This window comes from Meleagris gallopavo, chromosome 1 (genome assembly GCF_905368555.1).
Source record: "Meleagris gallopavo chromosome 1, MGAL_WU_HG_1.1, whole genome shotgun sequence".
In the NCBI taxonomy this organism is placed as follows: domain Eukaryota; kingdom Metazoa; phylum Chordata; class Aves; order Galliformes; family Phasianidae; genus Meleagris; species Meleagris gallopavo.
The window spans coordinates 128,821,216-129,397,931 of NC_139404.1; the positions used below are offsets into that span (position 1 = coordinate 128,821,216).

Genomic DNA, 576,716 nt, shown 5'->3' on the forward strand with positions numbered 1-576,716 from the left:
TGTATGAAAAGAGGATGAATATAATTATAGAATTTAGACTCATGAGGAAGAATTTAATTTTCCAAGCTTCACAAAAATAATCCTTGTGAAATCTTCTTAGAAAGTAAAAGAAAGGGTGCTCTCTTTTGAAACCCTTCCAAATTGTGGAATAAAGAAAGAATAGAACAATAGATCAAATGGCCACATCTGAGGTTAACAGTAAAACTTCACAAATGGCCACATCTGAGGTTAACAGTAACACTCCAGTTAACATTACAAAACATAGTACTAGACAGTTTTAGACTCTGAAGAGAGCGGGCACAGGAAACTGCAATCCCAGCAAAATTCATCATCCCATGAGTTTTTTCCTCTCAATCTGTTATTTCAGAACTATTTTGATACTTGGAGAACAGTAGCAAGTAGAGGTAAAACTGTAGGAATGAAGTACACTACTCAAGGAAGTAGACATGTTGCTTGACATCAGTAGTTTATAAAATCCTGGAAAAGATTGGGGAAAAAAAAAAAAAAAGCACAGATGCAGACATGGTGTCTAATGAGAAGCTGAATACCAAAGGTCAAGCTTCTAGTCTGCTCAGAATCTTTTTTATTGCTAATCAATTTTTCAAAGATAGGTAATGCAGTGGGTTAATCTGTTTATACTTAAATATTTTATGCAGTGCTCAAAGGAAATAGTTGGTGGCAATAGAAGAGAATCTAAGATCAACTAAAGCAGAATTAATAGGATTAAAAAAGATCACCGGTGTATTACTTACGGATCAGACTTGAAATTGTTCCTGCTGCATACAGCAATTTTTGACATTTAAGGTAGAACTAGGCAAAAGCTGAAGATGAACAACTCAAAATTAGAGAGATATTGCTGAAGCTGAAGAGGACTTAACCGTGACACAGGAGTAGCTGTATAAAATGATAGAGATAGGACAAGGGGAAATGGTTTTAAACCAAAAGAGGAGAGATTTAGATTAGTTGTTAGGGCAAAATTTTTTTGCTCAGAGGGCAGTGAGGCACTGGCACAGCTGCCCAGAGCTGTGGTGCCCCATCCTTGGAGGCACTCAAGGCCAGGCTGGATGGGACCCTGGGCAGCCTGAGCTGGTGGAGGGCAGCCTTGCCTATGGCAGGAGTTGGAACTAGGTGATCTTTAAGGTCCCTCTCAACCCAAGCCATTCTGTGTTTCTGTGACTTCACCAGATGGTCTGACAGAGGCAGGATGAAATCTAACAGAAGAAAAAGCAGAGCCGTATACTGGGAAACCAGCATTAAATTTTTGCCTGAAGACTAGGAGCTTGGGAGCTTCAGGAGCCTTCAGCCACACAACTTTGGCCATGGAACAGGAGTAGACATTGGGGCTGGGCTGGCATGGCCTAGGGTCGCAATGTGGCCATAGAGATTGTGGCCACTGCCACCACCCCAGGTTGAGGATATCAGGTGCCATGATACCCCAGCAGTAGGGAGGTAGGCTTTTTGATAATATTTGAACTTATCATACCCACATGAACTCAGAGCACTCTCTTATTGTCTGACCAAAGATGTGGGGATGCCAAAAAGGTGGTTGTGGCAAGGTGGCACCAATATGTAGGAACATGCCCAGGCACAGGCAACACTGTCTGTGTGAATGGAAAACTGGAAAAAAATGCTAGCTTCAGAAAAAAATTGTGTGTGAAGACAGTAAAGAAAAGCACCAGAGAGATTCCCAGAGAAGACCAACAGATGGACTGGCTAATGGGTCCATGAATCAGGTGAACTGGGTACTGCTGCTTGTTACTGAGTATGCTGAATGGGTCTAGGAAGGACCTCTTAGCTTGATATAGTCAGACATGCCAGCACATAGGGCACACTGTTTTCTGATAGTGTGTATTTATCTCCAAGGGTCCTAGGGAAACAACACACAAGATTTCCCTGTCCTGTACTCTCTGCACTGCCTGAGGTTGGCATACTCTCAGCAGAAGGTGATGGTAGAATAGCTGGGAAGGCTAGGAAATGCTGAGTCCTTTCACCATTCTGGACAAGTCAAAGGCTGACAGCTCCCCAGGCAGCGTGTGAGATCCTCTTACCACTTCACAGATCTCACCCAAAGGATCTAGGTGAGGCATGGCTGTTGTCCCTCCAGGTGAGTTTTAGTGCCCTCATGCCCATCTTGGGACCATTACTGCAGGGGGAAGTCCTGACAAACACAGGTGTCTTCCTGACCTGAGTCAGGAATGCGTCACAAGCTCCTCAAAGGCCAAGAACATGGAATTCCGAACGTTTTACTGTTGGTAGAGCATCTGGCTTCTGTCCAGTACCCACGACAGGGAAAAGATGGCATAAATGAGCCTTCCATGTTCTGGTTCTGGAAGGCTATTTAAAGGAGTCACTGCAGAAAAGAGCACACAGGTTCCTCATCCTTTTTAATAGTACTGGAAGGAGGAGAACACTGGAAAAAGCACAGTAGCCCCCCCACTTTCAGAAATGTGATCAACATAACCAAGACCACTCCACACCCTCAGGGAGGAGTCAGGCACTAGGGCATTTCTATCCCATCTGCTGCAGATCCACCTCTGTAGTTGAGGATCCTGCTTATGCTGGAGCCTCTCTGGAGCTTCAGCAGAAATGTTGCCTGGAGCCAGTAGAAAAACTAAGAAATTCTTTACCATTTTGGCCCACGAATACCTGTGTTTGTATCTGGTTGGCTTGGGCAGGGAAGCAAACGTCACAGCTACTCAGCATCTCTTTGGGAAAGCATCCCTCCCAGGGATGTCTCTGTCTTGCTGGGTGAAAGGCAGGATGAGCAGGGTAGAATATACAAACCTCTGTTCCTAAACAGTCCTCTCTTCATTTCTCACTGGCCCCTTAAATAGACTCTCATCTATTATTCATCTAATGAATCTTGAGTCTCTTTGAAATTGTTGTCCACAGGCAATCTGGACAAACACCATCTTTTACAGTCAGTTCCACCCTGGCACTCCAAAGAATATTTCAGTTCTTTGGCTAACCTCTTTTTTTCTTGCCCTGCAATTTTTATGTTTTCTCTTGAATTGTGAGTACAGATTTCGTACAGATTTTTCAGAACAAGCTGTGGAGTGGTCTTAAGTGGAGAGGATACTTCAAGAAAATAGCCGGTTGGAGATATCCTGGAAACATCTTCCAACACTACAGAGGAAAAAATGCATATCTATTTTTTAAGATGGATCATGGCTGGCTTCTGAGATGGATGAGAATGACATGACCGCATGTAATAAATTTGATCATGATCAAGAAGATCACTCTCTCTCTTGAGTTTTATTTCAATAACATCTTTCCTCTGACACATGTAACACTGCTGTATCTTCTCTACTCATTGCTCCCCTACTGAGACATCCCAAGATTTCATTAGCCTTCTGACCACATTTCAGTAGATAAGTAAGTAGTTTTGATCCCTGAGCCATCAAGTAGAAAGGTTGCACAATTATGCGACAATTATGGGCAATTATGGAAAATTAAAAGAGTATGAAAAATGAAATGCATAAATAGATGAATGTTCATTAGTAAACAGATTTTGAACACTAAGGATGACATTTCTAAGAACAACTACTGACACCATTACTCAAATTTACATCACAATAAATGTTCACAATTCATCTTGTCTAAGAAGCTGGATTTATATTCTTATAGACATTTCTCTGGTATTAATCTCCATGGTACCCAAACTCTTCAAAGGAAGAAGTGCTGAGAGATTGTTTGAAGTGTGTCTCAGGATACTCACAGTGCATTTATTCATTCCCCATACAGTATAGGACATTTTCTGTTCAAATGAATGACAGTGCAAAAACCACACAACTCCAGTCTGAAATTCATTTTTGTTTAAATAACTGTCTACCAATTCCCATATATAAATTGCTTTTTGCAAATAACAATATTGTGTTCACAGATTCTTCATGTCTGAAGAAATAATGCTACATTTAACTCTTTACGCCCTTCTTTTTTATTTATTTATTTTTTTTCCTTGATTGTTAATAGTAGTCATCAAAATACTTTGTAATTATTCCTGTGAGAATGCTTGTATGGTGGCATTGACATCTTTTGCACCCAGAAGGAACAAAAGATGGTTTCATCTGTGCTACTTAAAAGAACCCTGCTACCATATTTATTTGCCCCTTTTATTGCAGTTTCTTACAGTGCTCCTGAGTTAAGGAAATGTCACTATTTTCATTTTGCAAAAAAAGAGCTAAGGCAGTTTGCTAAATACACAGATTTACAAACTGATAGATGCAGTTGAGCAAACAATTGAATGACAGATTTAAAAGCTTGATTCTGGAAGTATTATTCACACAGTGAAATGGGTGACAGAAGTTCTTATCTAATAAATAGGAAAGGATTTTGCACCTGAACTGTTCTTTGTGATGGTATGGGTTAGTCTATAAGAAATGATAAAGAAAAGTTTTCCCTGTGTCCAAGTGCCTAACTCACTGTTTTCTCTTGCTGGTCTCAGTCAAGTGGCCTAAACAAATCTTTCACAGAATCACAGAATGGCCCGAGTTGGAAGGGACCTCAAGGAGCATGAATCTCCAACCCCTCTGCCACAGCAGAGCCACCAATCTCCCCATTTTTCGAGACCAGGCTGCCCTGGGCCCCATCTAATCTGTCCTTGTACACCTCCAGGGACAGGGCACCCACAGCCTCTCTGGGCAGCCTGTTCCAGCACCTCACCACTCTCATAGTAAAGCACTTCCCCCTAAGACATCCAACCTAAATCTTCCCTCCTTCAACTTAAAACCATTTCCCTTTGCCTGTTGTTATCCACCCTTTCAAAGAGTTGATTCCCCTCCTGTCTGTAGGCTCCCTTTAGGTACTGAAAGTCTGCAATGAGGTCACCCCGCAGCCTTCTTTTCTCCAGGCTGAACAAGCCCAGCTCCCTCAGCCTGTCTTCGTGGGGAAGTGCTCCAGCTCCCTGATGTGGCTCTCCTCTGCTCCAACGGCTCTCTTTCAAGCAGTCTTTCTTGTACTGGGGGTTCCAGACCTGGACACAGTACTCCAGATGGGGCCTCACAAGAGCAGAGTAGAGAGGGATGAGAACAGATCTCACATTGAAGCTTTGTCATATCTAGCAGAACCCAGAAGACTCTAGATAACAACAGCAATCTCAATGTGTATACAACAATATCTGAATGAGCCCCTAGATTTTCACTTTTGAATGTAATGCCCTAGACAATCACCTCCCTGTCTCTGCAGGGCACCCCTCTTCTGATGGAGCCCAGGAATACCATTTGCTTTCTGAGCTGCAAGAGCACACTGCAGGTTCGTGTTAAGTTTCTCATCCATCTGGACCCCCAGGTCCTTCTCTACAGGGCTACTCATAAGGTTTGCTCCTTCCAGTCTTTATATATAACACGGCTTGCTGTAGCTTTCATTTACGTTCTGTGCCATGTATGTCATCAATGCAGATGATCCTGGTACTGAACCTGTTTGTAGTTGTCCTGATTTCATTAAAGTGAGATGAGAGAAAAAGATATTTCTAGGGCATTGCATTCAAAGGTGAAAATCTAGGGGCTGATTCAGATATTGTTGTATACACATTTTACATAACATGAGATTGCAGTTGTTATCTAGAGTCTTCTGGGTTCTGCTAGATATGACAAAGCTTCAGTGTGAGACTAGTACTCGTCTGGACGCAGCTGGAAGCAAGACTGGACAACTAAATGTTCAACACTGACGCAAAATGCACGTCTGAAAAAAGGTTCATATACTATGCCTGAGAAAAACAGTAAAAAAAAGCAAAGAGGCTTTATTCTTATCTACGTATTTTTGTTAACAACAAAGGGAATCTAGATGTCTAGATTAGATTTAGCCATCTGGAATCAAGATCACTCCCAATCTGAGAATGAGAGTTTTTTATAATAGATTAATGATTTTTAAAAAGTATCAGATTACTTTTGAAAATGTTTCCTGTGCCAAGAATACCAAAGAGAAAATTTACTTTACAAGTCAAGATCAGTATTAAGTACTAGGAAAAAGAAATACTTAAAATGAACAGAAACCTGTAGAAGTTTACCAATAAGCTTTACATGCATTATTGCTGTCATTAGCTGTGATGTGCTACTGGGTGTAATACACATCTTTGTTAAACATTCTTTTATTTCTTTGTTTACATATTAAAGTAACATGGTTATGAAGTATATGACTAAATCTGTAATAATGTTTATAGTATCAGAAACCTTCTGTAGTACTTGTTAATATGCAAAATGCATAAATAATATAAATGTTATAGGGGATTAATGACAAGATTAGAATAAATGCTTCTGGTTGCAATGCATCAATTAAAAATAGCCTAGTCTTAGGACAAGGCTGTTACAGTGGGAATAAGAAACAATTTTCAATACAGCAATTCATGTGAAAATTGGTCCAATACTTTACAGAATGATGAAATTACACTATTGTCTGACAAATATGAAATTGCCAAAGAGAGTGGAGAAGTAGTTTCAACATGTTTACAAAACATCCATGAACATTCTCATTGAAATGTGTGTGTGTTGCTTTGGAAAATGCTTCTAAGCACTTGGAATTTTTGTAAGGTTTGTGTGGAAAGTACCTACTGTGTCTTTGAGTATATTCTTTCAAAATCAATTGCCAGAAGTGTTGGACTGCTTACTTAACCATTAATAGGATCTGAGCTGCAGAGCAAGAGTGTAAGTGCTCCATGTGGCTCTAACTATGTGCCTCAAGTATTTCTTGAAGAACTTAAGCTGATGGGTAGGATCCCTGGTTATCTCTGTTGACTCAGTCAAGAAACAGTGCTGCTATCTGTCAGCTTGCAGAAACAAGTGCTTACCTCTCACCTTTGTCCATCAGGTAATTTCATGAGAAGAGTGGGAAAAAAACTGGTGAGAAAAAGAGTTTACAGGGAAATTCTTGTAAGCTGTTTTCCATTTATCTGGGAGGAATTCTACTTAAGCAAACAGTGCTGCTGTTTTCCAAAAGAGGGACATACTATGTATATACTATGTAGATTCCCATAGATTCCTATGCTATGAACAACATGGGACTCTCAGGCTAACTGCTGTGGTCTCCACACATTATGAAAAGGAGGATAACAGAAGCAAAGCTCAGACCTGCTGCAGCTGGATGGCAATAGAATGAAGGGAAGCAGTTGCAGTGGAGCTGGAGAGTAGGCACAGCAGGGCCACTCTTTTGTCAGGCAGGCTTTCATGGGATAAATTGAAACAGCCTGTGGTGAGTCATACTGAAACACCATTTAAACAGCAATGGCCATTGCCTGTCTCATAAAATATCTGCAGCAATTATGGCCAGACAGAAGTGTGGCCTTACTCCCCGTTACGCCGATAACAATGGCCACATCCCTGTTTGTGAACAGAGACCAATCTCTGTCAGAAGACTGTTGGATGATATATAAGAAAAGTATGAAATACCACTGCAGCCAGGAATCACATTCATGAGGTTCTGCCAGCTCCGAGCTATTCTTTGCATTGTGCCAAGTACAGGATGAAATGCAAGTCAAAAAGGGAGGACTGCTTACCTCTTTCACCAAACCATATGGATGTGAGAATCTGCATGCTCTGTAGTTGTGCATGCCGATCATTTTACTGCCATACTCCATTGGCAAGAATTTTGTTGGTATACTAAAGCAGAAAGACATACCCTGATATCCACTGGGGCAATGTTCCTGCAAAGTGTAACATGAGGGGGAGCCTGTGTACAGGGATCAGAGAAATTCACAGGGAATACTGAAAACTGCAGAATATCTGTGGCACGAGTGAAGAACAAAGTCAAGGGGTATGTTTCTGCATAGCTGCATACCAAGTTCTCAGCACATTTCTGCCAGTGTTCATTAGATAACACAAATAATATATGAGTGAAATATTTAAAATACCCCATTGCAGACTGCTGTATCTGTATTCTCAGCAGTAACTTTAACACAGACAGGTGTTTTGCAGGTCCAGTTTCATATGACTGGATTGCTCAGGGCAGTTTTGTTGGAAGAAAGAACAGCTATGGCAGTGTTTAGCAGAGACATTGTGAAATGATTCATGATGGGCCTCCAAAATGAACACAGAAAAGTGACAGGCACTGTGAAATCATTCACCTGAGGTCTGACACATAACTCGGGGAGCTATGCAACAGGCAGCACCTCACCCCACTTGAGTCTTCCTTATACAGAAGAGTTCATTGTAAGTCTGATAGCTCTAACGTTAAAAACACAGGACTCTGCATTTTATACAGAAGAAAATAATTTCCTATTTCATCATGTTTTCCTAGTTCTTACTGTCTTTTCATTCTCACACTGATTAGAAAAGCTCATTCAGAACCTAACCAGAAAGTTAGTTGGTACACTTGGTTGCTGTGTTGCCGAGAGCTGACCATGACTTGCTGAGATTATGTCCCATCTACTTCTTAATATAGGCACATTTGCGTGAGAAATTGCTGCATATTGTGGTGAAATACAGAAATGTCTGAGCTGATTTTGTTCAGATGACTTGACATGGAGAGGTCCAGTTCCTTTAGCCCAGAGCTCCTGGTGCAGCAGAGTGAGTGATCTCACACAGCTCCAAGTTATTACAGACTTGTTGTATCTGTGCTAATGCGAACAGCCTTCTCTCTGAAACTGCAGGCACACAATGTACACAGGATAATATTGTGGGTATTGTAGATATATTCATGTCAGTATCTTTCTTTAGTCCTAGGAAGAACAGAGAAAATCCTACATCCACCCCTTTTCCTTGTGACTGCATTATTGCTTTTAGATCTTAGAGTGTTATTGTGCTTCATTCCACAGTATAGCATCTCTGCTTCTGCTTGTTATAGATAATGTGGGTGGGAATCATCTTCCATAACTGTAAATGTTTATGGTAGAACTAGGCTTCCTTTAAGATTCTTTTATAGCTGCTGAAAAATAAAATAATTCTTTTAGCGTGTTTTATTTGACTCCAATTTCAGATGTCTGATTTAAGAGCTGTATTCCAGAAGTGTCTGTGCCTCTCCGTCAGCCGTGAAGGGAATTTGGATGATTATCTCTAGTGACAGCATCTACAAGTGTCTACAAGATTTATATCTCTATTTACTCAGATGAACTTTGCTTTGTGTCTATTACTGCTTTTCTTTTTTCTTTTCTTCATTGAAATTTGATCTGACTGGGCTTTTGCAGTATAGAGATTTATGTTTATAGCCTCCTCAAGCAATAGATTCCTTAGAAGGGTCCTATTTTCATGGATCTCATGGATATGTTACTCTCACACCATGGAAATAGCTGTGGGATGTCAGTTTTGGGAGATGGGAGAAGGCAGAAGTGGTGGCGATACCTGTGGGCACAGGGAGCAAAGCTTCTGAATATTCAGACTACTTCCAGGATTATTAATGCCGCAGAAATTCAACGCTCTTAAAACCTTTCTCTGTCTCAGGTGTATTGCTTTCTATCACCCAGAATCCTGGGTCATGGGAGAATTGCACTCCCTGTTGCTTACACAGACCTGTCATAGGCAGCTCTCTATGCTACATGCTGACATGAGCAGGCTGGTAGTGCTTCATAAATTACCTGAGAGCCAAAGAGTTTAAGGTCTTCCTGGCTTTTGCAATTTTGGGGGTAGTTGTCCCTATACAAGTGCTGTAATCCTCTCTGTGACTGTTCACTACATTTCAGTAGGTTTCAGTGAACTCAGCTCACCTTAGGATATATCCTACACCAGCTAATTTCGGTAGATGCCACTTGTCACTGCGTCATCTGAGACTTAGTGCCATGTGATGAGGGCATTGACAAAAGCCCTTCACTCTGATACTTTCTGGAATACCAGGTTCTCTCTTCCCTTGAATGAACTCCAAATCACCCACTTCCTAGAAATAGCTGCTTACCAAATGCTACTTGATTTGATTTACACAAAGCTTAAATTCTCTGTTATAGGAATTTTCTCCGTAGATGTATAAAGTTAACTCCTGTACTAGAAAGATCTTAATGTTATAGACAGTTTTAGCTTAGTTTTGTTTCATACATGGAGAACTAATGAGTTCCATGCTTCCATTAAGCAAATGGATGTAGGCGCATAACACAGATACAGTAGCTACTCTTGGGCCAAAACTGCTAGGTAGAATTGTGCTTACTATCTTAGTTGCTTAGCCTTCCTATCCTTACAGTCTCCATTTGTGAACTTGCATTGTACAAGGCCAAAGGGGAACAACTTACAAGAAGAACCTTGAAGGGAACCCATTTTTTTTTCATGCTTTCGGAGATAACTGTCCAGTAGATACAAAACACAAACACAATTTATTTTATTTGTACATGTAACAGATAAGAAGAGTAAAAAAAATATAAAAATCTGGTATCCACTAGTTACTGAAATGACTGTAGTTAGGCATTTGGAACATCTAGTACACATTAAGTTACAATAAGAGCTAAAAATGGAAATTTGTTTTCTTGTGTTTGCTTTTTTTTTTTTTCTTACACAAAATTATCTTCCTATATTTACACACACAGCTGAATCACAATATAACTGCTCTCTAACAGCAAACCTATTACTCAATCACACACTTCATTATTCAAAATTAATACTTCTGCTTATTGCAGCCTGCATTTATGTAGAAATGTAGAATATATGGTGTCCACTAAAGCAGCTAGGGATTTTCCTTCATTTACTATACTACGTAAATGGTATAAGTTACCAATTTGCAATGGGAAAATAAGATTGGGATGATATCAAATGGTTATTTTAAGAATTATAATAGACAATTTAAAAGAACTGGGGCAGCAATACATATTAAAAAAAAAGTCACTGACATAAATGGCATGTTCAGACTGGGACTTCGCATCATCTTAAAAAAATACATTTCTCCAGATGGTATTGAGAGGTCTCACTAGGAAAGCATAATGTGATTCTTGACATGGCTTATGGGCTACATAAAAACAGAAATTGCTCAGAGAATGAACAACGTCAGCTTATTTGTTGGTTTTAGTTACGTAATTTTTTTCACTACATATCTGGTTAAATATTTTTGGCTCTTATGTTGCTTTTTTTTTTTTTTTTTTAACTGCCATTCAAGTAGTTTTAGCTTGTGAATACCACATCCCTTAGTCTGTTTTTTATCAGTCTAAACGAACACATTTCCTCAACTTCTTACCATTCACCTGTCCCGAGTCTCTGACCATTCTAGCAGTTACCTAACAGGTCCCTCTATTTTCTAAGTATCCCTCAGTATGTGATGGAGAAGGACATGCCAGAACTCAGTACATTATTTCATATGTGGCCTCAGCAGTGCTGCATACAAGGCAGTGACAGATTCATTTGATCTGCCGGACACAGTCATAGTATAGCCCATATTAGAGCTGCATGAGCTCTTTTGAGAGCACACCGTTAACTTATACTCAGCCTTCCAATTGAAGTAATCTTCACCAGTTTTTCATACTGCTCAGCTTGCTGGTTACAAACTGGTATTGATGCATAGACTTTATCATTCCTGGTACAGAATATTGTCTCTGCCCTCACTGAACTCCATGAACATCAGATTAAGGCCCAGGAATGGGCCATAGAATGATTCAGTGGTTTTCAGAGATGACAGGTTACAGAGATATGTTGTTAACTGCAATGCCAATTTATAATGGTGACAGCGCATGTGTTATGAATGTTATGAAGTTTGGGAAAATTTCGAATCAAATGCTGTGAAAAGTCACAGAAGAAGTATTACATCTTTCATTAATATTGCAACTAGCATGAATACTAGAAAGTAGGTGAGCCAATGGGAGTTTTGTTTTTAATTTCTACAGCTGTCATTGTAGAGAATTCTATTGGTCAAAACACTGGACCTGACATTTGTCAAGTGTCATGAAAATACATGAATAACTTTAAATCAATAGTATTTCATAGTCAAAAATATATGAAAACAGAACGTCTCAGAGCTTTGAAGAACTCTGAATATGAACTTTGCCAATTCAGTTTCTACTGAAAGTAGAAATGGTTCTGTACTGCTCTGATCAACATTAAGATGTATAAGATCTAACCTTTTCTGATAAAATGCAACCTTTTATTAATATATTAATGGTGGCTGGAATTGAAGATGCCTTGTGGATGTGATGTAACAGCTTCCATTTATGTGTAAGGTCTACTCCTTCCTGAATTTCAGGTAACCATAGCACTGCAGGATTCAGCATTGTTTTCCCTGGCCATTATATCACTCTGTCTGTGATACCTGGGCCTGCTTAGGCTGCGTTACCCTCCCTGTTGTGAAGACATTCATCAGCAGTGCTTTGTCCTATCAGACTCAGCAGGGATATTGAGGTGTGGAGGGAAATAAAATCGATTCTAGAGGCAGAAAATTGCACAGGATAGCAAGGATTTCAGCATTTTTCTAGGAAGGAAAGTTTGCTTTTTTCTTGATTGGTCTTCTTATTTTTGTGGCATGGGAGGACCTTTGGCTGACAATTGTAAGACCCAAGACTGCACCTTAGTAAAGGGTACCTTTCCACCTCTACTATGATTTGTGATGCTGTTACACTAAGACTTGCTCAGTAAAAATAATCCAGTTTCACATAATGTAGAAACTAAAGCTGACATAGAATCTCTCCATGAGTATGTGAAAATGTGTATCTATGATGAGCAATTGGTTATACAATGCTAGAGGATGGCGTACTGGCCCATATTTCACCTACATGAAAAACCGCTTCTTGCAGTTTGGAGGAACATACAATAAATTGTAGTAAGAATAAGCAAACACGCAAATTAATAAATAAAAGACTTCACTGGCACAAGTTGCTGCTATGTGAAACTTTAGCACGTGCCTCTTATTTTGCATTGCTAATGACTTCCATTTATAATCCAACTTTAAAAATCTAAGTTATGTGACTGTAGCTATTAACTAACAATGGTTTCCTAACTGCCAGTCAGGAGGAAAATGTCTATTCTATCTGTTCCCGACTTTCTGGATAGCTCTCTGATATTCAGCTTTGCTCATTTTCCATTTCACAGACTGGGTTTACTTTAACTGAAAGTGCCAAGCAGTAATTCAGGTCTTAACTAGATTTGTGGTGGTGAGACAGAGGGTAATATAAAAAGGCAGAACTTATTGGCATGATTCATCATACTAGTTTATTGCACGCTCAAGCCTACTGGGCAGGAAATGTTATTAAATTGGAAGATGTATCAGATTGTTCTGAATTTGGCATGATGAGCACCTTAAATCTTTAGATGGGCTGATGTGTTCAACTTACGCTTTGTCAGCTTCCCTGTCTGACTGCAAGAATGCAGGTGGTGGTTTAGGTAATGCTCTGCTAAGGGTAACAGCTGGTATTATGCTCACACTCCTATCATAGTATGCTTTAAGGGCTAATGTGTAGGAGGCATATAATCATGATAACAATTACACCTACCTGTTATTCAAGGAGTTTGGCCATAACCATACGTACTTGGTTACTGCATGTCAAACACTGTTAGAATAAGTGCTGGCCATCATTAGAGAAGCACAGAATCTATGTTTGTTTCTGAGTAGATAGATCAGTTCTAGTAACTAGTCATACTGAAACACAGAATGTGATTTGCATTGCATAAAGCAAACTAATATCTGAAAACAGTGGAGTTACTAAAGGGAAAAGAGAGATATCTTACTAAAAGTTTAGTGAAAGACAATGGAAGAATTAAGTACACACTTTGTTTGTGAAATAAAATGTCTTGTGGAATAAACTGTCTTTATGTTAGGTCCATAAATAAAATATAAAAAGCTCTGACAGGGGAATCCCTGGTGCACTTTCACAGAAATCCAGGTAGTTTCTGCTTTATCTGTGGCTCAGCTATCAACTTTGGTTTTACTGTGGACTCAAGTCCTGAAAAGGAGTAAGGATTTCACAGTCTGAGTTGGTTGAGAACTGGCCTGTTGCAATGAATTTTCAGAGACAGAAATTAAGTTGCATTCCAAGAGGATAAACCAAGAGCACATTCATGTTTAACAATAAGTGACTGGCGAAGAAATATTTGTAAAAACACAGAGTATAATTTTGTCAGTAAATTTAATTGTGTAAGCAAATCCATAGAACTAGCTTTCAACTTAATGAAAAAGTTGGATGGGAAAGTTTTGAAAACAAGTTTACTCACAGCTTTTAAATAATGAAATATTTATATTTAAGCAGTTTGTGGTACAGACACAGCTTATTTCTGATTTACTCTTTAAATTTTATAGGATATTCTTCCCACTTTACATGAGCCCCCTGAGTAGACCTTGGTTTCAAATCTTTTAGTTTACTGGCTGCTCATACTGATTGTAGAAAATATTTTTAAACAATCTTCTGATATTCATTTCAGTAAAACCCCATAAGAAGAAGTCTACAATTACTCTGTGTGTCTACTCTTACAAAGATTTTCAGATGTCTGTTGCTCTGAGTTCTCAACTCTCATAAGAAAATACAGTCACCAATATATGCACACAATACTTGCATTTTCTGACAATGTGTATTTATTTGTATCCAGAAATACAAATATTGGGATCAAAATACGAATATAAATAGTATTCTAGACGCACAGCCCTACTCCTTAACACAAAGAAAAGTGGAATGGATGTGATAGGGCAAAGTCATTGAGAACTTGAGATGAAGCACACAGGTGTTTGACTTTTCTAGTTGAGTCAGTCTGAGGGATCACTAGGATGGCTATCTAACTTAGAATGACAAACTGGTACTAGTGCTACCTGTATTGTTCAAGGCACATTGGGCACAGAATCGTACTTTCATTTCACTATGACATCACAAGCTGCACTGCTAGCAAAGAAATCACACACCCCTAAGAAAAACTTAGGTAGGAAGATTAGAAATCTAAAATTTTTTTTTTTGTTCTGTAAGAAAGTTCAATTTGGCACATAGTTGGCAGAGTTTATGTGATTCATAAAATCGAACTCACCTGAAAATGAAAAATATCCATGTGTAGTCAAGTTGGAAAAAATGTTTTGAAGAGTAATTGAGAGTTCAAAGTTGGACTGAATTAAATGGTTGGTGATTACCTGTGATAGCAGCAGACTGGACTCATTCCTTCCAGTCTTGTTTTTCTACTTGTGACAACCACTTTGGCTGCACGTAAGCATGGACAACAATAGAATCACAGGACTCTTTAAAAACTACAGAAGAGAGTTTGGGGGACTGATACTGCAATCCCTCTGCACAAAATTTGCACTCTTGTTCAGAGGAATGTTGCTTTGTGGAGAGTTATTGTTCCCTTTGGAGCACTCTGACAGTGTCCTATTTCCCTAGTCTGCCTATGTAACTCTACTGCATGCAATTATTTTATCAGCTTTCCACGAATTTCACAGGAGCTCACATTTTAAAGATCCCATATGGTCTGTCCATATGGAATGGAAGGATCTCTCTAGCATGCTCTTTCACATTCCTTTGTCAGCAATACTTTTCACATATGTTGTCAATATAAGCCTTTTTATCCATTTAAAATTTAGAAATTTTGGCCTCTCATTTTAAGTACATATGTTAAAAATCTGCTCTCCCTAAGCTTTTATACCAATCAATGGGTTTTCAACCCATCCAGAACATGATTCAAAGCTCTTCTTGTTTGCTTCAAAGAATATTTTAACTTAAAGCCCTCCTCTGGTCAAGTGGCTTGATTGATGAGGAAGTTTTTGACTTAGGCCTAGAAGCATTCTCTTTTATATTATCAATAACAAGCAGTGAGCAAACTCACTATGGGTATTTTATTCTTTGTATTGTGTCAGTACAGCTTCATCCCTCCCAAGCAGTACCATAAGCTGCAAGGAGGAAAAGCAACATTAATAGAATATTAAGTCCATTAGGGAAGTACATGAGTTCCCCTATAAGATCTACAGGCTGGCTTAGGCCTCCAAGTAAAGTTGATTGTTTTGATGACACCAAGTCGGCTGTTGTGGATCATTTAGCTAGTGCTTTCGTTACTTGGATAAAAGAATATCTGGGAAATAACTGTGTCACTGCCTGGTTTGCCTGTCTCAGTCCTTGAGAAAAACTGTTCCAGGTGTATGAATAAACATAAGCACAGCTCTTCTGCTGTCTTACTTTGTCCTTCAAACAGCAATGATTAGAAGATCAGAATACTTGCCTTGACAGAAAGTAGAGTATTCTCATGTGCCCAACTCTGAAGCACAGAGTTGGATGAATGTTATTGTCTAATTTCACATATATTCTGGGAAAACCCTTGAGGACTCCAGATGCATTCAGACACCGACCTGAGGACTCACAACAACAAAAAAAAGAAAAAACTAAAGAAAGTAAAGTTTGTCGAAAGGAATGCATGATCACAGAACTTGGATATCTATCTTGAGGAGCGTGAACACCAGCCAAGTGTTGCAAGTCAGTCACAATCCAAAGCCATTTAAAGGAACAGCTGCTAGGTAAATTGGATTGATTAGAACAGTGTTTATCCCTTATTTAGGTCTTAGCCCTAGACAGTATTAAAGAGAAGCATGTTTCTTTCAGAACACCAACACAGGTATAGAGTACAAAAATTCACTATTAAATTTGTCAAAGCAATGTAGTTCAAGTAGAGACTTTTTTTTTCTGCTAAAGCATCATTTTGTTTTAGATAAAAAAAACATAAAAACATAGCTTTGTTTTTAGCATCTAAAACAAATGCCAGTAAGTAGAATTTGTTTGTTTTCCAGAAAAAAAAACAAAAATAAAAACAAAAACAAACAAACAACAAAAAAAAAACATGAATCCCAAAAGAAAAGGCAGAAGTATTAAGGTCACTGAGTTTTGAAGGAAGGCCTTTATTTTTGTCTTATGTATTAGAACCCCTGAAGAAGACAAATAAGCTGAAAATCTTATAGATATATAAATATGCCATAAAACTGATGGCACTATGCTTTTTCATCTGAAAGTAAAAGTTTCAACCCCCCCCCCACAGAATAAGATAGAATGTTTCTGCTGTGATGTGATAGATTCTGTTGGTGAATCAGTATCTCTATTTCCCATTGCTTTCAGCAGACCCTGTATGAAAACAAATGACAAAGGCTTTCTCAGACTGTTTTCTTTTGTGTTCTTTTGTGTTTTCTCTTGTGATGAGCCACATTGTCTTAAGTCATTAATGAAGGAGCATCATAAGGAGGACCACTGTGCATGAATCAGTGTTTCACTCTGCTGGCTCCTCCTCAAATATCTTCTAGAAATCCACAGTAAATATTTTGTAGAAATTGATAATCAATGCCTTACGAGAACACTCTGTTCTTTGTGCCCTGCTCTGAGTAATTAGATGTGAATGCTGTTAGTGGCACTCACAACTAGCTCACAACTAGTGAAGAAAAATGAGTTAGACATTAAAAAAAAAGAGGATGAGAAAGTGTTGGCATTAGTCATAGTTTTACAGTGTTGTCCTTGAAATTTACTAAATTTATCAGAATAAAATTCTAAATTAGCACTATTTTGGTCTTCTGGGAAGTGGTAATTGAACTAGCAATCAGATGTTAATTGGAGAACTGGAGTAGGTTAGTATCACCGAGTTATACCCCCTGTCCTAATAAAGGAGAGTAACCATCCAACCAGTGTCATAGACCATGGCTATAGCTCCTTAGAAACACTTCAGTTTGATGATTGTTTTTCTTCAGCAGTATTAAATCCAGAAATGCATAATAATTATTTCATTCGTTGGCAGAAAAGTACTGAAGTCTACAAAGAGAAGGTTAGCACAAGAATCGTGCTGAGTCCTCTCACATCTATTGACAAATATCACTACAATTGCATAGCATTAGCTGGGGGAAGGTTTGTGTCTTAGGCAACTGGTTCTCTCCTCACATCTTCCATGGCCTCCATTGGTACATAAGGATACCCAAAAGCAAAGTGTGGAGATGGCTGAAGCAATAGTTTGCAGCTTCTGGACTCAATAGCAAAGGAATTTAGCCAGTTTTGAGCTTGTTGATGATGAAGAAGGGGAGAGAAGGAGAGGGAGAGAGGAAGGAAGGAAGGATTGAAAATAAACCAATAAAGAAAAGAAATAAAGAATAAAAGAGAAAAAAAAAAAAAGAGAGAGAGAGGAAAAACAAAAACAAAAAAAAAAACCACCAACATCCTCACCTTCAGCCAGGGAATAGCTCTCCAGTGGATGCTTTGGTTTTTGCCTGTTTTAGATAGTCATCTAGGAAGTGACCTAGATGAGTTGAACATCAACCCTGAACTTATGCTCAGCACCTCTCAGTTGGATTGAAGCTGTTGAGTGAAGAATGAAGGATTCTGTTAAACTGCTGAATCCCAATGCAGTTTTCTTGCTACTTAGGAATTAAGAAACCTACAGATTGCTTAAGAAATATAAAAATATCAGCCAAATGCTCAGTGTGTAAGTTGATGGCATCTAGAACAATGGTCACACCACTTTATGGTGGTCAGGCATAACTCATTTGCTCTCTTTTTGTTTCATAGGCCAGGGATAATAGTATATACTTCAAAACTGAGAAATGCTAAAGGCACTGATGTGAGAGGCACAAAGATTTCACTGTAAGCAAGGAGAACAATATACCTTGAAAAAAGCACTTGAGTAAGCAGCTAAGATCATCAGATACAGCTTGCCTTTTCTGTAGGGAGATCCGGAAAGAGCAGCCAGTGGGAAAAGCACTGTGAATTATGGACAGCCTCTATGAATTGCAGTGAGTGCTTTGTTTTACAGTTTAGAAGGTAACAGCAACTGTCCAGACTCTGAAGCTGAAAAAAATCTATATTAAAACATTTACAATCTTAATTTCTCCCAGTAAGCAGTACAGCAACTACAGTCTTTCCAGTGCCATCTTGCATTTGAAGAATGGGTGGAATTGGGTGTATAAAAAGGCAGTGAACATCCTTCCCTAGATCATGAAAGGCGAGATGTGATAAATTCTTGCAGCAAGATGAGGCTTTAGGCTTTGAGTCACATTAGAATTAGAGCTGTAGAAGTGTTTGAGATAGTTATCTTAGATGTGTGGTAAGATGCTTCCACTACCATAAATATAATCAGCTAAAGGCTCATTGTGTCACTACTGTTCTAGTAGATGAATATGCAATCCACCAGGTGGATGATTTGAAATTAGTTGGTGGCAGGTGGTGTAAAGGACTGAATAAGAGGAGTGGTATAGAAAACTGCACAGCAATGAAAAACAATCTCTTCCTCCTGTTTTTGCTTTTTTGCTATTTGTCACTGCCTCTGTGGACACTCCTGGACTTTTGGATTCCTGCAGCTGTATTTTTAATCATTTTTATTGACCCAACATACAAGCGAGTGTTGATGATGGAGGGGAGAAGCATCTGAAAGAGAACAAAAGGTTGATAAAGTGCTTAATGTGTTTAATCTACAGTGTAGTTCTTGATTAGAAAGTTACACTAAAATTGTATACAGTACTTCAGTTCCCAGTACTGCTGGACACAGAGACAGCATAAACAGGCTGCAAGTTGTTATACACTTATTCTTGTCAGAATGTCTGTAAAAGAAAGTGATTTCAGTATGATAGACATACTGGCCAGAAGAAATGATAAAACTGAGTTAAGCAGAACAATAATTTTATACACTCTCAATTACCTTGAAAATGCAGCTTTTAATGCAGGAAATGAATGTCCATCAACTTTTGATTGAGGGAAGAGAAATAAGAAGCTTGATTTTACTTCTACTCACCTTCCTAGGAAAAGTTGGTTTTCACCCAGTGAGACAAGATTAAAAAACCCTCACAGTCTTTTCTATAACTTGGAAAGAATGTAGGGTGGTTTTACATACTAACCAAACAAGTTTCCTTCCCCACTGTGGAAGAGTAAAAAGAACTAAATAACAAAAAAGAAGCATCTGAATAAATGCAAGTCTTGAATATGAAATCATCTGATAAGAAAACATTCTAAAAGGCTAAAAGGTATTTTGTATATTTCCCATGGGACAGTGCACAGAAGCATTAGTCTTTTTCAATCTGCAAAGGAAGCAAAAGAATATCTGGAGGTTAATGAGGGTATTCCTTTCTGTTACAGAAGGGCATGGCACACAGATGTATGCAGACTACATTATCTAGATATCTAGAATAATTGTATTTTGAATAATGCAGAACCTAGAAAACTTTTCTCAGTGGCTGCCAAAGCACAAAGCAGTGAAGCAGAGAGAGTAAATCAAGCAAGAAGAAGTAAGCAGACATATGTATTCTGGAACCTGTCACCTTATGTCCACCTTTTTTTTTTTTTTTTTTTTTTTTTTGGTACCTAAACACAGAGGAAAATATATTGCAAAGTTGAAGATGTCCTTTGATGCCAGTGTAGCAGTGGAAATCAAAAGTGGCTGCAGATTCTTTCTTGTGTTGGAGTATGGAAAAGAGTGGAGTGATAAGCTTCCAAGTTCCAAGTTACGAAAGCGGTCAGAAAGAGCGGGCAATATAAATGGACTGTCTTAGTCCTTCAAGTAAGGCTTTGACGGGACTGTGTGCTTTTAGCTGGAGTAGGCAGCTATGAGCAGAAGTACAAACAAAAATGAGAACATATCACTTCTACACTTACGCCTAGGACAGTCACTCAGATATACAACTGCTAAATAAACCTCACTACCTATCCAAGACTTAATGGTAGAACCTACCTTCATGCAACTCATTCATCTAAACACTCCAACCAAAATGAAATGACTGTGGAGAGGTTTTGCAGGATCTGGCCCCCAAAGCATAACTGTTTCCAAACTCTTATTTAGGCTTGAGGTACTCCTAGTATTCTTGTAAAATACAGCCAAAGGTAGCTGTCATTGATTACATTGTAATTAAAGACCAGGACATTCAAATTCAGTTTAATTTCCTCCTAGCACAACTGAAAATGGAACTCTTCTTCAATGAAAGCCACACTTACAATGCAGGACACAGAGATTTATAGGATAATAGGTTTACAGAGTAATTTGCTACTGACAGTTATCAAAAGCTTCAAGATGGATTTTGAAATCAGGTCATCAGAGGTTTTTTAAAGAGTAAGTTTTTTATATTGCGCGCTACCATTTCATCTCTTTGCTTCTTTTACTTTCAGTCTTTGAACAAGTGGTTTCCTTCCTCTATCTAAATGTATCCCTAGTTTCTTATATTTTGGAGAAGTGAAAAACAGAAGATTGACTGCATTTATCTTTCTTATTAGTGATTTTTCTCCACTAAAATTCACTGGAAACATAGGGAAACATCATTGACAGGCAGTGATGTTCCAAAGAACATGACAGCATTTCTGTTTTTCTTTCAAGGAGAAAAGGAACTGCTTTTCAATCAAATTGAAATCTTTTCTTTCTTTTCTTTTGAGGTGAGAAAAAAAATAACCAAGTCTTTCAGAAGAGAAAAAAATACAATGTAGTTTTTAGGTATGGTTTATCATTAACGATTTGTAACTATTTGCCACTGAAAGTCCTTTTTTACTGATTTTTGAATACTTTCTTTGCTTAAATACAATTATTGAGACAGTCTGTAAAAGAAGCAATTCAGTTTGACAACGAAAACCAAATTGTTTGTAAAAAATGTGTATTTTAAGAATTGAATGGTTAAAAGTTTGAAAAATACAAAATAAGTTTCTAGACTAAAATTTAGTTGGTAGTTCAGGAAAAATCCTTTCAACCTTTGCTACATGTGGTAACTACTCCACCTTTAATCCAAGGGTGACAGTTTAATTTTCAAAAATGTATTCAATCTTCAGGTCAGATCCGGGGAACGTAGATAAGGTCTGCAATATTTAACTTTATGGAAAAATGTCCTTTGGCAATTTTTTTTTTTTTTTTTTAATTTTGTAAAATAACATTGAGAGAAAAAATAAGAATGCATAAAAATGAGGGCACTTTTTAGTACACTTCAATCTGAAGAAAGTCACATATTACGAGTGCTATTATAGTGATTTTTACTAATGGCCTATCAACTGTGATCTGCTACAATGACACAAGGATCTTGTCCTGCTTCAAGTAGAAGTATTGTAGAAATCAATGACCATCCTGTGTTTAACCAGTCATAAAAAAGACAGTTAAAATCTTGAAAAACTGTAGAAGTTATGCCTACAGCTGCCTCTGTGCAGAGATAGGCAAGTCTTTTATTTTTATCAAAATATTAGTGTTATTTTTACCTCAAATTAAAACAAATACATGTAGGTAAGCATCTAATTCCATTATTCCCAGACCTGTGCAGAAAGTAATTTCTCTATTTTGATCTCACCAGAGACATAGATTGCCGTCTTTTGATGGTTTCTCTATAGGAAGGAGATCATCAAGAAAATATTTCCCAGAACCTATGGGACATAGCTCATGTAAGTTTAAATACAAATGAGCGGTTTCATTGGCTTTAGCTTATTTGCTAATGCCAGTGTGTGTTGCTCTGAGCCTCAGGGATATGGCAGCATTTTGAAGAAACTATGGGAATGAAGAACAAAGTGACATACTTAACCTTTGACTGAATTGTATATAACTTCTATGTCAAGGGAGAATAGTAAGAATTCTAATATACAATAATTATTCATAAACATCGCTTACACTACAAATTCAGCTGAATTTTTAAGAATCTTTCCCTTAAAATGAATAGCAGTAAGGACATAATTCTTCTATGTTTTTCTTTTTTAGGCAATTAAAATTCTTCATCACACTCTGTGACGGTGAAGGTTAATGTGGCCTTTATAATTTGAGATGAAACTGACCATGTCCTTCACTTTTGCTGCACTTTCACCATCTCTCCTCAGTGTGAAAACACAGCAGTCTTCACCTCTACAGGCAACTTTTAAAGATAGAGGTATCCAACCCAGTAGACCAGGTTAAAGAGCAGGAAGGATGTAGGAAAAAAGACCCTAGAGTAAGAGTCCAATTCTAAGATGTCTATGTGAATCCGTCCTCGCCTCCATGAGCCTGATTTACATTCTTCATAACAACAGAAAAAACTCTGGCAGTCTTTCCCATCCAGACATTCATAGACACATGCCTCTTCAAATTCTTGCCAATACATGGCATTGTTCAATGTGATGACTGTAGTTGGTGGTCTCATATCAAGTACAGAATAATTCTGAGGAGAGAAAAAGAAACAAACAATGTGATGAACTCTTGTGGATGATGCACAATTAATAATCATATGAGAAGTCACATGAGACATGAAAGATAAGCTGGGAGTAAGATGTCAATACCATAGGAATTCTAGATTCAGGGACCATCTTTCTTTCCATAAAAGGATGCCTTATGAGATGAATTTCCAGAAAAGTGGTGGAGTGCTAAGTTAAATAACCTGCACTCACTACCTCTTAAACTTACCACAAAAACAGATATAGTTTGCACCAAGTAGCCATGATTTCAATACAGTATTTTAAAACACTGTTTGACAGCAGTCTGAACACGAGCCAGCAGTGTGGCCAGGTGGCCAATAAGGCCAACAGCATTCTGGCCTGCAGCACAAATAGTCTGGTCAGCAGGATGTTCCTCTGTACTTAGCACTGGTGAGACTGGACCCTGATATTATATTTAGCTTTGAATTCCTCATTACTAGAAAGATACTGAGGTGCTCAAACACATACAGAGAAAAGCAGCAAAGCTGCTAAAGAGACTGAATAAAAAAAATAAATGCATGAGGAGTGGCTGAGGGAACTAAGGTTGTCAAGTCTGGCAAAGAGGAGGCTGAGGGGGAACTGCGCCAGTCTCAACATCTACCTCAACTGAGGTTGTAGTGTTAATCTCTTTTCTCAGGTGACAAAACATAAAGAAATGACCTCAAGTTACACAGATGAGCTTTCAGTTGGATATCAGGAAAAAGAATTTATTCACAGAAAGGGTGGTCAGATATTGAAATTGGCTGCCAAGGGAAGTGGTGGTACCTCTGTCAATTATGTTTAAGAGATGTGTGCATGTGGCAGTTAGGGATATGGTTCAGTGTTGGACTTGATGGTGTTAGTTTCATGGTTGGATCTGATGATCTTAAGGATTCTTCCCAACCTAAATGATTCCATGATTCTACGCTCTTCTTGGTGTCCACCAAGACTCCAAGGTCCTTTTCTGCAAAATTACTTTCTAACTGAGTGGACCCCACAGTGCACTGGTGCCTGGAGTTGTTCTTCCCTGGGAGTTTGTACTTCTCCTTATTGAATTTCACAAGCCTTTTTCTCCAGCCTGCTGAGCTGGGGCTGGGAGGAGAGCAGTACTCATACAACAGATACGATCTTGGTACCACCTGAGAGATCTGCCAAAGTAAGGCACTTCTCAGGTGCCTCGGGCAAAACATTTCAGATGCAGTGATGAAACAAGCAATAAAATTATTTCAGATATAGTATATGTATGTTCTCCAGGAGGAAAAAAATGAGGGGTGGGATTACCTGAACATAGATTAATTAAGATTATGACATTTAACCTTTCAAGTTGCAACACTTCAAGGTTGACTTGAAAAAAACTCAAGTATCCTGGGAGTAATTGACTTACGTTGTTCAGCTTCTGCAGCATTTAGCATGCAAATTTGTGACACTTAGACTAAGCCCCAGTTCAATATTAGGAAATGTCAGGAACATTTCTCATGTCTTAACATTAGGAAGAATGGGTAAAAAACTTAAAAAATCTGCAGGTAAACTTCTAAGCAGATGAGACTGACTACCAACCCTAGTATTGTAATTGTATTTCTTTTTGTTGTTCAATTGCAAAAAAAGGAAACTGCCACTAACCATTCAATGTGCCTTACTGACCAAAGCTTTCAGAAAATTCTTTCCAAGGAATGACAGCAGTAGTAAGTGTATAAATGCAATTCCATTCATAAGGTATTCATTGTCAATATGCAGACCTTCAGTGCTATGAACTCTTTAAATGCAATAGAAAACCTTTTTCAAAACTTATTTTAAATCAAGTTTATAACATAATTTGTGAGAGGTAAACTAGTAACATGGAACTAGGAATTGTAAACAATACACTTTGGCATATAAAAATCAAGAAATATGAAAGAAGTAGTTAAGTTTGATCCTTGCTTGTGTTTGCATTGGATATCTGGAAATGGACCATTCATCTAGCTGCTAAACTGACCTTCTGTATCCTTTATATATATGTACATTATAGTATGTATCACAATTTTAGATTTCAATTGAGTGCTCAACTTTATTGCAGCTGTACTTAACCAAACAGTTATCTGGAAATTTGAAGAATATAATTAATTCTATTTTTAGTTATGGTTCTAATACACTCCTTTTAAACCCAAAATATTTGAAAATCCATCTGAAAGTTTGGTAAAGATTTTACAGACATACACAAATTATTTTCTCATTAAAATTCCAAATACATTTTTGTTGGACTTGTGCTTATTAATTTTTACTAAAATGTAATGTAGAAGTGCAGAATTACGTACAGCAAAGGAACAGAATTCTTGGCTAAGAATAGCACAAAATATTTCCACTTGACCCTTCTCTCTCCCAAATCATTTGATAAATCTTTATAGAAAGAGGCAAGTATGCTCCTCTACCACAGCCAAAAACAAACTGACCTTTTAACAACAAAGCAAAAACAGTATTTATAGTGAAGTCAGGGTGAAGTATAACACAGCATTACAGCTTTCTCAGAGTTATTGCAAATAAATGTCAACCATACATTCAAGCCGCCATTGCTGTCACAGAACTAAACAGGATACTTACCATCACATGACCAAAACTGACATCAGGTAGCTTAAATAAAGATAAGAAAAGAACTATTCAGAGGAAAATATAAGTATTGTTTCATATGCACCTAATGCTAAATACATTTCTCCCTAAAACTCTTCATACTGAGCCTTCAAATTATTTTACGTAATATTCTGCACACTTTGAAACTGCATGAAATCTCAGGAGAATGTGCACCTAGTTTCCATCCACTTTAAGAATTTATTCAACCTTTTTTATTTTTATTTTTAATTTAGTAAAAAATAGCTAAGTAAGGATTTCCTCACGAGTTGACTTATATACCTTCATTGTTGCATGTTTTCCCTCATCTTCTTTTATGTCTGGAAATACATCTTGCCCACAAGGATACTAAAGACTCTTTCATTCAATTTCTCTATAGGATAGCAATTTTAGTTTGATCATTAGCAAGTTCACTTTGATTATCCCATAAATTTATTTTGGTAACACTCTTCTGCCTTTCCCATGTAATGCATTTTTACAAATAGCTATTAGAGGTTTAATGGAGTTTTCATTAACTAAGTTTATTGGTTTCCACGTTTTCTCTAATTCCATGCTATTTTAATATTTTCCTCTGTTATTTCTTCATTCAATCACTTTCTATAGCTTGTTTCAATCCACTTCTACTTCCTGACTGATTATTCCCAGTATTTACTTTTCTTTCTTTAGTTTCCTATTTGATTTTGTATTGCTATTTTAAACGATTATATGTAAAGAGCTGGTGTATTGTTATTGCAATGGTCTTTCTGTCTAAAAATGCTACTTTTTTTCAAAGACTTTGTAAGTGCCCTCCTTTGTTCTTGTACATAGGAACCTTTGAGCACAGGGCTAAAAATAAGTGCTGGTTCCCAATATGAAGAAAAAATCCCATTTTTAAAATTCATCAATATTCCTAGACTTGTTAAGATACAAGATAGCAGATGCATTTGAATATACACTGATGTATATACAATTGCATAACGAGCTGTGATACCCGTTTCAGTGAAGACCTTTATGGCTACTAGAAGAGTAATGAGGGTGAAAAGAACACATGGGTAGAGCTGCTGCTTCGTAGTCAGCAGGTTTCTTCTGTTAAGAACAGAATGCTAAGTAATTACTTTCCACCAGCTTTCAGGGTAAATAATACCTTGAAGTGGGAAAAGCTAGGAGGAGTGGAGTGTAATGAGATTACAGGATGTTACTGAATGATTCTCGACCCTCTGAGCAACAGTCTTGAAAATAAAACACTCCTGTTCTTACCGACTTTTTCTTCTTAGTACAGTTTGGTTTCCTGCAACTGGAGTAGTAGTTGAGTGTTGCATACTCCATCAGAGCAGCAAATACAAATAGAAAGCATACAGTCACAAACAAATCCATAGCGGTGACATAGGAGACACGGGGTAATGACTTTCTTGCAATGGTGCTCAAAGTTGTCATGGTCAATACTGTAGTAATCCCTAAAGAGAAAAACTGGATTTACTTTTATGTAATATAATTTCTGCAGGCTTAAAAGAATCTTTGGAAAACACTACGCACAACAGAATACCAAAATATACACAGATTTTCAGAAGAAATTCATTAGTTTTGTCTGGTAGTATAAAAATAATGAAAAACAACTGTAGAGCAAGATGTATTTACTAAACAAATCTTTCCTCAGCTGTTCACATTTGTCTTTGCAACACAGAAGTTTTCATGCCCCTCAGTATACTTTTCCTCATCTCATATTTTTTTAAGAAAAGTAAAAGAAAGCCCAACAGATATGGAACCCAGAACTATTAGTACAAAGAAACAAAGCAAAATCCCTAGAAAATGTGTTGTTTTTTTTTTTTTTCACAGCAATATTCCTCTCGTGAAAAATATTGTGCTCAAAATAAAATAAAAAAAAAGAGAGAGAGAAAAAAGAAAATAAAAGAACTTTTGCTGCTGATTGTGAATTTTGAAAATACATTTTCACACTCCTGCTTCCTTGGGAGTGCTCCACTGCTGTTTTCTTTCTGGATAAGGGAAAACAGAATCTCATACAAGCTTCAGATGCAATCTTAGTGGAAATAGCTTTTTCAATTTGTACAAAGCATCACATCTTAGATTGATATAGTAATAATGAATATAATTGGGATTACTTAGAGTGAAATATCCTGAAACAATAAAACCAGTATTAGAATGAAGTCTATGGGGTGTCAGTTATTTGGCTGTTAGGTAATTCATATCATTTGTGTTAATTCCTCAGCAGAAGATGGCTTCTCATTCCCACTTTGGACTGATGTTTTTAATAATTTGTTATGAACCACAAGTCTTCAGATAGGAAAAACTAAAACTCAATGACTTGGAAGGAAAAATAAAGCTCTCACTCAAGTAAGTCTCAAAAGAGAGCTGCTTTAAAACATAACTGTAAGGTAATCTTTCTTTTTATAGTTAAAGTGGTATTTTGCAGTGGTACATAGTGTTTGAAATGGCAGGGGATAATTTAAATTATGCCTTATAGTAAAATTACTTTCCAAATGGAACTGTGGAGAGCAAAAAGTATCAGTGGATTACTTCTGACTACTTTCTCTTTGCTAAAATATGCCCACCTCTGATTTTTAGCACTTGAAACTACAGCAATTCACAAGAATAACCTGCTTCATTCAAACCATAAAAGTCTCTGGAAGAGCCAAAATGATGATTATTGCATGGGCCTGGATTTTCTCTTACAACAAATAACGAATAGAAACAGAAAAAAAAATGTTGCTGAAAAACAAACAAACAAACAAACAAAAAACAAATAACAACCCAATAATCAAGATCAAAGTAATGCTGGTAGAAAGTGGGAAATGCGAAAAATTTTCCTTATGTGGGAAACAGCCTTATTCAGTGCATGTAACCTCAATATTTGCACTGTTTTGCACTGAAACCCAGAGCAGCCACTGTAGTTCATTCAAACTTTAAGCTAGCTGATTCATCTAATCATATATATTCAACAACACAAATAGTACAAAAGAGTTATCCCAGTATGACTGAATGATCTGCAGATTTTTCTCAGGTTTTGTGGTTTTCACTAATTTTCTACTGCTGCTAACGTTAGTCTACATACGAATTGCAATCACATTTTTGAATTTCAGCGTAGACATGCTTTTAGACTTTGTTCATATCTTCAATATCTAAAAGATACTACAAAAATATTTGTTTATTCTCAATTGTATCACAATGTAGGTGGCTGCCATGGTCCAGTAACATCTGCAGACCCCTCAACAACAGCTCTGTAGCTAATGAACCTTTTAACAGCTCCAGACACAAACCCTATGCATTCATCAGAGTGGTCAACTGCAAAGATTTCCAGTTGCAACAAATGTTGCCTTGATTTGGTCCTTGTTAGCTATAAATACAATTTTTCTTCCTGTATGACCATGTTTCAGGTCTTGGGAAGCACTTTTTTTTTTTTTTTTATTAAAGAAACGAATAGCATTCAACCTCAATTGTTTTGACAATGAATCATGTTTTGCTATCAAAATATAAAACCTTAGGGAACAGAAAGTTTGAGAATATCACGAGCCATCACAGTTTCCAGATTATGTGTCACATCTCAAATTATGTCAAGGGCATGACATATGAGTGCCATGTGCAGAGCTGGAAACATTCAAAGGTAGAACAATCAGATTGTTACTTCCATTATTTATATAAAATATTTTCACAATATGACAGCCATTATAAAAGAATCATTCTTCGTTAAAGCTGAGGATTAGACTTGGATTCCAGCTCAGACCTTAGGCAAAGAATGAGCTTTTAAAATAACAAGAATTCACACTAGTGTATCAACTTTAAACCTGACACATTGACACAAGTTTTGAAATATTAAAATGTGTCCTATGAGGACACATGCAGAGAGCAAAGAGAAAGAAGTGTAGAAGATGATATAGTTTTACATTCCTATGGAACTATAAGTAAGAATATGCCAATATGCACATAAGAATAAAATGAAAATCCCACCACTGCCAAGTACAATATCTAGATTCCTTACCCTTAGTTGATTTTATCTATCATGTTAAGAAAACTCAGTTTGGTGAGTGGTTTTAAATGCAATAAACTTTGACAGATTAAATTGTTAAGTCTCTCACCTAGGAGACATCAGCACTGTGAAGTGAGCTTTGAATCTGTTATTGAAATTTGAAGTGCTTTGGATCTATTTCAACAGAATTCTAACATCAGCCAGGAACAGCTTTGAAGTAACCTAGCTTCAAAAACTTCTGGTAGGTAGGTGTGAGAAGAAGCACATGCTTGTGTATAAATACCACTTTTGTAACATTTATAGTCTCTGAGCAAATTCCATACCAAAGATAGAATGAATATTTGATAAATCAAAAAGGATTTTCCAGTAGATCAGTGTAGGTATACAAAATGCATGAGGACACTTTAACCTTTAGATCATTGGCATAAATAGTTATTTAACATAACAGTTGTCAGAAAGCTGCTTACTGTGTAGTGGCATGTCAAGTGAAGTAACAGGAGTATTAGAAACTATTTGGTCAGGGAGGCTCAATTTTTCTTATTTTCCCATAGGAAAAAGTATATTGGTTTACCCAAGGTATCACTTGTTTATAAACTTCATTTCTTCACCTTTCTGGTCTGGCACCTGTTTTGAGCATTTGCTTTATTTTTCTAGGGAATGAACTTAAGGCAAAATGACAAGGAGAGCAACGTTCACTTTTTCTTAAACATCATCTCTAACTTCTTTTACACGAAAGCATCACTGCCCTTGATACCCACTACATTTTTTTAAGCTTCCATCTGAAGTTGCTGTACAGTAACTGCCTCTTCGTATTATACATTATACCCATTTTTTAAAAAGCAGGGGAGAGCTCAGATGAAAGCTTTAGTTTAACTTAATTCCCTTCATCCTCAAGAAAAACAACCTCCTATTTTTCAGATCATAACTTTTCTTCAGACACTTGCTGGCTCTTCTTGACTGTGAACATTGGGAGAAGATCATTTTGATTACCAGAGACAGGTAAAAACAGCAGAGAGCTATTTTTTCCCCTCTGAATGGAGAAGAGAAGAGTATAACCGGAGATCACAAAACACAGTTCTCATCCAACAGCTGAATTCTATTTCCATTTTCCCACTGACTCTTCAGGTGTCCTGGAGTGAATCACACTAACACTCTTGGCCTCAGCCCCTCAAAAAGTGTGTTAACAAGGGGCTGTGATGCCAAGTTTTTAGAAACCACTTAGATGCCTTTAGACAGTGCTGCTGAAAGGATTATTATGGTCCCATTTTTTCGCTCAGCAAAATACCCCTGACTGCATTTAGTTTTCCAGCACAAAAATTACTTATTACTTAGAGATATTCAGAAAGGGGTAAAACCCGTCCTTCATATAACCCTGAGTAGTTGCCAATAGCTTAGAAAATTACTCATTAATTTCAGAGAGTGAAATGTTTCCCTGATGCTAGTCCTTCACATTAATGCAGTTATACTCAGGGCAGTTTTGGTGCACTGAGTATGCAATTCATTTCGACTAATTAGCAGGATAATTTCAGTGGTTTGCCTTTGGCTGTATTACTCAGATTTTACCATGTGCCACTCTCAAAATGCGGAAGTGTGTTGCTCAGATAGATTTATAGCTTCTGTTATACAGGCAGACCTACAGTAAGCTGGGAACATTTGCATATTGCATCCCAAGAGTGAAGAGGCCATTTGCAATTTGAGAGTAATGGGTCTCCGATCATGTACAAAAAGAGGTGACCCACATACATATTATTTTCTTGTCACTTGACTTTATTTATAAGAAAGTTTTATTTTATTTTAATTTTCTATCAGAGTTTTATGAGTTAGCAATCACAGCCACTGGATACAGCCTTGGAATATCTCACTTTCATGGTCTTACTTTAAATTCACAACCTCAATATAAGAATACATTTTTTCTCTGAACTTCATGCTGGTAATGGGAGTGATGCAAGGAGAGCCACACTGTTATGATCAGTACCCTACTTTTGATTCTAATTAATTTAAATGTGAGTTGTGTGGTGTGGAGAACTACCCTCAGAGACAGGGTATGAAGTCTGCCTCCAGAAAATTAGTAAGGCAAACTGTTAGACACCTTTTCTCCCTTTTTACTTTTCTGGTAAAAATAAGCATTATGGAAGATAAATCAAATGGATGCTCTGCACACACATGGGGCTTTGTACTCCTAGTTGAAAGCGACAGAGCACGGTCAATCTTTTCTCCTTCACTGAGCCATTCAATTTCAGAAGAAAGTTGTTCCACAGAAAAGTATGCTAAAGGCCTATTCAATTTTCTGGCCACCAGAGGAAACAGAGCCAGGAGCAGGTAATCATACAGGTGCTCTGTCCTCACTGTTAGTCTATCTTCACATTGCCTTGGAGGTAGAAGGGGTCACAGATTAGACTCTTAGGGTCCTCCATGTTGCCAGAGCACTCTGGCAATCAGAAAACGTTAGCTGGACCAGCAAGATGCCACATGGCTACGTTTGTCAGTTTTACAAACTCTTTGCAGATTTCAGTCTTGAGCTCACCTCATGCAAAGAGGGTTTTAATACAGAATTATCTGTAAAATATGAACTAGTGTTGTCTGCTTGTACTTGTCCTATTAAAGGTTCTTTTAGGTTTTCCTTGCTATTGATCCTGCTACCATCCACTAAGCTGCTCTTGGCTTGAAAGATGTCCTTTGTCATTCACTAAGATTTAAAGCTGATACAACCTCTCCCTAGAAAGATGTCTAAGGATTGAGAGCTGCATGGTTGGCATATAATTTTTTTTGCTTAAATAAAGCTGTGGCTAGTGAGGGACTCATTCTTAGAGAGTATTTTTGATAATATAATTCTTCTGTCATTCAGCAGAAGGTTAATGAACTATGGAAACATAGATGATTTAGAAAGATGTCTTTCATACCAGGTGTTAGTACACCTTGAACAGATGACAATATGCTTTTCATGTAAGTTAAGGACTTAGAAAGTGGGATTAGAATTTTGGAAGAGTTCAAGTGACTTTGCCGCTAAAATCTCATTCAAAGTGAATGGGCTTCAAAATCTCTTTAGCATCTCCTTTTTATTTTTCCCTTCAGATCCATCAGGGGGTGTAGGCTGGAAACTAGAACACTCTTAAAACTGGTGGCTTCTCAGAATTATTAGTGCAGGAGAGGGACAGAGAGAAACAGAATAAGTCATTTTGAAGTAATATATAAAGGCAGCACTGTTGAACAAGTTGTCCTCCTCCTGAGACCAAGTACAGCACCTGTGTTTTGGTGTTTGGAAGAGTGCAGACAGAAACAAATTTGCACAAAAAGTAACAACCATTTCTGGTAAATGCTTACTTATTTGGGTGGAATGGGTTAAGAAATACTTGATCAGACGTTGAGAAGAGTGAAAGTCCATGCAAATGTCCTTTCCTATCATGTAGTTTGAATAAAGGCCCACTGTCTCACAGAAGGCCTCGAGAACCCCATGCCTGCCACCTTCATGCAGTCTCAGGGAGAACAGCCCATCTGCATCCTTTGTCCTAGCACTTCCTTACAGCAATGCCTCCATCTCAAACCAGGGGATTCAGTTGCTTTTACAAACGTTTCCTGTCCAAAAAATGTTTTCTGTTCAAAAACTCAAGTGAGTAGGTTTTCAATAATCTCGTTTTTTGTTGGAATGATTTAGAGGGCACAGTTAGTTAAACAGAGATGTGAGAAGCTCCAGCAGGAGGAAGCAATGAATAGCTGAGAATGGTAACACCTACTCTTGAAAATAGGCATGTAAAACATGACACACCTCCCCTTTTTCCTATACTGGTATAAATTATTCCTGACTGAATAAATTAGTGATCTGCAGTGCTGGCAATCTCAGTCTGGACCAAAATGTTTTTCCTTCAGGTCTGATGTACACCTATAAGGCTGTTGTCATAAGGCCCTATAGGTGCAAAACCTGCAGGTTTTCATATAGACATAAGAAAAAATGGTCAGTTTCTCGGCGTATCCAAGAAGTGCCAAATAGCACACAACGATCCTGACACAAATGATGTGCTGAAAAATCTTCTTCAGCACAACCTATCTATAATATATATTATATCTATATACATTATATCTATATAATTATACACCTATGTCTATATATACTATACACCTAGAATGGGGCTAAACTTCAAACTTACAAACATAAAACATTTTGAGTGAACTAATACTATTATATCCCACAGTTTTTTAGTATACAAAGGACATCATTTCCTGTAGGGAAAGAGTTTCAGAAGAAAAAGAAGCCAGCAGTGCAATTAATTTATTCTTTAAAAATGTCACTGAAATATCATAGTGAGAACAAGGGGAGAGCCGTTAGTTCTAGAATATTATGCAAAATATGTGGCAGTGTCATTCCAAAGAGCCAGGGTAGTTTACTTTTAATTACCCTTTAAAAGACAGAAAACAAAAGGCTTCATTGATAAATAGATAGGGGTCTGCAAGACATGGTAGCATTAATATAAAGCATATATCTTGTGGTCTTTTTGAAAGGAAGCTGACATTTTCAAATGCAGTGTAGAAACTACATGAAGAGAGCAGAGAAAGAAATTATTAACAACTTACCTAATGCAGTTCTTGCTGGTGTGGCATCTTTTTTAATCCAAAAGGACACCCAGGAAAGAACAACAGTTAATATACAGGGAATGTATGTTTGAATAGTGAAGTATCCCATTCTTCTACTTAAGTCGAAGTATATAGTCATGACTACATAATCACCTGTAATAGTAGCACAGAAAATAAATTGACATTTGGTGAGTGACATACAGATAGTTCTTCATCGTGCTGTTTTTAAGCTCCATAAAATGTAGCATGTGAAATGTTTCTCGATATTTTGAGAGAATCTGAGCAATAATGTTCACAAAAAATAGAATTGAAATAAACTTGTCCATTCTAATTTCCTATAGTTTAGGTCTCTGAAAATGTTGACCTATTTGAGCAAGCAGAGGCTCTTGGGAATCCTTCATGATGAGTAATCTTTTGAAAGGCATCTTGGCTTTCCAGACTTGGTATTTCTGGATGAATGAGTGGCCACAAACATGAATCTCTTCATTCATTAGATGTAGAAGCAGCCCACACAAAATCTCTCCTTCAGCAGACTGTGCTGTCCTTCTTGCAGATTTGAATGACTTCTGTTGCCTTTTTCTAATATGTGAATCAGGTGGTAGGGGTCTGTATGACAAAGTATAGCATGCACATCAGTAGACCTTTATATAATAAGTTATTTATAGACACTAGAGCCTCGATGCTCGTGAAAGAGGTCAGAATACATACTTTTAAAGGTCACGTCACTATAAATCAAGAATCTGTTTTTATGAGCATTCCTCCATCTAAAAGTAGTAATGGTCACTTGTGGTACTGTAAACCTTCAGAAGATGAGCCTGGACATAATGCTTATTATTCTGCAGGATACTAAAAATCATAAGATCAAGAGCTCAGTAAGAAGTCTGTTTTATCTCACTTATATGATTTTCTTCACACTATCTCTTCTGCTAATCTTCACAACTCCATAGGGGATAACAATCTGTCCCTCTCTCTCTAAATAGTAGAGACCTTATCACCTCTTTCCTCAGTAGCAGCTCCCTCAGTTTCACAGCTGTTAACTATCCTTTTCTCTCAGACAGCCACAGTGATTAACAATAATGAAATTGAACTGAGACCAATTTCTGTACTTTGCTTGGAGTATGTTGATTCAATTTTAGATGTGAAGAAGAGTTTATAAGCCAGAGAACTTTTCTGGTTTTTTTTGTGTTTTTTTTTTTTTTGTGTGTGTGTGTGTCTGACTATGTCACTTGACAAGTTGCATTGCTTCTTGTTACAAGCCTTGCTTTTCTAGAATAAGATATTTGCAGAAGACATAGTTTACTATAGGTAGGTAAATCTGTCCTATTACAGCAAAATTCCAAAAGAAATTGATAGCACAGAGGAATTACTTCCCAATAGATTGGTAACTGAGAGTGTATAAACAAAAGCACTGAATACAGTGGATATTTTGACGATAGCAACATATGACACAGAAAATAAATTAATTCAGTAAAAATAACTTCCATCCAAAGAAACTCTGAAGGCCACTATAAAATGAGTGAACTTCCATAAGTTAAAAAGTCAAAGGTAAATAAAAATCTGAGGGTGGCATTTGGGATGAGAAACTTAGAACAATGAGTCAATAAGAAATGTTCTATGTGTTAGGACATTATTTTAAGATAGCTCTAAATTGGAAGAGGTTTGATATGCTCATGGGTACTTCCATCATGCCTCTATTAGATAAATGGATGGATTTTCATGAGTACTGTGCAAGTACAAACCTTATGACCCCAAGAAGTTGGACATTCATTCCAAAATTCCTCATGCATTTAACATACAAAGAAAGAGCTTTAATACTAGAGCCCAGTGCTGTTACAAGCAGAGAACACTGCAATACATCATGATGTAGTGAGCCTTGTGGGTTTTCACAGACTGATTACTTTCATACCACTAATCCCCAGCACTTTTCTCCGTACAGGGAATGGCAGCAGGGAACTGACATGGGTAAGTATCTACTGGTCCTTCTGGCTTATTATTAAACTGTATAACCATTCTAACTTTCAAGTGAGAAGAACAAACCCAAATACCCAATGTGACTTATACGAATTTTACAAAGAACTGCAAATTCTCAAGTATCCAACAAAGACCCATAGAAGCACCTAAGGAATATGAAATCCTACGATAATGATTGGCTCAATTCATTTAACCATCAACTTCTTTTTTTGCCTGAAATTCACACGAAAAATTCTCACGTGAAGAAAGGAGACACAGTCATAGCCAGCAGTTGCGCATACAAACTTATATACTGTACCTTCTGTGATGTTCTCTAACTTACGTACTGATAGGCAATATAAAAAAACATGGGGAGAATAATTTTGTTCAGTAGAGTTACTGGCACACAGTGAGTAAGATAAGAATTATCTGGTTCTCCTACAAGAATCTTGCAGAACGTGGAAAGGACACAGCTTGGAGAATAACAATGTTGATGGTAATGCATAGGAAAAGGAGAAGGAAATCATCACTGCTAAAATGGTGACCAAACATAAAAATGTTGGGGTTGCTGTTAAAGATAAACCCTTTTCTGTACTACATGTACTGAATGCATTTTTTAAGTTTTTGTAAATTTTGGTCTACAACTAAGTGACTACTTCAGTTCTATCTTCAGCTAGTGCTGGGACACCTGAATAGTTTCTGCATACAGAAGAGCAGACCTGTGTGTGCTGTGGCTACTTTCCTTGATGTACTGCTTCAGAATGCATTATTGTTATCAAAGTCTAAATTACTCCTTCCAGAAACATGCATTATTCTCTCTATATCTAAAGGCACTTGGCTGCAGGTTAAAGAAAAGTAACTGTGCTACATATATTTCAGAATTTCTCTATACATGCAAAATAATTTGACAGGTACTTAACACTCATGAAAAACTAACTTTCAGAACAAAGAAACATTCCCTTCTTCTAAAAGATCTGACCTAAAACCCATTCTGTATGTCCTGCAGGCATAAGCAACCCAAAGGATAGAAAAAGCTTTCAAAGACTCTTCATTCTTTCTCCTTGCTTCTTTACCAGCCTTCACAACCCCACCAGCCATTACTGGGACTGTTAGGACAGGAGCTGGGACTCATTATGTGACAAAACTCTGCAGACAAGACGGGAAAACACTCCAAACTGCATATCATTAAATCAGTGTTCTTGATTTAAAAGCAATCACAGAATGATTGCCTGCCTAGGAACCACTGTGATAGCGAGTATCAGGAAACTTTGAAATTCAGAGAGGAATTCTACTTTTTAACAGCTTAAGGAATTTCTCAGGAAGGCAAACTAACTTTTAACCAAACTATCAGACCAATTCAGTGTAATAATGAATATTACCTTAAGGCAAAATATTCCATGACAGTTTTCTATAATAAGAACAAAAGATGCATCTTGAGGCAGGAGAAATGCAGCATGGCTTCCCATGAAACTAAAATGACTGCTGTCTGAGGACAGTTCCCTTTAAGGGTGAAATATTTTAAGGAAATACTTTAAAAATATGTATTTACTCAAACCACATTATACTATCTTACCACATGCTTTCAGTCATCCTCCCATTATACTCTGAAGTTAACGAGTACTGAAATCCCAATTATCTCAGGGAAAAAAAAAAAAGTTAAAAGATGAATGACTTTACAAAGACTGCAATATGAAACTGCAGTATACACATAGAACAATTTCAGCAGGTAAGTGGAAGCTCACAATCTAATTGTCCATCACTAGAAATGGAGAATAATGAGGATTGGCAGAGTTTACCCATGTTGTTATAAGAGTTTAATTACAGAAAAAAAAAGAAGCATAGTCACTAGAAAGACTCACACAGTATGTCACGAGTATTTCTTTAGCAGTGAGAGCATAGTCCAGATTGAGGCGCCCTCCCTATTATCTTAACAAATCACATTTATCTAATAGCGAGCAACTTAATTTTCTAACATTTAGTGCTTCACCTTTTCTTCATTTTGTTTTTATTTGAAAGCAAGAGAAGACAATGTTTAATCCTGCTATTTAATATGCACATCCTTCCAATTTACTTTTTGATTTTTACTTCCCCATGCCCCCTAGTTTTGTTTCATGAGCTAGGTTTATGCAATTTCTTAACCAGCTGAAAATTTTCTAATTGTGTGGCCACTGCCTATCATGCTTACAGTATAGTGTCTTTGAGTTACACATACAGTTAATTTCTCTGTAATATAGGTGATTTGAAAACTATTAGCTAAAGCTAAGGACCACTCCTGTTATAGAGCACATTGGTCAGACAGATGAAAAGTAAAAGCAGTGGAAAACAAATTTTAGTCGGCAATTAGAGTAGATTTTGTGAAATGTTCACCTTAGAGTTTTGGTTTTTGTTTTTGTAAAAGACTCATGCTCTTGTGTTAGTGCAGGTGTCAGCTGGGGCTGTGCAGATTTTAGGTATGCATGTTTCAGGTTCAAGGGCTGCAGACTTTGCACATTCTGGAAATAATATTTTAGCATAGAGTAAGCATGAGACAGAGACTGTCATAAAAAAATGTAGTGCTGCCTAATTAACAGTAGAATTTTTCCTCCAATCGGATGAAACAGTCATGCAAATTAGGCTTTTTAATATCCCAGGCCATCAAGCCAAACCCAGAAACAGACCCACTTGAAGTACAAATACAACTGTGATTTAACCCAGCAGGCAGTGGTTTGCTCACTTCCCACCCTCCCCAGTAAGATAAGGGAGAGAACTGTAAACAAAATAGAAACTGCAGTTTCAGATAAAATCTTTACTAAGACAAAAGAGGACAATAGAAAAAAAAAAAAAGAAATTATAACAATATATGAGGGCTGTCCAGAAAGTAATGCTTCCTATTTTATTATGTTGAAGCATGGTGTCAGAGGCAGATGTTGTATGGCAGAAAATATTTATATAGCTATATCTATATCTGTATCAACTATATCTAACTATGTCATCTATATCTATATCTACACCTACTTCTATCTCTATCCACAATGCAACTACTGGACTCCTGACACCTTGCTCACTGACTGATGAACCAAAGGTGATGAACCAAATGAACCAACACCCAGCCAATCCCTGAGCAGCAGTCTTCTTGCTAGCATTGTTCAAATGAAAAGAGATGGATCAGGATTTCTTGAAGGACACTGTCTATCATTAACAGTTCAGCAGCTGGTCTGCCTACAGAGTCAGTATCTCGTTCTAAGCTGATTTTCCCAGAGCTCTCAAGCCCAGGTTTGGAGTAGGTTTAAAATTTGAAGTTCCAAAGATCTAGTAAAATTACAGAGGAAACAGGAGGGCTGCCTCACCAAAAAGGATATATTCTTACAAGAGAAAACAAAAAAAGTGAAAATTCAATTTTATGGTTCTCTTAGAGAGAAAAAAAAAAATAGTAATAAGAAAAGTCATGAAACTGTCATTAAAAGTGTCTATCTTTTTGAGCAACTGTGTGAGCAATTGAGAAACATTGAGGACTTCTTGTATGCTTTTTTGTGACTTCTTAAAAATGTGTCAGTCAGTGCACATCAAATGTTTCCACCGTAAGGTACAATCTTTGATCCAGAGCACTCTAGGACAAATGCTTCCAAGCCAAAAAGAATAAAATGACCGAGGTAATTCTGTTACTTAAGGTCTTGTCTTCCTGGTGATGTCATGCACTTGGATGGGAGCATAATACAGAAAAAAAACCACCTTTGCATCCTAAATACTGAATGTTCTTGTAGTGGTAGCAAGCTCCCACTACACACATATTTTTTGTATAAGCTGTATGGTTAAATACACAAGAAAAGTATACAGGTCTTCAGATGTGGTATTTGTTGCATTCTCATGGTTGTTATGAGATGCCCTGTCACTGCTAAAAACCTTATATAATAGCCATTGTACCAATAGAGAAAAAAAAAGCTTTCCATCCAAAGATGTTTATGAATTTATAATTGCCTTTGGCCTCATCAATATGCACATGTGTGTAAATGTAACTCAGAGGTGGTTTTCATCACTTATAATTGACATGTAGACTAATGTAGTGCTAATTCATTTCTTTTGTTATCATAGATGAATTACTATACCAGAAAAATAAAAAGAAACCTAACACTAACTATATTGTATCTGCTTGTAGACATCATATGCAGTTATATATAGATATATTTTTGTAAGTAGGCATAATAATCAAATGTTGACAAATTACTCTTTAGTGTGAAGAGCAAAGCCCAGACCCCAATTAGTACAAAGATGGCAGGTTTTTCTAACTCAGGAAATACTATGTCTTAAATTATCAGAACTGAAAGAAATTATGGCCTGGTTTAGTTTGGTTTTGTGTGTGTCTAACAACATGAACAATATAATATTGAGGAACATATTTCTACTTGAGGCTATGTTTTTTTAATAGATATATATCACTATCAAGAATTGCATTTCTGATATTTGTTCTTCCTTACACGGTGACGTTTCAGTTTCTTTGATTCAAGTAGAATTTTCAAGAAAATTTTTGTAAAATGTGCTATTAAATGAACTATTGCCTGCTTTTAAAAGTTATGCCTATATTTCCAGTTCCTTCATTTTCTAATTCTGGCATTTAGTATTAAATCCGGAGAACCAATTAAATCATTTAAAGCTCTAATTTCTTCATTCTGTTTTTCTTTTCATAGTTATTAGCATGGATAAGTAGTAAAATTGAACTCCTAATGAAGAACTGAACTGAAAAGTAAATGAAAGATCCTTTTATTTCTTGTGCCCCAGCCAATTCATTATATGTTGTTACAGCACTTTCAAAAGCAGGTACTTTTGATTGAGCTGTTATCATTTCACTGTATTTAGCTGTGGCCCATATCCTCTGTTAAGTGTATGGAATGCTCTGAAGGTAAGTGAGAGATGAATTAACTTCCATTATTATAACTGACTTCCAAAATGAATTCTGAGATTATGAACTTTGCAACAAAAAGTATGAATGATTATTGTGTTTGATTGCATGATTAATAATGTTTTGCTTACATGTAAGACTTACATATTTATGTGCTTTTATACGTACATAGCCTGTTATAACAAATTCACCTAATCATTCATCTCAGTCCTACTACTGTACATAATACTCTCCTTCAAAGAAGGCTATGTGAAGTTAAAGTAACTTATTTGTCTGTGTGATATTACAACAGCATTACAAGCATCAGAATTGTGTTCAGACTGTTTATTCCTATTATCTTTGGATATAATTTTTTTTTTATTTTAGAACCTAAAATATCATTTTGTATGTTCTTTTAAATAGAGCATTAATAAAAACGATATATCTTTAATTTGACTAAAGTTACAAATAATATTGGAAAATCCTTAAAAAATGAAATTACATCAAGTCATATAATGAGAATGAAAATTTACCACCACAGTCATTTCATTCATGATTACAAGTCCAGTCTTCTTCCTTGCTTAACAATAGTAAAAGCTACACACATAACTTCTATTTGCATTCATGCATCAAGCTGAGAGAAAATCAGTACACAACTATGGTGTAGCATGAACCCTTAATCATTATTCATAAGAAGATATAGCTATTTACCATATCTAGGTTCCTTTTTCTAAGAGACTAAAGGCAAAAAAAAGTAGAAAGCAGATGAAGTAAAAACAATAATGAATTACCATAGCTATCCATGTCAGTAAAAGTAGGCATAGGATTGGAGTGAAAATGAATATCATTTACATAGGAATCATTATTGAAGAGGGTTTACAGATTGGGAATTGTGCAGTTCTTTTAGAACAAAATATTTTTCATGCTTTGCAGAGTATCAAATACTGTAGAAAGTCTGAGAAGATACAATGTTAAGAACTTTTGCATTCATTTTGCTGTTAAAAAAAAAAAATAAATCATAACAGGAAACCAGAAGTTTTATGTCATCCATCAATGTTGACCATTTCTTTATTTATAGGACTGAATTTCTCATGAGAGCCGTTGTTTGTGGAAGGAAGCCCCTTTGTACTGAAGTTTCCTGAAAGTCTCGAAAGACTGGATTTTGTGAGCCTGTACTTCCAAAACCAGTTGAAATAGTTTTCATCTTACCAAAAAAAAACTGATTTCAACTTTTCCAAATAAAATTACCTATTTTTCTTCTACAGAATCTAATTTTATGTTCCTTTTTTTTAATAATGAAAATGCAACACTGTACTGGCATCACTGGAAGACCAACCCAGTTCTGCAAGTGGCATTCTGGAAAAGAATACAGAATCATAGAAGCTTTGAATCTTTAAGCTTGGAAAAGATCTTTAAGACCATCTAATCCAACCATCAACACAGCACCAACATCGTATCAGATTTCTCTGAACTAATCTCTATTGTAAACACAGTAATTATAGATGAAATAGAACAACTTCTAGAAAAGCATACTGTGTCCATACAAAAAGTATCTACTAATGGGAGCTGTACTGCAGCCCTTTAAGTCCTTTCAATGCTTAGTTATTTCCACTGTAAAAACCAGGTGCTTTTTTCTTAATCTGCAGTTGTTTAGCATCATTTCAGACCTTGGACTTTAATGCATCTTTGCCAGAATGAAGGACTCTCTTTCATAAGTTGTCTTTTTCTCATGCAGGTATTTAGAGATGGTAATCAACTACCATTTATCCTTCAAGATAAACACTTATGGTCTCTTAACACTGGGAAGGATTTCCAGGATTTCCATTTCTCTAATAAATCTGCTTGCTCTTTCACGCACTCTGCAAATTCTCAAAATAACTCCTGAATTGCAGCCATCAGAGTTAGGTTTGTAATAGCAGCTGCACAATTACATAATATAGATTATGAATCCAACATCTGTGCTCAGTATTTTGGCCATACCTTCACACAAGGGGTGCATTTTAAATTGATTTTTAAGTGATGAGAAAGATCCCAGTGTCTTTAGACTCGCAGGACCCAGAATGACAGCTCTAATTTCAGGAAAGCAAAACCACTAGACTTCACTCCCAAATAGATATACTGAAGTACCGAAATGCTACAAAGCTATCTGAACTACTTTCCATTCTCACCTATCCTTCTCATTATTGACTGCTCCCCAAGTCTTTGCATCAAGTACAAAGTTAATGAGTTTAAATGCTATATTCTCTTCTCCATCATTAATAAGAAGTATTAAATAACACAAAGCCAGAAGACAGCATCTCAACAAAGGGTCCTGAATAATGACCATTTTTCTAGCTATGACTTGAATCCTATCAGGTAGTCAAAATGCAATCCTTTAATATATGCCACAATGATTTTCTTATCACTGTAGTATCTTAATCAAAATGTCATCTTGCATCAAGTGAGATGTCTTACGAATGTACATTATATCAGCACAAATGTATAAACTCAGAAAATGATACTGAGTTTAGTCTGACAGGAGTTAGTTTCTATAAATCGATATTTATTGTTGTTAATTATATTTTTTTTTATACTAGTGTTAATTACCTTATTCTTTATGTTCGTATCAATCCATTCCTGTACCAGCTGTTGCTTTATTTTGCTTGAGATCAATGCTAGGATGAAAGGCGTGTGATTACTTTGGTAAAATAAAGCTTAGCCTGTTTTATTTCTTCTAACTCCACCAAAACTTCCATGAAGACTTATTGCAATGGGGAGCAGTGATCTCTTGTCAAACCTTTAAACAATTGTTAACAAGTTATCAAAATATATGTTAATCAAAGGAGTTGTGCTGGAGAAGTGGCTGGTAACAAGTATTCTCTGTTTTCCACAAACAAAAATCAAGGGATTACTTGCACTCCAAAAAATCTATGCTTAGTTTATCTTATACATCCTAGCTGTCTATCTCACACAGAATCCATGCATGCTAGGGGCAGTGATTTTTGAGTTAAGAAAATGTAAAAGATAATGTCAAGAAATTCCAGGGGGCACAATTGCAGAAGAGATTTTCTGGCTGATGCTGTCATATACAGCTATTTTTCACCTAACATTATAGGTAGATGTGTTATCTTTTTCTACGGAGCTATTTGGTATTCTGTAGCACACGCAAATTTGCACTCTGTTTGCTGTTTTATCAGGTAGAATAAAGAAAAATATTGATCCATGTGCATTCCCAATTACTTGTTTCCAAGATACTTGACAGCTGGAAAAAGGTAATGCGACTTCTGTTTGAGTGTTATTTTAGCTTTTTCTTTGCCAGCTCAAGCATTTCTTACTAAATTACTATCAGTCTTTTTTATATTCTCAAAAATGACTGTTTAGTCTCTTCAAATGTCAACAATACTACTTTTTAAATTGTATATTCACAAACAAGCAATCCCTCTTATCTTTATTAATTTACCTGGCTTGTATCTCTGGTATTTATATAGTATTTTCTCCTTCATATCCCCTAATACCTTCACTGTGACGTGCTGTTAACAAATTAATTTTGTGCTAATAGCTCTCTTTTTCCTGTTCCTAATAAGGTTTTGTTTAACATATTGCCTTCCTTGATTAGTCAGTGTGTTCGGTACTTCCTAGTACCTCTGTGAGGAAGGGAAAAGCCAGCGTAAATCTATTCTAAAGCCAACTACTTCTCATCTGTCTCTATTTATGAGTAATACTTTTTATGTCCGTACTCCAAATTCACAAACTTTCACGGGTTTTCATCAAAATAATTTTCTTTTATTCAATTGGTAATAAACTCAGATTTAACATGTCAATCATGTTAGCTTAGAATTGTTAAAGACATAAAATCAGAGATTTAGTCCATCTGTTGATATTAATTTCCTTGCTCTCTCTAGCAGACTTCTTTTGCTCATTGATGAATTCTCTTTATCTGATATTCTGCAATGTGAAATATTTAAGTTACAGTAGCATAACATGCACTGACTTTTTAAAGCACTCATCTTACATGTTCACACTGTCAGAAAAGCTACCAATGCCTATCCCCATTGCAAATGAAAAACTAGGGTTGTATTCCCCAAATACTTTTCAGCAACACCTTATAATAATTCTCCTTACTCTTGGGCAATAGCCTACAATTCTTTCTGCATGTTCGCTGTATGATTCAGAAAAGGAAGCATGACCATAAACAACTGCAGAGAATAATGTTACTCATAACGTTCTGAAGAAAGGGATGAGCAGCATAAGTGATTCAAGGACATTAGAGTAATGTTTCATTCACAGTTCACAGTTGATTGTAGAATGAAGAAACTATACTGGAGGAACATGTCTACATCCATCAATGCCAGAAATTAATTAGTTTTTGGCAAACAAAGAAACCCAGTTCTGTGTAAGGAAGCCAGATTGAACTCTGGATTTATTTTTAACCATGATAAATTTTGAACAGCAAGAGTAACATATTTGATTATTGCTTTATAGATTCTGGTTTTCCTCAATCACAAATATTAATGCAATTATCTAACACTGTATGAGTTCTCGGGGGGGGAGGGAGGGATTGGAATGGACTGCCATGCTTTGATCCATGAATCACCATGAATTGTCCTTTCAAAAGAATCTGTGGGGAGGACTGTATGTCAGGTATGTGAAATTAAAAGCACACAAGATGAATTCTAATTGTAACATTGAAAAGTCATTGAAAATTCAGAAACTTATAGAAGGGCAATTTGAGAATGGCTAAATATGGGATAATCTTCTTTTTTTTTTTTAACTATTTAGAGACTGCTATTGGAGTTGGCATTCCAGTCTGTACCATAGAAATAAATAGTAGAGTGTAATTCAAAGCTTTTTCTCAAATGTCTGTAAAACATTAAATTTTCATGTATAGTCAATTGAAAGGGCCAAGTCTGTTTCATTCATGAAAAAAAGACTCATATATTTGAAAAGCTAAATTGGTGAAACAGAATAACTGGAAAAGCCAGAAGTTGATAGCTAGTACTTGTTGTGTACATCTGGTCACAATCACTTGTTTTCTGAATAAACTTTGTTTCTGCTCCTTGCATGACTGGGAATTGTCACCATGCCCTACTTTCATTAAAAAACTAGATGCAAACTCAAGCATGGGCATGTCTTCTGCAGACTGCAGCCTAAAAATTAGTAGTAATGCTTTCAAAAGCATTTCACTCTATAGAAAACTGATGAGGTACAGGTTTCTAAGTCACTAATATCAAGGGGAAATGGCTTCAAGCTCAGGGAGGGTAGATTTAGTTTAGATATAAGGAAAAAATCTTTTACAGTGAGGATGGCGAAGCATTGGAACAGGTGCCCCATTCCTGGAGACTTTCAAGGCAAGGCTGGATAAAGTCCTGGGCAACCTGATCTAGCTGTGGGGCCTCTGCTCATTGCATGGGGTTTGGACTAATGGTCTTCAGAGGTCCCTTCCAACTCTAAGGATTCTATGATTCTATGATTCTATGAATATCATTTCTTTACCGTGTAACCGGATGAACATGAGAGAGGCTCTATGCACAGTACTGTCTGGCACCAGACTAGCTGCTTGAAGGCCTTACTAATACTGGTGTGCAACCTGTCTCAGTGGGGTCATTTGAGACCACTGCTGTTGGGTAATCACAACATACAAGGTCTCCTGTGACTACATGCACACCACAGATTGACCAAGAGGTACTTTAGAGAGTTTTCTTCTAAGCACTAGTTTTACATCTGCACATAGAATCTGTCAGCACTGGTGGTCTAATGACAAGTGTAGAGACCTTATATGTTCCACAGTTCACTCAAATTAATCTTCCAAATAATAAAAACTAGCAACGTTTCCATATCTGAGAGACTTAAGAACTCAAAGATTAAGTGTTTAATGAGGCACCAGTGGGACAGCCAAAAAATTTCACTGGCACTGTTAATTTAAGCCTCAGCAATATTGTTTCTTTTTTACAGCCAGCCAGCACTCTCTTTGCCCTGTGCTTTGCTTCCACAGACAAATCTGCATATGCATATGCAATATGCAAACTGCATGCAAAAAACAGTAAGAAGTTAGAAATAACCAGCTAGGGAAATTTGATTTAGCCATGCAAGCAGGAAACTTGGGAAATATATACACAGGGTCTCTTTGCAACCTGATCAAATACAGCTACCATTTGGGTCTGGCTTTGTTTAAGAGCTACCTGATGAAGAGTCAATTCTGAGAGAAAAGCATAAGCAAGTTTTCTGTATTTCTCCCCTGTAATGGTACTATTGTTAGAAACACTGAGATAGACATGGAAATGAAGTATCTTATGTACATAGGTTGGTCACAGGTCTTAGCAGAACAATTAATAGCCATGATGCTTAGTGGGCATCAATCTGATTGGAAGAGCTGGCTTAAGGAAAAAGAACCCTAGTTCTAGGGTTCAGTCCCTTGAATCTTCTGTGAAGGATGCAGTAAAAAAGCACTGTGCCTTGGTCTGTGCTGACAGCACCTGTTTGCTGAACACTGAACGCATTGAAAATTCAATGATGAACAATTTACGCAATATTTAAGAGCAATGGTTTAGTTCCTGTAATCTGGTTTCTATGGCCCTATCAGTCAGTTATGGAAAACTTTGGATGATTGTACATATATAAAATATTAATGAGATGCTAATATGAGACGTAGCCTCCTTACGCGCTCAGAAAATGAATAGGAGGAACTGGTAAAACTAAAGTGTGTGGAAGGGCCTGAAGAATTACTTGTGATGTAAGTGGGTTGCTTTTCTATTAATATTTAAGTATATTTTTAGGACAAAGACAATTATACTGGTAAATACCAAAATGAAAATGACAGATCACCTATGAGCACCTATTGTTTTGTTTTTCCTATGCATAACTACATTTAGTCAGCACTTCTCTGAGTTTTTAAGAATACATGGGTCACCTGTAAAAATGCATTCAGAACTGAAATTTAGTAAATAATACTGCATTCTTGGAGCTTTTTAGTTTCAGAGTTTACAGAAAGATAACTCTAAAGAAGAATGTTAAAGAATTCTTAGTACCATTCATAAGCTGTTTTGATTTAAACTGTTATTTTTGGCAAATGTTGTAAGTGATGATAGGATAATTGCTTTGGCTGTTCTGCAAATAGTACATTTGAATAGCTACAATACTGAAAAAAATGGTAATTATAATAATAATAATAAATAAAACCCCAAACAAAATAAAACCTCTTTTTATTCTGTGAAATTTTTCAAATCAATTTCATTATGAAATTTCTAACCACTTCCTCCCTGCATTTCTTTCTGAATCAACCTTCTACCTGGTTTATTTCAGCTGAAGGTACCGATCCTCAGGCTGTCTTCATTTCTGTTTTACTGTTTCCTTCGTATGACTTCTTTTCTGCTTTAAGCAAAGAGATATACAACTTAACTGCATTTCAACAGATTTTTTGTTCCCTCTAGAATAATCCCTTTGACTCTGTGAATTAGTTGGAGATTATTATTATAAGAGTTTCCTATACATTGAATTTCAATGTCAGAAAATGCAATTTTAAATGATCATTAAACAGGTTTTTGGTGAATAACCGTTGAATAATGCTATCTTCTAAATACTAGCTAAAGTGACCTGTACTCTTGCAAGATAACATACATCTCCATCAGAAACAGCAAATGTAATTAGTTCCCATGAGTACTCAGAGAAGTATTTTTCTATTTTTGTGGTATTTTTTTATACTACTATTCATGAATTATTAATTTTAAGTGGTTTTAATCAAGACCTGGAGGACTTAAAGTAGTAAACAGCATTATAAAAACCCTTCTGATAGAATTCTATAGCTATGAAAATACACAAACATGAAAAAAACTCTTAGGACTGAAAAGAATAGGTTTTGGCTAAAGTTGATTTATATGTTGTTCCTTGCCATTCCACCCCATTAATATTACAATAATGAACTTCAGCTGGTATTCCTGTTGATATTCACAGCTATATATCTATTCCATCCTTGAATATCTACACAGATATTCAATAATTCAGATTGAAAAAGAAAACAAGAGGTGGAGGTCAAGTCACTCAGGATTATTCCCTGCTGTGGAGGGGTTGTCCAGGATCTGAAGCTTTTAATTTGTCTACAATATTTCTAGTATCTACAATAAGACTTGGGTGGATATAAACAAGAACAATTCTAATTCTAAATCTAAATCTGTAGTTCTAAACCAGGTATGTTCTGTTTTCAGTTGTCAATTGTACGTATTTTCCCTTGTCAGACTTTTCTGGAAGAGAACTGTCATTCTTTTTCGCTTGGCCTGCTAAATGAGGCTCTCCCAGTGATTGTCTAGGGTAATTCTTTAAACAGGTTCATATTGAAACCAGTAGAATACAATGTTAAGAGCAGAAACTTTCCTTTTTGTTCTCTGTGTTGAGTAAGGAGTCTTTCAGTACAGAGTGGTGCACTGTTAATGCAGATTGCCTTGATTTTCCCTGCAGGAGCCTATCAAGTCTCACAATGCCTGAAGCTCTGCCAACACAGAATAACACACTTTTGGCAGTTCCCTTCAGATAGCAGTGAATGACAAAAGTTGAAATGGTAAAAGCTTTGTGGTTGTTGCATTTAGGAGGTTGTTTGTTTGTATGTGATAAAACAAGAATCCTCCTTTCTTGATTTTCATCCAAAGTTTTGCTAGACTCAATGGCCTTTACTGAATTTATCCACTTCCTGATTTAGAAAAAAGGTTCCCCAGGGCATTTTTTTCCCCATATTTTATTTGCAGACCATAGAATCATTAAATCATGAAGGTTGAAAAACAAGACAAAGATCATCTAGTCCAACCATCAACCGCTCACCACCATGACCACTAAATCATGCCATTCAGTGAGACATCTAACCTTTTCTTGACCACCTCCAGGGATGGTGACTCCACCACCTCCCTGGGCAGTCTGTTCCAATATCTCACCACTTTTTCTGAGAAGAAAGTTTTCTTAATATACAACCTGAACCTCCCCTGGCACCACTTAAAGAGGAAAAGTCCTCTTGCTCTATCTTTAGTTACCTTGGAAAAGAAACTCATCCTGACTGTCATGGTTTTGTGTTTTGTTGGTTTCCAGTATTCCACATCATAACATCATGTAATGCACTGGGAGTTAAAGTATTAATGCTCAAATTCCAGGTACCTATTCGTATTCATCACGGAAGTCATGGGATCTGGTCCTTCCAGGTGGGGCAGTCTCTTACTGCCTGGCGGTGGGTGCTGGAGGGTGCTTTCCTAACTGTTCCAAGCTTTTCAGGTTTGACTCGGTCTCGGGAACTCTCTCTCTCACCCATTTTATTTGATTTATTAGTCTCAATTTCAATTAGATTGTATTATATTGTGTTATCTTGCATTCTGATATCACAGTTAGTAAAATAAGTTTTCCTCCATAGATTGTTGCTACTGGTTTTTTTTTTTTCCTTCCTTGAGCCCATCTCCCATCTCCCTATCCCTTTTCCCTTTCCCTTTCCATTTTGTTAGGCTGAAGGGTGGCAGGGGCCTACTGGCCGCCCCTGTCACAGGCATAGATTGATCTAGATAACTCTGTGACACCTTACCACAATCTCCTTTCATTCCTACCATCCTACAGTCCTACTGGTATTTGAGCTCAGAGATCAGTACTGAGTATGATCAATTAGCACCAAATGCTATGAAAAAATAAGAATCTGCCGTGGGGCTCACAGGTATTTTCTTGACAGCAGAGAATTACTGATATCTGAGTGTCTTGGACACCCTTCTAGGTTTTCAACGGCACCACCAAGCTTATTATATTCTGCCTCTTTCCAAAGCCTTTTCTCAGAGTTGACTTCCTAGCCGTTCTACACAGAGGTTCAACATCAGATCATCAGCTTCTCAACCCCTCCAAGCCTCCTCATTCTTGCACTATGCCCTAGTCATTCAAATATTGCACTGATGCAATGGCATTTGTGCCCAACCACCCACAGCTTTTCTTTTAAGATTGTTTAATTAATTTATTAATGAACTGTGAACAGCAATGAGGCAAAATCACCAAATGAGGAATGCTTTCTGGTTAATTACTGTTAGAGAAAACTGGAAAATATTCATTTCTTCCTGGACATACAGGGCATTTTTATGTTTCTTTTTCTGTGATCTCTTGACACTTGACACACTTGTGGACTGGGCCCACAAATTCCCCAAACACAGATGGTGAGGGATTTTCCCTGTAGAGCTGAACCTCTGGATTTATTAACTCTAAGGTGCAAGCTCTTCCCTGAATGCCTTAATTCACAGGGTGACCTTACACAGGCAGAGTGAAGACATTTAAAACTTTACTAGCTTTCTTTCTCAAAATGGTTTATTTCAATATACATTTATTTACACTATTTTATACTATTTCAATTCATTCCTTCTTCTGTAATACTTAAATTTCTTTGGTTGCTCATGTGCTTTGAATAAGAAGAAACTAAGCATTAAACAGAATTCCCCACCAACCAAAACTTTTAAAGTCTTAGATATTTAACAGAGAGGCAGAAGATGAAATCATAGTCTTTGAAACACTGGAGTATGTCTGCTTATGATTGACATTGTTGGATTACTAGTTTCAGGAAAAAGTGAGAAGACGGCTAAACATTTCCAGGTGCTTAAGTATTCATTGAAAAAGATTATATCAGACTTTAATGATGTTTGGGTGGTTGAGTATGTTTGATTAATAGCATTGCCATTTTTCATTATTAATGCTAAGGTTGTTAACTTAGTGAAAATCTGAACTGAAATCAAAGCTAGAAATCATCAGAGATCCTGTAATACTAATGCTTGAGGCTGCATTTACATGGAAATGCAGAGGGAGAAAATGTTGTTCTTTCATCAATAAAAACAGTGTGTGTTTAATTCCACAGACACTGTTATAAAAAGACATTCCAGTTTTGGTTTACCTCTGGTTGATTCACCTATAACTTTTTTTTTTTATTTTACTTTCCTTAAGTATATTTAACTGCAACTAGATGCAAATCTCAAAATTTCTACATTGCAGCAGAACAAAATAATCTTTCTCTGTTCCATTTTATTCCTTCAGCCTCCAATTCTGTAAACCATTTTACATTTTTTAGTGAAAAAAAAAAGACCTAAATACGGCTACAGTGGGAAATAAGTACATTTTAACTACATATAGTAAAAATGCTGAGGCTGAAAATATGTTTTCCTGTCTTTTTGTGAAGCAGATGAACTTAAGTAAAATGTTTTTAAATACTAAATTCTGATTGACTATTACTTTTACATTTGCCTCAGCCTGGTTTAAGTTAGTGCACTGGATTCAAGGTTGAGAGAACCCAGTACCTGACTTCCTTTATTTCTCCATGTTTTCCTGATTTTAAAGGTCTTCTTATAATATATACTGACTTGTAAATCACATTCCTCAAGGGTCCCTAGAGGTAGGATGAAAATAAAAGCAAGTCTACATCTTTAAGCTTACTGAATTGATTTTGCAGCACGAAAATCTGAAGATGCAAAGATTAATTATTTTCTAAAGAGAAAAAGCAGTGGAGGCAAGAAAATCTTTAAAAGTTCACTTTCTCATTTAACCATTTAAAAATAAGTTTGGTTTTCTCTTATTGATGGTGATATAATTATCCAATGTTGATAACTGGACATCAGATGATATGAAGTGGTGAGTAATGAAAAAAACGATGAAGAAGTGGAAAGGAGAGAAAAAAAGAAAAAGGCCTAAAAGGTAGGTATGGAAAGCAGAGTTGCCTTTGATATGTCAGAGTGGAAAACTGACCAGTGCAGAGAAAACCTTGCATTTTTGATCACATCTGAACAGGCATAGCGAGATTATTAGTGATCTCCACTATTTAAGATGTGTCTTTGCTGATTTGACACAATATCAGCAGCCATAAAACACTTTTGATGAAACAATCACAGAATCACAGAATCACAGAATTGTAGGGGTTGGAAGGGACCTCTAGAGATCATCGAGACCAACCCCCCTGCCAAAGCAGGTTCCCTACACCAGGTCACACAGGTAGGCGTCCAGGCGAGACTTGAATATCTCCAGAGAAGGAGACTCCACAACCTCCCTGGGCAGCCTGTTCCAGTGCTCCGTCACCCTCACCGTGAAGAAGTTCTTACGCACATTCGTGCGAAACTTCCTATGCTGCAGCTTATGTCCGTTTCCCCTCGTCCTGTCTCCACGTACCACTGAAAAGAGTCTGGCCTCACCGCTATGGCCGCCACACCTCAGATATTTATAAACCTGGATCAGGTCCCCTCTCAGTCTTCTTTTCTCAAGGCTAAACAGACCCAGTTCACTTAGCCTTTCTTCATAGGGGAGATGCTCCAGGCCCTTCACCATCTTTGTGGCCCTCCGCTGGACTCTTTCCAAGAGATCCCTTGTCTTTTTTGTACTGGGGAGCCCAGAACTGGACACAGTACTCCAGATGAGGCCTTACCAGGGCAGAGTAGAGGGGGAGGATCACCTCCCTCGACCTGCTGGACACACTCTTTTTAATGCACCCCAGAATGCCATTGGCCTTTTTGGCCACGAGGGCACACTGCTGGCTCATGGCCAACCTGTCGTCCACCAGGATGCCTAGGTCCCTCTCTGCAGAGCTCCTCTCCAGCAGCTCATCCCCCAGCCTGTATTGGTGCATGCAATTCTTCCTCCCTAGGTGTAAGACCCTACACTTACTTTTGTTGAACCTCATCCGGTTTCTTACTGCCCAGCTCTCCAGCCTGTCCAGGTCTCGCTGAATGGCAGCACAGCCTTCAGGCGTGTCAGCCAATCCTCCCAACTTCGTATCATCAGCAAACTTGCTGAGGGTGGCCACTATCCCCTCATCAAGGTCATTGATGAAGATGTTGAACAACACCGGACCCAGCACAGACCCCTGGGGGACACCACTGGTTACAGGTCTCCAGCCAGACTCTGCACCACCAACGATGACCCTCTGCTCTGCCAGTCAGCCAGTTCTCAACCCACCTCACTGTCCACTCATCTATCCCACACTTCCCCAGCTTTGTTATAAGGATGTCGTGGGAGACAGTATCAAATGCCTTTCTAAAATCAAGGTAGATTACATCTACCGCTCTTCCCCCATCCACCCAGCATGTGACAGCATCATAGAAGGCCACCAAGTTGGTCAAGCACGACCTCCCCTTGGTGAACCCATGCTGACTACTCCTGATAACCTCCTTTTCTCCCAGTTGTCTGGAGATGGTATCCAGCACAAGCTGTTCCATCACCTTTCCAGGGACGGAGGTGAGGCTGACAGGCCTATAATTACCCGGATCTTCCTTCTTGCCCTTTTTGAAGACCGGAGTGACATTGGCTATCCTCCAGTCTTCAGGGACCACCTCTGTTATCCAAGACCTCTCAAAAATGATGGAGAGCGGTTCGGCAATGACCTCCGCCAGCTCCCTCAGCATACGTGGATGCACCCCATCAGGTCCCATGGACTTGTGGACCTTAGTACTGCCTAGGCGCTCATGCACGTCCTCTTTCCTGACTAAAGGGAAGTCTCCCATTCCCCAGACCCTCTCCCTAACCTCCAGGGTGTGGGATTCCTGCGGGAGAGCCTTTTCACTGAAGACGGAAGTAAAGAAGGTATTCAGTATCTCTGCCTTCTCAGCATTCCCCGTTACGAGAACCCCCCAATCCCATCCCATGTTTAAAATTTTAAGGTTGTAATTAAGAAATAAGGCTAAATATTTCATCCCCTTTGTGGTTAGTATCTCATCCTCAAATTCACCATGACTATTCCGAAATGGATGTACTGTTATTTGTTTACTATTTGCAAAATAGCTTCAATGAATAATTTAACTACACCATTATTAAGAAGTCCTTTATGATTTGTAGACCAAAACTTCATTATCCGTGCCCTAACTGGATGACAGCTTTCCTAAATGGGAGAGTAACAAATGACTTTAGGAACAAAGCAAACATGAAGCAACAACAATGGCAAACCCATGTGCTAATGTGCACAAAGATTTATGAACTACATGAATCAAAATGATGAGTTCTATTTAACACTATTTTTTTCTTTTTTCTTATTCCATTCTACTCTGGAATGACTTATGGCCTTCTTTACTTAGTGAAATTCAAATGAAACAATTTCTGAAGAACATAACTCTAAAATTACATCATGTCGTTATATTTCAGAATAGCTGAGGATAACTAAAAGTGATAACAGCATCTTTCAGTGATCTTCTGAGATCAGCTTTGAGCTTACAATAGCCAGACAATCAATTCAATATTTTTCTGAGTCATTACCAATTATAAAAATACATTAAATACTAATTATAGGTTTTACAAAAATCTTACTGTCGAAGACATATTACTTCAAGAAGAAGTTGAACTGTAGGTTTCAAAAATATTCTTTTTTTGTTTGTTTGTTTGCTTGTTTTGTTTTGTTTTTTTTCCAGCATTGGAAACATGGGCTTTTGGATGCCAATGAGTTTGCAATGCCAGTAGCCTTCAAGAAATTATTACTTCCATAGGTTGCAGCACTTGAGAACTGGTTTGTTTCTTCTTGGTTAGTTAAATACTTCAAGAAGCAGTGGAGAAAATGCACATTTATTCATGAATTTGGAGACTCAAAAAGAGATTCATATTCAGGAATTCAGTTATGCAGAATTTAACTTACAATGCAATGCTTAATAAGGTATCAGCATGCTTGAAACAGTTTTAGGAAATTTTGTTCTTTTAATCTCAGATGAATATATAGGAGTAATTTCCTCTTTCCTCAGGAGGACTGCGAACTAGGCTTAGACTAATCACTCACATTTCAGAAATTGTTTGAGTAACGGGCATAAAAAGGATATGTTGGCAGTCCAATTTTAGAGAAAATCAGATGTTATGGAAAATAGGAGCAATGGAAAATGTATTTTTTGCTAAGTTTTCTGAACTTCTTAAAATTTTTCCTGTTTTAAGATGTTTGTTGTGGTGTTGTTGCTGTTTTGCTCAGAGGGATTAAACCTATATGAAATGCAGTTTTATTTTAAGTTTGATGACAACAGAAAAACATTTCACGTTTCATTATACTGTAAGAAATCCTCCATTCATAAATGATAGAATATTTATTGGCATCTCATAATCTTTTCTCTGGAAATTCCACAATGGATCTGATTTTTAAATGTATGACATTAAAGAATGGATTAAGCCTGTGCTCTGAAGTGAGTCATGAGAATACATCTGTGCAAAAGAAGCTACTGCTATCTCTAGTGACATGTCTGAAACCAAAGCTACGCCTGTAATGTGCAGTGTAGAGTAGCAAGACCAAATCAGCTGTCAGCTACTTTAAATGCTGCTAGGGGAAGCTTAAGGTCAGCTCTACATCCTTGCTAAAATTCTCTGGGGGTGATGGAGGGAAATATCATCAACTCAATATTGACAGCACTGTTCAGGGATACTTCATGCAGAAAGTGTAGTCCTGCTGCACAACGTAGCCTCCGCGCTTCAATGTCTCTGGTGACTTCAAACAGAAAAATAGCTCAGGATTGCTCCTTGGAGGTTTCTGATGAGGCCTGGTCCAAGAGTAGACACAGCCTGGAGGCAGTCTGAATAACAAATAATTAAATAAATCCCAAGTGTGTAAAACGTGAAGTCCAGAGCCTGCTGAGGATATGCTTTAAGGACTGTGGAGAACTATTCAAGGACTCAGTTTTTCCAGAAGAGCTCTTAAAGATGTGGCCTTAAGAATTAACCTTTTTATTCACATAAATAAAAAGAAGTTACAACAAAGTTTTCTTCACATTTAAACGTGCTTCTCTTTTCATTCCTTTTTTTTGGTAACATTTAGCAAGTTCTCATCTTTCTGAAGGAAATAGTTAGGAAAATCAATTGACACTTTTTGTCTCAGAGGAAGAACTGAAGAATAAGTATAGAACAAAGAATATGGGCTGGAAGTTGATAAGGTGAAATTACTACAAAATACATTTGAACTAATGTTTTGTGCTAATAGACGTGCTGTATTAACTGATATAATATTAACAGTATTTATTTCCTAGGAGTTATCCTTATTTTAAAAAAACATGACTAGATGGTAAGGATTTCAAATTAGAGTGGACCAAGACAAAGACTAGAACTATGATCGACAAATTTGACTTTAGCTTTGCCTGAAGTTTTTCATAATTCTAAGAAGTAAACAACTACTATATGAAGATGGATAGAAAATTAAGAACATTCTTAACACGTAACATTCTTACGTGTTTCATAGCAGCATGCAACTAGTGAATGATGCATTTTTTTTTCTCGTCAAGCTGCTTTATAATTCTTCTGTGATTCTCCTACTTCATTACCCTAAGAAAACTTAGGTTTTGAACCGATAGTACTGAAGGAATAATTTGGCACAGTGTTTATAGTATGCAAAAGATATGCCTGAAGCTGTGAACATGAAGAGCAGGAAACTCTTTAGATGCTTTTTCCACTCTAACTGCTCCTACTTGTAGCAGGCCTACAATTAAGTGCAATACTGAATTGAATTAGAATGTGGGTGGTGGTTCTGTACTTCCCAGATGAAAATTTTTAACTCATACTTAACTAAAAATAAGTTGTTTTCCTTACATACAGAACTATACATGATTTTGTTCAGGGCAGGGGATCCCAAGGTCCAGGATACACTTGAAAAAATTGAATAAGCAGTTACAGACACTTATACAATTAAAGCAAACATAGCTGTGGATTGTTTCTGTTAAAGAAAGATAAGGTAGATGAGATTGCATAACATTTGCTCTGCGGATGAACATAGCTGAAACCAGTTTTCCGAATGCCAGTCTTTGGACATCATATCAGAATGATAATTTTAATCTTCCTCTCAACTGGGGATAAGTGCAAGATTATAATTTTATGAAAAACTGGGAAAGATTTTCTAAGTGAGGCTGACAAAAATCTACCCCATTATCATGCAGATTTTTTCTACATAAGGATATTGTCTACTATTATAGTTCTACCAATGGTTAGTATGACAAAATGTAATAAGACTAAACAGACTTAATTGCAAGGCTCATTAAAGTAGGCAATGTATTCAGGAAGATTAATCTACTCAGAAGCATAGGGACGCTGGCAGAACTCTGTAGAAGTCACTGGCTTTTCTGAGATCTTTGGCTACTTGATACACTTGAGATCATGTCTTTCCCCCCCTGGAAGCAATGAAACTCTAGCCCTCACCTTCAGCTTTTCTCAAGCTGACTATAATTAACTTTCTATGATGTAATGGGTGATAGTCTATTTTGGTGTCTTCTGCCAGGTTTATTTTATAAACACCACAATGAATTATGACTGATGCCAGCCCAGATTTCTGTTGCTGCCAAATGTGATGCAAGTGGCAAGGGTTCACCTCTTGTTTGCTGTGATATACTGTGGTAGCCCTGGTTATAATAGGCTTCCTCACATTTCAGAAGTGCTGCCTCGGTAACCCCATATCAATATTTTGATTGTATTCGCTAGAAGGAACTTTGGAAACTTCCTAAACACTTTTTTCCTAGTGTGTACTATTCCCTTAGTTACCTGATAGCATAGCTCTTACCTGCCAACCTGCGGCAGGTAATGTAACGATGCACGTTGCCTTCAATAGATGTTAGATAAATCCAGATTTGGGCAACTAATCATAGAGTGGATTTTGGTTCTTGACAGTATAATTAGGGAGAAAGACGTGTTAACTGAAATGGAGTTGAATGAGACTTGAATGTTGTGAATACTACCTGCAGAAAAGAATTCTAGAAGCAAAGATCTACCATCATCATAAGGTAGGAATCAGGAAATATGACTCTGATGTGAAAGAATAAATGCTAATTTTATGGAAAACTTGCCAAAATGCTACAGTTCTTCAAGGCATGACAAACTAAAATCTAAAAAGTCACCTAGCATCTTTCTGCTACATGTGAATAATCATCCCACTTTGTATCTTAAAATTCTCATTATGGTTGAAGATTAAACAGTGAATAAAACAGACAATGCCCTGCGCAATACTATGGGTTCTAAATTAAGTGCAATTGCTTCTGAAAGACTTTTAGATAACATTGTAGCAACCTCAGGAAAAGGCCAAACCTTCACAGTTTGAGTTAATATAAAACTTTTGATTGCGTTAATCCTAAATCATCAATACAGCACTCTAATGGAACTGAAGTAGGAATAAAAGCCAGGAGAGCAACAGATAAAACATTTTCAATAGAGGAGTGAATGAGAACATTAATTCAAGAACATTATAAAGTTAGACACATATGAAACTTCCAAAATAAGGAGCTATCAGGTAAAAACCCTGCTGAAGAAAAAGCTAATGGGAAAACATTACATAATTTTCCACAGAATGTGAAAATCTTTAAGAAGGACAACTTAAGATCCTTATCAAGAGCAACTGGGGATTTTTTAGGGAAAAATCACTTCCTACTTAAATTTCTCCTAAAGAAATAAACGTGGGCAAAGACCTGCCTCTGATGTTTCCACTGTCTACCTTTTATCCTTTTGCTTTCACCAAAAAATAAAGATCTTTTATTTCTAACCTCTCTCCCCACTTGCCTATATATGAAACACTGCAATATTGTCTCCACAAGACAAAGAATAAAAATGAAGCCAGTTATGTATGCAGTTCTGCCACTCATAAAATATGAAAAGGAATAAAACCCACTCAACCAGCTTTGATAATCATTTATATTGTTCCTAAGCAGAAGATGGAAAGTGTTTCTAGAGCATAATGTACTTATCCTGATGTCACCTTACTGTTAAGCTGAGTTTTCTTAGTGAGTGACCGAACAATTACTTAGAGCAGTGCATTAAACACCCAATTTCAGACTTCCGCATGGCAAAGCCTGATCAAAGGCCAGCAACAGTGGAAAGTTTCATTAACTGCAGTAGGCTATGGATCAAATTATCAACCACTCTTGGGAGATGTTTTTGTAATGAGACAGGCAAGTGCTGGATTTTCACGGCAATATAAAAGTTTTGATTCTTATACGCATCAGTTACACTTTACTAGAATAGAAGTATTATTAGTAATCATCCATTTCATTACTGTATTTCCAACCTCAGAAGCTGATGGCAAACTTACCAGAACTGTACACAAACGAAGTGTACAATATCAGAGCATGATGAAGTGCTGTAAAGAAATAAAAGTTCAGATTTCACTTAAAAAAACTACAGCTTATCCAAAATATTTGTTCTGATTTACTATCATTTCATGTGTCAATATATTTTAAAAGTCAATACAGACACAGTTGATTATCTCTGCTAAACTGGGATTTGATGTACCACAAATATTGTATCAGAGATAAAAAGTCAGTGAACAGATTATTGCTAAATCTTCTTATAAACAGACTAGCTTTCTCATGAATAGATGTTAACTGTCAAAAAAAAAAAACCAACAACTTATGGTATTCAGTCATTCCACAGATTATGGCTAAGCTGGAGGTCTACACAGTGAGCCCCTCCCCTGAACAGGATGGGTGCCGGTGTAGTCCTATGTGGCTGAGCTGTAGCACTGCCCTGGCTGCAGTTGAGCATGGAAGGCACAGAGCAGCTTTTGCAGATGAGGCTGAATGCTTTGTCACCTATATTCTGCTGACTTTTTGAAAGTTTTAGGCAGCTGAGCACCAAAATTGTTTTTAAAATGGAAACTGAAATCCAAGGAACATATGGTCTGCCCACATTATAAAATAAACGTGACAGATTTAAGTGGGGTTGCTGAGTCAAAGCTTTGTACCTTGGCTGCCAGGTGAAGTCTCAGCTGACCCATCATCTTCACTGATCTTCTCATGCATCTGACATGGCAAATGTCTTTGTGAAAAACAGGACAGTTCAGGCCCAAATCAGTCTGTGCCATATAACTGATTCCCAGACATGGTTCAGGATTGAGCATGTGCCAGGGACCATCCCCACCACACATGCAGTTGGTGTGTAGGCAAACTGCTTGGAAAGTAAGATAGCTCCTTTGCAATCAGCATACAATTGACATCAATGCCCAGGATAGTTGCTGGGCATGTTCCATTTATTGCTGTAAATACAACATTTGAGCACAGCATGTCCATTTTGCTCTCCAGGCAGGCTAGACATATTGCGTATTTCTTAAAGCCTTAAAGTTTGCACATCTTTCTCACTTCATCTCTTGCTGCATTCTCAAGAAGCTATTAATCTAAACGTCAGACATAAATTCAGAACCCAGTGTTCAAGAGCCTAAGGACAGCTACAGCAATCCTATACCTATCAGATATAAAAGAAGACAAAAAAAATTGTGACAGTGGGTTATACTTGAAGCCTAAATAGACCAAGAGAGGTAGGTGTGTCAGGACCAAAGAATGAAGAGCAGAGGAACAGAATTCTTCCACCAAAAGCATTTTTGGTTCTATCTCTTTGTAGAGTCTGAGACTAACTTGAGATTGATTCTTTCCACAGACAGATAGGTGACAGACAGAGGCACTGAGTGAAAGCAAGTTCTGAGCTGCTAGAATCCAGCTATACCTACACTCATGCATTCAGATTTAAAAACAAAAATAAATCCCCAATCATCTTTCTCTCTCCTTCAGTGCTCACATCAGTCAGAAAGGAATGAACTCTACTTGGAATAATGACAACCCAGAGTAGATGCCTGATGGGGTCTTGAAACTATAGCCTAACAATTAAAGCATTTGAGTTTATGTGATACCCTAGCAGAAAGAGGCCAAGTCCTTGCAGTGCTATGTAGGTAAAGGTACGCACTGTTTTCAAATTACCGAGGCATTTGTCTGCTTCAGAATGTTATCTGATCAACAACAGTTTGTGCAAAATGGCCAACTGAGGCAAATCCCACTAAATTGGGTGTTTGAGAAATTAAAAAACAAATAAACATTTGTCTTGAGAAGAATACACAAATGACTCTAGGAATCTGATAGTCCTCAGAAAAACTTGGAGAGTGTCAGCTAATGCTTATCTCCATGTGACCCACCCCTTAACCTGATGGGGGCTCCCACAGCGAAATTTGGCTTTGCTACAAAAATACATATATTTCTTTTCTCTCCTACCAAAAGCTGTTTATGTAGGTACTTGAATCTTCTTAAAATACAAGCACTGTTTGCTTTCTTATTTTTATTCCAGGGTAGCATTTTACTTGCCATTTAACGTCTCCTTAAACAGACTGTGCACTTTAAATTGTTTTGTTACTAGCATTTTCCCCACACAGCTTCACATAAATGTGTGAAAAAAGATACTGACCTTGCTTTGTGGCACTGTGACATAGGGCTGAGAAAATTATCTAAACTGAGATCCACACCGAAGCAACAACTTCAAAATATTTCAAAATATACAACACAATTTAGAAGTTGTATGACAGGAAGACTGCACTCATCATCATCCATCTGCTATTTGCAAAGGTATACCTGTTTATGGCAGCAGTTATGGCCATTTATTGGGTCTGGATTTTGATGGGGATTGTTCAGGAGGTGCAGTAATGCTGTCTATCTGGTTCTCTGTATTTATTTTCTAATGATCTGCTACCAGCGATTTTAAATGGAGCACAGTGTTGTTCTCTATTTCTGTTGTATTAGCTTGAACATATTTATGCAAAGGCTCCTTTGGACAGCAAAAATCTCTCAGGCTAAAGGCATCTGAAGAACATAAATAGAACTTGTATGGTGCAAAGAAGTTTTCAAGTAAATGAAAGTGCGATTCAGTAGCTACAAGGTCTTTGTGTTTATCTAGGAGTGTAAAAAATTGAGTGCCTTAAGGAGAATGAATAGGCTTTCCCTGGGGGAGATTTTAGCAGAAAAGCACAAGCAACACTACAGCTCATTCCATTACATTTACTTGTAGATTCCTTCACAATTCTGAGAATGTTGTGGCAGTTTTTTTGCTTTTTTTGTTTGTTTGTTTTGCTTTTCTTCTTCCAAATTCTATGAGCCTAAGGTATATTGCAAATACACAGTGTGCTTTTAAGCATGACGCTCTCTTTCTCACTCCTGTTTTCCTGATCACCCTTCCATTGGCTGATCGGCAATTTTAAAATTTCAGGTTTTTTTCCTTATATACGTTTCCTTCCTTTTTTTTTTTTTCTTTTTTCTCCTCTCTCACAGCTCAGTGCCAGGTGGCTTAATATTCCCCCTTCTTTAATTATCTTTGTCAACCTTATTTGACATTGTAGTAAGATAAGTGCTCTTGTTACGGTATTTGAGTACCTTGCCAGATGGCAACAGTGTGGGAATTCTCCCAAATTTGTGAATTAGTTTGATATGACCTGACAGTGAGAGCTTACTTAGAGTGTAAGACAAAGGTGCTTGGCCACAGCACCAACACAGTGAGCTCTATTGTGTAGATTATGTTTGTAGCTTAGCATGAAACGCAGTAATCATCCTCAAGAAAAAATGTTGAGTATCTCTTCTAGATGGCAATGAGGACTTTCCCTGGTTGCCAGATTATTGTAAGAGAGAACAGTCCTCTTGCAAGAGTAAAACACGCCACTATGTTAATGCTTTGCCTTGCTGGCACACAGCAAGAGGTGACAGAGCTTCTTCTCTTTCTCAGACATCAGAAACAGTCTTTGCTATGGCTGATTTCCTACTTGCATAATTCCTAAATTGCCCAGGATTAACAGAAAGGTTATACAAATGTTTGGAGGGAAAAAAAAAAATGTTTGGAAAGATTGAAAGAACATCAATTAGCAGAACTCTGCTGAGTACAGAATCTACTCGATTTGTGGCTAAAATGAACTGGCTTACACAAAAAACGGAAGAAAAGCAGCATGTTGCTGTGTGGTCAGTGTGGTCTGTCTTCATTATCACTGTAACTGCTGAAAAGGAGCTAAAAAAGGCATATCTGAACTGGATACAGGCAGGTAACACTGTGGTAGTTCCCATATTGTAGATGAACACACACTTTAGTGAGAAATAATAGTGACATAAAACAGCAGAAGGGTGTAAGTTAGATGTGGAAAAAAAAAAAAAGGTATTAGGCTTTTGAATCCATCTCCTGCTACAGGAGGACCATTCCCTGCAGTACATTTTCTCATGTTTTGTCTAGTCTACTTGTTAATGCCCTGCATAATAGTAAATTTCATAATTTCCCTTAGGAGGAACAGATGACACTTTAGTACCTCTCCCTGTCAGGAAGCTGCTGTTGGTATCTTGCCTGCTTTCATTTTCCCAGCTCCATCTTGTTACTCCTAACAATTACCTGAATAACACTACACATAATGCTGCTCTTTTTATCCCAGCTCTGCAGTGAGATGGCAGCTAGGGACATCTATAGGTTGCCAGAGGGTAATCCATGGGAACTAGTCTCCCTGGAAAGCAGCCCAAAACCAAGGGCGTTCTATACCTGCAGTGTTGCAAGGTCAGCCCCAGTGCAGCCTTCTTTTCATACATTCACTTCTGTGCATCCAGATTCAACTGTGCACCCACCATTTTGAGAATCGTTGTACTGTAGCACAAGGCATACTCAAGGTTTTCCAATGTACCATGAAATTTTCCCTAGTCCTGGCTCTGGATTGCTCCTGACAGTAAATAATGTTAATATTCAGTAAATCTGGCCTTGAAAATACCTTGGAAAGCAATGAAAATACCCCTGGAGAGTTCATTATAAAAAATAATTTAAAATAAGTCCATGTGCAAACTCAACATCCTGTTTTTCATATATTTATTGACTGAGAGCCCCTTTTCAGTCATCTGCTGGCCAGAATATGAACAATATATTTTTTGAATGTGAATATGAATAAATATGAACAAATATTTTTTCTATCTAATAGTACCAGTAGGTTATCTGACCCATGTATTTTACAAAGTTTCTCCCAGCTTAGTTCCCACAGCCTCCTGACAAGTTTGTTTCAGTATTGTTTACAGTGTTTCAATGAACTCCAGGTTGCCAAAAAGTTTCATTTGTTCCTAATAACTTTAGGAGAACAGAAATGTCATGATGGCTCCAGTAGGTACAGTTCAATACTGCACTCATAAAAATGAGTGAATAGAGGCAGCAATAGCAATAATAGGAGAAACACATTGTCTATTCATTCATCTTAAAGAAACTAGATGCATACAGAAAAGAGCGTGAGAAAAACGTTTTTGTTGTTGTTCTAAGTTAACAATTTACTCTCTTGAAAGAAACCTAAAAATGGTTTTATCCTGTGCAAGTCAAGAGGTTGATAGGTCTATTTACTTACCAAGACACTATCAACATCTTAATAAGGCTAGCTGTGTAATTCTTCCTGCAAGTGAATTTAGCGGTTCTTCATACAAACTGAAGATAGCATCACTCCAGATGTGAACAAAGCAGGAATAGTAGACCTTCCCTATTCCTGCTGATGACCAGCACTGCCTGCATACTGTGGCACCAAGTACATGCTTGACTTTGGATCACTAAGGGACAAAGGTTTAGCGACTCAGTCAGTCAGGTTGATGAGTGGATTTGATAATCTTGAAAGTCTTCTCCAACCTATATGCTTCTACATACAGATACTTTAATGATTCACCAACTCCTGGTCCAACTTATGGTTCATTCACCTGAATAAGCATTCCTGAGAAAAATGCAGGCTACAGAGATTTCTATCAATAATAGAAGAAAATACATGTTTGCTACATTTTGCTCTGCTAAATAACAAACCCCAAATACTCACTAAAGCTTTAGTGATGCTTCATTACAAAAAGTATCCAGTCCTCAGAATAAATTACTAATGTTATTTGGTAGGACATGACCTACCAGCAGTGATTTCAGAGACTAATCAGTTTTTTAATTGGTCACACTGTTTCCCAAACAGTAACATAGTACTGCCTAAATTGGAACAGTTAATAATAATAACAATAGGATTTTCAAAAATTTGCCATCAGTTAAGCAGATGTTTACTTCCAGCAGGCTCCTTCTATGGCTCAAAGAAGACTTAACCAACTGATGATTATGGAGCTTACTGCAGAGTCTGAGTAACCATGAAGCTTACTTCACTCATACATAAAAAATACATTCTTTGAATTTTATAAGTTTTATAAGTTTTGCTATTCTTACCTGCAGAGGTGTTCACAATTTCTGAAGTATTTCTGAGACCCATAAAGTCAAACTGATAGAGTCTCCAAGACTTCTGGTCAGCAGCTTCCACTGAGTTTTTTCTCCATCTGTAAATCATTTCTTCTTTAGGATAGCCATCTGAAAATAATTAAATAAGTATCATTTCATTAAAAAAAAAAAAAGAAAAGAAAAGAAAAAAATGCACATAAGTATCTGTTCGCTGATTCAGAGATATTTGAGAATAACTAAATTTCTGATCTGACACCTAGTGATTTTGTCAGCATAGTTCAACTGAGGAGTAGTAATGCACACAAAAATAGAGATGTAACTCCAGGAAAACTATGAATTTCCACAATTGTTTCTTTTTTTTCCTCAATAGAGAAAAATTCTGATTCGTTCTATCAGAAGTAGATTTCTTCAGAGATGCCACTGATTATACTAATTAGTTGTCTGGACACAGTACACTTACTGCTTTACATATACACTGAATAAGTAGGGCAAATTATATTATTAAAAAAAAAGTTGAAAAAAGCTGAAAGTTTAAAAAGTGAAGATAGTCATAATGCAGTGTGTGCTACTATACTTTTGAAGTTAACGCAAAACAGTGAAAAAAAAACCCACATTTTTTATTAGCTTGAGATTTTTAAAGTGATTATGTTATCATCTTATTCTAAAGGCCATAATAATTAATGAGGCCTCACCTGACCTACACAGCTGAAATAGCTTCTGAATGTCTTTCTTTATCAATTTAGTACTCAGAAGCCACAGTTAATTCTCATGCCAATATTTAATTTCCTTTTTTGTTAGACTGGCATTTTCCAATAGAAGTCCAAAAACAGTTCTTCAACCAGTACTAATCATAATAAAAGACAATCTAGAAAACAATGGTACGTCCATGCCAGTTAAGACTAGATTGTTCTCTAATGCATAATCCAATATACTTCTATTCATCTAATAATTAATGTAGTAGATGCAGATTACAAAGCAAATTAAAAGCCTACCAACAACAAAGACAGTTAATATAAATATCTCATCAGTATTTTGGATACTAATACACTTGGTGTTTGTGTTGCAAAACTGCTTCTCTGGTCATGGTGCTTTTTCTTGACATTTTCCCATATGTATCTTCTTTGTCTTGTTTAAAATTTCACCCTGCTGGGCATTGTTTTAAGGTATGCATGACTTCATTTATCCTTCTTCTTTACACAGCATGAAAAATACCTACAAGTCCCTCAAGTCTAACTTGCAGAAAATAACTGTGTTTTAATTCAAATGTAATATCCACATATTTTCCATGAATGTGAATAAAGAAACAATGCATGAAAAACCTAAGTGAACAACAAAAACAAGCCCTGCCATTCTCCACAAGAACTCTTGTTGCCAAGCAATTTTCACTGCCAATTTTGTTGTGCCAGGCTGTGAGACTGATTTGAAGGTTAACTTTTTTTGGCTGGCAGATTATGGCAGAAGATACAGAGGTACAGTGAAAGAACAGAAAGCTTTGCAGGATCTCCAAGCCTTAACAGTGAATCCCCTAAATTTTTTTTAATCATAGAATCACAGAATGGCCTGGGTTGAAAAGGACCACAGTGATCATGTAGTTTCAACCCCCCTGCTATGTGCAGGGTCGCCAACCACCAGACCAGGCTGCCCAGAGCCACATCCAGCCTGGCCTTGAATGCCTCCAGGGATGGGGCATCCACAGCCTCCTTGGGCAACCTGTTCCAGTGTGTCACCACCCTCTCTGTGTAAAACTTCCTCCTAATATCTAACCTAAATCTCCCCTGCCTTAGTTTAAAACCAACCCCCTTTTGTTTATACACTCCCTTCAAGTACTGGAAGGCCACAATGAGGTCTTCCCAGAGCCTTCTCTTTTCCAAGCTAAACCATCCCAGTTTCCTCAACCTTTCCTCACAGAGAGGTGCTCCAGTCCTCTGATCATCTTAGTGGCCCTCCTCTGGACCTGCTCCAAGAGCTCCATATGCTTCCTGTGCTGGAGACCCCAGGCCTGGACACAGTACTCTGGATGGGGCCTCACAAGTAGAGTAGAGGGGGACAATCACCTCCCTCTCCCTGCTGAACAACTGTTTTTTTTTTTTAAATGCCCATTAAGCCTGGCTGCTATTTGAGAGAGCCTCTGACCACTTGCTAAACAAACAATGTGTAACTGAAAGCCTCAGGAGCCTTCCCACATTGGCTTAATTTGGATACTTTTGTTTCCACAGTTCAGGAAGAAAGAGGTATTAAATTTCCCCCAGTCATGTTGCGGCTTCTATGCCCTCATGCTAAGAGGCAGAAGCAGAATTGCCCCTTCCCTGTAAAGCAGTTATGGAACCACAAGGGTGCATACCAATGTGGTCTGGGTCCTGATCCTACCTCCTAGCATGGATTTATGTCCTGATACAGAGGAAAGGAAATCACTGCTCTCTTGCAATCAATACACCAACTTGATGCAGAATTTGTTGCCCAAATTGTGAATGTACAGATTTTGTAGTAGGCAGTTGATGGGGCCTCTTTTCTCAAATGAATTCTGAAAGATTCATTAAAATCACATTGACTACGTGAAAATGTTAAGATCTTAAAAACTGAGATTGCATTTGCAATATGTCGGGATAAGTTTGATCAGCAAGATAGAACACCAGAGAAGATGAGATTTTATTTGGCCACACAGTGAGTTCACTAATATTTTGAGAGGAAAGAACAGCACAGGGAGATTTTTGGCCTTTCTTTATCATTTTATGGCCAGCCCACCAAAAATCAATTACAGTGTCAATAATATGGGAAACTTTCTGTTACATGATCCAACGCATAGCTGTTTGTTTCTGTATGAGTAGCATGTAGTCAAGTGCAAGTTCCTTCAGTATTCCTACTGTAGTTTTGACTAAACAGAGACAGCTTCAATTTGGTAATGACTACTTTCAGTACTACTTATCGTCACTAAATAGTAAGGAACTGATTCCAGGAGATGAGCATGCCCTTTAATCCACAGATACTGACATCTGCTCTTACAATGGCTATATTGCATCAAAGGAGAGAGTTATTACTGATGCAATGAGAGTTGTTTCAGCCTGTTTCAGCCTGTAACTGTTATTGTGTTCTGCTTCTCTATTGTGCTCGGTGACTTCACCTCTGCACTCATTTGAAGGGTATAATATTTCCTATGGAATAATGACACATCTGCTTAGACAATATATCACAACTATGATTCATCTAACTTACAGAATGGGCTATGGAGAATGGCTGTTGGTATGGTGATGGTGGTATGCAATATTTCTTGTAGATAGCCTAATTGTTTCGAGCCCTCTAAATGCTTCATTTTACAACATTATAAGACCTGGAGACCTCAGTGCTTCTAGAAGAAAATGTAACTTCTGCTATTCAGCTTGCAACACAACTAAGAGCGTATTATCTATAGAAGTGTCTGTTTTCTTGCACTTCACCAGCTTGACAAATGACAGTAAATTACCTTAAGTTCTTGACCTTATGGCATCAAGCCATCCATGCTGAACAAATTGCTATCAAGTGCACTTAACCTGGGAATTGCTTTAGGATATGCGAGAATATCCATACTATGATGGAGCAATGCTCCAGGAGAGCAAGAAGACATTTCAGTGGTTACTAGTCAGTCAGCAAGGGAAACAGCTGGGGAAGCAGATGACGCTAACAACAAATTGACACTGTGTTACAGCTGTTAAGCTTCTGATAATATGCAACTCTGGAACTTCTCAACCCATGACCTTCAATTTCTCAGAAATTAATTTATTTGAGTGTCTCTGTTCTCTCTCTCTCTCTCTTTTTTTTTTTTTTTGGTCTGATTGTTGTTCTGTATGCTCTGTTGCAGCTATTCTTCCAAAAGTTTTAGATTTATATGCTACTATGTAAGAATTTTAGAAAGCACCTTGACCATCCAAATTTTTGTAAGATTGGCATTACATGCATTTTGAGTAAATTAAAATGGAGCGAAGAACATATTTTGCTGCAGTTAATTTTTAAGAATACTCTGGGAGGTATCCATATAATTGCTGTTCATGAATACAAATGATTGGTACCTTGAAGCTTTACTCAAAGGCTTAAACATACACATTTTCAAAATGTACCACCAATTTTAATCCCAACATTGTAAAACAAACATTCATAAGTAATAAATGCACTTTCTACTGTTTTGGAGGTGAACCTACAATCACAGAATGCTAAATTGTTATGACAAACCATGAGATTCTGTAAATTTTATTTTATTTCCCTTCTGTTATTGGAATAATTGAACAAATGTTACCATAGCTTCTCACATCACCACATCATTTATAATGGATAGGTTAAAGATAATGGACAGTTAAAAATAGTCATGCTCCCTGCTCATATGGATTCACTTCCTATGAAGACTAGGTGGTTTTGCAGAACTCTCACCAAACCACTGGAGAAATGGTCAAGGCCAGAAACATCTCCAGGCTGGATGCGAGGCTTATGCAGTCACAAGGTAGTAGAGAAAAATGGTGTGAAGTAGCACTTGAAGCACATCTGCTGTAGGAGTCAGCCCTGATGGAAAATCAGCAACTTCCGTAATAGAAGCATTGACGTATTTGTGCTATTAGTGCACTCTAACCTTGATTTCCTCAGTGTTGTTTATGCTCTGGGCATCTCAGAACAGTGGTTGATTTCTACATGTCGTTTCTCTTTCTGTTTTAATGGTCCTATTTCAGTAAGATTGTAGAGATGGGAAGAAGGTACTGGAAAAGGGATCGTACCGACAAGGACAGAGAATAGGACAACTAGATGTTTTACTTGGAAACATACCACTTTACATTATTTTTACTAAAAATAGTAAAAATGAAAGAGAAGGAGAAGAATGTCTCCCAACTTTTCAGACATAATTTTACTGCTGGTTCCTCAAACTTTGTATTCAAATATTACACAGGCAGAACATGCTTGTAGCAGGAAAAATAATGCAAAAATGAAACTCATCTCTCCTTCCAGGCCCAGAGCATGTAATGACGAGCTAATGAAAGCAGCAGCAAAGGTGAAAATATGGGGAAGCATGAAAGGAAGGATCAGTTCAGTTAAATATCTGCCAAGAGGTTGATGCTTGTGACTGGAATATATATCTGAAAGACATAGCTGGATTCTAGGAAGGTTCTGCTTTTCCATGAATGTTTGATATATTCAAAATCAGAAAAGAGTGTGAGCTGGCAGATAAGCTGTCACCATCTGCTTTTGCTCAGCTTACACCATAGACATGGAGAGAGGATGGCAGATTCAACTGCTGCTGATGAAAATGTTGCAGAGAAGATGTCCTGACACAATTAGAGGCAGGCCACTAAAGGCAGCCCTTTACACCTGGCAGCCAGCTGCTTCCAGTCACTTTGCTTCCTCCGAGCTAACCAATAAACTCTTCTGGCTAACTGGGAGACTTCAGTCAATACAGCCTCAACCAAAGAGGATCATGAAGTCCAGGAATGCACTTTTCTCTGGTACCGTGCTGAGGATGACAAATCAGAAGTGTTCACAAAAGCTGTCTGAGCTCTTTTTCTTGCTAGCATCTTTATAAATACTCCTTCATTGGCAAGCAAAATTTTTAAATTCATTCATTTTTAAATTCAAAATTCTCAGTGTCTTGGGGGAAGAGGCTTCTCAATAATATAATCCCGTAGCTGTCCGATGTTTGTTCTTAAAAGGTGGGCATGCTTTAAACTAAGAGAATCCTGGAAGTTTCCCTGAAGGTTCTGCTCGCTTAGATCTCCTGATTGCATACACGTAATAGACATAATCACATGGCAGAAAGAGCAAACATCCAGTTCAACTTGTTTAAAATAGAATAAAATAAAAAAGAGGTGATACAGAAACTTCGTTGTGCCTTTTCAGGAGGAACCCATTGGGGCAGACTAAAGCAGAAGTAATGGAAATAGTACTGAGACATTTCACTGTGTATACTGAAGACCTACATAAAAAAAAGAAAAACAAAAAAGAAAAAAACAAACTCTTAATTTAATGCAGACTGTGTTTTCTCTGCTCACAAATGAAAGTGATTGCCTTTTTTTCTTGCTCACTGATTTAGAAAGAAAAAAGAAAAAAGCAGAGATATTTTAAAAGACAGCTATAATAATAAAGATAGATGAGAATGCTGTGAAACCCAAAGTGATTTATTTCAGCAATTGTAGATAATTACACTTAGGTGATAACTATGGCAATCACAGATGTTATTCTTTTGCCCTGTTTGCTTGCATTAACAACTGACACCTTATTAACTGTACATTAGCCCATGAAAGATATCGACCAGCATAGCCATAACTGCAGAATAATGGAACTGCCCCAAATGTAAAGGATGCATCCTCTAATGAAGAATTTTTCTGCCTAAAAATGTATTTTAATATGATTGTAATACTACTTTGGCTATGAACAAGGGAATGCAGACCCTGTCATCAACATGGTTAATTATCTTAACTATTAATGTTTAATTATCTTTTTTACTCTGGACTAATCTTAATTTTTGAGAGGAGTGCTAAATGCAAGTAAGTACAATTTACTGGTACATTATGTGGCAGCTTAGCTTTTGAGAGGAACGGATGGCATCAATGCATCTTTTGGGCATTCAAAATAGAAGAGGAAAAGAAGAGTGTTGCTATCGGCTAGAGAAGTCTCATAAGAAGGATTTTCTGATAAGCAGATCTTGCAGGAGATAAACATTTTCCTTCTTTTTTTTTTTTTCCCTGCTACTCATAGTCCAATTTTAATCTTGCCTCAGAGAAAACAACAAAGCTAATAAAAAGGTGTAAATTAGAAGAGAATGAAGAAAGAAGAACAAACAAGACTGGACTGAGAAGACAGACAAGCTTTTCACTGAAGACATTTAGAGATGTGGCTTTTCTGCTGGCTCACTTTCTGAAATAATCTGTTTTGTTATTATTGTTGCAATTGTTTTTAATCTAACAGCTATTTCTCATGTATGGGTACTAAGATTTGGTCACAAACAGCCCAAGTAGAGAGAAACCCCTACTCCAAGTATAATTTCCTAAAATATAGGTGGAATGGCTTGAGATCATATTCAGAAACTAAGGCAGTTTTGTTGCACCATCATACCTTTGCACTCTGTCCTTATGCCCATCAATCAATTTTCCTTTTGATTCATTTGCAATTGGTAACAAGAGTGACTTGTTTTTAGAAAATTGTTGTTTTTATCGCATACTGATATAATCACAATTTTCTATTGTCTTGCAAATGACTTCACCTTTTCTGAAAAAAAAACAACCCAAGCCACCAAAACAACAAAAGTTTCGTCATTCATCTTATCTTAGTGTTTTGCTTCGCACTTTTATTAATGTACTTATTTTTACCGCTTGCTTTTATTTGGAAGACAATATTCAGAAGCCTCGCATACAGCAATTGCTTTTGCCTATCTCCTAGCACTGCTCTGGCTAGCAGATTATCCCACAAATTATTCCACTGGTAATTAGAACACCTGCTAAATGTTCAGATTCCTCTGATTTAGCTATATTGCATCCTCATTCTCAGCATCGTTAATGGCAAATAGGCTCATCTTGCTCCTAGCTTACTGGATATAAATTGTACCTTCTCTAAGGAGCATTCCTGCATAAGTCAGTGTTCTAAGGGCATATACTGAAACCTTGCTTAGTCATATGCAGTCTTGTTCATGGATTTTACAGAATAGATACTTCACCCCAACCTAATGTACTGTTGCATACAGAACAATGTGAAGATTTTACCCTTGGTTTTCTTCAATGACACTGCCTTGCAGAGAAAAAAAATAGTCCTGACCTTTTTTTTTTTTTTTTTTTTTTTACCTAGTTCAGTTTTCCTCTGGATCTGGATGTTTCTGGAATATGCACATTTCCTATGCTCCATATAATTCAAATATTTCCTGCTTTTAAAAGAAGGTGCCAGCAAGAGACAGAATTTCATTCACTCCTTGCTCTGCTTTTTTCCTGTTAACGTGGCTATTTCATAGTCTTTGACTCTTCTCCCCTCCCTCACCTAGACTTAACATGGCCTATAGTATTGACTAAACGATGCTGAGAACTCAAGAACTGTATGCTAACACTGAGAGATCAGGCTCATTATCATACTGCTAAATATACACTGAGTTCCCTAATAGAAAACAAACAGTGCAAAATGAATATTTTAATAGCTAAAATTTTGAGTTTGGGTGAATACATGAACTCAAACAAGAAGAAAAAAAATCACTGATCTGTACAGTTTGTGACTATCAAAGAATATTATGCTGTATTCAGGATGTTCGTATTTTTCCAGGGTAGGTTCAGACTAAATATTAGTAAATATTTATTTACTGTGATAGTGGTCAAAAACTGGAACAGGCTTCCTATGTGGTTAATGTCACATGCCTGTCAATGTTTTGAGAGGCATTTGGATAAGATGCTCTATTTTTTAGTTAGCCCTGAAGTGTTCAGGCTCTTCTACTTCTACTTCTACTTCTACTTCTACTTCTACTTCTACTTCTACTTCTACTTCTACTTCTACTTCTACTTCTACTTCTACTCCTACTCCTACTCCTACTCCTACTCCTACTCCCACTATTTCTATCAAGTGCCTAAATTCCTTAAGACTATAATAGACAGAAATGCCACAGAAAGATACTTTCCAGTGAGTTCAAGTAAAGTTCAATCCTCTAGATAATTTTATAAATATGTTGTTTTCTAAATTTGAGGTGTAGGAGCAGAATAACAGTATAAATCAAATGGAGTAAATTCCATCAATGATTTTTAACATAAGAATTTGTGCACTACGCATTGACAATAAAAGCTCATTTTCATCTTCAACTGCTTTGGGTATTATAAGGTAAACATAGTCTCCTCTTTACCCATTTTAATGACAATTAAGAGTATTTTCAGTACAGTACTACTAAGATTTCCCAAAGAATTTATCCATGTGTTTGTTAGACAAAGTGCTGAGAAAATGTATTTGGGCTCATCTGAAATCATATAATTAATAAGAAGATATTCTGATGAGGTCTCAGAGCTTCAGTAATGTAAACAGCATGGTCATAAATAGCTCATAAAATGAAAGGAAATATACTGTAAAGTTTCTCATTGAAAATAAATGGGGATGAAATAAGAATTTACTTACAAGTTTCCTCCTTTCACTGACAAGTAAACTACCTCAGCTTATTAATTCAAACTATGATATAGGGATTTCTTAATGCTATGCACTCATTTCATGCTTCTCACATGGAGTGTTTAAAGATTACACAACCACGCTTTATCTTTACATTCAACTACTACTCAGTAATTAGTATGTTTATATCAAGCATGAGAGTAGCTAGAATAGGGGTATCCATTAGCAGTACAATAATGCAATATGATTAGAAACATGCTTTATCAATGTGTAAATATAATCATCATACAAATTATACCAGGAAGAACAAGCAATATCCTATGTTTCTAAGGAAAGGCAATAAGACTGCATTCTTGTACAAAATGATAGTAATAGATGGGTACATAGTTAAAAAACAAATAACATTCACTGTTTGAAGGCTGCTGTTAGAATGAAATAGCAATAGTATCCACAGTCGCCTATATACCATTTAGTTTTTAAGCTAGAAATACACTGCAACCTATGCAAATTTTCCACTGTGCATAATTTTTCTATCCAATTTCAATTACGAAAGTCATTGTAGTTACATTTTAAATTTACATAGTCCATAGGTTTTTTTACTAGCCTGAACAGTATATTTTCACACCCAGGAAAACTTGGGTACCAATAATACTTTCTCTGAATTGCTATTAAACCAATTTCAAGCTTCATAAGAGATATACCAGCAAAGTCTATGGGCATCCAGAAGCCTTCAGAAACGTGCTCTGCTCAGTCAACATAATATTAATGGAAGCAGATTGCCATGCAATATTATTATGAGTTTTTTATTTTTATATTCACAGTATGCATTGTGAATGGTTAATAAAAGGTAAAACACTAGAATACTCAAAACTGAAAACACAGCGTCTTTTTCCAATACTGTCATTTCATAGAACAAAATAACAATTTGCAGTATAAAATGAAAATAAAATAAAAATCTGTTTGGCCTAAGATCAAGTGAGGTTATGTCTTAAAAGATTTCAGAAATACTTTTGGTGCAGTTGGAAAAAGAAAACAAAATTATAAATATTTATCTCTCTCTCTATATATATATATATTATCATTTACACACAAGCCAACATTCATACAAAAACAGCTTTTATTGCAGTCTAAATTAAGGCAATAAAGACATTTTTATTATTATTGTTATTATTTTGCTAGTTTTCAATTTTAGCTTGGTGGGACTTGTCTTCACCTTACTGGCACAGCATGCAAGCTGAGGCAACCAATTATGAGTGTTAACACACTTTTTTGAATCCTGAAATGCTTATAAAACCAGAAATTCCTGAAAAGACTATGGCTAAGATGTAATCTCTCTGTTCTTAATAATAATAATAGCTCAATAGAAATTATCTGATGAAATGAAGTTTCACACTAACAGGACAGTTTGTTGAGTCTGATATATTTATAGTCACACTCAATTAAATTAGGAAGAGCGTTACACCATTATTCTTTAGACAACAGCAACAGTGTTACGATGAACTGATAAATACATTAATTTTAAAAGCACTAAATTTGGTCTATATCTTCTCTGGAAGTATTTATGAGTGTCTTGGTTTGGAAATTTACTTTCCAAATGCCTCAGGGTTGTTGCTTCTATATCTAATGCCTCTTCTCCCCCCAGAATTTAATATTTATATCTCATTCACTCTCAGGATAGTACTGACAGAAATTAGATGATGTATCCATATAGCAAGCTATTCCAAGTATTCTTTATGAACTTTTCTCACACTTAAGGTACACTTATTGATCACATGGACTTTACAATGTCATGCCTTGTGTCTCAATACCTTAATCTCCTGTCAGATATGTTATTTCAAGCACATGTGTATTGAGCTTACATGACAAGGTTTTGGTAGCGAGGGGCTGCAGAAGTGTCCTCAGTGAGCCCAGTAGAGCCCCATGTCAGAGCAGAGCAGGGACCCACCACTGCCAGAGCTGAGCCGTGAGCAATGCCGAGTGTACTGTGGGAAAGCGGATTTAAGGAAGGGACAACTGACTCTCATGGCTCTGAATCCTTCAGGTGGTGAGGTCTTCCAAGTCCTTCCAGAACATCAGACACCGGGATCAGCTCATAAAACTCAAAATGTTGTGGCTACAAGGATGCCCTGAGAGAGTGGTGAGATGCTGGCATGGGCTGCTCAGAGAGGTTGTGGATGCCCCGTTCCTGGAGGTGTTCAAGGCCAGGTTGGATGGGGCCCTGGGCAGCCCAGTTTAGTATTAAATGTGGAGGTAGGCAGCCCTGCCTGTGGCAGGGGGTTGGAGCTTGATGACCCTTTAGGTCCTTTCCAACCCAAGCCATTCTATGATGCTATGCCAGAGCTCCCCACCTTGCCCACTGCAGCACTGAGAGCCTGGCAGCCCTGCTTCAGAAAAAGATGCTTACTAACCCCTAGAAAATTCACAGTGAAATTGCCCTTCTTGCAGCAGTTAAAATGGCAATTAATGCTGGTTTCAAAGAGCATTGGCCAGGTTCTGTCAATCGTTTGTTTTAGGAAAATATGTGCCCATTTTTCTGAAAGGAATTACCTGTACTTCCAGTTTATGAGAAATCTTATGAAAAACATTTATGAGAAATGCAGATTTTGTGTATTTATATTTGGGAAAAAAAAAAACAAAAATCTCATCATAGAATTGTAGATTCTTTGTGTACAATCGTGTATGTGAAAATTCCTTTCTTTTTGGGAATTTTTGGGATAGTTTCTCTGTTCTCTCCGTTTCTCTGCAAGCTCCCCACTGTTCTTCATTCTTGTTAATCCTCATATCCTGACACCAATCTGAACACCATTCTCTGGAAAAGTGCACAGCTGTCATTTCATGGCTATTTCAGACCCAGTATAAATCATACTGACAACTATTAAAAGACAAAAAAAAAAAAAAAAAAAAAAAAAAAAAAAAAAAAACAACAACAAACCAACAACCAACCCTGTCAGAAAATCAGAACCTCAGCAGTTTTTGCTTCATGTGTCCCTGGGCCAAGTTACAGTAATTAAATCTTTTTTAGCCTGGTTTGCTTAGGAAATGAGGCTTATGTAATTATATTCCTCCTATATGTTTATGTGCATGTCATCTGTCCTTGCTTCAATAACTTTGGCACCCATTGACCAATGTTACTGAAGATTAGGAGGTAAGCCTCAGAGTTGATATATTCTGTAAGAAGATCACAGAGGAGACATTTCTTAATAATGCCACCAAAGGAGGAAAAGGCTGCAGCCTTATTAAGGATCAAAGATAGGCCACAGGTACTCATCCTCAACCTGCAAGCCCCTGAGATAACCAGTCTTCATTATCTTCACTGCTCCTTCAGTCTCAGTGCTGATGCTGGGAACACCGTGCTACTCCAATGGGTTGAGAGGACTGGTCCTGCAAAGAAGGGGAGGGGAACAGAGTGCCTGCTCCTACAGATTCACATGTGGACTCATCCAGCCCTAATGCCACATAGACTGCAGAACTCACAGTCTCAACTTTCAGTTTCTACACATCTCTTGACAGTATCTGTATTATATCAGTTCCTTTGCGTTGCCCCCACCACAAATTTCTCCAGCAGCTCTACATCTTTCAACATTCCTCCCACAAATCTTCCCCTATTTTAACCCACTGATTGGGCAGATGCCATGTTATTCAACCTTAGCTTGCACAAGTGGCTTTGCCTGAGGACACGAAGTAATAGGGGATCACATCCTTCAGCATATTCGCAGGACAAAATCAAGGCAGCTTCTTGGACACTGCCTTCTGCTGTTCAGCACTAATGGGTTTTCTGCTTTAACTGTTGACTTTGCCATAAAGTACTACTGCTCCATGCCACGTACAATTATTTGTGTCCTATTCAATATGTGGCCTATCCAGATCACTGCTGACATAAAGTCTTTTCCTTTTACATTAACTTCACTCCTTTCACCTTCTGTCTTTATCTCAAATTTTAGTCCTGGATTTTTTTTTCCCAGTCTATTGCATTGCCCTTCAAAGAATGACGGAATGGCTTGGGTTGGAAGGGACCTCAAGGATCATCAAATTCCAATCCCCCTGCCACAGGCAGCATTGCCAACCACTAGATCAAACACTGAATCATGCCTTTCCTTGAAAGTGTTCTGGAAGAGGCATATGTTTTAATTATCTCCTTTTTTTTTTTCTCCAGCTGTCTACTACTTTTTCTGGTTATTTAAAATCCAGAGTAAGCAATCTTCATTCTGTTGGTCTGCTCACTTAGGACAGATTGCTGGAGATGCTAGAGGCAGCAATTGTTTGAAATGCTGCCAGGATGGGAAACTCAGTTCTGAATAACACAGCATGTCCTGTGGGGGAAAGGCTTCACAGAAACATGAGGTAAAGAAGTTTGGACGCAATGGGCTCAGGTGGATGGCATAAGCCTTTGAATCTTGTACAAGCTTTCCAAGGCTCTGTCATGGGCAAAAGTCAGCAGAAACATGCACACTGCTGCCCCAGAGAGCAGACGGCTGCTGACTTTGCCTGTGCTCATGCTGCCTCTTTTCACTTGCCAGGAACAGGCTTCTAAAGCAAGGAAATCACAATGACAAGAATTAATGCGCAAGTGAAAGTGGAGAGCAGTGAGAGCCCTGCAGCCCCAAATATGCTCCTTGACCTGTACTTGTGTGCCAGAAAAAAAAAAAAGAAAAAAAAAGGAAAAAAAAAGAATTTTTGATGAGACAGGCACTGGAGACAGGATTTGTTTTTTTCTCTGGAGCCAAATCCCACTGAGAAATGAAATGGATAAAGTTTAAAGTGCAGTCTGAATATCTTAAAATAATCTGTTACAAGATTCCCAGATAAAGAAAGAGTAAAATTTTGTAAACATAAGAGCTCTATTTCTTGAATGATAGGCCAAAAGCTGTTATTCAGGCTCAATCCTAGTAACTATGAAAACTACATTTCTCAGTTAAAGGAAGGAGAACCACCCACTCATTACAACAGCACTGCTAGCTATACAACACTCCCTCTCTTAATTGTCAACAGTTTCTTATTTCCTTTGTAAGGGGTCACAAAAGCCCAGGGCTGCTCACAGAGTCATGCAGTCCTCACACCTTTCGCAGAAATTAGATCATCTGTAATGAGACCATCTGTCTGTACATGACAAATCCTGCTCTTTTCTGCAAAAAGTCTCCCACGTCTGCAAACTCGGCAACCTAAGTAAACACATGCACAGAATAATAAGTGTCCTCGCTTTTCAGCTGGATTGCCTCAAGAAATTTTCAAAGAAAACAACAGTAACCTAATGTTATCACACTACAAGGCAGTGCAGCAGCCCTCCCAGCATTCAAGGAACATAATTGATGAGTAATAATGAAAACCGTCCAGTGGACTTCCACAACTTTGTGTAAGGCAAGGAGTGAAAATGTAGTTGAATGCAGCCCATCATCTGCAGCACAATTCGGCAAATTGACCAGCATACAAAACCAGGTGCTGTGCCTCAGGAGGACAGTTTTTTTTTTTTTTTTTTTTTTTTCCTAGAGTGGACTAGGATAAAAGCTTGACTTAAAGTTCTCCAGCCACATAACTGGGTGCAAAGAATCAAAGAAATGGCATAGTGAGCCGCTAGACAACAGAGAGAAATTACCTGTTACTTCTGCATTCCAGTGGCAGAGAGAAGATGAGCTGCTCTCTGTGCTTCATTTACCTTGGTGCTAACAGGAAACTGGCACCCAGTGTTTACTGGCAACTCAGTAACACTTCAGCATCCTTCTCTCCTCCTGATCACATACACTGCCATTTGCTCCCCAGTGCTTCCTATTGTGATACTCAACTATCTTGAACCTCAAAGCCATTGTATTATTAAAAGTATATATTTCTCTTTTTTTTTTTCAGAGGTGCTAATTTGCATATCACATACACTAATTAGCTGAAGTGCTCCTCACTTCAGTGCACCAGAATGACATACATGAGAGGCCAGTGTGCAAATGTCCTCTATATGAAAAGTCAGGCACAGCTTTTTTCCTGGTAGTACACAGTCTTATGGTGCATGAAGACCCCTTGGCCTGCTTCTCTTTAAAGAACATCATTCAGTTTCTAAGCAATTACTCTAAGACTATATTTCTCCTTACTTTTGATAAGATTAAGATATGGGTGAGAGTTATTTATAGGAGGTTATTATGGCTGCAGATGCTTTGAAGAGATCATTTCATGAGACATTTCCTCTACAAATGCACAGAATTCAGGAGAATTTCAGACTGAAAAGTCACTTTTTCAGACTCAGCATCTCGTAATGAGATGGCACCTGCTGCTCATCTACACTATTATGAAGCCAAGCCAAACCCTTTAAAAATGGCTACATTTTGAAACCAAGCAATGTCCTATGTAGAGGTAAATGTTGATGCTGCTGCAAAGGCTGACTAGCAGATTCCTTCCAAAAGCTGCTACTGTAACATGAAATACATTTTAATGACCAAAGGGACCTCAAAGTCTAATCATTAATGCAGGGTTTGTATAAACCACAATGAGATAAGGACAGAAGGGATAAATTCCTTCTAGTCAGTCGCCTACTGCCAGCTGTTGTTTTTTTTTTTGTTGCTGTTGTTGTTGCTTGTTAATTAAAAATGTACATAGTTTTTACTAAAAAAATACAAAACAACAAAAGAAACATAAACACAAAAGCAAACAAACAGAACAAAAACCTGCTAATTTAAAAGCAATGGCTGACTTTACTGCCTGTTTTTAAATATCACAGGAAATGCATCCCTTGTGCTTTCTTGCATTCTTTTTATACCCAAGAGTATAATCAGAACTAATTCAGTACAGCGCACCTGCAGGACCAAAACAGTACTGAGGGTGGAGTGCAGGGTACTTAATAGCAGAATCAGGGCTCTGGCAGTGATGACTGAGCTCATCCTCCAGAGATTTTTAAGACTGACCTATGGATTTGCTGTGAGATGCAAGGAAGGAAGCACTAGGTTCTGCTATTCCAGAGCAAGAACCAGGAAACCATAGTGATCCTGTTCCCAGTTTGTTTTAGTTGAGGAGGCACACGTTTCTGATTGAGAGTGCTGTTTCTGCCACATCAGCTCTGTTGGTGAATGAGAAGGCAAAGCCCTCACCTGCTCTGTGTCCCTGAGACAGAATGTAGAAATGTGGTGGCTTTGCTGAGTTTGCTTTCTCCTTTCTTTCCTGCTTGTACTGTCAACTCACACAAGGGCATGGGGAGCCTGAATTCAATCTCATTTTGAATTACCATGCAAATCAGATGCTCAGCCTCCATTTCCAGAGGCTACAATAGGTCCCACACACACACACAGATGCTTGATGTGCAGAAAATGTGAAATTGGACCATCCTGATCCTTACAATTGCTGAAATATGAAAAATACAGCTGAAGCTAGATGCTACAGTAGCTTCTATTCATAACATCCACAGCATGAGTTCAGACCTATGAAGTTCCTTCCATGGGATTTTAAGATGAACATTAGTAGAGCAGTGGCACTGAAATAAGCATGCAAGCAAATCAGCATATCAACAAAAAAGTGCAAAGACTGCATGTGACAGGCTGCTTTCATATTTTTATATGTTCTTATATCTTTCCACTATGCATAATTCTTTAATCTGGATATTAGTACGTGTCATTCTGGACTACTGTGTTTTAAATAATAATAATAATAATAACAATAATAAAGCATTTCTGTAAACCTCCAAAAATTTGTGCTTTACTCAAACAGATGGGAACTTAAAGATTAATAATATGGATCAAAAAGGTCTTCTTTTCTATATTTTTTGTCAATCTTTACTTTTGAGAAAAAATATATGAGGGGTCAGTGCAGAAGCATGGTACTAAATCCAGAAACTAAATGTGAAAGGATTATCACTGCTTGCATAACAGCTTGTTTCAATTGGATGTCACTGTTTTAAATGCATAGCCTGGCACTACAGCAAGGTATGACTCCAAGACACGCACATTTCAACGTCATCTTAGAGAGATCTCTTGTATCCCCCTTGCAGTGTACTGCCGAGTTAACCTCTTTTTAAGATGAAAGCAGGTTTCTGTAATGGAAAAGCAGATATTTTACATCAAGGCCTGTTTTTTCATGTTTGACAGGACATTAAGATACGTCTGAGCCTGGGAGTGTCACAGCAGAATGCTTTTCAAGGCAGGCTGATGACAGTTGTCCTTGGGACAGAACAGCTTTTCTGCAAAGGCACTACCAATCCCATTCAGCTGCAGTGCGTCTCTCCAAGTTTTCACAAAGGTTTACATTCTTATATCTGTCCCCTGAAGAACAGATCTCTCCAGTGTGAGTGGTGTTGTTCTGCCACAGGGAACTATGCAGATACTGAAGACCTTCTCCCGTAGGAGATTCGGTTTGTGCAGCAGAACTACAAGGTGTTGAAATCCCTGTTGCTAGGCATCATTATTCCTTTATCCATCTCACACATACTCTGCTACTCAAGAATGACAACCAAAACATTTCAACATGAACTTCTTTGGTATCTGTGATTGCTTGCAACAACTCTAATAAAAGGCTTGTGGATCCCTTTCAATTCTTTGGTGTGGATCAGCACAATATACACTGGGTGGAAAACATTAAGCTACCTAGACAGCTTCAAGAGGCCTAAAATAAAGCTGTAACAACAAACTCTTGGAAAAGACCAGAAAACCTTGCCAGAAAATAAACAGATCAAATATAAAAACCAAAACTGAACTGAACTGAAAATATAACAATTCCATTACAAAGTACTGTCACCTGGAACACGGTGCTTATCTCCAGCTGTCCTACTTATAAAAATTGAGAACAGATTGTCTGAGAGAATAATGTGGGGATGGCTAGATTGAGAAGCCACCTTTGTGTGAAAAGAGACTAGAAAGTTTGGGGGAATTAATTAAAATAAATTAAAAAAAAAAGACCTAGGAAGTATTGAGAACAGCTTTCAAAATAATGTATGACATTGAGAAGGTGGCACGAGTGCTTCTAGACATTTCCCCATGGAACACAGAAAGGAGAGAGCATGCTATTAAATTCACAGTGCAGAAAATTAAAAATAAATTTATAATTATTTTCCAATGAAGTACACAATCAACCAATGAAGTTTATTGTCCATTGATGGTTATTATCAAAGCCATCATTAAAAATCTCCAAAGACTCTAAACAAGTATACAGTTAATAAAGAGATGATGTATGTGTTCATATTAAAAAATGAAATGAAAGAGAGAAATCTTTTCAGGGCACATCTCAGCCTGTAGAGCAGCAGGAAAACTTCCCTCTTGAGGGAGGTGATGGGTTCCCCCATGGGGAGTGGAAGGGCTAAGATAGCTTCTGCCCAGATACCTACCAGCACTGATAGATGCAACATCTTCCCTTCCTCATCTGATTGACTGCTTTGGCAGTGACTTTCAGCCTGACTTGTGTAAAATAGTATAGCAGTGGATAAAGTGCCCATCTTATACTTGTGTCACCTGTTGCCTGTGACATGTTTATGGCTGCTAGCTGATTGATTAGTCTGTTGGAGGCACAAATATTCACTCTAGGCCTGACTCAAATCTATGCAGAATCCATCAACTTAACATGGGCAGATTCTCAAATTAACAAAATAGTTTGATTTTCTTCTGCAGTTTTTCTCAAAAATTTCAGGCATTATCTGCAGCTAAAACACGATGTTGGAATATACGTAAAGGTTTGTTTTGATGTAGCAGTTTTTGTGTTTTTAACAAGAGTACTTATGTTAATAAAATGCTCAGATTCTGCTGTCCTTGCACACTCGTGAGATGTGAGCCAAGATAATATTCTTCCTTGCAATACTGAGCAGAGCGAAAAGGATGTCCTTTTCCAAAATAGCTTGGAGACACACTCATTATTTTAGTGTTCTTCACACTTTGCTGATAATGCATTTATTGTTTATGTCTGGGAAGCAAATATACTCCCTTTTGTCATCAGTCTTGGATTCTGATACACTTCTGCTGAGCTCTCCACCCTGGACACCATTCCACCAGTTATGTCGTAAATCATTTCTTTGCCTCAGGACCTTATATTTGCAAGGTCAATTGCTGTTGAAATGATGATTACTATGAAGATGCAGTGTACAAAGAGGCTGACAATCACAGTGCCCTTGAACACTGACTCTAGGAGGTGGCTACCATCCCATTTTCTGCACCAGACAAACGAGTGTAATACTCACTCTATGCATGGTCCCAGAGAGGAAAAACTGAACAGTTGTCCTGTGATTTTATCACTGCTATTAACATTAAACAAAAATGTATCCAGAAAAACCCTCAAAAGTAAAGCTTTTACAGACATCCTGGCACATAAATTTACTTCTTCTTAAATTATCTAAATAAAAGTCAAGTTTCTGCACATTTTCATGTACATAGCTAAAATTCCTTTTATTATTAAATTATCTGCTGCAGAAGAATGGAGTCTGATTTTTACTCTACAAATACAAATTTTCACAAAGTAGAGGAATAAGACTTCCTCATAATAAAATGTCATAAGCTATCATCTCTTTCTCAACAGACACTGGCTCCCATTCTGGTAATGCCTACCATTATTTTAAGTCCTGGAGAGCAGGGAAGCAGAGCAGATGAGCATCAGTAAAAGTGGCATGGGAAACATGCTTAGAACCACTTCCCCATTTTGACCAGGAACAAGCAGGGAAGCAATGCAGAAGAGAAGTGTCAGCCATGGATAATTCTGGAAGACCAACAATAGGCAGGAAAAGACTCTGTTGTCTCTAGCCACAATGTACTTTGCACTGCTTGCCGCTATGTGTCGCTGGGTTCCCAGTGTCCTGCTGCATGTTAGAGATGATCCTGCAAAATGTTCCAAACTCCTGCTGTTAGGACGAGTGTGTTTTAAGGTCCACACACTGCGCTGGTTTCTTGACATTCTAGCTCTTAGCTTTGGATATGTCAGTTTGATTGCCTATCATTACACATTCTAACAGTTCACTTGATTATTTAAGAAATTATCAACCAAAACTGGAAGCCCCATTCCACTAGTCCTTGAGGTGAGCATTTCACATCCTCCTCCTAGCTCGTGCTGGAAGCACAACAGGACAACAACACTTGAACAGATACAGGCACCTCCAGCCTCCATTGAAGGTGCTGTTTCTGGACACCCAACTAAATGGCTCAATTTACTCCATAGCGGGTGAGTATCTTAGGACACAGCCCTTAGGTTCCACCACAGACTGCTGGTAGCACTGGTATTTCTTACCAATTGGGAGTTGGTGGTTTACAGTACATTTCCTCCTACAGTAGTTTAAGGGAACAGTCATTACTGCTGATGCCTTATTTGCAGGGTAAACAATAGATCCTTCACCCTCTTAGTTTCCTGGGAAAACTAAGCAAATTCTACATTTTAGTTGAGATGGAACTAAGCGGGTTTTGGTAAGAGCTGCTCTGAAAATTTCATGAGACTTCTGGATGCAATGGACAGTGAAAGCAAAATGGCTTCTCTCTGTGATAATTTCAGATCAAAAGAATTCTGTAATAATGAAAAAGTATTGATGGCCTTTCTTTGGTAATGAATTCAAAGTTTACAGAACACAGCAGGGATTCTGGCATAGCAATGTTGCATTTCTTAAGAAACAGGGTTATTACAAGACTATTAAATTATTTTTCAATAAAATATTTCATATGCACAAACACATAAAGCAGCTGGAAAGAAAAAAATCAAATTCTATTTCTGTTTTTAAACCCTGGTGATAAATGGCTTCCTTCAGATTCCAGGAGACACATAAATTTAAAGACAGGCTTGCACGCAGTCATGCTTTCTGCTAGCCTCTTGACTGGGGCTCAGAAATGCCATCTTGAAGATAAAATTTAATTTTCACGAGAGGACTGGATGACTCTGGGAGCTGAGAGTGGCATGTAGAGCTTTTAGCCTTTGTAAGTTGCTGGTTCAAGTAAAGGTCAAACTGTGACCGATCTTGGCTCCCCTTTGATAGTAGTTTGGGTACATGGTCTATGACGTAAATTACTTCTCCCCATCTACTTTCTGTGTCCTCACATCTGACACAGTCTGAATTATTTTATCTGCCAATTACTACTGGGCTATGGGGGCAGTGGTAGTGGTGGGGAGGTCAATGACTTCTTTGTCACTACTAAATTTCTGGCCTTCTTTCTTCTGCTCAAGGTGGAAATTTTTTATTTGATAGCATGATAAAGATTAACTGCTCATCTTGGACTATTTTTATATCTAGCAGAGAATTTAAATCTCACGTGTTTTAATCCCAAGAGCTTTCAGGAAGACTTAAAATTAATTTTAAATTAATTTCCCCTTCCCCCTCACACAATACAGTGTATATTCACATAAGTGACTAAAAGAACCTCCACATCCCTATATGTGAGCTGGTCTTTGAATGACTGTCAATCATTTCATTGAATTGTAGACTATGGAGTAACAACCACATGTGGGTGGGGAAAAATAAATCTATTCTTTTAAAATCAAAAGGCACTTATCATTCTGGCATACAATCTGTGTGACAAAAGGAAAGAAAAGGCACTGAAATTGTGCATTTCCCAGAAATTAAATGAAACTTAGTGACAGTTCTTCCATGGAAGCTATTGCTACCTTCCCATGCTGGTATGGAGCTTAAATATTATCTGGAGTGATATTTATATATGCCCATGGAGAAGACAGGAGAGCAGCTAATATCTTTCCTAAGAAGAGCAGAATCTGTTAATGCTTTTTTAATACTTTCTACCTGAAACCTTCAAAAGGAAGATATAATGTTAAGAACACTTTCTCAGCTGTGCTGCTATCAGTATGAAACGTCCTGACCTTTGTGAAGGCGATAGGTTTATGTCTTTATACAGTGGAACAAAGCCACGTTAAAGGCACAAGAACTGCAGAGTGAGATGATCTCACTCTGGTACATGATCTGGTATTCATGAAGGGAAAATAAAAAGATAGTTAAGTCTCTAAATTTTTTTCTGTGCACCTTCTAAAGGAGGCAAAATGAGATTCAACTCTGCAAGAAAAGGCAAAAGTAGAGGAAAGATGACTTCTCCCACCTTGAGCTGAATCTGACATCCCTCAGAGCCTGCTGCCCACAGCTGCCAAATCACAGAATGTATGAAAAACATATTGGTGTGGGAGGTTTTTACTATTTCATACATTCTTCATGTCCTACCTACAAGAAAACCAAACTATAGCCCTCAGTGGTATTACAGCTTTGCATAGATCAACATGAAGTCAAAATCACATTGCTTAATCTAAACTTACAGTTGCCAGAAACACTGGCTAAATCAATAATTAGCTTTCTGCTGCTTTTGCATCACATCAGCATTCCAGTTTGCTTTCGTTATCTTATTGGCAAGATACATCAGCTACAACAACATTAAAACTAGTTTTGGCAAGTGGAATTGCTTGAAACACAGCAACATTACAATTTTCTACATCATTTACTGTATCTGAATATGAAATCCTTACTGTTTAGGCAGAAAAAGTTTTAAAGACCATTTAGTATCTTTCTGGATAAGCTCAATTTTATGTGGCAAATTATACCACAACGTTTAACAAGAATATTTGTCACCAATGTTACAGATATTGTTATATAGTTATAGAGTTCAAATTATAGAGATCAAGTATCCTATCTAGTTCCAGTAGGAAAACATTGGTCAGTGAATACTTGGAAACCTACTACAGTCTACAGATAATTGCTTATTATTTTATAGGAAATATAAATTAAAAATGAATTTCACAGCAACTACATATAGCTTTAGGGCATTTGTTTATCTTAATGCAAAGGAAAAAGTAAAAACACCCATTAAAAGATTTCTGGAAATGAATACAATTGTCTTGCAAAAATTTGTCTTGTCAAAGCAAAATTCAAATGGAGGAGATCTGCAAACATACAGCTGTGGAATAATTAAGGCTGGAACTTTTCCTTGGACAGGGAAAGACCAGCAAGATGTTGTATTTTCCCAACCACACAGGCCACAATGGAACCACTGATCCCACTCGCACTGCTTCCTCCATAGCACTAATTGAAATTCACTTATATATGAATAAATAATGATTATGCAAATCGATAGAACTCCTCAAAAATACCTTTCAATGTTTTTAGGTGTTATGATTTATAAATTATTTTTGCTTATCAACACATTTTCATCCCCTAATGACAAGAACCAGTACATTTAACTGGCACTTCAAAATAACACACAAAACAGGTTTGGAGATTTACTTCAAGATTTGCTTCTGTGATTGTTCTAACCAAATCTGTTTTGTTCTAACAAAATCTGTTTTGTTCCCATAGATACCAACATGAGTTACTTCTTTATATTCAAACACTGTTTATACGTAAATAAAAGCTTAATGTGGATCCACATGCAAACTGGAAGGGCTGCAGCTAAGACATTCAATCTCTTGCTTATTTGATTTTCAGAAATCCAATCAGAAGTAAAAAGTAATGGTGTGACTGCTTTGTACAAGTATATATATATATATGTGTGTGTACAGTTAATTTTTCCGAAGCCATAGTTTGCTTTTATGTATGTTAGCACAAAGGATTAATTATCTATTGCAAGTAGCATTCTGATGAAAACGAAAAAAATATGCATTAATTATTTTTAAAAGCAAAAGCTATATTGAAATGGCTTTTACATTAATCATCATTCATGCAGTTCTTTTTTCATGCAGTCAAAAATTAAAAAAAAAGAATCTCAATAACTTCAAAAGTTCAACAATTTAGAATTTTTGTTACCCTGTATCTCCTATTAAATGCTTTCAGATGATTTTTTTGAGGAACATCCATTTTCCTGGTCTGCTGCCCAAACAGCAAACAGCACTACTGATATTTTTCCTACTATTCTACGAAAAAATAGAATGAATGCAAATAAATGTTCCATTACTGACCTCTGTGGCAAATTTGCTGTGTAAATTCAGGGTATGCAGCAGCAGAAACAGATACCAACTCATATCAGCTGTATACCATGTGTGTTAATACTGAATTAGTCTGAATAATGTCTTTAGGTTACCATGAATATTACTGAGCAAATATATGCCTTTCTTCACTGGATGGCTAAATTTGCTCCTGAACTCCACACAGATTTGAATCAAGACAAATTTGGCTCCTAGTACTCCTGGAACACTGGCCATTTAAAATGCATGTCCAGTTCCCATCACCTAGAACTGATACTGGTGAATTCCCCTTGACACTGAAAGTTGCTCCCTTGGTTAGGACCAAGGACACATTGAGAATATATAGCCTGTAGTGTCCTGACAGTCTCAATTGTGGTATTCATTTCTCATTTTTCATATTGCGGCTTCATTTTTCGGTATCGGAGGGTTTGGCAGTATACATTTCCTTCTTTGTGAGTTCCAACCACAGGCATTATGGAGTGACAGCAGCACTCTCCAAGAGGTCTGTTACAGCCCATAGGGGACCAGCAACTCCATCCACTACAAGTAACAAATTAAAAATGTTCACTATATTTCTAGACGATCCTACAGTTAATTATATTGATGTATTGTTCTATGAATTGCACAAGGATGTCTTGAACTTTTTAAGTAAACAGCAAGTAATTAATTATTATTTGGATAAATTAATGGAATAAATAATTGCATTAATTGAATTAATTAACGAATGAATAAACTTGTGTATATTTGTCTTCAGAAGTATCTGAGCTCATGCAAGTGCTTCTTATTGCAGAAGGTTTTAAAAGAATTACATTTTGACTGAAGACAAAATGCATCTATTCTTTCCTGTTTTTCTGTTGGGGATTATATAACAGATTGCTGCTTTTTGACTAAAAAAGAAACCACACAACGTTAAGAAATAATTTTAAAACATAAATAATAGGACATACTTGCCCTCCTCCCTGTTTTATTTGTTTGTCTTTTTGTTTTCTTTTCTTTTTTTTTTTTTTATGTGGTCAAACCCCAAAACAACCCACTTGTTCTTTTTCACCATTAAGGAGCAGGCAATAGTGTATACTTCAAGTCAGAAAGAGTATTTTTTTCTATTAAAAGAGAGCCTCCAAGAATATTTTGTGTTCGGAATTTTCCTAAATCAGACAGGGTACAGTTAAATTTTTACCTCCCATTAATTTCTTGGCATTTTTTAGGAATTTGTTAGCCATGCTATTTATTACTGACATCTGTAAGAAAGCATCACTCAGTCCAACAAGACATTAATTATAAACACATCTTGTGCCAGATCTAAGTATTGGATGTTTATGGAATTTATTTGTGCACATAGGGCAAAGACTGTAAAGCGTAAAATTAGTCATTAATGTGAAGAGTATGTGCTATTCACATGTATATTTCCTAACATTTTTCAATTACTTAAAGTTTGATTTTATGAAATGAATGATCTCTGTAGAAGCTCATTCCTTCAGCAATCATCTTCCTTCCCTCTCTCCTCAGGGTTTACATAATTCTTTTGCAAATTAAAATCCAATTTTTCTTCCAAATATTTATTTGCTTGTATAGATGCACCCATATAGTTATTCCATAAAATTTAAATTATATAACAAAACATATTATGATTTGAAAATGAGGTTTTCTACAGCAGAGCCACTGGAAGTTTGTGTTTCAGTACAGACAGATAAAAACTGTGACCAAGATGGAGAACCAAACCAGTTGGCTACAACAAGATTCTCCAGAACTACTGTTCAAAAGTTGAAATAAAATTGAACCCTCAGGGAGCAAGAAAATACCATTATCTCTACCTCCTTCTTTTACACTTTCATAGTTTTTCCCACCTTCTGGTCTCCAACCAGGATCACAAACACAAAAAAAGGCAATGAAAGAGGCTATTCTAATGCCACCTGCTCAGAAGCAGAAACTAACAATGCTCACAGCTGCTGCTGTAGGAGTTTCAGCACAGGTTCACGTGTTGATAAGCATAATGTTTTGAGGACTCTAGTTTTATTACATCTTAAAAAGTTCTAGTAAAGCTCTCCAGTTGCTCTGTCAGAGAATGTAATCTATAGCTGGAGTCAGCCACATGCTGTCAAGGATAATGCATCATGTACCTAAGTTCTCAAATCAGGAATAATATGGGTCTGATTAAATCTGCTCATTAAGTAAGCTGGACATAAGTCCAAGGAACTGCCAAAGGAAGAGAGGTAACAAATATGTCCAAGTTTCAGTACTCTTATTTATATCTATTTGTATCTCCAGTTAGGAAGAGTGATTGCTTCTGTAATTCCTCTGAAGCCTGTGTCTGTCTGAATGAACTAGCATCAAGGTTGAAACTGTAGGAGAAAAAAAAAAAAAGAAAGAAAGAAAGAAAGAAAGAAAGAAAGAAAGAAAGAAAAGAAGAAAGAAAGAAAGAAAGAAAGAAAGAAAGAAAGAAAGAAAGAAAGAAAGAAAGAAAGAAAGAAAGAAAGAAAGAAAGAAAGAAAGAAAGAAAGAAAGAAAGAAAGAAAGAAGAAAGAAAGAAAGAAAGAGAGTGCTCAGAGATTTAGAAAATTTTTAAGCAGTAGAACTGTTGTGGATGGGAATGCAGCAATCACCACAGATTCTTTCTTCTCTTCAGGAACTGCAGAGAGACAGCCTGTTCCCAGAACCAGTATCTACTGAGATCAAAGAAAATTCTAAAAGTGGCTAAGGGCAACGTGATTTGACCAAAATATAGGTGTTTGGAGGGTGTTCAAGTGGTTATGCTCCTGCAGACCTCTGTGGCATAGGATTAAATCAGGATGAACGTTTTTCAGTTATGAAATGTTTCTAATAACAAAGTCACCTCATACCAAACTTATCTTCTTTATCTGTCCCCAAGCCTAAACATGTACTGGTTCACAGGTGTCCGTCCTGGCTCCCAGCTGCTCCCATACACAGACGCAAGGTGCTGGAAGTCCTTGAGTGCTACCCCAACTAGTGGCGTTGCAGGACGCTTCCCAGGCAGTGCTGCGAGGAAGTTCAGGGAGCTGTAGTGTTCCAATACAGGTATGTCCTTGCAAAGCTCTGTTTGAAAGACTACAACTCCCAGAATATTCCACTTTTTTTCACAAACTGCTGCAGAGGCTTTTGTAAGATGACACCTGCTACAGGAGAAAAAATGTGGGGAATCAATTGTTAGCAAGAAATAAGTAATTATGAAAGGGCACTTCCAAATTGACAGTCCAGAATCCATATCAAGTAGCTTTCTAGGCGGCTTGAGAAACTCAGGTACAGGACTTATACGAAGAGAAAAGCAGCAATACAAAAATGATTACTCAAACTTCATGGAATCTCTTCTTCAAGTTTCAGCTTAGCTCTGAAAAGGGGATCCTCTGGATCCCAAGTGAACTCTGAAACAAAATCAGATGGCAACATTTGGAGCAGACATAACAACTTGAATAGGAGAGCTGAGTAGTTGCATGTACTTAGGTACACATCTCTCAACCCAGCAAGCTTTCGGAGATAGATCCATAACCCTATGCCATAAAGATACATATACCATTTCTTTTTATTTAAATATGTATATAATTTGGTCTCAACAAGTCACAAAAATCAGTTATGTAGCACATTGAACAGTGCACTTTAAAGGGAGCTGATGACTTCTGTACATTTCCAGTCCAATGTTCTGCAAATCTTCCGAGTCCTGACCCCCAAATATTCCAACAAGATTTATTTTGCAACGATAAACTTTTTTTTTTTTAATGCAAAAACCATCTATAGAGTATTAGATTCAAAAATATTCTAGAAGTTTATGTATCTTTCCATTTTTCACCTAAAACCAAATGTTCCCAGAGGTGTATCTAGAATATTTCTTGCTTTGCAATTGCTTCAAATCATTTCCTGGGCTAAATATCCTGAAGACTGATAATAACCGGCACCACAACAGAATTACCCAAGGATTTACACTCTAATACTTTTCTGACATGCAATGACATCCCTAAAAGAAGCCTGAAAACAGCAAGTAAAAAAAAAGAGCTGTCACTCATTGTAAGGCTATGAAACTGCTTCCTTCAAACTATGAGCACCTTTAGCTTCATATTTTATTCAGTATTTAACCAAGGACAGAGGTACTTCATCAAATACATGCCAGGCACACAAAGTTTCCAAGTTTTCTATAGCTTTTAGTTTCACCAGTTCTTGGGACTGGTCCCAGTTTCCATGCGTGCATCCTGCACATTAACACTCTTGTGCAGATGAGGTTCCTTTTTCATTGTTATTACGGAGCAATGGTTTCTTCTTTCCAGAATGTGGTAAGCTACAAAAGCTATATCAGTGGTACTATGATAATGATAGGTGTCAAATGATGAATTGTTTGTTGTACTGGACTTCAGGTGACCGTGGAAGATACACACACCACTAGACAGCAAGATTATCATGACTATAGACATTATGTGTTATGTACTCTATTTGCATTTGCAACTTGAAAGAACAACTGGAAACACAGAGAGGATTATAGATTAACATATACATTAACTATAGATTAACATGCTTCATATGTAAGTCTGAAGTTTATTGTATTGCAGGTTATGTACTAGGTGAGTCAATCATACCACAGATGCCTGGCCCATAAGGGGCTCCTCTAACTGCAGAGGGGGTCTTCCAAGCATTTGTAGATATGAGCTTCCTGCTGCACATTGCTGAAAGATGTGGTCTGCTTGTCTCACTAGTATCAGACAACCTCTTTCAACATTCTTACTTTTCAGAGTTCTGCTCTTCTCCCCTTTTTCAGTACTTGCACATTGTGGCATGTGGCAGTTAGCCCATCGAGAAGTAAGAGCTTCTTTATTTTGCCCTGACATGGTCTGCTCTAATGTGGCAGGCTCTTTCTTTTACTTGCAGAAGGACTGATAAGATCTAGCCTTCAGGATCATCAAAGCTTCCTGATCTTTCGTTTGGTGAGCGATAATTTTTTCTGAAACTTATCTGGAATTGGTCTGGGTGAAAACTGAAAAGAAATCTCAGCTTTTACTCATTATAATGTGCAAATCTTTTAAAGCTAAGTAGCAATCAAAATAAAAAGAAAGGAGCATTAAATTTCATATTTAAGGATTATGGATTTCACCTTCTCATCTCACTGGAGAGCAGGAGAAATGAGCATGTTTTAATCTAAGAAGATATGTGTTTTCATAGATGCTGCAGAATATCATGAGAATATCATGGATGGTTCAGAGTACGTGGATTTCTTTTGGGGAAGCCCTAGGAAGATATTTAGAATCTTTAACTAAAAGCAAGTAACATAGCTATTTTAATGTAGATACTGAATTTTCTATATCACAGGAAAATATTTTTTAATAACACAATGATTGTACATGTAACCTGGAACCTGCCTATGCTAAAAGTCCTCAAAGGTACAGAATTTACCAAAGTGTCAATAGCCAAAGGCAACAACAGTTTCCTCCAGCCCAAAGCAGGGTAAAGTATAAGGGACAGGTCCTTACATTGCCAGCTTTGGTCATCTCATGTAGCTGGTTGTGTCAGACAATATGGGAGTTAGTTATAACAGTCATTTGTTATAACCAGAATGTTTTTCAATTTTATTAAAATGAGATTTCAAATCAGACTTTAAAGGAATATTTTCAAGCAAAACTTCATTTTTTGCATAGTTTTACTACATTGTAGGAAAAAAAAAGTCGCCAAAAGCATTTTCTATTTTTTTGTGTTTACACAGTTTTACTAAAACTGAAGGCATCTTAGCCTCTCTGCTGGTGACCATTCATTGCAAGCTCATCTTTTCAGAAAGAAATAAAAATGTACACTAGGTAGGTCATGTTTAGACCATATATACATCGCAGAGAGGAGAAAAAATAACTCTGATGTTGGTCAATGGGTCTGCTATCAGAATATGATCTTCAGAAAGGAATTCTTATACTGAATTAGCTACTCCTGCCTTTAAAAAATGGGTAAGAAAACAGTGCAATTTGACAGTGCAAATTCTAGTATCACCCAATATAATCTTATTCAGATTAATCTTCCCCTCTTTAGGTATCCAAAACAAGAGAAATTTTTCAGCTAATCAACTGAGACAGTCTTTGTGTGTGTGCCTTTAGAAGGTGATTCAGCACATCCTTACTTTTCTTATGTGCATCAAGTGAATCACATTCTGGAGGTGCACTTCCTCCACTTATGAGACATCATGGGAATGCCTATGAGTAGGTGTAATGGATTCTCAGAGTCCAAAAATTCAATGATGGTAAAAAAAAATTGCATGTTTAAAATACATTAGTCATTTTATTTTCATGCTAGATCTAACTGTGCTTTGAACTCCCATAATGGGACATGGCTCTGAATACAAAGCAATTCAGAACATTTACGTACATCAGTGCTGGTAAAAAGATCTTGTTTTGGTGTCAGGGAGTGTAATCTGTTCTACAGGTGTGGGCTTCCTGATGTTCAGTATTGCTGGCAGGAATAAAAGACCCTAGAGCAAATAATCACCTAGGATTTTTGTTGGATTTTTTGCACTTCTATAGCAACTTTGTCTACTCCAGACAGAATTCCAAAGGCAAGACTGATGTTTGCAAATATAGGCTGGCGGAAAAATCAGGGCTATGGAGCAAAACAAGGAGCAAAACAATCCAACAGTATATAGACACCTACTAGTTCAGTATTGCATTGCCAGACAGTCCAATAGCAATGGGATGAAAGACCTAAAGTCCCATCAGATGTTAACCATCATATGTATTTATTTTTTGCCTTTTCTGGTCTGAGAATTCCACATACAATAGTGGAATTCTAGTGGTACATTTAAAGTGTTTCTTGTTTCTGTTTTTAATTAGCAGGAAAACAGAAGGTACAGAAGGTACATGTTCTTTTTCACCTTTGCAGTTGATTTTCTGTTATCTCTTTGTTCCTGCTGTCCTTATTCCCTCACTGTTTATTTTGCTAACAAACAATCTGCCTGCAACTACTTCTTTTAGTTACCACTATGTCTGATTTTAATAGAAAAGCCAAAGAAGAACGATCTGTATATAGTACAAATCCTTTCAGCTCTGCAATATATCATTTAATGCTCTATTTCAGTAATCCTGCTTACAATCACTTGTCTTTACATATCATAGCCATTATAAAGATGTACAATGGTTAGGAAGAAATGACATTTGCAGTGTGGAAGGTATTACTTCACCCAATGAAGTCCATCCATCTATTCTGCCATCCATCCTTCCAACCATCTACTACTGTATAGATATAGTATTATATACAGTTTCAGTACTGCATTATATTTCTTTCTTTAAGACAATTAGCCTACCTTTTGATCAGAAATACCTGTAATTTCTCTCAAAACTAACTAACTGATGTTTGTATAATATCCAATCTGTTATGGTTAAATACTCTGTTACAATGTGCAGAACTGGAATGTTAAACTAGAGAAACATTCATCACCTTTACTGCCAGGAAGCAGAATATCATATTTTAGTCTGCAGAGAATAAAAAAGAGAAAGAAGAGTTAGGAAAAGAAAGATGTGGTTGGAAGTTCACACTGATGAAAGACAATCTGATTTTAAATTAGACTTAAATTATAGATAGTACAATAGAGCATTGCTTGGTGGAGTAGAGAATGGTTTCTTGTTCACTCAGTTAAATTAATTTTTTTCTGCTTTATGTCAGTTCAAGTAGTCAATCCAGCTTTCATTCATACTACAGATACACTGCATTCAGAGAAGGTAACTGTGGAGAACCACAGTTCTGCCTGTGGCAAATGCTACAGAATCTGTAAACCCATCTATAGGCCAGATGTAGTTTTTGACACTTCAAATTATTGAGTACTATCAGGCATCTAGAGCTTAGAAGTATCATGTATATTAAAACTGCTGAACTATGATATATTTCTGATGAACATTACTTTACAGATCACATTTTATTGGAGCATAGCGATGAACTGACATCTAGGAAAGTTAAACTGATCAGAATAATTGCTTTTTGATCAGTATAAACATTCACCCAATTTTAGCACTGGAATCAACTGAGCTTATGCTAAGCTACTAATCAGTCTAAATGTCCCTATTTCGGTAAGCAAGCTGTCAAAGAAAGATTAAAAGTAGTAATTTCCTGCTTGCGTTGCCCTTCTTGGTGAACATGACCTAGGTTGACAAAATATTAAGCAAAGTGCTACCTGATAACATGCAATCATTTTTGTTATAAGCCCAAATGATGGAGAACAGGAAATTCACATACAAAACATAAATACATGCTAAATCATCATCTTACATCAACATCCAAGCTAAACCTGAGCTGAATTTTATGAAATCTACCAATAAGTTACACAAAATGTCTTGTGTAACTTATTGATCTATGATCTATGACTGCATTTATTACTTCGCTATTTTAGACAGTTACTACTTCACTATTTTAGACTGTTATACTGAGAGAAATAAAAATCTCAGATGAAGTGTCTTACAGATAACAGTTAATTACAGTCCAAACTTTCTTCACAAAATTTATAAAAGACTGGATTTTTTTGCTTCTGCAGAATTTTTGGGTCAGTCCACTCAACCAACTTCCAGCAGTTTTCAGTTATTGTCTGCCATCTCTCAGCAAGTGTTTCAGGTGACAAGCCACCTCCATTAAAGACTTACATACTCGCTAAGAGTTTTCGTTAAGAACACTCAGGTATTCATTGAAATGTGTGTGCTTTGTGAGAGAAGGGAAAGTCATGATGCAGAAATGTTGTCATGGCAGTGTTTTTCGTAGCAGTCAAATGGAAAACGCGCTCTTTCAGCTGTGCTTTGAAAAGGGAATATATGAGTTGAAAGAAAGCTTGCTCTTTCACATGAACTGAGCTTCTTCAGTAAAAATGTGAGTTCAAAATGAAAATGGAAGCTTGAACAGTCAATCCAAAGACTGTGGAGGTTTGGATGTGGGTCAGTACACTGATTTTAAGAAGCAATAGTCTTCAAAGCATCCAGAGTCATTATATAATAAGCTGCAGAGTCCTTTCCTCGTAAATGAACTTCATCTAAGGCAAAATCTGAATTTCCACCTGCATGGAGAATGCGGTAACCTCTGACAGCACTATCATACATTAAAAAGGGACAAGAAGCACTTTTCACTAGTTTCAGTGTCTGATGCTATTGTGTAAAAAAAGATCAGATGAGGAAAGCCCTGTATTGCTTTAACAGGTATGGTCCTCATGAGAATTCAAACTCATTTCTATTGGCTTTGCTGAAAAATAACTTTTTAATAATTCATGTTCTGTGTGAGCATAGAAAAGTTCACACAGAAAGAAAAGACAGAGCTGGATTTTCTACCATGAGCAGCAGAATAATGTTGCAGTTTCCAGCTCCATTTCTCAATCATACTGAAAAACAGAATTATTGGAGAATAAGCATTTATGGAGAGAATAAGGAAGGCAGGAAAGAAATATTTTGGCTCTGATGCCAAGATGAAATTGCAAGCTCTGAAAGAGAAAGAAAATATATCTTAATTTGAAAATTGTGTGCTATTTCCATTGTAGTACATCTGACAGCCTCTTGCATTGTATTTATTTGATCATTTCTCAAGCCAAAATCCTGCTATAAGTCCATTACATTAATGGTATGAAGAATCCAGTACATTGCTAATCTAGCAATCCTGCCAGAGATTGGTCAACAGTTTCAGGGCACTCATACCTGTACGTTAATAACACTTTTAACATGAACTACACACAAGAAGATGGTTTTTCTTTGAGCTTTCTACCTTTGAGGAACCATATCATACTCCCAACTTTATTTGACAACAGAGATGTCATTTTTATTATGGATTCCTGTATTTCTTCACAAATTGAAAGCCATAGTGAAGGCACACTGCTTGTGAAGAAACCTTATTTTCTCTTACACTTGTATTCAAAATCATTGCCAAGAAAAAAAAGTAAAACTTCTTGAGATGGTAGGACTTTATTTCAGATGAAGACACAGAGAAAATGAGTATGCTACTTGCTTTTCACTTCATGAGCTCTACTTGCAACTGCTTTTCTCCTTTGTCATATTATTATAGAATACTGGAAGCCAATTAATAGAAAACCATCACAACCACCAAATGAAAACCGTACCAATGAACAAACAAACACTAAACTTTTACTAAAAGGAGTACCATATTTATATTGAAAAGTCTTCCATATTGTTGGTGAGATTCCTTACCTAGGATATCCTGAGATTTTCCCTCAGCTCACATTAACTGCGGTGAGATACTTAAGTGTTAAAGAGTACTTCTCTTTTATTTAACTTCTTTAAATATTAATAGAGCAACCTGACCGCAGGCCATACAATGGTGAGAAGAAATTGTGACTTCAAAGAAGTGATATTCATAGAAACATACAAAAAATAATATTAGAAGGGACCTCTGGAAGTCCTTCAGTTCAAGCTCCCATTCAAAGCTGGGGCAACTTCAAAGCCAGATCAGGTTACGTCCAAGTGAGTTTTTAAAATCTCCAAGGATGGTGATTCCACATCCTCTCCGGGCACTTGTTCCCAAATTTAGCTACTCTGATGTATTTTATTTTTTAACTTATGCCTACCCAGGATTTCCTCTGCTGTAACCTGTAACCGTTGCTTTCCATCCTTCTGCTGCATTCCCCCTTACCCTTCCCTTTTCCCTGCTCAATGAACATGGCTCTCTCAGTCTCTCCCCAACCACTTGAATGGCCCTCAGGTGGAGTGTTCCAGTTTGATAACATTTGCCTTGTACTGAAGCGCTCAGAACTGGCCTCACCGGTAAGGAAGATGAGGGAATAATGACTTTTAAAAAAAATCTGTTGTCTGTGCTTTTCTTAATATAGACCAGTGTGAAGTTAACATGAGTGCAATGAGAACTTGCTCAATTTGCTGTCCACAAAGATACCCAGGCCCTTCTCTGCAGAGCTGAGACTGAATCAGTCTGTACCCAACCTATGGATCTAATCCCTTAAACTTGCAATGTAGCATCAGATTCAGAATAGGTTTAAATAATGTGCTTTCTGCATTTGAAAGGGCTTCCCACATTCCCTTAAGCTATGAGGAAGACCAATGAAGTCTCTGTCAGGGGAAACTGCTGTCTGTGCCTACCAGTGCAAGGCACTGAACTGGAATTAAACTGCAAGCAAGTCCTGTAAGATGTGCTGTTGGGCCTTATCATGGTTTAACTCAGAAGACAGCTCAGCACCACATAGCCATTCGCTCCTTCTCTCACTGCAGGACAGGGGAGAAAACTGGAAAAATGGTAGGGTACATTGGCTGAGATAAAGACAGTATAATAGGAAAGAAAAGGAAGGGATAAATAATAATTATTATTATTACAATAAAATAATAAAGAAAACAAATGATGCACAATACAATTGCTCACCTCCTGCTGACCGATGCTCAGTCAGTCCCTGAGGAGCAACTGCCCCCTCAGTTTTACAGTTCCACACAAGGTCATATGCTATGGAGTATCCCATTGGATAAAGTCCCTGACTTTGTTGCTGAGCAACAACTGAAACATCAGTGTATTACCAAAAATATATTCTCCTAAATCCACACCATTCCAGCCACTATGAAGAAAATTAGGTCTTTTCCAGCCAAAATGGGAACAGCCCTGAATCTCAGAGAGCCAGTGATAACCAAGACCATAGGAACGGGGATATAGGTTGAGTAACAACACTCTTCATGAAATCTCTTGTCAACTTATAACTGATCTCCAAAGATACTAAGAGATATCTAATGGAGAATCATACTGAGGGAGCAGAAGACATTCCTACACACATCTGCCCATATCACTCTCTCCTGTTTATTACCAGACCTGAAACAGGGAAGCATAAGGAAGTCGGATTATTAGCTTAAATATTTAGTGTATTCACTTCAACTGCAATTAGAAGGGCAGACACTCAGATTAAAAAAATCTCAACAATACTCACAAGAGAATATTTGTCTAAACCGTTGTATTTCTGGATTGTCTGAATGCAGTTATCTTCAGCAGTTAACTGTCTGTGCTGTCTTACCCTTCTAATAGTTCTGTTTCAGGAAGAACCAGGGCTGCAGTGCTTTTGCATCATGACTCATTTTTCCCTAAGTGATAGGTAAAGGCTCCTTTACACGTGTTGACAGAATCAAGATGCCCTTTTTCAACAGCATCTTCAAGCACTCAGTCATCAGTGAGATTCAGCAAGGTCTCAAAGTATTTTCTAAGAGCAGCTGGAGTGACTGCTGATTGTTTATCTGATTGCCATCCTACACATAGATCTTACACACATATATAAGGAGCTCTAAAATTGAACTAGTAATTGACAATTCAAAAAAAAAAAAAAAAAAAAAAGAAGGTGGTATTTGTTCCACAAAATATAGTATAATGATGAAATCCATTGGCCTGGGATGTTGTAGATTCTAAAAGGTTACATACAGTTTAAAAAGCAACAAGAAAAAGTATGGAAGTAAAATATATTGAAGCTATTAAATACAAGGATATCATCTTTAGCTCAAGATGTCCTAGTACAGAAGGCAGAGGACAGGAGAATGCACAGAGGAAGGAATATTATAAAATTTCATTTGCACTGAGCATTTGCACTTGGCTACTGCTAGAAATGGGCTGCAGAGCTAGAACAGTAGACTGTGTACATTCTTATGTTTGTCCACATATGAATTGCTAAATACAGCACAGCACTAGAAACAGGGAAAACAAAGCTGTAATTCTAGAGCACAAACTATTCAGAAAGATAGTCCAAAGCCTTTGTACATCATATTTTATGGCCAATCTATATAATATCATCTATATGTCATAAACAGTAAATCTCTGAGACTTAAGATTCAGCATAGAATTTCCTGCTCTGAATCTTCTTCCACCTTTAGGGAGTCAATCACCTACTTCAAACAGCCACTCATACTACTGGACAACAGAGTTACCAAAGAAGAGCACTGTAGTAACTCTCCCTATTGAACAGGGTGCAATTACCATTTATTTATTTTAGTATATGCTTATTTCTGTCAAGAAGCTTATGAAGAAAAAATTCTTAAGGAAAAATTCTGACAAAAATTTAGTATCTACTATTACAGTCACAGAAGAAATAAATACTCAGTGTTGAAAAATGAATTGATTTGTTTGGTTATAGGAAGTGTGACCTGGAAGTAGCAAAGATTTCCTGAAAAAAAATCAAGTTGATTTATGCTTGCAAATGTTTAGAGGATTACATGACAATCCTTCCTAGTATTATATGTGTACTAAGGAATCAAAAATTCCTTAAGTCTTCGTCAATTTTACATTTAAAATTAGCCTTATTTTACAAGAATGTCCGAATTTTTGTTCTGCTCCTGGGGATTACATCTTTGAAATTGTAACCTTTTCTCAGGTCAGATTTGTTATTTTATCTGCTTCATTCAAAACTTCGCTTTTAAAAAGCCTCCGACTTCAGAAAACCCTATTTAATACATAACTGCTGATAGACTAACAACTTATGCATTATTTATTATGTAAATCCTTATTACATACTAGCCTTAACATTCTATCTTTGTGGGTGTATGTAGGTACTTCATAAAGCATTAGCATTCCCTCTGTATTTTATTTTATTTATGACAAATAAAAGTGCTTTCTAAAGAAAAATATCCCATGGTTTAGTGATGTGAGCACCGAAATTATGCAGGATCAAGAATCTCAATCCAATGGATTCAACAGTAGCCTGCCAAAATACTTCTGAACTTTTCACTCACACTGGGATTTAGCTGCTCTTTGCTTCCATTCTGTAAAGGAGGATGACTTGGCTAGATGTAACTTAGGAACTTCTTGTATAAGCCAATCTTTCTTTTGTCAGGCAATTCAGTGAAAAAATAAAATAAATCATAACCTGCTAGAATGTCGTACTCTATTTTTTCTGCATCTGTCTGTTCTGACAATGCAGTTTGCTGCAGATAAATGTGAAACACAGCATTTCTCTTCTGCCAGCAAATCTTGGGCATTTGTACCAGCTTCATTACTGAGGTTAAGCAAACATCTCTCTGCCTTTCATAAGTACCCAGACCACTGCCTTTTTGTAATATCTTTTTCTGCTCTTGGGAGGCATTCACTGCTTGAGTACTAAAATGACAAAAATTTGCAACGGGCAAAGCTAATGAAAGTTATGACTTTTTAAAGAAGTAATTTTTTCCTGTCTATCGCTTGCAGTGAAACCTTTCTATCATGAAGAAAACATCTTGGGGATAATTCCAGCTTCATAAGAGACATGATGTAATTGCAGCAAAGGCAAGGACTGCTGGTTTGTGTCACCCTCCCTCCCCCCGGAGGGATGTTCAGGCTGTGCCACTCAATGGAGTGCCCTGGTGTGCCAGCCGCCATGCCACCATCTGACCAGATTTTGTGTTTGCTGAAGTAACAATACCTTATACTGCTCTCACAGTTGGGCACTGTTGCCATGGTAACAGAAAAACATGGTGGCAAAACATCAGCTACATAAACAAAAGCTCTAATAATAACTCAGGAACTATTTACCTTGTTATCTTCAGTATTTAGTGGTACAGTGGTCTCATTTGTTAAATATTTCATGTCTTGTAAACATGTTGGTATTACTGTCTGCGAGGTATCTAGCTGAACTTAGTGTCATTATTAAGCAGACTTAGGCTGTACAATTTCAGAAAAAATATGTATAAGTACAGAAATTTTACTCCCAGAAATCTATTTGGGGCCACAATCATACGGCTATTCTGATGTTTCCACTTTAAGGCCAATTTACCCCTAATTTTAATTACCTTACAGCAACACAAAACTGGAATAAGACAGAGCAGAAAGGCTTCAGTTGGGTATGATCCACTAATCTAGGATTTTGCTGATTCTTATAAATAACAGTCTTAATTTACATGTCAATTTAACTTTGCAGGGTGGTAAAAGAGATGACAAAATGCACCTTTATGCCTTGTAACTGTTTTGTTAAGTACCAGATTCACTTGTTATCTTGTGTATTTGAATTTGTGGGGTACACTTATTTTAAAACATATCTAGTCCATAATATTGGGGAAGTAATTCATGGAAATGCACCCACTACAACTGCATACACTCTTTGAAGAAGAGCTTCCAACTCTGTGGACTAACCCTATCTATGAATGACAGGTTTTCCTCTTTCCCAAGAAAGATCCTATGTGAAAATCTTGTGAAAACCACTGCACTTGTCTGACAGCATCCTATAAATGCAATTGTATGATGCTATTACCCTAAGTACTCCCTTTGAAAGTTCTTCACATACTGCACATTCTGGTTTTATCTTCAAGAGCTCTGTAACCCTTTTATTAAAAAGAGACTTCAGAGACACTCTTTAAACAGAACAGAGAATATTACTTCAGTAAATCAGGTCTGAAACTATTTTGCAAAGCAGTTAGTCATTAATGAAATTGTTCCAAAGGTCACTAAGTTTAGCTCAGTTTCCTTATAGGTAAGGATGAGAACTCAGTGAATAATTAATAGCAAATTAGTGAATGAATCTCACCTTCCCACAGTAGTTATAAAATCTTGCAGCAAGTCACCATACTCTCAAGGATGTTCTGAAAGCATTGTCATGGTTGCATCTCATTATTTCTGCTCTTGCAATGTTTGAACTGGTCTGTCTCTCTACTCCATTCCCTCATCTATCCAAGCTACACTCCCTCAGTTCTTGCAATGGAAATTCAAGACAGCAGGAGTATACATACTTTATCGATGATAAAGTGTCACTGGTGATCAAACATATTGGAAAGATGAGAATTAACTGTAAAAAAGGCTAACAATTCGCAGGAAGCTTTTGGAAGTTTTGAAGTCTAGGACTTACATATGCAGAGTGTGCATTGCATGTTTTTGCAGGAAAAGTTTAAAGACTAACCCAGACATTGGAGGGGAAGTCATCTGCAGTTTGAAAGACCAAAAGAATGTTCCGTCACTGCATGCAGATGAAACTAGTAATCACTGTAATCATTTTTTTTTTAAAGCTAACAGAGCAATTAAGCCAAAAGATAAAAGTGCTTACCACAGTGATTAAACACAGAAGATGCAGCATCCTAAGAGCAGCAGACCACCAAAATCAACAACTCCAGGCCTCAAAAGGAGTCACAAAAGTCATACAATAAAATTGGATAATAATTCATACAATAAAAAAGCTTCTTGTGAAAAAAAATGGAGAGCAGTCTGTCTCTAGCCACTTGCTACAAGTCAGCAGGAACTTTTACCACAGCGAGTCTGAGGGATGTCATTGCAACACCAAAAGAGCATAGATCTTGTTGGTTACACAGTTCATTTACAACTGAAACTTTGTGTACTATTTAGCCGGATTTCTTCCTATAACACTAAACTCAGTGACTGATTTTAGTGTTGAATCACACTTGTGCTATAGGTTATCAAAAATGAACAGAATTCAGTGAGTGCCAACAGTAAGACCAATATTTCTTATAAGGCTTATCATTACAATGTATTATATGCTGTACTGTTGTCTTCCATATTATATCAAACAAATTTATATTTACCCCTTAACTGTGTGTTCAGCTCTCTACCTGGCCTTTTTAACTTCTCTTCTATAGGCTGTCCTTTGTATTTAAAGCGTATCCTAGAACAGATTTAGGCATATTTTTGGAAATGCTTGGTTTCTCTACTGAACTCTAATAAGCCTCTTAACTATATCAATATCTAAATATGCCTATTTTAGTTAAAAGTAAGCCTTCAAGCCCCTCCATCTGAAAAAAAATAATATTATTGTCTTTCTGTTTTGTGTGCAAATAATATTTACAAAGCTAACACTTTCGCTGTTCATGAGTAATAAAATCTGTATGTTGATCTTTCTGACACTACGTCTTCACAAGCACATTAGTATGAAGACTTTCAAATAACGATTACCTGGTGAGTTTCAAAGGCTCCTGGATTCTATAATAATTCTCTGCCATAAATCTCTAATGGCGCATTTTGTTTTGGTTCACCTAGTGCCACGGGATGAGACAAAATACTTTTCCTCAGAGTCTCAAAGTCTCTCCACTGAGAGAAAAAAAAAAGAAAAGGCCCTGAGTAGACAAAGAAATGTTTGTCAATGTAATAGGAATCATATTCCATGAGGACCTCTCGGGATTCAGCTCTAGCTCCCATTGCAGAACGACAGAACTATCAAGAAAGAGAGAGTGGAGAATCACAGAGGTCAGACAGTAAGAGAACCTGCAAAGAAGACAAGCATTTACATTTTAGTCCTTCTGAAACAAAGTGGCTTTCTCTGGTACAAGAAAAACAAGCATGAGGGCTGTGATCTTATCAGAATGAGGAGAAGCAACCCTGTGAGCAAAGATGTTTCTCTAGACTTAGAAAGACTATGACAGTGGCCTTTTCCAAAACTGTTTGCTATACCATTTAACAGAAAGCATGTAATGCTCCCTACAGAAGCATTTTGTTTAGAAACGGAGGCATACAATACACCCCAGCACAACGAAGGTCTCTCATCTGCCTAAATTATGACAAGGAAGTTACTGTGAATGCTGACGTGAAAAGTGCTTGCTTTGCAGACCATAACAAAGGACAGGTTTATTTCATACTTGATGAAACCTCTAATACAATGTACTTGAAGATAGGGTTGAAATATTTGCTACAAGTTTTAGGTATTTGAGAGATTAAAGAAATGCTTTTGCCCTTCAAACACAAGAGTGTTAATAAATTGTACTTCCCAAACATTGAGTTTGGACAGCTTCATTCAGTATGGCAAATTCTGTATTCAGAATAAGCAGTTCACTACATCTAGCAATTTTTCTGTTTATTTTGATGTTTAATAACTTCTGATGGTTTTTTTTTTGTTGTTTTTCTCAGTGTTTAGAAGCATGGCTAAGTATCTTTTGAACCATTTATATTTTCTGTCTCCTCAGCCCCTGTGAAAGGGACTTTAAAAATTAAATTGCATGTAAGGGAAAGTAAAGGTATGTGTTTATTGAAAACTTCCAATCATTTCACTTCATATTCCTCAACTCTCACGTTATAAGAAACACAAAGAAATCATTCTTTTTCTCCTCTTTGGGGTAACTGATACTTTAATGCACACTACATTATTAACAGTCCATCCAAGACTGTTATGCTATCTTTCCAGAACTCTTTGCACTATTTTTTTTTCTTCAAGCTTAAATAATTTAGTAGCAAACACAATTTTTCCACCTCATTTCATCTCCTTTTCCAGGTCATTTATGAATATGTTGAACAGTGGAGCTGCTTGTGATACTCTGCCTCACTTTTTGCGAGGCCTCACAGTATATTTTTTTATACTTCCTACTTCTTAGCCTTCAGTAATAGCCAAATTTCTGTCTTCATCTAGCTTCTCCTCCATACTTTAACCCTGGAATGATTTCCAGAAAACACTACTGGATTCTTTTATCTAAAAATATCCATGAAGTTTTCTTCTAACTTATACTACAAATAGAAGGAAAATGGGAGTGGGAATTTGAAATAAGAGTACTATTTTATTTTTCATTTACTTAACTCTCTTTTTTCCTCCTCTAATTTTAGATGTGCAAGCGTTGCAATAAGATGGTCCACAAGGACCAATATATTTGAAAGCAGTGAGATAGTTTGGGGTCCAGGTGTATTTGTGCCTTTGTTTGCATTTGGAAAATACTGAAAGGAATCAGAGCAGCAGCTGGGAGGCAGATGATTAATCACAGAGGGAACTAAGTTTAACTCCCTTATAGGATCAGCTTTCCCTTAATGCTCAACCTTGTTCATGCTGAGTAGTGTTTTGCTCTGTGAATCATTCCTCTGAGATTAATGTTGCTGTTAGTTTAAAAAAGGAAGACCCACTGAAGACAGCTAGGCTTTCAAGGCACTTAAACTAAAGGCAATGGGATATATGTTTAGCAGTGAAAGTGCAATCCATCATAGTGTACGATTGGCAGTCATCAGTTATAAAACAAAATAAAACTCATAGATCTGAATCATTCTGATGTTCCTGTTGTTGCTCCTGTCTCTGATTTAGATTAATCTTAGTGTACGTGGCTGAAAAGTTCAGTGGTGCATGAGCCAATTCACAAGTGGATCAGGTTTCCCTAAGTTGGGCATCAGAGGAGCAGGGAGGCTGGTGAGGGGCCTAACTGGTTTTCCACACTCTGATTTTAACTTGCTGTCACACTTTGGCAAAACCCTCAGAATTCATCTGAGATCAGCTAAGAAGCTAACATGCGGGTAATTATTCCCTGCTGCCTTCATTGCAAAACTCCTCTTTTCATCACACATTGGTCTTTTTTTCCTTTTCTTTGCTTTTATTTTCTATAATTTTCAGCTCATCCCTTCTTTCACTTTGGGGAAGTACAAGGTCTTTATCCACATATTCTGGAACTTCCTCAGCAAGGTCCTACTCAAAAAGCTCCTAAAGTATCTGCAACTGGAGTCGGCAGGGCTACTCAGTTGTTTAATAAAAGCATATACTTAATCACTTTGATGAAGTTTCCAAATTTGTGGATAAACAATCTATATCAGATCAGAACTTCAATTAAGCTGGAATGAGAATCAGCAGAAGAACAGTGTTCATGTCTGCTCTGTAATGAAAAATAAAAAAATAAAAAATAAATGCAGCACAAAACATGACAAAATGCATTGGCGAACTCAGTCTTTCTACTTAAAAATTATGGATGAGGAGTATGGCATTACTGAGAAATAAAATGAGACCTTTATGGGGGCTTCTTTTAGTTGGATTTCCAAAGAAATCAGCTATTCTACTGTCTGTTTGTGTGTCATTTCCTTCCCTGCTGATATATGAACAAATGGGCCAGTTTCAATCAAATATAAAAAACGGAGACAAAAATCTCAAAGATAGGAAGTTTTCAGGGGTTTCTTGAAGCAGCAGCAGCTACAGCTATCTGGTTGGCTGAGCCCTGTGCACACAGACAAAATAAGACTGTGTTCCCTGTTGTCTGATAAGCATGACCTAGGATTTGGAGCATCATCTGGGGAAAAGTGTGTTGGAAATGGGATTTTATTAGCTCTACATCTCATTGGAACAATTTGTTATCATAGCTGTCAGAACAGGCTGCACTTCAACAGCATGGGCACTTTGCTTAAATATAACTAGCAACCCAAGTACATTTGTTAAGGGGAATGATAAATTGCTATTTAAAACTTTCTTTTCTTTTTTTTTTTTTTTTTCTAATTTCTCCCTAACTTCAGGATAGATCTTCATGGACCACAATACAATTTCTCTAAGAGTAGAAGCAACTCTAGGGAGTTAGATACACATTTTCTGTTCCAGCTAAAAGTAACTTGGCATTAAAAAAAATGGCAGTCAGTCATTATTGTCAGTGAATTACTCATACTGAAAGAGTGGCTTAGAGAAGACATGCTCATTTGACACTGCAAGATCCCATAGGCCCTCCTGACTGACTGTAAATTTTTCTGGGGGAAGTCTGAGCAGGACTATTATATGATCTTGTCCACAGAGGTAGTGAATCAGTGGTTTTTAATGTTTTACCTAATCTAGTAATAAATGTTCTTTGCTTCTAGTGTAGTCATCCACAGCTGTTCTATATCACAAATATATGTACTAAGTCAGCCTTGCTTTTCAAAAGTGCAAAGTACAGCTATAGTATATAGAACTATAAGTACAGTTTATAGTTCTAGCTCAGAGGAAAAAAGAAAATAAACAACAAACAAAAACCCTACAACATAACAATAACATAAAACCTCAAATCACTTTAACATAGCTATTTGGTGAATTCTATGGCTCTTGCTCCTTTGGTTGCTCAGCAGGAATATATTACTTGGAAATCACCTCTTGTGGTATTACCCTGTGGAACACTAATATCAGACATTAAAAAATATTTGCTCATTATCACACTGCAGATTAACATCCTTGAGGAATTCTATAGAGACAAACAGCAATCAAGCAATTGCCTTTCATTAAATTATACCTAAAAGATTAATGTATTATGAGGGAGACAGAGACTACATGTATTCAGAAGCTCTAAAATCAGCTAGTGAATGCCTTTACAGCTGGGGTGTGCACATAATGATAGATATTATTTTAATTCTCATAAAAAGCCACCTAGCAAGTGTATGTCCTGGGCAGATGGTACCCCCAGAACAGACACATGCATAAACATATGTTATTATATTTGTATTTACAAATGGTTTTACTGTTAAAAAAATCACTCTAATCCACAAATTCTACCTTTGCATGAAGTCTACATCAGATAGGGTAATTACCAAGTACTTCTAAATGAAGAAAACCCTACAGAAAAAGCTTTACTATTTATGCTTTCAGTTCTATGGAATGGAAAAAAAAATGAGGAGTTCCTTTGACAGTCCATTTAAACACTCAATATCTTTTAGGCAGCTCCTCCTGTGACTCTGAATTTGAGACCAGTCAGGCTGTCAGGGCTGTATTGAAAAATCTTTGCTAGCCAGCAGTGACAGGCCTGCTACTGAAATTCTGGCAGTGAGAAGGCAGAACACACAGCTCTGTAAAATGGAATCCAAAAGTCTAATTATGTAAAAGTTATGCACTCATAATTATCTAGCAGCCTAGCAGAAGAAATATGGAGAAAATGTAAAAAAAAAAAAAAGAAAGAAAGAAAGAAAAATGGCCCCATTTAAAAGCCAACAATCTCTTTCCTGGTAGGTTACCTTTTTATTTTTCTTTTTTTGAATAAAACATTAACACATTCAAATGCATACAGAGAGGAAAGTGGTAAAAATAGAAGAAGGTGGAACTGAACAAGAAGGGAAGGATCTCATCCACTGCAACTGCTAGGCACAGCCTGCTCTAAAGCTTTCATGTGAAACATCATTTCAGAACAATACAAATAGGACTGCAAAAAGATAAAGGGATATCCCTATGCACATATATGTCATGCTGATAAATAGACAAACGGATACCTAACCTGGAAGCAACAGTTCAGTATATAATTACATCAAACTACTGTATGAAGTACATAAGCTCCAGGAAAATGAAACAAACAAACAAACAGGTTATGCAAATTTGTAAAAACGATAGGAATTACCTTTCTAACTTATTTTTGCCTCAAAGTAGTAGTGGAGCTGAAGTACTCCATGTTTCCTTCACTATACAGATTAACCAATAAGCAACAATATATTCACCAGGATGATGCAGCAATCAAATAATATTTCATTATTTGACTGGAAGTATCGCCAATAATGAAATGTGGTAGATAAAAATCTCAGGTATATTCAGATAACCTTTCTTACACAGCCAGTATGTGAATGAAGATTGGACTTAGTCTGATTTTTTTTTTTAGAGCAAGAACAGGAAACAGGATGCAGCAGGTTTTTGTGCTTTTGTTTTCTGCGTTAATTTTCTATAAGAGTTGTTGCTTCCAATTTCAGGAGAAGACAAATGATTCCATTTTGATTTCTGCTAAATTCTGAAATAATAATTAAAAAAACCTTCTCTCCCTTACATCTGTTAAAAATAACTCAATGTCTTCAATATAGCAGGAAGACCAGTACATTAGTTTTCCATGGCAATCTCTACATCCAGTCAGCAAGAACCATCATCAGCCAATAAATGATCCATGGTAACCATAACCTTCAGCTGAAGGATAAATACCCAAATAGAGCTTTCCTTTGGAAGGTAACAGAAAATATTTGAAAACAGAACATCTTTACTTAAAATAAATTAAACCATAATTCTTAGCCGATATCAAGTAACAGCACATAAGAGAAATTATAGCTGTACTCATTTATTCTGTCTAAGAAATAAAGAACACATAGCTTTTTTGCACATAAGACATCACACAAAGGATGCTGATGTCTGCGCAGCAGGAGGGTAGGAGGTGCTCCAGGATGGAGCAACTCCCTGCAGCCCAGGAGAAGCCCACAAAGGAGCAGGCCGTCCCCCTGCAGCCCATGGGCACCGCATGGAGCAGATCTTCCCATGCTGTTATGGAGGAGCCATAGGCAGTGGTGGATGATGGCTGGAGGAAGCACAGCCCATGGGTACCTAGGCCTGGAGCTGCAGTCTTTGGAGAGGGGCTCATGGTGGGGCAGGAGGGCTGGGGGAGCTGCCACCAGTGAGACGTGTTCTTAGCTTGTTTTTAGCTCTTATTTTTCAAATCTGTTATTAATTGGCAATAAATTATATTAATCTCTCTACATTGTCTGTTTTTCCTGTGAAAGCAATTGGTAAGTGATCTTCTTCTCATTATCTCAACCACTGAGCCTTTTCCATCGTATTCTCTCCCCATTTCCCTTGAAGAGGAAGAGTGAGAAAGAGCGTGGGGCAGTTCAGCTGCCCAGCAGGGTGAAACCATCACAGGAAGACTGCATGCAATTTCCATGTTGCAAAAGAATGTAAGTAAAAGGAAATTTTAAAGGAATCCATATCTAATTTCTGCATTGAGATTTCTAGGAAATCTTCCTGAAATCTAATTGATCAGATCCATAGGCATGTCTCTACATGGCCTTGATGATGAACAAAGCCTTCAGCTGAAAATTCAGAGTTGATCTGAGAAGAAATACAAGACACAAGTTCCAAATACACATCTGAAATTATCTGATCCTTCAGTGGTCGTATTGATAGGGTGATTACATTCTTTGCTGGCTCTTTGTCTCCCTCATCTCCAACAGCTAGCAAATGAGGGTGCCCTAGAAGCCACTTCTTATTCTTCCTGTCCACTTGAAAGAGAAAAACCTTACCTATATCTTGACCTTATGTTGCAGCTGGTATCGGTGGCTGTTCACCTTAAATCACAATTGACCTTAAAGGCTGAGAAACAGAACATTCTCTCTGATTGTAAATACAAGGGAATAAAATGGTTTCTTTTGTTTGTTTGTTTTTCCGTTGTTTAGCTGTTTTTCTGCAAGTAAAGGCATTCCTGAATCCGCATTTGTGTTTATTCTCATTGCCCATCAAGTTCAGACATGCATTGTAATGGCAATGTTCTTGTTCTAATTTGGTTCCTGTCACTACTGTGACTCTTAATGAATGCTTTGTGCATGGTGTTCTTGCAGAACTTCTTTCTGAAAGTGATTTGTATTTGTTTGGGATGCAAATAATCCAAGAAAAGCTGAGTAGTATATCAGTGGCACTGTTCATTTATTTCCCTAAGAATTCAATACAAGAAATCCTTTTGCTATTTAGAAAATAAACAAAACACTATAATCAATAGTATTAACTATGAAACAGTGGCTTTATACTTACAGGGTTGTAAATATTAAATTCAAGTCATTATAAATTAAGACCAACTTAATTAATCCAAGTTATTAGACTTTTTCCTTTGTTCAAAAACAAGCTAGGTGTAATGAACAAACAAAGCAGGGTATTTTTAGTATTCATACCTACTCTATTCAAAGCATAAAATTCCTCTGGGAATATTCTCCCCTTGAGAGAAATTCAGGTTTTGAGCATTCAGTTTCTTCACATTATTTACTCAGCTGTATCTTCACAACAAATAACGGAGTGAGAGAATCTACTGAGAAAACTACAGAATTTTCTAAAATAAGCCCCAATCCCTTCAGGCAGCTGTTTTTCCCCTCAGAAACTTCTGAAAAATATATGGCAGTATTTAAAACTTTGTGAAATTCTAGAAAAAAAGATCATTTCCTCTGGAAGCTAATTATTTCTTGCTACTGGACATAATCTTTGTTTTCTAGGAACAAAAGGGAAAAATAATGACCTTGCATTCTGAAGCCTATCAACTGAAGAATTCATAATTGAGTCTTACAGGAAAAATGAGTCAAAGGATAGCTTATCCATTTATTACAAAAAACACAAAGACATATGCTTTCATCTTTGCCCAAGCTCCATGTACAGAGGAGTCTCATAGCGTTTCTGGAGATTCAAAAGGGGAGATGAGCATTGTAACAGTATAGGTGTAGCAGTAAAGGTGGCTTACTTCCACAGATGCTGGAGTATGGAAGTTGCAAATATATTCATATCTTTTACCTAGAAGAGGTGTTATACAGGTGGTTCTGTTTATGCACAAAGTAGGTGCTGCAGTTAGATAGACAGTTCTAAGAAGTCAAACACATGAGACAGCCATCTCTAAAAATCAAACCACACAGTTTTAAGAACACAAATGGTGTCACAAAAAAAAGTCACCTGGGAGACATTATTTGTCTCCCATCAGAGAAGCAAATCAAGAATCAAGGTTCCCTAAGTAGTGTATCCAAGACCTCAAATTCTCAATGAGCTGCTGCCTTTAGTATTATGCAACTGGATTATTTGCAAGCTGGCTGCTTGGGGTGACACTCCTGAGAAAGTGAGAAACTGAACCCATATCCAGTAAAAAGTCGCTGTAATTAGCAGAAGTTTCAGACAATTTCTAGGTACACCTGTTGGCAGTTAATTAAGCTCTGTGGTTAGCCCTCATTCCCTGGACCCATGATTGTCCTTATCATAGAACCATGGAATCACAGAATAACTGTGGTTTTGAGGTATTCACCTCAAAACACTCCTTTGAATTAAAGCTACTAATGTCCTCTGAGGCAAAGATTCAGGACTCTTCTGGATTTTATTCATTTCAGAGACTTCTCCTAACAGTATGGATAAATGTAAACCAGATTTGTCCCTTTCCACATTTCAGACTTCTAGCTCCATGCTGGCAATCCTCTGATAGTCCTGTGCATAGCCAGGTAAAGGAACATAAATCCTCTACTGTAATCTCTAAAATATGATTGTGATGGTCTGCAACACAGACCTATTCAGTGCTGATATGGAAGGAAAGGATCCTTCAGAAAATATTATTTGTACTTAGACGCACAGCAGCACATTGTGGAAAATGAGAGATCAAAAAAAGGAATGCAGAAGATTGTACATTACTAAAGTGACTGAAATTTGAAGAGTACCTTTTTTGTGCACAATACCCTGCTCTTGAGTACTTAATTCTGACTCTCTACTTCTGGGAAAGGCATATAGCTGCCTTTGAATTCCAACAGTGAAATCAACATAGCTGAATGAATTTACAATTCACAAACAAGAGAGCCAAAGGTATGAAGCATTACAAGCCTTAAATAACAGCAGTTAAAGCCTCAGTCACCCTCCAAGAACAACTCTGCTTCATATGGGAGGAAGAATATGGCAGTTCCATGTGTAATGGCAGATTGTCTCTGGGAGATTGGTTCTCCATCCAGAGCAACTTATTCATAACTAATGTTATCTTAATTAGACATAGTAATTAATTAAACAATGATTAGATGCAGTAATTAAACCCATTAATTAAATACTGTAGCTTACCCCTCCCTTTTGGCAGTGAGTTTCATCTCTTTATGCATCCTTATAATTGAGATGATTTGTTTCACTTTTGTGATAAATAAAAAAATCCAAAGTGCTAAGAGGGAATGGAACTGCAACCAGTTCCAACTCTAAACCCAACAAAGCTTTCACTTACCCCTCTGTAATACAAGAAGCAACTGAATTCACAATGTACTTCTTGACTTGACTTTCATCTATGTTTGAGGCAGTTTAAGAGCTGGAGTTCTGCGTGCGGTCGCAAGGTCATGATCTCATCGCGATCACGGAGACGTGGTGGGACAGCTCGCATGACTGGAATGTTGTCATGGAGGGCTATGTGCTTTTTAGGAAAGATCGGCTGGCTAGGCAGGGTGGTGGAGTTGCTCTTTATGTGAGAGAGCAGCTAGAATGTATTGAAATTCACTTGGGGGAGAGTGATGTAGCAGTGGAGAGCTTATGGGTGAGAATCAAGGGGCAGGCTGGTAAGGGTGACACTGTTGTGGGGGTGTACTACAGGCCCCCTGATCAGGATGAGGAGGCTGATGAGGCCTTCCAAAAGCAACTGGATGTAGCGTCACGTTCCCAGGCACTGGTGCTTATGGGGGACTTCAATTATCCAGATATTTGCTGGATGACCAACATAGCCAGGCACGCACGGTCCAGACGGTTCTTGCAGTGCGTTGAAGACAACTTTCTGATGCAGGTGGTGGAGGAACCGACGCGGGGAGGGGTGTTACTGGACCATATTTTCACCAACAGGGATGGACTTGTTAAGGAAGTAAAGGTAGGGGGCAGTTTGGGTTGTAGTGATCATGAGATGGTGGAGTTCAAGATCCTGAGCGGAAGAAGCAAAGCAATAAGTAGGATTGCTACCCTGGACTTTAGGAGAGCCAACTTCGATCTCTTCCGGGACCTACTTGGAGCTATCCCGTGGGCTCGGGTGTTAGAAGGTAAGGGGGCCTCTGAGAGCTGGTCAGCATTTAAACAGCTCTTCTTCCAAGCTCAGGATCGGTGCGTCCCTGTGAACAAGAAATCGGGAAAAGGTGGCAGGAGACCTTTGTGGATGAGCAAGGAGCTCATGCGCAAGCTCAAAGGAAAGAAGAAGGTCCATGAAATGTGGAAAAAGGGTCTGATCGCTTGGGAAGAATATAGGAATGTAGTCAGGGCCTGCAGGGATGCAACGAGGAAGGCTAAAGCCCACCTGGAATTGAATCTGGCTAAAGTGATAAAGGATAATAAAAAAGGCTTCTTCAAGTATGTTAATAGCAAAAGGAAAACTAGGGAGAATGTGGGCCCCTTACTAAGTGAGGGGGGGGTCCTCGTAACGGGGGATGCTGAGAAGGCAGAGATACTGAATGCCTTCTTTACTTCTGTCTTCAGTGAAAAGGCTCCCACACCCTGGAGGTTAGTGAGAGGGTCTGGGAAATGGGAGACTTCCCTTTAGTCAGGAAAGAGGACGTGCATGAGCGCCTAGGCAGTACTAAGGTCCACAAGTCCATGGGACCTGATGGGGTGCATCCACGTGTGCTGAGAGAGCTGGCGGAGGTCATTGCCGAACCGCTCTCCATCATTTTTGAGAGGTCTTGGACAACAGGGGAGGTCCCTGAAGACTGGAGGATAGCCAATGCCACTCCGGTCTTCAAAAAGGGCAAGAAGGAAGATCCGGGTAATTATAGGCCTGTCAGCCTCACCTCCGTCCCTGGAAAGGTGATGGAACAGCTTGTGCTGGATACCATCTCCAGACAACTGGGAGAAAAGGAGGTTATCAGGAGTAGTCAGCATGGGTTCACCAAGGGGAGGTCGTGCTCGACCAACTTGGTGGCCTTCTATGATGCTGTCACATGCTGGGTGGATGGGGGAAGAGCGGTAGATGTAATCTACCTTGATTTTAGAAAGGCGTTTGATACTGTCTCCCACGACATCCTTATAACAAAGCTGAGGAAGTGTGGGATAGACGAGTAGACAGTGAGGTGGGTTGAGAACTGGCTGACTGGCAGAGCGCAGAGGGTCGTCGTTGGTGGTGCAGAGTCTGGCTGGAGACCTGTAACCAGTGGTGTCCCCCAGGGGTCTGTGCTGGGTCTGGTCTTGTTCAACATCTTCATCAATGACCTTGATGAGGGGATAGTGGCCACCCTCAGCAAGTTTGCTGATGATACGAAGTTGGGAGGATTGGCTGACATGCCTGAAGGCTGTGCTGCCATTCAGCGAGACCTGGGCAGGCTGGAGAGCTGGGCAGTAAGAAACCAGATGAGGTTCAACAAAAGTAAGTGTAGGGTCTTACACCTAGGGAGGAAGAATTGCATGCACCAATACAGGCTGGGGGATGAGCTGCTGGAGAGGAGCTCTGCAGAGAGGGACCTGGGCGTCCTGGTGGACGACAGGTTGGCCATGAGCCAGCAGTGTGCCCTCGTGGCCAAAAAGGCCAATGGCATTCTGGGGTGCATTAAGAAGAGCGTGTCCAGCAGGTCGAGGGAGGTGATCCTCCCCCTCTACTCTGCCCTGGTAAGGCCTCATCTGGAGTACTGTGTCCAGTTCTGGGCTCCCCAGTACAAAAAAGACAGGGATCTCTTGGAAAGAGTCCAGCGGAGGGCCACAAAGATGGTGAAGGGCCTGGAGCATCTCCCCTATGAAGAAAGGCTGAGTGAACTGGGTCTGTTTAGCCTTGAGAAAAGAAGACTGAGAGGGGACCTGATCCAGGTTTATAAATATCTGAGGTGTGGCGGCCATAGTGGTGAGGCCAGTCTCTTTTCAGTGGTACGTGGAGACAGGACGAGGGGAAACGGACATAAGCTGCAGCATAGGAAGTTTCGCACGAATGTGCGTAAGAACTTCTTCACGGTGAGGTTGACGGAGCACTGGAACAGGCTGCCCAGGGAGGTTGTGGAGTCTCCTTCTCTGGAGATATTCAAGTCTCGCCTGGACGCCTACCTGTGTGACCTGGTGTAGGGAACCTGCTTTGGCAGGGGGGTTGGTCTCGATGATCTCTAGAGGTCCCTTCCAACCCCTACAATTCTGTGATTCTGTGATTCTGTGATTCAGTATGTAACCAAAAGGTGTCTCAGAGTGAGAAGACCTAAGCCTGGTTAGAGCTCAAAACCTCTAGAGGGGAACACCTCCACTCTCCGAGCTCATTTCAGTGGACATTTTCAGACTGCACCTAGAAGAGACCAGCTGAAACAGTCAAATTCATACTGCACTTAGGTGAGACTACAAAAAGGTGATATTCGCTAAAAATTAGCCTAAAATAAGACATTTAAAAAAATTCCTCCCTCAGTCTCCAGTGATCCAAATCTGCACTATCCATTAATTTACAAGAGTGTCTCATGCTGTAGACAAGGGTGGATGAAGTAGGATTTCATGCTATCTGGTAAGCGCAGGCCAAATATAACCCAAGATTCACTGGATCAATCAATATCGTGACCTATGGTTAGCACAGTCTTGGTCTTTGTTCCCGCATCTATTTTTGTATTTTTCCACTGTCAGCATTATATGTATGGTGTGGGGAGATTTAAAGACCTTGACAATGATAAAGGCACTGATCAGTTCTCTCAGGCATAGCGCAAAAGCTGTTACACAATAGGGATGAAAACGTTGATGTTCTATACAATTTTCCCAAACCCTATATTAAACACTTTAGACCCAAGACTCAAGAGCAGTCTCAGTAACAGTTTTCTGAAGGCCTCGCTAAGATGCCTAAACGCTGGAGAAAGAAATAGTCAATAAACAGCCCTGTCCTTACTTTGTCTAGAATTTACCTCTGAACAGCTTCAATCCCTTAGTACAAGCCTTTGGGGATCCCAGAAGCCTGTGCTGAACTTCCCCCTCTAAGGGGGACCAGGCTACTTGCCTGTGCTTTGAATTCCTCTGCAAAGATAAAGTGCCTCATTTTAAACTTGTGAGCACACCACTGAATCTAATGTAGACTTCTTAATTTGAGATGAGATGTTAACTAATGGGTAGATGATCACGTAACAGAGCACAGCATCAATACCAGGACAAGGAATGCTCCTTTGTCATAAACAAAAATGTTCACAGAGCAAAAGGAAATTAATGAAAATGTCCCTGAACCTCATCCACCTTGAACTCCGCAAACATAGTATCTTAATCTTCCTTAAAGACTTCTGTTCACAGACAGATTTTCTAATTACTTCCCAATGGACAAACTATGTTCCTTTTCCTTAAAATATGAAGCTAATATTTCAAAGCCAACAATCAATCTCCATTCATCAAACAATGGCATTCCTGGCTGAATGTTTGAGGGTTACCTCTATGCAGGGAGAAATTGATGGCCAATTTATTTCTTTTTGGTTAATACTTTTCAAGCCATCAGAAGCAAAGTAGTAACAGAAGCTCTACATTCCACAAAATTCCACAAACTTAGTAAAATAGAAAAACTCCTTATTCTGGAATGGTTCCACGAAATACCATCATCTATGGCAAATAGGATACCAACTGTGAAACAAGAACTAGGGTGAAATTACAGTGGTAATGAAAGAAAAAGGAACAACAATCAGAGAAGCAAACACAGCCTTAAGAAGAATGTAGAAACTCCTGAGAAAAATGCAAATATCAAATGAAAGAAATACATATCACCACCTCAAAGCATCTTTTCTCCCATTACCCACACTCCCTCAAAAATATCCAGCAGCTAATCCGGGACCATAAGATAAAGCCAAAATAAAGATACAGCATTGAGCCATATGCTTATTGCACTTAAGCATATGTATAAACACAACCAAGATCTTATCTGGTATAAGATGTTAAAAAACGTAATTACGTCTAAATAAAGTTAATGGGATAGAAAAATGGCACAACAGCTTAAAATATCTAATGGCTTTGAGAGTAGCTTAATTATGAATACATTAATTCTAGTCTTAGCTCATGTATATTTTCATCTATCATAGCAGCCATGAAAAAAATCAAGTCTTAGTTCAGAATTTTTCTTGTTAAAAAAATTTGCACAGTAGTATTCTCCGATTTCTTTCTGATCTACTTTCAATTAAAAAAAAAATGCTGTGTCTGAACACTCTAAACAAACAGGAGTTTGAGCTGGTGTTGTAGTTTAACCTGACAGACAGCTGAGCACCACATAGCTGTTCACTCACTACTCCTTGGCACCCTCCCTGCCCAGTGGAATGGGGAAAGAAAATTAGGGAAAAAAAAAAGTAAAACTCATTGGTTGAGATAAAAACAGTTTAATATGACAAAAAAAAGGAGCCAACCAACCAACAACACTAAACAAATGATGAACAATGCAGTTACTTATCACCAGTTGACTGGGATGTATTCATGGGGAACACAGACCTCAGCAGTTTTTGCTTTGGACCTTGCAGGCTCCCTCCCCAAGGCCTCATTTTCCTTCCATCAAAACAAGAGATAGAAAAGCTCTTTTTTCTTCCCTTCTGCCTCAAAGGAATGGGGTTCTGTTGGGGACCATACCCAGCTCCTTCACTATTGACGACTTCTAAACTTGGATTCTGCAGGGAGCAACACACAAGCATTTAAAGTATAAATACTATCACGTTATGAACCTCATCTTCATAACAAACCCGGGAGACTTAAGTGCCAACCCATCTAGAGACGTGAGAAGCATCCTTGAAGTCAAGACATAACACTCTTCCTATATGCTGAAAACACAAAGTCATAAGAGCTCACACAACACTCATGATTTAGTGCTAACATCTCTTTCAGATCAATACTTGAGAGACTGAACATTGCTTTTCAAACAAATACTAAAGCTAAGGACTTAAAACATAAAAAGCAAAAGTACTGAATGCTTAAATTTCCTTCTTTTTAATGTTTGATGATAGTATTTAAGTATAAGATAACCATTGACACTGTTTCTATGGAAATGTAATTTGTAAAGTGCCCTCATGTTCTGTGAATGAAATGCCTCATTGCCGTTTGACTCCAAGAGACTATAGTTCAAAGATGAAGACTCTCTAGAGATTAATAAAACCAAAAGTCATCAAATGAATCTCATGAGGACAGCTTCTTTGCATCCACACCAAGAGAAGCTGTCCCTGCTGCTTACTACCAGGTGCACTACCAAAGCCATTACAGCAATGTGCCTGGCTGGGTGATTAGTCTGGTTGAAGACAAAGCACTTCAGACAGGCTGAAACCAACCAGCAGTCATTCTCCACCATGTAAGTTGTCCAGATCTGGATGGGATTTTTGTTCAGCAGACATGAGACAAAGAAAAAAAAAGATTCTTCCTTATGCTGTTCTCTGCTCACTGTTTGCAGGAGCCAGTCTGAATTTAACTTCTACCTACTGACTTCAAGGATCTGAATATATTGGCAGAGATTCCCTTTTGCTGTATGCTATGACTTCACGGACTAAACGCAAAGCTCATGCAAACAGCTTACTGGGCTCACTTCATATTTTACTTGAGGTTTGTATCAAACTGTGTTTAAAGGGAAATTTAGTTCAATTTTAAGTAAACATAACTGGCATTTACAATTGTAGAAAAATGCTTTATCAAAACATACCCTAAATCTGAACATTTTATTGAAGAAATGAAATATTATTTGTACTTGGTTAATTGAAAATTTTGTGCAACATTACCCCAGCCAAGATTTTAGGGCAACTAATTCTGACCTGCTCGCATCTCAAAATAAAGTATTGTATTACTATATGAAAATAAACAGTCCTCTATTTTAATTCCCCCTTCCCCCCTCTGGTTCTATTCAGTTTGACTAGAAAAAGAGCATGTATTGAATAGAAGATGATGGATAACTGAAGAGAAGAGAATCTTCTTTCTGAAGTTATGGGAGTAATTTTACCTGACAAAGGTTCAGTTATGCACTTCTGCAAAACTTCAACAAAATCCAAAGTACCTAGTGGGTGAAATCAGTGCCAGAACAATTTGGTCTTCTACCAGATTCCTCTGGTTAGCTGCCAAAGCATTCTTCTGCCTTTCAGTACATATAATATTGTTCAACGCAAATATAATTTAAATATCCTCAGAATCAGAAATACATAGAATGCTACTTCAAAACAACAGAAACATTTAAATCAAGCACACACTATGTTTTGAAGTGGTTTCCATAGAATAAACTACAGACACAGAAAACATCAGTGGGCCTTCTTTGACTTCTACATCACAAAGACTGTTTCTTGCCTCCATTCTAACTTCATCTTTGCCATTTACTGCTGTGGTGCAGACAAGGGAAAGTGGCAAGCACCATACAAGTGAAAGATGGTGGAAATTTTTACCCTGGTTGTTTCTTCAAGGTCTTACAAAGTTTTGCCTATCCCATCAACAAGATGTGTGGGCATGTGGTCTGGGTGGCACTGACATGCATCACACAGGCACCATTATACTGTGGGAGAACTCAACAGCAGAGTTAGCTGTTACACACACAGGCGCACACACGTATACTTCCAGTGTGTGATACCCACTTCAAAGGGCTTATTGTTTGTTCTATATGAGACGAGGAACCTTCCACTGAGTTACAGACCTAGGGGATGTCCCATCCCTGGAGGTGTACAAGGCCAGACTGCATGGAGCACTGGGCAACTTGATCTGGTGGGGGACAGCCCTGCCTATGTCAGGAGGTTGGAACTAGGTATGCTAGGTGGTCTATTCCAGCCAAACCATACTGTGATTCTATGGCTCTCTGTGATAACAAAACTTTTACTGAGGTCAAGAGGAGCCATATGGAAGCTGACAGGAAGAATTTGACCCAACTGATTCTTAATTTTCTCAGGAGGTAATGAGAACAGAAGCGTCATCACTGTAGAAAGAGGCTATATTCACAGTACTGTATATTTTTAGTATCTCAGCTTTTTATTTGGTGCTCCTTCAGTCTTCCTGTAGCTTTTCCTTTGACAATGTTCTCTGAGAGAAGGACCCTAGAAACCAGGATACAGAGGACAATGCCCTTTCACAATATTCCTATATAAATGCATGAAAAAAGCACAAGTCAGCTAGAGGGTCATGTGTGACTTCAGGGTGAAGTCATGTGCATGCTTTTCATTATTTGCTGTGAATAAAGGCCTTCTGATGAGATGCCATCTTTCTATTCCTCAATCAGCAGCTAGTCATTCTGCGCTGTGAAAGCTGAATCCAGAAATTCTTCATTGGTGTAATCTCCAAAATTCCACAATAAAAAAATCTTATGCTAGGATCTACACCTCTCTCATACACTGCAGTTATTCAGAAATAACATTTCTGGTTGTCAAATATTTTTTATATATTATTTTTTAACAGCTTTATTTCCCAGCCTCTGAAACGTAGCCTTTTCAAATCCATCATTTTGAGCAGATGATTTTGCAGAGAACACATTCATGTAGATTTAGGAATACAATCCCTATCCATGAGCAAACTAACATTTAGGTAAGGAACCAAACTGGAAAAGAGAAGGGAATTCTTGGTTACTGTTACAAAAATAGCATTGTATTAGTATCATTATTGTTACTGGACACCACAAAACAAGTTCTGTAAATGTAATAATAATCATCTGAAGCACAGGATAAAAATATCATATAGCTCTTTTTGTAACATTTATACAATGATCAGCTACTTTTTTTTTTTTTTAGGAGCTCCAAACAATGTTGTATCACAACACGATACACTACGCACAATACAAATGCCCTGCAACCAATACTTACATTACTGAATTCTCAGCCCACATACAACAGAGGAGATACTTCCACTTTAGAACACATGATAAACTAAGGCAGCAGAAACTAATCCTACACTTATTCTTGTTCTACCACTTTGTCACAGTAATGACATACTTTTGAGTAAGTGATTAGACTACTGGTATAAATTCAACAACCTTACATTGAGTTTTAATTGCTTAAGGCTCAGCCTCATGAAAAGTTAATCTTTTCCATTTAATATTTACTTAAGACTTATTTAGTTCATCTTTTTGCAAAGGAATTGAAATTAGTTATCTAATTGTCTTTCTAATTTGCATACTAAGCATGGATTGATGATTAGAATACTCAGAGATCTGATTAAAGTATTTTGCAGTAACAATCTGTGTGCTTCAGAAACTTACAGTTTGTCTAGCAATAAGATACAAAGTTCAAAAGCCTCCTTTTAAAAACACACATTAGAATTGACATTCTATTTTTGTGAAATCTTTGAGTCAGCTGATAAAATATCAAAGGATGTTTGGATTGCACTGATATAGTACTCTGTAGGAAACTTCACTAAGATGGATATAAAACACCTATCAGATACTATTCAAAATACATAAAAAAAAGAAAAGACAAATATAGGGACACATTCCATGTAATTAGGAACAAAAGAGCTTTACCCCTTACAATCAGAAATACATTTATTTAAATAAGTGCTTAATCAAGATTTTTTTTGTTTGTTTGCCTGTGTAAATGAAGCTTCATGGGAAAATAAAAGTTATGGTAGTTATGGTCAGATTGATCCTTTTTTTTTTTTTTTTTTCCCCTTCCTATTCCTTTAGATCACTACAAAGTGAAGAGTTTGAACTGAGCTTAGATTAACATTAGCCAAAGAGACATATGGCTAAATACAAGATTCTACCCTACATGGAAAAATTACAAGCCACATTTTTTGTCTAAGCCTAGATATGCTTAGTTTCACAACAGGTCTGAATCATGAGCTCATTGGTAGTATAATTCTGCAGCCTAATAAATCTACTGACAGCTCTTGTTAATACTTTGTAATTACAGGATCATGTTATTGAATTCAAAAAAGAAGTTTTTAAAGATTACCTAAAAATAATTTGGCTGAAACATGTATTTTTGAAACTTCTGCTTGAGTGAGGAACAAATAATACAGTGTCCCTTTATCAAAACTTCTAAACTGTTGCTGTGGAGAAATTAGCATATTATTTTTTTAAATCTATTTAAATATTGCATAAACCCTTACCAATGCATTTCAATTCCAGCTAAAAATAGTGTTAGGAGTAATCCTGTTTCTCAAATATTCTAAAATTATGCAGGAATGAAATGTTTTACACAAAACTAGTATGGCCAATAGTAACATGGCTAGTGCATATTTGTTATAAGTATTGTATTTAAGAATAACAAACATGTTCCAAGTTACACTATCTTTGTCTGCAAAATACTCAGTTACAAAGAAAGCCAGATAGATTTATCCTTGTTTATTATATATAGTTATGCTTACAGTGCTTTTTCTAATCTTCAAAATATTAGGTTGTGAGTAGGCAAGTTTCAATGAAATTTTACAATTTAGGGGATATACTTATTTGTCTATTTATAAATATGCATGCCTTAATTTCCTCTTAATTAACTTAATAGCTTGTAATATATGGCTGAATTAGTGGGCAATGTTCCAATTTTTTTTCTTATTAAATATTTTGCTCTACTCAGAAAAGAATATCTTAAAATCTGATTACGACAAAATTTGCCATCAGCCTTACTGTAAGAAAACATTCTGCTTTGAAGATGCTGAAAGTTTAATGCATCTAACCAGACCACCTCTAACTCCTGGCAAAAAGCTCTGAAATACAGCAATGATGTTCTTATGCTATGCAAATATTTTGAACTTTCTTTTTAATTTTTTTTTTTTTGCTATTTTATTTTAGAAAGAGCTAAAAATGATTGTATACTACAAGTAATTCAGTTTAATTTCCACTGTTAACAAGTGTTGCACATGCAATCAGGTAGTGGTTCAGCCAAGGTGATCCAAAGTCAGAAATCAAAACTTGAAATGCAATATAGCATCTGTACCTGATTCATTGTAGCTTATCTAGTTATTCTTTTTAAGGACCTCTCAGTATAACAATTGCCTTTCATTGCAATGAAGTTAATCCAAAAGAGCAGGTATTCATAGAATCATCTCCTTGACTATCAAGATCATCAGATCTACCCATCAACCTGACCTATAAAGCCCCCCTGCTAAACCATATCCCTTAACACCACATCTACATACCTCTTAAATACCACTAGTGACAGGCACACCATTTCCCTTGGTAGGCTTTTCCAGTACCTGACCCTGTCTCCATGAAGAAGTTCCTCCTAAGGTTCAATTGAAACATCCCGTTTCCTTATATTCTATCACTTGCCATCTGAGAAAAAGAGCAGCTTCTATCATTACATATACTACTGTGGTTGATTTCTCTAAAAAATCCGTATTAACAAGTTTTTACTTTTGTTTTGCTTGAAAATACTGGAACATGTTTTCTTTGTGTGTAATCAATGAATATATGGATGTTAAAATTAAGAAATATACAGGAAAGTTAGGCTAAGCAGGGCATTACATTAAAGAAGAATAGATGGAAAGCTTACCCTTATCCTGGACTCACTAAAAAGACTCCAAGAAGAACAAACTTCCCTAGTGGTAGTCAGCTCTTAAACGGGGTCTAGGAAAGGTGGAGCCAGGCTCCACTCCTTCCAGGAACACAAGGAGAATTGCCTTCACTTGTGCTCCCAGGGCTGACTCATTGCTTGCCTCAGGTGGTCAATGAGAGGTTCAGGCAGTGATTCAGCAGTTTCCATATACCTTGGTTCCTTTTTATTGACATTTAGCTTGTCAAAATAACATTTTATCATTTTTATTAGATAATTGTTTAGTATATGATGTCAACGTACATAATGATCTTCTCTAGAACACACAGTGAAATTTCCCTCTTAATTTCCATGTATCTTCTTGCTCTGGCCTTTGTCTTTCTTTTAAACAGTGTCAAGACCACTACTTATTATACCTAAAGTTTCCTCAGAAAATTTTCAGGACCCATTCTATGCTCCCTTGGACATAATATGTATTTAAAAAAAAAAAAAAAAAAAAAAAAAAAAGTAAAACTGAAGTACAATGTCAGACTAAAATACTGGGAATATTCCAAGCAAGACTTACTATAGATTGCTCTAAGATCATTTAACAACAACTCCAAGATCCTCAGGGCTCTGAGGATTGGAGAATACACAGACTTTGATCCACAGCCCAGTATGAGTAAAGGCTAACAAAATGAACAAAATGTTGAATTAATTCTCCATGACTTGCAGGACTATAACATTTGAGGACTTTATGACAACAAGGTATGCTGAAGCAATAACAGTTATTACCATCTGAACTACTAATAAACTCATCAGAATGTATTAAAAGTCCATAGAAGCATTTATCTTCCAAGACAACCACTTTCTCATGTAGACAAGAATTTCAGGAAAAGACAGAATATTTACCTTTCTCATATATATATAAAAAAATTATGTCCCAAATTTGATTATTACAGATTTTTTTTTTAAATAAGCATAGTACGCTGCCATTTCTGTTTCTAAAACATTTCTAATTCATTATTCAAGTAGAAAATTTTGTATCTAATTTTATTTGTAAAAAGCTGTGTACTTTGTTTTCTTTTGAAAGTAGTATCTTGAGACTCAAGTGATTCAGAAGATTCTTCATTTTTTACCTTTTCTTACAAAATATCATAGCAAATGAACAGAAAATAACATTCAAATATTTAAGACTGTGTATATGCACATATTTATCCAACTTAAACTTCCAAAGTGTGTCACTTTTAAAATCATGATTCATAGACTCCAATGAGAATTTTTTACAGAAGAATTTTAGCATATCCAAAATTCAAATACAATTACATTAGTATATTTTGGACAAACATAATGTAATGTATCACACACACATTATGAGATGGAAGAGTGTTGCAGAAATAATCCTTTAAGCCATGTATTTTGATGTTCAAATAAGCGGAAAAATAGAAATTTCAGGCTACCAATATACATCGAAAATTAGCAGCAATTTTGTGACCTCTCACTGCTATTATGTGTTCAAATTAGCCAAGCTAACAAGATCATCTGAACAGTATTTGAATCTCTACAATAATTTTAGTCAAAGTGTGTTCTGTCCTATGCTAATATTTTCCATATACCTGTAGTAGCCTTATATTTATTGAATGTAATTTTATCTTATCTATTACGCTCCACTGCATTAGTCTAAATGAAATTATTCTATAACAGAGACAGTCTTTGAATTCATTTAACATGGCTTTACACTGCAAATTATTTAACAGGCAGTCCAGTACTTTCTGTTGTCTTATTGAATACTCTGAACAGAGAGAATTTCACAGCACAATTGTCTCTACACCAACATGTACATGCTTAGTCTTCAGTTCTTCAGTTAGAGACTACACTGAGCAATACGAAGCTTAAAGCAACAAAACCACATGCTTAGGTTAAAGTTACAAGGCAACAGAAGTCATTTAGTTGGCCCAGAGTATTATAGAGGCACATATACTTCTGTTTGAAAACAAAGTCAAGGTACTGATGAATGCAGAGGCAGCTCTTTTTGCTTTTGCAGTAGGAGACTATTTGCTCCATCAATCTCAAGAAACGTAGCAGAGAAATGAAGCTTCTTCCTTTTCAGCACATTTTCGACTGTTCATAAAGAATTATAATGAAAAGGAGACAAAAACAACTATCACTAAAAGTATCATGACTGAATTATATTGAGAATTTTGCACTGAAAACATTATCAGAGTGAGAGATACAAAGCTGGGATATATAGCAGAACACCCTAGAAGATACTTTCTTAAAGGAAAAAGCATAAAAAATTGGATGAGAAATTTTGTAGGATTAGAAATTGACATTTCTTTTTGATCTTTTCCAAAGACTCCTACAAATTAACCTCTAATTTGAGAGCATCAATTTCTATATTGCTTTTATTATACCATTTCAGTGTCTATCATTTGAAAAAGGTCTTTTCTTCAGAGTCCTACAAACCAAGAATCTAGTCTTTAAACTGGTGCAGAAGATGACAGCATTTGTGACTGCTGAAGAATCCCTTCTTGTAATTCCTCTCTTTAATCAGTCTTTGCAAAGAATTCACTTTGTAAGTCTACAGTGACTGAATTTGATTGCTAACTACCCAAAGAAGTCAAGTCACCAACGCCTTCCCATATTCACTGTCATTGCTTTAAGTACCGATTTCCACAGGCAATTTCAGCATTTCAAACATACCAGTAAATGAGATTGAAAATATCCAGCTATAAAATGTGCGTCAGACCTCTTTAATACTTAAAATAGTTTCAAATTTCAAACATAATTCATACTTCTTCACATGATGGTTCTACTTCCAGTGAACAATGCATTCTTTCCTTAAGAAGAAAAAATAGGTGCAACACCTGTCAGATTGCCTGGTTATTCTTGGTAGAGGTTAAAATGCAGTAAGATAATTCAAGTACAGGTAAATCTCAAATGCAAATTAGGTAAACTAGGCACTTACACTTTTCCTTTCCCTCATGCTGCTGCACAGCATAGCCAAGATGACAACACCCCTGTCTGTGCCTATTAGACAGAAGAAGTATGCATGTGTGCACAGAGAATGAAATAAATAAGTACCCTCAGACTGGATGCAATTAGAAGTCAAATTACAGAAAGCACCTACCCTGAAATCCAGACACAGCTAAAATATTGATTTCAGACTAAAATAAGATTTGTCTTTCTCGTAAAGACACTCTCTGTGAGTGGTAACACATGAATTCACTGAAAATTTTCTACCTGAACCTTCCTCTGTCAGGAAAGACTGTGTAAGGGAACTGAACTTCTGCAGAAACAACAATTTCCACAGCTACAAAAACTGAAAATAGGTCATGAATTTCCTTCAAAGGAGAAGTTGGCTTCTGTGCAGTTCTATCAAAGGTTGCAACTGACCTGTAATATATATATTTGGATTCAGATGGACATCATAAAATTGTATTTTCTTCATTCATTACATAGAATAGTGCATTTAGGCCTTTAGAACTTCCTAATTTGAACACAACTGACGTTTTATGCTACCCAAATAATGGACAAAGATGAAGCTACAGTGTTTTTTCTTTCTCCATCATCAATGAATGTCAGAGAACTTCAGGAAAGAGAATCTTCTTTTATCCTATTGAAGTCAAAGTGCATTTACCATTGCCTTCAAAAAAGCAACTGTTTTTCTTCAGATTTTTCATGAGTAAGAAGTCTCTTTGCTTCCTCTACTCGGGCCACTTGTACTCCTTAAACAGTTAGTTGCTTTCTACTTCACAGGGTGTATCTCCATACATACTGATGTGATTCCTGCACACTTGTTCTAACCACATTCTCTAATTTGAGAGATGAAAAAAATTATTTTCACAGAATCACAGAATCACAGAATGGCCAGGGTTGGAAGGGATCTCAAGGATCATGAATCTCCAACCCCCCTGCCACATGCAGGGCCACCTTATTTAATAATAGACCAGGCTTCCCAGGGCCCCATCCAACCCGGCCCTGAACACCTCCAGGGATGAGGCATCCACAACCTCTCTGGGCAGCCTGTTCCAGCACCTCACCACTGTCATAGTAAAGAACTTCCCCCTGACATCCAACCTAACTCTTCCCTCCCTCAACTTAAAACCATTTCCCCTTGTCCTGCAGTTCTCAACCCTTTCAAAGAGTTGATTCCCCTCCTGTTTGTAGGCTCCCTTTAGGTACTGAAAGGCTGCAATGAGGTCACCCTGCAGCCTTCTTTCCTCCAGGCTGAACAAGCCCAGCTCCCTCAGCCTGTCCTCATAGTGGAGGTGCTCCAGTCCTCTGATCATCTTTGTGGCCCTCCTCTGGACCCTCTCCAACTGCTCTCTGTATTTTAAACATCTACTCTTATTAATCTATACATTAGAGAGAATGGTTAATGAAGGAAGCAAATTATGTGACTGAACATTTTCATGGATTCTGCTTCTATGTTTTATCAAACTCAGTCTTTGTTCCAAGTGAGTACAGATAGGAATGAAGAGCTAAGCATGTGTGATAGGGACAAGAGGTAGTCTGAGTCATGTGCATACCAAAAAATGATAGACATTACATGATCTGGAAGGAGGTTTTCCTGCAACATATTGCCTTCCTTCTCCTCAATTTGCTACTGCATTATTGAAATACTGAATGGTAATATCCACTTCCAAATTATTTGTACAGCTACAAAAGCGTGTTAGTTCCAAGTTTGAACAGAGAGCACCTTTGTAATAAAGGTATTCTGGAGGTACACAGGACATTCAGAGATGTTCTCCTGTAGCCTTCTGCACTCACAAAATATATGCCATAGCAATGACAGGGATCCAAAATTACAAAGGAGGATTCATTCTACTGTCAGCATTGGCTGGCCAAAGGGCAACACAGAAATCCATCTGATTCTCTCTTTGAGTCACTGAGATGTCAGTATATCAGGCCTTTGGATGAGTAGAGTCTACAGCTCTTGTGAAAAATGGAAATTGCAAATTCTTGTGTCTCTCATACACGACCCTTTTGGAGGAACTACTGTAAAGCAGCATAGACGAACTAATTTTGAAATTATCCTCATGACACAGATTCTAATTGGGTGAAAGAAATGACTTACCAAATGCATCAGACAAGAGGGATCTGTCATAGTTTTGCCCAGAAGAGGTAAAATACGCCAGTTCCAGAAGGGGAAAAGTGGGAAGACAAATTCAGGTTCAGGAGTCTCAGACTCAGTGGATGAGTGGTTATCTCTGCAGTGATGCATTTACCTTGAAGGCATTGAGACATACTGCTTCCAATCCAATGATTCGCAGAATCCCAGAATAGCTGAGGAGGGCAGGGACCTCAGGGTCCCTCAGGCCCAGCCCCTGCTCTAGCATGGCCATCCAGAGCAGAGTGCCCAGGGCCACATCCAGGCAGCTGCTGGAGATCCCCAGTGCGGTGACCCCACAGCCCATGGGCAACCTGTGCCACTGCTCCGTCAACTGCACAGCACAGGAGTGCTCCTGGTGTTCAGAGGGAGCTCCTGTGTGCCAGTTTGTGCTCATGGCCCTTGTACTGGCACTGAAAAGAGCCTGGCTCCAACTTCTTTGCACGTCCCTTCATGTATTTCTGAATACATGAATACATTAATACATTAATTCATTTCTATCCACACAAGCTACCAGCTTTCTAACATTTTCAACTTCTAAGAAGCTGAGAAATCTTCTGTTAATATTTCAGAAGAGAAGGTTCAGGGGAGCCTTACCATTATATTCTGAAGGGGAGAGTAAATAAAGTGTAGCCAGGCTTCACTTAGTGGTGCCCGGTGAATAGACAAGAAGTGACCAACACATGCTGAAATACAGGAAGATCAATTTAAATTTAAGAAAACACTTTTCTCACTGTGGGCAACATTGAGTAAAGTTGTCCAGAAAAACTGTGGAGCATCCATCCATGGATATTCTTGACTCAACTGGACACAGAGCAGAGCAATTTGTTGCAGCTAATCCCCTGAGCAGGGAGTGGGACTGGACAGTCCCCAGAGGCACTTTCCAGCCTCAGCCATCCTGTGACCCTGTAGTTCCTCCTGATCATTTTGAGTAAACAGCATAATCAGAGACATAAAATGCCACAGTAGTAATTGATATGTTTGTGGATGTTGGAATGAAAGTAAATAAAATTGAAATGTCATTTTAGAGATTTGAGAACAGGAACAGTTTGGTTTCACTTCTAGTAAATGATCTTCTGTTACTGGTAGCAATACTCTTGATACAGGTCACGAGTACTCATGCACTGCTGAATGTACTTTATTTTTCTCAGGTACATACGACCAATGTTTTCATTACACCATACACACTGTGGTCTATCATGCAGTGGGAATTTATTAATTCAACCTCACATTGCCTTCACCTATTTCATTCCTCCAAATAAGTGAAAAATATTCTCTATTCTTTTATTTTTTAACTTAGAAATAAACTCAGAGATTCTGAGTTGTCATTTGTACAAATCATAGTGAAAATGTCACACCTTGAATGAATTAGACCATCTTTAATTCAGGCAGCCAATGAGCATACCACTGTCTCCTTTCACTCTAGGTGTCACCAAATGGCTAGACACAATATTAGACACCACCAAACACAGCACACTGATAAACAGGAAAGAAAGCTATAATTTAATTAAAGGATTGCTGTGGGCTTTTAACAGACATAAAATTGTTCCCTCACGCTTGTGATTTGAATCAGTCTGTCCACCATTGGTCTCTCTATGGCTATGCTTTAAAAAAAGAAATAGCTAGCTGCACTTACATTATTATAATTGGTTTAATAGTAAGTATAGGAGCCACCGGAAAAATGAAATGATCATTACGAAGAGCTGAAACACTTATTTGAAAGTTTAAGTTTAATATATCTTTTAATGGCTTTTTCCATTCTAACTAAATTGTAACAATATTAATCTTTTCTCCTTGTTTCCAGTTGAAATCATCATTTATGCGACGAGTAAAGCAGATAGTGTAGACTCTGTGCTGGGAAGAGGAATGAGGAAGATGATCCATAATCCACCATAGAGATAATGCAGGGAGGAGCAATCAGAGGACTGCTATACTAACCCATGAGTCAAGAAAGGGGATTCTTGAACTCTGGATTTTCACAAAAATGAAACTACAGATCACTTTCCTACCACAAATGTCTTACCTATATGCCAGCCTAGCCAAAGCTGCTCTTCCAGTTTGCGACCAGATAAGCAATTCCCCATAAATTTACGTTACACTGCAGTCGCACTTCCACAAACTCTTTCAGTCTGAATACCTCTAAGAGTTATAATAAAAATCTTTATAAAGCTAAAAAGCTTTAGTATTGGTAGATTTGGATTAAAATGTTCTGTTGTCCAAAATCTGGAAAATACCTGTTCTTTTTTCCAGTACTCTGCCCACAGTCTTCACAGTTTACAGCTTTCATACCCTTCGCCCCCACCTCTCGCTCTCTCTTTCAAAATTAAAAAGCTTACAATATCGCAATCTGGGAATATTCTGATGACCTGTTTTAACTAAACACTTGCTTTTTTTTCTAGGAATTCAAATTGTGACTTGCGTTCAACAAAAAAGTCCCTCTGTTCAAAACACAGAGGTAATGTCATCAATAGTGAAGTCATCAAAGGACATGCATGCTCTTGCCTATGGTTAAGGCACAGCATGGTATGACAGGTATCCACAAATAGCAAAAGAACAGTTAGCTTTATCATTTCATTTGCATAGTATTGCTTATCTTTTTGAGCTATGTGGGTCATCTGAAGAATCACTGCAACTGTGAACTTGCCATGGATCGTTCCCGACTTGAGAACAAAAACAACATCTCTACATATACAGGACATAAACTGAGCAAAATGGAGTTAGGAGGGTAGCATCATAAGAAAATGCATGCCTTGCAAATAACATCAGTGGCATGCAACAACCTTAAGATACTATTTTAAAAGAAACTAAAAACAGTAAGCAGCCTTGGAAGAGAAAAGAGAATGTTTTAGAAGATAAAGCCTGACTGGAGAAAAGCATTAAAATATTACCATCTGACAGAGTTTGAAAATCAGGCAATGTTCTCCCAAAGACAGTTCACAAAATGTTTTGGGTTTTTTTATTTTTCTTCAAATTCTAAAATCCACTTATAAATACTTAAATGACAAGTGGTCTAATCTGAATAATTGGAAGTTGAAACACCAGCAAAGGGAAAAAATAATCTTAAGATTCGATTATAAAAATCTGCTCAAGGCATATCAAATACCATTTTAATTTGTCTCCAATACAAAGGTGATATCAAACAGAGCCACAGACAAAAAAAAAAAAAACAACCCACTGCACTGACAAATGGCTAAATGGGAACAGACTGACAGTGTTTTGATTTGTAGCAGGACCACTTTTCTCCTATCTACTAGGTTTTCAAAATCCACATGCTGATGTATTGAAATAACCTTTTAAAGAAGTAAGTGACTTTGTGCCTGGGAAAGTTTGACCTTACTCAGACAGTTTCAGAAGTTTGATACGAAGTTCACAGACACAGCACTGAGGACACAAAAGAGCTTGAAATCCCTTTCCATTCTTTTTTTCCCATTCTGAAAATTTGCCTGATCTTTGTATCAAACACAGACAGTGCCATTCAGAATACCTACGGACAAGAAAAAGTATGCAACTCTCAGACAAAAATTGAAGTTCCCTGTCTAAAGCGTGTACGTATAGTTTAGATGTGGAAGGGGAAAAATTTCCAGTCCACTCCAGAAAATTCAACAGTCAAACTGAGCAGAAGAAAGTTTTAACAGCCATGCTCCCTCCAAAGCTTTCTTCCTCTTTTTCAAGAAGGTCAGGAATTCTCCAGTCCTTCTATGAGTGCAGAATATAGAAAATCTTACGTCTCACTGATAGAAAGGGAGGACAATGCAGTGAGAGACCAAGGAAAGGTTAAAAATAATCTAAAAGAACACTGTTATTTAAGCCGCTAAATCTGTAAAATATAGACTTCAGAAAATGAGCAAAGCCACAGGAGAAAAAAACCCTGATGGTATATAATTTTCTGTACGTTAAGTAAAGTAGAAGCACATTCATTACCTGATAAATTCACTTTACTTTAATTAGAACACAGCAAGACCAACATTTTTCTGATTTCTCCCCATGCTGAAAACTTAATAGATCAGTGTTGTGTAGGATGACACTGTATAGCTTAAAAACATTCTTTGGCCACTAGCATATTTTTAAAATACATTTTTGATATAAATTGCACCTGGTTTTAGAGAGTTATCCTACCCTCAGTGTCCAGGATATGTGCATTTTAAGGCTGCTACCAGTTAGCTGATATCTAATAAATACGTAACTGGAATCCTTATTTAATTTTAATAGAAAAAAGAAAAAACAGAATTTTTTGAGACAATTTTGTTAATGAACAGTAGAATACTAGTCAAATACCTCTAATACAATCTACGTACATTAATTCTTGTCATTGTTTTTTTATAAAAAGTGCTATTTTATAGGGAAAGTTTTTTCTATTTCTCACCTAGATGTACAGTTTCCTGATACTCTTATAGCCTTATTAAAGTAAGGCTGCCTTATTTTATTTTATCTGCGTACAAACTGCCATAAAATGAGGTTTATGAGACTTAGACTGAGTTGTCCGTCTTCGTCACAAATGGTTATCACCGAATCACAGCTAGATGTAGCCAAATAAATATTATTTTTCACTTCTCATAGCTTTCTGAAGAGAAAGACAGCTACTTTATACTTTTGGGTGTGTGTGGGGAAGGTAATCTTCTAAAAGCAACACCTTTACAACAGATGAGGACAAAGTAATCTCCAAAGTTAGCTTAGTCTACCATGTATGTTTTACACAAAACAATGCACACAAAGTTCTACTGCTCAAATCTTTCAATTGCTGTCTCCCATTAAACAAAATAAAATGACAGCTATGTGCCTGCTAAAAGCAAATTAAGTAAAATAGATCAAAGATTTGCTTACTAAAATAAGATAAAAAAAATTAATAAGAAGAAAATTAAAACTTTTGGATATTTCCACAGTCAAGCATTTTAGGAGAGAATTTCTTTAAAATATTTGCAAAATTTAGTACTATTGTCATAGGTTGTGACACATGAATAGAGAAAGCAACAAAACTTAAACCAGAGAAGGTTAGTTTCAGTGTTCAAAGTGGCAGAAGCGCAAACAAAATTCAACATTATTGGTGAAGAACAGGTATGCATTCTTTCATAGAAGCTCATTTTAACAATTTTAAGACACATAAAAAGAGCACAAATCAGTACACATATGATTATTTTATACTAATATATAATATATAGCAATGTAACATATATTAAACAAATATAAATTGTAAGTGTACACTCAGTGAAAAAACATCTACATCCATGAAGAAGAAAGGAAAGCAGATTTCTGTTACTGATCTGTCTGATGAGTCTGCCAGGAGAAAACAGAGATTTCTTCATCCTGCTTTTTTTCTCACCACACAAGGGTGATTTCACTCAAGTTAGGGCCATCTCATGCATGCTGCTTATCAGTTAATGGTAAAGTTAACTTTTTCAAAAAACTGCAACTAATACTAAGAAGCATATTGGTACTTCAAGATTTTGTATACACAGTGGATGTGAAAATTACAGATTGATACTTCAGACACAGTAAGCTCAGTAAGCTCTTTTTGAGCAGGGGGGTCTAGGGAAGATGACTTCCAGAGGTTCCTTCCAGCTGCAACCATTCTGTGATTCAGTAACTGATCAAAATAGAATTTTCTTCTTCTAAATCCTCAATCAGTGCAATGAATTGTGATTGCCCTTGGAGTTCAGAAACTACAGATACCATGGATTGAAACTACTCTAAAATCCTAAGTTTCTATGTTAAGAATGGTGTAGACACATTGAGTCTCGTAAATATCGGGCCAATTCAGTTAATCAACTGACTGATTAATCTTAGCAAGTCCCCCTCAGAGCAGCCATCCATTTCATTATGGGCTTGTTGACTCTAAGAGTTGAAGGGTAACTGAAACACTGACGTTGAACACTAGCTTAATGGCATTCGTCCAGATTGTAGTTCCTTCTAAAAGTTAAAGGAACTAACAGTTTTCTTTTTTAACATGGTAAGCATTCATTTTGTACATTAAATAATGTATTTCATAGAAAATATTCATGGAAAATGGCAATTCTTTAAGGATAAATATAACAAAAGTGGAATTCCAGATGTATGCTTAGGAAGATTATCTTGCCCCTGTGAAACTTCTGACTTACTTCCTTAAGATTTCTTTATGGAAGAAAAAGAAACTTCCTGAGCACACATGCATACACAACTCTTGTTCTGTTTTGTGTCCTCCAGCCTATATATATATATTTTTTTAAGAGATTTGCCTCTAATTGCTATTCATAAGAGCACTGTACAAATGGGAGTATATATATGCCAAGAACTGTTGCCTATGTCATCCTCTTTGAGTGAAGAGAGGCTACATCGAAGACTGTACCTGTCATTAGTTCTAACTTAGGGTTCTTGATTAAGGAAAATAGAGAAAACATAACTAAAAAAAATCATAGTAAAAATATTTTTTCCACCACTCAAGTAAGGAGATGAGTGATAGAAAATGATACTGAGTAGTGACATATGCCAGAAGTCAAGGATTACATTAGGCAATACAGTGTTTGAGTGACTTGTGTCACCTGGCCATCTGCTTTGTGATATGTTGACTTTTGGCTTAGAGAAGATTAAATAACCCTTGCTGTTATTTGTCTGAAACACTGACAGAAGCAGGAACAGTACATTAGGAATTTGTGAGATCTCTTTCTAAAATTAACTTGGGCAGACAATGTTTTGGAAAATGCTCTGGGAAAAAAACAAAACAAAACAAAACAGTTGCAAATAACTACAGTCTGTGGCAAGAACCTATGCAAGATATCTAAGAATTTTGTTATAGAAAGACAAGTAGCACTGTAAGCCTGTATTTATCACACACATAGACAGTCCTAAGTCTCCAGTGTGTGCCTTATCACAGAAAACTTCTGATACCATATTCAGCGTGTGACACCATATTCAGTAGAAGGCAATAGATGCTTCCCTCCATGGTAACAGGTAGCAATTACTATGGAGACCAATGAGACAATGAATCCAAATTTGCTTCCTATGCTGACTTCGATTTTGTATACAGAGGGTTTCACAGAGGAAAAAAGAACAGAGGTGGCATAGCAAAAGAATATCTAGGCAGCAGCCTGAAGGCAATATCTTACAATATCAAACTGACCATGGGGTAACTCAGAAAATAAAAAGGAAAGGTAGAAAAGCAACATTAATAATCAAAGAGGGTGAGAAATGCATTACGAAGGACTAATGGAAAATGAGAAAGAGGAAAAAATAGGTGTTGCTGCGGTCCTAATGAGTAAACAATAAGACTGTGACAGCAAAAGTATGTCCCCAGTGACAGAACTGGGGAAAAATTTCCACCTTACTTTTCCAGAGAAATCATACTTTTTGTCAAGTTTTTCTTGGGTTTTATTACCTAAAATTTCCATCTTTTTATCTACCTGATAATTATCTGTGTTGTATGCCATTATGGAATGCTCTTTTTAGCAAAGAGGGTAAAAAATACAGTATACAAAATCTATGTTAATCTCAAAGCAAAAATTTTTTTGTATATTTACAATCTCTGTGAGAAGCTGGAATAATTTTTGGCTCAAGGCTCGTTCAGCAGCACCCACCCAAGACATAACATGCCCAGCAAGCTTTTGGAATTAATAGTTAGCATGATCATAGCAGTAAGAGAAACATGCTGCTGGGCAACTACAGTAAACCCTTTTTGGCTGTTGCCCTTTTTGGGCATTCCAGCTGACTTATGGAGGTTGTGTCAGAGGAGAGGACCACCATGCTTTCAGTGTGCACACTTAGCAGCCCACCATGCAACAATTGCTTGATCAACTGCCGATTACCTAACAGGAGGGGCATGTGCTATGGACGTGCTGTTGCCCCTAATGAACAAAACATAAGTACCCCTGACAACTACCGTTGCCCTGACGAACCAAACTGAAGTGCCCTTGACAACCAACTGCTGCCCTGGCAACCAAAACAACACTGTGAAAGGATAAAAACCTGAACAGTTTCAAGGTAGAACAGATACCCCCCTCCACCAAACTGCAGCCATGATGGTCAGCGAGACATCACTGACCTTCTTGCTGACCCCTCTATGGACAAAGAAATGTTGCTGGATCCCTGGTGGTAATTATCCCCACTTTATAAAGCGTTTGCTAGGATTTCTCTCTTTACTATCTCTAACTTCCCTATCTTTCTCACATTCTTAGCTGCTAAGAATTTATAATAAATCAACTGGACAGCATTTGGCCTCTTCCGCTACCATAGACTCTCTCCAGATTTATATTTGATGAACCATCTCCTCCAATAATTGGAGTGAGACACCAGTATATCTGCTAACCATCAGGTATTTTCCTCAGTGTTTATTTCGATACTATCATCACTGAAATTGTGAAAAAATAATATTTTTTGCTTAGAAATCACAAAAGAATTTTTAAAGATACACTTTCCTACTTGTTCCTTTACTCTTGTTTGGTTAATGAGGTGGAAGATAACACAACTGGCGAAGACTGCATAGTTGAATGAATTTGTTGAATAGATATAGGGAATCTAATTTCAATAGAGACCATACAAATAATAGTTGATGTAACCTTTTCATGTACTTTATTCAAGCTAGCCAAAAAGAAATCAAGAAGTAATTTCCGGATTTCAAATCATCTTTTGAATATTGAGTGCTTTCATGAAGAGTATTTGATTTGCAAATAAATCTGGACACTTATTTACACTTACTTTTGCCACTTAAAAAAAAAATAAAATATTGCATTCTCCACTCCTTTCTCTTTCACTGCTATCACTTGTCAAAAATTTCATTCATATGTTGGCACTTTCAATATCATTGCTTGATTTTAGTTTATTAATAAATTCTTCCTTAGAAGAAGATAAATCTGAGACCTATGTTCTTCCTCTCCCCATTATGTTTCATAAATTATTTCATCTCTGTGTTCTCACTGAGAAGTGGCATTTTTACAGAGCTGTTCCTTCTCTGCAGAAAGCGCCCTAGGACACCTAGGTACTTTACTATAAGGCTGCTTTCTAGCTAGTCAACCGGCAGGCAGTAATCTCCTGTCACAAGGGGTTAGTACATCCCAGATACAAAAATTTGTATTTCTCTATATTAAACTTCATAAGGTTTCTGTCATTCAATTTCTCTAAATTGTCTAAGGTTCCTCTGTGTACTGCTATCCACTCCTCTTAGTCCCCCCAGTTTGGAATGAGGAACACCAGCTTGAGGATGACCTCAGGCTTGCTGAGAGGTTGTGCTGTTCTACCTTCCAGATTATTAATAAAGGCATAAATAAAGAAAGCAATACTGATCCCCAAGGAATGCCACTGGTAACTGACAATCAGTTTTGTACAACTGATCAGTTGGGCTAGCAGTCCAGATAATATTCTAAGTAATTTACTTCAAATTTTTTTATCCAGTCCATATTCCACTAATTTGGCTACAAGAATACTATGGGAGACCATGCCAAAGTTTCATACAACATCCAGTATTCCCTCCTTACCCATAAAGCCAATCATCTCACTGCAGCAGAAATCTATCAGGTTAGTCAGGCCCTTGATAAATCCATGCTGAATATGACCAATCATCTTGTCCTTCCTGAGAATCTGCAACCTTCCAAGAGACCAAGGCTATGCTTACTGGCCTATAGTTACTTGGATTATTCTTCTTGAAAATATGCATGATGTTGCCTTTTAATGGTCATCAGTTAATTATCATAATCTTTAAAAGGTGACATAAAGTTTCTTTCCAATTATATTGGCAAGCTCCCTCAGCTCTTTTGATCATAGAATCATAAAATGGATTGGGTTGAAAGGGACCTTAAAGACCACCAGGTTCCAATTCCTTTCCATGGGCAGGGCTGCCTCCCACCAGCTCAGGCTGCCCAGGACCTAATCAATCTGGTCTTGAGTGCCTCCAGGGACAGGGCATCACAGCTTCTCTGGGCAGTCTGCTCTAATGTTTCACCACTTTCTGAGTAAGGAACATCTTCCTAACATCAAAGCCATTCCCCCTTGTCCTATCTGATCATGTGAAAAGTTGGCCTCTGCCTCTTGTTGTAAGCTTCCTTTAAGTACTGGAAGGCTGCAATTAAGTTCTCCTCACTCCACCTTCTCAAAGAATTATATATGTCCAGTAACTGTAAGTGCTTTCTAGTGCTATCTTTCACAGTTCAGACCCTGCCAATAGTCCTGGGGATCTGGGAACAGTCCTTACTAGCAACAAACATGGAAAAAAAATGCACTGAGTACCTCAATTCCTTCAACATCCTTTTATCACTAGGTAACATTGCCCTGTTGAGCAGGAGAGTGGCATTGGTATCAGCCTTTATTTTGCTACCAGTGTACTTGTAGAAACTTCTCCTATCACTATTGTATCATTTCCTCATTTCATGTTTATTTGCTCTTTGGCTTTCCTTACTCAATTTCTGCATGCTTCAGCAGTATCTCTATACTCCTCCCAGGTACCTTTTTTTTTATTTTATTTTTTCACATTTTTTCTCAGTTGGGAGTTTCCTGTTCATACATAATGGCATTCTGCCCCATATTTTTACTTCCTGCAGACTGTTCTTTTGCACTTATGTAAGAGTCCACTATCTCTGGTAAGGTTCTTTTTGATACTATATATGATGAAGGTTTAACATTTAATATCAAATTTACTTATTTGTAGGTATTTGATGTTATGCAGGCTTTTTATTATTAGGAGTGCTACAAGAATGTACTGAAATGACAACGCAAACACAAAATAGCAGATGAGATTTACAGTTAAGTCAGTATACAACTGTGATTCCTGTTGTTAGTCTGTCTATGCTCATAATGGTCCTGAGCTTCCCCAGCCACCAAGAAAGAATGCATGGGTTAAAATCAGCTCATGCCCTTTACTTTATTAAATGTACATTTTGTTAGTTGCTCAGTGTTTATGTTGAGCTGAATCACATATATACTTCTCCACCCACTGAGCTGGCCTGGCTAACTCAGAAAAACATTGTTCTCCACTAATTATCTTTGGGAAGTTTACAAAACTACATCCCGCTGGCCCAGTTGTACAGCATATGTATACAAAACAAAGGCCATTCTCCAATCCTCTTTGTGTCAATATAACTTCAACTTTCTCTGTGATAATTGGTTTTCATTCCTTACATCCTAACCTGAGCTCATCACTCATCTCCTCTGAACCTACTTCCATTCTAGGGGTTTACTGACTGATCACCTCTGCAGAGGCTGTCCTTGGGGGTCACCAAACTTCCTTAAGCCCACTTGACATCCAGGACAGCCTCTCATGGGATCATGCCAAGCAGCTCTATGTAAAAGTTGAAATCTGCTTTCCTAAATGCCAGAGTTGTGATTTGTCTTGCCCACTTCTCTTAGGATTCTAACAGCCACTTCGACCTCACTGTCTTTAACTCTCTCATTCCCAAGCAGACTTTAATGCATTTTAATCTTTTCCTTTATATGAAGTGCAACCTCTCCTCCTCACCTTCCTACATTCTTTCCTGAAAGACCTGTATCTATCCATTGCAGAGCTCCATTCATGCAAGATGTTTAATCCTGTCCCTGTAATCCCAGTAAAATTACAGTGACCAAGATCATCAGTTTTACTTTCAGAAGGTGTTTATTCTGGCACTTAAATTATTCTACCTTAGCAATTCACAAATGGTTTGACCTACAGTCAGGACCCCAGATTTATTTCAAGCCACTGCCAGCCTTCAAATGTTTAATAGCAAGCTTATAAATGTTGTTCCCATTGTGGTTTAACTTGAGCAGGGAGCTCAGCATCAGGCAGCTGCTCCCCAGGTGGGATGGGGGAGGGAATCAGAAAGGTAAAAGTATCTCATGCGTTGAGATAAACACAGTTTACCAGATAAAGCAAAAAAGCTGCTCACACAAGCAAAGCAAATGAAAGCAGAACAAGGAATACATTTGCTACTTCTCTTTAGCAGCCAGTTGTTCAGCTACTCCCAGAACAGCAGGGTCCATCACACACAATGGTTTCTCGAGAAGACAAATGTTGTTACTCCAAATGTCCTCCATTCCTCCTTCTTTCTCACAGGTTTTACTGCTGATCATGACACCATATCATATGGGATATCTCTTTGGTCAGTCTAGGTCAGCTGATTTGTGTCCCCTTTCAGCTACCTGCACAATCTCATTTCCCTACTGGCAGAACAGTACAAGAAGTGGAAAAGTCCTTGACCCTGTGCAAGCACTGCTCTATGACAACTACAACATCGGTCTGTTATCACCACCACCTTCATCAAAAGCCGAAAATATAACACCATACAAGCCTTACCAAGAAAACCAGCTTTATCCCAGCCAAGCCCATGACAGTTCCTTAATGAATAGGCCAGTAATTCATATCAAGTTATACAGTTATACAAGGGATGCTCTGAAAGTAATGCCTCCTACTTGTTTATGTTGGCCCATGATGTCAGAAGCTGATGTTGATGGTACAGCAGTAGGGTTTGAACCTTCCTGACAATATTTCACTTCATTTTGTTTTTGTGTGACAGATGGCAGCAGAAGGGCAGTCTAACAGAATTGTGTCTGATATGGAAGTGCATATGAATCAAAGGTGTGTCACTGAATTCCTCCATGTGGAAAAATGGCATCCATTGGCACTTTCTGAATGTTGATGGAGACCAACCAGTGGATGTGAGCACAGTGAAGCAGTGGGTAATATGTTCCAGCAGTAGTGACAGTGACACAAAAGACAGGACACATTCTGGACAGTCATGCAGGGCTGTCACACCATGAAATGAAGAGCTTCTTGATCGGCTCATCTGTGAGAATCTGCGTATTAAGACCAGGAGACTGAATAGTGCTGAATATCATCTTCAGTGTATTAGGAATGATGGTGGTGATGTCTCAATATCACAAAGTTTGCACAAAGTGGATCCCCGCAAATGCTCACACAGGAACAGAAAGAACATCATATGCAAGTTTGTCAGGAGCTATTGAACCGGTACAAGGCTCAAGGATACAATTTCCTGGATTCATCATTACCTGTAACGAGATGTAGTGTCATCACAATGAGCTAGAGTCAAAATGGCAGTCCACAGAGTGGCCACATATGAATTCCCCATTGAAGAAAAAGTTCAAGATGTAGCCCTCAGAGGGTAAAGTGATGGGCAAAATCTTTTGGGATAGGAAAGGGGTGATCCTTCTGAATTTCCTGCAGTCTAGATAAACCATCAACTCTGACTACTATACAGAGATGCTGACTAGCCTGAAGGCTTGAACTTCCAGAGTCAGACAAGAGAAGAAGACAACCTTTCCCTTGCAGCATGATAATGTCAAGCCCATGCCAGTTTGAAGACTATGGAGTGCATTGCCAATGTTGTCTGGACTTTCCTACACACCTACCATACAATTGGGATTTGGAGCCTTCTGATTTCCATCTGTTTGTCCGGATGGAAGATGGACAATCCATCAGTGGGCAATATTTTCCTAGCAATGGCACTTTTTAGCAGCTGTGAAGCAGGGAGTCACCTCTGCTGGTGCAGATTTTTACAAGCGTGGCATGAAGGTACTTGTTCATCATTGGTGAATGTAGCTAATGGTGGTGACTATGTTGAAACATAGTGTTTTGTAGTCCAGAATTTGCTCTATCAAGTAGCATTCTTGTGTTCTTTGTATCTGTTGTGGTTTCCATGGAAATAAATAAGAGGCATTACTTTCGGAACAACATACATACATGGGAATGACTTGATAGTTTATATATCATGTGGAAAGAAGTGAAATTAAGGGGAATCCTAGGCTGGGACAACACAGAAACATTAATTGTGTGAGATGTTTTTCTTCTGACAAAATTGCAGCATCCCTTTCCTAATAAAACTCAATATACTAAGGAAATTAAAATACCAAAGTCAATGATGTAAGAAGTCCTGTCCTTTATCTTTACTATCCAGTTACATGCTATATATACAGTTGTTGGTAGATCTACTATTCTAATTAAAGACTCCTGTAAACAACAAAAATGTACACATTTCTAGGCTAGTATTTTAAAATGAAATTTCCAAGTCTCCCAGTAGCAGACAGATAACTGAAAATAAGACTTACTGAGAACAGAAATCCTCTGGAATGTCCCCTCTCACCTGATAATTTGAGAACTCTGGTTAACTTAATTGCATTTGGCTTTGGCAATGCACAGCAAAGTAATCAGTCAGTGCCTACAGCATTGAGCATTATGAGCACTAGGTATTTGGTGACACCCCTGCATATATTAATGAATCAAGCAGCTTGGCATTCCAAGATCTTTAGATCTCCTATGCCATACCACTAAAATGATATCCACGGCTCTAACCTTCCTCAGATTCATCTCTACGTCATCCCATACGTGTGAATTTGGGGTTGGTTTGCAACATAGTATGATATGTAAGTCTTACCTCCTCCAAGCCAATACTCTGAAGTTTTGCTGGCATCAATGTGTTAACAGATACTTGTAGATGTCTAACACTATCAGAGCGCAACACAGCTGCCCAAGTAGATGTCTTACACTATCAGAGCGCAACACAGCTGCCCAAGCTAAACCACTGATGTGTTATAACACCAGCAAAGACATCAAGTGTTTATTTACTTCAGCACAAACTCTGAGAACATAAAGTCTTCAGTAAAGCTAAATGTACCTGAGGTTAATGCTCATGTAGTTACCTTTACTAAAAATAAAAATGCAGATAACAACATATTTAAAAGCTCAATTCATTCATATGCATTTTGTTAGATTTCTGCTCAGTATTTTTAAATAGGTATGTGCACTTTTAACACTACATGCCACTCACAAAAGTGTAAGAACAGAAAACATCTAAGAAAGTAGAAAAAAAAAAAAAAGACTCAAAAAGTGATACCAAACACTGGTCTATGTCAAAACTTATATCTCACATCACCTGAAAAATTTAATGTCTATGTTTGAAAAGTCACAACAACTGTTTTACATACAAAATAAATGTCTCTCTCTACATTAAAATTAAATATAAGAATTTGTGAGAAACAACTTGATTGAGACATATCAGCAATACTCATTTCATATGTTACTGCACAAATATGACTGCAGTATTTCCTATGAACTCAATACAGCTACAGTATAAATTTGTTCTTGCAACTGTACTAAGTTTGACTGTTGCAAAATTGCTGTAAGTATGATACTGACCGCCTTAAGATCCACCAGGGCAGGAAATGAAAGTCATACTTTAAGGAGAGAATGCTTCTTGGAAAAAAAAAAAAAAAGAAAAAAAAACAACCCTGCAAATAATGACACTTGGATTATATATATAAAATATATATATAATGACAATGGATTAGGCAAATACTTTAAGAGGAAAATGATAAAACTGATTTGGAAATGCAATCATTCGTGTATTTTGTCATCTGTATTATGAGTTCTTTCCAGAATTTCAAAAGGTTTTGTCTTGATAATCACTGAGAAGTGTATGTCTATCTGAACAATATTTCTGTCTTACATTCAGTTATCACCATTGTCCAGAAATCGTATAGATGTAAAAGCTTCAGTGATAAATTTCTGATGTCCTCTGTCTTCTTTATCTAAGTAATACCAGGAGAATGCTTTTAGTGCATTTTAGCACTTCCTCTCCAAGTTCCAACCAAAATGAAGGAAAAAAAGTCAAAAGTATATGATAAGAAAATAACAGGGAAGATAAGTGCTGAGGTTTTTACTGAACTGCAAAAGCTGGTCAGTTTGTTTCAGTAACTGTTTTGAACTGTTTCTTACGAAATAGAATTTAGAAAAAAAGTTTAAACAAAACATGAATTCTGTGATATATGCTTTTTCTGTTTATGTTTAATCCCTGAACAGTAATGTAATTATACATTTTATTTCTCCTTTTATTTCCTTTGTTTTTGTTTGTGTCTCCTTTCTACTTTCTCTCTGTACTTCCCAATTCCAGACTTCTTGTTACTGTGAAATTCTTATCCAGAAATTCATTCATAACTACTGGATTTTCTGCTTTTCTCCAGGTTTTCTATTTTTTGGACTTGTTTTTTCAAACACATGATAGTTTTCCATTTCCCCCTATGTCAATATCTGTGACATGAGAAGTTTCCTAAATCCTTACAACTTATATTTCTGGTTTCTTTCAGCTCTTTCATTCCCTCTCCCTTATTGTAATCGCCCAGTTGAGTGTCACTTGAGATTTGCTGCTCCTACATAGATGCCACCCTGATCTTCCAAACAGGACACGCTCTGAGGTTAACCTATATGGTACCGATTGATCTCAGACTATCAGTGCCTTTCTGTTCCTTGCCAAAGAGGGAAGAAACTGGAAGCAACATTTTTCCTTGCCAGCCCTGATGATGGGAATTCTGGCCAAAGCCAGTCAATGCAAGAATGCTCAGAAAGTTTGGGAAAGTGGAGAGAGACAATAGTAATGGGTGAAAGATTATGAGATGAAGGTAAAAAAGCAAAGAGGGAGAGGAACAAGGATAAAAAAGAAGAAAGAATCAGGGGGAGGGAATAAGGAAAAATGGGAGAAAAAAAAATGAAAAATAATGTAGAAGGTAGAGACATCTAGAAGATGTACAAAGTGATGAAAGGTGGGAATTGATTCTGTGGGGATTAGCTGGGCACCAAAAAAGAGTGCAAACATATCTCATACACCCAATACATGCAAAAAAAATCTGAATTAGTGTTTAATTTGAGCAGAGGAAACAGCTGCTGGATTTGCTGTCAGTTGTTGCATATTGTTGAGGTGTGAATGCTAATAGATGATGGGTGGAAAATGAACAGTATGCCCAGGATGTTAAAATCAATTCCAAGAATCTGTACAGAATGGAGAGAGCCTTAGGAAATTTGAAAGAAATTCTATAACCTGCTTGACTTTTAACATTATTTGATTGTTTTAAGTCTATGGGAGAATCCCTGTTTCTGATCAACAAAAGTTTGTAATTTACAAATAATATACCAGTGATTGCTGGTGGTGATAACCATCATACAGTTAAAATATACAGAAACAACCTTACCATTTCTAAAAGGAACGCACTCCATCATCAGAAAAACAAACTGATTATAGCAAGTTGTAACAATTTGCAATTTTTTTTCCCCTCTTATTTGATTCCATAAGAAAGCTAACACTGAAAATTGTTCTCTTTAAAATTTGACAGGGAAAGATGGTCTTCACAAATGTACATTTATAACTTTAAATATGAAAAAAAAAATGTTTTATAAAGAAGATTTAATATTTTAAAATAAATCTTGTACTGAACATGAAAAAGATGTATCATAAAAGATCACAGGCTGGACATGTTGGGAAGTCTCCTGTTCAGTCTCCTGCTCAAGACGGGGTTGACACTGAATTCAGATCCGGTGCTGCCATTAAGGAAGACACGTATTTGTGAGTGTAATGAATCACAGTGAACAGGATTTAAAATAAACGTGCAATTGTCATTGGAATCACAGAAACACCTGAGTTTTCCTCCTGAAACTCCTATAGAAGTAATGAATAGTCTCAGCTTGCTGAACTTCTTAAATCTGATAGTGCCACAGACCAGGATTTTGGCTGCCAATTCTGCTGAGCCTTGACATAATAAATACTGCTGTATTTTGCACATAAATCAATGTAAAACTACAGTATAAATCCCTCAAACAACTCTAAGGTTTGCAAGTTGCTGGGAACAGCCTTTTATCTTCCTTTCTGCAGTTTTGTATAGATCGGACAAGCAAAGCTTTAAAGATTTCAAGTCCGGATGCTGGGGGAATGTGCTGAGAACAAAAATAAAGGAAAAACTGTGTTATGAAATTGTTGGGTATCTCGGTTTCCTTTTAATCATAACACTTTTATCCAAGAGTTTGTGGCTGCCTTCTCCGGCTGCCAGAGGCAAGTAACGTTGTTTTATTGTAATGTTGATTTTTAGACAACTGCTGTGAACAAATACACCATTCAGATCACAAAGTTATCTTCTTTTAAAATCACTGCTATCAGACAAACTTCTCCATGCTCATGTGGTCCCATAGCTTCATTTGAAGTCAATCAATATGGGAAGAAAATACCTGTGAGGTAGAAACATGCATTTCTTGCTACTTTCTTTTCTTTTTAACTTGGAAAGGTAAAGCTTACTGAATCAAAAAGTGGACGGCACTGAGCGTTTGCCCCCATATGGTTCCCATTCTTTTTTTCCTAAATGAGGTGGCACTTCTGTTTCATTTCAGACAAATGCGTAAGAAGCACTGTAAGTACAAAGTAGCTACTATATTACCTTTAGGTCTTATATTTTGAAACAAATTACACATACATATTTTACATAAAACATTCTGCAGTGAAAAAAATCAGAATTAGAGATGATTAAAAAAATGTAAAATAGCCAGTATGTGATCGGGTCACTTACAAGCAAAATTAAAAAAGTAAATTGAGAATCTTTCCACTGTCCTTTCCAGAAAAGATCTGAATCTAAGCATCACTCATTCAGTATTAGGGTGCCTCAGGATGTCACAGAGTAGATATTTCCTTCTCCTGAGGACTGAGAATTCCTAAAATATTTCAAAAAGGTAAAATATAGTGACCTTAAAAAGAAAAGTTTGTATTTCACAATAACAACTTTTTCCCAAAGGAAAAAAAATCAAACCACTCATCTATGAAAATTCCTCCTAAGCTCAGACATTCAGTCTTCATCAATTCAAATGGCAATAAGAATTCAGATTATACCATGGCAACCCATCAAGACCGTATTCCCAGATTTTTTTTTAAGGTTTCATTATATGAAATGTGCTTTCAAATGTCAAATCAGTTAATATAAAAGGAAGGAACATTTAAGTGTCTCAGGTCCACAAGTGAATATTTACTTCATATTACCTTAAGAAAAGCTACAGTGCTGTCAGTTTGTGTGCCAAAAGATTTGCAATAGGATTTGTTCCTTATTTTGCTTCATTCCATTTTGTTCTAAGCAGAGTAGCTGAGTGCCTGCCAGTAATGAAAAGATTGAAAGCTATCACATATCTGTTTTCTCATACTCTCTCATTCATACCTGTGAGAGAAATTAAGAGATTCTTTCTATAGGTTGTTGTTCTTATGTTGCTTCCTTTTTACTGAAGACTAAGCTGAAGCAGACAGTGAGATCAGGATGAATGTTCTTTTATAAGATGTTCATCCACAAAACAAGGACTATTTTCACACATATATGATTTTCTTCTGTTCCAGTGAAGTCATACTTTCAATTAGGAATTTAAAAGGCTTCAATGTATCATTAGACATGGTGTAAAATGCCTTAACTAATGGATTCAGGCAGAAACTTTGCTCATCTTTTCTTTGTATGAAAAGTGTGTGATGTGTGTGATGTGGTTTTCTAGTAACCTGTATTAATAACAGTGGAAATAGAAAGATATTAATGAGGGCACCTAAATACTGTGAATTTCAATTCATTCCACTTTTTGATAATCACATTTATTTTAATGAGGCTCTTGGTTTTTCCCTGACGGTGTATTTCCATAGAAAAGAATCAGAGATGGCCCATCAGGCTGCCAGAGTGAAAAGAACAGACATTAACCGGAATGTTCCCAAACTGATGCTCTCTGAAATGAGTAGGAAGAGTTGCAGCTAACCTAGATTATCTGTGCTCATCAAAAGACAATGATCCAAATGCAACAAAAGCAAAAGATGAAAATAAACAGTCTGCTTGCAGTTACATAGCAGCTGATGGAGCTGGGAGAATTTCTGAGCTTTTAGATGTAAATGCATACCCTAGACACCTCTTAACTCCCACCAGACCTTAAAAAAATACACAAACTAGCCCTCTCCACAAAGACTTGATTTCCCTACGAAAGAAAATAATGTAGAAGACAATGGAATGGAGCCTCAGTGCTTTCTGCAAGCTCTCCGATCTGGCCAGTTGCCTCAGGAACTTTTAGTTCAATCAACAATGCCTTCATATGCATTCTTTCTTATGACTAGAGCAAAGGTTTTGTGAGAAAGTCAAAAGTTCCTGAACTATAACAGACTAGTGGTAAAACTGCCAAATCTCAGTATGAAAAAATAATAAATTTATACTATTCATGACAAATTCAAAAATTAAATCATAGCAATTCCCATTACACAGAAGTAATCTCTGCACTTAGATATACAAAAGTACAGCATTTCCTGAAAAATTAGAAGAATCAATCAAAAATCTAAATCATATGGGAGAATATAAAACTATTTTAAAATGAAGTTAACATTAAATGTGATGTCTCAACTGGTGTTACTTCTTCCTCCCATCTAAAACTTACTTATTGTTTCCCTATCTGCAGAGTTCTTTCTTGGTAAGAAACATAATCCCAGTGTATTACCCAACTTACGAAAAAAGATTGAAGTTTTATTATCTGTTCTGTAGCATGCCCATTACATAAAGTTAATTACTTTCTAAGGAGACAGACCTGCCCCTCAAAGCAAGGGATCCAGACAGACAGACCTCAGCATTCTTCTAATGGGAGCAGATACAAATGACATTTCCCATTTTGTCCTCTAGCACTAATAACAAAACCACTTTCAAAGCTGCACTATTGCATTAATTCCTTCTCTTTCTTAGCTCTGTGAACCCTGGTGAAAGATTTTTCTTTTTCTGTTAATTTTGAAGAAGCAGAAGCAGTAAACAAGAAAATGGAGGCCCTTTTCTTTTAATGCTTTCATGTTTCCAGGCTGCTTTGTTTGGCCAGGCTGTGTTAAAGGTAAACAACCGACAAGAACTACTGCAGTGAGGACTTGATGTTTTCATCCTGTTTATTGAATCCACTATAGACTCTACTAACCCCATTATCATTAGTTCACCATACCTAGCAAAAGTAAAACCACTGACTGGATTCTGGCTAAGTGCATCTAATCAGAGAGTCAATAGTCCCCACTTTTTTTTTAAACCGCAGTGATGTAGGTGAAAGTTATCTGGCTGAGCCCATTCTTGTCTCTCCTTGTTCTTTCTCACCTCCTCAATGATTTTGCTTGGTATCTGTCCTTCTCCTGACACTTGTGCAGTACTTCTTGCCTCTCAAAGTGCCAAATGGCTTCTCCCAGAAATAATTCTGTAATAATTCTTTATTTCCCTTAAGATACCAGTGAACCCAAGCAGACAGTTCTCACTGTTTGGAGATGCATTACTATGACCTTCAGTATGGACCCTGAAGTGCCCCCAGAAAATAACAATACAACTAATTAACAACAACAACAACAACAACAACAAACAAACAAAAAAAAACCAACCACATTTATTACAATAACTAAATAGAAAATTTATGCTATATATTCTTTCACTTCTTAAAAAATACACTATGCATTCTACCGGAAACCCTAAATAACTTCAGCTTTCTGGTTGTGCTTTTAAGCCCATCTTTTGCCTTTGGAAATATGCAGGAGAGGGGAGAAGGGAAATGTTGCAGACAGATATGATTTGGGTTTTTGTTAAGTGGCCTGTTGGCGGGTTACCTTGATTTGTAATTTCATGTTTTATTTTTTGAAATGTATTTCAGCTACATCATGGAAGTTTACAAAGACTAGATACATGTGGCTGTATCAGCATTTGGAAAAGTCTAACACTACAGAATGAAAGAATTTCAAATGAGCATATCAGGTAATACCTGTGCATACAGAAAGGAGCATGCGTCTTGGAAGGTGCCTCAGGAAGTTTCTTCAAGGAATAAGTTAAACACTAACAATCAAAATTTGTCCATAACACAAAGAAGGAACTAGGCACAGCATCGCTGGGAGTTTGGGCTCTTCTCACTATTGATCCACTTCCGAATATTGCCTGTACAAGCAAATCCATGCTAGCCATTCAGTCCACATCCTCATGTTGAAATAAAACCCCCCACAAAGGGGCAATTCTATCCTGCTCACATAATTTTTTTTATTTACAGAATGCATTGTTATGACTTTGTAACTGAGACAGATCAGACTGCTGTTCCAGAATGTTCCCACATTGTTCTCATTGTCCTGTGATGCAACTGTTTCTTACACACTGCCCCAAACAGTCATTCTTTCTTATGTAAAAAATGTGATGCAAGGAAGTGTGACTGTTTCCTGATGCTGCATGTATCACAGAGGTGATCCCTCTGTGACTAAAGTTACAAATGTACGTTTGCTAAGAGTTTACAAGTGGTGGATCAGCCTCTGCATACAGATCAGATTCATTTGCAAACTACATACCATGCTCCTAAACAAGTAAATAACAATAATATAAACATGTAGAATGTAATAGGTGTTGTATTACATTTCCAGATGAAAGATATTTTCTTCATTCTTCTGAAACTTTTTCTGCATTTGTATCACACTATTTGTATCACTTGTTTTGAGTATTTGTATCACACTATCAAATTTTTGCTGAAACAGAAAGGAAGAAAGATCACACTGGCACATAAAAAGATGCTTAAAAGACATCAAGTAAATAATGAATATAATAAGAACAGTGACAAAAATCATTGGAATTAATAATGCTTCTCACATGACAGAGATTCTAGTGCCACAGTTGATGCATTCAGCTGTCAGACATGCAAACAGCTATCTGGCCTTGCTTCAGATTTTTTATCTTATTTTCTCCTGACACTGTAAATATGACATAGCTATCTCTATTTTGCAAAAAATTGCTCATTGGCAGTTTTTTTTTTTTCTTTTATAAACTTGCTTCAGTACTGATTTAAAATAAAAACAAACAACACACACACACACACACAAACCAATTAAAAATAGCAAAATAAAAAAAAAATTACTATTTCTTATTCATAAAAAAAAATTAGAGAAAGAAGATTCGATGCTTTGGGAAGATACACTGCAACTGGGATTTTTGGGACTTGCAGTTTCCTTTTTTAAAGGTAACTCAGAGCTGGGCATCCCAGAAGAGCAAGGAACAATATATGAATTGCTACTTGCCACCAACTCTCCCTGTTCCATGAGGCACTGGACATCCCTTAAGTTCAGGGAAGTTGCACTGCCTTTCCTATTAAGTAGAAGTTGTGTGTGTATTGTAAATACAGAGCTAATATCAGATTGTTTTAAGTCTGATATGCTTATACTAAAATGTACTGTATAAACTTGGAGTCAGAAGCATGCAGATGTAAATGTTTAGAAGGGTGTCTCTGATGTACCTCATACGGTGAGACAGAAAGCTAAAAGAAAGATTAGCATCACTGATATTTATGATACACACTACACCCTAGACATGAATATACCATAAATTAGATTTAGAAAGTGTAACTTTACAGTGAATGTACTTATAACAAGAATAATTTGGCCAATTTCATTGATGTATAGTACAACCAATTGGAGTAATCAGATGCAAATTAGCAGAACCTCCAAGTCAAATATCATGCAAACTTTTATGAGTCATGGCTTGACTAGGAAATAAAGGCTCACAAAAAGCAAGAAGATTCTAGTGCAGTGTCTATTATGCCTTAAGAAATGTACTGAGTTGTCCTAGAAGATAAAAAACTGCAACAGCTAAAATGTGCTCGTCACAAAACCTGAATCAAGAATTCCATTGATACCCCACGACCTGGTTTAGCCCATTATAGAGAGCACAGATGGAAAGTTCACATTTGGATTAAAGCTCCTTCTGCACACTGCAAGTCCATCCCAGCATCTTTAATGCTACTACCCTTGAGACATGAACATTAAGCTGTGTTCCTTCTGGCCTGTTCTTCATCAGGAGGAAAATTCTGCCTTTAGACTATATTAATGATTCTACTGATGATACATGAGATGAAACAAAGCACAGCTTATATCACAAAACCAGCATTTGATTTTCTAGGCTAGGAGGAATAATAAGGAAACATATTAAAAGCGGTGATGACAGCCAGTTCTTCTGGCAGATTAATAATATGAGGCTCAAAGTACTTCCTGATCATCTAAATTGCATATCCATAAAAGGTTTCATGTTCAAAGGGGTAACGTTTGATTGAACCATGTTTATATTTAGAAAATAAGGACCATTTTTTTTTCAAGAACCGTGTTAGAATTTTTTGTAATGCTTTTCATATTTCCCTACTTTTTTTGCTGTAATATTTTACATGCTTTTGTAAATCGCTTAAAAAAATTCTTGAACTTTCAGGAGGCTGAAGGTACTGAAGGCTTTAAGACCTGACTAAGCATGCAAACCATCTGTAGCTGGCAAATTTGCTTCCCCTTATTTTCCACTGAACTGAAAACACTCGGATTGTTCATGAACATTTGTGTACATGTTCAAATGTTTACAGTGGAAATGGCATTCCATTGATGCCCACCTTTTCCTGTCTGGCCTCAATCCTCCAATAATGTCAACTTGGGAGCTGTGGATCTTCTCACAGGAAAAGAAAAAATTTGCTACAGTAGTTCCAATTCTATTGCCTAAATAAGAGCTGCTTTTTAGAACAAACAGTAGTGTCAGAACAGCAGCAAGAAAAAGAAAACAACAAAATCAATTAACTAACTCAGTATGATTATTTCTATTCTTGCACTTTGCACTGCAGCTCAGTATAACTGCATCTGGTGTGGTTGTTGTATTCTGTATTCTGAAGGAGTGTCCAGGATAATCTTGAGCACATGCATGGGGATAAGAGGCAAAGGTTTGTTGCTGGGCTGAAAAATGACCAGCTCAAACAATTGTTGAGCACATGTGGGTGCAAACATGCTCATGATATTCTGCAATGGGCCTAGTAAAAGGAAGAAATTCAAGAAGATCCAACAGTTCCAGCAATTGCTGATAAATCAAAACCATAGATGCCAACTATGCACCAATTGCATTGCAACTCTAATGGAAAAGATGTCCTTTGAATAGCTTGACTATACAGTCAGGGAGGCATTTGTGAACTTGGAGTTGCTAATGAATAGACAGTGGTCCGCTTTGCAATCAACTCCTCAGCTGTTCTTCTGCGTAGTATTTAATCTGAAATTCTTTAATTCCCTCAGAACAATAACAACAAAATAGAAGCCACTAATATGCTAATACTCTTTATGCTCAATAGCTACCAATGCTCCCAATGATTTGCCCAGACAGTTTTGAATCTTTATAAAATTTTAGTATCTATGCTATCCTATGGCAGGAGTTCCACGATGAATTACAATTCTCATTTCCAGCCTGCACTTTGCTTCTTGTGTTTTATTCGTTTATTCTTGTGCTTTGTCCTTCAGACAGAATATCTTTTCTCCCTTACAATGTTCACATGAATTCTACCTACTTTAATAAACTACATTTTCTGGCAGAATACTAAAATTAGGTTATTTTCACAATGCCCAACCAGTGCTGAATATAGATAACCAACACAGTTTTACAAGGTAGTTGAGTATCCAAAGTAGCACAGCACTCTCCCTCAGCTCAAAAAGATAAATTAACCAGAATGGAGAACCACTCTGATAGATCATTTTTAAGCAGTAGTAGCTGGAGCACCTAGAGCCAGTGCTACCATGTAGTATCAAGTCATATCATTGGTATAAAGTCATATAATTGATTTTTAATTCCCGTTCACAAGGACACACGTTAATACCACACATTGACATTTATGCCAATGTCACAGCATCTCCATACTAAGAAAACCTGCCTGTCATGTGGCTGTTCAGATCAGTCCGGCACAGAGACTGTGAAAGAGCTGTCATGCTCTGCATAACACTGCTGCACACATCTACGTAAGGACTGCAATAACACATTCTCACCTAACGTATGTCTCAATAGGCCAGATAATTCATCTCATAGTCTGACCCGAAACGTACAAAACTGTAATGACAAAAAGTCTTCAGGCTATTTCAATACTTTCTAATTCCTGTAAGCAAAGAGATTGGAGTGCTCCAGGAATGGCTCTTGAGCAAGACTGGCTGATGAGGTCAGCTGTTACTGCAGAGATGCTCTCCAAATTATTATTGCCCATCCCAGAGGTGTTCCTTCTAAGGTGGTGTTTCTTAGTTGTAGCCAAAACATACATTCAAAAATCACTTCAGAGTAGGATAGCAAGTATGTTCCAAATCACTCTCTTTCACAAGATTTTCAATAGGAAGGGGGTAGATAGGTTTTGGTAAGCCCTCTCAGCACACTGAGATGGTCTCTTGTTGATAAACCGTTGTTTTCTTCTTATTCATCCTGATAAATGGACCACATAGAGCTCTGTATTCCTACCTAAGGAATACCAGCTGTTCCCAGAACAGTGCAAGGGTTAAGAAGTGAATTATTTGGCACTAGAAGAAAATTCTCTAGATACAATCTGGGTTTAGCTTTTCACATTTCTGAACCATCAAGAGAAACTCAAAAGGTAAAAAAAATCAGATGTTAACTTTGCTTTTGTTTGTGTAGACACACAGGAAATATTTTCCAAAACATTTTTTGTGCTTACCTACTGTGGAAGCTGCAAATATTTGCCTGTGTGAAGGAGAAAGAACAAAAGGGATGCAGGGGAAAGGAGTGCTATGCACCATTTCTATCTCATCCAAGGACATGTGTCTTGGAATCCATAATAAACTTCTCTGCTCAGAAACTTGTCAGAGCAGGCAGTAATAAATCATTCAGGCACTCACTCAGGCATACACTTCATAAGTCCCACTGCATACCATGTATCTTGAGACTGCTATGAATGTACATAACTCTGAAAATACAACAGATTTAGGGAAAGAAAAAAAAAAGCTCAGACTGCAGATGTCCTACAACCATAGTGGTGCTAAACTTATTCAAGGAAAGGAACAAAACTTAGTATGAACTTAAAAAAATAAACTCTTGTTATTAACATGACCAAAAGATTGAGAAAACTATGCTATTATTTTTATATACTTCCATATGTTATTTCATCTGACAAGAAACTAAGGAATGCACATAGAACTGGGACACATTCAGATTCTGCTTGATCCCGTGTAATCTCCATCTCCTAGATGGCAACAACACATGTATGTTTTCAGGGGTAGAAGGGCTCTGATCTGTAGGAGGAATCTCTTCAAATCAGGGTGTGATTTGAAACTGCCAAGGAGTTGAGCCTTCTGAAGTTGGCACTGATACTCCATCTCTTCAAATGAAAAGCATGGAGCATAGCTTACTAGCATTCAGTACTGCCTAGCTATTAACGGAGGTCTGAAGTGGCTTCCTTCGCTATTAGTGTCCACCTTCTTTGGATATTGCTAACACAGGACCTATCAATTTTATGTGGTAGACTTAATTAGTATCTTTGGACTGGGACTCCTGCCAGTACTGCAACAAATCAGCAGTAGTTTGCCATAAGGCAAGAGCAACTTTATGCAGTAACTAGGCATAGTTGAGGCATGCATAGATCAGTGACAAATATTTGTTAGTATGAAGGCTCATTCAGGAGTTATTTGCCTCCTGCCCAGTTGAGTATGCATACATTCCACGCATCCAAACTAAGCACACAACTGTGTATTTTTACCCAGGCTCACTTATCAGTGTAGAACACAAACCAGCAAAACAGTGATAATGGGTTTGGGGAAGGATGATGTTTACACTGGCAGATTTTCTGTAAATGCTTTCCTGGGGAAAAACAAGAGCAAGAATACATCCTGGATCAGTGAAATCCAGGTCCAGATGCTAACTAAGGGTCACTGTTTGCATATTATTCATAAAAGGAAATTAATACACTTCTATCAAAGCACTACACCTATCATAAAGACACTAGGCAGTGCTAACCTTCTATTGCTGTTTAAGAGATGGCAAAGAAAATACTTTTTTTCTAAACAGAAAGACAATACATTTCCATTTATTTCCAGACAACACAGATCCTGAAACCTGCAGTTTATCTAAGGAAAAAAACTTTAGTGGAGACCCTTTAAAAAGTGTTTGTAAAATATTTCTATTGCATAACTTTGGATTACAAAACTGTGCAGGTGTACCTTTGAGCTCTTGAACTTTTTCAAATGAATCGGCATGGAAAGAACTTTCTCTTTCAGAAATATGAGATCTCAGGATAAACTCACTTGACTTCCGTTTTCCATCCATTTCTATAATGTATTTGTTTTGTTCGTTACTTGAGTTTGAAATATACCAGTGCTATATACAGTACAATAGTGAGACTAAAGGACTCTAAGGACTAAAGACATGCTAAGCAATAGAAGTGAAATGGGATTTACAATATCTACACCTCTTAATTTAGATTATAAAAAAATTGCAATAGCATACTACTTGCTATAAACTCAGATGTTCATAAATAACTGAGCTGGTCCCCAAGCTTACACAAGGAAACTGCCATTTGTCTTCTCATTTACATGTCACATGCTTTTGTAGCTTAACATAGCAATGACTGGAATGAATATCTGCTCTTGTTGAAAGTGTGACTGTAGGATCAACTGATTAAGTCTGGTTCTGGCAAAGAATAATAGAGTAAATCCATAGATAACTTCATGGCATAAATCTCTCTACCAGGAATGCTAGGGAGGAAAAGAAATCCCGAATGTTTAAGCAAACCTAAGCTTCCTGTTCCTGTTGCAGAATGGTAGAAAAAGCTGTCAGAAATAAAAAATAATCTCATACCTCTACATGCTGCTCACAAACAACAATGAAATGAAGTGTTAAAACAGTACTTACAGCTTGAGAATATCAGTGGACATGAGTGTTCATCCATTGGGAAATTATGCAGCTGCAGCTGGCACTCAGCATTGATGGTAAGCCTGTAGAGAAACCAGGTGTCTGTCACTGCACCTCAGCAGTATGAACAGAGGAGGAGGCTGAGCAGCTTTAGGTGGTCATGCAAGAGCTTTGATACCTATAAGGCCTGAAAAGCTAAAATGCAGACCATCCAAAGGCTCCTTAGGCTGAATCCAAAACAATGGCAACTATCGAAAAACATAAATAATGTCAAAAATGTGATTAAGAGTTTTCTGATCTAAAGAAATCTGTGCATATATTTTTCTTAAGACAATCATTAAACAAAACGAGATGGAATCAGCTGGCAACAAAACAGTTGATGTGTGTGTATGTAATTCCACAAAATTAAAATTTAATAAAGAATCTTATAGGGAATCTTCTCTTCATTTGCTTACAGTGTGAAGTTAAAATCTGTTCAGTTGTTTTGGAATACTTCTCAAAAACCTACAAGATCTGTGTACAGTCCCACTAGAAAGCTTTTTTTACAAGATATCCTAGCACAAAGGAAACTATGTGTGGACTTGATTTAAAACTGATTGTTGGATGATCTTCAATCTTAAACACTGCAAAGTGAATTTACACAAGCATATCGCTTTCAGGACTAGTTTATTGTTGAGTGTTTTTCAGGAAAAAGACGTTACATCATGCCAGAAGTTATGCATGTGTGAGAGACAGGTCTTTTCAGTTCTTGGTGCTTTGTTTTTTTTTTTCTTTGTTTGTTTGTTTGTTTCTATTTTTATTTAATATTCAAAAGCTAACAAACTGTATTGGGAAAAATTGCATATGAGATTTAGTGTGGCCCAGAGAACACTTCTCTGCTGGAAAAGGCCACTTATGTGGAACTTCTGTTTTTAAACTGATTGTAGAATAAAATTCAGAGTGTTACAGAAAGAATAACATCTGAAAGTAGGCAGGCAAGAGGAGAAAAAGGAAAGAAGCCTGTCTTAGCCTTATACACAAATAGCACCTTCTCCTGAATGCAGAATATTTAACAAAACACCACAAAACCTAGGCATGCAGTTATTGGTTCCATGCCATGCTGATTCTGTGCGGTCATCAAAGTCAGACAGATTACTTGTTTCTTAATTACAGAGTGATCAATGATCTTTCTAACAATTTCTCACTTTAAAAAATACCCAATCTGACAACCCATTTGGTCAAACATTATTCATTTTTTTACCTGATTTAGGGAAATTTTGCAGCTCATATGATAAATAGTTTTTTACATAAGTTTGTAAATCTAAAAAATATTAAGGAGACACAACATGCTCTGAAGAACTGAAATAAAACTACAGAAAAGAAAAAAGAAAAAAAAGAGAAGAGGTGATTAAAGTTGTCAACAGAAATAAGAAAGAGCTCTGTCACCATGGAGCAAGCCTATGAAGGGAAAGGCACTAAAAATGTCAGTAGCATTTCCAATTGTTCAATTTATTCACTACTGTTTCTGAAGGACTTGCTACTGGAGCTCAACTGCAATCAGAAGAACAACCACAATGCTGAGAACAATCAGTGCAGAAAATGTAGCGTGAAAGCCATGTTCCTGAAAAACTGCCCTGTGGAGTTTGGCTTATGGTAGAACTCCCTTCTGAGTAATTCATCTCTTCAATAAATAAACATATTTTTATTTCCACAGGCTCTTTTTATGCAAATATATACATTATTTCTAATACCATGTAGTTGATGGTATTATGAAGATAAGAAAAATTCTAAAAGCTTTTCCTCCAGCGATTCACCCTTTGATGAGATGTGACAGACTATCTTTCAGTGTGACTTATTTGAAGAATCAAGTACTGACATTATCATGAATCTGGAAATATTTTATCTGGTTCTGCACCTAGCTCTGATCAGAAAGGTTTCTGGCAAGTTTTATGGAACTACATGCCTCCAGTTTTATTAAAAATCCTAAAATAAAAACCTGAGTTCCACTATTTAGATAGACTTGTTTCACTAGACTCACAGTTTCTTTTTCAGAAAGATGAGACTTTGCTTAAATTCTGCAGTGCTTATACTGGAATATTTCACTCTTTGTCAAGCAATGTCAAGTAAACATCAGGAATCAAGTAGCAGAGGAGAACAAGGAAATTACTCCAGATCCAGAAGTGCAAGAAGCATGCTGAATGCTCACCTTAGGGTGTACAGGATCTTGCCGTCATTCCATATCCGGAGGAGCTGGTTTGGGGTGGTGATCCAGTGTGCTTCTGCTGTCTTGGAGTTCCGAAATATTGTGTCTGGGATCCAGATCAAACCAACCATGTTGCTGTTCAGAGTCAGTATTTTCATGGTGCTGTTGAAGCGAAGACGGCTGTCTGTCCACGTCTGAGCAAAAAATATATCAATTTGATATTCCTGCAATGAAAGCATGATATGCAAATTGAAATCAATTCTATACATCTCACTATATTTGGTCGTTGATAAAGTCTATCTGGATGTGAAGCAGGATACATTCAGACCAATGGAGCTATGTTTTCTTTCTTTTTTTTTCCCCCTGAAAAAATTGACTTACTCTTACTATTTATTTTTTCTCTAGTTACTTCTGAAGACAGGCTAAACACCTCCCTTACTTTGAACCTGTGCAGTAATAATTTTGGCACTAGCACATTCTTTTCCATTGTATCTGAAAAGACAACTACAAGATACAATTTGTAGAGACATCTCTGTCATAGGTCAGAACGATGAAAGATGTGAAAAATGAACAACGCAAGTAAACTGAGGAATGGCAAGTTCCCCTGACTTTTGCAACAAATTTTTTTGTTAGTTTGTTTTGTGGGCAAATTCAATAAACTAATAATTCTCTTTCTTCCCAACTCTTCAGCCACACTTTTACAGCAGAATTCAAAATTGTTTTTTTCATTAAAGACACCCCACGTACTTCAAGTGCCAAGAGCTGTGCAGTCACTAACTTTCTGCCCTGAGTATACTAATTGCATTGTTTACATTAATCTCATCCTTTCTCTCACTCCATTTCCTGTTTTGTTACTATAAGTAAGCACACCAGGTATAACAATGCAGAAATTAAAATACAGACAGATGTACAGACAAAGCTATATAGGTGAACACAGAAACACACTGATATAAGCATTTAATACCCCATAGAATAAGCTGTGTTAAAAACAGCTTTTGCACCATTATCTCTGGTGATCTGAAGCCAGGAAAGCTCACTTTTGCATTTGCTTGTCTTATGTTCCTTGTCCTGCTTCCAGATTGCTCTACCTGTGAATCCTGTGGAAACATCTGGTCATGCCATAGAAGACTCTCTCAGTGTTGCAGGGGGACTGCATCCAGAACAGGGATGGCATTTGCTCATAGGACACAAAGTGTGTGCTCTGCCATGCAGGTGAACGTAGGGCTGAGTAGATTGGGGGAAGTAAACTCCTTAGGTCACCTGGTACGTCCACTCTTGGTAGATCTAAACGATGGGGAATTTAGGCTCTCTAGTACATCTTTACTTTTAATCACTTGAACTTGTTTTTATTGCTTTTTCATTTTTCACTTCCCAGGTTTCTCATTTAATAGATTCCCTATTGTAAAAATAAATGCTACTACACCAACAGCATTCTACATTATTTATAGAGAGAAGAACCTATAGTCTGAACTGAGGAGAGCATTTTTGCTAAAAGCATCTGGTTCCCCTGCTCTATTACATTTTTGGCAGGCCATTCTTCCAGAGTCGATGCTGAAACACCAGGAAACCTAATTCACTGACACTGTAATCCTGGTCCTAAACATGCTCGGGGCCTCTCATCTCTAAATGGCAAATGATCAATAGGTGAAGAAGTGGTGCTAGCATTTATCCATCGATCACCTTAGGAATTAAAGCCAAGGCATCAAAGAAATTAAGGACCAGTTTTCTTCATAGCCTATCTCACTGCTATTTTTCATTGTATTAGCTTTATTTTCTCGGTGAAGCTGACAGATTTAAATCTGAAGAGACTCTTCTTTCATCTCAATGAGATGAGATATCTTCACACACCTAAAGGATGCAATATACTATACAGAGCACATCTTTATCGGTATCCAGAATTCTGAGCTTGTTTTATTACACTGAACTCTCTATCAATTTATCCTTGAAAAACCAGTGACAGGAGTTACTTTGACACGCTCGGCTTCTACAGAAAGGCATACGCCAGACATATCTGTGGGTTTCTCCAAATGCTGAGTGAATAGAACAGCTTTTCTTAGCTCACATGTGGGAATCAATATTTATAGAATCAAAGATCATTTGTATACAGCTGGCTAATGATGGTGCTGTCTTTTCACACGACAAGCTTTTGCATAATATTCATATTTGAGGTTATTTTATATGAATGCTTTATTTTGACTGTCAAATGTTTACTAAATATAGAAGAAGCCATAATTCCCTTCTGGTAAATTGTACATATTTAATGGAATTTAGAATTGTAGGATTTAGGATATTCCCTCTGAAGGAAAGAAAGCCCTTGAGAAGTGTCCTGAGAAGGTACTGCAGCTAGATCTGATCTGAGCACATTGGGCACCAGAAGCAGTGCAGGTACCACTCTGTGGATTCCATCCAAATACAGTACTCAGTCTAAGAAATAGATTATGTTAGCCTAGAAGCAGGGCTGCTCTAACACTATTGTTTAGCTCCCACTTTGCTTTTCCATCATTTATTATCGCAGTTAGAACACCTCAGAAATGATCTTTCTTCCAAATAGCTCCTCAAGGAGCTACTGTAGCTTTGTTCACTGTAATAAAAATGTTACAGCTCAAATTAAAAGATTCACAGATCTTCTGAGTGAGTTAGACTGTTAAAAATATGCTTTACTTTTTGAAAACACAGGTCATGAAAAGCAAAGTGATGTTTTAAAAAGGAAAGCCAATGAAAGTTTGAAAGTAAAGCATTTACTTTTTCAACACTTTACCTCTATTTTTTTTAAGTATTTACAACATTGAATCAGAATGAACAAAAATTTTGCCCCTACAAAACAATTTTTTTCAATAAAAATAAGCATGTTTCCATCTAATATCTGAATTTCAATTTCATCCTTTATATTCTCTCCATTAATCCTTTTTAGGAGATGTTGGATGAGTACATTCTTTATAGTAGTCTTTGCAGTTGCTTCAGTTTTCAACTGAGCAAACAGTGGGGTATGATATTCATATATTCACTCTACAAGGAAGAGACTGAGGCTAGTTTCTAGGTTGAAACTCAGTTCTTCACTTCTAGTGGAGCTAGCTCTATGCACACTTCAGAAAAATTACCTTTATCTTCACTGAAAACAGATACTCAACTCTCAGTGAAGTCAAAAGCTTCTATATGCTGCTTTGCACAAAGCTAGTACAGTGATCTCAAACACATAGCGCCCAACAGAAATTGACAGAACAAAGGTTCCTTTGTTGGTCTCACACACAACTTAATAATAAAACAAGAGAGGGTAGGATAGAATATACAAAACAATGCTTTTCCTTTTCTATATAATACCTGCTATTTAGATGAATGCCTATGTTCAATGAAAGTTGTTCGTGAAAGTCAATGGTTGCACTGAGTAACCAAGGTTTCAATGAAAAGATCCCTCATTTGAAGCTACATCCTAAAGCTCTAATAATGTTCTTTATGTTCTACTAAGACACCAGAACTGTTGCTAATATCCTGATTCTTTCTTTACCGTGTTTTTTTTTTTTTTCTTTTCCTTTGTAGCCATCTCTGGTTATTACAATGTACACAAGAAGAAATTAAAATAAACATTTTCAGCCTCAGCTGCAGAAAGGTGAAATTGCATTCTTCAAAAAATGATAGCAGGTTCAAATACAGGAAAGTGTTCTGCCACCATGTTTTCTTGTCTTGCAGGCACTTTGTCATACCACCAGAACAGACTCAAGATTTTTCCTGTTGTATTCACACTTCTCTGGATATACTAACTGTAGGTATGCTCCTTAGATCCACACTTCTGAACAAACATCCTCCTTGAAAAGAAGTAAGAGACAACTCTATAGAGAAAAATGGACCTACATGTTAACATGAAGGAAAATTTTATGGAAATCTTATTTCTTATTTATTTCTGAAATAAGAAAATTTCTCTGATGCAGAAGTCAGTTATAAACTTAAAAGCATTGACAGAAAAAGACATTATCAGCTTTAATAGATTTCATTATGTTTGGCTTATCAAAAGTAGATTTGTAGAGCACATTACATGTGTAATTTAAATTTCTTACACTTACAAACTTCATAAAAATGGAATATGTTTGAAGCAGAGTTTCACAAACTGTCCAACTGTACAGAAAACATTTTCTTTTCTGTGCTGTGTTCACAATGTACATTAAAGAAATTGGAAGAGCAAGAAGGTGAAACTAGAATATAACAATAGTTCCCAATAAAAAACTAGTGATACACAGAAATACTCAGCCAAATCGCTACGTACACAACTTTAGACCTTTTAAGAATACTTAAGTTTTCAAGAAATTTTAAAGAAATTTCAAATTTTCCTCTTATTTAGAGACATTCAGTACAATCTGAAATCAATGTATGTTGGCATGAAAATCTCTATCACTCAACAAGATTATCTTTGAAAATGGGATTTGAACATAGGATTTTAACAACACTCATTTAACTTCCATAAGTAACCTCTAAAATCAAGAAAACACGATCCTTTCACCTTTACTGTATACAAGCAATCATTTCATGAAGAGCATTTCTGTCCTTTCAAGTGCTCCTTCTGTCCTTTATAAGCTCTCAGTCTGAAACTTTTGTTGAGAAAGATGACTTAATGAGATAATTAGAAAGAGAGTCTGAGTTTTTTTCCAAATCATGCGATGATTTAGAGTATGTTTTTCTGGCTTTGTGGTGAACAGAGCAGTAAGCTAGAGACAATTTTTCTTTCTTTCTTTCTACTGATTTGTCTACAAGGATCACAAGGTGACATAACCCAAAAACAACAGCAGTATTACCAGCCACAAATACTGACACACAGTTGGGGTTCAGTCTATTTGTTTTTATCATTTTTTTTCACATTTTCAAATATTTTTAGCATGGTTTAATTAGCCCCTTAAAAATCAAGCCAGCAGTAAATTATTTGCCCTCCAACTGTGCCGGAATTGTTAATGATTGGAAACATCTTGAAAATGTTGTGGTTTGAGGTACCTGTAGTCACAGAGAAAAATACTTTGTTTTCAACCAAGTCGTCAATTGTTTTCTCAGTCAAAAGAGGAGCTAACATATGTCGGCACTAAATGAAGCTTTTCTCCTACCAAAATGTTTCATTTTAGCTGCAGGTTAATCATGGAAAATACTATTTAATTGGCTGTCACAGTTAGATGATCTATTTGGATGGCTGTAGATAACAGTACGGTATGCCTTTGTTGCTTCTGCTGCAGCCTTCTCATTTTCTGTATTTTCACAATTCTAACAACAGTAACAAGAACAGTGTCAAGAGCCTTATTCTTGGAAGACATATAAAAATTTCCTGCATGATGCTTTCCAGGTTCTTACTACTACCTGTCAGAAAATGCACGAGCACCATAAGACTAAATTTGCTTATTATTTCATTTGCTTCTGGCTTCATAGCTATTGTTGTTTTTTTCTGGATCCATTCATAATATTTTCTCTAATTCCTCCAAAATTTTTTTGTTGCTTTGTTTGTTTTTAATTGTTGAGGCTATATTTTGTTTGTTGAAGGATTACCTCTGATTAAAACTATTACTGAGATTTCTACAAAGCTGGTACACAATCAGCTAAAAATACCTAAATAACTAGAGTCCAATTTAGATTATGATCATTTTGTAACCTCCATTCCCCTTGTATAATATATCAAAACACTGCGCACACTACTCCATTGGCTTGAAATTAGCCCAATAAACTATATAAAAGATAAAGTCACCTTTAGTTACCAAAAAGGTTGACTTCACCGAAGTGGCTGATCCTATTCGTTAGCCTTAAATTTTTCTGTAAATTATTGAGTTTTTTTTACTTTTAATTTCGAACCATTCTGTATGAAGTATGTTTAAAAAAAAAACCTTAAGTGATAGAGCACTATGTTCAAGCAACAATACAGAAAATTACAGACAGGTTTATTCAGGGAAGCAGGAGAGAAATGAAGCTTCACAGTTCAAACAAACAGAGCAGTTTAAAAATACTCTATAGAAACAGCAGACAGAACAAACCAAATTCAGTCTTCTGTGACAGGGAGTGCTTGTAACTTTTGTCAGTCATTTCCACTTCTTTAGATCAGCCTGGTTGGATCATTCACAGCTGTAGCCTCAGTGTATAATTCGAGGTCATTTTCTGCCTCAGTTCTCTAAACTCCTCACTGAGTTCTTGTCCTTAGCAGAAATTTGTTTCTTTTTCATTCAACAACATGGCTCTGCCGTCCTCCCAGCAGACCACACCAGTCTCAGAGCAGGGCAAAACCTTTGAAAGGTGAGAGTTCCTCTCCCTCTTTACTCAGACACAGCACACAACCAAACATTTTCAGAATTTTTTTTTTATATGCCCTTGCCACAATTGACAGACTGGAACAGGTTGCCCAAGAAGGTTGTGGATGCCCCATCCCTGGAAGCATCCAAGGCCAGGCTGGATGCGGCTCTGGGCAGCCTGGTCTGGTTGTTGGAGACCCTACACGTAGCAGGGGGGTTGAAACTAGATGATCATTGTGGTCCTTTTCAACTCAGGCCATTCTTTGATTCTATGATTGAATTAAAAGTACAAAAAAAAGGCTTTGAGATACTTTGTTTTATAGGAAATGTACCAGACATTCAAGTGATGCCCATGCTGTCTGTTTATTTAGTCTGTCATTTGTCTTCAAGTCCACTTGAAGAATGTTAGGAGAAGACAGTCTTTCTATGGTTTGAAGTCCATTTTAAATTAAAGAATATTTTGTCCAGCCCATTTGATTGCTGCAAGAGAAGTCTAAACTGAATTGGCAAATATTACCCTGCAAAGGTTCATGTGACTAATTCAACCTTCTTTTTAGTTGTGTAGCAAATGAGTGGAAGAAGAAATACTCCCTGAAATAAAGAAAATGTATAAGATAAAATTAATAGCATATTTTGTTGGTAGCATGTATTCAAAATTCTTTTTTATCTTTTTGATAAAACACAAGACACTGTGAAGACAACTATCCTCACATGTGTCCTTAAAGTTCAACTAGCTTTCTGTGTCACTTGGGATAGGTGAAGTAGAGTATTAGTTTCACCAGCAACTTGTCCCATAGTAGCTCTACCAGTGCAGAGTTGTCAAGTTTTTGGGTTGCTCAGGAGCTGAATTTGTACACAACCTGCAACAGTGGGTTTCAGGGGCTCAGGGACAGAACATCATGTTTCACCTTCCTACTCTCCACCATCCTCCTATTTCAATTCTTTATTTTTACTCCACTCTTCTTCTTACCATTAACAGGCTCTGAGAGGTGGAAGAGTTCAGGAAATGCTCCCCTACTTCTAAGCTTTTCTCTTAAGCTAAGCTTAGCTTTACCTCAAGGCTGCACCTTCTAAAGATGCCCAAAATAAATACATAAACAACAGAAACAAAAACCCAAAATGATTAGCTTTACAGTGGCAGCAAAATATGTACTTCTGAGAACTTTCCAAACTTTTTTTGTTTTGTTTTGTTTTGTTAGAAATACTTTGAATAAATTGCTCTTGTGGGAGAACTTGCTTTGACACTTTCATAAAGCGATAAGCATGATTGTTACATGGAGAATATGCAGTGAAAGGACAAAGTCAACATTCAGATTGTCACCAGGGATATAAGGACTATTCAGGTTAACACTGGAAAAATATTTCATAAAGCGGTTACAATCGTCTCCATAGCTGAACGCTTTGAGTACAAAAAATAATAATGAAATCACAGCCTCAGCAGGCATCTTGGAGCAAGGAGGATGGAAGCTCACCTTTCTCACTCTAGTATCGCCCTCTGGTTTAGAGCATTACTTCACTGATTTCTTGCTATTCTACAGGATGAAAGACAGCTAACCTCACACTAAAAACAAAAAAATACAATTAAGAAAAATCATGTAGCATTTCCTCTCCCTGAGGAAACACTTATCTGTGTCACTGCACCTATTCTGGCTTATTAGAGCCTAGTTCCAATCCTCTGTATTACAGGTAACTTCTATCACTCAGTAGAAGGAAGACCTGGGGATGCTTGTCATGGCCCATTTCCATAAATTCCTCCATGCCTCCTCCTCACTCACTGATGGATTATCACTTCTGCTTCAACCAACCATGCAACAATCACAAACACAGCATGACACTAGAACAAACACTACGTGTTTTAGAAAAACAGTTGTAGGTCTATTCTTTTCACCTCACTTTTAGTGAAAGAGTCAACACTCTTGCTAAATATTCTTGCTGATCATTTCATTCTGGGACTCTTCTGCTCATCTATTTTTCTCATAGAGCATTTCCAAAGTATCCTGGTTGCTATGATCTCTACAGCTGCACTTACACAGAAGGTGTGAAGAGGGCTAGGGTTCATAACTTGTTGCAGGCAGGATCTGATGATAAGCCCTGTCTTTGATGACTCTGAACTACCTGTACTTAAACCTGGTTAATTTAGAATAAGAGCTACCCAAAAGATACAAGGAAGACAGAGAGGAAATAAAGGTGGGGTAATAGATGGCAGAGAGAAGACTTTTGGTCACTGCATGTGTGGTCAGTGTAATTCAAATTGGTAATCAGTCACTCCTAAGGAAATTGCTGTTGGAAGAAACAGTATTATTGGATTTCACAAAGTACTGTGCCCACTCTGACTTGTAATTTAAGGCTTTACAAATAGAGCAGACAGAAAGACATAGAGAGAGATTCTAAAAGCTAAATTCTATGTGGAAAGAAACCAAGGTTTCTTTTGAACTAATGAGAATTTAGTAATACAAATGCACATGGACTAGCTTGACTTCTGCATAAACAGTAGAGAAATAAAAATAAATAATCACTGAATAGAATAAACAAAGAAAAAAAGATTAGTCTGTGAATAAACATTAATGACTGCACTTAAAATAATAAAGTACAATATTAAAGTCTCCTGAATATATTTGATATCCAAAAAATCATAAAGCAAATTATAAAGATACTCAACATTTTTCAAGTATTACAACAACAGATGTATCAACATTACAGTCTTATAATTTGAAGTGTTAGTTTATTCAAAACAGAAGCTAAACATCCCTGTTCATGAAAATAAATGTACTCTTGGTGACTGCAAACAACAATACCTTATGCAAGTAGTTTCTGTTAAAATGTTTGTTTTAATGATGGAGAGTGGGCTTTTTGACCAAGAAAGTGGGAGAGCATTTTGAAATATCTTTTATTGCCATTAGCAAGTAAGAAAAGCAGCATAGTGTTTTTATGTGTACTGTCCCTCAGCACAAGAGCTGTTGTAAAGGAACAGGAGACAGGGCAGTGACGTAAAGACATCCATCTTGGTGAAGCAGGTACAGAGAAGATCTCTTGCAGAACCACAAGTGAGAGAAGAACTTATAAGGAGCACTTTGTGAAGAGAGAAGTGTCAAAATCAGTTGTCATGTTCTAACCATCTCCTTCCAGAGTCATTTTTAGGGTATGTCCTGAGGCTGTGTCATATCTGAAGACATATGTACCACTCTACTACAGTATCCAAGTGTCCACCTTACAGCTCAGCTATTCAGAAAGAAATAAAGGAGGCAAATGGCTTCAGGATTTGTCTAGGCTTCAAACACAAGCACAGAGAAACTACTTTAAGGCTTATCCCCACCTTAGTGTCTTCATTTCTTGGGCAGTTTTTTTGTTGTTGTTTGTTTGTTTGATTGCTTGGTTTTGTGGGCTGTTCCAAGGTAAACCTTGGGCTCCACTTAGCAACGTCATGCTTCCTTTCAAGCCCTCTTGTGTTAGGTGGTTTGATACTCAGAATAGCTCTATCTCCATTTAAGCTCCTAATTTCAAGCAAAATTTTATCAAATTCCAACTCCCCCTACATTTCAGTCCACTCTTTTCTGACACGAGACTCATATTAAACCAGTTATTGACATTGGTAATTCTTCACTGTTGCTAGTCTGGGGGAGAAAAGTGACACCAGATGAAATAGCAGATGGCTGATTGCCATTCACTGGGCCATTCAATGACAGCAATTTCAGGAGTCCAGACTGTTCCTATCAGTTTTACATGAGCACATTCCCCTTATACTCACTAAATCCATCAATCCCCACTTGGAGAAATTCAAAAGAGGTTTACTAGAGGTTTTACTAGAAATTTTCAATACCTGATATTATCAGAAAAAAAATGAGAAAATCTAAATCTAAAAAAGATGGTAAGATCTATCTTGCAAATCTTATTAGGGAAAATGACACATAGTAATGTAATGATGTGTAAAATAAACTCACTCCCTTCCACAATTCAAACCTGCTTCCCACCTGAGCATCTGTTCTTGCACTGCGGGATTAATAACTGGTACTAGAGTACAATTTTACAGCGTTATTTGAAAGAATAATCAGTAATTCTGCTACTACTTGTGAAGTAGTTATACTCTCACCAATAAAAGAAGATTAATAGGGGTGCATCTCTCATAGGAAGAAAAAAAAACTTCATCTTGGTGTGGTCTGACTAGAAATGAAGTTGGCAGCACACACAGGTGATAACAGAGGCACACCTGATGCTCTGTGCCCAGCACTAGGTGGGCAACTAGAAGTAAGAACAGCAGCATGCCACCAAAGTGGGGAACACGCTCCATCTGTTGCCATGGAAACCCTCCCACCTCCGCCCGTCCCCCAGGGCTGGTCCCCTCCTTGTTACTACAGCAACTGCCCTCCTTCTCCCAGCCCTTCTTCTCCCTACACCCACCCAGGCTTCTGCACACCAGTACTGTGCAGCTGGAAGGTTAGAGCAGTGAGACAGAAGAAGGGCACCCTCTCAGACAGAAGAGGCTGCAGAGGTGCTGCTTGCTCCATTTGGATGTGATTATCCTGGGATACCCTGCAGGAGAAAGGCATGGAGTTGACAGTATGCTTCTATGACCCTTTCTGTGGTGGACAGACTCAGGACAATCTTTTGCCCATCAGCGAATGTCATCAGCAATTAATTCTAGCACAAACACTTTGCCTGTATTATTTTTTCTGTTTTACTTTAATGATGGAAGAGAAATGATAATATTGACACAGCCACATTTCTCTAAGTCTGTGTATTTTGGCTGTGGTCTGCTAATGTCAAAAGTACTTCATAGCTAAGTATTCTTTTTAAACTAATAAGGATTTTACTTTCATTTGTATTCTGGTTCTCTTTTTCCCAATTCTAACAAACAGAACATAAAAATAAAGCTCAGTGCCTTACCGGATTTGTTGCTGAATACTGCAAAAGGTTCTCCTGCCTCAAACGTATTCCACTGCAACCATTCAGGCATAACGTTTTCTGAATTTTTCTAAGCCACTTCAAACACTTCCAGGTTATTAAATCTCCCTTCACTAGAGGAATACACTAAATCTTCGATGACCTATCCCACAGCTGAACCATAAGAAGCACAGAACTTAAGTACTGAAAGAAGGCAACTGGAAGTTTAAGGCATGGGTAATCAACCTTCTGGCTTGCCTGGGTCACACTGAATGAAGAAGAATTATCTAGGGACTCATATATGAAGGCTGCTCCAAAAGTAATGCCTCCTAATTATTTCCATGGAAACAGCAACTTATACAAAGAGCACAATAACACTTTTTGATAGAGCAACTTCTCAGCTACAAAACACTATTTTTCAACATAGTCAACACCATTTGATATGCATTTTTGCCAACAGTCCATGCTGCGCTCATTAACATCTGCACCAGCAGCAGTGACCCACTGCAAGTATCAGTGAATGCCAATGGATGCCATTTTTTTCTGCAAGGATTCAATGACGCACCTTTGCTTTATACACACTTCCATATCAGACACCACTGTATCAGACTGCCCCTCTGCTGTCATCTGTCACATGACAATAAAATTTAATGGAATGTTGGTGGGAAGGTTCAACGTCTAATGCCATACCAATGTCTGGCTCTGATGTCATAAGCCAACATCATAGAACAGAAGGCATGACTTTCAGAGCAGCTCTCATAAAATACATGTTTAGTGTATATAAGTGACAAAACTTATTTTAATTTTTAATGCTTTTTAAGTTAAAACATATAAAAAAATAAAGCAACTAAGCCATAAGACTAGTGGGATATTTGACCTTGTTTTTGTGAAACTAACGTATCATTCTTGCTTGATGGTAGTGGTGGCAATCCATAGTGAGCTCACAAAAATCAGAGATTTTTGATGAAATTTTACTCTTTTGTGCTTCATCCTTGAATACAGTTGTTCACAAATGTATGTAGTGCCAAAGAGCAATGACAAGAGTGATGGGTGACTGTGAAGCACAAGATATTTCTCTCTGGTAAGATAGGACTTATCTGTCTAAGTCTGCTAGAGAGAGATGATCAGATTTTGGACTGCAACTCTACACATTCAATTTGAAAATTCTCAGGCAGTGTATTTGTGTCAACTGAAAATGAAGTTGCAAATAAGCAAAAAAAAATTAAAAATTCTTTAGCAATCTTGTAACCTATTCTCAAATTCCTTTATCAAAATGGAAAGTATAGCTGCATATCTTCTGCTGTTCACAGGATTGTGTTTAGATAACATATCAAAATACATAAACTTATTTGCCATAACTTGAGTTAACACTGCACAGCACTCTCTCCATGCCCATGTTTCAGCCCTGATAGAGTTAAATAACTCACTGATGTTCACTTGGTGCTGAGTGATGTTTGTACACCCAGGGCCAGCCCTGCCCTGCATGATGATACAGAGCAGAAGTCGGACAAATTGCAAGCTGTGCTGACCTGGGCTGCGTGTGGCTCCCGGGCTGCAGGTTGGGCATGTCTGGACTAAGGGCTAACAAAGATTGCTACCTGGTATCAACATACATCCACATTGTTTTCCTCACTTGAACAACCCCAAACTTGATGCTGATGTAGCAGGAGTTAAAAACTCAGCACTAATTCAACAACTTATCCCAGTAGAGAAAAATAGATCTGTTATCTATGGCAATTTTCTATTTCACTATTATTCTCTAAAACATATTTTATAATGCCCAGCTGTGAAGTATTTCTTTAAAAGACGTTTCTCATGAAACAATTCATAATATACATTCAATTGCCTATGAAAGGGATAAGTTATTCAGTACCAACAACTAGTACATTGTGAACAACATTAAAGAAGTGGACATTCTTTTTGCTAATGGAACCCCGCATGAATCTTTACTTTTTAATTTACTTAGATAACAAGAAGAATAAAAACAAAGGGCCGAAAGCACAAAATGTTCTAAGTAGATTCTTCTCATACTTAAGACGTAGAATGAAAGCCATGAGAAAGATGATTGAATTGTTCTGGGGGCAATAATTGTGTGAAAAATTAATAAATGTAAAAATTCTTGAAAGGAGTTATTGAACTACTGAGTATTTAATTATGTATTCCTTAAAAAGCAACCTTCTGGTCTAGATGATTAATACATGCATATAAACCAGCTGTCATTAGAATGAACAAAGGTTAATGCAGTTTATCTCTTTCTGGAAATCCATATGAACATTCATCAGAGTTGTAGAACAACCTCCTGCTGCAACTTTGCTCATTTCAATTTAGTGACCTACATAATAAAAGTGGCATTACCAGATTGGGATAAATGAGTGATCAAATATTAAATCAAAGAAATTCCTCATCTGGACCCTTATTTCAGGTTTGTTTCATCTTATTCTTATTACAACATAAAGGTTTAGGAGTGCTTCAGAGAACAGTTTTTATTGCAATACTGTGGAATGCATACAAAATTGAAGGCAATAGATAGGAAGGCTAATGATGGCATGGCAGCCATAGCAACAGGTAAAGAGATAGGCTTTCTCTAAAGCATGACAGTCTTTATCTAGATGAGAGTCTACAAAGATGGGAGGACATTTACAAAAGCATTTTAGTACGTAAGTCATGCTTCTAGCAGCTCTAGATCCAGAAGTTTAAGTTAAGGAGAGCAACTCAGGGCAGTTCTTAACAGGTTTGCTCAGATACTTCATGTATCTTAAATACCTAAAGATATGTTATGGGGCAAACTAAGCAGAGTCCTTGCTAGATGGGATGACAGCAAAGTAGGCCATAGTCAAAGAGCCAAGCCTCCACATCCCAGAGCAGAATATTTTGAGGGACAGGTTGAGGGAATGTTCTAGGTGGCAACACATTTCACTCTTGCCACTGAAGAAGTCACTAGAAAGATTGGTTTCACAGAGGCAGGAAAACAAGAACAACAGCAGGTCTGACCACAGGCTACTGCTTCACACAACGTCAACTGAAACACAGGAAGTGAGCACTTCATATTAGACCATTACTGGATGTAAAAGAAAAATAACATGCTAAAACTTTGTCTTCCTGTCTATCTGAGTTCTCCAACCCAGTTCAAAAAACTTCTTTCTGGCCCTTTCTTCAGTTTCGTGGAAGTGTTAAAGGTCAAAAAAAAGTCAGTGAATCAAAGCAACCATTCTCCATTAAAGGTACTTTTTTTTTTTTTTTTTTTTTTTTTTTTAATGTAGGTATCTCAAAACTCAGATTACTGCCCATTGTAAACATTGAAATGAGAATGAATCTCAGAAATTACTCAGTGTCTGGGTGCACAGGGATGCAGTCAAGCACATGGTCTACAGACCAAAGGACAGGTGATGAATGCTTAAGACTGGGAATGAATGCCACAGCCTTAAAGACCTCTCATTTTAATTTGACAGGCATTACAATAGACCAAGAAATGTAGCAAAAAAGGGTACATTTCCACCACTCATTCAAGGTTGCCATAATGTTTTAGAAATCAATTATTTTTCATAACAAAGATTGAAATACAAAAGCCATTCACGCCATCTGAATAAAACTTGGTATTAGATACAGTTCAATCGCATTTCATACATAGAAAGTAAAGACATTAGAAATAAAGACACAGGGCTAATGTGACATTAGAATCCATCTATACGTGGGTGAGAAAATTCTTAAGTAGATCAAAAGATAATCAAATGGCAAAGAGCCTAAACTGATCAAGATGAATAGCTAGTAAATGGAAATAGATGATCAAGTGTAACACCTTCTGCCACAGTGTCTATGTTGGAAGTATATTAATACCCTGAAGCACCATCTCCATACCTGTTAGAGATTCAAATATTAAATCTATTAATCACAAACAAGCCCTCACTTCTGTCAGAAATATTTTCACTAAAGTGTATCCACACATTGATGGATAAGGAAAGGCTTATAACGAACAGTAGGAATTTCATGGGCAACAGAGCATCGCATTGGTCTAAATTACAATAACAGAATTATAATGCAAAAAGCTCAAAATGTGGGAATTAAACAAGATTCAGTATAGAGGAATGCATTAGGAAATAAATTTCTATTGTCTGACTAAGAGTTTGTACATCAAAATTGTTCTAGTACTTGCATACGAAGTTCATAATTCACCAGTTGTAAGGAGTATCTGACTTGTCACATTAAACTTTATTTTCAGTATATATACCAAAAGCAGACTCGATGACAAGAAAATTGTCCCTAAATAATGGTCACGAGCAAATTGAAAACCTATGGATGACAAGTGGTGTATCTCATGGCTCAGTACTGGGATGGGTGCTCTTTAGCATCTTCATCAATGACACTGACAGCAGGTTCAGGTGCACTCTCAGCAAGTACGCAGATGATGCCAAGCTGTGTGGTGCAGTCAACATGTCTGAGGGACAGGATGCCATCCAGACAGACCTAAACAGGCTGAGCAGGGGGCCCAGGTGAGCCTTATGAAGTTCAATAAATCCAATTGCAAGGTCTTGCACCTTGGTCGTGACAACTACTGCTATCAGTACAAGCCGGGGGATGTGAGGATAGAGCACAGCCCTGCTGAGAAGTTCTTGGGGATATTGGTGGATGTTAAGCTGAACATGAGTCAGCAGTGTGCTCTCACAGTCCAGAAAGCCAACTGTATCCTGGGCTGCATCAAAACGAGTGTAGCCAGCAGGGCGAGGGAGGTAATCTTGCCCCTCTACTCTGTGCTGGGTAGACATCATCTGGACTACAGATGTAGAATTTCCAGTGCAGGAGAGACATGGACCTGTTAGAGCAAATACAGAGGAGGGCTACAACAATGATCCAAGGGATGAAACACTTCCCCTACGATGACAGGCAGAGAGAGTAGGGGCTGTTCAGCCTGAAGAGGAAAAGGCTCCGGGGAGACCTGAGAGCAGCGCCTTTCAGTTTCAAAAGAGAGGCAATAAGAAGGAAGGAGATGGACTCTTTAGCAGTGTCTGCTGTGACAGGACAAGAGGAAACGGTTTCAAACTAAAAGAAGGGACATTTATATTGGATATAAGGAAGAAGTATTTTACAATAAAGGTAGTGTTCCATCAAAAAAAAGTAGGGGTCCATCAAAAGAGGGGTGGCCAGCAGGGACAGGGAGTTGATTGTCCCCCTCTACTCTGCTCTTGTGAGGCCCCATCTGGAGTACTGTGTCCAGGTCTGGAGCCCCCAGTACAGGAAAGACAGGGAGCAGCTGGAGAGGGTCCAGAGGAGAGCCACAAAGATGATCAGGGGACTGGAGCACCTCCCCTGTGAAGATGGGCTGAGGGAGCTGGGCTTGTTCAGCCTGGAGAAAAGAATGCTGCAGGGTGACCTCACTGCAGCCTTTCAGTACCTAAAGGGAGTCTACAAACAGGAGGGGAATCAACTCTTTGAAAGGGTTGAGAACTGCAGGATAAGGGGAAATGGTTTTAAGATTTTTTAAGTTGAGAGAGGGGAGATTTAGGTTGGATGTCAGGGGAAAATTCTTTACAGGGAGAGTGGTGAGGTGCTGGAACAGGCTGCCCAGAGAGGTTGTGGATGCCCCATCCCTGGAGGTGTTCAAGGCCGGATTGGATGGGGCCCTGGGCAGCCTGGTCTCGTATTAAATGGGGAGGTTGGTGGCCCTGCCTGTGGCAGGGGGTTGGAGCTTCATGATCCTTGAGGTCCCTTCCAACCCTGGCCATTCTGTGATTTCTTGATTCTGTAGTAAAGCAATGGATCAGGTTGCCCAGATTTTTGGTGGATACCCTGTCCCTGGAGATATTCAATGTCAGGCTGAACAGGGCTCTGAGCAGTGTTCTAGCTGCCTCTGCTCATTGCAGGGGATTTAAACTAGATGCCCTTTAATGGTCTGTTCCAAGTCAAACAATTCTCAAGCAATTTTATGATTCGAATATAAATTACTCAGAATGACTTAATAATTATTGTTATTATTTCAATCAAAAAAGTATAGCCATTTCTGAGTATGAGGTTGTAACAGCAGCGTCTTATTTAAAGTTAGAAAAAAATCTTGAAAACTATTGAGATAAGTCCTTCTGACTTGGATTAAAAACACAGAATTTGCAAGAAGGGTAGCTTTGTGCTGGAAAATATCTTTTTTCTGTGCCAAAACATGACTAAAATGTGACCTAAATGAAACTTAATTAAAAAAAAAAAGAAAAAAAAGAAAAAAAAAGAAGAAAGAAACTAGCAAACAAACAAACAAACAAACAGAAAGTATATCATAGTTTTTAAGTTCTTGGTAAATGTTTGCCAGCTAAATTTCCTTATAATCATTGCTCAGAAGTGCTAAAGCTTAAGCTACCGAATGAAAAGCAGATCTTTTTAATATATCAATTGAAGACCAAGAAGTTGGTATGCTGTAGTAGGTTGTATATTTGATGGTTGTACCTCTGTGCAAAGATCAAGCTTTGGCTCAGTAATAACTAAGTTTTCTTCTATGGGTCTGTCCATGAAAAGGGCTTGTGCAACTTTCAGCCTCACCAAATTCTAAGGGACCACAGTACCCTCTGGTGCACTCAGCGTCTGTGAAAACTGAGCCCTGCAATCTGTTATGAAGCCATGCAAACTGGTTTTCAATACTTGCTGTGGAGAGGTGTAGAAGAGTAGAGATTGCCAGAGCAAGTATAACACAGAATGTCAGGATAGAGAGCCCTAGTGGATACAAAAGGATGCTGACAGAGATAGGAGAAGTCTCAAAGATCTGTATTCTGAATCACGACAATGATTAATGATTAACAGCACACTTTCATTAATATTAGTATCACAAAAGTAAAAAAAAAGCCAGAAGATCAAATCACAGGAAGTCACGTAAAACTTCAGCAGTGGGGCCTTCACATGATAAGTCACCTGAACCAAGCAGTGAGTCATGGAGCTTCTTTACTATCTGTTAAGCAGATATTTGTAGTGGGGCTGTGCAAAAACAAACAAACAAACAAACAAACAACAAACTTAACCACATTGCATCTCTGATTAAAAGGCATCCTGTGCATTCTCTGTACAACCCTCTACATCAAGATATGACCATATCAACTTAGTGAAACATTTCACGTGATAGAATGCTGTAATTTACCCTAACAACCAAAAGTTGATAAAAAGGACTTAAAATGTCAGTTCTTCTCACATGGTTGTTCAGTACAAAATAAGAGCAAAACACAAATTTTCTGACTTTTCTTTATATCATATGTATTTTCGATGCAGCAAGTAAAAAGATTTTGAAGAATTACTTCATAATGACTTCTGGCATTAAAATCTTCATCTCACTTAGTACATTTGGAAAAAAATTGAATTGCTTTGGTAGGCATTAAATAACATCTTAAAGTATAAAATAAATATCTCAGAATTGAACTGGACTGTCCTTTAACTCAATTCTGAATTGATTCACCTTGTGAAAAATTCACCATGTTCTTGAAGCGGTGCCTACCTCTGCATTTGCAAAAGCTCTTAGCTCTAAAGCAGTTCATGTTGGACAAATTTTCTTGATGCCACTTGTCCAAGCATTCACTTCAGTGCCACAAATTGGAACTGCTCTGTTGCAGAAGTGCCAGCTCAGACAAAAAGACTGCTATCAGACTGATCAATTAATTACATAAAAGGCCTGCTTATCCTCTAGCCTCCAGAATGCCCTTCCAAAGTATCAGCTATGGGTCCTCTGTGGATTTAAAGAAGAGCACAATTTTTATTACAGAGCTCTCCAGAATGATTTGGGAAAACATTGTAAGCGTTTCTTCATACCATAATTAATACAATGGATAAGACTGACACAGTAGAAATTAGTTCTCCTTTTCCAGTTTTGAGCCCTTGAAATACCGGCTGATACATGACTAACTTTTTCAACAGCAGCACTAAGCTTGCAAAGTTTGCAGCTGAAGAGCACCTCACAGGATTGAGTGCCTGAGCACCCCACTACCAGATGCTGCAGGACAGATGATGCTGAGGCTCAGGCTGTACATTATGAGATGTCCAACAAAAGCATATTATTTTTTTCTCTAGCCCATTCAACGGAATTACTTTTAAAAATATTTTTGTGATCCAAACCCCAATGTTTGTCTGTTGTTTTTTTTTCCCCACATGCAACAATATCCCTGCTTTTAGGATCACAGGCTCTCATATGTTCAAAAACAAAGGCCTCCTTCTTTTGTTTCCCCTATTTTAATCACAATGTATGAATTTCACCTGTTCAGATATGATGCAAATTAATATTAAAGTATCACCACTGAGAATTTCCATGTGCACCATCAACCCATCTCATATACGGGTGGCAATTAAATTACACAAAATCACCTCTTCTCCAAAATTCTTCCAGAGGACTTGTTTCATACATGTGAGTTTTCCCTAAAAGGACGTACTGTTTTGGAGAAAATTTTTAATACACTTCTCCAGAGTGTTAAAATTCCCACAGAAGATTAATATATATATATAAATCTCAATCATGAAGATTTAAAAATTCTGCTGATATGGTAGGAATAGAAAAGTTACTAAAACTACTCGTACTACAGAGCTACCTGATATTTTATATTGGCAGGAAATAGCATGAAAGCTGCAGAAAGAGGTGATTATACTACACTGTTGAAATATAAGGTAGAATTATTACTGAAACTGCAATACTAATATTTTCATTTCCTTATACAATTGCTTAACTAAATGCATGCATACATTCTCCCATTATGTTTATAGAATATTACATTAGTTTGATGTAAGCATATTGTTTCCCATAACCTTCCACGAAAATGTTCAAGTATAAATTTGTGATCACTGTTTCAAGATTTGTTGCCTGTCTGTACATCCTGTGGCAATTTCTATGCTCTGTGTAAGAAGGTGGATTGTCAGATTTGCAAAGCTGATATCCGGTGGGACAGGCAGTCACTGGTAACTGGTAAGCAGGTGATGCAGACATTTCAAGACCAGACTATGCATTTGCTTGCAAAAATATCATAAGATCATAGCATCATTTAATTGTTTGAGTTGGAAGCTTCCCTTAAAGGCAACCTAGTCCACATCCCCTACAATGAACAGGGACACCTACAGGTCAGTCAGATTGCTCAGAGCCCCATCCAACAGTGCCAAAATCTGAGTACCCAAGTTCACACCTTTTTACTCTGTTTAACAATGAACTAATGTACTGACATTTCAATTTTTATATGGAGCATGTATTTCACGGTGTTTTTATTCCATCTGGATTATTGGCAGGTAGAGAAGTCTAGAAAACATCCAGCCATTTTATTACCTGTCTAACAGGTCTCAGCTGGACCAACAAATAGCAAAGAACTCTATACACTTTACAGTTAGCAATATATCACATGAAAAAATGTCAGATAACAAACCACTAAACTTTTCCACAGGGAACTTCATGAAGGAAAATAAAACTGAACCAGAAAGTAGCTCCCCTGCTCTCTGAGGAACTACCAGCTGTAGGGAAAGGCAGAAGCAGGCAGAAGAATCCCCAGACAGCTTCCACTGACCTATGGCAGGAGAAATCCTGCTCACAGTCATGAATGTCGTGAATCTTACCTAGATTCAACGTAGGAGCATTTACTGCAGAATGAAGACGATGGAAGCCTCCCTGTTGCAGGACAACAGGAGGGAGAAAAAAGATCATTCTTGTGTTATTTGAGTCATCTACTATAGAAGGATAATATGGCTTGTGTAAAAAACGTGTATTCAAACACGTGACAAGTCCCCAGCGTGAGTCCTTGAAATAAAAAAAACATCAGCCGGAGATATCAGTCATATATTGTTGCTTTGTCTGACATTTTTCCAAGCTCACAGTGGTCCTCAAGGCAAAGGAATGGAGATCCTACATGAAACTCTTCCCTAGAGCGTAACACAGTGTTTCACTCTGCTTGCTGGGACTGCAGCAATATGCAGCAATACAGGTCTTAGCTTTTGTGCCACACTTTGAAGGTCACCAGCACCTTTCCAGAGCAATGTCCTGGCAGTAGATTTGCTTGGTCTAATATTCATTCCTCATATTTCTTCCTCCTAGACTACTTTTATATATATATAAGCAATTTCTGTTGATCTCTGATTAGCCTGAGGTAAGGATTTACCGGACTCTGAGTTATGACTGAAAGAACATATTTTTAAGTACAAATCATCACTTCATGGAGCTAGTAAACTGAAGGGAATTTGTCCCAATGGGATAGTTTTATGGAAACTTCTATATTGGAACAATTTTGTTCCATGAAGGAAATGCATTAAATTAGGAAATGAGAGTAGGAATAGCCTCAGCTCTTTCATTTAGAATTATATTTGGTATGTGTGTATGTCAGTGGCTCTGCTATCAAATATCATTGCTTAATTAACTGGGCTAGGTCAAAATTGCCGTTCCTGTTTTTTAAAGCTCTAAAGTATTAAACTCTATATTCACCATGAATCAGTAAGAAAAATGAAAATATCAGAATTCTTCAAAAAGTGAAATATTCAAAACTACTTTTTCAGAAATAGTTTATCTGTTAATTTTGATACATTAAAAATCTAAAGAAAATATTGAAAATCTCAATGGTGTTCCGCTGAAATCTCTTAAAAAAGTTATATTCCCTCCTGAGGTCTTGATTTAGTTGAATCAACACTTTCCAGTATATTTGTATCAGATCTATTTTTCCCTGACTGTGGAAGGCAATACCATTAAATTATTTGTTCAATAAATGAAAACTAACAAGGTTACTCAAGGTGAAACTGGGAACAGAAAAACACTGACATCTTCCATATATTAGAGCAAAATATCACCTCTCTTTACATATAGCCTAGTAAAATCACTATGTCAAATCTGACAGCCTTGATTACTGATACAAGGAGATGCTAGTACTGGATAGCAGATAATACCTCTACTCATACTTGTTAGGTGGAGTAAGCAATAACTCCAAAGCTTGGTGGTTTAGGATTGAACAATCAGTTTTTTAAACCTATAGCAAAACATCAGTTATTACTTTCTACTAACCAGGGAAACTATTTTGCTTTATTCTTACCCCTCTGAAAGCAGAGGAGCATGTCAAGGCACTTACTGAACAACCTTCTTAGACTGCACAAGACGGTTCCTTCCACTGCATAAGCACTACATGCTGCTTTTCCAGTTCTCCCTAAAAATTTTTAAATTTAAAAAATAGGTAAAACAAATACATAACTTTTTCTTGTTAGGTTATAAAAACATTATAACATTGCAAAAATGCAATGTAAGCAATTACTAACCAGTAGTTAGCACTGGTTACTAGAGTAAACAACATTGTTAATTTATTTAATGCCTGAAAGATCTGGGCTTGGTCTCCTTCAGCAAACTCTCCCCATACATCCTCAGATATGCTGTTTTACTTTCCAGCTGAGATATTTGTGTAACTACAGAGCAAGTCAGATCAACTTTTTAAGAAGAGAGAATATTATTTTCTGCTATCCTTCCAACTAAGTAAAGGGGATCCATTGAGTTCAGCTGTTTATCAGAGGAGTAGTTGCTGCTTCTGTAATGTAATGTGGAACAATACAGACCTTTTTCACTCTAAACCAGCACACACTCATTGAGTCTCAGACACCATACATGAATCTCGCCTGGAAAAGGGCAAGAGCAGGCCCTGGAAATGTTTGCCCAGTGAAGCTGTGGTGCCCCATCCCTGGAGGTACTCAAGGCCAGGTTGGATGGGGCTCTAGGCAGCCTGAGCTGGTGGGGGGCAGTCCTGCCCATGGCAGGGGTTGGGGCTGGATGGGCTGTGAGGTCCCTTCCAAACCATTCTATGATTCAGCTGAATCTTGTGAGGCCTAAACATGGCAGAAAATGGAAGGAACGGCAGCAGTGTCAGATCCTTCTCAGGTAGCTGAAATTATTTTCTCTCTATCTCCATTGCTTCCCCTTCTCTTCCCCAAATAGGATTCTCTACAGTCATCTTGGTCACTTCTGAACAAAATAGTGAATCTCTCTCTATATAAATATAAATACACTACCCTTTCTCCATCATTACAGCTTTATACACAATTTACTCATCCTGTGGTCGCGCACAGGATGCCTCTCACAGCAGGCTTCTAGAGTTCAAAGACAAATTGACAGCGATTCCATTTTACACGACTAGCTAATTTTAACATTCATTTACTTATAGTGGCTTTTGTAAGATGCTCAGTTATTAAAAATTCAAACCAAATTGTATCATTTGTGCTTTAAAGAATATCATGCTGACAAAATAGGTACACAAAGCAGTAATACATAGCTGCACTTAATAGCCTATAACCAGAGATGCCCATCAAGAATAAAGAAAACTACAACTATATTTAATGAAAGCTACACATTTGCCTATGCTCTCTGAAAAAAACTTGAATGGCCTATGGCTTATGACCAATTAAGAATAATTTACCATCCAGATAGTCTGCACTGGAAAAATAAAAATCCCATTTGTTTAGATTTATTTTAACAGCAAGATAATCATAGACTAATCACATATGCATCTTTTTCTCTACTGCATAATATATGTTTTCATTTAGGCAAAATTATAGAATTTTAAATTCACTGGCCTTAGAAGAATAGAAAGGTAAAACCAATTATTTTAATGAATAAAAAAGCCTCTGGGTCATAGGTAATTCAGACCTCTAGAAGAGAAAAGGGAATCATATTATACAAAAGAATACAATATCCAAAGCAAGAAAACAGTTTGGTTTATTATTATTCCACTGACTTATTTCTGATTTTAAGATACGCCAGTATCATGCTAGGCACCAGTGTAGGCTTTAAAGTTTAAGGCAAAGGCTGTTTTAGACTTTAACTAACAAATATTAACCCAAGATTTAGGTCCAGATGTAGGTGATTACATTTCATGCTAAATTGTGGAATTAACAGAGTTTATTAAATTGCTTTCCATAACTCGCAGTGGCTCCCTCAGCAAACACCGAGTGTTCAATAACACTGAAGGGCAAGAGAGTGGCAGCAGTTGTGAATGGCACACAGTGCTGCTTCAGGTGGAAAGAGCAGCCCAGGAGACTAGCACTTCACCAGCAGGTGAAGAGTTGCAGTAAAATGCAGTGTTCACCTCCATGAAAACACAGGGAAGCCTCCTGCAGCTGCTCCGCCAGAAGTAAAGCAGTGCTTTTAGAACAAGCAAGGTATTTCATCACCAAGTTCTTGTTTGTTTTTTTTTTTTAAAGCTTTAAGATGGGTGTTACATTCCTCAATGCAGACTACATGCACAACTGCAATGCTGTTATAGGGGTGGGAAGCATAGACTCAGCAAGGCCCTTGCTTTCCCCAGGTACAACCACCACACCGTCCCATCATCAGCAACACTGACATCCAGGACCCAAAGACGAAGTACTACAAAGTACTACAAAGACCAAGGGATGAAGCGTCACTTGCCAGCTCTGCACTGATTCCAGCCACAGAGGACAGTGCACCTCGATGACAAACCTCTCAGAGCTGCTCATGCATCAAAGGTCTCTTTGTGACGCATAACCCTTGAACATCAGGTGGCATGTTACAAATTTTGAGAAGTGAGCATATGTCATCTTGCAGGCTTTCACTACTCCAGCACTGCTCACTGATTTTCTAGGAACAGAACCACATTACGACCATTTCTCCCCCTCAGATCTTGAGGGTGATCTGTATTATTCCTAATTATTTCTTGACTTGCATATTTATGAAACAAATAACAGTAATCATGAAGAGTAATGAAACCTGAAATGCAAGAGGACACCAGAATAGATACACATGAAATATAATGGTGTCATTCTTTTTAATTAAACTTTGTGGGAAATAGGTGAACTATTCATCCAACAGTATCTTGCTCTCTGAAGGTAAAATCAGTTAAGCAGCTAAATAAGCATGCTGTTGGAATGGTTACATCATGACAGACAGACTTGTCCGTAAAAACAATCCTGGGAAGAAGCTGATTTATTTTTTTTAGTGCTCCTTTTCATCAGTAACTGAAGCATATATATCAGCTGTGACTGTCTGAGGAACCTGCTTGCATGTAATTTAGGAATTCTGGTTAATTATGTAAAATTGCTCAATATTTAATGTCTCAGTGTATAATGAATCAGCCATGAACTAAGTCCTTTGCAAATTACTGCCCACTCTGTCTGGAAGATGAATCCACAGATAATGAAAGACAGAAGTTAACTGAAATATTTAGGGTTTGGATGAACTCAAGTCAAACAAACAAACAAAAACAAACAAACAAACAAAAACAAACAAACCTGCTTTGGTCCTAGTCTGGAAATGGGATTGGGAGGTGAAAAATTCCCAAACTAGAAAACAGAGTGTAAATTCCAGAGCGGGAGCTGACAAAAAGAAACAGAAGGTATTTGGGGGCAAGATAGTGAGAAAAGGGGCATGCTTTCATTGCTGATTTGATTTTGAGAGCGGTTGAGCATACAGAAACCAAATACAGCAAGGAGACAGAAAGAAAGGGGTGTTGACTGGCAGGAGATGGTAGTTGCAGAAGAGGCTTCAGGGTGTCCTGGAGTGTGTGATACAATTACAAAGAATGAGGAAATTCAGGCACAAAAGAAAACTGGACTAATAAGTGTTTTGCTGAGATTTGGCTGTCTCTTAGGTTGCCAAGGACAGAGAAAAATTCTCAAATTTTGTGCTTCAGCTATGCCTGTCATTGAAGAAATCTTTCATCTAAACATTGACACAATTAACTTCTGGAACGAGCCTTCATCAGTTATTGCTGTTTCACAATGATCCTACTGATCCCTGACAAATGATCCGTGCCAATCCTGAGGGCCTCTTCTGGAAATGGGACTGAAATGTTCAGGAACAGGGAAGCTAAGTAGCTCCCCTGACCTCAAGGAGAGGATTCAGCAGGGACAGGAGAAGAGATACTAGGGCTGTACCTCCAGATACATACCACCCTGAGTGGGAGCATGAAGGTTGGTTTGTGTGAGCAGAAGTGAGCTGTGCTGCTCCTAGTCCATCCCAGAATCAGGTTCACCTCCCTAGTGTCTGTGCTGAGAAGGAATGCCACAGATCTCATGGACAACAACAAAAGTCAGTTACACCTGTAGTAAATGTAGCCCTGTGAACTCAAACACAAAAGCACTGGAGACTCAACAGGTTATAAGGCTGGTTAGCACAGTCTTTTAACCTCTCACTTCATTAGCAGGAACAAACAAATGCTCAGTCACTAAACTAGAAGAATGTAATGTTCTGTGCAATTTAAATTGCCATTTTAAATATCATTAACTGTTTTCTGCAGGATAGAAAACTCTGATTAAGCCCCATTGCTACTTTGTACCATCAAATTATTTTTGATCGCATAGAGATGATTTTGAGGATACTGTCACTATAGAAACTGGTGTGAAAGGAAATTCTTTTGCTCTATTTTCCCATTAGATAAAGCCAGCAAAATACTCTCTTTATTAGCTGGTAGAAATGGATATATTTGCATTTAAATATTTTTCTCTTACTCCTCTTTAACTACTTCTGTATTTGAGACTGTTGCCTTTTTAAAAGCTTTTACTGCCTTCATTTAAGACTAGGCTTTCCTTTTTTTCCCTGCATGTTCTGTTTGTATGCGTGCACGCCTCTACTTACATGTGTCACAAGCAGCTTTGTAACAGACTCCATAAACAAAAAGCAACACAAAACCTTTTTAGATTGAAGCTGGTATTGACTTAACACGTCATTAAACAGAATACACTTTTGGACATGAGAAATCCAAGCTAACACTCTTTACATAAAACTTAAGTCTGTCTCCATGCATAATACACAGGGTAGTCAAGATAAGTAATGGCTTAGCAGCAGAATAAAATTGAAGAAATTGTATTTTAAATTATGATATTGCTATGCATAGTATAGCAATATCTAGATGCCCTGAGTCCCCCTCCTAACTTTGTAACCCCTAGCTGTGCAACAGCCTATACCTACGCATTTTAAGAGGTAAGATTATGGACCAGTTGCTACCAAAGTGGTTGATATTTGCAAATACATCTGCACTGAGTGAAAGGCATTGACTTAACTTGAATGAAAGAAAGGAAGAGAAGGATGTGGATTTAGAACATTCAGTGCAATACAGAAAACTGCACAGCAACAGCTGAAACAAAGATTTCTTTAAGTGTCTGCAGTGCTTTACAGGAGATCTGCACCCACCTATACAAAAAGTTAAATGGCCGACCAAAATTTGATAGAAATCCTTCCATTATTCACTAATAACATTCTGCCAATTATATATTTACAATAGGAAAATGCTAGCCTGGGAGTTACTAGTGATGAAATATACTGAATAGTTCCTAATTGATTATATTTTTAATAATGTTTTGGAAGAGTTTCTTTTCTTTATTAAATAAACTTTATAAGCTGAAAATATTGATTACTTCACTAAAATGCTTGTCAAAGAAAATTTAACCTACATTATCACAGACAATTCACCAAGCTCCCTGTGAACTTTGTCTACACTGCTCCTTGAAGCTAACTTACTGAAGCTAAATGAATGTCTCGCACTGTGTATAAAATTTATACAGGTGCAAAAGGAAGGCAAGGTGAGGCTAAGTCAATAAAATAATGCATAACTATTTGCACTGATATAAATGACTTCAGAAGGAAGAAGACACTGAGATAAGTAGATGTGCATTCCAAACAGTTAGCCAGAGTTGAGAAATTTATGGTTGTTAACACTAGGATAAATATACTTTATGATTACAGGATGCTGAATATTGAGCATTTTACCACTCAGAGACAAAGCTGCACTATTATAACCTGAATATGCACGGAATGAATAAAGGAGTTATGATGAAAAATAATAAGGAACGTTCATAAGTTATTGGGAACTACACTCCTGAGGTTAATGGGCGACTACGTGGGATTTCCTTCTTGTGTGTACCACAACTCCTGTAGATCATTTGTTCTCACACAAATGGGTATGTTAACAACCATTATATGGCTACCCAGCCAATGACATTTTATCATGATTAACATTTGTACTAGGAAAAAAATAATCAGTAACATAATAGTAATGCTGAGCTTTTAAATAAAACCTAAGGAAATCTGCTAGAAAAATGTTTGTTCTTGGGCAGTGCTGTTTTTGATTACCTGTTTGTGCATGCCGACATTTTCTTTTTGCAAATTGTTTTAATAGAGACCACAGTAGCAATTTAAAACTGCAATGCCTAAATCTAAATAGAAATGCAAATATCCCAAGGTGTTCACCAAGACGGAGGCTTTTCAAAATCAGATTATATGCCTTCAGCAAACTGAACGTCTCCAGGTTGAACTCAGTGAGAAAGGACAATAGCAAAGGATGGGTAGGGGATGGCAGAGCTTCTTCCAAGTGAAATCAAATTTGACTGAGAAGTGATGGAGTGATGTAGCTGAAAACATACTTCCATCATAATCAGAGAGCGTAACAGGCAATCACATCAAACTGTAGCGCTGCACTTGGGAAGCACAATTACAGGTGTACCTGAAAATGAAAGCAATGTGTTGTTCAGTGTAAAGAATACAGAGTGAAAATACCATTACCAAGTTTGTAGCTGAAAAGCAGAGCTATTTTGTTGAACAGCAAGAATGTTAACACCAATCCTTCTGTGGTCAAGTACTCAAAACATTTACTGGCTCTCAGATTTTGCCTTGTAAAACAGCTCAGCATCAAAAGTACGGGGGGTGACGAATCGTTTAACTGCATTCATTCTTCTGTAAAAATAAATACAAAGTCAAGAGGAAAAATGCATAAGGAATAATTTCCTACTACAATACTTTTACGCCTCCAAGACTCATAATTTTTAGAAATATTCTGAAATAGCAAATATTCATAGAAAGAGTGAGAAGGAATCTTTCCTTCCCCTCCCTCACACCCCTCCCTTTTTTTTTTTCCTTTTTTTTTTAATTAAAATATTTTATTTAGGTGTTGATGTGTTCTATGAATGGGATGGTATAGAGAAAATGGAGCTACATTCTCAGTGGAGTAAATTAGTACAACTAAAAGAAACAGAAGTTGTAGCAAGGGAGTTTCTGATCATATGTTATGAAGAAAAATACCATGATAGTATTAAAGACTGGATTAGTTGATGGAGATCTTCAGTTTGCAAATGGACGGCTTAAGCAACCTGAATGGAGCCATCTGTGCTCTGAGTGGACTAAAGGATGTCCTGAGACCCCTTCCAATACATGTAATTTTATGATTCTACAATTTGAGGTTCTCAGATGTAATCTAGAAGCAACTGCAACTGAAGCTGACTTCAGACCAAATGAATTAAACACGTTTCCTTTAAAGCAAGCAATAGGAGAATAAAAGACATTACTTTATAGTGTGGAACTTGTTTCTTAGTTTCCATTTATACCAAATTCCAAGTAAATGTACCATTTTTTATTACAATGAAAACATGTAACTCCATGGAATACTGTTTCTTTAAAACTCATTTAACTTGCTCTGCTGCTTTGATTGCTACTCATTTGAGGCAATAATTAATTTCATTTAAAAGCTACCGTTTTTCAAAGTAACTAGTGATTTGTGGCACTTGCAGACTGTAGTTCTTATGATAATGCAGACTTTGATTTTCTGAAAAGATGAAAAATTAGCCCAGTTTTTTAAATAATAATCCTGGCCAAGCAGATTATGAAACATGGTTATCCTTCCACCTGCCTTGCAGTATTCCTTGACTCTGCTATTAAATGTGTTATATGGAGTTCTAGTTGGAGAAATATTGACTGTGGTAATGAGTAATTTGTATAAATTAATTATTTCTTGTTTTGCTCCCTACAAGTCACAAAATCCAAGCAATGTAATCAGATTTGACTGGCCCTCTTCAGGCTTTAGGTAAGAGTTTATTCAAGCATATCTGAACATTGAAGATAATGCAATGGGAATGTATAATCATGATTCTGGGATTCACTCTCAATTTGACCTGAAAACATAGGCTGATTTTCTTTTTCCCAAAGAAAAAATGTATGTAAAAATAGATAAAATACTGATTCTGATGTAATTTGTAACTGTGCTATAACAGAAAAAGGGGCATTTATGAATGTACTATATTAATTGTCCAAATTCCTCAAACCTGAACTATAAATGGAATAAACCATACATCTTTGGCAAAGTACTTTTTTTTCTAGGAAGTTTGCCAGTGCTATAGAAGGCATTAGAAGAACTGAAACTAAAATTATCATTACATACTGTACAGATTAACTAAGAGCATGAAATCATGGAATAGCTGGAATGAGAAGAGGCACCCAAAGATGCCACTGATTTTAATGCGTTTTTCCTCCAATTACACGATTCTTCTCACTCCATTCAACAAACTCTGAAATACTTTGCTCATTTCTGATGAAAGAAAGTTTTATGCAAGGGGACTTGGTGATGGGTAATAAAATCTTGGATGCTTGTGTTTTGCCTACACTACAACAGTATCCAGACTGCGGTAAGATCAGACATAACCATATTAACATACAAACCTACATTAAGAAAGTTCCACTGTTTGAAAGACTAGGTCTTAACATAAATGCAGAACTCAAATACATAAACAGTCAGAACCTTGTGTGGTTGTGCAGACCACAGAGCTTGATTACAGGCAAAACAAAACATTCTCACCTTAATTTTTTGAGGAAGTTTAATGATCACTTAGAAGGTCAGCATATCCATTGGAAAAATAACTTAAGTATTTTGAAATTCAACAAATCATGCAGTATTGGAGGTTGGCAGGAAACTTGGTGGTTTAATCCTCTGCTCAATGCAGCTGCAGGTAGATTAGGTAGATAAGGATATGGAGCTTTGAGTATTTCTAAGGAAGATTTCATAGCCTCTCTGGGAAGCCTGGTCCAATGGTTGATAATGCACATAGTATTGTGCATTCAGGCATAGCAGAACTAGAAGAAAGAGATCTCCTTGAAGAACAAACTCTGCCACAAAAATTTCAGTAGAGAGACCAAATTTGTTGCAGATAGCTATTTGTAGGAAAAAGATAGGAGTGTATGTAAACCAGTAGCACCGAAGTACAGACTAACTATAAAATGGAGTTTATAGAAAATTTCTTGTGGACCTAACAAACTCCAGGCCTGAGAAGTTGAAAAAGATCTAGAAAGAAATGAGTTACTTGCAGCTAAAGGGGAAGTGGGTAGTGTATCTCTAAGTAAAATGAAAATTGTGCTGTGGACTTTTGTAGGCAAAACAAACCGAACAATAGGATAAAAACATCATTAATTGTGAATGCTTATTAGTGGCAGACATATGGATGTATGAGGGAAAGTAATCATCCAAAATTTAATTTTTGAACTCTCATGTACAAGTGTTCAACTTTCTACTTGAAACTTGTATGGACTGTTTGTAAATTTTGATAACACTGGGTCTGAAATGCCAAAACCTGAATGTTCCACTTAATAAAAAGACACGAAACAGTACCACTAGTTAAGTGGCTGATGATGTCTTGTGATCCTAGGAAAACTGGGGGCTGGCAATTTGAAGAAAGAGGACCCAAAAGGTGAAAATACTTAATAAAAGAAAGGTCCCTGAAGTGTGGGAAGAGTCTAGAGATAAAAGAGGTGCGTAGGAGCAAGTAACAGGGACACCCAGAGTCCCTGCCCACTAACAGCTGAGACAGATAAATGTAAGCAGCTGCATAGCATGAACTCACACAACCTTCTGTCCCACCTATCTAGACTGGCAGCGATCTCCCTGCTGTGGAGGCTAAGCTGAGACTTATTGAACGCAGTGTTGAGAGGGGAACAAGTGATTGTACATTGTATGAGACAATCAGATATAATCCTCTCTGGTCAACCTGTTCCACTGTCTTACCACCTTCACTGTGAAGAATTCCTTCTTTATATCTGGTCTAAATCTACCCTCTTTCAGTTTAAAACCATTTTCCCTCATCCTGTCCCTACATGCCCTTATAAAAAGTCCCTCCCCAGCTTTCTTGTAGATCCTCTTCAGGTACTGGAGGGCCACTATAAGATCCTCCCGGAGCTTTCTCTTTTCCAAGCTGAACAACCCCAACACTCTCAGCTTGTCTAGGGGAGGTGCTACAGCCCTCTGGTCATCTTCCACACCTCCCTGCCATGGCAGGCTTGCCAGCCGCTAGATCAGGCTGCCCAGGATCCCATCCAACCTGGCCTTGAATGCCTCCAAAAATGGTGCATTCACAACTTCTCTGAATAGTACCAGACCCACTATGGTTGATCACTCTATCTCATCCACGGCAGAAACCAAATATAAGAATTGCTATAGTCAGCTAGCAATGCTATCTACCAAATGGAAAGTATCTTATTCTCATCCAGCTTGTCCTTCACATAATTATAATCTCAGGCCATCTAGGTATGGATCAACTGCAAGACACGATGCTCCATAAATGCACATGACACAGACCACACTGCCTTGTGTGCAATACAACATGCAAAGCAATTCTCCCCTTTTTTTTTCAGTTGATCTGCGCTCAACAGCAAGGATATTTCTAGTTTTCCAAGGACAGCTGTATACTTTATTTGAGATACATAGCTGACATCAATTTCAGGTAAAAGTTCTCCTACAAAAGGAGAGCAATTGACATGCTCAGCAGTGGCACTGCTTTAAGACATGCAGAAAAACAGCAACACAAAGAAAAAGTAGATAGCAAAAATTACAAAGAAAAGAAGAAAAATGTAAGTCATCAGGGGACTAATGGAAGATGGCACATACTAAGTCTGTTTTCCTATTTTCATAAATGCAAGTTAGTCAAATACATTTGTCCAACTATTACCTTATCCAGAAAGAAAGTAAGCAACTTTTGTTATAAAGAGCAAAAACGGCAGGTGAAGGCCATCAGTGCAGAAAAATGAAACTAGTTCATAGTAAAGACAGAACTTGAAAGGATCTAGAATTAATTAAATCTGGTTTCTCTACGAGGGCTTTGTGACTTTTCAAATACTAAGACCAAATAATTTTCATCACAATATACAGAGAAGGAGAGAAGGGCATTTACTCATGCAAAAATCATCACTTACCACTTATATCAATTAATGTGACTGTGACTTAGAATTTGTGTTGTGTTTTTTTTTTTTTTTTGTTTTGTTTTTGTTTTATTTTGTTTCTTTTTCCGTCATTTGTCACAAAGTTTAGATAGTACATGAATTAATCCACAGGAAAATCAAACTGAATGGCTACTGTTAACCTTTCTGAAATAATTGCAGAGAACGAGCCAATTAGATATGTTACAATTTCACAACACGTGAACTTACCTCAGCAAACACAGGCTACGCTCCTGCAGCTATAGTTCTGGCAGTTGCCACTAAGTGGCACTGTTCTCATAGCCTCAAAACCCGTATTAGCGTGCGAATAAAAGCTGGGCTTGGGGAGGACGCTGTGTGGTTGGGTTGGATGGGTTTAGCTTTTTGGGTGACATGAGGATGTCAGTCACCAGCTGACTGCTAGGCTACTTCACCTCTCAGGTCATAGACTGGGATTGCTGGGAGGCAATAGCGAGAAGGGATCATAATTACTGGAGGCAAGCACAGACACAAGCTAGGAAGTAGCGAGCTAGAGCAGTAATTTGCAAAGCAAGAAACTTCAGATTCAGTGGGAACTGCTCCTCACACCACCCCTCAGTTGTAGTCTTGCTAGCCTATTTCAAACATGTTAATTGAAAACACCAGTCTCCACCATTCTGCTAAATAGCAGAGCCTAACTGTGCACTAACATGGATACAAAAACCAGCAGCTTGTTGAGACAAATGTGGAACAAAGGTTGAGCTTTTCTTATGAATAGAGTTAATAAGCATCAGCAAATTCTGTTCCAGGAGTTGAATTACTTCCTAGAAACCAGACATAAACCGTAAAAAATTACATTAATTGTATTTGACCATCTATTTTCAGAACCCATATGTACGTGAATACAAATCACATTTACGGCATACCAGAACCAGATACCACCACCATCTCTACTATGGAATCATTCAATACATCTTTCCTCATTTTGAAAAAGCACTAGTACCTAGGTTACCAACAGAGTAATAATAATAATAGTGTAGAAGATAATACTACCTCTAACATAGTCAAAGGTATAGATACCATTTGTAGACCATTTTCCAACACATCTTGGACTAACAGTCTGCTGAGCTGTGCTGGCTGCACCTCAGAAGCAAGAGCAAGTGTAAAAAACGTATGTATCCAAAGTACGGCCACTGCTTTTATCACCTTCCTCTGCCTGATGACAGTACCATTTCTTCTAGAAATTCAGCTGTAACTTTCCTCAACATGGGATGGGTTTCAGTGGCATTACTACTATTCTGGTCATCTAATTGTATTTTGAAGGTACTCAGACTCAGTTATTTCTAATGAGCTCAGTCATGGAAGTTAGAATGTTCTTTATTCAATGTACATAAAAATACACAATCTACCTGTCTTATTTATAAGGCATTTCCACTGAACTTTCTTTATCTCAGTACCTTTTGATTTGCTTTCAGACTCTTCAGATCTGACCTTTCTTTCCACTTGTTTATGGTCTACACCAGGACGTTACTGACAAGCGATATGCAAAAATTACAAGTCATACTGGGGTAACAAATATCATTAAATTGGTTGAGCTTGAGATATCTAAATGTCTTTTCTTCTTTATATATTAGTAAAGTAATAAAACAGTAAAAACTAAACAAAGAAAACCTATAAACGAACAAACAAAAAAATCTTTGCAATTTTAGCTGCCAGATAATTCATTTGTTCAGTAGAAGCTAGGATAAAGTGATAGTCTCTATGACCAATACAGAAATAGCACAAACATCCCCAATCTCTTTCAGCTTCCTCATTTCTCACATTTCAATCATCATATCAATATTTATGGAAGCCTTACTTTTGGTAGATAATGAAGTCCCATTTTATGGTATGAAACCAAATAATTCTGAGTTGTTCTATGCACATATTGCCAATGAAATACAACAGGCACTTTATAACACTTCCCAAATCTTAGCTCAGCTTTTAGATAGCATGTTCCTAGTCTGAAATATTTTCTAATCCTGTATCTCTATTATTTAGATCATGTGTGTCATGTCTTGTTAAGAATTCCCAGTATCATCTGCCCCAGTCTGATGCTCTTCTGCTCTCGACTTACTCTGGGGTTTCAGAGAACGTTACCTGCATTCATGTGAAAAATCATAGAATCACAGAATGGCCCGGGTTGGAAGGGACCTCAAGGATCATGAATCTTCAACCCCCCACCATAGGCAGGACCACCAATATCCATATCTAATATGAGATCAGGCTGCCCAGAGCCCCATCCAATCTGGCCTTGAACACCTCCAGGGATGGGGCATCCACAACCTCTCTGGGCAGCCTGTTCCAGCACCTCACCAATCTCATAGTAAAGAACTTCCCCCTGACATCCAACCTAAATTTTTTGTCCTTCAACTTAAAACCATTTCCCCTTATCCTGCTGTTATCTACCCTTTCAAAGAGTTGACTCCCCTCCTGTTTATATAGTTTTAGGTACTAAAGGGAGAATCAGAATATGAAGAAAATGATAAAATATGATAAGGTATGAAAGAGCTCCTATGGAGGAAGAACAAGACATTAAATCACAGACTTCCCATCTAGAAAGCCTAGGTGTCACCTGGTTGACACAAAGAGAGATGCTCTCTTTGGGTATATTTACCTTGGTCATTAATTTCCTCAATCCCAGTTAATAGAAGTCTTTCTGCAGTGTATTTCCTTATTATGTCTTAGGTGCTCTATTCCTCGTGTTTCATTACAGTCCATTAACTTTCAATAAAATAATCAGATATATTCATTGCCTGGATAAACCATAGGAACACAAGTCTCTTCACCTAGCAGCCACATCTGGAAGCAGCTTTGCATGGCACTTTCAATTAACCTCTCCTGTTCATCAACTCCTCCCATTTCCCTCTTTCCAGTCTCTTGATAGCATCATTAACAAGCAGTATTTACATAAAATCTATTATTCGTTTATCTGTCTTGTCTTAAACCACTTACAGAACTCATAACAAAATAATGAAGGTGGCTGAAGATAATTCTGGTTCACTTGCTTAGTTAATAAAAACGGGGAAAAAAGATGACGGAGGTGGATTTTTAAAATGCTTTTTTTTTCAACTGCTGCGGTAAGCCTACTGAGGATGACTGTGGATACCTTTCTAGTCAAATGCTCTTTCGATGTTTCTCTCACCTTTAAATGAGAAGAGAAAATATGATTTTTAATTTGTTGTGTCCTCCTGCTACTTTGCTTCTAGTGAGCAATTCTTTGATTGCTCATCTCTTTTTCTATAAGATGGCAAGTTTCTGCTTTGTTTTTGTTGTTGTTAATTTGTTATTCTCTTACAAGGCTCTCTGAGCAAAGAAATAATCACACCCTTGCAATTATGTCCTTTTGAACTTTCCCATCAGCAGGAATTTGGCAGACAGACATTTAGAAATAAAACCTACAGCCTGGGAAAGGAACGCTGCAAAGTAGTTTGTTCTGTTGAATGTATACACCTATTTCTTCAGCAGTGCCTTCATAATTATTATGGATCATAGAACACCAGAAGGATTTCTGAAGGCCTCTGGACAGCACAGTAAGACTATAACTGAGCTATGAGATGCAAGGTTAAACAGATAAGAGTTCAGTCTCCTCCAATAATGAACAGCAGAAAAGGGGAACAGGAAATATTTATTTAATTTAGTGAATCCTGTTCAATGTCCTTCTATGCCTCCAAGAAACACCAGGTGCTTCTCAATAGCCTGCAGAGCAATGGCTCAAATTGGAGCAAGTCTCTTTGCCAGTGAGAGAGAGTGGGCTGCCAACAGGTATAAGAAGAAGTGCATAAGCCAAGATAGAGTCAAGGCTTAATCCAGACATAGAAGTTAGGTGAAGAGTCAGCCTGAACCCCAAATTAACACACAGTCTTTGAAGGAAGACAAAGAACTTCTATTATTTCTATCCATTCAAACTTTGAAAGTTAACAACAGTTTGTTTGAATTGCTTTGAAGTGCTTTGTTAGAATTGCCCTCACATACAAATGTGTGGAGGATAACTTGGGAATCATAGAACCTGGGACCACGCTGCTCAGAACACTTCCCATCTTGGATCCTAAAGGCAACGCTTTGATATCCACTTCTGTCTCTCACTCAAACAATGCATGACATCTCAGAAAATGTCAACTCTTTGTCCTTCTAACTCCTTTCCTTTGTACATCTTCCATGAACAATTTAGGAAGCTCCACCTCAGCTTGAGACATCTCTTCCTGTGCACAGTGTAAGGAGCATGAACACTCAGCTTGGAGACTAGGATTCCAGCAATGCCAAGGTGTGAAAGGTTCACTGCTGAACAGGAAAACAGCTTTGCTATTGGGGAGCAATTGCCAAGGACAGTGGTATAACACATGGTAATTTAATTTCATTTTTACATTAAAAAGGCATATGCTCCTGATTAATGAACAAAACAAACAAACAAAAAAACACAATCCCTCTCTATAAATTGTTTTTTTTTCAGAGGGTCTGGTATGATGCTGTTTTGGCTCTAGGAGAAAAACAATGTTGATAACGCATTGACATTTATAGTTGCTGCTAAGCAGTGTTGTACAGAGCCAAGGCCATTTTCAGAGAAGAGCCCAATGAGCTGTCTGAGGGGACAGAATTAGGACAGCAGACATAAACTAGCCAAAGGAATATTCCATACCATATGACATCATGTGGAAGAAGTTTGGAAGGAGGTGGGAATTCACCTCTCTCTCTTCCTGCTGGAGAGGCCATCTGGGCATTGGTCAGGGCCTGGTGAGCAATTGGTTTGCATCACTTGTTATATACATTCATATATATATAATCATATATAAGAAAAATAATAATAATGACTATATCATTATTATACTTTTCCTTTTCTCTATCTTCATAAATAGTTTTATCTCAACTCATGAGTTCAATGATTTTTTTCTGACTCTCTTCCCCATCCCCGGGAATGGGAGAAGTGAGCAAACAACTGTGTGTGATGCTCAGCCTCCTGCCAGGTTAAATCACAACAGCATGGTGAGAAAAAAAATCCAATTAAATGGAAAAGCACACATTTGCCATTTGCTTAGCAAATAGATTTATTTTCATTACATATACTGGAGAATAAGATAAGCAAGGCATCTAATGACCTTCCAGACTCCTCTCTCATCTGAGCAAGAATTTCAAAAATATTCTATACCTATTTTTGTGTTAAGGGAACTTATAGAATGTTCTCCAGCTTACACAAATTGGAGATACAGGCAAAAATGTTATTCTGCGGTCAGACAGATCCCTCAAAAGAAGATCTGAATGTCTCTCAAGTCATTTCCTTCTGCTCTGTGAGTAGACAACTTTGATTTATAGACTTGTCAGATCTGCACTAGCTATCACTATTGAAATGAAAATGACTTGAGAAGGAGAAAAACTATAGCAAGTGATTTGGGTAGTTAGTTATACAGGTGAGGAATAAAACTAATACAACTGCAAGTGTTATAGCATATGGACTGATAATTGTGCAGCAAGCATTGTTCCTAAAGCCTGACTCCATCTGTTTATTTCAGACATGAAATAATGTCTGAAAACAATGAGAAAAGACAACAGCAGAAATCATGACTTTTCCTCAGAAGACAAGAAGTGCCTCTGCTGTTTGTCTTGATAAGCATGTGTATCTTGCTTCAGCATAGTGTCAGTACCAGTTCCTTTCTAACTGTCACTGAGACACAATCATTCCTGCTGCATTATAAAAAGGACACAAACAGATAAGCAAAACCAAGCCCACTACAATATATGGGACCCACTTGACTGCTTATGAAGACTTGATATTCTTTTTCCTTTTCCTCCCATTTCCCAAACAGCTATACCCAACATATAGTCAGGGATTTGGAATATGGTAAAACTACGCTTAGCAGTACCATGATACTGCTGATACACTAGCAGCAGAAGAAATAGCAGAAGGTAATCATAGCAACATACACACTTCTCTGTATTAAGTAATAAAGGTACATCAGACTTGGTGCACAGAGGTAACCATACTGTGGAATATGCAAGAATGTAGTGTACAGAAATCAACATGGTCCCAGAAAAGCATTCATCCCCACTGCTGTTATTATTATCTCCCAAAAGAGTGAGATCTCTTCTCTGGACATTCAGACATCCCTTCAGAGTAATAATCATTTCAGAACAATCTTTCTAACTCTAAATGCAAGTAAGCATCAGAATTTCAGAAGAATTTTAGATCCAAATTACTCACTTATTTTGGTGGTTGGCTGCCTTGGCAGCTTCATGGCAGTGCTGAACTGCTAGACGGGTACGGTGTCATGTTTACACCAACAGGCTCATCATTCTGATGAAAGGGGTAATTATTCTTGTCTTTGAGTCTACTACTTGTTGAGTTTTTAAGTTGTGTGCTCTTTTTTTTTTTCCTCCTAATCTTAAGTTTGTCTTTTTCTTTCTCTCTCTTCTTTATCTCTGAGGTGTTTCCATTCACTTATTTAAAGCCTTACTTCTCCTATTCTGTCACAGTGTTAGATGAGTTCTTTGTCTTTATTTTGTTAGATTTTCTTTCCTGGACTTTTTACATTTTACAGCTCAAGGTTTCTCTCTAGAAATTAATGTCTTGCCTTTAATAGATCATCTCTTTATCTGCACCATTAAAATTGGTCACTAGCAGCTTTAAAGTTTTCTTTGTAGTTTGAATTAAGCATAGGTATGTGGATAAGAAACTCACCCCTTCAGAATCCTGTACCTTGAGTCCACAACCATCTTATTATCCTGTCTCAGTTTAACATATTTCAGATCTCTAGGAAAGATTCCACTAGCTAAGGAAACAAGACGAAAAATTAGATAATAAAATAATAATAATAAATAATAAAATTATGAACTAAGATGCATCGGGATAGTAGAACTATCATTACTTCATAAGTTAAGTGAAATAATATCTGTTAAGCCTACATAGACAACTAAATGCACAGACTCAGAAAATGCTTAGAATATTATGTGAATGATTTGTCTCATCAAAATATAGATAACGTTATCCCAGCCGTTACAAAATCAGCTGGGTTTACAGGCATGCAGTTAGCTAGACTCACTAAATCTAGTTTGTTTCACTCAAAATAATGATTCACAGTCATGCTTTTCATTCTTTAAATATTTTTAGTAGTGTCAGTGATAATACTGACTCAGAACAGCTTGCTGGAGCCACTAAATTCTACAGGCTCTCTAGAACTGTGATCACAGAATCACAAAATAGCTTGGGTTGAAAAGAACATTAAGGATTATTTCAATCCCCCACCATGGGCAGGGCTGCCCCCCACCAGCTTAGGCTGCCCAGAGCCCCATCCAACCTGGCCCTGAGAGCCTCGAGGGATGGAGCTCCGCAGCTTCTCTGGGCAGCTGTGCCAGCACTTCATCACCTTCTGAGTAAAGAATTTCTTCCCGTTCTAAACCATCTCTTTTTTTAGTTTAAAACCACCACCTGTTGTCCTATCGCTATCAGACCATGTAAGAAAGTTGGTCTTCCTCCTGTTTATAAGCTCTCTATAAGTACTAAAAGGCCACAGTGAGGTCTCCCCAGAGCCTTCTCTTCTTCAAGCTGAATTAGCCAAGCTCCCTGATTTTTTCTTCCTTCATAGGAAAGTTGCTGCAGCCCTCTAATCATCTTCAAGATCTCCTCTGAATCCACTCCAACTTCTGGCTAGATACGGTCTCTGTAAATCTGCTGAAGTTTTTTAATTTCTCCAAGACTCCTTGGTTTTATTCTTATATGCATAGTTATATTTGTAGTGCTCTTGTGTGTTTTTTTTTTTTTTTTGTGTGTGTGTGTCACCGTATGTTTTTGTTTAGCAATAAAAATGGATAGCAATGAGATGCTAAGAGCAGTGCTTCTCTTACCACAGAGAATATAACAAAGGGAAATTAAAAAAGGGAATAGAGTTTATTACGCCAAAAAAAACTGTGGAAATTGGTGGAGATTTCTAAGACATGCTTCCTAAGCAGCTGAATTTCAGTATTTCACAGTGAATATGGAAAGCAAAAGAACCTTTTGAGAATGGGACGATTTTGTTGACTATAGAATACAGGGTAACATGCAACTCAGAGAGGTTTGAAAGTGGAGCTGTATCAGATACACAATGCGCAGTATTTCTGGTCATCAGGAAAGTGAGACGGTTATGGGAAAAGTATCTAACACCTGCTCAGCATGGAAGTCTAGCCACAGACCAGGATGAGACCTTATACTGTTTGTCCACTGCTCATAAAGAAGGAGAGTAACCAAGAAATGAAGGAGAAAAAGGCATCTAGGAAGAAACTTCAGCTTATCTTGATACAACTTCATTTCTGGGTTAAAAAAAAAAGCTTTAAGTGATGAAAGAAATTATCCAGTCTTGGCTAACCATCAAGGGTATGAACATTTCAGAATTACAACATATTTTTAGCTGAAGTTATCCATGGATATCACCCATCCTCTATGTTATCTGTATCTGATAACCATCTGGGAAAATGGCTTTTAATTGGTAATGGACACATCTCTTTTGCTGCTAGCCAAAAGATAACAAGTCTGTTCTTCGCAGAGAGATTACTGCAACACTTTATAGAACAATATTCCTGATTTTCATTCCCTGTACCAGTTTAGGACATAAAAAATGGAAAATGGTACTTCTTTGAATTGAAGCCAGTTTGCTCATATAAATTAATCCCGAAGAAATTTTTACATATGTGATGAAGTGATAATATCCAAGGTGAGTTTCTTCCCAAACTACAGTAAATAATAATGGTCCTTACATTCTGCAACTCTCCAGAGTGCTTTTGTGCTGACTGATGAGGATATTTCCTAGCCAGCTGGACTGTATTAAAGAACTTTCTAAGTATCATAATGAGTATGTATACAGAAGACAGAAATGTCTGATGAAGGGATGGGAGTCTCTGAGTAATTTCTTTCTTTTCTTGTGATGGGTCCTGTGCAACCCATAAGTGATGTGCACCCAAAATAAGTGAAAAAACCTCACCCAGAGCAACAAAGGTTATTATAATCCATTGCATCCTTCTAAGTCTGGTCACCAGTAAGCACATTAGCCATATATTAATCACGCAATGAAGTGAGATCTAGTTATACATCATATTCTCATGGTTTCCTATTGATTTGGAAGGAAACCTGGACATCTGTAGCAAGCTTCTGCAGGGCTCCCACTTTATATGATGGAGGAAGTATGGGTCCATGAAAACTGGTGAAAAAGAGAGGCTGAAGAGTAGCTCTGCAAAAATGAATCTGGGTGTTATGGTTGATGGCAAGTTGAATGTGAGTCAGCAGTGTGCCCTGGCAGTCAAAAGGGCCCACCGTACCCTGGGGTTCATCATGCCCAGCACAGCCAGGTGAGTGAAGAAATGGATTGTTCAGCTCTGCTCTCCTGCAGCCTCACCTTGGCTGAGGTGCAGTTCTGAACATCACAATATAAGAAGGACATAAAACTATTAGGTGTTGAAGGTGATGAAGAGACTGGAAGGGTAAGACATATTAGAAGGGCTGAGGTCCCTTAGTTTTTTCAGCCCAGAGAAGTGGAGGCTGAGGGGAGGCCTCATGATGGCTGCAGCTCCTCACGCAGGGAGTGGTGGGGCAGAGCTGAACTTTGCTCTCTGGTGACAGTGACAGGACTCAAGGGAATGGCATAGAGTTGCATCAGGGAAGGGTCAGGTTAGGTGTTAGGAAAAGGTTCTTCACCAGACGATGGTGGGCATGGAACAGGTTCCCCAAAGAGTGGGCACAGCCCCAATGCCCGAGTTCAAGGAGTGTTTGGACATTGCTCTGAGACATAGGGTCTGAATGTTGCATGGTCCTAAGTGGAATCAGGAATTGGACTTGATGATCCTTGTGGGTCTCTTCCAACTCAGGATATTCCATGATTCTATACCTCCACCCCAAAAGCGTCTTCCAAGTGTTATGACGTATGTGTTCTCTGATTACCTTTGTGGTCTATGGACCTGCTCCAACTGCTCCACATCCTTCTTGTGTTAGGGACCCCAAGCATGGACACAGTACTTCAGATGGGGCCTCATGAGGTCAGAGTAGAGGGGGACAATCGCCTCCCTCTGCCTGCTGGCCACTGCCCTGTTGATGCAGCCTCGAAAATAGTTGGCCTCACAGGCTGCAAGCATATGCAGTTGGCTCATGTTCAGCTTTTCAGCCACCAGAACCCCCAAGATCTTTTCTGCAAGGCTGCTTGCAAGGAGTTCACAGAATCACAGAATTGTAGGGGTTGGAAGGGACCTCTAGAGATCATCGAGACCAACCCCCCTGCCAAAACAGGTTCCCTACACCAGGTCACACAGGTAGGCGTCCAGGAGTTCTTTTCCCAGCCTGCACATCTATCTGGGATTGCCTTGATTCAAGTGGAACATGTTGCACTTGGCCTTGTTGAACCTCATTATGTTCCTGTGGTCCCACTTCTGAAGCCTGTCCAGATCCCTCTAGATGGAATTACTTCCTTCTGGTTTATCAACTATACCACTCAAGTTAATGGTGTCAGCAAATTTGCTGAGGCTGCACTCAATCCTGCTCTCTATATCATTGATAAAGATATTAAAGAACACTAGCCTCTAGGGGACACCACTCATCTCCAGCTTCCACCTGGACATAGAGCCATTGACCACAATCCTCTGGCTATGACCATCCAACCAATTCTTTATCCATCAAATAATCCAACCATCAAATCCATCTCTCCAATTTAGAGATAAAAATGTGGTCAAGGACCACACCAAAGATCCAATACAAATAGATGACATCAGTTGACTTTCCTTTCTCATCTGATGCTATCACTCCAACAGAGAAAACCACCAGACTGGTCAGGCACAATCTGCCCTTAGTTAGGCCATGCTGGTTCACCTCAAACATGCCTTAACATAGCTTCCAGGAGGAACTTCTCAGTAATTTTCAAATATTATGGAGAGTGGCTTGGCAACCACATCAACCAGTTCCTTCAGGATCCTGGGATGCATATCATCCAGTCCCATAGACTTGTACACATTCTACACCATAAGGTGGTCTCTGACTTGCCCTTCTCTTACAGGAGGAGGAATTTTTCTCCCGTGACCCATGCTTAGAAGTACAGGGATGTGAAAGGCATGGGAGACCTGACTGCCAATGAAGGCTGATGCAAAGAACTTGTTGAATACCATCTTTGTTGAAGCCAGTTCTTCCTTCTCATTTATCAAATGGAGGTGTACCTTCCTTGGTCCTTCTTCTCTGACAAATGTACCTGAACAATCCCTTCTTGTTATTTTTCACATCCCTTGACAAGTTCAGTTCCATCTTCACTTTGGCTTTCCTGATTTTATCTTTACATGTCCAGAACTAAAGAGAAGCTAAGAGAGCGGCTGAATAAAGAAAGTACACAAATTATTTACTTTGCATCTTATCTTGCCTTTTTTTTTTTTTTTTTTTTTTTTTTTTTTTTTTTGGAAAAAGTGAAAGCAAAGATAGAAATGAGATGTCTGAAAGAAAAAAAGTTAAAATCTTTACATGCATTTAATGACTGCCTTTCCTTTGGATGATGTGTCACTGATCTCTGTGACCAAGAAACAGATGAAGGACCCATTTAGGAAACCCAAGGAAAGCTCAACAGGAGGTGAATTAATGTTTTTCACCAGAATGGTCCCCACCATGAGCAGCTGAAAGATTAAAGGACAAATTTAAACAAAACAACAAAGCAGCTCTGTCTAGTCCCTTTCATCCAAAAGAGAACACTCACTGTACCTTAAAAATCTATTTTGTGTTTCCTGCAGAAGGTCTGCTGTGAAAGAAATGGAGTTTTTAATGATTATTTGGAGCCTCAGGTGTTAAGAGGATCCTCTGGTTCACATTACTACTGCCATCCTACCCCAATGCATTTTCATGTATATCCTAATCAGTTTATTTACTGTTTGAATGCTGTTTTTAATACCAGAAAGAACGCTATAACACTATAAAATCTCTCTTTTCATAGTGAATGATGAAAATGCTTCAAAATACACTTCAGACTGCTTTATACATTTTATGTGATAATGTGAAAGCTCTGTCTTCAAGGAGTGCATTGGACAAATTAGTTTTAAGCTCTACCTTCTCAACGTGGATTTAATACGTGGTTTTGTTGTTTAAATTTGACAAGTCAAAAGAGACATGACAAGTAATGCAAGGCTGCCCCTCAGAAATGAAGAGAGTTCTCCATAGTAGGCAACTGAAAGAAACAACATTAGGAAGTGAAAAGGAGGGAAGGAAGAAATAGGTAAAAAAAAAGTCTCAAGAACATCAGAAATGTATCATGATTAGAAGCATCCAAAGCAAGAAAGGGAATTGAGGTACATGTCAGATGTGAAAAAGGGAAGATTCCTCTTACCAAGCCATTTGATCATGAGTGTAGTCAGCATAAGAGCAACTGGGTAATGCTCAAACACTATCATGACATTACACTCATGAAAAACATTTGGTATCAGTTCTATGTGATAAAGTTTAATATAGGGTATGTAAAAGTTTTGGACTGAGTACAGGTAGTTTTCTTTTGGAGGTCTCAGTTTCTTTTGCTGAAGATGAACTAGCAAGGTCCTTAGAGTCTCTGTTCTTCTGGTGTTAAGCTCAAAAAAATGCAAATTGATTTATTTCTAAGCAAGGTCATATACTGTTCTCTGTAGTAGGAGAAACTGAAGTATCATCTCATGATTTTCTTATAAGCCAATACATACTTCTTTACTTTCATTTGGAACCACATCTTTTAACACTGACTCAGGACACCCTTACGATTCCTGTGCTTAAAGGCTTCCTGAATCTTTGCTTCAAAGCTTCAGACCCAAGAAATACAAAGGGCACTCTACAAACTCATGAGAGCAGTAATGCAAATCATAACATGATGCTTCTAAACCAAGAACTGAAAAAGACTCAATCATAGCAAGCCACCCATCTTCAAAATTGTGATACCCAGTCTAAATGAATCCAAGGAACAGCAGTGGACACTTTTCACTGAAGGTGGAAAAAGTGGTCTACCACAACAGCTGGGTAATCTTCTATGTAGGTTAACAGTGTGCTACCTAGAATTATTTTGAAAAGATATCTATTACATGTGCTAATTTCTACATTTAATATACTTTCAGATTCATTCATGTATGCAGAGGTCATTTCCATATGCCAGTCTATGGTAAATCTAATGTGGATAACTTCCCTTATAACTTCGTACAAAAGTCATACCAAAATTTCTCACTAAACTTGAATGGGGCTAAAGTACCTGAGAAAATGAAGATATTTCAGGCTTGTGGACTATGAATGCAAAAAACAGAATGGCTCTAGTATTAAAGTATTCATTTTAGCAGTGTGCGCTTGCAGCCCAGAAAGCCAATGGTATCCTAGGTTCCAGAAGAGGGGTGACCAGCAGGGACAGGGAGGTAATTATCCCCATCTATTCTGCTCTTGTGAGGCCCCATCTGGAGTACTGCATCCAAGTCTGGGGCCCCCAATACAGGAAAGAAATGGAGCTTTTGGAGAGGGTCCAGAGGAGGGCCACAAAGATTATCTAAGGGCTGGAGCGCCTCTCCTACGAAAATATGCTGAGGAAACTGGGCTTGTTCAGCCTGGAAAAGAGAAGGCTAAGGGGAGATCTCATTGCGGCCTTCCAATATTTAAAGGGATTTTACAGACTTGAGGGAAATCAACATTTTACAAGGGTAGATAGGACAGGTAGTGATAGGACAAGGGGCAATGGTTTTAAACTAAAGGAAGGGAGATTTAGATAAAATATCAAGAGGAAGATTTTTACTGAGAGAGCGATGAGATGCTGGAACAGGTTGCCCAAAGAGGTTTTAAGTGCCCCTTTACCACCTGGAGGTGTTCAAGGCTGGGCTGGATAGGGTTCTGAGCAATCTCATCTACCACTTCATCGAGCAGCTAGCATCTCTGCCTGTGGCATGGAGGTTGGAACATGATGATCCTTGAGTTCCCTTCCAGCCAAGCCATTCTACAATCCCATGATTCTATGATTTTTCGAGTCTCTGATGGAAATGCATCACCTAGTAATGCTTCCATCTTTATTTTTCAAGAACAAAGATACTGACAGAAGATAACTATCTGATAATTTACTGAGTTCTTCAAGCTATTTTTAAACACCACACACTTTTTTTTCCCTAAGTAAACATATACCTATCAAGGACTAGATAATACTTCTCTGATGTAAAATTGCCTCCTAGAAAATATTGATGCCTTTTTTCAGGAAAAAAAAAAAAAAAAAGAGAGAGAGAGAGAGAAGGACTTAATGTAATATGAACATATTGGATATGGAATTTCATGTCATTTCATTGACATATGAAACATTAGAAGTTCTAAATTTGTATGTGGAATTGTTTAGAGGGCCAGCTGGTATTCACTGTTACCTTTCCAAAGAAAACCAAGCACTGAACAAAACACACAACCCCTGAAAAGGATCACTTTTTGTCTATTCTCTTTGCCCATTCCAACAAAACAAACCAATTTTTAGGTGGTAATGCTTGCAGAAAGAAAATATCTGTATTAATGGAAGTACTACGAAGGTCTAAATTTCAGTTCTTCTTTTCCATGTCCTCTTCTGGGAACCTACAATATTCATTTGAATTTTACATATTAAACGTACTGGGAAGATGCTGCTTTTCACACACATTAAAAAAGGAAAATAACATAAATGTAGGCACAGCAATGGACAAATGGATAAGTGGTTATCAGTTGCTAGATTACTTCCTCTTCCAGAAGTAAAGATGAACAAAGTACCAATCCATAATACACTGATTGTATCGGTAAACTGAAATACAACACAGTTTGAATGAAAAACTGTGTGCCTAGCCTAAACTAAGCACAAAGGCAACCTCTACAGCCACTGGACCTCATCGTACCAAGTAGCAAGGGAACTATGTGCACCAATTCACACTAGTGTAATTGAAAGGATGTTACTTCAAGCTCCAAGACCTTGAAAAGCATAGACCCTGATGCAGACTGATAAGCTTAAGGAATTTGATGCAGAGGCAGCCATAAGCCAAAGAGCTCATTACTGGTTCTTGGTTGAGATTAGCATTTGGCAATAATCAAGAATCTTAGGCTCATAACGTATCTGGACAGGCCAATCTGCAAAATTTTCTTTGAGGAATATCATGGCACCAGTATGGGTAAAATTATGTCTAAAAATTTTCAAATCAAAAAGTTAAAGTTGTTCCTACTGCAAGAAGTCTGGAAAAACAGCTTTTCATCTACACTCTGCAGATTTTCTAAGCTGCAGCTTCTTTGAAGAAGAGAAAGGAGGCTTTGGCTTTTCTGCCTCATCTCATGGTAGAAAGAATGCTGATATAAATAAAAGACATGTAGTTGTCCTGAATGTTCAATCAAAAAAGAATTGAAGCAGCATTTTTCTTAAGCAGGGACAAGACCATGAAAAATGATCAGAACAAAAGTGAAGACTTCAATAAATGTTAGTAATGGAAAGGCAAATAATAAAAATAATAAAAGCTGTCTTGAAAAACAGAAATTCTAAGACCTAGTCCAATTGTTGAGCACATGGACTAAGCCGTAAGTGTATCAGCTCAGTTTAGTAATAAGAGCTGAATCTGGTACTCAGAGTATTACAATACCACTTTGAAGGATAGTATTTATACAAAGTTTATCATATATTTTGCAGATGTTCCAGCAACTACAAGGCTGGTTGAATAACTCAGTGCATAGCCATAGCCCTAGTTAGTTGTATGATTTATCTATCATTCATAATAATCAGCTTGCAATGCACGCTTAATAAAGTGACTTATTGTTCATATGATTTTGAAAATGCTTCTGTCTCCACAAACTTTACTGTCAGTAAGAGTTCTGAACCAAATACAAGTAGGACTTCCTGGAGAAAAACATTTAACTAATTTCAAGATTGAGCTATATACATTTATGAAATGTATTAAGCCACATGAAAAGATATCAGAACCTGCTTTTATTTCTTTCTCAATCATGACACAAGCCATAGGCATGTCAATAACATGAAAGAAAAAAGAAGACCTAACCTTTAAATAAGCAGAGTTAATCAACACTACCATTAATGCTTACTTTGTACCATCTTCTTATGTTTCAGTCAGGTTCACTAGGATTCTAAAAGATGTCAAAATTCAACTTACTTAAATAAATTTTAAGAAAAACATCTGGGAAAGAAACTTGCCAGCTTGAATGTGGTATCTTTTGAAGTAACCAGACATTGTAACTTAGCATAAAAATTTAATCTCTTGTGGACTCATACTCTAAAGCTGTGAAGAATGTTTTTTGTTGTTTTTTTTTTTTCTCCATTTATGCAGTGCACCCACTCATATTTGTAAGTTGGTACAAATTAATTCATATAGTTTGAAAGCAAATACATTCATTTTTGAAATACAGACATTTCAATGTCATTTTTGGTTCTTTTTTTTTCTACAGCAATTGCTTAAAAAAACATCTAAAATGACAGCCAAGTGCCCATCATAGTAGATATATACTATTTTATATGATGTATAATTTGCAAGATAGTTTTGAAAGTAGACTGTGCAAATATATAAGAGAAATTCACATGATGCATATGACTTAGCAACCACATTTCTCACAGATGGAATTCTCCAGTTTTAAAATTAAAAAAAAAAAAAGGCACCTTTTAAAAAAAAATCACTTAAGTTCATTGAAGCTACATTGGAAAATGAATAGGATTATGAAGAGAACAGTATTATCATCAGGTACACTGTATCTCAAACTACACTATATCAAAACTGACATGAGCTTTAGGAATCTTAAGGCTGAATGGAAAGAAGGAATCTCCCTTAAAAGTAGTGTAATAATGCAGTAGGAAAAGGAGTATCCTTAGTGTTCTTCAGGATGAGCCAGAACAGATTTAACAAGACGACAAAGCATTCTCCTCAACATCGACATTGCCTGGTATGCTACATCTTCCAGGAGAGATGACAAGCCATCCTCTGTTCTACCATACAGCTATCACTCAAGTCACATTCTGGCTGCATCCAAACTTCGATAAATCTCAGATATGCTCCCATACCATTTGCAGGCAGGGAGTGGTTTTATAAATATAGATCCTTTCAGTATCTAAATGGGCACTATAAGAAAGAAAAGAACAGACTGTAGTGGGGTCTGCTGTATCAGGACACAGAAAAATGGTTTCAAACAGAAAGAGGGGAGGTTTAGATTGGATGTAAGGAAAAAGTTTAGTTTACGATAAGCATGGTAAAGCACTGGCGGTCACAGATCACCCAGAGAGGTGGTGGTTGCCCCAAGCCTGGAGACACTCAAGGCCAGGCTGGACACGGCTCTGAGCGACCTGATGTAGCTGTAGGTGTCCTTGTTCAGTGCAGGGGAGTTAGATCAGATGGCCTTTAAGGGTCCCTTAAAACTCAAACAGTTCTGTGATTCAGGGAAAGTGCTAAATGGCTGTGAAGATTTAATACAATCCTTAATATTCAGACAGAATTGTTCATATTGCTAAGTTAGAATCTCTCCACTGGTTTAGGAATCACACAGCTAGGAAACTAAACAACTCAGCTGAGCTATCTCAGCAAGGATAACAAGAGCAGAGACAGAAAGTTTGAGAGTAAGCTGTAAGGTGAAAAAGCTCTATACTAAAAGATTCAAAACAATCAACAATTCAATGGAAAAAATGAGTGGCTGACAGTAGATTCTTCATACATAGAAAATAAAGCTAGCTTCATCATTCAATACTATTTGCTGTAAATAGATGGTGTTTTGCTGCTCTGCTGTGTGAGGAAGAAATGCAGTATTGCCAAAAGCTGCTACAGAAACTGAAGCACTGATACTCCCAGGGGACAAAACTAGCCTTATCAGTATATCTGAGCTTAATCTTAAAAGCTCCTTCATTTTTTAGAAAGCACTTTTTGATATCCACAATTTATAGCATTTTTGTTCCAGACAAAACTTAATTCAGTGCAGTTGAAGGAGCCCACCAAAACAAACTTTTTGCTCAATGCATAAAAGAAATACATTCTTATATTGGTCTCATGACCTTTAGCTTTCCCTTCCAACCTAAATTATTTTATGACTATGATTTTGAATCTACAGATACACAGATAAATAGTTAAATATTAGAATACAGAAGCTACTCAAATTAGGTATCATATGTTCTGTTTCGGAGCAGAGAAAAAGAAAGAGAAAGGAAGAGAGCAAGCTGGACGTTATTAAAGATATACACTGTGCCAACCACCATTAGAGTTTTCAGAGACACTGAAAATCATGAACACAAGCAAGAATTTAAAATAATTTTCAAAGAAGAGGAGAAGCTCTGAGTGTAAAAGGCATTTTATAGTCATACTGCTCTTGGACAAACAAACTTCCACAAAGACTATCAAGAAGGTAGATAATGAGATTTGAGAGGTCTGTACTCTAAATATTTTATTCATCTAACCCTGTTGCACAAGACGGATCCAAAAGGAAGAAATCAAAGCCACTTAAAATCACACCAGCAAGTTTGAGGATAGAAAACATTTTGGCTTGCCAGAAATTTCAGTGGCTAGCAATGGAATCTTTATTCATGATAGGAAAAAGTAATACAAAACTCTTAAGTTCACAAAGTGTAAATGATTTCAGACATTTTACTCTTAAAATTACGTGGATAGAGTAGGGTTGTAGACTTCATATACAATATGAGACAGCTAAAACTACCAATTTGAGAACTAAGCTTAATACTGACTGCCTTAGCAAGTGGAAATAAATCATGTGTTCCCATTTCCCCATCCAGTAAAATAGTATCTATCTACATCCTCCGTAATGTGAAGGAAATGAAAATACTCAAATAACATTGTAAGGAAAGGAAATGAGTAAATTATAGTATTGTTATTAGTAACAATAAAACCACCACCTGCTGCTCAGAGAAGTCAAAAATTAAATTTAGTAAGTATTATTTCAAATGTCATAGTATTTAAATATAATTAAAATGATATAAAAATATGCAGATAAACAACATTATCTTGCATTTCTTTTATTTTGCCTGCTAAAAAACAAATTCCCCAAGCAGCTGCTGTTGGACTGGAAATATTTTGGCAATTTTTACAATCCATGGATTAATATTTATAAGAAAATATTTTGTATTTTGAGGGAGAAGTCTCTTGGGCTGTCACCGTGCTTTTAGCACTGCAGATGTCTCTGTGAATGTTTCTTTACAGCTAGTTGCTGTGAAAATAACTAAATACAGACGGAAGTACGGCAAGGCAATGCAGAGTTATAGTACCCCAGGCACTAATATTTTATGCACTTTTTAATGTTACATTAAAAAATTTATGAATATCTACTCCACTAACTAAGTCCATCTCTATTCCTGGGGGACTAAATTGTAGCTTTCTATATGACCAGTATTCCAGGTGAGTTGGTTTGAGAATCTAGCAATGAAGGAAAGAAAGCTGTTTTCAGAATCCCAGCAGTGTGTCTATCATAGCTTTTAATTAGTATGCTCTGTACGAGTTCCTTAAATTAAGTACTGGGAGAAGAACTGATTCTGTGGTCACTGAGACACCTGAGGTCCTATGAATGATCTAAAAATTCTTACAGAATCACAGAATGCTTGGGTTGGATGGGACTTTAAAGAAAGTTGTAAATCCCCTGCCCCTTGTAATCTATCAATACAGGCATGACTATTTGATTGAGAATATCCAACCAGGGCAACAAATAATCTATGCAAACAAACAGAAAACAAAAGAAGCTCAGTGATAAAAAAAAAAAAGCAGCTTTCAAATGTCAATTAAAAAAAAAAATCTAAACAGACTAAAGACAGACTAATAACATAACATAAAATACCCTGTAAGTATTCTCTCTTATAAGTCTCATATTTGCCACTTGCCCTTTCCTTATTTACTTCTGAAATTGTGATTACTGAGCCACTTATACAGAATTTGCAAAGTGCAAAACTTACTACACTGGTTTATTGGTATCTTAGAGATGGGAAAACTGAGTGCCGTGCAGAAGAGTGTTGTGAAACTGTGCTATCTTTGAAATATATTCTAATTCCCTATTTGTACCTAACCCATTCCTTCATCTTTATAAGAATATTTCCTAAACTGTTACGAGGTGTAATTATAAAATACAGAGGTGATAGCATGGGCAGAACAATTCCTGAATATGATTCTCAAATCTCAATTCAACTTCCATAAGCAATTGCGAAGTGGTTGATAGCTGCAATTCAGTGAAACTTCTGATAGATAAGAGTTTAAAAACATTAACAGTGGGTGATTTGCATTTGACATTTACTGTACAACTGAATCGCTACTATTACAGTTGAAGTTGTGGTGATACATCACAACACAATTAGCTGAAAAGCATGGCAATATAAATTAGTCCCACTTCAAGGCAGTAAGAAAACTCAAACTCCTACTGAGATTTTTTATCTATCTATTAAAAAAAAAAAAATCTTGTAAAAGAAAAATTCACACATAACATCTGCTGACTTCAAGTCTTTTTTAGGAAGGTAGCATAAATAAGAAATAAATGAGAAGCCCAATCCAACATCTGTCTCTTACAAAATCTGACATCCAAGCATGTATGGGTCACCAGTCAATCTAAACGAGGTAAGTCATTTCAGTACTCATTTCAATACAATGTCTAGTACTTCTATGAAGAGGCAAATAATCTGTAGTATTTTTAAGTACACTGTATCACATTTTATGGTGAATAAAATGTCTGGGACATGTAAGGCAGGCTTGTGTACCTGATATTCCAAGGAATATCAAAAGTGTGCACAAGTACTTCCAAAGACTAAATTACTAGTTAAGCAAATGTCTTCATGAGAGATAGAGATAAAAGTCTTGATTGCTGAAACTGGAAAGAAAAATGAGAAATATATAATGAATTGCAAATATATACATATTGGTTCTTTTGTAGTGAATTATTTGATGCTGAAGAAGATGGTCTTGCTCTACACAAAAACCAATTTCCGTATGCAAAAAGCTTCATTGATCTTAGCATCTACCGTACAAAAGCAAACTGAAGTGTGGATCCAGAGGTGACAGCGTTTCCGAGAACTTAGAAACAGAAACAAAAAAAGTCTATCCAGAGCAATATTATTTGCTTAAAATTCACTGCAAAAATAATGGAAAGTTGGTGATATTCAACCCATTTTGTTAATTTACAAAAAATCCTACAGACATAATTAGGTCCCATTACAAGACATGAGTATAAAAAGGAAAATGAAGATTCTATGGTTTTATAGTATTAAATAAGGACATGCATCTCAAATCTAGGTACTCTGATTTGATAAGAGTAACATAGAGAAATCATAAAATAAATCAGGGAAACTGCCTGCTGACACTGATGTTATTGTTATGCCAAAGACTTGCTAGTAAAAAAGAAAGAGAACTTCCTAATTAAACTGTGGAATGGTAAGTTTTACAGTGTTTTCGTATTTGTCTACCAATCATCTTGAATTGCCAAAACCAACCAGATCACATTCAGGTAATTTTTAAAAAGATCTCTTAAGATATCATCATCCACTTCAAAAGAATGACCAAAAATCTCTGGATTCCTCCTCTTCCCTCCCAAAACTATTTGTGAAAGTAGGATACAGACAATCCTTGCAGAACAAAGTCATGTCATTACTTCCATGTAATACTGACAAAATATATAATTCTTAAGTATAAAGTTAAGCAAAACAAAAGAAAAGGCCCTGATTAAAATTGCTTTGCTGTGCTGGAATATTTTGAGACAGAACTATGAAAGTCTTGTCAATTTCTGACAAAAGAACTTGGCTGATTTATACACAAAGCGATAAAACTTGTACATCTGAAAAATCTCTTTAGGAGAGATATGCCTGTAAAAGACAATCTAGAAATTCTCAGAAGAGAATTTTATGCTGGGAAAGCATATATGATGTCTCTCCAATGGCTGATAAGATATTAACTGCCCACTTGAAAGTTTACTGAGCACCACACGCCTTTCACTTCTTAGCAATGAAAGCAGTTACCTCTGATTGCAGTTTAGTGCACATTCGCAGCCAAAGCAGCACTTAATCACAGATGACAGTTGAAAGCCACAATTAGTATGTAACCACAGTGAGGTTTAAAAGTGCCTCTGAACAAAACCTCTGGCACAAGTGGGACAGACTCTTACCCCAAACAAATACATCTCATCAATGCATAGCACATTACTAAGTATCCATGTACTGCCAACCTTTTGAAAGAAGTTCCATGTATCAAACCATGCTCTGAGATAATACTCCTTGAAAATACTTCACCAAGGTGTCTGATTTGGCCTCTGATTTATCAATATACATTCTTACACAAAATAGATAAACGTAAAAACAGCACAAAGTTTGTTGCTTTGCAAGAGAATCCAAAGGGTGAGCAGAGGTACGTGCTGGGCAGATTATTTCTCAGTTGACACTGCCAGGCCTTTACAAACAGGTCTGTTGCTCTTCCTTTGCTATGGCTGACAGCGGTGCAGTTGGCCACAGAAACAGAAGTTTAGATCAGAGAGTTCCTTGCAATGAAGGGAGAACATGAAGAGCCACTGCCAGCAGAGAACAAATTAAACAGAAGTAATACATAAGGAGGGGATGAGTGGGAAAGCACAAAGAAAACAAGGTTGATGAAAGTCATAAAAGAAAAAAAAAAGCACAGAGTGGTGATTCAAAGTAGAAGTGAATGGCAGATCTAAAGCTGAAGGACAGTAAGAAGAACGATCCCACGTTAAGGCAAAGATGTTAGGTACAATTTATCTTCCACAATATTCCATGTTCACAAAATATCTGTCCACGTGCCAATAACTCATCCTAGGATTCCTCAGAGAAAAACAGGTTATTATATTCTGGGATAGGCATGCTGCATAACTTGAGGATGTCAAAATACCTGCTTTAGTAGCTCCATATACTGAAGCAACAGAGGCATTTGTGTTAGTTTATTGATAATCACTTACAATAATCTTTAAAATTTATTGCATCTGGCTTCTAGACTCTTACAATTGGTTTGGCCATTTCCACCTTCCAAACAAACCATTTTCTTAACAGTGCTTTGAGCTTTCTCAGGTATTTTATATTTTAGCCTTCAGAGAACAGGGTGGAAAATTTCAGGGCAACTTCTGCTACATTCAAGGTAACCTACATACTCACTACATTAATCAATTGATCGTCAAGCACTTGATTTAAAGACATTTTATTTTTTTGTGATCATTCTAAACTTGCAGAAATTTGATCTTTTGTCAGTATAACTAGAGAAACAAGGAACAATTTGTGTCTAATGAGATGGTCTACCCTTGTAACATTTAACAATGATAAATATGGCCCTTAAAAATCATAGAATGGTCTGAGTTGAAAAGGACCACAATGATCCTCTCGTTTCAACCCCTTGTTATGTGCAGGGTCACCAACCACCAGACCAGGCTGCCCAGAGCCACATCTAGCCTGGTCTTGAATGCCTCCAGGGATGGGGCATCCACAACTTCCTTGTGCAACCTGTTTCAGAGCGTCACCATCCCCTGAGTGAAAAACCTCCTCCTAATATCTAACCTAAACCTCCCCGTCTCAGTTTAAGACCATTACCTCTTGTCCTATCGAGGTCGTATTTCACCCAATATGATAAGGTCCAAATTTAATTTAAGTTTTTGCTGAAAAAAGGTTTTGTCCTTATGCTGAATTGGAAAAGTAAGCCATTTCCCAAATGTCTGGTTGGTGAATGGGACAAGTATCAGCAGGAATACCTCAAGACACTAAGGATATCACATAAATCTGAAGGGGAAATGAACAAAGAATCAGAAATGAATTTCTGTCAGTAAGGGAGAGGGAAAAATATGCATGTAGCTAGTTTGTTAACATTACTGTTTCTGCAAGAAAAAAAGAGCATGGAATTTTTTTGCAATATGAAGGATCCAAAACTCCAGCTGATAGTGAGAATGAGTCATCCCTATGGTACGAACAATGTTTGCATCAGTTTCTGTCATTTTTCTATGATGCAGCCTTTGTATGTTAGTGTCTTGGTAATAACTGCTGTAATACATTCATGTTTTTCTAATCTCACAATAGTAACTATCAATTCTTAACGTTATAGATCTTATACAGTATGTGTTCTGTTTCTCCAAATAATTTTTGTTCTATTGCTCGCACTACGATACGTTTCATAAATTCACCACTTTAAGTTGTGCAGCATGTGCCCATAGTACTGGTGTATTTCTCCAGACAGCTTTAGTTTATAGAGCAGGCTCACTTTATTTCCTCTGAAAAGAAGTGCTAGGTGATTTTGATTCCTCAATGCTTTTTAATTAATGACACACTGTTTCACAACCCTTACAGCACTTCTGGAAAAAGTTATTTTAAGTTTTGAGTGCAACTATGCAATCTCTTACAATTGCTTCAGGTATGTTCAAGTAAAAAGAAAGAAACAAACAAACATATCACTCCCTCAAAGCACTGTTATGTTTCCCAGCACTCTGAGACTTTTCTGTTTGTTTTTCTTTAAAAAAAAAAAAAAGACTAAGATCTTAAAGAGCACTACATACTAACAATCTCAGTCAGATTAAAACATTGTGCTGATAAGTTCCATTTGCAACCCTTGAACAATATAAAAACTAAAACTGAGCAAAGAAAAAGGCTTCTTCTAGTCTTTCATATTTATTCATACACTTCATAGTTATGCCTCCTATTTTCCACCTAGATTTGGTAAGAGCACAGTCAGTAGGATCTTCTTTCATATTCTAAACAGAATCACTTTGGCAGTATCAGAGGATAATAGCATTACATTTGCACTTATAAAAGTACTCATAGTTTATAAAAAGTATACTAGAGGACTGAAGCAGAAAATGTGGTTTTATCCCCATTCAGAGGAGAAAATAACAGAGACTTACAATTCTCCTACTTTTGATGTGAAATTTGTGTAGCAGCTAACTTAACTTTGCTGTCTGAATAATGACTAAGATAGAAATACACTTTGATATTGTTGTTTTATTTCAAATGGTTTGAACAAATTGATGCTAAATATGTGTGCAGCTGGCATTTGTTAAACAACATGACTGGTATAGCAAATAAAATGAAAGCATATTTAATGAAAATCAGAGTACCATTTTATATTAATGAAGTGTTCAGGACAAATTCCCCTTTCTGGTTTATGTAATAAAATATAAAACACTATTACAAACAGTTTGAGATACTTTGTTTTGTCCTTGATCAGAAGCTAAAACAACAGGAAAAAACCATTTTGCTACACAAGAAAGTTGTTCTGGTATGAAAGAAAAGAAATTGCTCTAGGACTAGGCAGGATAGATTTATAAAGTCATCTACAATGCTGAGAAAAGCAGCATGCAACTGTCATGGATCATTATAGCAAAGTGGTTTTGCGCTTTCAACCATTCTTTGAAGGCATTCTCAAAAGAAAGCTATGTGTGTGTGGAAAGAGGGAAAGGGAAAAAAAAAAAATATACCTGCATTAACCTTCCAGGACTCCCATTTAACTGCTGAAAATACTCATTCACACAATAGGAACAATTTCTACAGGGAAAAAAAAAAAAAAAAAAAAAAGAATCCTAAACACAGACAAATACTTCACTGAAAGACTTATGGACATCAATCTAGTCATATCAAGCTGCAGGGAAGTGTGAAGTGCTAATACAATCCCAATCCCAAAGCAGGTTGGCAATATTTGGTTTAAGCTTGTAAAAAGTGACAATCTCTCTTCTCCCAGTAAGATTATGTGAGGGAAGACAGACAGCAAAATGTACAGGAGCTCCTTCCACACCTTCAGATTTACCTTTTTCCAGGCTTTAGAGCACATCAGATGCTGAAAGTTTGACAAGAGCATTTCATGCTCTGAACTTTTACAGCACTGAAAACTAAAACCAAAATCCAGTAATTGGGGAGTGGCTGATAAAAAAAAGGAGAAAAAGAACAAAAAGAAGTCCAAAAGCATGCACATATCTATTCTTCAGGCAACTAACAAAACTGACAAAGGGGAAGAAAAGGAGACTCCCAGACCCTTCTTGCAATAGGGAGTTTTTAAGAATGAATTGACAGTATCCCTAAGAACTTCAGTCTGAATACGATTGTCAGAGTCATAACCATCTATATGCTAGCTCCACAGATCTGATTTATTCATGATGCTTGTGTCTTAGAAAAGTAAGGCTGAACAGAGGTCCTTGAGAGTCTTATGCCATTTACATTTTTGTTCACTGTCAAAAAACATTAAACAACTTTGTGGGTCACATGTAGAGGTATGGAAAAAGTGAACTGGAAAAAAAGACACTTCAGTATCTAAAATATTGCAGCTCCAAAAAAATTTTGTATTTTCCAGAAGCACAAAGCCAGCAGAGCTCCGTTGCATCAGAAGCAAGTCTGATTTTTGCAACTACTTTGTGAACAAATCATAATAGAACTGCTGAGTATACCTAATGTGAACAACTTTGAAAGCTAAGTACACATTTAAAAAGTAATACCAAAAAAGCAACCTTTAAAAAAAAAAAAAAAGCCTGCCACCAGCCTTGCTTTGTAATGATCAGAAACTAATACAGTTCATGTATTTAATATAGAATACTGAATGCAGAAGTGTTATTAAAGACTATTTCGATTCTTTAAAATCCCAACATAACTCTCTCAGCAGTTGTAGGGAACAATATAGCTAATTTCTATCATAGGAATGACAGTAATTTCCATTACTATTTCTGAAAACTTTTGCAGATCTCTAAAATAGAATCATAGACTCACAGACTCGTTTGAGTTGGAAGGGACCATTAAAGGTTGTTTAGTTCAAATCCCCTGCAGTGAACATGAACCTACAGCTCTAACAGATTGCTCAGAGTCCCATCCAGTCTGACCTTGAATATCTCCAGGGATGGGGTATCCACCTGTTCCAATGCTTCACTACCAGTATTGTAAAACACTTCTTCTTTATATCCAATATAAATGTCCCCCCTTTTAGTTTGAAATCATTACTCTTTGTCCTGTCACAGTAGCCCCTGCTAAAGAGTCCCTCTCCTTCCTTCTTATTACCCCCCTTTTGAAACTGAAAGGCTGCTCTCAGGTCTCCCTGAAGCCTTTTCCTCTTCAGGCTGAACAGCTCCAGCTCTCTCTGCCTGTCCCTCAATGGTAGAGTCCCTCAGACTTCTCATTTTCCGTTGTTACCAGCCTTCCTGTATTGCTCACCACACCCTTCTGGACTTTCCTTTTCCAGTTTATGTACCAGTAGAAGTCATTCTTATCCTTCTTTGTGCCCTTTGTCAAGTCCAGTTCAGCTTTGGCAATTCTCACCCCATCCCCACATAGCCTGGCAGTATCCCTATACTCCTTCCAGGTTACCTTTCCCTGCTTCCACTGCCTGTACAGTTTCTTCCTATTCTCCAGTTTGACCAGCAGCTCTGGCTTCAGCCAAGCCAGGCTCTTGCATTCCTTTCTTGACTTCCTACACCCAGAGAAAGATTGCTCTTGTGCCCTACGGCAAGTTTCCTTCCAGCTCTGCTTCTCTTCCTTGTCCCTGAGGACAGATTCCCTGGGGGTTTTTTGACTAACTCCCCAAAGAGCTGAAAGTTGGCTTTCCTAAAATTAAGTTTCCATATCTTCACTACATCTATACAAAGAAGAAAAGGAGAAAGACAAGAGGAAGGAAACCAGAAAAAGTTTCAAGGAAGAGAAACTAGGAAAAGAAACAAGAAAAAGCTTTACAGCATTTTACAGCATTTACAGCATTTTAAGTGGAAAAAACCGAAATCAAAGTTCATTTGTCAAAAATTATAAGATGCAGTAATGAAAAATACACAGAATAGGTTCTAGGGTCTCAATCTCTACTTCAAATTTTGCCTATGAAATCACATTTACTTAAACATGAATCACATAGCTAAAATGACAGCCAGAGACATGAGAAAGAAAGCAGTCAGGGCAGAGAATACGTGTATATGCACATGCAAGCATCTTCAGACCTAAATGTCTGCATACAACTCCCACAAAACCAAGACATAAAACTTTAGCCTGAACTATTTATAATTACCATTTATTTGTTCCTGAAGAATATCCATTCTTCTTACTGTACACAAGGTACTGATGAGGGAAAGGCATCCCTTGTCCTGCAGGACTTTTAAAGTAGAGGAGCTTTTTATATCAAGCATTCATCTCAAAACCAAAATTACTCCCAGAAGAAGTAGCATATCTCATTTATGCAGAATTTGCAGCATTTGCTTAGCTTATAAAAGCTGTATTACAGATCACTGTGGATAAAACTCTTCCCACACTGACACCTTAATGACAGCTGCTGCCTTTCAGATGAACTTCTCTTTACTGGTCTTTACTCAGTCAAAATATTTATCAGTAGCTTTTTCTTCTGGCAGTTCAAACTTTAGCCATTTTCTGTTAACGCGTACCTGTTTGCAACTTCACTTGTCATGAGTAATTCAGTTGATTTAAATGGAAATATTCAAATACTCAACTTGAGCAGTAAACAGACAGCATATGTGGGATTGGAATCTTTGTACTAACACCAATATCTATCAGTTTCTGATAAATGAAAGGTCTAAAGAGCTGAATAACCATGAATGAAATGCATCTACTCTGACATCTGTCATGACACAGCACATCAACAGCCTCATCATGCAAGTGTCTTGTTAGTATACTTCTTAATCTTTCTTTTATCCAGATAAAAGTATGTGAAAAAGCCTCCATAGAAATATATGGCTGGAGGAATACTGCTTATCCTGAACTTCTAAACTTGCATCTGAAATATTATGCCAGAAAACACTTGCCAATTTGCTTCTTGTGAAATCTCCACCACCTCCTGCTCTAACTTAAGAATTCCTCACCAGCAGTAAATCTGTGTTATAATCATTCTAAATAGTAACACCTTGCTACACACAAATATCTTGAACGTATTTTTTTCCAGCATCAATTAATTGCATTTTTTACTCTAAATGACTCAATTAACATATATTTCAAGCTTCACAATTTCTATTTCTTCCAACTACCATATAAGTGGTGCTTAATATATTAGAAAGATCAAATTACTTTGTTTGCATTCTTGACATTACTGTAAAACTTGTCATCAACATTTAGACATCTTTTCAGTCTAATCAGAAATGTGCTCAAGTCATCTTTCCTATCGCAGCACTGCCTTTGAAGTTTGTTAATTATTTCATAGTGCGAAATTTCCTGCAATTTGCCAAGAATCATTCATGATAAAGAGAAGTAAATATTCAATTTATTGATTCACTGGAAGAAAAATATTACATTAAGAGATGTTAATTCAAACTAAATTGCTTCCTATAAAATTCATCATAACTTACATATTTTGGTGTTCTAGTCACAGAATTAGATGTACACCAACTAAAATGTACATAATTGAACCACTTATTATTTTCAAAGACTGCGCGATTATTCTACCTACGTAAATTTAATTATTTCAATAGAACCCTGAGTATTTACTACCTATAAAAACGGTATATATTCATGCAGATAGATATACATCTACTCAAACATTCAATCAATCACATCCTATCTTCCTTGTTAGGAAAGATTCGTAAGTATCTAATAAATGATATTCATTAAACCATAATTTTGTATTTCAATAAAAATAAGTTTAGAAATATAAATTAGAGTTTGCATTTTAAAATCTATGCCTATTTGCCTTTAATTTTTTGCTGGCTGTGACCTATTAGAGATGAGAGACTAGATGTACAAAGGGACTTCATCAATAAAATACTGAATATTGAGGCTAAATTGACAGTACCTTAATAGTCATATATTCAATACCCATATTCCCTATAACACAAGAAGAGTCTTCTTAGCTGTCTGGCCATTGCCTGTGGAAAAGGTTAGAAGAAGGGCAAGCTTTTGAAACTCACTCTTTACAAAACAATGACAACAAAAATATTTCATATAGTTGTAATGGCACATTCAATTATTCAGGACTTGAATTTCTCCCGAAAGCCCTTCATTTAAAAACAAACTAACAGAAGAGTTAGTGAGGAGGTTATGAGGGTCACAATTTCTTTTCAAACATGGTAGAAAGGGAAACAGAAATCACTCACAAGATGTATTCTATATATCTGCAATCAAAGCTTTGCTTTATCCAAGGGACTTGAGATAATTGCCTTTTCTCCCTTGGACAGCTTCAACGCAGTCTCATGAGAAAAAGCAATGATCTAGATGAGAGATATCAGTATTTTATGCTACTTTAGCCTATTAGGTTTTATATGCAATATAAAATTAAAATAAAAATAACAAAGTTGTAGGGAAAGAAGACCTGTTAGCTTGAGAGTTAAGGTTGTCATTTGGATAAGGGAACTGGTCTCAAACTATGGAAAGCCATATTTTTTTTTTTATTTATTTTTCTCCAATGAAAGAACTGACTTTTAGGGAAAAAAGTGCACACGCTCTCATTTTACCATAGTGACACATCAAATTTGCAGCAACTGAATATTAATTTGGGGGTTCTAAGTTTTCAGTTTAGATATCTAATACTCAAATGCTTTATATATTAACCATTTATTTAATACTGAAGGTAATCTCATTCTCATCTTGTGTTTTAATAGAATAACTTGGGTTGAAAGGGGTATCAATGATCATCCAAGTTCCAATACTTCGACAATGTGCAGTACTACCAACCACTAGATCAGGCTGCCCAAGGCTCCATCCAACCTGGCCATGAACACCCTCAGTGATGAGGCTTCCACAACTTATCTGGACAACCTGCTTTCCTCTATGAAAGAGAGGAACATCTCCAGGAGAATTACTAGAACTGCAGAAGTGTAAAATTTAACTCAGAAGAAAACGCAGTTTCAGTTTAAAAAGACAATGATTAAAAAAAAAAAGGCAATTAAGAATGCAAGTCACAGGACTTAATGTGAGTGGAAAATAGCAGTCCGCAGGGCAGGAGTATCAATATCAAGTCCAATTTTGCTGGTCAGTACAATTAATAGCATTCAACCATCTGTCTTCAGATCTCTTTTAAGAAGATTCTCTGAGTCTTTGACAAGTTGTGGCAGATGGAACATGAAGGCAACAAATCTGAGTCTATGATTTCAACCTGTACAACTGGGTGCAGAAACAGTGGTCCAAATCTTGTGAATGTTCTCAAATTCAAAGGGCTCCTATAGCTACTCTGAAACTACATGTTGAACCATTTAACAGCACTGTCCCAGAACTTAACTAGTTCATCACGTTGTCTGCCAAAAGAGACCACATAATCTTAATCCCCAACTAGAGAGCAATTTGGAAATGTCATTTTTATCTGGAAGTAACAAACAGCACCTTCTCAAGTACACCAAGAGTCATCGAACAATTTACTTAGAGTAACAGAGTTATAGAATATCCAGAGTTGGAAGGGACTCATATGGGTCATCGAGTTCAACTCCTGACTCCACACAGCACCATTCCAAATCCAGACCCTGTGTTTGAGAGTGGTGTCCAAATGGTCCTCGAGCTCCAGCACTCGAGGCCATACCCACAGCCCTGGGCATCCTGTTCCATGCCTACCGCCATCTGGTGCAGCCCCTTTCCCTACCCCCAGCTGCCCCTCCCCTGACAGCTCCATGCCGTTCCCTCGGGCCCTGTCGCTGTCACACAGAGCAGAGCTCAGCGCTGCCCCTCCGCTCCCTGTGAGGAGCTGCAGCCGCCATCAGGCCTCCCCTCAGCTCCTCTGCTCTGCGCTGAGCACAAGGGGCCTGAGCCCTTCTCATACCTCTTGTTCTCTAGACCTTTCACCATCTTTGTAGCCCTTCTTTGGGTGCTCTCTAATAGTTTTATGTAGATAAGCAACATTAGCTGACACAGCCAACTTCACAGATAAGTCTTGAAAAATAGCCTACACATAAGATGCATGTAAATCACATACAGAGCAGGGAAAAACAGTACACACAGAAAAATACTTTTCTGATCTCTCCCCCCAGAATGCAGCACTCTGTTCTGGATTTCATGGTGTGTGGCACAGGGGATAACACACCACTACTGTGTTATTCTATATGAAAACAACCACAAAATCTCAGCAGGCACAAGATTCCAAACTCTACTGAGGTTGTAATCAGAACATCTGACGATTATTCATCTTCTAAGTCACATATTCCTGGGAAAATGATTGGAGTGATAGACCGGAGATGGCAGAATTAATTACTGACAAAAACCTTCCACAAACAACTAAGTACTTTTAAACAGTTAAAATACACTGTGTGTATTTCCAGGAGAGCTGGAAAGGAACAATACAATTCTATGGACTTGAGCTACTACACGGCTTGCAGATCCACTGGCTTTTGAAGACTGTTTGTTAATGACAGTTTGCAACACTGTGGCAAACCAAGGCCTGTAATTTGCACATTTTATTTTTAGAAATAGTTATTGGAGCACTGCGGTTATTGATGGCTGTGAAAGAAGAAATAAAAGAAAGCAGGGAAAAGAGCCCATGCAGAATTAAAAGCCTTTCAAGTTTCCTGAAGAGAGTTTTTCAGAACAAGAGGTGGGTTGCAGGATTTTTGTTGTTGTTCTTTGTTTTCTGTTTTCATTGTTCCTTAGGGGAAGGATAGGATCTTAAGTTCAAGTGCATAGCATATGCAGAGTATATTTAGTGTGAGATGCCTGACAGGGTATCACATTCATAAAATGCTACCACTAACAAAATATGTAGTTGAATAGTACACATCCCATTTCTATTAAAAAAAAAAAAAAAAAAAAGGAAAGAAAATATTGGCTAGAAAAAAATATGTCAAGATGAGAAGTAGGCTTTATTTCAGTTCCTACTCAATGTTGTAGTCAGAATCAGAGCACAAAACCAGACATCCTAGCCACAATTAACTTCGAATGGGGTCATTAAACACAGAAAATACTCCTTCATGGTTTAATTTAATTATCACTTCAAGCAACTGGAAAGTCTTTCGACTTTGTTAGAACACAGGCTAGTTTTGAATAGTTTAGTTCAAATGCTCAAGCAGTTATTTCTGAATCAGTTCCGTTCCAGAGCTAAGCTCTGCCACAGCTGCTTTTGTTAAGAGGCTCTGAAATCTGGTTATAGAATTTAAATTTTGTATTTCTGAACTAGGTTATGTTTGTGTTCACCGTTTTACTTTGAATTTTCAAATATATAATATACAAATTTATGCTATCAAAAGTATTGTGACATTAGCAAATACTGCTTCTCTGATTGCCTGCTGGAAGAATGCAGTTTTTTAATGTTACACTGCAGGCCGTTCCCTTCCTTATGCTTTTACAGTTTCTTAAATACACTAGAATCTTCCTCACAAGTGTGCAAACATAGGCTGCACTAAACAACCTCCAGAAAAGAAAAAAAAAAAAAAAAAAAAAATCACCAAATTAAAAGTCATGACGTATAAAACTAGTGCTCTCCTTTCAAATAGCAGCGATGTAATTTAAAGTGTCAGGACAAAATTTGCTTGGAAGGCCTTGACTGTGCAAATCAGCACTCTGCCACCAGCCCTACTTGCCAGCTATCTTCAGCAAAAGGAACTAAAGCATTCAGCCTGCTTCCTCACACCTTTTTTTGACCTTAAGACTGCAGAACAGGCAACTCATTCATCTCTTGTTGAGGTTGGGATCTGAGATGACATAATGTGTGACTTCAAAGGAAAGGCAAGTCAGTCATTTGCAGTACTCTCACTGTGGTTGAAAGTTCAAGAATATGCACTAATCTTCATAGAATCAGGTTGTAAGTCACTCACTCATCTTCAGTCTTATTTGTTCAGGCTTTATGTGATGTGAATTACGGATTCCTGTGCAGTTCATAGGTAGACATCAACATTACTTTCAAAAGAGTATAGAGAAACAGAATCAATTCAGATGGCTGCCTAGAGACTTCAGGGGACTCTGTAACTGATAGCATTCAGCAGCTAAAAGATCAGAATTGTTGGCTGCTTTATTCTCTTCAAATTACAACCTCCTTCTAAAAACAATTTCAAAAGATACAGCACAGCAGAACTCATTACAACTCTCACGAGTGATTGGAATAAAAAATAAAAATGAAAAGTTCTTTCAGGATTGAGTCTTTTTATTTCTCACTACAACTGCTGCCTTTGAACAGTGTTTTTAATACTTGTGTCTTAACAATCACACAAATTTCCATTTCTATGGCTAGGAACATTCAGCAATATTGGGTTTTCCTCTCATTCTATATACAGAGGTTAGTGATAAAAGCAATTCTACAATCTCTCTTCTCAGCCAAGTTCTACCTATACCTCTCACACAGTTTCTGGCATTATGCAGCAAGGCAGCATTTAATTAAGAACAACAAGGAAACACAACATACTTTGAAAAATTGTGTTGCACAGTGCGTGGTGTAATTTGTCCTAGTTGGATGTGCATTCCCTTCCTAATTCCTAAACAATATGTATGCATAGCTATAAACATAATATGGGTGTATTATTTTCTTCCACAAGGTCCTAAGAAGTTGATTGCTTCCCTCTAGCTCTTTTAAATGCAATTGAAATTGGGATAACTTTGAAATTCCTTCCTTACATAAAACAGCGATAGAACTCCAAACCAATAGTGAGCTTTCTGCAGAAAACCTCCTTAGTTTTCCTGAAATTCTTCCACTTGGAAGCTCTGCTGCTGCAGAGATCAAAGCACATAGACACTAAAGCTCTGGAGAGCAAGATCGGTTATAAATCTGTACCTGGAGTTAAATCTGGTTTATTTGCCACAAACCTTGCTCATGGCACAGTTTATCTGGTTTTCATTGGTTCATTCTGCCCAGTCTGCATCTTACTGCATCATTCAGTACTAATGGAATGCCTTGAGAGCCAAAATATTTTTAAATCATTAAAAAGAGTTATAAATAAATTTGCCTGGACTGTGCTTTCACTTTCAAAGCTAAACAGCAAACTATATTGCCTATGCTATCAAGCTATCATTTCCTCCCTTTCCTACCTATATCTCAGGTCTATCTATAAAGACCTTTATATGCAAACAGTATTCATATAGCATCAATTTTATATTCTATTACAGTTGTTTTGAAAGATAACTAGTTAACTTCACTTCTTTTCTCTTTAATATCCATTAGACTTTGTAGAACTCATTTTTAAAATGAGTTTCTGTGGCTTTGTAAACTGTCTCACTCAGTTCTACTACTTAACAACTGTTAATATAAATATAGGAAAAAAAATAGAATTGCATTCACTGTAAAGAGATAATGTAATAGTTACTAATCATTTAAATCAATCTGAATTCTAACATGATGTAAACACACGGTATTTTCCATTGGGGATCTTTTTTCCCCTCTCTTTTTCTTTACTTATTCATCTTTTTCTTTTACTTTTTCTCTCCTTTTTTTTTTTTTCATTACTGTTATGACCTATGTATATCTATTATGTAAATTATTTTCAGACAGTAAGGAAGCTATGCAGTGCTTCTGACTGAATAGTGTCTTTGAGTTGAATACGTACAGTTCAAAAGAGTAGAGCAACTAGAAAGCATATATGGAAGCTGTATTAGTAATACTGTCCATACATCAGCTAGCAATATCATCTTCTAAAGTAGTTCTTTATTTTTTGTTAAGCAAGTTCACAGCTGAAAGAGTTTGGGGTGGGACAGATAGAAATAAACAATTTTTCACTATTTATCAACTTTTCTCAGGGCTTTGACTACTGCTGCTTTGAAATACTGTCTTATTTCAGTGATACGCTAAAAAAAAAAATAATCACATTGATACAAGTCTAACTGCATGAAAATCTCATATTCAGATACCTCACTGATGAGAACACTATAGGAATTAATGTTTGTATAATCAATGAATATACAGACGTTACAATTAAGAAATATACAGGAAAGTTAGGCTAAGATTATCGCAACAGGAAGATAATAAATGGAAAATGCTTACTGACATTGTAGGCTCACAATATTCTCCAGAAGGAGTGATCTCCAGGAAGAGATCCTTTTTCAGTGGCAGTCAGTACTTACATAGGACCTAGGAGAGGTGGAGCCAGGCTCCATCCCTTCCAGTAGCACAGGTGAACTACCTTCACTTATGCTCCCGTAGCTACTCATTGCTTGCTTCAGGTGGTCAATCAGAGGTTCAGGCTGTGATTCAGCAATTCCCATACAATGTTATAATTGATTCTTACATATTTCTATGATTATAATTGAAAAATGAGATCTCTGAAGAAAAATCTGATGAAAACTTTCAGACAAAAATAATCCTTAGGCCTTTCCAAAGATAAACCAGTTAAGTTTTGAAGGATAAATACAGCAATTCTCCTGTGACACACCACTTTCTATGTATTATGCTATGGAACAATCAGATGAGAAACAGACAGATTTAGCAGCAGAGGTTAACAACTTGAGACAACATCAAATTCAAGACAGCCTTGTTTCTGCATGCCACAACAATAGTTAGCTTAAATGCTGCAAAGATAAAGATTAGGTACTCTATAACTGTGTTTTTAATGCATAGTATACAACTTAAAAGCATACCCATCATACAGGTTCAAAATAATCCTTTGAAAGCAAAGAAAGAGCTTTTTTGAATTGCTTCTTAATGTATTCAGCAAAACAGAAGTAGGAAATTAAGCAGAATTGGATACTGTCAGGAAAGGGAGTAATTAATATAACCAGATAGGAGGCAAACTTCAAATATGACTGTAAAGCACACTGACACCAGCAATAAGGGATGAACTCGTGTACTTAAACATAAGATTGGAACCGAATCTCAGGTTTGATAGAAAAACTGAGAACTGCAGAGTGCTTTATGTTCTTAGAAGTGCCTATTTTTCTCCATTAGTTACAAAGGAATGGCCTCACATGCAAATGGTCTGCACCATTATCTGCATCCAGTTGGAGTGTCTGGTAAAGCCAGACCAAGCTCATCCCATTCGCCTGCAATTCATCCCCAACATCAGTAATAACATTATGGTGGTGTTAATACACAGAACCCAAATAAAGGATGAAGCAACCAGTAATCTCATGGAAATAATCCCAAATCCTTATCAAATCACAAAGCTATCATATCACCTTGTCCTCTGCCCCATTTCTGTCTATATCCTGCTTGCTCTGTAAGTGCTAGCGTGGCTGTTAGCAATCTCAGGAAGTAGTGTGTTAGCAAGCATTCAGATCCCAGCAGCATAAGAACACACATTAAATGTGGTCTGATGCTCCAAAAGCATCATCATGTTTATTGTCTGAGGATGCATGAAAGCTTGAGGTCAAAAAGTAAAATCATAGACTGTCCACATTTTGTACTTAAAAATCATCCTCACAACTGTGTGATTTGATGCTTACATATAATAATGGCTTTGTACAGCATTAAGAACAGATTACATCTGCTTCCAGCTGACAAAAAGAAGGTGCAGGAAGTCTAATGGCACAGCCCCTGTGATTCTTATGCTCCATTCAAAGAGCACTAGAACAAGTGGAAAAGCTCCTTCTGGGTTTGGGTAAAGTATTTCTTACAGCAAGAGGCATTTTTGAATGCAGGAATTACTGAGGCTCAGAAATCTCTCTTACCTTGTCTGTCATTTTTTCCACCATCACAAAAGCAATGAAGATATTTCGTGTGAATATCGAAAGGAAATGGTTTATTGCTTCTTGAATCCTTGCTTTCCTCCCTCCAGGTACACTTCTTTTATTAAAAGTTATTGAAAGTTGGAGTATGTATACTAAATATTTTCCAGAGACTATCAAATGACACTGAGGTTTTCACAAGACTAGAGTCTGGGTACAAAACTCCTTGGATTCGATCTCTTTTTAGTATCTGGCTGATTGAATGTGAGCTGAGATTTCAGTGAGAACCGGCAGCACAATTACCTTAGTTTGCCAGTAATCTTTATTCCTTTTCAGGCAAGAAATCCTACTTCATGCTCATTTAAATGGAATCTCCCTCTTTTCTTCATGACTACCAATCCACTATCATTGCTGTGCATACCTTGAGTTGTCATGAAAACAAAACTTCCTTTTAGTTTCATAACTTGTATTTTCTTAAGGGTTTATGAAGATGTGACTTCAGGAATTTGAATTTGATGAACAGTAACCATTTTTCTCTGCTGCCAGACTAAGATGGTTTTAATACTTGTTTGATGAAGCCTGAGCCTGTAGAAACACAAATATTACTCTCTTTCAGTCTGCTTAGCTGCTTTGTTAGAGGTTGTGTTATCTCTTTCAGAATTTTATACATTTACCAGCAATATTTCCCTATTTCACAGAAATTACAATACATGCTAATCTTTTAAGGAAATCCTCCTCTTCATTCTAGCACGCATTATAAACAACCTTCCTGGGGGTTAAGACTTCTAATCTCATTACAATGATTTATTTTTATCTACTTTCTCATGCATTGAAATTAGGTATTTAGAAGTGGTGTTTACAGATTTACTTAGGTATTCGTGTACTGAAAAAATTACAGTTAGATATACAAATATTTTTTGTAAATGTCTAATACTGTTCAAAAAAACTTCATAAAAACCTTGGTTTTATGGAGTATTGAAAGAAATATTATACTGAAATATGTTTAGAGGACTGTCTTTCAATCATTAGCTTTTTTTCCCCCTTCCTTCTCCCATTTGCTTTTAGACTAGAATGGAATCTAGTTATACTGCATTTGTATTAACCAGGAATTGCATTTATACAAATCAGTTATTATGTGATATTTCCTTTTTAATCCTCTTGGTTACAACATTTGTATTATTGGTCATTTCATGAATATTACAGTATTTTATACAAACAGATATTTTAATTTAAACATTCAGTTGAGCTGTCTGATAGTAACATTTTGTCCTTCATAAAGATGGGCTTTCTCCAGGGTTGGTTTAAGTCCATGCAGACCTCTTCCAAAGGGCAAAAGAAATAACATTTTGAGCTCTCAAATTTAAAGAAAATTTCTTTGGCCTTGCTTCATATAACATATCTACAGTACATATATAAAGTATAGATTAAAAAAAAAATAAAGCAAAATATTTCACTGTACACATTTCTTCCCATGGAGCATAGAGAAAGAATGAATATGTGACAGATGTTAGTCATTGCTAACGGCAGTTGGAAAGCATGGTGAGGAGAACCAATAAACACTGCAACTTCTATATGGTAGTTATTCAGCGTATGTCTTTATTGCCATTTGTGGCTCATTTAAAAGACAATTTGGGTTTTGGTATGTTTTTTGTTTCAGAGCATGCTTTTTCATTTAGCTTGCATCTCCTGTCTTGGGGGTGGAGACTGGGGAGAGTAGGGGAAGTATTCTTTTAAAGCAATACCAGTAGGGCATCTTCCCCAGGAGCTTCAAACAACAGCTACAGCCCATCCTCCCACTGTCCTTTCTCAGTTCCTATGGAAGTTTTAGTGTAAACTCTCATGATGCAAAGCACAAACATTCCTGTTGAGAATGATCCTGCACTGCATAATGGATTCCAGAGGCTCTGTGAAGGCAGATTGAGAGGTTTTTTTATAGTTATTATTTTAGAGCTACAGGTTTAGTTGTGGAACTCTCCTGTGTTTGATCTATATTGCATTCATATGTATCATGCTAGCTTGGAATCTCATGAAATAAATTTTCATAGGAAGAACAAATAATACAAGATTATACCTTCACAGCTGAAGTAGCATAGGATTCTTACAAACCACTGTTTTGAAAAAACCCTTTTTCTCCTCTTAAACACACACCCTTTCTTTCTGTTATTTCTGTTAAAAGTCCCCATCAAAGTAACAACATCCTCCGAGACAAGGTAAAAAAAAAACACCTGTGTTCAAAGTGTGAACCAAATCTGTAACATCAAACCTTTGCAGAGCTATTAAAATTCATGTTCTAGAAGATGTAGCTTGATCTTCTTTATTACATCATTTGGAAAAGGAACCAATTTTTAAATGTTACTGAAAATTGCATTAGAAAACTTTGCTTTGAAAGTCAGGAGGCGTGTTTATTATGTAATAATTCTAAAGGAATTTTACTTAACAATAAAGGTAAGACCTTCGCTCCTTGCAGTCTTTGTATGCAAAAGTATTATATTTCAGATTGTATATACTTGTACTTCTTGATGGGGAAAAAACATTCACATAAAATATGATAATGAAAAAACAGCATAATGTTTAATTTTAACTTCAGCTGTTCTAAACCAGGAGCCTTCCAATTTAAGGTGTGTTATGGAAGGGTTACTATTTTATAGATAATTTTTAACAATAAGAACTACTAAAATATCTAAATAATGTCTACTGATTTCTCTAAAGAGATCATTTTCTCCGTGGGCAAGTTTTGAGAGGCTTTATACCCAGCAAAAAATAAAACACTTTTCTAGAAGAGTGAAATTGACAAATTCTTTCTCCATCCAGATGGTGTGGGGGTTTGGTGTTCTCTTTAAGTAAGTCTACCTTTTAATTCATAGTTTGAAAACCTCGGTCAACACTAAATAAATTAGTAAATAAGCTGTTATGAGGCCCCATGCAAAGGCCTTGTCCAACAGTTGCAGTTGCAGTTGCAGCAACAGTTTACAGGACTGATTAGGCTGAACAGGAAGAATAATAAGTAAAAACTACATTCAAGGATAATAGTCACACTGCTCAAAACCTCCAGTCATGCTGTTTATTTTCTGTAGCAGTCAAAATAGCCACAACTGCTGGTAGTTACATTTTAAAGAGTGCCAAGAACTCAGAAAAGAAATGTGATCATTCTGACATTCAGATTTCATTCAGATATAGGATTTTCAGATGTAATCTTTCCCTTGACACTTATATTAAGTAATTTATCATTAAATTATATCTCACTGTCTCCTAACCATCACTAGTTAGCTGATGGTTTTGAAATACCTTGTTAATATTTGTAGTGTAACTATTTACTGAAATGCATGCAAGCATAATGAGATCTCAGGCTTAAAGTATATGCTATGTAACCACAGTACCAATGTCTTCACTATTATCTAGTGCCCTATCTTTATCTTTAAACTATTTTACAATGTCAAAACATCAATAATATCATATACAATCAATAATATCATACATTCTACAGGAGATCATATTTTTCTCTGTACACAAGTCCCTTCTAAGATATAGTTTTTAATATGAGCCTGATTTAAAAACTGATCTCATAGTATGACGGACAGAAATCTAAATTCCAACTCTTCTTACGTCTGTAAAATTAAGCATTTGTTACATTTGTCTTCAACAGAAGTTGCATAATTCTCACCTTTGAATCTTGAATTATCAAACTAACAATTTGCAACTTACTTGTGTAGTAATCTACATAGCAATGCAGTGTAAGACTTCTTCCATGAGAAAATACGAAGTTTCCTGGTACGATGTTTCTCTGTCAGAAAGCAGAGCTTCTGACCTGGCTGCCTACTCCAAAATGCAGATATCCCTATATGCAGAAATTTATCTTTTCTAACTTTGTCTTCCCTTCCTACAAACCCCCTTAAAGGTCTCCCTTTCCTTCTACAAAGCAAAAGATTTGTAGATTGCAAGCTTAGCTGTAGCTAATTTCTCATTCACTGGGACCAGAGCATATGCCTCAGGCTCAGCTATGAACCACTTTCATTTCTTGTCTCTCTTTGGCAAATAGAATTTGAGCTGCAGCACACAGTTGCTACTTTTCCTCCAAAATAACATTTTAGTAGTGAATGAAGCCATTTCTGAGTAATTGGTAAATTAGGTGATAGAGCACGCTGGGATGCTTCTGGATGACAGGTGTTACACGAACAGAAATCATTACCACCAAATCATTTGTGACAAAGTTGTCAAAGTGTGGCGGGCTGATATTCAAAGTAAAATGAATTGCTATTCACTTCAGTAACTTCTTTTAATTTGTCACTGCTTAATCCACTAGGTGAGAAAGGTAGCTGTAGCCATAACTATAGTTTGGAGGCCCCCCATAACTTGGAGCAGATATGCAGATCCCCTGCAACACAGCATCAGTCAAAGGATACCATATCTAGGGCAGCACAGGCAAAGCAGCTATCCTGCACTTGGCAGGATGAGTCCTGCATGATGCAAGGTGCAACACTTTCTGGCAGTGGACAAGCTGCAGTGAGCAACAGAAATTCAAAACTACACTGGCATACATACAAAAAAGTGTATCTCATTTGGTCAATGTTGTACTTTGATTGTGTTGTTATACACTCATTATCCAGTTAAAGTGCTGTTGAAAGGATAAACTCATAAAAAATTTTTTGAAGATGACATATCACTGCATCTGCAAGTGTGGTAATGTGCAGACAGAACCTGTGCTTCTCACAGATACAATTAAGCTAAGAATCTAATCTAATAAATCTTACCACTAATATCTGTGCTATATGAAATCAGTTATTATAGTAAAGAGGCAAATTAAATTTAAATTAAAAAGCACACTGTTTTAAAGACCCAGCAACTAATTTAACAGCTGTCACTTTAAACATAAAGGATGAAAATAAAATACTCGTGATTGCTGTGTTATTTACTTCTAACAACCCTTACCATTAGAAATCACAAATATATCTTTCTCCTGAAAGAAACCATGGCACCATGTGACATATTTAATTGTTGCTATCCCATCTGAGCATCTGGAGAGTACTGGGTATGAAAGTCACTGTGGCAGAAAATACATAATATAGCCAGTTAAGAGTGCACAATTTGCCATCTCAGATTTATTACTTCAATGAGATAAAATCAATCACTTGATTTAGCTGATTAAAAATTGCAGAAGCAACCTCTTATAGTCTCCCATCAAGCCACATGAATCAGAGTAGTTTTGCATTCACGTTTACAGTAACCTATCCTTTAGATTTCAAGATTACAGTTAAAACTGATAACTAATGATTGCAAGAATCATTACCAAGCAGTGTGATCATTCAAACACATTTCCACACAACCAGGTGCAAATTCCTACATTCACACATTATAGAACATCTTATGATGAGGTTGTACATTATCTCAGGAAACAGTGTCTCTGACAAGAATGTTGGGTCATGGTGGGCAAGCAATAGACAGGCATCCAGGATGCCTGAAGGGACTGGCATAACCATTGTTTAATTGCAAAACAAAAAATGGGATATTACTCTACCTCTGCCTTTGCAGAGATTCTGGAGCCCACGTTTTAAATATGATACTGAAAGAGCAAAGATATGAACAAGATCTGTTGAGATTAGAGACTGCATGGACACGTGCCAACGAATCTATTTTCTTTCTCATTGGTACAAGAAAGACTAATTTGTAAAAGCAGTGATTGCTGATGAAGTCAGTGACAATCTTCATTTGATTTTGGAAGAGAATCTTTGTATGTACACAAATACAAATAATTTGAACAAAAATGAACTTAAAGGTTCAGGTCTGAATGTTATGACATTTAGACTAACAGGCATAGCTCTATTTCATCTATGCAAGGACTCTTCCTCAATTCGTCTATTCAAAGTATTTAAGATTAAAATCAAACAAACAACAACAACAAAGGGTGTGAGCCAGTTAAACACAAAGACAGGAAAAAAGAACAGAAAGACAGAAAGGTCATGAGTACGGTGTAAAAAGAGCGAGTATCCTGTGCTAAGCATTCTACATCAAAGTTGTGAAGGATCTACAAATATATTTTTAATTCTACATGTCTTCCTGGAATAGAAAGCTTTAGACCAGAAACAATGTGGAATGTGTATTCCTCAGACTCCAAAAATCTTCTACAATTTCACCTGCTTTCTGTGTCATATATTTATGGTAGTCTATTATCCAAACAGGCTGTTTGAACTTCGCTCTGTTACAATGTATGACACATTCAATTTTCTGCCTTTATGCTTTCCACATCAATGGATTTTATATTGTCGACACGAAGCTGAGGCACTTTTCTACTGCTCTTTTAGGAGATACAGACAAAAACATGTCCTCACTTCAAACTAATTTTCAAACACTTCTCTCATAATGCATTTTCATGACTTTTATTTGCGTTTCCAGTCTACCATAAGATTTAAACAATCTTTCTCAGGTTTACTGGACTACATGAAAAGTATTGGTAAGCACGCAGTTCAGAGATCAAAAGTGTTTTAAAAGTCCCCAGAATATGTTTAAAAGTTGTAAGGGAGAACTCCAAAAATAATTTGATTTTCTAGCTCAGTTAGGACAAAGAATTATCATACTGGAGCTGGAAACTTCAGCTTTTACCAAATTTGAAATCTGCATGAGAATTGTGTACATAAACAAGCAATGCATTTGGAGGGCATTTTGGACACTTTAATTTTGCATGTTACAACAGAAGTCAGCCTCTTCCTCTTGGTTTCATGATTCTTTGCCTCAAAAATGTTTACCCAAGGTTGTCATTGTGGTTTGATTTTGTAGATTCAGATAATTATATGCAAATAGTTTCTTTCTGCTTCACTAAAATATGACAGAACATGTTTGTATCTCACTGGAAATAAAGTGAAAAAATACATAATATATCTTCAACACACAAAGAACCAGTTGTCATGTATCTAACATTGAAAACAGCTTTTTGTATAACTAGTTCCAGAGTTTATACTTTTTAATGACCCCAGATACTTTATAACTAAGGGCACTTCTAAAAAGATTTTGAGAATACTCATTATATCTGATAGATTAATTCCTGAGATATCGGGGTCAAAAAGAATGGCTGCAGCCAGTATTTCAGAGTGGTTTGCAGAAAAAAAAGAAGGACGTAATCAAATATCTTGAATATAACCTGCATTTTGGAAACTGTGAAAGTTACTTTATTTTTTTAAAATTTGTGATCTTTATCAGAGCACTGGATATACTCACATTTTTTAATATTAGCCACAGAAATATAAACTAGTGTTTTCCATAAAACTTATTAGTTCACAGTGCCATGCACTAGATAGTCTTTCATGGCTTGTCTTTATTATCGCAGCTCAGCCCTTGTTCTTTTATTGGAGCTAACTGTTTTCAACAAAAACCTAAATGATGAGAGTGAGTAAAGAGATATTTGCAGAATATAGACCTAGATTAATGTACGATCCCAGAAAGCTCAGTCATTATGTCATTCACTATTCTCTTTCAATTTTAGATCATTCCATTAGCCTTGTTTTAACTGTGAGATCTGTAGACAAGACTTAGCCCTAAAGAACTTTGCATTGCCATTTATCTGTTGAAGAGAATTCTCCATTAAAACAAGAGTAACAGAACCAATAAAGCATAAATAAGACAGAAAGAACAGAAAGAGTTACAGAGTTCACTCCTACTTCCGCAACTCCAACAATATGGGATGTAAAAAATTTTACCTTAATCAAGAATTTTTTCTTCTTTCTTTACTTTCCAGAAGAAAAAGGAAATCATTTCCAGACTTCTTTTAAGCTTTTCCTGTTGACATTTCATTCCCAAGAAACATTATTATTGTTGATGTCCATGCCAGAAGCTTTCAAGACGAGGCTGAACAACTTGATCTGTGTCTCTGCCCATTGCAAAGGGCTGCAACTTGATGATGTTTAAGGTCCCTTCCAGCCCAAACCATTCTATATTTCTGTTTTAACTTCCTAGAATCACATCTGCATTGACAATATTTCTACTGTTAGTATAGAGGGAAGAGTAGCAGTTGGTAGGTGATTGTCTAGAAATGAAAGAAAGTCTTGGTTGTCATCCATAGTTTACTCCTATCAATGTCTCTCTCATTCCAAGCAGAAAATCAGATGTAAAGTAGAACAGAAATAATACCACATAATACATCATGTTAATTGTTGATTCTTACAGGTCTTGCAACTTACTCAATGTCCTAAAATCAGTTCAGAATTTTTTCCAAACAGTATTTGCAGACATATCTCACCCTGGGTCCTTCTTTGTTTTACCGGAGAATGGAATATTCTACTCCAGAACAGCAGACCTGCCTGGCTGAGGACAAAACCCTTTTTCTTCTTTCATATTCTCTGATTCTGTGTCAGTCTACTGAAGAAAGAAGCTGGGGATCTTCCAATTACCCATCCCAGCTTGGATCTCTGGAACAGCAGTAGTGGAGACTTTGTATTGATGAGAGTCTGCTCTACTTCAGAAAAGTAGTACAAGCAATTCACAGGATAAGCACTGCTGTGATTGGTTGTTACAAACATATGTATGGAACAAGTGAGGAATGGGAAATGTATAATCTTAAAGAAAGGGCCTGAAGATGCCTCTTCCAGCACAGACGTTTTGATCAAGCACACCCACTTTAATGCATTCAGATTCTGGTCTAGTATTCAAAATCACTGGTCATAATTACCCCACTACCTCCCCAGAGAGTTTATTTCAGAATTTCACTGCACTTTGAATTACAAAGTTCTCTCTAATATTCAAGCCTCCCTTTCAGGAATGGAAACTCAAGTTTCTAGGCCAGTTTGAAAGCCAATTACAAAATTATAAAACCTTTTCATCTTCTGGTTCAAGTGAAAACTATGATGTTTTAAATGCCTTTCATGGCGTCAAGTGTCACAATGACTCCACAAAGCTTCTAAAACTGACACAAGCTAAGTTGAGACAATAAAATACATTTTATAACACTCCTCTATAATCTTAATCATCAGTCTTTGATGTTGAATAGAGAAAAATGTTGTGTTTCAAGATTCCTATTTCCTAGGACAATTCTTAAACTAGTCAGATCATATGGAATTCAGACTGATCTTTTGTATATTTTACCAAGACTGTATCTGTGAGCTCAAATAACCGCTAACACCTAGACTTACGACTTATCCCTGGAGACTTGCTTTCAGAATTACTGATGAACAAAACAATTGCATAACAACCTTCACCTACCATTTTTCATGTGCTACTGTAATCTTATTTATTCAATTAGTTTAGCTTTTTTCCACTCTAAGAACAGCTTTATTTCAATTGCTTTTCTTATTTGAAAATGTTTGCCAAACATTTCTAAGATTTCTACATCTGGTCTTCCTAAAATATTGACTTAAAGTCTGCCTTTGCACCAAACAGAAGACACTGGAAGCTTTAATCAAGAGAATAATACTTTCTGGATATCTGTAGGGTGTAATCATCTGCATCAGATTAGTTTTTCTCTCTAATTAGTTATATTAACTTCTACAACTAAGAGGAGGTAGGAAAAATCAAATGCTTTTCAGAAAAGATACTATTGTCATTCTCTCAGCAAATACACTAAAAAAATTGGAGAGCTTTGCTTTTCTGAAGCCTCCTTGGGGGCAAATCATTCCCAAGAACGTTTGCATACAACTAATTTAAAGGGTGATGACTGGTACTGAAAGACTATAAGGGCTTTTACTAAAGTAAATATTCACCCCATTAAGCTTATTTCCAACAAAGGCTCCATATATAGTTGTAATTAATGAAGGCTGCTTTTCTATACAACTACATGTGCTATGGATGGACTCTTATGTCAGATCATCATGTTATGAAGTTTTTGATGATTTGCATTATGGACTCCTTTGTGTCTAATAATGTAGCTAAGTTCTTGTCTTACAGTTACCCTGTTAACAGTGACTCTCTCATCTCCATACCTCATTATTTTGTATTATAAGAGTTTATAAGTATAGAGAGGAATTTATGAGAGCTAACAAATCTTTAAAGCTTTTACACCCTTGCAATTATCTGGTATTGGTATATGCATAGATTTGAAAGTCATTCTGTTGTAGAATGAATACATCAGAGACTTTGCTTCTTCAAGAGAACCACTTAAGTACTATAGCCTCCTCCCAGCACTGCAGAAGAATGCATTTTATAAAATATAGGTTTACTAGGAAGTATTCTTAAACTGAAGTTCAACACTGTTCTTAAGGAAGAAAAAAATACAGTTGGTCAAAGTGTGATCTACATATATGTTTACTCCCCACTCAGTCTTAACAAGGCATACATGTAACAGGTCAGCCATAAAAAGACTTAAGTCCTAGCATTTGCTTGTGGGACCCAGGAGTCTCTGATGAAATATTATGCCAGATGTGTGTTATTTGCTTAAACAAGTTTCTCATTTCTTTGGTCCCATATTTATCTTCCTGCTGTATTTCAACCAAACACTTTTTGTTTGCATAATCAAAGGAAAAATTTGTTCCCAGCAGAGGTCTACATCAAAACAAAGAACTAGAAAGCACAGTCTTGATTTAAGAAAAAGCTATAAATGGTTTTGACAGAGAAAAAAAAAAAAGAGAGAAGGAACAGAATGTTTGGGCTTCTCTCCTCAGACTGCTACTGAACAAAGTATTAGATCTTTGCTATTCTGGCAAACTTTCATATTAGTATCAGTTCTCCAAATACACAAAAGGCCTGGATGGAGACTTGTGGACAAGTCTGTTGCGGGAGACAGAATGATTGATTCTTTCATTTGTTTGACAATCCCAGATTACAACATCAACTTATTAGAAATACAGGGACAGATGCGAAAATTTGGAAAAGGCAAATATTGTTATTCATTTTCAAAAAAGGCCACTTCAGAAAATTATGGTCCCATCATGTTTACTTTGGTTCTTGGAAAAATGATGGAGAAAGTCCTCTTGGAGTACATTTCACTTGTGGGTACAAGAAAGAGAAGGTGACTGGGAACAGTGAGCATGGATCTATCGTGGATACACCATGCCTAACAAACCAGCTTTCCTTTTATTATTAAATGATGGGACATCTAGGTGAGGGATGAACAGTGGAATATTATTCACCTTGACTTTAGCAGGGATTTTACCATCGTCTTCCACAATATTCTTGTATCTAAGTTAAATGTTATGAACTGATTCAGTGGGCAATTATATTAGTAAAAAGTTGGCTGGATGATTAGGCTCAGAATGTGAGTATCAATGGGACATACTCTACCTGGAGATGAGCAACAAGAATACCACATCCTAGAACCTGTTTAACATCTTTATCAAGAATCTTGGTCATGTGACAAGGTTAATTCTCACCAGATTTCTAGATGTAATCAAACTAAGAGGAACGTCTGATAAGAGAAGGATTGTTATCCAGAGGGAGCTGGAAGAGTAGGCAAACAGGAACCACACAAAATTTGGCAAAAATAAATGGCTAACCTGGCAAGGAAAAGCCCTTGGCAATGGTGCAGGCTGAGGGCTGACTGACTGAGGGACAAATCTGGGAAAGGACTTGGAAATCTTGGTAGAGAAGTTGAACATGAGCCAACAGGACCCTAGCAGTATAGAAGGCCAGCAATAACCTGGACTGTACTAACAGAAGCACAGACAATACACTGAGTAAAGTAATTACTTTCCTTCAGTTTGCATTTATTAAGCTGCATCTAGAATACTGTGTTCAGTTTGGGATCCCCAAATACAAAAATCATAGTTTGACAACAGACCACCAAGACTCTTGAGAGTCTGAAGCACTTGACTTCTGAGAAAAGGCTGAAAAGAACAGGGCACATTTAGCCTGGAGAAAAGATGTCTTCAGGGGAACCTCACAGCAACCAAACACGGGATCTATGAGAAATTGTCAGCATTACAGATCCATCCATATTCCTTTCAGCAGTGGGTAGTAGGAGGATGAAAGACAATAGGCGTAACCTGAAAGAGAAGAGGTTCCAACCAGATATAAGGAGCAATGAGGACAGTTAATCCACGGAGTAAACTGCCTACACAAGTTGTTTCATCTCCATTCTTGGATGTTTCAAGAGGTGACTGGAAAGCCCTGAGCAATACAGTCCGCTACCATAGCTGACACAAGGTTGGACTAGAGAACTCCTGCTTGAATGCTTCCAGAAAACAAAGAAAGCAAAACACAGCTTCATTAAATAATACAACTTCTCTCCTTTCAAAAGATCGTTGGAAAGTTTTGAATTAGTTTCAAAAAGAATTTAGCACTGTAAACTTGCAAATTTAAGAGCGTGCATATTTGATAGTGGTAGAAAGTGGGAAAGTCCATCAAACGTCAATACAACAGATTACTATAGCTTTGCAATTGAAAATGACAGTGGACCAAAAAGGTACACATACGTGTTTAAACTAAAGAGTATAATAATAATAAAGACCTTGTATTTGTCCACATTCGTACAAATAATCAGGACTGAAATAAGATAATTATGTATGTACATTTACTTGTCATTCTAATGCTGAAGCTGTGCTAAATCCGTGGCAAAGTTTGGGGAAATATTGGAGTCAGACATTCATTTCTCCTTAAAATATTTTACAAAGGTACAGAAGAAGATGACAGGATACTACCATTATATTGAGGTGCATGGGTGAATGTGACTTACCAATCATCATACAAGCAGTTCAGAAGAACCAGGTAGAACAAACATGATGCTATGGAAACATGAAGTCCCTTCAGAAATAAAAAGACAACCTCTACACAAAAAAAAAAAAAAACTTTCCAAGTGTTTGTTGGAAGAGATCTCTAGATACAAAAAAAAAAAAAAAAAAAAAAAAAAAAAAAAAAAAAAAAAAAAAAAATTCATGCATTTAATAAAGACCCTAAAAATTAGATTAAACATTAACTTTACTTCAGTGGAATACTGGGAAAAGAGCAGAAGCATCTCCCCAGATACTGAAAGTATTTCTGAGGACACAAAAATCAGAAATAAATAGGAATTTGAATAACAAAAGAAATAGCAAATTTTATAATCAGAACCACTGCTCCTGGATACTTCACCGGATATGTATAGGAATTTAGAGGTAATCCCGTCAAAATTATTCCCCTGTATGAATGAACATACAGTTTTGAACTTTAATATCACTATCTCAATTCTGTATCTTAGCCCCTTGTCTTTTATGAACAAATGACATCGCCAAAACTATCTGACTGCTACTTAAAGCCTCAGGATAGATTTGGTTCAGTGAAATTTTCAGATTATATTAAAATAGAGTACAAAAGCAGTATTACAGATTTCTAATCAGCACATATTCTCTAGAAATGATCATATTATGAAAATCTCTTGCTAGATAAAGTAATTCTAAAAATGGACTGCCTAAGATAAAGGTGAAGATACTCCTACTGAGATGACTGAATGCATTTGAAAAGAAAGAGGCAGTGTTTCACTGGATGCATTTACTTGTATAGAACATTAGCATTAAGTTTCAATTCTGTACATGTTTAAGCATAGAACTAATTTTATTCAATGTGGTTATTCTTCCTGAACTCATAGAGTTGAGGAAAATAGTTCCAGAGAGGACTAGATGTTTCACTCTGGCACCCTGATGTACAAACATATACTGACAGAATCCTGAGTTTTTCTGCATTGGTCTCTGCTCTGTGGGAATACCCCGAGTTTTCACACTTCAGGTCTAGTGTAAACTGAGAAAAAAAATATATCTGGACTAAAAAACAAAAACAAAACAAAAACCCTAACAGAAGTATTCTTAGCAACCCTAAAAGCTATTCAGATGATTCGTTGATCTACCAATCTGTAGAAAAAGGCTTTAACCAGCTCTCTGCAAACTAATACTATTACAGGAAAAGCTTGCTTTTTGTCAGCATCGCTACATCTACATCAAGGCCAGGCTGAATGTGGCTCTGGGCAACCTGGTCTGGTGGTTGGAGACCCTATACATAGCAGGGGGATTGAAACCAGTTGATCATTGTGGTCCTTTTCAACCCAGGCCATTCTATAATCTCTGCCAGGGTGGTGTCTTAGTTTCAGCTGGGACGGAATTGTTTTCTTCAGAGTGCCTGATATGGTGCAATGTTTTGGTTCTAAGAGAAAAACAATGTTGATAACACACTGACATTTATAGTTGCTGCTAAGCACTGTTGTACAGAGCCAAGGCCACACTCAGCAAAGGCCCCAAGGAGCTGGGAGGGGACAGAATTAGGACAGTTGACTTGAACTGGCCAAGGGGATATTCCCTATCATATGACATCATGTGGAAGGAGTTCTGAAGGAGGTGGGAGTTCATCTCTCTATTTTGCTGCTTGGGGAGGAGGGGGGGGCGGGCAACTAGGCTTCAGTCAGGGAGTGGTGAGCAATTGCTTGTGCATCACTTGTTATACGCATACATAGATACATATATTCATAATTATTCTCTTTTTTCCTTTCTCTATCTTAGTAAATATTTTTTATCTCAATCCACAAGTTCTACTTTTTTCCCCAATTTTCCCATCCATCCCACTGGGAAGAAGGGGAGTGAGCCAACTCTGTGTGGTGCTCAGCCATCTGCAGAGTTAAAACACAACAGACAGGCACTACATGACAATATCATCAAAACCAATATTGCCTGGCTTTTAATGCTTGTGTTTTTTTTAATATAGAAATATGGCCAGTGTCATATTGTAACTAGGTGCATCAGGAACAATAAATAACCTCACTTTTCAGTTTTGCTACATTTCTTTCTAGAAGTTTATGCATGAACATTTCTACTGGGAGCGAAACAAAACTGATGTTTCCAATGAACACTGTTGTTACATGTGACATTTTTTACAGTAAGAGTCATCTAGTAATGATCCTTGAGGAGTATGTACAAATTCATTTCTACTTAACCTGTCACACTTATGATGCCAGTCACACATTTGATGAGGCACTACATCTCCAAGGTGCCTATGCATGCTTCTCTTCTCACTAGGAAGAAATTTGAGAATCTTTTCTCATTCTATCTAACAGTTATTTTCTGAGTTAGTAGTTGGTTAGAAATACCAACAGGGACTAGACTTGAAAGAAAAAGGAAGAAAAAAAAAGAAAAAATTGCATTTCAGCCTGTGCCACAATTGCAAGAGAAATTAGTAGAAGACATGGAAAACATACCAGGTAAATTGAGGAGATAAAGCTCATGTTAGCAACGCTTAGAACCAAACTACAACAGAAGCAAATTCTGAGAGTACTCTCATCTCCCTTGCATGCAAACAGCTGATGTTCATTCATATGGCAACTGGCAATGTCTGAAACTTGATGTTCCACAGCCTGAACCACAAATTACTGGAGCTTGTCAAAACAAGAAGTAGAGGGGAGTGTTAAGATGCTGATTTTTTTTGGATGATGTACAGGATTCACTTTACAATAATCTTTTCCACCTCTTGTTAATTTCACTGCTGAAAACCTCTTTTGTCTGGAAAAGTAGAAGTATGCAAAAGGAAAGAACTCACGGGGCAATGCCGGACATACAAGCTGGATTTGGAATTGTCTTTGTAGCTTCACTTATGTACAGAACTCTGATGAGTATCTGAGTCAAGACACGCTGTCTTATGACTTCTATCTTCATCTATTCAAATCACTGTGAATGCTACATATGATACAACTAATAAAGAAATCACAGTCTGGTGCTCTTTTGCAGCACCATTATCATATTCATAGCTTTTTCTAAAGCTTTGAGATATGTTATATGAATGTAGAGTAGTTTTGATAACACACACACTGACTTCAATGTGATCACAAAAGTAATCCCAATCTAATGTCTCTCCATTGCTGTTGGTTTGATCTTGAAAAAAGAAAGTGGATTCCTACTGAGATTTTCAGAAGTTATGTCTTTTCTAACTGTCAATGAAACACTAGGAACTCGAAATCTGTTAGCATTTTCAATCATTTACTTTGGTGTTTCTCTACATTTCTGAAGTCATAAACCTTTAAAATTTGGCCCTAAATCAGTGACTATTTTCCACCAAACAACGTGAATAAAAAATAAAACCATTTGCACTTCCCAACTGATTTCCATTTAGTCTGGAAGCACAGCTCATTTGAACCTGCAAGCCTCAGTAAAATTTGTTGCTTCAGTTCAGCTTTACTTTAGCTTTTATTTCCATAGATACAGTCAACTACTGTTCATCTCCTGCCTGACCATTCAGTAACAAAATTTGTCAGCTTTATACTTATGTCATTACTTCCAATTTATTTGACCAGTTAATTCTAATTGCCCTCCCAGTAGAAGCCATTTATAATTCACTTCTCTGAAAAATTCATCCAAAATGAAAACAAAAACAGGGCATTTGAACTTCCTACTCAGCCCCAGAGACTGGAACTGTTTCAGCTGCCATTTCAGTACTTCTAAACTCTTAAGTGTAACTGCTTTTATTACATCAGTATGGACCTTACTGGCTGCCACTTTTTAACCCATTTCTTTCAACAATCACATTTAACCTCTGTCAGTAAGTATGGATTATTAGTTGGAAGCAAGAGTAAAGGCATCACATTATGATGATAAATGTAATGGGGAGAAGAAGAATAATCAGTTGCAGTGGGCGTTCTGAAAGTATTTTTCATCCTTTGCCTTGGAATGCAGCAGCCACATGTGGCGGTGCTTGCTTCCCTTTGGGCAAACAGCAACTCCTGGATTTTAAGAAAGGAGCTTTAGTTCTCATTCAATTCTAAATCAAGTTGCTAAGAACAGACTCTTAAATCATCCTCATCACCTGCGTGAGGAGGACCTACCCCAAGTGTCAAGACTCTGACCTTACCAAGAAAGTACAGAGGGAGATGCCTGCTATTGCAGATGGCTCAAGGTCTGTTTACAGGCAAGAATGCAACAAGTGTGAACAACTGTAACAAGAAACAGGAACCTACTATATGCACATTTTGCTGGTTCAGACTCACTGTGGAGGCTTTACTTCATAAATGTAGTGCAAGTTGTTCTCCAAACCATCCTTGGCTTTTCAGCAGATACAAAACTCTTAGCCATCTATAGATTCTGACACCACTCATTAAAAAGGACTGTTCACACCAACAGCAAGCCTCCTAAAGGCAAAATACCCTGGTTAATGAAGTAGCACAAGAACAGCCTGCCTTGTCTTATGTTGTCTTCTCACTGCCATGAAGATGTGGAAAAATCTCCAGCAAAGAATTCTTCCCAGCACTCCAGAACATAGCAACCCCATAGACAGTTCAAGTGAGCTGTTTGGAAATGATGGATAAGTGATAAAAAAGAACAGGCCTACTTCAGTTTAAGAACAGTTTATATTGGTAATATATAGAAACAAATTTAAGCCAACTTTCACATGCTCATACTAGTCTATATCAGTCCTAAACTAAAATGTACTCAATACAAGCATCAATCCTGCTTTAACTAGAACGGCTTGAAATAAACACATCCTATTTTGAGTTGCATGATGCAGTAACTTCATGCAGGTTTCAGTGGTGGGGATGAAATCTTTATCAAGAGCATAGCAAAAGGACAATAGGTAATGGTTTTAAACTAAAAGAGGGTAGATATAGATAAGATTTTAAGAATAAATTCCTCACTGTAAGAGTGGCTACCCAGAAAAGCAATGTGTGCCCCATCCCTGAAAATGCTCAAGACCAGGCTAGATGGGGTTTTGGGCAACCTAGTCTAGTGGAAGACGCCTTCTCATGGCAGGGAAGATGGAACTAGATGATCTTTGAGGTTCCTTACAACACAAACTACTCTGCAATTCTATGATTTTGAGGCAGTTATTAGGCCATGCCAGCAGAAGACCGCTATTATCATCTACTTGAACAAATTTCCCCAAAACCAGAATGAAATACTGTAAAAATCTGCTCCTATGTTAAGAAACAGCCTACAAGCTGAGAGGACATTGAGAACTTTCTCTTTGGCACCACTGGTGCTGAAAGAGATTGATAAATTGCTGAATATTTATTTCTAACAGATCTAAGGTCAGCAGAGATATCATGATTTTATTCCCATTTTAAAGACAAGGTTATAGTTTAGTAGTTTGTTCAGAGTCTGAGGGCAGATTGCATGTCTTTTTTCAATTTAAATCTCACTGTTCCATAAATCTGGGCATAACCATTATCACAACACTCAGCCTAAAGGCACTAAACAAGGGCTTCAAAAATAGATTATGGTGAGCTTGCAACTCATATTGTTTCCTAGCAAATGGGTGGGAGAAGAATGAGTCTTGGTTAAAATCTTTCTACAGAAACATTAGGAAAAAGCATTTGTTACATCTGTGTTTTTGAGGTTTAGCTTAATTGGTTTATCATACTGTGCTATTAGAAGATTGATTGTCTCAGGTAAACTGTCAATGGAAAGCAAATTTAATATATTACTTCCCTCTATCAACAGAGAGCAAATAGAATTGGAAACTTTATAAAAACAACTAGCTAGACTAACTGAAGAAGCATGTTGAAAGATGAACTAAACAGATTGTATGGCTGCAGGAGATAAATGTATTACAAGTAGATTTTTTACAAAAATCTGAGTGTTGGAAATGTCAAGGGGCTAGCTTGGCAACAAAATTTCTTGCTGAGAATCTTCTCCAAGACTGATTTTGGTTATGGCACCTGAGAAGCATATATGAAATTAACATTAAGTAAAAAGGAATTTTTTATGATTAAATTTGAAGGTTCCATGTCAAACTCTGTCCATTCCGAACACCAAACTTTTGATAAACTAATACTCAACACTGACCTAACGCATTGTACAGGCTTATACCAAAATGAGCTAATGTAGTAATGTACCAAAATGTAGTAACTGCATTAGACTCCATTAGCAGTCCCTGTTGAGGACACAAAGCTCTTTCACTTAGCACACCACACATTTTCTTTTTTCCTTAGAAGTATCTCACATCCAAGTTTCTCTTTGTGAATTAAAGAAAGAAAACAAGAAAGTCATCATATGGTAGATCATATTGCTGTCACTTTCCTGGAAGGAGCTCAGACTTATTGGCAATAGGCACGATACAATGACATGAATAGAAATGATTCAAGCACAATTCAGAGAATTATACAAGCAGCATGTTTGCTGATAGGGAGAACTCTTATAGTCATGTTCATTAGCAACAGTTAATGAGTTGAGTTAGGCATTCAAATCACTTTGCCCAAACTGGATTGACTTTTCCACTTAAGCGGAAGTGTTAGCCAACTGAAAATCCTTTTCAAAGAAAAGAAATTGCACTGAAATGTTTTTGCTGCACAGCTTCCTTTCAGTAAATCTCAAATCAAATTTACACACTTATTTTTTAAATTCTGTAAAATTCATTCATAGGAAAAAAAATTCATTTTTTTTCTGCATTTAACATGTTGAAAAGAGCAAAAAATATTTTCCTTAGTTTACTTCTCTAGTCTTTCAAAAGATTGCACAAATGTGCTGTGCTGTTAAACATCTTCCATTAGATACAGGAAACTGGAAAAAAGGGAATTAATGAAGGTTTTAATTAAGAAGAAAATAGACTGCCTATCAAGGGTACCCATTCCTCCTTCCCTCAAACACCTACAGTTCCTCTACTAAGGTGGATTCTGAGGTATACAAATATGGTAAAAAAAAATTACTGTAACAAAAAACTTCTTCATTATAGATTGTGAATAAAATAAACTGGAAAGCTGAATCAAGTAAGGTTGCACTAAAGACTAATATTGGTCCAGAATTAACTAACAGTTTTATTAACCATACAAAAAAAAGTCACTACCACAATAGATAAATAAATACATACATACATACAAACATACTAAGGTCACATGGAACTGGCTTTAAGCAGCTATAGGACAGAATGAGAATTCAAAATAAAAACTGAAGAATATGCAGAAGGAAAATCTAATGAAATTGGATAGAACATATGTAAATTTCCATGTGTAGGTAAGGGACACCACAGCTACACAGAAGAAAAAATCCTTCTTCTCTGTATGACAGCAGTAAGGTCTCAAATATGAGTCTGAGACCTACTTTCAAGTAGGAAACCAAGACTGGCATAGGCTGTCATAAAGTTCAAAGCTCTTCACTGATGACCTGGGTGAGAGTATTGAGTACATCCTCACTAAGTTTGCAGATGACACCAAGCTGGAAGGAAGTGTCAATCTGCCTGGGAGTAGGAAGGCCCTACTGAGAGATCTGGATAGGCTGGAGAGCTGGGCTGAACCCAACGGGATGAAGTTCAACAAGGCCAAATGTTGGGTCCTGCACTTTGGCCACAATAACCCCTGGGTAATGCTACAGGCTTGGAGCAGAGCGACAGGAAGACTGTGAAGAAGAAATGGACCTGGGAGTGTTGGTTGATGCTTAGCTAACCATGAGCCAGCAGTGTGCCCAGGTGGCCAAGAAGGCCAATGGCACCCTGGCTTGTACTAGAAATAGTGCTGCCAGCAGGAGCAGGGAACCGAATGTCCCTCTGTATTCAGCTCTGGCAGCTCCTTGACTACTGTGTTCAGTTTTGGGCTCCTCGCTACAAAAAAGACATTGAGGCTCTGGAGCATGCCCAGAGGGGGGCAAAAAGTCTGTGAGGGGTCTGAGGCACAAGTCTTAAGAGGAGTGGCTGAGGGAACTGGCAATGTTTAGTCTAGAGAAGAGGAGGCTCAGAGGAGACTTTACCACTCTCTACAAATACCTGAAAAGAGGTTGTAACAAGGTGGAGGTTTGGCTCTTCCAGCAATTAACTAGTAATAGGACTAGAGGGAATGGCCACAAGTTGTGCCAGGAGCGATTCAGGTTGGACATTAGGAAAAATTCATTCCCCAAAAGAGTGTTCAGGCACTGGAATGGGTTGCCCAGGGAGGAGGTGGAGTAATCATCTCTGAAGGTGTACAAGAAACATTTAGATGTTGTACTGAGGGACACAATTTACTGGGAAATATTGGTGGTAGGTGGATGGTTGTACAGGATGATCTTTGACATTTTTTCTAACCTTGGGTGATTCTATGATTCTGTGAAAGGCAACAAAGACTACAACCACTGAAACCAAAGATCTGTAATTTCTAGTAATGACTGAATTGTGAAATGAGAAAAGTTAATTTGAAAGATAAGAGACAACAAAAATTCATAATCTTTAAATACATAAAAGGTTAATATAGTCATTTTTTCCATATTTACAGCACCCAAAGCAGCAAGAGGTATTTGGGTTCCTAATAGCATGAAGTATGAAGCAGTGGAATGTGAAGTCTGGGAGATCTCCATTCTTATACATTTAAAACTAAAAGAATAAGTACTAATATCATTAGCAGGAAGATGGACTTGATCTCTGATTTCCATTCTTACAATTCTCTAATTTGCTGCTGCATGGATGAGTGCTGAAAGGGAGGTTTACCAGCCTCCTGAGCACAGAAGATAAGAGTAAAGACACAAGAAATCTGTAGAGAAATGGTTTTCACCATGCACTTCCTATGTCACACCACTGTCTTCACAGCCTCCAGTAGTACTGACACTTTCTTCTTGCATGCAGTTCACAATCACAAACATCAAAAGACAATTCCCAAAAGCTTTCTGGTCACCATTCACTCCTTAGGCTATGCAGATATGCATCACATTTTCTAGATGCATTTGATTTGTTGAGGTGAAAGACAAGATCTATTACCAAAGTATCTTTGAGGCAAAATTCCCCCCCATGGAAACAACTGTTCCCAGCTTCATTTTCTGAACCCTACAGCTGCTTCACTATTCATTTTCCAGTTCAAAAATTGCTTTTTAAATTGGGACAGCAAGAGAGTGGAACAAATACAATCTAGGAAAGTCATGGTAGTATTTTATTTCTTAATCCATTCTTACTATAAAGCTTGTACACAGCCGAAATAGCTCTTTGAAGCCCTGTGAGTTGGATGAGGAAGCACTATCAGTCTGGAGGAATTCAGTGGAAAATAGCTTGTCCTCAAACATGGAGACAGTATCAGAGATGAGATTAACACAAAGAAAACAACTCCAGCTGTGATTCAAGATCACTAACCATTACCACACATTAAAGACAGTTTCTGTACTGAAATTTCCCATTTCTGTCTGCTCACTACTTAGTTTTACCTGTATGCTAGAGGATTCAAAGCATGCAAATTTAAATAATTTAACTATAATTACCTGTCAAACTAGATTTGCTATCCCACTTGGTCTGATGTAGCTGCATTGTTCCAACATCGCATAAAGTGGGAATGTTAAGGACAGAAATAATAACTACAGTAATCAGCCACTGGTTGTTTCCTGGTTTTGCTCCTTGTTATTATTACTATTCTTATTAATAATAAAATTTCCAAGCACATTTTTTAAAAAAGGTTAAAACTACATTTTTCCGTAGAAGTGATTTGGACTATTTTGTTTTTAGAGGATTTCAAAAAAAGCTGTTGATATTGCTCATGACTAAATTTATCTACTGCTTGTAGAAAATACTAAAATACTGTTGTTTTTTTTTTTTTAATGTTTTGACTTCATAACAATTTACTCACTTCAGTAATTGAACTAAAGGATAGCATCTTAAATAAAATAATGACAGCAATAGAATCGAAGAGCCAATGAGCACAAGTGGTAGCAGCACTTTAGAAAAGTGGAAAAGCGCTAAAATGTACATGAAAGTGAAGCATGCAAGAACTGGCTTGCAAGACAGAGGTGATTTTCACTCCACAGATCATTAAGGCTCTTCAACCAGAAGAGAAAGCATTTTCTTGGGGCCTCTTGCTGTTTGTTTTTTCTTGACCAAGTAATTCCACAGCAGTAGAACCTTTACACTTCCAAGCTCAGAAAATTTAGGACTGCTCAAGGACCTATGAAATATCTTCCTTGTTTTGTTCAAGTAACGCAATCATGGGTGCTTGAGCAAAAAATTTTAAACCTTCTTATAGTTCATTCCATATTCATGCTAGTAAGAGCACTTTTTTTTTTTTTTTTTTTTTTTTCTTTTTCTCCCATGGATTTAAATGTTACTAAATACTGGGAGATTTTTCTCAATAACATATGCTTCATCTGCCCATCAAAAATGTTATGCACATTCAATACTGGCAAAACCTTCAGACTCTTTTCCCCTTCGTTTTCCTATTCTGCTACAAAAAAAAAAAACAAGCAGAAAACTCACAAGCTAGCTGCCATTTGTAAATATTTAATAAATACTGTAGGAGAAGGTTCCAAGAATAATTACTTGAGATTATATTTTGCTACACCACAGCTATCTTCATTGGTTGCAGAGATGAATGACAAACCATTATAAAAGCAAGCCTACAGCAGTGAATATTTATTCTTACATGTAATTTGCATGAAGAACAAAGATAACTTATAAGTGATGCAAACAAACTTCTCTGCAGCAAGATGAGCTACCAACAGAAGAATCCGAGGATCAGTTAGCAGCACAAAAAATGACTTTGAGTTACAACTTTTTAGGCTCCTGCTAAACATTATACTGAAAATAATTATTGCTCTTAAAACATCTTTCTAAATTGTAAGAGCTTCTTCCCACTGATTTCAATTAGAATAAAGTCAGTATTGCAAAAGCACAGCAACAATTTTGAAAGTATGTATCTCTTGGAAAAATCTATCAGGACCTAAAAATGTGAACTTAAAACATCTTTCACTTAATAATCCAATCACACTAAAAAGTTCTGGGACCCTCTTATTCCCACAAGATCCTGTTTTTAAACCATGAGCTTCCTCCTTGTAATCCTCCATGCAATCCCTAAGGAAAGCAATTTTTGTAGAATCAAGAACTTCAACCAAGTTGAGAAGATTTAAAGGAAGAACAAAAAAAGTTCTCAAGAAACCAATAATTTTACCTTAGCTGTTATAAAGAATTCCAGTTTGGGATCTGCTAGAATTACATACACTGCTAATAAATAAATAAATAAATCATCACTTTTCTGGTAATAGAACTATAGATATCCATTAATTTGTATTTATCCGTAGTTAGAAGGGACAAGCACAAATGTAAATCATTTTTTTTTTTTTTCCACTGAAAAGATGGAACAGAACTTTGTTTTTGTCTGTTGGAAACCACTATTCTAAATCCTCTGAGAGAGGTTCAGAGACCAGAGTTTCCTTTATTTCATCAGTTGGTTGATCTTTCCACTTACCCCTGCAAAAAAATTCAAATCTTGGAAGGGTTTTGCTGTTGTAAGCCTTGCTTCCACCCTCTCTAATAACCTCTTGGTTATTAGACAAATGTAACAACAAAGCAGTAAACTTAGACCTTTGCTTCCCATTAGTTCAGTTTTATTTTTAAGTGAATAGCAGAAATAAAGTATTCTGGATGGGACTAAATGGAGGTGGTTTTTTTCCAAGACAGCGAGATACTCTGAGGGGTTTTGTCTTCTTAAAAAGAAAAATTATAGAATTTTGTTAAACTGAACTGATTCTTCCACTTCCCCCAATTCAACTGATTGGGAAGCTAAACTTAGTCAATTAGTCACAATCTCAAAGGGCAAATGAAGCCAAGTTATCAATGTTTTTTAAAAAGCTGACAGACTACCTCTACTAATTAATTAGCACACAGTTCCCATTAAAATGGGTGGACTTGTCATTAAGTCATTAAATTTCTTGGCTACTTACAGTGATTAAAAACCACATCCCCAAAGTCTTGCAGGATATTGCCTGAGTAAATCAAGGTGCTATTGCATGAAAGATGAGCAATAAAAATAATTTACAGAAATCTGAATTTAATCATTATGCTGCCAGCTTCTTTTTCAAGGGATCAGAGGGACGTTACCAATTCAAATTACAATCCCATGTAACATTACCAGAACGACAGAAATTGATGCAACATCTCTTGATTATAACCCAGGGAGGATTAGAAACTCTTCAAGTTTCATAATTAAAGAATAGTATGTCTACACATTTGTCAGTCTACCACAGTATCAGAACTTCTACTAGGAATCTACAAAAGATTTTTCTTGACAGGATCATATGGCTAAATCCAGAAAGAGAACATTTTGATTAAAAAAAAAAAAAAAAGCTAAGGAAATTTTAATGTTATTTTTAAAACAAAACCAAATTAAACTAAATTTAAAAAAAAGCACAAGAAAGAATATTAACATTTTTCTATGACCAGTTTTTAACAACTGGTGTTAAAGGATATACTTTTATTTTCATAACATAATTGAAGTCCATTTTTAATTTTTAATAGCATCAATACTTTTTTCAGTACCGTGTTTTATTATTTTCTTTGCATGCTCTGGATGAACAAATCCCTTTGTCCTATGCAAAGGATTGCGATAAAAGTTAATGAGTAAACACCCACTGAGCAGAGCTGATTACTAGCACTGCCAGCTCACAGTAAGAGCCCTTTGAGGAAGGAACAAGACTTTATTTGCCTCTCCTTGCTAAAAAGCAGTAGTATCACACTGCAAGTCATCATATGCCTCTGCAAGCAGGTTGATGGAACAAAATTGGAAAGAGCTTGACTCTCCTCCAACGTGAAGAAAGTGAAGCTCAGGCATCTTGATGATCACAGCAATTGATAGAGGTATTCATTTGCATTAGGCATTTTGAACCCACTTCACACTTCCATGGGAAGAAAGCAAAAAGCATCCCTAAAATTTTTATGCATCAGAAACAGGATCTACACATATGTGAACAAGCCCCACAAGTCAGTATCATACAGGATTTCACAGACTTTCCCCTCTTGTAGGAAGGGGCCTACTGCTGGGTCATGTTTGCCACCCAGAACAGTTTTCAACAGCATTAACAAGCATAGTTCATAACCTGAAGAGCATAGCCACGCTTCAGTGACAGACTCACTCTTTCCTACCAAATATCAGAGCAAGGATCTGTGACTTAAAAGGTAATGATCTTATAGAAGTAGTGTGCCTGTCTCTTAAGCACTGTTGCTATGTTTCTCCATTTTTTTCTGCTGCTAAAATGACAAAAACTGTAGTAAAAATCAATTTTTTTTTCTAAACACAACAATATACATTTCAATAAACTTGATATGATAATAAGTGAAAAAATAAGCTTACTTTTGTTATAGCATTAATGCACTGCAGCTAGCATAAATGCAACAATAATGTATGCAGATGAAGGATGAACTCTATGAATTGTAATCATGGAGAGATGCATAGGTAAATATTAGGAAAGGTGAAACTTAAACTTATGTAAGAAACTTTTCTTATACTTCAGTGTGCCAGAGGACTGACAGAGAAACAAAAAAGGATGTAAACAGGGTAATCCCTGTTACAATTGGCATACTCATTATCAACTGTAAGAGATAAAGCATTAGAAGTTTTATTCTAGATCATAAGGACACAGACACCGAGTGTTGCTTAATAGTTGATGTCATATTGCTAGAACATTGTCTTTTTGCAAACACAGAACCACAACACTGCTCATGTTGGAAAAGACCTTAAAGATCATCAAGTCCAATCTCATCCTCATCATACTACCCCAACTCTAACAACCCTCCACTAAATCATGTCCCTGAGCACCACATCCAAATGGTTTCTAAACACATTCAGGGACTCAATCACCTCCTTGGGGAGCCTATTCCAGTGTTCAACAACCCTTTCTGTAAAGAAGTGTTTCCTGATATCCAACCTAAACTTACCCTGGCACAACTTGAGGCCATTTCCCCTCATCCTGTCACCTGTCACTAGTGAGAAGAGACCAAATACTCTCTCTGCAATCACCTTTCAAGTATTTGAAGAGAACAATAAGGTCTCCCCTTAGCCTCCTCTTCCCCAGACTAAATAGCACCAGTTCCTTTAGTTGCTCCTCACAGGGCATATTCTCCAAGCCCTTCACAAGCCTTGTTGCCATTCTTTGGACCTGACACTTGTCACAGATGTTTAGTTTATCTTCCTGATGAATAAAACAGGAATTCAAACTACAGCAAAGAAAGCAGAATGATTTTTCTAAAAAAAACTATTTTAAAATTGACCTATACAATACAATACAAACCCTCCAATAAACATGCCTGAGGGACACTAGTAGACTTTTTCATATTCCCCCATAAAGAGAATTACATTAGATTTATTTTATGTGAATTTGTAGCTAGAAAGGGAAATTCAAATAATCATTAATCACACTTTTACAATCATAGAACCATAGAATGGTTTAGGTTGCAGGGGACCATAAAGATCATCTAATTCCAACACTCTGCTAAGGGAAGGCTTGTCACCCACTAGATCAGGCTGCCCAGGCCCCATTCAACCTGGACTTGAATACCTGCAGTAACAGGGCACCCATGACCTCTCTGGGCAACCTGTTCCAGTACCTCATTACTCTTGAGTAAAAAGATTTCCCCTAATACCTAATCTAAATCTCCCCTCTTTTAGTTTAAAACCATTCCTCTTGTCCTACCACTGTCTGTAAAAAGTCCGTTTCCCTCCTGTTTACAAGTTCTCCTCAAATATCAAAAAGCTGCAATGAGATCCCAGGAGCCTTCTCTTTTCCAATCTGAACAAGTACAGCTCCTTCAGTCTTTCTTTCTTAGACAGGTGCTCCAGCCCTTTGATCATACTTGTAGCCTTCCTCTGGACTCACTCCAATAGCTCCACAACCATCTTCTGCCTGGGGCCTCAGGTATGGATGCAGTACTTAAGATGGGGTCTAACAAGGGCAGAGTAGAGGGGGACAATCACTACCCTCTCCCTTTTGGCCACCCCTCTTTTAATGCAACAGGTTCCTAAGGATAATTTACACAGGACAGTATTCAGGCAGGTTTTCAATATCTCCAGAGAATAAGACTTCAAAGTCTCTCTGAGCAGCCCTTTCCAGACCTCTGCCTTCCTCAGAGTAAAGAAGTTTTTTCTCATGCTCCTGTGGAACTTCCTATATTTCAGTTTGCATCCATTTCCCATTGTTCTGTCACTGGGCACCATTAAAAAAAGCCTGACCTCATCCGTTTGAGTCAGCAAATTGAAATATTTATATGCATTGATAAGATCGCCTTTCAGTCTCCTCTCCTCCAGCTGAACAGACCCAGGCCTCTCAGCCGTTCCTCTGTTGAAAGTTCCCTGCATTTCTTGGACTTGAGAGCCCAGAACCAGACACAGTGCTCTAAATGTGCTCTCACTGGGGCAGAGTACAAGGAGAGGATTACATTCTTTGACCTGCTGACCTTGCTCTTTTTCATAGACACCATCTTTTTTCAAGATACTAGTGGCCTTCTTGGTCACATGGGCACACTGTTGATTCATGGTCAACTGTTGTCCACCAGAACACCGAGGCCCTTCTCCACAAAGCTCCTTTCAAGCACTAATCTGTACTGATGGGCATGGTAATTCCTTCGCATGTGTAGGACTCTGCATTTGCCCTAGCTGAACCACATATGGATCCTCTCCAACCAACTCTACAGGTAAAGACCTCAACTGACAGTTAAGACTTTTTCAAATATGATGGAGAGTGGCTTAATAACCACATAAGCCATTTCATTCAGAATACTGGGATGCGTATTGACCAGCCCCATAGACTTGTACATATTCAGTCTCTCCAGGTAGCCTCAAACTTGCCCTTTGCTTACAGTGGGATAGGCTTCACTCATTCAACCCCTGCCTAGAGGTTCAGGGAAGCCAGTCTGTGAAGACTTGCTTTCCCAGCAGACATTGTAGGTGGTTGAAATCCCTCATCAGAATTAGAGCCTGTAAATATGATGCTCCTTGTAGCTGAAACAAGAAGGCTTTGTCAACAGACTCCCCTTGATCAAATGGTTTGTAGTGGATCACAATTACCAAACGTAGCTTCCAACCACCATTACTAGCCGAGTTTCTGATTTTTATCCACAAGCTCTCAAACTGATCACGGCTGTTTTTTAGTGACAGGTCTTTGCAATTTATTCACTTCTTAACATAGCAGGCAACTTTCCTGCCCCTGCTGATCTGCTTATGTCTTCTAAAAAGCTTGTAGCCTTCAATCCATAGTATTCCAGTTGTGTGATTCATCCCATCCTGTTTCCATGACAGCAATTAGGTCATAGATTTCTAATTGTGCTGTGGCTTCCAACTCCTTCTGCTTATTTCCCATGCTGCATGAATTAGTGCAGAGGTGCTACAGATGGGCTGTCAGTCACATTATCTTCTTGGAAGAGCCCTCCAAAATTCCTCAGGGAAAAACCTGAGGTTTTCCCTAGATTCTTCCCAAGGTGACAGTGTTCCCTGGCTCTTCTCCAATAATGGAGAATCCCACTCCCCCATCAAATTTAGTTTAAAGCTCTGCTAATCAGTACAGACAGTTTGCTGTCCAGAACATTCTTGCCCCAACTGGTTGGTTGCATCCCATCTAACATCAACATACCTGGTTGTCTTGGTTTCAACTGGAATGTTTTGGCTTTTGAAAAAAAGCAGCATTGATAGCACACTAATGTTTCTAGTTTTTGCTGAGCAGTGCCATACAGAGCCAAGGACATTTTAGTTCCTCAGCTTCTCATGCTGTCCTGCCAGCGTGGGAGGCTAACAGGGCACAAGGAGTTGTGTAGGCACAGAATTAGGACAGCAGGCCTAAACTGACCAAAGGGATATTCCATACCATATGACTTCATGTGGGAGAAAAACTTAGGAACAGCAGGAGTTGGCCAGGCAGCCTGCTGCTGCCTGGGGACTATCTGGGCATCAGTCAGTGTGTGGTGAGAAATTGCTTGTGCATCACTTGCTTTGTTTATGTATATATATATATATACACATATAAAGTTATCATAACCATTTATCCTTTCTTCCTGACCTCCTTTTCTCTCTCATAGTAAATAGTTTTTATCTCAAACCATGAGTTCCACTTCGTTTTCATGTTTGTTTCCCTCCCCCCCCCATGTTTTTTTTTTCTCTCCCCCCCATCCTCCTGAGAAGGGAGGAAGCAAGCAAATAACTGTGGTGCTTAGCTACCTGCAACAACACCAGTCTCTGAGAGGTACATCCAAGATCACAGAACCCAAAACCCGAGTGTGACCCCATCCACACAGCCAATTAGACTAATCAACCCATTCTTCTCCTCCTACCCAGATCCTAGTCAGACAGAGCTCTTTCTGTTGGTGTCACTGCGCAATATCATGCACTAACTTCTCTCCTGTTCTTGACTACTATGCTGCCTGGTAATTTCCTCAAGCAATCTGGCCGCTTGCTTTAAAAGTTCTTCAAGCCAGGCACACTCGCATCCATGACACCCTTCTCTGTCCTCAGGTCCTTGGAACAGTTTCTGATTCTGGAAGATTTAGATTCCTTTGAAATGATCAGAAAAAGGTGAAGGAAATGAAACCAAAATGATAGCACAAAATCCTTTTCAAGAGTACTACTTAAATACTAAATTGGAAATGGGCAGGTGTGGTAAGGGTTTTTGTTTTGCTGTTTTAAATATTGTTTTGTTTGTTGTAGGTTTTTTGTTTGTTTGTTTTTCTTTAACACATTGGCAGGTAGACTCTGAAAGGAACAGGTTCTTTAAGTCAGATATTTAATAAACCATTTGTAGAATCTAATGGATGCTTTTATAAACACTTTTCAAACCTTTCTTTGAGCTTCTTTTCAGCTATTTAGGTTCTGAATGAGAAGTATTTAAAACTTGTATTCTGAGAACAGAAAGACATAATTGCTACAAACACCATCAATTACCTCTGATTTTTTACTGCAGCAATATTGCATATTGCTGTCAGCTAGAAAATCAAAAGTAATTAATATTCAGTGAAAATTATCTTCTAGCTGAACATGGTATTTCGGATATTATTTGGGTTTGTTTAGTTACTATATTCTGTCCACCTTAATTTCTGTATCTACAAAAAGAAACACATCAATTTTTACACATGAAGAGACAGAGTCTAACATTTATGCAAAGAAAATAAATGCAAAGATGTCTCTCCGCATATTTCTGCCTGTTGCCTTTTGTCCTCTCTCCGGATGTCAGTAAGGAGAACCTGGCTTTATCTTCATTAAACCCTCCATTCTGACATTTAGAAATGTTGACAAATTCTCTCCAGACTGAAAATCCCAGCTCCATCAGACCCTTCTGTGATGCTACAGGAAAAATTATCTCTATACTGGAATTGTTAATATTCATTTCTTTAAATTATGCTACAAGAAAATATGAGCCTTCTGGAGAACTAATAACAGTGATGAAGAAATAACACATTGATTTAATCAATTCCCTCACTCATAGTTATTCAGGAAGACTTCTTAACATCTCCTACATACAAGAAAATTTTGCTTACATATCCATAGCCTATATAAACTCTCCACTGAGTATAGCAATCCTGTAGCAACTAGCCTTAAAATAAATAAATAAATACAACTTTAAAAGGCATATTTTCTGGAAAAGCTAACAGAACCTTCAAAAAAATCCAATATTTTCACATACCTAAACTGAAGAAACTGCAGAACCACACTCCCTAGTCCTCATGGGGTTGGATAATCTCTCCTTTTAACCAGACTCTCCAGCTTCTACATAGAAGATTTGCTGTTGGCTGGGGAATTTTCTTCTCCCAAGTGTGTAATCACAGCTGGATACTGTCTAAAAATCATTACCAGACCATGAAAAGTTGGGGACTATGCGATTCATAGTAGGAAAACCATTAACAATTGGTGAATTAGAGATTCTCCAGTGGTTTCACTGTGACATTCTATATTCAAACATTCCTAGGATTCCTGGAATAAAGTTCTTAGGTTGTTGGTTTTTTTTTTTTAACATAATTTTGTTTTAAGTTTCTCTTCCTTACATCTTCATACTCATTGTTCTACTTTGAGTTTCTATTTTTACCTGCTGGTGAGAACTAGGCTGATCAGAACCATTCTCCTCTTCTTCATTAGACTTTCCCAGTATGCATCACTGCTGTCCTAGAAAGCTATGAGTCATGGATTGCTACAAGCATTATTCAAAAAAGACACCTGTATGTGTGCGTGCGTGTAGCGGAGGGGAGAAGGAGGGGAACGGACTTGGGGGCAAACAAAATACAATTAGTTTCACAAAAATATGATTAAATGTGGCCTCTAAATCATGCTAAATGGTCAGATCTTTGGCTAGGAACTGTTCCTACTTTTAACTATTCTATCTCATTATTTAAACAAAGTTAAAAAAAAGTTATCCTGAAATTTGTGGTTAAAGGAGAAACATGTTCAGGAGATACCTGGAGACAGTCACTAGAAGTCTGTCTGAAGAGTTAATCTGAAACAGAAGTATAATTCTATCAACCATAAAAACTGAGTTTCATTCAGTGAAGGAAGCAATATAAGAAAAACAATAATCTTTAAGTTTGATGTTCTCCCTTCTATAAATCGCTCAAATAGTTTTTCCAGTGCCATTATTTCTTATATCACACTCCTATCAGATATATTTTATTTTCCACTAGAAAAAAAAAAATAATACAGCAAACATTTGCTAAAATTCTAAATTTTTTTATGGGAATTATCCCTAACATTGCTTCATTTAGCTGTAGCCTGTCAGCTGAGAATTTAACCACTCTCAGTTCAAAGTCTGAAACTGATCATTAAGTGATGTCCTTCATGCATCAGCTAGAAATACAATCCTACATTATTTTAACTAGTCTTCTTTATTATTGCTTATTCTTCTTATATTCCTGGGAAGATATTGACTCACTACTAATATTAAATCTGAAAATTGCTATTAAGCAGTGTGATATTGGAGTCAGAAAAGTGAAGGCCTCGAATCTTCACAGGCTTTGAAGAATACATAACTAGATTATTCTCTGCACACTCACATGCATCTTGGTAGTCCGATCAAAAAGTCAGACCCACCAAACATGTAAGCTACTCCAAAAGTAATGCCTCCTATTCATTTCCATGGAAACTACAACAGACACAGAGAGCACAAAAACCCTACTTGATAGAGAAACCCACTACTGATATGCACCACTCACTACCTCACTGTACTCACGTCCATGGTTTGGTCTCCATAAAAATTCAGCAAAGAGTGACACATCTTTGCTTCATATGCACTTTCTTGTCAGAGACCATTTCATCAGACTGCCCCTCTGCTGCCATCTGTCACATCAATACAAACGCAAGGGAATGTTGTTAGGAAGGTTCAACCTCTACTGCCACACCACCAATATCCACCTCTGACATTGTGGGCCAACATAACAAAATAGGAGGCATTAGTTTCAGAATATCCCTTTTTTGATGTAAAAGAATAATAATTAGTAGAAAAGGTGATATTCCTATACAATTAAAAAAAAAATCAGCTCAATTCTAACCTGATAATGATTTTCTGAGAACTATTATGAGCTAAAGAAAAATAACAGTGCTTGAGAAAACAATAATTTGAAAACAGCTCTGTGTATTATATTCTACATTTGCATTTCTGACATAGTTTAATGTTCCAACAGACAGAATTTCATTTTGATTGTGCAATCCTTTTCAGTGTTTTGATTTTGAAGTCAAAAATAAAACAGTTTACATAGGACATCAATATTTAATTAAAATCCAGCGTGCTTGCACTTTTTGTTTTTAAAGGAAAAGAAAGTAGAGCTATTTGTTTCAGTCTTTCAAGGCACCTCTAGCTTTTATCAATGAAGTTTTGGGCTTTTTGATCTCACAACCACAAGGTACACATTTCAGAGCCAAATTATTGCTATTGGTCATTTTTGCAAGAGAATATTTTGGTCATAATGTATCAATAATGACCAGTACTCAACCCTCCATACCAAATGTGAGTAACTAATCCGTTGGCAGACCAATATTTTTAGGCAGTTTTTCATAGGTGTCACTTCAAATAAAGTGAAGAATGTACAGAGACTCAAGGTATAACAGACCCAGGTTTAACGAGATTTAGAATCCAAAAAGAAAAAATACAAGAAACTTAGTAACAGTGTCTTGCAAAACTAGAATCCTGGGTAATCAAGGAACCTAACAGAAAGTAGACTCTTCCTTACATGGAAGCTCCAAATTGAAACTAGGTTTAACTAATACAAACTGTAATTAGTATTTCCCACTACACTGCTTTGAGAAAGAAACATACCACTACTTTCACACATTACATAAAGTGCGGTATGGATACATAAACATGGTCAGATTGAAAGCTTGCTGGTGTTAATGGAAAATAGCTTTGATTCACTTGATTCCACTGTAAGGGACTTTGATGGAGTGAAGATTTCTGGAGAAAGCACAAAGAAGGCAGTATGAAATATAATCTAAGACTATATTCTCTTTACTCTTCATAATTACTCAGTACCAATTATAAGGTTCTTCTTTTTATTAGCAATAAACCTTTTCTCTCTTACACTGTCATGGTAAAGTGAATTGCACTGCCTAATCAAAATGTAAAGATGTGACCAAAGGAGGAACGCTCCTGACAAGCACAGAACAAAACTACCTGCAAACAAAACAAATGCCTTAGTGTCTCCTGCTACCTTCAGCAACATTGTACTATGTTGCTGAGAGCACTATATCTCTGCAAAGCTCTTTTTTACTACGATTTCCTCTCCTCATACTGTGATTCTGTATCTTCTCAGAGGAAAAGAAAATGGTGAAAGGAATACTTCTAGCCTTATGGATAAGTTACAATGCAAGCAGTAATAGGCATTTCGGTAAAGAACCTAAGCCCTCACTCTAATTGTAATTTACAGTGCTTTCCCTGCAGGTCCAAAAGGCAGCGTAGCTTCGAGTTTTCATGATGTTAAAGCAGCTCAGTAATGCCTAAAAATAAGACTACGTGAATTTGCATCAAACTTCAGCAAGAAAAGACTTCTCTGACAATCTAGTTATCATGGTTCAAGTAGTAATTAGGATCTCTTTGTGAGGATTTTCCAGGCATTTTATTGACATCACAAGAAAACATACTGTGAATACTGCCAGAGTCCAGATCTTCTCTTAATAGTGATGTCATATGCACAGGAGATAAGGAGATGCAGAAGGCTACATTTCTAATTTTGTAGCCTTAGAATGACTGTGATAGCAAACAGGAAGTAAAATGAATCAAGCCACACCATTTGTATTCTTCAAGCAATCTTCAACTCTGACACTACTCTCTCTCTCATCTCACTATTGACTGCTAAGACTACAAAATAAGCAAAATCCTCTATTTATTCTACTTAATCAAGCCCCCGGTAGCAAAATACTTATGTTCTCTAGATATTTGAACTGCAAGACAGCAGTAATAACATATCTTGAATGGTGCCTTTACCAATCCATGTCCTAGACGGATAACAATACAGTGACCATGAAAAAGGTTTAGTTGAAAACCTCAGAAGGTACAAAGGCAAAAAAAAAAAGCCAAAAAAAAAAACATGCCTGGAACACTGGTTTTATGATAGTGCTGAGAAAAAAAATATGTGAGTAACAAGAGAATTGTTGTAAAAGTGAAATACTACAGATGTGCAAATATCCTCATTATAGATAGTAATGGGGAAAATGTAGGAACAGCATACATCACTTAAAAGTGAGGAGTTTTAGGATTTAACATGGTAAAATGCTTCTGTAGTTGGCAGCAGTGTAATAGAAAGAGGTCAGTAACTTCTGAGCAGAATGTAATATTTTCAAGGTTCTTTTAGGAGAGGTCAGTGAAAAAGGAAAAAAAGTGAAAAGCATATTTCTGTTCGTGGAGGAAACCATCCATTATGAGCACAGCAGATTTCTTCAGTAACCTTTTTAGAAAGACCCACATGCAGCTGTATTTTTGCTCTCAGATATATACTTACATTCACCTGTACGTAACAGCAATATATAATTTTACAAGTTAATTAATCATGTTTTGTAGGAGTTTCCTGTCTCATTACATATTTTTATATCCTTGGTACTAGGAAAACAGTACAAACATTAGTATAGAACCTTGGTTATTATTCATACTTTCATACATAATATGCTTTCTTTGGATTCATAGATAACAAGAGCAAAAATGCATCAGAAGCATCCTAGTGAAAAGAATTCCTAATGCATCCTCAGTCCAAACATTACTATCATTTTGAGATGTATCTTCAAGTACCAGACAGAAAATTACATTTGATTCATCAAGCCAAAGCATCTCAGTGTGGAAGTATAACTTTAAGCTATTAATAGAACAATCTATTTTAAGGAAGAAACGCTACTCTGATTCTGCACGTTCTTCCTTGGAGAAATTCAACTTGACTCTCATATCATACTTTCAATCTAGCTCATTTAGATTTACAATTTTCCAATGACCATAGTGCTCGCTGTTGATATCGGTTAGACTAACTCTACCATTTACTGATGTTTCCATTCATGGTCTAATGTTTAAGGTTAAGCAAATTTCTGTCTGTTATCTTATAATTAAACATCCATTCAAATGTAAAGATCTAATTGTTGATCTCAAACCACAGCATCATTGCTTCTGGCTAACACGAACAGGTATGTACGAGTTAAAACACCTACTGGCCAAGCATTTAGAGACAGATGAGCATGACACTAAATATATTGCTAAGTATCTTTTAACTTCGAAAAACATCCAAAACGTTTCATGTCTTACAGCTTAAAATGTTTAGGCAATCTCTTTTTTTGCTTCCCTCACTTAAACAGTCAGTCACTAAAGCAATGCAAGACCTGTATATTTTCACGCAGTCTCAATCACAACCCCAGCCATCCCTATCCTGGGCTCATTTTCCCGAGTTATGTTGCAGTAATGGAGGCTGAGATGTTCTTGTAACTTAAGCATCTTTACATCAACTGCTTAACGAAACTATTTAAGTGATTTGTTAACAGATTTTTCAAAAAGTTGTTTAATAGCCTGCTTTATTATGACCTTATTGCTTTAGGAATATGTCAAGGAATTCTTTGTTATTTATTTGACCCATTATGCCTTTAAATAATTATGCACACATCTCCTCTGAAAGCCACTCAGATTTGTATTGCTGAATTTACTTTTTAGGGACTCTCTCCTTAAGGATATGCAAGATTTTTCTCTAAAGGAGCTTAATGCTGATAATCTTTCTAATAGCAGTAAATTCAAAATTTTACATGACCTTTGGAAATTCCTATTTGTCGTATTTGAGTATCGTTGCATATAATCAATAGAAAAATACTGTGAATGTTCAGAAAGTAGATAAGCTTTTTTTTTTCCAAAGATTTTTCTTTCAAAAAAACTAGAATAAAAACATGTATTTGCTTTCCTAGCTTCTTTCTTCCCTGTTCATAAGTTCTATTTCTTTGGCAGAATTATTGCAGCCAGCAGTTTTCCCCTTGATAGGAGGATGAAAGAAATTCTCTCCCAAGAAAATCTTAGCTTCATTAGTCTCAAAAGTATCTTGCAAACTGCAAAAGTAAAATCATCAAGCTATCTGGCAGAAATAAAGATGTTGGTTCATCTGTAGCTGAAACCTTGGAGTTTAAACACATCTGTGTACAAATTCTCTTTTTCTATGACTAAATATTACCATGTTTTATCCTATCTTCTGTGATGCAATAAAAGTTAGCTAAATATAGTACATGTGTAATGAATGCTTAATGCTGTGCTACTCTCCTCTCTGGAAATCAGCTGACCATGCATGTGCTGTAAATCTTTAACAAGATTTCTCTGCTAGACAAAGTAGTGCAGACCATGGCATTCTCCATAGCCCTAGTCATTTGTCATACAGACCTCAGACCTGATTGGAGCATGCTATTACTCATCATAATTTATCCTCCCATTGAAAGGAAAGGGAAAGTGTGCGTGAGGGGAGCACAATGCATTGGGCTTTTACTTCACTATGGTATAAGAATCTGGCTAGGACTGTACCCAGAGCTGGCAAGCTCAGAAGTGTTTCCAGGTCCAACAGTTTAACACACTCATCAATGTCACCTGATAAAGTCAATGGTTTAATGACTCAAGCAGTGATATTTCACTACATGAGAGATATGTCCAAGGACAGACCCAGCAGAACAAGCAGTGGCTGCTACATCTCTTTACATGGGTCCTGCTATGTTTCCTTAAATTCAATTAACCATATACAATGAAAGTCAAAGTTAATGTTTCAAGGTTCATCAGACTTCTATTTATCCCCAGCTTCCTACTATAGGAAGAATGCCCAGAGCCATTGGCACATGAATGGTCTTCTACAGGTAATAAGAAGAGAATCCAAAATAGTACAAGGTTTTTGAGTGCATATTAGAATATAGTCAAGACAAAATGTTCTATAAAGCTGCTGGCCAGTACCTATGACAGGATTGCACCGATATGGAGAGAGACAGATCTGCAGGAGAAGATCAAGTGCAATCTACAGAATCATAAGGTTGGAAAGGACCTACAAGATCATCTCGTCCAACCGTCCTCCCATTACCATTGCTACCACAATCCACTAAACCATACCTCGTAGCTCCACATCCAGACGCCTCTTGAACACTGCCAAGGACAGTGACTCCACCACCTTCCTGGGCAGACCATTCCAGTGCCTGACTACTCAGAGAAAAAGTTTTTCCTTATGTCTAATCTAAACCTCCCCTGGTGCTACTTGGTGCCATTTCCTCAGGTCCCTTTTTGTCACCTTGGAGAAGTGGCCAAACCCTTCCTCATCACAGCCTCCCTTCAGGAATTTGTAGAGTGCAATGAGGTCTCTCCTGAGCCTCCTCTTCTCCAGACTAAACAATCCCAATTTCGTCAGCTGCTCCTCATAAGACTTGTGCTCCAGACCCTTCGTCAGTTTCGTTGCCCTTCTCAGGACACACTCCAGGGTGTCAGTGTAGGCCAGGATGACACTGGCCACATTGGCCACCTGGGCCTGTTGGCTCATGTTCAGCCAAGCATCAACCAACACCCCCAGGTCCCTTTCCTCTTCACAGTCATCCAGCCACTCATCCCCAAGCCTATAGTGCTGCATGGGGTTGTTGTGGCCAAAGTGCAGGACCCAGCACTTGGCCTTGTTGAACCTCATCCCATTCACCTCAGCCCAGTGATCCAGCTTATCTAGATCCCTCTGAAGGGCCTCCCTACCCTCAGGTAGATCAGCACCACCTCCCAACTTGGTGCCACCTGCAAACTTACTGAGGGTGCACTCAATCCCCTTGTCTAGGTCATCACTAAAGATATTAAACAAGATGGGCTACAGTACTGACCCCTGGGGGACACCACTTGAAACAGGTCACCAGCTGGACTTAACTCCATTAACCACTACCCATTGGGTGCAGCCCTCTAGCCAGTTCCTTACCCAAAGAAAGGTACACAGTCCAGGCCACAGGTAGCCAGTTTCCCCAGGAAAATACTGTGAGAGACCGTGTCAAAGGCTTCGCTGAAGTCTAGGTAGACTACATCGACAGCCTTTCCTTTTCTATAGTTCCTTTGAATAGCCATGACACACAATGCTAGGTAAGAAATTCTTTGGGAAGCTTCATTGAAAATATATTATTGCTAACTGAAGTACACGAGTGATGTCTACTCTTCAGAACACAGACTGATGAGCTGGGCCTCAGGTTACTCCAGAAGTGACAAGAATGAGCTTGAAGGTAAATCTGGCAAATAAAAGAGTCAAGAGCAGAAAGCAAGAAGGAATAAAAGAAAGAAAAATTACTAGGAATACTATGTTTAAAGAGAAGGAACTGAACTTCTAGGAGGAAGGATTTAGTTGTGTCTGTTACTTCATCCTCACTTTTAGCAGAGAAACAGTTTACAGCATCATTTCTATTTAAAACAAATGCAGCTATAATGAATCCAGAAGCAATTACTGCTGACTTGGAAGTAGTTCAAACTTGAAACCCTTCCTCCTGTGTCATCTCAGGCTCCTGTTTGTGAGCTATCAGCTGTAGTTGCAAGACTGCTGAACTTCACTGCTTGGTGACTACTCAGTTACTATGAATAATCCAAGAGATCAATAAATTGTCATGCTCCGCAAACCATATAAGTGTCCTATGATCACTTTGAGACCTCCAAAATGTTATAGAGTATTCTACAAAGGAAAAGCAGTTCTGTCACCGATTGTTATGAATTAAATTATCTGACCATGATCTCAGGATTAGTACACTGAGAATAAGCCAAATACGCCATCCTCATTGGCATTATCTCCTGACCTGAACCATATCCACAAGTTTATTAGCCTTGAGGTTTTGCTGTTGTTATTGTGCTTTTTGTTTTTTAAAAAATTTTTTGAATACCTTTTCATTCTCTGAAAGATTCAGTTGCCCTGGAACAGAGGACACTTATTTGTGTACCACTTAAACAGAGAAAAACCTCTTCCACTTATTCATTTATTATAAAAGTTTATTACAGTTACTTTTGAGCTTCTGCTGCCTGTTTATGCCATGGCTATACCTGCAGAGCACTGTTACAATGGTAAGTGTTTAAATCATAAGGGTCTTACAGTTGTTTCTTTTCAACATTCCTTTGCTCTATTTACATTTTTGTTCTCAGCTAAGGACTCTGACTTTTTCCTATTCAGCTAGATTTTAAATCAGCAATTCATCTTTTCCTTCGATGAGACTCTAATTTGGCTCAGTAGGATCTGTTAAATAATGGCCCTGGCCTCAGTGTAGTCATTATGGAATGTCAAACTTGCTTGCGAAGAACCTACAAATAATCATTTTGGGAAACCATTTATACCACCCTGTGTTCTAAAAGCCTGTAGCACTTGAAATACGTACTAGAAAGTTAAGAAATAGAATGAACGCTGTTTATCCAATATAAGTTACAGTAAATAAAGTTTTGCTAAAATATTACAGTGGGTTTCTATTCTGGCCTGAGGAAAAAATAAATAAAGGACATTTGCAATTTATCTCTTTTAAGATCATTTTGTGTTCACTGACTCACCCAGTTAACCATTCAAATCACTGTGACTAAGAGCATCCCACATCCTGGTGCAATTTCTGATTCGATATTTGGGCAGGATTCAAATGCAAACCAATTCTCAACCCCTTGGTCTTCTGCAAGAAGTGACCAACATGACTGAAATGGAAAAGAGCCACAAAGTGATCTGAAAAAATCCTTGGCTTGGACAGTCAGGTGTGCAGGGCACCAGGTCTTCAGAAGAGGGCATAAAAATTTGTAATATGCCTGGCAGATTTCTCCTCTTCCAGAAACATGTGCATGTGGGTGCACACACATGAATTTAAAATGTGAACTTGAGAACAGAAATGCATCTGCTCTCATATTTTCCTTGGTTACATCAAGCCAAGCTAAAGTTGATATACTTACAGGGCACAATCAAGTTCTATTGTCGACTGATGAAAATGAGCTTGTGGAACCACGAGGTCTTTAAATCAGCAGGACAACTGCTAATTTCTCTCATTTCTCAGTACCTCCTCTCCCTTTACACTGGTCAGTAGTTTTTCCCCTACTACAGTTCACTCTTCACAGACAGACATACAATTGCTAAAAAGTGACAGACTCACAGAACTGAAAGTATGTCTTTTTTGAAAACCAGCCAACAAAAATAATTTTTGTAGGGTGCAACTCAACTCATTCTCAAATAAACAGTAATGTTTGGTCAAATGACATCTAATTCTAGAAAGATTGTTCAAAACTGCTATTAAGTCTGAGGTAGATGTAATAAGTAAGGTGAAGTTTAACTGGAGTTTTCCACACAAATTACTGTTCATTTTTATTGCTGTAGTTTAAAGAACTCTAGACAAAGTGAAAACAATACATACATTTCCCAAATAATTCTTGACCATAGAGTCATCCGAAAAGTTTATTGTTACTATTTTTTCCTCTCCAAAGAGGCATTTAACTATTATTACTGAAAATTAGGCCATTTACTGTTCAATCAATTTCCTTTCTCCTTACAAAGTCACCACATTATACTGGATTTTTCTTCAACATGAGAAGTTCCTCTCTTCTGTCCAGCTCCCATGATCATTATCTCCATCATTTCATGACTTCAGCATTTTTATAATATTGTCTTCTGCCCTCTTTTTCTAGGAAATGCCACTATTCTTATCCTCAATCAGTCTTCCTAATTCTCTATTCCCACATCTCTAACCTATCCTCATAAAAACAGAAACTCTCTTTGTTAAAAGGCTTCCATTAGCAAAATAATTTCAATTTAAAGTAATTAAGTGGCAGGTATGCTTACTTCTTGTGTTGTTCACAGTTCCTGACTGACACTATTTAATATATCACACTGAAGATCTTTCATGTAAACTATGACCGCTACTGAACACACTACATATTTTTACACCCAAATCATAGAAATTACTTGGGTTGGAAGGGACCTCGAAGATTATCTAGTTCTAACCCTTCTGCTGCAGGCGGGGTTGCCAACCACTAGATAAAGCACTAGACCAAGCTGCCAAAGGTCCACATCCAACCTGGCCTTGAACACTTCCAGGGATGGGGCATCCACAATCTCTTTGGGAAACCTGTTCCAGCACCTTATCACCTACTCAGTGAAGAACTTCCCCCTGACCCAATGTTAAGAGATGGTTCACATAAGAATTGCCATTGCAGGATTCAAGCATTCCTAAGCATTAAACTCAGATGTCATCATTTTATTAACTGGAAGTGATTTGCAGTTGTATATGCATTCTTGCAAACTGAGCATTTTGAGCGAAAGAGCTGAAAATGGTTTCTTCCCTGGAAAGAGAATTTGATCAATACCATTTCAGAAGAACAGACAGCAGCACATTTGTAGTCAATTGAAATTATTCACCTGAGAATGACCTGCAGAAGACTTCTAAACAAAAGAACCAAGCTCCCAACTAGAAAGCAGAGTGTTCCTCTGTACAGAAGAAAAAAAAAAAAAAACAAACCAAGAGCTGAAACAAGACATTTTATTCACAACTCAATCTCACAATTTCCAACTCCAAACAGACTCTGGGAAAAATGACTGTGGGCCAAACTACTATTCCAATTTTTATTACAAGTTTTGTTTAACACTGAATGCTACAGCAAGGTTGTAATAAATCATTTGAAAGAAATGAAGTCCCCAGAGACATCATGATGGAGCTATAAAATCAGATGTGTTTCTGACAGATGTTTGATATGCACTATTGATCAGCTTATTCTGTCATTATATTCTTAGTTCTGGTTTCTTCAAAGCAAACTGTGGGCGAGAATACAAGTTTCTTTTTATATAATCTTGAAACAACATGCAATGTATCTGCTACAGAAAAAAAAAATATCCGTAAGTACTGGGGATTTCTCCAACTGAACTCCAACTGCAAATCCAGAAATAAATTGGAACTTTAGATTCACTTCGCTGTTGGAGGTAAACCCTAACACCATGATGGTTCTCTAATTAGCTAGACTCCTTCAGTTCTCACTTTGAAGCTTAGGCACAATAATAGGGAAATACATATATTTATTACTTCTTTTAACCCAAGACACCACACCACTGGTGCCTCAGGAAAAATGTCTTATGCCTGCTGCCCAGTATGAAGCTCTGCCTATGTCATGCTATAACACAAAGTGGGCTATACTTAACACAGTACCAGATCACACAATGTAGATTGTACTACAAACAACACAGATTATTGAAATAAAACCAGTTGCTCACTAAGAAAAAAATACACTGAAAAAAAAAAAATCAATTCACAGTAAAACAACTGAATTTTATAAATATGTAAAGAACCTATCCAGTCATCAACATGAGTGCTATCAGACTAGTCTCTCAGCTAAATATCAGTCTATGTGTATTATTGTACTGTTGACATTGATCAATGTATTATTGTCAAACTCTAGATATATTTTAAATTTCATCTGGTTCTCTTTGTCACTGTTGAGCTAAATAGATGGAGGGTAAAAAAAAAAAGGAAGAACAAAGCATAAGTAAGCATCATATATGGATACAGAACAACCAACAAACATATATAACTCATTATCTACAAGTACTGTTGCTTGTTTCTCCACTACTTACAAATGACAATGATCTGCACCTTAAATAGACTTGATTTGAGTAGCCTCATCATAAATATACCTACCCTTCAACCACCGTATCAAAAGTCTTCTTACTAGAAAGTGTATGATACCTCCTAAATAATGTCAGAAGAAACTAAATCAGATAATTGTTCTAAGCTAAACATGTAACGTACAAGAAGCTGTATTTCAAGATTAAAATCTTGATGTAAGTCAAACATCATGAAAAACCTTGCAGTAATAGAAGGTCATAAATCAGTCAAATAAGAATGGAAAGTAAACTCAACACATTATTGAAAAGAGAACAATAGCAACTGCTTGAAGTTCTTTCTAGGAATGATATTACGCTATGTTTAACAGAACAAGAGTAAATAAAGATTTAACAGTGTGCTGATGATGCCTTCTTGCTTCAGCTACGAGAAGCATTGCACTTGCAGGCTCTAATCCTGATGAGGGATTTCAACCACCTACAATAACTGCTGGGAAAGAAACACAGCAGGCTCCAAACAATCCCATGAATTCCTGGAGCACACTGAAGATAAATTGCTGGACTAGGTAACCAGAGCTGAAGAGTTACTTGATCTGGTACTCACCTGTGAAGATGAGCTCATTACAGAGGTTGAGACTGGAGGCAGACTGGGCTGCAGCAGTCAAGCCCTGGTAGAGTTTGTGATCTTGAGGAAGATGGATGTGGCAAAGAGCAAAGTCAGGACCCTGAACTTCAAAAGGGCAGACCTTTGGCTGCTTAAGGAATTATTGGATGGGACCTCATGGTAAACTGTCCTTAGGGACATAGAACAGAGCTGGCAGTACTTCAAGGACATCTTTTTGAGAGCATAGACTTTCAAATTTATTAGCTGTATATAGTTTTCAATAGCCAGAGTAAATTTTATGTTAGCATTTGGTTTAAGATTGTGTATTCAGGAATACATTTTAAAAGTAGTATCAACTGTTCAGGCATTTTCTATTTATAACTGAATTAATGCTTTCAAATAGCTTTTGTCATGAAGAAAAAAGAAATGAAGTGTTATTTTGTAAGCCCACAAGCTGCAGGCAGTTAGTTCTTAACATATGCTGTTCCTTTGGGAATCTGAGGGCTGAGAAAGAGAGGTGGAGAATCTAACATAGTTTTAGGTCTTTTGTCTGAAGAGAGCCTGAGCAAGGAGGTCACTACTTGTCATTGAATGTTTAAGATCCATTAGCATTCTATTCTGTTGTTGGAATTATTATTATAAAATACGGGATTTCCCATTTCAGCTCACATTATTACCATTTATATGGTCATACTACACCATTTAACTGAATAATACATATGCATGCTTTGACAGAATATGTTCGGAATTACTACAGCTCATGCATAGTCTGCAATATCTGGCAATATGGAAAAGAACACATTCAGGCAAAAGAGTGCTCTCTTACAGCTACATTTTTATTAGCAAAGATCATAAAACATCCTGCTCATTAAAATCTGAATAACTTCCACTGGGAGTGCACTTTTCTGAAAATGTTTTCCTACAGCTGGCTTCAGGATAGATCTGCTGGCTAACCAGAGCTCTAATAGGACATTATGCAATCTACAATGCATCATGAAGACAGTTGCATAATCAGAATAACTATTAACAACTCCACTAAAAATGGTAAGTGCTTAAGCACAACTGAGTAACATGGAACAAACAGAAGAAGCTAAGGTTGTCAGTCTGCAGAACTGAATTTAACTTTCAGAGGTTATTTTATTGCTTCCATTGGAACAACACTGATTTTGTATACAGACAGCACTGAAACGCTTCTGTATATTCACTGATCTGCTGCATTGCACTCTCCACTACTTCCAGATAATTCAGACAAATTGTACAAAAGTGAAATTCAGTTAAGATTTCTGTCCTGGTGCCAAGGTATAGAACACAGAAGCATGCATGACCACCTCCCTTCACCACCATACACGCTCCTGACTGCTTCAAAATCTTAGATTATCTCTTGCTCCTGAGTATCTTAGCCCACACAAAATAAATACATCTCAGTGACTGCATGATATAACGTTTGTGTGACAAGTCTCCATAATTTCAACCTAAAAATAGCAGTGGGAAATTCAAAGTTCTGTTTATACAAAGAGAGTCAATTAAACCTCACATATCATGCTTAATGGTAAGATATAACGTACATTCTTGAATTATTTATTTTTGGTCAAAGGACCACTACTGGCTTCAGATGTAGGAGAAACAAATTATCATTTTCATACTATTTTGAAATATTTTACACTACAAATTCCTATAGATCAACATGAAAACTGGAAACCTTTTCCATATCTATCATATCAACTTAGACTTATCTATACTCCCAAAAGAATATATCTGAATCCCAAAGAAATGCTAAAGAGCACTGTGTTATCTAAAGCCTTAATGAAGGCCTCTGAACATTCTAAACAATCTGTAAAGCATTTAACAAAATTCAGGTTTTCCTGAAAGCAGATTAAAGATCCTGTTCAAAACACTTCTATAACCAGATGACTGTAGACCTACTTTAATAAAACATGTAAGCTGAGGGATTTAGGAAAAGTGCCGTATCTTTCAACAGGAAACAGCCAAAAGTTAAAAGATCCTTTTTGTGTTATATTGAACGTTACCACATTGTAAATCTAGAAATAAACAATGGAACTGTACAGGCAAGCAAATGAAAAAGTGAAGTGAAACACCAAATGGATTAAACACGTTATTACTAATTTGTCAATTCTATGTTTGTTTTTTGTCACCTGGTATAGTGATGTAATGTGATGGAAAGAGCAGCAATGACAGCACAGTAACAAAGTCCTAAGTTGCAGTAAATAAGAATACTCTCAAATACAGTAGTCATCAACACAGAATCAAAGGAAAAAAAAAAACCTGCTTAGCTTCAGAAGGCCTCAAATAGGCAGGGATCTCCAGCAAAACACCCTTACCTCCACTGCCAACCCTTAAATGAGATCTGGAAAGGAGTGAATCCTGGCTCCACCCCCTTCCAGTCACTCAGACATTACATGCACCTGAGCTCCCCTGGGTTGGCCCTGCTTTTCCACCAGGTGCTCAACCATTAGTTCAAGCCCTGACTTAGCATTTCTGCTACAACTGGAATGTTGGAATTAGATAATCAAATGTAGTCCTATGCTGTGACTAGTGACAGCAAAATAAAATATCTTAACACATTCTCAAAACTCATATACTTCTCCTTTACTGCTTTTGTTTCACTGCTTTAATGGTTCAAAATGTTACCTTCAGGCCACTATGGATTATTGTACATCTATAACTTTGTATTTCTATTGACTTTTAACTTCTTCATCCCTCTTGTCTAGCCTCATGAATAACCAGCAATCAAACGTCATTTTACTAAACAAGTCAAACTATTGATTGATCTGTACTACTCTGGTGGAGCTGAGCTAAGTTAGACCATCAGAATATAAACTTTCAGATCATCTTCCTCAGATATTCTACCTCTTCAACTGAATTAGCATAACCATGTATCAGTTCCCAGTTCTGTCAAAGTTATCTTAAAGCATTTTTCCACAGCAGGGTTTTTGACAAAAACAGATTAGATAACACAAATACGATACATATTCCACTCAACCGCACCCAAAATGGCTTGTCTAAAATGAGATTTGGGATTTTTTCTTCCCTAGAATGTAAAATGTGAGTAGCTCTTTGCCATACCTCTTCCATCTTGAAATCATCTTAGAGTTTCAGCTGAAGTGTCTCCTAACTCTTATCACTAGTCCTGTGCTGGTGGGACCAGCCAGTTCCCTGATCCGATTGCACTCATTACCTTTACTTCTTCATTCCTTTCAGTTATCCTTCCTTTGCGCAACATCTTAATTCAATTTAGCAAGTATTCATTTAATTTGGGGATCATAAAACATCCTCAGTGTGTAATAGGAGTTTTCCATATTCTGTTTGTACCTGGCAGCTAAAGTACCAGGAGTTTTAACGTTCTTTACAGAGGGTTTTATCTTTTGAATTCCATACTTTATCTGTAGATTCTTTTGAAAAAGGTGCTGTATTTCACTGATTAATCCACTTTCCATTCTTAATAGGCTCTTTGCTGACTCCTAGTTCCATTTTGCCTATTTCTGAAGCCCTCTCCTTCATTATCCCTTCCACCTCCATCCTACTCCTCCTTTTGTTTGAGATAAAAGTCAATTTTAGAACTTTGAACCAACTGCAAGCCTCTTTAACATTAAATTTCTGGAGTTGTGCAATCAGTCTGATTTCATTAAAGAATTCACCTTAAGTTCTGAGAATATTATTTTTAAAATAAATCAGCTATAAGAAAAATCTGCTGTGTGACCCCATAATCCAATAGTTTTATAAAAAAAATAAAATAGAAATTGATACTTACAAAACCCAGCATCACGGGGTTTTGGCCCAGAAGTTATTTAGCAAAGAAGTCAGACTGCTATCATCTCCAAGAGTAAGTGAACTTTATTTTGACCTTCACACATTAGCTGAGAAAATTACAAGTCCTGAAGTGAGCAGGCTTTTTCAGTAAAAATGTAAAATTCTTTTAAGCTAACATCTTAATTACACAGTAAGTCAGCAAGGGTAAAGCACCATACTATACATGACATGCTACACTGATAAGAAAGTGGTTTAAAAGATGGTCAACTGAAGACAGAACAAGTCAGAAAATAAATATTTAAAGAGTAACTATTACTTCTAACAACATCAGTGGTAATATTTCTTCCACAGACAAAAATCTTAACAAATTTATTGAGATTGGCAACTAAGTTTCAAGAAAGAAATCACATGATCATAATTTCTTCTCTTTACATAAATGAAAAATATTATTAAATATTAATTACATGCTCAAATTGTTTCTTCAAATTATTGTCTATATTACATTATATTATATATAAACCTACTGAGATTTCTTTTTAAGGTTTTCCCCAAATCAATTATTTGCAAAAGTAACAGGGAATTCAAAACAAACTTGTTCCATCCCTAACACAATTTTGTTATGGAGATAGCCCATAGCCAGTCAAGAACTCTACTGCAACTTGACCTACCTTTCCTTATAGGACATAACAATCAGGCAATTATTATCTCTCATCTATAAAAAGTCTGTTTCCAGAAGCTCTGGATAATACGGGTGCTGTTGCAGAAAGACATGGATGCCACTCAGCATGCTTCTCCATGAAAAGTAGTAAGGTTTTGGCATAAAAGGCCTGGAACAAGAATCTTTCAGTCATGCAATCCATTGCTAGCTTTAGAACTCACAGATTCCGTGTCTCACTCAAGTCTCTATTTTAACAATCAGAACAGTTTACTGTGAAAACTATAACAGTTATGGTTGTCACAAAAGGAAAAATCCTTCACGCATCTTCTTTTACCTTTATTTCTCGCCTCAGATTCTGTTTTTACAGCTTATCCTCCTGTTTCCAATATATTCATATCTTCCTCCACTCTGTTTATATTTCAACATTGTCCTCGCAGTCATGTATTTCCCCATATTACACTCTCAGTCCAAAATTCTGTCTTTCACGTTGTTTTTGTTTTGTTTTGTTTTGGGGGTGGGAGGGAGATAACTACACATATTTGTGTTGTATCCAAAACTTTCTCAGTTGCATTTTAGGTCTCAGTTCTCTCTTCAGTCAAGAAAAAAAGGACAAAAAAAAAGTTTTCATCGGGTACAAATGCAATATCCTTCAGCTTGGGCATCCAAATACTTAAGACAATACTTCTTCAAAAAAAAAAAGCATCCAAAATAAATTCCTTCATCAGCTGATTTCTTCTCTTTTCTCTTCTCAGTTTAAGTCATTTTTTCCCCACTAACAAAAGTAGCTAGCACTATAATATTCCAAAGAATATACACACATTCCTGCTGGCATGTGGAACATCAAAATGGACAATTTAGTTAAGATTAGGGTTACTATACTATTTATTATTATTATACACTGGAAATACTGCTGATCAGATCAAGTTAGGGAGAAGAAAGGTTTTTCTGCCAGTGGATGAATCTTTTTAACTGCCATAGCATACACATCCTAACATTTTGTCATGCAGTGCATTAAAATACATGTAAATGTTCTATTTTTCTGCAAAATATCCTCTGGATTTTCCATATTTTTTCCATATGGCAAGATGCATAAGTATGTAGATTACAATGTCTTGTTGACTGCATGGCAGGATTTCATGACTGTTTAATAACGTGGTAGACTTGGCATTTGGGTAAATATACAGGAAACTAGTTTGCCAGCTGCACTCTGCTGTCTCCACTTATCTGTGAGGAAAGATAAAAACGTATATATATATATAACAGTAGAGAGAATGACAATTAATTTGCCAGAATTTTGTAACAAGCCTGGAAAAGAATCAAAATGGTCCAGATCTCTTCTCAGCATTCTATGCACTCCTCCACATCACAATTTGGTGTGATAAAATTTGAACTAAACTTGACATTCTTTGGTTTCCCTAAATCATGTCAAGATTACAATCATTAGCTTTCAGAAATTAATACTCAGGTTTGTAAATGGTAAGGAAAAGTATAAATACTATAGTACTAGCAAGTCTATTTTAGCTGTTTCATGCTTTACAAAGTACCTCTTTTTTTTTTTTTTAATTCTTATGAAGATGAGCCAACATTATTATATTAAAGGATGCTTAATTAATTTCCTAAAACATTACAGTTATGCTTGCAAGCTAATCTGGAAACTTTAGACTCTGTTTAAATTAGAGCTGGCTCAAAAATCCACTTTCAAAAATAAAAATAGTATAGCTTTTAGTATCTTGTGGCTTGTTAGCTGCTCAATTTATTTCTGTTCTGGTAACTTAAAGAAATTTCTCTTGTAGACATTATAGCAATATTTACTAGACTTGCAGATTTTTCTAAAGCTGGCAAGACCAATTTTTTCCAGAAAGATGGATAAAGCAACTTTAAAATAAGTTACTTTGAGAAAAGCAAGATAATATTAAGCAAGAACAGACTCAAGCACTGGAAACTACAAAAGTGGAATGCAGCCCAGAAAATTCTACATAAATTAGCTGAACATATCTTTAAAATAACAACAGCAGATTTCCTGCAACTTTAAAAAGCCTTTCTTTCAGCTAGTCTGAAAGAATTTTAGACAAAGTCCAGAAGCCCTTGTCAGCCTTTCATGCCACTCTTGTATACTCAGAACTTCCTTTGTTATGCCCTACTCTGAAATTAATCTTTCAAAAAATCTATCACTGTATGGTAATGAGAGTCAGATCTTCATGAATTATCAGAAGCTACTAAATTCAAGACGTGTTTGCCAAATTCAAGCATTTTTGTTTAATACCTTATTCAATATTTCTCATTAACAAAAAGTAGTAGTTTGGTATGGCATTGACTTGAACGTCACTGCTGACATTATAAAAATACATTTGTTGTTCTAGGCTTGACCCCAAGATCTTTAGAAAGTTGTTGGTATTTGGCAGTTAAACTTCAAGGACTATCTAAATTCAGTCCTTCTTGCCATCACCTTTCTGAGACTAAAGTTCTGTTAAAAAAAAAATTTAAAAAATATATAAAATTCAACAAGGAATTCAGCTTACCTGGTAAGAATCACAAAAAACATCTAACATGATCTAAGAAGTAAGAGGATGCAGTGGCATAACTCCAGACAAAAGCCAACAAACGAACAATAAACAAATAAATGCATATAGATAAATAAAAATGCTAGTTGGTACAAAAGATAACAGGATGATTATTAAATGTTATTTTTATTACTAATTTATGAAACTAAACCCATAGTGCTTGTGAATAAACTACTCCATGAATCCAGAGGAGGCATCAGAACACTAATACGCCACACGCCACTGTTTTTCCTATGGATGCAGCACAAGGGAAATGTAATTAATGGGATTTGTTTCATATTTTCTTCACTAAACTATCATTAATGGTGAAAAAAGGAAATGCCAGATGGATGCTTTCTTTATGCAGAAGTGCAAAAAATGATTACCTGAAAGAGAAAGTAAAATAAGAATCAACTCCAACAACTTGCTAGATGAACAAAGAAAACGCAGAACAGGCTGAGCACGTCACCTCTTGACCTTCTATTTCCTCTGTTTCCAGAATTAATTTGCCCAGTCTTTCCACCAGAACAACTCACTTTCTTCCGAAGTGGCTTCCAACACTTCCAGAATAGGTCTGACTCCACAGAAAGAGGTAAAGCTACATCACCTCTTTGGAAACCACTACGAATATCTGAAAAGCAGTTTAGCAATGCAAAAAGTAACAGAAGGAATAGAGTTGTTGTTTTCTTTTTCATCTCGACATATGGTTACTTTGCACTGTTCTGAATAGAAGAGAAAAATTGCATGACTATTTCTGCAATTAAATCTCTCATCATATATCTCCTGATATATTAATTACAACATACAGTCACAGCTTTAACCTACAGCAAGTCTTTACAAATAAGAATACGTGTAACAGTAAGAATTAGCTGTTTGTTTTAAGTAAGGTACAGTTTGATCTTTTTCTTCATCTCCTTAGCATTTTCGAGCAACTGGAAAGAGAAAGAAAATGAGAAATGGGAGATTACCTACAACTTGCAATGATTAGTGGAAAGAAATGTTACTCTATATCCTAGTTGTTCCTGTTTTGATTTGGGAAGGACGGTCTTGTATCCTGCTGTCATGAAGGTTTTTTTCTGTGACCTTGCATACACTTCTGAAACATGAAGAATAAGCTTATAATCTCATGAAAAACTGCCGCCCACCTAATTAACATATATATATAGCTGCACTTTTTTTTTTTTTCTTTTTTTAAGAAAAGTAGAAAAAAAATGCAGGAATAAGTAGCTACACTGTCTTGCCTGAGAATCACTTGCCATACTCATAGCATACACTTCACAGTACTCTTAATGAGTTTGTCAAATAGTTCGTGGAGTGCATCTTGCCCTAATTTTCTGGTATCAAAATGTCTTCAGGACACTTTACTGACATCTTATCATGATCGTGAAAACGTAGTTATCAGAAATGAAGAACTGATTTACCTAATTAGACCAAACACATGCATAAGCATTTACAGTTTGCTCAATAATGCTTTGTGAAAGCTTGGAATAGCTCTGCGATTAATATGGCTAATCTATTAATAAAAACTAAACCCCAGGAAACAAAAAACAATTCATTTTTTAAGGAAGTGAAAAATGATTGCAAAAGGAAAGAGCAGCTCTCTGTGTTTAAACATCTGCAGTTATTAAACTCCCCATAGCTGTTGTGAGCTTTAATCCCATGGAGACAAACCAATGATACCTGCATTGCCATATATTTCTGTTGATAAACTGTCAGCCTGCAAGAGACAGCCTCTGTTGCAGGACTCATGCATACATGGAGAGAAAGTTCTGTAGATACCAGGATTTCCCGAGCTTCAAACGGTTGCCTTGGACACAAAGTGACCCAGACTTTTAAAAATAGAGCAACTTCTACATGTGGATTATGTAGTCAGCATTCTTTGAGTCAGCCAAATGAAGATAAATCAAAGCTCAGAAGGGCTAGGTAGAAGGTTCCTTGCTGTTCTGTCTGATTGCTAAATTAAATCAACTGGGGATGAGAGAATATTGCAATTACAGGTAGCTACACCATTATTTCCCCAATGGGAAAGTGTTCTTTCATCCATATATTAGTTCAACCAATAAAGGCATTGCACAGTTAACATTTCACTTCTGCTACAGTCAATTTATCAAGCAGAATCAGTTACTGCATTAGGAACCCACTGAAAAGAAAACTGAATAATCTCTAGTAAGAGAGATTTTGAAAGCCTGATGTGCAGCCCTTTCCCAGTCCTCTTTCCCACCCTCAAATTAACTTTTCTAGGATATTGATTATAACATGTACCTTTACATGACAGCAACCAGCCACTGTCCTAAATATCAAGAAAGAAAGAGATACCCATCAATTTGTTTGCCTCTGTATATGGAGCCTGAGAATAAACAATCATGATGCTCCCTATCTATTCTTTATCATTTTATGGTCAATCTAGCCCCGTAATAAATAACACATTGCTACATTAAAACTGTACCACTTCATTCATCACCTGTTTGCCTGACCCATGCATAGTCAACTATCATATTAAAAATGCACCCTTCCTAAAGAACATCAGTCTTGCTTAGATCAGAACGAATAGTTAAACCCTGATCAAGAGTAATTAGAAAAACCTAGAATGGAAAAAAACAAAAAATCAGAGATGCATCATGAGATACAAATGGTATGTGAATGGGTTTTCCATATTATGCCTATAGATGAGTTGGTGAGAGAAGAATTCAATAAACAGAGTATAAATTGGACAGAAAATTGCTGGATCACTGTGATCATGTGGGTGTCATCAGTCTACAAAGGGATCAACACATTTCAATCCATTATTCTTTCATGTCATTAGGAGTGACTTGAGTGATGGGACATGCTGCACTCTCAAAAAATGTGGATCAAACTGGGGGAAGCGAACAACATGCAGGAGGACTGTGTTGCTACTCAGAAATACTTCAATAGGCTGGAGAACTAGGCTAACAGAAACTTCATGAAATTCAACATAGACAAATGCAAACTTTTGCATCTGGGGTGAAATAACTCCATGAAACAGGACAGGCTGGCTGCTGACAGGCTAGGAAACAGCTCTGCTTGAAAGGACTCAAGGAACCAGGTAGACAAGTTAGCCACATATCAGGATGTTGTTGCAGAGATAAAAGCCAATCACCCAGGGAGCTGCACTGATAAGAGAACAGACAGTGGGACTTGAAGGACAGGAACATTTTGCCATGTTCAGCATTCATGAAACTGCAAAGGGAACATTGTGTCAGCTTGGACCTCCTCAGTACAAGACATTGACATACTGGAGCAAATCCTGCAGAGGACCATCAAGAGCACTGGGAGACTGGAAAACACAACATATGAAAAAAGATTAAGAGAACTAAATATGTCTAGCTTAAGGAAAGGGCTAAGGAGAATTCTTTGCTTGTCTAGTGAGGAGATAAAGAACACAGAGACAGGACAAGAGGCAATGAACACAGATAGAATACAGGAATTTCCAGTTATATGTAAGTTCACTTTTTTTAATCCACTGAAGTGGTTAACCACACTGAAACAGACTGTACAGAGAAGCTGTGGAATACAGACCACAGAGACACAAAACTGCACTAGCTGCGTCCCTGAGTAACCTGATCTAATGGCACCTTGTTCTGAGTATGGATTAGACTAGATGACCAGATGACAAGCCTTCCAGAATTCCCTTCTAACATAAATTATTCCATGATTCTAAGTGTGAACACAATGACTCGTTCCTACTTTTTTTTTTTCAGATTGATAGCTCCTTATGAATTTAAAAAAGCAAAACACCAATAATGTGTGCATTTTATTTTTCTTATATTTTGTTTATTACTTCAGAAGCCCAACATTAAAAACTGAAAATCACTGCCTGTGGAACAGATCGCTCCCCACTCTTGCAATCACCATTTAAAGGTTTCAGTTTAAGAAGAAAGAAGCTGAGCAGGTTAATATGAGAAACTTGAATTTCTTCAGTTTTTTTTTCAGCTGGCTCACTGATTAGTGACCTCTTTCCCATGCCATTTTTGCAGTTGCATGTTTAATGAATGAGAGGCTTCTGCTGCTAATATTTCTTTCCAAGATCAGGAATATCTAAAATGATGAGAATTTTCAACCATACACCTTCAGCAATGCTTTACCACCCAAATTCCTTGGGGCTTGTATTTTCATTCTGAATGCTTCCATATCTTCTTGTTATCTTGATCCACTTTGATTTGCAATTGAAATATAGCAGTAGTTTTTAAAAGCATCTAAATTTTGCATTGAAAAAGTTGTGTGAACTTTATAAAATTTTAAGATTAATCCATCAGTGATTATAATGTACTTCACAAACAGGCAAATATCATTACATAGCATACATTGACATTTGCAATCTTAAAATGTTACAACTGTAAGAGCTGACATTTATTCAAGTATCCCTCATATTTTTCACTTCAGTGCAGACTGCGTATTAGGCAAGAAGTACGCATTTAATGTTATTCATATTTATTAGATGGCAATTATACGAAGGGTAAAATCTACTACAATCCTGCTATACACTGTTGTTGTGTTTAACCTGGAAGGCAGCTCAGCAAGACACAGCTGGCCTTTCCCTCCCCTCACTGTGGGACACTTGGGAGAATTAGAAAAAAGGTAGAACTCATGGGCTGAGGTAAAAAAAAAAAAAAAAAACAGGACAGAAAAGGAAGCAATAATGGTAAAAGAATAAAAAAATAAAACAAGTTATGCTTACACAATCACTGGATATGTTCAGCAATTGCTACTGCCAGCCAATGCCCAGCCAGTCCAAAGCAGCGGCAGCCCTCTCAGCCAACTCCCTCCACTACTATAGTTCCACAAGATACCATGTGGTATGAGACATCTTTTTGATCAGCCTGTGTCAACAGGACCATGTCCTGGTTCTGTCCCCTCCCACCTCCTTCTGCAGCCCCAGTCTCCTCACTGACAGGACAGTGCGAGAAGCTGTGGCTCTGTGCAAGCACTGCTAAGCAATAACTGAAGCATCAGTGTATTATCAATATTATTCCCATCCTAAATCCAAAATACAGTGCCATGACAGCTACCAGGAAGAAAATTAACTCTATCACAGACGAAATCAGGACATGCCATTGTATGTTTCATATCCTAAAGAACTGTTAGGCAGGACAGAACAAAGACAGAAAAAAGAAACAAAATCTTGCATAGTTATGAAAGCATAGCCAGCTGAGCCACTCTTCTGCTGGAAGGGGTAAGGTAAGTAAGGACCAGAAAAACTATATAAAAATGAAAGAGAAGACAGAAAGAGGAGTTTTCAATAGAAATTGAGTAAAATTAAGAAATAAATGGAGCAAAGGTGAATTAAATTGCCAAGAGAAAAAAAATCAGAGAAACAGAGAGCAGACTCCTTCCTTTCTAATGCGCTACAATTAACAGATTTCAGTAGCTCTTCCATTCACTTACCACACAATATTCTCATATGTTTCTCTTATGTTAAGTATAATCATATTTCCATTTAGCCACACAGTGTCAACACCTTGCAGTAGTAATCCTCAATAGAAAACACACAACTACCCAGACAGTGGCTTTTTTTCTACCTCTACAAGTGACAGACTGTATAAGTGGAAGTTCAGTAAAGTGATCAATTCTCTCTCCAGCTTTTCTTCACCACTTGTTTTGTGCCAAGATAATCTCTCTGTTCATTTATTGTATCCAGCACAAAGTATTTGGCAGCCTAGATTTCATGCTGTCCTGTAATGTAAGAAATGTAAGAAATATGGAAAAGCAGTTGTACATTCAATACTCTGTATGATGTGATTCCCCCCTAGTCCTGCAAAAGAACAAGCTATTCACTTCATCTGACTGATCTAAACTGAAAAATCTGGTCAACTACCCACAAAACTGGAAAACGAGTTTAGATGAAAGAAGCCCAAAGAAGAATAAATGAACAGCACTAGCTTACATGGCTTGCTGCACAACCATGTTATCAGTTCAGTGACATACAGAATAACTTTTGCTTTTATTACTTTAGATAAAGAAAGTGTATTCAAGCACAGCTTTAAGGTTTGTATAAAACCCATTCATTTGTCTGGTCTACAATTCAGCTCTCTAAGAAAATTTTCAAGATTACTAATTATTGAGGTAACTTTTTTCCCCCTTTGCTAACTTTGCTTCGGCTGCTGCCATTACATACTCACCATTCCCTCTCAGGCACTAAATTATTATTTGCCCATAACAGAGTATTTTTATTCTTTTTGTACAAAGAAATCTCAGCCAGGGATGTTTTCCCTGTGTAGCTAGCACTGCAAAAAAACACAGACATTTTCAACTCAGTGTTCACTAACAAAGACCTAGTAATCAATATACAGCCATAACAAACAACTATGGAATTTTTGCAGCCTGCAAAAGAAGTGTCAGGACAGCTTCTGTGAGCTATAAATTAAAGTAAATACAACTTTAAAGTGTTTGTAAGAACATGGCGTAAAAATATTCTTCTGTCACAAAGCCAGCTGAAAGTATCAGGGTAACCAAGGCAAGCAAACACCTCCTTAACTTGAAGGCATATCTAGCAAAACACCCAAAATGGAAACACTTCCATTTTGCAGTACATCTTTTATTCTCTCCATTACGAAGCATTACCTGTATAACACATAGGACAACAGCAGATATCCCTCCTCGTTTGAATGACTTAAAAAGATTGCACTGCGTCTTGCATACCTGGCAAAAGAATAGTCTAAATGTGCCCACTGGCTCTTTGCTGAAGAAAAGGTCTGACAAAATCTTATGGCCACAGCCCGTAAAGGGAATAACTGGCAACACTAAATTGCTTATTACAACACAAGAGATGGAAGATTGCAGGTGCAAAGTGATTCTGTCATTTCCTCCCAGAATCTGCAGGCAAATCAACAAATCTTTTCAGAAGGGCTCTCTTGGAGTCTGTGTTCTTTATGGAATTATAGCATAAAAGGGATAGAAAGGGCCGTGCTGCCATGCATTTAATGCGTTAATATATGGATCTAAGCCACTCACCTGCGTAGCACAATTGAAACATATCAGAAAAAAAAAAAAAAAATCAATCACATTCAAGATGCAAAAGAACCTGTGAACTTCAGAAAATATTTCAAATTCTACATCAAGAGCAAAGGAGGAGCTATTCCTTTGAGTGATCAGATCACTCTTCCCGCTTTCAGCAGTTAACCTGTTTAGCAAGCTTAGCATGGCATACAAATTATAATAGCCTGATCAAATAGCACTGTTTTTGTCTCACATTAGAAATTTGTTCTTTCACTGCCCTCCCCAGCCAAGGACCAAATCTAAAATTTATTCTCATTTTGAATTTGGGTTCCTCATTAAAGAAATAGGTTGAAACTGATCGGTGTTTTTGCTGTTAACAGATTTTGTCTGTGGGCAGGTATTTATTAAGAAAAATCACTGGCTTGAAAACTTAGGACAGTCGTCATATCTAAAAACTTTTCTTCAACAATAATTTCTTTGCATCGAGCTTTTCTGTGTATTTAGAGCCAAATATGCCTTCAAAGCCATTAGCAGAGACTAGTAAGGAAAGGAAAAAAAAACAAAACACTACAAAACCTGTCATCAATGCACAGGAGGAAATAAACAATTGCTTACATGTAATAGCTCAAAAATGTAATGACTAACACTAGATTGAAACAAGACATGCTAAAAAAAGAAATATTAAGAAAAGAAGAAATAAAGAGGGAACCATGAGTGAAGGAGACTGCAAATTTACACAGATGTCCTCTAAAGAAAACAAAACCCAAGACCCCAAAATATCAACATTGTCATATTTACTTCAGAGGCTTTCTAAAAATACACAAAATTTTTGAGAGGAAAAAAAAATAAAATAGGTTGGGTAAAATTGAGATGCGGGGAAAAACAACACTGATCTGCTGAAAATCGTTATAGAGTAGAATCAGAAAAGCAGCAGACTGTGTTCCAGGTCCTGCTTTTCAGCTACAGGCTGAGTAAGCAACCTATTTTGGATGGAAAACTTGGTTTGTTCCACTCAAAGTGGAACAAGAAATAATGGCTAGTATTAGAATCAATAATTGTTACAATCTTTTTTACGGGATTTCTCATACTGAAAATAGTTGAAGACTGCATCTGTAGGCTGAGTTTGACCATTTAGAAGAGTAACATTAAAGAGTACAAGCTGATGCCATAATGCACTAGTTTTAAGTAAACGTGAGCAGGAAATAAATTTACCCAGAAAAATCCATGAAGTTTTACCTGCAACATTTGTATTCTCCTAACAAGATGTAGAATTTGCCATATGACTTCAAGCAAAATACATTGAATCTAAACTGGTACCCTTTCTATTAAATCAGTGTTCCTTGGCCAACTATAACAGATATTTACAGAGAAAGAAAGCAGAAAGATTTCTGTTACTCTTTGCCTCTCCACAACCACAGTATATCATATGTTACCTGGAAATATATTATGGACTGTTGTCTGTAAGCCTCTCCCTTCAAAACACAGATTGTATTACTTTCCTCATCCAATTTACTGATCACTGTGATTTGTCTATACCATGCCTATTCAGTAGATGTATTTTTCATTATCTATGAGAATATGCAACAAACACCGTAAGAAGGGTACCAAGTACTTATGGAAATGACTCTGGAATAGAAAGCAATAATAATTTCAAACTTGCTAATTACTCAGCTTCAGTAACATTCCAGTCAGGAGATATAAATTCCTGCATTCAAATCCTGTCTCTATCAGGAAGAACAAGAATCCTCCTAGATTTTAGAGACACTTGAAGGCTCTTCTAATGGATTTTCCTATCCATTCTCCCTACTGTATCCCTCTTCCCACCCCCCAGCCCTGCCCCGCTCTTTCTTTTTATCCTCAGTCTTGATTTCTCCATACTCTTTGGTCCACTCCTACTCATTACACTCAGCCAGTCTCTCATTCTAGTTTCTACCTTGTTCAAAGTAGCCACATCTCAGCAGTTCTAGTCACATTTACTTTGTGCATTTAAGCACCTGACTCTATCTCCAATCCCCGTCCACTGCTATCAGGGAATTCCTTCCTCCATGTTACCTTGGTGCAGCAGGATCACTAGCAGCACAGAATGCCATTCTTTCCAAACAGAAGTAATAGCTCAAATGTAAGCTCTCCAGGCCCACTTTCAGAATGAAACATATGCAACACAGGTGGAACCAAGGGATTTAAGATACTAAAATAGTTTTTTCTCTGCGGTGCATGTGCAAACAGACTTGCAGGCAGATTTTCACAGTGACAGCAGAAGGCATCCCCAACATACAGGAAACACATCTTTCTCTCCCTCCTCCTCTCCAAAGCCTTGACATTTATGTCCTTTCTAAGGAGTGTGAGATAGTACAGCTCAGGGAGAGGGTTGCTCATTTTTGAATGTGAAAAAACAAATGTTTCTTCCTGGTTTCCTTTCAGAAATGGCAAAACTACTTTGTCCCAACCACTCTTGACAACTGCAAACTTTGTAATAATTATCTACTATCAAGGGGCATACATTGAATCTTCAAAATATTCACCTCAAAACTAGGTATTTAGGTATTTAGAGAGAAAAATACCAATAGATGTTCAATGAAGTTCTAGCATAATCCTCATCTATTTTACAAATATAATTATAAATTTTCTTGTAATTTTATAAGTCAGGATAGATCAACTGAAACAAATTACTAGCTACTGTAATATTGCCTATAGTTTTCTAAATAAAAATGACTTTATTTTGGTCACATCCTAAAAAATACAAAACAAGAGCAATTGGTGCATTAACCCATGGAAGAGTTTCAGAGTGTGAATGAAAATGGACATCAGTATGCAAAGTTCAATTAGACACAAAAATAATGAAGGAGCACTTTCAAACCAAGTTACTGACTTCAGCTTCCATGCAATATTCAGTTTAAATCAGATCACTTATTTAGAGGCTGACACATTTTTTACATGTGTCACATTTTTATTTAATGAAGGTTCGGATCACTGAATTGTATGTCATTTTATTTAAACAGTTTTACAAAGACTTTTAGTAACTCCATACCTACGGAGTGTTTGAAATTTCAGAGATGCTTATCTATGCTGTCAGAACCTCCATATATATATATATATATATATATATATATATATATACAAAGCAAGGCATATTAGCAGAAAAGGCATTTCCAGGTTTGGATTGGAAACTAAGAAAATAAGAGGCTTTTTGTCTGAAAAGTAAATCAAAGAGGTTATTTATTTATTATTTATTTTCCTACTTGATAAGGTTCACAGAATAGTAGAATATCCTGAGTTGGAAGGGACCTTCAAGAATCAAGTCTGACTCCTGACTCCACATGAGGCAAACCAAGCATCTAAGAGCAGTAAGTCTAAACACATCTTGAACACTGACAGGATTGGGGCTGCGATCACTTCCTTGAGGACCCTGTTCCAGTGCCTCACCACCCTCTCAGATACCCTCTCAAGTTTTTTATACAGTTTATTACAGATGATACAGAGCAATGCTAGCAAATATGACTGCCAGTAATGGTACTTCTACCCAACAGTTGGACCACCATTGCTGATTCTCCAAGCACAGTGGGCTTTATTAACAGACCACACTGACTCCATATTCTAGCTGCTGACTTTTCCAGTGATGTATTTTGAAAGAAGTCACAGGCCCAAACGCTGCTATGTCAGCAAAAGTTCTGAGCATAAATCTGGGCTAAAACTGAAAAATATTCACAATCTGACCAGTCAATGCATCACCTTCTTTGTCCTCGCTAGCTAGAATATTCAAATACTACCAGTTCAGGCAGACATTTTTGAAATCCAGAAGAACTCTTAAGTAATTCTTTAATCACCTTCCCTTTGCAATTTATTAGTCTAGCTGTGCCACAATCCAGTTAGGCAAGTTCTATAGGTCTAGTATTAGGCAAGTATACAGGTCTATATTTATGTTTGTAAGGAGTTCTCCTGGGTTTTATACATTTCTTCTCACTTTCACCTTCTTTATACCACTTTTACAGTATCATCCAGACTGCAAAGAAATACTCAGACATATTTGTACAGATACAATTTCAGATACCAGATAATTAGAGAACACATTGTGGGGAAAATAATGAAGGTAAACTTAGTAACTTTCAGGTGACCGCAACTGGACAATTTCCTCATTATTATTTTTGTTTTGCTTCTTATTAAATAGGCTCTACAAAAGAATTTTATTAAAGACTTATGTTATGCATGAAAAACTAAGTCAGTGCCTAATGGATTAATTGGAATTAAAAGTAACTAGACAAATAAAAACTCTAGAAGCTTCAGCCTGTGAACTAGCATTTATGGACCCATTTCTATTTGTGTTGATGCAGTCTGCCATTTACATCAGGTGAGAATCTGCGTCCCTGTGGAATTAAGCATACAGCTTCAGGCACCAGGCAGATCCTTCTCTGCAGTGTATGTCATGTTTATTCAGCCCATCCAACAAAGTAGAAATTCCCTGTAGAAATGTATTGGTGTTTGTCTTTGCCTTTTCCAATAGTGCAAATTAAATGAAAAGACAGAAGTCAGTGAGGACCCAACATATTCTACTACCAAAATAAACTTGGGTTTACTTTGGACCTCATTATTATGAGCCTTTCCACGTGGAATATTTTAGAACTTGGATTAAATTTATGTTTGGCATAATTCCATTCACTTCCTGAGAGACTAATTTAGCTCTTTTATTGTTAATGCCATTTCAAACGTTATCTATAGGTATCAGCATAAGTCAGGAACAGAGACAAAATCATTAACTGTGTTTACCTAGATCTTTACATATACCTTAATTGAATCACAAGCAAAAATGATTGCATGAACTGAATTTATCCAAAATTGTTTCTCTGATTTCAAACCAACATCAAGATGAGAAGCCTACATTATTTTGACCAAACAATATAGCTTGATAGCTCATCTCAATGTCTAATGAAGTAACGTTTGCATAATGCATGAAGCCCAATTTAGGAAAATTGGAACTGCTTTGCCTTAAAGATCGCCAGATGTTTAGTGAGCATGTGATCAAGTGACAATTTCACCCAGAGAAATGAAGATCACGACTGAAGCAGAAAAGTAATACAGGAGGAAATTTTTTATTTCCATTTACAGTGGGAAAGACCAAACAATGTCTGGGTGATCTCAATTTGTCAACCACCAAAAGCAGGAAAATTAAGTAACTGACATTATTAAATAAAAAGTTGCCTTATTACTGTACAATAACCTCTGTAAATCAAAATGATAAGGTCATACCTTTCTACAGTTCACACTCTTGGTTGCCTCGCGATTCAACCTCAGACTACAGGCCTTTCAGGTAACAAAAGTCATACCTGAGCCTCCGCTCATTCTTCACCTTCATGAAATATGTCTCAATTACCTGAAGCACCTTACCAAATATGAACTATCCCAAGTCTACTAGCTGCTATTTTCAAGAATAATTTTGAGAGGTGAGGTCTGAAAACAGAGTTAATTTATTCTTATTGGGTAACCAACACTGCTAAAGAAAAAAAGAAAAGAGCACAAAATCCTGGGAACTCATGCCCTTTTCCTAGTCTGAGAGGGACACTGAAAACTTCAAGCCTGTTGAAAAGAACTTACATCTAATATATTATTTATGCCAATTTGTATTTACAACTGAAGCAGAAAAAGGTGCAACAGACAAGAGTAGTGACAGGTAGTCACCACTTGCAGAGATTAGCAGGAACATAAGCAGCACTGAGATATAACACCGATGCCAACATTGAGCCTATGCTTTTCCATATTCAACAGAATTAATGAAATCTCACTTCCAAAAGCTTCTTCTTCTGAAGATATTTAGAAATCTCTCTCAAGGATAAGGATCAGGAAGTCTGAAATTACATGACTGTCTTATAAAATGTTCTCAAAATAGTTTCCAACCATTTTTTTTCTTTCCTCATGTTACAGTTCACTAAGATGCATCACATTTGTTCTGATTCTCCCAAACAGTCTTCACAAGAAGTTTTGGCTTCATAGAAGGATATTAATTCAGAAGTGGACTAGATGGCAGCTTGCTATTCACTGTACTTATGTCAAACATGATAAAGCACCTGCATGACCAAGAGTTTTTCCATTTTACTAAATATATTTTCTCTGTAACAGCTGACCTAATTTCCTTCCTTTAAAATATGTTTTATTAAACGTCAAATCACAGCAGGTTCAACAACCCTATTAGTACAATATCATTTTTATTACTAGCATTTCTATGGAAGAATTCTTACATGAAATATGAAGTATTCTCCAGATTTCATCCAAATTTCTATTTCTACCTATATTGAGTATGCATTATCTATGTAAGGAAAATATCAGTGGAACTCAGCCTGATATAAATATTTAAGAACCACCAAAATTTTTGGTATTTGGCCACTGCAGGGAAGAGCTGGATACCTTCTTACCTTTGTGAAAACACAGTCCTTCACAAATCACATGTATGGGAATTACAATGGATTATTGTAGCTATGTATTTAACACCTCCCAGGTAAAGGTACATAACTAAGTTCCTAAAGCATTTTTGAAAACCCTATTATCCTTGCAAATCATGCCAAATGCAACTCAGAAGCAGCAACAATCTGTTCCCAAGTCTTCCAAAGAACGCAGTTTCCTAGGTAAGTTCAAAAAACACAGCCTTGCAGTAGGCACAAGAAACAGTCAGAAAGGGAGGCAGTAGTTTCTTTGGATTAAAAATCTCACAACTCCTTGAGGAAAAAACTATGAAAACGTATAAAGATCCTTGTAACTGTCACCAGTTTTGGTTGCATTAAAGTCTCTTCCCCAGGTCAAGAAAGTAATGAATGAAGATGACAGTGATTTATAAGGAGAAAAATGTCTGATGTTAGCAAAAGTGTGGAAATCTTGGGATACAAACATCTTCAGAACCCTGTAGACTTTTCTAATTGCAGAAACCTATTTTATTAAATTTTTGTGTTCTGTCTAGTCAGTCACTCAGCAGAAATACCTCGTTTGTAGTAGAAAAGGCATGTCTTTGAGTACTCGAGTGTCAATGGACTTGGAAGGAAATGATATATAATTCTCTAAGCCTTATTTCTCAGCAATGAGGCAAAAAAGGAAATTATATGTAGTTAGATAACAAGCTCTCATGCAGGAGGAAAAAAAAAAATGTAGGCTCTTCTGAGTTTTATTCACTGTAACAAGAAACGTGGAAAGAATCCTAGAATAGCTTAAATTGGCAAGACCTTCTGGGTCCATCTGGTCCAACCCCTGCTCCAGTAGGGCCACACAGAGCAGGGTGCCCAGGCCCACGTCCAGACAGCTGCTAGAGATCTCCACAGAGGAGACTCCACAGCTTCTGGGCAGCTTGTGCCACTGCTCCATCACTCACAAAGCACAGAAGCGGCTTCCTGGTATTCAGATGGAACCTCCTGTCTTCTATTTTATGCTCACTGCCTCCTGTCCTGCAGTGCGTCCAAAGAAGCTGTGAAGAATCTGGAGCACAATGGGAAGCAGCTGCGGGAATGGGGATTTTTCAGTCTGGAGGAAGCTCAGGGGAGCATGATTTGATGGTTGGACTAGATGTTCTTATTGAACTTTCCAACCTTAGTGATTCTATGATTAGCACCTGCCACTCTACTCCCCTATGAGGAAACGGCAGGCCACCATAAGGCCTCCCCTCAACCTCCTCTTCTCCAGCATGACTAATGGGAATATAAACTGTGCCACGTGGCACTTTAAATCTCTAAATCTCCAAGCTAGTTTTCTCCATCACAAGAAGGCAAATGCAGTGTGTATAATCAATGGATATACACATGGTGTACAGTCAATGGATATACAGATGGTATGCATATATCCAGGAGCTTGGCTAATATAATTCATATTGGAGTAATGAGAGAAAGTCACTTACCTTATCTGGGCTCACGAGATGAACTCCAGTGGAGTGGATCTCCAGAGAGATCCTTCCCCACTGGCAGTCAGCTCTTAAATGGGTCTAGGAGAGGCGGAGCCAGGCTCCACTCCTTTCTGCAGCACAGGTGATTTGCCTGTGGCTGACTCACTGCCATTCAGACTGTGATTCAGCAGCCCCGTACACAGTGTATTACCAATTATCTGTTTACACTGGTTTTCTGTGCGCTGGACAATGATGAGAAACTTCCTAGGTTTTGAGACTTTACTCTCTGCAGGATCTTCCAAGCAGTGATATTTTATTATTGAGGGAGCAGTGTGTCTGTGCCTAAACTTAAGCACAGTGCTTTCATGAAACTGGGACAGCTAACAGGTGAGGGGAACTTGTGGCATTGTCTCAGGACATAGAATCATAAAATGCCTTAGGTTGGAGGGAACCTTAAAGATCATCTGGTGTCCTGATATCACAGGTTATATCGCCCCAGGTGCAGGACTTTGCACTTCTTGTTGAACTGGTATTTTACTGAAAACTGCTGTTAGGTCTGCTCTATTATTTACAGAACTAAATAGCAGCAGCCATTTGTTTCTTGGGTAAACCAATCATTGAAAGAACTAAGAAAGATTCTCAAAACTATGGTTCAAACTATGTCAATAGCAGGCAAAAGTTCAATAAACAGGATGACAGAACAGTACTCTTTCATAGGTGTCTTCCGGGAAGGATCAAGTTCTTAAACAAAATTATATGCTCAACCACTTAAAAACTAAACGCATCTAAGCAAAGAGATTCTCAAAGTAGCCTCAAATAATCCAATATCCTTTGCAACAATTTTGCCATTGTGTTTCTAAATCAGCTATTTCCCACAAGCTGGAAGTAAAGGAAGGGAAACTATGTAATACGGGAATAGGCAAGGATGGCAACTTCTACTTTTTAAAGGAACTGTCACCATGTGTACACATATATAAAGCCTAGGACAAACAGGCCCAAGAATCAGACTACAAAAGTGAGAAATCAAGTGTAAGAACCGGCAGGAGTCTGGAAAGTAGGTTCTTTAAATCCATTTTATTAAGTCTAATTCATACACTCAGATGAGGCTCTTTTTAAATAATTGCAGCATTGATCAGCTATGAAAAACATATTCAGTACAGCTGTTCTTCAGTTCCTTTAGTAAAATGCATTATGAGCAGATGAGACACTTCAGTCTCTTGTATTACAAGAAGTTGACCAATTTGTTATACACCCTTTAAGATAACACTAAGGCCGAGCTATCTGTATTTTGTGTTTCTGCTTCAAGTCTGGTAAGACAGACCAGCAAAGAGAAGACCAGGTCATTACCAAAGACTCAGGATATCATTCCTCCAGTATGCAAACTGGATTTCCTGCTAACGTAGTAAAAGTATAACAAGAAGTATTTCACTGCTACACATCACTGCACACAGGCTTCATTACAAGAATATGAAAACATTGTACTAGTCCTTCCCATTGTACTTCAAACAAGGGCAGCCTGAGACCTTTATCCAAGTGTTTATCTGCTAGCATGTATTTTAAATACACAAATTAGGGCATTAGAGAAGACCAAAAGTAGAAGCTAACAAGGTGATAGATAAAAATAATACAGAACACACACACACAAACACGTGCTTCCTCCTTTCCATTCTAAGTATTATTTTTGAGACTGGATTAGCCTCACGCAAACTCCATGATGGAAGATAAGGCATAAGCAGATTTGTTTCAGTTTACTGTACCTATCTCCCAGATCCTTTTCCATATCCATGTATTGACTGAGCTTAAATCAACAAAAATCAGTCTGCGATTTTGATTTATCAGCAAAAATTCATGCAGCTTTATAATCTTCCGTAATTCATATCCTTTTATCTTAAGTGCCCCAAGCTTTATGATAGTATATGAATATGCTCAAGAAATAAGAATAGTAACCTGATTATAATCTAGCAAAATGCTTAAGTTTACCATTAGCACTGTAGTTCTCCTAAGTGAACAAAACCATTAAAACTAAACTTTAAACTAGAACTTCAGTTCTACTTCAAAAACCAGACTTGTTAAATCTGCAGGGAAAGATACAAACATCTTGAGGCATTCCATTATTCTAGAGATTACATGAACTTACTAGCTAGGAAACTTACCTTTCAAAAGTAACAAATTTTCTCCATACACAAGTGCTGTACAAACAGATTAGCCAAGACAGAGGGATACAGTTAGAAAATGACACCCTAGGTTAATAACGAACACCAGGATATCATGCCTGCACTCAAATACCCTTTAGCATAATCTTTGAGAGGCAAAAAGAATAACATTATGTAGAAGGAGTTGCACAAGGTGGTGAAGAACTGATTAAATTAGCTTTGCCTTAGTACGGAAAGATTCACCAAGTTAAGTTTCTATAGTTGTAGATGCTCCAATAATTAGTTTTAATTCTCTCATAAATAGAATCTAAAAATATGCAAGAAATTCAGACTTCATTATAAGCTCTGGAAATTACTTTAGACTAGTCTCCATTTCAAGAACGTTCTTTTAAGTATCTGTCATGGCTAGTGGAGAAATAAAATGAGCATGTGATAACTCTGATGTTCAAAGAATTCTATCAACACATTAGGGGGTAAAAGAGAGTAAGGACTGTCTTTATTTTACAGCACTGAACAAAAGGAAGCATCCATAAAGATATCTGACATAGGTAAGAGGGCAGACACAAAAGAATGAAATGATGAAACACAGGAAAGAAAAACTCTAAGAATTACATGTTCAGATTACCTGAGACCAAAGAGATGGGCATATATCCAGCAGATAAGCAATTAACAGTTTTACCAACAGCTAAGTACAGTTGCTAAGTTTGTTTCTCATGCTGTTTCTTCAACATACTTTCTCTACAGCAGCATTAAAATGAGGTTCCAGTTGCTAAAAATCAAGTTTCTTCCCTCACCACCAGCTTGCACTTCAGCTTCAGGTTCCTGTAGCTACTCAGTTAAAAACATAAAACAAAATACAGGTATGTACACACACATTTTCATCCTATTGAGATTGAATAGTCTGTAATCTGAGCATGTTTACATTTCTGTTCAACAAAACTGCTCATGAGGGACTACTTTTCCCCATCACTTGCATTTGATTCCCACTTTGTATACTGACATGATCTCTCTCCTTTTTCTTTTACATACAGTTTCAACTTCTGTAGGGGGGGAAGGAAAAAAAAAAAAGTTGCAGGGAGCAATGCTAATATCTAAGTTTTATGAAACAACTTCCAAAACACTTCCTGTTGTTGACAAAAATTGGATTGTTGACAAGAACTGGAGCGTGAATTTTAATCTAAAAGCATATGCTTCCTGGACATAATTTTGAATTGTGCCAAATAATACTGTGTTAAATAAAATGATATTAAGTATAAAAATAGAGTGACCATGAATTCATACACATATTTCAAAATATAAAGCATAGAGAAAAAAGAAAACCAAGATTTCAGATGAATTTTCAAATTTAAAAACATGACTTAGAAAATTCATACCAGTGGAAGGAAGTATGTTAATTATATCTACAGATGTATTTGTAAGTACCAAAAAGTGTAAATGATTGCAATAGATATGAATATTGCATCCTACAAATTGTGTCTCTAGCAACATTATAACACAAAATGACAACTAGCAGATTTCTGTAACTCACTTTAAAGAGATGAAAACCAGAATAAAGGGATAAAATATGAACATGGGAAGGACTGAATTGGCTTTAAACATTCATGTGTCATTCACAGCAATCAACCAATTCATGCTTCTTTTAAATCAGTCCAAGCTTTTTTTTTTTTAATACATATATGAATATATATATTATATAAATATATATAAATATATATATATATATATATATATATATATATATATATATATATATATATATATAAGGACAGATATTGGGATATTTAAACAGTGGATGGCTTTTATCTGTTAGAAGCCCACCTTGAAAATTATAATGGACATTTAAACATTTCAGAGAAATCTTTCATGCTACAGGCAAAGTAAGAGTGTCCACTATCCGTTCAGAAAAACAGTTTCTTTTGTCATCTTAAAGATGTTATAAACTATGAGTTTCTAGTAGAAGAGCACTTGTATTAACTTGCTACAATCAGTTGTTTTTTTGTGTGTGTGGTTTTTTTTTTTTGTTTTTTTTTCCCCTGAAGAATTTGAGATTCTAAAAAGCTATTTTTTAAAGCAACTGGAGAATTGCTCACTGTTGAGGCCTTTGTGAAAAGCAGCATACACCCTCAGCAAATACTCTTTTGAGTCCCCAGAAAGCAGAATCAGCTGTATATTCCTGTGGACCATGTCATCATTGGCACAGAGAACATTACCTTGATTGCAAGCCTTTTTAAAGTGATCCCTAACATTTATTCCCCTTATGGCACTTCTGATCTCACTCTAAGATTTCTTTTATGTCAGGGACATTAGTATTCAGATACAATTTATCTGTGACTTTGCTGTAATTAAGTGTCTGGGATCAACTATCCTTTTCCTGACAATTAAAGAAATAGTAATATATTAATATCCATACCCAAGTCTAATTGTTATTGCAGCAAAATAATTGGCAACTTTAAAGGTCTGCTCTACAAAACTGACTTGAACATTAAATCGAACACACACTGAATGGATAGCCTTAAGGAAAATGATTTTAGTTTCTAGGTTTCACCCACAGGATTAGAAGTACTGATGAAAATTGACAAGAAAATACACCTGCAGAGTTAGACCTCTGGAGAAGCTCCCCATGATTTTCCCTCAAAAGTACTGCAGATTAAGAAAAAAGTGACAGAGCCAAGGGCTAAGTTTGGAAGTACATACACAGCAGGGAAGTCCTCCTTGTACATGTTGATGATCTCACTCTTGAAATAGAAGAGATGGAAATCAATGTAATCATCTTTTTTTTTTTTTTGTTCAATCAACTACCAACGTGCTGAGTTACTCTGACAGAATAGCTCAACTTTTAATAACAATTTAGGGGAGAAAAGCAAAAAGTTCCTGTCCTGCTGAGAAATATAGAGGGAGGTCTATACATAGTTTCTTTTTTTTTTTTTTTTTTTTTTTTTTTTTAAATCCATCCCCAGAATGCTGTTCTAAATTCTGTATAGAATTCTTCTCCCTTTGAGAGTTCAGTTACATGGCAAGAATCAGACTGAAGATGGTCACTTCCTTCCTCTTCTGCTGATGCAGGTAATTATCAGCTACTGTTTCTGTTCAGCTGTTTGCGTATCCATGATCCACTGTTTCACAGGCTATATGAAACACTGCTTTAGATATAAATAAATGAAAACTTTTATTTTTAGTTCCAAATACCATGTGGGATTTGTTTTTTTTTGTCTTTTTTTTTTTTTCTCTCCCAGTATAGCCTTATGGGGCATACTGTAGCCAAGCAGTTGAAATTGTAGGATGAGTAAGGATGAGAGTAGCTCCTCAGAGCAGTTCTGTCACTGAAGAGACAAGTCATCATTCAGCACCATAACTTATTAGTGAACATAATTGTGAACATAATTTCCCATATTCGTGATAAGTTTGAGACTGAGAGCTCATTTCTCTCATGCAAGTTTCAATAAACTTTGAAGAAAAAGAGTGCAAATTGAGCTTTAGGACAAAAGTTTGCTATATTTATGCGCCTAACATTAAGCTCCTTCATCAATAATCAGATTTGCCAATTGAAGTGAAGTTCAAAAGTTCTTAGCTAGTTCACATTCATTTCCACTGACATCTACTCTCTAAAAAACTAGGACCACTTGTACAATTCTATACATTCCCATGCAATTTAAATACAAGCTTTAAGCAGACTTGAATTCTTAAAACTATAAAATGTTTTTTTATTTTCATTCATCATTATTCTATTTACTGTCTTTCCCCTACAGCTATACTAACATTTTGCAGCTTTAACCAAGAAATATTCCAACATTATAGTGTTATTGACTATCCCATTAAGAACATGACTATCAAAGAGATACAATCTGCACTCCTTTAATTGACATTTCATTGCATTTTTTTCATCTTGGTGCCAATGGATAAAATCTACTCATGTTTTGACTGTGCCATCATAATCTTCCAAGAACTGGTTGTTTCTATTACTTTTTCCATCTTCCTACCTGAAGCAATTCCTATCAAATGCCATTTTAATTAATATTTCACATTCACTTCTAGCACCATGAAATACTAGGTAAAAGGTAATTCAAATAAGCAAAAGAGGAACTGTAAGCATCTTTGTCATTGTCCCTACTGCTTTTGAACTGAGTATCCACACAAATGGAAGCCATAAACACAATAGTTATTCACATAAGTCTTTCTTTTGAGGACTCACTTTGGTACACAGCTGGGGAAAGGCAAGATAGTCACCTATTTATCAATTCAAGGATGAAGCAGGTACTCCCACTGCTTGGCATTTAATGCTTCACATAAAGAAATATGGATAATATATTTCTTACTCTTTGCATACGTGCCCAGGTTGTTTCCTGCACATTATTTGTTCTGTCTTTACTTGCCAGATTTCCCATTTCCAAAGGCAAGAGGAGTCCTTCCCCAGACAGTGTTTGATACACTGCAAAAACTTGCATTCTCCTATATACGTTGACAATAACAATCAGCCTGACTGGTCAAACTTCAAATTCAGAAGCATTTTTTCCAAAAATACAAGACGTACATGCAGCACAAGTATTGGATTCGTCTATCACCACCAGCCTTTGACTATCAACACAGACATCACTAAGCCACTGTTTTGATGAGTTGGTGTAAGAGATTTACTAATAAATAAAGGCATAAACAAGCACATTTTCAGATTCTCCATTTCCAAATTCTATCAAAATAAAAACCAAACTAGTTTACAAAGAATACTGCACTGAATTCCGAGTAGAAACTGTATTGAGTACTCACAGTAACTCATACTCCTACAGCTATATAAACATTCAGCTTTCTTTCTAATTCTTAATGTCTTGGAGTTAATAAGACCACAATAATTGATCAACCATCATCACAGTATTATGGAAACTTTTCAGTTTTTCCAGTCTCCACACATACAGTACAGCTATGGATAATTCCTTCAAAATTATAGTGTAAGGCTAAATATTGTTGATAATTTCATGAACAGAAAGTGACAACTGAAGAAATGATGAATTTAAAATCAATATACTGATAACACATGGTGACTCTTCTAATGCTGTACTGTGATGCTCAGTATATTTGACTGACACTTGAAAAAGCAACTCAAGAATTTTCTTGACAGTAGCTTTCTTTTATACTTATTTTCCCCTGTGACTACTACTTCACCAATTAAGGTCTACCAGCATTTTATGTTCGACAACACAGAGCACAATATTACTTGAGGATTTGTCCCTTGAAGAAATACAAAAGAGTCATCTGAAAAAAACAGTGCTATAGCTGAAAACAGAACTAAATCAGCAATCAATGTAACTTATCCCAGTAGTATTTGTTATCTTTTTCAAAAGCTAGTATTGATGCCAAGACAAACAGTCCAGATAAAAACCTTTGTTAGCAAGGCACTTACCATATTTATTGATGATACAGGACCAATGCTGTTGACATAAATGTCGACATCAATAACCGTTGGTTTTACTGTGGAGGGAAAAAAAAAAGAATCATTTAATATTATTTTTATTTATCAGAAAATGTAAATAATCACTTTAAACATTTTCTCCCCCAATTATCATAAGGTTTATTCTTCAGCTAAAATCAGGAACTACTGAGAAGCAAGGTTATGTATTTTTAATGAAGACAACATTCTTTCCCTCCTCCCCAATAAAAACTGCCGCAAGTTACAGCTTGCAGCACATTATCATCATGATCACAATTTACCTCAGCGGCAATTTGTTAAAGAAAATTTTAATTGCCAAAGACAGAGGCTCAACTTCAAAATTCGAGATGCTGCACTATTTCTAGTTTCACATCAGTCACACATCTTCTTCCATTTCCTCAATATTCATGTACTTTGGCATGCTTGTTCCACAACAGAAAATCTTTCTAGATTTTCCCATCTCATTAGCTCTGAATAAAATCCATTTCACTAAACCTTAGCAACTTTCCTCCTTTCAGTTTAGACTCTTTCCCTCCAGCTCACATTGCCTTTGCACTCATTCATCTAATGTTCTTTGAATTTCATTTGGTTAAATCAGCTCATGTTTTTCACAAGGCATTTCATGTTTTCAGACTTCCAGAGTTTAATTCAAAGACATCGAGTAGGTCAGGACAAGCTCTCTTTATCTTAGGCCTTGAGAATTTAGATTCCTTTCCAAATCTTTAGTGTTGAAATACCTACAGAACAGTTGCTTTGTCTAAAGCTTATGAAGCCATTGCATACAAAGCTGAAGACATATGTGGAGATTCCCATCTAAAGATGAGTAATTTTTGCCTCTACCCTCAAATTTCAGACTAGCAATGAGATGCTGAGGAGTTTTAAGTATCCAGAAAGCTCCATGATTCTGAAAAAAAAGTAAATATGGGCAAGCTGGCTTGTCATTTAAGAGTTGGGGACCCAGCTAATAACTAAATAGGAGTCTAGCAGCTTCTGGTAATAAGACTTGCCTCAAAACGCAGTAATAAATGTCACAACTAGCTCTTTTACCAAGATAACATACACTGAATAAAAGGCTCTGATCTTGTTTGGACTTAGGAATGCATCCAGATGGAAGTTCAACACCAAGAAGTTCTGGTAAACACTAATGAGACTAGATGCAGTGATGCATACTGGCATGCAATTGGATCTTGGTAGGATCAGGGACAAAGCTCAAGACCAAAACACAATGCTTAGAACCCATCTTTGTTCAATCACTAGAGTTAAATATATAAATAGATTGTGAAATGATAATTTCTCCCGAATGTGCTGGGCCAAATTGTTCTTGTGGTGAGGGAAAAAAAAAAAAAAAAAAAAAAAAAAAAAGTTTCCATTGATGCTAAAGAGAAGTTGGTCTAACCTCTAAACAAAGGAAAACTAAACTGCGGCCACTTCCCAAACAAAATCAGCATCTAGTCTCAAAAATTCCCAGAAAAACTCAAAATAAAACAAAATTCATGTAAGCTATCATATTTCCACAAGAAAAAAATACAAGTTTTTTCAAATGATACTTTGTTTTCCTAATCAGTCAGAAAAATAAAATTGTAATACAACTGCATGTCAAGTACATCTCCAGATTCTGAAACAGAAAGAAAAGTACAGTTCTTGTTGCACATAGTCTCTCATGGATATAAAGAAATAGTTGAAGAACCATCAGGTGCAAGCATTACACTTAGATGGGATTTTAATTCAAAATACAAACAGTAATGAGGCAAAGATTTTAGGATTACTTCACTCAAAACATACTAAGAAAATAACTGAGTCTAAAAGTAATCATATTTATGATTAGAAGGAACTCTTCCTGTTCCAGCTTTCAAAAATAAACGGAATCGTATGGGAATAAAGAAATAATTGCACGATCAATATATCAAGGCCTATTTTTCTACATTCTACATATAGTTTTGAACACTCAGTTCAGGGGCTGATTAAGCCCTAAGCTATGCAGAGTACCAGAGCTGCAGATGGAGCCTTTTTTCTTGCACTGAATCAGTCCTCACGGTCTTGCTTGATAAACCATAGTGTTAATACCTCACTAAAAACAACAGCAAGATTGCAGATGGATCCCTTGCTCTGGGACCATTTTGATATTGGTTCCAGTCCAGAATAGTTCTGAAGAACTGTCAGAAGCTCAGAAAAGTTACTAATAGAACCATACGTATATCATATGCTTGAGAGAAATTAAAGGATGTCAACAAATATACTGACATTCTCAGAGTTCTTTGAATTGTTTTTTAGTATATGGTAGTTAACTTTCCCTGAAAGACAATGAAAGTGCATACAAATAACTTCACTGTGAGGCTGCTAAACAGTGCTATTTAAGGTTAGCTAACTGCTCACCACAATCATTCCATTTTCAAACACACTGGTTTTAACTGAGAAGGGGATTTTTCTAGCCAATCAAAATATCTGCAAACAAAACTTAGGTCTTGCCAATATTTAGCTAGTAGCCCCCATCTGATCCAAATGCCACATCTTTGAGGCAGATGTGTTTATATTTCAGTCAGCCTTGTGACGATCACATTGCAATGACATCCAAGTGAAATTTGTCTTCAAATGTCAAACAGTTCAAGAGACGCCTAGCCACAGGAGTGGGGAGCTCAGTGCTGTCTGCAAAGCTCACTTAAGCAGCCAGGAGAACACTTAGCCAGTTAGCCTAAAGCTAGGTCAGGCACATCTGCACAACTATGAAATATAGCAACTAATCGGCTCTGTGTAGTCCTGACTTGGATTTACACATTTGAAGTCTGTCCAAATAGCATTCATGCTCCTGCACAAATCATAAGTATTTTGAATTATTTTTTTAAAGTTTAATGCCTGTAAGTATTTTCAGTGTAAGTTCATTTAAGAATGAATAGGACTAGTTTAGCTCTCATAAATTCTAAAATAAAGTTAAAATTAGCATTTGTTGAGAGTTAACCTTTCTTACATTGTTCAAGCAACTCTTAACTCTGAATTGTTCTGCTCTTACCAAAACACTGGTACTAAAAAGGTTATGGATCGATATACACTTATTTCTTGAAGCAAAGCAATTTAAGGAACACAACCACCTAACAAATACAAGACTTCTGAATGCAAAAAAAAATAACAAAATTGGCTCTGCGGTAATATTTCTTGAAAAATACAGTGATATTTTACATTATCTAATTTGCACATAAACTGCTATTTTTATACTGGGATAAGCAGCAATAAATATTACAGTTATTAGTAACAGTGGTAGTAGTGATTACAGTGTTAATGCTTGCTTTGCATTAGTGATGATAACAATATTTTCCTACTGATTTAACAGGTGACATCTAATTACTTGTTTGTTTCTGTAAGAGAAGTTATTTCTCATAGATAGTTGTGGTCAGCTAAAACTTCTGTGTTTTAGGAAAAACTACCACGCTTCAAGAAAGATGTAGTAATGGGAAAGTATCGATGGGGGAGAAAACAAAATAAAACAAAGAAAAATGGAAAACAAAAACATTATTTCTGCATAGAGAAAATGAAATTGAACAACAAATAAAACTCAAAGACCTTCACCTGCTACAGTCAGTGAAATTCACATACAACTGTAATCCCTATGATTTAAGATCTAATTATCTGAAGAGGAATGCAAATAAAAACAAATTAAAAATTTGGTGCAGACTTCAACAAAAGCATGCATGAGTGCAACATCAGGATGGGAACAGTTTTTTCAGAAGTATTATATTCACATGTAAGGTGTCTTTCTGACCAGAAGTGCAAATGACAGCACGCACTAGAAAGAATCTCTCCATCAGTAAGAAATAACTTCTATTCTTCATATCTTAGCATCACCATCTATCAGTCACTACCTCTTTCATCTTCTACCTATCCTTCCCTAATACACAGCTTGTGATTCCTCTAGTATTGTGGTGTTTAGGAATCAAAATTGTAGATCTTAGATGATTAGGTTGGTTTTGCAATCAGTCCCTGAATCTTCCATTATGGTTTTATTTATATCCATAGGGAATAGTTCCTATGTGAAACCAAAAGACCACGCAAGAATGGAATTTGTTCCTGCAAAATCCAGCAACCAAGTTTGGATAAACAACAGCAGTCACCGGAACACTCTACAGTTGCAAAAGAGCAACTGTTTTGGAATAATATAAGCAGAAAGATTTCCTTGTTTAAAGATGACAGAATAATTTATTGCTTTGTGCTACAACACTGAAGTAGGAACTGCAGCTCTGTACATCTGCCAAATTTACAAATGCTCTCTTAGAAAGCCTTTTTGGTAAGCAAAAATAAACAAACAGAAATCCACTTCAAACTGCACTTCTCCACCTGGAAGAGCCAGTATGGAGAGATTGAAAATGGACTTTCTCATCTAACAATTCCCAGATTTTTCCTGACTCTTACTTTTCAACTGATGCTTTCCTGAGACTGTATACCACTCTCCCAATCTCATCTCAGATTTCTTAGATGAATTTAAGTTAAGAAAATTAGAACAAGCAATTGCTATAAATAGTTTTCAGTCTGACAGTTAGCTGAAGAATTTGGCAAACATTAACTGTCAACCAAACTTTCCTACTCACAGTGCCTCTTAAGAAAAATACTCAGTATGAGTTTGTCAGTTTGCTTCATACCATTTCAGTGAGTAATCTGCCAGAAAACCACAACACTTTTCAATCACATATGTAAGTAAATAAATAAGAACACATTCCTTTTTCTTTTTAAGTAGAAACACTACATTTGAGGGCTTCAGGGTCACCACAATAAATATCTCCACATATCTTTTAAGTACGTCTCACAAGAGTTTTACCCAAGAAGAGATGCGAAATGTACAGTTTCTCTCCAAACAGCAGAGAAGCTGTAAGCCACATAAGGTAAGCAACTAAGCTCAGAAATTCTCTTTTATTCATCTCAATAACTAAGAAATTAGAAAAGCAGAACATAAGCATGAAAAAAGTTCATTGTCAACAGCATATCCTAATCAGAAATATTCTCATGCAAGATTGTGTAAGAGCCTATGTTTGATGATTGTATTGGCACCAGCCGAGGACTACATGTTCAAGATGCAACTAACCTACTTTTTATGCCATCTTTTAAAACTCATACACAGATTATAGTCTTCAAGGTCCAAAACTTGGGCTTTGGAGTTACAGTAGAGCAGTTTACGCATCATTTATAAGCCTTGTTATTAATATTCAAGACATATCAACGGTAAAATTTGCAGAAGTATCAATTACTAAAGATGCTAGAGAACTAAAACTGCTGCAGGCAAGTGAGAAATCCCTTCTACCCTCCCACACAGAATAGAGATTGCTCTCGTCTGCATTGAATAGCAACACTTTTCTCAGGAACATTCCTCTCCTCAGATAGGTGTGCTTTTACATAATGCATGGGCACTAAAATAGTTTTCCTATTTACTCTATACCCATGGAAATGGGCAGCTAATGGACTTCCAGATTGGTGACTGAACCAAGTTTTCTGAATAAAGATAATTCACTTTCCTTTCCCAAGAGAAAAGAAAGCATCAATAGGAATTAAGACATTCCTATTCCATTTCTGCTTATGCTCTTTTTCACTTCATGAGCTCTCACTAGATTCAGCAGTCTTACAGTAGTAAGACTTAAGTCCTGATCAAAGCATTCCCAACTAACAGTTTATTCAAGTTTCTTTCTTCAACGTAAGCTTAAATTAGACTAGCCTCCACAATCTTCTGCAGTGATCAACAGTAACAACTTGAAGCCAGGACTATGGCTTTTCCTTCCTGAGAGGTAACATAATACAAGCATAGGTTATTCCCTCTCACCTTCATTCTGTAGTACCTTTACGCACTGTTTAGCCCTGCAGGCATAGCTGTCTGAAACAACTATCTCTCTCACTACTTCCTAAAAACTCTCATAGGCTAACATAAAGAAGAACTGCACCAGAAAGTGGCAATTTTACCTTGCATGACAATTCACAGCTTTCTCTGCGTTATGATCTAGAAAATATTTTGATCTGGGAGGCAATAAGCAACCCTCTGTCACTACATATGGGGAAACCCTGCTGGAGCTAATTTAAAGAGTATCAGGTGCAGCAATCAGCAGCTAACAAAAACATCTTGACAGCCACAGTGGTAATAGCCTGTGGTGCTCTTTAGGGTGCATTTCTGCAAGACCTACTAGGAAGGAAGGTCAGAAAGAAAAAAAAAAGTTCTCAGAGCTTCAGAACTCTAGGTTGTCACTTAGGGTGCTTTTTTCAAGTTTTCACTTGAAAATGAACCTTTATATAGCAACAGAATAAAAGATGTGTTCACTTGCTCAACAGATCTGCTCCCTGAATGCTTTTAACTGCTTGAGAACTGCTATTAAACTCTGCCACAGTAAGCCTTTCTGTGTTTGCATAACATAAATGAGCCTACATATTTCTGGTAGATGCACTTGTACAAACTTATTCAATGTATTGAGAGTTGCACAGCTGTTTGTGAGAACACTCTTGTCTTGAAAAATTGGGTAAAAGTTATAAAGACAGTTTGGGAGCAAATAAAACCACCCTGGCCCTCAATACAGCTACAACCTGTGAAGTTAGAAGACAGGTATTAAATTAGGAGGGATATGTCAGTGTGCAAAATATATACTTAAACGTTGTAAAGTGAATTTATTTGGAATTGTAAATGGACAATAAATACAATAGAGACTGTAGGGTTGAATTAGGTCACTCCAAAAGTAATGCCTCCTATTTATTTCCACAGAAACTACAACAGATACGAAGAGTATAATAACACTGTCTGATAGAGCAAATTCTTAGCTACAAAACACTATTTTTCAACTGTTTTTCAACAGTCATCACCATTAGTTATAGATTTTTTGCCAGCCTGCATGCTGCACTCATAAAAATCTGCACCAGATTTTTTTGCCATCACCTCTGCTGATACACACCACCCACTGCACCTCACTGAGCTCACATCTACTGCTTGGCCTCCATAAACGTTCAGCATTAGTACACGTCAGTGAGTGTAATTTTTTGCCACACGGAGGAAGTCAGTGATACACTTTTGCTTCATGTGCACTGCCCTATCAGACAACACTTTGACAGAATGCCTCTCTGCTGCCATCTGTTACACAGCAACAAAGTGTAATGGAATAATGGCAGGAAGGTTCAACCTCTACTGTGATGTCATAAACATCCCCTTCTAATGTTGTGGGCCAGTATAATAGAACAGGAGGCATTACTTTCAGAGCAGCCTTTGTACATGAAGAATTCCAGAGGAATCTTAGTTACTGCAGCATAACCAAAAAAAAAAGGAAGGAAAAGCAATCTATTCTTTTCTGCCCTTTGAGTGAATATCAGTAAAATCAGTATCATTCATTACTGTTTTGTCTCTGATTTGTTTTTCTGCCTCATGTCTGACTAGATGTCATCTAATTGACTCAGAGGGACAGGAAGTTCTGTCTTTCAACTTTATATTCCTTGATTTGGGGTTTTTGTCTTATTTCAGCTTTATTACCAATACTTGTGATAACACTCTACTTTCAGTTGCCCTGAATAGTTCGAGTACACTTGACAGTATTCCCCTCTGGTTGGCTTTTTTCTTAGCAGCATTATTTTACCTCAGTACAGAAGCTAATTGAAAGTATTTAACTTTCCTTGGCAGAGCATAAGTAAAAGTAAAGACATTGGGGCGGCCTAAAACTCAGTGGAAATAACATCTATACTGATTTTTTAGGCTTTTTAAATGCTAAAAGAGAAATTACCAGTTTCCCAACAATGCTTCTCTCAATAGGAACACGATGGGGAAAGGTAATGGACTGCAGCTCTAGCTGTTTGTACCTGGCAACTGTGTAACTCTTTCTAGTCTTGTTGTGCTCTGGGAAAGCACTGTTGCTTAAATATTACCTATTGTGAGCATCTGGCGCTTGCCATGGCAAGTCTGTGGGAGCGTGATATAATCCACATGCCAGGCCTCCTCGTATTTATATTTCAGCCATCATCCTCCATACCAAAGAGGTTTTATCAGGTTGGCTTGCAGAATGTGCAACAGCAAGTTTCACATTCACAAATAACAAGTGCAATAGCATCCATAGTAAAGCCCACCCCTCAGTCTCAAGCCCATCCATAGGTTACATCTCTTCCTTGGTAACTTGAAGTGTCATAGGCCCATTGAGCTAGAAATAGTTCATCCTTATGTTGCCAGTCCAGATCTACCTGAGTCACTTCAATTCCAGTGGCCTGATCCACCTGCTGGTTCTGATGTTCTTCAGTGGCACAACTCTTGGGTACATGAGAATCTACGTGATGTTCCTTTACAACCATGTCCTCTATCCAGGCAACAATATCTTTCCACAGTGCAGCGGCCCACATGGGTTTGCCTCTATGCTGCCATTTGATCTGCTTCCATTGCTGTAATAACACCTATAGGACATTTGCCATCATCCAGGAGTCAGTGTAGAAATAGAGCATTGGCCACTTCTCTCATGCAGCAATGCCTGAAGTCAGCTGGATGGCTTTTACTTCTGCAAATTGGCTCAATTTACATTTTTCTTCAATAGCTTCTGCAACTCGTCATCTAGGACTCCACACAGCAGCCTTCCACTTCCGTAGCTTTCCCACAGCTCATCATTGAACAAGGCATATTTCTTCTCATTTACTGGCATTTTATTATATAGTGGAGTCTGCTCAGCATGTGTTACCTCCTCTTCTGGAGATTTTCCAGAATTTTTGCCTTTGGGTCAGTCCATATCACAGGAGTTGGAGGGTCCATTGCACTGTCATCAGATCCAAAAGTATTCTCTTCCCCTTCAGGATGCTGAATAGTTTTAAACAGAGCTGGGTAGGCAGAGGCCAGGCCCCAGCAGGCTGCAGTGATTTGTGCCTCTCTAGAAGGTCTAGAAGGTCTGCTACAGCAGATCTTTTTCAACTATTCCACTAGTTTTTCAGGATTCCGCAGTTATTCAGAGGTGAAGTTCCAAATCAGTGGGGGTGCCCATTGCTATAGGCACCTGCCTGTACCTTCCCATACCCCCTGCCACTCACAATTCTCCTGCCTCGAGACAGATCTATGGGTGATATTCCTAAATAATTGTTTAATCTTAAACGTAACCTGGAATACATTCATGATACATAACAATAGAAGCACACTGGCTTGAATATGAAGGATATTCAAAATTCTCAAGAGCTACTGTAACTAGTCTAGAGAAAGATATAAATGTGAAAGAAAAAGGGAGACTGAGGAACTGCTGGACAATGTCCTTCCCTGTCTCAAAAAGCTCCATTAACAGTGAAAAAAACTAGCATAATGACCAGTAATTATCAAACCATCATAACACCCCATGTTAACACACTCCAGTCAGATCTGCTGTTATCTCAACCCTTTGTGACCTACATTGTGCACCAAAATGACTGTTGTGGTTTAACCCTTTCCAAACAGGATGGGGGAGAGAATTAAAAAAAGAACAGAACTTGTGGAATGAGATAAAACTATTTACTGAGACAGAGGAAAGGAAAAGGATAATAATTATGACTATATATATAAGTGAAAGTATATAGAAGTGATGCACAAGCAATTGATCACTACCGACCAATGCCCAACTAGCAGAGCAGAAGAGAGTGAGATGAACTCCCACCCACTTCAAAATTCTCCTTCCACATATGTCAAATGGTATGGAATATCCCCTTGGCCAGTCTAAGTCAGCCGTCCTAATTCTATCCCCTCCCAGTCCTTTGTTAGTATGAGTTGAGACTCTGAAATGGCCTTATCTTTATACAACACTGCTTAGCAGCAACTCAGTGTGTTATCAACCTTGTTTTTCTCCTAGAACCAAAATATAGCATCATATTAGACACTTTAAAGAAAAAAATTCCATCCCAGCTGAAACTAAGACAGAAAGGTATTTCAGAAGCTGGGGAAAAGCACAGGTAATTACCAGAAGGCTGAAAAGCACTTGGTCAGACTGCAGCTTTAGTTTAAGAATATCCTTTTCACTGAAATTAATGTGCTGAAGTTAGTGACTCCTTGCTAAAGATGCTTATGGAATGGTTGTGTTCTTCAGAAAGTAGCAGGCTGAGGTTAAGATGGGAGCTCAAAGTTTAGTTCAGGTTATGAATTACTGTTAATATTACTTTTGACTTGTCACAACATAAATTTTGTACAACATTAGTTATTGCTTCTCAGTGAACAAAATGAAATAAGATCATTCTCCTGAGCTAAGCAAACTAGCTACTGAAAGGCAACTCTTGAGACATAATGCTCTTCAAGCCCCAATTGAATACTGCATCTTAAGCCTGGTTTGGAGTGAGGGTTTTTTCCTACTAGCATCACTCGCAGAATCTCTTATCTGCCAACTTTTTTCACAATAAATGAAGAAAAAAAAAAAAGGTTGCATATTATTTTCCACATAAGGAAGCAATGATAATACCTTCACAGTTCAGAATGGATTACCTGCTATCTGGTTCTTTTTATACCATGCAACAAAGCCACAACTGTCAGCCCTATAATTGTAACTGGTAAAAAGTGGGTGAGAATCATGCTAAGATGCTTTGTCTCCATAAAACATTCTTCTTTTTAATCAGTATACCAGTGTAATCTCTTCAGTGTGAGGTGTTTTCCCTTTCCTTCCCCTCAGTTCCAAAAGGCACATACATTCTGTGTTTTGTTGGTATACTACAAGATGCTATTCTTACAATGAAAACTTTCCTAAGTTTGGATAGTTATGAAGATGAGAACTCTGACAAGTGTGTTCCCAAGGTGGATGCAGTTAGACATTCCCCTACTGGTGGAAAACTAATTTCATTTCTGAAGACTGAAGGCTCCTTTTACCTAGATGTGTTTAATGTGTCAGATGGCTGATATCCTTCACAGTGAAACTACTTCACCTAATACTTGGACTGTTCAATCTCTCCTTCAAAATCCTGTCCTGGAAGTTTGAAGATGATGTCTGTACTGCCCAGTGCTACCAGCTGAACATAAATCTCTGCATATATTCTGACCAAGACTCACTGATATGAAAACCAAGGCCAAGAGTATTGGAAGATATTCCTTTTATGAAAAGGAGAGAGGAAGGTCTATTTTGGCTTCTCAGCATCGACCTACACACTCTTTGCAGTGGTTAAAATGGGCTGGGTTGGGCAGGAGGAAGGAGAATGGCCTAGGGTCTGTTCACAGGAGTCCATTCACTAATAGCCTGAAGGTAATATAACAGTGATGTACTCCGTGCCCATAACAGGGCAAGTGGGCACTCAATAATAGTCCTGTGCAGTGATAGGTAGTGCCTGGACTTAACTGAGCTAGCCAGAGCATTTGTTTCCCTGGGAAGGATGGAAGACTGCAGAGAAGTCACTGCCAGGGGCAGTGTGCATTTTCATTTGTCACAGTCTTTCTCTACCATGGCTTACAAAAGTGTATTCCCAAGTCACTTAAAAATTGCAATCCTGAACTGTGAAATTCCAGAGAAGTGCATAATTTTTTAGGCTTTTCTGACTACGTTCAGAAAGACCTGCTAAAGTTAACCGATATCACAAACAGTGCACTCAGATAACTGAGGGAAGAGTAATGTGGCATGAAATGGTGAGTTCTCTATCCTGTAGGACAGCAGATTTGTTTATGGACTTAAATTGCAATGCAAGTGCTGCCTGTAATGAGTAGCTGATTGCATGTTTGACCAAGATTTAGCCCCCTTTACAGGCTGCATTTCTGTTTGATTCTGAAAGTTACTTCTCTCTTCCTCCACTGGTCCATTCCATGCTTTTTATAAATTCAAAAAACATGCATTTTCTTACTACATGCTCTGTGCCTATTACTGCTGTTAATATCCCTTTAACTGATAACATATTGATACTGGGATCTTTGTGGCATGGACATGGTTCTATTGCCAAGACAAGACCATCATCTAACCCGGAGGATAACTTCTCTCAGACAGAAAGGAAGATGTAATAGTGTGTGAGCAATCAGCTTGCAATTCAGGGAATAAAGCCTGATTCTCTAACATTCCCATGGTGTTCTCCTTGACAAATGAGGCAGCTCCTTAGCTTCAAAAGGGCAACGTTGTTTATCTGCATCAAAGGTAGGAGGAGGGAAGAGGGACCAGGGAAGGAAGACAGGAGGTGAAGTAACTTCTCTAGCATCTGAACAATGCTCAGCACAAGTTCTGAAATAGCCAGATTCCTGTCAAAGAGAGAAATGGCATGGGACTGATACCTTAATCGAAACAGATAGGAAGTAGTTAAGAACTGTGAAGTCTGTTTGGTACTATATATGAAAAGCTATGTAATTTAACTCTTTTCACTACAACAGAACTTATGAAATTTTGTGGAGAGACAAAAGGAATTATTTCAGTGACAACGATTTTCCAGTGCTGCAGGATATGTCTGACCTCTATAATTTTATGGCAGCTGACATGGGGACTTTGAATGATTACTTTGACCCACATAGGCAAAACATAATTTACTCTGCCTGAAGACAGTGATATGAGGACACAGCATACAAAATAAAATAAAATAATTATCTGAGAACGTCTTCCAGATGTTGATATGGGTGGAGGAACTGCATTAAAGCACTTCTCCACCAGATGTTCAAGATCCAGAATGAAAAACATGTATGTCAGACTGGATTGGAAATAGAGACAACTGCCAAATATGATCTTTTTTAATACTACAGGAAAATAAAGTAATAGCTATGAAATAAAATTTAAGCCCCTTTCTTTCACAGTGGCATAGTTTGGGGTTTGTTTTTTTTTTTCTTTGTCTGGAATTTTTGTGCAAAAATAATTCAAATGGGGAATATCTACAGAAGGCTCTTACTTCCATCTAAACTCACCCAAAGGGATGACTTAGAAAGTACATCAATACACGTGCAATCACCAAATAGTGGTTTCGGTTTTAAACAGTTGCAGAAATTCTCTCTAATCTTTTTGTAAAAAATTAGCAATGGCCAATTATCTGAGGTGCCTGTTTTCAGCTTTCTCTGACCCCTGTTTATTCTGAAATGTATGCAAGAAGGTGCAATTAGCGTAAATTATAAATTATCTCTGGTTTCTGGCATACAAACTGTATGTGATCAAATGGAACTGCAGTTGTGCTAAAGCCATTCTGATCTACGCAGGTATCTACTACCTCATATCTAAATGTATCCCTGTATGTATTAGTGTTGTCCATGAGGCACTTCATTCTGTCAGGTTTATTTGGAGATAGAGTGTTTTCTGGTTTGGGAGGGTAAAAAAAAAAATAATCTAGAGTTGCCTTGTTTACAAAAACAAGTCTTAGTGCCTTCTTATAAGCACCGAGGAACGTAACTTTTGTGATCACACTTTACAGGGAGTAGATGCACATTCTTCTCTTGCCATGTCCTACTTTTTGGTTTTTAATACACTCGTTATTTTTTATCACTCCTCAGAACCCGTGGCTTGAGTTTTCCATACACTTGTACTGGATGATAGAAGAGCAAAGTATGTTTGCAGTCCTGCCAAAGACCTCGAACTAGTCTTTCCATATCGCTGCACAAACTATACATGCAAAACAGAGTTTAGCATGCCAAATTACCTCCACATCTTCCCATAAGAACTAGCATTTAGAAAATGCTGACTTGGAAATGAACTTGAGCCAAAGACAATTAATCTCCACTTTCCCAAATATATAACCAAACTGTAATACAGTGTCTTCTCTATAGATACTTTTCCTCAGTGTGTAGAAGGGAGTACTTACATCCAATATCTGGCCGTAGCTTTTTGTCATACTCTCTCAACAGCTTGTTTAGTATCAAGGTCACATCTGTGTCTTGTGTTTTTGGAGCTAAAACCCATTTTTGGTTGGTTGTTCCATCTTCGTATTCATCCTCTTCAACCTTTCTGGAACTGCAATAATAAATCAAATAAACGCATGTTATTTTACATAACTAAAAATCTGAATTTACATTCTGAGTAAATCTGCACAGTCTCCTTAAGAAGTTTTTGATCTCTCCCTCAGCTGCGTCTATATACTCAGCCTTAGGCTGTTTTTGCAATAGGACATTCCCATTAACATCTGCTAGGTAACTGAGGATGGGTTAGAACTGAGAATTATTTGGATGTGGTCTTCTGCCAGACTCCAAAGTTGTTACTTGTGAGTTACTGCAGCTATCAGAATAGTTTTTTACTCTCTAGTATTTTATATCTTAGTATCTTACACCAACCTTTTCTGACTGTGTATTTACCCAGTACATTTACAATATATTCTTTCAAAGAGCAAACATCCACAGTATTACTTCATGAATCCATCAAGAAAATGGATCCATCACTTGCACATAGGCTAATAAGAGTATTAAAAATTCAGATCTTTTAATACTTCCTGATCATTTTATCCTATTAATAAATTATTATATTCTCAGTGCTCGAATCACAGTTTAATGTATTACAAGGCTTAGAATTAAGAGCTTTCTCCTTGCATATAAGATGGATTATCACAAGTGCACAAATACATTTCATAAATTAATTCCAGAGTCTCCTTGTGGTTTTAATGACATTTGGAAGAAAAAAAAAAAAAAAAAAAAAAAAAAAAAAAAAAAGCAGCACTACACCAAACACTGAGACTCTCCTTCACAGGTGGATTATTTTTATTTTCAGAGTACGGCAGTGCAAACGTGGTAAAAGTACAGTTGCCCAGAAATCACAGCTAAAGCTATTTTCACATGAGACTAATTTCATTGAGCATCTCTTTGTTGATTTGGAGATGTATCTTTTGGTATCTTAGAAACCAAATCTGTTTGATCTCTCTCTTGCTGGAGGAAATCCATGACAGTTAAACTGAGATGAAGTTATCAGGAGAAAAGATAACCTCGGTGGTAGAACCCACAGCAGTAATCATCCACTGCTTGGACTTGCAATTGCCCTGGCAAATGTGATATCATTTTGCAGCATTTTCACACCAATGTCAGTAATTATGCAAGGTGCAAAGCAGCACAGAATCAGAGGTATCAGCACTGTCTATTAATGGGATCTGCTATGTCCATCAAAACAACCTCCTTTCTCTCTTTCTCCCTCAGTCTCTCCCCTTAATAACACCACTGTCTTTTACAATACCTCAGGTGTCAAGAAGATTTGGTAGACATCCTATAGTAATAGAAAAAAGGCCAACAAATGCACCGCAGAGCATCATCAACCTGCAACATTGCCACTATAGACCACTATATTTGAGCCTTTAACAAAACTTTTAATTGAAACTGCTCTACAGCCAACATGCCTTGCAGGATTAGACATGAATCACCTAATATGACTTCATAAATTGCGGGTGGTCTAAGTATAATTTCTATATAAAAATAATATAAAAAAATCTAGCCCCTAAGGACTTTCCACAGAGAGAGCTCATATCATCAAGTTCCAGAAGTACCAGAAAACTTGAGGACATTTTTAAGTAGATGAGCACTCCTTTATTTGTTAACCCAATGGACATTAAAGACTCTAAAGAACCCTTTGTTTTGTTTTTTTTTTTTCCTTTCTCCTCCAGGTTCAAGACAAACCATATGTTTTAATATTGCAATTACAGAACCGTTCTCAGAGGAGGTATCATCTCCTAGCACACATGGTTGATATTCTTCAGCTGAAACACCGCAGCGGTGCTGAATTACTGATAGAAAAGGAGCTCAGGATCATCTGTTTTTGCCTGCTGCACCCATCACAACTTTGCTGGAGGCATTCAGGATGCATGTGAAAATGAGAACCGAGTTCACATCGGATCACGATTCCCACTTCTGGGAGCAGCTCCATTAAAACCTGTCACCAGTACAGCCGAGCTCTAACAGGGCTTTTAAACCCCTAGTGCTGGCACTTCCTAGAGAGCACCTCCAAATGATGCAAATTCCTACCTGCCTCCACTATAGATCAAGGCTGCAGGTGGGAGAGGTTTCACAGTGAATCAGACTAAGACCTCAGATAGGCTTTTTTCACGGTGTTTGGTGCTCCTGCTTAAGAATTCCACTTCCCTTGCTTTTTGCCTCCACACCACGAGGCTCCTTGGCAGGCATCTGGGGCTGACAAGTCCCCTGTTAGCCATATGGGCATCGCCAAACTCCCTGCACATTCCCACTGCCCGCAGCAAGAAGCGCGGAATGATGGGGCACCAATTCCCAGCTGGGAAGGGAGAAGAGCTGCACTCTCCTCTTCAAGGACCACCAATTCTGGTGCTGCGAGGAGACACCAGCGGCAAAGTGCAAGCCGCAGAGATGTACAGCTGAAAAACCCCGAGAGCGGCGGGTAACGGCCAGCCAGCAGCAGGGCTCGCCTCCCTCAGCCCGGCCCCGGGGTTGAGGAGCGGGGGAGCGGCGGCTCGAGGAGGGAAACTTTGTGCCGGGCCGGATCGGGATGGAGCGCTGGCGAGCGGCCCGCGGTGGAGGGGGGAGTGGAGCGGGCAGAGCCCGGAGAACTCCGGAGAGCCGCGGGCGCGGAGAGGAAAGGAGCCGGAGGGGTGCGGGAGGAGAAGGGAGCGCGGACTTACCGGGCGTGGAACACTGAGAGGAGGAAGAAAACCAGCAGGAGCTTAGCGGACATGATCTGGGCAGATGCGGCCAGGTGAGAGGAGCAGGAGGAAGGAGATGTTGCAGGAGGTTCGCATGCGAACGGGGATGAGGCAACGAGGTGAAGCTCTGAGGCTCTCCTCCCGTCTATTCTCAGCTTTATACCCCGAAGAAAATACCCCGTTCGCAATGCTCCGGGAAGGGGGGGGAGGGGGGAGAAGGAAAAAGAAAAAAGAAAAAAAAAAAGGCAAAAAAAAAAAAAAGGCAAAGAAGCGGGCTGAGGGGAAACCCCGGCAGGGACCCTCCGGGCCAGGTGCAGCTCCGCACTCCACCAAGAGCCACTTCCCGCAGCCGGCGGCGGGGCGGCCCCTCGCGCTGCCCGGCTGCCGCTGGCCGTACCCCCCGGGCTGCCGAGCCCGGGCCCCGCCGGGCCGCGGGGCTGGGGCGGGGAAGGGGCGCAGCCACCCCGTCACCGAGCGGCGGCCGCAGCCCGCCCCGCCCTGCCCAACAGGTACCTGCCTCCTCGGCAGCGGGGCCGCCTCCCGCCCCGGCCCCGACAATGCGCGGTGCCCCCGCTCTCACTCGGTCCCCGGGGTGCCGGGGAAGCCGTGGGGAGATGGGCCGGCCCCGCGGGCATCCCGCTGCGCCGGGCGGGGCGGGGACGTGCGGGCGGTGCGGCTCCCGCACAGCCTTCCCCAGGCAGAGCCGCAGCGCAGCGCGTTGGTGTAAGGCTCCGTGTGGACGTGTGTATGGAGAAGTTTGCGCGCACCGTGAGATGCAGAGATACAGATGCACGCAGACGTGTATTTTTAAGATAGAACGTTCACTCGGACTTGCGGGAGAGCGGACTGCGCGGATTTATATTGGGATCGTTGGGATAAATGAGGATTTTCTGCTGTGATTGCAGCGAAGTGTGTTCAGGGCAAAAAATAGTTTGTTTCTGGACATGTTGTGTCTTTCTGCTCTGCTCCGAACAACGAGGATGCGATTTTTGGAGGCTTGAGCTCTCTAGGTGCGGGGTAATACGAGATATTCCCCTTCGCTGTCAGACTGGGAGGTGACAAAGTGCCACCGGGGTTCACAGAATCATAGAATCATAGAATGGCCTGGGTTGAAAAGGACCGCAATGATCATCTAATTTCAACCCCCTTGCTATGTGCAGGGTCGCCAACCACCAGACCAGGCTGCCCAGAGCCACATCCAGCCTGGTTACAGCGATCTGGGAACAAACAGCCCCGCTACGGCGCTGCGAGAGGGCGGCTCACTGGGACTCGGAATCTCAGGGGCATCAGTCTATGCTTCCTCCCCCGCTAGGCATCATTTCCAAGTTTCGGGGGATTTGCTTTTAATTATGATATTACATTAAACAAAAAGTTCTGCTGGATGGAGGCGATTTGCTTTTAGCACAGCTTCCGCACGATGCCTGGAAATGCTCGCTGGGGAGCGATCTCTGTTCCCGCAGTTATTTATTGAAGGAACGAGATAGCTTAGGGAAAATCCGCTGCGAGCCAGGCAATTCCCAGACCTACACCCCAGGGCGTTTTTCAGCTAAAACTTCTTTTCATCAGATGATACAGCAGCTATTCCCTCTGCCCGGGGTTAACCGGGAGTACCCGCAGCCCCGTTACACACACCCCAGGCTTGCCGATGCGAGCGGCCCGCAGGAGCAGCGGTGTTGCGGGAGGAAGAGGTGAGAAAGCCTCACCCCGGCTTCAACAGAACCATCCGAGCCGGGCCGGGCCGAGCCCCCGCAGCGCCCGGCCGGGGGCGGCTTCCCCGGAGCGGCTCCGCCTCTGCCCACGCCCCCACCGCGTCCCCCGACGGCAGGGGGGTCCTCTGGTGGCGGCGCTGGGAAGAGCGGCGGCGGGAAGCGGCTGCCTGCTGGGCTTCCCCGGCCTTCACCCGCTGTCCGCCCGCCTCAGCGGCGGCGATGGTTAAGATTTCCTTTCTCTTGTCCTCGGTGCTCTGTGTTGATGACCGAGGTTTCCTTCCTACTCACATCCTTTTATCTTTAAACCGTGCTCTTGCCTTTTCAACTTACATATTCAAGGGTTATAACTACCCAGCACGAGTTTTAATAAAAGAACACTTTATTACACTCTGTAATGAGACTAAAATGTTTATATTCTCCGGCACAATGAAGTAGATCCGCATTTTAATTTACTTTTCGTTGTGTGACTGTATTTTCACCCCGAGGGATGCTGAAGGCTAAACCCTTTGTGGTACTTCTTGTCGTAACAGCAACTGTGCATGGAGCTGGTTCCCATAATCAAGGGGGAAATGCGAAGGGAGGGAATGGGGCTCACAGGTTGAGTACTCCTTGGCCAGAGCTGGGCTGCAGCAGCCTGTGCTGAGCAAGGAGCTAAGCGAGTGTCCTGTGAGACCAAAGCTGTTGTGAGCAGCTGGAGTTCCGCCTTGTTACAGACTGGGAGAAGAACACTTTGAGAGTGGCAGAAGGACTTGGGGATCCTGGTGGACAAGAAGCTAGACATGAGCAAGCAGTGTGTGCTTGCAGCCCAGAAGGCCAACTGTGTTCTGGCTGCATTAAAAAAGGAGTGGCCAGAAGGGAGAGGGAGGTGATTGTTCCCCTCTGCTCAGCTCCTGTGAGACTCCATCTGGAGTACTGAGTCCAGGCCTGGGGCCCCCAGTACAGGAAGGATGCAGAGCTCTTGGAGCGAGTCCAGAGGAGGGCCACTAAGATGATCAGAGGGCTGGAGCACCTCTCCTATGAGGAAAGGTTGAGGAAACTGGGATGATTTAGCTTGGAGAAGAGAAAGCTCTGGGGAGACCTCATTGTGGCCTTCCAGTACTTGAAGGGAGCATGTGAACAGGAAGAGAGAACAGCTGTTTACGAGGGAAGATAGTGATAGGACAAGGGGGAATGGTTTTAAATAAGACTGGGGAGGTTTAGGTTAGATATTAGGAGGAAATTTTTCACGCAGAGGATGATGATGCTCTGAAACAGGTTGCCCAAGGAAGTTGTGGATGCCCCATCCCTGGAGGCATTCAAGGCCAGGCTGGATGTGGCTCTGGGCAGCCTGGTCTGGTGGTTGGCGACCCAGCACATAGCAGGGGGGATGAAAGTAGATGATCATTGTGGTCCTTTTCAACCCAGGCCATTCTATGATTCTATGATTCTATGATTCAAAGTTGTTTGGACTTTGTAACATCTGACCTCTTTTCTTTCTGTTTTACTTGGAATTGAAGGAATGTCCATATAGAGAAGAATGTCCAAATAGCAGAAGATGCAAAAGTGCTAAGGGAAGGATGCAGTCTGAGACACCATTACACCCCAGTGGCCATATTTCAGTGTTTGTAGTGAAACAAAACCACACAAAAAGCCAGAAAGAATTCAAGTAATTTGATGAAGCGCTGCTTTCAAACAATATAAGTTCCTCTGAATGTTGCAGTGCCAGTTCCAATCTGAGGATCAAAGGTATTAGGGGAAACATATCCTTATTGCAAAAGCCATTATCTCCAGATTTAAAAAACAAATAGCTGTTCAAATGCTGCCTTCATCTTGCCTGAGTAACAAAGCACTTTCATTCAGTTTCCTTGAAGGTTTAATTTATATGTTAAGCAAGAATTTTTGAGAGGCAGGATTATTTCATAAAATCATTTCTTTCTTAACTTTGCACAAATTCATTTAGTTATCCCACAGAGGGCATATTCCGTTTACAAAAACCAGAAAGCAATTCAAGGTAACCGAGGAGGGTTACTATTTGAAAACATATTGTTGCCTGAATTCATCCTCAGAGTCAGCTGGCACAGCTCAAATATTTGAAATAGAAACCTTTTCCGTTGTATTTGATTTGTTCTTTCACTCTTCATAGGTACAAGTGAGGAAATTTGGCAGTAGGATTGCATGCACTTACACTCCAGCACTGGATTGTTGTGACAAATCACTTTTCAGCTCTTTCTCATGAACACTTTACAGGAAAAACCCATCGACAAAGCAATCCCTGCTCATTAATCTCTTTGGCTGTGACTGAGCTAGGAGGGAGCCATGCCCAAAGCACTGGGTTCCATGCAGGGGCAGCCCAGCAGGCCGATGCAATTCCTGACACTGCTGAGCCCACCCTGGTGCTCCATTGCAGTTGTGGAGTGTTAGGCAACATGAGGCCATGGGTTTTCAGCATTCCAGCCTGGAATTGATGGGCTCAGTAGAACATCTCCCAAGCTGTGGGATATCTCCTACCGTTCAGGCAGCAGCACTCGCTGGGAGACCATTGCTGCTTCTTCTGTCACTTCAGTTCTCAATAAGGACTAGAATGCATGTGATTATCTGGGAAATGAAAGGCAGACAGTTTCTTCAGGAATTTTCAACATGGTTTGGCATATCCACAGTAACAGAACAAGCCCTTACCGCTATTCTCTGCTTTTACCTTCAAATGCAGAAAGCAATAGTCAACATAAATGGAAGTGATATCTATCCCTGGAAGTGATAAAATGTTGTGTGCTGTCATAACTTTGGCAGGCAACTGTCAGTCTTGTTACACATCAGGAAGACTTCAATACATTGCTTACTAAAGCAAAGTGCCTGATCTTGCAACCATGCAGTTCCACTGTCCACAGGTCATTCTGTAGTCAGTGGAGGCAAGGAGACTCCACATGGACATGAAAGTGGCTGGATTCAGAGCTCCAGCAAAGGAAACCATAAAGTGATGCTGAGACATGTGGGGTCAGAATCAGAGTTGGGCGTGAGCAAAAACAACAAGCATCAAGAAACCTCCAAGGCAGACAAAATGGCCCTGGAAAAAGTGTCCTCTGTAGATTCACAGGTTGCTTATAGCTTTCAACCACACAGGTAAGTACAGCCCCTATATTGTCCCAGAAGCACTTGGGTGCCACTGCCACAGGTACCGTGTGGCCTAAAGGCCTACTTGGGTGTCCCTGCACAGCAGCCTGCTCTTACAGAAGGGCACATGCAGAGTAGCTGCCCAGGGCTGGGACAAGAGTCTGGCCAGGACAATTTACTTTCTGTGAAAGCAGCCAAGAGGAGGTTGTTCATAATAAGTAAGAAGCATCTATATATGACATTGCTCCCAAGTATAGAAACTCAGAAACTCAACCCTTAAGAAAAAACCTTGTGTGAGTCTGAGGAGAGCTCTGACATGCAAAAGGAATGTTGCAGGGCGGCACCAAGTTCTCCTCTCTGTCCCAAACAGAACACAAGGCTGATGCTCCATGGCAAAACAGCACCTTGTTCTGAAACATCCTGGTTCACTGTCCTCGCTCAGCACGTACCTTTCCAAGTAACAATGAGGATGTACTGTGCACACACATTGCTTCACTACACATATATGTGCTTTCCTTCTTCTAGTTTCAGTGGTGATTTTTTTGGTCTCTAAAATGATAATCAGTAAAAGAATGACATTTTGCAATCAAGTGTTGAACGCCTTTTTTATTTAAACATTAAATTACAAAAGCTTCTGGAACAAAGAAAGATGCCAAGGAGGAAAGAGCTGAAAATTCAGGTTGCATTTTCTCATTCATTGTGAAAGCAAAACACATTGGCAGCAGCAAGGCATTTTATAGAAAATTTTCAGATGGACAGTACAAACACCTTCCTGTCAGAATTGCCACTGAAATACCTTGCTGTCATGAAGCACATCCTTTATTTCCTTTTTTTTTTTTTTTTTTTCCCTGATCACACACCTTGGTATCGTCTGATTAGTTTTCACTGTGGGAACCAATTAATTATTTCAGAATTACTGTAATTCTTTACTGTTTGTCTCTGCTAATATAACACAATCTTCTTGGGAAAACCTCCAAACATGAGTTACTTTACCTTAATAAAACTGTCTACTGCCATTGTCAAAAGTTTTATTTGCACAAATATGTTCCTAATCTATGTTAATTTCATGCAATATATCTCTATTTTTTGGAATAAATACTGAAAACCATTTGAGAATATTCCCTTGGAATGCAAAAACCAAACATTATTTTATTTTAAGGGCAAGATTCCACCACCTTTATTTACAAGAGTAGCATCTTGCTCCCTCACTGCAAGCTAGAGGCTCAAAAGCAGTGAAAATCAGCATAGCCCCATTAGGATTTAATGCATCATATCAATTTCTATTAATGAAAACAGGGCTGAGTGGGTTTTTTGTGTTTTTTTTTTCCTGTGGAGTAATGCACTACCTATCACCAGTAAAGGTGCTCAAACATAGCCCTACATTTAATAATTTGGCACATTTACAACTGGCATTATTCATAGTAACCTATCAGATGACACAACAGTGGAGCTCTTCTGTAAAATAGAGGTTAAGCCTACAATTGTATGACTGTACATCTGAAGTATAAAAACCACGATATGTAGTACACTTGAACAGTTAAAAAATATAACTTATTTTATTTGTAAACTATCAATGCAAGATACTTAGCAGCAAAGAAGCCATGTTCAATGTCTTCTGATCTTTTATAAAGATCTGTTGCTGTAAGTAATATAATCGTCTCCAAAACATCTGAGGTTACATGTAGAAACAATCAAGGCAATATTATTTGTACATATTATTAAACATGCAAAAAACTTCCTGAAGAATATTGCCCAAATGTAGAAAGTGGTCTGGATCTCAAATTTTCCTTGGTAGCATCTGCTTTGTAAGTATGGCTCACGTGTGGCTTTAGAGTCCTTCAGTTTATTTTGGAGAGTTGGCACCTTTAATAACAGGCTCCCTATTCAAATATGTGGCCCAGTAGACTAAGTTAAAAGTTCCAAACAGCACTGGAAAAATTATCCGGGACATTTTGTCGATCTTACTGATGCTGTTGTAAGTCTTTTTGCTTTCGGCAGGCTTTTCTTCCACAGACTTCACTGGAGCAGGAGCAGCGTTTGAGATGACAGAAGGGGCCGAGTCCTTTGGCATGTTTGGGGCAGGGGTCATCTTCCCAGTGCTGTACGTATTCGTTGATTTATTTCCCAGCAACTGGCGCTCTTTTTTCTTCTGTGAAAAGACCAAAATGTTAGATCACAGGAACGGAAAGTGGAAACGTTCTCAAGATGCAAACTTCCAAACCTAAGCACTGTAATCCATCATGCTAAAACAAATGTCTGTGGGCTACTCTGCCTTTGAGTCTCAAACAGCTGATTCTGTCTCAGTGTCATAGCCCTTACTCAAGCTAAACTTTCCTGACATCGGAGGTAATGAAGGGAGGCCAGCTGGACCTGGACCCATGGGGCATACATATTAGCAACTGCTTTTGTCAGGGCCACTGGCCCTGCAGCTGGGGAGGTTGTGACTTAGTACTAGTCAAAATGCCTTTGTCAAAGAGAAGGTGACAACCACACTAAAGGTTATGTGAATGACACTGTGCAACTGCTTTTTCTTTTAGGTACTTAAGACACATAGGATAAGCACCTTGATTTTAGCAGCTTCCAGGGCTTTTTTGCCATCCCATGCCCAACTCCTCTTGGTGAAATAGTTGACCGTTGCAAACTCAATCAATGCAGAAAATACAAAGGCATAGCAGACAGCTATAAACCAGTCCATGGCAGTAGCATAGGCCACTTTTGGCAAAGAGTTGCGGGCACTGATACTTAAGGTGGTCATGGTGAGGACTGTTGTCACTCCTGTAAAGGATAAAAAAAAAAAAAGGAGGCAGAGATCAGCTTGGTAGAATCATAGAATCATAGAATGGCTTGGGTTGAAAAGGACCACAGTAATCATCTGGTTTCAACCCCCCTGCTATGACCAGGGCCGCCAACCACCAGACCAGGCTGCCCAGAGCCACATCCAGCCTGGCCTTGAATGCCTCCAGGGATGGGGCATCCACAACCTCCTTGGGCAACCTGTTCCAGTGCATCACCACTTCCTCCTAATATCATCTAAACCTCCTCTGTCTTAGTTTAAAACCATTCCCCCTTGTCCTGTCACTATCCACCCTTGTAAACAGTCATTCCCCCTTCTGTTTATACGTCTTATGTCTTCTAGCTCTTACAAGATTCCTAATAAGTTATGAGAGGGCCCCAGTTCAGCAGGAGAATTAGGAAGGCCACGTGAAGGAAATCAGTGCTTGCATATTTTGGTCAGAAAGAATGATATACTTTGCTGGTGGAATAAAAATAAAAGCGTTGGTCCTCAGCTTTTTACTTATGTGATGTTCTGGTTTGCTCTAGTTACAGTGTACTTAAAAATATAATTTTAAGGATAATACAAAAACAAATGTTACACAACCCAAAATCTCACTGGTATTTTGTCAGTGCATGGTATGTATGTTTAGTATCGCTTATTAACTGGTATGTTATAAAATCAGTGATTGACCCATTCAGCAGTAACTGCCACAACAAAGTGGGATTATGGCTTTTGTTTTCCCACGTGGAGATTGTATGGATGTAATTGTCGGTTGTTATTTATTCCCTTGACTGTGGCTCCCTCTTCTACAGAAGTCAGCAGATGACAGAGCTGCCACTGCTTCCACATGGGGAAGAGTGTCTCAGCAGGATGAGAATGAGCTCTGAGTTACATCTTTGTGAAGGTAAGAAAAATCAGCACTGCTAGCCAGCAGTGAGCTGCTGGCACCAGTATTCCCCCCATACAGGTTGCTGAACCGATTTCTGATCAAAGGTGCTGACTGATTTCAGTGGGCTCCTGCAAATGAATGGCTCTTTTAGGAACACTTGATCAAAGTTCTACATATGTTGCTGCTCCCATTCCCCTCATTTCTCATCTAGTGGGAATCCTCTATGTTACAAACCTTCAGCTAGGATTCTGTTCATTTTTTGCAACCTTCTAGTGGTAAGTAAGAGACCCCAACGGATTTTTCCATGATAGTGTCTGTAGTAAATATACATTTTCTAAATGCAAAATCATATTAATTTGTTTGACAGTAATAGAGATAATTGTCACTAATTAACCTCTACATGTTTTTTCCAGATAAACATCTTGAAACATAGATAAACAAAATGTTTTGAAGTGAAATCTGTTTAGACTAGAGTATGCATTATCATAATATGTATGGCTTTTTGTTCTAAACCATCACATATTTTATCTGAGTGGGAAAGAAGAACCCACAAATCACAACAATCTGTTTCTTCCGTCTTCCATCCTTAACCTTCACAGAACTGATTACAGCGCAATTTGTGTCACAATTTTACCAAAAAGCCCACACTTTTTAAAAATTGATTTTGAGTTTAAACTGGAAGAGAACACGGGAACACCTACAACACTGGAAGCAAAAAAAAGCGCTGTGGGTTTGTTACAGAAGATCACTTCCACAAACAAGCCCCTTCCTTACCCATGCTGCAAGAGGGTGAGGTACTCACCAAAGACAGTCCGAGCAGGGACAGATTCTCTGTTTAGCCAAAACGACACTTGTGATAAGATCACAGTCATAATGCAGGGAAGGTATGTCTGGATGACAAAATAACCGATTTTTCTTTTCAGATGAAAATGTGCTGTCATTATGGTGTATTCGCCTAGGGGAAGAAAAATTCATATATGCTAAAATAAAGCAGGCTTACTGATTCGAGGATTTCAGCAGCTCCCCCTCTCTCCCAGGGTGAGGCTACCATTCAGCCAGTCTTAACTGCATGAAGAACGCCTGGATTTCAGTCCTGTGCCATACCAAGAGACAGAGGTGCTGCTACATACCTCTGCTCTTCACATTCTGTCCCCAAAAGCAGAAGACAGCAACTAATGACTATTGCACCAAAAACCTGCCATACTTTTATGTACCTGGCATGCCCTGGTGTTGACAGGCATGGCAAATCTGGATTGCTGACAGTGCCTCACTCTTGCCTTCCTTTGACTTCGTCCCACAAACTGTCCTGTCAGAACAATTAAGGCCTCCTACTCTTAGAAACCTGATTTAGCATCAGGACTTAACCTCATTAGGGCACTGTTAATACCAAGCCATCACTTGGGTCCTGACACTCCCCATGCCCCATACTTTAGTGACTGTGTGACTGTCCTAATGTCGGTGCTGCAAGAATTTGTGCTTTGCTCACTGATATTATTGATACTGATATTATTGCTTGGAATTTTCAAAGCGATCAAACTGTTCCTCCAGAAACAAAAACAAAAACAACCCTCTGGTGCACGGAGTTTTCCTGGAATTTGGTATGCCTTAGCTCTTGGAAAGATAATCTCTTTCTGGACAGATGTTGTGCCATGTCTTGTTCTCTTGTGCAATTAATATTATACTGACTGCAGGGGGGAATTCGCTAAAAGCTGCTACAGCAGTGCTAAATTCCATGTCTTTTTTATATGCCAAATTCACAGCATTGCCTTAATCGGGCTTTTGTCAGGCCTTTTGAATTTCAATACAATCCTCAAAAAAATGCACTCTGAAACAGATAGACCAGCTGTCACCTTCCCTTATGGTTCAGGGAAAAAAAAAAAAAAAAACAAACTCAAGCAGTTCTTTCAGATTGTTCCTGTGAAACCATATATTTGTTACTGAAGGCTTTTCATTGATGGTAACAGCTCCCCAAAGCCAAAATCTTGCTATCTGAGAGCAGGATACTATATATATATTTTTTTCTTTTCCTGGGAAAAATGAGAGTTAAAATCAAATATTAGAATAAAAGCCAATAAAAAAAGCCAATCAAACTCCTCCAGGCCCTAGCAGATCTCCAATCATACTGACATCAAATTAATCTAAAAGCATGCATTTTTCAGCTGGATACTAACAAATCAGAGGAATGTCCACACCGAAATGTATATTGTACTGTGAGAGTAAAACAAAACAAAACAAAAAACCCTTTTGACTTACGAATTTTTCAGATCCTGGAAATTCTGGGGTGCGTATCTTATATTTTCTAAAGAATGAGCTGAATGCAGACCTTAACTACTTGAGCTAAATGACTGGCTATAACTTCTTGTTGCAAGAATGGGCTGTTATCCTCCATAGATCAGCCCCCATAGGAAAATAAATAACAGACTGATTCTGCAGAGTGAATTGCAGTGAATTGCAGCCAGCACTGCTAAGCGGTTAGATTTGGCAGATTACTGCTAAGTGACAATACGGCTAATTAATGGACAATAGGTCTACAGTGAGAGGTTTTCTGCAGGTATAGCTGCCTGAGGTGCTCAGATCTGTTCTGTATGAAGTTTACAGACTCATTCATGCTGAGGATTTTAGGTTGAAAGACTGGAATAGCACAGGACTGCCTTACCTGACAGCCTGCCTCTGTCTTTATGGCTTTCTTCTGAAGTCTGATTTTCTGGTGAAATGTTTCCCTGATGAGGGATGTGGAGATAGACAGGGGATGCTGTGAAACTGAGGAGAAAATCCTTGTGAAGTGATGTCTAATTCCCTTTCATTTAGTGTAATTTTGAACCGGGGATGCTGAACATACCTCAGTCTCAGGAGAAACCCCACTTGCTCTTTATTTAGGAGCATTCAGTTTGTGGATTACCAAAAAAATATACAGGAGCAGCGGGATATACGTGCCAGTAATCTGCTTCTGAGCTGTGATGTGTGTGAGTCCCATTCTCCCTGCTCGCTAAGGAGTGACGATGTGCATTATTGATTTTGACAGCATGCTTTCCGAGCTGGAATAAAGTAAATCTACACAGCTTCAGCAGAGCAACGGGATTCATATTTTCCTTTTTAAAAATGCAGAAAATAAGCACTTGTATTGTGACCATCTTCTGTGGCTGATTCTCACCTTATCATTGTCTTTAACCTACCAGAGCTCTTGTCTCCACTGAAATAATGATATCACCTGATTTTGCATTTTCTCTTCTCCTAACTGCCATCTTCTCTTATTTTCCATGCTGTCTCTTTCTAAAATGCCTCCCCCAACAGACCTGGAGTTGGCAAAAACCCCACAGCTTGTTTTTTTATGTTCTGGTACCACTGCTTAAAGCAATGCTAGAAGCTGCCTGAGTTGGCCTTTTGTTTATAGAGAATAAAATCCTGGCTCTGTTGAAGTGGCAAAGCTCCCTCTTACTTCTGTAAGGCCGCAGTTTATTCTTAGACCATAAGTTTTCTTGAGCAAGGCTAATTTTTTATTATAGGTTTGTGCAGCACGTTTAGATGAAAATACTGCACCTGATAGAGTCCATTCACAACTGCCAAAACAACTCTAATGACAAATCTAGCACCGACAAAAAGCTCAAGGATGGAGCATTTCTTCACAGAGCTCTGCTACTGTGCTGCCTTTAAAAGCTGCTGCAATGGTTTTTCAGTATCCAGGCGATGGAGTTCTGGAGATGGTGCTTACAAACGTTCAGAATCTTTCCTGCATTCTTCCAACATCACTGTGCTGCAATACAATGAGGTTTTCTTAATGAGAATAGGCCAGCCCCTCGGCTTGTTTGTTTACCTTATCTGCCTGGGCTCAGGTGTACCAACAACTGTTCTGGCATGACCCCAACATCAGGTCTGTGACATAGCAGTCCCTGTCCACACTGACATCCAGAACATTTTGGTCCTCAAGAGATGCCTGTGCTGTTTTGATAGTGCTGCACATGAAACCTTCATCTCAAGGAAAAATCAAACTGTTCAGCACAGAATGAAGGGTTGAATGCTTCTTTTATTGTTTAGGCTTTGGATATTTCATAGCCTGGGCTCCAGCTGGCAGAAAAGAAAGGAGTGGGTTTTTGTTTTGTTTTATGGCACTGCAGAACCTAAGTGAGTGATGAGAAATTCTGGATCTGGGGAACAGAACTGGGCAATCATTTGCAGACACCAGCAGGATCCACATGGACCCAAAGCCCGTATCTGAGTGTTTTCAGCACTGCAACAGCAGGACACAGCAGATGTTGGGACTGCTGGAAGCAGTGTGAGCCGACAAATATCCTCTTCAGGGGGAGTAATATTTGGGGATGCTAGCTCAACAAACCACCACACAGGTGGAACATATCAGAGCCATTTTCTGTGGCACTACTAACGTGGTCGTGATTTCCAAACTGGTTGGTGAATTGGGAGTGCAAAGTTATTTTTCTGAGGAGACAGCTAAACTTAACAGCTTGAGTACAAAATCAGCACAATCCCAACAGACTTGTGTAGGGCCAGCATTTCCATTTTAAAAAGAAATCTTTTAGACAGAGAAGCATAAACATCTTGTGACATACACAAACATTTCACCTATGCAACTGCTAAGGCCATGCAGTTTGATGTGGGTGTCAAAAAAACAAACAAACAAAAACAAACAAAAAAAACACCATAAAAGATCCCAGCAGTGAGATTTGTGCAGCAACTATTTTGTTTTTTAAGTTCAGTAATGCAATAGAAGGAAGAAATGTCTTAGATAGCCCTTCACAAGTAACCCTGATTACTGGCCTACCGCAAGCTTGATGAAGTCCAGAAAATCCACCGCTGACTGATGCTTTCCCTGTGCAAAATCGGATTTTTGTATTTTGCTAATCCCTGGTTACAATCTGTGTCCTGCTCTTTGTGATCCACCCTGCAATCAGAATCCAGTCAGCCCAGATGCAACCCAGGACATTAATATAAAATCTTGACGTCGGAAAACAAGCATTTATTAGCCTAAATCTTAGGATACAGGAGGGAAGAGGCTACCAGGCAGAAACTTTGGGCTTTGTCCGAAGAGTGCCCCATACCCGTGGGCTGTGGAGTACTGGGAGCTCCCGCAGGCAAAGCTGCGTGCTGGCAGGGCCCTGAAGCTGACACACTGGAGCAGACACTGCCGGGGCTGGGTTGTTTTCTTTCTCTGAGGAGCAGGACAAGCTTGTAGGAGATGCCCCGCTACCTCCTCTGGATCTTTTTCTTGGCCATGATGAAGGCAAGAGGGGAGCTGCCATTCATTCCAGAGAACAACGCAGCCATGATGGTAAACTGGTAAGGAAAAATGTGTCTTTCTTTGCTCTTTAATGGGAGATAGCATTATCTATTTGTCCTTTTTCCATAGCGGTGTTTGCCTTGACTTTGTCTACACATGTCTGTTGTCTTTAGGAATCTGCTTTAGCAACAGCTCTGTACCTTCTGAATAGGGAAAAGGGAAGGAATAAGCTCTGAAAGATGGGGGTGATGGTTCTGTTTGATGGTAGTTCAAGCTGCCTGAGAGAAGCTTCCCTCAGCTTTGTCTTGTGCTCAAAAAGCGAGCTGCAAACTTGGCTGCTCTCTCTTTATTGGGCACGTTGGGACAGTTTGAGCAGAAAGTATGATGCACCTTGATGCTTCAGTTCCACTAACTTTGTGTGTGAGTGTAGTCCTGCCTGTTTTTACAACTAAATTTCCCATGGACAGTAACGATTTCTTAATCTAATTTACACTTCATCCTCTACAGTCCTGCTCTCACTCAGAGCTCACCATTTTCCACCAGAGATGAGATGCATCTCCGGAAAACAGTCAATTTGACTGGCTTTCCCAATGCTAACTGCACTTCTCTTGGCTGCAGGGTGCCCTCTGCTCCCCCCAGATCTTGCAGTAGATGAATGCATTGTGTAACTTGTTTAAGCCCCTGTCTTGCGAGGCCCACGTGATGCCTGTTCCAGCCTTGACTCCCCCAGGACTCCCCCCACCAATGCAGGCCCAGGGCTGCCCTTGCGTGGGAGCCTTACGAAGCAGGGGGGCAGCTCACATGGGTGCCCAGGCCAGGATTAAGCCTTCTTTGCCTCTCTAATGCTGCCACATCTGGCGCCTCCACACCCAGCTGGGCAGGGAACGGGAATCCTCGGGGTTGGCTCTCCCCTCCTGCTGCCGCGGGGTCCCCAGACACGCAGCATGGCCACGCCACCGCCACCACCTGCCCTCCATTCCCTCTCCCCCCCGCATTGGCCTCATCAGGCAAATCGCTCTAAAGCGATGATTGAAACGGATCAAGTGCGTGGGTGGTGTTTGCCTGTGGGTGGTTCCTCCCCCAGGGAAGCACTCCAGTGATAGTGCTGGCAAGACTGGGCAAAGGCAGCTGCCAACTGGCTGCTTACAGCATTCCCAGTGTACCTCATAAACAGCGGGAGCTGTAGGGCTCTCCGACCTGGTGAAGGGCCTCACAGTCAGCATGCGGCCCTCTCCATTGTAACACTACTTCCAGGAAGCCAGGAACCTGTCCCACTCTCCCCAGCATCTTATGTTCTACAAACACATCCCCATTGTCCTCAGAAATATCTTGCCCACCTGTACTGGTACTGATGTTTTCAGTTCCCACAGTTTGTCCCATCAGGTGGTACTGGTTAAGTCGGGAACCGTCTTCAGCCACAACCACAGAGGTTGTGGTGCTGTTGGTCCACACATAGATCACTTCAGAATTGGGGTAAGCATCTGTTGACACAGGGGAAAAATAGACAGTGATGAGTAAAGCCCATCATGTAATGTTTTAGTGGATCTTTAAGTGATAGATGGTGGGGAGAGGGAAGAATGGAGGAGTGAGACTGAATGGAGAAAAACAAATAAAGATGACACAATCATGTTTCCATATGCCCGGCTCAAAAAATATTAGATTGAAGCCTTCTAATATAACAGATGCATAGGATGGTTTGTCAAAGGCTGAAACAGTAGAGGTATAAATATAATCCATCACAAACACTCCAGCAGCTCAGAGCAGCTCAGACCCATTCTCAGCAGGCTGTCTGCTCCTAAACCCCAGCAAAAGGCATTTGCTGAAGCTCCCCCTCAAAAGCACTCATGCACCTAAAGGGCCTGGACAAGGGGGAACTTCACAGCCTCATCTCCAGGACAAGATGCACTCTGTGACAGAACAAGCACAGGGTCTGCTGCGTGTGCTGGCTTGGGATAAGGACATACAGAGGAGGCGCTATGTCCTGTGCTTAGGGTCTGGCTGTGAATGAAAAAAGCTAGGATGTATGCTTGTGCCCCTATGTGTGTGCATGCATGTCTGCAACCCAGAGAAAGTACGTGGGAGGGGGATGGCATGGAGGAGAGCAGAAGTAGATTGGTGATGGGGGGGGTACACCTGCATCCCTGGAGATGCAAACATGGTAAGATTTCACTCACTTGGAAGTCCTTGGAAATAAAGGCAGCATTTGGACTGCCAACTCATTCCTTCCTCAGTAGTGGTGCTGTTATTTTTAAAGCCCTAACACCTGGAGTAATTATGCTATTATGAAAGAACTTCAGCTTTCTTTCAGAAATACTGTCAACAGTGTTTTTTGTTTTATTTTCCTTTTTAAGCAAACTCCGCAGATTATGTTTAAAAAAAAAAAAATCCAGGAGCTGGCTACATACTTATATTTAATTAAGTAGATCTGGCACTTTTCAGAGCACCATGATCACTGAAAGCTCTCGGGAAAGCTTTGCTGCAGACATATTACAGAAGGCTGGAGCCCACTGCATGGACCTCTCTGGAAAGCAAGGATTACTTTCCCAGCAGGAGTTGAAATGCAGACAAGGTTGGAAGGAGTTCAAGTCCAATACAAATATCTCACCTTCTGAAATTCTGTAACTAGCAAGTTGAGAGTACAGAATGTTTTTTTCTAGAAAAACTCATGTTCAACACAGCCTGTGTGGGAGATAACACACAATGGCTTTCCAGATAAGAACCTGAAAGGCCTGGGCAAGTGGCTAGTTTGAAGGGTCTTGTGTACTAAGTACCATCTCCAGCACTGTGAGTTTTGGTTGCCGGAGTCAGTAAACTGTCACAGAAAGCAGTGACTCCCGTAAGGACTTAAAAATTTTCCCAGAGAGCAATTTAACATAAGCTATTGATGCACTGTAATGGGGAAAAAAAACATGCTAAGGCAGTCCCTGGATTCATACAATCTTCCAGAACTTAAAGGGAGCTTATAAACAGGAGGGAAATCAACTTTGTACATGGTCTGATAGTGATAGACAAGGGGGAACAGTTTTAAACTAAAAGAGCGAAGATTTAGATTAGATGTTGGGGAAATTTTCCACTGAGACTGCAGTGAGTCCCCAGCATAGGCTGCCCAGAGAGGCTGTAGATGTACCATCCATGGAAACGTTAAAGTCCAGGTTGGATGGGGCCCTGCGCAGCCTGATCTAGTGGTGGCAGCCCTGCCCACAGCAGGGAGTTGATCTCCCTGAATGATCTCTGAGGTCCCTTCCAATCTAAGTCACTCCATGATGCTATGAACATGAAATAGAAAATAGGAAGTGATCCTGAATCAAGCTAAGAGCATTCGCAGGCACAATGAGGTGCAGATCACTTGGATACTGGAGTAGGTAGCAGGGTGGAAAGCATTTTTTTTCCATTTGGTAATCTTCCCTAGCAATCTTTAGGAAGTGCTAGCAGAGGAAGGACACTAGTCTGGATACATCTTTGGTCTGACCTTTTACACCTAATCTCACATTCTCATCCACACCTCCAAAAGATATGGAAATAATAAGGACAGCAAGAAAAAGAGTTCAGAAGAGGGTTACAAGTATCTCCAGGGCCTGGGAACAAGTCTTAAGATTTGAAGCTTAAGGAGCTCAACTTATTTAGCTCACCGACAAGAGGCTGAGATGTGACTCAATCGCCAAGTATAGATACTTGTACACATAAAAGAAACCAAGAACAGGGAAAACTCATACTACTGACAAAAGCAAAAGAAAAATTCAGGCACTGAAAGAACAGGACACAATTTCCTGGTGGGGGAGGGGTGGGGGAATTAAACAGTGGATAACCTTCCAAGATTATAGATTACTGTCACTAGAAATATAAAGATGGGATGAGATCTTTTTCATCATATCTCTGACAGTAGCTTGTTGCTGCTGTGTTCGTGACTGGAGTCGATCCAATCTTTGGTAGCCGAGCATCTATGAATCCTCCATCCTTATTAGCCATGCAGCCATGCAGGACTGCCCACACGCCTTTCATGTGCCTGTATTTGTAGCTGTGCAGTAAAATTACTGTAATTATATCTCATGATCTGCTTTGAAAGGCTACAAAGGAATTTCTTCCCTACTGCAAAATATTTGCATAACAAAAAGTGATGGAATTTCACCTTTCCCTTAAGAGATGAGATACCCTCCCCATCTCAGAGATGATTACAAACTCATAGCATTCTGTAAATAATTCCAAAGGTTGCTTTGGAGATGTAGAAGTCGATGGGTCACTTCTGCTGCAGAATACTCTATTTTTAAGTGCTTATCTGGTATATGTTGGTCACATGTTGATAGCCTCTGTAAATGTTGAATTTGTATAGACAGACAGGGATTCTCAGAGAATTTTATTTTTACCTATGTCACTTCCCATGCAAAAAAGAATGCTGGACTTTTTGTTGGGTATCATCCATATGTATCTCACACCAGGAGTTCACTGCTACTGTGAGCGTCTCAGGAAAAACTTGTCCAGTTTTCTGCCAATGACACAAGCTCAATGAGACACTTCCTGGTGAAAGCCCTGTAACCAAATTCCATCGAAAGTAAAACCACGTTGGGACATGTGCCTGTGAGGCTTAAAAAGTATTCAGATGCTTTATTTCTTAGCTCTGCCTATCTTTGACTGTCCTAAAACAGCGTCTCTGCTTCAAACTGCAGCCTTTACTGGTGTTTCACACGTCTGAGTGCAGGCCTGGAGGCTCCTGCCCTGGAGCAGCTCAGCACCTCCTCCTTTAAAAAAAAATATATATGTATCTGTAATTCAGAAGCCAGGAGGCACCCAAATGCATGCAGACAGGCCTGACCCCACGCACAATGCTTTGTGATGCTGCCTTCTTCTGAAATCACAACAGGAAAGGGAAGCTGTCTATAGATAATCTGTTAGACAGGATCATGTACATGACCTCTCCATCTATCTTCTTTGCAACTGTAAAGAAAACAAAGTCTGTGTTTTAAAAGGCTGTAGTATAGGATTTTTGGCTTAACGCCTCCTTTCCTTGCTCTGGGCCAGGCTATGAGAATCTGAGCTTCCTTGTGAGAAAGAGAAGAATTGAGAAAATGCCAAAAGAAGAATGTGAATGTAAAAAGATGCAGCCACCCCCTCAGTCCATAAGTACCCTTGTGAGAAACTTATAGCTCCGACAGGAATAGGCTACCCTAAATCCTTAGTGTGGCAGCTGAACCTTGATCATATCTTTTCTGGTCATCTATATAAATCTTTGGGTATCTGTATCCTTGTACTAGGTATGTGTCTTCTTACCTCAAACCTTCTGCCACACTTTCCCCTCAAACTCTAGTTATCCTAAACTTGCCTACCAGAAGCTCCAGCCCTGCTTCTGGTAACCCATGCAGTATAATTAGGCACAGTCATATTGAAAGCTGAATGTGTGGGAGTAGTCTCGAATAATGTCATTTTGCTTTTGGGATAGAGCTGTTGCTAATGGAGAGATGGCATTATTCACTGTCATACCAAATTGTGTAAAAACCTCCCTCTGTTTAAGTAAAGCTCTGGTAGGTTTTCAGTCTCTAAATGACAAATCTCAGCTCCTGATTTCTAGCATTATAGGAAAGGTTTACTGCTGAGCAGGGAATAAGGTCCTCACCACCTTTACATGGTGCACACAGGGGAGCAAGGAGACACCCAGAGAGTGACAGGAAAGTGTAGTAAATGCTTTGGGTTAGAAAACTGGAAGACGCTGCTGTTGTTGTCGTAAAAGCAAACCCAAATTCAAAGCCACTGAAAATACAAGTGAGGCTGTTTGACTTTCATTCTAATTTAAGCAAGTGAGCTTCTTCTGTTATTATAAATCCAATAATTAATTTAGTGTTCTTTACCATTATTTTGCTAGCTTGCCAAAGAAAGTCAGATGCCTCATTCAATTTTTCTTTCTTGCCTAAGCTAGCTCTTTCAAAAGACAAAAAGGAACCAGTTTAGATGAACAACCGAAAATATACAGAGGTGTGATATAATTAGAAGCAAGAAAATGGCAGAAGACATTTATTTCTAGTGGGCATTTGATAAATGGCTGCAGACTTATCACCTAACAGAATGATGAAATGAAGTCATTTCTTCTCATATCTCTTTACTCACAAGTGGATCTATTTTTCTCCACTCTAATGCCCAACAGAAATATAAAACCCATAAAGCCCTACTTTCCTGTTCTCTCACACACTCTGCTATCTTCCTACACTCACATGTCTGGCAAGGCAAACAGCAATGAACACCAGTGAACAGAGGGCAGGTGAGCAACCACAACCAAAGGGAGGAACCAGCCTAACAAAGCAAAGCAGCCAGTTGATAAGAACTAGAAGAATCCTGCCATTCGTCTTGGCAATGCAGGCTGCCTTGTTTTCACTTGGTTTAATTATACATGAACTGGAAAAGCCACTTTGGGAAAAATGCTCATGTTGATTCACTGTTTCCTTTCAAGGTCTTTTGGTAAAACATTACAGAAGGATTCTAAGAGGACAAAAAGGAAATGTTCAGATGCCCATTCCTATGAATGAAGCAGAGTGAGGTGCACAGAACCCTCCCATACATAAATGAGCAACCCATGAACAGGGAGACTTCTGCATCAGCCCTTCACACAAGACACTATTTCTTAGCTCCTTAAGACAAATAAACCCTAGTATCTTAAATATGGATTTTCTGAGTGCAAAATTGAGATCTTTGGGACCCAGATGCAATTATTCAATTATTTTTTCAAGCAATCATCACTCATGAAAAGAACAAAACCCACATTGATGTCTGCCAGGAAGTTTTCATAACCATATGACAGGACAGAAAATATGTCAGGAAAAAAGAATCTAAAAACACTCCCCACTATCTTTCTGTTTTTTATTTAACTCATTACAATTGCATTGTCACATTCTTAACCTTCAACACTATATGACGCCTCAGGATCATCAGACTGCCAGATTTTAGAAGTACTGCTAATCCTTATTAAAGTCTATTGTGAAAGTTGCATGTACATTGTTTTTTAGAAATTCTAGTTATGACCTCAATATGCATACAAATATTTGCCTTGGGGCAGGTCCAAAGGAGGGCCACTAAGACCAAGATCAGAGGGCTGGAACACCTCTCCTATGAAGAAAGGTTGAGGAAACTGGAATGGTTTAGCTTGGAGAAGAGAAGGTTCCGGGGAGACCTCACTGTGGCCTTCCAGTACTTGAAGGGAGTGTATGAACAGGAGGGGTGAGGGTGGATAGTGGCCCGATAGGACAAGGGGGAATGGTTTTAAACAGAGACAGAGGAGATTTAGGTTAGATATTAGGAGGAAGTTTTTCACACAGAGGGTGGTGACACACTGGAACAGGTTGTCCAGGGAGGTTGTGGATGCCCCATCTCTGGAGGCATTCAAGGCCAGGCTGGATGTGGCTCTGGGCAGCCTGGTCTGGTGGTTGGCGACCCTGCACATAGTAGGGGGGTTGAAACCAGATGATCATTGTGGTCCTTTTCAACCCAGGCCATTCTGTGATTCTATGATCTGTCTATGTATTTGACTCCCTTAGAGACTCTTAGATAACTTGGTTAGAGATTCAGATTTACAGTCTCACAACGACTTCTGCAGGGAGTAAAACAGTGCTGCTGATAAGCCATAATGTATCAGCTTGAATTCTAAGATTCAGGCTGGGTTTCTTCTGGCTTGAGCATGAACACTTTTTACTTTACAGATGCTTTATACAGCATCTGTCAGTGCTTGTGTCTATACAACTGAGGCTAGATTTGAACTCTGTAATTGGAATTTCCATTTACATTAAGTTGATAAGAATGAATTGATGTACAAATGAGGACTCCATACAGTCTATAGGAAGAAACCTAGTAAAAATGTGATTTCTAATATAAAAACAGCAAGACAGTGCTAAATATGCACGGTCTGGGTCTGGGGGAAATAGTTTTTTTTTTAAAAAGTAAGCTATTGAGATAAATTTAAATACTAAGATATATGTTTTCACATATTCAATGATTAAGAGCCTAAAATCAAGAATTTCTCATAGTGTAGTGATGAATTCCACTGTTCTCACAGGAATTTGAGGGTCACATAAATTAAGTTAGGGATCTGAAATCATCAAAATTAAGACTGACTATTTAAACTCCCATGAGCATCTTAACAGCACGAATGATCTGAATCTGTGTCACAGATAAGAAGCATAACATATATAAATACAAAGGATTATAAATTGGAATCACATAGAACCCCAGAATGGTTGAGGTTGGTAGGAACCTCAAGATCATCCAGTCGAGCCTCTGCTCAAGTAGTGCCACCTCCAGCCAGCTGTCCAGGACCATGTTCACACAGCTTTTGACTGTCTCCAAGGATGGAGACTTAACAACCACCCTGAGCGGCTTGTTCTACTGTTTGATCATGATCACAGTACAAAAAAAGTTTTCTTGTGTTCTGATAGAATTCCACTTATTCTCATTTGTGGTCATTGTCTCGTCTTGTCTCTGGGCACCACCGAGAAGAGCCGTGCTCCTTCTTTGTCATTTTCTCTCGTCATGTATTTATACAGGTGGAATAAATCGCCTGAGCTTTCTCCTTTCTAGGTTTTCCCAGCTTTCTCAGTTTCATCTTTCTCAGCCTTTCACCATATGAAAGATGTTCTAGCCTTTCAATTATATTTGTGGTCCTGCACCTGAACTCATTCCACAGAGATCAGGAGCTCGGAACAGCTGTTCCAAATGTAAGGAGAACTGAAAAACTCAGAATGAAATATTTTTGGAATGACACAGTATCATCTAGGTGGGACAAAAGAGGACCTCCGAGGAGAAAATTACTATCATGGACTTAAAGCAATTCTTGTATGAAACCGGTAGTAGGACACTTGTATGAAAAGGTAATAGGACACTCGGCTGTAAAACAGTCAGTAAGAAGTTCAGCCTTACTAAAATGATCACTGTTTCTGTCATTCCTGAACTTACAATAAAAACATTATTTGATAACATGGGCAGTATTTTATATGTTTTCCCAATACAAAGTTTTATTCAATTTTCTTTTCACATTCCACAGGGAATAGAATAGGATGTCTTCAGAAACGTGATAGACAGGTCTCAAGGGACTTCATTACTGAGAAACAGTAACATACCTTTACTGATCATTACTAAAAAAAATAAGGCCCTAAGTTAGATCGAAATGACTTTGTTTCAGAATGCAATTTATAAGTCACCTCTGGAAAAGGTGGGAATAGGAATGTGACAGAAGTGTCTATGGCTTGGAAATTAAATGGAAACACTGACTGTACCCACAAGGTGGTGAGAAATACGGAACTGAAGATGACTGTGAAATTCATTTTGAGACAGAGGGTTTTATGATGTGCCTTCGGCTTTTCAAAGCAAGTGACAAGTGAAAAGACCTGTTTAATTCTAGAAGTTCCAGTTCAGAGGGGAAAACTCTGAATGTGACCCTATTTAGAGCTCAAAATCATAAAGCAAAGGAAAAAAAAATTCCTCATGACTTTGGCCTGAAAGAAACTTTGTAATTTTGAAGGTGTGATTCATGATTAGCAGAGGCAAGGCTAGTGACTGCTTTAATACAATGAATTAGCTATTTGCAAGCTGGTACACTAAATCACAGGCATACCAATTATGAATGTAATATGAATACTAACAAACAGTTGCAGTGATAATTCACTCCGGCACAGTACCCTCACAGGATGCTATTACACAGCTTAAGAATAGCTCTGAGCTAGGAGCTGTGCAGAGCAGCACACAATTTCCCTACTGGATCATTGTGGAGGCACAATTTGGCCATTGGAGCACTGCCCCTCTGAGAGGTGTGCGCATTTGCCACACATTTGCCACCACCGCTGGCAACTCTGATGATTCACGGCCCATCCTACGTTCCCACACAGCGATGGGGCAGCAATCCGAGCAGTGCAGATGTTTCCCAAGCGGAGACTGCAACAGTGAACTGATGCCTTGTGGTGAATTCTGACAATGCATGTACCTGGGCTAAAAAGCATGCACAGCATAATAACCAGAGCTGTGTGCCCTGGGAGAACTGGCCCTCCGGCTCCAATCAGAGAAAGGAGCAAATAGAGAGTTTTCCTGGTGGGGTGCCCAGGAGCATCTCAAAAGGCAGCAGACAGGCAGGTCAGGACAATGGAACTGTGCCACACTTTGCTGTGGGATGCTGCCATAGGTAGGCAGAAAGGGGTGACTACACAGGAGCTGCTGGGGGGCTGCTGTATGCCCAGTTGCTCTGAGGCACCAGCCTATCTTCCCAAAGCGGCTGCTCTCATCTGGAGCAGGTGATGTCCTCCTTCTTTTGCCTACTGCCTTCCAACCCCTGTTTCTTCCTCTCACTGTTCTCAGTACTTATAATATCTTCCTTTATTTTTGAATTTATTGGCAGCTGTCTCAGTCTAGAACTAGTCCAACAATTGATTTTGCACCACAAGTAATGGTGGCTACACAACTGTCTTTCATATAGAAGGGGTCAAAAGAAGGCCCTGATGTCTTCTTCTATTTTTCTCCTGGCTGGAATAAAATCCTATTACAAGAGGACTATAGCAACAGAGCAGCAACATGCGCTGGGATGACAATTAAACATTTTAAATATCCTGGGACCCCCCTGACCCTACACAGGTATTTGTATGCCAGGCATATGGTAATTCCAAATTGGCCGACCACTCTGAGTGCTGTATTAACATATAATGAACTCTGAATTTGCAGTCGTGGTATTAGGCAGCTGTATTAACTGCTTCATTAGATAAAACAGCACAGTCATGAGGAAGATGCTAGAGATTTATGTTTTGCTAAGCAAATAAAAGTATTCTCCAAAGTGTGACTGACACCATTACACACACTGCACAGTATCTTACTCTGTAAGCAATCTCTATTGCAGTGGTCCACTCATTTTGCAAGCTGACGCTTAATATCAGCAAAGATAATGCACTCAGCTCTCCAGGAGCATCACCAAGGTGAGAAAAACAGAGTAAATTTTATAGAAGATTCAATTTGATCTGTTTTGAAGGGTGCTTTCAAAAACATGGTGGTTTTGGCCAAATCTAACTTCACAGAGTGAAACCATGACTTCACCACAATGAATGAAAGTTCTTCCCACCAACATCAGTGGTACCAAAGACTCTCCCATCATAAGCAGTACATCTACTGATCTACTATTGAGAACATCACCATTTATGAATCAGTATGACCTGAGACCAACCATGAAAAATTGGAACTATCTGCAGAACTAAATATACGCCCTTTTTTTCTGAAGCCAATCCCTTAATGAAGACATTTCCAACTCTCAGAAGTACAGCTTCACTAATAACACTGTGTGCATGTATAATCAATAGGCGGACAGAGGCAGTAGGTTGAAATACTATTATTCAGTCACTTTAACACTGCTCAGAGATCACAGTCACCAGAACTTATTCCCTGTGCTGATGCTGCAGTCATGTAAATTTCAGAAGTGGGAAAACTCCCAAGTCCCTGACGTCAGAAAAGAGATCCTCCCATTCCCATCCTCTGCTGCTAGCCTGCAGACTCAAGCTTAGCTGGGTTTTCCTGAGTCCTGAGAGTTGACCCTTTAGAAAGCATATTGCTATTCTATATATCATCCCGTGCTGCAGTATGATTGAAAACATCAGGCATGTGAGGCTACTCGTAACTCTGAAAAGCAGCGTTTGCTCCAGGGCTCTTCAAGGCAGTAGTGCAGAATACATAATATCTGCAGTCCCAAAAATGGATGCCGGTGTGCAGAGGGAGCAGTACAGCTTCCATTTCTGTGCCCAACACTAAGATGGAGGTTGACCTTCTGTAAGAAACTTTAGCCTTTTCAGCCTGTGAATATAGGCTGCTGTGAGGGATGCCACAGAATAGCCTCGCATTTAGGAGAAGGGGGTTGCTGCAAGCTCTCTCTTCCTTCTCCGTCCCTGTACCTCTCACTTGTGTATCACCAAGGCTTTTTCATTTCCCTTCTTATGGAGTACAAAAGGAGCATTTTGTTAATGAGCACAGAACTGCTCGAGGCCAACAGTTCAAGCTGCCTCAGTGGTAAAAGGGGTAAAAAAGCCCTTTCCATCAGGAGCCTGTCTATCAGAGGAACTGCCATTTTGCATTTTGTCTGTCACCACACTAAAATGTCCCTTCTTTGGGAACCTTTTCCTCCTGCCCACAGAGACGTAGGCCCAAAGGCACTTAGCTATTTGTCTTCCCTGTACACAAGTGCACATTTCCTTATCTAGAGCCATCAGCTGACCTATTTTAGTCATCTGCTTTAGGAGGAGATTAACCTGAGCTTAAAAATATCTGCTCCTCTCCCCTGACCATAAGAGGGTGAGAGTGGTTAGCTCAGCTGTATATATTTACTCTGCAGAAATATAAATTTAGAAGAGAAGAATCCCATCTCCGCTGACAGATTTAATACTGGATACCTTCAGCAAAGCAGCTAGCTGGTAGCACAGGCTGGATGTGAGCGGACTTTCAGTGGACATGGTGTGGGAATGGGCAAAAAGAGCCAATCCTTCAGGCGTTCCCTCTTTAATTTCTTCACCAAGTGCAGTACAAACAACTTCTTTTGAAGAAACTTGCTGAGCTTGAACTGCAGCTTGCGCTGCACTGCAGTCTGGGCTAATCTAGCTTTCGGTACAGGGGATGAGGCTGACATGGACTCGGCAATTTGGAGGGAGGACTGATGGTTGATGAGAGATCAAGATGTCAGAAAAGATCTGCCAGAAGCTGAATTTTCAGCAGTGTCTTGCAGCTTTTTCTCTTTCTTTCCCCAAAACTGTATGCGAGTCATTTTGTCATTAGCATAGTGCACTAGCACTGGGAGACTCTAATTGAACCCAGGGACCCATAACGACAGAGGCAATAAAAGCAGGTAATGAACCACTCTATCTTTGCTCAGAAGAGACTGTAATTGCTCTTTGCCTACTCCATCCCCACCTGCAAAACGCAGGCAGTGGAGACCAACCTGCCTCACATCAGTACCGTGAGAATGACTTCGGAAGCATTTATGAAATATTTACAAGCCATGGAAATGGCCACCTTGGAAAGTAACAGCCATTAAAAACCTGTCTTGTAAAGCAGTAGTGCAGTATTTACCTATTTGTTCCATTTACAAATAACATCCCATTTGCTAGTGGCATAAACCCGTGATCCATAGTCGGCAACTGTAAGCCCTCAGTGTGCTTTCTGGGGCATTAGGGGGCACGTAATATCTTAGCACGTTTGCACCCAAGGATCATTTGTGAGTTACAGATACCTTAAGCCAATGAAGCAGAGAGTATGTGCATTTTATTTTCTACTGCTGACAACTCAATTTGAATCATGGCTTTCCCGTAATCAGGCAGTTGCACAGCCTTTAAATTTAGCCTGAAATCTCCAGAGTGGGAAGTACATGCTGATGTTTGTATCAACAGCAAAGCACCTGGATCTCCATGCTGCTCCACCACAACAGTGTCTAGACCTCTTTCAGGCAAGATAAAAACACTGCTGTGTATCTCCACACAAGCTGCTTCCCTGCCTGAACTTTTTGTTCCTTGAGCTCAAAGCCAATGCTGGTAAAGCTTTTTCGTCCTAAAAAGGAGCCTCAGGGAAGCACACCTTACCAATACAAAAAACAGTTTTATTAAACATGATCCTAGTGGCCCTCTGGGCTGGAAGGGAGTCGATTCCATGGCTGCTGCAGCTCAGTATTTGTGGGAAGATTGCAGGTTTTTCAGACAATTGTTCTTTCTGACCTCCCTTTTCAACTCTATTATGAACCTAAGGGGAAAAGCTACTGGCTTCTGAACAGATGATCACAAAGAATAGGAAGTCACTGATCCAAAACCAGGCAGTATTTCACAGGAAAGCAATCGCACCCAGAGGACGGGATGGTGGCAAATGCTGAATTTTTAATGTATTTTTAAAATTCTCTCAGCGCAGACCTGAGTATATATGACAAAGGCTCTGAAAAACAAATTGATGATGGTGACTGCAATTGCTTAGGAGGAAACTAGCACAGCCTCTCCAGCATTTTCTGCAAAGTCCCAGTCCTACAGGCGGAGGAAAACTGACTGACCTGATAATTTTAGGAAGCTTTTAGAAAGGGCCTTTTTCACTTTTGTCACTCTAAAAGGTATGACTTTGATGACTTAGGACTGCTAAGATGATCAGAGGGCTGGAGCACCTCTCCTATGAAGAAAGGTTGAGGAAACTGGAATGGTTTAGCTTGGAGAAGGTTCTGGGGAGACCTCATTGTGGCTTTCCAGTACTTTAAGGGAGCATATGAACAGGAGGGGGAACAGCTGTTTATGAGGGCAGATAGTGGACAGATAGAACAAGGGGGAATGGTTTTAAACTGAGATAGGGGAGGTTTAGGTTAGATGTTAGGAGGAAGTTTTTCACTCAGAGGGTGGAGACACACTGGAACAGGTTGCCCAAGGAGGCTGTGGATGCCCCATCCCTGGAGGCATTCAAGGCCAGGCTGGATGTGGCTCTGGGCAGCCTGGTCTGGTGGTTGGCGACACTGCACATAGCAGGGGGTTGAAATGAGATGATCATTGTGGTCCTTTTCAACCCAGGCCATTCTATGATTCTAGGATTCTATGCTGGGAAACCTACCAAAAATGTAAGAAGTTAGGAACATCTTAATTGGTTAAGTTTTGCTCCATGATGGTGTCCCATAATAATAACTGCCACAAAAACATGAATCATACAGCCCAGGCCCAGCTTTTTAAATTCTCCACAGATTTCTCTTGAGAAAAGCTTCTTAGATTTCTGAAATACGCAACTATTACAGTGTTTCCTTTTAAGACCATGCTCCCTTACCCTTTGGGAGCTTCAGGCTGCACTGCTTCATGCAGTTTGGGACAGAACACAAGGGTGAAGCTGCTGGCAACATGGGCTGCTCAAAATGCCAGCTGAGGATGTGACTGTGTTGCTACAGATGCACATTTAAATTGAGTACAGGCTGTGCTGCGGCACCTGTGAGGATACAGAAGTAATTGCTGGTACAATCTACCCCTCAATGTAGGAGAAACACAAAGTTCAAATAAGATACTTGCAGAAATTGTGAAGTCATCTTTATACAGAAGAGGTTTTAGTTTTGAATTCTGATTTTTAACTCCCTTGAAAGAATAGGCCTTCCAGCATAAAATGCTATCCCATACCTAGCATAGAGAGAACAGCTCGCCATGAACATATGCAACACCTAACTAATCTCCAGGAACTAGTTCTTCAGAACAATGTGCCACAGATGTATCTATTTCTGAGCTAGCTATGCAGAGAAAAATGGATTTCTAAGTCTCTTATCTATATCTGAGATAGTATTGCAGAGAAATAGGAAATTCTACAATATGATTCATCTCATCCTTAGGGAGTCATCAAAAATAGTTCTAATGAGCTGCACTACCAAAGTACTTACTTCCTTTCAGTGGCCATAAAAGGAGTCTAGACAACTAACTGCCATGTCACTGTCTAACTAAAACTGTCACAGACCCACCCCATCCATTTTACAAGGCTCTGCTATCAATGCACAGCTTTCAATACAAGACCAACTACTCTGCTCATTCTGGAGCAGTGTATTTCTATGTCCTGCAACAGATAAGAGCCACAGCAGATTTGGGGAAGCCAAGCGGCTCTTGTGGTACCCTATGATTTTGTGAGTATGCTTCAGCCGTGAGTTTATGTATCAAAACCTTCTGATTTTTTCGCAGCCCCAAAAAGAGTCACGTGCCCACAGTTTCAAGGAATCTAGAGGCAAATAACAGCAATTTCTATTAGGTGGTCTCCAAGTTCTCCATCAATTCTACGGGATGTATGAAAAATCAGTTTAGGCTTGATTACTATGATTTATTAGCTAAACAAGCAAAATCTCTTTACCTGAGATTTTACCTGAGCAAGCAGCATTTAATTATTCACAGATTTTGGGAATACACTGAATACATTGCTGTCACATTTTACTAAAAAGGAATTTGGGTCTGTTTCCTGCCATCTGTTTTGGAGTTGTCCCTCCACACGTGCAGTTCTCCTGCCGTCTCACAGTTTCAATCTGGGGAAGCATAAAATCAAGAAACTCCCTGCAGGTGCTTTCACCTCAGAGCTATTATGAGTATCATGGAGAAACTTCAACACTGGTGGAAGAGAAATTTTTTGGAGAAATTTCTCAGTGTCTGTAGCTACATGGACTGTCTGTGAACAGAAAGAATCTTAATAGCGCTAGTTCACTGCTACAATAAAATCCTGGGGTAATGGTGAAGCTTCTGTCTGTTCATTACTCCAGCTTCAGCTGCCTAAGAGAAAAACAGTCTGAGTGTTTTCTGCCACAGAAATAGCCGGAGCCCCTTCCCCTACCAAAAGCTGCAGAAGACAACATGACTCAGTTTGAGCTGTTAGAAGGGAAGATGTACATAAACCGCGTTAATGTCTTTCTTCAGAAGCCATAAATTTTACTAAGCACTGTTTTCTCACAGTCTGCAAACTCTCAGTGCAATCTACAGTGATCAATCTTCTCCATCTGCATAGCCAAATGAAATTCATCAGGAATAAAAGCCTTCCACAGCACTACTTGTGAGCTAGGGGGAATCTCGTTATTTTCAGAATATTCATTAGAATTTCCACTTACTCTAAAAAGAGTATGATGTTTACTTTTTTTTTTCCCCACTAAGTGACTAGTGGACAATAGATTCATGCATATATCCATTCCTCAGTACAAGATCTATGTACTCAGAAAGGGTGCCTTCAAAATACCGTTGCCATAAATAGATTATCCTTTCCAATATCTGACATTGTCAAATCACCAGTTAACGTTCACTAATAGCAAATAACTAATTCATCTTCTGGGGAACCCTGAAAGCTAGGTAAAACTGATATAATTAACGCATGAGTAAAATGAGATTTAGGAGTTAAGTCAGTTGCCTGGGCAGAGGCCTTCATGGTCTAGTGGATTAGACATCTGTCCCTCCAACCAAAGAAGTTGAGTCTAATCCTTTTTCTGACATTGATTTGCTGTGTGGCCTTACGGAAAGTCAATTAACTTCTCTGCCTCAGCTGCCCTGGAGATAATGATGCTTACCTTCCTAGTGACACATGGGCATTCAGAGACCACACTCAACGATACTTTTAATGTACTCTTAAGGCCTCTCAGTGGAAGAGTGAAACATTAAAGCTTCCTAGCTTTAATGCCCTTTCTGTCTTATCTAATTCCTCCTTCCCACACCAAAAATAGCTTGGGGGTAGGGAGGAATTTCTTCAGGCTAAGATGCAGCTTGTGAAAACATGGCTGGTGCCAGGAAGTGCCACTAGATCCTGTTTGGCCTGCAAATTTACTCAGAGTGGAGGTCAGTGCTAAAATTACCATGGGAAGTTTATTTTGAAGAAACTAGCACCCATGCCAAGCTGTTGTGACACAGAGAACATGGCCATCCCATTAGCACCCTGACTAAGGCCAGAGGGCCTTCCTTGCAGAGCTCTGGCCTTCACACACCATCCCCAGCTCCCCAGCTCTAAATGAGATTCCTACAAGGTGGCTTTACAGGTAGCCTTAGCTCCAGCAGAGGCACAAGCCTGAGGAATAGCAATCATGTACCACACCGCAAGATTGCGCTGGCCACCTTCAACCACTGGGGAACTCTACAGAAAGCAGAAGATATCTAAAATTTTCTCCATTCAGTTCATTAGTAGCTGTCCTTGAACTTCTGGCCTTTGGCAAGCACACCATTTCATTGCATTCCACAGGGAATAGAATCATAGAATGATCTAGGTTGGAAAGACCTTCAAGATCATCAAGTTGAAACAGCACATAGAGGTATTACTTCTGTAGTTGGTACGTAAACTGCCCAGCAGCTATCTAGGTTGGGGGTATGTGCACATACATACCATTATATATCTCCTTTTCTGTATTTGACCTTGCTTTAAATTATTTCTGCAAAATATTCTCATCACATATAATGCTGCTTCAGACCATAAAATCTCCTATATTTTAATATAGCAAACCCCAGTGAAATGGGATATAAGAAATCAACATTTACCTTTATTTCTGTGAGGAAGATTAACACTCCTATTCTTTAATATTGAAGGAAATGTCGGGGCTTTTTCCTTTTTGCTTGCAGTATTATAGCAACCTACTCCCACCTGTGCTGACACACTGACAATCCCTTAAACCCCTTTCCCTGCGTATCTGTCCCATGTTGGCCACTTTATTCTGCTGCCCTGCACTCCCACCCACTGACCAGTGAGCATTCCTTTCCTCTTCACCTTCCTGGCTCCACCGACAGTGTGTTTAACATTTGCTTTGATGCTAGCCATTGAAGCTTTGAAATCCTTCTTGGAAAGAAAACCATTGAAAACAAATCCTTTGGGGAAAAATAAGAAGAAAGGGCCTGTGCTTGTGTATAATACATCCCTGCATGTTTATCTTGTAGATGACTTAATGCAAACCTGCAATGATGGAAATAGGAAACTAGTACTGTACTCTCCTCAAATACAGCTGGGCTAATTAAATAAACCCTGACTTTTTGGCTGATACTTGTGCAAACATCTACATATTACATTGCAATAAAGTACTCTTGAGCTATCAGATCAATACCACAGATATTCCCAAGGCTGAAAGACTACCGATAGCCTGTTCCTATGTATTTACTTACTGTAGAGACCGTCAGTGTGGACCAGCAAAGGCTCCATGTCCAGACACTGCAGAAGAACTTAAAGATAACTTGCAGTAGCTTATAAAATAAACTTGGATTGTATACTGAGTGCAGAAAGTAGCACGAACTGAAATCATAGTCAACCTTTGTATGTCTAATAAAAAAAATTTCAATCTTTCCTATGAGTTAATATTACTAGTACAGTACATAACATGTAACAGCAGGAAGGATATCTTCTTCTCTTTTTTTTTTTTTTTTTTTCCCCAGTAGCTGGTATTCTATGAGTATTCTGGAAGTTTAACCCTATATACAAATAATCACACTTTCCTGTGAGATTCTTTCCCATTTTCAAGTTTGGAATGCAATGCATGGTTTGCCTGCAATTTTTTTTTTTTAAGTTGAATGTAAAGGAGTACTATACCTCCAGATCTGTATTGGCCTTTCAATAAATTAACACTGCCAAGGTAAAAAGACATACCCGAACTGACAGTGACCTTGCAAAATACTGGTGGCTGTTTAGACAGCACTGAGTTTATCTGGATTGCAAGAAGGAGGGGAAAGCAATTCATCCTAAGTTAGGTAATTTGGTAATCATTACTGTAAGCAGTGTTTTTACTTCTTAGTATGATCAAAAGAAGACAATGCATAGCCAGTATTAAACCAGCGCAGATACAGAAGATAAAGGCAAAGCTTAATCTTGGTAGGATTAGTGACTCTAAATTGGTATGACTGAAAAAACATTGAAAAATGCTGAAGATAGGTGGCTTTAGGGACAAGCAAAATGCCTTGCCTGGTAATTTTCAAAAGTCTTTAGAGACACTGATTGCACCTGGAACCTCTGATTTGATTACTGAAATAAAAAATGCCTACTCTAGTAGCCTCATCTGTACTTTAATTAAGAGCTTTGTATTTAAATATAACCATCTGATCCCCTGAGGTTATTTTTAAAGTAAGCTTCTGGCAAGGGACCAGTATGGTGGATTAGAGGCTTGGAACTAAAGAAAAATCATCGTTCTGCATACAATTTAGAATAATGTGTGCATATACACAAATATAAGTGTACACTAAATCATGAAACAAGATACAGGACTAGATTTATTAAAGCCAAATGAAGAGATATTTCCTCTTTCAGTGTTCTAGTTCTCTGTTAATATACACAATGCACATATTGCACTGCAGTCTGATTCATGTGAATACCATAACAGCACAATTTGATATTTTCCAATGAAAGCTCCATTTTTTACAAAAGCAAAACTGCAGTCATCAACTTATCTGTCCACAACCAATACTGGATGTGTAGGCTGGCTTCTGCCCTTGGTATGGATGCACACCACCCATCTGCTCTCAGCTGACTAGGAAGGACACAAAATACACGTGGTATTAAAAGGAGAGGACTAAGAGAAGTGCTAAAGACTTGTACAAAGTACCACTGAACACAAAAAGCCAGAGAGGGAATTTTCTGGATCTCACTTGAAAAGATAACTTACAGCTTCCAAATTTTAATGGGCAGGCATGTGCGTCCATGGGGAAATCTTCAAGCTGCATGGGACACTCAGCAGAGATGGTCAGTCTGTGGGAGAGTAAAAAGAAAACCGATCAGTTTCTGTCAATGCCTTCCTATTTAGGCCCATCGCTGTAATACATGAGCACCAACACAAGCGAGCTTCTGCTGGCAGCTCCTGGCTCTTGCTGAAGCATAGCAGCCCCTGCCTGAGTGGGAGATAAAGCAGCTGGAGTGCTGTGCTTGTGTCTGGGGCCTTATCTACTGCTCAGCCACACCAACGGCTTTTACAACGGCAAGCAGTTTCAGCAACATCATTCTTTCTTATTTGTATGTGCAGGAAGGCTGGGGCTCCTGCTGCAATCCTTATTCTTATCTGCTTTCTGTAGATACTGCAACCAAACTTGGGATCTGACTTCTGTTACAGATGCAAAGAAGCACTGATTTTTCCTATCTTAGCTACTGAGAAGGGTCAAATAGGCTCATTCACCCTTTTTACCCCAAATTCCCTGCGTACGAAAGGGGGAGCAATGCTTGCCTTCTGCAAATAACTTTTGAACAAATGAAAAGTACGTGAATTAAGTATCGCTACATTTGCAGGACAGACTATGACAGCATCTCCAAATAGGTATTTTTTTAATGAAAAAAAAAAAAACAACATCTCCCTGCCTCCATGCTTACTGCCTTGTATTGCCACAACAAAATGAATATTCTGGGAACTGCCACCAAGCTAAGCATATAGTACTACAGTTAGTTTCTGAACAAATCAGGCAGACCAGTTTGGTCCTATGTATTGTGAATTACTGTAAGGAAAAGAGGGCTGGGACATTGTGCCTGGCATATCGCTTCGGGAAACAGTGCTGCCCCACTGTTGGGGAATTCCTGAGCTAGAAAAAGCCTTAGAAAAGACAGACATCCTATGGAGGTTCTGTGTGACTGGCAGATCAAGATGAATAAAAAAAAAGCCTGAGGCACATTCTGAGCACTGTGATATATTAGTTTTATTGATATAAAATACATCAACAGAGCCAAAGCTGACTTTACTAGCTGCATGCAGCATATAGCACAATGAAAATCTACTTTTAATTGGGCCATTTTGCTACCTGCATGTCTCAAATGGTTTGCTTGGGATGGTGAGAAGCAAATCTCATTTTATATGAAGAATACACATATGCCTTTCCCACTTCACTGTCTCAGAGGCTACTGAGCAGAGACACACAAAGCACCAAAGGCTGCCCTGTGCTGCGGTACTACAGGACACTGCAGGAGAAGAGCTCTGATTCCTCACTAAGCTACTTCCCTTGAGGGACAAAATTCTGCAAGGAAAGCCTCAACAGCCTACCACCAGGATGCCAAAGCATCCTCTGTTACTACTGCAGCCTTGTGTAGCCAGACTGCCCACTTTTGATACTCCATGCTTCATATTACCAAACCGAAGTGAATATTCTTGCTATGAGAACTCCTATCCAAAAGGATCATAAAGTGTAACAATCTGTCCGGGTACAGATGGCACAGCATTCAGCAATTCAGTACAACATGATGATGCCTTACTGGGGTACTGAAGCTACATGGACAATAAACTGGGGGAAACAGCTCCACTTGCTGCCAACATACAGAAATTCAGGAGCTCTCTCAATATGTGGAAATGGCAAAATAAGAACACAAAAATGCAATAACAATGCTGGCTAGAGATGGTATTATGAGGATGATCTGGGAAACAGGAAGGGAGGAAGGGAAAAAGGCAAACAGTAATCAGCAGTGTAAGATATAGTGATTAGAAACCATAAAAAGAAAAAAAGAAGTCCAATTCAGAACAGAGATAATGTATCATTTTGTGAGAATAGACAGAAAATCTACAATACAGAAAATAAATGACTAAAGACTGAGATATCTGCCCTTGGGCAAAACTGCTCTTGGACTTTATTTTTGTAAAAGAAATTTCAAAATCACTAAAATATGGAGTTGTCTGCAGAGGAGACTGCCCTTGGGCACCAGAGCCAGTGAAGCCACAGTCACAGAGAGCGCTACATGGATGAATTTAACAATCTGGTGCTAGCAGTATCCTGTCTAGAACCTGCATGCTTTTCATAAAAATCACTCTGATGGGCACTTGAAAGCCAGTCTGCCATCTTTATAGTGCACTGTTATATCTCCTGTGCTAAGTACTGCAAATTTAATTTTCTTGAGTTAAGAAACTTTGCTCAAAGTGCCATCATAAAGCTGACGTTATACTGCAGTCCATTTTCTGTTTGTATACCAATGGTTCAAATATTTTGTTTGAAAGGTTGCAGCTCTACAGCACTTTAATACTCTACATGGGTCATCTGTAAATCTCAAGGAAGGAATCCTCATGTTCCTTCTCATATCCCAAAACAGCTGGGAAGCTAAGAGAAGGAAGATTCAATGCAGAATCACGAGTAAGACTTTCTGGTTCACTTGAATGTCCTATGAATTGTAACATGCTCTGGAAAAATTTCTTATGTGTAATGAGAGAGGCTGTTGACATTCCTGAGCTGACACTGGGGAGAAATGAAGACAAGATACACAGAGAAAGTGACCTAATGGAATTAAGTCCACCCCCAGAACTATTTTTGCCTATAATAAATGGAAGGGTATGGAAATGGAAGGGTAACATACACAGCTGGAGGGTATTGTGCAGCCAAGACTTGCCACAGAAGCTGCAGTTTGTTTCAGGTATCAAGGCAACTCCTGTGCCCTCCCTGAATTCGCCATTCTGCAATAGACAGCATGACCCTTAGGATGCTGCAGGTGCTATCTCCTGGGTCTAGCCCAGTGCAAAGAGAACACAGTTTAGCAGCTGCAAGTGCACCTGGATTGCAGCCTTCCTCTTCGCTGCACTGGTTCTCTGAAAGAAGTTCCTTTTGCGAGTTACCTCTTGATACTGGTATGTTTATTTTCTTCTCATCTTTCCAATTCTAGGGCCACTTCTAACCTGGCCATCTTGAGCAAGTGAGCTGGCTATGCCTTTTTGTTATATCCTAATTTTAGAAGCACACAGCTGAGGCCCTTGTGTAATTTTAAAATGTTCAGTGAACACTCTCCTGGCTACCTCTTACCAGGTTTGCATTTACTGATGTGGGTGCAACATCTTCTAACGCACAACACAGCCATGAATCTTGATAGACTGCATAGAGGTTATCACCCTGAATTTCTGCAGAGAGCTCTTCACCCCACAATAGTTGTTTTTCATTAATATGTGCAGACCTGAAAAACAGCATCACAAAACTGACTCTTGGTTCATAGAGACTGGATTTCCTACAACATACGGGAGAAAAAGGAGACAGTAGTCACCCCTTATGATTGCAGGGCTGGAAGTATGGGTTGCTGCATACAGATTTCTCTTTGGTGTATTGTTCAACGTGCTTAATCAGATCATAGCTCCAGAAGTCACAGAGAACCTGATATCTAGGTCTGCTCATTCAAACATCAGCTGGGGTGGTATTTGCACACATTGGTTTTACGCACCGTGTCAAAGCTTGCATACTCCATTTTTTACAGCTGATTACAACACAGCTTCTCTTGGATTGCTATTATTGCAGGATGAGAAAGGAAGCCTTGGCATGTAAATATAAAACAGCCTTTTAATACGGTTGCTCCTGAATAATCTGACTGTGGTCATTGTAGCAGTCACTGAGCTACAGACCATCTCCACATCAAGGGTATACTGTCAGAGCACCAGCACTGTTCACACTACAGCTCTTTTAAGTAGGAATATTTACAAGCTTCCCTCCTCCACTATCATTCTGTCTTAATAAAAGCCCTATGGGATCAGTTTCACTCAACCTGAGTTTTTGACAAGATTATAAGTAGCTGTTAAAGGTCTGTTACAATGGGAGGATGAAACTCTGATTTTTCTGAAGTTAAAATTCGCCCTGACTTCAACGGGCCAAGTTTCATCCATAGTATGTAAGAAGTCTTGGTTCCAGCCAGTGATTTATTAATAACTACAAAATTCCACTTTCATAAAGCTCTGAACGCTTACACCATCCAAAAGTTGTTCAACCAGCAAAAACCTACAGCATACCTTCAGTACTTGAGAAAAAAGTTGTCTACAAATTATTTCACATATTACCCATAATTGCACATTAAAGTTTCATCAAACTTATATTATGTCTAGCCTTTACTTTAAGAACATAAAGTGACTATCAATGTTCTGTTTCAACGAGGTGCACTTTAGACACATGAAATGAATATCCATATAAGAAATAAAGCAAGACTTCACGGCAAGGCTTCCTCAGTTTGTAGAAGTCACCTTCAAACATTTCTGCTGGAGAATTGAGCGTGCCAATTCTTCCACTAGGCCATTCCTTTTTAACAGATATGGGAAGAAGGAGTTGTTACAGTCTAGGATGTAGCAAGGGAATAAAATTGAGACATTTGAGACCCAGTCACACATAGTGGAAGTACTGCAAGGAGAGACAGGAGCTCACTGGCAGTCCCCCAAGACCCTTTTGCAAGGCTCTGCAAGGAGCTTCTCACTGTTCCCCTGGTTGCTCAAGAGGGGCTGAAAGGCACAGTGCAGATATTTAAAGGATGATGAGGAGAAAGACAGGGAATGTTCAGGGATGCCACCACGTACTTCTCTCGATGCAAGGAGTATCATCTACTACTACTCTTGGGAAAAGTGCTGAGAGATTGAACAAAGTTATCACCTCTTTGGTGCATTGAAAGTGAAAAAAATATTTTCTGGAGTATTATCTACAGCTGCCAGATGGAAGGTGAGGGCAGTCACATGCCTGGAGAGCGAGCAGACTGCCACAGCAACCTGCTTTTTCTTATCAGATATTAGTTCCAGTATGCAAACAAAGGAAAGAAAAAAGAGAGCGCTTTAGAAGGAGAAAGCAAAAAGGAAAAGTCACCAGAGGCTTTCAGGAGAGGTTAACTCAAGCGCTGAGCAACTGAGGAGGTACTGATGAAGCTGATGCATGGGAGGTTTTGCTGGCTCTAAGGTACTGGGATCAGTACCTCAGTTATGAAGCTCTCCCGCCTGCCCTTGACCACAGAACAGCTGAGCCTTCTGAGTTCCTTGTTTCTGTGCCATTGGCCTGATTATTGGCCTGATTGGCCTCAGCATTTTAACAGTGTGCTCTGGCCCTGTCTGTGCCGGCAGCTTATAATTACTGTGGGGCTTAGGCCAGAATGGACGTGAAGATTCAAAGTGCCCTTTCCAGTGTGAGGCCAACTACCACCATTTTTCCTTAGAAAAGGCAAAACGTTAACTTGAAACTCATCTCCAATCTATCTCAACATATCCCAGTCATGACAAAAAAGAGTTAGGTTTATTCAGCCTCAACCAAGTCATACCCCCAAACTGAGAGACTTCACTGCTGCGTCAGACCAAGTACTCGCTCCAAGAGAACCTCAGCAGAACAATTCATACTGCACCAGCATTTCCAGTATAAGCCCTCATACGCTCACGTGGATAGCAGAATAATGGAGTTCTATGTATTTTTTCCAACTGCAAATGTTAGGTTTGTGAAATTACTCATTTAGCCTTGACTCAGGATGCAGCTACTCACTCCATTCTCCCATTGTGATGGGAACACTTTCATGACCAAACCATTATTCCTATAACCAAACCATAACTCCTAAAGGATTTTAAGGAATGATTTGTTTCAAATCCCTGCAGAAAAAGCGTGTGTAACTAGTGCCTCCTTATTTTCCTTAAGTGTATACGCATGCTAATACAAATATCTATATGCACATATATTAAGACCTGCCATGATTCTGAAGAACTTTCCATACAGTCCTATGGAATTCTGTGGATGTGGTTGATGCTGGGTTACCTAACACAGTAAAGAAGCATTAGGACATGGATACACATTCAGTTCTGGTACTGATGACTGTAGAAATCACCCTGAGTTTCACCTCTCACTAGATGATCTATCTGCAACATAGTTCTGAGGGAGAAAATTGGTTATTCCCAGGAATTCAAACACTTGGGGCTGGAGTGAGACAAATTTCAGTCCTTACCTATTTCTCCTTCTTAGCCAAGATACTACCCTTTTCCAATTTTTCTGTGATGCTTGAATGTATTATCTTTACCTCACATTGAAATGTACTTTGAAAATGCCACAGAGAAGGGTCTGTGGAATAATAAGTACTCCAGTCACTGAAGTTTTTGTGAACTGTGTAAGTAATTCAGAGGCATGGTGAGACTGGCAGAACACTCATTTTAACTGTACTGAATTCTTATGTGGAAGTGAGGGAACAAGTCTTTAATTGTCTAGATTAACTACATGGAAGACTAGGTCATCCTGAGATGATCAGAGGTGGATACAATTGATCTCAGAAGCTATACCTCTCCCTGCATGTGGATTACCTTTGTATGCCCAGAGCACGCTTTCTAGACAAGTGCAGAGTTAGATGTTAACCCTCTATGTATAAGAGATACTTAGAAAGGCAATGAAACAAACAACAGAGTGCTTAGGGACACCTACAGCTAGATCAGGTTGCTCAGCGCCTGGTCCAGCCAAGCTTTCTTTCCCTTCTGGTTCCTTATATATGATGAATACTTCTTTAAACACCATGAAGAAGGACTTCAAATCTCTCCACTACTGCAGTAGCTTCTATTTCTACTTCGTTCTTGAATTAAAAGAAAAAAATCTAACTAGTACTAGCAATGTCAAAAAGCTGACGCAATTGTTGATGTGGGTAGAGTGGGAAACAACACCTCAATGAACCCCATACTTCATTTTGATGTGCCACATATTGCCCCATGTCCACGTTACAGATTTCAGTCACGATCATCTAAGCAGCATAGCCCTTTAGTGGCATGTTTGGCCCAGTGCTAACTGAGAGAAATAGAACTGTTCTTGTAGTGTTGTGTATTGGCTTCTCATACCTCTCAACCAAAAATCATCCCATTTGGCAACAGAACAAGCAAAGGACAGCAGTGCCTGGTTTGCACATGGGATTGTCTGGCCCATCCTTCAGTAGAAGATCCAAGTACACAAATAGGAAGGGAGCACAGAAAACTCTGGCACATGCCAGTGGAGATGGAGGCTAAGGACTTAAATGGACATGGCACAGTGCACCCATCCTCTGATTTTGATACTGGCAATTAAACAATTTGATCAGTGCAGATTTTCTAACTGGCCTGTACTTTCTGTCTGTAAGTATGGCACACATTCGTCCCTTGGATCAGGGTCATTTGGATGCACAACCATTATGTTCTTTCCTCCCAGATCACACAGCCCTTTTATTTATACAGACAGGCACTAAAATACAGGCACTATTTTCTATATAGACAACTGAGGCAGATTTAGAAAGTAAAAAAGGATAAGGTAGACCAGATGGGCAGTACCAGTGTGTTTGGACTCTCTTACATCTAGACTGATATGCACATGGTAAGATAGGTAGGAGGGATTATGATTTGGCAGCCCTGAACACAAAGCTGAAATCTTTGATTATCTTCCATGGTTCAGACAAACCATTTAGAGCTCCAAAACATTACACAAGGAACGAACCTACTGCATGACTTTATTCTGATATATGTGTTAGTAATTTGATGAAGTCTTCAGGAAATTACCATCAATTTCCTGCATGGCAATTGTATTGCTTCAGGAATCATCTCTTCCTCCCCCCTAATACGTTCATCTGATAAAATATTCAGAAGCATGTTAGACCTAAGAAGCTTCCATCTCAACTTGTAATACTTCCCATTTATTTCTGAGTGACTGTCAATACCAAACATCCTCGTTCTCAAAATCCTTCAACCCTCATTTTCTCCAAAACCATACAACACGCAAACTCTCAAATGCATCTTCCTGATCACCAGCTCTTAGCTAAGGCACAGACCTCTGATATCCCTTGCTAGATAGCCTTCTCCTCACCAGCTCTCCTCTTATCATATATACAAAGTCTTTTCCCTTCATCTAAACTACCAAAGGCAGGATTGCAATTTATGGGGATTTCTTTTATTCTTCCTAAGGTATAATATATTCCCTCCTACACCCACCTAGACAAAAGTGGAGGAGTGAACCCAATTTAAGTGTGCTCACATGTTCTGTACTTGCACAGCCTTCAGCTTTATGTTGCCTGAAGAGGAAACACAGCTAAGGACCAACTGCTGCCCAGAACATTCCATAGCTTTTCTCAGCTTACACAGTGCCAACCTCCAGACTACATGAGCATGAGGGTGGAAAACACAAATGGAAATATGCAGATAAGACAGGATTCATGTGACTAATCATAGATATCAACAGTAGAATTCCCAGGACCCTTGATTTGGAGGCTGTGAAAAAAATAGAAACCCCCTCAAAAAGTGGAGAGAAATAAGCATCTTTCACACTGAAGGAGATATCTACAACAGTGGAGACAACCAACTTCTTTAAAATTTCCCTTCTTTGTGCTGGCCGCAATTCTGAGCCAAAAGGCTCAGCTGCAGCCATCAACATTACAGATGAATGAAATGAGCTGAGGAGGATCCCAACCATGCAATGCCACTGTGTGTTACAGATTGCTCACTAGCAGGTTCAGTGCAAACAAAACATGTACTTCAGGGAATGGTATTTCCAATTTGGCAGATGAAGATTTTAATTTCAGTTTAAGTGAAATGATGTGAGAATTCACTGCAATGTTTTTCTCCCTTGGTGATAAAAAAGACAAGAGTAGCCAAAGCAATTCCTCCACACCTACCAGGTACTCCCAAAGCTCTGCCCATAGAACCCGTGACCCATCCAACGATTTGGGCAAAGACAGGGTCACCAATGGAACTGTGAATACTCGGAGGATAGCCATCAGGGCATGACTCCACTCCTTCCTCTGTTAGGTGATCCCCTCCTTTCCACACACAGACATAGTTTTGGGTCGCCCTGTCTGCAGAAACAACTGATACTTGTCCTGGTTCCTTCTTAAAAAATAGAAATTGGACAGAAACTGTACCTGCTGCCTCCAACAGAAAGACAGAATGGCTCTTGTACTCAGTACAGAGCTAAAACTGAAGCTAGATCTTTTGTAACCCCTTATCCAAAGATGGACTGGGTCCAGTTTGGGTTTTGTCTTTTAATCAATGTTACCCTTGCTGTGAGAGTTTGTGTCTCTGTGATGAAGGTCTCAGAAGGTCTCTGTCCACCTCTATTATCAGCAGAATATGCTACTGTCATACACTCTTCATAGGGACTATATTTGAGCAGATAATAATTTCTCATTATTAATATGTTACACCACAGCTTCCTCCTGTGCCTTTCCCTCCCTGTGGGTAATTTCACCTCTGGATTTTTGAAGCAACAAAAAATCTCAGTTCCTTGAAGGACAACTTTTGAGAAATGTGGCAATGTGCATTAAAAAACAGAGAAACTAGAACTGATAAGCGTGGTATTAAAACAAGAATCCCGCTGATACACTGTCCTCAGGGGACGGCCTTTCACTTCTTATATTCCAATTTTCTCTTCCTCTGACAAAATCTGAATTGATGATAAGCAACTGAGAGTCCATGACATCATAGCTGTTTTTTACCACTCTGCAAGCTTCAGCCCGAAGTGAAGAATTTTTTTTTCTTCGAGCTTCAGGCTTTTTGAAGTTTGAATAGGAAAGCAGAGGCAGCATGTCTTTAATACATTGAAAGGAAATGTGCATTTATACAGTTTGATAGCTCCCAATTAGTTTTGTAATATTTATACAATGCCCAAAGCCTTGCCAGATCCTTTTCTGTAAATATAAATGGATGCATAAACGAGACCTTCCTTCTGAAGTAAGAACAACACGCACAATTTGAACAGAAATGTTCTCATCTAGAAGGCTGACTGAAGATTAACATCTCTTTTTAAAGTATAGATTTTTTGGTCACTCCTCACTCAGGGCCATGCAAGCATATCTGCATCTGGGAAAGGGCACTTTCTGGCACCACCAGTGCTTGCAAATCCACACATTTCTCACATAACTATTTTTCCCTAAAAATAAAAAATAAAAACAAGCAAACAAAACCTGACTTTCCCAATGGAAGCCTTGAAAACAGCACTGCATCTTCCCGTTAGTTGGTCTTATAGTCAACAGCTCTACAGTATTTGTAATTGCCAGCTTGCTATGGAAGTGTTTCATAGAAGAGCAGATTTGTGTGCTAACACGCATCCAGAACACGTGTAAACTTGCACATGCAATTTTAATGCTGAGTGCTAATACAGGAATTAGCATTTCCAGCTAGGTAAACTATGCATCCATTCAGAATGCCCAGCAGCGTGCTGATGCTGCCATCAAGCGGATGGCCCATCTACACAACACTGAATCTTAAATGACTTCCACAAGCAGTAAAGATAAATGTATTTTGGAGTCATACAAAAGGTTTTGGTAGTTTCTTAACCATACAGACAAATGTCTGCACTTTAAAGCCAGTAAATTATGCAGATGCAGCTTAATGCAACAGATTCCTGGAGGCACTCAAGGCCGGGCTGCCCTGGGCAGCCTGAGTTGGTGGGGATCAGCCCTGCCCAGGGCAGGGGTTGGAGCTAAGTGGGCTTTAAAGTCCCCCTCAACCCAAGCTATTCTGTGATTCCATGATTCTGTGATTTAAATGTAACCACAGCCAGAATCTCTGGCAACCTTCAGTTGCTGTAATAATAAAGAGGAAATCTATTTGCACACACATCGCACACACAACGATGTGACAGTTAAAATTCCAAATTATGGCAGATGTTTAGATACCTAGAGGTAGCAAAGGTGGCCTGGTTCCATTCAAACTGAAGGTAAGAATGGGACTCCAAGGAGCTTAGTCCTTGTCATGAGATGAAAAGAATGTTCAACATCTAAAAGCTGAAAAAAAATCAACTTCAGTTGTCTATCAACTGCTGGCCGAAAGCTCAGTTATGTTCCAAAAGCAAACATCATCTGCTTCACACAATTTCTGGCCAAAAAAAAAAAAGAAAGAAAGCAGACTAACAGCATTCTTCCAGTGTTCTACAGCAAAGTTTATCAAAGCTGAAATTTTTACAGCCGTCCCCCATTGAATATAGAAAAGCTGCTCACTGAGACAGTTGAGTTCTCTTAGCTTGAAAGGGCTGCTTAAATCACTGTCCTTGAAACACATCAGTTTTAAGGAACAAATGAACGTTATGCTTTTAATAGCATTTATTTCCTGACTCAGGTAATCTAAATATTTTTCAAGCTTTTGAAGGGACAGAAGAATAAAATTTTTGCCTGCCTTTACAAAGCCATTTTCTATACGGATGAGTGAAATATGGACCCTTTACCACAGCGCTCTTACGGAAGGGAAATAAATAAATAAATAGGTAATTGAAAATGGAGCTGCAGACAACACTCCCCTCTAGGGGAAGAGAAAGAATTTGCAATGCTCACTTCAGTGGCGTATCATTTGTAAACCACGTCAACAAAATAGAAGAGATAAGGCCTACCAAATCAAAGACAATCAGAATTATTAAGCTATTCCCCGCAGATAATATTGCCGTTTATGAAATCTATCTAAAGAGCACATTGTGTTCTTATGTTCAGGCAGAAAAGTTTTAATACTGCACGTTACAGAAGCATATTTATTGCAGTTCTACAGCAAAATATATCCTACCAACTCCTGACCTAGACTACAAATCATGGAATGCAACATGCAAAAAATTCAGTTCTCTTTATAAGTAAACACATTTATCATGAAAATATATGTACTGCCAAGTGCTAAAGCTGGAAGTTTGCTCAGCTGATAAAACTCGTCTATTTGGAAGTCAAATAAGAGGAGGGTCAACGTTGGCTCAGCTGCTCTCCTCCTCTTCATTCAGGCAGCCAGATGCGAGGTTGCAAAAGCAATTCTGGCATCTTTGTCAATGACAGCGGGACCAATCCTCCCGGCACAGATTACTCCTACGTACAGTCTGGGAAGCTCACAATTCCTCCTTGGAAATGAGGGGGATGAAGAGCTAAGGGAGGGTTGTCTCCACATTTCCAGATCCCGTGAGCCAAGTGAGTGGGGTAGGACCTGCAGAATACAAGGCTCATGCCCCAGCTGAGGTCCAGCATCCTCCACCAGCACACTGCTGCTGAGACAAGAAGCCCTGCGCCCAGCATCCTAATTTCTCAAGAAATGCCATTCTGGCAGCACTAAGCAGCCATATCTCTGTCAAGATCTGCTTAAGGGGCTAAGCACAGGTCACAGCCATGCCACACAGTCAGGTCAGGCTCTTCCACTGCCTCCTGGCACAGCACCACAACTGCTGATGAACTGCCCACCAAGACAGACCGTGATCCTGAAGGCAGCACAGCTCCCTGCATCTTATCACAGCAGCCTCTCAGCGTGAGTTTGAACAGAATAAGATGTACACTCTTTTATTTTTAAAAAGTTATTACTTGCAATAGTGGAAAGGAAGCTATTTAAAAAGCTTTGCGCTCCATTTCTTATCACATACAGCATGGTTAGTTGAAATTTATTTCCATACACATGCACACCCACACTGAATACTCTACACAAAAAGAAAAAAAAATTGTCTCATGTTTTTTAGGCTACAAAAGTATTCTGCATCTTCCTGTAGCCTACAAAAAAAACAAATCCCAAGAAGCCCTAACCTAACATTTTGAGAGTATCAGCAACACAAATCCCCAGGCTCTTCATAGAAGGGGGGTAAGGCTGCCTGAGGCCTCCTCATCCCTGCTGCTGCCACTTGGGTTATGAGCCAATAAAACAAGGTAGTCTGGTAAAGACATGTAACAGGACAACAAAAACATCTGAACCAAGCCCAAATGTTGCTGGAGCAGGGCAGCCTTCTCTCTGGTACACACACAGCCTGTGGCCCTGGTTTTACCACTCCCTGACAGAGCCACTTCCACGGAGCAGCTGAGAGGCAATGACAGCTTACCCAGGTCTTGTTCTGTTTCTTCAGGTGTCTCTGTTACTTGCTTAAAATCATCAGGAAATGCATCAGTGGCAGTCTTTGGGGGTGCACAAAGGTAGCCCTGGCTGCAGTGGGGCTGCTTTTAAGGCAACAGTTACCAACATTTCTTTTGAAACAGGTTTCTCCTATAGTTATTTTGACTTTGATTAATCTAAACATGTATGCATATCCTCACGTAGATTCAGGAGTTTATTGCTCTCAACAGTGACCTGAAAGGAGGTTGTGGCGAGGTGGGGATTGGTTCTTCTCCAATCCAACAGTGATAGGAAAAGAGGTAATGGCCTCAACTTGTGACAGGGGAGGTTCAGGTTGGATATTAGGGAGAATTTCTTCTCAGAAAGAGCAGTGATGCAGTGGCACAGGCTGCACAGGGAGGTGGTGCAGTCACTGTGTCTGAAGGTGTTGAAGAGCCACATGGATGTGGCACTGAGGGACATGGTCAGTGGGCATGGTGAGGGTGGGCTGATGGCTGGACTAGATGATCTGAGAGGTCTTTTCTAACCTTAGTGGTCATACAATTCTATTGCAGCAATCACTAATTCAGCAAAAAGCATGAGAAAAAACAGCAATATGTATAGCAGAAAAGAAAGTAAGCTTTTTTTCCTTCTTTTTAACATGACCTGTATCAGCTCTTAGCTTTTTCAGCAGTTGAGCAGTTACAAATGTGATTATCCAAAGTGTAAGGATGTACTTAAGGATACCTTACATCTCCTAAATCTCTTTTCCTCTGTTCCATTCAAGGGAAGGGATTTAACAATAGGGTCAAATAACAAATAAGTAAATAATCAGGACCAGAACGCCTGAAATAAACCTTAAGAAGCTCTAGGTGCCTCCATACAGATGTGTAATTCCTGAGCCAAACAAACATTAATCACTCAAAGCCCCCCAAATGTCCACTAGCCCTAAACAGCCAGCCCCACATCAGGACCGGAGTGCTTAACTTCACCGGGGGGCAAGTTCTCAAAATCCTCATTTCAAGGCACCCTAGCACCTAATGCCAGGTCCCCAGCCACTCTGCTGGGACTTGTGCATCACTACAGGCTTCTATCAGACAAGCTTAGAGTAGTAGGCCTTTTCTTTCATCTCTTTTCAAGTGTTGTCTGTATGACTACACTCTCAGAGAAAACCCTTCTGAAGATACATGGAAGTCTTAATTACTACAGCCTAGTTACTTTTAATGAGCAAATCGCCATATACTGACATGGGATTTGGCCTGAGAAGAACTTCAGACAATCCTCTAATGTCATTGATATTATATATAATATCTAGGTTATGCAATGATGAAGCCTGACAGTATCCTCTAATCAGACGAGGAGCACAACCCTGAAGAACTCAGATGCCAATTTGCTCCTCTGACAGTGTACTGCCAGCTTTGTTTTCAGGAAAATACTTGCTAAAACAGCTCCTCAGTGCTTCTAGCATACTTCATTTATCCCTGTGATGATTTGCCTTTTAGAACAATTAGCAAAATAGAGAAAGTAATAACAAAAGCTTCAAGGGTTCAAACTGTAGTGCCCCAGAAGAAGATGCCAGTCTGTGTGGCCTTTGGGACAGTTCTGCAATTAGCACTTCAGCTACAAACACAAACAATAAGAGGGAACAGATCTGCACTAAAAAAGATGAACAGAATCATCGAATCTGTTGAGAGTATGTTTTTCACTTAATCAAAGGAAATATCTAAGTACCAGCAGTATTCAGAAGGTACAAATTAATTGGTATTTGTAGGCAGTGATTACGTTTTCCTCTTTTCTTGATATTCGTATCAATATGTGCGAATGACTGGTTGCATGGCTCCAGCATGGCTCTGCTGTGGGTGGGACAAGTGCCACGCTCCCCTCCTGAATTTGCAGATCTATCTGGGAAACTGCATAAGAACAAACGAATCCAGGGTATTACCTCATTGTGTACAGCAGAGTGCCATCATCCTCAAGGCGCAGAAGTTTGTTTGGTGTCGTCATGTTGTGAGCAATAGACTTCTTGCCATTGTGGAAAAAAGTGTCTGGCGTCCAGATTTTGCTGGCGAGCAGGTTGTTGAGAGGGAGACGCTGCATAGGTCCTTTGAATCGAAGCCTTTCGTCCTTCCAGCTTTGTCGGAAAAATACATCTATGGTGTATTCCTTGCACAAAGAAACAGGCAGGTTACCGTAGGGTCAGAGCAGCAGTGATGATTCTGAAAATGACTTGAGCCAGTAAACACAAGTGAATCGGAAGCTATGTGCTAGAACTTACCATCTCTGTGTCTGACACGGGGCCAAAACTGGTAACATAGATGTCTGTTTTCACCTGAGTTATTCTCTCTGCAACAAATATAGACTCTGAGTCAGTAATTGCTTTAAGATGCAGTTCGTGCTTCTGATGCATTTCTCTTTTAACAACTTCTGAATCACTCCAAAATCCCCAAAAGCTTGAAATTAAGAAAATGTTTAAAGAGACATTTCATCCCTGATCAAATGCAAGTATCAACCGTTGAGAGCCCAGGCTCTTTCCCTATGATCACTGGAAAGAAACAGGCACTTCAAGTTGCAGTTCCCCTGACCTCACTTTTAACATTGGCCATAGGGTAAGTATGCCTTACCCTATAGGGTAAGTATGCCCTCCAGTTACCAGGCTGATTTGCTTGATGGCAGACATCTGTACTACAGTTGTTCGAAGTTAAGTGAAATTAGTTCTACTGCCCAGATTCTGAAGACTCAAGACTGAAGCCCAGAGGAGTGCCCTGAGGCTTCGAGGCCAAGAAACCTAGAGGCTGGCCTAGAGCCTTAGAGATCTAGAGGGAGGCCTAAACTAAAGGCCAAAAAGCCTATTGGTCACAAGGCTGACAAAGAAATCTTTAGACTCTGAGGCCAAGCATGCTGCTAGGAATGCCAAGAGACAGCCTAAGAGTCCGCAGAGCAGAGACCCAAAGGGAAACCTAGAGGACTATAGGCATAGCTTCCTAGAAATTTCAGAAGTTCATTACATAAGATGGGAGCACTGAGCCCTATTTTCAAGCATCTCTGTGTAAAGTGAGAGGAAAAGGAGAGAAAGGAATGAAAGCAATGTGTTGGTCTCATAAGAGAAAGGGGTGAGGGTAGTTGGATTAAAAAAGGGCCAGGAAGAAACATAACAGATGGTTTACACATGAGTAGAAGATGAGAGAAATCTGGAGGAAAGAGAACTGAGGGAGGGCTCAACAGGGTTAGGATGGCAAGTAACTACTCACATGTTACAGCTTTAAAATAGCTGCTGTAGAGGTTATTGAAATGATGTATCAATAGAGCTTTGCTGTAGCTGTCTAAATACAGGTGGTCTGGGGTTCTGTTTTTAACAGAGGTTCTTGTCACTGGCATAATTTTATACATGCTGACCAGCTAGGGAACCCTGCAGCAACCTGATAGCACCCTGTCTCGCTCACCTTAAAAAAGAGAGAAAAGAAACCCAAACTGTACTCAGTCGCAGAAAGTAGGCATCATACATGCTCTCCTCATTCAACTTAAATGACTCACACGACCAAAAGAAAAAGCCTTTAGTTACTCTTGTACAGAGCCCTGCTTGTCCAAAGACAAGTCTACTATCTGGGCCCTGTTTGGTTAATGAAACCCATCCCTCTTGTCAAGGCTCTGCTTAGAGACATGGTTTTGTGGGCAATACTGTTGGTACAGAGTAGTTGACTAGATGACCTAAGAGGTCTTTTCCAACCTCAGTGATTCCATGATTCCATGATTCTATGGGAGGGTGGCAGGGGGTCGCTGACCACCACCTGCACATTCACTGCCACAGCCACCCAGCTCTGCTACCTCCTAGTCCTGGTCGCAGCCGGTTGTCGTAGCCATCCAGCAGGCCATCCAAGATCCTGGTGAAGATGGTAATGTTATCATTGGTGTCCTCCTTTCCTGGTGCTGTCGGCGTTTGAGATAAGCTGTTTCATGCAAAAGAAAAGAGACTCATCAAAAGCAATGTCAGCATCATGGGGCGTCAGACTCGTGGAAACTTCATTACAAGAGTCTGCCCCCTCCCCTCTCATTTCACCTGCTCCTTGTTTTTTCCTGAAAGGAATACTGCAGAACGAAACCCACAGTTCTTCATTCCTCATCTCTCCTCTGCATTAATTAGTTTCCCTCCTTGTAGTATGCAAATAACAACAGCATGTAGTGGGCCTCATTCCATAAGATTTTGGCCAGGTTTGTTTTCTTCTGCTCTTGATCTGACCTCTTTATTTCAGTGAGTTACATAAAGAAGTATTTCAGATATTCACCTTCAAACCAGAAAAATATTACCATGTTTAATTCAAAACTTGTCTGCTCAGGTGCCCATGGCTCAGATCTGAAGCTAGCCTACAGAAAAGCACCTACAAGCACAACTGGAACTTGCACTTCTAAGACCATTTTATATTCATTCAAGAGAATCCTGTGGTTACTAATGTTTTGCTTACCTCAAGTTTATCAATAAAAATGCTTCACCTGCAGCAAGCAATGAGTACTTCTGCAGATGGAAAGCTTGCTCAGACTCAGTGTTTGATTCAAGTTTAAGTCTCTACTGAAATTGCCAACAAATGTTTCATCTGCTACAAAGGGCACATCACTCTGCTGATAACCACACCCCATCTTATGCACCCTGTCAAGGGACAGAGATCACTTACACTCAAACAATCTGAACTCAATGTGACCAAGTGACCCAGAAATTACAAAATAAGTAAAATCTACGTTTATTTACTAATAGTCAGCAGGGAAATAAATCTATAATTAAGTAGAGACTCTCAAAGCACTCCTCTGAATACAATGCCTTGCAGAGCATTTGTAAAATATGCATTATACTTACTTAGCAAAACTGGATTTATAAGAAAAATAAAGGACTTCAACCTGGTTTTCCCTCCACAAGGCTTACACTAACAGGACCTTGCTGACACCCATGTAAGTCACTCTTGGTGCAGACTGTTTGGGGACACAAGGTCTGCCTCATTCATGCTGGTGGTCACATAGCCCCTCCCAGTCAGACCCAGTCATGCATCTGTCCCCTAATACATCTTGTGTGCTTCTGCTGAAAAAAGAAAGGATTGCAAAGCCTCTCAGGAAAGGGGAGCAAGGAGTTAGTATGATTCCTAAAAACACCAAATCACAAGGAAACACTTGACCAGAAGTGATCCTCATAGCGCAGGGGATGTTGGCACTGAGGTAATGGATTTAAGTTGCACCAGGGGAAGTTCAGGCTGGCTATTAATGAAAAATTTCTTCTCAGAAAGAGCAGTGAGGCAGTGGCACAGGCTGCACAGGGAGGTGATGGTCACTGTTCCTGGAGGTGTTCAAGAACTGTGCGGATGCGGCACTGAGGAACGTGGTCAGTGGGCATGGTAGAGATGGGTTGATGGTTGGGGTAGATTATCTTAATGGTTTTTCCCAACCTTAATGATTCTATGATTCTATGATTCTGTGATTAAAGAGACATTAAACATCCTGCCTGATATGCAAAAAGCCATTCAAAACAAATACTATACTGTTTGTCAATCATAATCGAATAAGCTCACTACTGAGTGTTACAAGCGGCAGTCTAACAAAAAAAGGACAGGAGATGAAATTTTCACAGATTCTTCAGCTATCCTAACTAATGCTTTGGTAAAAACACTATTTAAAACTTTTCTCATTTCTTTTTAGCCTTTTTTTCACAAGAAAGAGACATGCATCATGCTGTCTCCCTGTTCCACTGCATCAATGTAGGAATGCATTCCCACTTTCCAATGCACGTGACAGAGAGGCAGAGAGATCAAACTTCATTTCATTTCCACAAGTTTCATGAGAAGCAGTGACTAGACAAGGGGAGAGCGATCTAAATTAATGCCTCATTAAGTAAAAATGTGAGGTCAGCAGCCATCTATTCCCTCTGGCTTGCTGACTGGGCCAGTCAGCACGTATGTAGCTCAAAAACAGCCTCAGCAAAACCAGCCCACCTCCTATCCGCTAATTAAGAGATACAGAAGAGATTTGCAGGCAATTAGGAAAGATACAGAGAGAAATGGACTGCAGAGGTAAAAGACAGGTGGTGCAATGGGCGATGGGAACAAGGGATGGCAAATATGGAGCAGGGATTATTGTAAAGGTATGGTGCCAGGCACGTAGCATACAAAGCTTCACTAGTTTCTCTGCTCTTGAAAAAGCTTGTTATTTTTAGTGCTCACATCTGAATTCAACACCAATTGAGCTCAGAGAGAAGATTTCCATTGAACTCTTTTTGTAGGGATGGGAAAAAATACAACTAGTTCTCATAACCTCTCCTATAATGCAAGTAATTGATGGTGCTTCATTCTGTCTTGGCTATAGACATTTCACCACAACACTATACACACCCTAAATACTGAAATATGTGTATAGTTTTGTATAGTTGACAAGAAAAGCTAATTAATAGATAAAAAAGCTGGGGAAGTGACTAGGATGAAGACTCATAAAAAGTCAGCACTTCATCTGCAAAACAGCAATCCAATTTAGATTTGGCAGATCACTTTACCCGAAAAAGACGGCATCTGATGCTGACTTTCAGAGAAATGTCAGTATTGTGTGAAGTTCTGTCTGTAGATGGATTACTGTTTGCCATTAATGCAAATGTTGCTTTTTATTTCACAGAAAAGTTAGCATTTTTTGTGTATCCTGAGATTGCTTATGAAATAGCAATTCCCATTTTGGTGTAAAAGCTGAGGTTGCCTTTTACAACGTAAGAGCTTTAAGATTGTACTGGCAAAGTTACATACGTTGTTTTATAATAGATACTATAGCTCTACGAGTAGCGAGAACACAGGTAATATCTTAAACCAATTATTTCCACATGCATGAAGACTAGGTTTTATCAAAAAAATTGGTAGCTAAGCACATTATCTTCTTGTTGCAACCAAAAATGTTTTTAAGAGAATGTTTTCAGCTATGGAGTAAAAATAAACCTAGGAAAGAACCTTAGAAGATGCTAAGAAAATTCAAAGATAACTAAATTTAAAGCTTGTTACTGAACATAAACTAAACCAACCAGGAATACTTCTCATTACATTTATTTAATATTGCAGTTTCACGGTGACTGAAAAAATCAGACGCTACAGAAAGAGCCATCAGAGTAAAATCCACTAACTCTAAAAAAGCTCAGCTACCTCTTCTGATGAGTTCATCGCTTACCATTTTAATCATTGCCTTTTTGCCATCTAGTCAAAATCATGTCATGTTCTATTCATAGTTCTGTTGTAATAAGAGCAAAACAGATTACAGATACTTCACAATTTTCCCCAAACAATTTTTTTTAAGTGAGATACACTAAAGAAATAACTGTGGAGTACTTTGTGATTGAAAGCTGCATTTTTTCTCTCTAAGAATAAAGTTTCCAAGAACTTGCTTCAATTGGATTAGGAATTATACCAGGCCTCAAGACAAATCAGCAGTTTATGTAGAAGATGGTGGAGAATCCATTTGCACACTTCTGGATACTGTCAGCTGGCCAGATATCAAAGGAAATACATTCATTTCTCTAAGTGAGCATCTCACCATCCCTTTGTTACCGATTCTTGAGATCTGAAAATGCTGATATTGTTTCGTGAATTTGTGCACCAAAAACTCAATTCTTCCACAAAAGATCAGAATATGGGAGAGGGCTGATTGAAAATAATGAAATTTCAATGGTCCTTGAGATTCTTTAAGAATAATGTAATTTTTTTTATTCACCAAGGGCTGTTTTTCATAGCCTTCTAAGTACAAGCCTTCTGTGAGCATTGTGATGAAAGCCTGTTTCCCGTGGGGTAACATTTTATCACCTTCATCCCCTTGTACCTTAACATCCATTTCAGCACCTCCCAACACCCCCTGTGCTTCCAGGCTGCCAAAATGCAGGCTTATAGGGAGCTTTCTGCTGGACAGAAGGGTGACCCTCCACCTGCCTCCTCTCAGCATTTATAGCAAACCCGTTTTTCCATTTGTTGAATTGGGCTGATGGGTTCATAAAGTTATCTGGAGCCACTGAAGAAAGAAAAAACAGAATACAAAACATAAATGGATGAGCACAACCATGTAAGCATATGATAATTTACAGAAAATTAGTCTTAAAAATATGAGGAAGAGCTCCCTAGCATCTGTGACTACTCAGCAAGGCGTAAACCAGCAGAACTAGCTGCTCAGTGCTGCAGAGACCAATGTGAAGTAAATGCCACGGGCTGAAGGGGAGGTATGCTTAGCCTAAATAGCAGGATTATGTTCTCAGTGATAAGGGCAGTGAGCTAGTGGGAAAGTATGTGAAACCACCAAGCTGCCACAGCAAGAGTCTCACCATGAGCAGAGACGTGTTGCGTTGGCTACAGCTACGTTTAATTGCAATCTTCTGCTTCCCATGTTTCTACAATTGCAAATATTATTAGCAGATGGTAGCTGATCTGTGGTTACACCAACAACATCCGTCCCTGCTGGTTCAGCTCTCGGACATATTCCTGAAACTGTATGACAAAATGCAAGCATGCGCAGGGAGCGTGTGCTGCCAGCACGTCAAGAGGGATGTCCATGGGTGGCCTGCGGCTGGCAACGAAGAGCCAATGTGCAGCAGGGAGGGCCGGCATGGGGCCAGGCATGTGGGACATCTTCCTGCTCATCCACAGCAGTCACCCATCCTGACAGCCCACATAGGGCAGGGTGCTCTGCAGTGCCACTGCACCCCTCAGCCAGGACAGGATCCTACCCATGGGGTGCTCCACCCAAGGTGCTCTGCCTCACCACGGATCACCACATCACCACAGTAATCTTGCAGAAACTCAAATCCAAATATTCTGTTTTTCCTCCGACCTGATGGCAGGAGAGCACCCACCTCCTGCTTGCTACTGGCAGCATGATCCTACAGACCTTGCAGACATGAAACACGACTGAATTCAATGCAACCTTTCATGTCAAACGGATGGAAGAAATCAGATTCTCATCCCATCTGAAAACATGCTTCACAATTATAATTTATTTCTAATGATTCAAATTACTGCCTAAGTGCTACAGGCTTTAACTTCTGGTTAGCCCTGAATTGGTCAGGCAGCGGGACTTGATGATCTTAGTAGGTCCTTTCCACCTGAGCTATTCTATTATATTCTAGTTTAGTCTGGTCTACTCTATTCCAAATATTCACCTTCAAGACAACTATCTTGAAATACTTCAGTAGCGTATCTTATCCTTACTGCATTATGCAACTCAATGCAAGGTTGAAATCACAGAAGCCTGAAAAAGCCTCAACCTGTGCTGGACTCGTTATGTGGAGTGGGGTCATAAAACTGTTAGGCAATGAGAATGGGGGTGTCGCGTACTCTTCTCCTTTAACCCATGTCTTGGAAGTTTGATTCAGTGACTTTTCTTTAAATAACTTCTACAACAATGCCTACAACCTTTCTTTCTCTACAGCCTACTGATGGGGATAGCACTCAATAGTCATTCCACATTTATGTTAACCGTTAATCACAGACTTTTGCTGAGATTTCTGAAGTAGCCTAGGAGACTGAGATACATAATTTCTATTTATTTTACCAGGCATTGTGCATCAGAATCCCCAAAGGTGGCTTTGGCTATGTCAGCAAACACTGTATTTATGATTTAATATAATCATGGAATGACTACGGAGAACTGTAGACAAATCTCTGCCCTCATCTGTAATGCCCTACTGTATTTTGTGTCTAATTTGTGGCCATTTGACCAATCGCTTTTGTTTAGCACACTGCTAAAAGCACTGAAATGTAGCAGGGCAATTCAAACGTGGATGAAGCTAATAAAAAATAATCTGATAGCAACAGCAAGTATTACCAGTATTAGATTCTGGATCGTAGCAGTTAATAAAGCAGCCTACATGCAAATTGTACCGCTCTGTCCTGAAGAGTCAGTCCCAAAGCACTTAGCAAATTACACTCTGAAACTGCTCCTGCCTCTGAAACAGAAGCGCTGGAGCATCCTCTGTCTTTTGAGCAGGGTCAAAATTCAGCCCTAAGGCAGCGTGTGAGTGGTGCAGTGAATTGGAGCTGCTTATCTCTGCAGGCCCTGACTAAAATTACGAGATCAGAAATTGGGGGGTGGGAGGGCAGTTACATGACGATCTCATTTTAGTGCACAGCAGCACTAAAACAAAAACAAGTGTCCTAGATTCCCCTAGCTGTCCTTCTCTGACAGGTTATGGGCCATGAGGATACCTACTTGGGCCTGGGATTCAGTGTTTACCTGGGAGTTGAAAGGGCGAGTTAGGCCCTCTGTTCTGCAGTAGTGCATATCTGTTCTTCTCTTAGAGGAGTAATGCAGTTACAAGGTATACAAATCCCGCACCAAAAAGGTCTTGCCAAACTACTGCAGTTGAAACCTTCTGTTGGGATGAAGGAAGGTCAGGAAGGGTTACAGCCCACACAATTTTCTCAGTGTGAGAATACTTTGTTAAATCCCTGCCATGCCAAGACAAGGGACAACCAGTCCCACGCTGGGACAGTCTTAGTCCTCTCCATTTCTACTAGAAAGCCCAGTGGGAGTTTTGTCCTAGGCTGCAGTGAAAGCAGGCCCCAGCTTTTCCAAGATGCCTACAGTGGACTGCAGCTCTTTGCCCTCCCTGCGGTGTGCAGGTCTGCAGCTGCTCAGACACAGCACCGTGCTCACTGTAGGACTGCACAAGGCACACGCTGAAGAGAGGGCTCAGTCCTGTTTACAGTACAGACAGACATCTTTCAAATTCTGGTCTTTCTTCCAGTTCCAATCTGGAAAAAAAACATTTTAATTGAAACCAGAAGCTGATTTGCATCTCCATTTTGTACCTTCTTCTAGCAAGGCACTGATGGGCATGCTTGTGAATCAGCACACGGGGAGGATTCATTTCTTTCTTCTAGTGAAATCATAAATAATTGTTCTCCTCCACAAAAAAAAAAAAAAAAAAAAAAAAAAAAAAAAAAAAAAAAGAACCAACCTACGTTTCCAGGGCACTTGCTAAATGTTTTTCAGTGGCACATCCTTATTTTGAAAAGTCCATAAGATCTCTAGGTTTAGGAGAAATTGATAGCTAGGGGGTTTCTGCTTTTCTGTTTATTGAAGAACAGTCGTAGGAGTATTTCACAATATAGTTTTCTGAATGTCACCGTCAAGACAGCATCTACAGCAAAATCAGGAAACGGAATTCCTTGTTACACGCTTCTGAGAAATGCAATTTCTGGTTATCTCAGCAAGTTTCCAACTCAGCTGTCCCTCCGAGCTGTCCCAGTGCTGGAGTCTGCCCCAGCCGAGAGCACACCCTGTGTCCTGCTGTGCAGCACTGCCTGTGCTGTGCCTTGCTCAGATCACTCAGGCCCCGTCCAAGCTCTCCACGTCTCCCCCAAGCCCTCCTACAGAAGCAGTATGAGATGCTGAGGTGGAGCAGGAAAGCAACCCACCCCCCTTCTCCCAACACCGCTATGTTCAGATCAAAAGCAAAGCTTGCTTGTTTTGTTCTGCTGCTCCACACTGCATGGAGCCAAAGCTTTTCAATTCCTTCCAAAAGCCACAGCAAAAATCCAAACGTAATTGGCAACTTACCCGAAGCGGCCGGCTAAACTCATGGAGACGCAGAAGAGGAAGAAGTTTTTGATCATGATAAAGCCAGAGACCGTTCCATTGTCCATTCCAGAGGAGATGCGTAACGCAGGTGGTTGCTTGGGGGAAGGTGCAGCTGCTCACTTTGGTCTCACTCTGCAACAATGCAAAAGGGAGAAATTATCACAGGTCGGAGCAGCAGGACGGCCGGGCTCAGCCAACACCACGTCTTCTGCTCCTTGTGTTTCTCACAAACTTATGGAGGCTTATGTAAACATCAGCTGTTTATGTAAAATTCTATACTGGCAAGGACATGCTTTACCTTCTGCTGACAGCAAACTGCAAAACAGGGAAAATTCTTGGTGGCCCACTTTTCCTTTCCATTCGTTCGTCACCGAAGGCATAGTCACCATTTTCCATGCGCCGCTTCCGACCCTTTCCCCATCTCGACAACTTCCCCACGTCTGCAAACCCAGGGCTGTATGCAGCCTCCGCATCCCCGTGCTCCGTCGCAATCTTTTCCCATTAACTACCCGGCTTCCCTTTCCAAAATCCCAGTGAAAATGCCAAGAAACACCTACTGCTTCTTGGAATCCACGCTGCTGATGCACGGCTTCGCAAAAAAATGGGGGGGGGGGGGCGGAAGGGTAGGGGGTGTCAAAAGTGACCTTCCTCGCAAAGGCACGGGAAGCTCCTGCTATCACCGAAGCTGCTCCAGCGCCTGCTGCTCCTCGGGTACCTGCCTCAGCCACCACACCACCGATCTCAGCATCGTGTGCTACCGTTTTCCTCTGTGCCCTATTATTAAAAAAAAAAAAAAAAAAAAAGGCAAAAATAAAAACCAAACCCAAAGACCCCCCACTCCCCACTAAAGCTGGGAGGGAACCGCATGTCACTGCCACCCGCTCCCCATACCATACCATACCCCCGCTCCACAACTTGCTCCCCCGGCCCGAACGCACAGCCGCCCCCGCGCCGCTGCCCCGCGCCGCGTCCCCGCTGCCTCCGCACCGCACCGCACCGCACCGGGGTCCTGGATAGCCGCTCCCAGCAGCCGCTTCAGCCCCGGCCCGCCCGCACCTGCCCGCACCCCGCGCCTCTTCCCCGCGTTCCCAAAGTTTGCGGCCGCCATGTGAGGGTCCGTCCGCTTCTCCCGGATCGGACTCGGGTCCCGCCGCTTACCCGCGAGGGTCGAGGGCGAGGGGGTGGCGTCGGCCCGAAAGTTGCGGCGCGGAGCGGGAGCGGCGCCGCTGCCTCTCCCGCCGCTGCCACGCGCGGCCCCGCCGCAGCGCCGCGCCCGCGCCGCCCCCGCGCGCAGCCCGGCAGCGGGAGCGCGGTGGGTGCGCGGGGCGCGCCCGACCCCGGGGGTCTCGGCACGGCCCGGCGCGGAGCTGCGGACAGCGGAGGCGTGGGCGGGGCGGGACTCCTCGTCCGCCCGCATGCACCTGGATGCGGGCTTATGGGCGTGTGGATGGGCATAGACACCGTGTGCACATTCGTCTTCTGTAGGCAGTGCACTTGGGCTACGCCGTTCTAGGCCTGTTGACAGCACCAGTGTTACGGCACCGTTGGGTTGGGTTTCAGGATGCATGCGGGGACAAGGAGGTGTCTGAACGGGGCAAGGAGGGCTTCACTGCTCCAGCGCTTTGTGCAGGGAGCTCTGCAGCAAGTGCGGTGCCAGGCACACGTGTGGTGTGGGTAGGAGGTGAGCTTTGGGTTATCCGAATGTTCAGCTGTCCAAGTGATACACACAAGGGTGGTGACACACTGGAACAGGTTGCCCAAGGAGATTTCGGATGCCCCATCCCTGGAGGCATTCAAGGCCAAGCTGGATGTGGCTCTGGGCAGCCTGGTCTGGTGGTTGGTGACCCTGCACATAGTAGGGGGGTTGAAACTACATGATCACTGTGGTTCTTTTCACCCCAGGCCACTCTATGATTCTATGACTCTATGATGATGGGATGGGTACCGTGGCTACAGCACAGTCCTGACTCCTCTAGGTTCCCCAAGGTGCACTCAGCATTTTGCATTACCTGTGATAAATATCACAGAATCATAGAATCATTAAGGTTGGAAAAGATCACTCAGTCCAACCATCAGCCCACCCCACCATGTCCACTGCCCACGTCCCTCAGTGCCACATCCACACGGTTCTTCAACACCTCCAGGGACGGTGACTGCACCACCTTCCTGGGCAGCCTGTGCCACTGCATCACCGCCGTGGCTGTACTTGGAAATAACACTCCAATGAGGAGATGTCCCTCCGCCAGGTAGCCCTGCAGCTCAGTGTGCCATCTGTCTTCTTTAATCTATCAAAAACCTCAGAGGAATGGATCCCACCGCTGAAGGCAGGACGGGACGAGCAGCTCCCCGCCCTGCAGGTTGCCTCTTGGGGTTCAAATCCTCCATTTGTGGCTCGATGCTGTTCTCAAGCAATGATGTGTGGGTGTCCCTGGGGTGCAGAGCCACACGTTGGTCCCCTCCTCTTTCCTTGGTGACCACAGCATCACAGAACTGTCAGGGGTTGGAAGGGACCCCTGGAGATCATCGAGTTGAACCCCTCTGCTAAAACAGGATCCCTACAGCAGGCTACACGGGTGGATACAGAGTTGTGAATGAACCCTGCCAGAGCCCAAAAGCAGCTGCAAGAAGCAGCACGGAGCAACGGGAGCTTTTCCCAATATTACTGCCTGGGAGTGTTTCTTACAGCGATTCGCTTTCTGTCGCCAACTATTCACATCTCCATATAGGTGACGTTGTGAGAACGGTGTTCTCTCTCCATAACCTGACAAACGAGCCTTAGGAATTCCTGCCCCGGGTCTCCCTGCCGCTATGGGAGCCGTGCCTTGTCCCGCACTCTCGCGGCTCTTCGGGGCCTCACGCAAAACAAAACCAAAAAAGTGCCTGACAGGATTTGCCCGACAGGTAGCAGGTTTGCTACACGCATGTTTAACGCGCGGCAGTGCTCCAGCCCCGCCCGGCCCGGGCAGCCCCAGCGCCGTTCTCTCCCCGCGCCGCCGCCGGGGGGCAGCGCGGCTCCACCCAGCTACGGGTGCGCCGCTGGGAGACGGCCGCGAGGGGGCGCCAGCGCGTTGCTGACTGGGCCCGTCTGCGCATTGGTCGCCCTGCCGCGTACTCTGGGGCTCTGCTTGGAGCGGCAAAGCTCTCGTACTTCTGTAAGGACGCAGTTTGATTTTTAGACGGTAAGATTTCTTGAGCAAGAGCTACTTTGTGTTAGAGGTTTGTGCAGCACTTTTAAATGAGAATAGTGCTCACAGACGGTTTGCCATGGAAGGACTGAGGCAGCGTTCTTACTTTTGCCAGGTGTGGATGTGAAACGTGAAGAGGGCTCAGGTGAGAGACAGGTAGGGCTGGTGCTGCGAACAGAGGCAGTGTGGGAGAAGGGTTACCCTGAGCGCTGCTTAGCTCTGATGCCCACGCCTGGGCAGATTGGCAGGTCATAGAATCATAGAATTGTGCAGGTTGGAAAAGACCTTAAAGATCATCAAGTCCAACCACAACCTAACTATACTACCCTAACTCTAACAGCCCTCCGCTAGATCATGTCCCTGAGCACCACATCCAAATGGTTTTTAAACACATCCAGGGATGGTGACTCAACCACCTCCCTGGGGAGCCTATTCCAGAGCTTAACAACCCTTTCTGTAAAGAACTGTTTCCTGATATCCAACCTAAACTTACCCCACTGCAACTTGAGGCCATTTCCCCTCGTCCTGTCACCTGTCACCAGTGAGAAGAGACCTACCCCACTCTCACTGTAAGCACCTTTCAGATATAGGAAGAGAGCAATAAAGTTTCCCCTCATCCTCCTTTTCCCCAGGCTGAACAGCCCCAGCTCCTTCATTGGCTCTTTGGATAGAGAGATGAAGGTCACATTTTTCTCACCTCTGAGCTGGACCAGTTACAGGTTCCCTGCTTTGTAACCATAGGTGCTATGCAAACAGCATGGGCATGGCTGTATTTAAGAGGTACTTAAGCTTCTGCACAGGCTTTGTGAGAGTCAGGTGTATTCAAAAGCCAAAAGTAAGTGCATAGAGAGCAGACAGAAATGAATTTTGTATTCTCTCGGTGTGGCTGCTTACTGAGTAGTGGCAGTTCTTGTATCCTGAAGTTCCCAGGCAATTTTCTGTGGATCTCCCACTGCTCTAAAATTTAACTTTTAGCCATGAAATATGTGAACCATTTCACATACAGAGCGATAATAATGCAAAAGTGTTCTTCTAAACAGGTAAAATGCTTCTAACTAACGTGTTCAACTAGAGGTGCTCAGCTGCCCCTGGGCAGCCCGATCTGGTGAGCAGCAGCTCTGTCTGCAGCAGTGGGTTGGAACTAGGTGATCTGTAAGCTCCCTTCCAACCCAATCCATTCTGTGATTCTGTGATTCGATGATTATGCTAAACACTGGTGACATATGCTTACATCTAAAATGTTATAGCTTTCTGTGTACACTTAGCACATTTTTTATTGCACACAAGTGGGCATCAAATAAGAAAACTTCTGAGCTGAGGCTTTATGATGCAATAATATATAAAATATGTTTAGTTAATTTCTTCAGAATGGCTAAATTTGCTGGTAAGTGTTTCAGCTGGCTGGAGCAGCAGTTATACCTATTCTTGAGAAATAATGTGGCATTAGGGCAGCACTACATATGACCATTAAAGCCTCTTATCTGGTGGTTCAAATCCATCTTTTCAGTATCACACTGCCTCTTGCATTTCTTGAAAGGACGAAGTAGACCTTCAATTGTATTGAGCAAGAAACAACTCACTCTCTATTCTTAGGCATCTAAGAAAGCGATTGATTGAGAATAACCACAATGATTTGCTCTCATACATATGATTCATAAAGAAAGATTAATGAAGCTTAAACCAGAGGATACAAGTTGTACATCAGTATTCCTGGGTTTATGCATATGATACTATACATGTAATTCCTTCACAGCAGGAAGGAGAGAACAAATCTTAGAAGGAACAACATAAAAATCACTGAACTAAGATGGACGGATTGATGTTGATAAATTTTTCATTAAGAATATATATTCAAATGTCTGTAATAGATGGGTGTGTTCTCATGGACAGCATAAGACTGATGTAGCCTAATGTTCTTAGTAATGTTAAGGACAGAGTATGTGAAGTTTAGAAATCAGTTAAATACAGCCAGTGTTATTATGCATACATATGTATGTACATCTCTCATATTTAGGTTATGAGCTATAAATATTTATGCCTATTGATACATATTTGTACATAACAAGTCTACCTGTCATCTGGGTTTTGGCTATGTAAGTGCTCAGATAAGATTGGATTAGCATGTTTTAAGTTGTTTTGATGAACTCGCATCTCTTTTGGCTGCTATAGTTACCATATTTACTGCATTTCTCTGGATTGCTTAAAAGTGCGCTGGGCAAACTGACAGAACTCATTATCTCTGTTTGCGATCAACACAGGTATCTGTCAATGATGCCAGCAAACATTAGTTTGCACACTTGTAAAATTTTACAAATGCTTTCAAGTTACCCTTTAATGACTCACAGTAATAATTAGCTGCCGCTACAAAAGAGTACACTAATGCATACCATTTGGAAAGATGTAGACACAACTTACATTTATTTTAGGATTTGCAGTATACTGCTTTTCAGGCTGAAATTGCTGGCAGGGGTTTGGTGGGAATAAATGTTCTCAGCAGTTCCAAATCCCATTAAAGCTGACTTCTGTTATATAGATTCAAGTGCTCTAATTAATAAAATTTCAAGAAAAAAATAACTTTTAAATGGTTCGATCTAGAATTAACATTTACAGAAAATGGAAAGAGCTGCTAAAAAAAAAAAAAAAGAAGAAGACAAATTAACCTCCAAATGCCTTGTTTTGGAAAAGTTTTTGGTGGGGATTTCATAGTGATCTACATATAAGGCATCAAGAAGATAAATATTAATGATTGAGCTTTATTAAGTATATACCATACCAGGTGATGTCAGTCGTAGAACTTCATATGAAAACCTTTCCTCAGTTTCAGTGCACTAGAATTCAGAAAGATACAATTAATAGCGCATATTATATATATCAGTCAATAAGCTGGACCTTCATGTACTATAAATTGGCATAAGTGAAGGGCAGTGGAACTATGCCAATGCATCAGCAAAGGTTATGCCTTGAGCGTGACCCAGTAATTATGAGTCAGTCAATGAGTGTTTGTTGGAGTCTGAAGAATGAGATTTGCATGAATATTAAGTAGGGAATTTTTTTTTCTCCTGGCAAATAGTGTATTCAATTAAAAATGTAGGTGGCTTGCTCACAAAACAACAGAAGCAACTGCAGAGCAGGCTAAAATTTGGCAATGGAGTTAGCCAAAAGAAAAGTAGAGTAAAACACTGGAACTATTTGCATTTGGGATTTGGTATTTCTAAAAAAGTCAATAGATGTTTGGGATGGAAAAGGAGGATGTTGTTACAAAAGCAGTTATGAATAGCTGTGAGGAAAACTGTCATACAACCCATGCTTAAGTACATATTAACCCTTTGATATGGGGAACCATTGTCTCGTTGGACATAGGAAACGTCGCATGGATTTCCTTGGTCTTTCCTGGCAAACTGTTCCACTTTTACAGAAGTAATGAAGTGTTCAGGGGTCATCTGCCTGGTGAAAATGCAGACCTAACATACCAGCCCTTGCCAAGGACAGTTTGACCTGGAGGAAAAGGAAGCACCTGACCTCCAAATTGTATAGAGAGGGCATAGAAGATCCACGCACAGTCCCAGATGCAGAGTGTTTGCCTTGACCATCTCTGCTGTAGTTTTTGAAAGAAGCAAAGAGGCATGGGGACTGGTGGGACAGTGTGGCACAGGGACAGGGCTGCACAAATAGGCATCAGGATCATAAAAAAGTACATCCCACCAGCACTGCATTGAAATATATATGTAAGTCTGGTCCTGCTTTGAAGCCCAAGCGAACTTCATTGACTGCAAATTTCAGAGAAACAGGACTACTTGCATAAGCAAGATAAGCTGGATTTATCACCACGCGTTTCGCACCTTCACCAACTGAAAATTAGGGGATTCGTTTCAAATTTCCATCTACATATTTGAATGGCTGGCAGACTGTGGGTCAATTGTTCACAAGGAATTCAACCTACATGTCTAAACAGCGTCACTTGTGGGTTCAGAGAGCTAACGCCCACATTAATTTTAACAGCTGTATGTACACACGACAGCAGCCAAAACGTGGGAACGATCAATGAGCAAATCATCTCAAGTGCATAGGAGAGGATCAAAAAAATACTTCAAAGATAAAAAAAAGTGAATTAAAGAAAATACAACTGCTGGAATGATTGCAGTTTGATCTGCTGGTGCTTTCCCAGTTAGCTAAAAATACACAAAACAAGAACTATCAAAAATGAATCAATGATTTTGATGTAGAGAGTACTGGGGCAGAATTCTGGGCATGCTCAAGACAGCAGGAGGGAATGAATTTCAGGTGAATGATCCAAGAAAAGAGATCTCAAGCCTGTCAGTGGGTTTTCCACTGTAAATGTATTTCACCATAAAGTGCCATTTTGTTAAAATCAAATGCTTTTATCACAGCTTTTTGAGGTCCAACATCTATGCTAAGAGAAAATGAATCATCCACTCTGCCACTGTCAGAACCCCAGTAGCTAATGCCTTCACCCAGAGGTGGCTGACATAGTTTTCAAGAGTCTTCCGTTAACACTGTACTAAAGTACTTGCTTCTTAATGTGATGATTGACACAGTCCCCCACAACATCCATCTCTCCAAATTGGAAAGACATGGATTTGATATATAGACTGCTTGATGGTTGATGATCTGGTTGTGAGATTGTACCCAGAGAGTGGTGGTCAAAGGCTCAACATCCAGGTGAACGTCAGTGATGAATAGTGTCCCAAAGGGTCAGTAGTGGGACCAATGCTTTTTAGTATCTTCATCAACAACACTGACAGTGGGATCAAGTGTATCCTCAGCAAGTTTTGGATGACACCAAGCTGTGTAAAGCAGTTGACACACCCAAGAGATGGGATGCCATCCAGAGAGACCTAGACAGGTTGTGCAGAGGGCCCACATGAACCTCAGGAGGTTCGACAAAGCCAAGTGCAGGGTCTTGCTCTTGGGTCATCACAACCCCTGCTATCAGTACAAGCTGGGGGATGTAAGGATGGAATACAGCCCTGCTGAAAAGCGCTTGGAGATATTGGTGGATGGCAAGCTGGACATGAGCCAGCAATGTGCCCTCATAGCCCTGAAAGCCAACTATATCCTGAACTGCATCAAAGGAAGCATGGCCAACCAATAGGGCGAGGAATGTGATCCTGCCCCTCTGCTCTGCACTGGTGTCATGGTTTATGATTTTTGTTATCGGTATTCTACATCATAACATCATGTATGCACTGGGAGTCTCAGAAGAGAAGAAATGTACTACAGCTCTCAGAAGACTTTGCTGTTGCATTTCAATTTTCCATTCAGAGGGAAAGATAAAACTGTTTGGTAATCACGAGGCTGCTATCCCTTTCCTTTTATGCTCATCTCTGAGTTGTGTGCTCCCTATCCATCTTGCCTTCAGCATTAGAGTAAGGCCTTTTGGCTTGGACTCTCTCTCTCTCATTTTATTTGATTTATTAGCTTCAATTCCAATTATATTGTATTATAATGTGTTATCTCGCATCCTGTTATCATATTTAGTAAATTAGTTTTCTCTCTTAGCTTGTTGCCGCTGTTGTTTTCCTCCTCTGGGCCCATCTCCCTACATTTTCCCTATCCCCTTCCCCTTTCCAGAGTGTGAATCTGTGGGTCCCCCCACCCGAGCAGTCACCAGGCTGAACTGGGCCAGAACCATGACAACTGATTAGAGCTCACCTAGAGTACTGTTTCCAGATGTGGAGTCCTCAGTACAGGAGAGACATAGAACTGTTGGAGCATGTCCAGAGGAGAACCACAAAAATGATCCACAGAATGGAACACCTCTGCTATGAGGACAAACTGAGAGAGCTGGGGGTGTTCAGGCTGGAGAAGAAAAGGCTGCAAGGTGACCTGAGAACAGCCTTTCAGTATCTAAAGGGGGACTATGAGAATGAAGGGGACAGATTTTTTAGCAGTGTTGTGCCAGGACAAGAGGAAATGGTTTCAAAAATGAGGGGTGATGTAGTTTGGACATCACAGTTTTTTTTATAGTGATGATGCTGAGGCACTGGAACAGGTTACCCAGAGATGTCGTGAAAGCACTGTCCTTGAGGATATTCAAGGCCCGGCTGGATAGGGCTCTAAGCAACTTGATCTATCTGTGGGTGTCCCTGTTCACTGCAGGGGAGTTGGACTAGACTGACCCCTAAAGGTCCCTTGCAACTCAAACAATTCTATGATTGTATGATAAGCCAGTTGTACTGACAGCTGACTATTAACTGTGTGTCCTATTTCATGGATGACCAGCTTGGGCTGCCCAAGGCTTATAGAGCAAAGCTAAGCACTTGCTGTAGTAGACGAAGTCAGTGAGAGCTGCAGTTTCTCAGCACCTCCTGCAAAAAGGCAGTGCAGTTTCCAGCAATGTGCACAGGGTTGCAAGCCATGAATTTTAATCCTTGCTCTGCCACTAATTCACCACGTAGCTTCAGGCAAGTCCCTATCTCTTCAGCTGTAAAATGGGAATAATAGTGGTCTCCTATCTTTCAATAAACTCATCTGTGTTCTTGAGGCATGCAAATACTACAGTGATGAGTGGCCCAGAAAAGACCAGGAAAATATGAATAATTCTGTATTTATTGCGGGCTTTGGGTATGCAGCAAATAAGGCACTACTAACTGGCTGGTGAAGATTACTTTTCTAAGTAGCTGCTTATTCAATAGGTGCTGTGTAATTGATGCTTACTTACCCTCTGTAATGAATGATAAAGCCTTCTCTGGAAAAAAAAAAGAAAAAAGAAAAAAAAAAACTAAACAGGAGACAAAAGATTTGGAAAAAAATCTGAATACTGATGTACAGGAAAGCACAATTAGGATTTCATCGTCCATTCAGATTACAGTGTTCTCTGACATTAAAGCACTTGATTTTGGCAGCCATCACAACATACTTCTAAGGCAAATGTCTGCTGTACAGGCATGCGATTATGTCTATAACTTGCACCTTGCCACAAGAGCTTTGCTCAGAAATAACTTTTCAGCTATGCACATGTATCCATTCTTCATGTGCCATTATTTTTGTCTAAAAAACAGGAAAAACAAATTTGCCTTTTTTTTCCTTCTTCTTAATGTCTGTTCTGATAACACAATCACACTTCTGTTCTGATATTGCATTTTTTTGAGTTCTCAGATCACTTGCAGGATAGGCGACCTATTAAATTTCTTCTCACAGTGGCTCTGTCTTTGAATACAAAGGGCTCCTCTTCTGACAAACTGATTTTTTTTTCTATTAAAAATGGCAAGGAAAGCAGTGAAATCTACTGTACCCAATGGTTTGCTAACACTTCGAGTCAAACTTTATTAGAGTAGTCTCAGCATGTTTATCCTTCAATTTAACTGCTTATTAGACCATTGCTATCACATCTGTGAAAAGCATGTGCAATACACAAAACAAGCTGCCAAATGTCCCTTCACAATTACATCGTTCAGAGATCTGAATTGTCATTCTCTGTTTTGTGTTTGTGTATACGATGTGTCATTGCAGCATTCCCCTGACAGGGCTCATTTGAGCATAGTCAGAGTTGTGCTTACTTTTCTATACATGAGGCAATCTGAGCTATGCCAAGACAGAACTTGCACAGATTTGTTGGGCTTATCTCTGCCCCATTTGGTGATGCTAGATTTAAAATTTAGTCTTATCAAATTAGAACTGTGCTATCTGAAATAGTCTTGACATAAAGGGGAATCATCTGCTGCATAATACCTACAGCCTTTCAATGCGTCTAATAAAGGAGCATGTTTTATTGAATTCTAACACCACATATTTCTAGACATTCATCTGATATTCTTATCTGCAATATCTGAGAGCTATTTGAGATAATAGGAATATACTACATAAAATAAAACAATATATGACCTCAAAGAACACTTTAAAAGGATATCTTTGAAGCATTTCTTCTTTCTTACTTACACTGAGAGTCTTCATGAGCAAATATTCTGGAGCAAATATTTTCCATAAATGTCTCTTTTCTTGCCCTAATCTTATGGACTGTGCACACGATTATTTCTGGGCATGTCAATTTGTTGCATCTGATCCCATATGCAAAGTTAGTGCTGTGATTGACTCGCTAGAAAGATGTTTGCAACACTGCCCTTCAGGTTCCTACCTTCTGCTTTACAAATGGTGCTACCAGCGATATGCAGGATACAAACAACAGGCACAAAATTAGTGTCAGGGATGGCTGTTACCTCTTGTCACTTATGAATTAAACATCTGCTGTCTCAAACTGAAAACGTTTTAAGAATAGTTTGCATATGAAAAGATTGACTGTAGAAGAGACTTCAGTGAAGAAATCTCTAGCTTGCTCTGAACGCAGCAGCCTTGCCACTCATTGAAAGACTGCCAGAGGTACATATGCCTTTGCTTTGCTGTCTGACAGAACCTGATGGCCTACATTTCTTTTAATATCTTCTGTTTAGTGTTTTCTGTTGGCTAAGTCTGCATCTTCAGCAGCGCATAGATATTAGAAAACAGAGGAATGTAAGCAGAGTAGGAATCATCCAAATTTGAATTTTCATGTGGGTTCTGACATGACAGAGAAGTCAGCAGAAAATGTCCATTCCCTTTAGCCGCTCATGACGCTATTGAAAAAGTCTCTTACCATGATCTTCCAGGAAAAACAGAGCCACTGCAATACTGCTGCTGTTGTGAAGTAAGGGACAAAGATGATTGCAATAAGCAAAATTTCAGCAAGGGCCATGCTAAGCAAAAGGAATTCAGAGCTAGGATATATCAAAATGATTGCAACCTGGCTGTAGTTGGAATTAAACATAAAACTGATGTCTTCCTGGAACACCACCCTGATGCTTGTAATCAAAAACAATTTGAAACACTGATGTCTGTTTCTTGGTGTCAGGGAAAGAGATTAAGGGGAAAGAGGGATCACTGCCATCTTTCATATTGCAGAATGTACTTTGAAAAGGTCACAGCGAGACCCGAGAAACACCTGAATGGAGGGATGATGGACCATAAATCACCACTCCTGGTCTGGTTGCAGTGTCAAGCTGTGAGCAAGTACTGCAAGCATGCTCATAATAAAAACGGTGTCAAACCCAGCTTAATCTGCAGTGGCAAGCAGTGGCTATGCAATAGTGGCATTTTCATTTAACCCAGCTGTAACTGCACACGTTACAATTAAGGCTAGGATGTTACGGTGGCAAGGAGCTGAAGCTGTATATCGTGTTTTTGCTGAGATGCATGAGAGAGTTGAGGTTGAGTGGACACACTCAGGTGCCAGTGTGGAAAGCTGAGCAAAATGCCTAATATAGAAAGTTGAACCATTCAGAATTCCTGTACAGGTATAGGTGCTGTAGCATGGCTTCTAGGCCTTCAGATGCCTGCATTAATAATAGAAGTCTTCCCTGGATTCTCTGTTGCATGTAGACACTCTCTGATGTTGGTCACTTTGGCTTGGACACTTGCCAATGTGGGTCATTTCAGTTCAATCTTTTATTTTATTTTCCATTTTCCTCTCAGTCTTTCCTTACATGTATTTCCCTGGTGATTGAAAGATTAATGATTAACCTCCAATTAGGGAGGAACAAGAAGATGGCTGCAGCATTTTTTATTTATTATTATTTTTCTTAGCTGAAAATTGAATTATCGAATCCCTATTTAAGACCCTCCTAATAAAAATGTCAGTTATCATGAACAAAATGTTCTTTAATACGACCAGTACAAAGATAACAGGTACAGCAGAACAGCAGAAGAAGGAAAAAAACAAACTCAAGTACAGGATTGTGCATATCTGCACATGGAAATACATAAGTACATTACAAAAATGAATGGATTAATCCTTAGTGCACTCAATGATATTGTAAATTCTTCCTATGTGATAGAAGATAAATATTAGCAAAGTGCTTTGATGGGGCCAAAAATTTAAGTTGCCCTAGATGTTAAATAAGTACTTCTCTTTGTAAAATCTTTTGACTTCTGCTAATAAAGATATGAAATAGAGGCCCTAAAATATCTCTTGCTGACCATGTTACAAAGTTTTCCTGTTATTTAATTCTAAGGAAAATGACTCAGTCTCCTAGTTGGTGGTGCATTAGGGTCTCAAAGGTCATTGGGGTTCCCCACAGTTCATACTAACCAACTCCAGATTGTGAATGCTGTTATCCAGTACCACAGTATGGTGGGGTCCTTTCCAGAGGAGAAACACGGTAAATCTGTCCACATTGAATTTGTTAGCAGAATAGCCCTTGTTAAGCCACAGTAGCCACCTTAAGCCAACACTGCAATCTCCTCCCACGATGACCCTCATGAAGTCTGGGCCCATGCAGATTTTTTTGGCCCATTCTGTTCCTTTGAGCTGCACAGATGAGACCTGCCCCAGATTCTCTTCTCTTGGGACATCACTAGTTCCCAGTCCTGCCTCACTGCAGTTCCCAATACAAGAATGGCCAGAGTGCTCAATCAGTCCACCCTTCTAATCACTGAAATATCAGGCAGCAATTCAAGGCTCAGTGCCAGATCTGAGCCAGGTTTCAGCAGTGAAGCCATGCCATAGTTCCAACAGGAACATATGTGTCCTCTCACTTTCTTCCAAGGCTGAGTCGTGTGTTTTGCTGAGGGCTGTCTCTGTTTGTATCACCTTTGCACTCCTGGCCTACTCTCCAGGATGGGAAACAAGGCCAGGACAGTGCAGCATCTGGCACATATCTGCTGGGACAGACAGAGCTCCAGAGTTCCCATGGACTGCACAACCTCCCACAACGTTCAGAGCAGGCATGTTCATGCAAGGCACAATATGACCTATAGTTCCACTTAACCATCTTAACAGAAAAATAGAAAGTTGTTACTCATAACAGTGTTCTCTTTTTCTTAGAGTTATTGCTTTGTAATTATTGCTCTAAGTGAACTGTATGCGAAAGAGCCAGTGAAAGCAGATTAGGAAGAAAATATGACTAAAAAATATCGATTTATATTGCTAGCTAAATTAATCTTTCCAGGAAGGAAACTGGAAAAGACACCAGAACATGGCACAATGGAATGTAGAAACTGTCAGCTCGCAGGCTCCTCTTTCAGTCTAGCATCAGTTGCCATGGACCTGTAGCAATTTCACTTAATATTGAAGGGATCATATTAAGGAAGGAATAAACGTTGACGTTTTGTTCAATTTGCTACCATTTTAAAGAATGAGATTTTAAACTTTCTGAAAGTTATTAGATTGTATGCACTGAATGAAAATCCAGAAAATTTATAAAGCATAATATGACACTGATTTCTAAAGCAAAAAAAGAAATTGGATCTAAAGTTCAGTGAACTATGTCTTATTTTCATTATGGACATTCCTACCAAGAGATTTGGCTAAGATTTAAAGCTGCTGCTAAATGTGCAGACACCCAGTGAAATGGCAAATCTCGGTGTACAGCTATAATCAAGTAAGAGAGGAACACTCTGTATCCTATCCAGTGACTACCCTGCGATGCCAGGGATCCACATGCCAAAAGGGCTTAGGGTGTGGTGGAAGGGAAAAAGGAGGCGGGTAGTTTGGGAGTAATAAGAGCCTCTCTGGGGGCAGAGAAATTAGTGTCTTATTTGCCCGATGACCACTTCATGGTGACCCAACTATCAGTAGAAAGTTAGTTCCTTCGTAGCTCCTAAATCTCAGCTCAAAGTTCATCTATATTTAATCGCATATAATACATCTATAAAAAAGAGTTATGTGTGCCAAAAGGAAGAGCATCAGAATGCCTGAAGTACTCTGAAATGGATGTCTCATTGATTTATTTTGGTGAAAGCATTCTTGAACACGGAGCTGCTTTCATGGGGGGTATATACCACCAATGTCTATTGGATGATAGAATGAAGTAGTGGGTTTGAGAAGACTCATGTTCTCCGTCTTATCTGCCAGGGAAACCTTACAACCTGGACTCATGGCATAGCATCAACAAATGGTTTAATTCCAAGGTGTTTTCATCTTATTCCTTAAGTGAGGTTTTTGAATGAAGACAAATACCTACTTTCTTCTTTGAGGTTTCACACACCTCAGTATTATGCTGTCTAACATATGTATATCAACATTTGAGAACTTTGAAAGAAAAATAGTAAATGTAGTTTAAAGCTGCATTAAATCCTTTTAGCCATTTTGGGCGCATAGCACAATTTCTAAACATGATGGACAAAGCAAGGCAATTGGAGACTCTTGTGCATTAAGATTGAATGAATATGACTAAGTAAAGGAGTATTAATGGATTTTTATTTTTATTATTATTGTCATTTGTTTACTGGCTATAACTGTATTTCAGACTTAAACTGTTTATAAAATTCTTGATTAGCCGAGGTATTGAAAAAAAATGTGTTTTGGGTATCAGCAAACTTTTTTTCATACTAAGGCACCACCTCACTATGTTCTAAAATACAGATAGAAGGAATTTTGAAACATCACTCACATAAAAATATCTCAACCTTTTAATTCTTAAAAAGTCAATGTTTTCCTATCAAAGACAAGAGGACATTGAGAGTATTCCATTATCACTGGAGGTTCATTTGGCATTTTCAACAAAAGTTTTAGCTGCTGAAGTTCTACTGAGCCCTATTAGAAACGCTAAATTAGCACTCTTGCAACAGATGGTGGGATGACCCTGTACATTCAGAACAGTTTAAGGGTATTTAGGTACACCTGAAAAATCTGTAAAATAAAAATGGTGTTAGTTCTTTTCATTAATTTTAAAGCAAAGACCATTTCCATGTTTTTCAGTTCATGGAACATTTGCAGTTTTTTGTAGACTGCCACGGTTATTTAACTAAGCTTTACAGTTATCTCACCCTCACTCTTTATGTGAAGCAGGGAAGAGATGCATACATATACACTCTGTTACCAGCTTGTTTCTCTTTTAAATCAAAACTTCTGATGTTTAAAGAAGATTTGTGGATAAAAGAAAGTATAGCTTGAGGCTATGATACAATGCACTTAAAGGTCCCAAAGGAAATATTCTTAACAGCTACAACCAGCTCTGAAAGATAACCTAGGAATGTAAATGTTAGGGCTGGGCTCTTAAATTCAAGTTTCCTGACACACTGTGGGCTGACAGCCTTTGAATTTATAAAGACTTCTTATCTAAATAACCAAAAGAACTAACGATCACTTGGAGTCCTTATTTTGATCTGTACTTACCAAACAGCAGCAATCTGTGAGGAAGTATCCTCACTCATATATCCAACTGATTATGTCATCTGATTGTACATATATTCAATCTCTTTTATTTTATTCTATTTTATTTTATTTTATTTTATTTTATTTTATTTTTTCCCATGCACAATTTGGAGTTTAGTTTTGTTTGCAAATGTTTGTGTGTCAGGGTGCTCCTAACTCTATTACAGGTATTTCTGTAAAGCAATGTGTACATTCACAATGCAGTTTAGAATGGATTGAGAAATTATTCTTCCTGATAGTTTTTCAAATAAATAAAATACTTTGGTACTTCGTGGAAATTTATTTTTTAAAACAAAACAAAAGAAAAGAAAGAATGTTTTATTTCCCATAGCTAACCAAAAATCCAAAGAATGATCAATGAAGGCCCTATCTTCTAAGAAGACTAAGGACACCTTACGTTTTGTCACTAAAAGTGACTTGAGGGGTACCTAATGGGCCCAGTGAAGAAAATGTACTCACTGGCATGGCTGTTATACAGCAGCACTGAGTTCAGCACAGAGCATGTTAGCAACACCTACTTTCATACAAAACTGTCACAGTGTTGGATCAGGATGACCTCTGCATTGACTAAGACAGGTCAGTGAATAATGAATGTAAACCCCAGTGGGATGAAAGGATGAGACTTGGAACTCCCTTCTATCTTCCATACTAACAGGCATGGAAAACCTGAGGTCCCTTTGTAGGCATGAGTATTTCTGAAGTAGCATCGACCATTTTTCATGAATTAATTTTTGTTTACTCAGATTACAAACGTACATTCTGAAGAAGCAAAAAGAATGTTGAAAAGAATAGAAAGAAATTGAGGAAGCTGAGACAGTGGATTTCTAACTCAGAATTCCTCCTGTCTCTGAAGTTAAAATGCACTTCAATGCACATCAAAGGTGCACGATCCTTGTACCAAAAAGTAGATCTCATGCCTCTTGTAATAAGAATACACTTGCCAGGTACATATTCTGGCTTGTGAATGTGTAGAGAGATTTATTTATTTATTTATTTATTTATTTACTTACTTACTTACTACCGGATTTTATGAGTACTAAATGCATCCAAAATCATCTTCTTTATCAAAACAGTGTATCTTACAACAGCACTTTGGTAGCTCAGGAGGGTTAGAAAGGACACCATCAAACTTCTGATCATCCTGACATGTACGCAAGCACTTCAGGAGATGGGAGAAGAAAAATCTGAAATATGTATCTGAATGAATTTCTGAGGTGAAGGACCACTAACAGAAAGAAAGAAACAAAAACAGTGGTTGATTTGTGGAGATTGTAGCAATGCCAACAGCAGGACAGTCAAAGATCTGAAAATTATTCTAGGGCTAGGTCACAATAAACCAAGAACACGTATTTCTAATCACACTGGGCATAAAAAATTCCTATACTGAATCAAGCCAGAGCTGCCTCCAGTTGAGACTCCTGCATGTGAAAGTAGGCTGTAGCTTTGGAAAAACCAATAAGAAGTAGGACAGATAGAAGGTAATTCTTTCCTATGTGTAACCTTCCAGTTTCAAGCAGTCCAAGGTTTACGGACTTCCTCAGCCAGAGGGTGCACTCAGAATGTTGATTTTAATAGCCATTGATGGAGCTCCCTTTCATGCATTTGTCTAATGGATTTTTGAGCCCATTTACAACTTTGGCCTCCACAGCTTCCTCTGGCAACAAGCTCCACAATTTAATTATGCATTGTGTGAAAAGGACTTTGTACTGCTTGCTTTAAACCCACTTCTTGGTCATCGGAGTGCTTCTTTGTTTTTTATAGCATGAGCAATAATAAATAATCATTTATGCAGTCTATGACTTCAGATACATCTATCATGTCTCCCCTCCCTCATTTGCTTTCAGATCCCAGTCTCAGCCTGTCTTGTTCTTCCTACTAATGCCATTTCATACAACTAATCATTCCTGTGGCTCATTCCTGTACCTTTATGTATCTTTCAATCTCTATGAAGAGTGCTGCACAAAGCTTACAGGATGTGGCTAGACCACAGATGTATAAAATACTGCACCAGTCCTGTTTTGTTCTATTAATTCTCTGATTTCTCTTAGCATTTGTTTACATTTTTTACATCTGCTGAACATCGAGCTGGGACTTTGAGGCACCTGCAGTGACTTTGGGATCTTTACTGTAAGGATAAGGGCAAATTTGTGCACTGCTGTTGCCTGAAGTTTGATAGCTGTCCCTGTATTTATCATTTCTATAATTGGAAGTAGAATACATTAAAAAGAAAGGAGAAAAAAAAAAAAAAGAAAGAAATGGTGGACTGAAGGGTACAGAACCTACTGGAACAGAACTAGAAATATACACCTTCACAAACATTAGTGATTTAAAATGTGAGTAAATAGGAGTCTACATCTTGGTGTGTTCTCACTTCATCCCTCTTACCTTACTCTTAAATGCCAATGAACAGGTTTGTAGGCTTTGCTAATTCATTGACATGTTTCTAAGCAATGCTAAGCTTCCCAGCTCTGACTGATGTCAAAGGGAACAAGAGTTCCCTCACAGATCTGGACCTGAAAAGCATTGTTCCAGTAACTGTTTATATTATGTGACATTGTCACTTCCATAGTATTTCTGAAGCTTGATGCTGGGAAAAATGAATTTCTAGAGAGGTTATGAAAGATCAGGGATGCTCTAGTGTCACCATAATTACATGTAACTTGGGCATCAGCATTACATAAAAGCATATTGAATGCTTACTTAACATAACATTTGAATAAATCATGTTTTAAATCATCATGTTCACTGAAACATTTATTTCAGCTAGAGCCACATAGTTTAAGCTTCTCATACATAAACATTTTTGGCATTATTTATGAAAACTTGGCTTGCATCCACTTAATTTATACTTAAAAAAAAAAATAAGAGATAGCTATGTGAATCTTATATTTATAGCAGAAACCTCCATCTTCTGAGGCTTTAGCAGATCTACAGTGGTAATTCAATAAATATGTCTATAATATCCTGGGATTCTTAAACATGGTTCCCCATTTTGCATTTGGCATTTCAGTCTTTACTTACTTTTCTTGATATGCTCCTAGATAGTGAAAATAATTTACTAGTGCCTATCACGTTTGGTGGCAGTGATGCCCTGAAATACTCAGCCCGATTAGCATGGGCTGAAAAGAGAAATTGAATTGGAGTGAGTCCCTCACTGCTTCTGGATATCTGGAGAGAGGGTTGGCATGGTGAGCTGGGCAGTCTTGGGGGAGAAGTCCAGAAGTAGCTGTTCTCAGGAGGATTTACCTTGAAGCTTTGCACCTGGCTGTTACAATTGGTAGTTATTGTACCACAGCCATGTAGTACAGACTTAATTTGGACTCTATTGTGTACACTGGGCCAATTAACAAAAGTAAAGTGTTTTCTTCATTTCAGAATGACAAAAACTCAAATAGAATGAAGTGTGCATTCTACGAGTCTGTAGAGAGGGAGTTCAGCATCTCTTTTGTTTTTCTTTCTATGAGACTTGTGGAAGGTGTGCAGGATTTTTTTGGAGTAGAAAAATATTGTTCTTAATAGTGGTGTCCATGTTCAGATGCTTTCAGAATCTGAAGCTAAAATAGCTTTCTTATTGTTAATGTTACCTATTATTAGCCTTTGTACCTATATTTTTATGCTGACTCATTTTGTTAGATACGTAACATCAAGACTACTTGTTAAGCATTCTGTGATTCACCAGCATTGCTTTGTGTCCTGGCCTCAATCCAGAAGGGGCTATTACATTTCACTTTCCTAAAGATTATTTTCAAATGAATATGATATTTAACTTAATTTCTGCTTTCACAGGACCTTGTAGGATTTAAAGGTGTGACACGAAGTGATTATTTATATGTAAAACTCAACTTACATTTAGTTAAAGCGTGCTAGCAATTCCAGGATTAGAATGCTAGTGTAACAGCTTTCCTGTTGGATGTCTTACTTCCATTAGCAGAGATCTTCTTCCTGGAGCTCCAACATAAACATGTAAAACTTGTTCTGATAAGCTATTGGAGGGCAGTGTGCTCGATGTAACGGAACAGATCTGTCGTTTCTTCCCACCATGTATGGTATTTGTCTCATGCAATTTTACACACCTAGAAGTTATACATCTAGCTATGCATAGGCTCCGATCAAAGTTACTGTGTTCTTATGGTACACTTACTTTTACTTACTTATACTTATCTACCCTTCTTTAGGTTTTTTTTTCAGCCTTATTATTTGCCCATTGATTATTACTTCAACCTATCAAACTGGCTTAAAGACATTTAATTTCTGATGTTTACATCTGTAAGCAGGAATTCCAATAAGAGACATTCTGAATTGAGATATCATCCATAAGTTGTGCAGGCTTTAAAAAAAGAACACTAAGTTGTTAATTTGTAGTTTAGGAGACTCCAAACTTTCCTTTATGGGTTGCTCATGGTATCTTTCTCTGTAATATAATGGGTGAAACTTCAAGGGAGCTGGAGGAAAAAGGAGAGAGATGAGTTACTATTTTTGTTAGTTTAATAATCCTAAATGCAAAGCACTAGCTCTTTCTAGCAACAAATACTCCACCAGCAGCAACACTAAAACCATATGTCCTCCATTTGATTTACCATCAACGACTGCCTGGCTGCACACAGAACCTCTCTGCTAATAGTGGCTCTAGGCAAGAGCTTGTATAATATTCAAAGCAGTTTTTTTCTTTTGTTAAAGTTGTGATAAGGATGCAAAGCATTTTAATGGGAATAATCAATTATATAACGATATTCATATACAACAAAGTGCTTTTAATATAAGTACTTTTAATGTGGTGCTTTTGTGATGGAGGAATTACTTCTGTAACACTTTCAGAAGCACATCTTCTATTGGTGCCAGGCAGGCAGCAGTAGGAAACTTCTGTAAGAGATGAACTCAATTTACACATCATTCACAAGAAGGTATTTTTCGATGAAGAGACCAAAGGATTTTACCACTCTGCTGAATAAGAGAATTTCAACATCAAGATGTGTCTACGTTTTTGTACAAGGAGAAAAAAAATGAAGTGCATTATCAGTCTGAATAAAAGCCCATTGTGAAACTTCAACATTTAAAATATGACATTTGATTCTTTCCTGTTACATTTGCCTAATTGTTTTCCCGATCTCCTTTGCTGTTATCATTTTTCTTCCAAAAAAAGAAACTAAGTTAATTCTATCCTGCCATTGGCATTTTTGTTGATGGATGCCAGAAGTCATAAGTGCAAGGTGGCTGTAGAAAATACTGTAGGTGAATTGTAATTTGGTTATATTGGGGACTATAGTCCTAAAGGAAGACTAAGGCTGACCACGCTCCATGACTCTTTCATGCTCCAACCTCTTCAAATGTAAGAGTGTTTATTCCAATAGCTTGCAGCAAGGTGGACAGGCTGGCTGATTGAGCTGAGGCCAGCAGGACACAGTTCAACAAGACCAAGTTCTGGGTCCTGCATTTTGGCTACAACAAACTCCTAGGCAACTCTATAGGCTTGGTCTAGAGTGGCTGGAAAACCATGTGGAAGAAACTGACCTGAGGGTATTGGTCGAAGCTTGGCCCCCTGTAGTCAGCACTGGTGAGGCTGCAGCTTGAGTACTATGTTCAGTTTTTGGCCCCTCACTACAAGAAAGATACTGATGCTCTGGACTGTGTCCAGAGAAGGGCAACAAAGCTAGTGGGGGATCTGGAGCATAAAGTCTTGTGGGAACAGCTGAGGGAACTGGCATTGTTCAGTCTGGAGAAGAGGATGCTCAAGGGAGACCTCATTGCCCTCTACAACTACCTGAAAGGAGGTTGTGATGAAGTGGCGTTTGGCCTCTTCTGCCATGTAACTAGCAATAGGACTAGAGGGAATGGCCTAAAGGTGCACCAGGGGAGGTTCGTGTTGGATGTTAGGAAACATTTATTCTCTTACAGGGTGGTCAGGTGCTGCCCAGGGAGGTGGTGGAGTCACCATCTCTGGAGGTGTTCAAGAAATGTTCAGATATTGTACTAAGGGACATGGTTTAGTGGGGAAATATGAGTGGTAGGTGGATGGTTGGACTGAATGATTCTTGGAGGTCTCTTTCAGCCTTAATAATTCTAAGTGCACACATCAGGAAAGAGTTAGACCTTATCTCAGCGTTGACCATATGACTGCTGATATGAGATACCTACTGACAACTGTCATGTATATTTGGGTCAGTGTTGGAACTTGAGATACCCCTTCTCTGTTCTCCCTCTCCAGCTCTGTCCTTTGCTGTATTCAAGAAATTACTCCAATCATATGCTGAGTCATGGTGGACAAAAGAAGTGTGGGCAAAACTGTCTTTGAGAATATCAGTCAAACCACAAAGCAGGTGCGGGTTCAGGCATGCAACACTGTGATCTTTAAATCCAGAGCAATATGGCTTGTGAATCCTAACGCCTAGAGCATTGAAAGAACTATCAAAGAGTAGGACTTATTTGCAGATTAGATGTAGGTGTCTACATGAAAACTGGATATTCCCATTGTGTCAACAGAGATCCAGTCAACACAGCTAATGGAGCCTACGCAGAGAAAGCTGGACATCTGTGTTTTGTCTAGAACCAGGCCTGAGAGGTTCAGCTCAGTTCCCTTACACAAGAATCATGTACCTCTGAGATGTTCCTAGGTATTGCCTTTGGACTTCAATTATCTCTTCATCAGAGTGTAGGTCTATTTGACTGCCGCTATGCAGTGTCTCAAGTAACTCAGGGCATCCTGAAGGACTAGATGGTGGCATCTAACCAGAGACCTGCCTGGTTTCACCAGTTCAGTTTTAGATGGCTGGCTACTACAGTGGGACCCATGACATGAGAGAGGCCCCATGTCTCTGCACAGTGTACAAGGGAATTGTGTGTCCACAATATTCCCTAGTTAACATTCTTTATCCTGTGCACATTTAATGTGAAATGCCTAATCACTCCAGGAACATGGACCAAACCCAAGAGTTACCCTTAATGCATTCAGATTCAGGATCATTTACCCCATGCTTTTAGTTTCTTCTCTTTAACATCTAAGCAGACAGGTAAAGTAATGCACAGAGACATAAATCAGATTGTAAGATACAAATCAATACTTATTATGGAGTGCTCCTTACATTCATCACGCCTTCTCAGAAACTACTTAGCTAAAACTTATATTTTATTGCTGATCCCAGCAAAGCCAACACATTCTATATAACATCTTCTTCTGTACCCTTGTGTTCTTGTGTGGTGCTATTGGTTTGACTGTTTCAGAATAAGTGGTAACAAAAACTGAGAGAAAAAAAAATCTTTTCTCTAGTCAAAAATACCAAATTTGTTCCACAAAGTCAAATGTATTTTAGTTTAAAAAAGCGCAGAAGTATAGAAGTAAGCTTCAAGTCTTCAGTTTTCCCCTTTTCTAGCTGAACCACATGTGTTTAAATGTATATTCAAATATCCAAAAACTCAGAGGTAAACCATTTCATTTTACATTGCATTTAACTTCCATGTGCTTTTTCAGTTCAGCTAACCAAAATAAAAAAAAAAATGGAATTGGATAATGTTCATTTGAATCAAGTGCAATTTTTTTTCCTGAAAATTATTCATATAGCTCTATCAGAATCATATTGCTGTATTGTGTTTTGCACAAAAAAACAGTGATTATTTCTTTCTGGTTTTATATCTCTGCAACAAAGTCACGGATCTATATTCTCTCTTTTTAGGAATGCAGTTGAAGAAAACAAAAAACTGTATGCAATTTATGATACAAGGTGAGTAACAAAGTGCTTTTAAAATGTCGTTATTACTTGTAAATGGAATGCTAACCCTTTAAAGCATTACCAAATATTATTAACATGTATTTTAAAATGTCTTTTTTTTTTTTTTAGCCACAACAAAATCTTTATAACAAATAGCTTTAAAATAGTAAATATTTTATATTCTTGTGCACAAAATTCTATTTCTACTTAATTTCTACCTGCATCCAGGTCTGGGGCCCCCAGTACAAGAAAGACAGCTATTAGAGAGGGTCCAGAGGAGGGCCACTAAGATCAGAGGGCTGAAGCACCTCCCCTACAAAGACAGGCTGAGGGAGCCTGGCTTTTTCACCTTGGAGAAGAGAAAGCTGCAGGGCGACCTCACTGCAGCCTTCTAGTATCTAAAGGGAGCCTATCAACTGGAGGAGACCCAACTCTTTACAAGGGTAGAAAATGGCAGGACAAGGGAAATGGTTTTAAGTTGAAGGAGGGAAGATTTAGGTTGGATATCAGAGGGAAGTATTTTACCAAGAGAATGGTGAGGTGCTGGAGCAGGCTGCCCAGAGAGGTTGTGGTTCCCCATCCCTAGAAGTGTTCAAGCCCAGGTTGGATGGGGCCCTGGGCAGCCTCGTCTAGTATTAAATGGGGAGGTTGGCAGCCCTGCCTGAGGTGGGGTGGTGAAAGCTTGATGATCCTTGAAGTTCCTTCCAACCCGGGCCATTCTATGATTCTGTGATTCTATGATTCTATGATTCTAATAATGCTTCCCTTCTATATAGAGAGGTTAATCTTGGTAATCAGAGAATATGATGGAGAAATGTATTTACACCACCATCTTAATTTGCATGTTATTCCGCAGATGGAATGTGGCCCTTGATCCTGCTCTGTATATTATGAGCTTAACTGAGGCTGCTTCTGATCCCAGTGCTTTGGGACTGAGAGAGGGCTCACTAGCACAGCCTGGGGAGGAAGGGGTGCATTTAAATGAGGATGAGGCACTGCCACCACAGTGCTGTGCCTTGGCAGAGCATGGCCAAGGATGCTGCTTACACATAAACACACCTCCACACTCTGCTCTCTGAAGCATTTCCTTTCCCCTTCTTAACATAAGTTAAAACAAACAAACAACAAACTACCTAGGGAGGAGCAAGACATACATCAATCAGATTTTCACTTTATTCAGCCCATAGCTTCTTTGTTACCCTGTGTTACCACTTCCAGAACTCTTCTTAATCTTAGCAAATCAGGACTGATGCCAAAACATCTCACTGCACTTCCTTCTCCCTACTTATCCTGTTTTATGTGGGAGCGTTTGCATGTATAAGTGTCTTTTTTTTTTTTTTTTCCCCCAGTGTTTCTTCTTTGTCTTTCAGATTTGCCACTGTTAAAATAATTCAATGGGAATTTTGGGTGCAGGTGTCAGGAACTCATATTTCTTGCTATTTTAGCCAGTCCTAAGTCTTTTAACAAGTCCTTATACAGATGCATTAGCTTGAATCCTGGCTTGATCTTCCTTTTAAATATACATAATACTAGATATAAGCAATATATAATAAGCAGCTCACACTGATTTCCCTTACTCTGAACAAGAAGGCTTGGGTTTTGACTTGGAAATTTGGCCACTGTCAGGTAAAAATAAATAAATAAATGCATGAGCAATACTTTCAGCAAATCAAATATGTAAACACAAAGAACTGGGCTATAACATTCCCTTGAATCCAACATTAAAGAAAAAAGATAACTGCTGCATATACATGTGTTTTAAGAGTAATGTTCATCTGCCAAAGGGATTTAGTTGAAAACATGCAAGTAGAAACACTTAAGGAAGTCCTATATAAAATAAAATAACTCACAGAAAAGAAAAAAACAAAACAAAACTCAGTTACCGCTGTTTTCCTAAACTGTGTTTTCATCAGGACAGAGACTTAAAGAATAGTACTTCTAAAACATCAAGGCTTCTCTAATGTATGTGTGTTATTTTGGTACAAAATCATTAATCTTTATGATGAAACAATCTGAGTTTTAAAGAGCCTTGATTATTTCTTCTTCTGCCAAAGTGTCAATGGATTTTTATTTTGATGTGTCTGATTCATAATGAGCATAATCCAGAGATTTTGCCTCAAAAGGAATGGAACAGATTAGTATTCCTTCAGATTACTTTTTCAGATAATGCAAATTTTCATTCTATTTTCTTGAATATGAAGAAAAATAACCATTTGAAAATTAAACAGCGTCTCAAAACAGTGTGGGTCAAGCCTCTTATTAAGGGAAGATTTTGGTCCCCATTACTCATATTGATTAATATCTCACTCTTGTGCAGCCCACTGAAACACTAAGATCTCTACTACCTCAGAAATGTTGAGATAACAACATAAATATTTCAGTATAATTAAATGAAACCAGCAAATTATACAGCCAAAGGAAATGGATTCATGCAACACTGTTTGCAGTCTGCCTGACAGAAAAAGGTACAATGAGTATAATCTAGGTGTAAAATCAACGTCACCAAATATTATATACACTTTCTGATAAATACAGAGATAAATATAATACTGTTTTCTTCATGCAGTGTACCCAATGATCATGCATCATTGCTCCAACAGGCAGAGCACAGCATATGAAACTGTCCAAGCGCAGAGCATTCCCTTAGCCCTGATGCTGAGCATACACTGCCCAGCATCCTGCTGTCACTCCAGTCTTCTGCTTCTGCTGATACTGTTGAGAGGAAAATAAGAAAGTTGAGCTTTCTGCAAAGAATAAAACAAACAAACTAACAAGCAAAACAAACCCACTATGTTTCTGTTGAGGAGTGTTTTGGCAAAAATGGCCATCAACTTTTGATTAAATAAAGAGAGAAGTCAGGCCTGGGGAAAAAATAAAAAAAGACTTGAAAATTTTCATGTGGATTTTTTTTTCCAGCCTGTTTTATTAATTACACCTTCTCAGCAGGTTAAACCAGCAGGCTATTAAAATTGCTGCAAGGCAGAATAGGTAAGCAGCAGCGTGAGTCTCAGCCTAGTAAGATTAATGTCCTGTTTTCCTCAAAAGACACCACTTCAGCTGTAGCGACAATTCTTCCTACATTTTTTTAGTTTCTGCCTGTCTCTGTTTTGTGTCTCTGAACCCTCTGTGATTGCAGTTTGCTTCAGGATAAGACTGGATCTTTGTCAACATCAGTTAAATGACAAAGGAGCCAGGGAGGAAAATGAAAAAGAAAATGTTCTGATAAGTGATTCTGACCTCAGTGTGTACGTTGGGTTATGTTCATTTTGTCAGGTAAAGCCTCAGTACCACTTTCCAGTGTAAGAGCTTGGTGATGTATTGTGTGCTGTGATCAAATCCTTCTTCCCTGATTCTCAGGCCAGACTCTCTCCTACTGGAGAATGTCTCTTTCTGGTGACTGATAGCAGTAGTACTGCAAATGCATCAGCTGAATGCAGATCTCTCTCCTCTGAGCCTTCCTGTCATTGCCCCCTTTTCTCTACCTCCACTGGTACTGACAGGAATGGAGAAAGCTAGAAGTTATTCCAGAATGTTGGGTGGCTCCACATTCCACTCTCACTGCCTTCACCAATTTCTACTAAGTCTGAGTGTCCCTTGTTCTACCTTCTTCTGAAAGGAGATGATGGGTGCATCCACATTGCATTTCAGAGCAAATCAGGCCTGTGCTTGTGAAGTGAATCATTTGATCATTCCCACTCACTGTGCTTTGGTTCATTTCACAGAGTACTCCCAGGGTACATAAACTGGGCTTCTTTTCTATGAAACTACGGTGGAAAATGCACTCCAGCAGCACAATGAATGCGGTCTAACTGCTAATGAGCATTTAGAATTTTTGTCTAAGAAAGCACACCCAAAATGTGTATGGTGCAAATGTCAGGTCCTCAACAACACCTGTTCTGCTCTGCAAAACAGCCTCAATTTGTTGCTAATGCCAAAAGAGCCAATTAACCCATTGCAGACCTTCTCACCCCAAGGACTTCAGTCATGTCTGGAGGTGGCAGGTGTGTTCTTCCACTTGTATCTACATCAGCCTAGGGGAACTTTTTTTGGTTCTCTGCATATAATGCTTGTCTTTGAAGACTAGATATCCATTCTTGAAGTGTCCTTTACCAATATTAGCAGTAAGGCAAGGAAGAAAACAGTATTATTCTCCTTGCCGTATTGATCAAATTTAGACTAGTAACATGGATCTTAATCATTCACTGGCCCAGCAGTGTACTAGAAACCATTCTGAATTTCAGTTCTTGACCACAATGTTCAGTCTCATCTTTTGCAGGAGTAGTTTTGTTGGGACAGAAAGACTGCGTGTTGGAAAAAGAGAGAGAGAGAGCAAGGATTGGGAAGCAAACTGGTTCTTTCAGTTCCTTGTGCCACTGAAAGTTGATTGATCTATCAAGTAATTAATTCATTAATTCCTTGGTTATTTATGAAGCAACAATACTCAAACCAGTGGGCCACAAGGTCAATTCCTTCCCTCTCTCATCTATTAAACTACTTGCTGGAAAGTGAAACATCTCAAACAGCAATGAAAACCCTCCCTTGGTGTTCTGCAGCCTGGACTGACCTCAGAAGACACAGTCTCAGAACCTGTGTGCTCTGACTGAGTGCTTTGTTTTACTTAATAAAGTGCCCAGACTGCTTCCTGCTGAGTTTAGAAATAACCTGCTTGCTTTTTAAAAAGTCAAGTTTAGGAGTAAGTATCCAGAGTCAGGGTGGTGAATTTGGGGGCAGGACAAGGAATCTGTGTCCCCTTTTTTCCTATTGACCACATTAAAAAGTTCCCCAAAGTCTTTGCTTCTAATATTTCCTCAAGTACTCAGCTTTTTTGAGCCTGACTTCCAGACTGGTGCAGCACAAACTGTGTTCTGAGTCTTTGCTGTGCACAAAACACAAAGTGCCATTTTCACAGTAAATGTCACATATACTGAGAAGTCGAGATGATTTTTACCTTTCATGAAATTCATTGTATAGTTCTCATTTCCAACATCTTTCAGTTTTGGCTTGGCCTAAGTGAATTCAGTGTCCAAAAAGCAAATGCTGCACAACCCCCCAGCTATTTCCTTGTCCCATTGACTCAAACCTGGGAAGGTTCTTTACATTGCAGGCGATTGTGGATATGGTTGCTCTGAAAACTCAGGAAGATAAATACTTGAATGAAGAGATAAAATATGTCAGACTCTACTGCGCTGTTGATTCATTCTTACCTCAGATGTGTTTTCAAAATACCAGAATAGTGCATTAATCAAAGTAGCATTCTCTAAAACATTATATTTCTGTTACAATATTGACAACCTAGTTAAGAAAAGTTTTTAGTGTTTAAATACATTTTTAATCACGTTAAATTCTTCATAAGAAATATTATTTCTTAATAGAAGAGAGTCAATACTCTGAATTTGTTGGGAAGACCCAAAAAGCTTTCTTACCCTTATACAAAAACATCATTCCTCACATGTCCATCCTTTTGTGAGGTGAGGCGCTGGCACAGCTGCCCAGAGAAGTTGAGGTGCCCCATCTCTGGAGGTGTTCAAGGCCAGGTTGGATGGGGCCCTAGGCTGCCTGAGCTGGGTGGGCATTGAGGTCCTTCCAGCCCAAGCCATTCTATCATTTTCCTATAGTTTTGCTAAGATGCATAGAACAGTGGTAAGAAAAGTGAAACCAGGCATTGCTTTCCAACCCTTTGACTTGTGAAATGTGCATTGCACAGACTGGTGGCCACCAGTTGCAGCGTGACCAGCACAAGAAGCTAGCCTAAGTGTGTGCTTAGACTGTTGGCAGGGCACAATAAAGAGTGCCCTGAATTGGCATTGACGAAGAGCTGTCTCTAGAGCCAAAGGCAATATAGCCAAGTCAGCATGCTTCTGTTTCCATGCCAATTAGTCCTGCTGAAAGGACTCATTAACCTGGAAGGAGGTTAACAATAATAACAACTGTGCTGTCTGCAACCCAATCAATATTTTATACAAAGCAAAGAGCACCCAGAAGCTCACAGGCAATGCGGCAGAGAGCCCATAGGCACTAAAGCAGTTTTCCTTCATCACAGAATCATAGGATATCCCAAGTTGTATGGGACTCATGAGGATCATCAAGTCCAAACCCTGGTTCCACACAGTACCACCCAAGACCCAACCCTGTACCTGAGAGCAGTGTCCAAACACACCTTGAACTCCAGCAGCCTGGGGCTGTGACCGCTTCCCTGGGAAGCCCATTCTATGCTCACAGTCTTCTAGTGAAGAACCTTTTCCTGATATCCAACCTGAAATCATCAGCTCAGTCTGCATACTCTTTGAGGCTAGCAGAGATTTTGCCATCAGTAGATAGCACAGCTAGAATACAACGACAGAAGTCCCTCATGGCAAGATCTGGGTACCCACACATGCACACCCAAGCATAGCTGGGGACCCTCTTCTCCCAGTACCCACCTCCCGGCCTAGCTCCATGCCCTGGGACAAACTGAGGGACAGATGGGTGCAGTCATCCCGATGCAGCTGCCTGCAAAGCAACACAGTGAGGGGAGCGGGACCAGCGACCGGCAGACACCCGCTGCCTCACAGACCAGGCGAGCCCCGAGGAAGCACGCAGAGAGCCGCCGCCCCCGTTACTGCTGGTCTTCGGCCCCGCGGAGCCCCGCTCCCCCCTCCCGGCCGGCGGGGAGGCGGCCGGGCGGCCGGGCACCGGCGGAGGGCGGCTTCCTCCGGGGCTCGGTGACGGCCGGCCGCGGGGTGGGCGCAGCCGGGTGTGCGGGCGGTCGCCGCGGCTGCGGCGTTGGGGCGGGGGTGGGGGCTTTCTTTTTTGGGGGGGGGGGAGGGTAAGGCGGGGTGGGGGGGGAGAACGGGGACTGTCGCCTCCGCCTCTTCCTCAGCGGCAGCCAGGGCAGCCGGATCGCGGCGGCAGCAGCTGCTGCTGCTGCTGCTGCGCGGAGGGAGCCCCGGGGCGGAGGGATGTGGGGCTTTGGGGGAGGCAGGATCTTCGGGATCTTCTCCGCTCCCGTCCTGGTGGCCGTGGTGTGCTGCGCCCAGAGGTAGGAGCCGGCGTGCCGAGCGGGGAACCGCGCTGATGGCTCTGCCCCCCTCCCCGTTCCACAACCTCCCTCTGCCTCCCCCGTCTCTTTCGCCCCCACAGTGTGAACGATCCCGGCAACATGTCCTTCGTGAAGGAAACGGTGGATAAATTGCTGAAGGGCTACGACATCCGCCTCCGCCCGGATTTCGGAGGTGAGTGCCCGCTCCCCCTGCCCCGGGGCTGCCGCCCGTCGGCCCCGCCGCCCTGACACGGCGCTGTGCCCGCAGGTCCGCCCGTCTGCGTGGGGATGAACATCGACATCGCCAGCATCGACATGGTCTCCGAAGTCAACATGGTGAGTAGCGGAGCTCCCTCGCTCCGTGCTTCAAACTTTGCTCCCCCGTTCGGCGTCGCTTCTCGCCCCCGGCTCCCCGGGAGGAGGCGGAGAGCAGCACGGTAGCTCTGCGCGGGCGGAGGGCGCGCGGTTCTGGGATCTGGAGCGAGCGCGGCCGCTCGCGGGTTCTCCGGAGCAATGAGGGAACCCTCGGCTTCTCCGAGCCGTGAAGGGGCTGCCGGGATCAGCGGGGACAGGAGCGGGTCTGGTGCGTGCTGCAGTTCGGCCCCAGTCGGTGCAGTTTGGTAGTTTGGCGATAGGAGATGGAATTGCTGTTTTGGTTTTCTTTTTGTCCTCCTCCTGAATGGGAGGTGGGTTTTTCTTTGTGTTTCTGAGCGAATTCCTCGTTCTTCTCAATTTGGCTCTTCTTTCTAGCTTTGCTTTTGCGGTCCTGACGCGCAGGTAGTTGCATTTATGGCATTGAAATCATTCTACGCATTTAAAACCTGAGCTCTGTCTCAGTAAATAGGACGCTAACATCAGCTCTACCTCAGTGCTCTGGTTGCAGCGTTGCGAGCTGACAGAGCCCAGCTTCATGCACGAGCTGCACATTTTCTTTCATTCTGCCCTTTCCTTCACCTGCTGTCTCCAAAATTTGGAGATAAAAACTTTTTGCTGTGCTCCTGATCTTTTACAAATGGCTCTCGCTGGCACTCAGTACCTGCTTACAGTGCCATCGGCAGCTGCCCTTCTCCTCATCCAGAAGGGGCAAATGGGGCAATTCACATCCGTAAGAGTTTGCTTTGGGTTTCTTGCAAATTCAGGCAGTAGAGACCTCATTTATTCCATGGAATGTTCTGTACCTGTTGCATTGCTCCTCAAAGAAGTGAAAGCGGAATCTTTGAAGAACAATTCTGAGTTCTGGGTTCACTCTCCCTACCGCCACCTTCCCACCTTTGGCTGTGCTCCATACTTAGCAGAGCAGCGCACTGAGGATTGAATTAGTATATGTAACACTGTCTATGTGTGAAGTGCTACATCAGCAGTAAATATCAGAAAGAGACCAAGGCTGGAAAGAAAACTACGGGATATATGGAGCCTTTTTGTTGTTGTTGTCTTCGTCTAGTTTTGGGAAAGCCTCTTAGATTTAAATAACTACTCATCCAACCCACTAAAGCAGGGCTATGAGGAAGAGTAAATAAATACACTGCTTAAAGTGCTGCTAGCCTGGGTAATTAGATCTTACAGGAGGCCAGAGTGCCTCAAGAGGATGGATGCCCTCTGGTTTTCCTGGGCAGGTGAGCCAGCCCTTTGATTCCATTAGCTCTTGCTAGGCCAAAAGTCTGTGCCCACTGCTTCCCAGAGCTCTGCGGAAGTGAAGAATGTTTTTTGAGGTGTCTTTTTTTGTTTGTTTTTTTTTTTTTTTTGGTTTTTTTTTGGTGCTCTCTCATGAAGCACATAAGGTCTGAAAAATGGTGACACTGATGTAACGACAGAAACAAGTATCGGTTTCTATAAAGGAAGTGCTTGCAAAAGCCGTGTCAATTTACCTGAGAAAAAAAAATAAACTTCAGAAAGGGCTTCTAATTGGTGAGCACTGTACTGCAGTGGGATTTGCAGTTGGTCCTGTCTCTTCTGCCTCAGAAAGAATCTTTTCTGAGTAAGCCCAGCTGCGTTCCAGCACTGCCCGAGTTGCTTTGTTTCGGTTACTCAGGTAACTTTATACTCATCTGCAAAGATTCTGGTGTAAATATTGAGAAACAGTGAATGAGGAAGAAAAGAAACAGCTTTTCAAAAATTACAAACTGTACCATCTAAGGTAGCATTTTAGAAGAAAAAAAAAGGCAAAGTTAGTTTGAAGACCAGAGGCATCTCTGCTGAACTTCACACTTCTTACTAATCAAACTTTTAATTTTTGATGTACTCTTCCATTTAATGCCAAGCAGATAATGTTAGCACTGACCTTTTGCCTCACTAACTATTGACATCTCTGACACAAATTTCTTTCTCTGAACCGTGTTAGTATGGACATTAATTCATTTGATTTAACTCTAGACATTGGTGTAACCTTTTATAAATTAGCCTGTTAAAATTCATCTCTATGTTAAAAATAAAATAACCAGGGAATTAATATTCTTCAATTTTACGAATATAAATAAAAAGTTATTACAGCAAGTTTTATTATACTACCTTCCAGGCAGCCCGTAATGTAGCTTTTGATGATACGTTGACAATCCTTTGTAACAAGAATTATAGTTTGTGTCATACGCTTTTGTATTCTTACTCAAATTGCAGCCTTCTTCTTCAGTGCATCCTCAGTTACAAGGTATTCATTTGACATTCCAGCATTTCTGAAATGTGTGTGCTTTTGATTCTTCTTTTGAAAATCATTAAAAGTCCTTCACCTTCTGTAAATCAAGATTAGCTGTAGCTGTTTTTGGAAGAGACTTATTGAATAGTGATGCGCATCTTTCTTAGGTTGCACAGGAAAGTTAACATTTTTCTTTACTTTTGATGTTATAATGCTAAGCTGGATCAAGAGAACTGATGCAAATGTCAGGACTGTGCAGCATCAGATTGTTTTTCTGAAAAATTTTAAATCAGCAGTTTCTATTTCATTTCATAACATCTTGAAGGCGTTGGGTAGCGTTATTGAAATTGTCACTCTGCTGTACTATTTACATCGTACCCAGAACTCAAAATACTTATGAAGTAAAAATAATACGCCTTCAAGTTTGTACTTTAAGTTGCATATATGGTAACAACAATGGATTAATGAAGTTGAATTGCAAAGTGCATTTTTCAAGAAAGAGCTGCAGCCTGCTAATGAGCTGAGCATACATGAATGCACATGAGCGCATTACTTCCCCGCTGTACTTGTGAATGCCTTCACATGGTCATTTGACTGTTCCACAAACTTTCCTTTTAATTGGGTATTTAACCACTGTTATTTTATGCACCTCTACAATAACTGCATTTAAAACTTCTGCAAGAGCATGTAAAATGTACGCTAATACACATCTCCAAATATAATACTAATGGATAATATTAGAGATAATATTTAGAAAACACTACAAAACCTTTTCAAAAGAGTACTGAAGACCGTAGTTGCCAGATAACGATAGATTAGCTTTATAATAAATCATTTTGCATGATTTTTGTCACTCACGTTCTGTAAATTCTGTATTTTGGAGGTATGCTTTACTTAGATGGTGCAAGATGAAATAGAGAGTTCTGGTTTTTACTGATCTGTCAGCCTCTTTCCTATCAGACAGAATACATAATTACTGAATTTTCACAGTCTGATTTTTTTTGTTCAACATTTGGCCTATGAATTAAGTGCTTTAATTCCAGACATATAATTTCCAAGCATCCAAAGCCTCCTGTAGCATTTTGTACTTAAGAAGTTAAATAATCAATAGATTGATTCTCCAGACAACTCCCTCTTTAAACTCATCATTGCAGCTGGAAGAATAAGGTGCTGTGCTTTCATTTTCCATCATTTGAGGATGTGGTTTATAGTTTGTGGGAGATAAAGCTGGAGAGTGGATAGAGAAAACAAGGGGATCCATGCAAAAAAAAAAAAAAAATTTTTTTCTCCTTGGAGATCATGTTTTACAGAGAATAGCCTGATCTCTTGTAAGCAAGGAATCTTATGGCACTGCTTTCTAAACTGCTCTCTGCATTCTCTTTGTGCTTACAGGGACTTATGAGCTGTTGATCCACGGTTTTTGAAAGGCTCTAATTTCAATAAAATTAAACCAGGAAAACCTAGGAGGCGTCACTGGCTGTATAGTCATCCTGCTGTTCTTGAGAATACTGTACTAAGAAAATTAGTTGACATAAAGTCAGACCATAAAGCTTATGAGCTGTTGTTTCTGAAAAAGATGTAATCTGTTCTATGCTAACACTGTAATTTTTTTTTTATTTTTGCATATGTTCCAATATAAAACTTCAGGTATGCATATGAATTCCACTGGGTGCCTGCTGATTTTTTCAGTGTGATTTTGACATCTTACTGACAAACTATGTTTTAGTTGCTGCTGTAAGGTCAACCAAAGTTCTTACTCACACAGAACAAGCTTTGTCTGCTTTTCTTGGGTAGCATCAGGAATTATTCTGAGGTAAATTGATTAATACCTCACCTAAAGTACTGGAGACACAGGACCTTCACGCTTCCACTGATGAGATTTGTCTTGTCTTACTTTAGATGCCTGAAAAATGGGATATGATTCAGTTCATGTACATTGAGATGCATGCAATTAGATATCTAAGTGCAGGCTGGATTTCTAAGCTCTATGACCATAGTTAATGGAGATGCAGGACAGAATTTGTCTGCTTAGGCAAATGTGTCTGTTGTCATTTTGGCTCTTGTATCATACTTGGCCTCCAATTTCCAGTCCTTAAGCTCTGCATCATGGCTGCATGCTCCGTGCAAGTGCATTGGATATCATATCAGCTGCTACAGTTTGAACAATTAAGTCTTATCAATGCAGCTTAGAGAGTCCAGAAAGCTTTTTATTTTAAGTAAGGATGACATTTAAATAGCACTTATTAGGTGCCCCAAAGTGTCCCTTTTGTCTCTGACTGTCTCTTCCAAAGGGTACTCTTATAGACGTTATGTTGTGCTTGCCAGCCCTGTGCAGGTGTTTTATATAATCCAAAACAGCAACAGGCACTCATGTTTAGGTAAGTTAATTCTTTCTTACTAGAGAATTCTAGCCCTTAGGCTGGACACCCCAAGCTTGTCATCCGGGTTTGCTCAAGACTCCGGAGACAGAGACAGACACTGAATCTTTGGACAACAGCAGTGCTAGGTGCTGCAAAACATAACTTCTGTTTTCTGTCACAAATGTAGCGTATGTTTCCTGACATAAACATCTACTTTCTAAGTACTTTGCCAATGGAATGTGAAAGTTACCTTTTGTGAGAGATAATGATTGTGACATATTTTGTTTTGACGATTCGGATGGAGAAATTAAATGGGTTGCAATAATAGAGTGATTACATAATCATTGTTGTTATAACTAAATTTTCTAGCTACATGAAAAGTCATGTATGTAATGCATGTATGTGAAGTATAAAATAGAATATATAATTGTGTATTCTTTTGAAAATTTGTATTTTGATGTACATAGGGAGACTACTGGATGATACTGAGTAGATATGGTAGATCTTATATAGGTATTGTTTTGGCATGTATATATCTAGATATGTCTTTGATAGATAACGCATGAAAAAAAGGAAAAAGAAGGAAAAAAATCTGTCCAAACAGGGAAGCGTCATCTGAGGCCAACGTCGCCCTGCAAAGAGCAGTGTCATTCTGCTGGTGATGACCCAGCAACCAACGAGGCAGCTAGGAGACACAGCAAATGGTGTGGCTGGTAGAGGACCATCTATCTCAGCAGGTTATCTGCCCTTTGGTTGCCAGCTGGCAACAAGAGCATTCTTCTTTCTAATACTCTGTCTTGGCTGGATCCATTTGCTTTTTCAGGAGTGTCCGTGGACTTGCCTAGCTCTGCATCTCTCCATTCCTGTGATGTTTCCCAGCCCCTGCTGAGAGGGAGAGGGAAGTGCTTGTAGAGCAATAGAAGTTTAAGTCCTGTCTGGCCAGGGGAATTGACTATAAGCTTATTCACAGAGGAAGGTGGCTGCTGTGGTATACAGGGATCTGGCTGTGAAGGCAAGAAATCCCTGATTTTGGAAAGATGAGGAGGTAGTTCATGTTGCTGGAGGCCGGCAAGGGCTTCTTGGAATCTAAATCCAGCTGCCAATGTTGAATCATCTTGACCTGGATGATGATGAAATAGATGCAATCTGTGACAATATCAACCTGGAATACTTGCAGACATTTCAGGGGACAGAAAGAGAATTCAAAATGATCTATACAAGGAAAAGGAATTTTTTTAAATAAAGAAGGTATTAGTTGAGGCAAGCAAGTGCTAGATTTTGTAAGAAAAGAAGAATCCAGTACTTAAAGTGAGAAAGAATTGGTCAGGCTGCAAGATAGAAAAAGGAGGTGGAGACTGTGCTGGACCAGAATCTAAAGTGAGTGGAGAAAGTGAATTCAAGTTGCTAGTGAAATAGCATTGAAAAAAAGATTTCTCTTATTCTCATGCATACGAATAGGAGTATCATTCAGAAGACATCATTGACTATTAGTGGAGTCTGAGCAAGAATGCTCTGTCCAGAATTGTTGCACTGGCTTTCAGGGAGATATAACAGGAGGCATAAGAGAGAAAAACAAATGTTTTTTATTAAGATAATTAGAAAACAATATATTTCTGGCAATGGTGAAAAGTGAGTATGTTTAGAACTGAAAAAAGGATGGAGAGAGGACATACATTTCCTAGTATGCAGAAAGCTGGTGGTGAGAGAATGATGACCAACTGCTCTTTGGAACTAATAGGAGTAAAGCCTAAAAAAATTAATTATTGCATTTCAGATTAATTTTCATCTAGCTGCATTTGTTGTACCATCTTCTTTTTTGTAGGTCTTTAAGAAGAGAGTAGAAAAAATCCTCTTTGGTGCTCTTGTCTCTGGATAGGCTGGCATAGCTGATAGTTTGAGATCTTTTCCAGTGCTGTGTTTCTGTATCTGTGCTCTGGTTTAATTACTTCTGTCACAGTGGGCAACATTGAGATGCACACACAAGCTTGTCTTTATTTAGTTTCAGATACCCTTATCTTATGCTGATACTCCAGAAGATCAGGAGTATCCCACAGATCCCTTGTAATATATGCCACTGCTGTAAGGGTGTGTCAGGCCACTGAGGTGTCATTAGTTACCAGTGTGTGCATAGCTTCACCATGTTCTCAGTATTCTTACACTGATGGCAGCAGGTGTTGAATGCGTATTCTCTAAAATATACAGTGCTATCTAGATGTATACCCACTATATCTAACATTTTTTCCCATTGCTGTGAAGACAGAAGATGGGAAAGAAAGAGCAACATTTATATGAAGATTTCTATTCATGCATTGAGTGCTTATTTATTGACAGTAGTTGTACCGAAAGCTCAGCAACGGCACAAAGGCACTGCAGACAATCTCGTGCTCAGCAGAAGGTGCAAACGTAAGACCATCCATGGCACGTCTGACTATAGGTCCATCTGGCCAAGTATTCCAACTATGATACTGATAAGGGACGCATAGGAAGAAGGAAATAAGCATGCGTTAGTCTTCTCTGTAACACGATTTGTAAGATGAGACTTTCTGAGTCAGAGAAAGTACTGCTTGTTTAAGTGTAACCAGAGAATTATGGTCATTTAATAACAATGCACTTTTTCCCACAATTTTTATTTAAATCGAGATTTGATTATATAATGAACTCTACCTATCAAGTGCAATTTATTAATATTGAAGGATAATAAAAACTTTTGGTGAAAGAGGTTGAGTAATGTTCAGTTATCATTAGAGGTTTTAACTTGTCCAGGACAAACTTTCTTGTTTCTCTCCTGTGACACACACTCATAAAAAAATAGCTGGAAGAGGAATCGTTTCAATAGGAGAGTTCATTTAAAATTTGTAATTGAATTTCACAGATTCTTATAACTACAGAAATTGCAATGAAAGAAATCCCTAAGCCTAGGCATGTCTAATTCATTATTCACTATTATGGATTTGAACCAATAATTTTGGCAAAATAATTTGTTCTCTCAGCAGTTAGAAGCCGGTTACAGGTTGCTGTGATAATGTAGCCTGCAATGTGAATGTAATATTGCATACAGCAGAGAGGGGAGGTAAAACAGCTGTGCTGGGAGGTCTGCGGTTACGCTGGGTAATTGGCAGTTCAATAGCAGTTAATGACTTTTTTCTTTATACTAATAAGAATGTTGAATTTTCATTAGTTCATGGATATGTCTCCATGGCACAACACAGTGTTCTGCAGGGATGCAGAGGTATGTCTGGTGCAGCTCGTACAATTTCTGGAAGCTGTGAGGTTACATCAGCACAAAGCAGAAGTGTCAGGGGGAGTGAGGTCCTTGAATAGGGCTTTTTTTTACACGTCTAGGTAGGGATTATCCAGCAGCCATCAGAACTCCCGTAGCAGAGGGGACATTAGGCAATGCTTTATGTTCTGAGGTGCAGGTGGAAGATAGCTGGGGTGACCATTCCTGCAGAGGTGCCTGTCTGGAAGTACTAGCAAGGAGATGGGGTGGGAGATGATAGCAGGTTGTCCGAGGATGGGTGCTCACTGTTTAGTTAATGTTGAGATGAGTTCCACCTCTTGTTCCTCTTTCATGGACCTTTTCAAAGGTGAGTGAGAAAACGTACCAAACTGGTTCACAGCTGATCTTCAGCAGCACCAGGGAATGCTGCCAGCAAGTTAGGACACAGGTAAAATTCTGTGTCTAATTCAAAGTACCAGGAGTAGTTCAGGGAAACTCTGTGCAAGTCCTGAACTGAAATACATATAGGACACAGAGAATAACCTTTAAAAGCAAGCTCAAATCCAAGTGATTAAAAACAGCTCATCCCTTGATCTCTTAATTGAGATGTAGGATAGCCCCACTACCAGACTCTCCCAGTTCTTAAAGGAAGGGCTTTATTCTGGAGTCACATGTGGCTATGTGCTGATTGCATCAGGAATGTTTTAACATCCCCCATTTAGCTGCTTACTTATCCATCATGGGCTGAGCAGGTGAGCTCATTGCTTTGGTTACATCTGATGTTGTAGGTGTAGTGCAGTTCATGTGCTGTGTGAGCTGGGACCTTTGCTCTGTAGGACTGGGCTGGTGTAGAGTATTTTCAGGAGCTGTGTCCCTCTTGTATTTTTTAGTGGGGAAATGAATCTGGAAGAGTGAGAAACAAAATCTAATTAGGATACTAAAATGTAAACTAGAGGAAACTATTTTTCAGTTTAATCACAAGTTATTTTCTATTAAGTATTTTGTATGAAGATCACTGTCTTGTCATGGTTTCTTTGCCACTGTAGCTTTTAAAATGCACTTAAATTTTAAAATTGAAGATATGAGACAAAATGCACATAAATTCTGAATTTTAAAAAGCACCAACTCAATATCAGAAATAAAGTAATCAGTATAAAGAAATCAGTAATAAAGTAAGCCTTGTTCTTCATTAGAGATGCAAAAGATGAGCTTAAGCAATTTCCTGTACCATAACACAGTAACACAGCTATGTTTCTCTGTACCACCAGTGTCTTGCTTTAGTTTCTGACCTCGTTGGCTATTCAGGTGGTGACACACAGCCTTTCTAAGCATTTTCTGAACATGTAAAATATGCTTTTCTCTTGGATAACAGAAACATATCCCAAACTAATTGGCATTTTGCATAGCAAAATGTTTGCTGGACTTGCAGATAGCTATGACCTCAATTTCCATTCTGGAGGAATCCTATAAGCTACATATCTGATAGATTTAAGAGTCGCCATTCTCCTGATAATTTCAAGAATGTCAAGACTTCAGTGCTTGAGGTCAGGCATGTATTCGTGATACATTAAAACACTAGCATATTATTGGTATTCAGGTGTTTTCCCACCTGATACTTGGGTATTCTCCAAAGGTCAATGCAGGCTGGGTCCCTTCCCAGCTGGCAGTGTAGATGCAGCTACTTGTTCTGTGAATCAGTCAGCCCATTTAGACAGAAGATGTGCAATACTGTGCTGCTTCTCCTTTGGACCCTGGCTGACTTTGCTCTGAACGATACACGCATCCAAAAAGTGCAATTAATTTTGCATGGATGCAACAATCCAGACATCCCATGAAGTCAAAGAGAAGCAGTTCTCTGGAGGGAGTCATATCCTGTCTGTCTGGCAGTGCCTACATTAGAAGGTAACTTAGTGTGGAGAGCTTGTATCTTCTCATTCTTTGTATAGGCAGCATGGCTTAGGCCAGATGTCTGTGTTACATTTCTGGAAGCCACCTGCATGTCCTCTTGCTTCCATGCTGTCTGAGCTTTTTTGTTTGTCCTGTAGAGTGTGTTCATAAACATATGTGTATATGCACTCTGCATGTTAGGAAACCATTGTCACAAACTTGTTTCTCAGGATGATCTCTCGGTTTTACCTCTTCATAGCATTTTTTTTTTTTTTTTTTCAGAGAATACAATGTATTCAGTTGCATCATGTGGCCAAAATGAGCAACAGTAATGTGAAGGAGTTTGAGACAGGATTGGAGCCAGCTATGCTGGGCAGCTACCACACAATTAAAGACAAGTGGGCTGGATGAAAAAAGGGGTGACCAACAGGGTAAGGGCAGTGATTGTCCCCCTATATTCTGCCACTGTGAGGCCCCATCTGGAGTACTGTGTCTGGGCCTGAGGGATGCAGAGCTTTTGGGGCAGGTCCAGAAGAGGGCTGTGAAGGCAATCAGAGAGAGCTTTCTCTTATGAAGAAAGACTGAGGGAGTTGAGCTTGTTCAGTCTAGCAGAAAGAAGGCTCTGGGGAGACCGCATTGCAGCCTTCAAGTACTTGAAGGGAGTTTGTAAGCAGGAGAGACTGGTTTTTTACATGGGCACATAGTGATAGGACAAGGGGGAATGGCCTTAGACTAAAAAAGGGGAGATTTAGATGTTAGGAGGAAATTTTTTCCTTAGAGGGTGGTGAGGTGCTGGCAAAGCTGCGGAGAGAAGCTGTGGTGCCCCATCCCTGGTGACACTCAAGGCCAGATTGGATGGGGCCCTGGGCAGCCTAAGCTGGTGGGGGGCAGGCCTGCCCATTGGCACTGGGTTGGAACTGGGTAATCTTTAAGGTCCCTTCCAGCCTAAGCCATTCTGTGTTCACATCAGCTCAGGTAGATACAGGGTTTCTGTGGAGGACTTCCAGAGCCCTAACCTCATTCATACAGACTAAAGGAAATGCACAGGCTGCATCAAGGATGTAGGTGCAAGTTAGTGGCCTGGAAGAGGTGGATTGGGCCTTACCTGGGCTTTTTGTGGCAGAGAAAGCATCTTGGCCTTGGGCAATAAAGACTTAGGAGATGTGGTTTTTCAGCACCTGAGTGTTCATATGGTGAACAAGGGTGATTAAGAGAAATCAATTTTGAAGAGGGAATAATTCATTTCCTTTTAATCAAGAAATGGTGTCTCCCTTGGCATTTCTTCCATCTTTTTTTTTTTCCCCCCCATAAAAATGGTTGAGCTACTGTGGGAATAGATCAGCTATTTTAAAAGGTTGATTAGCTACCTACTATTCTTTTTATAAAGCCTCCTCCTTAAATGGTCAGGAAAAAAAAAAAAAAAAAAGATGAAGAAAAAAATGGGCAGTGAATTAGAAAATGCATTTAAGAAAGTTGATCAGCTTATCTTTCCAGTAGACCCACTTTAGTCATATGCTCATATATTATTAACCTGACTGTAAAGTACTGCGTCAAGGTTGAAACTGTACATCTTTCTCGGCATACCCACTCATGTGCTGTGAGGTGCCTTTGGAATTGCATGCAGATGCTGTAATTTGGAAAGGGAAACCAGAAGTGTGCCTAAAGTAATCTTGTTGTCCATTAGTGACGTGTTTCTTTTTCCTTACATTAAAAAAGTTATCTTTAGTCCCTATCTTTTACTTACTCTTCCTAATGAAGTCTAGCCCTAACACTTGTGATGCTGTCCCTGCTGTCCCTTTCCTTCATTAGTCACATTTAAAAGGATCTCATAGATGATCTTGCCTTATATTTCTCTAATTACCCACAGACAAAAAATGCATCATGTCAAGTCGCTTTCTGGCACAGAGGTTTATATATGTGCAAAGTGACTGGAAAAAAAAAAAAAAAAAAGAAAAGAAAAAAAAAGAATTATTCCATTCAGATTCCTTTGACTGCTGATACTAACTGAACAGCTGTCTTGAAGACAGAAGTCATAGTCATTTATTACTACTTTTCTCTAAAATGCCCTGAATGATTTTTTTGAATAGGTCAAGAATTTGATCAAATCTCAGGTGACTCCTGTACAGATCTTTTGCAGTTTTTCTTTCTCTTCCCTCCCAACTCTTATCTGCAGCTACTGTAATTTAAAGCAGGAGGCTGCATTTTTCTGGTTGTTACTTTTCTAGTTCTTTTCCTAAGGTGTGCAATCTAAAAACAAAAACAAAAACTGCTGTGGTAAAAAACAAATCTCCCCCACTCCCTAGAAACACTGCTGAATTAAGCTAACTGCAGATGTAGTGTGCTATTTTCTGGCACACAATTAGGAAGTCATTCTGAGCTTGACAATAGCTGATGCTTGCTACTGCACAGCATAATAATAAATATGTTGTGCAATTTTTTTTTTGCAACACTATTAACTGAATGACTATAACATCTACAGAGCAATGTTGAACATCATCTGCACACTGCTGTATAGTATTGCTGAATTCCGTGCATCTCTTTACACATCAATACATTATTGTAACCTCCTTCATGATAATGAAATCAAAGCAAACCTGAAACAAGATGTTATAACGAATCTATACATAACAGCAGATCACTTCTGATAAATTCTATTAAAACACAGCAGTAATGCAGTAACAATGCTGAAGATTTAGAAGATGGATTTAGTTAATTGCTTCCAGGGGACACAAAATAAAATACTGTCTTTGAAAGATGAGTGATAAATCTTCAGATGTATAGAAGTAATGGGTTTGAAGAATTGACTAGATGTAGTGTTGATGAAGGCATTTGAAGGATGAAGGTGTCAGGGTTACTTTTCAATCTGTCATTGAATTGGAGTCATATATCATAGCAAACATATTTTGTCTTAGTTTCTCCTGTATTTCCATCTTCTTCTCCCTGTTCTCTTGCTTCTTCTGAGATTACTACTGTGTTTATATCCTTTTCAACCTGCTGTCCCTTGCTGAATCTTCATATCTGTTACTGCCTAGTTATCTTTCTGTCAGAATGATGGTATTTTTTCATCAGCTCTTGCAGCAAAGCCAGCCCATTGGCACTTAGGCTTTTCTGTATTCTTCAGGATGCCCATCCCTACAGAGAGGCTTCCCTTTCCCATCACTCAGCTCACAGCTGCTGATCATTTCCCGTGTCTCCCTGTGTCTCCTTATCTACCAGTGTGCCATTACTATCACTACAGGCTTCTTCAGTTCTTTGAAAAAAATTGAAAAGTGCTCATTTTTAATGCTACTGTTTTTCTCTGTCTTACTTGTTTGGTTGGTTATGTGGCATTTTTTTGTTGTTGTTGTTGGTTTTTTTTTTTGTTGTTGTTGTTGATGAACTGTTGTGTGCCATGTCAGTAAGTACAAAAAGGGACAGATATCTTTAAAAGCCCACGGTGACCGGACTTTTGTGAAACAAATCTTGTTTTACTTATGCCTGTGCAATTCCTGAATTATGCCATGCTGTCAGCTGTGACTATTTCTAATACAGAGTTTGAGAACACAGGGAGCGAAGGCAGAGGGAATTGTTAAATTTTTAGATTGCTGTAAGATTATAGTTGAGTGGAAGTTCGATTTTATTTGCTTATCATTGCTCAGCAGGGACAGGGTATGTTTAGTGTTTTTCACAAAAAAACAGTGGTAAATAGGCAGTTATTTAGAAGGAGCTACAATCTCCATGATGAGAAACGTTTATTAAGTATTCCTCCCAAACACTTACTTTACTGATTGACTGAAAAAAACTCCAGAGGATACTATTTTTGCATCTTATATCATATCATACTTCTGAGGAACACGTTTTACTTTTCAGAGAAAATACAGTGTCAAGCCTGGCTATTCCACAGTCTTGCAATTTCAGTGGTACCTCACATCTATCAACCATCACACAAAAAGGCAGATGTAAATCAATGCAGCACTAATGCTGTTGATGTCTTTACCACAAGTTATTCCACTGCATCTTCATATGATGGCACAAAAGCTGCATATACACTGATCTTAACATCAAGATTGCAATTTTTAATCAGTTAGGTATCATAGGCTGAATTTTTTTAGGTATTCTGAAGTTGCCATGCAATCTGTCCTATGCAGTTTCCTACAAAACCATGATTTTGCATTCACAGCAGTGTGAGTATCAGTGAACATGTTAGAAGCAGAAGAATGATATGTAATTGCAAGCTTAAATCCTGAATATGCTTTGAATTTTCATTTATTTTAATAGAACTGTTTCCAGTTATTGCCATCATCACTGGAAGTTTTCAAGAAACCTGTAGATGTGGCACTGAGGTACTTTGTTACCGGGCATGGTGGTGATGGGTTGATGGTTGGACCAGATGATCTTAGTGGTCTTTTTCAACCTTCATTATTCTATGTTTTTTTCATGATCTGTGTGAATTTTAGGTCTAGTTCTGCTCTCTCCTTCTTTCTAAAAGCAGAGAAACAGTTATCTGAATAATGTTGATTATTCCATTCAGCATCTTCATACAGATAAGGATTGTTTTGTTTCACTCTTAACTTTGCAAGAATATTTGGCTGAAGTCCTGAACTGCAGACATGTTTTTAAAATTTGGCCCACTATATGAGTCAGACTCTGGCTTATTTTTGTTTCCCTCTAGTAGGATATGGAGAGGCAGTTATGAGGACCAGCAGTCATGCCACATGGAGCACTTGACATGGAGGTGGCTAGGAAGGATTGTATTTCTGTGGTCTTTACTCTAAGGAGTTCATGCCAGGAGCTGTCCAGCTGGTCACTTCGGGATGAAGAACAAGAAATTGATTTAAGACAACTTTTCTTGTTTTTCCCTTGAGCTGTTTTGACTGGAAGCTCTAGCTGGTGAAGATCCAATCAGTACATTTTCAAAATGTTTTTTTTCTTATGCTTTTAAAGCAAAGCTTTCAGAAAAAAATACTGAAACTAAAATAGAAAAATTGAGTAGCGCAGTGTCTCTTATCTACCAGCAGGTCCAACGCTGTTTTGTTTTGTTTTGTTTTTCTCTTGGTTTTCCTCCATGGGAATAAACAAATCATAGCCTTAGACACTGATAAAAGGGGTGAAAACTATTTTATTAATTATTCACTAATGCTAGAGGCTTGGTGTCATTTAGAGTTAGTGTACATCCCAAAAAATTTATTAAAGGGTTTACAGCTTAATCGTTATTGCCAGACTGCAGAAATTATCCTCTGTAACTGAATTTGCGGGACTGTGGACTGAAGTTTCTTCCCCTTTTCCTTCGACTTCCTTTAGCATAGCATGGGACAGCTCAGTGCAGATAATCAAACAAACAGACTGCTCTGTGCAGGTACACTGAGTGGCTTTGGAAATGGCTCCTGAATATTGAGACTGAAATAATCTCTGCCATTAAGCCACTGGAGGGTTTATGAACTTGACTTTGGTCTCCTGAGCATGTCCCAGGCAGTGCCCAGGAGCTAACGCTGGCCAGAGACTGCTGCTGGCACGCAGGCAGCACGCAACATCACTTTTGTGGAGGGGGAGAGAGTTACAGGCGCAAGGTGTTCTTGTCAGATGGCCTTGGTGCCAGGGAACATGGTTGGTATTCTGGTCATGTTTAATTCACTAGTAGAGACCTGACTGTAGAGTCTCTTTGAGAATGTATTTCGGGACCTGTAGGCCTAATAAATTCCACCTTTTTTTTTTTTTTTTTTAACTTTGTACCAACTGCATCGGCTGTACTGCATGGTGCCTTATTGAACACCCCCACTAAGTCATGCCAGTTGAACTTCTGAAGTAAGGTGAATTCTCAGCTGGAATTAAATCAAGTGCTAGTAAAAATCCCCCACAGTTTTCTGTGCAAAAGGCTGCAGTGATGTTTGCAGGTCAGCTTTTCCTGGAGATTTTCTTTCTGAAGCAAATGCAGGACCACGAGCCCATAGCTGCTGCTGTGTGGCCTGTTGTCTTTGCATGATTGCAGTGGCTAGCTGGCTCTGTGGGTCTGTCTGCTGCATGCTGCTTGTCCTTGGCACTGCAACAGCCTCACTGTAGAATGAGAAAATAAACATAGGAAAAAGTTCACTTATTGAATACTAATGAGGCTAAGGTGTTTTTTGTTTGTTTGTTTAAAATCCTTGTAGAATTATTTTGGAGAATTTATGTTAACAAAATCACAGAATCACTGACTCGGTTTGGATTGGGCATCCACAGCTTTTCTGGGCAGCCTCTGCCAGAGCCTCACCACCTTCTGAGTAAAATATTTCCTTCTAACATCTAACCTAAATCTCCCCTCTTCTAGTTAAAATCCATTCCCTTCTGTCCTATTAGTATCTGCCCATGTAAAAAGTTAGTTTCTCCCCCCCATTTATAAACTCCCTTCAAGTACTGGAAGGCCTCAGTGAGGTCTCCCCAGAGCAAAAGTCATAAGCTGTCTGTTTTAGTAACATGACGGTGAAAAACGAAGTCACCTGAGACATCTGTTTATAGAAGCAATCTGTAGGATCTCCACTGCAAAATGCATTCTCCACACAGAGTTAGCAGAGCCTGCCAGCACACTCTGTAAGCATTCCTTAGGCCTGCTAACAGGGATTGGTGCAGTTTGAGATGTACCCAAATGCTTCTCTTTGCAGGGAGAGGCCCAGCAGGGGATATGTGTGCTTGGGAAAAGTAGTTAGCAAAAGCCAGGTGCAAGGCTGTGAATCTGTAGGTGAATGGATTACCAGAATGTAATACTAACTATGCATTTGTTCAAAGCCGGCTTGATATAGCGAGTGGGAACCATGCCCTTGGCAGGAGGTTGTAACTGAGTTGGCTTTGAGGTCCCTTCCAACCCAAGCCATTCTATGATTCTATGAATTGAAATAAACGTTGAAATTGCTTTTCATTTGTAGGTCTCAAAGCTTTATATGCAGGAATTGAATGCTCTCATGGTGTGGGGCCACCAATAAGAGAAGAAGAAAGTCTTGCGTCACTCAGCAGATGAGTGACAGCCCTGTTCTCCTGAGGTCTGGCCAGTTTTTGTCAAAGGCTACTACAGTACATCCCAGCAGGTGCAGGTCTGCAGAGTGAAGATGGTTGCCCTATGACTACATTAAATGCCTTTGCTGGCACTTTACCTGGCTATAGAAATTCTGATTTCGTTCAGTGCACTGCACAGCAAGTTACAGTGGGAACTTAATGTGTGCTTATGGAGGGAATCTCTTGTTTGGGGCCATTCAAAAGGAGTGGAGTTTTCATGCTGTCTAGGTGTTTTGCAGCATGAGCCAAGGAAGGTAAGATAGAGTGGCTAGAAGATTCACTTCAGAAAGATAATCCTGATTAGGACTTTAGCACTAATGTAGGTAACTCAAAGCCCAGTTGACTCCTCTTTTTGAACTGTGAGGTTTAGTCATCACTTACTTAGGAACTTGCTTCAAAGCATTACCTTCATCTTTATTCTCATTTCTCTGCTGTTTATGAGAAGCAGGAGTAAACAGATATATGAATTGTTATTTTGACTCACACCAAATATCTCTTAGCCCAATATCTCTGGCCCAATATCATGTCTCTGATTGAGGCTAGTATCAGATGTTTAAAAAATAGCATGAAAATTGATACTTCCCTAGCAAAATCTCCCAGCCTCTATGATTAAGTTCAGGAATACATAACAGTTATTTTCTTAACATTTAAGCTAAGTAATATTACCTAGGTGAAGGTATCTATATATGTGTATAGGTTCTGGTCACATTTGTCCTTGTAGGTGGTACTTTTTACAATATAATGTTTTAAGCACGTTGCCATAGTTGCTGGTAGCAGTCATTAAATTCCTAAAGCTGTCCAGTGTCAATCACTGACATTGCAATAAAATCCTCCTCCTATCGCTCAGTCACATTTCTGGAAATTGCTTGCTCTCATTGACTGTTTCCTGTGAATGCTAGAAGACTTTAATGTAAAGATAGTGTAAAATACTGTGTGTGTGTGTCTGTTACTTTAAAGGCAAAGTAATGTAAGCTCTCCTTTAAGCCATAGCAGTTCAGAAATCTTGTTCAGTTTAAAGCAAATGAACTGCTGCTTCTAGTGCTCAAAATTCTTTCTGAAGCAGTGTTTGAATTATGTTATTGTGAATTCAAGAAGAGAAAATCCGGATGTCTTTGGATATTCAGTCATGGATTAATTTATGTCTGAGACTGCTTTTCTTCAAGCTCCTTTTGCCTACAATACTAGATTCTGCAATATACGGTATAGGTTTGTGTAAGCCCTGAGCTGAGAGTTTCTGATGACTTCAATAAACTTTAAAAAAAGAAACTGTAATACATTTTGAAAGCTGTTGGAATCTGTATTTTTAATACAGAGTAGGAACTAAGAGAATATGTTATATTCTTTCAAGAACTTGTGACTGCTTCCTTTTTGAAAGACAAAGGTTCAGAACTAAGTCATCACGAAATCTAGGGCAGGAAATCGATTAGAGATCAGGATTAAATATCACATCTCCTGAGATGGACGATATAATTTTTATTTGCAACATAAAAAGGTGGAAGACAGGATATAATTCCTGTGTCCAAGACATTCTTGAGATAGGGCACTCGAGCACATGTGCCCTTATCCAAGGGCTGGCCATGAGTTCCCAGGTATCACATGTGTCACAGACATTATCTATGATGTCTATGGTGTGCACTACTCATGCAGGCTGTTCACTGACTCACAGTCTTAACCTCTCAGCATGTGCTTCCTCACGTTCTTCACCTCATCACCTTCTTCACTGGAAACAGTATAGATTTCTTCAGACAAGTCAATCACTGCATCCTAAGATGAAGAGCAAGAGGAGAATGGAGAGAGCAGGCAGGCAAAGGGAGAAGCTAATCCTCACAGCGATTTTCTCTTTCTGTGGTGATGCTGTGAGCTGCTCCGTTTCTTCTCTGGTGGATTATTTCAAGGTATTCCAAGACTAGTTTGCCAAAAGTTGCTGATGGAGTTGTGCAGGAGATGTTCCCCATGTTGCCAGACTGCAGTGCAGATTCCTGCTGGTATCAGAGATGCAGACAAGGTTTCTGTCAAAGTAGAGTCCCTACTCTTGCACGGTACGAAGAACCACTATAGAAACTGTCCAAGAGATGTCTGGAGTGTAGGAAAGGACAACAGGCATAGAAAGTCTTTTCTTCAGGCTGCTTCCAGACACGAACTGAATTGACTTATGAGGAAACCAGACTGCCAGACTTAAAGGCATTTTTATTTGTTTTTGCCTAGAATCAGCCAAAAAAAAGATCATATTTAAATATTGTCAACAGAATATTTTAAAAATCTTTCTTGGGATCGGTTAAAAGAGATTTTATCATTGCTTTTTTTTGTCTGTTTGTTTGAAGTAGGATTAATTTTATATGAAATCATACTGAAATATTCACACTAATGTTTGAATAAAACAGCGCTTTTCTTCAAATATTTAATTTTTTTTCTGAATGACAGAAAAAAATCAATACATTGTGTCAAAAAAGTGTAATTTTGATGCCATAGTACCTCCATCAATGCAGAGGAAACTACAGTATTATTGCAGTCTACTTATTACCGTGCTAAGTGCTTCAAGCAAATTAAAGTTGCTCATGTAACAAAAAACTGGCATAGGTGTTCCTGCTGAATCTGTTTAGAACAAATTGGAAAATGGAGACTCAGAATAGCCTTTATTTACTCAATACCGTGTAGTAGCAATGGCAGAGGTAGCTCCATGTCTGCAGAAGCATATTGAAGCCTGAGCTTGCTTGTTAATGTTTTTATTGTTACAGCAAAGGTAACATCAGCAATTTAGCATATGATGATCACAGCTGTGCTTTGTCACCATATTTCACGTAATGCTTTTGCAAATTTCTGCTTGAAATCAACTTATTGCATAAATACACTTACTTATTTTTTTGTTTACTGGTTACCTTTTTTCCTCAAGAGGCTTCTGTAGAATAGTTCAGTCTCTCACAGTGTGATCCAGTTGCAGTTTACTTTCAGAGAACTAAACCTTACATACTTATCAAAAATTTCTCTGAGGACATATATTTACAGTCCATTCCCATTATCCAATTACGGAGACCTTTATGATTTTTTCTAAGTTACATCCACTCAACAAAAGCCTACTAATTTGTGAGTGTTATCTGTTCTTTTAATTTAGCTGAATTGGTGTATTAAGAATATGTGGGACAATGTTTGGTCCTTTTCACATTGGACAGGGGCAAATGTGGAGGGCTGTTAGCATTTTTTGCCTGGTGAAGCCTAGGATGAGACTGGTTATACCAGCAGTGTGGATGCAGTTATACCAGTAAGCTCTTAAACACACAACAAGGGGATTCAACCAAAACAGACTGTTTTTCTACACTGGGATTTTGAAAGTTGTTGACTGATGCATGCTTATGTTGTGCTGTTAATTCGTAGGTAAGACCACAGATATCACAACAATCAGAATGCCCTAGACTCTCAGGATAGACTATACTGGGATAATTTTGTACTCTTTGAGATTCCACTGTTATACTTACAGTTCAAGCTCAGGAAAGTAACTCTATGTGCATACTGTAATGTGGCATTTGTAAAGACCATGTCATTGCATTAGAATAATGGCTGCTGCAGCAATAGATCAGAATTAGAAATTACTCATAAAATATAGACTTAATCTTCTGTTTGATATGTAATTTGTCAATTTGTCAATTTCTTTTTCCCAGAGATTTATTTAATAAGATTTTTTATGCTTTAACCACCACATATAATATATATTCTATATCTTCAGTACCATAAGTAGCCATATGTAATAGTCAATTATCGTGAGGTGGAAAATAAATATTGTAACTGAAATTGAAAGCCTTTCTTGAACTTGCAGTATATTCAGTGGAGATTTCCAATTTGATTGCTTCTTATAGCAGCAGAGAGGAACACAGCAATGAGATGACTTCTTGCAAGTTCCTCATGAATTGCTGCAAAGCTTTTCATCTTTGTGGTGCCAACAGTTGACGTGCATCCTGGGATGCTTTGTCTTGCTTCCTCTGTCATGCACCTGATGTAGTTTCTTAGGTGAAACAATCCCATGACCCAACATGTGTGCATCTGTCCAGAATATCTTAGTTCTGAAGTTAATGATGCCACATTTCATGTTATTTGGGAATTAGTATTTTGAAGATGCCATATATAATTTTTTTGCATTAAAAGATCATATTCTGCTATGCTACGTTTCACTAGCTCAGTTTAGATTCAATTCCATAGAACAAAGTTATAGATCTAGTTAATCACTCCTTCCTCTGACACCCAGGTTTTGTTCAGATTATTCTTTTTGGCAAGCTTTGTGTTTTCTTCATTTCTATATGAAATAACTGGGTGTCTAAGTGGCATTACTTAATCTATGTTAGTTACATATACCGGAAAATTCCTCAGTTTAAACTGACCGGAGTCAACCCATGCAGTGCTATAAGGAAAGGGGGGGCTAGAAAATTGCCTGATGGAAAAGAATCTGGGGGTGTTAGTTGAGAGCTGGCTGAGCACAAGCCAGCAGTGTGAACAGGTGACCAAGAGGACCAACAACATCTGGGCCCTCATCAGAAATAGAGTGGGCAGCAGGACCAGGGATGTGATTGTCCTTCCATACTGGGCACTGGGGAGGTTGCACCTAGAGCACTGTGTTCAGTTTTGAGCCTCTCACTACAAGAAGGACATGGAGTTGCGGGAATACGTTCAGAGAAGAGCAGTGAAGCTGATGAAGGGATTAGGAAACAAGACAGATGAGGTGTGGCTGAAGAATATGGGACTGTTTAGTGTGGAGGAGGAGAGCCTGAATGGAGATCTCATCACACTCTACAACCGCCTGACAAAAGGCTGCAGCAAAGAGAGTGTCTTATCTCTTTTCCCAGGCAACAAGTGATAGGGAAATGGCTTCAGGTTGCACCAGGGAAAGTCAGACTGGATATCAGGAAGAATTTCTTCACGGAGAGGGTGATCAAGCTTTGAAAGTGGCTGCCCATGGAGTACCCATGCCTGGAAGTATTTAAGAAATGGGTGGTTGTGTCACTAAGAGATGTGGTTTGTAAGTGCACTTGGTGGTGTTTGCTGACGGTTGGACTTGATGATCTTAAGAATCCTTGCCCACCTAAATGATTCCATGGTTCTGTAACAACTGCAAAATAATCTTAGGATCAATATTTTACAAGACTGTAAGTTTTGGAATTGTTTCACAAAATACCAGAAGATAAGCAAGCAAAGATTTCAACTTCAAAAATGTCTCTGTCATGACTACTAAAAATATATCAACAGCAAAAAATTATTTCTTGTAATTTTGATCTTAACTAATGCTCTAGACTACCAGTAGTCTGTGCATGTAAGGGTAAAATAAATGTAAAAATTATTCATGTAACAGTGCTCAAACAAGCTCATCATTATTTATAACTTGTTGATTGCTTAATAGAACATGAGTCATCTGAGCTTTCATTTGATTCTCCTTTAAGATATCTCATAATTTTGGGAATAAACAAAGACTTTTTACATAAGTGCGTCCTGGCCTGCTGTCATTGAATTTTTAAAAATGACATTTGCTTTTTTTTCAGATCCTGTTTCTGCTTGAACAGCTCATATGCATTTTTGTAGAGTCTGAACTCTATCTCCTTGTAAGGTAGACATTTGCCTCCAAGGTCCAGTTCTGTATTGCACTCAGTGTTCTTCATATCCAATTAGAATTTTAGAAGGGAAAATCATGGATAATTCTGTGTTCTCAGAGAGGAATAAGATGAGCCTTCACTAAATATTATTAAGGAGTATCCTTCTTTTAGACCTCTGGTGCTGGTAAAGCTAACTCCTGTTTTCATTCCCACCACGAGCATTTTTCTAAGTACTTGCATACAATTATAAGATTTTTAAAAAGTCTTTTCAGTGTTTATTTTAATCTCTATTTCCTGCACTAGTGTTTCTGGATATTTTTATTAGCAATTTAGATGAATGCAAGCAAATTTCAGAGAAAATTTTGTCTTCTCTTTCCTGCTATTTCACTACTATATCAAAAGATTTCAAAACCTGATGTAGATTTCTACTTGCTAGCATGTTGTTGTTAAACTTCTAATGTATCCGTTTTCATTGTTTTTACTGTACCCTGATAAAAGTTACAGCAATTCTAACCTTCTTCCTTCTCTCAGTTATTTGAAATGTTCTTTTATACCTTGAGAGCTCAGCAGAAATATCTGATGCTAGTGTCAGTGGACTTTGTTACAAGTTTTGGTACCATGGTAATACACAGTGCATATGATAATGCCTCAGGGCAGCCACTAAAGGAAAAACATCTAAATATGCTGTGACTGACTTCCAAAGTCCCACAGCAACCCAAAGATTCTGGAGGCTCTATGTAGATTTTCTGCTCTGTTAATTAAAATGATTTCTTTAATGTAGAGTATGTGCCTCGATTGTAGTCATAAATTCCTAATCCCTTCGTTGTCATCTTTTAGAAGTAAGGATGATTTCTGACTAGAATTCTTCATTTTGGCTAAGTGTCTTTATCGTGTTCTTAAATGGAAATATGAGCAAATGTGGCATCACTGTTTGGGAATAGAAGCTATTTTAAAAGATAAATTTATCTTGCAATCTTTAGTATTTTCTATAACAGAGAGAAGCAGAGAAATGGAGAGTCAGGAAGAAAAATTGTATTCTTCCTTCTATCCTAATTTCACTGCTTTTAGATAGAGTTTGAAATCTCTTCTGTCCCTCAGAACCACTAGATTAAATCAAACTGAGGGTGACCCACTTAGGGGGTGGTGACACACTGGAGCAGGTTGCCTGTGGAGGCTGTGGATGCCCCATGCCTGGAGGCATTCAAGACCAGGCTGCATGTGGCTCTGGGCAGCCTGGTCTGGTAGTTGGTGACCCTGCACATAGGAGGGGGGTTGAAACTAGGTTATCTTTGAGGTTCTTTTCTAGGCCTTTCTATGATTCTGTTCTATGAAACTGAGGTTATCTGAGGCTCTCAGCTAATGCTTTTGGGAACTGACTTGGGAGATGATGGCACTGGTGGATGAGGGCATAAGGGTGAGGTGCCAAGAAGCCCTGTCCTGCACCAAGATGTCCCTGGGCTGTGGGATGCTGCAGCACTTGTGGTCCTTGAGGGCCTTTCCCTTCTACCAGCTCTGCCTTTCCTACCTTCTTCAAAGAGAATTGCAGGCATTTCCTTCAAATTTGTCTGTGGAAAAACACCTAGATAATGGCAGCATTCTGCCTAATTGTAGTCACTGTTTTCTGGGAGATACTTCTACTTTATCTGTGGTGATATTACGGTACAGCAATACCGTAAAGAAAAAAATAAAAAACCAATGGAAAACCAAATAAAGAAACCAATGGAAAATAAGGGGAGAGCTTTGCCAGAATTGTTAAAACTAGTAGTGATATTTTAAGACGTAAGTTTTGCACCACTGTGAGGCATATTGAGGTCAACAGAGTTAAACACATTATTAAGTGACTTGCTAAATGCAAATAAATAAACACGCTTTTCTGCCTTGGTGTAATTGGGAAAAAGATTCTTTTTAAAGCGTTTATTTGTGGAAAAGCTTACTGGATACATTTTCAAGATTCACAGTCCATTCAAAAACACAATTTAATACATTAATTTATATTTCAGGATAAGGGAATATATGCTTTAAGAGTAAAGCCTTATTTTTCCCTTACATTGTTTTCATGATTTGCTCATTTGAGAGCAACATTGCTCTTGTGTACAGTGCTAGCTGGCACTTTGTTTTATGTCATGCAGTGTTTTTCCATTTACAGTTTTAAAACCAGAAGTGAACATGCTCTGGGAAGATGAGAAAATACAGAAGAAATAATTGCTAATACTTAATTAGAAATTGTTTACTGCTCAGTGAAGTGACACCAGATTGACTTAAGGTTCAGCTGACATCAGATCAAGTACAAGAATAGTTTCTCTGACCACCTGATACACTGTAAATTAACACCCTAATCCTGAGATGATCTCTTCTTGGAGTGTACAGATATTGAAAAGATAAAGAGCAATCCAGTGTCATTCAAGGAGACATAATAGATAAATATGTCATACAAGTAATCTGTATGGTGATGGTTTAGAACAAATGTGAGGGAGAGGCTGTCAATGGGAGGCTTTGGAGCAGATTTACAGTTAAGCAGTGTAAATCTCCATTTGTAAATTGTGTACCAACATTCATGCTTATGGAGAAGCAATTTTAAAAAGTTAAATGACCAGATTAGTGGGATTACTCAAGATATTTTGCCTTCTCTGCAATATGTATGCAAACAACAGCAAGAATTCTCACTTAGTTCTGCAGGATTTTTTATGTGCTTTTTTTGTTCTTTCAGCCTGTATAATACCGTCTACCTCATGCCCTTTTTTTTTTTTTTTCTGTACACCTTCCTTTGATTTTCTTCTTTCCTCTTTGACTGATTTGTGCATGCAGGCTGCTGTGGAGGCACCATGTTCTGCACCACTGACAGGCTCTGGCTCCAAGGTTGAGACATCAGTAAATTTCACTTGCTTATTCAGATTTAGAATGAGATCAAATGAACAGCAGTGGACAACTTAAAAGAAACTTCTCCAGGGATCTGAAGCTCTAAGGTGGTCAGTCCTGAGCTGTGTCAGAGTGTCAGGGCCAGAGAACTCAGGTGAATGGGAGCTCTGGGGAAAATGGTTTGTACAGCATTTTTTGGGTGCTTGTCTGTGCTAATATATGGGAATACTTTGGGATGTTCATTTTTTTGTCTCTTCCAACTCACTTTTTAAAGCTTGTTTAAGTAATTTTAAGGTTTTTTTTTTTTTTTTTAAGTAATTCAGGATGTATATATCTCATTTGAATAAAACGTATTTCTACAATACTATCATTATCCATATGGAAAAGTTCGACTTCCAGTATTTCTCCTTCAGTGCCTGTTCCAATATTTGTTGTCCTCAATAAATTTTTGACTTAAGATCTGAATCATATTGGTAATATGATCTTAACCTCTAGGAATGCAGCTTGGAATTGGGGCAATGCAAAATCTATGGTTCACAGATAAATTCTGAAGCCAGTGCTGGAGCCATGAGCTGGGCTGGACAGGAGTCATCTGGCAGAAGGCGCAGTGCAGTAAGGTGTGGTTGTGCTTTGTTTTAAGGCCACGGGCCAAATATGAAGTCTAATGATGGCTACTGCAAGTTGAAACCGATTACAAAGCTGAATTGTATTAGTGCTTGCCAGATATAAAAATAATTAGCATTGTGTTTTATTGTTTTATTAAGTTTGAGCAGTGAAAGTGCACATTTTCAAGAATTTTCTCCCATTGCAAGGATCAGAAAATTCTAAAAAACTTTATGCAACTCCATTGTACCTTTCCTTTTTATTTTGAATTTCTGTTAAAAGTTCTGTGTCTCTGAACAGCGCTCGTGTAGTTAAGAACACTAGGCATTCATATGCATGTAGTTGGGGTAGGAAATCAGGTAAATCAGCATTGAGAAATGGTATTGCAGGAGAGAAGTTGGAAGTTTCATGACATAAGAAAGAAAAAAAAAGAAAAAAGTGTGTTGTAAAAGTCACAGGAGTTCGATAGGATCTGTTTTCCCTTGAATTTCCATGAAGCAGGCATTATCTGAGTTGACATTAGGTTGTTCCTTTAGAACATCTTTATGTAGGCCCCTCTGAAGTCCTTCTTGACATGAATTTGGAATAATGCGGATAGTTCATAAATGGATGAAGGTAACAGTTCTGTAAAGTAAATATTTGCTAAATTTCTTTAGTCTGATGTCAGGCCTTTGTGTGTAATAGAAAGCTCGTTTGCTGTTCCACTGGTAGAGGAGAAAGTGGGAGGATTTGGTTATAAAAGAGAATAGTCCTTAATTTTATAGTAGTTTTACTTACCAGCCGTGTATCTGGACCTCTCGTAGGTATTTCTAGCTGTATGTTAAAAATAAGTATCTCTGAAAGTTTGGAGAAAGAAGAGGTCCAAACTATCTGAAAGATGTAATGATTCATTCCTCCTTCCAATTCATTGACTTCATTGGCCATACGGCACTAAAGCTCAAACATTTTATTTGAATTTTCAGACACTTTGCAGATAATGGCATCAGGGCAGATTGCATTGAAATCCTTTGACCCTTATATTACTGAGAAAATAAAATGAATAATTCTCCTATTTTTTTTATATTTCAATAGGGAGTTGTAAAGTCTGCATGTTGTTTATCAAAAATATGGTCAGTATAGCATCACGTCATTATTACCTGAAATCTGGCTACAACGTGGAATATTTGATTTGAAGACATCTTTTGTTATAACTCAGTATTTTATTTTTATGCAGGCATTTGTCTCCTCGTTTTCAGACAATGAAACCAGATTAAGAACTGATAAATGTCCATGTCATGTGTCTACATGTGTTACATACTTAGATTCAGTGTTTACATTTTAATGTTTGACCCCTCAGTGAACTGCTGGTCATTTAACCAGTTAAATATGCACTTACCAACTGGATATGAAATGATACAATATGCAATGAAACCACATACTGTTGAAAGCTGCAATCTTATTATATTTCTTAGTCATAAAAATACTCATTTTAACTTACTTTGCTAACAGATGAAGAATAATTAAATTGAATCAGGATTGCAAGACACGTTTAGCTTCCCTGTATAATTAATTGTTTAAGAGAAATGACCTGGGTTATAAACTATGAAGTGTGCTCTGAAATTTTATACATCAAAGGCAGATGTTGGTGGCATGGCAGTAGTGGTTGAACCTTCCCCCCAGTATTCCAGTATTCCAGTACATTTTGTTGCCACGCAAAAGATGGCAGCAGAGGGGCGATCTGACACAATGACATCTGATGTGGAAGTGTGAATGAAGCAAAGATGTGTCACTGAATTCCTCCATTTGGAAAAAAATAACCCCCACTGACATTCATCAACACTTGCCAAACATTTATGGAGACCAAACAGTGGATGTGAGCTCAGTGAGATGATGGATGGCGCGTTTCTGCAGCGGCACCATGACAGCACTTGTATGCTTGTTCATTACTGGCAAAAACACCTAGCTAATGATGGTGACTATGCTGAAAAAGAGAGTTTTGTAGCTGAGAATATGCTCTATCAAATAGTGTGATTGTGTGCTTTGTATCTGTTGTAGTTTCCATGAAAATAAATAGGAGGCATTAATTTCAGAGTGATCTATGTACTTTAAGCTTGCGTACAGTTTAGCGACACTGCTTCATACCATTTTCTTGACATCCATCTCCATTTGTTTGAAAAATAATGGATGGAATGATAGCTGTTGGAAAGTTTGAAAAGACTGTTGCTTGGTGTTTTCAGAGGTTTCACCTGCCTTTATAGTCTGATATATTCTGACATATTTAATCAGGATAATTGGTTGTACTTGAGACAGTTTTTGATTTGAAGAATAAGAAAAAGCTATTTTAAACTTAGTGAGATTCTGCTGAAAGTTGATGTTAATGATCAGAGTATGGGACTAAAGCTGCTTCTGGAGGTAGGAAAGAGAACTTGGAACATAGGACTCAATTATGGATGCTCCAGTTTTAAAATACAGTACATCTCTTCTTTCACAAATCCTATCAGTCTTACTGCACACTTCCAAGTGTGAGATCACAAATCCCACTTCATATTTTCACGTGGCAGGGTGAGTAAACCTACTTTAGTGAACATCAGCTTGAATTACTGGTGCTCACAATTGCATAGTATGGAAGTTCTGCAAAGCGCACGCATCCTGAGGGGAAGTTCCCAGTAAACAGAAACATGTAGGTTAGCATTTAGTATGCCGTTGTCCATGGCAGGAGGAATACATATGGTATAGGCGTATAATGTAAAAGCAAATTAAATTGTTTACTTTGGAAATGGTGAATATTTTAGAAGGTAAAGGAAAAAAAATTTCGTTGCTTACGGAGTTCTAAAACAGTTAATGCTGATAAAAATATTATTTTTCTCTTTAAGATTTGTCTAATGATAGCATCTGTCGCATCTTATGATTTTAATAATGATGTTTGATTAAATGCGGCAGAGATTTCACCTGAGTCTTTAGTACAGAACTCCTTCTGCCTTTCCTCATCCTACTGTAACATATAGAAGGTTTTTATTGAATGACTGCATGAAAGGAATGCTTTCAATTATCCTAATTGTGCTAGGCTGGCATTTGGATTGGTTAAAATGAAAATGTCTTCTCACGCCTATTTTGCCTCCATAGAAGAGTGTTTAAAATAAGGATTGTGTGTTTTGAATCGTACAGATGATGTTTGTGCTCCTTCCAGTAAAGTTGGGATATGGTGCCATCATTTGCGTTCTCATAAAATATAATTAGCTTTTGAATGATTGCCTTCATAAATGCTCAGTCTGGGCTGCTTTTTTTTTGAGAATGCTGACAGTGGACTGTAGAATGGTGCAGATACATTCTGTTTTTCTGCTGTATCACATTCCAGAATGTTTTCTTCTTGAAATGTTTGGTAAAGTTTTGATGTTTAGTTAACAGTTCTTACTTACCTCAATGTATACTGCAGATGATAGGCATCGACAACTTATATATATTCTTAAATATATATAAAATAGAATTCTTAAAAATAAAAAGTGCCCAGCTCTAAATATCCCATTTAGGAAGATGTTGGCTAAAGCAATATGCCTGCTGAAATTGAATGAATCATCAAAAATTTGTAGTAGAACTTGGAAGTTCTTGGCTCAGTGCCATCTGAAAGCCACTAACTTAAAATATCAGATGTATCAAAGCTTTCTGAACTTTATACAATCATAAAATGTCCAGTAATTTCATCCACACTTGAAATATGGCTGCTTAGTTCTGTTGTTTCTTGTATTGGACTTATAATGTCTTAGCTTAGAGAACATTCCAAATGAACAACACAATAATAGTATAGATATGGGAACATAAGTTTTAGAACAATATATCCTCTATTTTTCAGAGAACAAAAACTGGATTATAAACACAAAATTGATATGTGAATGATTTGTGCTACATTTACAGCCATTCAATTTCGTGCAGAAACTTTCTCAAGTTGTGGAAGTCAAAACTGGTTGGAAAAAGTTTCTACTCTTCCATGAAGGATATAATCTCAGCAGGATCTGCACCTCCAAGGGCATACCAAAACGTGCAATGGCTGAGCTTACTGGTGTGATTGTGTCACAACCCTGATACAGCTGTTGTTTTTGCAGGACTCAGGACTTAGCTGGTATTGCTGTGGGATGATGCAGCCCAAACTTGCAGCTTTCAAGCACCATAGGCACAAGAGCTACCTGTGGGACTTTTTAACTATCCATTATTATTGGCCAGGTCTATTTGTTGAATGTACTGAGTTCTTGTGTGTGAGAAAGACTTGCAATGTCTGAAGAATTTCTCTCTTTCAGTCCATCTATTTACTTTCAGAGGCAGACCTTGTCAAGTACCACCTGTAATTTGAGTACACAAGAATGCACAACATGGCATATAATCACTAAAATAACCTTATCAAGTAGATCTTGATTTGCCAAATTTAATCTGTCAGCTTTCACTGATAATGCACATGGATATTAAAGATACAGTTTCCTTGTGCGTGATCAGGAGATATTTTTACACTGAAGATGATAAAGACGTCTCTATCCAATATATGCCAAACATTTCAAATTGCATGTAAGGCCTTAGATTCTGGAAATGACAGTGGCTAATTTGTCCATTTTTATTGCTATACTATTTAAATGGATATCTTAAATAACTCTCCACAGGATGATGGTATGCTGGGATAAGAAAATTAGAGAGAGATTTTATATAGATTTTATATAGATTTATATATTAGAGAGATTCCTGAAATTTTGGAGAGGGCACTGTTTGCTGCACTGCACTGAGCAGTCACTGCTTATATTTACACTTTGTTGTGTGTGCCTATTATGAGCAGTGAAGCAATTTATGTTTCACCCTAGATATGTGTGGTGATGTTAAGAACATTGAGCTTGCAAACTGGAAATCATGCCTTTTACACAGTGATTAGTAGTAGAGTAGGAAAACAAAGGCTCTGCCAGTCTAAGGCTGAACCTTAGTTTAAGATCCTGCTTCCATCCTTCTAATCCCTTTGGTTAGTAATTTACTCTTAGTTCTCTCAGTGGAGACAGTCATGACTACATCTAATTCTGTCATTGCAGGGGATAGGATTCAGGAACTTTGATGGCACTTCTGTTAGTGCTTTCCAACTGACCTATTCTATTCTATTCTATTCTATTAACTTTTTAGTGGATTTACTTAAATGCAACTAGTATTTTACTCAATTACAGACTAAAAGCTCCAGCATGCACTGTTTGCAACACAGGCAGTTGACAGGATGTGGTCTCTAAAGAGGTAATAACTAAAATAACTAAGCCCGGTTTTCTTCAAATATTATGTGTTGTTTATCCTAATGCATAGAGCCACAAAGAGAGACTGCAGTTTGTGTTTTTTTAAAGCATTACTGTTGTACAAATTATGGTTTTCCATTCCAGAAGCAATTCTCCTAAGATTGTTTCACTTATCAGTCTGATCTGTAACACTCGGGTAACAAATTTTCAGTAGCAAAAGCTTTTATTAGATGTTTGCAGCCAATCCACAGATGGAAATATACTAGGTGAACTGTAAACAAAGATGTTTGTTTGATGACTGCTTGCTGTTGACAGTATCCAGGTGGCAGTAAATGAGTGAAGCTGATGAGATGTGCAGACACCTGTACAGATTTATGTGTAATAAACAGTTTTTATAGAACATTTCATAATACCGGTCTATGCACAAGCTGATGTGTGTTGCCGTGTCCTTCATCTTGCACACATCTCCTGCTCAAGAACATGCTTGCCACTGGGGATCCTTTCTGGTTACCCAGAAAAGAGGTAGAATTTTTAGATCATTCTCTTTGGCAATGCAATGTTCTCATTCCAGCTAGGATGATAAGGTTGATGCTAGTTCAGCAGCTGCATGATTTAAGACAGATTTTCAAGTAGAAACAAAAGTTTTGATAGTGCCTCATTCCTAAACAAATGTTGGAATTTGTGTTGGGTATTTTGCTGATCAGTACACCTGATGTTGATGAACCACTCTATCTGTTCTTTTTGTTACCTCTGTGTATTGCTTCTTTGTGATTTTATGTTGGCTCATCTTGTATAATGGCCTTTCTAATCTGTACATCAGCTAGCAAAACTGTTAGATCACGGATTTTCCTCTCCTCAAGCTTCATTATGCTGTGAAAATTCCTGTTTTCTGTGCCATTCATTGCATGTTTATGTAATCAAAACTGTGATCTGACATGGCCATTGCCATCAGTGCCTCTCTGCATTGACTGAAGTCTCTATTACAACTTGTGTCTCTGTTTTTTTTTCCCTTCCCCTGACTCTGCTTATTGTGGCTGAAATGGTCTGATTTCTACTATGTTATCAACTGTCTACTATAGCTTTCCTCACAAGCTAACAGAACTTCTTAGGGGCCAAGAAGCCAGCCTAGTAGTCAATGAAGTATAATACAGTGCTTTACTTTACTAGAGCATCTCATGCAAATTTACAATATATATATATATATATTACCAAAATAAGAAAGAAAAAAAAGCCAACAAATCAAAGAAAAAAGAGAATTGTTGTTTAGCATCTAAATAATTTCAAATAGCTTTGGTATGTTTTTCAAAAACCATTTTTTCTGTGATTTTCTTACATTTTCTTCCAGTTTTTTTCAAGACACATTCACAGTGTGAGATTTCACAGTGGAAGGAGAGAGTCTAAGGTCAGATTCTGATATTCCTATCCTTACTGATCAGGAATTACATATGTAGTGATCAGAATCGTTTTGTATTTGGAATTCTTATATGTTAGTGATTGGCTTACAGTAATAGTGTGAAGACACTAGTATCTAGCCTTCCATGTAACTGTCTTATGTAACTTTAGCAAGTTTATGTAATGTAATATGAACATTCTGTGACACAATTTGCCAACACAAATGGCAAAGTCTTTGTGTTTGGCGACACCAAGATTCCCATTATCCCTTCCTACTCTCACATATACCTTTGGACACAAAGAAGGTTCTGACTGTATTCCTCTGTGAAGACTGCTTTCAAAACCCATTAGAAAGCTTCTGTTTTGTAGGAAAATAAAATAAAATTCTTTGCCCAGAGAGTTTCTTTTTACTTTTTATGTTTAATTTACTTTAATGCAGTTTTTCACAGTAAACACTTCTAAGTACTGCTTTTTCTGTATTCAGGCTCTAATGATTCAGAAAGTATCAATCACTGAAATAGTTATTAAAATTCTTAGTGAGTAGATGTAATTTAAGAGACACAGACTGTCCACAGGGCAGTAGACTTAGATCACTGCTAAAAATCCAAGACATGTAAACTAATTTTTGCCAGCAGTTAATCAATAGCATGAAAAGCAAAAAACTTCTGACACTTTAATAAGTTTAATTATTGTTATCTTCTTCCTGGTAGATAGCATTTCTTCTAAATTTCTGTTGAAAGCAATAGAGCAATGGAGTTTCATATATTACTACAAAATTTTGTGGGTGTTACATACCATGGATGATCAGACTTTGCTCTTTTCGTTTGGGGCTTTTCTCTTCTTTTGGAAATGGAATGTCCACAGTTTATTTGATGCTGCTTAATACATGTTGTTTAACACATTGAATAGTAATTAAACACTTTAAGTGTTCCAGTGGTGTTTTAGGAATTTGTATTCACTGCTCACAACATCCATTCCCTATTTTTCTGTTATACACACGTGCGAGTATTTGACTAATCCTTTTCTTCTTTTTTATTTATAAAAGGTAGATTGGACTTGGCTATATGTGAACCCAAGGATTAAACTGTAAGAACAACCTTTTAGCCTTGGCTATGCTACCTGCTTATTTTGTTACTGATTCCTAGGTTGCCAGGGAAGACAATAGGCTTCCAATGAAATTTTGCCAGAATGCTGCTTATTCTCACTCTTTGAAATGGGAGAAAAGGAGGTAACTTTGATTCTTCTTATTGGAATGCATGGGTATGTGTACCTGCTCTTAATCCTGTCTCAGTATTGCAGTCCAGGAAGGTGGTAATGTGAAAATGTATTTATTCTAAGACTGAAGTAGGAAGCCCAAAGGAAAGCAAAACAACAAGTAAGGCTTCTATAGCACTACAGAATTATATTAATTTAGAACATATGATTCTTCAGAACCAAAAAAAAAGTGCCCTTGATTAACAAAGAGCAAAATATCAGAAAATTCTCCATGATAATCTCTCTACAGCAACTAAAGAAGATTGTCCTGGTAGGAACTTCAAGAAATACCTCAGGTAATTGCGATTTATGCTGTATAGAGATTTTTTTGCTTATATCATGCTGTTTCAGCACTCTTTACCATAAAGTCATTGTCGCTTAAGTGAACATACATAATATAACAGATTTAGTTGATGAATTACATTGGTCAAAAGTCTTCCTCCTGTACATTCACTGGAATTTTGCCACAGATTAAACTTGAGCTTTTTTTTTCTCTTGCACTAAATTATTTTGCATCAAGAGGCAAATGCTAATAATAGAAATAAGCTTGCATAGTCCAACATTGTGTTAGTGGTATAATGATTTCTGCTACTGTGCTTTATCAGCAGTATGCTTGAAGATTTTGCCTGTTGAAGAGTATATAGTAAAAAGTAGCAGTACTGACATACTAGCCGTAAATTTTATTAGTAGTCCTTAAATGTGCAACATTTTAAAAACTAGTAAACATAATATTGTTGTCATTCTGTCCCTGTACTGCTTTATTAACTTGCTTAAAGAAATTGCCAATAAAAAGATTTGCTTTCTCATTCTGCATTAATTTGAGATTCTACACGCATCTTAAATTATACATGATGAAAAGGGGAGAAGAGAGGACAAATTTAATTAAATTAAATGACCAAGTTGAATCAGTCCAAATACATTTGGTCAAAAACTATGCCAGCAATTGCTGAAGCAGTGTTGAGACTGACTCCAATGGAAATACGGCTAAACGATCCTGTTTGAACTCAACAACAACAACTAAACCAGAAATAAACAGAAGAGGAACCCCTACAATAAAGACCTGGTGGACAATATTGACCAATTCAGTGGTTTGCTATGAATTCTAAAAATGACTTCCAGGGTAAGGTTCCCAAAAGATAATGCCTTTTTTTTTCCAGGTTACCAGATCTTAATGGAGACCAGTCCACTAGTTCCCTTACTACACATTCAGAAACAGAAGGGAACTGAAAGATTTCTCCTGAATGCACCATAAAAACAGATTTTCGTATACATGCACAAAGAGCTTATTCAGAGTTCTGTGGCTCTTACTCTCTTTGCTGACAGTTAAACTATTCTTTATTGACAGAGCTATATATCTTTTTTGAGCTTGTCTTTCATCCCAGAGAGATGACTAAAACTAATGCCATGGAGATAGTATTTTTCAGGTGAAATAACGTGTGCATTCTACATGCTTAATCTACATTTTATATATTCTTCTAAATAGCATCTTGTAAAATTTATTTTCTAAAAGTGACCTTATCCTTTTCTTCTCTACTGGTTCGTGAGTAGGATTGTATTTTTGTTAAATTTGATTCTTCCTTTTCCTTCAAAGTTTGTCTATCTTGGATTTTTTTCTGTACTGCCGTTAAAAGTGTTGAGGTGGTTTGTTACATGAGTGATACTTTCTTTGGTAGGATTTTTTGTAACATACATAGGAACATACATAGTCCCTGGAGACTTTCAGGATCAAGCTGGACCAGGCTCTTGGGATCTTGGACCTGATCTAGATGTGGATCTCCCTGTTCATTGCAGGGGAGTTGGACTAGATGATTTTTAAAGGTCCCTTTCAACTCTAAGGATTCTATGAACATAAGGGAGGGAAAACATCTTCATTTGTGTATTTGATATCAAAATGCTTGAAAATAGTAATTTATCTTAGAAATTCACTCAACAGAGACCAAAGTCTGATCATTTAACATATATTGCTCTACTGGACATAGGGTTTCTTAGTGAAGAAATGCCAGAATTCCTGGGAAGGTTTACTGAGGATGATGCCTTCACATTTTGTTTCAGCAACAAGTGGACTCACTTCTGTGAGGAGCTGGAGAGGTAGTATCAGCCCTGTTTTCTCCCTGGACACAATTGGCTTTGCCATTTCCTCTCTCCCGTGCCCCCAGGCACTTCTCACAAATTTTCCCTTTAGAAGTATTTGCATTTTTGAATCCCATTGGAATTGTAATGTTGTTAGCGCAATTGATTTTGTTTATTTATTGCCCCCATTTTTGTCTTTTTTTGAAGGGGCTTTATTCCTTGTCCGATTGCTACACACCACCGAGAACATGGTCTCCTCCATTTACTTCCCATGTCCCTTTAGATACGTACAAATATTTATCAAATCCACTCTCAGTCTTCTTTTCTCCAAGCAGAACAGATCCAGTTTACTCAACCTTTCCTCACATGGGAGATGACCCAGACCCTTAATCACCTTTGTGGCTCTCCACTGGACTCCAGAAGATCCCTACCTTTTTTGAACTGTGGAGCCCAGAATACTGGACATGGTAATCTAAATGTGGCCTCACCAGGGCAGAGTGGAGGATGAGGATCATAGAATCATAGAATTGCTCAGGTTGAAAAAGACCTTCAAGATCATCAAGACAACGGTGGATAACTTTCCTTGACCTGCTGGCCACGCTCTTTTTAATGCACCCAGGATACCACTGGCTTTCTTGGCCACAAGGGCTCATGACCTACTGGCTCATGACCAACATGTTGTCCACCAAGAACCCCAGGTCCTTCTCCACAGGTCACCCCCTAACCTGTACTGGTGCATGAGGTTATTCTTCCCCAGGTGCAAGACTCTACACTTGCATTTGTTAAACCTTATCAGGTTCCTCTCCGCCCAACACTCTAATCTGTCCAGGTCTTCTTTAATGGTAGCACAGCCTTCTGGTATGTCCTCCCAACTTTGTATCATCAGCAAACTTGCTGAGGGTAGAATCTATCCCTTCATCCAGGTCATTGATGAAGATGTTGAAGGTGACTGGACCCAGAACCAACCCCTGGGGAATACTGCTAGTTACAGACCTCCAGCCAGACTCTGCACCACTGATAACCACCCTGTAAGCTCTGCCAGTCAGCCAGTTCTCAAACCATCTCACTGTCCACTCATCTTTCCCACATTTTCTAAGTTTCATAGCAAGGATGTTGTGGGAGGCAGTGTCAGACAGCTTGCTGTAATCAAGGAATGGTTTTAAACTAAGAAAAGGGAGATTTGGGTTATTAGCAAGAAATTCTTTATCCATAGGGCAGTGAGGTGCACGATCCCTGGAGGTGCTCAAAGCCAGGTTGGATGGAGCCCTGAGCAGCGTGAGCTGGTGGGGGGCAGCCCTGCCCATGGCAGGGTTGGGGCTGGGTGGCCTTCGATATCCCTTCCAACCCAAACCATTCTGTGATTCACTCTGATTGTTTTTTTCTTTAAATCTTCTTGGTGGAGGAATTATTTGGACTTAGAAAGTGACTCAGAGACTTCTGGTGGGGGTTCTTGTATTCAATTAATCCTACAGTGCAGACCTAATACAAATCAGTGAAAATAACAGCATCTTGTGAATTCTGTTGTGATGAGAACTGCATTTAAGTGCCATGCATTCAGTGTATCAAAGGAGTTTTTAAATGGATGAAGTGAGGTCCTTAAAGGATAAAGTGAAGAAAAAAAATTCTTCACTTTGCTATTGTACAGCATTGTGAGAAATTGGTTTAAAAGATGATTACACAAATGCCTTTAAATTATATTTAATATCATAGAAAAATCACTGGTTTTTATTCACAATGCAGAACAACACAATTGTCTTCCAGGAAAATCTTCTGTTTATTCATGTTAATAGGAATTTAAATATAAATATTCTACTTTGAAGATCAAATTATATGTATTCTGATAAAATATGATTTTGAAGAAATAGATGAAGTATCAATCCTACATGAAATGTGTAAATAGGTGGTGTACATTATACTTACGACTGTTTAATGAGGAGTAATTTTTGAGTTCAGCGAAAGTGATGCTTTCGTCTGAAAAAAATCATTTTTCTTGAAAACTAAAAATAGCGTCTTATTCAGATATACTATCTAGCTATGTTGCATGGAAACCATTTTTCTATTATTGCACTTATGTAAGCATACTTTCCCTCAGATACTGGCTTCAGGCTGAAAAGCACAATTGTATTTTTGTTAAATTAACAATTTAAGGTCAAGTTCTTTCTACTCTTGCTACTTCATAGAAACATAAAGTCTTCTTTCATGTAACCTCTGTGCCTTTATAGTATATGCTGAACTCTGTAACATAATGGAAGAGTTCTAAGTAAAAAAGATTTGGAACAAAAGATTTGGAACTCTTGCTTCCATCCTCTATACTTAGTCTGGTTGATATAGGTTACAAGTTTTATTGGAACATTTTCTGGATTCCAGAAGATGTTAATGGTATAGAAATTTAGAAGTTGAATGTAAGTAATTTTATTTTTTCCTTGTCACTGATGTAAATGAACCCATTCTATTCCAATGAGAAAGGATAATCTCATGAGTTACTGACTGAGGTCTTCTTTTGTTATTATTGCTTGTGTTGCTGTTCCACATGGCTAGCTTCTGGACAGACCTATAGATGTGTGGATATTGCACTTTTCAGTGCTTTTGCATCTGTGAATTCCAGTTGTATTTAACACTCAATTTCCTCTTCTTTTAATGATTATTTGACTGTGGGAAAATATTTTGTACTACCTTTAGTTACTGAAATATGATCTTTTGCACTACCTTTAGTCATTGAAATCAGATTTGAACGTGACTGGTTCTAAACATATTTTTGCTTAATAAAGACTTCCTCTTGGAATTTATTTTATGCATCTTGTGTGCCAGACACTGAGACAAAACACCTAAAAGATGGGTTCTCATGGGTCTGTGGGTTCTCTGTACTAACCTCACATTGTTCCATTTTTGCTGCCTCTCCCTGAGCCTTTGCACCTCTCCACATCTGCAGTTTCTTAGTGTCCCCGTGGTCTGCATGCATTGATTTCTTCTTTCTCATCTTGCAGACCTTCAGAAATACAAAGCTGCTGGAGATAAGGCTGTGGTCCTCACTGTTCATTAACACAGCATCTGTACCTGTCACTATTGTGATATGCCTTTATTATAGATGAAGAGATACTTTAGTTTCAAGGTGTGATTCGGTAGCAGTACATGCACTCTTAAGAAACAAAAATTGAAATCTTTTTGATACTGATCTTGAAGGAAACTATTTGGCTAAGACAGAATGTCATATGAAATGGTGTTTTGTTCCATGAGGCTTGCCATTGCTGAAGCATAGGAATGGGATGACTGCATACAGAAGAGACTGTACAGAGAGTCTCAAAGGCCTAAATGAGAGTCTAGGCTTGTTCAGAGATCATAAATTCGTTCTTTATTTTAAGAGGGAATAGTAATGTGTGAATCTTGATCTATATCCATGCATATGCATTATATATTTATGTTAGCTGTTGTTTGAAATCTTTTTGCCACTCTTTGCAAGTGTCTGGTTTCAGCACGTCTATAACCATACATAAGGATGGTTGTGGCAGAAAGCTTCTGTTTCTCCTTTCCCTCCCCCAAAGGAAAAGCATACACAGAGGCCTCAATTTCAGATGGATTTGCCATTAATCAGCCATTTCTTTCTATACACATATGATCATTATCACAGCTCGTGAGCAGAAGTAATGTAATACCTTATTCTCAGAAGAAAGACTCCAAGATAGGACGTGAATGTTGGTCCCTGTGAAGGGGCCTGGTTGGTGACACTGTTATTATGTTCTCACCTTCATAGCAACACCTGGAAGAGCTCTTGGGTCTGTCTGTTCAGATGTAAGACAGAAAGAGGCAGATGTGATACATCCCAGTACTGCACGGGTTGTGTGACTTAACATGCACAGTTCAGTTCTCATGTCAGTTCTCTTCCAGTTCAGTGAGCTTCCATTTTTTTCACTACAGACTTGAAGAAAGCTGATCCGGCACTAGTGTCCCCCTGAAGTTGTCATCTTGTGGACCTGCTGGCTGGAAAACTTCCTCTCATATTGCTTTGAGAATGTTTTGTCTCTCAACTGTGTGAAAGAGCTCTGTGAAAAGAGCTAATTTCTACCATTTTAGGAATGTTGTTATTCTCAGGTGCTATCTGAAACTGCATTCGCCTGTAGTTAAGCATAACAATTAGGACTTCAAGTCTTATTTAGTCATCTCACATTCTTCATACTTTCCTAATTACCAACAAACAGTGTCCCAGAATGCCTTTCTGCTACTTCTGATGGCCATTTTCAACTACATCTCACTTCAGATGAGGTTTATTTGAAGTTTCTGGAACAGACAATTTTTGGAGTTTCAACACGGCAAAAAGTGCTAAGAGACTCTTCAAAACTTAATTAACACCTATTTATCCCGAGCCTCATATCTTACAAGTGGCTTTACCAACGACTCTCAATTTTGGGCCCAAGGTCTGCTAATGAGAAATATCTGCAATATCTGAAAAAGAAACAAGAGCATTTTGTGTTAGAGTTTTTTTGCTTGTTTTGTTGTAGTTGTTTTTTTTTTATTTGTTTGTTTTTCTCATCTGTGTGGGTTCTTTTGGAGAATCTAAAGACTAGAGGCGGAGTTGAGAGCACTAGAAGGAAAGCAAAGAGCCAAAGGGGGAATGACTGCATCTTTTCGCTCCTTTGCTTTGTAGCAGGACATGCTGTAAGAAACTGAAACTCTGTATTTCCAGTTCCTCAAACAAATATGGTATAGTATTAAAGAAGCAAAATTCCACTGAGATATTTTCCATTAGAAAAAAATCACAAATGTAGAACTTCTTCTCCTGAAAAGCAGTATAAGCACCCCAGTTGTGTGCTTCCTTCCAGCTACAGAGCTTTTAGTCCCTCTGCATTTTCCATTCACCTGTGGAGAGGCAGCCTGACAGAACTGCTGTGCACAGCTATTAAGCTTAATTGCCGTTGCTCTACTTTGCTCTTCTTTAACCGGAGCATGTTTGTGGCTAAAAATAAAGCTATTCTTTACTGATGAAGATATATAACATCTATAGAAGCTTAACAGGTTACATATTGTTTGCCAGCAGAATTGTGATTTACAAAATACTTGCAAGGGAGCAACTCTGTTTGTAGGGAACCTAAGCATTCTCAGGTGGGGCATTCTTTTAGATGGTCAAATAATATTTTTTGTTTCGTTTGTTTTTTTCCTTTAAATTTTTACTTTGTAGTCCTTTCCTTCTTAAGCCCTCACTTCCTGATTCTTTTTTCAATTAAGTGTTTTTATTTTCATTTTTATTTTTTTGGCGAATGGCACATCTCTGTGTACAGGAAGGAACAACACAGACCTCATTAAACATAAATGCTTAGATAAAATTAGATTATTACTGCTTAGCATTTTATGTGCCCAGTGAAAAGAAGCGAAGACAACCTACAGACTAGAAGCACATCAACCATGGTGCCTGGTCCTGTTCCCCTGAATGGGAAGCAGCTTTGCCAGCTCACCACTTTGAAGTGAGCACTTCAGGCCAACCAGCGATAGCCAGCTCTATCTATTGCAGCTGGCAGACTGTTTCTCAACTGTTTTTTTGGCAAAGTGAACTCAAGGTTACTAGGCAGTGAACATACTCTTACTGAGGGTAAACTAAAATTTGCTAACAGCACAGCTCAGTCCATCGCCACCTGTCAAATCTTTTTTCTTCCTGTTTGTTATGGTAAATTAATTATAATATCAAACAGACAGACTTCTTTTTTTTCCTCTGGATTTTTGTTCACACAATGGACTTGATCTCTTGTGAGTAGGAGTATGCCAGAAAAGGAATGACTTTTGTTTTCTACTAGAATATAACCCCAGTAACATGATGTGCAGAAAATTATTTAGAACTCCTCAGGGTAACTCTGTACTCTGGTTCTCAGAGACAAAAAAATATTAATATTGTCGTCTTAGATATCAAAGATGTGGGCTGACCTATGAGCTACTGATAAGTAATAGAAAGTGATTTTCTTTTTGAATGTATACGTATAACTTTATAGTACAGTTTTTGTTGCTTGTGAAGGATGCAGACTCCAAGTCCCAAGGGAAGGCATTCTCTGCTTGTGCCCAGGATAGGTGCCAGCAGTCCATCCTGTGCCACTGGTTAGGATGAGCAGGATGGGACATGGCTTCTGTCTCACTCCAATTATTGGAGGAGATGGTTCAACATATATGTACCTGAAGTGAAACTAAGGCAGCAAACAAGGCCAAATGCTGTCCACTTGATGGATTACGAATTTTAAGCAGCTAAGGAAGCTGGGAAAGTTAGCGATAGTAAAGAGAGAAATCTTAGCAAACGTTTTATATAGTGGGGATAGTCACCACCCAGGATCCAGAAGCATCTTATTGGTCCATAGGGAGCAACAAGTTTGGCAGCGATGTCTCGGTGACCAACGTGGCTGCAGTTCAGTGGAGAGGGGTACACATTCTACTTCAGAACTCTTCAGGTTTTTATCCTGATTGCCAGGACAGCAGTTGAATATCAGGGGCACTTCTGTTTGGTTCATCAGGGCTTGCTTTAGTTGTCAGGGCTACTTATGTTTTGTTCATCAGGGGCAACAGCACATCCATAGCACATGCCCCTCCCTTTGGGTAATTGGTACTTAATCATGAGATTGTTGTATGGTGGGCTGCTAGGTATGTGCATTGGCTGCATGGTGGTCCTCTCCTCCAAGACGACCTCTATAAGTCACCTGGAATACCCAAAAGGAGCAACAGCAGAAAACGGTTTCTCCCGGTTGCCCAGCAGTATGTCTCTCTTGCCACTGTGATCATGGTAACCATTAACCCCAAAAGCTTGCTGAGCATGTTATGTCTCAGATAGGTGCTGCAGAACAAACTTTGAGCCAAAAATTGTTCCAGCTTCTCACATGCTCACAGCCTGATTCCAAGGGAAAGCAAAAGCCCAGGCTGCTAATGGACCATGCATTCCTGTGACCGGCCATCTTACAGTTGAGCTTCAAGCTGGAGCAGGATGCATATCTCCATTCCCTGCCAAAACTCACAGGGAGGTGTTGAGGAAGATCTGGAAACAGGCACACAAGGCAGTGCTTGGGGTGGATGGAGCTTCCCCAGCCTTGTTAACCACTGATAACATGTGAAAAAGAGGGGTTCATAACGAGCTAAGGGAATTCAGATGGAAGGAAGCATGGAGAGGAAGGAAGCTGTCGGGATGTTGGAGATGGCTGAAGCTGCTATGTAGGGAGGAAGGGAGGATGATGAAGACACTGGAGTGCTGTGGGAATTGGGAATTCCCCATGCCTTTGATATTAGAAAGTGCACTGTTAGGAAACTCGTGTATGTGTGATCAATAAAGTCTGCTGGAATATTTCTTTGTTTCTTTTAGTATGTCTCTGAGGAAATAATATGGTTTATTTATTTATTTTTATTTTTTGCAGCTGCTGATGTGATAGAATATTGTTAGTTGAAAAGACTCTGTGGCCAAAACTTGTTTATTTATAAATGATCTCCATTAATTTGCTGATCACTGTATCATTGATTCAATACTTCATAACAAAACAGGTAGATTCAAAAACTCATGCCATTCTCCCATGTACTTTAGAGCTCAGGACACCATTCTCAAGCAAAAGTGATTGAATTGTACCTTGAGACAGAAGTCCTGTATGCTGGCTGTTTTCAAAGGGCTTAGTAGCAGAGGTTATTCCTCTTGCCTAAGAGAGCTTCTATCTCCCTCAATTGCTCCAATTTCAGGAAACAACCCTTCAAATCCTGAATAAAACAAACAATCAGCATTTTGTCTATGCATTTTCAAGTTTTAATTTGCTGGAAGACCATGCCATCAGCATCCTGAAAAGCAGTATAATTACACAGAGCATGAAGAATCAGGCTGAGACCTGCTCAGGAACTAATTTCAGCAGCCTGGGACCCCTGGGGTGCCAATGGATGTATTAGAGGGGCTTGCCGTATTATCACTCTCTGTAGATAGTGTAGAAAATCGCACCTATCCTCTCACCAATGCAAAATTTGCCACAGCCCCTGCTGATATAATTCTGTTTGTGTCAGAAGGAAGCCATGTCCCAGGGTGAAGTGGTAATTTATTCTCCTTGGTTTTGGCCTCCCAGCTGAGCTTCCTCACAAGGGTATAATTTAGGCATGATTCCACAAAGCACTTAGGTGTGTGTTTGGCTTGGAGCGTGCACGTTGTCCCCTTTACTGCAGTGTGACCTCTGTCCAGGAGTAACATTAAGAATGTACTGAAATATTCTGGACAATGTGAGTTTATTTAGCCAGGTTTGTAAAGAAAAAAAAAAAGTGCTCTTAAGCATCTTTCAGCACTGGTGCCTTAAATCTGTTTGTCATATTCCCTTCTAAGGAAAACAAAATACTTTTTATGAGCTATATCAAGCCACACTTTATATGTTATTCGCATGAGTGCCCAAACTCCTTTGGCTTTCCTTGGTCGTATTGATTGAGGAGGAATTGTTTTGGGCCATATATCAAATATGTAATATAGATAATGTATGTAAGTAACAAAGCTTTCATTTACTTATTTTTTAATTAAAGCATAAAAGAAGGCAACAAAAACATACAGATATCAGGTTAGACACATTTACTGAGTATCTCTCTCTTATAACCTGCACTGGATATAAAGAAAGGATGCACAATGTGAAGGATCTGAGATGCTCATTTTTCAGGCTCTTTCTAACACTAACCACAATAAAAAGTTACTAATAGGAAGCTCTTGAGCCAGTTAGCACACTGCATCTATAGGAATGGTGATTGTTATCAGTTGCTCCATGTTTATTCTAGAGTGTTTCTACAGGTTTTCAATTTGCAGCTATTACAATTATACACATAAATATACCCTGCACTTGTAGACAAATTTCCTTTTGTTTGAGAAATATACAAAGTAATGAGATAATTTAAATACAAATTAAGCCGGCATGAACTACTTAATTTATAAAACAGACTTCAGCTATGAAACTTAGCATTTTGGTCTTGGATATTTGGGAGTTCAGTCCTTACTCCTGTGAAGCCTCCCTGCTGTGAAGATATAGTGAAGTTTTGTTTGTTTAGATGTTTTTTTTTTTAAGTTTACATCTAGATCTAAGCTTGCAAAAAATGTCAGTAGGCATATTTTGGTAGAAATGCTGTTCAGATCTCCCCTGGTTGTTTTTTTTTTGTTTTTTTTTTTTTTTTTTTTTTTTTTTTTTGTTTTTGTTTTTTTTTGCCTCTAAGACATTAGACCTGTGAACTGCAGATGTTTCCTAAGTTCGCTGTGCTGGTACAAATAGCCTTGTCTATAAACAGACAAGGAGAATAGGCAGAAGGTACCAGCACAAAAGGCTACCTTCCCAATGCTCCCAGAAATAAGAGAGTATGTCCTAAGCTGCATGTAGATGTCAAAGTAGGGGCCATAAAACTGTCCAACTAGCTTAGCATGGGGAAAAAGAAGAACTGGAAAGATGTTTTTTCATTTCCCTTCATTCTTAGCCTTCAAAATATTTACCCACTTCTCTGCCAAGAACAGGATGGGAATAGCACAAAGAGCTTGCAGAGATCATGGAAAGTAGATCAAGGTTGCACTGAAGTAGGGTGAACAAAAGATTAGCAATGGCCTGTAATTCCAGCAGCTCATCATCTGAAACAGACTTGAGAGTTCTCTGCAACAGAGACCTGCACTGAATAAATGATAATTATCTCAGAGAACCAACAGTTATAAAACAAGAAATACAAAAAAAAAAACCCTAAGTTCTAATTATACAGAATGTGGTTGGCCAGATAGATTTATGCAGCAGTTGCTACTACTAAGACAAGCTGCTATGGCTGAATTTCTGTCTTTCCATAATAATTATAACCAAATATTTCCCTTCGTGTGTGTGTGGTAGTTAAACCCTCTCAGGATTTTTCTGTCTAGGTCTGAACGAGCACTAACTATAGTGAGTACATTTTCATTGTATTCTTGCTGTCATTTGGATCCTGAGGTTTTGGTTGCATTGATCAGCACGGAACAATGCTTAGATAAATATATTGCCCCAGGCTTGCCTTTGCATTTAAATTCTGTGTTCATTTAAGGTTACAGCTCATTTTACTTCTCTTTCTGCTTGTAATTGGTAATACATCTCCAGAATATGTTTCCAAAATGTGTCCTTGTGTGATCCAAGCTTACTTTGGTGTCCTTCAGTGACATTGCCTTTCCTTTTCTGTTTTTTTTTTTCACATTATCTCTTTTTTTCCCTTTCTTTTTCTTCTTCTTCTTTTTTTTTTTTTTTCTTCTTTTCTTTTTAAGTGGAGATGCTCTGCTTTTTTTTTTACCACTGACTTTGAATTCAAACTCTCACACTGGGAATCCCTCCACAGTCCCTTCTGCCTATTTCATGACATTAGCTTTCATCCCCTGGAAACAGCTGTAACTTTCCTGGCTGGTTTGCTTTTGTATTATATATCAGTTTGCTTTCTACCCTTCCAGAAAGGAAGCTATCCTTGTCTGCCTTACCCTTCTGCTACTTAAACAAAAATGCCTACACCTTTTTTAATGTAGTTCTGTTACCAGTAAGACTATAAGATAAATCCATGCATGAGTCACTTTTTCTGGGATGCCAGTGAAACAACTTCACGTTTTCATGCTTTCAAGGGAGATGGATGATGAGGTTGATGGACTGAGATGATGGCCGAAGAACAGCTGGCCGTTATTTCCATACAAAAAGATATTAGTGTATCAGTAGAATCAGCTGAATATGTATTTCTTCCCAGACATCCTTTTGCATGTCATTGCTTTACAGCATAAACTCTACATGATGAAGACTTTATTCATGTCTGGTCTGGACAGTAGCTACCAAATACAGTCTAATCTAAAGCAGTACTTTCAACTACTACCTTAACTTTAATAATAACAAAAGAAGACTGTTTCTAACTGGTAGCACTAAAAGCCCTTTCAATTCACTGTTATTGCTTGCTGCTGTTCTGTCTAACTGGCTTTTTTCTCCACCCATTGTCATTTAAAACAAGCAATGCTCAGATTGTAGGGATGGATGTTAACATGCAAATTCAAAGTTGCTCTGTTTAACATTATGAACCGATGCTTTAAAAATTATCTGCTTCAGTGCTAATTTTACCTTGCGATAGAAGCAGTTGGGCTTTAAATATGTAATCAACTGCTATCAGTAGCCTGGAGAAGTTGTCTTGTTTGCTTCAGAATAATTGCATGACCTGCCTCTCAAAGCCAGCACCATTCAATTACTAAGCTACCTAGAAACAGAAGAAAGCAGCCAGTGTTTTAGCTGAGGAGGAGCTGCTGGTGACATCTTGCAGGAGGCTTAGAAGGAGCTGTAGGAAGGGCAGTGCCCTTTTAATTCTCATGAAAAGCAGTTTTTTAGGGCTGTAGAACCTAAAAACTTGGGAACTACTTTTCCAAGACTGCTGAAAGAAGATGATCAAGTCCAGAAGGCTCATAATCCAAAATTGCTGTCCTATAAATAATGCATAGCACAATAGGGAACAGTCTATGGAGGGCTTTACAGGGCGTGTCCTAGCAGTAATAACATCTTTCATGCTGTCCAACATGTATCAATCAATAAATGTTTCATATTGATTAACAAGAGAAAGGCAACTCCTAAATTCTGCAGAGGAAGAGCAGCAGGATATTGACTTGAAGAAAAACCAACAACCTTTCCTGCATCCCCTCCAGTAATATTTATGCATAATGGCTTTCTTTAAACAGTTCAAATTTCATGGTTCGTAGAATTAAGCCTCCACGGACTATGCTACTACTACAGCTTAGATCTAAGAGATATTTCAGTATCTTTTCAGATAAATCTCTGGACTTGAGCAAAAAGGCCGCTCATTTAAGTTAAAAATAGCAATTGTAGCCCATACTAATTACATTATGCACACTCCAACAGCTGATAGCCATTGACCTGTATGGAACATTTCCAGTTACAAACTGATTAAAACTGCTCCAGGCGGTCATTCTGTTTCACAGGAAAGCACTGATGCCTGATGTAATGATCTGACCAATGCTAGGCAAACGCAAAGCCTTCTAAGCAGAGTGGTACAAATATAGACAGTCAAAAGGCCATGCACTATATGCTTATCAGCTGTGAATGCTGAGAGCAGGTTTCACAGCCATAAATAATACTCAGCTGGCTTAGTCATCTTCATACCTGAATGTATAGTGGCTAACTTATATCTAGGATGAACTGGATGCATTTTCAACAATGTCTTGGATTCCTGGGTCATGCAAGAAGTTACATGTATACCCTGTTTGAACTTGTGAGTGAAAAGTATCAGTGGAAGTTCCTTTCTCTGCTCATGATAACTCAATCATTACATCTCTTCCTCCAGCTCATCCCTGGATTAGAAAGACCTGAAAGAGTGGTACCCATTCTGTGGTTTTGCATATACAAAAGGTGTTTCCCCTTTCCTGCCAGTAGTCCTTGAGGAGTTTTATGTAAAATGTAGGTATTTACATAATTAGGATACACATTTGAGGGCCACTAAACAGGAGAATGTAACTATGTTTGACATACTGTAGAGCCCTGAAGGCTTTAGAAACTTAGATTTGCTGTATCTGAGTAATGTAGTTGTCATAAAATGATGTTGCCCTTTCTGTATCTACATGTACAGGTTTGATGCTGTAAACCAAAGATTGCCATATGCTGCATGCCACATGCCAAGACATGAACGTTTATACAGGTTGCTTTGACTCTTTATAGGTCAGTCTTCTACCGCATACCCTATAAAAATACATCAAGGCGATGTGTGTCCTTTCCCAGAGCAGTGTTGCTTTGAATGGTTACAATGCATGTATTTACAAGCTGTATTCTTAAATCTCTCTATATTATTTTCAAGGTACAAAAATTATTACAATTATTGTTTTGCTTTGTTTTGTTTTCCTGTAGTGTATTATCAATTCCCCCATTTCCTTACTGAATTATAAAAAATGATTACAAATGTAGATTGTGTAAATATTAAAAACTCATCTATAATGAGGATATTTCCCATATGAGCCTTTTTTATATAAAGTGTTAAAAAAAGAAAACCCTTTCCTTGAAATTTCCAGATAGTAATTAGTCTTGTCAGGAAAGAGAAAATGGTTACAAATGATCCACTTTGGTGAGTTCTTCACAATCAAATAAACGAGGAAGAAACAGACAAGCATAGCAATAAACGACAACGAAGATTCTGATGTTCTTCTTTGTAGTTCAATATGTTCCTTGCTTCCAAGCCCAATACAAGTCGCATCAACTCCCTCACCTCCCTCGCGCTATTAGGTAACATATATTACATTTTGCTGCTATTTTTGGTCAAAAAAGCAGGAAGACAAGGTGAAGGTATGCGTAACAGGTTGATAGGAAATGGTAAGCAATTTCAGAGCTGTTTGAACAATCAGGAAAAGGTTACCTCCATTTCCCTTTATTTAACTGGACCAGCTAGGGGTTCACGGTTTTAGAGAGAAGGGCAGTGTTTGGCATGTAATTTAAAACAAATTAAACAGCCTACATTCACACTGTAAAATTCAGTTACATTATTGTGTAAATAGGGTGATTTTTTTCTCTTATATCTTAAATTATCGAGAGAGAATGAGCTTCAGGATTATGCAAAACTCATACTCGTGATTTACTATGATTTTGTGTCATTGGGAAAAAAAAAACAACACAGGCAATATTTCTTTGTTGAAATGGGATTTGACTGATTTACCTTTTCAAAGACCTATCTGTGAGCTTACTCATGTGGGTTTTTGCTGATTTTTCCTACTTGATGATGATGTACTTTGTGGGTAACACTTGAGCGTTCCTTGAGCAGGACGAAAAGCTTATTTTGTAGGTGAATGTCCTGATCATCTGGTGACAGAATTAACTTCACATTTACTTCCTGATGGCTGCATGAGTATTTGAATATTTTAAATCTAGTAAAAGAACAAGAAGCTTTAAATATAGGAGTAACTTAAAGGTATTTCAAAATACCCTTCAGATTACCACTGTCAGGAACACTTGTCCAAGAGATCTTAATTCAGACCTCTGCAACTAAAGCCAGCTATCATCCCTGTTGGATATCCTAATGGATAAAAAATGAACTCCTCTCCCATTGTTTTCCTTCTTTCCTGTACTGGTAGTATTTCAAGGTTTTGCTTTCTATTTCTGTTACTTAGACTGGATTTAAAATGTTTGAAGTAGCAGGTGACATTAGCTGTTGTCTCATCAGCATCCTCTCTAAGGGTGAGTTTATAGTTCAAATAATCCAGGTTGGAATTTCAGGAGAAGCATCTTGTTGGTGTATGTGTTGTTTTACTGTTAGCATGGACAGACTCCAATCCATATTGGTACTGGAACAGAGGCAGAGGCAGAGAAAGATCTGAGTGGCTCTTTCTTCTGTGCAGGTTTGTGCAGGGAAGAAGAAGTAGTTGGAAGTTTAATTCCAACATTTCCATGAGACTAAGAAAAGCAGCAAGAAGAAGCTATCTGCAGAAGAGCATGTGCTGCTGAAAATCACTGTTCTTCTCATTTGGGGGTGATACACAGCAAAGAACCTATCTGATCCCATAATATCCTGTTAGATAAACTGTTGCTGTGTGGTCTGGATGAGTGGATAGTGGATATTGAATGCTGGTTGAATGACTGGACCCAGAGGGTAGTGGTCAGTGATGCAAAGCATACTTGTAGGCCAGTTTACTAGCAGTATACTCCAGGGGTCAATATTGGGTCCAGTATTGTTTAACATTTTCATAAATGATCTAGATGATGGGGCAGAATGAAACCACAGCAAGTTTGCTGATGACATGAACCTGGGAACGTTGTGCTACCATTCAGGGGGATCTTGACAGGCTGAAAAAATGAGATGAGAGAAACCTCATGAAGTTCAACAAGGACAAATTTGAAGTCTTGTGTCTCGGGAGGAGCAGCCCCAGGCACCAGGACATGCTGCGGTCCCAACAGCTGGAAAGCAGCTCTGCAGAAATAGACCTGGGCCTGGGTTGCTGGTGGATGCGAAGGTGAACACAAGCCAGCAATGTGCCCTTGCTGCAATGCAGGTAAATGGTATCCTAGGCCGCAATAGGCAAAGTACTGTCAGCAGGTCAAGGGAGGTGATCCTTCCTTTCTATTCAGCATTGGTATGGCCACACTTGCAGAACTATGTCCAGTTCTTGGTCCCCCAGTACAAGAGATCTGAATGTAGTGAAAAGAGTCCAGCACAGGGGCACCAAAATGATCAGAGGACTGGAACATCCTGTGAGGAGAGCCTGAGAGAGCTGGGACTGTAAAACCTGGATAAGAGGAGGTTAGAAATGTCTACAAATAACTGAAGGGAGGATACAGAGAAGTCAGAGCCAGGCTTTTGTCAGTGGTGCCCAATGCCAGGACAGGAGGCCATGGACACAGACTGGCACATAGTGCTCTCTCTGAACGCCACAAGCAGTCCTGTGATGTGTGGGTGACTGAGCAGTGGCACAGGCTGCCCAGAGGCTGTGGATCCTTTCCTTGGATACCTTCAGCAGCCACGTGGACTTGGCTGTGGGCACCCTGCTCTGGGTGGCCCTGCTGGAGCTGGGGCTGGAGCAGATGGGCCAAAGGTTCCTTGCAGCCTCAACCATTCTGGCGTTCTGTGAATGTTTCTTAAGTCTGGGCTAACCCTATACATAAACAGTGGAAAAAGGCAAAGAGGAGCTCTGAGGTATCATCTTGACATTTCCAAAGCGTTGGTGTTTCTTGGTTTTCTTGCTGAATTGATAAAAATAACAGTCAATACCACTGCTGTCTTTTTATATCCCCCAGCAGAAGTGAGATACTTTTTCTCACACATTTTTTTCCGAATTAAGAGATATTGTGTATTGTGAAAGGGGAAGTAAGGAGAAAGAGCAGAAGTGTTTTACATTTAGCACGGCTAATCTTAACACAAAAATGTTCACTTAGAATTTTACAAAGTTCTTTAGTCATGTCTATAAATCATGTTTGTGTAAGTAAATTTATATTTTTACTTACAAATGTACTGTTTGTGATTGTAGGCTTTGCACAGTTCTATCTATGTTTTGCTTAGCTGTATTACTTCTACCTTCTGTCCCTGCTGGGATATCTGACCTCAAAGAAATTGTAGCAATCACAGTTAATGCATAAAACATAGCAAATCCTGCCTCCAGGTTTGTTTGCTTTTGTTTGTTTGGTTGGTTAGGTTTTCCTGGGACTAGGTACCAGTCAGTGATGAACAGTGCCATGCATTTGTCTCTTTGGTTTGCCTGAAGCCTTCAGTTTTATCTACAGATTTTTCAAAAACCCACTTGGCATCAGTGCAGCAAGCCTTCCTGTGTTAACCTGTTTTCAGAGAGAGGTGAAATTGTATCTTAGCTCCTACATCTCCTCATATTTAGGCTTGTCCTGGTTTTCCTTGTGAGGTTGGAAACAAAGGTACAATTCATATTCTGGTTTTCTAGCTGGCCTTCTTGCCTGTAGGTGCTCTGCTGCAAAGCATGTCTTATAGCAATGTTCTGGATTATGCAGTTCTCTGCCAGCATGCTCTGTGCACAGCAGACAACGAGGGAGCCTCGTACCAGGGGTTGGAAGCACAGGGTGGTCAGGGACATGTAAGACTTCTCTTTGGGTATTCCTCAAGAACTACCTTGTACTTGGATGTATGTGCTGTGTGCACACTCATTCATAATTTGTTTTCAGCTGAAGCCACTGGCCTTAAGCAATTCTTCTCTCCAGAGCACTGGTGAAAGCTCCCCTTACTTGTTAAGCATATGTAGTGTTGCGCAGGAGCGCAGGAGCAACTATGTTGTGGCTGTCATACAACTATAATTGTACTGATACTGCAGTGTCAGACAGGCAGCATTATTTTCAGCTTGTTACTTGAATTAGTCTGCATCCCCACTAGTTGAATTACTCGCAGCCTTCTAAGGTCTTGCACTGGAATATTCTATGTGGAGTTTCTGATTTCCTTGGCTACAATGTCCTGAATCTCACTGAAGTTCCTGCCTTCCTTCTTTCCTTCCCTCCCTCTCGTGGCAGCTGCTAGCAGAAAGAAGTTAGCTCAGAGCTGAATCTGTTGCAAGACAGGATCTCATGAAAAGTCTGTACTGCAGCTTCACCTATAGATGGCTGCTCTCACACTGGCCTTGTATAGCAGAGGCAAGAAGTTCTTCCAGTATGTTTATCCTGAGCAAATGCCCCAGGCTAACATACTTGGGAACAGCTGGCTGGAGTGGCTTTTCCTCTTTCCTAAAGGTCACTCCCAATAGGATTGCTTCTTTTTATCTTTCCTCACTAAACTTCCTCATGAGGATGCATAGAGTTTATAGAATATTGGCCATACTTTGCCCCAGAATTAAATCATATTGCCTTTATAAATTCCAAAAGTTCATTCAATGGCTCTTCAATAATTAGGAAAAAAAAATCGTACTTAAAATAGCCTTAGTTGAACAATGATTTTCACAGAGTATAATTTTGCCCTTCTGTTTAAAAGCTATTCTGCTACCCATCCAATTTCTCACATCAGGTTTTAATGACTATATAAAACCAGTGATCTAACAGATAGATTTCTGATATTAATTTGCTTAATTAATTCTGTATACAGTTAACTATATGACTGAAACTTTCCTGCTGTACTTTTTTGTCTCCATGTTTGGACTTTTCAAAGATTACCTCTGTATGCAAGAGGTGAATGGTCCTGTATTTTCCCGATGTACATATACTTGAATATTTAAACTCATACCTTTGATCAGATTTAAGTCACAATGTAAGTACCAGACATAATGACGGTCTGGTAATGTTTATGTTTTGATTCCTCTTCACACTTGGAAAAAACTGTAATGCTTGAACAGAAAGTCCACAGTTGCACAAGCATAGAGGCCAGACATGTAATTCTAAAAGAAAAATTCTGTGCCAGCAGGATTCATTCTTCGTGAAGATATTATTTATAGCTGGTGATTTGCTGTACATCATAGAGATATTAGAAACTGATAGGTCTACCTAAACAAGGTAAAATCCTGCGCTCTCTGAAGATTTTGGCAATGAGCTATTTGGGAGACTGAGCGATATCCATTAGTGCATGTATTGTCAAGAGTTGTTTATCTGAAATTTACAGCTTTGGGAGCTGAATTTCCCACTCTGATAACTTGTTTGGAGGGTATCTAGGTGGAAAAATTGCAAGTGAGCATCAGAGAAAGAATGAAAAGGAGTCAGATCAGTTAAGTATTTCTTGTATCTTTCATCTCATTTCTCTTTTGACTCATTTTTAAAGAAAAAAAATGAAACTGATAGAGAAACAGCAGGGTCTTTTTCTATGACTAAGTAGGCAAAATGTAACAAAGTGGGAGAAGTTACATATAAAATTTGTTTGACATCAAAATTTGTGTCCTCTGTTTTTGCCTGCTGCTTGTGACTCAGTCAGATATTTCAGCCTAATATATCTGCAACTTTTGCTCATCTCTTTTATTTCTTCTTTTTTTTTTTTTCTTCCAGTCTGTGTTAATTTTGTAGTAGATGGACAGGATTGGAGCCCTGTGCTCAATTACAGACATCTAGCATCCCTTTAGATCTTGCCTGTATCCCATCTGGCCTCCAGGTACAGTACCAGGAAGAGAGTGGGTCATTTGATGATCCACTCCCTTATCTGGCAGCCTTAGATTTACAACAGTAGTAGGTTTCTGTATCTTAATAACTGAATCTTTCTCACAGGCACCAAAGGAACATAGCCAGACAGCCAAAATCACTATGGCAAGGTGTGGTGAAGTGTAAGATTAGATCCGTCAAGTCTGGCCACAGACACCAGAGTGCAGAAAAATGCTAGCTCCAGGAAAATGAATTTTAGTGTTAGAAATCAATTAACGTGAACATATTAACGCCTATTGTAATGAATAGCTTATCAGGAAGGATTTTTTTGGTTTGTTTTCTAAATTATCCCTGTAGTATGGACATGCTTGCTTGTCTTTTCAATTAGTAAGCCCTCCAGATAGAGATTTAATTTATCTCTGGAAATAGAAAGAAACCTGTATTGGGCATAGGATCTGCTTGTGAATCTTAATTTGTTCTATAATGTGAATTATTTCTTCACTGACCTGTTTGTTCACTTATCCTTTTTTCCCTGCAGTAAATTAAAAAAGAAAGTTTCTAATAAATATAAAAGTACAGCTTTAGATGGTCTAACAAAATGAAGCTTATGATTGTTTGTACAAAAAATTTATTTACCACCTTGGGATGAAAATGTTGAGTGTAAGATGACAAAAGCACACAAATGCTTGTTCTGCAGTCTGCAAGTATGTCTGGCAGCTATAACTGCTGGAAAAGAGTTCTAGCTGAAGAAAGTACGTTATTTCCTACTTTATTTCTACAGACAAATGTGTTGAGTGAAGATGTACAGGCATGTAATCTGCCAGAAGAGTCTTGTAATCTTTTTAGTTACTTTCTTGAGTGGTAAGTAAATCATAGGTGATCCTATTTACAGATCATTTGGAGACAGCAAGAAGGTAAACACAGAACTTTTTCTAAACCTATTATAAACAAATATCAGCTTTTTAGCTGTATAAATATATACAGCTAAGGGAAGGGCTGAAATAGTTGTCAAGTGTTGCTTACAATTACTCGGTGAACATTGGAATAGCAGGAATACATTTGCAATAGACATTTAGCATTCTGAGGTTTTTATCTGAGAGGTGACTTTATTTCAGCCCTAATTACTCCAAGTTGAGTAACTTGCCTGTAGAAACTGAATCAGGAGGTTCACATGAAGTACCTGAATTATGAGTGCATTTGTCTTACGTTGCATACACAGTCAATGGAAAGAGAAGTGCACCTCCAGGGGATTCAGCTTGTCTAAGGTCTAAATGGTCCTATAGAGCATCTTGTGTTTCCCCACTGGCCTAGGGCAATTATGTGTCTCACTCATATACGTATCTAATATTCAGCAGGATGAGCCTGGGACTAAGGACTTCTGCTCTCTAAACAAGTAATAGATGTTTTCTTTTTCGTGTCATTCATGAAAAATAAAATGTGGTAGTCATACAACACATACTTAGAGTCATTATCCATGCAACAAAATGCAAGGCTGGCTATAGTTCAGATGTTTATTTTAGTGTGTGGTATTTATTTCCATGGAAGCCTCTTCAAAATCCAACAGTATTTTTTATTATTGGCTATGAAGGATTTTTTCAGTTATCTCGCAAATATTCAGAATTTGGAAGCGTGTAACTGGAATGTGCAATCACATCTTCCTGCATTAGAAGTCATCACTGATGTGTGCTCAGGAGGGGTCCAGGGCTTGAATACCCCGTTATGAATGCAAGACACTAGGACTACAATCCAGCAGAGTGTCTTGGACAAACTGTCACGGTAAATCAGATGTTGTCCAACATCCATTTGAATGTCTTTACACTGCTCATACAGTCTAATGGCTAAAATTTTGGACCCTCTCTTCTTTGAAAAGGGAAGGGAAGGAAAAGAGCAAGTGTAAAGAGTAGAGGAAAAGGAAACAGCGGTTCAGAGTGGGAAAATTTGAATTCATACTACGTAGTCAACAACTTTCTAGAAGGTTCAGAGAAGAGTTTGCTTCTGTTTTTTTTTTTTGTTTTGTTTTGGTTTTTTTTTAAATCTGGTTGCCTATGGTTACTAAGCGTACAATTCATGAGTCATCTTGTGTCAGGACTCCAATAGAGTGAAAATGTTCTTTTTTTTGAAAGATGGGAGATTGGTTACTGCATTGCAAGGTCGCAAGCTGGTGTTTGAGTGCCAGATTTTGAGAGCTCTGAAAAAACAAAACCTTGAGCACTAAATGAGCTATAAGAAAACATGTTGAAAGATACTATATTATGGACTAGAATTGTTTTATAAAAATCCAGTGAAAAAAAAACTAAGAAATCTTTGTACAGCACTATTTATTTTGTTAACTCTAGAGAAAAATTATTTATCCACTGTCTATGTTAATTTATCTCATTATCACCAATACTTATATTACTAGATTTGAAAAGGCTTTCTCATGTTTGTAATATTTATACTTCAGAACAAATAGGCTTTCATGATTTCTTCAGAGATTTCAAAAAATCTTCTATTTTTATGAATGTATTCTTTCAAATGATGTGTACTCACAGGCATCAAAACAACAATGCAAAGAATATAGGCTTAGCTAAAATTACGTTTAATTGCACAGACTTTAAGTAAACAGCGTCTTTGGGATAGAATTTTTATTTCCATTTGCATTTTTTTTCTTCATTAGAAGTCAGAAAGGAAATAAAATCAGTTACTAATTTTCTGCTTCGTTTATATCAGTTGTCATTTATTTCATGAAAGACAAAGGGAGAGCTTGTACTGGCATCAGTTTAAAAGGATTTGCATAATTTATTGTGGTCTCAGTGTTCATATCTGCTGTCAGATCACCACTGTATACCAGTGAAATGTATTTTGATTTCACTGTGCTGTTCATTGCTGGCCCCATTTTACAAAATCTATTTTACTTCCGAGGGCTCTTTTTATCCTCATCTGCTTTTTGTGAGATCCTGGGATTATATATACTTCTAATAAGAGTAGCATCAGCAAACTGACAGCCAAGGATGTTGTGAATATTAAAGTATTTTCTGAGACAACAAAAATGTTAAATAGTTTTTCTGGAGCTAAAATAGTTCATTTTCTGCAAACTTTCTGAGTGTTTTCTAGGGACCAACAGCCCACAGGCTATCAAAGATGTACGCAAATATGCGTGGGAGTACAGAAGGGAAAATGTGACGCTTTTTTGTCATAAGGAAAACTATTTGGCAGGAATGCACCCTTTGAATTAGTTCCAGCCAGATTATATTAGTAGACAGAGATCAGATAATAGTCCAAAACTACCAAAAAGGCCAGATGCGTGAAAGAAATGTGCTTATCCCATGTTTATGAGGATGCAAATAATGTGCACTCGTGTACGTCAGATGTCCTTAGAAGCATCAGAGTGCCTGCCTATGTAGTTTTGGATGGCTTCTTCATTAAAACTGACACAATAGAAATTTGACAGACACTTAATTTTGATTAATGTAATTTTTTTTACATCTAAATAAAGTTTTTTGTTTTTTGTTTTTTTTTGATCAAGTTTACTTCAATACTTTCATTGAACTGCTTTAATTAAATGAGTAGGCAAGCAGACACCAGTTAACAAAGTCATTGTGTCCTGTTGCAGTCTGTGGCTTCTAATACTGCCGATGTTTGTCAGTGGCAAAGTGAAAGTGCTGATAGGAAGGTGAGCATTAAAAATGCAAAAATATTGCATCAATAGTGCACAATATAAACGATGTTACTATTTTTTTATGAGAAATACAATAAAATCTGCATAGCAGTCTGACAGCTCTACTGCCCTCAGCTATCTCATACATCTCCCTGGCTTTAGCCAAGTTGTATCATTGCCTTTATACAGATATTCATTGTGTCAGCTGACATTTTACTGCTTTCTATTTTTTGCAGTCTGAAATGGCAGTCAGTGATTCTGAAAGAAAGAGGTGTTTTCACCTGCTACCCCCAGCAAACGCATTAAGCTGGAGAGGTTTGCTGTTTCTGAGCAGACAATTTTCTAAATTCATTTTGTTTCTAAAAATAATAGTAATAAAATTTCTAAACATTCACGTTTTTAGTGTACGCTGGCACTTGTATGAACAAGAAATGAGCAAAGCTGGGATTTTAACCATAGACTCTAGTCAGTTATGCACTGATGTTTTCCTGAATTGGAAACTGAAATGGGATTGCAGCTCTACGAATGAGCTGATTCAGCCCCTGAGTTCAATACAGAGGCAATTAGGAATTCGTTTGTTTACTCTTTTTCATATTGTAAGTATAAATAACATTATCTTTCCTTGTTCTACATCCACAGAGTGTCAATTACTTTTACATCAACACTGGCTCAAATCTCAAAAGTTAAAGATAAACACAGTGTTTTTACTAAAGCATATTTTCCGTGCATAATAAAAATATATCAATATTAAAGCTGCCTTTGAGCATGTTTCTTTTCAGCTTTTCCACTCATCTTGTACTTGATGTTTATTTCGTACAGAATCAAATTTGTAAATACTAACTAGGTTGATTTTATGAATATTAATTAATTAATCATTACAGCTGTAACAGCACATGTTGCTGTGTATGGTATCATGCCACAGTTCCTGCAGTTTGATAACATAGCATCTTGTTACCTTTATTACAGACAAAGGAAAATTAATGAGTTTGTTGTTGTTTTGTCCAGTTTTGTTTATTTACAAAAGAAATGCACACTGTCAAGGCTCTGTGTAAAATCTTGTTTTCCTGTGCACAACCTACAGGAATCTCCCTTGCATCCAGCAGAAAGTCGGTCATTGCACTGATTCTACCCCCCCCAAAAAAAAGACAAGTCTTCGCTTTCCCCAGGGATATACACAGCGTTCTTCTCTTTACTATGGTACTTTCATCCTTTGATATGTACCTTTTCTTAACAGTGAGGGTGATGGAGCACTGGAATGGGCTGCCCAGAGAGGTTGTGAGGTCTCCTTCTTTGGAGATATTCAAGACCCACCTGTGCAGCCTGCTGTAGGGAGCCTGCTTTGCAGGGGGGTTGGACTAAATGATCTCTGGAGGTCCTTTCCAGCCCCTACAATTCTGTGATTCTGTGATCTTTAGAATGAGATTAAAGTCTAGCATCTGATTTAAATCCAACTGGTGACCAGTAATGAGTGCTGTTCCCCAGGGGTTGATACTGAAGCCTTTCCTGTTTAATATATATATATTTCTTTCTGGCTTTGGAAATATTTCCATCCTTTCATCAGAAGTCTAGGTTCTCTAGTGAAAGTGTACCTATGCAAATATTTCATCTCCTTTAGATCAGAGTGCTTGCCAAGCTTCTTAGGATAGTGCATTAGGGTTAGGGTTTTTTGCTTTTTTTCTCCCCTCTACTTTCAATGAAGGGAATGACAGATTAATATTTTCAGTGTCAATCTCTATTGCGTATGGGTCTCATTCTGTGTTCCCTTTATTTATGTTGGTTTCAAATATGTCAGCTAGTGACTCTGTATCATGTAATGGTAATAGATAATCCGTTTATACTGTTTCTTCTATTGCCTGATGAGGGAACGCACATTCAGCTCAGCTAAATGCTGCACTTGTGCTGTTTTAACTGTACGCAGAGGTATGGGCTTGGGACAGAGTGGCTGGAAACCTTCCTGGCAGAGACAGACCTGGGGGTACTGATCAGCAGCTGGCTGAATGTGAGCCAGCAGTGTACCCAGGTGGCCAAGAAGGCTAGTGGCATCCTGGCTCATATCAGAAATAGTACTACCAGCAGGAGCAGAGAGGTAATCATCCCTTTGTATTCAGCACTGGTGAGGCTGCATCTCAAGTGCTGTGTTCAGTTTTGGGCCCCTCACTACAAGAAATTTATGGAGTTGCTGGAGCACGTGCAAAGAAAGTAAAGCTGGTGAAGTTACTAGAAAACAAGCCATATGAGGAGTGGCTGAGGAAGCTGGTGCTCTTCGGTCTGGAGGAGAGGAGGCTCAGGGGAGACGGGAGACCTCATCGCTCTGACAGGAGGCTTCAGTGAGGAGGGTTTATGTCTTTTTTCTTAGGTGATGTGAAAAGATATTAGGAATGGCCTCAGGTTGTACCAGGGGATGTTTAGACTGTACCTCAGAGAGAATTTCTTCATGGACAAGATGGTCAGGCATTGGATGTGGCTGCTCATGGAGGTGGTGAAGTAACTATCCCTGGAGGTATTTAAGAGATTTGAGTGTGGCACTAAGGGATGTGGTTTGGTATTGGGAGTCAGTAGATCAGGTAGATGGTTGGGCTTGGTAATCTTGAAAATCTTTTCTAACCTAAACAATTCTACAATTTCAAAACCACTGTTAGACTTCATCACAGCAGAACATTTGTATTTCAAATCATCTTCATCTCCACTGTATGGATTCTTCAACACTTAAACTAAATCATACCCATACAAATGGTTAAAAACTCACTTGCAGTGTTTCTGTGTGAAGTACTTTCTTCTTGTGTAGTGATAGCTGCCTCAAATGAATATGGTCTCATCATTATGGTTGGAGGCCTTGCTAACATCTTCATTCTCATTTGTAAATGTTTAAACCTGTTAGTATTATGATAGCATTATCCATGTTTGCTTCTGAGACAGAAAACAGTGAAAAACTTTGTAAGTAACTCAGTCAAGTGTAAAAACGTTAAGAATAAGAATAATATTGCTGGACTAAGATTGCTGAGGATTTTCTGCTTAAAATTTTCTTCTAACTTCACAGTTGCAGTGATCAGTAAGACGAAGTGAGTATACCCCAAAATGTTAATAAATATTTTCAGTATTAATAAGTATTTTGAGTTAAGCGTATCAGGGTTTTTTTTCTGCCTATAAAGAATGAAAGAATAAAAAAATCAGTGAAGATGAAATATTCAAAAAAGGCAAATGATGTTTAGAAGTAAATTTTGGAAATTTCTTAGAAAGAATTTGGTTAAGACAACTTAAGGAAGTTTGAGCAGCCTGGAAGAAACATAATGTGTGCCATGTATGAGAGAAGCAAGTAAGGAAATAGAATAACTGCATCGAGATAGTTTGGTTGAAATCAACTGTGACTCATTCCTTGCTAATAAATAACTTTAATTACTGCCAACAGTTATTTTTAGATGCTTTTGAGGAACTGATTTGAAACCTATGTAATTCAAAGAAATTCCAAATGGCTAAGTGGCATTTCCTTAATTTTTAAGTAACCATGTGGTAGACATGAATGAACTCTTCTGTGAATATCTTTTGTTCTGTAACATAATACTAAAACATATAGCAAGATCAGTCCGTGGAAAGTACCAGCAAGAGAGGGACCCATGGTCTTCTGTTTTTTCACATGTGTGAATCAGGATAATCAGAATGTTTCTAGCTGAACTTTGGAAACTTTCCTCTTCCTTCTGTTCCTGCTCGCTGAATTCGTGTGAGCTGGTAGAATTGAGCCTAGATGAAACAGATAGCACATGAAAATGTGTTCACATTGATAAAATCATTAGATGTTAGGTGGTTTTAATGATTTGTATTTTTTTCTAAGGCAGGCAGTTAAATTTACTAATTAGGTGGTTTGGAGAGATTTAAGCTAGTGAGGTAAACTGGTTGCATCTAACAGTAAATGAAGTTGATGCACAGCAGTATGACAAGAGGCAATACATAGCAACCAGCAAATTTCTGAAGACCAGCCCTGTAGAACTGCAGGAGTGTTTGTTATTCCCAGCACTTTTGTAAGGAGAAGAAATACTTATTAAAACATAGTCACGTAAACATAAATACTAGCTTGCAGAAAAAAATTTCTAGCACCTTGAAATGTTGTTTTTCAGTTTCTGCACTGTTCCATCTGTGTGAACTCTTAAGTTCACATTAGAAAAATAAGGAGAAATCTATTGATCTGATTTGATGATACTGTGGCAACAAGTGTAATCTAAATGGTGCATATGGGCAGAAGCAAGTAAGGAAGAATACATTTAGAGGAGGAAGTATGATTTCTGTAGAAGATGGGAAGCATTTAAGAGCACAGACCAAATCAGATATACTCAACAACAAAAATACAGCAAAGAGGATGAAGCTCTAGTGGCATAAACTATATAATATCTGACTGTAGGTGGAATACTAAAAGAGCAATAAATTAAGATTTTGCCTGAGAACTAACTCAGTTTAAAGAAGGAAAAAGTGATATCTAGCAGGCAGAAACCAGAAGAAAAGACTCACTCTGAAAGGAGGGAAGTATACATGTTGAATTCTGAGTTGTATTCAGTCGTGCATCAGAGCATTTTACACAAATCATTACTTTATTGTTTACTGGGAGAAAATGACATCTCCTTTACATGAGTGCAACCTCATCAAAATATGTAGTAGCATAATGTTCGCTGACCCTGGCCTGTTATTTATAAATTGTCTGAATTCAGTCCAGAATCTGAAATGCTCAACAGAAATTGTACAGCTTTTCTCCTATGGTTCTATTCTAGAGAACACTTATCCAGGCATGGATATGTCATACATCTGGTGCATTAAACCCCTGAAAATGCTCACAACTAACTGCAGATTCATGTAAACTGCACACTGTCACTGTTTTTGAAGATCTTCTCAGTATTTCTTCTCCTAATGCTTTCTTTGTCAAAAGTAAAGAATACTTGAATACACTAAGAAGTATATTATAAATAAAATTGTGATAGCATTAACATGATGATGTAGAAATAGTCTGAAAGCAATTGCTTATGCCTGGGCTGTAGCCTTTGTCCTCTTTTTCTGAGTCTCAGGATTGCCAAAACAGAGCTACACCTCTGCTTTGTTTCTTTTTCCTTCACTGGCCTTTCTCAAGCATCACACTTGTATTCTGATACTGAGGTATCAGTCTGCTTTTGGAAAACTGCAAGCTCCAGATCCATAAAAGCATAGAAGTCTCTAACTCTTTTTTAAAGCCATTCAGTCCAGTCTCAGCGTGGACTCTTGTCTCCGTCTCCTATACTCCTGGGCTTTTATGCTTCTTTTTGGTGAGGCAGCCCATCAGCAGATGGCATCATGTATCTCCACACACCACACAGTTGCAGCTTGGCACTATCACCTCTCCAGTACCACTGGACTCAGTGCACATTGTTTCACACACTCTTGAGGTGCATCTTTCAATTTCCAGGCTCACACTGGTGTATGCGTGCATGGCAAAATATGCACTTGAATAGGACTGAGATACGTAAACTGCTTGGTGGCATATTAGCCCTAAGTGTACTTGAACAGGTTCCACAACTTCAGATTTAGTTCAGTTTCTACTTTTAGCACTATAAATTATCTAAAATAAACTCCTTGAATCTTTCATTAGTGACGATCAATGAGAGCGACCAATGAATCAGACCAGCATTAAGTACGAAACTGATACTTCCAAATGCAATTGATACATTTTTCTTCCCATAAATTAGAAAAAATCTGATTAATTCATTATGTTTAAGTCCCATTAAAATTTGAACCATTTATTTGATGAGATTTTTTGTAAAGTGCTTAAGATCATAGGTAATGTAGGAGCCCACATCGTAACTGCACCTTGACACGTTTGGAAAAAAAACATCCATTGCCTATTTTTACATGAATTTGAGTTTATTTTAAGACTACATGGGAAAGGTTAGTGCAGAATGATGAGGCAGCATGGCTGAGTGGTTCCTCAGGCAATCACTTGTAAACTGCCTTGGAATACATCCAAACATGGGGACTTAGTATTTCCTTCCCTGGAAGCAGGATAAACAGTCCAGAACATCCTGACTGCTGTTGAGCTAAGACGTAAATGCACACATCCCTGCTTCCTCATACTACCCAGTTTGAAAGAAATCAGAGAATGTGCAGTAAGAAAGTCATGGTTTATTGCATTTTTCATTTCACTGAGCTTAACAGGCCAGTGTTTGATCCATCCAACAGGCTCTCTTTCCCTGGACTTTCACTAGCCCTTCTCTGTATCCTTCCCAATTGAAGTTTTTGAGGAAAGGTATCCATAGCTTATTTTAGGTGAAATTTTAACTGATTTCTTATGCAGTGGTACTGCTACTTCCACACTGCTCTGTTCCAGACTGCTTCATCCTCTTCAGGAAGTTCATATCTGCCAAAAAGAGAATTTAAGTAACTGGAATATGTTGTGAACGTATGACAGTTGATGCAATTCTAACCTAACAAAAAGCAGTGGTTAATTTTTTACAGTTCTCGATATAATTTGTATTTGTCATTACTAGAAACACCACATGACCTCACATTTCGTAGTCTTTTTTTTTTTTTTTTTGTAGTCAAAGAAAGGTCAGTCAATTCTGATAATACAAAGTATGTAAAATAAATTCTTGCATCCCAAAAAAGCAATATTACCTACTGATATTTTTCAAATCAATTTTAAGTAAGTTTTCTAGAATTCATGGCTTCGGGTAAAGATCTTGAAAAAGTCAATCCAATCACTGAGTCTTCATGTATTTCAGGTGGCTCATAAATGAGCAACAAATTACTTTTCTGAAATGGTAACATTAACTGTAAAACAGTGATTTTTCAACACTTAGGTGGCGTCACTGGAAACATGAGTTAGTGTGACAGGAAGGCACTGAATGTTTCTCTCATGTGCATTAGCACAGAGCCAGGATTTAAAGCCTGCATGCCTGCACGTACAAATGCAGGTATCATCGATGTAACTGGTAAGAAAAATAAATCATTTCTATTTATGTGTGTATATTTATGTTATCAGGCACCCACTTTATGTATCCACTTGTAATATTTCTGCCAAGTCATGTTATTCTAATCACAACACATACATCGATATTTCTTACTAATGGCCTTTTCTAAGCATAAAATAAATCACTCTACTGGAGAACAGAGTCTGAATTCAAAGAAAGTCAATTCTTTTATTAGTGCAAATGTGTTTGTTACAGCTAGTTGTAAAAGACGACCAATCAGCCATATTTTTCAAATAGATCCATTTCTTTCTGTAGGGTCAGAGTAAAAAATGTATTTCCCAGGGTAGCATCAGATGCTTTACTGTACTCAACATCCTCCAACAGCTTCTACACTGAAGGTGAGCTGCTGGGTTGGGGATAATGTATAAAAGCTGGCCAAATATGAAGAAATATGAAAATATGAAGAAGTGTGAAATGAAGCTGGACATAATCTGGTGTGTTATCTCATAAAAGAGATGATATAAAACTAGCTCAGAACCCAACCAACTTTACACTTGGTGTAAATAATGCAACTTCCTCATCTGCTTCAGATGATGTTACTGATTTTGTCCTGATTGCATCTCCCTAGAAACCCATCACACCCTCTTTCTGCAGTAGATTTTATAACCCCATAGAACCCAGCCATGTCACCAGGATCAGAGCAGGCAGGGATCTGTCAGAAATAGGGACGTGCAGCCAGAAGCTTCTCCCTTCAACAGAAACAAGACCCTACATGTCAGGCAAACAGTGTGGTCTGCCTGGAGGCTTGCAGGGCAGTTGCATGGTAGCAGCAGCCAGCTGGGTGCTGCATTGTCCTGTGGCAAGGCAGCCAAATCCAAGAGCTGTGCTGCTAACAGCCAATCTTAAATCAGGGGCTGCACACATGGCTGAGGATGGCTGAATGAGGGGCTGTAAGGTTGGAGGAGTTTAAGGAGACAGATGTGGAGAAGGGAACCACAGTGGATTCGTAGCTAAACTGCCATCTCCTGAAGGAGACCAGAAATCTGTCTGTGTTCATTTTGTTGTGTTGAAAAGGGAAAATGCAGTTTAGTTAGGGTTTTAGCCAATTAAAAAATATCACTCAAATAAAATGTGAATGGTGTTGCAGTAGGAAAATAAGGTCAAGAATATTAGCCTTATCAATCAACATAAATTGGAAAGAACACAGTTCTAGCTTCAAGCTCCCAACTAATTTAAATTTCACGTAGACTAAATATATCTACATCTTCAAACAGTATTTTCACTTTGAATAATGTATCTCTTGTGTTTATTTGCTAACTTCCCAACTGCAAAATAGATATTTTAGCTATCTGATTCATTACCGTGTCGTTTGCTTCAAAGGCATTTTACCTCTACTTCACAAAATCCAATTTTTTCATGATCGTATTAATGCTATGCATATGCGGGTATCGAAAGGTAATAATTAGATGCATCTGCTTACGTTTGCCAAGAGCAGATGTTAGACAAATTAAGATGAACATAACTATCACTCAACATCATTAAAGAAGCAACTCTAATAATTTCTGAATTTTGACAGGCAGTTAAATATTCTACATTGGCATATTTATGCTATTTGCAAAAATCTCATGTACAAAATTGTCTTCATATGCAGCTGAATGAAAAATGAATTGTGTAAGTGTTCCAGGTCACAGTTTCTACTTCCATTCACCCTGGAATAGCAAGTTGTCAGTCCTGACAGCAGTGTTTATTAACACCGTGGGACAATCACACCAGCTCACAAACAGTGCAGCAGAATCCTAACTGACTCAGTAGAGTACTTCAGGAAGATAAGGACATAGGAGCCATGTTGTTGATTTGGACCAAAAGTTCATCCTGGTATGTTATTTCCAACTCTTGCCAACAGTGAAGACTTAAGAAGAGTAGAAGAATAGGACTAGAATAAATCATGGTATGTGTTTGATATTCGCTCGGCATCAAAATATACAACAGCTCAAGGGTTTCTGAGACCTCTGCTTACTTCTGATGTCAAATAGTGGGTAAGAGCTTCCCAATTTAAACACATGCAACCGTATGCATATCTATGAAAAGAAAGAGTATTCTTTCACGTATTTTGAACTCGACATCTGATAGTTCCTTCTGCTTCTCTTTGGTTTTTTACAAATGTGGAAGTTTTGGGGGAGTTGGACTCAATGATCTCTTGAGATCTTTTCCAACCCCTGAAATTCTGTGATTCTGTGATTCTGCAGTTCTCTTCCACAACATTGATCTTTGAACAGATATCTACAATATACCTCTTAGCTGCTTCATTTCCATGCAGAAAAGCCTTTCTGTGTTTTGTTCTGTCTTTGTGTAGGACATGTTCTGAACCTTTCTTTATCCTTTCTGGCAGTTCTTGGGATACTGTTATGCTCTGCGCTGCTGGGGATGAGAACCATAACTGCATTCAGTATTTAATATGTAAATTCACAAAAAAGTTGTGGTACAATTTTTTTTGTTTTTTGTTTTTGTTTTTGTTTTTGTTTTTTATTTCTTTTCCAAACAGACTTGATATCCTGTTTGCTTATTCTGAATTCACAGAATATAGAATTGATCTCTTCATAAAACTGCTGATTGATAACAAAACTTTTTTTTTTCTAGAGTGGTCTTAGTTAGCTCAGAAGCTACTACTCCTTTTGTAATTAGGATTACTTTTTTCACTATTTCCTTCATTTTCCATTAGTATTGAATTTTATCTTTATAATTACCAAGCATTCAGAATGCTGCTATCCTTCTGCATCTTTCATTTTTATTGTTCTGAGAAATACTGTATCAAATCTAAATAGTTTAATGTGCATCCCCTGTCTGTGCTTTTTATGAGGATAATGACTGGAATGGAGCCCTGCACAGAACCTCATTCAGGTCTGCTTGTGACCTCTGCTGTTGTGAAAACTGACTATTAGGTTCTGATGTTTGTTTCTTGTATTTTGTCTGGTCATTAATCCATGGCTTTGTTGTTCTACAAGGACCATTTGATGATTTTTTTATAAGCCCTTAGCAGATCATTACCGTAGTTTTGGCTTGTTTTTGGATTTTGTTTGGTTTTTATTTATCTTTTTATTTGTTTCTTCTTGTTTAGATGTGACTTCATATTTTTAAATGCATTGCTCCCTTATAATAAAATTATTTAACTGAAATACTGGAAGTAGAATCAAAGATAGGCTGCTTGGGTGAATGTAGGAACAGACAAAGTGATGAAGAAAGCCAAGGCCTATTTAGAATTAAATCTAGCTAGGGATGTCAAGGATAACAAGAAGGGTTTCTTCAAATACATCAATATAAAGAGGAAAACTAGGGAAAATGGGGGCCCACTACTGAATGGAGCAGGGACCCTGGCAGCAGCAGATGCACAGAATATAGAGATATTGAATGTTGTATTTGCTTCAGTCTTCACCTACCAAGACAGCCCTCAGGAAAACCTGTGTCCACAGACCAGGGAGAAAGTCTGGAGAGAGAAAGACTTTCCCTGATTGAGGAAGATTGCATTAGAGATCATTTAGACAAACTTGACATCCACAAGACCAGGGCTCTTGTGAGATGTATCCATGAGTGTTGAGAGAGCTGCTGGACATCATTGCTAGGCTACTCTCATCTTTGAAAGGTCATGGCAGTCAGGATAAGTGCCTAAGGACTAGAAGAAAGCAAATGTCAGCCCAGTCTTCAAAAAGGGCAAGAAGGAGGGCCCAGTCAGCCTCACCTCAATCTCTGGAAAGGTGATGGAACAAGTAATCCTGGAGGCCATCCCTAAGCATGTGGAAAACAACACTGTGATCAGGAATACTCAGCATAGATTCTCAAAAGGGAAATTGTGTTTAACCAACCTAATAGCCTTCTGTGATGGGACAACTGACTGTACAGATGAGAATAGAGCAGTAGATGTTGTCTACCTGGACTTCAGAAATATGTGACCTAGAGGGCCCTCCTGGAGAGTGGAGGCTGGACTAGATGATCTGCAGAGGTTCTTTTGAATCACAGAATCACAGAATCACAGAATTGTAGGGGTTGGAAGGGACCTCTAGAGATCATCGAGACCATCTCCCCTGCCAAAGCAGGTTCCCTACACCAGGTCGCACAGGTAGGCGTCCAGGTGAGACTTGAATATCTCCAGAGAAGGAGACTCCACAACCTCCCTGGGCAGCCTGTTCCAGTGAATCTCAACTATGCTGTGAAATTTCAATCATTCTTTGTTTTTTACTCAAAAGTAATTTTTTTATATACAGAGGCCCATGTTATGACGACTGTAAACAGCCTTTTCTTCAATTTGGAAACAAGTTTCTTAATTTTTATACGATTTACTTTTTGAAATTAAATATTATTTTCACAAAACTTTAGACTTTTCTTGGTTTTAAAAGATTATTTCCTAATTCCATGAGGGTTATGGTATAAGTAGTCTCTAGCAGCTTTTTGACATGTTACTTATGCATTGCTCACAAACAAGTCGTTTTGTTTCAAGTTTCACCAAAAACTCTTCAACTAATCAGTCATCAGTGGTATCATTTAGCCTTGTATCACACTCCAGCCTGACATTTATCCAGTCTATGTGAGGGTGACAGAAGTTTTTAATTACTAATTTGTTTTTTCACTGCCTCTTAGATCTCTCTTGGCACCTCACTGACACCGTTGTCATCTTGATTAGGCAGCAGCAATTTATTTCTATTACTTTTGTAGGCCTGGAGTTTTAATCCATACAAATCATCTATGCAAAGTTTTCTTTATCAATATATCTTTCTTTTTCTTGCCTATTTAGTTTGTTTTGTGTTGTGTTCTCATCAACTGCTTGCTTCTATTAAATCTCTGATATTCATATTACATCAATATTCTCACTTCCAACCAGTTATCCTAGTTCCATCATTTTAATGTAGCATTTCAGTAGCTGCTGGTTGCTTATTTTTCTATGCTATATTTAAATAGTGTTTTTGAGTTTAAGATGAGCTCAACTTTTGTCCTATATGAGTTTTACTATCTCCTTTCTATCTCAAGGACATAAATATTTTATCATTTCAGCCCTTTATGATTCATCACTCAAAGCTAGATTTTTTGTGCATTTTAATTTAGCCCCCTTCTCTTGACTTCCAATTTTATAGTCCCAGCAGCTTTATCTGAACTTTGTTTAGCTATACAGACTTAGTCTGTTCCAAAAGTTGTGTCTAAACCTTTCATCCTCACACTGATGTCTGAGAGACTGATTCTACTGCCAGCATGAAAAAGCTGAAACAAGAGCAGAGATAGATGATCAGGAATATAATTGTCGTATTTGAGGAAGCTATCTGATTATTCTAACAGAAGTGCTCTGCAGAATACTAATCTCAGGCTGAAAGCAACATCATATTATGTACCCTACTAGTACTTCTTTTGGTCACCCAAGGACCTAATGGGGAACATTATTTCTTGCCTCCTAAATGTGCTTTGCTGTGTCTGAGGTATCTGACAATGGTGTATGAATTAGGTAGGTAACTGAACAGGCTGTACCTGTGGTAGGAAGAATCCAGGTGTTCGATAACTTGACTTATTTTGCATTTGAGGAGTGTCACTGAAATCAGCACATCCACTTAGCTCAAGTGTATGCAAGTAATTTTTCTGAAGGAAAAGTGTTAACAAACAGAAGATTAACTGTCTAGTGAGAGAAAAACTTTGTGTAAGTGAAATATATAGACCAAGTACAAAGTTCTCAATATTTCCACAAAGATTCCGGGGAAATATGAATATCTACTTCTGCCCTTCCAGTTGGTACTATGTTAAGAGAAAAGTTGCAGTACACATCTAGTGCTTTCTGCATTTGATCACTTGAAGTGAACACTGCAGAATGCATTCACAAATGTTCCTTTGTGCAGATATCCTGTATTGCACATATGTGCTGGTGTTAGAAAATAGCCTTGTGGAAAATATGTTTACTGTAGATAGATGAAGAGGAAAGTAACCAACATACAAACCACAGCAGGATCAGTTTTGCTCTAAGTGTTCAAAGTAGGTACAAACCCCTGGGAGCGTCAGCTGTCATCAGAGAATTCTGCTTTAAAAAGCCATGGTATTAAAACTGGAAATTTGGAAGATCAGTTGTTAAATATGCGTTTCATGCTGATCGCTTAGACTGTTCTGTTTGTGGCTTCAGAACTTGGGCAACAGCATAGCTTGAAACCCTCCTTACTTATTTTTGCAATGATACATCTTGCTTCCCTAATTACAAAAGCTATTAGCAGCTCTTTGCAGAGTGTTCAGATCACATGCAGGAGGAGAAACATCCCCTCAGCAAGCCATTTTCCTTTAAAATCTCTCAGCTTAATTTTTTTAAGGGCACTGGCAGGGTACACTTCCTTTTCCAATTCTTTCACAAGCATCTGTACAGCAAGAAGTTTGTGTGGGGGTTGAATATCACGTATGCTTGCAGTATTTCTTTTTGGATGCAGCATTTGTCTTTTTTTAACTAATTTATTTTGCATTTTTTTAACAAGTTTTAAGAGTACAGCTGTCACATGATCTGTTTACCCTACCTGCAGTAATGAGATTTTAGAAAAAGCATCATTTTCCTTTTGACTTCTTATGCATCCCAATTTTATCACTGCAAAATGTGAAATTGGACTTAACATTACTGATAGAGGGAAGTAATGAAATCAGGGAAGCTGGAATGTAAGTAATTGGTCTGACAGAATGGACAGAGACTGAGCACCCCTTGTCTGCCCTGGCAGCCAAGACCTGTCCCACAGCCCCCATGAGCAGGAGCAGATAGTTGAATGCAGCAGGGCAGCTTCAGCACTGAGCAGCCCCTGGAGACAGGGTCAGGCCAAGGTCAGGATGGGACGTGAACCCATGGCTGGTCCCTGATGGAGTCCATGGCCAGGCAGGACTGGGGTAGAGGCTGGTGGCCCTGGGTTAACACTGGGGGTCTGGGCAGGCTGGGGACAGTGAGGTCTGTGTGTACCCACTGAGCCCACCACAGCCACATAGCATGTGCTGCAGTACTGATATGTACTAGAGAATGTTTCAAGTTATGCATTGTAAAATCATTTGATGGCTAGTAGGTTCTCACTCACTTTCTCAAATGGCATTTTGTTCATACTGCCTTTCTTGAACAGGATTTCCTTTAAGAATATTTGGTGGCTCAGATAGTCACAGACAGCAAGTAGAAATTTGGGCATCAGCCTTGATGCTTTAGCACCAGTGAGACTGGCTGGTTCCCAAGTCAGAAAATAAATAGATTTGGAGGTGAGAAAATTTAAGATGTTTCGGAGTAAATATTCCTTTTTTTAAACAAAAAGTGTGGATGAGAACAGACATGTATTTCAGTTTTCATTCAAGTGCATGTTTTCCTTAGCCCTCGATTCCTAAATATAGTGTTGTTTTATTTCTTAACTCTTGGGTGATTAAAAAAATATTACGCGAGTTTTGAAGTTTCTTTAAAAAGGTCTTTTGACAAGTCCATAGTGGAAAAAAGACTGCAGAATTTTCAGTCTGAAATATGGCTTTCACTGAAGATGGTTTTAGATGGTTTTCATGTTCAGTGATAGCAAATAAGAATGGCACAGAGTTACGTGTTTTGAATATTGTGACCATAAATGCCATTGTGTATGTACAGCTATGGAGGTAGTTGGTAATTCCATCACTGCTGTCCTGGGACACCTTACAGACACTAAAGGGATTAGATATATAACAGAAAGTAGTGAAGAAATATGACAAGTATTGTCAATGTGTAGAGCTTTCTTTATTTCACTTTTCCTTCAGATTTTTACTGATATTTCAGGTAATGTCAAAGAGGGCTATAATGCAATGTATTTCTGGAAAGAATAACATAGAAGTGTGACATTCTCTGAAAGGAGTACTGAATAGATCCCAAATTTCTAATCTCTGCTCCTATCTTATAGCTGGCAAGAAATCCCATAGCTTTAAGATTTTAGGGTACTAGCTCAGTTCTGTAACTCAGTGGCGGCACATCCCGTGACTGTGTAGGAGGAACACTCCATTACCTGTCAGTTCCTATCTTTGTAAGGTCAGCTGCTTCAATTGTGGGAACCAGCTGACAGCTGATAGAGGTTGATTTTTTTTCCTCCCTGTAGGTTGTTAGCAGGATTTCAATTAGTGCAATTAAATGTACCTGTTTTCTTGAGGTCCTGTCAGCTCTAAAATAAATAAATTGGCTCTGCATGAAACAGGTTCAGTGTTCCACTCAGCCTAGTTTTATTTTTTTCTTTCTGATAAGTGGAGTTTTTTTTAGAATGTATATATATATATATATTTTTTTTTTTATTATTTTTATTTTTTTTGTTGTTGTTATCTTTTGAGTGTATAACATAAACATTTAAAAATTCTTATTCTTTTTCTCTGGTGTTTTGTTGTTGTTGTTGTTGTTGTTTGAGAGCTCCATCAGATGGTGGTTTTGATTGCAGTTTTCCACACAATCTTGGGCAGCTCTGGAAGGGTATAGTATGGGTATTAGGGGTATTAGTATTGGTAGTATCACCAATGTGTAAATTTTTTTTTTTTTTAAAGTCTCTGGTGTCGAGACCTACAATCCTCTGAATCAGAGAAAGACTATTCTAAGTACTCTTCCCCCTACCTGTGAAGAATTAGATAGCCTAGACTGTCTTCTCGTCCTGACTTATGTCCTAGGACTGAAATATTTGCAGAAGCTTTATTTCTGTCTCTGTATTTGCCTGCCAAAGTTTTAGCCAAGTGCTTGTTCTCATGGCAGCTAGTGTGCTCTGATGTCTGGATAAAAGAACTCTCCAAGACTAGGATGGCATCCCCATAAACTTACTATGTGCAGAGGCACACCCAAAGGAAGAAGCCAGTGTCCAGCTTTTGAAGGGTAAGCTCTCATGGCTGCAGCAGGAACATGCTGTGAGTCAGCCATAGGTGAACACTGCCAGATTACTCCCTTTCTTCCTGCCCAGAAGTTTCTCCTTTTCTCCTCTCTGATAGTGACCACCACTGCTCCCCAGAAAGCTGGGAAGAATGCTGCTGGGGCTGGTTGCTATGTCGACCATGTGTTCAGAAAGCCCAGTGCTGGTTGGTATGGCAACCTCCTCAGAGCGCCAAGAGATGCTCGGTGGGGGAACTGGTTCATTGGAATGGGAACTCTTGTGCCAAAGGCTGGGAGAGGATAAGAGTGATGTGGGCTATCATTTATTTATTTGGCAAACTACATTTTTGAAGCATCAAATGGGCTCTTCAAGGCTAAGTATTTCCTTTACCTATCTATAACTCCCTGTGCTTCAGTAGAAGTCAGAAAAAATAATGGTCACTTGGTATAAAGGCTATGAAGATAACATGGATATGATTAATGTGGATCAAAGTGAAATTAGTGTAACTGAGATACCTTAACACTGTACTTTGTAAATAGAAGAATATTTTATCCACATGGTAGAGAAAATGTGCCATGTTTTCAACCTGCCATTATTGTAGAGTTTCCAAGTGGTGCTGGACAGAAGTCTGAATCAGGATCTCATAGGTGAGATGAATCTTTAATGTAACAGGGAGACTACAAAATTTTAGGAGATGTTTTGGCAACAGAGGGTATGTGTACATGTGTCTGTGTGCATGTGTCCATCTCCTGCACTCGAGTGTGCGTGAACTTTGTTGCCCCATGCTGGGTGGATGGGGGAAGAGCAGTAGATGTAGTCTACCTTGATTTTTAGAAAGGCATTTGATACTGTCTCCCACGACATCCTTATAACAAAGCTGAGGAAGTGTGGGATAGACGAGTGGACTGTGAGGTGGGTTGAGAACTGGCTGATAGGCAGAGCGCAGAGGGTTGTCGTCGGTGGTGCAGAGTCTGGCTGGAGACCTGTAACCAGTAGTGTCCCCCAGGGATCTGTGCTGGGTCCGGTCTTGTTCAACATCTTCATCAATGACCTTGGTGAGGGGATAGTGGGCACCCTCAGCAAGTTTGCTGATGATACGAAGTTGGGAGGATTGGCTGACACGCCTGAAGGTTGTGCTGCCATTCAGCGAGACCTGGACAGGCTGGAGAGCTGGGCAGTAAGAAACCGGATGAGGTTCAACAAAAGCAAGTGTAGGGTCTTACACCTAGGGAGGAAGAATTGCATGCACCATTACAGGCTGGGGGATGAGCTGCTGGAGAGGAGCTCTGCAGAGAGGGACCTGGACGTCCTGGTGGATGACAGGTTGGCCATGAGCCAGCAGTGTGCCCTCGTGGCCAAAAAGGCCAATGCATTCTGGGGTGCATTAAGAAGAGCGTGTCCAGCAGGTCGAGGGAGGTGATCCTCCCCCTCTACTCTGCCCTGGTAAGGCCTCATCTGGAGTACTGTGTCCAGTTCTGGGCTCCCCAGTACAAAAAAGACAGAGATCTCTTGGAAAGAGTCCAGCGGAGGGCCACAAAGATGGTGAAGGGCCTGGAGCATCTCCCCTGTGAAGAAAGGCTAAGTGAACTGGGTCTGTTTAGCCTTGAGAAAAGAAGACTGAGAGGGGACCTGATCCAGGTTTATAAATATCTGAGGTGTGGCGGCCATAGTGGTGAGGCCAGTCTCTTTTCAGTGGTACATGGAGACAGGACGAGGGGAAACGGACATAAGCTGCAGCACAGGAAGTTTTGCACGAATGTGCGTAAGAACTTCTTCATGGTGAGGGTGACGGAGCACTGGAACAGGCTGCCCAGGGAGGTTGTGGAGTCTCCTTCTCTGGAGATATTCAAGTCTCGCCTGGACGCCTACCTGTGCGACCTGGTGTAGGGAACCTGCTTTGGCAGGGGGGTTGGTCTCGATGATCTCTAGAGGTCCATTCCAACCCCTACAATTCTGTGATTCTGTGAACTACTAACACCAGTCTCATGCAAGGTTCTGACCAGAAAGTTCTCTTGTAAAAGGCTTTGCAAAGCAGTAGGCATTCACTGACAACTGACAAAGTAACATACAGTTTGTATTGGGAAAATCACAGAATCACAGAATGACCAGGATTCGAAGGGACCTCAAGGATCATGAATCTCCAACCCCTCTGCCACACGCAGGGCCACCAACCTCCCCATTTAATACTAGACCAGGCTGCCCAGGGCCCCATCCAATCTGGCCTTGAACACCTCTAGGGATGGGGCATCCACAACCTCTCTGGGCAGCCTTTTCCAGCACCTCTCCACTCTCATAGTAAAGAACTTAATCAAATTGTCAGTGGCTAAAATATAATGGATAATGTTTTTTCTATAGCGTGAATATTTTTGAACCTTTTAGAACATTTTGAATTCTCAGAAAAAAAGTTTAAGTAATGAGCTCAGACACTTGAATAGTATTGCTGGTAAGTTCTGACTTCTTAAGGCTAGCCATTCTGAATGTCTTTATTATTCATGTTTAACTGTAACTGAATTAATGTGTGCATGAACTATTTCTCAGGTCTTTTCTGTGTGTAGTAGGGGAACAGATTTACAGCTGTGTTGTCATGCATAGGATTCATGAGTTTGGCTTTGCAATTCACTTGGATTTATTGGAAAGAAAGTAACTCAATCATCAGTACTTCTAAAATAGCTCCTTATACAGCACTGGCCATATCTAACTTTTGGAACGTAAAGGAAGGTATTTTTTACTTACATGGAAACTAAGGCATGGATTTTCTTACATCTTTTTATCCACTGAATGAGTATTTACTTAGATCGGCCAAAAAAAAAAATTGTCTATTAGCTTATGTTAATAATTACAGTGTCTATTGGTCAAGAGAACAACGATGTGAATTTATATGCAAATGCAAATCTAAGACAGGAATTTGCTTTATCAAGTTTATGTAGGACTGTATTCTCAAGAAATTGAATAACCCTTTGGATAACTCCTTTTTATGTTTCTAGTAATTCTCAATACATTTATTTTGAATGAATAATTTATTTTGATTAACTGACATATTTATAGTATTCCATCATAATTATTAATTATAGTGTTCTATTGAGCAGTCATTTTGGAAAAAAAAAAAAAACATTTTTACAGCTAATAGATAACTTTTACATTCTCAATACATAGAAAACTGTAAACAATGATCATCAATTTTTAGATCCCAATTTCTGTTAAAATGCTTTTAATTTTATTTTGACGAAAAAACTACACTTAAATTTTTTCTTTCCTATTTATTGAGTGGAGGACAGAGAAGATAAAGATAGGCAACACTGTGATGGTACACAGACAGGTTTGTTTTTAATATTGCATTGTATTAGTATTAGTGGTTAATTAGTGGCTAGTGCAGTAAGGTGCTGTTCTGGAGTACAATGTTTCTGCCTGTCTGAAGTGAGTTAAGTCATAGTTGTACTTTGTACAAGTTATGTTCAATCTTACAAATATAATGTTAGATTGAAAGGAATCAGGGAAGACTTAAACATTTATTTGGAACATAGTTAACTTTTATAACATTTGTGAGTATATAATTCTTGCTTAAGATATTTGGAAATCATAGATAATGCTTATGAAATATAGTTATATTATGATCTATTTATATTACACTGGATGCCTCTTTACCATTCTATCTGAATTTTTTTTCCAAGTATTATCTCCTATTTGAGTTTTTTCTTTTGATTTTCCCAAGGGAAACTGTTGAAAAAACAACAATGTATCTGTATTTCCTTACATTGGTGACATGACTGCAGTAGGACGATCCGTGGTCTTTGAATACGTAAAATAAATCTCTTGTTGCCTGTGCAGTCAAGCTTTATCCATTTTGAAGACATTTCATAGAATCACAGAATGGTTTGAGCAGGAAGAGACTTTAAAGCCCACCCAGCCCCAACCCCTGCCGTGGGCAGGGCTGTCCCCACCAGCTCAGGCTGCCTAGGGCCCCATGGGCCCCATCCAGCCTAGTCTTGAGCACCTTCAGGGATGGGGCACCACAGCTTCTCTGGGCAGCTGTGCCAGGGCCTCGCTGCCCTATTGGTAAAGAATTTCTTGCCAGTATCCAAAATAAAATCTTTCATGTACTTCAGAAACATCGTGTTCATTCTTCTGTCAGGGCTTTGAATGTTATTTTGTTGTTGCTGTTTTTATCATTCTTGACCTGACTTATCTATTAGTATGAAGAACTGGAGAGGGAGAAAGGTGGACCTTGAACGTGTTATGGTATTGTAGGAAAAAAAAATGATTTATGAAGGTCTTTTCAGTTGAGGAAATTGACTGCTGCCCTGTGCAGTAGTTAAAATTTCCTAAAGCTGGAAAGTCTGTATAATCTTTGACAGAAGCTGTGGTGGGATTCATCTCTTCTGGCTTTAGACATCTACCTTCTTGACCTCTATCTCAGGGGTAGTCATCATAAGCATCCCTGAAGGAAGGTGATCCTAGATAAAATTTTTAGGCTACTTACCTAGAGTAAAAATCCATTTTCTCATTTTACCTGAAAAATGTCACCTGCATTTTTTTTCCAGTTCATGTTCAAACCATTTCATCATTTTCATCTGGAGTGCAGGAAAAAGGAAAAAATTTCCTTTGTGGGTACAGAACCTTGTAAATTGGCTAGTCAAAGAATGATATCCTTGTAGGTTTTAATACGCTTAGATTCCAGTAGTACCTTTGGTAGAGATGCCCTAGAGAACTGGGCCAGCCTGCTCACTTTATAGTTGCTTGTGCAACCAGATAGTGTCAGCGCTGTTCTAATATGTTTGCTGCTTTTGTAGCTATATGCTATCAGAACAAGAGTGATGGTGAACAAGCATGGCTCTTATTCGATTCATGAATTCCTTTCTCTGTTGTTCCCTGACACAGTAAACTTTGGTTAAATAAATAAAATGAGGGAATATCATTGCTTATATTATTGCACATATTTTACTTAGTTAATTGATCCATTCGAAGGCTTTTAGCATGTATTGGTTTTTGTTGTTGTTGTTGCTGGTGTTTTTTTTTTCAAAGGAAAAAGGAACTTAGCCTAAAACTCTCCTGTGTACAAATGTACTGCTTCTGTTACATTTTAGTGCCATCTAGGTTCTCTCCTTTCAATAACGTATGGGGACTCCTTATTTTTTATTTCTGTCTTGCATTTTGTACATTTATACGTAGTGAGCTTTATGTCTACAGCTTTCTTGATATCAGACTGCAAACGTTACGAAACTCAAACACACAGCAAATTCAAAATGTTACTAGAAGCAAGCTTTAATTAAGCCCAAATGAAACTGGTGGAGGATGCCCATTCCAGTACATCAGCATCAACAAGCTGGTTGCATGGAACTGAGCTCCTCCTAATGGAGCAGGGCAGGCTCAGCGAGTGCTGCTTGGTTGATGGGCACTGACAGTGAGTCCCACTGCAGAGAGCCTCCAACAAGAACTGCCACACGTACTCCTGGGCAGTCATCTCAGATCTGGGTTTTAAAGGATGAGCTCCCATTCACGTAGTTCCATGTGGGCTGCTTTCTCCCATTGCTGATCCTTTCTTTTCAGAGGTTTGTTAAAATAGAAACAGCTTGCCCTTGATAACTATAATTATTTATTTGCTAAGCAATTAAAATTGATTTCTTAAAGCTATAGCAGCTACATTAGAGAGAATGAATCACTGAATAAACAGTGCAAAGTCTCTGAGAGCGAAAGGTGTGCTAGAGTTTCATTTGCTTTCAAGAAGAGGCTTTAGGGGCTGAGAGAAACAGAGTCGGATCATTGCCTAAAGTTGGGTTGTCTCCACATGAGACCCATTACAGGAATGGTCTGTTCCCAACAGTTGTACTTAAAAACTCCAAGCAGCCTTTTCCCAAACAAGCAGCAAGCCTGAGGGCTTTTGTATCACCAGCTTGTAGAACCAGATGCAAATGCAGGTATCCTGTGGTTTGCACACCTGCTGCTAAATATTTAAATGTGTTTGGAGATGGCATAAATTTCTCAGTGTTTTGGGAAGAGTTTTTTTCATTTAAAGCACTTCTCTAATTTGAAAACCAGAGTTTTAATGACCTGTACTAACTGTCCCATTTCTATCCTTAAGTACAGCAATATTATTAGACTTAAGAGCAGTGTTTTCTTTGATTTTAAACATTCATTTCCATATACAATGTATTATGTTTAGTTGTGTATTTCTTTTATTTCTTGCTTAAACAAGGCTATGTAAAAATGAAAATGTTCTCCCACATCTTGAAAACTATGTGGGAAAGAAAACAAAGATTTTTCATTTCAAACAGGAAATCTGGCTGTTTCATGTGATTTTCATCTTTGCTGACACTGAACTTGGAAGCGTTCCCTTGCATCTTTATACATTTTGATAGTAGCATGAGTGAGGCATATTGTCTAAGACTTCTAGAGCGCTATCATGACATGACCTAAGCAAGTTAGCATATTCTGGAAAAAAAAAACCCTGATATTTCCAGGCTGAATCTTTTAGGTTTCTATATCCATGTTTTGGATATTAAGTTAGCTTAGCTATCACAGCTTATACCTGACCCCATAGAGCTCTACTGGCAAAGCTATGAAAACCAAACACTTATATTAGTATGTATTAGATGTCAGCTATTGGTGAGACTGCCAGATGCAGTCTCTCACAAAAGCACATACATAAGCAACATCTTGGCAACCAGTTTTTAGAGTATGATTTTGAATATTGTTTTCAAATACTTCTAGTGTTTTTCAGTTCATCTATCGATTTTGAAAATGGGGAAAACTACAGTATTTTTCTGTTACATTGTTTATCATTTCACAGAATCATCATTTTTAGGTAATTTTTGGGACTGCATGAAAGAAAAGGAGGAAAAAGACAAAAGGTAACAGTAAGAGCTGCATTTCTTAAGGTTTTGGAAATCTTTCTTAGACCAGAATGATACTTGAATTATTTGAATCATTTAATAGCTGATAGGAATATTTAATATTTTGATTAAGCTTTTTTTATATATATAAAAAAATAAAGCAGTAGTGAAGTAAGTAAGTGACAGAAAAATACTTTTTCTTCTAGTTATGCCATGAATTATTGACTATTTGTTGTACTTCTGTTTCTTCTTACCAGGACTACACTTTGACTATGTATTTTCAACAGTACTGGAGAGATAAGAGACTGGCATATGCTGGCATACCTCTCAACCTGACGCTTGATAATCGAGTGGCAGATCAACTCTGGGTGCCTGACACCTACTTCTTAAATGACAAGAAATCATTTGTGCACGGTGTTACTGTGAAGAACCGAATGATTCGCCTTCATCCAGATGGAACGGTGCTTTATGGCCTCAGGTCTGTACTTTCGTGATGAAGATTTCACAGCCATTGTTACGTATTGTTGATATTTGTTTCCTGGTACAAGGTTATTACAAACAGTGTGCAGCATATTATGTAACCTTCCCTGCAACTCTGAAAGATGCCCATAGAAAATAAATGACACAGTCAATGTTTCTTAATTTTGCCAGAAGCATCCTCAGTCAGGTTTTATCTGTTTATGTAGAGCTGCCATATCTAGAAAGCCCAGTGGCTACATGAAGCAGAAAGGCAAATATTAATTGTAAACCTGAATATTTTGCTCAAAATAGAGGCAGTAGGTTTGGATGCGTGTGCATATGTTCTCTACAGAGAAGAAGAAAGCTACAAACAGTTCTGGTTAAATGGATTCAGTCACTGTTAAAACCATGCCTCTGTGTACCTTCAGCAACTTTTTTCAAACAGGGATCACCACTACAGTGTTTTATATTTCAAACCAGAGCAACAAAGCATCTTTACATTATCCTGTGTTCTAATTGTTTTAGGATTGGTCTGTGTTTTCTCTGTTTTCTATCATAACTTTTATGAATAAGAGCCCAGAAAATCCCTGTCTTAATAAATGTACATAATTAAACAAAAAACTAGATGGAACACTCAGTGGTATAAAAAAAAATTGCTTTCTTTGGACAGATCAATTCTATATGCTCTGGTGATTTGCACAATACCAGCAAAACAAGTCTTTTGCAATGTAAACTTTGTTTCCATCATAGAAAGTTTCTTGCATTTTTAATTGTGGGACAAAATATAAAAATGAATGACATTTGAAATGTGCTGCAGATGGATTAGATTTACAGTATCAGCATTTTACCTGTTTTGTTGTTTTTTTGTTTTTTGTTTTTTTTTTTTTTAATCAGTGGATGAACCCTTTATCTGACTTGGGTCTTGGTCAATCAACTCTAACTCCTTTTATATTATAGCCCATGCATCTATAGACAAAATTAGAACAAGACAAAATAAAAACAGTCTCAACCTAGTAAGAAGTTTCAAATAAGCTTAGTATGTTCAGAAAATGTCTTTAAAATTAACTTAAGCGAAATGAGCTTTTCATTTTGTGTACTTTATATGCAATATTGAACACTGCAAGCATAGGATTCTTTTCACAGGTAGTTAAATATCAAAAAAAGATGCAAGATATTATTGTTTTTATTACTGCATCTCGAGAATCATCCCCAAAAGCAAAGTAATAAAAAATAATGGAGTTTAGAATCCTTATGGTCATAATAATGTATAAAAGTATCTCTGCCACACTCTAAAAATATTTGGAGTCATCCAGGTAAGGATTTTCTGTTAAACTATATTCAAATAGGCTACCTTTCAGTTCTGCACAATGCAAATATCCAAACACTTGACTTGATTGTACTTGCTTGACAGGGATTTCAACGGTGTCTCGTGTGGCAACATTTCTTTACAAACTCTCAAACAACACGCAGCATTTGTGGTCAGATTTTGCTGAGTGTGAAGCAGCTGATTTACTTAATGAAGAATTACTGTCTGAAATTAAATCTTGGCAAAATAAAGAACCCTTTGATCAGATGGAAGAAAATATCTAATGCTTAGCTCTCCTAATCCAAAGAGCTCAGTTTTATGTCGCTCTACCACTAGCTTTTCTTCTTGCATTGTGGCTTGAGAGCATTCTGGTAGCCTTGGTCTGAAGGCGCAGTCATAAGACAGTGATTCATCCTGTGGGCTGAGACCAGAACCTGGAGTTTTATGTGCCACAAAATATGGGGTCACTGAAAATAATAGAGGAAATAGGAAATTTTGGAGGGTTGCAGCCAATTGTAGAATATCCATTGAGCAAAGCAGTTCCTCAAAAGAAATGTAGCAGAAGTGGTCCTTAGGCCACAAAGGTTCTGCATTCTCTTCTGAATAACATGGAATTTATCATACTTTTGAAATGCTTGACCTTCAGTTATCCAAGTTTTATATCTACTTCAGAAAAAAACAGTTTGCTACTGCTGCAAAAGTCTATGAAGATGAGGGAATGGGACTGTAGCCTTTTGGAGCGTAACTTGTTTATGCGGAATTTCTTTGAGCATCATACAAATTTTTTCCCATCTTCCTCAGAACAATAGACAAACATAGGACTTACAATGGCTTTTTCCACAATAGATCAAAACAGAAACAAAGGCATTATAGACTGACAATTACAAGCAGTCTTTTCCACTGCGTGTACACTTGCCATATCTAGACTTTCTCAGGCAGTACAACGTTAATAAATAAATGGAGTGCAGGAATGTATTTATTTTATATGGAAGGCATCACGTAGTTATCATAAAACATGATAGATGTTCACAAGATGGAAAAGTTAGTTGTGATTGGTCAGATGTTGTGCCTGGACTTTGTTTATTGTTTTGTTGTTGTTGTTTGTTTGTTTGTTTGTTTGTGATGAGTATATTTCTGAATTAAGATAAAGAGAGGATCAAGTTATCTGTCAGGACCATGATCCAGTCAAATAAAATGTATTTGTATCACTTAGACTGATTTATATGGTAAACTTGTGGGGTACAGAGAGCATTCTTCTGTTAGTTGTTTATGCAGCACCTCCTAGAACATCAGAGATGGTGTCTCTGTACAATCTACCAGTATATTAAAGGTGATCAGTGCAGGAACACTAAGATGATCAGAGGGCTGGAGTACCTCTGCTATGAAGAAAGATTGAGGGAACTGGGCTTATTTAGCTTAGAGAATAGAAGACTGGGGAGACCTCACTGTGACCTTTCCATACTTGAAGGGAGTGTATAAACAGGAGAGGGAATGGCTGCTTACGAGGGTGGATAATGATAGGACAAGGGGGAATGGTTTTAAACTGAGACAGGGGAGATTTAGGTTGGATATTAGGAGGAAGATTTTCATTCAGAGGGTGGAAGAGGGTGCTCAAGGAGGCTGTGGAGGCCCCATCCCTGGAGGTATTCAAGGCCAGGCTGGATGTGGCTGGCGACCCTGCACATAGCAGGGGGGTTGAAACTAGATGATCGTTGTGGTCCTTTTCAACCCAGACCATTCTATGATTCTATGATGATTCTATAATAAAGTAACAGGGAAGATAAGAGAAGCTATATCCAGAGGACAGATAATCAGAATGGAGAATTTTAACAATTAAAAATATATTGTGTTTATTGCTTCCAAACAAAATATATGTGCATCTGTGTTCAGCTTTATCTTTATCTGGCTTTTAATTGTTTCCCTGTCACTGCTGTGATGATGACTTCTTGAAATCTTGTTGTACTGCTGTGTAAGGAAGCATCTCATCCCATAAATAATAAACCTTTTCTTCTTGGTAGCATGCACAAGTTTGAGCAATTAGCATTTGCTTTTGTTGAGCATTCGTGCAAGTTAAATTTGGTTGCTTGAAAGTTCATTCAGCAGGGACCTCTAAGCACTCAAGTTACTTTGAGTAAATGTGCTGAACCTATTCCTTTCTATATCTAACTGTATCTTTTTGTTTGTATGTTTCTTACTGGTTATTTATGAAATTAAAATCTTACATATTGCTATAGTGTAAAAAGATGCTTGAGAGGGAGTGTGCAGATTCTTGTGTAGAACCAGGGCATCTCCCAGCAGACAGCTGGAGGTGGGTTGACCTGAAGTCATCCTGTAATACAATACCTGATACCTGAAAGCTTATGGGACTTAATATAAGGGCAGTCTGAGGGCACATAGCATGCACAGCAGTGGCAGAGGCATAATCCTGCCCTGTGCCTGTCTCACTGTCTGCTGGTAGGAACACAAATGAAAATATATCCTTGAGCTTTTTTTTGTTGCTTGACCTACCCATTGCCTTTCTGCCCATACAACTGTCTCTCCCCATACAAAGAAACTAGAATGCTTTCTTACAAAATCATCTTCCACAGTCATAGAGGTGTGACTTCTACTGTACTGTGACATGGTTGTAGGGATATTGCAACTCCCTTCCCTTGGATATTATGTGAAGTTATCTACCTGAAATAAGCTATTTGCTAAGGATAAGCATTTTTTCCTTCTGTTTCTCAGAGAACTAGATGAGACATTTATAGTAAAAACAGATGTGGGGGCTTTTTATTGCATGGGAGTTGAATAAAAACACCTAACTACTTCTCTCATCTGTAAATGTTGCCCATGAATTTCAAACCAGTTTACCAAACTAGATGGCTATCATTTCAGAAGCCTGAGGGATGAAACAAAGTTCTGAACAGAGAAAACACATGGACAAAACTTAACACTGAGTGTCCTATCTTTTGGAGGAACATTTAATGCATTTTCCCTTGTGTCATTAGTTTTTTATCAGCAGAATGTTATTTGTTCAGGAATTAACTGTTTACAAGGTCCATGCTCTGTTTAAATTAGAAAAGGATCAGTAAAGAATGAACCTAATGAGGCCCAGAAAATAATATGAAATTTATATAAAGGCACTAAAAAGAGATTGATAAGATATAATCCATAAATTTATGATGACAACTATGACTCAGCAATATTCTGAAATACACTGGGGGTCAATCACAAGTCAGTGCACATAGTTGTATCTTTCTAAAAGTTAGTCAAATTATGTAAATCCATTAATTAGAAAAGAAAGACCAAATGTTGTGTGAATCTCTTAATAAGTTGTTTCAGTCGTGCGTGTGTGTGTGTTGCTGACATTCTTGATATAGGAGAGTTGGATTAAAAATGCAGATTCATCAGTAGTGAAATGGTTTAAAAATTCATCATTAGTGTGCTATATTGCCAGCACTGGAAAGAAAAAAGCAAAAATGTAGTCTGAGTTGGGGGAAAACTGAAAATTCAATATAACATTTCATTGCAAAATCTCTTTTAATTTACTTTTGAAAACTGGAGAAATAAACTGAACTTTAAACCAAAGCGTTTTGCTAGACTTGCGATGTTTTTTCAACATTTCAGGCTTTTTTTCTCCAGCTGCAACAGAACCAGTAAATGGGTTATTCACACAGCTCTTATAATTTTGACATTTTTAGCAAACTTTTATCGCCTCATATTTTCTGATTTAGAGTCATATTCTTTAATCTCAGCAAAGGTTTTTGAAATATTTGCATATGCAGATAGATTCATTGTGCCCCAAAGGGACCGGTCACATGAGTCTCAGTATTTCTGTTGAGGTCAATGTATCTGCTGTTGTTGTAAGCTGCTGCTCATTGTAAAAGCGTGGACCAGATTTTTAATTATGGTAAAGCTATTCTTCAAAGAGAGTCCTCACTGTGAGAATGTGAGAAGAAAAGAAAAAAAAAAGCAATTAATAAAAAAAAAAAAAGGATTGCAAGCTGTATAGCAACTCTATTTGGTGTTTGTATTTCAGAATCACAACCACTGCAGCTTGTATGATGGACTTGAGAAGATACCCGCTAGATGAACAAAACTGTACTCTCGAAATAGAAAGCTGTACGTATATAAGAAGATGCATGTAAAACTTGGCACAGATGTGGGGTAGTTTTCCATTTATACAAATATAGAACATTTGTATAGAACTGGTGTCTATAACTGCGATATGAATCAAGTAATTATCATTTGTTCTTTTGTTCATTTATTTGACCTTTTAAACATAAAGATTCATACATTCTACGGAAGGATCCATCCTAGGAGAACAGGTCTAGAACAGAATGCAGCAGTTGTTCCAGTCTGAGTTAGCAGAGCCACTGACCGGATGCTTATTGTAAACACAAGAGAATGAACATTCATATTTTAATCAGATTCATTTTAAAGAAGGAGATCACTGTGATATTGTTTTCTTTCAGCGTGCTTTTTTTTATGTGTGGATGGTCTTGCTGCAGGACCCCTTGCGCTCTTAAATCAGCCCCATTTATGGTTTGTAGGTCTGTTCCACACAGAACCAGACTCACTTTTCCACCTAGTCATGTCCTAGAACTGCAATATTCAGATGTATGCTTCTGCTTCAAGGGTTCCTACTCCATTTCTGCTACTGGCTGGAGACTGTGCTAGTACATGCTCTATATTCAGCTGGGGTCCTCCACTGCAGAAGCTAATGGAAACAGTATGACTCACACCCTTCAGTGTGATTGGAAAATATCTGCCCCAGCTGTGTTTGTCTGTATTTATAGAATAATCCACATTTTTTTCTGGTGATTACCGATGTAAAATGCACTTGTTATCAGTCTAGATGTGTATGATATCTTAAATCAGACTGATCTGTGATTTTGCAGATTGCAGCCTGCAATCCCTGGAAGTAGTAATGGGTGGTGTTTTGTCTTATAGGGGCCATTAATCTTAGAGTGAATTATATAAGAATGATAGAAAGAAATTTAAAAAAAAACAACAAAAACACAGTATTTTGCCTCAAACTCCTGTGCAGACTGTAATGCAAGCACCTCTTCAGGAGCGATTTAGAACAAAAATTCTTACACTGGTCCAACTGTTCTGATTATTTTCATTGCCTCAAAGGACAGACCATGTTTACTGTATTTGAAGCTCTGCTCCTGTCTGCTGTTGTTTCTCACTTGCTCTCCTGCCTGGCCTGCAGATGGCTACACGACTGACGACATAGAGTTCTACTGGAGAGGTGGAGATAATGCAGTCACTGGCGTGGAAAGGATTGAGCTTCCTCAGTTCTCCATTGTGGAATACAGACTGGTGTCCAAGAATGTTGTCTTTGCCACAGGCAAGTATTATCATTTGCCTACTCAGTATTTAATTTTCTTCTGTATAACAATTATTGTTTTATTAATCATTGTTATATATAGTCTTAGAACTGTGTTGTGTGAGTGGCTGAAGAAATGACTCAATAAAGCCTGGAGGCAGGAGCCCGTGAAATAGCATTTCTTGTTTCATTTTTCTTTTCCTTTTGTGTGCATGTGTGTCATACTTAACCATACGCCTAAACGTGTATGATCTAAATAAATATGAAGTCATTCACCTCTGAATCATCAGTTTAAAAGATGTAGCCTACAAGTTTACTGATCATACCAAAGTACGTTATGGCATATTAGAATTAAAAAAACACAGTTTTTATGAGTACCTTTCTACAGCTTTTCTGTGCATGTTTGTTTTGCTGTTGTATAGAGAATTTACATTCATGGTTCTTTTTAATCATTGTTTGTACTGATCATATACTGATCAGTATATGGTAACGTGTACATAGCTGATGCTTTTGTGGTATTTGTTAAGATGCTAAAATGTAATCCCTAGGTTTCCTGCTTCTTTTTTCCTTGAAGATGGAATACAATTTGCTGGTAACTCACTGCACTGGATGTTTTCAGGTGACAAAATACAACACTGATTTAGACATTTAACGTTAGGTACAAGCATAGAAAATATTCCTACGTGTGTGTGACAAGATTAAAGCAACACAGAAAGCCTACAGCAAGTCTGGGAGCACTACTGGGACCTCCAGATTTGCTGTCCTCTTCAGACCATAGAAAGGTGCTCTTCTGTCTGTCCCAGTGCAGTAGAACAAGTGAAGCATAGTTCTACGATGTTTGTAAGCATCACTTCACCCACTCTATGGACACAGCATCTGTTTCAAAGTACACAAAAACATGAGTTATATTTCATTACAAAATGTACGCAATGCTAGGACTGAAATTATTATGATGGTTTTCCTAATTGCTGCTGGTTTTGTTTTCTCATTGTGTATGAGAGGATGTTTTTTAATGGCTTTTTTTTTTTTTTTTTTTTTTTTTTAAGGTAAACAGATACTCTGATCATAAATCGCTCTTTTTTGCAATCAATGTAACCTTTGACAGTTAGGATTTATCTGGCCCTCCCCAGGACTGGATATGCTTTTCTAGAATGTCTCTTTTGGACAACAATGAGTATACAGAGAAACATATATCTGGGAAGTTTTTATGACAGTCCGAACTCACCTTTCAGTTCAGTATGATATGTTTCAGTAATGACATGATTAAGTAATTCAGAGATTAAAGAGATTTGTTAAATTCAGGAAAAAGAGAATTCCAAAGAGCTATGAGACAAATGTGAGAGAGAATTAAAACTACGGGCAGACTTTTGTGTAACTAACTGACCAGGTATTCAGACTTGCAACAGTTCTTCTCAACAAATTTGTGGAGGAGATAAAAAAAAGTCATGTCTCAGAATTTAAGATAGCTTGACATTAGGTAGTAAAAAGAGACAATCAAGAAGAACAGATTACTCTGTGTTTCTTGTACCATCTTCTGAAGCATATAATTTTTGTCACTGATGAAGATAGAATACTACATCTACTGTTGTTTTGGTTTTGGACATTATGAAAAAACTTCATTGATTATGAACTTTCATGTCATATTTCCATTGAAAGGAATCAGCACATTTGTTTCTCGGAACCTTGTGCCTAAATCTAAAACATTCCAGTGAATCTGACAGATAAAGTCAGCACACTTTTAGATTTCTTCTCAAGACCAAAATTCCTATGTTCTGATTTGTATATTTTTATGGAAAATCTGTTAGGCTTGGGATGTTTTGGCTTTGAGATACAACACCTATGCAACTAATTAATCCTATCCAAATTCAGGCTAGGAAATACCTGGTGAGACTAGAGTTATCTGCTTGGAAGTCTAGGGCCTACTGGTTATCTCAGACTTAACATGAACCAATAAGATCTTTTTGGTGGGGAAAAAAAAACAAAAACATCCTTATGTGGAGTCTGACATGCATTGCTTGAGCTGACTATTTTTCGTAGAATTCTTCAAGAAAGCTGCAGTACAACAGAAGCCTGGGGAGATTAATAAGAATGACTGGAAGTGTAGAAAATGTAATATGTGAGATTACAGGAGATCCAGATATGGTCAGGTATTTTAAAAAAGAAAGAGAATATATAATAGAAATTGAAGTCTTTTTGTGTCTAGAAAACACCTGTGAAGACAGAAGGAATAACCTGCTCTCTTTATCCATGATGAAATTAAGAGGAAGTAGTATATAAATTGCTGTGAAGAAGAAAAGTCTGGCTTGACCATTCCCAATATCTGCTGAATGCCATAGAGACTCACGTCATAGAGCTGAACGTCATAGGAGACATCTCAGATGACATTAGACACCTCTGCACAAGCAGATGAACCATCCCCTTAGAATCTGATGGCTATTACATCTACTTCTGCGTGGTTTATACCAAGAGTTTATGCACCATCTGTATGTAGATATCCACATGACAGCACCTGAAATGTAGTGTCTAACCTGTGGACTGAATCCACCTCCTAAATATATGTTATCAGGAATGCTAAGAAACTGAACAGGAATGGGGCTATATAACACGCCTCCTCAAAGCTTCAAAATGCGTAGCAGTCCGAGCCAGATGAGCAACCTGTTGGTAGGAGGAAAGTAGTCTTAAAAGGTTTGAAAATTAATTATTTGGCATATTCTGAAGGATCAATCTGTAGAGTGCATTTCCAGTGAACTGAAGAACCTTCTAAGAAGAGCAGATTAATATAAGAATTCTGTAACTGACCAGCTCTCTTATCTTGTTTCATACCTGCATAAAACAGCAGGGAGCTAATCTAGTCTTGGAGCTAGATATTTCAGCTCACTATCGTTTAATGAAATTGAAACAGGAACAAGTGATCACTTTTTACCAAGTGCTCAAATATATGAAGGAGAAACAGTTTGACTTCAGTTATTAAGTATTTGTTTTCACATCTTTGTTTCCAGTACTGTTTTTAGATTTAAACACTTTAGGCCAAATTCTGTTATCTCTCTAATATTTAAATTAGCACATGGAGAGCAACAAGTTACATGAGATGGAAAGAAAGGTAAAAATCTTGCCCCTGCAAGCAAAATATTTTTGAGAAAAAAACAAACAAGGTATGCAGCGTTGGCAGCTAGAATTTCCTGTTAATTAATCTCTACATGTTGGCCTTAACTGACAAATCATTATCCAAGCATAATCAGGCAAATATCAGTGCGTAATTGTTGACTTTACAACCAAGAAATCCATTTTTATAAAATAGACTATACAAGGGCTGCTCTGAAAGTAATGCTTCTTGTTTTATTGTGTTGGTCCACAATATCAGAGGCAGATGATGGTGGTATAGCAGTAGGGGTTGAACCATCCCACCAATATTCCATTACACGTTGTTGCCGTGCAACAGATAGCAGCAGAGGGGCAGTCTGGCACAACAACATCTGACATGGAAGTCATTGACGCTTGCTGAACGTTTATGGAGACCAAACAGTGGATGTGAGCACAGTGAATCAGTGGGTAGCGCATTTCAGCAATGGCAGCAGCAATGTGAAAGATAAGTGACGTTCCAGATGGCCATGCAGAGCTGTCGCCTCTGCTGGTGGAGATTTTTACAAGCATGGCATTCAGGCTTTTGTTCATTGCTGATGAAGATGCATAGCTAATGGTGGTGGCTACGATGAAAAATGATGTTTTGTAGCTGAGAATTTGCTCTGTCAAACAGTCTTACTGTTCTCTTTGAATGTGTTGCAGTTTCTATAAAAATAAATAGGAGACATTACTCCAAGTGTGACCTATGTACCACATAATTCTTTTTAGATAGGTAAAGATCTGGGCTTGAAATTTTTGTTTCATGTGTGTTATGACCAATCCTGTTCAGTGAGCTTTAGCCTTCTTGTGAAGAAGGATGGATAAACAGCTTCACAGCAGTGTTCCTTCTTTTAGAGTTTTGTTTACTTGTTTGTTTGTTTCTCCACAGACTCCTTTTCTGTGGATTGTTTGCTGGAAGTGAGATAGGATACTAGGGCAGTCTGGAGATAGGGCCAGTAGATCATCTGTGAAGGCATAAGAGTAATTAAAGGGAAAGTAATACAAACTTCCATGATCTCTGGGAGAGCTACTTAAAGAAGAACCTTGCCTGCATGGTATCTAAAAATGAGACTATCAGCTCATATTTCAGTTTCAACTTGAACTACACAGAGATCAAATCATTCTGAAATTTCCTGAGATCCAGACCTCCCAATGAATTTTGAGCCTGGAAAAGCATCACAAAACAGCATGGTGCTCTATTTACCTCTCAAAATAGAGGGAAGTGTCAACTCCAATAAGTGGCTGTGATGCTAGCAAGGCTGTTGATTAGACTACCCAGGAGCCACAAACTGCCTTGAACCTACTCTGAAACTTGCAAGGCCGGGATTCTTTTTGATCTGGTTTAAGGTGAATATAATTAATTTCAGTGTCTGCATTTGAATTAGACGTCTAAACTTCTATTACAGTTGATGGGAATTTAATCAATGGGAATACAGTCTGTAGACTCTGGAGACAAAATCAGTCTCCCAGTAGGAGCTTATTTCAGGAGTCAGTGAAATAATTCTTTAGGTTTCATTTACTAGATTGACTAGATGAACTGGCTCTCCTGTAAATGTAATTGAACCTTAGACACCTAGCTCACATATATGCAGCTCAAATCAGTTGCTTAATCAACTGCTTTTTGAAATAGAATCGAGCAGCCTTCTTAATTCCTACCTGCTAATCAAGAAGATGGGGCTATGTTGTATCCACCAAATGCAAAGTTTGACACTCTTTGAATGCTTCTGCTGCCTGGAAACTCCGTAGTATTCTTTCTGTTGCATGACCCAAAGCTTATCCATCAATAATGTGGTGAAGAGAAATCTGAAGTTTTCTATTCCTTCTTTTGCTTTCTTTCTCAAGAAATCCATAGTTCTTATATTCACAGTAAGATTTGGGTTGGAAGGGACCTTAAAGACCTTGCCATGGACAGGGACATGTCTCTCTAGAAAAGGTTGCTCCAAGTCCCATCCATGCTGGCCTTGAACGCCTCCAGGGGTGGGGCACCACAACTTCTCTGGGCAACTTGTGCCAGTGCCTCAGCACCCTCCAAGAATTTCCTCTTAACATCCGAATTAAATCTCCATTCTTTTACTTTAAAACCATTCCCCTTGTCCTATCTCTATCAGTCAATCTCCATCTTGTTCATAAGCTGCATTTAAATACTGAAACTCCACAATGAGGTCTCCCCAGTCTTCTTCAGCCTGAACAAGCGCAACTCCTTCAACCTTTCTTCACAGAAGAGGTGCTCCAGCCCTCTGATCATCTTCGTGGCTCTTCTCTGGACTCTTTCCAACAGTTCCACATCCTCCTTGCTCTGGGGCTGACAGACCTGGATACGGTACTCCAGATGGGGCCTCACAGGGGCTGAGTAGATGGGGATAATTACCTCCCTTGCCCTGCTGGCCATTCGTGTATACATAGGCAAATGTTGTTTCTCAGATGCAAAAATATGAACGTAATTTTAAGCTAATATTAATTTTAAGACGTTTGTAAATTCTGAGTTATTTCTTTCACATCTTGCATACGTTTGCAGCAGCATGGGTGGAATTTGTTCTAAGGATAAGAAAAGGGTATGCTCTGAAATGCTTTTCTGCACTGTTGGTTTTAACTAGAGCTTTTAGGTGACCTATTAGAAGTATCATATCTAAGCCTAGTAACCGAAACACTGAAGACATGGAACTGGCGTTGTCTGCATTCGCATATCTTTTTCTTGTACAACTGCACTCAGTTTTTATCCTGTTTGCATTTGGTACAAGAAGTTCACTGCTTTTTTTAATGTCTGGGCATTATAAGTATATTAACTATATTCAGTTAGATTGCAACTAATTTTAAAGTATACAAATTTGAAGCTAAAATAATATAGCGTTTGTTTTTTAAAAACTGACGTTGAGATTATTCATTATTTCATCATTTGTTCTGGTTGAAACAATATATAATGATTCTATAATATGTGAATCCTGTGTATATTATGTACATATACCTATGTATTCTTCAATTTTTTTATTAAAATATTTTTTGAAGAAAAATTCTGTTCAGCCTTAGTTGATTTGAGAGACCTTTGGAGGTGATCTGAAGGTTTTCATTCACTTGGATTCATTATATTTTCCACACTACAGGTAGCATGTTTCTCATAGTTCAGATGTAATTAAGGGGTACGATATCAAGAACAAGTCTTCCACGTAAATACCAAGCTATGCACATTTAAGACTTGAAACTGAATAGTTAGATAAGCATTTTATATGGCGACCTAAGCATCTGTCTTTGAAAACTTACCAGTGCTTATCCATCTGTTCAGTAATTTAGAATAACTTACTCTCTTTTCTTCCCAAATACAAATTGCTTGATATCACTATATTCTCTGCAAGTTTTCTTTTAATACCAACCAGTAATACAGTGAAGGCATTTTCCCTACTGTTCTGCAGATGTCATAGTACCCCATAAAATGTGCATGCTTTAGTTTCTACGGAAACTGAAGTATCTGCAAGTGTCTTTGCTTCAGCATAAATAACACTGTTTTTCCTTCCTTTCTCTTAGGTGCCTATCCAAGACTCTCACTAAGCTTCAGGTTGAAGAGAAATATTGGATACTTTATTCTTCAAACCTACATGCCCTCCATACTGATTACCATTTTATCATGGGTGTCATTCTGGATCAATTATGATGCATCAGCAGCAAGAGTTGCCCTTGGTATGTGCTGAGATTGAGTGGGATATTAAAATGTCAGACTGAATGTAGCCTTTGGAAGTTGTTAAAGACTGCAACATGTTGTCAGTGTTTTGATATTCCAAAATCATTTACGTCAAAATCATGTCATTCAGTATTGCCTCAAAAGTGATAAGTTTTCCCCTGCATGCAAGAATGTATCTACCATTAAATCTCTGACATGAGCTGCTCATATGGATCCCAGACTTGTTTTCATCAAATTTAATGTTGTTGTCAGTAACTTTAGCAAGGGGACCAGCTCCAGAATCATATGCTAAGGGCTTCAGCGTGGGCTTTTAGTCCAGGCCAGTGTGGGAAGACAAGTGTAGCTCCAAGCCTCCACCTGAGGTCCTGAGTGCTTTAACTGATAGTGGCAGGAAGGGACCTCAAGAACCATGTGCTAGTTCAGAGCACAGGGACACATCAGCTATGGACCATGACGTTCTGTCTCACCCTCAGAATGCAGAGCGCACTGAGTGCATTTTTATGACAGCTTATAGTGCCATTTACCTCATGGCAGAAAAACATGGATTTAGCACAGGGTGATGATCCTAGTCCAAGACCTTTTGTGATACAAGTATCCTGTAGATAAGGGTGGCTATTTTCAAAATACTTCACGTGAAGTATTTCATCTGTTACAAAAACATACTCACAGATAACTATAGACAAGAAAGATGAAATGGATCCATAAATAATCCTTATGATAACTCCTGCATCTTGTCTCAAATTCTGTCTTCAACTCTGTTTTCCACTGGCATATGCATTCTTATTCAAAACCTTACTCTAAGCCCATGCTACATAACTTCTCCTGTACTATCTTCTCTTCTTAAAACTGGAGCATATTCCTTAGCTCCTTTATTTTCTTATATACCACAGCAAACCAATACTCCAAGACATATCCATAGGATACCTTGTCTCTGTATACTTTACCACGCAATATGTAATATACAGAAGGAGGGCAGCTGCAGTTATACCCATGTATATGTATCTCATATGACTTCCTAGCATCTGAACTTTTATGACTGAAAATGTGTTATACTAGCTGCAGTTACTCTATAGGTACAGTAATTCTACATATTAAGTGGATTAGTTGGTGAATACGTGTGTAGTATGTAGTATACACGACAGAGTCTGGCATTACCACTGAAGAGCCAATGTGTGTTCAGCATATTGCTGCTAAATAGTAGCTTCATGGGAGATGGAGTGTGGGGTCCAAACAGCTCTGTTGTATTCATAAATGAACAATTGATACCAAAGATCTACCCTTGAGACATCATGACAGAATTAGGAAAACACTTGAATACATCAGTCAGCATCTGGATTTTAAATGCTGGCCAGAACTGCAATGGTTAGACAAATGGTTAGACAGAAGTTACCAAAACCAATGACATTCCATTTTTTCTATAACAGGTTTACACATTTTTTTTCCTCATATAAGGGAAAAGACAGTCTCATGTGGTCTATTTGTCTCTAGCACAAGAGGCCCTGCTTCAACAAGTAATATACTGTGATAACAGAAATATTTCAACAAAAGTCAGAGAATACATTCAAAACAGCTCAAGAGCTCAGGTGTTCTATTTCCAAATGATAGAAAGTAATTTTGAGAAAATGACAATCCATCTAATAGGTTTTTCTCAGAACACAATTAGTGCCTTGATGATTATATCTTGTATCATCTGATATTTGTATAATAAAGTTCAGTACCATGGGCCTAATCCTTTGTTCTTTTGTGTAACCACTTCATGAGCTTGAAGCTGAGAAGAAATTATATTGAAGTTTAAAGGCAGTGTTTGCACCTTTGGACATACATAACTTTGTTCAGTACTGAATCAAGAAGTTCCTCAACAAAGAAACCCAGGCACAGAAGAAAGAGTAGTTCATTCCACAGACTATGGGCAATAGACACTGCAAATAGAGGCTGATCCCAGGCTAATCTCAAGAGCTATATTCAAAGCCATCAAATCTGGGACACTGCTGCTCAAAACTCTGAGTTGTTGCTACTTAGCCATAGAAGTTCCTGAATTAATTCCTCTGAATGAAGTCAAAATCTTAGAGTTCTCTCTTGACAAAGGCTGTAATCACACGATTGTCTTATTTGGGTAGGTGAGTTTCAGCTGCTCCTCCTCCAGCTGTGTTTTAAAGTAAATTATTGATCTTCAGAAGGGGGATTTTGACATGACAATTGGTATTGCCTGCAGGGTGCCAGGATGTTATCCCAGGAGATGTATTTCCTTTAAATTAGTGGTGACCCCCTTCTATTCAGTGCGTTTAATCTTCTGGCTCTCTCAAAGAACTTCTAAAACTCTCCATGTGGTGGTTAAGGAATTATTTCTGCAATCTAGACAACAGCTGGGAACAGACACTAAAAATGTGGGTATTAATTACTCATCTGTGTGTGCTTCTGAGTTGCTTGTTGATCAAGGCTTTGGTAAACATTTGTGAGATGACATGCAATGTCAAGAGTGTATTAAAAGAGGAATTTGTGGGATTTCTGATAAAAGATCCAGTTTTATCTCAGGTAATTTTCAGAATCCTTATAGGAAGCAATTGCATGTAATCCTACAAGGGAAGAAGGTAATTCAGGCTGAGCAATCCCTTGGGCTGCAAATATGTGATAGTGTTTGCAGCCATCCTCTAGACTTCTCACTCATTCCATGTGCTGACAATGAGGTTTTCCACAGACCTTGGTAAAATTTCTTCAAAAATAATCCCAATGTATCAGTTTTTATTCTACTGTGAGTAAAATTTTTAAAATAAGCGTGGGCTGCAAATCACAGAATTAATCAATCATAGAGTGGTTTGGGTAAGAAGGGACCTCAATACCTATCCAGTTCCAACCACTTGCTGTGGGCAGGGGCACATCCAGGTTGCCTGGTCTTGAACACTTCCAGGTTTGAAGCATCTACAACCTCCCTGGGCAGCCTTTGTCAGTGCCTCACCACCCTCTGAGTGAAAAATTTTGTCCTAATATCTACACTAAATCTCTCCCCTTTTAACTTAAAACTTGACCCCTTTGGCCTGTCATTATTGGACCACATAAGAAGTCAGTCTTCCTCCTGCTTGTAAGCTCCCTTTATCCACTGCATTTCAAGCAATAAAGCATCTGATATCAAAACAAACTTTTTTCACAGTTTAGAGGAAAATGTGCATGATGCTAACCTACTAAATATAAAAAATATCTGTTATAGAACCTCATAGGTTACTGCAATTCCTTGGGGTAACACTGCTTACATCAACAGCTTGATTTTGAGTTATATTTATCTTATTTATATTTGTCTTTATTTCTGTCTCTTCTGGTAAAAGAAACTGTGATTTGTAATATGCCAGTATCTTTGTTGTTGTTTATTTTTGTTCTGCCAGCATTTTATTGACTAGTTAAAAACTAAAGGAATAATTATAAAATCAGAAAAAAATAGTAAAGGAGGGGGACCTATTAAAATGGTTTGCCTCTTCTATCTAAAAATCAGATATTCTAAAAATCAGTGTTTTCAGCCTTCTGTGATTTTTGATTCCCATAAAATTTCCAGATACAGAACCTGCAATTTCTTGAGAATTTGAGCAGACGAACAATAATTTGCTGTTCTTACCAGGCTTTCAAAACAGTGCTCTGGTGATATATTTCAGATGCTATGTCCATCCTCAAATAAATGAGGATTTGACATACCTAATAGATCTTTTGGATACTTCGTTTATGTCCAGTAGATCACTATAAAAATGCTTCTCTCCCTTCTTGGCTTTTTCTTTCCTCAAATCTATGTACCTGTCTCTCTCACTGTTCATCTCATTTCTGTCTAGCCATGTAGAAATTAGACTACTGATCTAAACTAGGGCTCTCAAATTCCTCTTCAATTAGACTACATTGTCTAATACTGAAATAGGTGTCTAAAGTAGATGGGATGAACTGCTCTAGGGCGATGCCTTTCTCTCTCTGTCTACTCCAGAGGGACCCTACAGGGCTAACTTCAACCAACTGCTTAACTCTTGGAAATTCAATTCTAGATGATAAATGTCTTTACAGTCCCTCTGCCTTAATTTTTTCACATGGTTTTGTCTATCCAGATCCCTAATTAGTTCCGTTATTGCTTTAAAAAATTGTCTCTGTGGTGTTTGTGGCTAATGCAGAGCTGGAAGAGCACACATTTTAGTGCTTTCCAGAATGTTTCCCTCCTGTTGGAGGTCAATTTGTTCATCCCAGAGATATTCTCAGTACAGCTACAGTGGCTTTTCTGAAGCTACATTAATTCACTGTGGTGGCAACAGGGACCCTTGTTGATTATTTCCCCTAGCTGTAGAAGGAAATGTTGTAACAGAAGAGTAATGCATCAAGCTTTAATTTTGCTTTTATTTGTAGTGTTGTCACCTGAGAGACTGCTTTCACGAATTTTTAAGCTTCTTCGCACTGACAAGGGAAATTTGCCAAAAAGAAAAACAAAATTGAAGCATTATCCACTTAGGATATGTAAAACATGTGCTCTTTTACTTTTTTTGTTTAGGAATTACAACTGTGCTGACTATGACAACAATCAACACACATCTGCGAGAGACTTTGCCTAAAATTCCCTATGTTAAAGCCATTGACATGTATCTTATGGGCTGCTTTGTATTCGTCTTCTTGGCCTTACTTGAATATGCCTTTGTCAACTACATTTTCTTCGGAAAAGGCCCTCAAAGGCAGAAGAAACTTGCGGAAAAAACAGCAAAGGCAAACAACGATCGCTCAAGGTTTGAAGGCAGCCGGGTAGGATTCTTTATATATAGTCTCTTCTTTCCTTTATTACAAATGCTAACTGTACGGAATAAACAAAAAAAATCTGTGTAAAAACATAACCAATCACATCTCCTTTTTGTGGTCAAACTTCAGTATTTTTGTATTCAATTACCTACAAAGAGGAATTTAAGCATGGAGAAATCTGAGTATGATCTGTATGACAAGAAACTGTAAGAAGAAAACAATACTACTGCAGCTAGTTTGAAACAAAAGGCCCAGACCTACAAAAGCCCTTATATGCTTAAATCAAGTACAGTTTAATTTGTATTCATGCAAGGGAATCTGGCATCTGAGCATACTTTTTCTCACTTCCTTTCAAGCAGATGCATTTAGAACGGGCGTAAGCAGATAAAGGATTAGTTCTGCTCATGCTAACTAATTGGTCAGCAGAGTTGAAATGCTGTGTGTGTGGCACAATCACCTACTGCTAGCAAAGGCCAGCAGAAAATTATGCTTCCCAGAGAAACTTTCAGATGGCTTTCTAAATCATAGTATTGCTATGGTCAGTGCCGATTACACTCCATCCTATTTCCTTCCCTTAAGTATTACTTTGTGCAAAAAATATCCCTTCTGCTCATTTGAAATAAAAAGTCAAGATATCCAGCACTATATGATATTAGCAAACTATGTCAGTTTCAATAGAACATATTATTTTGGCTAAAATGCTCCCGATGAGGCTTTTTCATTCAGTTCAGTTGAGTAAGACCATAGTTTACTTTTTCTATTAGCTATAGATTAGAAGAGTTCACTGTGACAAAAATACTACCTATTTATTAAACACTGGTATCATAAAGTCATTTCAAGCTGTATTTTATTATTCTGGTGATCCTGTCTGCCATAATAACTGTAATGCAGAACTCCACATAATTATTGGCATTCATATATGTGAAATAGTTTTTGAAGCAATAAATTCTTTTTTGTCCATTCTATTATGGAACCAAGATCTCATCACAGTTGGCAGCATTGCCTAGGACTAAGCTAGCAGGAAGACTGAATTCCATTTTCTGGAAAAATAAGTAGTGATAATAAGAAAGCAAATTGAAGAAAAAAAGAATATCACAACTGAAAGCAATAGAGGAGATTTTAGCTGCAAGCAGGTAATGCATATATATGCCCTAAGCTTCTGTTTTCCCAATGAAAACCATCTAGTGAATGTCATCCATTTAAATGATTTATAGAATTCATTAGTTACTCAATACCATCCAATGCCTGACTGTTCTTCAATAAAGAGTTCAATTAGTCTGTATTGTCAGAAGTAGTCTAAGTTCCTTAATGAATGAAAAGGTGTTATTTTAATACCCACATCACATCATTTTTATATAGCAGACCTGGTTATACCTTACGCATCAACCTTTCTATCTCACTTTTAACTTAGGACCTTTTCTTTTCTTTCTGGACCATCCTAAGCATCCTAAGTTCTGACTTTTCTGCTGGTTTAATATTGGCCAAGCATGAACTGGACATAAGACATGAGCAGCATGACAGAACTGCAAGAGCAGTATGCTACTTTGTCACTTGGAATTCCAAATGTGAAAGGGAAATCTGTATGCTTCTACTTCGTACTGTCTGTGAATATTTGCTATTTAAACACATCTATGATGAATAATGAAGTGTGGTCAGCGTCAGTTGGTGAAGTCAACAGAGCTTTACTGCAGTTGCTGGATTCAGTGTCTTAAGAGAAGTAGTGCCATTGTATGACCAGAAATTACATTAAATAGAGCTGATCAGAAGTCTTCCTTTTGAGCAAGAAATAGATGGAAAATGCACATTCAGCAAATGTAGAATGTCTTCTCCTAATTTCTCATTTGATAAAACACTAGCAAATCCAAGGCAGAAGAGATTGTTCAGAGCAGACCAGAGATCTTTTGCGATGTGCAGCTCAGGGAAAATACATATCGAACAAAGATTACCAGGATTGTCAGAGATCACAACCCTGAAGCAGCAACACACCTTCCACAGTTCTGGATTATGCCCACTGTATACTATCCTGTATAGGCATCCGACAATGTAGGCAAGACAGGTGGTCCTGCTGGAGTTTGCCAAGGAAGACTACCTGAAAGCTTTGCAAACTCTTCAAGGGGCACTGAAGAGGCATTGAGTTCAGACATCAAATTCAGTGAGTCTTGAAAATTGGTGAATGTGATGGAAATAATGGCTACTTGGCACTTACTTGCTTCTTGCTTTATAGCTGGGCTGGATGTCCTGGGAAGGGCTCAACTGTCAGCACCTTTTATCACAACCCTTACTATTTGGTGACTACAAAATGTGTGAACAGAGGTCAAAAAGGTTTTAGATATAAAACTAGAAAAATACATTACTTTTAGTTTGTCTCTAAGACTACCACTGTGTGTTGATCTCTCTGTTTTGGTTTAGTCATTGAATTTGCTTGTAATGAACCATATGCATGAGCTCTCTGCCATTGATTTAGAGTCCTAGGTCAGGGCACTTGGGAAAAAACAAACAAACAAACACAGAAATAAACAAATTCAGTAGTAGACTTCTGAAAACTCTTTCTTGGAAACCTCAGTCAATTGGTTCATATATAAGAACAAGCTCTAGGAAGAACTGGGTCTTGATTTTTCATAAAAGCTCCTTCTGCCTATGGTATCAGTGCGTAAATTAAAGTCTTCTGTTTGTGAAAAAATTGACAGCAAAGAATGGGTGGCCTGTAAAAACAGGCAGCCTGTTTTCCTTTGAAAATTGATCACTATTGTTATGGATCAATTCTGTTTCTCTTGTTTCTGTTGGCAGATTCTGGCTTCATTTGTAGCTGTCTGTGCATTTTCAGTTTTACTACGTAAGTTGTTTATTTTAAATAAGGCTCAGATACAGCCTAATTTACAACTAAATCAGCATGAGTTAGCTCTAAGGCAATCCAGTTCTCACTTTTTGTTCTCTCTTGTGATAGAGGCCATTGGCATAATCAGCTGGTGATCATGTGTTTTGGACATTGCTCCTTCTGGGCCAATCCATACAGGTTATGATTTGTTACAGTCCCCTGCTAAAAATACTTTTTCTTAGCTCATGCTGTGGCAATTTATGTTTTCAGTTTGGTGGGACCAAAAGTTCATCCTCGGGGTATCAATCAGGATGGTAGCTATCACACAAGCTCATTCAAGCTTCAACCCCCTGTGGCTCTCAGACATATGGGAATAGCTTCCTTTGAACAAAATAATACAAAACCCTTTGTAAAAAGGCCCTTCTAGCCAGCAGTTGCTGCATGGCTTTTTAGCTCCAGAGGTTTCTAGTTCAGACTCTGATTGTTGGCCAAGGCAACACTGCCCACCAGCCACTATTGAGTATGGAGACCACTTTACATCTACTTATTGCTTTTAAAGCATCATGAATGGTAGCAACTGTTCTCACAAGTGGGATTTTCTTCTTAGAATGAGTGTCTTGGCTCCTATGGTAGAATTATCACTCAGTCTAAATTGGGAAATATGAGAATAGCAAAACTGGCAGTATTCTCCTGTGCATCTTCATCTTTTCTGGATGTTTTTTTTTTGGTGCTATTTTGAAGAGTGGGATATTTCTGAAGCGTGTGATGAGTAGGTGCCAAGTTTTGAAAAATATGTCTCAAGGGTGAGAAACACAGTTCCTGTGAGAGCAGCCCTAGTTCTGTAGTGTTTATGACATTCGTTGTGCACTGAGGGATCGTGTGTGTACAAACTTAGTTCAAATACAACAAGGATGGCTGTCAAACTCCATCCTTACCTGATTATCAGTAATATTGGGGTGCAACTTTCTAACTTTCTTTATTCTTCATACTTTCTTTTATTTTCAAGATCTTTCCATCTTCCCAGTTCTGCTGGCTACCCTAGTTTCATCTACTATGTTGACAGCAACTTAACTGTCTCTTTCATTTATTTTGATCCTCTTAATTAATATAAGCAATTTTATTAAAGTAGTAAGGTATCAACTTTTAGACTCAGTGAGAATACTCAACAATATCATTTTTAATGTGCTTGCAGTTTAAATTATTTTTTAAATGTCTCAGGCATAATGTAGTCAATCAGTGTTGCTTCAAGCACAAATAGCACTCAAGACCTGGTCTCTGACATGTTAGAAAGTTGTTCACACATAAGTAAAGAAGTTGAAAGCTGTAGTGTACCCCTCGTGCTTTCATCAGGCAGACCAGGTGACAGTCAGGTAGCTAGATTACAATGACTACCAAAGGTAATTTCTATTTTATAGTTTTAAGAGGAGATCTATTTTGTGGGGTAATGTTATTGAATAGTAATTTTGATGTAAAATAGCGCGAGACTAATAAAGAGACAGCTTTTCTTCCTGTTATTTAAACCTGCTATTTGCATTTATATTACTTCATATAATGGAAAATATTTACACGGTATTTAAAAATCTGGGATTGATGAACTCCTAAACGTACCTATGGGTTTTAAGCAAAATGCTTCCACTGTTTATTTTCTGTAGTAGAGTGAAAGACTTATGAGGAAGAACAGGAGGAGTAAAGTACTACTTAAAATTTATGGAATATTAAACAGAGAACGAAATGAACCCAAAGTAATTCAGACACGGTCTCACAGTAAATCAAGCTGTTTCGTAGTTTCCTGACCCTAGTCAAGTGTTTTCAAACTGACATTAAAACTGAAGTTTTCCAACAATCTTAATTAGAGGAAAATATTTAATAGCAGCTCTTTTCATTCATCTATTTAAAAACGTAATATTTAACATCTAAACAAGCCAGTATGTTGTTGCCTAGAGTTAAGAAGTAAATGGTGAAGTTTCCTGGTATGAAAGAAGTTTCAAATCTATGATGTACTGTTCTAGTTGAGCCTATTGGTGAAGCAGAGTTCATGCAAGAGTAAGACCACGGTTTCTTTGTGAGCCGTCTGCTAATTTTCCTCTTTTAACTTCAGTTACTTCATTCTTGTGTGATGATATATGGCTGTTAGAGTTTTTAGATTTTCTTAATTTGCTGTGTAATATGTTTAGTTTAATCTTAGGACCATATAATCATTAAGATTGGAAAAGACCTCTCAGATCACCCAGTCCAACCATCAGCCCACTCGCACCATGCCCACTGCCCACGTCCCTCAGTGCCACATCCACACGGTTTTTGAACACCTCCAGGGATGGTGACTGCACCACCTCCCTGGGCAGCCTGTGCCACTGCCTCGCTGCTCTTCATGAGAAGAAATTTTTCCTAATATCCAACCTGAACCTTCCCTGATGCAGCTTGAGGCCATTAACTCTCGTCTTGTCACTGGTTACATGGGTGAAGAGGCCTACTGCCACATTGCTAAGAAACGGTGAACCTACAAAAATGAATCTGTTTTTCATTGTATGGTATGTCTCACTGCATTTCATGTTTCTCAGCTTCCAAATGAAGTTATGTGAGTGCCATTCACCTTCTGGTGCAGGAGCTGTAATTGTTCAAAGGTGGGAGGAATGGTGTTTAATTTAATAAGAGCATCAGTTTTGCATATTTATATCCATGCTTATTCAGTAGGGAATTGGTTAATGATTTGGCACTCATCTGTTTTTGTCTACTTTTGTGGGCTCACTGGGAGACACTTAATGGAAACAACCAGCTCTGGGTTCTGTCAGGGAAGAGATGGGAATGCAAGAGTGCAGATGGGGAAATGGGGAATAAGTGGGTTCAGGCAGAAAAGAGATCATAGGAGACCCAAGGACTCCAGGGAGGACAAGAGAAATCTTTAGGTTAAAATAGGATCATAAGGAGCAAGAGAAATTGGCCAAATGTTGTCATCTCCACTTTGTAACGATATTCAAGAACAAAGCTTGTCTTTTTCGGAAAACACTTTGAGGAAAATTTCCAGTGCACATGCTGTGACAGTTCTGAGCAAGGCCATAAAATCTTGTAAGACTCGTAAGGAGTAAAACAGAGGTTTCATCAAAGATGTTGGTCTTGTTTGTCATGTGTAGTCTTGTCTGTAATCAGTTCAGCTGCTTTACATAATCTATATCTGTATCTAGAGTAATAGTTTTCTTTGAGCCACTGCGCCATACTCTTGTACACTCATGTGGGACTTTTCCTTACATGTATATTCAAACATGCCTGAGTCAACCTGCACAGGATAAGCCTGTCACTGTGCTTCTTAATTCCTTGAGAGTGTTTCTGTACATTTGTCAAAGTCATTTAAATCATTACTCAAATCACTCAGACGTCATGTTCACGTGCAAATACTTTTTAATGTGTTGCATATATTACGTGTTCCTACTTTGCAAAATCACCTTAAGATTGTCACAAAGTATTGGGATATGGTGCTGTAACTTTATTGAGAGTTTAAAGGTTTATCCAAAACCTCAGAGGAAATCAACACAGTTTGCAGGAATAGGTCTCAAGCATACCAGATTTCAGTTTCTGCACACCTCTCCATTTACTCCTTCCTTGAATTTGGCTTGCTAATCTCAGTCTATTAACAAAGAGATGCACTTCACAACGGTTTCCAAATATGGTTTTTGGACATTTTCAGAAAATATATGTTGTCCTGCAACTTTGTAGGGTGTAACTGTGTGTTCAAACAAAGCTTTTACGTCAACGTTGCTACTTTCCGGACCACCTTTCTGGTTTGATTTATAGATGCAGTGACTAACAGTGAAAAGTGGCAGTATCACTGGGAAATCAGAGACAGAAATTCCATTAGGGGTGCATGCAGGGTTGGCAGATAAGGTGAAACAGGCTATGCAGTGTAATGAAATAAGTGGAATCAAATTAATACTTTCCTTCTGTAGGAGAAGCCTGAAGATATACCCTCCCGAGTACAAGCTGACACTTCACTTAAAACAGGCCAGGTCTCAATGGAAAGACAAAGTACCTATGGACTGGATAATGTCTTCATATATGGAGGTGGCAGACAGAAAAGGGAACAGAGGCTGCAAAGAGAAGGCAGTACGTCCAGAGTAGGGCCCAGTAAAATGCTCCTTGCTGGGGCATTTCGAGGAAGTTGAAGGAACTTTATGTAATGTTTCTCAAAATCTGGGAGGAGATGGGAAAGGGTGTGGCACATACTTAGTAGAGGCTTGGATGAGAGATGTAATTTTAAGCTTTATAAGGAAGTTACAAATTGTAGGGATGTTTTGCACAGTGCTATTACAAATCCTGATCATAATTTGTACTGACTGTGGGGAGAAAAACAAACAATGCAATGCAAACTGAATCAGTGACTTTCAGAGACCACTCTAAGTAGTGATGGTGTCCATGGTTGTATTGTACAGCTGTGTATATTCCCCAGCTGCAGATCCTGCTCAATAGCATGTACTCATTTCTACAAACCTCAAGCTCATACTTTTCTACCCAGCAGGTTTCTGCCAGGGGAAAAATAAATTCTTAATCACCACTGAGGCTTCTGCACCTCATGGTTCTGTTTCACATTGTTTATTTTTATTTATAGGCACTCATCAGCATTATGCACTGTTGCCTACAACAGCAGGATGTGTTGAATATCTTAGGATTTTTTTTTTCTTCTTACCTATGTGTCGTTCATTGTATTATGTGTTCTTTTACCATTTGCAAGAAGCTTGTCAAAGTATTATTAGTATGTAAATATGACTATAAATACATTTCCCAGAGAAAACATAAGCTGTATATCTATAATTGATTAAAGAAATATCAATTTTCCAAAAAGTGAACAGGATTGTAAGAAGCTAAAAAACAGACACATAGCAAACGCATACTTTTATTGCATCACACAAAGCTTCCAGCAGACCTGGTATCGGATGGCTGTATGAACTTCAATAGTTCATGACTATACTGTGTTTTCTCAGCTGCTTTTACACTTATGTTTCCAGGATGAGATGTTTAGCTGTGCCACACTGTTCACTTAGCTAAATCAGGTGGCAATTTAGAAAAAGGTAGTAATGAACAAAATCACAGGCTGAATTGTAGTTGAATAAATTGTGAAAATAGGTCTGGAAATTATCCTGTGTATGCTACGTATAACAATTTCTTCTTGACTTGAGAGGGAAACTGCATTCATTTGAGCAGTCACACAAATGTTAACTAGTTCAAAATACCCAGGACAGAGCATTTATCTTACAGTGAGCAGTTTATTTACTTTCCCAAAAGCTGGTGGGAAGTTGGAGCTGACTCCTGCATCAGCTTTATTCTCTGCATATCCTCCAGCATGCAGGGCATGGGGCACAAAGGGTTGCAGTGACCCACCACTGTAGCAATCAAATGATGCCTGAGATGGCATCACTCAGGACTTTGTCAGTCCTGGGAAATTAAAGTTTTCTGGGCAGAGGGAGCTATACTCAACTCTGTTGTTACTTGGAGGGGGCTGCAGAATCAAGCCCAGAGTTTACTAAGGCCAAAAAAAGAATCAGAACCTCCTTCTCCTTCTTCAGAACCTTTTTCCTGTATTGGCATCACGTTCCTCAGCTGTGCTCAGCACTGTGCTCACCTTCTGGTGCAGATGGAGGCTAGAGAGAGGAGTGCTACTTGTTTCCTCAGTTTAGCAGTGTTATTCCTATTTAAGATCACTTACTTATCCAAGTAGAAAAAATATATAATTATGCATTGCCATCATTACAAAATCAGGAAAATGTACATGGAAGGAAAAGTTTAAGAGAAAAGCTGTAAAAAAGGTGTGTGAATCCAATATACAAGGAATTCAGCAGGATAGGGCTTATTGTGATTTCACCTGCACTTTTTTCTTTTTTTCTCAAGCCTGAATAGAATCACAGAATTGTGGAATCATAGAATGGGTTGAAAAGGACCACAATGATTGTCTAGTTTCAACCCCCTGCTATGTGCAGGGTCGCCAACCAGCAGACCAGGCTGCCCAGAGCCACATCCAGCCTGGCCTCGAATGTCTCCAGGGATGGGGCATGCACAGCCTCCTTGGGCAACCTGTTCCAGTGTGTTACCACCTCTGTGTGAAAAACTTCCTTCTAATATCTGACCTAAACCTCCCCTGTCTCACTTTAAGACCATTCCCCCTTTTCCTATCACTATCCACCCTCATAAACAGTTGTTCCCCTTCCTGTTCATACACTCCCTTCAATTACTGGAAGGCCCCAGTGAGGTCTCCCCGGAGCCTTCACTTCTCCAAGCTAAACAAGCCCAGTTCCTTCAACCTTTCTTCACTGGAGAGGTGCTCCTATGAAAAAAAAACAGCTTTTTTTAGTTGTAATTAATTTCCTGCTCTCACAGAGAGAGTTTCCCTCCTTTACCTTCTCTTCCCACTGCTAGCAATACAGAGATTTCACTGAAATACTTCATCCTTTAAAGCACAGCTAATTTAAATGAAGAGGAAAATGGTTGCTTCTGCCAAATATGCCTACTAAAAGTTGGTAATATGATATCCCTGTTTGTAACAGTGTCTAAGTACTTGTCTCAGTTTAAGCAGCTGAATATTCCGATCTTTTTTTCTAATATTACCACATGCTTAAAATGAGTATTGCTTTCTTAAAATACATATGATTTTGGAGATGTAAATACACCCACACTTTGCTGTTATACGTCAAAATCTTTTGAAACAATGCAAATTTCCACTTTTGTCCTGTAGGTGGACACCCATGGAAACATTCTGCTAACATCTCTTGAAATTCACAACGAGGTGGCAAGCAATGAGGTCACAACCAGCGTTACGGATGCCAGAAATTCAACGATATCCTTTGACAACTCAGGAATCCAGTACAGAAAACAAAGCTCACATCGCGAAAGCCTTGGAAGGCGTTCATCAGACAGAACAGGCTCCCACAGCAAGAGGGGCCATTTACGAAGAAGGTCTTCACAACTGAAGATAAAAATTCCTGATCTAACAGATGTGAATGCCATCGACAGATGGTCAAGAATGGTGTTTCCATTCACATTTTCTCTTTTCAACTTAATTTACTGGCTATACTATGTTAACTGAGTGACTGAACTTTTTTAAAGGACTTCAATTATAACAAGTGAAGTACTACTTGCCTGCAGAGTTTATATATATTTATATGTAAAAATATATATATATATGAACTTTTACAATGTAGAGAATACTCATGTATGTGTGAATACATACAGCGAAAGATCGTGTGTATATATGAGCACACACTGAAGAGCAAAAGTATATGTATGCACACATACGTGTACGCATTCATTCTGAGGTTATGGACAATGTAACATAGAATGCACTTCCGAGGAACTTTTTAATTTGAAAGGCAAGTGTCGTCCAAAGCAAGCCTTGGGAACGTAAGTGTTGTATATTATCACTTCAAAACTTTGATGGTCATAGAAATTTTCAAACAGCTGTAATGGTGTATAAAGTCAGTATTTAGTAACATTGTTTGTAAATGCTGCCATACACACTAATCATAAGGTGATAGAGTTACACTGGTAAGTTTAAAGTAAGTCGTTTGTATTGCAGAACCATGAACAACAATTTCATCAAGCCAAACTTGTTTCTCTTTGCTAAAATTTCTTGGTTTTGTATGACCTAACACATTTTTCCCGCTCATGAATGGGCACTGTTTTTAATGGTCTCTTGCTTTCTCTTCTGCAGTAAGCAAGCTGATCATAGGAGCGTTGCTGTAGGTCTTTGGAGATGTATACATGTTCATAATATTTCAAACAAGCATTTTAAATGTCCATCAACAGTGAAAAGAATCTTTTGTAAGTACTGTAAATGTGCAGCACATTTTCCTCCCCTTGGACTGGTTCCAGCTGCCATGTCATTTTGAAAGAGAACAGCACATTTTTAGTGTAAAGTAGCTGAGATTTCAACTACTGTCAACGTGTTCTACATCTGCTGTAGATTTAAAGATTGTTATTCCAGTGAAAGCATAGAAGATGTCTCAGGTTATTTGCTACTTCAACATGAAACCACCTAGCTGTAGCATTTTTTAAATATGCATTCACATTATTTAACATTCTTATAACATTGTATGTTAATGTAAAATATATTTGCATAATATGCATATAAGTATATTTTCTCAATGTTTTTCTTTCCTGTGCTTGCTATTGTGACTGCATGCTATGTCATATTTTTGTTTCTGTGATGTTACAACTTTTTATTCTTTAGAATTGAGCAAATAGAGCACTTCTGATACTTTGATTCAGTAATGGAGTATTTTCATATTTTATTTATATACTTAAAGTATATACATGTACGCTTATGAAGCTCACGTCCTGCAGTCACAGATCACAAAAGACAGCAAGAAGTATGTTTTCTTTCAGGACTGTGTTCAGACTCACCTTTCATGCAAATGTGAGCACTTTGGTTTTCATTCACATTCATTCCCTAAGCAGGTTTCCAACTTTTTTCCGTCTAGTATATTGTAGTCATTCAAGGTATGCTGATTTCAGATCTGTAAACTTAATTTGTTACTTATTAGAGCAACCTTTCTAAAGAAAAGAAGATATATTTTTTGTAAGCAGCATTTCTATCATGTACATTCACAACTACCAACAGGTGCAGTAGAATAATTAGATTTAAAACAAGAATTTAGGCATGGCTATGCCTGTACTCCATATGCAGGATTCCTGGGGAAATCAATAGGAAATTATGTCAAAAAGAGAGCTTTGAATGTTAGCTAGGGACATCTATGGGAGAAAAATGTGGATATGCATCTACCAAGATAAAAGCACCAAGATGGGATGATGATGAGAAGGCCTTGGATTACCTATGAGTAGAGCACTCATGCTGCTGCCATGTACACTCTGTTGCTGTTTCCACCCTTGACTCTGCAACTGAGCTGAGAAACTTTGTTCTGGGCTGAACTGCAGCATAGGCAGTGTGCAAAGCCTGAGCTTCAGTCTCATCCTGGGGGCTGCTACTCACTGAACAGCAACATGCTCCTTCATCTGCCTTGAGGTAGAGCTGCAGTGTGATCCCCATTGCTTTGCCCTTGCCTGCATTGGTAGGCTGCAACATATTATGAGCTGTCTGATATTTCTTCCAACTGTGAAGGGATTGTAGAGCATGTTGTCATCATTATTGTCAAAGTAATAAAACAATTAGCACCTTCCCAAATACACATGTTGTAGATTCATTGATAATATCTCCCAAGTTCTTACCTTAATAGCAAAATGTAATTAAACAAAAAATACAATATTAATAAAACATAAAAATGGTAGGCTCTGCTTTGGAAAAGTTGCCCTAATGAAATATCTTTGAGCAAGTTTTTTGGTTAGTGCCCTAAACAACTATTTTGAAAAAAGGAATTCAAGAAGAGAGTAGTCCCACCCTCTCACTGTTTTTAATCACTGTTCTCTCCCTTGAGCTCCAGCTCCTAGAAATGCTCTGGTCAGCCAGGGCTCTGTCACAACTAGAAAAGAGCTTTTATTTGTGATGTGAATATGTGCTCCACATGCTGTAGAGGCTTCAGTCAGGATTTTTACATAGATGGACAAATTACTGACTGGTCTCAGATAAGAGGAAATGTGCTTTTTCAGCACCCTGCATGGGCAAGATAACTAAGTCTCTGAGTCTCCACCCCCTTGCACAACTGGAGAGCAGTGTATTACTGTAGCCCCCTTCAGGAAACAGTATTTTCCACCTTCCCTCTCATTGCAAAAAGTGAGCAGTTGCACATTTCAGATTTTCATGAGATTCCATATCCATCAGCCCAGCCAAGCTCCATGGGGCACAAGCAGCTTGGACTGTGAACAGACTGTAGTCTTTGTTGGACTTGAAAAAAGCCAGGAAATTCTCACTTAAGGTTAACACTTCATCCTTAACACGCATTTTTGTGCCTTTTTTGCCAATTCCCTTCTTCCAGTCCCAGCACCACTTCTTACACACAGACACACACACAGCCGTGTGTTAAGAACAGTGTTTGCCTTGACCTCACATTTTCTGGCTATTGTCACTTTATGCTAGCTACAGTGTATGACTTTAACCATAGGTGGCTTTAAGACTAAAAGATGATCATTCCAATCAAATTGCGCCAGAGAAATGTATTGCATAGCTAATTAACTCATTTCTAACTCACACTAACTATAACATTTACACATCATTTGTTTGTAAAAGGCAATGGAAAAAAAAAAAACAACTGGAACTATTTGTGTTGTAGCCCAGAGAGTCAATAAGCAGTAGAAATATTATGGTGATTTAACTCTAAGTTGATTTCATCCCATTGTAAAGATAAACTAAAATCCAGTCTTTTTTGCTTAAGGCACATCTATGTATTTTTGGTATTCTTCAGCAGTGGAAAAAAAAGAATAGTAAAATGGAATGATGAAGAGATGCTTTATGAAAATATTGATAAATGAATATTCATTTATTAAAAAGGATTTAAAATTAATCGCTTACTTTTTTTTTTCTGGGAATAGAGGGAGTATGATGACTGTGCTTGGCTAAATTTTAATGTTTAATTAGGTTTTAAATGTCATGCAACTGTTAAACTTACACAAATTTAAAGAAAAAATAGATGAATTTTTTTTTAAAAATTCACATACAATTAGAAGAAAAGAATTGCTGTGCTTTTGATTATGATATCACCTAGTGTTTTCTATGGTAGATTAAGGAAGAGGGGAAAACTACATCCATTGTAGTACATCAATTGACGAGCTGGCAAGATCTTTAATGGCAACCCAGCCTCTCCTCCACCTTCAGGTTTACTTGGTACGAGCAGAAAATTTGTCCTCTGCTTTACATGCAACCTCTACCTGCCCAGGAGAAAAAAGAAGACACCGGTGTCCTGTGTATTTGCTTCATTAATCAAGTCATTAATATTTCAAAAAGGAACCAAAAAATCTCCAGCTATGGGAACTGTATCAGGAACATTAATTGTGTTCCTCACACTTGTTACTGCTAGCTATTAGTAAGCTATTTTAGAGGGGTCAGGAAACAGGCAGATTCCAAGAGGGTTGAGTCATGTTGTTAGCAGTTCCCCAACCCCTTCCCTCAAAACAAAAATTCTGTGAAGAACCCTCTGAGGATGAATGGAGATTTGGAAAGCGTGTTTTTCTTAAACCTGATTGCCATGCTTTGCGTTTGAGCAAGCTGTCAGAAGCTTGCTTAAATTTCATAGTAGCTAATGGTACATGTCCCAACTTTTAAGCAGTAGGTGAAACATTCAGCACTACCAATTTGATCGCAAGGCCGTCGAAGTCAACTCCTTCTGACTTCAGCAACTTCCTGCTCAGTTCTAGCAACTCTTTCCAGATCACAAGTAACATCTATTTCAGTATGGTACATACTATAAAAGTTGAAAAAATTACTGATGTCCCGACCTTAGCTTTGTGATTGGGCTATCTGGGAAGTGATATACTTCATTCTGCATTTCAGAGCTGATGTACTGATAAGTGTTACCAATTAATATCAGTACTGATTGATGAGGTACCCCTTATTTAATTAAAGGACTTACTAGGTACGTTAGTCTGTTTTCTCCAAACAAATGTGGTAATTAATAATGCTATTTCCAAAGATGTTGGTTTCACAGGCAGAACTGTCACAACAGCAAGGACTACCTACTAATGGAAGAAGTGAGGCAGACTGCTGAAAATTAAACTAAAAGTGGAGAGAATCCCAAGGCTTCACTGATTCATTTGTTTTTTTCTTAATAACAAAGGCAGAAACTCTCACAAGTAGTGTCAAACACTCCTGCAAATACAGGGTCTGAGCTTTTCCAAAAAGATTTCAGATTCTGGGTGTTTCATTTCTGTGGTTCTCCTACTTGTGAGGCCATGATCTGTGTAATTAGACATACATCTTCCTCTGGCTTGTCGAGTCCTTCAGCAGCTTACCCTACACACCACATCACTTGCTATGCTTGAAAACTCAATCCACACAGGTGGAATATGCAGCGGTACAAGAAGAACAACTACTGTCCCTAAAATCAGCCATACAGTAACTGAAACTCAGGTAATGCTTAAGCAAGCATAATATTTCTGAAGGACAGTATGTTTGGACAGCTTACCTAACTTTTGCAAGGTACTGCTGCTAAATACATTTGTCCCACCAGTGCAGCCTAATTTAAATCAGTACAGTGTTTTCCTTTTTTTTTATTTTTTATTTTTTATTATTTTTTCTCCTCTTGAAAGCAGGAAAATACAGAAAGCAACTGCTCAGGGCAAGTTTTCACCTGGTCTCCCCTGACAGACTTCCTCAAAGCTGCTCAAGTCTCTGCCCTGAGTCCCCCTTTGGAGGCACTGATCTTTCTCCTTTGACTACAGAGGGAGCCTTAGGCTAAATGCTGTGAGTTATCCCCCAGCTTACCACCAGCACTTGGCTTCTTTCAGATGTTAATGCTCTCACAGCAAATATCTGGAGATAAAATAGCTATTATCCTAGCTGGCAGGAGGCACAGATGCAAACAGCATGTGTACTCAGTCTGTGATATATCACAGTAATCTTTAGGTTATCTGTTCTAATACGGTTTTTAAATGCATTTCGGTTTATACTCTAACCTTGGAGTTTGCGTTATTTTCTCCAGGTGCTGATGCTTTCTATATGCATGTACCTGGAATTCTGGGACAGAGCATAGGGATTTTTCTAAAGACTTTAAGTCAGTTGAACTCAAAACATCTGGGTATCTTCTCTTTCCTTCACCAGTATCAGAGATCACGGTTTGTATTGCCTTCGCACTGGGCTGACTGCACCTGCTGGAGTACCAGGAGCTCCAACCTGCAGCTGTGTGCTGCCAAGCGATGACTTGCTCAGCTGTACCCACAGACAAACCTGAAACACATTCTGCCTGTTATAAACTGTTTCCCTGATAAGATGCTGTATTAGTCTAACAACTAACTGCTGCTTCACACTCCCTCCGTCTAAGATGCCAGCACTGCCACTAGAGACCCCATCTTCCCATCTTTTGAAAAATAAGATAAAAAAGGGGAATTCACAGGCTGTTAGGCAATTAAGTATCTCCCTCCACACAACCGAGATCGAATTTTGCTGCAGGTTATACACTTGATCCACAGGGACAGAACTAATTTGGTACAGAATTCTTCCTGCCTAGGGCTACTTTTAAAACTTTGCAGTCCAAAACACCAGTAATGTAGGTACATGCAAAAGTATTTAAAATTGTCAGTGGTGAAATCTTTCTGGATTTGTTCTTCTGGGGATGTCTGATGCAAAATACATGAACAATTGAGGGAACAGGGACCAGCACACAGGAAAGATAGGTTGACAGTTGGACTAGGTGATCTTAGTTGTCTCTTCCAACTTTAATGATTTTGTGATTCTATGAATCTCCACTGCAGGCAGCCCAAGAGCTCTTGTGCTCCTCATGGCTCCTCATAGCTGAGTGGCAGGATAGTTTGGATGGCAATCCCTAGGACATTACCCAGAGCATCCTTCAGGCAAACGCTTCAGGCACCATCCTATTCCATAAAGAGCCAACAAAAGCACTGCATATAACTACATCTGACATGGAGGGGAATTTTCTGTCATGGAAAGGTCTCAGGTCCCACGTAGATACCTCAGTGCTTCCAAGGTGCTGGATTCTCCAGAAGCGTTTTATTTCCTGGGCAATCACACATTGGATGTGCTGGTCTGCCCTTCAAAGTTGTCTGCCTCATTCCCCCGCCACTGCAGAGGACATCTCACTTCTGAATTTGTCCCATCTCATATGGCACATTCATCTGAGGCTTCCTCAGTTGTTGTAGACCATGGCTAAAACCAACAGAAAGAAAAACTGTCAACCTGAGGGCTATTTAAAGCCCGCACACAGAGTTGCAAGTGCACATTTGTAATTTTAATTCTTTGACTAGCTGCAAAACCAACCTCCAGAGAAAACTGTAAGCAGCAACAGAAGGAGCCGGGTGCATGGCAGCACTGCTGCACAGTGCTCTGCAGCTGGAGTTGCTGTGGTTGATGCTTCCATCTGGCAGGCGCACAAGAGAGATGTAAGCAAGGCAAAGAGATAGAAGTAATTCTTTCACTTGCCTATATTAATAATATTTCAGACTAAACTCTTTCAGTTGAAGCTGAAATGCTGCTCATGAAAAAAGCATCACAAATGTGAGTGATTCCGTATCATGGTCAACACTTTGTCCCATTCACCTTCCTCCAAATCTTACAGCTTTGCTTGGAAGCTCAGGACTGTACTGGCTGTTGTGAAGTAACTTCTGATTGCTTATTGAATTTGGAAAACTGGCATGATTTCATTTGCAAAAGGGAACAATTCCAAGGCATGTTTTCATGTGAACTTCACACTCCTGATGTTGCCTTATTCTAAGTTGGAATCTACTGCATCGTTAACTCATTATTTAATGTGAAGCAATGAAGTTTTTTGTTTATTTTTTTCACTAAAGATGTGATATCCATTGGCAGCAGCAAAGCAATTAATCTGTGTAATAAATGCTTATAGAAGTGAACAGAACGGTATTAACAATGAAACAACCTAAAGGAGAACAATAACTCACTACTATTGTTTGAACACTGTCTAGAACTGTTAGCAATTACATTTACAGAGTAACCTTAGTTTATAGAGACATTGATTAGGTATTCCATATAAGCAGTTAATATAGCATACATCCATGTATCTCATTTGCTTTGACAAGGCAGTTTTTGGTGAAGCCAGTGCTAGAACAATTTCCTAATGACCTCACTGATGTTAAATTTCTCTTGATCATCATTTCTTGCAGACCTGTAACATTCTGAATGCAGATGACAGTTTTGACATTCACAAAGATGTAGGTTTAATTATCATCTTGATTACTTGAGCTGGAAAGCCAGATGCCGAAATATCATGAAAGGTCGAGTAGAACAAATCCTGATAGTCGGTATCTTTCAGTGCTAGAAATGCTGTTTGGATTGGAAGGTGACTTAAAGAATAACAACAAGTAATTGGGAAATCAAGGGCTTTTCTATTGACACAGCTCTCTTCTTGCATGGAGAGACTTTGTTTAAACAAGAATGTTGTCCTAACAGATGCATGAATCTGAGCTGGAGTACTGAAGACATGTAAATTGTCTCAAATAAAAGAGAACAGAAAAGAGAGTTAGATACCCAAGACACCAAGATATATAAAGATCTGCTAGTTTTTCCCAGTGTCTCAAGGCAGGTAACAGTTTATTGTTGAGAGACTCACATAAAGCACAGCAAGTCTCCTCTTTTATAGCAGGAAATTTGTCAATATCCTTTACTTATATGTGCATGATTTATAAATCTATTTTCTAAAGCAATTTGAGGGTTATAAAATCATACTATTATTTAGTACACAGCTCCTCACGGACTCTGGTTTATCAACTGTTGGATAAAGAGTGGAAAAAACATCTGCTAATCACTCATTAAACTAGAATAGATTCAAACAAATGACTGCCATTAGGAGTCTCGATCCAAAGCCCATTATAGTCAACAAAAAGCTCTCAGTGGTTTCAGCAGGCTTTGCATACCACCTGAAGTTAATGTTAGCTAGATTGATGGAAAAAATTACGTCTTAACTGATTAAAAAATATTAAAGACAATTAAGAAAAAAATCTTCATTAAATTAATGAATTTGTAGGAAAGTTCAAGATACAGTAGGGGACTGAAACCAGAAATTGATGGGCAGAAAGGACAGACATTTTTGAAATTTTAGTTTAATCAAGCACATTGAAGTTGCTATGCTGGCAAGTAGCCAAGCTGCATTGTTTTTTGTCTGCGAATGTCCACAGAACAGGGCCTCAAACAAAAGATAAGCCCTCAAACAAACAAACAAACAACAAAAAAACCTGACTTTATCCCTGTCTGAAAGTGGAACAGTCAGGGGCAAAGCACTGACATGCACTTGCTTTCAGGAAAAATGTGGCTATGCTTCTGGCTGGGAACTGTGCTGGCTTTGTAGAAGGTTTGTAGCTGATAATGCAATTTTACCCTGTAACAGATCATTATTCATTAATAATACAAATGTTGATAGTACAATGTTAATAGTATTAGAATATTATCCCTGCCTACAGCAGGGGGGTTGGAACTAGATGCTCTTAAGGGTCCAAAGAGAGGGAGGCTTGCAAGCTGGGGGGTCTTAAGCTGGCTGAGGGGAGCTCTGAAAGCTGTCCTCCAGCATCCTGATTTTATACCCTTTTTACATATGATTTGCCGTGATAAACAAGGGGGGAGAGGAGAGGAGCTAACTGTTACCAGGTATACAAACTAAGGTACTAGCAAGGGTATATAGAAAACACAACTTTGCAAAAAAGCAGAGAAACTTCCATTGGTTCTTTAAGACCTCATTTTCAGTTCTCAAAAACATGAGGGATTTATTTATACGTTAATCAACACACAATTTTATGGTCTCTGTGTTTTTGCCAAAGGCAGCATTTTGTCTTTTCCCTGACATCTTCCGATCAGACCTCAGGCCCTTGACATGAGTACATACATAGTTAGACATGTAGGTAAGGGAGGTGTCAGAGGCATAGCTATGGCCTTATATTCCTGCATGGCTACAGGCAGATCTTGTTACTGATCAGAGGATGGCTACTGAACCTGTGCCCTGTCCTGTCCTCCAGTCGTGCAAGACCTCTCCCCTTCTTCAGCAGGCTGTGCTAGGGCTATACTCCACACACTGGCAGTATCTCCTCTGCCAGGGAGACTCAGCACACTGAATTACCTTGGAACCAATTACTGAAACGAAGACCATCATCCATGCATGAAGCACAGTGCTTGTGGAAATGGTGTCCAGGAGGCTTAGCAACAAAACACCTATTCTCACCAGCTCAGCTAAGCAAAAAACTCCTCATAGACATTGTTCTTGACATCCACTAAGGGAAGAATGGTGATGTCAGCAACTCAAAACTTCATGGATCTTCATGGAACTTCATCCACCAAGTTGTCTGTGCAGGTCATGCCCTGTGGGTGCAGCTGGTAGCACACTGCAGCAGGCATGCTTCAGAGTGCCAGAGAAGATTTCTCACTGATGCAGAGACATGTTTTAAAACCCATCAAATACTAGCTGACATTTTCTAAAATGACTAAAACTGACTGCCCTTTTCTTCTTTTTGGTACTCCACTTCCAATGTTGCACAAACATCCCTGTCAAAAGTCAGATGCAATTAAAGCTCCACAACAAGCTGCCACCCTACAGCCAGTCATGACCTGATGGTTCCAACATGAACCGGGAAGACACTTTGTTTGATGGGACAGAGGGAAGCTGAAGAGCTGAAGAGAAAGGTCTCAGTATAGAGACCTAATCCTTGAGCATCTGTGAAAAATTAGATTGTTGATGTCATGTAATCACATGTGAGTGTTCTCTCTACATCGAATTTCCAGTGGTTCTTAAAGGAGTCTGCCCTGACTGCAAAGATCTGGGCCACCCCTGTTACTTCATGATTGCAGGAAAAAGGAAGCACCTCTGGCTCCAAGTCATGGTGTAAATCTGCACTGGAGTCACTTTGTGGCTGGGTCTTTCTGGCCCAGTGGCTTGCATTTTGACAGGGATGATCCTTGCTGGGCAGCAGCTCTGCAGTCAGTCCATGAGTGCTACACGTGGGCTTGAGGGACAACGATGCTTGGTCAGGAGTAGGAAGCAAGTCAGTAAAGAAAGAGCCAGTTTTGGCACTGAGCAAGGTGGGAAAAAATAATTATATTTATTTGAAGTTTTGTTTTGCTTCTCTTTGCCAAACAAAGCCTTGAAGTCTCCTTTTCCATCAACATGGCACGTCAGGACGATGAGGAAGAAAGTGTCTGGTGTTGATCACCCTTCCTGCTGGGGAACTCCTAGCTCTGGGGTGGTGATGGGTCAATGTGCCTGGGGACTTTCATCTGTCCTTTGTCTCCCTCCAAGGACAATTCTGGGTATATGTGCTGGGAAAGTGCCTGCTGTGCCTCTAAGGCTTCTCTACAGCTGATCCCAACAACACCCTGTAAAGACGCTCAGTAAAGGACCAAGAGCAGTTTGTTTTATTAAATACATGTCTCCCCAAGATTCCAATTCTTTTAGGGCTTCCAGTTGTACTGTATCGAGGATGAAAACAACCTTGAAGAGGCAAAAGTTGAGTGCTATACTAAAATTCATTCACATCAGAGCTTTTATCAGGGGACATGAGGATTGTTTATGTTTTTCCACGTAACAGTACTTGTCACAGCTGCAGTTGCTTGCTTTTTTAATCTAATTGCTGACTTGAAATGCAAATGACTGTAAAATTTCACAGACACATTTTAAAAATGCAAATTGCATGTGACGAGAAACTCACAAACTATTTTTCATGGCCCATGAATAGGATTTTTTTTTGTCTGGGGGTGTTCTTTTGAAAACTTCTCAGTTTGGAAATCAGGCATTAAGATATCTAGCTTAAACTCTGGACATACATCCTCATATTGACAAATAGAAATGCTTGTAACATTAGGGACATTGCACATACTGAAGAACAAATACACCACAGAGAAGCATGTTCTCTGCAATGTTCACTCCCACTGCTGCATATGAATTCATATAGCAAATTGCAGGCATGCATCTGTATGATATTTCCTTTAGCATTTACATACTACTGTGGGCCAAACTTTTAAAAATTATTTAGTCCTAAATAAATGTACATTTCCCCCTGTGATCTGGGAATGACTCTATGACTGTGGGGTCACGGAATCATAGAATGTTTTTTGTTGGAAGGAACCTCAAAGACCATCCAGTTCCAACCCCCTGCCATGGGCAGTGCTGCCACTCACTGGATCAGTGAGGGTTGCATGAGGAAGTGCAGTTTGGGTAGGCAGCTACTCTGTGGTTGCCTGCGGCCATTGGATTGGATGCAGTAATGCTGGTGTTCCCTCCCTTTCTATTTTTAAAGATCTTAATCTTTAATATCTGTGCTCAAGTGTAGCTGTGTGCTTGCTAAGCAAGTAGGATGAATCCCAGTTGTTGGAACAAATTGCTCTTGCGGAGAACAAAACCAATCAGTTATTAGCATAACATGCCAGTAGGAGACTTGCCAAAGTTGACTTGGGCATCCAGGCAATAATGCTGTGTAAATAGCATTAGATTGCAACTAAAAGCTTGAAATTGAGGAAAAGGAGAATTGCAGAGCAGATGTGTAGCAAACAGCAAACTGAAGAATAGTACATTTGAAAGGTCTGTATGAACACTGGCAGTTTGCAGCTTTCCTGCAAAAAAAAACTGAAAAATGAGCTGCCACATCACCACCACAGTTTTTGTATGCACATCTAGTTTTCTTAAAAAGGGAATAACTTACTCCCAGAGATAGCTTCTCTGCAGTTTCTCAAAAAATTGGATTACTATGTATGTCTTAGCTTGTGATATTCAATAGCAAGCCCCCCAATTTCTTAGCATCTTAGCTGAGATCATTAAAAAAATAATAAATTATATACACACAAATGCACACTGAAGGTGGTCACTGGCAACTTAAGGTGGAGTTTGGCACCTTGGCACCCTCAGTGTTTTTGTTCCTCCTTTTGGATAGGAGCTGATATTCAGAAGGTTTTTTTTATAATTTGTTCAATGAATTTTTCAATATGCAGCAAAGCTTTGTCAGCAGATCTAGGAAATTGTAAAGATATTTTTAGGAAGCTTAAAAGTAGGATTTAGCTTCTGGGTCCTGAAATCTGATATCTTGTATATATATATACACACAGATTCAGGCAGGAACACTCACAGGGAGCTCCTGAGAAATCCCTGCCTTGAGCTGCCTGCGAGTGCTCACCAACTGGAGACAGCTCTGGAACTGAAAGCTGAAAAGCAGTGTCTCCACAGCTATTCACAAAGCCAAACAAACCCTTCTGCAAGGCAGAGCTTATACACTTGGCATTGCTTCCCCCTGGCTCTGAGGTTGAGCCCCAGAGTGGTATCTCCAGCACAGAGTGGCTTGGTGCCATGCCTGCACACAGCCTGGGTCACCTCTAGTTCAGGCAGATCCACACCACGCTCCATTGCATCATGTAAACATGCCCCTCACGTCCCTTCCGTTACTCTCTGAATGGTGCAAATGTACAGTATAATCAGTTGCATAAAGGCAGAGGTATAAATAACAACAACTGATTAGGAAAGCATCGCAATTAATCACAAGAATGCAGGCTTGGTGAACTCTGTTGTCATTTTTAATGAACCATACATTATAATTAGAGACACCCAAGGGGAATTGTAAACGTTTGCCAGTGTGGAGTTGTCGAGAACAAGAGCACTGTATCAAGAACTTGTTCTCAAGCTGTTTGTTAGGCTGTCTGAGCTTTCCTGTGAGCTGCAACCCAGCAGTGGCCAGAAAACTAAGAGTGGAAGCAAAGAAAGTGAAAAAAAAAAAAAGGAAGAAACAGTCACAGATCAATATTTTATATTTCTGTAGGGCTGTGTGTGGTTTCACAGGGTCTGCAAAAACTGCAAAAAGAATGCAGAGGCAATCACCTCCCTCTGGCCAGCAGGGAGAGAGCTGATTGTTGCCCTCTGCTATGCCCTCGTGAGGCCCCATCTGGACTACTGTCTCCAAGCCTGGGGTCCCCAGCATAGGAAGGTTGTGGAGCTGTTGGAGCCACCCAGAGGAGGGCCATGAAGATGATCAGAGGGCTGGAGCAACTCCCCAATGAAGAGTGGCTGAGGAAGTTGGATTTATTCAACCTGGGGGACAGAAGGCTCTGTGAAGACCTCACTGCAGTCTTCTAGTACTTGAAGGGAGCTTATAAACAGGAGGGAGACTGACTTTTTACATTGTCTGATAGTGATAGGACAAGGGGGAGCAGCTTTAAACTAAAAGAGAGGAGATTTAGGTTAGATGTTAGGAGGAAATTCTTCACTCAGAGGGCAGTGAGGTGCTGGCACAGCTGCCCAGAGAAGCTGTTGTGCCCCATCCCTGGAGGTGCTCAAGGCCAAGTTGGATGGGGCCCTGGGCAGCCTGAGCTGATGGGGGGCAGCCCTGCCCATGGCAGGGAGATGGAGTTCCTTTCCAACAAAAGCTGTTCTGTGATTCTATGAAATCCTGCTATTGTATCCAAATTGCTGACACATCTCAAAGGTGGTGTACAAGACCAAACACCAGCAATAGAAATCTTTTTCTTTTAATATTACTAAAAAAAATCTGGTGTAGCAGTGTTATCATATGGGATATAAGAGTGAGGAATTCTGCAAATCTGTAGACATTCTGCATGATATATCATAGAAAAGCAATATCTACACAGCTCAGTGGTGTCTCAGTGGAGTCTTGTATGCAAAACCTAACATATTAGTTATGGTCTACTTTGATGACTCTTTATGTAATTAAATTATGTGGTCTACATGCAAGGTTAATTGTTCTTCTCAGAGTAGATTCCTCTTTTCTTTAATATGGGAACACATTCATACTGTGGACCATCCATCAGTGTATCATCAGTTTTTCAGAGAACCTATTCGGTGAATCATCTTTTCCAAATAATCTGCTTTCCTGTGGAACGTTCACCAAGGTACGTTTTAATTCATATGCTGATTAACATATTTTGAGATCGTAGAATCGTAGAATAACAAGGTTGGAAATGGCCTTCAAGATCATCTAGTCCAACCGTCCTCCCATTATCATTGCTACCACAAACTAAACCATATCTCATAGCTCCTCATCCAGACGCCTCTTGAACACTGCCAGGGACGGCGACTCCAGCACCTCCCTGGTCAGGCCATTGCAGTGCCTGACCACTCTCTGAGAGAAAATGTTCTTCCTTATGTCTAATCCAAACCTCCTCTGGTACAACTTGTGGCCATTTCCTCAGGTCCTGTTTATTGCCTGGGAGAAGAGGCCAAACCCCTCCTCACCACAACTTCCCATCAGGAAGTTGTAGAGAGCAGCAAGGTTTCCTCTGAGCCTCCTCTTCTCCAGACTAAACAATCCTAGTTCCCTCCGTCACTCCTCATAAGACTTGTGCTCCAGACCCCTCACCAGTTTCATTGCCCTTCTCTGGACACGTTCCAGGGCCTCGGTGTGTTTCTTGTAGTGAAGGGCCCAGAACTGAACACAGTATTCAAGGTGTGGCCTCACCAGTGCTGAGTACAGGGGGATGATTACCTCCCTGCTCCTGCTGGCCACACTATTTCTAATGCAGACCAGGATGCTGCTGACTCTCTTGGCCACCTGGGCACACTACTAGTTCATGTTCAGCCAAGCATCAACTAACACCCCCAGGTCCCTTTCCTCTTCACAGTCATCCAGCCACTCATCCTCAAGCTTCATGGGGTTACTGTGGCCAAAGTACAGGAGATATTGCATCTTACTGCTGTTTTTCCAAATATGATTCTGGATAGCTTTATTATTTTCTTGGCCATATTTGCTTTCCTTTAGAGTTCCCAGATTTCTCAGGGTTCCTAAAACCTTTGCTTATATAGCAAATAGCAACAGGAAAATTATATGCATGTTATTATATAATATTGCTACGCTATTTACATAAATATACAATATTACACAAGATATGTCTACATATATTATTCCATAAATATATAGAGAGACTTTTCTCACTTATTGTTTCTAAAATCTGTCTAATCAGGGCAAAATAATTAAATTTGTTTACCTACATTAATTTGATTATTTGCAAACTACAACAAGTTGGTTGGTATTTCTAGCAAGCTTTCAATCATATTAAAAGATGTGCTGACATTCTGAAGAGCAGGGGAGTAAAGCCACCTCAGGAGTTCCCATGAGACAGCTGGTGGTTTGATTTGTTTAGTCAGACAATATCTATAAGTCTTATGCATATATACTAGCGCTCAGAGGAAGCAGAAGATTTTTGAGAGCCTGAAGTAACAGCCTGACAGCATGGTTAAGTGCTTTTTTCCCCTTGGAGATTATAGCTTGCATGAAATGTGACACAAACTAGTCTGAGCTGGGAGGGAAATTCAAGGAGGCTGGGCTACAGGAGAGCAACATTTTCAAGAGCCTATCTGAATATTTATCTCATTTGGGATCTATCCGAGATCATCCTTAGGGTCAAAGACTTCCGTGTATCTAATTCAAAAGGTTAAATATGATTAAGCTTTTTTGTTTGTTTGTTTGTTTGTTTGTTTTCCTCCCAGAGGTTCCATTTCTTCAGCTGTGTATCTGAGAAAGGCCATCAGGCAACGCCCTGAAATACATTCTATAAGTAGGTGTGATGAATAGGAATAGCACAGTGAACTTCTGTTTGTGATTGAAAGGCAAATAGAGATAATAAAGATTGTAGGTGCACACAGCAGTACTTGAAAGCACGATCCAGAATGACACCTACCATTAATCTTCCTCCCTGAATTTTAAGATCTTTAGGTACCTTCATTTTCAAGTTGATGGGCAGTCCAAACTGTTTGGATTTAAGTAGCAGAGTCACAGATCTCCTGCCTTAACCTGCTGGAATCCAGAAGTACTCTAATTAAATAAAAGTCAAATCTAAAAAAGGGGAATATCTTTCATTAAAGAAAAGTCAAATGTAAACCAGGAATGAATGGAAGAAAGATGGAATGAGCCAAAAAAATAAAGGTGGATGTAGGTAGTCCTCTTGATCAATGGCAGCCATCATGCTTACACTTCTACCGGGCTCTACAGAAAGACACAGATGCAGCTTAAAATGGTGGTGACAAAACAGTTTATACTAGTTGAGGTGAAAGAGCATTTTTCACAGTTTCCAGCTAATGCATATTTTACAAAGGCCTTGCACAGAATTCTCCCTCTGTGTATATCTCTTTCCCTTTCACACACATGTTCTTCTTCTTACATAACTCGAAAATTAGAAACCTCCCAGTGAGTGGAAGATCCCAACAATCCCGTGAGATTAGAGCAAATCTGCTCCCACTCAGCTGAAGTGAATGTTGCTGTTGCTATTGTTGTTTTCTGTCCCCAAAGTGCTCTTCATCTGTGGTGACCTTGGAGAGAAAACATGCAAAGCTATATAGACCCTTAGGACTAAGAGGCAAACAACCATATGGCTATATTTTGTAAGTAAAAATTAGAATTGCTGGTTCAGAAAATCACTATCTTCTGCATCTCTGCATAGTTACAGAAGACTGTGACAGCATAGGGAAGCAATGCCCAAAGACTTCTTCTCCACTGAGGAAATGACATCTCCACAAGAGCAAAACAACACTGGCTTCATTGGGCTCACTACTGGAGCAAGAATATAGTAGTAGAACATGAAACTTACAAACAAAACACAGATGACAAATCACAGAGGAGAACAAAATGTTCATCACTGATGTAAGACAAGCAGCTGTTGTTCAGGTTGTCCTGAACGTACAGATGGCCTGAGCTGCCTCTTCATCTGGATTTGAAAAATGACAGAAAAATAAAAACTGACTCCACTGCAAAAATAGCAGTTTGAATTTTTCGTGCTCTTTTCCAACATTTTGAAACTGTCTTATGCCTTTGTTACACCGCTGCAAAAGAAAGAAGTGATCCTGGTTTTGAATCACAGGTTTTTTGCATCTAGAGGAAGTTATAGAATCGTATCACAGAATCATAGAAGGCCTGAGAAGGACCTCAAAGATCATTTAGTTTCAACCCCCCTGCTGTGTGCAGGGTCGCCAACCACTAGACCAGGCTGCCCAGAGCCACATCCAGCTTGATCCAGTCATTTGATGTCCTTGTTCCCAGTGACCAAGAAAACCCAAACACTAGTTAGGGCTAAAGTTGGACTATTCATGATGAAAATATCAATGTAAAATATTTGGTCTTCTAGGCATTTTTCCCTCAAGAATAAATGACTTTGTCCCACAGTAAAACCACTGCCCAAGTGAGGGGCTGCACAACAGTTCCCTAAGGGGGCTCTTTCGCTCTCGGAGGAGCAGAAATTTCTAACCTCAACTACTCCTTGCTCACAATGCCAATAAGCTCCATCTTTTACATTTTTGCTAGTGTTTTTATTGATGGGAAGGAAAGTAATGCTTTGTTTTGTCCTACCTCTCAAAATGTCACCCATGAGTTGAAAAAACACATGTGCCTCTTTCAATTTCAGTACAGCTGTGCTGTTCTTACCACAAAATGGCAGATTTTTTAATGAAATACTTTTGTGAAGAAAGGAGACACTATCCTGTTGATATCTGCCACGGGTTGCAGGCCCAAATGGAAATTCCAAGAGATGTCTGTGGAGCCAGTTACTTAGAATTTTATTCTAGCACTCTATTTTACAGAAGAGTTTTTGCCCTCCTCCTCATTGAGACTATTTGTTTGTTTGTTTGTTTGTTTGTTTACTTATTATTAGAGGCTACACAAAAATACTCAAGGAGTGCTTGAGAGATCCTGAACTCCTGAGCTGGAGGAGAAGCACAGGATCCCCTGTGTATCTTTTATAACCAAAGCTCTTGCCAAGATAGTCTCTCCTCTGATACTTTCCTGTTTTCAGGAGAAGATACATGTTAAACCACGTATTTATGAGGACTCCATTTAGATGTGCGTACCTAGGCAATGTACCAAATTTGCAGAGGTAAACTTCCCCTCAAAAAACAACTTAGATCCCCTTAATGATTTTCATTCTTATTTGCCCTCTGGATGTGCCCCTCCTTCCTCTGGTATCTTCACAGGAGGCTTCAGACTCAGACATCTGGCAGTGGCAGTTTATACCTCTGAAGATCACTCCAGGAAACCACTGATTAAACATGATCTATCAGTTTCATAAACACACTCCAGTCCCATCTGTATTCATAGCATATCTGTGCTTTTCATGATAGATAGCAATTCAGTAATTATTTATCTAATAAGTTGTGAGGCCATAAAGACTGGAATACATCTTAGTGCAGAGGAGAGAAAAGATTTTATTGAATAAAAGAACGTGCAAGATTTAATGCAGTCCAATATTAAAAACATGAAGAAGCCATCTGTCTTTCTTTGTGCAGAACGATTTTATGTGCTATGTAGTCATTAATGATGTATACTGGAAGAGTTTGTTCGAAGTGAAACCAGCATAGTGCTTGATGGCACACCACTTAGAGTTACTAGAAGTCAAAATGCTGTGGAAATTAGGTGAGTTACCTAGTTACAAAGAACATTAGCACATTCATGCATTCCATTAGCAGAATATGAAAGCAACATCTTTTGAGAAATTTCTCTATACCTTCTCTCTGCATATGCATGTTTTAGCATAGGTATATATGCCATTCACAAATATAATATACAAAACAGTAAATGTTCCATTTTAGTTCATCTGAGTAAGCTGGTGGAACAATGTCTCAATATATCTATCACATACACTTGAATACATATGCACACCACATACATAGGCTTTGTAGAGCTTAAATTCAAACATATGCAAGACTGAGTAATAAACAACACCAGTGTAAGCAAAATCTATAAACTCTTTAAAGGGCATTAATGCTCCAAACTCCAAAGATGTCATTATGCAGCTCAGTGTTTACTGCCTCTCATTAACTTAGGCATTGGCTTATACGGAACACATGGAGCTAAAATAACACCACTATTTTTGCCAAAAATGGCATTCAAGAGCTGGGAAAACTAAAAATTTGCCTACATAATTTGAATTTAAATGCCCTCCTCTACTGTGAGTGCCTTATGAGAAAGTCCTTTTCCAGATAATACTGGCAACACTGAGTTTGTATGCCATCTCAGCATGATTTGCACCTACTTCTGACGTGGCTTACTTTTGATGTCATTAAGTCTGCAAGCAGTGTTCTCTGCATTTGGTGTGTTTATCTTTATCACAGCAGTTCTACTTAGCAGAAAAATTCGAGGTTCTTTTAGGTACTGTCCTACGAATGTGGATGTGGGCAACTCACAGGGCTGGAATTGTTATTTGTTTTGCCTGGGGCTGGCAGAGGCCCCCACAGCAGTGCATTGCCATGTCCCCCTCTGCAGGAACCATCCCCCAGATCTGGTAAGGCAGCGCATTCTGTGTTGCGTTTCACAGTTCTGTCTTGACAGGTGGAGAATGCTCAGACTTTGGGGGAGTCCTTCCATATGCCAGCCCCAAATCAGAAAATAGCAACATCTTATCTTATTAACTTACTGTCTCATTTCCAGTGGCATTTGCAAAGTCTTGGAGGATCTTGTTGTGTCCCTGACAGTTTGTCCCAGTGAAGAGCTGAGTAATGAAGTCTTAAAGAAATTGAACTATAACTCAACCCTCTGTTGCTTCGTTTCTCCATTACTTTCTGAGGAAGAAGTGAGTTTTACAACAAGGGGTAAGCAAAGACAAAAATAAGAAGAGAACAATAGTAAATTACATCATGTCATTACAGAATGAGATGAGGACCAAATGGAACAAAGTTTATGAAATTCCCATTTCCTCCTTTTAAAAAAAAATCTGTTCTGGTGTTCCTTCCTGAAGTACTGCCCTAACACTGTTGGTGGTTGGGAGAGAGTCACTGGAGTACAGGGTTTTGAAGTAGGAGAGGACAAGTGAATCAAGATGAATAAGGTTGACACTGACAGAGGTTCCTTACGTCTTTCAGATATAAGCGGAGATGGATTTTGAATATTAGGGCAGAATATGGTCAGGACTAACCTAGTTATTGTCGATCTCTATGAAAGAGACAAGAATCATGAGGCTCAAAAGAGAAAGGAAGCAATGAAGCATCTCCTTTGGAATTATGTCTATCCTTGGGTTTTTAACCTCTTCTTTAATCTGTGGCAGTTGGAGTTCTTTCTTCTCTGTATCCTTCAAATTTTTCCAGGAAGATGTAATCTCCACCTCAAACTGTAGAAATAAACCTTGAGTGACAAATATCCACTTCTAATGATTTTTCTTCAGGGATGGTACTTGGGAATGGTAAAACACTTGCTTCTCAGCTCACTGATGCGTCTGTGTCTGACTTTCTGGTACTATTACTAGTTGGAGAGTATCCAACTACAATACACTTCCCATTATCAGCAATATCAAAACAAGAGTGGCTCAGAGGTCACATTTAATGTGAGCAAATGTAATGGGGTTTTCCAGCTGATAGCACTGTCTGGCCTAAGGAGAAGCAATGCCATGGCAGCAGAATGAAGGCAGAAGAGTATGGAGAACTTGAGGAAGAACACAGAGAAGCAACCTGGATTCCTGAACGAGTCACTGTGTCTGTGATATACAATGTTTTAGGACTTGTTTTTGTCTTTTTCTCAGATACTCGCCTTCTCAAATATGATGTATTTTTTTCTTTTTCTTTTTCTTCCCTTCCCTTCCTTCCCTTCCCTTCCCTTCCCTTCCCTTCCCTTCCCTTCCCTTCCCTTCCCTTCCCTTCCCTTCCCTTCCCTTCCCTTCCCTTCCCTTCCCTTCCCTTCCCTTCCCTTCCCTTCCCTTCCCTTCCCTTCCCTTCCCTTTTTTTTTTTTTTTTTTTTTTTGAGTCAGTCTTTTTTTCTGCTTCTTTTCTGCTCTTCTCTCATGTCACTGAAACTGTGGTACTGATTTCAGCCTTGAGTCACAACAAATGTATTCTTTAACTTCTGTCATTCTGACGTCTGATTTTTTAGGGAGATTCAATATAAGATTTTTTTTAATCAGAAGTTTTCTTAGGACTTACTTAAGAGGAATTAATGCTTTGCAGAAACTTAGCACAGATTCATACCACAACCTTCCTACGGATCACTTGAGGGCATTGGGAGGGTTTGTTTCAAAATATTCTTCTTCCTCACTGCACCAATCAAGTGCACTTGATTTTCAGCCAAAAATGCTTTTTGATAATATGAAATCCAGCTTGTAATGCACCTCATTTGGTGACATCTTATCAAAATCACTGTAGATGACAGGTTTCCACTGAATTCTCAAAAATGGATGGATGATCCAGCTAAAGTATCAGAGCTAGAGCTCAGCAGAAACAACCTGGTGAGCCTTGGACCCAGAGCCATATAATGTGGTCTCATGTGAATTCTGTTTAATAAAATTGATGACCCTGTGAACTGGAGGCTTGCACTTAACAATGACGGGGAGAGGCAGCTAAAAGTGAAGTGAAGTAAAGCGTGGTTTGACCCTGAAGGGCACTATTAAGTATTTTGGTTTGCTTCCGTGAACATCAGAATGACAGGATGAAATATTTTAATTAACCTAGCTTTTGGCTGTGCAAGCTTGGTCCAAACTTTCTCTCTTAAACGAAAGCTTTGCTCTCCATCTATACTCATCCACCAGATGTCTCTCCCCTGTCCTCATAACTGTAGCAAAGGTAGAAAAATCTACCTTGGCAGACAATTTACACTGCTAGAAATGATCTCCGCTTCACACCAAGCAGGTGGAGCACAGGCTACTCAGAACGTGTATGTATTGATCCTATCACTCACATGCCAGGAGTAATTGTTCCCTCTGAGCGTGTTTATAGATCTATACTAACTCCTTATTTCCTTATAGCATGTCAGGATTGAACAAAATCTTTCAGAAATCTATGTGGTTTCTGGAGTACACAGAGATGCACAGAAACTTCTGTGGCTGGTTTGAAGCTGACCTGCAAGGTCTAACAGGGAGTTTCACAGGCAACCTGAACTGCAGAGCTCTGGACATGCCTCACAGCAACACCAACTTACTGAATGCAACAGAGCTTTTTTCAAACAACTTTGTGCTCTGTTCATCAGGGGTCTATGATCCTAACCTCTTCTCCCTTAGTTATGTTCCAGGTTAGACCACAGTTTCCTGTCAGGTTTAAAAGAGTTGTTTTTTTCAGTTTGTGGGGTTTTTTTTGTTTGTTTGTTTGTTTGTTTATTTGCCTGTTGTATTTTTTTTTTCCACAAATCTGTGGAGAACTTATCTACCTCCAAGAATGACTTTATTCTCCTCCTGTCTGACTTCCAGAAATGACAAGGCACACTTTCCCAATATTTCTTATTGTGAGTGGCAAAATCAGCCAGTGATCTGTTCCAATCCACTAGCAGCACGTAGCATGCAAAGACCCAGCCACTCTTGTAAGTGCAATGCAAAGTGCTGTTCTCTGTGCTTTTATCTCCATAGCAGCCTCCCTTCCTTCTCTTTCCTCTCCACCAGTCTCTATGAGCTCCCTGCACTTGTTACTTGCAGTACTGCCGAGCAAGTAGCATCAAAGCCTGGCTTGCTCTGGATGCATCTGTAGATTTTTCAAAGCTCTGGACAAAGACTGGCTGCTAGTGCCATCACTGAGTGGGAAGTTTATATTCCTCTTATAGAAAATTTATTTGGAAGACAGCCAATCTAAGCAGGTCAAAACAGGGCTAGGGAATGAGCTAATAGTTAAGCAGAGGCTTCAAAATATATTAATTTAAATTGACTGCCTTCTCCCTGAATGACGGTTTGCATGTTCATGCACTGGCAACCAGAAGAGTCCTGTGTTGTTCTGACATTAAAAAAACAAGGTTCCCTACCCTAGATCTCCTTTTCTAGCAAAATACCTGATTCTCTGGGGGTAGTATAACACTCTGCCCCTTCCCTCAAAACGCCCAAAGCCAGAGTAACAGAGCCCCTTGTGAACCAGCAAAAAAACACGTCCTCTGGCATGTTTGTTCTGACTGACTGAATCAGCCTTTCTCAACAGGGAGCACGGGGCATAGTACCTGACATGTTGATGTGACATGAGGCAATTAGACAACGCTAGGACAACAGCCAAAAGCACTGCCTGCAACTGTGTGAGCTCTGGGGATACACATTGTTTAATCTGAAATCATGAAGCAGAAACACCTTGAACATTTGATATCTTCATAGGCATCTCCTCCTTGCCAGAAATACTTACATGCCATGATCCAACTTCAAGTCTCAACTGAGCTCCTGAGAAAGGCTTTGCTGCAGCTTTGAAGGTGGGGTCGAGAATAAAGAATTAACTTGCCAATTGCTCATAATTGTTTTTGAAACATGAAACATTAATTGTTGAACTCATAGCTACCGTGGCTGTCTGGGAACACTGACAAGTAGAAATGGAGATGACAGGTGACACTTTGGTTCAGTTGCAGCAGGTGCACTTTCCGCCATTGCTTCTAACACATTCAGATTTTGTCTGAAGGAAGCCAAGCAGCCAGCAAGGTAGAAAATAAAAGTCAAGAAGCAAAAGGAGGGACATGTTTAGAGGCAGGTAACTGTAGCAATTGCCCGGGACCAGGTCTGCTGGGGGACTGATTAACCTCAAGCAATTCTAGCAATTGAGTGTGGGAGGGGGGAAGTCTTTGTGCTTCAGCTTATGCCTGAGGCCTCAAAAGTATACCGTAGTTGTAAGTGAAGGGGTCAAAGCACTGATTGAGAATTATGTTGGAGAGCTGCAAGGAAATTTACAAGGATTTCCACCATCACTGTATCCATGAGGTCCTGTACTTGCCCAGGCAGAAAGACCTGTGGAGCCCAATCCCAGCAAGCTTCCCTTCGCTAAGAAGAACAGTGATAAAGAATACTTCTCTCAAGAAATGCAGCCTTGGTGTGATGCATTAGTACCAAAATACTTGTTTAAAACCTCACTATAAGGGAAAGATTTTTGTTGTTATAAGTTTTTATGATTATTTTTATCATGTAAACTACTGACAAATATTGAGGAAAAATAGAAAGACCACATGATCTCATGCCTCTGTCTTTTACCTTAAGCTACTTTATCTGATTTTCTGTTTAGAGAATTTAGGCATGCTAACAATGTGGTTAGAATGTTTGTGGCTGTACTGATTGAATGCTTATAAGGACAGACAGGTGGAAAAAAAGTTGTAAATGCAGAAAGATGTAGTAATTCTTGCATACTTAGAATCACAGAATCATATAATCATAGAGTCAATATCTTTCAAAAAGATCATTAAGTATGATCATCTAGTCCAATCACCAATATATCCCCACCGTTACCCAATAACCACTTCACTCAGTCCCACATCCATATATTTTATGAACACCTTCAGGGATGGTGACTCCACCACTTCCCTAGGCAGCCTGTTGTTATCACCAAAGTGCTCAGGTATCCCCTAGATTCAATCACAGGGTCATAATATGTCAAAACAGCTCCTAACGTGACAAGGATGTGAGCTTCATGATCAGGAAACAAACTGGTGAGAGTATGCATGCCAAATACATAGCTATGCTTTGAATCTACTTAGTAAGCATGTAAGGCACTGGGACAGAATATGTATTTATGCAAATCATGCAGGGCTGGGAAACTTGGGATCCTAGCATCTACCCAGCTAGCTTGTAATGGTATCTGCCTGGCCAGCCGTCTGCCGAATGTTGTGCTGTCTTGCTGCTCACTGTATCATTCAAACAAAACAGACATGAGTGGCATTTCTGGTGTTGTGTTCATGATGACAAAACTTAGGCAGACACCAGAGGACAGGACTAAATTTGGCCTAGAAAACTGAAGTGCAGAAGGAATGCTGATATACAGCAGCGCTTGCTGTCTGGAGGAGGAGACAGCATAGGGGTGAAACTGTTTTGCTCACAAACATCAGCAGATATTTGTCATCATGGACATAGCATAAACTGAAGGAAAAGCAGACGTCCTGATTCAACCCAAACTCCAGTAAGCCCAAGATGTTTACTCTTGGTAGTCAAGAGCAGAAGAGTAAGGTGTACAGACAGTGTATCTCCCCAGAGGACCCCTCCAACTCTGAAAAAGCCCTGAGTGAAGGGGTATATTGAGCAAAAGGTGGTGCCTGTGTGTCTAACAAATTTAAGGATTTTCACTAATAAATTTTTCCATCTCCTCTGGGAAGCAAAATAATCTTTAAATATTTAGGAATTAGTTCAGTCTTCCCTAAATTTACTTTTCCAGGATTCCTGTGCTTAAGCTGTTCAGAGCACAGAGACAGAACTAACTAAAATACCACGGTGTATCCTGCAGTCTCCAGAAGTATTTCAGAATTTGTTAGAAGCATTTCCACATTTGAAGGACTTGAGCTTAATGGATTAGAATATTCTAAAGCACTGCATATTTGGATTTATTTATAACTTGTACAAATTGGTGCAATGATAAATGTGTGACTGCAGGAGAGAGCTGAGGTATGTAGAGATATTGTTTGTATCTGTCTCCTAAAGAAAGTCTATCATATAGAATCATAGAATGATTAAGGTTGGAAAAGACCTTCAAGATCATGCAATCCAATCATCAACTCATTCCTACTATGCCCTCTATTAACATCCCTCAGTGCCGCATTTACACATTTCCTGAACACCTCCAGGGACTCCACCACCTCCCTGGGCAGCCTGTGCCACTGTCTCATCGCTCTTTCTGAGAATAAAGATTTTCCTAATATCCAAATTGAACCTCCTCTGGGGCAACTTCAGGCCAGTACCTCTTGTCCTATCATCACTATTATCTGGGAGAAGGGGCCAACCCCCACCTCACCCACAACCTCCTTTCAGGTACTTGTAGAAAGCAATAAGGTCTCCCCTGAGCCTCCTCCAGACTGAACAATCCCAGCTCCTTCAGCTGCTCCCCATAAGACTTGTGCTCCAGACACATCACAGCTTCACAGCCCTTCTCTGGGCATGCTCCAGGGCCCTAATGCCTTTCTTTTAGAGAGGGACCCAGAACTGAACACAGTATTTGAGGTGCTTCCTCACCAGTGCTGAGTACAGAGGGACGATCACCTCCCTTGTCCTGCTGACTGCACTATTTCTGATACAAGCCATTTAATTGTTGTTGCCTGAGCAACAATAGAATATCTACAGCTGGAGGACCATAAGGTTATTATATATCCATTTGAACACACCTCAAAACCCTTCACTTTTGTAGAAAGTACTGCACAATGCAACGGAAGGTCCACAAGCCCAGTCTTCTTGTGGCTCTCTTTAGTCTCTGGTGAGCATAAAATTTGAAACTTTAACAAAAAGAAGTGTGAGTTGTTTGGGAGAGCAGAAAGACAGGAGTAAATAAAGCATGGTATTTATGGTTACAGAGCAGAGAATCAGTCACTTTATTTTATAGTGTAAATAGGAATTTGTTCTGCCTTCTCTGTATTGAGGACCAGAAGGCTAATTTGTGAGTCAAATGTGCCTTTGTTACACCGGCGCATGCTATCATATCTTCCCAGGCCAACATGATGCGTCGCATCATAGTGCTATTTGCTATAATAACTGCACGCTGTTTTCACAAGCCTCGTGGCCAAAATATAATGTGTTGTATTTATACTCACAAAGTAACCCTGATGTTCTGATGTCTGTTCCCCTACGCTCTCGCTGATCAGAATAGCTCTGCTTGCATGTCTGAGGGACATATCATAGTTGATGCCAAACATTTTTCCCTTTTTCCTTTTTTTCAGTCTCTTATTGAGAGCTGAAAATTTAGATTTCCTGATTTTGCATTTCTCTGCTCCAAGGTTTCCCTGACAGCCAGTCATAGCAAGGCTATGGAAGTAGGCTCTGCAGAAACACAGCCAAGCCAAAACTGAGCACCTGCCTTTGCTGATAACTTGCATTATTGTGCTTCCAGTCAAGACTAAAAAATCCTTCCAAAACACAGTATAAAGAATACCTCCCTGTCCCCAAGAAAAGGGGTTTATAGTAATAAAATACCTTGTAGTTGATTTTGGCCCATGGTTTTCCTCTTGTGACAACACTTCGATCAGCTACAAGAAGGCATGAATTTACTTAGCAGTTTACTTTAGGACTTGACTTTCTAGGTTTAGGATGAAGAACTATAGATGCTTGTTATAACACAGTTCAAACTGAAAGGCCTGGTGGGGTTCAGGGTCTATCCTTAGGAGAGCTATTTCAAGTCATTTGTGGAGGTCTTTATGTAAGGTTGTGCTTGCAGCAGTGGCATTTTCCTTTAGGAATGAAAGATTGAAAGTTTTAATTATTTTGAAAATGGCTCAAAGTTGTATGAAATACCGCAGTTTCGGTGAAGGTGCAGCATTCTGTGGCATTGAAAGTAAATTCCCATACAACCATTAATTTTGCTGTTCATAATGAGTAATCCAGCTAAATTCAGTGATCAGTTTCTCCTATGGTATTTTGTTTAGATGAGGTAGTTTTGTAAGGTACACCCACGAAAATTTTCAAAATATGTTTATTAACCAGCTTTGCTGCATCCTCTCTTAAAGATATGCAGGCTATATAATAAACTGACTAAACTGTAAAAGTAAATGCAATCACACTTTTTTTTTGGGGGGGGGTGGGGGGGGAATGTATATTTTGTTTACTTCTATGATATTTCAGACAGACCTCAGCCACACTGCATGATAATATATCCCTTACTCCATTTTGGTAAAATGGCATGATTTCATTAGGAATAATGTTCTTTTGGATGAGTACCTAATTTGTTCAGAAGCTGTGTAGTACTGTATATGTCCTGAAGGTCAGACTGTATATATATGTCCTAAATAGGCTGAATCTCTCATGGAAATGTCATGATTAGGAGAGTACTCTGAATTAAGCATGCAGATACTGCTAGATTCTAAATTTAGATAAGGAAAAGTTACTACAGAGATATAAAGCACACTTTTCAGAATGACAGCCACTTGTGAAACCATTTTTGAATATCCATTTCTAATAGAGCAAGCTAAAAGTCTGAGATAAACAGAACATATTTCTTACAAATTCCAGATGGTCTTTATTATCTCTACATCAGTAACAAAAATTGTCATGGCCTATTTCCTAAGCATTGTGGGTCCTCATTTTCTGATCAGGGAAGTTGGGTGCATTCAGTGAAATGCCATCATGCTCACACCTGGAATAAATTCTGCTTGGGTAACAAATAAAGTATAATAGGCTGCTACGCTACTGTTCCCCCAGAGAATGCTCATGGCAAAGCCAGCATCTAATTCACCACTCCAAGCTTGCAACATCTTGTAGCTTTTATGAGTTTGAAGAAAAGCCACAATTGTTAGTTTCAAATTTTATTTTTGAGTGTTGTGGACGTCAGATGCTGCCGCCTCAAATTATTCATGTGAGAGATAATTCAAGCAAGGATGGTACTACCAATGGGAATAAACTTATGACTTAATTTAAACAAATGGTGATATCACACCATGAATTTTGATGATATTATTATCAGTTTGTCTTCAGATAGTATATGCAGTAAAACAATAGACCATTTTATGAAGAGCTTCCATTTTAAATATAATAAAAATAATACAAATCATAATCTTGGTCTTCAAATGGAATGTTAGAAAAGAGATTAAATAAGTCTGTAAAAATTGCCTGGGAAGTGCAATCACATGGATGCAATCCTAGTGAAGACTGGAGTAAGCAGACAAATAATATTGATGCGCATAGAGATGCAATTTTCTGAAGGTATATCCTGCATTCCTTGAAGGCAGGATGCGATGTAAAACTTCCCTCTTGATTAGTCTCAGAAGATGTTTGTTGGTACGAAAGAAGATACAGGTTCCCATCCTTCAGAAAGCCATGTTGTGCAAGAATGCTGCTGATAGTGAAATAGTCTGTTCATTGGATATGTTCTACCATTCTGATGAGTGTACCAGTGCCAATGATGTCTTTGAGCCTATCCTACCACAAGGGAGAGAGGCTGTTTAATATAATATCTCCAGTATCACTGTGCCCCTGTGACACAGTGGAACAACCTACAGGATGAATCAGCTATCTGCCTGTAGACACCAATCCAGTGAGGTGTAGGGGTGGTACAATGGATTTCATGTCACGTGCATTTTAATTTCTGTTCTTGCTAAAACTGTTGACTTATTCTTTATCTGCCTCCAAATTCCATCCATCAGCCAGTTTATCTGGAGAATTAAAAAATTGCAGGGACAAATTTAGTAATGTTTTATATAACTGGGGGGATTCTGCAAGTTTGACTGGATGTTGTGTGATTGACATGGCCTCTGAAAGTCTGCTTAACCTGCATGGGTAGCAAATTCCTAACGCTGAAGAAATCTCAAGTGATTAACTAGTCTTGGTGAGTATCTTATAAGCTAAAATTATCTATACATGTTTCTCTCAGATTTCTTATATAGATTATAATTATGCTACTGGAAGCTGGGGAAGACTTGACCTGCATTTTATTTCATTCAATTCTCACTCCTTTCATTTAACTGCATATAGGGCCTAATCCCTCCTGTGTGTTGGGCTCATGAATAGGCCTGCAGCCAGACTCAGACTAGCTATTGGCACCTGGAAAGGCAGGATTGGAGTCATCTTGCTGGTGCCCAAACATCCCCCATCACATTCAGCAGAACTCTGGCTCCCAGAACAGGATTCAGTAATTTCTGGGAGCACCATTCCCTCTGAAAGATCTGTGGACAGTGTGGAGGAGATGAGTGGGGGCTGTGGCCTTGAATAGAGATGTAATTCTGGTGACAAAATGATTCTGGTGTCCTTTGACTGGTGCAAATGGCAACCATTTTTAACACAGTCAGCTCCCTGTGTTGTGTCAGAAATGTTGCTGCATTGAAAACGCAATATTTCACAGCCTTATAAATATTGTTGCTGATGGACAGAGGCAGCTTGTGAATCCCAAATCTTTATTTGCAAGCTGATCATGGTGTTCATGTAAATGGCGTTCTCTTAGCATTTGTCAGTTTGGTTGAGGCTGAGTGAAAACCATCCTGCCAAGCTTTCTCAGCACACTGCCTTCCCACTTACCTCACTTGTCTGCCTTCTGTTTCCCTTTATCACAGTGCCTTATTCATTGTGCAAAATGGATGGAAAATGACAGAGCCACAGCCATCAGCTTGCTTGTCTGAAGTGACATTTCTCGTGAATGGCCATAATGCAAGTGCCATTTATGCGACAGTATTTTGAAAAGGCAACAAATGATTTAGTGTTGTAAAAAAAAAAAAAAAAAAAAAAAAACACTTTTTTACCACATTAAAGAAGGGTGGGCAGTTGTAATTCATTATTTGACTATCATAACATTTCTGTCTGGAGTACAAACACCTGTTACCTTTATACTGTAATCTACTTAGCCCTCTTTGATTAAGTGCCTATGGGAAGCTAATGTTAAGGTTGATGTGTTGGTATCACTCCATCATCCCTCCCTCTGAGATTCAGAGGCATACGTTTCCTACTTTCTAGTAGGAAGAGTGAATGATGCTGGTCTGAGATGGGCTCAAGTTGGTTCAATTCTATGCAGTTGTGCATTTTAGCAGTGTTCTTGTCCTGGATTCACTGCAGGTGTGACTTGGCGTACATCAAGCTTTCTGCCCAACTGCTTGTCACTTTTCCAAGGAAAGGAATTATCCAGATACTTACTCAGGCTGAAAAAAATGATACCATGCTCCAAACAGATGCTAATCTGGCTTGGGATCCAGAGCCAGTGTGCCTCAGCCAATACCCATATGGAGAAAAAGTGGTACTCTAGCTAGTATGTAACTAAGATCTGGATTCACCTCTGCAGGCTCAATTCCTTCTCCAGGGATGTGTTCAAGTCTCCTAGCAAACATGTCACTTTTAGAACTGGAGTGATTAGGGGGCTTGGAGCTGCTGCTGAAAATAAAATTTTACTCCAATCATTTTTCCGTTACACTGGCAGGCATAACCCCTACAGAGGGTTTTATCAATCATTACCTATGACAGTCTACAATTCTTAGCTTCCTTTACCACAGCTATATATTATTTCTTGTCATGTAACTAATTAGGACATGGCTAAAGAAAGACGGAAGACTGTAACTTGAACGTGTGCTGAGTGGAACAGAGAGGAATTGCTCAATTAAGGCCTTAGCTTCTTGATTACATTATGTTATACAAAGGGTGCATAGTCCCTACCATGTTTCTGTGTAGGGACATGTGGGAAGACCTCTCCTGGTGAAAGCAAAAACTCACAGGAGTGCCCAAGGTCACAGCCTGAACCAATGGGTGAGCTACGTGAGTACGTGAGTGCCTGGAACGGGTGGGGGGGGGGTGGTCTAGAGCCACCCCTTCTGTCTCCACAATATTTCCCATGCCATCTGAGTCTGTGTGGGTCCCCTTTTTTCCCCCGCCCTTCTCTGCTGCTGCACAGCAATATGAACAGAAGAGGGTTACATTCCTCAGCTCATCCCTTTCTCCAAACTGTTACCGGGAGGGGTGAGTTAATTCCTCTTTGATATCTTTTCCTATAGAACCTATTTCTCAAATAAAAGCTCTGTCATGGCCTTCGTTTGCTCTACACCTCACCTGAACTTTTTTGAAATCTTATTACTGCCTCAGTTCAGTTTCACAGACTGATGTATGGTGAAGGGATTTATCTCCAGACATGTCAAGTTTCCACTATTTTCAACTAGGGCATTTAGAGGAGATCAAAATGTTGTACCTCCTCTTGCTAGCCTGCCAGTCACAACACTTAATCCAGTTCTTTAAACTGATCTGTCTGATTGGGTTATCCCATTTTATTAATTTTAAGGGACGGGCTATGATTAAACAAACTAAATTAATTCCTGGCAGCCTAAGCCTACTGTAACTGTGAGGAAAATTTTTTAGCATTTCATTGTCAGGGCAAAGTGTCACGAGCACCTATAACGTTGCCTTAAGGAATTCATGCTGGGAATGTTTCTTTGGGGGAAAAATCTGATGAGAGAGAAATGATGAAAAACTGTTTGAGCCCTAAAAATAATTAAAACATAAAAGAAGAAGAGGTCATGTGACTAAATATTGACTTTCTTTTTTCTCTGAGTCATTAATCCATGCATGTGCTGAGGAAGTAAGGAAGAAGATTTCATAGACTTGGCAACTGACCAAGATGAATGGTTGTTTGTTTTGGTCACTGAAATTCCTGGAGTTCCCCTCAAAACATCAATAATCTTATCAAGTGATTTAACATCTGTGTTCACAGAATCACAGAATCACATCATAGAATGGCTGTCATGGTTCATCCTGGTTTGGTCTAGTTCTGTGACACAGGGGTGAAGTGACCCAAAGATCCATGCCCCAGGAAAGGGAGTGGGGAGGAAGGGAAAAGGTAGGGAGATGGGCCTGGACGAAAAATAACAGCAGCAACAAGATAAGGAAAAATTTAATTTACTAAATATCATAGCAGGATGTGAGATAATACAGTATAATGCGTGATTGGAATTGAAACAAATAAATTAAATAAAACAAGGGAGTATCGGAAACCAAAGTTTTTACTCAAATGCTGTAGGTGAAACAGTCGGGGAGCATAGAGCAAAGAGAGCAGTCTCATGACTCTCAGTCGGTTTTATCTTTCCCTCCAAATAGAAAATGGAAACAGAAAAATGAAGTCTTCTGGGAGTTGTAGTTTATTCTTCTCTTCTGAGACAAAGAGACGGGAAATACAGACAATCCACAGATCTGCAGAATTAACTCTTTAGCTCCCAGTACACTGTATGATGTTTTGATGTGGAATACTGATAAAAACCATAAAAACATGACAATGGCTTAGGTTGGAAGGGACTTTAAACCCAACTCAGTTTCAACCCCTTGCCATGGGCAGGGCTGTCCCCCACCAGCTCAGGCTGCCCAGGGCCTCATCCAACCTGGCCTTGAGGCTTGCCAGGGATGGGGCACCACAGCTTCTCTGGGCAACTGTGCCAGCGCCTCACTGCCCTCTGAGTGAAGAATTTTCTCCTAACAACTAATCTAAATCTCTCATCTTTTAGTTTAAGGCCACTCCCCCTTGTCCTATCACTATCAGACAATGTAAAAAGTTAGTCTCCCTCCTGTTTATAAGGCCCTTCAAGTACTGAAAGGCCTAAACATGGTCTCCCCAGAGCCATCTTTTTCCCCCAGTTCAACAAACCGTACTCCCTCAAGTCCTCCACAGAGCTGCTCTCAATGAGTTCTTCTCTCAGACTGTACTTAAACCTGGGAGTGTCCCAACCCAAATGCAACACCTTGCCTGTATAATCTTGTGTATAAAACATCTATATATTTTCTAGCCCTCACTTTCATAATATTGATGCATCTCACAGCAGTAAATTTTCATTTCCACCCTTATCTGATAGCAAAATGAGTCAGAGAGACCTAAAGGTTTTCTAAATAAGGGAGTTTTGAATCTGTGAGATATTAACTTCAATAAAAGCCTCAATTTCACCTCTGTCAAGTATTTATACCAGAATTGCTTATACCGTTAGAGGAAGTAAAATAATATTTTTTAGTTCAAATCACATTGACACCAAATGTAGTTGTATTCACATTTGGGCTTATGTCAACATATCTATCTATATGTTGGTTTAAAAAAGCCAAGTGGCCAACTGGCAGTAATCGACAGGGAATAGGAGGTCCAGTAACAAAAGACTAAATTGACTAAGACTGACAAATACAAGCACAAGACTGGAAACTAAACCTTTCTCCAAACAGTTCACATTCTGCATGCAAAAAAAAAACCAGCTACCGTATCAAATAAACATCTGTGCTCAGAAGACATAGGATGTATTGGCTCTGGTGCATCAGCAAGCTAGACATTGTCAAGGGCTCCATTGTCTTCATAGAGAAAGGGAAGGAGGGACCAGGGAATACCATGGAAATACTAGTGATGCTACAGGCTGAAAAATTTTCAAGAAGTTTTTTGATAGGGAACAGAGCTGAAATGGAAAGGCAAAGATATGAAGATACTTGGAAGAGATGACAAGTGGCCTGTATAGAATAGAAAAGACAGTGAAAAGCTTCCAATACAAGAGTAATATGCTCAAAATTAATGACTCGTAGAACTGCACTTTGCAGCAGCATTCTGAGTGGATATGCAACAGGAGGGATTTGCCAAAGCAGATGAAAAGAATTTTGTACTAATAAAGATGTTAGATACCAGAAGCCTGGATGAGAGTTATCAGGTGTAAAGGAACTCATGCAGAAGGAATCAAAAACATTGAGCTATAGCCAGAATGTGAGAAGCCAGAAAATAAGCACTATGACTGAATGACGAGTTTATAAGCTAGCTAGACAGTAGAGTTGGCCAAAATGAAGCAGAGAAACGCTGTCATGGGAGAAAGAAGGGTGGATCCACAGCTTCCAGATAAAGGCCTTGACTTTTATCCTTTCTCTTTCTCCTCACAGGGTTGGAAGTCCTGACCAACATCATTGCTAGATATGTTAGTGGAAGGAAGGTCTGCAAGTGTATGGAGTCTTTTTTTGAGACAAGAATTAATCATTAAGACACAGAGCAGGAGATTAGGAGTTAAAAATGACATTTACGGATTATATACATAGAGGAGAACAAGAGAAGTTGACCCCAGACAATTCCAAATATATTATGATTCTCTCTTCTATTCATCCTAGAAGAGGCGAAAATGGTTATTTCCATTCCATTTTACCATCTTTCTGAAAGAATAGTATTTCTAAGAAGTTACACTGAACCTCCAAGTTTTCTGAGGGGTAATGCTGAATTCAGTGGCCAAGATTTTCCTCATCATTTTTCTCTAAGGTATTTCCATAGAGAACCAATCCAAGGGCAAAAATGGCTCAGAGTATTCACTAAACACTGATGAGAATCAAAGCACTCAAATTTTATTTTAATCCGATTGTACATTGAAGTTTAGAAAAATAACTTACCTCAGTTTTCGTGTCTTAAAAAATGAATCCTACAATTTAGTGAATATTAAGCAAATTTATTTAAAATATCAGTCATAGTAGACTTAAATTTACACAAGCAAACCCATTATTAACACAATCACAGTTGTGAAAACTGAAATGCTACCATTTAAGGTTAACTTTCTAACAATCAAGAGGCGTTTCAAAATTAGCTTTCAAATTGCCACACAAAGAGCTATGTTTGTTATAAACTATTTCATCCTTTTGTATATACATACATATATATATTTGTATATATTTCAGTATTGATTATAAAATTCTTACAATCTAATGGAGATGACCTACTCTTTCCTAGAGTACATCCTGCCTCAGGCCTAAGCCTCCCTCTGATACGTATAAGAGCACTTTCTGAGGTGTTCTTCCAGATGCAATATAAATAAATCAAATATCTGCTCAGTACTATGCTGTCATTGAACTTCAGAAAGTCATCATGCTATAGGCATTTCTTTCTGCTTTCCCCTGTGCTCTGTCCTCTATAGTAGAGTATCTGTTGTTTACTGGTGGAGATATAAATTCAGCATTTGTCCAAACTTGTAATGCTTTCTCCTTGTGCTCTCCATCCAAAGGGACCAGATGTCGCAGAGAGGATTTGGCCCTTCTGCACAGATGTGGAGAGCTCCTGGAAAAAGGGCAGAACCCTGTTGCTAGGGGAAAATGAATCTGGAGATCCTGAAACATGTGTGTGTGCTCCTCAAGCCCGTGCTGCCTCTTCAGTCTTACAGGAATTTCCTTCCAGTGCGCTGAAGGCAGAATGAAATCCTGGCATTTGACTTTGCTTTGTAAACAACTGCTTGCCTAGACACTAAGGTATGAATTTACTCTTAAATAGATAGTTAGAGGCAGCAGTCTCTTTGCTGAGTGTCTGTAATTTGGCAAAGGATTCTTACTGAATGAAACTTCATAACTTAACTGATGGCTTCCATTCTTAAGTAATTTCAAAGCAATAATAACCTATGAAATTGTACCAAAATCCGATATTTTCCCTTTAATATGCTTCATTGATTTAAACATTTCATTGAAAGAGTTATGGCTTCCTTTTTATTTAAGACAAATCTTGTTTGTATTTGTAAACAAAGCAAACTTCAGGAATGTTAATACTTCATACAGATAAAGACAACATAGAATGCTGTAACACCAGAGCTAAATACCCAAAACTAAAGCACTCTTTTTTTCGGGACTTACAAAGCAAGAGGCCAAGATTGGACAGTCCCTGCTGTCTGGGACTAACACCAGCCACACTGAAACCTGGGCAACAATTTCCTCTCCTCTCACATTTCTGTAAATGTGTAAAGTTAGAAGGGAACTTTTATGTGAGACACCTGAAGACTGGAGAAAGAAAAAAGAAGTGTGGAAGTGAGTGACATTTCACAGACATTCAGCTTCCAAAGCAGACGTATCTCCAACAAAACAACGGCTGTGAACCTGTGGTATGGTTCACAATTCTGTTAATCAGCATGAGGGATTCAAACATGGTATTTCTTCTTGGCAACCTGATTTCTCCAGCTCTGCCTCTTTGACATCCATTGGCACCATCAGATGCCACAAGCTCAGCAAGGGCAGGCAGAATTTCATCCACTGTAGAGGTGTCAAAGTTAGATGTCTGTACCTGGTCCAGGCACAGCAGGATACTTTTGCAGTTATTAGAGTGAAATGGGCACCTTCAGAGATGGTTCACTAGATTTGTCTTGGACAGCAAGTTTAAGATAAGATGAGTCATCTCTGGCAGGAGGTTTTCTTTTTTTTTTTTTTCTTTGAAATAACTTTAAAGGTATTTATGTGTCTATATATGTGTCTAGCTTAGATTTTTGGCTGTCAAAGTTGATGTAGAACAACTTTTTTATTAACTCAGATTGCATCGCTGAGAATTTGGCCCACTTGAATGAAATATTCCAATGTGAAATAGGGATATTGAATTAGGACAAATAAAGTGTGTTGTGATCAGATATAACTCCCTTCTGAACCAAGATTTTAGGTGCACCAACAAATGGAAGTGCTTACTTAACAAGATGAAAAGGAATGAAAGGAACATTGAAGCTATAGATCTTCCAGCAATAATGACTGTGTTTTAGAATTTTCTCTCTATTCCTCGGAATGATTTGAATCCCAAAATCATAGAATCATAGAATCACCAAGATTTGAAAAGACCTACAACATCATCCTGTCCAACTGTCCACCAGTCACCAATAGTTCCTACTAAATCATGTCCCTCAACACAATGTCTAAATAAAACTTACTGTGCTTCTAGTACCATAGGGTATTTACTGTTTCTTACATCTTATGATACTTCAAGTCTTCTGCTCTTTCAAACCACAGTAAACCCACTGCCTTCACCTCAGTGTTACTTCTCAAAGTGTCTAATTAGGTGCAAGCATTAACTTTGGGGGAAGCTGAATGGCTCTCCAGGCTCCACTGCCTGCACTGACTTGGGCTTGATGCTGTCACTGAGATATAAGGAATTCTATGGCACTTGGGAACAAAATCCTGATAGACAGGACACTATGCCTTCCTAGCTTATCTGTCTTAGAGAAGACCCTTGCATCCTACAGCATCAGCCAGATAGCATTAAACATTTCAATAGCACTCAGGTACCTACTTCAAGGGAGCTGTACTCCAGCTTTGCACTCTGTCACCATCATCTTTTGTTTTCACATGCTGAGCAGCTTTCAGATGCTGTTTGCATATTTCTGAGGAAAATATGAAGCTATCAGGAGAAATGTAACAGTGAACAGCACGTGGAAAGAAATCTAAACACTGGGCAGTGAGTTCTTGCTTCAGGGTATCCTGAGGTTTTCCCTTGTTTGTAAACAAGTGATGTGTTTCAGGCCATGAGCACAGCTGTTCTATCTGTGCTGATGCATGACAGACCACAGTGATCATCATATGGCATATGTTATATAGGAGGATATAGACCTGACCTAAATATATAGCAGGGAAACACTATCGTATGTCATGTTGGGTGAGCTTGACAATAACTAGCAAAAATGACGAAACCTCTTTGTCTATTAAGTCAGGGGGACAACTTAGTGGATATGAGAATTAATATCTCCAACACTACTTAAAGCAATCAACACAGTACAAAACTTCCTATCTATTGGTTGCCTCCAATAAAGGATGAAGAGCCTCTATTTAAGTTTAGTGCATGAAAACATCTGGCAGGACAGTACATATCCCTTACTTTAAGAGAAGTCTTAAGTATTATTCTCTCATATTTATATGTTTGCTGTGTGCTTTGGAGAGAAAGATAACAGTTAAACATTTGATGAAAAAGTCTGTAAAAAATAGCTAAATGGATGTGGGATTCTGATTTTCCAATTCATAGAAATTAATACATAAGATCAAGGCCATTTTGTGAGCATTCCCATCAGTTGCTCTCCCCAGTTTGGACTTAAAAACTCTACATTACAGATTTTTGGGTAAAGAAATATGGGGTAATCCACAATCACCTACTTTTGGCTAGGATGTCTTGTTTAACAACAGCTGACAATATGCACACAGGAATGTAAACAGTTCATGTGAATATAATACCCCATGGTGTTTGAGAGGATTTTGCCCCAAATCTAGTAATACTAAGGAGAAATCAAATAGTGAGTGTGATAAAATCATAGAATGGCTCAGAATGGAAGAGACCTCGAAGATCATCTTGCTCCAACCGTCTGCTTTGGGCATGGTGAAATTTGCTTTAATTTGTGTCAAATTTCCTTAAGACAGCCATCGCCTGGGTTAAGTAGTATCCAAAAGACAACAAAGACACTATAGAGAAAAGGAGGATTGGGCTTGAAAAGAAGTATATAGCCAGCCTATTTAGATTTGTGCCTGATTAGAAACATGTTAAAGAGTTCATTTTCAGAAAGATAATCTCATAGCTTGTGTCCGCATTATCACCTAGCACCCAGGAGAGGTGGCCCTGTGGGTACAGCATGAAGGGACTTCGCATTGTACCTGTTCCACACCAGTGCAGGGTTCTGTGGGCTGCTGGGAGGTGTGGAGTGTCACAGAGAGATAGAGTATCCCCATCTGCTACAGGGCAGTGGGCAAGGAGGGACCACATGTCCAAGGGAGAGGAGTTGGTGCTGGTGACCACAGGACTATGAGGAGTGGAGAGGTGAGGGCATGCAGCTGTGTATGCTCTCATGTTAAAACTTCTAGAAATTGGTTACAGAAAGGCATTTACAAGCTTGCTAGGTGTTTATAAGAAAATTGTAATTTTCTAGTACAGTTCATTTGTTCTAGTGTTGATATTGATCTTGATTATATTGCTTGCTGATTATCAATTAAATACATTCCATAAATTAAATTACTTCAATTCCTATTCAATTTACAGCAACAGATGTGAGCTTTTTTCTTTCCATCAGAAGCAGGCTGTGACATGTTCTCTTCACCTTCATATTCGCTGTCTTGAAGAAATGTAGACATCTGAGAGGGAGGTTCAGTGCTAAATTCAACCTTTTGTGGTACTGCTTTTTCTGTCACATGTTTTTAACTTCTGAAATGCCTTATGTTTTCTCTTTGTGCTCTACTATGCCTTCATATTAACACATTCTTCATTCTCTATGAAGCTTCTTGGAGCGGCAGTTTGGTCTTAAGAGTCTCTTATTAGAAACATAGAATCATAGATTCGTTTTAGTTGGAAACGATGTTCAAAAGCCACCTAGTCCAACTCATCTGCAATGAACAGGAACACCCACAGCCAGATCAGGCTGTTCGTAGCCCCATCCAGCCTGATCTTGAATGTCTCCAGGAAAAGGGCATCCACCTCTTTGGGCAACTTGTGCCAGTGCCTAACCACCCTTATTGTAAAAAACTTCTTCCTTATATCCAATCTTAATCTTTCCTCTATTAGTTTGAAACCATTTTGTCTTTTCCTGGCACAGCAGATTCTGCTAAAGAGTCTATCCCTTTCTTTCTCATAGCCCCCCTGTAGATACTGAAAAGCTACTGTCAGGTCTCCGTGGAGCCTTCTCCAGGCTGAACAGCCCCATCTTTCTCAGTCTGTCCTCATAGGGGAGGTGTTCCAAGCCTTGAATCATTTTTGTGGCCCTCCTCTGGACATGTTTCAATAGGTCCACATCTCCCCTGTACTGGAGACTCCACATCTTGACACAGTGCTCCAGGTGAGGTCTCATCGGTATAGAATAGAAAGGCTGGATCCCCTCCCTCCACCCTGTGGAAAGTGAAAAGTGTTGTTTCTGCATTGATCACTGAAAAGGGGCAATTGATCTAAAGAATTAAGCTGTAACGTATCTTTAGAATTAGCTGATGTGGAATGTAAGAATAGCATATACATATTAGTAGCATATTTTAGAAACATAGTTACCGGATTGCCTAACAAATACTTTCTCAAAAAGCTGCAATAGAATTTAAATGTTTTAAACAATGTGGGTATAGTGTTCTGAACTAGGAAACATACTGTGAAGTTGTTCATTTGACCAGCAAGAGTGAAATATATTTAACAAACTTTCAAGGAGTTAGGGCCTTGACACAAAGCAAAGCTGTGCCACTCTGTGGGAATGTGAGGATGCCATGTGCAGGCTCCAGGATACTCCCCTCCATCCTCCTTCCGAGCTTATCTCTATGCAAGGACAAATAAATGACCAGAACAATGACCTAGTGTAAAGGGGGGTAAGTGTCAAGGGAGGTAATTAAACAATTAAGAGCCTATGATTGTAAAACAGTCATCAGAAAGTTATGATCAAACACTCGTCAAGAAAGCAATTGTTAGAAGGCAATTAATCAATTAAGATATTTGTGTCTGAGTGGTAAAAGATTTGTGCTTACTTGGTATTTGTATGATTAGTGAAGCGTCGCGAAAGAGTGTGAACCTGCAGTACTCAGCCAATGAGGAACCAGGGCAGAAAGAGATAAGCGTCAGGCAATAGGGGATAAAAGATGTAACGCTGCTTTCTCAAGGTGCTCCTGCTTGCAGGATGCCCGCCATTGCAATCGCGAATAAAATTTGCTTTATCAGAGAAACCGTCCTGGAAGATTATTTGGATATTTCCAACAACCCCCTAGCCATTCTTCTTTTGATGCAGGCCAGGATACAACTGACTTTCTGGGCTGTGAGGGCACACTGCTGGCTCATGTCCAGCTTGCCATCCACCAGTACCCCCAAGTCCTTTTTGGCAGGACTATGCTCTGTTTTTACATCCCTCAGCTTGTATTGACAGTGGGAGTTGCCATGACCCAGGTGCAAGACTTTGCACTTGGCTTTCCTTAACTTCATGAGGTTCACCTGGGTCCACTCCTCAGCCTGTCTAGGTCTCTCTGGATGGCATCCCATCCTTCTGGTGTGCCAACTGCACCACAAAGCTTGGTGTCAACTGCAAACTTGCTGAGAGCGCACTCAATCCCATTGTCAGTGTCACTGAGAAAGATGATTATGTCCATAATTAAAGCTGAATGGCTACGATTTTCTGAAGGCAGAATTTGAGTCTAGAGATGCCCTTTGAATATCTTTAATTTTTTTAATGATTAGAGGTACGCAAGCTATGAAATTGTCCTTCTGAAAATAGACTCTTAAAGATTTTTCTAATCAAGCAAAACCATACTCGAGAGATAAGCACAAAGGTTCATTTAAAATATTTGCAAGCACATATGACACCTTGAGAGTGAGAAAACAGTTCTAATATCCCTAGGTAGTATTTACTTTGTGATTTAAATTCTTGTTACCTATGAATAGAATAGAAATATACTAAAATACTTTGTTGGTAATTAGCAACTTTAACTAGGTTCTTAAACAGCAGGATTTTTCTATCAGTCACGGAGTGCATTTCCTTTTTCTGTCTCATTCACTGGTGTATTCTCAGCAGGTATAAATCAATACAGCTTAAATCACATTCCTGGAGCTATGCAGACTTCTGTCTCTTGGGGATGTGCTTGCTCTACAGCCTCTAAAAATTTAAATGCATGGAATACAGGGACTTCTGGTTTATTAAATTAATGGGAAATATAGATTCACTTTGGAAGTAATACAAATCCAAAACAAGAGGCAGAAATCAAAATTTCAAAACCTCATGACATTCTGGAATGATTCATAACCAAAAGAATACGACCAGTTTTCTTCAGACTCAGTTGAAAGTTTTTCTTTCTCTCCCTAGGAAATAGAACCATTTCATAATGGAACTTGTGGAGAGATGGATAACTCCATCTCCTCATAAAAAGAAAATATTGCTCATAATTCTAGTAAGGTTCTTGAATAACAACATTTGGAAGACTTTATTCATAACAAGTTTTCTTTAATTTTTTTAATCTTGAAACACGATTTGCTAAGCTGTAATAAGAAGGTAAAAAAATATGCAAAAATAAAAGAATCTTGCATTTTTACCATTATTTTTTCCCCTCTATAATCCATTAAAAGTGACAGAATTTGGGTAAATCAAGACTTCACACAATGTACCCTCACAGCCCAGAAAGCCAACCATATCCTGGGCTGCATCAAAAGATGTGTGACCAGCAGGGCAAGGGAGGTGATCCTGCCACTCTGCTCTGCTCTGGTGAGGCCTCACCTGGAGTACTGCGTCCTGATATGGAGTCCTCAGTACAGAAGAGACAACCTGTTGGAACGCATCCAGAAATGGCCTTCAGAGGTCCCTTCCAACTCTACGAACTAACAAGAGCAACTGGAACTCTGTGGCAAGTTCTAGGATGGATCTCAGCTTGCAGACATATGGAACATGGAGACTGCACTGAAAAGGGAAAGTCACTGGGAAGGGACTAAGATGGTAACTATCAAATAGACTGAGGAGTGAAATAAGTTATTCACCAATATTTGCTAAAATTGTGCTAGTGTGAAATAAAATTGACATCCGTACTGAGAAAAAAGAATGATTCCACTGCGGAGCTCTGTGAGTGTAGTTGATGATTATTTTTCCCATTAACAGAAATGATATGAAATGGTTGCATACTTTCAAGATTTATTAATGTGTCAAGTCAATGAAGGAGGTGAGACTGACACAGTATAGATATTTTGTCTACCCCCTCAGTTACTACCCTTTATTTGTGCTGAATAAAAAAACTCTTCGAATTGTCATTTTTTCTCCCTTCCTATTTGGCCACAATTTGTTTAAAAGAGCAGTAGGATCTTGCTACATAAAAGTATAGAGAATCTAATTAAGGAAATGCAATGTAAGATTTTCTTCTGATCAATCTCATTTTGCATTTGCAGTTTTATCTATTCATACAGCTCTTTGAAGGCAAAGTATGAGGTAGATACACCTGCATGTTCAGTGAAATCAGATTCATGGATTGTTCCATTTCTTCAAACTTTTTTCCATGCTTTTGACATCTACATTCTTGTTTGAATAGATGAGTTAGAGGGAAGGAAGGGATGTTGCATTAACACCTTGCTCCAGAATCTCAGAAAAAAGATGAAAATAGAGAATTGACGAAAAGTACTGGAAAATAGTTATGCTTTCCAAGAACTGTGTTTGCAGGAGCTAGTTCAGTCTAAATTAATTTAATAAGTGAGGAGCCTAATGATTGATGTCTGAACTCCAAGAAACAAAATTTTTACATGGGCAGAGTGATAAGACAAGGAGAATGGATTTAAACTAATAGAGGAGAGACTTAGTTAGATATTAGGAGGAAATTATTTACTCAGAGAGTGGTGAGGTACTGAATAGGCTGCCCAGAGAAGTTATGGATGCCCCACATTCAAGTGGATTAACAAGGAATATATGGTGGCAAATACTAGATGCAAAATTAATTAAAGCACTGACAGAAAATTTTTCATCGTGGAAACAGTTAGTCCTCAGAACTGTAGGTACTCCAAAATTTAATTTCTTTTAGAAATAGATGGACTCTTGACAGATTTTCAAGGCCTTACTCCTGTATTTTCCCTAAAAATACTCTGAATGCTTTTACCTTGCTCTGAGGACTAATCGAGTCTCCATTCTCTTCTCCAACAGGTACTACAGTTTTATCATGTTTTTATAACTTCAAGATTGGAGATTTGATTTATTTTTGACAGATTGTGACTGGAAGCCCTTCAGTGAATCATGCTCTTAGATGCTAATCTTACTGGGGGAACTGAGGGGACATTTCATTCTGAATGGAAGCTCCTAGCATTTTGAGTCCAAATGTCATTTTGACACCGTTAGTCTCATATGTCATAATTTGGAACCCAACAGGATAGTGATCAATAGTTTTTCTCACTTTCTTCTTGTCTGACAACACAGAAAACATCCCTTTGGGGTGTATGCTTATGTTAAATGATGTTCCTAAGAAACCCATTAAAGTATGTTGTTAATTGATGATGAATAGCTTCCTACTTCTAGGGAACATTTCTTGCCAGCTTCAGTTTCCTGCGGTGTTCAAATGAGACAACTTGTCCTCGGAGCTGCTGATATCAATGATGCTGGCTATTTAAGAGGAGCACACAGCGGGGAATAAGAAGGCTTACAAATATCAGCTAAGAAAACTGACACTGTTCACTTTGATGTTGGTAGCGTTCTTTAAGTGACATCACAAAACTCTGTGTGACTGTAAGAAAGCAAGTGAGCAAACAGCACACTGAGATGTTCTGGCTTTTTGCAGTGCATGATTATTTTCTTGCCATGGTCTCAGAAGGAATAACTTTTCTTTCTGTAGTTGTGAACTTATTCTAGGAGCAAGGTTCTGAACATAAGGAAATGTTCTGACCAATGTTAATTGCTTAAAATATTTTCGGACATGTCTCTAATGTAAAATGCTCCCAGAAGAAATTTAAGTAAGATTTGTTGCCATTGTTGTCCTTTTCTGGATAGTTACGTATGATGAAATGCACAGATGAAAAAATAAATCCAACACAGCATTTAGAACTCTCCTACTCAATTCAAGGGACATCCATGTGTTGTTCCATGTGGCTTTTAAAACTATGGCCCGTATTCTTTTAAGTATTGAACTGCAAACATTGACAAACTGTGAGGGTTGTCAGCAAAACAAAAAGCAGCATACAGAAGAACAAATGTATTGAGTGTTGTTTTGGTTAACAGGGTTTCTAGGAAATGCTGCAAGGGAAAGGGCTGTGTGTAAAATGTGCATAATTTGAAAAGGGAGCATCAGTGTGTCCCTTTACTGAGTTTCTCAGCAGAAATGCTGCGAGCTGTGGAACAGCATGCGTAAAGACCGATTAGTGAGTTGTGCTGTGGGAGATCTTACAATCTATCCTCCCCCTAAACTACTTTTTTGCTGTAAATTGGGCATACACATTGATGTGGTGCAGATTCTTATGCTGTCCAAACATCCTCTTCTACACTATTATAAAAAGAACAGAAAACCTGAGGAGTTCCCTCAAAGCCAGATGTTGTGAGGACAAGTATATGCCCACAGGTGCTCAAGCAGACAATAATGCCATATCCAGGACCATGCCTAAGGGTAGTGGCCAGGTCTGGAGTCACACGGGAGTTGCTCAGCCCTGTGAATGAGACTGTGTAATGTTTAACAGTATTGGCACACATCATTTCTCTATGCCTAAAACATTTCTGCTTTACACAAGCTACTTTCTATATTTCATTTTTAATAGCTGGTCACATATTAAAATACGCAGTTTTAACATTTTCAAATAAACAGCTACCCAGCTTCATTCAAACACCTGGTCTGTTGTCTGCTGAACACTCACCAAGTCCAAGATTGGTTCCCAAAATTTTTTAAAGTTGTATATTTTTAGATAGCTAATGCAGGGTTTATCCAACAAATGACGATGTTATTCCCTGTTCATTGTTTTGCTTTTAAAAACCTTAAAACAGTTACACAAATGAGAAGCAGAACGTAGAATAGAATCAAAATGAAACATGACATAAATCATACATGCAACTGGACCATTGTTTTCTCATACAAGTTATTTTAAGAATATCATGCATCTATCTCAAGATGTCTTGGCAAAAAACTTGTAAAAAAAAAGAGACTTCTTAAGAAATTATAAGCAATTCACTTTATCTTTTGCTCACATACTTGTCACTTGATTAAACTGACAGAGAGTTTGCTCCAACCTCATGTTATCTGTAAGACAATGCAGTGAAAAGGCACAATGATATAATACAAAACATTTCATCTGGATCTTTTCAATTAGAAAATATCATGTTGAGGAGCACAGGAGAACATAGTTGTGATGATGAAATCCATTGCCAAAATAAAATAAGAAATTACCTACATAAAAATAATTGCAATCCCTTTCAAACAGATCTTCCTTTATTTTACATTTTTTTTAAGTTTACAGAGACTAACAAATGTATAAATCTAATTTTAATAGAAGACTTCAAATCTTACTTTCAGAAATCATCGACATTTTTGAGATTTGTTTCATTTTAGCTTTGGAAAGATCTGGGTATTTGAGAAGGATTTATACTCTATTTGTATGTGGCTTACTTAAGTGCTGACTCACAGAAACTGAATCAGTATTGGTATCCTTAGTGCTAAGCAGAATTGGAGGGTTATTAAAATCTAATTGGTCATTTATACTACTTTCAATCTGGTGGGGCTTTTCTGCATTACAAATCCCTACACTTGTAGGGTTAGGCCTTCTAAATCTAACTAGAAAAGTTAAATTATAAATATTCATTTTATAGCATCCTCTCAGTTCTCCTTCATATTGCAAAGAGAAGGGGGGCAAATGAAATAACTTCAATATTTCAAAACAAACGAACAACAACAACAACAAAATCGGTGGTCAAGAATTCTCCAAGAAGAGCCTTTATAGCTCTCTTCTCTATGATAAATTTGTTGCCTAAGTATGTACGCCCAACAGGCCAACACTATCTATACAAAGCAGAGGTTTCTGCATTCAGCAGCTTTTTAGAACACAGCAAAAGCAAGGTCAAAGTCATCTGGATCTCTGCACACAATCACTTCATTTAACATGAATTTTCAGAATAAAATTTTTGAAATGGATGGGACTGCTACCACTGAGTTTGTGCATAGTGCCCTATTTAGTACCTCAGGGGTGTAGGAACTTTTATATTATACAGAGGGAAGTAAAATGATCTTAGATGCTAATGTGTTGTTTTTGTTACTTTCCGAAGAATATTTTTTGGATTTATGACAAAAAAAAATGTGTCCAGTTGCTTTCGGTTTTGTTTCTATTTCAGTTAGAGCAGAATTACTTCCAAACTTAAGAGCTGGCAATCTAAAATGAAGATTGCACATAGAAAATGGTTAGATTGCCATGTAACTTCATGAAATTCCTTACAGAAGGTTGTATCAACTCCAGAAAGCTGCTAGAATCTACTTATCGGGATTAATTGTGATGTACTTTTTGAACAAAGTAGTTTATTGATTAAATTCAGTCTTGAAGCTGACATTCAGTCTGAAGTAAAAGCCTGTGGTAACCACTTACCACAGTGAGAAGTTTGTTTCACTATCAACACCTAAGAAAAAGCTTTGTGACTGAAAGATACTTTGTCCCTTCCTGCAGCCTCTTCTCCTCAAACAGATTTTATAATAACTGTATCAGTCCCAGTAAGTCATTGTTCTGTTTAATCAAATATTAGAAAAAAATTATTTTCGTCATTGATCTCTCTTTGAAGATATCTCTGGGTCAACAGCGTAGGAAACTAAAGCTATTAACTAGATGATGAAGGAATTCTGCCAAGAACAGTACATGACTGCTCCCACAAGATCTCTAAATATCACTAATACTTTCTTCAGTGAAGTTAATCCTTCTTCATTAATGCAAATGCAGTGAGCAAAATCTATATGCTTTAACATGACAGTGGATCAGGTTGTGGCCACCTGGCCTCTATTGCATGTCATTCTTGTAAATTTGGGGGTTAAGAAATTTAGCTTTTTACGAAGGTATTTTCATGCCTTCCAGTTTCTAACTCCTGCTTTCTGATCATGGGGGGGAAAAAAACAAAAAAAAACAAAAAAAAAAAAACAAACAAACAAAAAAAAAACACAAAAATGAACTAATTTTCCGGGGGCTGTGGAGTTGCAGAGTTCCAGACAACTGTGCAGACATAGCACCAGAGTGGAGAGAAGGAAGCAAGAAGGAAGCAGGTTGCCCAAGGATGTTGTGGATGCCCCATCCCTGGAAACATTCAAAACCAGGCTAGATGTGGCTCTGGGCAGTTTGTTCTAGTGGTCTACTAGATGATCTTTGGGGTTCTTTTTAACCCAGGCCATTCCATGATTCTATGATAAGCAATGCTGTGCGTTCAAAGAGAAGCTGTGAAGGAGGCTCTCTTCATCAGGAAGCAAAAATACTCAGCCAAGGTAGTTGGCCAGAAGGATGCAGTGTGAGAAGTTCAGACTGCCGGCATGAGTCAGTGGATTTCTTTCACTCCTTCTGAAGGCTGCTCACTGACTATGAATTTTTGCTGTGCTTTCCTTTTCTAAATGGAAATTTAAGAGGGAGATTTTGAAGGACACCTGATGCTCATTAAAACTGACTTTGACACCTCCACTGGAACTGCACCTAAACTGACTGAGCAAAGTGGTGTAGTACTAAAGATATTTCTTTGCAATTAAAAATTTAGTATTTAGTCTGACAATATCAACTTGTCTATTAGAAGTCAGTTAGGAGACCTTAACTTGTTATTCAGGTATAACTGTGAGAAGCTGATGATGAGATCCAGTGAGCAATGTTGCACTGTAAAGAAAGAATCATAGAATCATAGAATCATAGAATCATAAGGTTGGAACATCTGTAAGATCATCTAGTCCAACCGTCTTCTCATAACCATTGCTACCACAAACTAAACCATATCTCGTAGCTCCTCATCCAGGTGCCTCTTGAACACTGCCAGGGATGGCGACTCCACCACCTCCTTTGGCAGGCCATTCCAGTGCCTGACCACTCTCTGACAGACTAAGTTTCTCCTCGTGTCTAACCTAAACCTCCTCTGGTACAACTTGAGGCCATTCCCCCAGGTCCTGTTCGTTGCCTGGGAGAAGAGATATATATGTATATATACATTTATATAGAGAAAATTTTAATCAAAAGCATATACTCTATTTATATACGAATTTATAAATAAATTTTATATAAAAATATATATACACTCTAGTTTAAACAACTGCCTCAAGAAAGTTTTATTTGCTATTTCACTTCTTAGAGAAGAAATGTGAATCACAGAATCACAGAATTGTAGGGTTGGAAGGGACCTCCAAGGATCATTGAGTCCAAAGCCCCTGCCAAAGCAGGCTACATCAGGTTGCTCTCTACATCAGGTTTGGCATCCAGACAGGTCTTGAATATCTCCAGAGAAAGAGACTCCAATATTATGAAACATACCATGGAGAAAGTATGAAGCCAAAATGATCTGCATGTTCACATTTCTAGTCTTATTTTTGACCTTCCACATCATCTTGTCAACTTCTGTTGACTTTGGCAAACAATTGAAGGCAACTTATAAAACAAATGAATCTTAACAAGTATTGGGGAAAAAAAACGGCTTTTTTTTTTTTCCTCACAGTTAATAATATATATAGTTTAGATCTGATTACTCCCAGAGATTCCAGTTTGTATTATTTTGATTTGTTTCAGGTGAAAGTTAAGAGTTTGACAGTGGTTGTGGAATTCATTCCTGGACATAATCAGAAGCCATCTGGACAAGGTCCTAGACAACAAGCTTTGGGTAAGTATGCTTGAGCAGAGGAGGGATCTTTCCAATCTCAACCAGTATGATTTCTGTAAACTATCTGGGTCCTAGGTAAGGTCCTAATCCTTACTTGAAGACATTAAATAATACACTGGGATCTGAAGTCCCAGTCACACTTAAAATCATCCTAACTTCTGGGTCTTAAAAAAAGCTTTTTGTTTCAAAATAAGAGCTATACATATAACTTAGGTAAATTGGAAACAATAGCAATATACTAATAATAGCGGCTCTTGCACTGGAAATGGATAATGTTGTTTGGGAAACTTTGTTTCCCAATTTTTTTTTTCTTTATTTATTTCTTCTTAGCTTTAGAGCTCTCATGATGCTTGCAATTTTTCTCTCATTGTTTTCTCCACAGCTGCCATTATCATTCCTATAGAACTGATACCTTCATACAAGCAAGCTTGCAAGCCAACTACCAAAATTTTCATTTCTTTCTTCCTTTCTAATGTGTGTTGCCTCACTGTCTGACATATTGCAAGTCCTTATTTACCATCTGTACCTCAGCAGAGCCAGTGAAAGTCAAAGCATGTGTCTTACATGGCTATGACACTGCATCAATCAAGTACACATGGATCCCTTGCAGGCTTATGACTTATATGAATGGGTAAATACTTGTTCTTAAATCAGCTAATCCACTCATATATTGGAGGAGGAGTCCATACATAAAAACAGTGACCTACTTCTTTGATGGTTAGGATTTCACTGTTGACAGTTTGCAGTTATGTTCTGCTTCATTTCACAAAGTTCATATGTAGGAGGATGATAAATTTAAAACTGTTATTTTTACCCGTCTTTTTTTTTTTCAATTTATTTTATAAACATTTGTTTTCAGAGTATCATTTGCCCTCAACTGCAGCAATTCAAATGAAAGCCTTGCTCAACTCTGCCAGCTACCACTATTTTGCTTATCATATCTGTAGTACAGTTTCATAAAATATCATTCAATATAAACTTTTCTGCTATGACAGACTCTTTCACTCTACTGCTTTATCTTATTTTTCCAGCTAAGCTCATTTTCTATGTGTAGTGGCTAACACAAAAAGCTGTAGCTAGGTTTGCTGCTACTGCTGCAGTACTGTTTGTGATTTTGGGCCTCTGATCCCACCATGTAGGGATCACCTGGAGCACCCCATTACATCTGCTCCATCCAAGAACCAAAGTGTCCTAGCATCACAAAGCATTTGGGATGACGTGCCTGATTTTGCTCTATCATCCAGGTATGTGAACCAAGCCTGAATCAGATATTTAGACTTTTAGATTATTAGGCAGAAGAGACAGGTGAAGGAGAGTGTAGCCTCTCTGATAAATAAAAAGAGAGAGCTGGCCTCCTTAGACATGGAGAAGGCTGACGTACTTAGCAAGTTCTTTGCCTCAGACATCATGGCCAGTCAGGCTTCCCACACTCAAGACTTCCCACACTCAAGTCCCTGAAATCCTAAGCAAAAGACACGGGAGAAAAATTCCTCCCACTGTAAGAGCAGGGCAAGTCTGAGTTCACCCCATGAGGCTGAACATGTACGAGTCTATGGGGCTGTATGACATACATCCGAGCGTCCTGAAGGAATGGCTGAATGGCCAAGCCACTCTTCATCATATTTGAAAAATCATGGCTGTCAGGTGAAGTCTCCAGTGACTGGAAAAATGGAAACATCACTCCCGTATTCAAGAAAGGGAGAAAGGAAGACCCAGAGTCACCCTCCGTGGGGGTGTTCAAGAAATGTTTAGATGTTGCACTATGGGGCATGGTTTAGTGCTGAAATATGGGTGGTAGGTGGACGGTTGGACTGGATAATCTTGAAAGTCTTTTCCAAACTTCCACATAAGTTCAGCCTTTTTTTCCTCCACTATTCATCGTTAAGAAAACAGAAATAATAGAACAAGGTCAAAATTCTCATCTACTTTTTCTGACAAATGCTGCTCGTTTCACTATTGATGTTATTTGCAAATGTAGTGATGCCCATAAAAAAATATGAAGCAAAAAACCCAACATATTTCCAGAAAATATATTACTTAAGTATCCTTTTTATTTAAATATTTACTTTAACACCATGACCCCAAAAATATTCATCTGTTTTCTGAGACAAGAAATTTTCAAATAGAAGAGAAAAGTAGTTAAGGTTGAGAGTCTGAGTACTAGAAATCAGTAACTTCTTGCTAGCAGTATATAGTGAGCCTGCAGGAGTCACTTTCCTTTGGGTCCGTCTATGATGTTACTACCACAGTTTCATGATCATAGAATCCTGGAATGGCTTAGGTTGGAGAGGATCTTAGAGATCATTGAGTTTCAATCTCTTGCCATGAGTTTCAATCTCTTGCCATGAGCAGGACTGCCACCCACCAGATTAGGCTGCCCAGGATCCCACCCAACCTGGTATGGAATGCCTCCAGGGATGGGGCACCACAGCTTCTCTGGGCAGCCTGTGCCAATGCCTCCCTCTGAGTAAATAATTTCCTCCAACATCTAATCTAAATCTCTCCTCTTTTAGTATAATGTCATTCCCCTCTGTTCAATCACTACCAGACTGTGTAAAAAGTCAGTCCTCTTCCTGCTTGTAAACATCCTTCAAGTACTGGAAGGCTGAAATGATTGGAATTGTTCAGTCTGGAGAAGACTCAAGGGACACTTTATAGCTCTCTACAAACACCTGAATGGAGGTGGTGGTCTGGACTATAGGGAATGGCCTCAAGTTGTGCCAGGGATTCAGGTTGGATGTTAGGAAAAATTTATTCTCTGAAAGAGTGGTTTGGCACTGGAATGGGCTGGAATGAGGTGGTTCTCACTATACGTTGGATGAGAATTTTGATCTTGTTCTATTATTTCTGTTTTCTTAAGAATGAGTAGAGGAAAAAAAAAGGCTGAAATTATGTGCAAAAAAAATCAACTTTTGACTTTGTCAGTATTAGTGCAACAGAGGAGCTAAACCACCTTATTAGTTATCTCAAAACAAAGTGTTGTTTTTTTTCATCACTCTGAGAGGTAAAGTAATTCATCAGGAGGAATGGGATCCAGGAGAACAACTTCAGCTCAGCTAGAATTCTTCAGTCTCCCAAGCGTAAACCTTCCTTCCTGCTGAGCTAACATCCCAGGAAAAGAGCTTTATTCTCAGACAGCACAGTGCAGAGCACGGAGCGTGCTCTGCTTCTGCTGAAGCCCTTCAGCTACATGCAAACTGCCGTTTTCAGGGGCTCGGATGGTGTGGCTGAGGGGGTCTGTCTCCACAGTGTTGCCTTTAGCAGCCAGCTAGCGGGTGGCCGTGTATAAGTAAATGGCCCTGGAGGTGTTCAAGTGCTTTATTCTCTATGCAAGCAGAGGTGGAAAACTGCTCTGTGGCATTGAGCTTGCTCTCCTGGGAGGTCAGAGAGGAGTATCTGAGCCATCCAGAGAGGAACTGCAGACCTTCATGGGGGAAACAGCAACCTCATACACCAAACAGTGAAACTCAGATTAATTTGCTCAGCAAATGCAGCACCAACTTGACATTAGTACAGCAAAAGTACATCTGTGTTGGCAAAGAAAAAACTGACAAAGGAAGGAAAAAGTTTTCATGGTTAGAATGTGGTGAAGTATCTAGTAATATCTTACCTCTTTTTAAGTCAGCACTGGAATATCTGCATATGAATCTCAAGGGGAAGCGTTTTGCAAATATTTGTTGGGCAGCTGCTGGTGGAAGCTACAGTACTGTGACTTCTGTCATGTAAACAAGGCATGAAGCTCTTTCTCTCCCTCCACATGCTGCTATTTTATCTTACAGACTCACAAAGGGTTACTGATTGAGAGCCTTTACTAAGGCCCATGAGAAGTTAATGAGATGAACTTCATTCAAAAAAATGGTGTCATAAACACTTACTACAATTCCTGGGGTTTCTGCATGCATTTGTCAACTGGAAATTGGAAAAAAATACAAAAGTTAATGATTGAAATTAATTTTCCTGAAGGAATCATTAAATCTTTCTCCGCCCTTTTCTCCCCTCAATTACACCTCCCTTCTCCTTCATGGGCTCCAGTACTGGAAGCTTTTAATTGTCTAGATTGTCAGGCTTTGACATCTTAATCTCTTCCGATGAGCCTGGCATCTTGGAAATATAGCATCTGAATACTAAACATGGCATCTCCTGGATGGCCATGCTGCACAAACTGGCTGCAGCTGGGCCCTACTTTACTCCACTTTGCATATCCTAGCCCTTCTGCTCTTTGTGATGTAAAAGTGCAGTCCATCAGCTTCCCCAAAGTCATTCTCCCTGATTTGAAAAGCAGAATTTTATCATCTGCCAGATTTGCCTGTAATAGAAACTCCAGGCATTTACAAAAGCAAACATTGCTACAAATTCTGTGCTTATGTCATTCAGTGTATTCCTAGTCAAGACACTGATACCAGCAGTGTTTGTTTGCTTTGGCCAGGGCAGAATCTGTCCTGCTGTGTTCGTGCGAGTGATATGCTGCCCAGACCTTCACATTGTACCCACACTCTTGTTCCACTGGGAACATATAGAATCAAACATATATGCATTTATTCTGAAGGATACTAACAAAACCTTGTGTTATAATGAAATCTACCCTGATTTACACGAACCTACAAATCTCCAGGAGGAGGGAGGCTGGGGACAAGATGGTTCTATGCGTGAAAGGAGTTGGGCAGCTTGGTCTTCTAACAGTCATGGAAATGCATGTGAGAGAAGAAGGAAGAATTGTAACCTGAACTGAAAAGCAAGCTCCTGATTATATTTGGATGACAAAATGCAGGGACCAATTACTAATTATACTGCTTCTTTGATGAGTATGGTGTATGCAGAGAGACTGTGCACCAGCTATACTGCTGTGAGAATTTGGAGTTTTGTTTCAGGGATACACTCAAACAAGAATGCTACCATGTGAGGCCATTGCACTGATTTTCCCGAACCACATCTCCTAAAATAGCACTTAATAGTCTTAGAGGACAGATCTAACTGGAAAATACAAGAAAATACTCAAGGCTTTCCTTCTGAAAAATATGGAATAAAAAGGTTTAAGTTAGATTTTCTGCTAAAATTCTCCTAAGTTTCATAGAATCATAGAATGTCCTGAGTTGGAAGGAATCTACAAATCATTAAATAAAATTTCCACTGATGATGATGATGATGATTTAACAGCGTGACTATTTTTCAGAAAAGACTGCTACCTGTTAATGTAGACTCAAGATGCTGGAATGGCTGCTGGCTAAGTACCTATGTCCATTCTTAGAGTGTAAAGAAAAACTGACAAATAAGATATTAAAGGAGTGACTATGGCTGTTAATGATGTTTTGCTGAAAGTGGAAGAGACTGTGCTCATCACTACTGGTTCAGCCCAGAATGATGCTGCAGCTATACAGAGACACCAGAAACATTGTCTGTCTGGGTCCTCACTACGCCAAATACTCATGTATCCTCCTAGACAGTCACTTCTGATATAAGATAAAGCTTCTATCAGCCTCTTTCTATTGTGGTCATAGATCATATAGAAGGAGAAACAAGAAAGAAAAGGTCAGACTCTTTAGCAGGGTTTGTTTGATAGGACAAGGTGAATTGATTTCAAACTAAAAGAGGGAAGATTTAGACCGGATATAAGGAAGAAGTTTTTTATTATAAGGTTGCTCAGAGAGGTGGTGGATGCC

General features: G+C 38.6%; 3 protein-coding genes across 4 annotated transcripts; 1 reads left to right on the plus strand and 2 right to left on the minus strand.

Moving 5' to 3' along the window:
- Positions 1-19,634: 19,634 nt before the first annotated feature.
- On the minus strand, positions 19,635-323,674 carry GABRG3 (gamma-aminobutyric acid type A receptor subunit gamma3). The gene is made up of 9 exons (XM_031557588.2): positions 322,864-323,674; positions 320,101-320,249; positions 306,412-306,479; positions 162,603-162,823; positions 160,418-160,500; positions 65,704-65,841; positions 34,029-34,181; positions 26,741-26,937; positions 19,635-22,893 (listed from the first exon to the last, which is right to left on the minus strand). The coding sequence occupies exons 1-9, from the start codon at positions 322,914-322,916 to the stop codon at positions 22,615-22,617; spliced, it is 1,341 nt and encodes a 446-aa protein (XP_031413448.2). The 5' UTR covers positions 322,917-323,674; the 3' UTR covers positions 19,635-22,614.
- Positions 323,675-329,388: 5,714 nt separating this feature from the next.
- GABRA5 (gamma-aminobutyric acid type A receptor subunit alpha5) lies at positions 329,389-381,110 on the minus strand. Of its 2 annotated transcripts, none has more exons than XM_085213523.1 (9): positions 381,007-381,110; positions 373,282-373,403; positions 371,735-371,802; positions 371,402-371,622; positions 356,644-356,726; positions 337,913-338,056; positions 332,148-332,300; positions 330,244-330,455; positions 329,389-329,826 (listed from the first exon to the last, which is right to left on the minus strand). In XM_085213523.1, the coding sequence occupies exons 1-9, from the start codon at positions 381,090-381,092 to the stop codon at positions 329,524-329,526; spliced, it is 1,392 nt and encodes a 463-aa protein (XP_085069649.1). In that variant the 5' UTR covers positions 381,093-381,110; the 3' UTR covers positions 329,389-329,523. The 2 variants fall into 2 exon arrangements, with proteins under 2 accessions (XP_085069649.1, XP_010725829.1); XM_010727527.3 differs by having other exon boundaries at positions 329,389-329,829.
- Positions 381,111-411,886: 30,776 nt separating this feature from the next.
- On the plus strand, positions 411,887-524,600 carry GABRB3 (gamma-aminobutyric acid type A receptor subunit beta3). The gene is made up of 9 exons (XM_010727547.3): positions 411,887-412,077; positions 412,179-412,270; positions 412,346-412,413; positions 493,091-493,311; positions 498,620-498,702; positions 499,799-499,936; positions 506,552-506,704; positions 511,213-511,457; positions 520,982-524,600. Exons 1-9 carry the CDS (start codon positions 411,998-412,000, stop codon positions 521,330-521,332), a joined length of 1,431 nt encoding a protein of 476 aa, XP_010725849.1. The 5' UTR covers positions 411,887-411,997; the 3' UTR covers positions 521,333-524,600.
- The last annotated feature ends 52,116 nt before the right edge of the window (positions 524,601-576,716 follow it).

Excerpts from the sequence above, each read along its gene's own strand:
- GABRG3 (XM_031557588.2), bottom strand. The coding sequence starts at position 322,916 with ATGTCCGCTAAGCTCCTGCTGGTTTTCTTCCTCCTCTCAGTGTTCCAC. Across the intron at positions 320,250-322,863 it reads CTCTCAGTGTTCCACGCCCG|TTCCAGAAAGGTTGAAGAGG; the intron begins GTAAGTCCGCGC and ends TTATTATTGCAG. Across the intron at positions 34,182-65,703 it reads AATTGTGAACACCTCTGCAG|GTGATTATGTAGTCATGACT; the intron begins GTAAGAATAGCA and ends CTACTATTACAG.
- GABRA5 (XM_010727527.3), bottom strand. The coding sequence starts at position 381,092 with ATGGACAATGGAACGGTCTCTGGCTTTATCATGATCAAAAACTTCTTC. Across the intron at positions 373,404-381,006 it reads AGTTTAGCCGGCCGCTTCGG|CTTATCTCAAACGCCGACAG; the intron begins GTAAGTTGCCAA and ends TGCATGAAACAG. Across the intron at positions 371,623-371,734 it reads CCGTGTCAGACACAGAGATG|GAATACACCATAGATGTATT; the intron begins GTAAGTTCTAGC and ends TCTTTGTGCAAG.
- GABRB3 (XM_010727547.3), top strand. The coding sequence starts at position 411,998 with ATGTGGGGCTTTGGGGGAGGCAGGATCTTCGGGATCTTCTCCGCTCCC. Across the intron at positions 499,937-506,551 it reads GAATGTTGTCTTTGCCACAG|GTGCCTATCCAAGACTCTCA; the intron begins GCAAGTATTATC and ends CCTTTCTCTTAG. Across the intron at positions 506,705-511,212 it reads AGCAGCAAGAGTTGCCCTTG|GAATTACAACTGTGCTGACT; the intron begins GTATGTGCTGAG and ends TTTTTTGTTTAG.